At 45.3% G+C, this 556759-nt stretch overlaps 59 protein-coding genes across 75 annotated transcripts in view; 33 read left to right on the top strand and 26 right to left on the bottom strand.

Moving 5' to 3' along the window:
* The window catches only part of CNOT4 (CCR4-NOT transcription complex subunit 4), a 100835-nt gene extending 28259 nt beyond the window's left edge, over nucleotides 1-72576 (top strand). For 3 of the 9 annotated variants that reach the window (XM_080393257.1, XM_080393256.1, XM_080393258.1), the window contains 12 exons: nucleotides 28230-28472; nucleotides 36055-36252; nucleotides 38916-39002; nucleotides 39543-39644; nucleotides 40457-40582; nucleotides 44481-44614; nucleotides 48292-48447; nucleotides 51070-51127; nucleotides 51416-51665; nucleotides 53548-54045; nucleotides 70204-70416; nucleotides 71185-72576. In XM_080393257.1, coding sequence (XP_080249383.1) covers nucleotides 28299-28472; nucleotides 36055-36252; nucleotides 38916-39002; nucleotides 39543-39644; nucleotides 40457-40582; nucleotides 44481-44614; nucleotides 48292-48447; nucleotides 51070-51127; nucleotides 51416-51665; nucleotides 53548-54045; nucleotides 70204-70416; nucleotides 71185-71486 — 2298 coding nt within the window. In that variant the 5' untranslated portion in view covers nucleotides 28230-28298 and the 3' untranslated portion in view covers nucleotides 71487-72576. The remainder of the gene's footprint in view (nucleotides 1-28229; nucleotides 28473-36054; nucleotides 36253-38915; nucleotides 39003-39542; nucleotides 39645-40456; nucleotides 40583-44480; nucleotides 44615-48291; nucleotides 48448-51069; nucleotides 51128-51415; nucleotides 51666-53547; nucleotides 54046-70203; nucleotides 70417-71184) is intronic. The other 6 variants (XM_080393259.1, XM_080393260.1, XM_080393262.1 and 3 more) reach the window with 6 other exon arrangements.
* On the bottom strand, nucleotides 71559-95256 carry LOC308066244 (uncharacterized protein). Of its 3 annotated transcripts, XM_080393292.1 has the most exons (6): nucleotides 95179-95256; nucleotides 87049-94435; nucleotides 85097-85285; nucleotides 82460-82595; nucleotides 81010-81189; nucleotides 71559-80683 (listed from the first exon to the last, which is right to left on the bottom strand). In XM_080393292.1, exons 2-6 carry the CDS (start codon nucleotides 87224-87226, stop codon nucleotides 80443-80445), a joined length of 924 nt encoding a protein of 307 aa, XP_080249418.1. In that variant the 5' UTR covers nucleotides 87227-94435; nucleotides 95179-95256; the 3' UTR covers nucleotides 71559-80442. The 3 variants fall into 3 exon arrangements, with proteins under 3 accessions (XP_080249418.1, XP_080249417.1, XP_080249419.1); XM_080393291.1 differs by lacking the exon at nucleotides 95179-95256 and having other exon boundaries at nucleotides 87049-94664; XM_080393293.1 differs by lacking the exon at nucleotides 95179-95256 and having other exon boundaries at nucleotides 71559-80680; nucleotides 87049-94664.
* Nucleotides 95257-95450: 194 nt separating this feature from the next.
* Nucleotides 95451-116815, top strand: LOC308066239 (solute carrier family 23 member 1-like). Its single transcript, XM_080393268.1, has 12 exons — nucleotides 95451-95552; nucleotides 99072-99221; nucleotides 100519-100676; nucleotides 104265-104424; nucleotides 105881-106062; nucleotides 109469-109589; nucleotides 109923-110079; nucleotides 110281-110534; nucleotides 113599-113763; nucleotides 114120-114228; nucleotides 115270-115365; nucleotides 116538-116815. The coding sequence occupies exons 1-12, from the start codon at nucleotides 95499-95501 to the stop codon at nucleotides 116804-116806; spliced, it is 1875 nt and encodes a 624-aa protein (XP_080249394.1). The 5' UTR covers nucleotides 95451-95498; the 3' UTR covers nucleotides 116807-116815.
* A 5551-nt stretch (nucleotides 116816-122366) lies between these two features.
* STRA8 (stimulated by retinoic acid 8) lies at nucleotides 122367-137222 on the bottom strand. The gene is made up of 8 exons (XM_080393288.1): nucleotides 136327-137222; nucleotides 134544-134619; nucleotides 132994-133081; nucleotides 132440-132592; nucleotides 129023-129305; nucleotides 127686-127762; nucleotides 125896-126007; nucleotides 122367-122473 (listed from the first exon to the last, which is right to left on the bottom strand). The coding sequence occupies exons 1-8, from the start codon at nucleotides 136516-136518 to the stop codon at nucleotides 122399-122401; spliced, it is 1056 nt and encodes a 351-aa protein (XP_080249414.1). The 5' UTR covers nucleotides 136519-137222; the 3' UTR covers nucleotides 122367-122398.
* Nucleotides 137223-137482: 260 nt separating this feature from the next.
* On the top strand, nucleotides 137483-157798 carry WDR91 (WD repeat domain 91). Its single transcript, XM_080393265.1, has 15 exons — nucleotides 137483-137739; nucleotides 139507-139686; nucleotides 141106-141313; nucleotides 142157-142239; nucleotides 144317-144441; nucleotides 146405-146582; nucleotides 146861-147016; nucleotides 150056-150255; nucleotides 150574-150724; nucleotides 152164-152258; nucleotides 152582-152750; nucleotides 153560-153668; nucleotides 155177-155289; nucleotides 156042-156239; nucleotides 157155-157798. The coding sequence occupies exons 1-15, from the start codon at nucleotides 137617-137619 to the stop codon at nucleotides 157317-157319; spliced, it is 2253 nt and encodes a 750-aa protein (XP_080249391.1). The 5' UTR covers nucleotides 137483-137616; the 3' UTR covers nucleotides 157320-157798.
* A 3632-nt stretch (nucleotides 157799-161430) lies between these two features.
* Nucleotides 161431-163421, top strand: CYREN (cell cycle regulator of NHEJ; the record flags this gene model as incomplete). Its single annotated transcript, XM_080391627.1, has 3 exons — nucleotides 161431-161915; nucleotides 162465-162534; nucleotides 162888-163421. Coding segments are annotated over 3 exons (798 nt in total), but the record flags the coding sequence as incomplete, so codon positions are not given.
* A 380-nt stretch (nucleotides 163422-163801) lies between these two features.
* Nucleotides 163802-171462, bottom strand: TMEM140 (transmembrane protein 140). Of its 2 annotated transcripts, none has more exons than XM_080393181.1 (4): nucleotides 170233-171462; nucleotides 167610-167727; nucleotides 166921-167026; nucleotides 163802-166144 (listed from the first exon to the last, which is right to left on the bottom strand). In XM_080393181.1, exon 4 carries the CDS (start codon nucleotides 166119-166121, stop codon nucleotides 165534-165536), a length of 588 nt encoding a protein of 195 aa, XP_080249307.1. In that variant the 5' UTR covers nucleotides 166122-166144; nucleotides 166921-167026; nucleotides 167610-167727; nucleotides 170233-171462; the 3' UTR covers nucleotides 163802-165533. The 2 variants fall into 2 exon arrangements, with proteins under 2 accessions (XP_080249307.1, XP_080249306.1); XM_080393180.1 differs by having other exon boundaries at nucleotides 163802-166147; nucleotides 170233-171459.
* A 21551-nt stretch (nucleotides 171463-193013) lies between these two features.
* AGBL3 (AGBL carboxypeptidase 3) lies at nucleotides 193014-197727 on the bottom strand (the record flags this gene model as incomplete). The annotated part of the gene is given in 7 exon segments (XM_080391626.1): nucleotides 193014-193031; nucleotides 193035-193405; nucleotides 193408-193421; nucleotides 193423-193462; nucleotides 193465-193597; nucleotides 193601-193753; nucleotides 197704-197727. Coding segments are annotated over 7 exon segments (753 nt in total).
* A 19337-nt stretch (nucleotides 197728-217064) lies between these two features.
* Nucleotides 217065-226481, bottom strand: PDE6H (phosphodiesterase 6H). Of its 2 annotated transcripts, none has more exons than XM_080393224.1 (4): nucleotides 226062-226481; nucleotides 221174-221363; nucleotides 220866-220906; nucleotides 217065-219954 (listed from the first exon to the last, which is right to left on the bottom strand). In XM_080393224.1, the coding sequence occupies exons 2-4, from the start codon at nucleotides 221311-221313 to the stop codon at nucleotides 219878-219880; spliced, it is 258 nt and encodes an 85-aa protein (XP_080249350.1). In that variant the 5' UTR covers nucleotides 221314-221363; nucleotides 226062-226481; the 3' UTR covers nucleotides 217065-219877. The 2 variants fall into 2 exon arrangements, with proteins under 2 accessions (XP_080249350.1, XP_080249351.1); XM_080393225.1 differs by lacking the exon at nucleotides 226062-226481 and adding an exon at nucleotides 224432-226031.
* An 11225-nt stretch (nucleotides 226482-237706) lies between these two features.
* Nucleotides 237707-246379, top strand: ARHGDIB (Rho GDP dissociation inhibitor beta). The gene is made up of 6 exons (XM_080393178.1): nucleotides 237707-237865; nucleotides 241373-241561; nucleotides 242081-242164; nucleotides 243033-243109; nucleotides 244599-244662; nucleotides 245579-246379. Exons 2-6 carry the CDS (start codon nucleotides 241384-241386, stop codon nucleotides 245776-245778), a joined length of 603 nt encoding a protein of 200 aa, XP_080249304.1. The 5' UTR covers nucleotides 237707-237865; nucleotides 241373-241383; the 3' UTR covers nucleotides 245779-246379.
* Nucleotides 246380-246480: 101 nt separating this feature from the next.
* On the top strand, nucleotides 246481-280693 carry ERP27 (endoplasmic reticulum protein 27). The gene is made up of 8 exons (XM_080393232.1): nucleotides 246481-247234; nucleotides 247445-247545; nucleotides 250358-250495; nucleotides 254065-254178; nucleotides 257166-257291; nucleotides 262951-263148; nucleotides 263843-268069; nucleotides 277958-280693. The coding sequence occupies exons 1-7, from the start codon at nucleotides 247114-247116 to the stop codon at nucleotides 263885-263887; spliced, it is 843 nt and encodes a 280-aa protein (XP_080249358.1). The 5' UTR covers nucleotides 246481-247113; the 3' UTR covers nucleotides 263888-268069; nucleotides 277958-280693.
* Nucleotides 280694-282709: 2016 nt separating this feature from the next.
* Nucleotides 282710-289006, top strand: MGP (matrix Gla protein). Its single transcript, XM_080393221.1, has 5 exons — nucleotides 282710-282867; nucleotides 285560-285712; nucleotides 286496-286531; nucleotides 287688-287763; nucleotides 288634-289006. Exons 2-5 carry the CDS (start codon nucleotides 285652-285654, stop codon nucleotides 288767-288769), a joined length of 309 nt encoding a protein of 102 aa, XP_080249347.1. The 5' UTR covers nucleotides 282710-282867; nucleotides 285560-285651; the 3' UTR covers nucleotides 288770-289006.
* A 92-nt stretch (nucleotides 289007-289098) lies between these two features.
* On the top strand, nucleotides 289099-309663 carry ART4 (ADP-ribosyltransferase 4 (inactive) (Dombrock blood group)). Its single transcript, XM_080393231.1, is given in 9 exon segments — nucleotides 289099-299305; nucleotides 300621-300665; nucleotides 300672-300709; nucleotides 300711-300723; nucleotides 300727-301016; nucleotides 301018-301024; nucleotides 301027-301249; nucleotides 301252-301329; nucleotides 302169-309663. Coding segments are annotated over 9 exon segments (882 nt in total). The 5' UTR covers nucleotides 289099-299212; the 3' UTR covers nucleotides 302264-309663.
* An 8-nt stretch (nucleotides 309664-309671) lies between these two features.
* Nucleotides 309672-310349, top strand: SMCO3 (single-pass membrane protein with coiled-coil domains 3; the record flags this gene model as incomplete). The annotated part of the gene is made up of 1 exon (XM_080391625.1): nucleotides 309672-310349. One exon carries the CDS (start codon nucleotides 309672-309674, stop codon nucleotides 310347-310349), a length of 678 nt encoding a protein of 225 aa, XP_080247751.1.
* Nucleotides 310350-314659: 4310 nt separating this feature from the next.
* WBP11 (WW domain binding protein 11) lies at nucleotides 314660-328113 on the top strand. Of its 2 annotated transcripts, XM_080393114.1 has the most exons (13): nucleotides 314660-314861; nucleotides 316233-316279; nucleotides 316531-316644; nucleotides 317442-317473; nucleotides 318679-318772; nucleotides 319160-319356; nucleotides 320202-320335; nucleotides 321025-321224; nucleotides 322123-322317; nucleotides 322756-322857; nucleotides 323699-324007; nucleotides 325420-325602; nucleotides 326219-328113. In XM_080393114.1, exons 3-13 carry the CDS (start codon nucleotides 316581-316583, stop codon nucleotides 326650-326652), a joined length of 1944 nt encoding a protein of 647 aa, XP_080249240.1. In that variant the 5' UTR covers nucleotides 314660-314861; nucleotides 316233-316279; nucleotides 316531-316580; the 3' UTR covers nucleotides 326653-328113. The 2 variants fall into 2 exon arrangements, with proteins under 2 accessions (XP_080249240.1, XP_080249239.1); XM_080393113.1 differs by lacking the exon at nucleotides 316233-316279.
* Nucleotides 328114-332366: 4253 nt separating this feature from the next.
* On the top strand, nucleotides 332367-332881 carry LOC308066195 (histone H2A). The gene has a single exon (XM_080393199.1). The coding sequence runs from the start codon at nucleotides 332425-332427 to the stop codon at nucleotides 332812-332814; it is 390 nt and encodes a 129-aa protein (XP_080249325.1). The 5' UTR covers nucleotides 332367-332424; the 3' UTR covers nucleotides 332815-332881.
* A 130-nt stretch (nucleotides 332882-333011) lies between these two features.
* LOC308066171 (histone H1) lies at nucleotides 333012-335534 on the top strand. Its single transcript, XM_080393173.1, has one exon. It carries the CDS (start codon nucleotides 334814-334816, stop codon nucleotides 335468-335470), a length of 657 nt encoding a protein of 218 aa, XP_080249299.1. The 5' UTR covers nucleotides 333012-334813; the 3' UTR covers nucleotides 335471-335534.
* Nucleotides 335535-336487: 953 nt separating this feature from the next.
* LOC308066202 (histone H2B 1/2/3/4/6) lies at nucleotides 336488-342488 on the bottom strand. The gene is made up of 2 exons (XM_080393208.1): nucleotides 339716-342488; nucleotides 336488-337677 (listed from the first exon to the last, which is right to left on the bottom strand). Exon 2 carries the CDS (start codon nucleotides 337292-337294, stop codon nucleotides 336914-336916), a length of 381 nt encoding a protein of 126 aa, XP_080249334.1. The 5' UTR covers nucleotides 337295-337677; nucleotides 339716-342488; the 3' UTR covers nucleotides 336488-336913.
* A 142-nt stretch (nucleotides 342489-342630) lies between these two features.
* On the top strand, nucleotides 342631-343043 carry LOC308066213 (histone H4). The gene has a single exon (XM_080393219.1). It carries the CDS (start codon nucleotides 342672-342674, stop codon nucleotides 342981-342983), a length of 312 nt encoding a protein of 103 aa, XP_080249345.1. The 5' UTR covers nucleotides 342631-342671; the 3' UTR covers nucleotides 342984-343043.
* Nucleotides 343044-343951: 908 nt separating this feature from the next.
* Nucleotides 343952-344433, bottom strand: LOC308066191 (histone H3.2). The gene has a single exon (XM_080393195.1). It carries the CDS (start codon nucleotides 344410-344412, stop codon nucleotides 344002-344004), a length of 411 nt encoding a protein of 136 aa, XP_080249321.1. The 5' UTR covers nucleotides 344413-344433; the 3' UTR covers nucleotides 343952-344001.
* Nucleotides 344434-345249: 816 nt separating this feature from the next.
* On the top strand, nucleotides 345250-345736 carry LOC308066190 (histone H3.2). Its single transcript, XM_080393194.1, has one exon. The coding sequence runs from the start codon at nucleotides 345276-345278 to the stop codon at nucleotides 345684-345686; it is 411 nt and encodes a 136-aa protein (XP_080249320.1). The 5' UTR covers nucleotides 345250-345275; the 3' UTR covers nucleotides 345687-345736.
* A 905-nt stretch (nucleotides 345737-346641) lies between these two features.
* LOC308066209 (histone H4) lies at nucleotides 346642-347059 on the bottom strand. The gene has a single exon (XM_080393215.1). The coding sequence runs from the start codon at nucleotides 347011-347013 to the stop codon at nucleotides 346702-346704; it is 312 nt and encodes a 103-aa protein (XP_080249341.1). The 5' UTR covers nucleotides 347014-347059; the 3' UTR covers nucleotides 346642-346701.
* A 2721-nt stretch (nucleotides 347060-349780) lies between these two features.
* LOC308066194 (histone H2A-IV) lies at nucleotides 349781-358693 on the bottom strand. Its single transcript, XM_080393198.1, has one exon. It carries the CDS (start codon nucleotides 358622-358624, stop codon nucleotides 358235-358237), a length of 390 nt encoding a protein of 129 aa, XP_080249324.1. The 5' UTR covers nucleotides 358625-358693; the 3' UTR covers nucleotides 349781-358234.
* Nucleotides 358694-358725: 32 nt separating this feature from the next.
* On the top strand, nucleotides 358726-359688 carry LOC308066203 (histone H2B 8). Its single transcript, XM_080393209.1, has one exon. It carries the CDS (start codon nucleotides 359017-359019, stop codon nucleotides 359395-359397), a length of 381 nt encoding a protein of 126 aa, XP_080249335.1. The 5' UTR covers nucleotides 358726-359016; the 3' UTR covers nucleotides 359398-359688.
* A 583-nt stretch (nucleotides 359689-360271) lies between these two features.
* LOC308066186 (histone H3.2) lies at nucleotides 360272-361651 on the top strand. The gene has a single exon (XM_080393190.1). It carries the CDS (start codon nucleotides 360671-360673, stop codon nucleotides 361079-361081), a length of 411 nt encoding a protein of 136 aa, XP_080249316.1. The 5' UTR covers nucleotides 360272-360670; the 3' UTR covers nucleotides 361082-361651.
* Nucleotides 361652-372304: 10653 nt separating this feature from the next.
* LOC308066214 (histone H4) lies at nucleotides 372305-373045 on the top strand. Its single transcript, XM_080393220.1, has one exon. The coding sequence runs from the start codon at nucleotides 372396-372398 to the stop codon at nucleotides 372705-372707; it is 312 nt and encodes a 103-aa protein (XP_080249346.1). The 5' UTR covers nucleotides 372305-372395; the 3' UTR covers nucleotides 372708-373045.
* A 42-nt stretch (nucleotides 373046-373087) lies between these two features.
* Nucleotides 373088-373832, bottom strand: LOC308066206 (histone H2B 5-like). Its single transcript, XM_080393212.1, has one exon. It carries the CDS (start codon nucleotides 373487-373489, stop codon nucleotides 373109-373111), a length of 381 nt encoding a protein of 126 aa, XP_080249338.1. The 5' UTR covers nucleotides 373490-373832; the 3' UTR covers nucleotides 373088-373108.
* Nucleotides 373833-373976: 144 nt separating this feature from the next.
* On the bottom strand, nucleotides 373977-374623 carry LOC308066193 (histone H4). Its single transcript, XM_080393197.1, has one exon. The coding sequence runs from the start codon at nucleotides 374342-374344 to the stop codon at nucleotides 374033-374035; it is 312 nt and encodes a 103-aa protein (XP_080249323.1). The 5' UTR covers nucleotides 374345-374623; the 3' UTR covers nucleotides 373977-374032.
* A 4697-nt stretch (nucleotides 374624-379320) lies between these two features.
* Nucleotides 379321-380374, bottom strand: LOC308066198 (histone H2A.J). Its single transcript, XM_080393202.1, has one exon. The coding sequence runs from the start codon at nucleotides 380195-380197 to the stop codon at nucleotides 379808-379810; it is 390 nt and encodes a 129-aa protein (XP_080249328.1). The 5' UTR covers nucleotides 380198-380374; the 3' UTR covers nucleotides 379321-379807.
* A 98-nt stretch (nucleotides 380375-380472) lies between these two features.
* On the top strand, nucleotides 380473-381275 carry LOC308066204 (histone H2B 1/2/3/4/6). Its single transcript, XM_080393210.1, has one exon. It carries the CDS (start codon nucleotides 380526-380528, stop codon nucleotides 380904-380906), a length of 381 nt encoding a protein of 126 aa, XP_080249336.1. The 5' UTR covers nucleotides 380473-380525; the 3' UTR covers nucleotides 380907-381275.
* An 859-nt stretch (nucleotides 381276-382134) lies between these two features.
* Nucleotides 382135-383079, bottom strand: LOC308066169 (histone H1.01-like). The gene has a single exon (XM_080393171.1). The coding sequence runs from the start codon at nucleotides 383031-383033 to the stop codon at nucleotides 382368-382370; it is 666 nt and encodes a 221-aa protein (XP_080249297.1). The 5' UTR covers nucleotides 383034-383079; the 3' UTR covers nucleotides 382135-382367.
* A 14025-nt stretch (nucleotides 383080-397104) lies between these two features.
* On the top strand, nucleotides 397105-398004 carry LOC308066210 (histone H4). The gene has a single exon (XM_080393216.1). The coding sequence runs from the start codon at nucleotides 397145-397147 to the stop codon at nucleotides 397454-397456; it is 312 nt and encodes a 103-aa protein (XP_080249342.1). The 5' UTR covers nucleotides 397105-397144; the 3' UTR covers nucleotides 397457-398004.
* Nucleotides 398005-399160: 1156 nt separating this feature from the next.
* LOC308066187 (histone H3.2) lies at nucleotides 399161-399681 on the top strand. Its single transcript, XM_080393191.1, has one exon. The coding sequence runs from the start codon at nucleotides 399189-399191 to the stop codon at nucleotides 399597-399599; it is 411 nt and encodes a 136-aa protein (XP_080249317.1). The 5' UTR covers nucleotides 399161-399188; the 3' UTR covers nucleotides 399600-399681.
* A 3214-nt stretch (nucleotides 399682-402895) lies between these two features.
* On the bottom strand, nucleotides 402896-404309 carry LOC308066185 (histone H3.2). The gene has a single exon (XM_080393189.1). The coding sequence runs from the start codon at nucleotides 404168-404170 to the stop codon at nucleotides 403760-403762; it is 411 nt and encodes a 136-aa protein (XP_080249315.1). The 5' UTR covers nucleotides 404171-404309; the 3' UTR covers nucleotides 402896-403759.
* Nucleotides 404310-405328: 1019 nt separating this feature from the next.
* On the bottom strand, nucleotides 405329-406346 carry LOC308066176 (histone H4-like). The gene has a single exon (XM_080393179.1). It carries the CDS (start codon nucleotides 406329-406331, stop codon nucleotides 405729-405731), a length of 603 nt encoding a protein of 200 aa, XP_080249305.1. The 5' UTR covers nucleotides 406332-406346; the 3' UTR covers nucleotides 405329-405728.
* A 9764-nt stretch (nucleotides 406347-416110) lies between these two features.
* On the bottom strand, nucleotides 416111-423558 carry LOC308066166 (histone H1.11L-like). Its single transcript, XM_080393169.1, has one exon. The coding sequence runs from the start codon at nucleotides 418167-418169 to the stop codon at nucleotides 417489-417491; it is 681 nt and encodes a 226-aa protein (XP_080249295.1). The 5' UTR covers nucleotides 418170-423558; the 3' UTR covers nucleotides 416111-417488.
* An 80-nt stretch (nucleotides 423559-423638) lies between these two features.
* LOC308066212 (histone H4) lies at nucleotides 423639-424857 on the top strand. The gene has a single exon (XM_080393218.1). It carries the CDS (start codon nucleotides 423663-423665, stop codon nucleotides 423972-423974), a length of 312 nt encoding a protein of 103 aa, XP_080249344.1. The 5' UTR covers nucleotides 423639-423662; the 3' UTR covers nucleotides 423975-424857.
* Nucleotides 424858-424984: 127 nt separating this feature from the next.
* LOC308066201 (histone H2A type 2-C) lies at nucleotides 424985-425690 on the bottom strand. The gene has a single exon (XM_080393207.1). It carries the CDS (start codon nucleotides 425437-425439, stop codon nucleotides 425050-425052), a length of 390 nt encoding a protein of 129 aa, XP_080249333.1. The 5' UTR covers nucleotides 425440-425690; the 3' UTR covers nucleotides 424985-425049.
* Nucleotides 425691-426663: 973 nt separating this feature from the next.
* On the top strand, nucleotides 426664-427252 carry LOC308066173 (histone H3.2). The gene has a single exon (XM_080393176.1). The coding sequence runs from the start codon at nucleotides 426757-426759 to the stop codon at nucleotides 427165-427167; it is 411 nt and encodes a 136-aa protein (XP_080249302.1). The 5' UTR covers nucleotides 426664-426756; the 3' UTR covers nucleotides 427168-427252.
* Nucleotides 427253-427812: 560 nt separating this feature from the next.
* On the top strand, nucleotides 427813-428514 carry LOC308066200 (histone H2A type 2-C). The gene has a single exon (XM_080393206.1). It carries the CDS (start codon nucleotides 428060-428062, stop codon nucleotides 428447-428449), a length of 390 nt encoding a protein of 129 aa, XP_080249332.1. The 5' UTR covers nucleotides 427813-428059; the 3' UTR covers nucleotides 428450-428514.
* Nucleotides 428515-428641: 127 nt separating this feature from the next.
* Nucleotides 428642-429866, bottom strand: LOC308066211 (histone H4). The gene has a single exon (XM_080393217.1). It carries the CDS (start codon nucleotides 429834-429836, stop codon nucleotides 429525-429527), a length of 312 nt encoding a protein of 103 aa, XP_080249343.1. The 5' UTR covers nucleotides 429837-429866; the 3' UTR covers nucleotides 428642-429524.
* Nucleotides 429867-437978: 8112 nt separating this feature from the next.
* Nucleotides 437979-440422, top strand: LOC308066170 (histone H1.01-like). Its single transcript, XM_080393172.1, has one exon. It carries the CDS (start codon nucleotides 438872-438874, stop codon nucleotides 439529-439531), a length of 660 nt encoding a protein of 219 aa, XP_080249298.1. The 5' UTR covers nucleotides 437979-438871; the 3' UTR covers nucleotides 439532-440422.
* Nucleotides 439693-440964, bottom strand: LOC308066197 (histone H2A-IV). Its single transcript, XM_080393201.1, has one exon. It carries the CDS (start codon nucleotides 440947-440949, stop codon nucleotides 440560-440562), a length of 390 nt encoding a protein of 129 aa, XP_080249327.1. The 5' UTR covers nucleotides 440950-440964; the 3' UTR covers nucleotides 439693-440559.
* Nucleotides 440965-441133: 169 nt separating this feature from the next.
* On the top strand, nucleotides 441134-445037 carry LOC308066178 (histone H2B 1/2/3/4/6-like; the record flags this gene model as incomplete). Its single annotated transcript, XM_080393182.1, has 1 exon — nucleotides 441134-445037. The coding sequence occupies one exon, from the start codon at nucleotides 441134-441136 to the stop codon at nucleotides 441677-441679; it is 546 nt and encodes a 181-aa protein (XP_080249308.1). The 3' UTR covers nucleotides 441680-445037.
* LOC308066219 (histone H2A-IV) lies at nucleotides 442347-447729 on the bottom strand (the record flags this gene model as incomplete). Its single annotated transcript, XM_080393228.1, has 1 exon — nucleotides 442347-447729. The coding sequence occupies one exon, from the start codon at nucleotides 447727-447729 to the stop codon at nucleotides 447340-447342; it is 390 nt and encodes a 129-aa protein (XP_080249354.1). The 3' UTR covers nucleotides 442347-447339.
* A 225-nt stretch (nucleotides 447730-447954) lies between these two features.
* Nucleotides 447955-448547, top strand: LOC308066180 (histone H2B 1/2/3/4/6-like; the record flags this gene model as incomplete). Its single annotated transcript, XM_080393184.1, has 1 exon — nucleotides 447955-448547. The coding sequence occupies one exon, from the start codon at nucleotides 447955-447957 to the stop codon at nucleotides 448465-448467; it is 513 nt and encodes a 170-aa protein (XP_080249310.1). The 3' UTR covers nucleotides 448468-448547.
* A 124-nt stretch (nucleotides 448548-448671) lies between these two features.
* Nucleotides 448672-456133, bottom strand: LOC308066181 (histone H2B 1/2/3/4/6-like). The gene is made up of 2 exons (XM_080393185.1): nucleotides 455161-456133; nucleotides 448672-455094 (listed from the first exon to the last, which is right to left on the bottom strand). The coding sequence occupies exon 2, from the start codon at nucleotides 449983-449985 to the stop codon at nucleotides 449497-449499; it is 489 nt and encodes a 162-aa protein (XP_080249311.1). The 5' UTR covers nucleotides 449986-455094; nucleotides 455161-456133; the 3' UTR covers nucleotides 448672-449496.
* A 3261-nt stretch (nucleotides 456134-459394) lies between these two features.
* Nucleotides 459395-460125, top strand: LOC308066168 (histone H1.11L-like). Its single transcript, XM_080393170.1, has one exon. It carries the CDS (start codon nucleotides 459431-459433, stop codon nucleotides 460109-460111), a length of 681 nt encoding a protein of 226 aa, XP_080249296.1. The 5' UTR covers nucleotides 459395-459430; the 3' UTR covers nucleotides 460112-460125.
* A 124-nt stretch (nucleotides 460126-460249) lies between these two features.
* LOC308066220 (histone H2A-IV) lies at nucleotides 460250-461283 on the bottom strand (the record flags this gene model as incomplete). Its single annotated transcript, XM_080393229.1, has 1 exon — nucleotides 460250-461283. The coding sequence occupies one exon, from the start codon at nucleotides 461281-461283 to the stop codon at nucleotides 460894-460896; it is 390 nt and encodes a 129-aa protein (XP_080249355.1). The 3' UTR covers nucleotides 460250-460893.
* Nucleotides 461284-461508: 225 nt separating this feature from the next.
* Nucleotides 461509-462328, top strand: LOC308066179 (histone H2B 1/2/3/4/6-like; the record flags this gene model as incomplete). Its single annotated transcript, XM_080393183.1, has 1 exon — nucleotides 461509-462328. One exon carries the CDS (start codon nucleotides 461509-461511, stop codon nucleotides 462019-462021), a length of 513 nt encoding a protein of 170 aa, XP_080249309.1. The 3' UTR covers nucleotides 462022-462328.
* A 947-nt stretch (nucleotides 462329-463275) lies between these two features.
* LOC308066192 (histone H3.2) lies at nucleotides 463276-463805 on the top strand. The gene has a single exon (XM_080393196.1). The coding sequence runs from the start codon at nucleotides 463315-463317 to the stop codon at nucleotides 463723-463725; it is 411 nt and encodes a 136-aa protein (XP_080249322.1). The 5' UTR covers nucleotides 463276-463314; the 3' UTR covers nucleotides 463726-463805.
* A 164-nt stretch (nucleotides 463806-463969) lies between these two features.
* LOC308066189 (histone H3.2) lies at nucleotides 463970-464444 on the bottom strand. Its single transcript, XM_080393193.1, has one exon. The coding sequence runs from the start codon at nucleotides 464408-464410 to the stop codon at nucleotides 464000-464002; it is 411 nt and encodes a 136-aa protein (XP_080249319.1). The 5' UTR covers nucleotides 464411-464444; the 3' UTR covers nucleotides 463970-463999.
* A 952-nt stretch (nucleotides 464445-465396) lies between these two features.
* LOC308066205 (histone H2B 1/2/3/4/6) lies at nucleotides 465397-466227 on the bottom strand. The gene has a single exon (XM_080393211.1). The coding sequence runs from the start codon at nucleotides 466082-466084 to the stop codon at nucleotides 465704-465706; it is 381 nt and encodes a 126-aa protein (XP_080249337.1). The 5' UTR covers nucleotides 466085-466227; the 3' UTR covers nucleotides 465397-465703.
* Nucleotides 466228-466319: 92 nt separating this feature from the next.
* On the top strand, nucleotides 466320-466930 carry LOC308066196 (histone H2A-IV). The gene has a single exon (XM_080393200.1). It carries the CDS (start codon nucleotides 466419-466421, stop codon nucleotides 466806-466808), a length of 390 nt encoding a protein of 129 aa, XP_080249326.1. The 5' UTR covers nucleotides 466320-466418; the 3' UTR covers nucleotides 466809-466930.
* A 141-nt stretch (nucleotides 466931-467071) lies between these two features.
* On the bottom strand, nucleotides 467072-478043 carry LOC308066172 (histone H1.03-like). 2 transcript variants are annotated; one of them, XM_080393175.1, is made up of 3 exons: nucleotides 477954-478043; nucleotides 473786-473964; nucleotides 467072-472980 (listed from the first exon to the last, which is right to left on the bottom strand). In XM_080393175.1, the coding sequence occupies exon 3, from the start codon at nucleotides 467969-467971 to the stop codon at nucleotides 467354-467356; it is 618 nt and encodes a 205-aa protein (XP_080249301.1). In that variant the 5' UTR covers nucleotides 467972-472980; nucleotides 473786-473964; nucleotides 477954-478043; the 3' UTR covers nucleotides 467072-467353. The 2 variants fall into 2 exon arrangements, with proteins under 2 accessions (XP_080249301.1, XP_080249300.1); XM_080393174.1 differs by having other exon boundaries at nucleotides 467072-473964.
* A 7877-nt stretch (nucleotides 478044-485920) lies between these two features.
* APOLD1 (apolipoprotein L domain containing 1) lies at nucleotides 485921-494593 on the top strand (the record flags this gene model as incomplete). The annotated part of the gene is given in 3 exon segments (XM_080393154.1): nucleotides 485921-486146; nucleotides 488296-488963; nucleotides 488966-494593. Coding segments are annotated over 3 exon segments (936 nt in total). The 3' UTR covers nucleotides 489008-494593.
* Nucleotides 494594-495021: 428 nt separating this feature from the next.
* Nucleotides 495022-503787, top strand: DDX47 (DEAD-box helicase 47). The gene is made up of 12 exons (XM_080393130.1): nucleotides 495022-495166; nucleotides 495912-496005; nucleotides 497434-497622; nucleotides 498290-498361; nucleotides 498896-499014; nucleotides 499539-499610; nucleotides 499732-499848; nucleotides 500013-500159; nucleotides 500462-500599; nucleotides 502033-502103; nucleotides 502921-503050; nucleotides 503142-503787. Exons 1-12 carry the CDS (start codon nucleotides 495089-495091, stop codon nucleotides 503262-503264), a joined length of 1350 nt encoding a protein of 449 aa, XP_080249256.1. The 5' UTR covers nucleotides 495022-495088; the 3' UTR covers nucleotides 503265-503787.
* A 148-nt stretch (nucleotides 503788-503935) lies between these two features.
* On the top strand, nucleotides 503936-532847 carry LOC308066156 (retinoic acid-induced protein 3-like). 3 transcript variants are annotated; one of them, XM_080393142.1, is made up of 4 exons: nucleotides 503936-522956; nucleotides 525477-526447; nucleotides 527414-527466; nucleotides 528153-532847. In XM_080393142.1, exons 2-4 carry the CDS (start codon nucleotides 525523-525525, stop codon nucleotides 528243-528245), a joined length of 1071 nt encoding a protein of 356 aa, XP_080249268.1. In that variant the 5' UTR covers nucleotides 503936-522956; nucleotides 525477-525522; the 3' UTR covers nucleotides 528246-532847. The 3 variants fall into 3 exon arrangements, with proteins under 3 accessions (XP_080249268.1, XP_080249266.1, XP_080249267.1); XM_080393140.1 differs by having other exon boundaries at nucleotides 527414-528245; XM_080393141.1 differs by lacking the exon at nucleotides 503936-522956 and having other exon boundaries at nucleotides 523450-526447; nucleotides 527414-528245.
* A 17153-nt stretch (nucleotides 532848-550000) lies between these two features.
* Nucleotides 550001-554634, bottom strand: HEBP1 (heme binding protein 1). Its single transcript, XM_080393153.1, has 4 exons — nucleotides 554209-554634; nucleotides 553906-554044; nucleotides 552181-552361; nucleotides 550001-550692 (listed from the first exon to the last, which is right to left on the bottom strand). The coding sequence occupies exons 1-4, from the start codon at nucleotides 554284-554286 to the stop codon at nucleotides 550521-550523; spliced, it is 570 nt and encodes a 189-aa protein (XP_080249279.1). The 5' UTR covers nucleotides 554287-554634; the 3' UTR covers nucleotides 550001-550520.
* Between the last annotated feature and the right edge of the window lie 2125 nt (nucleotides 554635-556759).

Below are 556759 nucleotides of genomic sequence, written 5' to 3'. Positions count from 1 at the left end.
AGGGAACTTTAAAGATCATCTAGTTCCAACCAGACTGCCATGGGCAGGGACACCTTCCACTGGACCAGGTTGCTCAAAGCCCCATCCAGTCTGGCCTTGAACACTGCCAGGGATGGGGCATCTGCAGCTTCTCTGGGCAGCCTGTTCCAGTGTCTCGCCCTCACAGTAAAGAATTTCTTCCTAATATCTAAGCTAAATCTATGTTCTTTTAGTTTAAAGCTATTGCTCCTTGTCCTATCACTATGTATCTTTGTAAAAAGTCCCCCTCCAGATTTCTTGGAGGCTGTCTTTAGGTATTAAAAGGCAGCCGTAAGGTCTCCCTGGAGTGGTCTTTTTTCCAGGCTGAACAAGTCTGACTCTTTCAGCCTCTTTCATAGGATGGGTGCTCCAGCCCTCTGATCATGGCCCTCCTCTATTTTGTGGCCCTCCTCTGGACCCGCTCAAGCAGTTTCATGTCTGTCTTATGTTGGGGGCCCCAGTTAGTTGTTCAACGCATAATCTGTTTCCAAATTGTTGAAGTGTTGATTAGCCTGTGGCTTAAACTGACCTGGCTACTCTTCTGTGGTAAAAGGCAAGCATTGTTGCTTTTTGCAAAAGTAAAGTTTGCTGGTTTTTTGGGTTTGTTTTTGTTTTTTTTGCTGTCTTGTGGCTGTAAAGGTATTAAGAGTGTGAATGGCTGAGAGTGAATCTCAGGGCAGTGCCTGTGCTGTTTCCCAAGTTTTAGGACAAAGTGAAGAGACTGACCAAATCCTTTTCAAGCTGTGCGATTCTTGGTAGCTTCTCAAGGATTCTGAAGAATTTCTTTAAGCAGGCACAAGGATTGCATTTATTTGTAGCTTTTTTTAAAAAAAAAGGGGCTGGATGAGGAGTACAGACCTTTCTCTGACACATTTGCTTCCTTTCAGCTAGGAATGAAAGGACGGACTTGAGTTTTCCAGAGAGATACGGAGGTCTTTAGAGAAGATTCCCTGTTTACTGTTATGGAGGTATAACTGCTTCTTGTAGCTGTACGTTCTTCCACCTGCCATTTTGAGGAAAGAAAGGACTGGTACATGTCTCAATAACTGCTAGGAGGTCTAAAGTAAATCTTTGGGTATGCCTCTTCTCCTTTAGTCCTTCCCTTCCTGTCTCTGGGCTTCCTTGACTGATGAGTCATGACATGGCTTTTCCAGCAGTTAATGATTCCTGATGTTACTTGCTTCACCAAAGAGTGAGTGTCTTTGAAGAGTTGATACTGTCCTGAAATATCTTGCCATTAGCCTGATCAGTAACTTTGTAGGACTGGATGGAGGACTGGGAAAAGTGATATAGGAATTCTTGCTTGTAATTGTCAGTAGGGCACTAACCTTAACAGAAATTTACTTCAGATGCTGGAGTACTTGCGGCTTTGTTAATGTCTTTCACTTTTTTTATAACTTAAATGGTTTAGGCAGTAGCCCTAGTAATGTACTGTTACTCTCCTTCCTGACATGTTTCTGATCCATGGACTTTGAGGGTTTTTTTTTATTCTCCCCACTCCCTTCCAGTTCTGGGCTTCTTTACTTTTTCCTGTGCAACCAAGTGTGCGTGTGTGTGTATGTATATATATATATATATATAAAAGCCTGTAAAACTTCTGCTCTACTCGGTAGAACTGTCATTCAACTGTATGGCTATTTTAGAAGTTCTTCCATAGCTCTAATTTGAGTTTAGAAGCAGAGCTACAGGCTGAACATGAGTTCCATTCACTTAACTCTCTTTAGAGTTATGTCCTGGAGAGGGTTTGTAGTGAGCCTAGAAAGGCAGCGTACAACTCCAGCTTGTAGCAGAACAGGCTTCTGTTTTAGGTTTTAGTTTCTGCAGTTGTATCTGGGTAAGTGCAGGGATGAAGATCAAAAGCAACTCTTAATCCAAACTTTATAATGTAATGGAAGACTTTAAGTCTAGCAGATGCATATGAGAAGTAAGAGTTTGCTAAAATTCTATTGATTGTGAGGAAAGTGAATATTCAGCCTGCAGAAGAGAAAGCGGTGGGAAGCAGGGGGAGCTAACAGTAACCTTCTGGTACCTATGGGCTGGCTATTGAAAATACAGAGCCATACTTTTTATAGCAGTGTGTGGAATGCAGGCAAGAGACAGTAGGCATGCATTAAAATAACTGCATTTAGGAAGAATGTGTTTCACCATGGAGTGGGACAGTCATTGGAACAGCAAAAGAGGATCTGCAGCTTCCATCCTTGAATGTTTTGATGCCCAACTGGGTAAAGTGCTGAGTTATCAAGACTGATGTTGCTGTCCTTGCTTTAAGCAGGAGGTTAACTGGAGAACCCTAGAGATCCTTTCCAGCTGGAATTATTCTATGATTCTGTACCAAAAAAGTGTAAAAATTCTCAACTTCATGAATATGAAGTTGTCCATGTTAGAGCTTGAAATTAAGTATCAGTAATGGGCCTATATTAAAGGCCTTCACGTGTAGTGTGGCTTCAGTAGAAATGCAAGGTTTTTAAACTTAAAGGTACTCCTTGATGTAAACATGGAAGCTTATGGGTGTGATACAGAAGATTGCTGAATCTCTTGCACAGTCAAAGGTCGTTTCTTTTCTTAATGTTTGAGCTGGTTGCTTAAAAATGGTGATGGAATTCTCAGAAGTTAAATAACTTTTCCATACACTGTCCATGGTACTGCAGAGGCAGGCATTGCCCTTCCACAGTGGTAGTCAGCTTGAGGGTATGTTGGAATAAAAGTGGCTTAGTATTGAAGCTGGTGTAAGTTGTGTATGTGATGGTGTTTTTGTGGCTGTTGCCCGCCCCTGTAAGGTTTTTCTTCTTGTTCATCCTTTGGGCTAGATACTTTTGCTCAAAGCCTCAGGAATAGTAACAACACTGTGGGTGGCTAAATGCACATTCACGCAGTTGTCTTTGCAAAAAAGCAGGAGAAACAGACTTTGCTTATGTTGGCTAAAAAGCACAATTTTATAGTAGATAATCCAGAATAATTTCTGCAACTTGTAACTGCAAGTAAGCTATAATTTGTCTTACGGCAGAATTTAGTCTCAGTGTTCTGCTTAAACGAAGATCTTTAGGTAGCTTCCTAATGATCAGCAGGATTATGGATAGTCCTAAATGAAAGACAAAACTAGGTGTTGAACGTCGTTATGGTGGTTTACAGCTTTGGCAGTGTCCCCTGGGAAAATGCAGGCAATGAAGAAAATCTGGTCCTAGCACCCAAAACTTCATTTTTTTTCCCGTGTATCTATGAATGAATACTGTCCTTTGTTAGTTGTCCTAGACTTTGCAGGTATTCTTTCTCAAGCTTGTGAATTTTGGGTAATCAGAAAAGTGTTTTTAAATTAACCCTTTGTTACACTGATATTGCTGTTAGATGAAGGCTGAAGGACACAGTACTTGTATTTCCTTTAAAAACAAACCACTGGACAGTAACACTAACTCTTTTGACTTGTGTTGTCATGGTTTAATGGCTCTTGCAAACTAGAACTAATAGGACTGATGAGCTAGTACAGGTATCTGTAAACTATTCAATATCTTTATAAAATGCTGTAAAGGAGCTTTTTTTGCGTCTACTAATGTTCTTCAACTCTTTGTCAGTCAAAAAAGTTTAGCAGGAGTAATATAAATAATTGTAAAAGTGTACCTTGGTTCTGGCCTGGAGGAATATGAAGGAAGCTCATTCTTCAGGTTGCCTTTATTTTTTGGCTTCTCCCCACAACTTGTAGCTTGGTGTGGTATAGGCAAACTGGGGTACTCTGGGTAGCAGAGACCTGGACTTTAGCTGACACGGGTGTATAGTTAGTAGTTTACATGTCATGGTTGCTATTAACCCTGACCTAGATCTAGGTGCCAGCTAAAAGGTCAGCATTCTAAAATATTAAGGGACTACTGGAGAAGTAGTCCTTTGCAAAAAAAACAACCAAACAAAAAAAACATTCAGCTCTAAGAAGAGCAGAGATGATGGACAGGCTCTTCACCTAAATGTATGGGTTCTTAGTCTTGTTTTGTCGGGGAATGTTGAAAATGAAAGTGCCTTTTCTGTTGTTGTGGGTTGTTGCAGTTTGCCTTCTACGTAATTTATCAGTGAATTATATTTGGTACTTTGACTGTTGCTAGTTATATTGAAAATAAATTTTAAATACTGCCTTTCTCCATCTAAAAATGCAAGTGTAACATTTATCTTGAGTAAGATTTTTTTTTTTTGGAAGGTAAAGGGGAAAAGCTTCTTAGACCATATAAGCAATTCTGCATAATGGTCTTTTAATAAATAATTAGTATGAGACAACCATTCTGAAAGACAGAATGCCTTTTTAAAGGTTGAAAAAAGTTGAGAAGCAGACCCTGTATGTTTCGTGGAGAGCAGTAAACTCCTGTGTTTTTTCAGTTTAAGCTTGTGTCAGTTAATGTATTTTCCTGTGTGCAAAGTGTGTTGTGGTAAATTGTAGCAGTACATGACTGCAGTTTCACGTGAAATACTTGGCATTATTTACATACCCGTATGCAATGAATTCTGCCACCTATACTCCAAATTTGTGTTGAACTGTGAGAAGAGACTAAATGCAATATGTGTTTTGAAACATGTTGAACATGTTTAAATAGGAAGCAGATATAGTTGGGATGTTCAGCAACCATAATGCTGCCTGTTACGGACACTGTGTGCTGTTACGGACACTGTGTGATCACTGTATAGTAATACTTTGGGATTTTTTTTGATCCATTTTAAACTGATGCAGTGTTTAACTGCTATGCCATAGTTGATCCTAATCAATTGACTTTCAAAATGTCATGCTTTTCATGCTTTTCCTGTTGCTGCTCACTGAGAATAACAGGGTAAATGACAAATAATTCTTACACAAACCCTATGAACAACTTCTTAAATTAATCTAACTTCTCCTTAATTCTGATGAAAATTCGGGATGTCAGAGTGCTGAATACATTAAAGAGCCTATTTATAACTTATATCAGTCAATTACTGAATTTTGGAAGTGTCAGATTTTGTCATTCTGTCTCCCTGTGCAAGGTAGATGCAGAGGTAGTATCTTGTTGGATGCAGAGATAGTATGTCATGTTAGACCACTATACCTGTTTATTATTGGTGCTGGACATAATCTCAACCTACAAAGTTTGTGGCTGCTTTGGCGTAGGATGAATGCAGGAGTGTATGTGAGGCACAAGACATGACTTCTCCATCTTTGGTAGCCTCAGAACTCCAGAGGCGCACGGTGCTAGAGAAGGAAAGACATTTTCTTTCCCTCCATACTCGCTCTCATCTTCTCTTGTGGCCATCTTTGATCTGTGTTCTGCTGTTTAAGAAAAGCTGCTGTGGGCACATACTTTGTCTTTGGTATTGATTCCTCTGTGCTCAGGTGTAACACAGTGACTTGTGACTTCATGATGAAAACCTTAATTCTGCATAGTGATATCTTATGCTATTTGATACGCTATGATCTTAATCTAGAGAGAATATTCTGTGCACCCTAGCCATGTGTCTCAAGGAACTAAACCCCCCTATGGCTAAAAATGTCTTTTTACAAGTGTTGAGAACAGTTTTCAGGCTCTCATTGGAACTATTTTCACATGAAAGTTGAAAGTCTAAACTGGAATTTTCATTGGAAGTTGATTGCTGGGAAGTAGTACTTTACCTTAGGACTTCTTGCAGGGGAGAAATGATGTGAATTCTGTGGTCAGTTTTGAGCTCTTACCTTGCGGAGAAGGCAGCTAACCTGACAGCTGCTGTAATCTGTAACCCAAAGTAATGGGGCAGCGGGAAGCACATCCCTGCTGCTGGTGTTGCCAGGCTTTCTTCCTTCTGGGAGAGGATGTTACTCTCTTTAACTCTCTGACTTGGGATTTCTTCTCCGCATTACCTACTCCACCCAATGAGCATTTCCTTCCAGAGGGAAGGGAACTGAGTTGTTGACATTCCAGCAGCAACAGAAATACTTCATCCATTTCCAAAGGTTTGATATTTGTATGAGAGCTGGGAATTTATCTGACTGATGTTCTGGCGTAAACTTGGGTACAGTGATGTAGTTGGGATGTGCGTGCATGACCAAGTTTTAATAAACAGAATGGAAAAAAACAAGTGGGCAGGGGGGAATCCACAAAACCAAAGGTGCTGTTTATTCACCCTGACTATTCGGTATTAGCTAACTACTGCCACATTAATGTTTTATGGGCAGTCTGAACTACCTGTGTCTTTCTATGTGCATTATATCATCAGCTAAAACTCTTGATAACATCTGATTTACCTATTTGTATGCACAATTTTGATCACAGGCCTTTTATATTACAGTAGCTAAGGAGAAAACACTTAACTTGCTTTTTAAAGACAAATGTCCCTTTGTGAAAAGCAGGTAAAATCTGTCTGTTATTGAGTCAGAGGGGCAAAGATACTTCATGTGGTATTGTAGTCTGTACAGATTATTTTACATCCTCTTCATTACTGTATGTATCTGGCCCTTATGCCGTTGGGTATTAAAAGATCTTGGAATTGTAGCCTGTTCCCTGTGAGATGGCTACAGCACTTGTAAGGAAGCAAATAACCTGGGTGCCATGTCCCTGAATAATATGATACCCTACTCTCTCTCCAAGTCTCCAGGAAATAATTTTCTATAATTATGGTGTTTACTAGATAAATGTTGGAAAATATCTTTTTAAAACCCAAAGAGTAAGTCTTCAGTGTGGTGACTTAGTATTATTCTGAAAGTGGACATTTCTATTAGAGACAGTGAAACCACTCCACTGTGATACAGGAGCGCTAATAAGGGTTTTCTGCTTGCTCTTTAAAACACTTAATTACTATTCAGCACCTTGCAGATAAAGGCTAAAACATGCTGTAAATTTTCTATTACAGGTTTGTAATCACACGCTAGCCCACACAAAAGGGCAGTGCAATATGACCCATTGTCTTATTTTCTTGTTTTTGCACACACGTTTCAATGGAACTTCTGTGGTTTTAAGACTAATTTTGGAGGACTTTTTTTTCATCAAATTAAGCTTTGTGCTTAACAGTTCTCCTAAAGCAAATATAGCGTGTCAGATACCAGATAGTTCTATCTGTCCTGTAGTTAATACACAGAAGAAGCATAAATGTAAAAAGCACACTTGTATTTCATTTAGATTCATTGTTACTTGGCTTCCTGATACCAAGACCCTAGAAAGTCCGAAAACTAAAACAATAGACTGGAATATTTTTCTTGTTGAATGCAATTGCTTAGCTGATTTATGTTTATTTGTCTATACTTTAATTAGTGGGGGGGTACGTGGCTGTTTGTAATAATAACAGTTTTCCCTTTTAAAATTGGGTTTACAATGATTTTTCTCTAAACTTGAAGTGTCAGTTGTTTTTTTGAGAATCAGTTGTAGGATGTGTGAGTAATACTGTAGTTATGTCCAAGACTCAAATATCATAAAGCTTACTAAGTGGAATGTTGTAATGAAAAGAGAATGACATTGTCAGAAGAGTAGTCATAAATGATTGAGCTCTGAAAACTGAAGGGCAAGAGTCAATAACAATACATCAAATATGTGATTGTAGCAAAGGAAAGGGACGTCGTTTGGATGCTCGCTGGATTCAGTTCTCAGGGCCTCTTATGGGAGTCTGGACCTGCTGAATAGCTCTGTCCTGAGGAGCTGCGGTACTTGGCCTGGGATTATAAAAGAATAAGGAAAAGTAAGGGTGCAGCTGCTTCTTGCCTCTGTCTCACCTGAATTCAGGATTTACTGTTCAGATGTGTGATAGATTATATAGTTGCTTTTAGTTTGATGTTTGTTTAGAACGTATTGCTTGTTCAGATTGCTGTTTGGTGCTGATGAATTTCAGAATAAAGCACCTGATAGGTTGTGGGGTTTTGGTTTTTTTTGTGGTTTGGGTTTGTGGTTGGTTTTTTGGTTTGTTGTTTTTTTTTTTTTTTTTCCCCAGATATCCCTGCAGCTTGTAAATTTTTCTTGCTACTTGCCTGCTTTGATACGTTTTTGTATGGATTCAGATTCTCTGAAAGGAATGCTAGGAGAGCCTTCCTGAGCCTGTAGAGGCACCTGTCCTGTGTCCAGTGTCTTGAATGGAAAGGAGCATTCTTCCTAAATGTTTACAATGGATTGCCATACTGATCAAGAAGCTAAGATGTTCTTCCCACACTTAATCTTCTAGACATACTACTTTGAGACTTCTCTTGAATCTCTGTTCCTGACTTTTTATCTAGAGAGGACCATGGTGGTCCTGGCACTGTTTTGCACTGAGGACTTTGGTGATTATTGCTGTGCTGGTCATGCAGAGTGGCAGTGGAACAGATCTCAATAAACAAAGCTTTTTGGTTGTCTCTGAGAGTGGAGAAACTTGGAGCCAATATAAGGGTACAGTCCAAAAAATTCCTTTCCTAATTGGAGACGATAACATCTCTGGCCCCAAACAAACCCTTGCACCATTACTAGCAGAAGATAGCTGTGTTTCTTCTTGTGCTTCTTCACGTTGGGTGAAAAAGGGCAGTGATAATCAAGGCAAGGATTTTCAGAGAGCGCTACAGGTTTTCAGAGAAGTCATGATGGCATACTAGATTTTTGGTTTGTGGGTGGGTGTGGATTTTTTGTTTTGTTTTTTCTTCAGCCCACCCCCCCCTGCTTTTTTGATGCTTCCACAATCTTAAATCATACTAGCTTGGATGGTGTCAAACCCTAATGCAGTAAAATACCTTTTTCAAGGGCAAGGATCTGCACTCTTCGAAGGAAGGCTGCAAGGCAAACTCATTCAGCTTAATTTGTAGAAAGGTAAGACAAATCTTACAAGTGCATTCAGATTTTACTGAGATCTAAACATTCAGCATCATGAATGTATTTGCATCAGTCTCTAATACAATTAAAGAAGGAGTTACGCTCCATTCCTGGATCTATATGTGCTAATACGTTCTGAAAGTTGAGTCTGGATGTAAGGGCTGTGGCAGCTAACATTAGTATGAGATTTCTCTTGCAGTTTTGAACATTAATTGCTTCAATAACAGCCTAGTCATTAACCTTAGAGAACATGTTCTTCTTGCAAGCAAATCTTTTTTCCTCCTTTGTCTTAAAATCTTGTATAGCCCTATCTTAGGGAAAACCCATGGTTTTCTTGTGAGGTGGAGTCTTATTACAGTCATCTCAGCTTTGTTGTTAGCACCAGCTCTCTGAATTCCCCTTCTGCAAGATGGGGTCTGTAGACATAATGTGTGCTGTCGTCTTTATGTCTGAAGCAGTGGTTGAGCACAGTGGGCCTTTTTCAGAAGTGACTGGTTCTTCTGTAAAACAAATTGTTGAAGCAGCCTACAACTCAGAATCACAAAATGGTCAGGGCTGGAAGGGACCTCTGGAGATCAACTGGTCCAACCCCCTGTTAAAGCAGGTTCACCTACAGCAGGCGGCACAGAACAGCATCCAGGCGGGTTCTGAACGTCTCCAGAGACGAAGACTCCACAACAGCCCTGGGCAGCCTCTTCCAGTGCTCAGTCACCCTCAAAGCGAGCAAGTTTTTCCTCGTATTCAGAAGAAACGCCCAGCGTTGCGGTTTGTGCCCGTTGCCCCTTGTCCTGTCGCTGGGCACCGCTGAACGGAGCCTGGCCCCATCCTCCTGACACTCGCCCTTAAGATACCTGCAGGCATTGGCAAGGTCCCCTCCCAGTCTTCTCCAGGCTAAACAGCCCCAGCTCTCTGGGCCTTTCCTCATCAGGGAGATGCTCCAGTCCAGTTACTCAGGGTAATATGCCTGACTTGCAGGGTTTAATGTTGCTGTTTCACAGTGTAGGTGCATTGTGGAAATGCAAGGAAAAGACCTTACTTTGATGTATGATGCTATTTAGCCACTGGGACTAACTTCAGCCTCTTAAAACAGGATTCTTGTACAGACTTCCTGTGTTGGAGAAATTCTGTGATACTTCTCTACAGGATATTCTTGTAAATAAAAATTTTTGGAATGTATTGATTTAGTTCTTAGTCATGAGTCTAGGCTGTGACTGGTGGCTTTTCTTCCCAAGGAACTGATCTAGGCTTTCCTCAAATTCCTGTGATAGACCACATTTGTAAAGTTGATCAGATGCTTGTGTGCTGGCTGTGTAGTGTCTTTCTAGAGTTTTGTCTCTGATTCATGGTTGTTACTGTTGTATGTTTGATAATCACCAGAAAAAGTGAAGGATTTTTGTACTTTTTCATTGTGATACTGGCCTGTCTGGGGTGCTTGCTCTTGCTGAGGAGATACAGTTCTCTGAACCTGCTCAGACTGTTTATGACTACTGATGCTGGTTGGAGGGTGTACTCTGTTTTTCTGCCATCCTTCCTATTACAGCAGAACTCCTATAATCTCTTTTCCATGGCGCTTTGGTCCATTGTGATGTCTTCACCATGCCTTGGATCGTGAAGGTTTGGATAGTCCATTTTAATCCATGGCAGCCTGCTTCCTCTATTTTATACTTTAGAGCAGAATACAGTGAGGACAAGCTTAATTTGGCAGTTAACCAGAGGGGATCACTGGGATACAGGTTATTGTAACTTAGTTGCGATTTACTTTATTGTAATGATAACATTACTGTAAAGTCCAAACCAAAATTATTGGCAGAAGTGGGCTTGAACTCTTAATCTAAACAAATACATGATTAACTAATTTTCTTCCCAGAAACAAAAGCAAAGTGTGTGGATTCTAACTTTGATTAGATTGTCCAGCTGAGATGATAAAAGCAAAAAATGTGTGAGGATGATCTTTCCCCACCTAATGGGAGTCTTGATGTGGTAAGGTTTGCTGCCAGGTGATAATTGGGGATCCTCCTGGAGGCTGCTCAGACTGGGTTTATGTGGCCTCTCTTGGTTTTCCCTTCACGTTTCCCTTGCAGCAGTACCTGTAATTCTTTGCAGCTTTGAGCTCTGTGTATTTTGATGCTGCTTTTTCCAGAACTTAACTCTTTAGGTTAAAACTGTACTCTCTCTGCTATTGAAAGCCATTTGCTAATGAGGAGGGGCAGCACCAGTGTGAAAAATTAGAAGCAGGCAATATGAGGCCATGAGATATACTGACTGTAGATGCCTTTTTTATTCAGATAAGCTGTGGTGGCGGCCACAACCAAAATCTTATGTATTAAGTTGTAGTACATTAGGAGGTCTGAGGTGCTCAAATGTGGTTATTGGAATTATTGCTGTGTCAAAAAACAAAGGTCTGTTTATAATAACAAGTAAACAAACAAAATAATATGGTTGCAAACAGCTTGTTCCAAGTGATCTTAGCAGTAGGTAAGTTAGTCGCTTCTGTGGATGATGAAGCTTTGGAGCTGGGTTATAGCTTTTTATTTTGTATAGTATTGTTCCAGTAATACTACAGAAACAGCTCTGTACTCCCACTTTATAAGAAGATTAAACCAATCTTGATCTAACTAATGTCTTCAAGTTTTTATTGGTTGTGAGAGTCTAGAAAAGCCTACTTATGGACAATATCTCAGTGCTATGACTAAGTGCTCCCTCATAATACCTGGTATCACTGGACCACAGAAATGCTTTTCACTGTAGACTTGCTCACAATGCTTTTTAAAGGCTCATAACTGTGAAAGCATCACTAAACAGCAGTGAAATCGGGGAACTTCAGGTACAGTACCTGCAGTGTAAAAGTAAGTGGTACAGCTGTGATTCTGTTCATGTGATATATATGTGGTTACCTGGCAGATGCAGAGATTTGTAACCCTAAATTAGCTTCTCAGATTTTGTTGGTCAAAATCAGGGAATGTTTCTCAGCAGTTCAACATAACTTAACAATGTACTTGTGCAAAGAGCTGTGAAATTTCAGGGCAGGGTGTGTGTGTGTGTATATCTGTTACCTGGCTAACTGCTGGTAACCAGCTTCAGGGCTTCAAATGAAGTTATGGAGGGACAATTTTCTTGATCTTTAATTTAAACATAGAAGTCTTTTATACTTTCACTGTCTTTTCTGTATGGTGCATTTCTTTTACTTTTTTGTGTTTAGCAGATGCTAGGTAAGTAACTGCTTATGCTTGTAACTGTTGTGTTAAGTTGTATTTGTAAAAGTGTGTTTATAAAACTGCTTATGTCAGCTACAGGGATAGGAAATAAAATTAAAAAGATGTGGAAGGAATCCAGTGTCTGAAACTACTCAAACTCACTGGCATATATTAATGGTTCTTTCCCCCCTTCCTTTTATGTTTCTAGAAGCGTGGAACTTCTAATACATTAGGCCGATACCATATGCAAGAGCTGCTGTACTGGATCAGAATGAAATTATCTAGCCCAGTATCTTGCTGTGGTTAGTGGCTATAGCAGCACGTGCTCAGAAGATCAGGGTGAGCGTAGTGATACTTCCTCGGATGCTTCCAGATACCCAAAGTCGATGGACTTCTCCATCCCAGGAAGCGTCTAGCTCAGCCACTTCCTTGGCGCTACATTTTCTGCTTAGTAGTGTTTGAGCTACTTAATTCACACTGGATCTTCCTCCCTGGTCAGCTATGCTTTAACTGTTTAAAATCTGTCATCTGCAACCTCTTCGATGGAAGGTGCCACACCAGGCACAGTGTTACATTGTTATATATTTATATATATGTAATGTAGCATATATAAAAGTGAATATATGCGTTTTCTGTTTGTCTCTTCCTGCTTCTGTGCCCACATTACCCTTTTTCCAGTGGGTCAGTCTTGTTCCTTATGATACGTTTGGTAATTACTGTTATTCCTCCTGTACTTGCTAGTTCTTCATGTGGGGAGAAGAAAGCAGAGTTGTTCTGAGTACAGGACATTGACACTGGTGCTTTTTCCCCCAAAATTCCTTGTATTTAGTTTGGCTTTAGACTGTGGCTGATTACTGAGCTGATGTTACAGGAGATACTTAGGGTGGCTCAGAGAGCTTGTTCCTTAACATTATTGGGTAGATTGGTACATGATAGTGCTCATTTAGGAGTTGTTTTTCCTTGGTTGCATCATTTAGCAACAATATGTTTCGTACTATTTTATCACACTTAAATCTCATGAGATCCTTCAGATTTCTGTGATTGTCTTAAATGTTAAGTCCTTTGGTGTAGGAACTTGTCTGCTGCTTCCTCGTTTTGTTTTCAGATTGCTAATAAATAGAATGATTTCTCTGTGACATCAGAATTGTGTGGAGCTCCTAAGTTCCTCCTTTTGTTTACAAGTGTTTTGAACCAACTCTTAATACATGAGGGGGCAGACACTTCTAATGGCAACTTAGTTTCTGTAGAAAGCATAGCAGAACCCTATTGAAAGCCTTTTTGAAATGTAAGGAGAAAACAAAATTGTTCTGGTCTTTTTTTTGATCTGTAGCTTTCCTCAAAAAATTAGTTACGGGGGGTGACTTGTCCCTCCATGCACAGTTGGATATTTTTTCTTATTTTGATTGCCTGCTGACTGTAGCTTTAGCTAGCGTGGTCATTGGATTTGATTGCAGACTAAATCTTAAAAGCTGCAGGCTTTGCAGTATTTATTCACACCTGGAGAATGTGATGTGTTTCTGTTTGAGTGGATGCTTCTTTGGATGGTTAATAGCTGGCTGGAAGCTGAAATAATGTGCAATACTGAAAGTACCAGTGTACCTCTGATTCTGTTAACTGAACGGGAGGATAGGCAAATAAATTCAATCTACTAATTTTCTGAGATATCTTAACACTTTTCTGTGCATACTTGTCTTTTACTGAAAGGACGTTTTGCTAAGTCCCTACTAAAACGTTTTTACTATTATTCCTGTTCTTAATCTGCTACTGCAGCTACCTATTAAAAAGCATCTGTAAACTCATTAGCAAAAGTCTGAAGTACAGGCTTAGCAGGTAAGAATGCTCCTCCCCAGCTGCCTGATCAGCATGTATGACAGACCAGACTCTGAAGTTAACCTGCAAATAACTTCTAACCTAAACTTGTAGAGACAAGTCTAGTCATTCTTAAGCAAAATGGCTTTAAAAATAAACATGGACTAGGATTTATAGCTCTTTTTCATAAAGTGTTTGTGAAGAGATACATCCTTTACCCCACTGAAGTTTGAATCAGAACTGTCTAATCAAGCATTAATTGCTTTTTGTTTTTTAAATTTGCAGTTCTCATTTGTGGCAAGTAGAGCTTGTATTGAAAAAAGTTACTGGGTAATGAATGTGCAGGTACTGAGGGGAGAAAGGCTTTCGTCAATTTTTCAGGCCATGTATATTAATTAACACATTGGGGCTTTTACAATTACATTCTAATAAATGGAGGCAAGAAATCCCAGTTCTAGACTACTGCTTAATATATTCAAGACTTCTGTAATAGTTAATGACTGGGAATGGCAATTAACATGTCAGTGTTCTGTGACTGGTTGCTGGTTGTCACTATCTTTCCCAAACTGTGTGCTTTCCTAAAATTCAAAATGCCACTTCATTAACTTTGGCTTGATGCTCCTAAAGAGAAAATTCTGGCTTTGATCTTCCTGTGCCAAGTCAGGAACACTTTGAACCAGGGGACGTTTGGGGTTTTTTCCTTCCCCTCCCAGCCCCCAAGCCCCATTTTAAGAAATGACTGGACAAAATGTAATGGCTTATTTTCACACCAGACCTGAATTTGGAAGTTCACATCGTCATGTATTGCAGTCATCTGCAATATGTCTGCTCTGTACAAGTGAGCTCTAGACCACACCATGTTAAAGTGACATACATGGAAGAGAAAGTACTGCCAAGTTACTTGATTTAAAAGAAAGCTATTCATCTTGGTTTGACTGTGTATAACCAGAGTCATTAAAAGGCAGAGTACTTGATTCAAACAGGTATAGTGCAAAAAACCCGATAGAATAAACAGTAAACTGTCAGAAGCTGTTACTGCTCCAGCAGTTTTCCTGGCATTCTCTCCTGTAAAAAGAGGAGTGGCAGCAGCTGTGCTATTGCTCCTACCCCATACCTCTGGGTCTAGAAATATAAAGTGATTTAATAGTTTTAAATTTTTGTCTCTGTTCCATTCCTGACACTTTCAAGAATGGCTTGTGTGGTGAATAGCAGATGGGTTTTGATGATCATCACTTTTTTTCTAACTCTCTTGCTGTCGTCTTCAGTTCTAGCCAAGAGGTCTAGTTAGTAGCCACTTGCTGAGGTTCCTTCCTGTAGGACTGACCTTGGTGTGGAAACCTCTGTCTTGAAAAGAGAGAGGTGAAGTGTGGTTCCTGCTAGCATTCCAGGGGAACAGGTTCAGCTCTGGAGGAGAGGTATCGCTGGAATTCTTCGCATCAGTTTGACTTTTAAAGAATATAGATTTTCTTATATACACATTTTCCCTTACTATTTTTTTTTTTTCGCTTGAGGTCTGTAGAAACTTTAAGGAGTGAGGCATGCTTCCTGCTGATACTGAATCTGTACTATTCACATTATTCTAGTTATCATAGTTCTTAAGTCCTGTGAAGGCTTCATTGCTTCAGCGCATCCAGTAGGACACTTTGAATTGTCAGGAATAGAGCTACAGCCTGGAGAATCAGAAGATGGTTTGGGATCTTTGTGAAGTGTCAACATAATTCTAGTTGAAGTGAAAATCAAGAATCGCTGTGGCTTATTTTTTTCATAAGTTAAGGTTAGACTTAAAGTATGAGCTACTGCTAGAACGAAGGGAAGACATTGATGTAGAACCTTCATAGTTTCTGACCAGGGAAGTAACAAAGTAGTAGTTTGTGTGTTACTTCTATAATAATAAGTGGGCACGTTCAATCTAGTGCCATATGTGGCTATTGATTTCTTAATCGGTGTGTCATACAGCATACTTCGTGCCAGTCCTCTAATCTCTGGCATCAGCTGTCAGTGAATTTCAAGATAGTTGTGCACGCTGGGGAGTGCATGGACTTTGACAAAGAGTTTCTATTCTTTTGAGCTCAATGCTTTGCATTATTACTTAATTAGCAGAAGCACTCAAGCTGGAATCGCTGCTTATCCAGAACCTATGGGTGAACTGTGTAAGGCTTTCTCTGTGTAGATTTCTTGGTCTTAGACTGGTTTTGGTACTTCTCTCCCCCCTGACCCAACTAAAAAAGTCTTTATTCTTTCACGGATTATGGAAAAAAAAAATGGGAGACCTATTCCTGTTGTTGCTAAGAAGACAATACATAGGCTGATTTTTATGTTCGTGCTTGCTGTTTAAAATGACTTGAAAAGCGCATAATAGGTCCATTGCTCTGTAAGGCTTAAAGGTCAGGTTATCCTTTTGTTCTCTTTTGAAGATGTTGAACAACTGCAGGAGTTGAAGCCTAGAATAAATAAATACACCTTAATTGAGAAGGTGGGGAGAAGATAAATTAACATTAAGTAGTTTTGTTTAAAACCACCTTTGGAAAATGGATGAAAATTTTAGACATCTACATAAAGAGCTTTGAGAGTTATTTAAAACTTATTCTCTCTCAGAATTTTCTGGTGTCTTTAGCTTACTCTTCAAGGACTCTACTGAAGGGAACTGAGGGGTTGTTGCTAACACTGGCTGGATCTCCCATTCTCTGGATCTGAAATGTGTTCAGCTGTATTATTAAGCTTAAGAGTGAGTAATTCTTAGTTTTATTCATGTCTTTGGTAACACGGAAAAAGGGTTACCTCTACATACACTTAACTCTTGCTGTTCAAGAAAAAAAAAAGCATCTCAAGCAGTCTGTGGAATTAAGAACAATGTTCAAGGGGGCTCTCAGCCAGAGGCAAGGCAGGTGGGGTGCTCTACCCCCACCACTTAGGCATAAACAGAGAATTTATTGTTTGCCATATGTGTTGTGTGAGAGGGGTTTTAATAATAGTAACGTGGTGCTGATAAATTTTTCTGGTTTGTTATCATTTAATATTGCTGTGACAACTCAGCAATTCATAAGGGAGAGTTAAGGAATTTGGAAGGTCCCTGAGGTACTTAACAGGTAGAGACAAGAAGCCATAACCTGTCATCATTGAGTCTTCCACTTTATATGTGGTTTTCTCCAAGTTATTTAAGGAATACTCAGGGGCTAAGGAATATGTGTCTGTGTAATGTATGGTGTTACAAATGAGAATGTGTATCTCTTTAGTGTGATCAGCTTTTATTCCCCTTTTCTGTTCTTTTTTCCTCTCTGGCCCCAGCAGCTCTAACTTAGTATTATTCCCAAGATAATTGCAGAGTTTTGTGTTATCTGCTCGTTATTGTTCCCCTAAGAGCACAAGATAGTGCTGCATTTCTAGCAATTAAAGATCCTTGACTTTTCATAAAAAATCCAACATGAAAAGTTTCGAGTGGTGTGCCTTAGCTCCAATAGCATTTTCCTTAGTTATGCTTTCTGTGGAAGATATGGTTTCTTTTATAAGTACGTCTGAGAGTTTGTATGACTTTTTGTACATTATGCAAGTTTAAAAAGTCTATGTAGATTTTGAAAAAGTTAAATACACCAGTGACTGGATTAAGAAACATGCTCAAATCAAAGGAACGTATTACATACTATACTGAAACAGTAACAGCTTAAGTATGGATAATACAGACTTTCTGCTCTTTGTTTAGTTGTAGATCAACATATAGTAGTTATCAGTAGAAAAAATATGCTTCATAGTTGAAAATTTAAAATCTGTTTAAATTGAGGGGAGGGTTAATGTGCAGTTTGTCTTAAAATTGATGACTTCAAGTCATAGTAAGTAAAAAGCAGCAGAAGGATGAGAAATTCAAAGATAAGTGGGGTGCTTCAGTTGCACAAAGTCATATAGTTCAGGAGATTACAACATGGGGTAAGTTGAAGCTTAAAGCTGTTCCAGCCAGTGTCCCCCAATTTACTCAGGGTAGCACCAATGAAACATCTGTGTCTAGGGTTTTTAATCTGCAGAGGTGAAAGCACTGGAAGAACTGGGTGTTGGAAACTTCTGTGAAACAGATGGAATTGCAGGTCAGTAAGGTCAAGCTATCGCTCACCTGGCCTCTGTGCCTTGCCCTAGGGAGGCTGAGTGGCTGAACAGTGTTAGCCTGTTATTAAAAAAACTCAGTCTGCTGGGGTACTCTGTGGTGCTGAATGTGCTTTATTATGTTAGTGACTACCTTTACAATTAAATGTCATATCACACATTACTGCATGTATATGCATTAACAATACTTTTAATCTTTAAATCACCTGGCTTTTACAAAACACTTTGTTTTTCCGAAGGACTGTTCCAACTGGTAGTGCTTCTGTGCTGGAATGTGAGTGTTCTACAATGAAATCAATATGCTAGTCTTCAAACAGAAAAAATTATATACTAGGGACATAGAAGGAATAGGAGTTTTCCAGTGCCAGTAGTGCTTTACAGATTTACAAGGAGGACAAGTGATGCATACTCAAAGGCACACCTTATGAAGGACTGAATAGAACACAGCATTTTTGAAAAACTGAACTATGGTACACTGATGTGTAGGTATCCTGACTGCAGAATGAGTGTTTTGTGCTAGGGTGCTGTGTGAACAGAATAAAGACTCTCCATTCCCCGAATAGCCTGTTTAATAAGCTACCTGTGGTTGCTGCATGATTGGCAAGCTGATCTGTCTAGATCCTCTCTTTTACAGTGGCTGGTAGTGGATGCTCTGAAGAAAAAACGTACAAGAAATGGAGTAGTACCCATTTCCTCAGTAATGAGAGATTCAGGGAATTCAAGATGGTTCAGATGGAACATGCTACATGTTTAACAGGAGCTGATGGTTCTATTTTTTGAGATTTTTTTGCATGATGTTATGGTCTTTGCAACATACTTTGACAACAATTTGTGTTATATAATTTGCTGTATACAAATTATAAAGGTATGGCTATTTTGTTTCACATGTTGATTGGGCATCTCCTGCTTGAGTCTTGAGGAGTTGGAAGTAATCACACTGGAATATGTATAACAAAAATGATCACTGTGTGTGACACGGGCTTTTAAAATAATTGAACTAATAATTGTGTAGCCCACTTCTAATCCATTATCCAAATGCTTTTGGCATATCATGTCTATAGATAGTGGTGTTATGGGTACAAAAATGAGATGGGGGTATGCAGAAAGAGAAAATAAGGACTACTAGCATTCATGTTAGAACATGAATGAATGTGGGAAATGTGGACAATTACAGAGCAGTATTATGCTTTTAATCTCATTGAATGGACCTAGATGTTAGGGTAGTGGTGTCTTAGATAATTGTGTCCAAGATTTTATGTGCTTCTGGATGAATTTGTCAGAATCTTATTTGGCCTGTTTTCTTTCTAAGTAAAATTTAACAGTTTGATTATGTTCATGATTTGTAAGGAAGTGATTTGAGTAAATACTCTCTTACTTGGCATTCATGTGTCCCTGACAGTATGTAGCTCCTATGCAGTGACCAATTCTTGGTTCAGTTTAAATGAGAGAAAAGAATTACCTTGTGCTGCTACTCTTTCTTCTTCTTCTTTTTTTTTTTTTTTTTTTTTTTTTGCCACCTAACTCTTGAAAAAGCTTGTGTTCACACTGAATTTATAAGGAATGATTAGTTCCCCTTTTATTTAGCAGGCAGCATCTGACTCATCTGTTTTTGTTATTAGGGTGCCTTGAGGACATTAGGTTAAAACTTACCTGGTGAATTGTTTGGTTTTTGCACTGTTGGTGAATATGCTGCTTGAGCAGTTCGTACCTCTAGGTAGCTCATTTCTATGTCTTCACCATAGCAGTGCAAGCTTCTGCATGGCTGTGTGATGAACTGGATGAAGGACTGATTTAAGTAAAATACGACCCAGCAAAAATAGTTATGTTTTTGTCTTGTCAGTTCAAGGGGTAGTACACAACTGCTTATGCTGAAAAGTCTGAAACCGTGAGAGTGAGCTCCCTAAGCACAGGCAGGGAGGCTTAGAGAAGAGGGGAGTCTCTAGAGATTTCAGTTTTGACCTCTTTGAGCTAAATAACTTGGGGATAATCCTAGTCGGTGTAATGCTGGTTTTAGAAATACTGAGATAGCTACCTGATTCCTGGTCATACTTTCTAAATGTTTGGAACTTTGTCTGCCTCTTACTACTTTCTTGTGTGGTTTGTGCTGTGATCAAAATGTAGCTGGAACCCTAGATGGAATAACAAACACTAATCCAGAGAGAAGACATGATGATGGAAAATGGACCATGCAGTTACTGGGTGTGATTTTGCAATTAGTAGTACAGTTTGTTTTTAAATGTTGAGCATGGTCAGGAAAAAGTAGGAAGTGAACTTTCCCTCTCCCTCAAATTAAAATTAACTTGTATGAATTCAAGAGCCTGCTTGCTTGCCACTGAGGTGTCATTGTTCTAGGTCAGTAACAGTACCATAGAACTTAGAAAAGCATAGCTGGTTTTCAGGACTCTTGCTGTCTCCTATATCAGTGTTGCTCACCAGGTGATTATAAAATAACACTGCATTTTGGTGTGGGTGAAAGGGATCACCCTCCTTGTGTAGTGCTCCAAAAAATGGCAGGCAAGAAGCGGGCAGCATGTCAAAGAGTTGGCCTGGGGAGGTTCCCCAGATTTCTTCTGAATTGTGTGGATGACTTAATTTAGACACAAGACCAGATGTTTCAGTGACTAGACCATCCATCCATGATTCAGGACATGCATATGGGAACTTTATCCCATTTGTGTTCTCTGTGGAATCCTAAACAAATAACTTGCTGGATCTTCCTTGGGTTTGCATGCTTAAAGTGAAAATGGGCTTTTCTCTGCAGCCTGCCTATGGGAAGTTTTGATGTAAACAGTCCAGTGGTCACTAACGCAGCAAAGTGATAACCTTTCTTACGTGCAGAGAGTGGAGGAGCTGAAGGGTGCTTTCCTTTCAGCAGAGTCACTAGCGAGCAGTACAGATGTGGGCCTCAAGCTGCAGTGCCCCCGTGCTGGCCTGGAGGAGAGCGCTGTGCTGACGGAACTGCCGCTTCTCCCCTGATTCAAGGAAGGAATAATCCATTACAGTTGCTGCTTGTAGCCTGCTTGCCTTTCTGCCTCCAGCTTGTGTGTGGGATCACCACAGAGGTGAAGGGCGGAAAGGGAACTGATCCTTCGGCAGGGTGGGCACAGGGGTCTCAGGGGCTGCCTTCCCTGCAGTGTTACGCAGGCAGCATCCGCAGTGTGTTTTTGAGACTTCTCAGGGCTGATAAGTTTCAAAATACAAAAGGCCATGAAAAAAAGCATGAGTGTCTGTTTGTGTAAGTTTAATGAGCCCTTACTAAAGGTTTGGTGCATAGACTCCGACCTGTTTCACTTCAAGTGTCAGGTATGTTTGAACTTTAGGTGAAACATTAGCTAACACATGTCTGGATTTTTTTTCTGCAGGAGGCCTTGAGTCTACAAATATTTTCTGGGATGTGAGTCCTTTACTCAGGTTTTTAATAACTAGATTTTGACAATTTTTGGCTGTGACACTCTTAGTATCTTAAAGCAAGTAGCAAGGCTGGATTCAGTCCGTCATGTGAGGGAGAGAATGTATCTATCCCCTGGAGCTGGCTGCCCTCCCGGGGGAGGACTTACACTGTAAGGGACATGTTTACTAAAATGAACTGCTATGAAGTAGAGATGTTCCGGTGTCTACTGTGGGGAGATGAAGAGGAGTGGGTGTTAGGTCTCAAACCGGTGCATTTGAGGAAAAAGAATGGATAATAAGCTAGTTGTTTTTCCACTGCCTCCTTTAGGACCGCTTTTAAATAGGGAAGATAAAACTGCTGGAAGCTAAACTTGCTCACCTCAAGTGAAAAAGGGAAAGGCAACATATACATTCAAAATGGACTGAAATCACTAGTTATATTATAAGTAAAACTCTGTTTAGGTTGAGTACCCTCAACTAGTAGGATAGCTTTCCCAACTGCAAAGTTGGGAGAGTTTCATCAAGAGAAACAATTGTACAGTGAAGCTGATTACACACAGCTGTCAGATCCATTAAGTATACTAGCACATTTTAAAAGTTAATGAAAAACTATCTTTTTTCATTTTGCATATATGTTTGGAAAGAAAGGAACTACTTAGTTGGTATAATGGAAGGGATAAGACAACCTATATTTCTGTATTTTGGTTATTACTCGTTACAAATTCACTGAATCTAAAAGATGCTGCTGGACATTGTCCACCTCCATTCCATCCCTCTGTGTGTGAATGTTTTGGCAGGGTCTCCTGTAAACAGGATGTCTGAGCCCTGTTTGACTGCAGTTGTTGGCATTTTGGAAAGTGTATGGACAAATTCTAGCTGCTTGTATTGTGAGTGTACACATGTGCAACCTTCCTCCTTTTCTCCCGAGATGCTATTAATTGTATCTCTTTGAACTTGATCCCAAAGACCAGATACTCTGGATTAAACATAATGTGTAATACTGCCTTTTGTTTTTTGCCATTGCTGTGTTACTTTTCTTGTGATGCTAATCTGTAATTATTTGGAATAGTTTTTGAGAGCTGACTGTGTTTTTCTTGGTAGTGCTATATGAACAATGCATTGATGATGCCTTACTATGGATGTAATTCTGGTTTTGGTAAAGCAAGCATTGTTCTGATGCAGCCTAGACACAGACCCTGGTATATAAACCCCCCTGAAATGGAGGCACGCTTCAGTGGAGAATCTCTAAATGGGATGCTTGAATGGTCCTTTCCGAAGTAAATAAATATTGCCTCTTACTTGGTTTCAAGAAACATGGCACACAGCTGCTCTTTACTCCTTGTTGTAAAATAAGGGGCCATTTGCTGAGTGAAGCAAGCTATTGGCATTATTACTAGCAGCTGCTGAACTCTTACTCTTAAGCTCATAAATGTTAATCATGTTGCAGTTCAGTTAAAGCTTGTCTGCATATCCCAGAGGCAATAGCTGGTATTTCACATTTTCACATGAACTTGGTGGAGATTCCAAATAGTAGCTTCTTAATTCAGTAGTTACACTGTGGTGGTGGGAAGTTTCTTCAAAACTGCACTTTTAACTACAGCTTCACTAGTACTAGTATAGCTTTATTTGGATGTGTTTCGGTAGGCTCAAAGCTGCTAAGCATGCGGTAGAATGAGTGCCCAGTCAAAGGAAATATGCTGTCTGCTTATTGACCTGTTTGGGTATCTGTGGCAAAGTCAAATCCAAATTTAAAAAGGAAAAAATCTGTTCAGTTTATCTAGTGATTCAGTTCAAAGTCAATTTCAAATTGCAGTGGTTTTGCTGCTATATAAGTGTGAAAAGTTTGCAGGAAATGTGTGTTATCTGCATAATAAGCAATTAAATCATGTGTTATGGCCTCTTAACAGGCCCCCCCTCTTCAGCCAGTGGGAATGTGTTCTTAAAAACAAGACAAAGCTCCCAAACAAACTAGTCCTTTCCTTCCTTGAAGTCAGATTCTGCTAACACTGGTAAGGTCCCAGAACCTGATTTTGAGCCTGTCAGAATAACTGTAAATATAGCACTAATAAAAGCATAGATAATGAAGTAAAAGCTGCTGTATTGTTGTAGAAGTTTAATCTTTTGACTGTATTGTGAAGGTCAAAGGGGAGGGACAGTGTTGTTGCTAGTGCATACCATAGAGAGAAGTTATGCATCCAAAATCTGTTTTCTCATACATACGTTTATGGGAGCATCCAGTGGAACTTTCTCTCTGTAGGGCAGTAGTATATGTTTTACCAGAACTGCAATTTGTGCCTAGAGGCTATACTCCCTACTGAACTAGTCAAAATTGCAGTTACTCTAGGCTTCTGGTATCAGCCTGTGAACACAGTTTAACCTAAGTACAGTGTGACTGTTCCTGTAGAAAGCTGTATACTCTCTGCTGTGTATTTGGATGGTGTTTTAGTTGCGTGTGTGCATGCTGTTCCTCTTCAGGCTTCTCTCCTGGCTGCAGAGGAATTTTTGTGTATGAAGAGACGTGCAGCACAGGGACACAGGTATTGCAGACTGATGCTAAACATATCCTATCCTGTGAGGTGGGAGGTCCCAGCCTGAGCTGGAACCTTTTGGGCTTTACAAGATAGCCTTCATGCAAGGAAGTATGGCTTAGACAGTGGAAGATCATAAGCAGGATTCTGGTTTGATACTTTGAGCAGCCACAAAAAAAAATACGTAAGGCTAACACTACTACAACATACAAAAATCTGCAAGTGTTTGATCTCAAAACATTCAGTCATCTTATTTCCAAGAACAGGAGTAAATGTCACTCTTCAAGTAGGTAGATTTGAGAATTTGTTTCTGGACTTGCTCCTAAAAAGACCAAAGAAAGATCAGATAGTACGTGAACTAGTAGGTTTTGGATAGAAATGAAATAAAAAATTCTGGGGCAAAGTAGAGAGGACTCCACATTGTGAGTGTGATGAAATTATAGTTGCATGACTGATTTTTTGAGGGAAAGGCATAATTGTAAAGAATTTTGGGTTTTCTTAAACTGAAGGACTCTGGGGGAGGGGTCCAAAGTAGTAATGCTCATGCCATCACGTTCAGCTGGGGAATAAGTCAGGCCATCCAGGCCAGTGATACATGTTCCTTAGCTGCCTCCCAAGATGAGTATTAGAAGGCTAGCCACCTTAAGGGTGCGTGTGGCTATGGTGGGTCTTCTTGCATCCCTCCTGGGAAACTTGCATGCTTGATGATCTCTTTGAAATGCCTGTACACCAATGCATGCAGCGTGGGGAATGAACAGGAAGGATTAGCAATGTGTGTGTTTGCAGGGCCATGGATGTCATTGCAGTTACAGAGACATGGTGGCATAGCTCACATGACTGGGATGCTGTGATGGATGGCTATGTACTTTTTAGGAAAGGCAGGCCAGTGAGGAGAGGTGGTGGAGTTGCTCTTTATGTGAGGGAGCAACTGGAATGAACCCTCTGCCTAGGGGTAGTTGCAGAACAAGTCAAGAGCTTATGGGTAAAGGATAAGGGGCAGGCCAGTGTGGGTGACAGTGTTGTGGGTGTTTGGTACATGCCACCTGATCAGGAAGAGGAAGCCGATGAGGCGTTCTACAGACAGCTGGAGGCAGCTCATAACTGCAGGCCCCAGTTCTCATGGGGGACTTCAGCCACCCTGATACTTGCTGGAAAGACAGCACAGCTAGGCACACACGGTCCAGGAGGTTCCCGCAGAGCGTTGGTGATAGCTTCTGGATGGAGGTGGTGGAGGAGCCAGCGAAATGGGGTGTGCTGCTGGACCTTGTACTCACAAGCAAAGAAGGACTGTTTGGGAGTGTGAAGGCTGGGGAAAGCCTTGACTGCAGTGGCCATAAGATGGTGGAGTCCAGGATCCTGCATGGAGGAGGCAGGGCGACAAGTAGGTGTGAAACCCTGGGCTTCAAGAGAGCTGACTTTGGCCTCTGAAGAGGCCTACTTGGAGGAGTGCCATGCTTAGGGCCCTAGAAGGTAGGTGGTCTGAGGTGGCTTCTTTTCCTCCAAGATCAAGATAGGTGCATCCCTATGAGTAAGAAATCAAGCAAAGGGGGCAAGAGACCTGTGTGGATGAGCAAGGAGCTTCTGGCAAAACTTAAACAAGAAGAAGCTTATGGGATTGGAGAAAAGGGACAGGTCACTTGGGCGGACCACAGTACTGCAGAGAGAGCTGGCAGATGTTACTGTTAACCCACTGTCTGTCATCTTTGAAAGATCATGGAGGACAGGAGATGGGCCTGAGAACTGGAGGAAAGTCAATGTCACTGTAGTCTTCAAAGAGGGCAAGAAGGACAACCCAGGAAAAAACTGCAGGCCAATCTGTGTTACCTCCATCCCTGGAAAGGTAATACAACAGCTCATCCTGGAGGTCCTCTTCAAGCGTGTGCAGAAAAAGAAGGTTATCGGCAGTATTCAGCACGGATTCACCAAGGGGAACTCCTACCTGGCCAACTTAAAAGCCTTCTGCGATGTAATGACTGGCTGGGGTAGGCGAGGGGAGAGCAGTGGATGTTGTCTACCTTGACCTCAGCAAGGCTTTTGGCACTGTCTGCCATAACACCCTCCCAGGTAAGCTCAGGCAGCGTGGGTTAGGTGAGTGGACAGTGAAGCGGGCTGAGAACTGGCTGCATGGCAGAGCTCAGAGGGTTGTGAACAGCAGCGCAGAGTCTGGCTGGATTCATCAGTGACCTTCATGAAGGGTTGGAGCGTGCCCTGAGCAAGTTTGCTGATGATACAGAACCGGGAGGAGCGGCTGATCACCCCAGAAGGCTGCGCTGTCATTGAGCGGGGCCCGGACGGGCTGGAGAGTTGGGCAGAGAGGAAGCTCATGAAGTTGCACAAGGGCAAGCGTAGGTCCTGCGGCAGGGGAGGAATAACCCCAGGCACCAGCAGAGGCTGGGTTGACCTGCTAGAAGGCAGCTCTGTGGAGAAGGACATGGGAGTGCTGGTGGCCGGTGAGCTGCCCGTGTGGCCACGAAGGCCACCGGGATCCTGGGGTGCGTCAGGCGGAGCATGGCCAGCAAGTGGGGGGAGGTTGTCCTGTCCCTTCACTGTGCCCCGGTGAGGCTGCATCTGGAGGGCTGTGCCCAGTGCCGGGCTCCCCAGTTCAAGAGAGACGGGGAACTACTGGAGAGGGTGCAGCAGAGGGCTGCCCAGGGGATTAGGGACTGGGGCATCTCCCTGATGAGGAAAGGCCCAGAGAGCTGGGGCTGTTTAGCCTGGAGAAGAGAAGACTGGGAGGGGACCTTGCCAATGCCTGCAGGTATCTTAAGGGCGAGTGTCAGGAGGATGGGGCCAGGCTCCGTTCAGCGGTGCCCAGCGACAGGACAAGGGGCAACGGGCACAAACCGCAACGCTGGGCGTTTCTTCTGAATACGAGGAAAAACTTGCTCGCTTTGAGGGTGACTGAGCACTGGAAGAGGCTGCCCAGAGCTGTTGTGGAGTCGTCTTCTCTGGAGACGTTCAGAACCCACCTGGATGCCATTCTGTGCCGCCTGCTGTAGGTGAACCTGCTTTAACAGGGGGTTGGACCAGTTGATCTCCAGAGGTCCCTTCCAGCCCTGACCATTTTGTGATTCTGTGAACTGAGCAGTAGTTGGGAGCTGAGGCATCCTGGAGTCCCTTCCATTCTGAAGTACGGGATTCTCAACGGTTTTAAAGGATGTTTTATATGAACATGTTTGAACATACACTTGGCTTTAGTTACTTGGGAAAGAATGTTTCTCAGTAGGTTTGTATGGATGCTGTGGCCCAGCAGTTTTTAGTCCTTCGTAGTTCTAAGTGAAGGTAGTTAGGACCTGAATTTTATTTGGGGAAAAAAAAAAGTCTTAAAGTTATCTGATAGATCAGAATGATGAAAAAAAGATGCCAGCCTGTTTTTTTATCTGCAAAGTAGCAGACTGTATCTTGAAAATTTTTAAATTCTATACGTTAGGTCAGTGATAGGGGACTTTGTCTCAGAGCCATGAGAGAGCCTTGCACACCTCTTTGTGATTTATCCCATTAATAATGTGAAGAAATAATGGCTATAAGCCATTTGCTTTGAGATAATAGTTTCCTACTACAGCATAAATTCCATGTGTCCAAACAGAGAAGGTGATTTCCCCTGTAAGAAATGTGGTTATTGATGCCTTTACTGCTTCAGGGCTGGATGATCTCCAGAGGTCCCTTTGAACCCTGACCATTCTGTGACCTGAATTTTATTTCTCTTTGGAATTCTGATCCAGAAATACCATACTGTGGCTGCACTCAGAGTTAAAACTTAAGGTTTTTTCCGACTGTGTGCATATTTTTGGGGTTTGTTGTCAACTGGATGCTGATGAAAAGTATAAATGACTTGATGAAAGTTGTATGAAACATACTGAGAAATGTTGGGTAATGCTTTAGTCTTAAGGCTGATCTCTGAGATTGATCTCAGGAGTAGAAAACGAGATGGACAAAGAAACAAATCCTTCTGAGTAAGAAGCTTTCTTTTTCTTTTTTTTTTTGTTGATAGTTCTGTAACCCTACTGAAAAGTCTGAAGGTATGACTTAAATGTCATTCCAAGTCTCTGAGCAAAGACATAAATTGATCTTAAACATGAAGTCCTGTATTCAAGGATTTGACTTTGGATTTGTAGATGATTACAAGAAAGCAATAGCAAAAATAGCTAGCAGAACTTAAACGTAATATGTGGTGTATGCTGTTAAGCCCTTCTTTGTAACTGTAAAGCTTGAAACCCAAATAGGCTAACAAGCTGCCAAAGTGCCTGCCTATCCAGGTGGTGAAGTACATCACCAGTACAGTCTTTCATATTGTCTGATTTACAAGTAGGAAGAGACGCTCAGGCTTATTAGGGAGTAACTTCTGTGTTAGTAGGTAAGTTTATGCGGGAAGAAGGAAAATGGTGATGAATGGAAATACTAAAATGTGCAAAAGAAAGATTGTCAGAAGTATTAATCACTTTTTTCCTTTTTATTTCTTGTAGACTTTCAAGTGCTGACCTTCTCGGTCTATTAAGTTATTATAAACTTTTGCTGCTCTGCGAACATAAAAGATGTCTCGCAGCCCTGATGCTAAGGAAGACCCTGTGGAATGCCCCCTTTGCATGGAGCCTCTGGAAATTGATGACATCAACTTCTTTCCTTGCACCTGTGGCTACCAAATCTGTCGTTTCTGTTGGCATCGTATCCGCACTGATGAGAATGGACTTTGTCCTGCTTGCAGAAAGGTAAATATCCCGGAACAGCAGCTTGTCTTGCGCATATCACAAGGCTCTTGCATTTTGTTGGTACCAAAGACATCCTTTTCCTTTGGGGAAAGATTCCTCTAGTCATGGCCTAGATCAAGGGTGAGGTGTTGGATCTTTCAGATTTTATCTGCATATGTATCAAAGCTGTTGTGCAACAGCTAGTCTTGGTTTGTTAAATTCAGAACTGGATTAATAGGGGAAGCCGTGGGTCAGAACCAAGGCATACTGATGCTGGGAGAACTGCTAAAAAAAAAAAAATAATCCTTTGAGTGGGGGTGCTCGTGCATTGACAAAACCTTTTCAGGAAGGACAGCGAGAATTCCAGCATCAGGTGTTTGCTGAGGGCCATGGTTCAGCTAAACTAGCAGAGCTGTCTGAGGCAAGCTTATAGAGTACTTGCTTGTTTTGGTTGTGGCACTGGAACTTTTAATCCTTGTTTTTCTGGACACTAAACATTTGGAAAATATATCCAGTGGTGTTAAATTTTTAATCATTTAAAAATCTGGACTAAGTCTATTTGTCTAGTATTCTGATCTTGTTGCCAAGTGCTTAAGATAGTACTCTGAGAGTCACACTTAATTTCCCCTCTCTTAATTGATGTCTACCTGATACTTTGGTTGGCCACAACTATAAACTTCAGCTTCACTAAGTTGCCTGCTTTTTCCTTTGAATTATTTTCCTCCTACTTTCACTGTTTTGCTTAACGTCATTATTTCCTTATCTTCAGTGTTCAATAAAATTCTTTCTCAGAATCTTCTTCTCTTAAATGACTTCCCTTGATTGTAACTTTCTTGCCTGGCCTTCCTCTTTTTGTAATCACAGCTACTTATGTCCCCTCTTTCTCCTGCTATTTAAATTACGATCCTATCTTCAGTTTATGCCTTTGTTGGCTTCCTGTTTTGTATTACAGCTCCCTTTTCAGACCCCAGGTAATCTTGGTCTCACTATCTTTATTCACTGCCACAGTATTCTATAAGCACTTCCAGTCATTTTCTTGCTGCTCTTTCGGGCTTTGGCTACACTGGAGCTATTACTGCTAACCTGTGTTTGGATGCCTCTGCAAGCCTGAAGGCTATCCCACAGCAACATGTGTTTGTTAACAAATTGTGCAAATTTGCTGCAATATTTGAGCTGTACGTTCTACAAGGAAGATCCACCTGTCATCAGCCAAATCTGTCTTCACATGTGATACCTGCTGTAGATGACACGCTGTACAGTAATTTCTAAAGTGCAAGCAAATTTCTACTCATCTGGTACAACATGAGATTTCTGGATTTTCCTTGTCGAAGTTGCTTCATTTACTTGGATTTATTACACTACTTTTTGCCAACAACAATTTGATTTATCTCTGCCTGTTCGTTATTGGAAGTTTGTGGAATATATCTGAGAAATCACAGAAGCAGCATGCTGTTCACTGCCTCTGGGTATCAGAATTCTCTGAAATACGGATACTGCTACAGCTGAACTTCTTGATGTGGAATAATCTGGCATATGATTGGATGTGCAAGTATTTTGCTGAATTGGATACAATTTGCTCAGAAAAACAGTTTCAGGAGGAAAGCTGTAATGGGTGCTGTAATCAGAATGAAGCACACTGACTGTTCCAGGAGAGGAAGGAGACCTCTTCTTTCGTAAAGGACAAGGATTATGTTCTTGATACTTTTTTCATTCATGGACTGCAAGATGTTCTTGAGTAGCTGCAGCTATAACACTAGACTGTAGAAGATTTTCGTGACGTAGGCTGAGGAGTACATGCCTTTCATGGCATAGATGAAGATATTGTGGCACAGAGACCCTGTTACATCTTGGGAATAAATAATTTTGAGCTGCACAGTTGATGGCAATGTCAAATAAGTCTGAATAAGTCACCTTTGGAAGTGTGCTGGACCTTCTGAACCAGGTATATATATGTGTGTGTGTGTGCAGTGTATCTAAATAGTTCCTATCTGTGTGATCTGGGGCAAAGTTCCAAGCAGTTTTTGAAATCCTATCTACTATGGTGCATATTGATTGTGACCAATTAAAATGCTGAGGCACAGAAAATGGTAAAGCAACAAAATTTTTGCAAGAAAATTGATAGTGGGTACTAAGCTTTCAACAGGTATATCATGTTTATGATGTGTATACTAGTACAGGATACTTACTGTGAAATGGACTGTGAATAAACATGTATTAAAGCAAGGCTGAGTATGTTATGCACAATTGCATAATAGAAAACTACTATTTGTGCTGATGATACTGAATGCAATGCGAGTGCTCCAGTAGTTTGATCGCTAGTTTGTGGAGAGGAGCAATGAAGTTCCCTATCCAGGGATTTCAGTTGAAAGGTTTGGGGGAGACTTTAAAGTCTCTGATAAAACAGTTTGGCTATACACCATAGTGGTGCCTGTGCCATTAGTTTGCTAGATCTTAACTGTGCATTGCATATATATCATTATTTTCCTGAGCTTCTGTAATTCACTTCTAACTGAAAAGATGGTAGCTGACAGTTTTTTCTACTAAGGAGAAAATACTGCTACATGCTTGAGCTCCTATGTAGCTTAACATTGGCATGTGCAGAATATATTCATGTGGTTGCAGTCAATTGAATTAGTGTCTTAAGCTTCCTCCTGTTAGTAATAGTAGTAGACAAATGTTTCCTTTGTTTTGATTTGTGAAAGTAAGGTACTAATATGAACTTGACTTGAATGCTGGTTGGAAACTAGTACTTGTTAGTATTAACACATTAAAAGCTTTCTTAACTTTGTCTGAGTCTTCTGAAATAGACTCAGAAATTTTTTCTGTTTAATTTAACTACAAAAAGTACTTAAATAGAACTGACCTGCTCTGAGTTCCTGATGCCCTTCAGAATTGTAGGTGTAGTCGATTGTAAGATGCTAAGCAAGCCTTCCTGTTATCTCCAGTCAACTGATATCTTAACTGTGAGTGAAATAGCTGCTAACTAGTCAAATTAGATTGAAAATATGCTGTCCTCAAAAGAGACTCCTGTAGCCAAAAGCTGGTTTACAGCTCAGGAGACTTGCTGGTTCTCACTGTAAAGCCAGCGATTTTTATTTTTGCAGTGATTCTTCTTTTTTCTATTTTTTTTTAAAATTCAGCAGCCTCAGTGCTGTTTGTCATATGAATAAGTACCGTTTCAGTTATGTCTGTTGCTTTAAAGAGCACAGCACTCTCGGACCTTAGTGTCAGTTGTTGCAGCTTCTACATCCAGCCATAAAAAAAAGCCTAGCTCCTTCACATTTCCTGAGTCCTTTGCCCTTCCACCAAATAACATAACTTGATGCACAGCTGTTCCTGTGGTGTGGCTTTGCTTTGTTCTCTGGTTCCTTGATTTGGTGAGCTTTATTTCTCCTAGTGCCTTGTGTTAGAGGTGGAGAGAAATAGTAAACTGCTACATATATGACCAAGAAACTAACATGTTTTAAGCATGTTCTTGTCCATGTTTTTCCAACTCCTGCTTCTGTGTAAGAGGAATACCTGGTCTTATTTCACAGTCTGTACATGCCAGCTGTTTCCTCGTGCTTTTACTTCCACAACTGATGTAAACTACAGGTTTGATGCAGCAATTGATCTTTAGAAATATATAGGAATTTACTATTTTTTAATCTTCATATAAATAGTATGGTGTATATTATGCATAAACCTTACTAACTTTCTCTGTATTTCTCATTTCAGAACCTATTTGGTAGCAAGGCAACAACTGGAAAATGTTGGTACATCCGTTGTGTGGAAGGAATGTGACCCATCTGGGAATGACAAAAGCAAAGTGGTTGATAAATCCCAGCTCAGCTTTCAACAATTGGGAAAATGTGGGGGAAAAAATCTGAAAGAAAACAAAACTTAAATGGCAAGACAAACTTAGTCAGGAAGACTGAGCGTTCATCAAGGGCCATCTCTGGTTAAAGAAACGAGACTACAGAAGAGACATTTGAACTTTTGATGAAGTTCTAGTAGGACTACCAGCAACTTACAGTTAGTGTAAACGAAATCTGGTCATTTTCCATGTTGGCACATCTTGTCCAGGTGGCTTCCATGGTTTTTGCTGAAGAGGATTTGTATAACTTGAGGGTGTCAGCTAAATTTAGTTAGTCAATCAGTGATGTTGACATCTCTTAATGTCTTGTATCTGAAAAATGCATAAATGCTGATAACAATTGATGTAGCTACTTTGCTTGAATCTCAAATACTCTTCTGAAGGAATCAGTGATAGGAGGTTAAACAAGTATCTTATGCTTCTTGTGGTTAAAAAAACCCACATGTTTTGTATTACAGCTCCCTTTTCAGACCCCAAGTAATCTTGGTCTCACTATCTTTATTCACTGCCACAGTATTCTTCTGACTTCTGACCATGTTTACATGGTCATGTAAGTAGCATTGACACTTCGGTTATTGCAAGACCTGAGAGCCTGTGGTACCTGTGGTTGTCCTCCTTCCCCTGTTTTGTAGGGTTGGGCAGAGTAGACAACAGATAAAATTGTGCTGTGAGACCAGCAGTCAATCCACCTTGCTTGGCTTTGAGCCATGTCTCACAAGCCTTTCCTGCATGTGTCCTGTCTGTAGTTGAACTATCATCTGAGTTCAGGTGCTTCAACACTATGAGAAGCAATCACCCGGGAGACAAAATCACTTACTGCTATTTGTAGGCTGACTTTATGCCCTTATCTAAAAGCAACAGGATTTCTAATGCTGTTTTTTAAAAATTAGTTTCTGAAATGTTGGTGCTGTGCTTACTTGCCTTCTTCCCTCCTTAAATGCACAAATGTCTTTTCTCTGTCATTGTGCAACATGTTATATATAGATAGGAAAATCTTCTATCACTTCTTAGGATTGGGTTTCTGATTTGTTCTTGAGATTCAAGAGGTGCACGCAGATTCACTTACCGATCCTGCAAGTCAGGATATCCAACTATTCCAATTCCTTAGAAGTATTAAACATGTCATGTGTGACAAACATATATATGAAACACTTCATAGATAAATACAACTCTGCAGTATCTAGTGAGAAAACTTTTGATGATTCTGTTACTCAGATGTGCTGTTATCCATGGTGGCAAATCAACTGCTGCTGCTTTGTAATGATTGAAATCTTTATTCAGGCAGTCTCGTACTTTCTGTCAAGATGAAGACATTCCTCCCTCTTCCCTGATTCTGAAGTTGCTGTTTAGTTGTGTGCCTCCAAGCAGTTCTTGTGCTCTCCTGTACAAATACAAACTATTAGTTTTACTATGGGCAAATACATTTTCTGCTCAGGGTTATGCTTGAGCTACCCAGGATGTTTCCTGACTAATGTTCAGGATCTCCAGTAGCAAATAGCTGTATAGAGAAGGAACATACTGTCTGACTCTCTTCCCATTTGAGAATGTGCTCTGAATGTGGCTATACTTGGCAAGAAGCAAACTGATGAACTTTGGCTCTGTTTGCTGTAGTTCCTTCAGGAACCCTGCTGAAAACCATGAATTAATTTCTTGCACAGTACCAGAGAGCAGCATGCTTGCAAGGCTTACCTTGCATAGTATGGGATGTGGAGAAGGAATTAATCTGTGAAAGGGTAGCTTGTGGGTATGATACCACATCACTTGATGTAGGGCGAGCCATTTTATTTTTGGAACTCTATCTATCTGACACTGATGTACTTGTTTCCTTCCCATTGGGAGCTGAACTCTGCTTGATTGTGATAAATGAATTAACTGTCTTTGCAGGGCAGCCTTTCTCTTCCCTAAAACAAAACAATATCTGTTCTTTATTCTACTTGTTTGACTAACACAGACTTCGAGAAGCCCTTTAAAGAAGTGAAATGCCTTGCAGAATTATTGTGTCTCTGAAGTCCTCATGTGTACATGTGTTAACACTCAAGATAATAATTGGCTATGGCTAATCTCAAATGACCTTACTAACAAGTCATTGCTGTTCATCAAGTACACTCTGAAATCTGTACACGATATTCAGCGTTACTTGTGAATAACGTAGCTTTTGTAAGAAATGATACGGTTTTGATTGTTCCTCAAGGGTAACATAAGTCCTTACTGTGTTTTCATGTTAAGGTCTTAATTGTGTACCTTTGGCTACTACTGAAGTATCTTAAAAGTTTAAATTCCTTTGTGATAGTGAAAACGTGTTCCAGAGGACTTGGTGTTTGACCATGAGATGCCATCTGCTGAAGCAGACTGCAGCATATTCTCAGAAGATGTCTCAACATAGCGCAATGATGCTGAACTTTAAACTCTTTAAACTGTAAAAATTGATCTTGTTTTGTTTGGGGATGTACTCGGAAGACTATCAAGTCTGCTTGGTGGCTTTTTCAGTAGCATCCTGCAAGTGTGAGGAATATATGCTTTTAATCTAAACCTTATTTTCATATGCTGCTGTAGATTTTTCGTAGGTCCTTTAGTATGACAACTAGCTTTGAACTTCGCCATTAACAGAGGACAGTCAGGAAAAAGTTAAATTCATTTTTGTTGGGCTTGCACACTGCAACCTTTAGTTATGCTAGTAGAAGCAAAGAACTGAGTTCAACATATTGATGAGCTTAACTTACCTTAATTCTTTACCTTAATGCACGTCTCCTGTACTTTTCTCATTTTTTACTTCATCTCAGTGTTTAGAAACACTTCTTTTTGTTTGAGTTACTTTTTTTTTTATATACTTCTGTGCCTGGCATTGCTTTGTATATGAAGTGTGAAATCTTAACTTCTCAGTCTGAGAAATGGAACAGGTAAGGAATGTGGAACTGTTTTGCGGGCTGATCTGGGGCAGAGGATAGTGCACTATAGTCTACAACACCGGACTAAAGCAGTGCCTTTATAGCAATGCTCTGCATGAATAGAGCAATCTTTCTAGGTAACTGTGAGGACATTTGTACTTTTGCTAGATACTCTTGAGATTAAAACCTACAGTGTTATGTCTGTGTTTGAGGAGTTATCTGTAGATGATAATCTTGAGGTTTACAATGGACCTTTGTCCAGGGAGGGCTAAGCCAAAGTTGCAAACTGGTACACAGGCATGGCAAGAATATTACTAAACCAGTATGTAGTAACTATTAGGATCTGTCTCTTGACTAGGAGAAGTTAACCATGTAAAGACTGAGCCATGTAATGGTATTACTGTCTTGAACTTGGTGAGTCGCTGATACAGATTTGGATACTTAAGGGTATTAACGAAGTACAATAAAAACACAAATGTGGTATCAGACAACTAAATATAAAGTGAATATGCAGGGCATGCTTTCACCCTGCTTACTATGCTATGTTAGTGAAATCTTAACAGGATGTGTTGGTTGTCATGTTGCAGCTGCTTATAGTGTTACCAGACTGACTAGGCAGCTGGATTAGAATGTGGCTATTGCCCAGATTAGTCTTATGCCTATAAATAGGAGAATTCCATGAAAATATGCAAGATGTTTACCTTTCCCAGAGGATGGAATATGCTACCCCTATAATGTGGCTGGCCATGACAATCAGAACAGTATAAAAGAAGAAATTTGTGTGTTAAAGCATCAGGATTAATGATCTTCAAATGTGTTGTTTCTTAGATGGGTTGTTTTTAATGGTGTTTGTTATATTCAGCCATATCCAGAAGATCCAGCAGTCTACAAACCACTCTCCCAGGAAGAGCTGCAAAGGATAAAAAATGAAAAGAAACAGAAACAAAATGAGAGGAAACAGAAGATATCAGAGAATCGCAAACACTTGGCCAGTGTACGGGTTGTACAGAAGAACCTTGTCTTCGTCGTAGGGCTATCTCAGCGCCTAGCAGATCCAGAGGTGAGTGGTTCACACTTGAACATCTTGCTTTTCACTTGCTGTCAAAGAACCTCTGGAATAACCTTGGGCCCACCCTCGTTTGTTTTCTTGATGGGTACAAAATGAAGCAGCAATGAAAAGGTTCACTGCTGCTGAGGCCCACTCTTCTTAAGGGAACTTACTCGGCTTCTCCTTCAAAATAAGTGTTTGTCTTTGCTTTTGGCAGTACCGATGCTCTATTTTTTTAAATTATTTATTTTAAAATTGCTTGTTAAGGTAAAAGTAAGCCTAAGGACTTCTCAGGTACTCGTTTACCTAGGCTGTATCTGCTGGCACTATACAGCTATGTCATGTACCACCAATTCTAAATTATGAGCTTGGCTGGGTTGTAAAAAACAAATACTATGTGCAGCACAAACCCGGAGGGATGGAAGAAAAATACAAACACTTGAAGTGTAACTAGGAAGGAGCATAAGGTTGTTGTTAGTTGAAGGGAAAAAAAAAAAATCAGTAAGAGAAAGACCCAGGAAAGAGTAGGCTTGCTACTCTGCATCTTCAAAAAGCTTTTCATTTGAGAAGACTGTTTTAAGATGTTTTATTTACCTCCATCATCAGGCAGCTGCAGGTGGCTAATAGAATTTGTGCTAATGAGTAAAAATACCTTGAATTAGAATATGGAGGGAATGTACTACATGATAAGAGAGATGTCTTTGAAACTACTGTACCAAGTTAAATTTGCCTGATTGGACTAAATTGTCTGGAGAAATCTCAAACAGAAGTGGCTGAGGGTTCACAGAGGTTGTGCTGCATTTTGGTAGACTGGGAAAGAACAAAATGTAAAAAGCTGTTTTAAGTGGAGGGGAAAAAAGGAGGGATGTGAAAGGAAGAGAAAAATCAAAGTTAAACTGAACTGGTGTGTAACAGTTCAGTTTCTAAAAGAATATCGCAGCAAGTATTTGCAAGCAATTGTCAACACTGGCTTGGTGCTGTTTATTACTGAAAAATACATTCAGTTTCTTTGACCAGATAGAGGATTTGTGAGTAAGATAATAGTATATGTAGTTGATTATTTTTTCTTTAACTTGAGATAACTCAACAGTGAATACTTGAAGTAATTAAAGTGGGTTTATTGGTATAGTAAGGTGGGGGTGGGGGTGGCAGCAGTTGTACTAGGTTTGGTGGTAGCAGTAGTCTCACAGACATACTGGAAGATAATGTGTACTTATTAAATATTGTGTATAGCACCTAGTTTACTTGATTTCCAAGAAATCTAACCTGAAAGAGGGATGGGCTAAAAAAATATATTCTATTCAATTTAAGTAGGCCAAAATTCCTGCACAAATAAAGATTTGGAAGGGGAGACTGGCTGCTGTTTGCTGTTTCTAAAATAGATCTGTGGATCATAATGGTGTACAGGTGGATCAACTTCTGTTGACAAGCTCTTGTGAAAACTTGTGAAGACTGTGCTGCCATATCTTGATAGGAGCATAATCTGCAAGACACTTGAAAGAACTCTTCCTCAGGATTGTCATTCTCCCATGGAATGATGCCTGAGGGTGGATGTAGGATCTTTAAAGAGGGTATAGATCAAGTGAAGAGCAGTCAAAAGAGTGACTGGTTGTCTATACGTGTGCCCTGTAGTTCTAAAAGACACGTTCCAAATGTGATCAGTGCTGTTAGATCTTGATGCTCCCTTGAGAAGGGAGAGGAGGTGGTTACATAAATTCTTTCAGTACAGTTTACCTGTGCTATCCAGTGTTAATACGAAGATGGAGATGGGGAAACAAGTCTTCCTTTTTAACCTCTTAGATTATTATCTGGAACTAGAAATAACCTTGGCTTATCTACCTTCAGTCTGAGTAGTCAGTACTTCTGGACCTCCTTCCATCATGGGGATAGAAAAAGAAAAGCTTTTGGTGCCAAATGTGTGGCATACATCACCAGTTACATTGGCACACAGGTTGCTTAATATACTAGAGATATACCTGCTTTGCACAGGATCCCTTAATGTTGTGTTATTACTAACTGATGCAGGAAAGGGCAAGACTGGACCATTTGAGTTTTTTTCTTCTGGGATGTGATACTCATTCATTTCAGCATGGTGTTGATTCTGAAATGTCTTTATTTACCTCTGGGAAGTGTCATATATTGTCTTCCTGTACTTAGTCAGGTCTTCTGAAAACTTGAGGCATCTTGAGCTAATGCATTTACTTTATTTTTTTTTTATGGGACTAGTGAGTCAGGATTCAGTGTTTTGTTCCTAGCCACTAAACTTGCATTCAGCTATATTAAGGTGGTTATTTATTTTAAAACGGGGGTGAATGTATTTTTTTCCCCCTCAAACAATGAGATACATACAGAAATATTTCACATTGTATGGGATGTGTCTTGCCAGGGTAGGATTTGAGTAATTGGAGTACCAAAAGAAATTTAAAAAATACAACATAAAATGTGGACTATCCCTCATTTAAGTTCTTTACTGCAGTGGCAATGTACTCTGTATGGCACATAACCATGTTTCACATTGGAAAACAAATCGCAATCTATATGCTCTCTTCCTCTTTGTAGAAGAGGCCTGGTTTTTATTAGCTAAAGGTTTTAGTTGCACAGTTAAACAGAAAAATAAATGCAGCTCTGTGTGAGTTACCTTTTCAGTATACCACTTTAACTTTCTTTTCTTGTAGGTTTTGAAACGACCAGAATATTTTGGGAAGTTTGGTAAAATACATAAAGTTGTCATTAATAACAGCACATCATATGCAGGCTCACAGGTAAGTCAGAAGCCCTTGTAATTTTTTTTTTTTTAATTCCTGTAGAGAAGATACATGTGTGCAGAGTGAACGTGGAGCTCCCTATTTTTGATTAAGCAATAGCGTAAAGAAGTAAAAAGAAAAAATCCCCACAATATCACAACAGTCAAATTACTGTTAAATTACTGAGGCATTGTCCAGCCACTCCCATAGCTGGATGAAAGATGCAATGTAGAAAGATGAAAAACTGGGAGACAGGATGAGAACCTTTAAAGCAGCAGCAATGTGGCATTTATTCACTAATCTGCATTTCAGGGATAAAATACCTTTAAGTATTTGTAGAATTTCCAAGCAACATTTTGATGCATTTTGTTTTCCTCATTCTTTATGCATCACATGTAAGTTCTTATGAATCGAACTATTTTTGTCAGTTTTCCTGTTAAAAATGTCTAGCTGTGAATATACCAGTTTATGAAGTAAGATGCTGAAAAAGCAACTTAATGTTCAGATCTGTTTGGGGGGAGATAAAACTAAATAAAATATGGTATGTTTTCTTTCTAGGGTCCAAGTGCCAGTGCATATGTAACTTACATTCGGTCAGAAGATGCTCTCAGAGCCATACAGTGTGTCAATAATGTGGTAGTAGACGGCAGAACACTTAAGGTGGTAATATTTTTATACTCCTAAGTATATATGTGCTAGGACACTAACATCAGTGCATAGTATAAAGTTTTATTTGTATTGGTATGGATGTGGTGATGAACAAAAACGTCCAGTTGATTAGGCATTGGGGTTTGACCTATTTTCCTAACATTAATCGCAACACAGAAGTTCTGTGAGCTTCTAGCAGGCAATTTTTTAGGAGGTTAGCAGGTAATGTCTTAAATTTTAGACACTAAAAGAGATGCACCACCTCCCCTTTCCCACAGTGGCTTTTTTGCTGTATAGCTTAATAGCACAGCGTGAAAACCTGATTATTTGCTTTATTTACAGAGCATTTCTGTAGTCCAAACACCACACCTCTCAAAAGCTTCCTGGGAAATGCAACTTTTTTTTCCCTTTAACTGTGTAAACAGGTATTCAGGCTTATTTGGCCAAATTGATGGCTGTAGAAAATGATCTGGTCAATATTAATTTCCTGACCCTGCTACAAAACATTAACCAGTTTCATGTAATACGAACCTATACCTATGTATCTGGCTGCTTATGGTTATAAATGCAAATATTTACTGAGGCTGTTACTTTGGCTTTTATTTAGATAGAATGAAAATAGAAATACATCCTAATTATCTAATCCTCAAGTATATAGATTTCTTACCAATGGACTTCCTAGTCCATCTGCATCAAAAAATGCATTATGATGGAATTCCAAATCGTGGGAAGGAATCTTTTTGCAAATGTAGCTTTTTTTTTCTTACACTGTAAAAGGCATTCTTAACCTCCAGTACTTAAGTAATGTTTCTTTTTTTCTTTAGGCATCATTAGGTACAACAAAATATTGCAGTTATTTTCTAAAAAATATGCAGTGTCCAAAACCAGACTGCATGTATCTACATGAGCTGGGAGATGAAGCAGCCAGTTTCACAAAAGAGGAAATGCAGGTAAGTGTCATGAATGGGAAACACATGAAATTTGGCATGCATGTATTTTATTGTATGCAAGTTAATCTAATGTGTATATAATTTAGCTTTTTGCTGAATGTTATGGCAGAGATAAATCTTGAAATCAAAAAGATGATTAATCAGTTGGATACTGGAAGTGAACAGTTAATTAAATTTTTTCATTTTATGCTGCTTTTAAAGACTGAAAGCCCACTGGGTGTTAATAAGTCAAGATGAAAGAGAGAGACTCTTATCCAAGAATTCAAATAACCTTGAGTTAACTAACTTGCCTTTTGTTTGCGCCAGTGCAAGGTAGCATGTTATTTTAAATCTCTGTGAAAGAAGTTAGTGCAGATCTAGGTTTTCCTGTAAGTTTTGTGTGTGTGGCCAGTTACCATGGCTTAACTACTATACTGTGATTTGACCGTGCTATCTGAATTCTGATACCCCTTTTAGCCTGTGAAAGGGTATGGAAACTGAAAATAAAACATCAAGGGTAGCTGTAATAGAGCATTAATACTGATGGGGGGATTTTTTTACAATATCAATATCAGAATGCTTATTAGTTAGGGTAGGGAGGCCAGTAAGTGGATAATGTTACTTTTTTAAAGGTGGTGCATTCTGAGGTTTTTTGGGTCTGTGTCGGTCCTTCTGCATGAGGTATGGTAAAGCTCTGAGCTGTAACAGCCAGTTCACAGATCAACAGAGCCTTAGTATTGTTCAGGCTACTATTCCCTCTCTGGTGAAGCTTTTTTGCTACTCTTTTGCCTGTTTGCTAAGTTCTGTGGGGTTCTTTTGGAGTTCCTCATTATCAGCATGGCAGTTTACTACCCAAAGAGCTTGGTATTGTCAGCAAAGAACTTGCTCTTTGCTCCTTTCTCATGCATGCCAGTGGTGTTGCATAAAACTGATGCCAGTTAGCAGTCCTCATCGCTTGCTTCTTCACCCTAAAAGAATGACCAGTAAGTCTTACTTTTGCCTTTCTATGCTTGAACCAGTTTCAGTCCACACTGGAACCTTTCCTCTATCCCAGGGCAGCTTTGTGAATAACTTCCAGTGGCTTTTTCTGAACACTTCTTGGATCCTCTTTATGGTAGTGCCAGTAAGCATAAATAAATGTTAGTAATAAACAAAAAAATAAAGCATCATGTTAGTAAAATAGAATTCTCTCCCCTTTATAGAATATGTTCAGATTCATTCCCAGCAGACTGTGTGTGTCCATGAACTTTTTTTTAATATAGACTTTATAATATTAGGAGGGATGGAGGTTGAATTTATGAGTCTGTAGTTCACAGGATCTTTTCTATGGCTCTTTCTGTAGAAGACAATGTTAATCTGAGTCCTCTAGCCTAACTGCCAGTTAAAATTAATGAGCTACATACCTTGGCCAGGAATTCGATTTCACATGTGATTTCCTCCAGAAGTCTTGAGTGGATTATACGTGATCTTGGTGATTTAAATGAATCTTTCCGTATTTTTCTTTGTTACATTCCTTAAACTTTCTTCTTTATTTGATACTGCAAATCATTGGAAACACGGCTATTGAAAAGTACATGGTGTTTTCAGTGCACCAGCTTTCTGGAGTTTGGATTAGTGCCTGTGAATTTACAGGTCCATTCAATGAGATTGAATGTTCACTGTCATGTCTGTTCACTACATGAACGTTCAATGTCACAGACTTAGATACTCTGCTTTTAAAAAAAAATTGTCCATGGATGAACTTATATTGTAGGTTCAGTAATCAATAGAGTTAAGCATTGTGATAAACTGAAAAGAACTGGTAGAACTCCAGGAAGTCTCTGAAAGTGAAGTTGGGAATTTAAGGTAGGTAGGTTGCGGTTATTAAGTTTGGCCCCTGGATTGCTTATTATAAATTAAGCATGATTACTTCATGCTCCTATATAGGATTTCAGTCTTGTTACTTACAATTAAGTGACAGGTAAGTGAGCTTCGGACTGGCCTGATATTTCCTGGCCATGATATTTGGTCTTTTGCCACTGAAGTCTTAAGCAAGATGAGATAACCAGGGATATTTCTTCTTACTTACTCGCTTAATGTTTGAAGTGCAGATCTGTGCATCTGAGCTATTTGCTTATAGTCTATTCATAGCGGTGAAAGAAGCATTTCCAGGGTGCAGTATATCTGAAAGTCTGCATTTAGGCAAGCCATGCTCTAGAACCACATTTTTTTCTACTGTACACAGTAGCTTGGGTGTAGACACTGACAAAGTTGGGTAAGATGATGCATACGCCAGATGTTTGTGTCCTTGAGGGTTGTGTAGGTTGACTATATAGGCAAAGACATGTTCAGAATCAACCAGTAATGGAGAATTGGAATATTAAGTAGCAAAAAAATTAGTTTGTCTGACTGAGTATTCAGATGGAGTACTCGGTTGTCCTTCTAAAGGAGTCCATAGGGGAATTTCGGTTCTCAGCAGTTTTTTTTAAATTTTGTCAAATATTCCTGCTCTTTTTTTTTTTTTTTTTTTTTTTTTTAAAAAAAAAAAAGGGCAAGTAATAGTTTTCTTCTAGGTTGTAATGTTTTTCTAGGTGGATGTCCACATTGCCTGTGCATCAATTCAATTTCTGTTACAAAAAAACATTTCTAAAGGGAATGAATTAATGTACAAATGCTAATTTTTAGGTGTACAAGTAGTGTGAGAGGTTTTAAATCAGTACTGTAGATGCAATAGATGATAACATATGTGTTCCAGACTTGAGATTCAGAAGGCCTGACCATAAGTCTTGGCATTTAATTTCTTTTGCTAGAGGGCCTCTCTTAGTATCTGGAAACTGTAGATAAAAGCTGTTAATGACTTCAAATTCACTGTTCTAGTTTGCAACTTGATTCACTTAGAATACTTAATTTGCAAATAGTAACTCTTAAGATGGAGTGGTATAGCAACCTGCAATAGACGTGAAAGGTTTATCTTGAATTTTTCAGATGTTACTTTAAATGTTGGGGAGTGTGGATCTTGTTGGTTTTGTTTTAAATATTTAGCCACAGAATGTTAAGCTAGACTTTACAATACTTTCTTCACTCACCAGATTCACCAGTGTTTTGGAGTTGTATTGGACCTCCTCGATTTCTGAAAGCAAGAAATTGTTCTCAATTCAGTTTAAAATAATATTTCAATTTTTCAGTTATCAAAAACAATAATTTATCAGTTATTGCTCAGGATATACTCCTTGTCATGTCACATGATAGTTAACACTTGGACCACCTCAGCTGTTTTTATTAAGCAAATATAAAATTACTTCCCCTTTGGAACTTTTGGTTTAAAACAGATTATTTGCTCCTTCCCATCTTCTGAAACGCTTAGTATGGTTGATATATCAAATGCAGACTGCCTTGGAGATTTAGCTGTTCATGATATAGAAGGTAGATTGTGAAGCTCTTTGAGACCTGAAGAGCGAGTTCTAAAAAGGTTGTAACTATTTTTCTGTTTTAGAAATCTCAGAAAAAATTGAAATTGGTAAACACATCTCAGTGATTTCCAGGCAAGCTTTAACTTGTTGCGATTGCATCTGTGCTGAGATTGAATCATAGAACCATTTGGGTTGAAAAAAACCTTTGAGATCATCAAGTCTAACTTGTAACCCAGGACTGCCAAGTCCATCACTAAACCATGTCACTAAGCACCACATGTACCTGTTTAAGTATCTCTAGAGATGGCGATTCCACCACCTCCCTGGGCAGCCTGTTCCAATGTTTCACCACCCTTTCAGTGAAGAAGCAGTGTTCAGAGAAGCACTGTTTTCAGTTTTAGGCAGGAGTGATCTGTTGTTAAAGCTCAGTTACTAAGCTTTGGGACATACATACTGACATTATACGTAAAAAATAGTTAAATCTATAAAAATACGTTAAACTAGTATTCATTGTGAGTTTCTTTCCTTAGGCGGGTAAGCACCAGGAGTATGAACAGAAACTACTGCAAGAATTATACAAACTAAACCCCAACTTTCTCCAGTTATCTACGGGTACAGTTGACAAGAACAAGAACAAAGTGACAGCACTGCAGAGGTATGATGTGTAAGTGCCTGGCTATGCTTGCTTTCTGGTTATTCCCAAAGAAAAACTTTCTTGTTCCTGTTGCATCCCCGAAGTTGCCTGCTCTTTTTGGTGGATATTATATGGTAAAGTCTCTCTCTTCTCTGCAGAGACATACGCACCACTTTGTTCTAGTTCAAAGTGAGCGTGAGTCTTAGTAAAGATACGTTTTTCTGCTGTGTGGATTGCTAGTTCGGAAAGAAGACATATATTTGCATAAACCCGTAATATTTATTAAAGAACAGATGTCAGCTTTCTTGGTAGGAGTCATGATTAATGCAGTATGTACTCTTACAACTGACATACCTTAGTCTTGATATGTGTTGGGTTTTTACAATTTTTTACATGGTTTATGGTGGAGTCCTTACATCAGGTGTAAGGACCTTGGAAATTGAAAGCCAAATCAGGTTCATTGTTTTCTGTGAATAAGAACTCATAAGATTGAATAAAAGATTTCTTGCTTTCATCTAGTAAAATTAAATTATATATATTTTTCACTATGTTGTAACTGCAAATACCACTTATTACTGCTTCTTAAAATAATATTATGTTGAAGTAGTTCAGGAAGTTACGAAAAAATTGGTATCCATTTGAGTACACAGTTGTGCAAAGATAAATGAAAGCCTATGGTTATCAGTCCTTATGTGAATTATCCACTCAAATGTCATATTTAAGATAAAGAAATAAAAAATGTTAACTTTCTCCACTCCTTTTTGTAGGATTTTCATGAAAGATGGGCAGAGTGGAATGTAGACGTTAAATTGCAATTTTGTATGCACCTTTGCCTTGTAATCGGGGTTTGTGTTGTGTGCCGTTTTATCCACTACTGAATTTTTCAGACATTAATTTGCCACTGGCAGTATCAATGCACAACAGTCTAAGTAAGAAAGTAGGTGCTGTATCTAAAATATTGCCAATGGAGCTTGAATAAGTAGTATGTAATTTTGAGAACTGGTATCCCAGCTGGTGTACTGAAAGTATTTTCTTTAACTTCTGGAGGAAGTATCATGCTTTTTGACTGCAAGTGGTCAGCACATCCAGTTGGATTTTTTCTTGAGGACTGTGCCACTTCTTGGGCACTGGTTCAGTATTTGGAAGGTAGAGTGCAGCGAGTAAAGCGAATATACTACTTCCTGCAGTTGGGTATTGATTATTTTATGTTTGAACTACTCTTAATTTGAAACCTGATTAGATCCCAGCAAAAGAAATTATATGAGTGAGGAGAGCATGCTCTATCTGAAACTGTAGCAAACTTTTAAGCCTTCAGAAAGCAGTTATGAACTGGAGCTTGGCCAGTCTCTGGTTCTAACATTTTGGCACTTGTGGAAAAAATGGCATGTTACTCTGAAGGCAACAAGTGGTCTGGACTTAGATTCTCTTGTCAGCTGAACAGTATCATCACAACAGGCTCTGTTGTTTGCTAATGCCTAGGCACCACCTTTTGGGTATCAAAGTGAATTTCTTCTTGCAGCTGGGATTTTGAAATGTTTCTTCAAGTCCTGTCTCATCAGTATACAATGTAGCTTGTGAGCTGATGAATGTATGTTGTTCTCCTTCACTGCTTTCCATCCAATTGGGTTCTTGGTTTTGTCTGATCATTGATATATTAATATTTCTGGCGGTTTGTCAGAGCCTCTGACAATATTGTTCTTGTTTCTGGGGTGCAGGATTTCTGTTTCACTCTAGAATAAAACAGAAGTTGAGTTCTAAATAGTAGACGTCCAATTATAAATATCCAGTAGTACAAAAAAGTTGATTAAACTGTGTATAAATGTTTTTTCACAAGTGTATTGTCATTTGAAACATCCTACTTGCAGACCTTCCCCCCCACCCCCCCTTATGTTGAAGGCAAATGTTAAAATCTGCCAGTGCCACTTTGTGTATGTGGGTACTCATCTCTTGATATGTTACTTGATAGTCATGGTGACTGCCTTCTTTCACAGTTAGAGGTATATTCCACATTTAAAATGTATCAAACTCATTGGGTTTTTTTCCTGATGACCTTTTCCTAAAGAACAGAAATGAATGCTTTCTTATACTTATTAAGCATTTGTCCTTGTTAAGCAATTGCCTTGTCTTTTAGAGAACAGCCCTTTAGAAGCATGCAGCTTTGAACTTAACCAAAACAAAAAACCCACATGTACAAAAACTCACCCCAAAATGTAAACTAGTTTCTCTTTACCTTTCTCCTCGGATGCAGAACTGACTTAATTCTGGCATTTTGAAGTTAGTTTTAGGATAGAGATGTCTTTACATTGCAGTGGACATAAATTTTCATATTTATAATAAATGTGTTAATGGATTGAAAGTCTTTTTATATAGATTACAGCTTATTTTTCTAACAGCGAGAATATTAAATGACACTGCGCTGCTGCTGCTGGTGTGTCTCCATTACTCAATGTTTAATGTCTGATCAACTTGCTCTCTAACTTACTTCAAGTGTGTACAAAGCGAAGATGAGGTGTGTAAGTCAGGCCAGGGTGCTCACCTGTGTGCATATTGTATAAGTATATAAGAAAAGGTGGAAGCAGAACAAAATCTTACAATGCTAACCAAGATTAGAGGGTAGCTATAGTAATAACAATTTATCTGAATAAGAGTAGGAAACACTTGTGTTGCTATAGGCAGCTATAGGAATTTCCAGATTATCACTGCGAACTCACTGAATTGACCTAGATATTTAGGGTAAATGTCAGACTATGTAATAAGAACATATTAATGAAGGGGGGGCATCAGAAGAAACATGTATTTAGAAAAAAAATTTTGAAGGTTTATTCCGTGTGAAGACAGCACTTGGACACTGAAAACAGCATCCTGATTGAAGCAAATGAAAAGCTAAAGTTAATATAAAACCTGGAGAACATCAGGCGAATTTTTATAGTAAGGTTGTAGGGTTAGCAGGTGACACTGTATTTGAATGCATTCAATTATAGATGATATTCCAGCTCACTTCAATTTGGCTAAAATGTAAATATTTTCAGCAAAACTTGGGCTTTGAGTCCTCTTTTGAACTACTTTCAGATCTATGACATTTGATCTTACTTTAGAAAATGGAAGTAATTATGGCTTTAAACAAGAAATGAAGGGAGCAGTAACTTGAATGAACAGTGTGTTGGTCTGGTCCCATTGTCTGTAGTAAAACTGTGGACTCTTGTTTAGGTGTAAAACACAAACTTCATCTGCTCAGGCCAAACATGATAGTCCTGGAACATAAAACATTATTTAATGAAAAAGTGGTTTAGTTCATGATTTACAGAACTTAAAAATGCTTATGGGATAAAGCAAATAATTCTAAATGAGGCATGTGTGGGTCTGGATACTTGAAGCTGTCGGTAGAGTTTTGGTGGTCTTTAGTTCTGTGGGGTTTATTTTTCCTCTTCCTCAAATGGGCAAGTTTGGACTTCAGTGTTGGCAAAGCAGCTATCTATTCAGTGAAGAAAACAGAATTCCTCCTAGTTTTCTTCCCTCCTTCCCCCACCAATTCTTTTTTTTTTTAAGTCATCACCATTTAAAATCTGAGAAATAATGTCCAGATAAACCTATTCTTACGGATTTTCTGGCACAAGGATTCATTTCCCCAGTGCTTACAATTTTTAAAAACACTTTCTTCATAACTTGAACTCTTTTTATTTTTTTTTTTCACTCTTGCCTTTTTCCAGACCCAACAGTAATAACAAAGATGCCTGGCCATCATTACAGAGTTCAAGTAAATCAGCCAACGGTTTAACAATGGAACACAGGAAAACGCCTCCTATATTAGAAAATGGCACAGACCCAGAACACATGACTCCAGATGGTGCAGACTCAGATTTCGGGTAATTGTGCTGCGTTTTATACTTCAGATAGCTTGCTTTCTCTCTCACTGATTGGTGTGGAGGGAATGATTCTCCAGTTTCTGTGGCTGGAGAGCTGGATTCAAATCCCAATCAGGTCACAAAAAGCTGGGCTTAGCCTAGCCCATGTCAAAAAGACTGATTGGCAGATTGTGCAGGAGAACCCTACTGTGAAGTTAGTAAGTGATGGTACAGGTAAGGGCTGAGGGGAACTGAATAACCGGGGGATCAACAGCTTATATAGCTGCATGGTCCCAGCCAGAGCTGAGCCCTTCATTTCTGTACAGAAGCTTCCACAAAAATAACACGGTAGTTGCTCTACATCGGGAGGCTTGTCACTTGGAAAAACTTCAACACGAGGAAACTAAATGTTAGGGCTGAGTATCTGTCATCTCTTTACAGTTGCATGTTCTAGAAACACAACTGCAGAGGTAAGGGTTCCCTGATTATCACTCAGTAACAGGAACAACACGGCAGCAGATTCAACTGAGGCTTCTTTGTGCAGAGGAAGTAATTCCTTTGCTTGCAATAACTTCATTATTGCTAACCAGCTTTTTTTCCTTTTCTGTTGCCCTCCTTGAGTAAAGCTGGTGCCCTCTTCCATCATAAGCATCACTTGCAGTTCCAGTGTGTAGTCATGCTGTTCTGTCTTTTATGGACCCCCTTAGGTAATATTGGGCTATTTCATTCAGAGGTTGGATGGGAAAATAAACACTAATATTTTAAGTAGTGGAATAGCTGCTTAGGTAGCTGATCGTCGTTTAAAATCAATATTGAACTGATGCATTAACACTGAGTGCTATGGAAAGTGGTACCTTCTTGTTAAGCTTAGCAGCAGTCCTGTTGAGGTATGATCAGAGATCCTATGGTTGCATCTCAGCAGTGACATGCAGCTTCCTTCTTGCCTTTTCGGAAAAAGTGTACTAAATGTAGGTAAAACTTTTGTACCCAATAGATAATAAATCTTGTTCATTCCTGAGGGCTGGAAGCCTGTCTTATGATTAAAGGCTCCTTCGGCAGGTTCAAGTATAATAAACATTTTCAGTGCTAAATTGTCATTAAAAGTTATCTTACATACAGCTTTTTGAACTACAGCATTGTGACTTTCTGTCAGCAGCTTTGGGAAAAGAATTTGGCTGGAATATCAGTTCTACAATCAGAGTGATTGTGTAGTGAAGTACAGCAAACTTCTGTGCTATAGGTATTCAGAAGTTAGTAACCCAAGGCAGATTGTTCCAAATGGAAGAACTTGATTCATGCTGGTTTACCACTGAGTAGAAAATATTTGTAAATCTTCACTAGAGTAATACTTGTTTGCAAGTATATTTCCCTGATTTTTCTTTTATAGTCATAAATACTGCAGCTTCAATTAATCTTTCTGAGATACTAACTCAGTGTTCTTTTGCACAAAAATTTTTATTGATGGCTTACTCTTATACAGTTTCTTTAAAATGGAGAATTAATTCTGCTGGGGTTTGGCTCTAGCTATTCTGGGATGGAGAGAACAGATAAGGGGAGGCGATGTTACTGAATTCTTGGCCTTGGTATGTGGCTTTATGCAATATTTAAACTTTATGGCAGCAAGGAGTGTTTGAAAACAAGATGTAGCTAGAATCTGAAGTCTGCACCCAGTTAAAATAATTACTATACATAAGCGTGTGTGTGTCTTGTGCTAAGAGATCATGCCTGTAATTTGATTTGTATTATGTTTGGCCTCTTAATGGAACTGAAATTCATGTTATTCTGGTCCTTCCTTGTAGGACCAGTATTTTGGGCTGCACAGCCTGATGCTTCTGCATCTTCTCTGATGGGTAGATAAAAGTGAAAGTCCTCTGAAGTTACAAAGTGGAGATTTTAACCTGAACTTGAACTAACACTGTTTCATTAGTGTGGCATTTAGTATAGTAGGGCAACTCATAGATGCCTGTCAGAATCTTCAGTCCTGAGATGTTCCATTTCAATGAAGTCATGTTAATTCCCAGTGAATAGCTTTCTGAGGTGGTTTTCTGCACTCTTATCTTTTATTCTCTTTGTTAAAGTTTTTTATGCCATGTCTCTTCCTGCATTTTTCCCTTTCTGTCATCTCAAAATTCAATCTTCTTACCTTGGAACTACTTTGTGCTATGTAAAACGTGAGGGCTGGTGGGAAGCTTAACTTGCCACCAGGACTAAATATTTAATTTAACCTTTTATCTCTCCCCAGATTTAGGATTTATATGGGAACTGACAACCTAAGTATTTGGAAAACAAATCTGTTCCCAAGTTTCTTTCCAGTAGTAGCATAGATGGAACTGACTAGTAGGGAATGCTGCCATAGGACAGGAGACCTGTTTTTATTTAATATGTTTAAAACTTTCCTTTTGTTCCTTAACAGGGAAGTCAACAAGCAGAGTGGAGAGTGGTGGGAAGAATATGGCAAACGATTGGAATGCTTATGATTAAAAACCCAGTCTCATAAACAGATTTTTTTATTTTTTAATTCCTTCTAATTAATTTTGCTTTGTCTTTATTTCAAGGCTTTTCTACCACTATGAAAGCAAACATTGATTTTCATGCTAAATACTTCAGTGTCTTATTGTCTCTTTTCCCCTCCCATTTTTGCAGCCCTATCGACAAACCTTCAGATGCCCTCAGTATAGGAAATGGTGACAGCTCCCAGCAGGTAAGACACAAAGATAAACGTTGTGAAAGTAAGAACTGAGTCTGAGGACTTGGTGCAACCTGTAGTTGGAGAAGCAAGTACTTTCTGAAGTATATCATAATTCTACACAAAACTTAAAAAAAAAAATGTACTGCTGAGTTGTTTATGTTTGACCTTGCACTGGGTTATATATTAACCGACCTAATTGCAGCGAAAAGTTTTGAGGAAATTTTTCAGCTTTATTGGTGAAGAATATTTTATATATAAACACTCATGTCCCAATTGTTTCTTTTCCTGTCTTGCCTGTAGATAACAAACAGTGACACACCTTCACCACCGCCTGGTTTAACAAAACCCAATCCAGTCATACCCATCAGTTCATCTAATCACAGTGCACGGTCCCCTTTTGAAGGGGCTGTAACAGAATCACAGTCGCTCTTTTCTGACAACTTTCGGCACCCTAATCCCATCCCTAGTGGGCTTCCTCCATTCCCCAGCTCTCCACAGACTTCAAATGACTGGCCCACAGCACCAGAACCACAGAGCCTCTTCACATCAGGTATGTACACAGGTAACACGGCTGGGTATTGCTTGCTTTTGCAACTGATGCCTAAGACTGTGTAGAACTAAAAACTTTAGGACTTGTTCAGTACTTTTTTTACCCCTTCACAGATCATTAAGATTTGTCACTTGACTACAAATAAATTGCAGGGATGTAAGGGTTTATTCTAAAAAAAATAATAGTTTACAGAGTTTTCCAGCTGCATGGCTAAATTATTACAAGTGCTTGTTTTAGTTTTTCTTAGCCATGTGCCTGTCTAAAAAATGGGGTGACATTTATGCTTAATATTTAATGTTACAGGTTTTTGAGTGGGTGAAATAAGTGGTGTCAGTATATGTTGGTGTAATAATCTGTTATAATCTATAATTCCAACATCAGCTGTGCAATAGAAATCAGAATTCTCTTTAGTATCCTGTATAGTTATCTGGAGGTGCCTAATCTTTCTTTTCTGGAGTGAAATTATATACATTCAGAAAAGATAAAAATATCGTCAATTGCATCAACTGAAGGATACCTGTATTTTCCAGGTACTTTCCTATGAAATACCACTTCATATGAATGGAACATCATTTAGGGTGTATATGTGTAGTCTTGGGAACGGTTAACAGTATTTAAGAGCCCACAAATAATAAGTCTGTGGGAGTTAGAAAATTAAATGACACTATCAGTAATAAATGGAATGTAAATGATACGTTAGGATGTAGTTGGTTTACTTGGTGATTAGTCTTCTTTTGATGTTTGTCTGTCTTCTGGATGTTATAACCCTGTTTGAACAGTATTTATTACTAAGGAAATTACTTGCTGCTGAGGTAGTATATGCACCAATTTTGTGAGGATTAAGTAGCAGAGAGATGATTTCCAGGTAGTAGGATCTTGTTTGTTTCATAATACAAAAAATGTATGGTTGCTATTTAAATAAGAATACAAATTACGGGTTTCTGTCTGTCTAGAAACCCTTTATCTATCGGCATGGATTTTAGAGTGAAAACAGAAGTGTAGATTTATTTTCTGAGGATACTGAGCTTAAATTCGAACTACTTAAAGCAGCAGACCAGGCTCCCTACCAGCAGGGGGAGTTAATGTTGTGAGTGATACTGCCTTGTACTTACCAGCTTGGATTACCAGTTTTGAGGAAAAATACCATGAAACTAGATCCAGCCTTCACTAACCTGAATAAGAAATTTAGACTGTATAATGAAACGAAGCAGTAACTGAAAATGCAAGGAAATTCTGGTAACCTCTTTTTGCAACATTGCCTTAAAATATTTTAACAATATCTTATAATTCAGTTCCTTACTTCCTTTTGTTTTATCAAGGTGTCTGCTCAGTGTGGCTTGTTTTGCTTTATAATGGTAGACAGTAGGGTGTTTTTGTTGTTTTAACCACTGCTTGGAGGTTTCCCCTTTGAGAGGGAACATGTACTCCCCACCTTTCTTGCACAGCAGAGCTGAAGCACAGCATTAATACTGAAAGCAAAATACTGAAGTGAATAACACCCTTATTTTAAACTCTGGTCACACTTCCATCCACTAATACGGGTGTAAAGAAGGTTCTAAGCAAGTGTTTATTTGTCTTTTTCTACTTGGTGCTCTTACTAAAAATACTTACTTGACAAAGCTTTTCTGTAATTCAGGAACAGAGCAATTTTGCACTAAAAATTCTATTTGCTAGTTTTACCACTTCACCTTAAGTAGAAGTCTGTGACAGTTTGATCTGAAAGTGGCATTCTAAGCTTATGAATAAGGTGTCTTTGGGCATTGTGTAAAGAAGTACTGTATGCAAGGTAGCGGGCAACGTAGTGTGATATGCCCAGGCTGAAATTTTTATATGGAAAAATAGTAATTCTTGTTCTAAATCCTGTTCCTCTCCTCTCTGACAGAAACCATACCAGTATCCTCTTCCACAGACTGGCAAGCGGCTTTTGGGTTTGGTTCCTCCAAACAGCAAGAGGACGACTTAGGGTTTGACCCCTTTGACATCACCCGCAAAGCCTTAGCAGACCTGATTGAGAAGGAACTGTCAGTCCAAGACCAACCTTCCCTCTCGCCCACATCTCTTCAGAACCCTACCCCACACACTACAGCTGCCAAAGGGCCAGGCTCTGGATTCCTGCATCCTGCTGCACCAACAAATGCCAACTCTCTCAGTAGCACCTTTCCAGTCATGCCACAGAGGTTCCCACAGTTTCAACAGCATCGAGCAGTTTACAACTCCTTCAGTTTTCCAGGCCAAGCAGCTCGCTATCCTTGGATGGCCTTCCCACGCAATAGCATCATGCACTTGAACCACACAGCAAATCCCACCTCAAATAGTAATTTCTTGGACTTGAGTCTCCCACCACAACACAGCACAGGTCTGGGAGGGATTCCTATATCAGGTAGGTGTATCAGGACAGCCATGAATATGACTTAATGCTTTCAGCTTCTCTGAGCCAAGACAGGAAAAGAGAGTAGCCAGTTACAAGTGGTAGAGTAGTATCTTTTGACTGCCATACTAGGTTTATGAACAGAGAGGGGAATGTTGTTTTAAATAGGCCCTTTCCATTTAAAAAAAAAATTATCTGGATGTTTAGCCTTGTAATATTGAGCTTTATAAGGAAGGTGGAGTATTCTGTGCCCGCTTTATTTTGTGCCAAAGCAATTTGGTATTTTGGTACTTCAGTCTTGCCAGGCTGGCTTTACTGAAGAGTAGGCCGTGGAAGCTCATTACAACCTTCATGTCAACATGCAGGTGCTGACCAGAGTTCTTAGAATTGTGCAAAAAATTGTAATACTGGTAATTTATGCCAGAAGTCTTGGTTGGGTTGTTCCTTCTTGTGCATAACCAAATGCCTGCACAATAAAACATTCAGTGCTGTTCATTTCTGTACTTCAGATGGCGTTAATATGCTAACTTTTCACTGAATGGATGCTCGAAATGTGCGTCAGAGGATTCATCCTGATTGTGAGGGTTGCGATGTCAAAGGAAAATAAATGTGCAGTCAGGCCAGTTCAGGCTGCCCTGAATGGATTGGTAGGCTCTTACAGCAAATGTTAAAACTAAGAAGCTTGATTCTCTCTTGAATTGTTTTGATTAAAAGTTCGCTTGTGGAATTTGGAGTCCTCCCATGCTTCTGATTTAGCTTGACCCAAACAGGTTCTCTTTTCCTAACAGGGGAAAAAAGTGTACTAAGTGTATAATGAAATGTAGGCAGAAAGTCTTTAAGCTTTTTGTAGCCTTGAGATGGAGAAAACTGCTTCTTGAGATATTGTCAGCGCTGTTGTCTTTTCATGGGTTTTGAGAAGTACTACCTGTGCTGTAAGAAAGTGATCTAGAAAAAGTAACTGTGTGGCTTTTGCTCTAGTACAAGAGCTAATTCGGCTGTTTACTTCCCTGTACTTTGTCCTCTTTGAAGGCTTGTTGCAGCTACAGTACTGCTGTAGGGTCCTTAGGCTGATTTGTAGTGTAAACACGTGGTCCAGACTAGAAATGCAAGTAGTTCAAAGTTCTTCGTACTGGCAGTGGTGAAGTTTTTAGACTAAAATGACTGATATTGGTTACACTTGAGGGAAAAAAAAAGGAAAATGTTATTTCTGATGTGGAGTAAAAATGTGGCATCCGTAGCACTGCAATTATTGCTCACTTCCCCCTAAACTTCATAGAACTTCTGGGAACATTGCAAGATACCAAGTTTTGACTTTACCACTCAGTTCTAAAAATTGCTGGTTCAAGGGGCCAGTAACAAGACTACCTTCTGAACTGGGGAGGCCAAGAAAATCCTGTAGTGTTGAAAGCCATCTGCTTGTAGTACAGATTGATTCTAGGTTTGCAAGAGTATTCTTTAAATTGCATTACTTTACTTTCAAACTGCCAAAAGGAAATTAGACCTCTGTGTTTATAGAAGACCTAGATCCTTGTTCCAGTCCTGAAGAGCCAGTTGTGTGGTGTTGGTTTATGCACAGCCCATGTCATGTGCTTCCCCCATATATTTTAAGGCGACAAAGTTGATATTGAAGTATATCCTTTCTTGTATACAACTGCTAGAACAAATTAATCTCAAAACATTTTTGGCAGATACAGTGCTAAAACTAGAAAACAAACATCTGCTGTAATCTCAATGGAAGTTCCTTTGAGTTGGTCTTAATCTCTTGCTATACAAAGCTGTTAGTTGCCTGGCTGACAGCTAGGTAGCAGCAGTTGCTGCAGTGCAAACACTTCTCAGCTGATCTACATGTCAGCTTTGATATATCTTGCAAAAAAGAATAATTGGCACGAACACAGGTTATTCCTTTTTCTTTTCCTGTTGTCAAAAATCAGCCAGTCTCAGGTAGTTTAGTTTTCTTTGCTGGGTTATGGATTTGTATTATTTGTATGGTATTTAGTGCATAGAGTTTTCTTGAGTTATCTAACTGCTTCAGAAGTACATGTAATTTGAAGGTCGAAGATGGCCTCATACCTTTTTTTATGTGCAGAGGTAATAGTTGCCAATCTATTGATTGATTGGGGTTTTTTTTTTTCAAATCTGTAGTATACAGGTCTCAATGAATTTCTTTTATATTATTTTGAAAGAATAACTCCTGTTCTTTATGCTTGCTTTTAATCCATCACTAGCAGGTATATAATTATAAAATTTTCACAGTTTCCTTATTTTATTTAGATACAGCTGTCTGGTGGGATTGGGGGAGGAAACTGTTGTACGAGTACAGAGAAATCATGTCAGTGGGACTTTGTAATAGTGCTTTGTAACAGACTCTAGCTGACCTGCTAGGAAGGTGGTGCATATCAATAGCTGTGAAGCAGTATGGAGAGACTAGTTGTAGTATACCTGAAGCTCCTTTTTATTAGCTCTTTTGTTAGTCTGTATTAAGGTGTTTAGAAACACAGCTGTTTCAGATGTAACAGCAAAAGAAACCTAGGGCAGGTGAAACTTCACATTCTGTCTTACAGCAAAGACCCTCAACTTCTGTAACTTCATGTGAATTCAGTAGGCTGTTTTCTAAATTCAAAATCAGTTGATTTCACAAAGTGTATTTGGTTAGGAAACTTGTATGAACAAAATGATACCTTTTAAACTCCTGCTGCTTCTGCTGTAGGCATTAGTATTCACATGAATTTGAAATGCTTATGTTTGACATGTTAAATGTAATGTTCTGAAGCTACCTTTTGTGTAGTTAAGAATCAGAGCTGTGCTGTATTCATAACCATGCAGTTCCAGGTAGCGCTGTTTTTGTAATGTGCACCAAATTTAAATGGAGGGGCACAGGTACTGCTTACCCATATATAATTTTTTTAAGCTCTCCTTTAAAAATACTTTCTGTATGGAATTTGGTAGCCTGTTTCTCAGAGAAGTAGTTTTTACTAAAATCATTCTGCAGTTTCCAGCAAAGTGACATAGTGACACATGATTGACTTCATAATTTTATTAGGCGTATACTTGAAATGTGTCATATTTCACGCATACATTTGTTCCCAAGCCATATTTAAATGAACTTTTTGATTGACTGATTCCCAAACTAGCTTTTTTTTTCTCCATGTATGATTTTGCAAACCATAGCAGATGTTTAGGTGTTCTTGTCATAAGGATCAATTTAGGCTTGTTGCTGTTCTCTGGCATGGGATTCTTTAGATGATTTACTGTGTAACTGTAACTGTGCTCCGGGACAAAAGTTCAGTGACTTATTATTCATGGCCATTGTGACTGTTGCTAAAAACAATCTTATTCTACATAGTGTTCATGCTATCCTAAGAATATAGGACAGTGACTATCCTCTATTCTGCAGATAATGCCAAAGGAAAGATCCGCTGACAGCAGCGTTGGGGGTGTGTGTGTATGCCTATATTTTTATGTTACTTCAAGATGACGGGAAACTCTGTAATTTGATAGCTAATATGCTATCATCTTTACTACCCGACTGCCCAGCAGTGTGTTCTAAAATAATAGGTATAGCATTGGATCATAGACTAGGTCTCACATTAACAGTGTTTTGAGACAGATGCTTATGAAATGAGATACATGCATATTAATAATGGGAAAATATAAATATATAGTTGAGTTTACTGAGTGGTTGGTAGTCATTGATTTTATTACATAGAAAAAGTACAAGAAAAAATTCACACACTTAGAAGTATGAGGAAGAAGTTGTAAATTATTAGTTCACCTTTCCCTTCAGTTCTATGGAAAATAAAGTACTTGACACTTTGAAACACTGGCTTGTCATTTCATTTATTAATTTCATAATTATCCTGAACATAATTACAAATGAGAATTTAATTGTAAGAACTTCTCAATTCAATAATAATGAGAGTGTTTGAAACTTGAACTCTTTCAAGACTAATGCCACACAATATTGTGTGTTCTACGTAAACCATTGAAACCCCTTGAGCTGGAAGGGACTCACGAGTATCATTGAGTCCCACTCCTGACTCCACACAGGGATGTCTGAAAGTTAAACCATACATCTCAGAGCATTGTCCAAATGCTTCTTGGCAAGCAATTTGTTTGTCATGCATATAATAGAAATCTAAGATAGAGGAAATCGTTAAGGGGATATAGAGACAGATAGGATGCACAAAGAATTAAACCCTGTTTAGGGTAGGGGAAGAAAAAAGTTTTACCTATTGTCCTTGAAGATACCTTGATGGGTTTTACAGTGGTTATTTTAGCCATGAAGCCCATGGATGTGGAGATTGCTGTAGACTTCTGTGATCTGTTCCTGAAACTTAAACAGGGGGCTTGAATGTCATATGTCTTTGTAGTTGAAAGTAATTAACAAATGAAAATTTTGTGCTCTCAAGACCTTTTGTTTTCATATGGTTTATCTCTTGAATGTGAACAACCTAATTGATGGAATTACACGTATTTAAAGATGAGATTGAGACAATAAATAGGTTGACGGTTTTATTAAGTTTGGGTGCCGTCCAGCAGTCTTTGTGGTAGTGGTGTTGCATTTCCTTATTGAGACACTGATTAGCATGTGCGTTTTTGAATCTTGCCCACATTTAGGTTTTAGTGAAGCAATAGGTGGTAGTGGGAAGGGCAAATCAGTGATGGTTGATTTAAGAAGGTCCAACTTCTTCCTGCTCTTAAGTCTTGAGCTCTTCCGTATCTTAAAAACTTGTGTTGCTGCATCATCTCCCACTTTAAATTTTCTGGCTTCTGTGCCCCCACCTATTGTATGTCTTGAATATCAAATCTTTTCTTGCCTAATGCTACCTTTTGGACAACATTCTAGTAAAACACAGAAGATGGCTGTGATCATATTGTTTAAAATACTTTAGACCGTGGAGAAAGGTGAGATACCAGAATTAGTGCTGACATGCTCCGCCTTTAATACTAAGAGTCCTCGTCTGATTTTATATTTTCCCAAAATGTAACCTCATTTCTGTTTGGGGCACACATTTGACCTTTGTCCTTTTGACCTTGTGTCCTCTGGGTTGATTCTTAGTAGTTGATTCTGTCTCCTGAACAAAAAAAACCCCACAACTTGTTTTATACAGTTGTGGAACCAAAAAAATCGAATTTGCAGCATAGCAGCTGACGCTTTTCTGTGGTCTCAGGATAGTAATTCGGTATGGAATTCTGCTTCTGCTACTGTGCGTTTTTAAAAGAGGGTCTGGCCTGTGTGGTAGGGCTGAATTCAGCATTTTGTAAAACTTAAAATTCTCCAAACGCTGTGTACAAAATGCATTTAATCCTATACCCTAGCAACAGGCAGTGTGACTTAAGAGATGTGAGGCTGCAGTGTTTTATTTGGGCGCAGCGGTTGAAAGAGCATTTTGCTACACTCTTCCTCTTGACCTGACAATATATGAAAGGTTTAACACTGTTTTTTAAGTATTGATGGCCCTGTTTTTAATGGTAAGAAATGCATTAGTCCATTAATTTTCTGTCCTAATCCTTTAAAGAAGACCGCTTGCTCTCTTGATGGTCTTCCTTGATGTTTGGCCTTCTGACAGCAGCTGGGCAGAAGGCATGGCAGCCAAACATCATCTTTTCTGTGCCCCTGGTTAGATCTATGGCTGCCTTTAGCTGAAGTCTTTCTCTGATTAGGTATAAATATTGAAAATGGGAAATCTGGTGAAAAACTTGGCTGATACAACTGTTGTTGGTGCTGTGTGTTTGGCACCTACAAAGGTTTGTACCTTTCCAGACTGTAAGGCAGCTCTTCTCAGAAGTGAAAGTGTTACTGTGATGCCAAGGTCTCTTCTCATTTGAAAATAAAGGTCTGAACACTGCTTTGAAATTGTAAAATGAAAAGTACCATTTGTAAATGACCCTCAGATATTTTCCCCAACTATGATGACTGCTCCTAGTTCAGCCTTTGCCCCACTGAGTATTTTGTTCTTCTCATCAGTCCTTATGCCCACTGCATCCCTCTTAGTTCCATAGAGGTTCTCAGCCCTCCTTCTTTAGGAGGTGCTTTGTGTGTATGTGTTTCGCACCTCCAAAATTCATTCTCCTTTTATTTCCAGTCATAACTAACTTCCTATTTCACTGGTGAAGAGGCGAAGTGTTCAGCACAATACGGAATAAATTCAATTTGAAAATAAACAGAAGCTTGCTTGCTTTTGTTGCTCTGGAGGTGTTGTGGTTGTGGTTTTTAATGCACCCAGAGTGATGCTGCTAGGTTTAAAACAAAGTAAATGGAAGTGTAATTTCAGATTAACATCAAAAATATTAAATCAGTGCCAAGATTGAAGTCACACTGTTGAAATCTGCTGTGGGTATTCCTTGTCTTGCTTTTGGAGTCTTGTCCCTTCACTCCCATACACTTTCTACATTTACTGCTAAGGTCTGCCTGCCTTAGCATTAATCTTGTCACGATCTCTAAGAGAACTTCATCCACAGCACCTGCCCTCTAAGTCCTGCTACTTCTCCATCTGTTCCAAAATGTCTTGTCACACACACACACGCTTCCCTCCCAGTGCCTTTCCAGTGCTAATATTGCAACTGTTTTTAAAACCCTGTGGAATTTTTTCTTATGATTGTTTCAGAGATACTGTTCCAAATAAAGCTCAATATATATCTGTGCCCTCATCTCTGGAAGCTTGCTTTTAAGCTCTTACGAATTTCTTAAAATCTGTGATTGTACAATTATTAGGGATGGCAGTAAAAGACTGAGTAGTAAGATAACTATTTTTAAATGTGTAATTTTATTTTGGAAGAAGAAAATGTGTCAAAATATAAAGGAAAAAAGTAGGAAAAATACAATCCTCTAACTTCTCTTGGCTGCAATAGATCAGAGGAATGACTAATCACATTAACGCTGCTAGACTTGAAATAAATGCAGTGTTGGCTGGAATAGGTGGCCTGAGTGGCTGACCCAGTTTGCATTCTGGACCATCAGTCCTGACAGCTTTTTGGGTAACTCTTCGCCAGAAATGGGGGGAAATGAGCACATGGGAGCCATTTCACATCAAACTTCCTGACTGATTGTAGCAGTGACACCAAATGAGCTTTGGCTGCGCCAAATACTGGGCCTTTGCCTATTTTTATTGCTTATGGAACAAGAACTTTGCTTTGTTCTTCAGGGCTGATTCAAGAAAGTTTAGAAAGGCCGTTTCCTTTCCACGGGTAACCTGTAAGGCCTTGGGATGGCTCTGCAGTCATGTAAGAGGCAGCTCTGTTGGCTGCTGCAGCGTTTGCCTCCCTCCTCCAGCAGGCAGGTGCTTAGCTGCGAGGTGCAGTGCTCTCTTGGACGCTCTTTTAAAATACAAACTGGCACTTCAAAAAACACAGTAGACCACTAGCATGAGTTAAAAGATGTAATTATCTTAGTGATGTTAAAAACCTGGCATTTTCCCTTTAAAGACTGGAAATAAGTACACTTGGCACTGCCAAGTGTAAATAGTGGTGCCTAACAAGAGGCTGTGCCTTGTGCGGGGAGCGGAAACTTTGCCACCTTCCGAGTCAAGTCCATCTTGCAAAATGCCAATTATGACTGAATTTTAGCAGAAAGCACAGATAGTTTGTAGGCATTCTGTGTAAAAAAAAAAAAAAAATCTTGAAATGCACAGATTTGAGCACCCATTTAAGAAAGAGCAAACACTCTTTTAAAAAAATTGTATTTGGGAAGGGTGTAAATGATACATCCTGAAGGGGTAGCAGCAATGGGAAGAGCAGCTTTACAAAAAGTGTTTCTCCTCCTAGTAATACCAAATCACACTTGGGGCAAGGGGGAGGGAATCTCATCTTTTCCATACCTTGACATCTCTTGGTTTCTTCCACATCACAACCTCATTTGAACTTCAGCTTGTTCCCGAAGGAGTTCTTTAAAAAGTACAGCACATCTTTGAAATGTGGGTCACCTCTATTGCAAGACAGCATTTAGAATCAGAATGAAATTATGTCATAGAAGTTTTGGTTCTCTTCTCAGCTTTCTCGCATTTTACCTCAATCATTCTGTGGGAATATTAGATAACTGCAAATATACATCAGTCTTAATTGTTGGCTACAGATGTAGGAAGAATTAAAAATGAGTTGATAATTTCTCAGAGTAGGTATTTCACTGTGCTAATACTAGTCTCTCACCCTTGGTCAGAGAATTGCCTGGGTACTCCTGGAATCCAGAACCTTCACAAGTTGATAGACTCTTGCTAATTGTTGATACAGCTTTGAAAATCTGATTTTTCTTTGATAATTCTAGCTATTGCATTGGCCATAGGGCAAATTCCATATATTTTGTCTTTTTAATACATGTATCTATGCATGTACCCACAGCTACACTTGTATGCACAGGATCTTCATTTGAGGTCAAAGGGGTTTTTATTGACAAAGTAACCTGGTAAGATTGGTCCTGATGCAGGATCTAAGTAAGCAGCAGGTATACTTGGGTTACAAGAAACTTCATTTTCTCAAACAAATGGAGTTGCATGTCTTTCTCAGCTTTTTATCCGAAGTGTTCTGTATGTAGGATTCAGGTATTTATTTTCTTTGTTTCAGTATCTTAAGTCTTTGTGTGCTCAGTATAGATTTATGTTGATATTTAAAAATCTTCCATGGTGAGAACTGGCTATCTTCTTATGGGATCCTTCTTTGCATGAAAAGCATCTTGTTAGCCCACACGAGAAAAAGGCTATTATACTGACTATTTATTGTGGATTTGTATGCAGGACAGTGGGCCCAAACTTGATTGACGTTCTACAGTTGACCACTATGTGTTTTTAGCAATAAACAATTAAAAAGTCAGCAATAAAAAATGGCAGTATGCCGTGGAAACACTTGATATGAAGTCACACATGTTTTTCCAAGCAAGTTAGAATCTCGAGTTGAAATTTACTTACAGCTTAAAATTGGATGGCTGGCTGCTGAAATTATGTATTAGATTTGGTCTCTTGAGCCATGGTAGGTAGAAGTCAATCACAAGAACTTTCCAGAATATTTAAAGTAAAGTTGCTTTTCTCAAACCGGATAAAACTCTGACACTGTACATACAAGCAAATATGAATCTTCTTGTTGAATATCTAAGGTGAGCTGTCCCATCAGTGATGTTGTAGAAGGGATTTCCCCGGAAAAAAAATTAACTTTCTGACTCTTAACACTAGTTTAATCACAGCAAGCCTAAAAGTTGTACTGTCAGATATTCATCAAAAAGGGAAATTACTTAGAAAAATTTACTTTCCCATTTGAAGTGTATACTTTTCAATATATTCCTCTTCTATTGGTAGTTTGACTTACTGGCATGTTAAGTTGCACTCGATACATCTTAAAATCAAAAAATAGTGCTTTTCTTGATGTAAATTGCTATCTTTTAAATTGGGTGCATGTGCAGTTAATATAACTATGGAAATCAATGTGGAATCAAGATAAAAGCTGCTTTACTTGCTTTATTTTAAAGCTGAGGATAGACTAGTGTTTATTGACTGCCAAAGCCAATTTTGTAGGTATGAGTATGTATGTACGCTTCTTTTGCTTCCCCAGCTTATAGAGCTCATGATCATAAAACTTTTAATTTGAAATCTGCGCTGTGGAATGACTCTTAGAAGGCTGTTTTCGTGGATTTGCCAAGTTGCTTCCTCTGTGTCACTGAGAATGTCAGCAAGGCTTTGAAATGTTCCCTGCAAACAGCTTTATCTTGTCGTGCTCTTGTCATTTGGTATCTCCCTAAAGTGAAGTGGCTACTTTTGTATTCCTGATGGGGAGGACAGATTCAGTTCTTTAATCTCCCCATGATATTCTCAGGCCTCTGTGAATGGGTGAATCTTGATCGTTTGGGTTAAGCATTGTGAGATTCCTAGAAATCTGGATACACAGAATTAATGGTGTTTTAAGAGTGAAATCCCTCAGACTACAGCAGTGTAGCTGGGATTTTTCTCATGGTTTTAAAAAATGCATGAGCAAACAAGCTTATTATTCATATTGAAGTGGCACAGGTAATTTTTATTGTAACTGTTTTGTTGATGGCTAAGTATATAAGATTTGGATGAAAGGCTTTTTTGTTTATTTAATGTCATTGAGCATAATTTCCTTTTAGGCTGTGGCAAATCATCCTCTCCTCTTCCCCACTCAGAGTGGAATAGTGGACAACTTTTTGCACAATATAAATGCCAATAGCAGAAAGTCACTTTGAGATGAAAACTGAGAAGCCCCAGTCCCTTTTTGGAATAGGGTAACAGGATGTGTCACAGAAAGCACAGACTATCTGTAGTATCTGTGAAAACAGTAGCACAAAGTGCAGGCTGAGGCTAACAGGGCTGTCACTGCAAAGGGTATGCTTTTCTGGTGGCCCCATTTGTTTCTGATTGAGTTGAAAGACTCCTGGTGAGCTCTTTCTGGTAGTCTTTCCTGTTCCTTTGTCATTCTGGTTGTCTTGCCAAAGCTTCAGAACTAACTTTACCGTGCAGTGTCCTTGAAGATTTCACAAGGGCCTTTTTAGGAGCAGGACATTGCAATAGCCATTCTGTCACCAAATACACCTCGATAGTCACTTTTGTTGCCACTCTGTGCGGTCAAGTATGTGACGTTGCTAAAAAGTTTCTTCTTTCATAGGATGGTATTCCTCTGAAATTCTTGTGTTTGTTTGAAGCTTTTCTGTACCACTATTGTGTGCCTTGGTCACACACATGGCATACTGATGAGTTCTTAAAAAAGAAGTAAATAATTGCAACCTAGATTTGCAGGACTGCTTGCTTTTCAGCAGGACTAGAATATTTAGGACTCGACATAAAGATATTTAATGGCTTTGTACAAATATTATGAAATCAGACACTTGTAATAGCTTGGAATATAATTTTGGCAAAGAAATATGCTTACTTAATATGATGGTCTTGTGATCTTTGCTGTTGGTCATATTTATGTTAAGTATATACTGTGTGAATTTTGATAGGGATTTGGCCATAGACTTGTATCAGAATTGGGGCAATAATTTGACATGGTCTGGTCTTGGTAGGACATTTTAGTGAGCTTGTCTCCTGCCCAGTAAACTAAGACATGCTACCCCATTACCCTCAGTATAAAAGATAAGTGCCCTCAGCATCACAAATGTGGTGCAGCCAAATCTGAAGCACTTCTGGGTTTATGTTGTGGTGTCATTTGTCAGAAGTTATGAAGTCATGGAACAGCCCATATCAATGCAGCTGATGCTTGTGCAAACTTATTCTAAAGTGTTGATTATGTACAACAGAACAGTGTTCCTGGCTTGGCCATCATCCTCTTTGCCATCTCTCCCCCAAATACACACTGCTTTGCCTCATTTGAAGGAATAATGTTAAGGCATCACGGGCAGAAGATATTGAGGTAATGCTATGAGACTGTCTGGTAAGATGTCATGATGGGGCAATGATTTTATTTAAAATTAATTAAATGACCAGGTTTTACATAGATGAACATGCAAGCTTCTCAGTTATATTCTATTTTAAGCTGACTTTTAAGGTTTTTTTTATTTATTTAAATCAGGTGAACAGGTTAAGTTTGTGGTAAAGCTTTTTTTCTTCCCTTTGCTCACTTTAGGACAGTGGTTGACTGAATTTTACATACAAGTGTTTGTATTTCATGTTGGTATAATACCTCAGACACATGAAAAAGATCAGCACTAGAACTGTGGCATCTGTTCACCTGTGTAAAGGCAAGTTTCCACTCTACCAGATGGGATTATGAAATGCACATCAAGGGAAGACTGGAGTTCAGGGTGTGTATTTGAGCCTATTTTTCATTTGAGTGGTGGTGCTTTCAGTGATGCTTCACCAGGTTATTCTCTCTTTGGAGACAAAGCTGGGGCATAGGGGGAGGAATCTCCAATTTATCTTGGTGTGTAAAATCTTGATTGCAGTCAACTGGGTTTTAACTTGTTTTGTTCTGGTTTCCCACTCTCTGTGGACATACTGCTTTAAATTAGGATGAGGCTATGGAAGGAGGGGTAAGTGTTTACACTCCTTGTCTCATGCCCCTAGGTTATGATGTTCAATTCAGAAGTCTGCTAGCTAGCTAGGTAAAACACTACTCCAACCAATTAAGGTTAGAAGCAGGGAAAGATAATGGGCAAATGCCCTTTTTAATGGATCTGTATTAACTGGGAGCTAGCCTTTTCTCATTTTTAGCTGTGGTACTAACTTCATGGTGAAGCATAACTTAATTAACAGAAAGGACAAACAGACTGACTAGTGAGTAGAATTTCTTCTGAAGATACTTAACTTTCTTCAGGTAGTGGAAGTAACTCCTGCTTCTGAGGTGGACTTGCATTTTTTTTCTTAGGCTGTTGGTTTAAAACTTGTCAAGACTCAAAGACATGCTGATTTTAATTCTTCGGATTGGATATTGCAGCATAGAGCCTGGAGATTGCTCACGTACTTGGGTTGCATCAGGAATTTTTCCAACTAGGTGTTTTACTCGTCATAGCCAGTAACTGAGGCCTCAGAGGGCAGTGCAGGGATCAATAGAGAATATACGATGCTCTACAATACTCCCATCTACTTAACACCTTCATGCACTTTAATCAGTTACCAGATTTCATATTACAGGAATAATTTAATTTTTGCTTAGGGACTGGGAGTCTGACAAAGCTGTGAAGCTTTGGTCCTGTTTGGATGGATGTTTTTTTACCCTGTGCATTTGTTAGCCAAGCTGGAAAAACCCTGTTACAGACACTTGAGTAATGTGTTGCTTGTTTTTTCTTTGGTGTCAGAGGGCAATGATTTCATCATAGCTTGCCTTTCAACCCTACAAACCCAGCTGTCTGGGAAAGACAATAAATCTTTTGGAATTCTCTGTGTTGTCACTTTTGTACCCAGGAGCACAAGATGTTAATAAATGAACTGCCTTATTGCTAGCAAATGCATCCTTTTAGGCCTTTGATCTCTTCTGTGATTCCAAGTGGATTTTGTACTTATAGTTGAGATAAAGGGCAGGTCTTCCTCAGCTGCTTCTTATTTTTGTTTCTGTGTTAGGGTACACAGCAATGGTGCACTATGCATGCCTCACAGATGAATGTCTCCTCACCAAACAGTGCCAGCCTCTTCTGTTCTTTGAAAATCTTGTATCTCAGCTGCTTGCTATCTTTTTGGACTCTTACATATACTGCATTATGTCTCTCAAATGGAGGATAACATGAAAAAAATACACATATTTTCTTAGCCCAGGGTGGCCTAATGCTCTATTACATTTATTTTCCTATCCTGTTCCTTGTAAGTATGACATCTTGCTGGCTTTGTCTTGACTAGACTTCCTCAATGATGTGTTGCAAGTGTGTCGTTTACTATGTGTTTATGTTCTTGCTCATGAGCTTTGAGGGCATATTGGGGATTATTAATGTCCCTAAGATCATCGTGAGCTTGCATATCCTCAGCTCACAGGTATTGCGATGAGTATGCTCGCTCATGCATGGTCCTAGTAAGCATCTTGTGTGTGCTTTTTCCCTTGTAGTAGAAGGGATTAATTAAACTGAGCTTCATTTCTTTGCACAAGCTGTTGGAGTCGGTGGTGAGAAAATAAAGTGGAAACTAATGGTGTACCATGCAGAATCTGCTGGACACTTATTTCTGTGATTGTGAGCTGGCTACTTTTGTTCTGAAAAATTAATTTAGATCTTGTCTCCAGTAGGCTTATGGATGTTCAAGAGGGTTGTGAGCAAATATCAAGGATATATCTGACTAACACTTTTTTCAGTTTTGATTTATTTTTTTTAACCCTAGAATCATAGGTTTGAATGAAAAATGTATTGCACCAAACTATTTAAAACTGTTTGTGTGCATTGGTATTGCAAAGAAAAAAGTGAGAGCTCTGGAGGGAACAGGAAGTAGATTCAATGTATAGTAGGAGAAATTAAAGTAGAAGTGAAAGCCAGTTGTGTGCATTATGGCTTGATGCTAAACAGACATAGAACAAGTTACCGATAAGCTTGCGTTTTTTTCACCCGAAGTGACTTGTACACCAGGCCCTACAGAACACAGTGCTGCACATAGTGTGTGGATAAAGTCACATTTGTCTGGACACTTAGTGCATCTGTTGCTAAAGTGTTACTAAAAAGCTGCTCTTAGGTTACTTGCGTGAGGCAGAGCTGCAGTTCGTTACTGCTATTTTTCTTCTCCTGTAGCATTTAAAAATTTTAATCTTTAGATGTAACATTATACATGTAGTAAGGGGTAGGCTTTTGGGTTTACTTCCACTACCTGACTTTTGACCTGTCTCTTCTTTGTTTATGGAAATGCCTAGGAGTTGTCTGTCTGTCCCATGGAGGTATCTCATGCTGTAACCTCTGAGCAAGAGTGGTTCCCCAGTCTCAGCCAGTGAGTGGGGATAACAGCGGTTGTCTGTAAACCTTCCAGAGTCTGTTGTCAAATGTATTTTGGAAACTTGCCCAGGCACAGAGGATGATTTTCCTAGTACACTCTGCATCTGTGCTGTTATCCCTGTCCAGGCTCCATGCGTAGCATCAGTCTGTCTGGCCACAGATGTTCTAAGTGTCAGCTGCTGTACTGTTATGTGAGGACATTTATGCATGCCGATGGATGCTTGTGCGAAAACTGCTGCATTAGGCATGCATAGGGTTAGAAATGAATGCATTGCTCCAACAGTCATCATAGGCAAAGTAGATATAGCAGATTTGCATAATAAATATTTTAGACCGTATCACCAACTGAACTTCAAAACAAGTTATTTCCTGTGATTTGTGATTAAAGTTGCTTGCTGTAATTCTATACAGAAGCAGAATCTTACATAATGTTTGTTCTAAAAAACCTGTGGTCTGGGGAAGGGAAGGTTCTGCATGAAAGCACAGGATATCAAGAATTTGCATTCCCCCCCTGCCCCCCCTTACAAAAAGGTAATTGCTCAAGACATCAATTCTTTCTAAAATTCTAAAAATTGCCAAGGCAGGTTTTGATAGCAAACGAGATTGCTTTCTTCACTCTCCAGCATACAGTGTTGCAAGTTAGTGATACCCTCTAATTTTCTGTGAAGACTTAAAAGTCTTCTGTTGTTGATGAAGTAGTAGTGTTTTCTAAGTATCTCACTGTAACACTTCCGATTGACATCGGGGTCCTTTCTTCAATTAGGATAGGCAGAGATGGTTTAGGAAAAAAAAAAGTTGTATTAGAGGCCTTTGTCAAAAAGGGCGTGCTACCAATGTACTACCCAACACGCGTGGTCATATATATTTGACCACAAGTTAAGTATGATTTCTGTATTGGCTGATAAATGCTAGGATGCTTGTGTCTGGTTTGTTTTGCTTTGAGACATCTAAAGCAGGAGATGATTGTAGAACCTGATAGTCTGTTCTAGATAGTAAGGTTTAACGTTTTTGTTCAGGGATCACTTGCTGTAGTGCTAATAGGCACATTATCCTGTTGTCCTTTTTCAGTATGTGCCCTGAAACATTCAGGCAAATAGTTGACTTGACTGTTTTGGTGTCCAGCTGGTTTGCTTCTAACCAAAGTTTTGAGGATATTGCTGTGTCGGGAATTATTCTGAACAGTCTCTAAAGAATTTTCACTACTGTTCTTCAACTGCAAGAGGAAATTGCACTCCCTCCAACTTCGAGAACCTAATTACCACTTCCTTTGGAAGAACATCTGTAGGGCTATGAATGAGTGAGCTGTAACAAACAAAAAACTTCTGTGATGTTCCTCCACCTCATTGGTTCCTCGTGTTCAGTTTCTATCACAAAGCCCTACCGAGCCTTTCTTCATTTTAACATACTTCAAAGAAAACAACCCTTTTGAGCCTGCTGCCCATTCATAAAGCAGTCAGATTGGGTTATCTAGCTTGCAACAGAGGTATTTTCATAAAGGATCTGGTAGGTTTTCCCCTATTAGTAATAGAGGGAGAGCCACTATGCCCTTGATTATTTGAGCCTCTGAACTGAAAAAAATGGGGAAATATGAGTTGGAGGAGGAGTTAAATCTTTCTCCCACTCCCTTATACTTGGTTTAAAACCTGCCAGTCCCTCAGAGTAACTCATCAATCACATAAACATTGACCTTAGTTTTTGAACAGGAAAAGTATTAAATGCTTAGCTTAAAAAGTAAAAACAAAATCCCATACCCCACCAAAGAAGGACATCTGTTTCTAACTTCAGCTTTTTATTTTTTTATCTTTCATTTTTTTTGTTGGTAAATCTCCCAGACAACAGCAGTTCTGTAGAGAGTTTAAATATGAAGGAATGGCAGGACGGGCTAAGGGCACTTCTACCGAACATTAACATCAACTTTGGTGGACTGCCCAATGCTTCTTCCCCCTCCAACGCCAACCACAGTGTACCAACGTCCAACACTGCCACCACCGACAGCCTGAATTGGGACAGCCCTGGCAGCTGGATGGACCCCGCAATCATCACAGGTAACCGTTTCTCACTCCTTCAGCTCCGCTGGCAAACCATCAAATGGGTATTTGGCACAAACTGATATACATCTGGAAAAAGAAAAAGTCAGTATGCGGTGGTCTCTTCCAGCTTCCATCCACAAAACCTCAAGGGTCCAGGAATTTTTGTGGAACCACTAGGCATAACAAAGCATCACTTAGGCCTTTGCAATGTATGCCCGGGACCTTTGCAGGCAGTCAGGCGGATCAGCGCTTATCTGTAGGGTCAACGTAGGTGTCCCTTCTGCCGGACAGCATGTCCGGTATGTGCGCCGCTGGTCCTGAGGCACTGAAGGCATTCACTGGACTTTGTTATTTAAAAAGGGACATACTCCACTTGTTTATAAAGCTCTCTTTTATAAGGCTGTCTGGTTGTGTTTCCCCATTAGGGAGGCTGAAGCATGATTCAGGTAGGCAGAGTAGGTGGTGAAGCATGCAGTGTGCTGGTAGTTTGGTGTGGCAAGGTCATGTCAGCAGGGATGCTGTCCTTGTGCAGGATGTTTGATAGAAAAATGTGTGGTCTACAAAGTGCTCTGAGGGGGAGCTTTCTTCTATCTGGTTTTAATGTTAAATGTTTTGCGGGCAGGGTAATTATACATTAATAATGTAAAATGCATTCTCTGTACAAACTAATCATGTTTTCTCACTGTTGCTTTTTGTTAGGTTAAATTGACGTCCTTCATGCTCGACTTAGTGCTTCTGCTCTGACTTGCCTGTATCCCTGTTTTGTTTCTCTTCTCTTCATAGGTATCCCAGCCTCCACAGGAAACAGTTTAGACACCCTTCAAGATGACAATCCTCCACATTGGCTAAAATCTCTTCAGGCCCTCACAGAGGTGGACGGCCCCAGTGCAGCACCATCACAGACGCACCACAGTAACCCCTTCGGCACACAGATCCCTCTGCACAGAGCCAGTTGGAATCCCTACTCTCCTCCTTCAAACCCCACCAGCTTCCATTCCCCACCTCCAGGCTTCCAGACAGCCTTCAGACCCCCCAGTAAAACCCCCACAGATCTACTACAGAGCTCAGCGCTGGATCGTCATTAGGAAAGGAGGAAAAAGAAAAAAAAGAAAAAGAAAACCCAAAACGTTAGAAATGCAGGAAGTGTCCCACCCTGACTCCTCCCCATGCCCACCTACTGTTCCCTGTCATATCTTTCTTTCTGAAGAATCCAGTTCCTGATCAAATCTCCCCCCCCAAATGCAATGCCATCACAGGGTCATGACCGTATCTTTCTGTTAAGTTTCTGCTGAGCCAGTGTTTGAAATACACTGTTTGAAATATTTTCTAACCATTCTAAAGAGGGGAAAAAAAAAGAGAGAGAGAAATCAAAATGCAGTCTCAATGCTTAAGGAGAATATTACTGTCTTACGTCTTTTGCACATGAGTATTTCTGCCTAGTGGAGATGTGTCAATCTGCAGTAGGGGAAAAAAATGCAATGCAGAATCAAATGCAGAAACATGAAAAAGGTATTTAATTTAAATGAAGTTACTGAACCTGTGGGACAAGCAGTGGCCTAGCGTTTATTTTGCATTCAGTGTGGCACTACACAGGGAAATTGCTATGTTGAGGTTTTTTTTGAGAAGGGGATTTTATTGTGTCAGTCAGTTTGACATGAAGTGTGTTGAAAGACAAAACACTTACAGCTATGAGTAACTGGCATGTTGCTAAAGAGTGGTTTAAAGAGGGGGGAATAAGATTTTTCTTTAATTTTGGCTTTAGATTTAAAGTAAACATTAATGTTTTAAAAGTATTCTCAGATTTAATACCTAGTGTATACATAATATAATTATAAGCAGCTGAAACACGAGTGGTATTTACTTCAGTCTTTCTGTCTCCTCTGTCAGTCTCTCTTTCTTTTTTTAAAAAAAACAGATTCACCTATTTAGGGCACTCTGGGATAGCACTGCATTGGGGCCACATGATCACCATCAGGAGCAACCTCTGACCTCTGCCTGCAGCTTTTACTTAACCCTGTAGTTTCTGGACGTTTGTGCAGTATTGAAAAGACAGAAAAAAGAAACAGATAAATAAACATGGTTATAACCTGACGCTAAAACTAAAACCAAGGAAATGTACCTCTTTCTTCAGAATTAAAACTAAAATCTTAAATAAAACAGAAAACTTGATGATGATTTTGTTTGCTTTTTGGTTTTTTTTTAACTTGGATTTTTGATTACTGCATCTGGTAAAACTGTATGTCATTGCATTTTTTTCCTGTTCATCTAAACTGGAGCTACTTTTCCGTGGAAATACTGCTTTGCATGATGACTTCTGTATTGAAAGGTGGAAAAAGCATACACGCTTTAAACTTTTAAAGGGATTGTGGTTTTACTCATGGCAATAGCTAGAGGCTGGCTGTCTCTAGGCTTTATTGGTATCATCTATTTAAATCTGAAGCATGAAAAACTTGTTTATACATTCTGAATTAAATGCCATGGCATTTGGGACAGGTAACTTGCAATAATGTGTCTGAAGGAGTGGCAGACAATTCTAGTCACCTGTCCCTGTTTCTGTCAGCATCCTCACTTAAAAATGTAAAAATAGTGTCACTGGGCAACAGGGGTTGAAGAGCTCTTTACACAGAGAAGGGCTCCAACAAGCTCTTGTACTTCCAGCCAGAGATACTTAAAACCAGGACTTGTAATTGGCATGCTGGATTGATGTAGCTCGTGAGGATGGCAGGAAGCCTGAAATCATAGAGATAACTATAGAGAAGAATTTCTCATCTGGTACGAGCTGTGTTGCTCAGGCTGTCTGCTCTCCTAAAATGTTTGCTGCTGGCAGGGGCAAGGAAGGGAATCCTCACTGCTGAGCTGTGGGCATCTATCAGGAGCAGGAGGGACTGGGAGGGGGAGCAAATCCTGAGTCAACCACTGGATAGGGGAGCCAGGCACTGAATTCTGTATAAAGTGACTCTGAAAGTCCTGCTTCGCAGAACATCACTTTCTGGCGACTGCTGGCTTTTGCTTGTTCTTTTACCTGTGTTGCTGTTCAGTGCTATATTTATCATCTGTGTTGAGGAGCTGCATGTGCTGTTGGGACAGGCAGCGTTGCTGTGGGTCAGTGGCATGTCCTGGTTGCCTGGGTGAATGCACACAGGCTTTGATGCCAGAACTCCACTGCAAAGCAGTGGGTTTTTGTCACCCAGCCAGCCCCTGCGCAATCCCCTGCTGTAGCTGGTGGAGGGGGAAGGAGAAGTGTCACCTGCTGGGACTGCAGGCTGGGAATGTCCTCTCCTGTGCCTGCTGCCACCCCGGCACTGGGGATGCAACCCAGCAGGAACAGCCTGCTGGAGGTGCTGGTGGAGATGTAATGGTGTGTGGGTTTTTTCTCTTCTCCAGTTGTTAGACATTTTTTGACCTTCTAACGTTTCTGTTGTAGAAGGGTGCCCTTCCTGACACTGAAAATAAGCAAGCCTCCCAAAGCAGCTGTACCTGCTTCCTGTGAACCACAGCAATTCCTGAAGCTGCCGCCTTCAGTTCTTGATTTGTCTCTTTGTTGCGCTTAAAGATGTATGGAGGCAAACCTGTGCCTTGGTCTGCTGCCTCTAGAAAATAGGCTTCAGCTGCTCAGGAGAGTGCTCATTTCATGCTGCCATGCAGCAGCTTGTGTGGTTGGCCTACAGACAAACTTTTGGTGTTCAGGAAAAAGTTTGCAACTACAATGATTTTTCTCTTTGTGATGCAGCCCCTGAAGAAAGACTTCTTGGTTGGTAACATTGGTGTTATAATATTAAAATATATCAGTTTTCAGATTGATGGGGGGGAGGGGGGCAGCTTCTGCCTCTTTTAACCTAGTTTTATCTACTGTTGGGCAGATTCCTGCATCCCCCCTAGTCGGGAAGCAAACTGGCATTGCGCTCTGTTCAACCACGTGGAGCTCAGTTAGCTTCTACTGAGGTTTTGTTGTTGATGGACTCTTCCTGCAATAAAAATTCTGAAGAGGAATCTTTACTGAAAGGAGAGCATCCGTGTGTCTGCTTTGTCCATGTGATCATCTCGGTGCATGGCCTGTTATACGTTGCGTGGACACTTGTGGCAATTCCTTGCATTAAGTGAAGACCAGTACTTGACTACAATGCTGGTGACCCAGGACTAGCAACACATTTGGTAGGTAGCGTCTGGTAGAGATTAAATTAGAGAGAGGACGGAGCAGACTCCTCCTCCAAAATGGGATATGAATGTGATGAGGGGAGGGAGGGAGTTGTTAGCCATGAATGCGTTGGTACAAGTACTTGTGCTGCATTTTCAAAAAATTCTCAGTTCAAGCATAGTAATTTGAGGGTCAGCAGTGTTGGACTGATACTAAGGGCTCCTGGGTGCTTTTTCCCCCCCTTTTTTAAATATCCAATAAGGGGATGCTATTTCTCTGGATTACATCGAGTGTAATGTCACCTTCTAGGTAAGGTGAAGAGCCATTGCAAAAAGTCCTTTTTCTTCCATAACTTTCAATTCCTACTTGCAAGTCAAGTGTGAGCAGGTATATGCCCTTATAAATGCAGTGTATTGACAGGGCTGATCTAACCATACTTAAAACACCATTGCCAACTTCTTGACAGTTTTTAATCATTAACTTAATTTTGTATTTGTTGGAGTTCCTGAACTGCAAACTGTTTTCTTTTCCTTCCACCCTAGACTCTGTGGTCTCAAAAGGTGTGTGGTTTTCGTGGGTTTTTTTCCTGAGATGCTCATTTAATTACAGGCATTCAAGATGTTGGATTTTGGGGAAGATGCAGTGTATTTGGGTTTTCTTGGGGGGAGTGGTGGTTTGGGTTTTTTTTGGTGGTGGCTTTGGGTTTTTTGGCAGTGTGGTTTGTTGGGGTTTTGGGGGTTCTGTTTTAGTTTGAGTATAACAGTTCAGTAGAGCTGGCCATGCTGCTGTGGAGAGATCTTTGCTTGAACAGCTTTTTTTTTTCTTCTGGGAGGAAAAGGGGACATACACCAATTTCATTTCTCACCCTTGCAGTTACTTGGGTGCTTCTTGTTTGTCCCCCTCCTCAGAGTGCATGGAAGTTGCCTTAAGTTGCAAAGGAGCTTATGTTTGCTGTTGGTCTCTGGCATACGTAAACCCATTGCGCAGCAGGTGCTGTGTTGGCTGGAACTACCTCTCTCTGGGGAAAGCTGCAAGTGCTGGAATAAAAACTTACTGGTCAGAACCGAGGTGTGTCAAGAAATGCCAAAAGGTAGCCCAGTGCTTGAAGGGTTAGGGGACTGGAGTTGTCACCAGCCTTACTCTAAGGGGGTTGTAGGTACTTATAACTTCTTGAGGGGAATGAACTCCTCTCCAGTCCAGCTGCCAGTGATGCGGATTTTCAGTGTGCACAGGGCAAATCATGTGAAGTGGTGTTTGACGTGAATCCATGCATTAAAGAGCAGTCGTTGCTTTACATCTTCCAGCAGCGTGCAGCTATATGGCTCGCTCTAGAAGTGCTTTCCACTTCACTGATTTATTATCATCTGTTGAAGCTGAATATGGATGTAGAAACTGTACTTGTGCTCCTTCCTCTTCACCCAAATCCCAGTATCTGTGTTTCCCTGTTTGGGGATGTTCCACTGGTGGGAAACGGCTCTCAGGTTCTCTTCTGCTTATGGCTGTGACTGTAAACAAACTTTCTCAAGAGGAAAAAGGTGAAGTCTCGTCATAGCTTTGGGTTACGGTGTAAGAAATGGTATGGTATCTGTATGCTCTGATCTACATGTGAGAGCAGTGTATACAGGCAGGATCTCGATCTTCCCTTCTTTCTGGGGTTTGCCTTTGCCCTGGCTTTACTGTTGTTAGGTTTATGTGGCAAAGTGAAGGCTTCCAAGATGGAAACAGCCAAATTAAGTTCTTGCCGTACAAGCGCAGGGAGCTAGAGCAACTTGCAGGGGTGCAGGAGTCCGAACTGCTGCATCGTGGAGGTTTGGGGTGAGCTGGGTGGTCCTGGCAGCAACGCCTTTGTTACCGGCTTTGCTGATGAAAAGCACTGGCTTAGGGTGGCCTGATGCAGTAACACCAGGTGTGGGAGTCATTTGAATGGAGATGGTGTCACTGTGGAGGAAAACAGTACAGAAGAGTCCTCGTTAGTCTAAAGCTGAGGGGAGAGTGAGCTGCCTGACCTGTGGTGGTGCCGAGCAGCCCATCTCCTGAAACAGAGACAAGGTGGAGTTTTTCCGTGGGATTCCGTCATTGCACAGTTACTGTTGCTTTCTCCTGTGAAGTCTTCCTAGATTGCTGTTTCTTTCCCCTAGTCCTCAGGAACTTGACCAATACTTCTCAATTTCAGAGATGCTCGGAGAGCAGGTGGGACTTGCTCAGCCCTCTCCTCTTTCCTACCAGCACAGTAACACTGCAAATGGTAGTCTAAAAAGCTTTGCTAGCAGAGGGTGGCCGTTCTTTTCAAGATGACAGTGAATCTCTTTGGAGTTTCATGCTTTAGCATTTGATGGTTATGGGTCCCCACATTAGCTTTGCCCAGATCCTCAGAGAGGGTCTGAAACCCCTTCTGTCAGTGCCAGCAATCCTAGGGGGCTGGTACACTGAGCTTCGCTGAAGAATTTAAAGTAGTGACCAAAACTTGGTTAGCTCTTTCTAGATAAACATGTGGGTTAAGGTTTCCAGTGTGGAGCGTGACGCTTAAAATCCTGTTTGGAAAAAAAAATGAGGGTGCTTGCTTTCTTTGTTCAGACATTTAAGTGGAAAATGACTGCTCATGAGGTTTGCTGGAGACAGCATCGGCAATGAGCTGGCCTGGCAGCTACCTCCGTTCCTCTTCAGATGGTTTCCTCCAGTTCCAGGGCCCACCTTTCTGTTGGATATTGCATGTATATAATTTAAATAAAGAAGAAATAGCAATATGATACATAAGATACTGCATTGGCTGTTGCATAAAACATTACAACTAAACCTCTTGAAGCTTCGGCTTTCCTGTAGGGAGGCCGAGATCTTAGACAGCTGGAAGCTCCCTTCCCTAGTGTGGAGAAAGCTGGAGCTTCTCCGATGGTCTGCAGGGGGGAAACAGTGAAGAGGGCAGCATCCCATGTGCTGCTCTGGTGAGGAAAGTCTGGGTAGATGGTGGCTCCAACAGGAGCCGTTGAGTAATGTGGTGACAATGTGTGGGATTATAGGCTTGTGAGGTTTGTTTCTTCCCATTTACAAATTCCTTGAAGCTTCTACATAGTTACCTTCCTCCTTCCTCCTTTGGCCAATAAATGCAAATGGTGCTTCTCATTGCCTTACTGATGGTGCTGATCTGGGGCAAAGCTGAGTGTGGCTCTTCACAACCTTAACTCTGTGACCTGCCATGCTGGTCCAGGGTGAGAAGGAACTGAGGCAAGGACTAAGGGGTCGGTAGGGGAACTCATGGTAGAGCTGGGCTTCCTGCCCTTAACCCATCTTTCTTCTGTTGGTTTCTGTCTCCTGCAAGCTTGAGGTGGCTTCTGAGGAAAACCTGGCTGTGCATCTTCCCACTGGAGGAACCTGGTTAAGTCTGCCAAGGCTTTGGGATCAGATTTGTGTGGTAGAAAACTTAACTTTGCACATAAAAAAAAGTCACAAAAACATTACCCCAAGGAAACTTTTCAGTTTTATCAAGTAAATAATTTTTAAAATAGCAGGTGCCTAAAATGCTTGTTTGAAGTTGACAGTTTTCTCTGTATGAAAAACTACTTTGTCAGGGGTTTTTTTTGAAAATGCTAACTTTTTGTTATGACAGTTCAAAATCAGCACCTTCCTGGACATGTTTGGCAAAAGATTTTTTACATCTAAAATGTGCGTCATTTCAGTTTGCAGTGAAAGCAGGTGTCAATCTCTAATCTTCTGTAGCAAAAAATCCCACTTTTTGTTTTAAAGCGTTGCTCAGATCCAAGGAACAGCAGACTCTGTCCCAAATGTTTGTAGGCTTCTGTGAACAACAACAACAAAAAATCTCCTTAGAGGGGAAATCGTAGTGAGGTTTTAGTTATTCCTTGAACACAACAAGGGAGAGGAACAGAGAAGGAATGGGATAGGACAAGTCTCATTCCCTTCCTCTTCTGGTTCTTTCCTTCTGGTGGTTTTTTTTCCTGATTTTTGTGTGTTAACAAGACAGCTCCTTCCTACATGAACAAGAAAATGGGGCAGTGCTGTTCCGAGGGCAGATCCTGGGCTGAATTCCTGGCCATGAAACCTGTTTTGGTGACACAGAAGTGGAAGTGCAGTCCACAGGTGTGGCACTGGTGGGCTGGTGAGAGCCCACAGCACTTGTCACGCTGTGTCCCAGTGCATGGCTGGCATGTCTGCAGGCAGAGTGCTGTGTCCACAGGTAGTCTGGGCAGTCTGGCAAGCATCTAGGAGGGGACTCAAGAACAGCTTGCCTTGAGGTGGGGTTGTTCCCCTCCCTGTGTTTTAGACTTGGCTGGAAAAAGAGGGAGGAGAAAAAGGTAAGGTTAGGATGTGAGCCTAAGGGAAGTGCAGGGCAGGTCCTGTTTTTCCTGTCACTTCTACAGCTTCGCTTGTCTTAGGCGAATGAAAGGTTTTTTCCTTCTCTGGTAAATGGCCACTGTGGGTGTTGTCATCTTTTGCAAGGGATCTGTAAAAGCTTTACCACCTGCTCGCTGCCCCATCAAACCCAGCTCCCAAACCAGAATTTCTGTAGCTTGATGATGTGAAAAGAAGACATAAGAAGGGAATGGGGAGAGATTCCTTTATTATCATCATTATAAATAGAAAAAACGGTGTCCCTAGCCCGCTTTCCAGGGAGAAGCAGCAGTGGTTCCCAGACATCCACTAGTAGGTCTTGCCTTATCACAAAAATGTGCTACCTTGCATCTTTTAAGGCTTCTTTCCTTGAAATGTGATGCAAATGTTGATAGAAATGAGGTCAGCAGACTAGCACTCCTAGCAGGATTGAGCATTGCAGTTTGCGTCCTTGAGCACTGGATGGCAGGTGATGCTGGGGATTCAGGTCCTGAGTGCTCGTTCTCACCGCCTGCCCCGTGCACAGCAGCTCCTGGGGCTGCCAGCACCTCTCCTGACTAAGGCCATAACGCCTCCCGAGATACAAACAGCATCTCCCTGCACACGTGATGCCATGTTACTCCACAGGCCCCGTGTGCCCAGGCTGTGTTGGCCATGCTACACAGACATAGGTCTGTCCTGTGGTGCAGGCAGGGGCTGAGGTGTCCTGAAGCTGCTGGGCCAGGCTCTGCATGCACTGCCTGGAACGTGGCCCTGTATTTCCACCCAGGAAATCATGAACAGAAATATGGGTGCCATTGCTTTCTGAACGCAAATGGTGGCACTTGAGCTAGCTCTTCTAGTGCTGCTGTAGGTCCCGATACACCTGTCGTGGATTTCTAGTACAGGAGAGAAGGGATGAAAAACCCCAGGGTTTTTGTGGTTTTGTGTGTTTGTTTTCATATGTACTAGGTCCTTTGTATTAAAGATAAATTTAGGTTTTCCTCTTGACTGGCTATCTTTGCATGCTTGTCACTGCATCTTACAAGTCTAAGGTTGTTTAGAAATGGGAGTATATGCTGAGTTCTGAACAGCAACAAAAAACCCCCTTTAAATCTCAGCCTGCATTCAAGTGCAGTGAATTGTAAGTGCTTCCAATTATCCAACGACATAGATTCCTTGTTCCTGGTAACTAGCTGTCTTCACTTCCCACCTTTAAAAGAGCCCTAAACAGAAAATCAGACTCTTGTGTTCAAAACCTGAAAGTCTGCACGTGCTCAGCCTGTAGGTTAAGCTGGAGCTGCTCAGAATTTGCTTTATGCATCTTACCAAAATGATCAATTAAGAAGCTTGTAACCTAGGAACTCTTCTTTGAAATGTGCACTTCTGGACAGGGCGGGGAAATAAGAGGCTTTTCTGATACAATCCTTTTAACATGAAGTGTCAAATTTTCTCCATTTGAAAACCCAGGTGCAGTGATTGGCTCTTGTGAAATTCTTTCCTGAGCTCTGCAGAGTTTTGAGGAATTGATGGTATTAAAAGAAAAAAGGAAAAAAAAAATATCTGAATGGCAGTTTAGATTTTCAGACCAGTCTCCCGAACTTGTTGAAGAGCTTGTGTTCCTCATAGCTTCTGCAGTAGAGGGGGAGCCGGTCCCTGGGGAGGTCAGCACCGCAGGGCATGGCAGGCAGCAGTACGTTGTGTGGTGGCAGGCTGGGCAGGGCGGTGATGGGTGGCGTGCCGGGTGGTAACACCAGCTGGGGCAAGACCGGTGCATCAGGGTGCCAGTTCTGCTGGGACAGCTTTGGCAGGTTTTCAGGGCTACTGGTAAAGGCAAGAAGGAGAGTGGGTAGTAAGAGGGGCTGCAGTGCTGATGGGAGCCTGCAGCCCACCCAGGCAATGCTGAGGCAGGGCACAGGTGAGCCCTGGTCCTCTGGCTCACCTCCCCCTTGGAAAAGAGCAGGTGCAAGGGTTTCATTGCTGTTAGGCACTATGTGCGGAGCAGATAAGAGGGTGAGGCAGGGGATTGACTGCACAGGTGATGTGGGCTTTTACATCTGGCTGCTCCTGTTTCCAGGTGGTCTGGGAGCAGCTGCTGCCCCTTCGTGAGGAGCTGGGGGGGCAGAGCCAGTGCTGGGGCTGAACGGTACCTTTGGAAAGCCAGGTTGTTGCATCCTGCAAATGCCCCTGGGAACACAGAGCTGGAGAGGGCCGAGAGGTGGTAATCCCGCCGGTGGTAGTGCTTCAGTCTCCCAAAAGCATTTCTCCTCCTCTCGGGGGTGGAGGGGTCACATTTCCATCCTCCTCTGACCTTCCTCCTGTGCTGCTGCCTGCAAGGTGGAAAAGAGAAGTGTCCGTGTGGATGCTTTCTTTACACTTTGTGGGCTGCCTGGTTTTATTTCGCTCCCCAGAAAGACTTGGCATGTTTGTATCTTAAACCAGTGTTGTCACCCAGCGGTTTTGACCCCCTTCCCTCCACTCCCAGAGGAAAGCATCGAAGCTGTTTCAGCCCTGCAGAAAAGGGGCACGAGCATGGTACCATCCAGCCTGGGGAAGAGCAGGCCGGCGGGGAGAAGTGGGGCTGGTGCCTACTAAGAGGTTGAAATGTTATCCCCTGCAGGGTTGTTTTTTTTTTACTCCTTGCCGTTGTGCACTTCTGATAATAAGGAATTAGGTTCTTGGTTAAAGCTGCATCCCTAGTGTCCTGGTTTCAGCTTGGACAGAGTTATTTTTTCTTCTTGGCAGTTGGCGCAGTGCTGCGTTTTGGATTTGGTGTGAGAACAATGTTGATGGCACACTGATGGTTTTAGTAGTTGCTGGGTAATGTTCATACTAAGTCAAGGACTTTTTGGTTTCTTGGGTCCTGCCAGGGAAAGGGCTGGAGAGGCACAGGACATTGGGAGGGGACACAGCCGGGACAGCTGATCTGAATGAGCCAAAGAAGTGTGCCATACTATCATGAACATCAGGACATCATGCTCAGTATACAGACTGGGGGGGAGGGGGTTTGGCTGGAGCTGGCCAGTCACTGCTGGGGGACTGGTTGGGCATCGGTCAGCGGGCGGTGAGCAGTTGTATTGTGCATCACTTGGGTTTTTTCCCCTTCCCTTTTGGATTTTATTCCTCTCTTTCTCTCTCCTTGTCATTATTGTTATTTTGTTTAATTTTATTTAAATTATTAGTTTGTTCTATCTCAGCCCTTGAATTTTACCTTTTTCCCAGATTCTCCTCCCCATCCCACTGGTAGGGGGATAGTGACCTAGCGGCTGTGTGGTACTTAGTTGCTGCCTGGGCTTAAACCATGCCACCTGGGTGGGCTCCTGCACGGTCCCTGTCGCTGTGACGATCCCTTGCTCAGGTTCCCTTCACTGGCAAAACCCAAAATGTCTTGCTGGACTGTAGGCCGGGAAAACAGGGATGTGCTGCTGCAAAGATGCAGCTCTGTGAGCATGGTGCTGGCCGGCGGAACCCTGCTCCCAGTCCTTCCCCAAAGGGGATGCTCCCTCCTTTCCCCACGCTGGGCTGACTTAGCCTCAGGAAAGGGATATTCCCTCACCACCACCGCACCCCCCAAACCCCCTCCCCCGCCTCTGTACTCACCCCCCGCGGCTCCTTCTCGCCCTATCCCGCCAGCAGCACACGGCGAAGGAGACAGACAGTGCCAGGATCACTGCTCCGCTCAGCAACGAAGCGGCCACCGCAACGCGAGAGCCGGTACCCGAGGGATGCGGGGCGGCTGCGGGGCACAGCGGGGTAATGCTGAGCGGGGGCCGGGGCGCCCGCGGTTGCGGGCGTTGCGGCCCGCCCCCCCCGGCCCTATACAGGTAATCCAAACTAAGAACCATTTAAAAAATCAGTGGTGAACGTGGGTGTTGCTATGCCAGCTCAATAAACCAGAAAGTCGGGGGCGAGGGGGAGGAAATCAGATTAAAAGTAAATCTTTTCTTCAGCTACTCAAAATAATGACATGGGACAGAAAGCATAGCACATGCCACATTTTCCACGTGTCTTGTATAAAGCACGAAGGCAGAAAAAATTAAGCCCCCAGTAACAAAACAAAACAACAACAACAAAAAAGTGTTGACTTGTTGGGATGTTTCTTGGTTTGGTTTTGGGTTTTTTGTTGTTTTTTTGTTTATGTTTTGTTTTGTTTGTTATATATATCTGGATTTTTTATATATATCGAACATGTGTTTTTGCTTAACTGTTCGGGGGGGGCGAAGAAAAGAAGTCAGTTGAAAAGGAAAACAAGTTAATTTGGTTGGAAAAGGGAAAAGGAGTTCATTTAGGTGGGAAAAGGAGTTAGTAAAAGAAAAAGTTAAAAAGCTGTAAGTGTATGTAAGTATGAGTGTTTGAAAGAAATACGGGCTTGTGAAATTAAAAAAATAATAATTGGAAACTTTAATGGATGTAATTATAGATTGGTTTGGGTTGGAAAGGAACTTTAAAGGTCATCTAATCCAAGCCCCCTGCAATAAGCAGGGACATCTTCAAATAGTCCAGGTTGCTCAGAGCCCTGTCCAGCCTGGCCTTGAATCTCCCCAGGGATGGGGCGTCCACAGCTTCTCTGGGCAACCTGTGCCAGTGTTTCACCAACCTTATCATAAAAAATAGCCATTTTCTTGAGTGGGTGTACGGTTCATCCGAATGTATGTTCCCTACCTGCCTTAAGACTGATGTCTGGAAAGAGCAGATGAATTACATCCTGACCAAACCATAAAGGGAACCTAAATCATGTTTGCAATGTAGATGTCTAAAGTCAGGGAAGTGGCTCCCATCCTAAGGGCAAAATAACATGAAATAATTCGCTAATGTCTGCAAAAATGGTATGTTTAGGTTTTCAAAGTAATGAAATACACAGATTCAACCCCCCAACCTTAGGATCTTTGCGAAGTAACAAAACAGACTTCTGAAAGTACGGAGATTTGCTTTTTGTTTCAAAGGGAACAAGCGCGTGGGGACTTTTTTTCCTCAAAACTGTCTTAAAACCTCTTTATTTTGGGGAACCCAAGGTGTGATTTAAAGTTCGGAGGTTTTGGTTTTGGTTCACCCGAGTTGTTTCTGCAGCAGGCACAAACTGCAGCCTCCGTTTAGGGCTGAGAAGACAAGGTTTGCTAATGAGCTTTACGAATGCTTCACTACAGGAGTACCTGTAACATATTGCAACAAAGTTCATTGCTTTTATTTTGCTGTGTTTACTTTCACAAAAGATACTGACTGTTATCATCAGGTTTTACAGTGCTGAATTGGTGTAAATTGCTTTACGTCTGGTTTCATTTTTAAAGGACAAGCTGCGGGGGTGCTTTTGAGCAGAAGCACCTGCAGGGATGTCTTATGGTTGAAGCACTTTGGTTTCTGATTTGACCTTCTTGAGATGCTACCTTTTGAAAATGGATTTGCTTATCTTAAGCAAGTGAAAGAGAAGCAGCAGAAGCACGTAGCAGACATTTTCCATTTCAAACTCTTTTTAGCCAGCTGCTGCACCACAGGTTTGCCCGTAAACGGTTTCTGAAATGGCCCCAGGTCTTTGATTCTCAGTGTCCAGCACTAGCAATATAATTCATACGTAGGCTATATAGCATTCACAACTTCTGTGGTTTTGCTTGCCGCTGCAAAAATATATAACTTTCTTGAGGGCAATTTTTCTGAAATGATTTTATGTATGCACACAATGTGTGGTGCCCGAGAGAAAGCTTTTAAAGCAATAAACATTGTGCCTTCGATGTTAAACCATTTGTTCTCAATGAGCTCATACCACAAAAAAAGTGAGGGCAGTTTGCAACTGGCACATGCTCTGCATGAGCTTTCATAAACAGCACGTGCTGGGTTATTGCCAAGTTCAGCTTTGCTCCTGCTGAAAGCTTTTGGCTGGCTGTGCCCCGGAGTCCCTGTGCTTGGTACCCGGAGTCGGGCGTCAGGCAGTACCAGGTTCTGACCCAACTTGGTGACTTCTGTACCAATTACTGGGAACAAGAGAAGGCCTGGTTATCTGCTGAGCCCCTGCCAGGTGAATTCACCCTTTGGCAGCCCCCCCTGTCTTATGCAGCTCATGAAACACTGCTGCAGGGACCCTGCTGAAGCATGGCATTTCACCCGTGCTGATGACCACCAACCAGGTCAAGCCGGACCTCTGCTGTCCCCTTTTGGGGTGGCTGCAGCACCCCACCTCCTCCCCAGCACCCCACCGAGACCCTATAAGTGAGCGCAGGGGCTGGGTCACACCTGTGGGCTCCTTACCCTGGCAGTGGGGAGGGGGGTGGCTCCAGGACGAAGCGCTCTCCCGGCGGAGGCAGAAGAGTCTCTCACTGCCCACCAGCTGGTACCCCTCCTGGCACCAGTACACGAGGACTGAGCCCAAGGAGACACCCGAGCCTCTGTCCACGTAGTAGTATCCGTAGCGGGGTGGGGGGAGAGTCGTGCATGGTGCTGGGAGAGAAAGGGGAGACAGTAAGTGCAGGCGGTGACAAAGCCCCTGTTGGTGATGCTTCTGAAAAGGCTGCCTGGCCCCAGTGTCACTCCTGTGTGTCCTGCAAGTCTCTGAATTTTTATTTTTTTTTTTTTTTTTTTGTGAAATCCTAAAGGAGAGACGTAGAGAAGTCTAGTGACTTTACCTGTCTTCTAGTTGCAAACTCTGTGATGTGAGCACCCACTGAACAGCAGAAGTGGGACTGAAAAGGTACAGGATGGGGACAGCATGCAGAGAGCAACCCTTAGGAGGGAAAGAAAGGGGACAGGCATTTTTTAATACCACAATATTGGAACCCAAAGCAATAAACGTACTACTCTATGCTATAAAGAGATACTTCTTCCATCTCAGCCTTTAATTTTTTTTCCTAGTTTGTTACTCAAGACTATTCAAAGCTACTCAGTTGTCCTGCTTAGATAATCCTTTCTGTGTTACACGCTTTGCATCTTTAGTGCTGTCCCTGTTCTAGCTTGCTAGTACCTGGTGAAAGCTGGGAGTGAGGCAGGCTTCAAAAGGGATGCCAGTCTGACTGTGTGCTTGCAAGAAAAGCCTTGATATACTAACACAAGGCCAAGAAAATATGGATCGGTGAATTCTTATGTAACAGATATCACAGGTACCAATATTCTGAATTAAAGGAAAATACTCTGATCAATTCTAATTAAGTCAAGCTTAAAACCTGCAGGCAGAAATGTGCTTTATCTAGCTTAGGGGGAACTTTTGGAGGAAATTCTGAGTGCAGCAGTGAAGCTAATGTGAGAGAGAGGTTTGGTTTGCCTCTGCTTTTGCTGAGATGATGTAGGTTTCTCCTCCAGAGGGGCTGACAAGAAACGAGTCAGGCTGAGTAAGATGAGACTTTCTCCAGGTGCAGCAATACTGTTAACAGGTAGTGGAGATGTCTGTACCAGTAAATTCAGTGGTGCCAGGGAGGCTGCCTGGTTGCCTGGACTGGATCTGTTGTACAGTTAAATTGCCCAGCACTGGCTAGCACCTTCCTCAACAACCCCTTGTCATGATGTGGAGATAAGGTGGTCCAGGGACTGTTCCCAACAGGCGTTTTGGAAACAATGTATAGTTCATAAAAGTTTGGGAAGATGAAGGGTTCAATAGTATGGCATGGGCTGCTCCATGCCACTGCCTGCACATAGAGGCAGGTGGGCTGCCTGCCCCAGGCAGCCAGTCACCCAACATCAGTCCCAGCACTGTGTCGGACTTGCCAGGGAACAGCATGTGCTTTGCTCTAGGAAGTGGATTAAAAAAAAGTAATCACCCTCAGCATTTAGAGATTATTTGTGCTTTTAAAAAATCTCCATCCTCATTTCTTCCCAAGGGTACCAGCTCAGCCCCTAGAGACAGGGGTGTGTTTAGTGTGCCCACACCCTGGGCAGGCAGCTAGTCCATCATGATACACATAGAGGTTAACATGGAGGAGGAGTTTACTCTCAAAGGAAGATAGTCAAGCATTAAATTTCCTCCCAGTGTCTAGCAACTTGGCATCTGATGCAACACATTTCTCCCAGATCACAGAAGCAGCTGCAGCTATGGGGACCACACAAAGCCCTGCAGCCCTTACGTATGCCCTCGGCATGCCTCCACGCACGCTGGAAGAAGCACCGCCATGCTATCATCAACACGTCCCCACACCCTTCCCCCTGTGTGCCTGCATGGTGGGGCCCCGAGCAGCCCCGCAGAGGGAGAGACAGGCAATTGCTCACTCCAGTACCTGAGATGTTGCTGTGCACGTAGGTCCCGTTGGCAACATTTCTGGGCAGCCCCTTTCTGACATGTCCTGCCCCGGGTGAGGCGGTCCAGGGTCCAGCAGCATCACTCCAGGCAAAGCTCAGACAGCTCCAGGGCAGCAGGCAAAGGGCAATGCATTTCCCGAACCTTTGTCCCGTCATGGTTTGGGGAAAGGTTTGGGGAAACACAGCATTATCGGCTGCCCAGACGTCCCAAGTGCCTGTGGTTTCCCTTTGCTTCTCGGCAGGAGTCAGCTGGGCTCTTAGGGCATTAAGCCTTCAGCAGCAAAGCTAGCAGCCGCTCTCCCCCTGGGGCTTGTCTTTCCTCTGTGTCGGTGCAAACCCCGTGTCTTTGCTCCTAGTGCTGCCAGCCCTGCTCTGGCCGCTTGGCTGAGTGACTCCAAAGCCCTGCAGAGAAACCAGGCGTGGGAAAGGGATGAGAAGCAGCAAGCACTTGGGATCCATCTTTTACAGCCGAGACTGGCTGTCACCATCTCTCCAAGTGCTGGAGTTGCACATCGGGCATCCTCCTCCCCTACCTGCTGAAATCCATGCTCAAGCTTGCTGCTGAGAATCTTGAGCTGAAGACCCTCCCATGCTTGTCTCTTCCCTCCCACCAGAGCCTAGATCTGGTTTTCTGTAAACTGCAGCAGAGCAGGATATGAACCATAGGAATCAAAAGGGTTTCATAACAGCAGCTCCACCAGCTTTGCTGCTGCAGAAACTGCAGAGAAATCTGTTTTCCCTTTTCCTTGGGGTTCCCTCTGCGTGGCATCTTTCTACCTGTCACTCCAGACCCTGATGTTTTCTGGTGTTTTATAGCTGGAGGAGCTGTAGTGTAGTGACCAGCTCTTCCCCCCTGGGATGTAGGGTGCTTTTACCTGCCCCTACCTGCCTGGCCCCTTGTGTGCAGCCAGGAGGAGGTGAGATGCCCCACATTGCCTGAGGACTTGAGACCAAGATGTTTTGGAGCAGGCAATGCGGGTGTGCTGAGGCTTTCCCCAGCAGCCAGTACTCAGGCTGTGCAGTTTTTGGAGCATTCCCTGCTGTGGCTATCTTCTCCCCTCCTTTCACACCCTGGAGCTCCCTTTGCCCTGTGGGTATCCTTTGCCCTTCCTGTCCTGCATCCTTGCCTGTCCTGGGACAATCTAGGACTTGTTGCAGGTGTAAGTGTTAAAGCCCAGGTTGTTATTCATTAATAGCCTCGGCACAAATACAGCAGTCTTGGCAGCTGGGTGTGAGGACATTTGCAATTGGCAGGGAGATGCTCTGACTCCGTGGGTTGGTTTTTGTTTGCCTCTCTTTTTAGACCTGTGGCTTGTAGCTGCAGCCAATGTGCTTGGCTGAGCATGGCTGCCCAAGTGGGTCTGTGTGACCAAAACGTTGCCTTGGATGTGTGGGCAGCTCCTGTTCGTAAAACCAAACAGTGGTCTTATGGCCTCGGTGTGATTTACTGCAGCACACAAAGGGGAAATAAAAATGACAGATGGAATCAAGCCCCTGTCTGATCCCATCCCATCCTGGGGATGCAGCCGAGGGGTCTGTGGCAAGGAGGGGAGCTGTAGGGCCAGGCAGTGGCTGGACCTTGTTTGTGGTCCCTCCCTGGCACCGGGACACCCTCTTGCTCACATCCAGAGCAGCTCAGCAGTGCTCCAGCCCTCCTTGCACTTGTAGAGAAGTTTCTTGTTACCTCTATAGGCCTTTTGACCTCGGAACACCTTAATCCTACTCTGTTTGTCCATCCATCTCCCAGACACTCCTATTTGGTTTTGGCTGTGCTAGTACCTCTCTGGGCTTCTCTCCAGGGGATTTACTTGCTTTCTCAGGACAACCTGTTTCAACCTCTCATGACTTATAATGATCTTGCTCAGAAACTACTTTAATTTCTTCTCTTTCTTGGTTAATCCTTCTTAAACAGCAAGCTTTCCTTGGTTCCCCTTGGAGAGTGGGCCGAGGAGGCGGGGTTCTCCCCAGCTCAGCGAATATTGCTAGTTTCTTGTTTTGGTTTGGTTTTTTTCCTTTCCCCTTCTGACCGCAGGGATTTTGCTGTTTGTTTGTACAATGAAGGTGAGCTTCGAAGCAGGCTGGGCTGTATGGGAGTGTAACACTGACAGCAGAGGAGCCGGCCTCGGGGCATGCCCTGGGAGCAAACACAGTCATCTCCCAGCAGCCCGGAGCTGGGGATGCGATCCCATCTGGTCAGATGGGACCGACCCTGAACTGGCATCTCTGCTGAGCCTGAGGTCAGTGCGTGTGTACCTTCTCCTGCCAGGGCTTACAAGGTGGCCCCACTGCCACTGATGACTGGAGGACAGTGGGAAATGCCACAGACCGTGCCCTCCGTGTCCTGTGTGTGTGTCCCCTGCCCTCCAGATGTGTCTTGTTCCTAAACAGCTGGGAATGAGCATGTGCTGCAAGAGTGGCCTTCAGCACAGGGCCGGTGGCAGTAAGTCTCATCACATGTGCTGGGGAATGAAAGGGCTCAGCAAAACCCCAGGGACACAATAACCACGCTTGAGCTTGTGCTCAAAATGCTGAGTAGATGACATGGATTATTCCTTCGCTAATGCTCTTAAGTGCTGTTCCTGGGGCTGAGGGAGATAAAGGGGCTTATTATTGCAAAATCAATATCCTGCTGGGGTGGGATTTCAACACCGTTCCCTATTCCCTGCTTTCTGGTGGCAGCTGTCTGTGCAGAGCTGGGCACCAGGCTGTGCAGGCAGGGGGTGACCCTGGGCTCAGGAGAGGAGGCATGCCCATGCCCTGGCTCAGTAACCCCTTTTTTTTTGTGGGGAAGGCACAAAGGAAGGCAGAACTAGCAGAGGAGCTGGCATGGCCAAGGGGCTGCAGCTCTCCTAGCTCGAAGGCCTTGGCTGGGGGCTTCCACCTTCCCAGCAGATCACCTGTGGGTGACATCCTTCAAGGGCTGCTTCTCCGCCATAGAAGCTTGCAAGGCAAAGCTCAGCTGACAGCTTTCAAAGCTGTTTCACACCTGCACTCAAATCTCCTTGCTGGCTGATGTGGATCCATTTAGCGATAAAGTTTTGCTGAGCCACAGTGGCATTTCCCCCTACCTTCTGCCCCCTTTGAACCTTTTAAATACATTCTCTGCAAAAGTGCCCTTCTCACACGCTCCCACCCACATGAGTATCACCCTGCCCTGGACCATTTTCTCCTCCAGCCCCTGCTCTACTGCTTCAAAGCTGGCATGCCGGCTCTGCTCAGCTGCTGGGGCTCTCCTGTCTCCTGTCCCACAGCCTCACCAAGCCAGGGTTTCCGGGCCCTGGGGATGGTGCATGGCCAGCCTCCACCTTGTCTCACCCTGTGCCCTGCTTCCCCTCGTGCTGGTGCGCCCGGCCAAAGAAAACAGCATCTCCCTTCCCATGGCACAGGCAGCCAAGCAGAAGTGTGTTGGCATCAACATGGCACCATGACACTTAGGAGATTGCTCCTTTAATCTCCTGTAGTTTTTTTTTCATCCTGACATGGCCCACATCCTCATACCATTCTCCTGGGTTTGGCACAGCCCCTGTCAGCTCTGCAGTTTGTTATTGGGCTGCTTTGACAGCAAAAAACACCAGCCCCAGAGAAGTACAAGTGCTTTTCTTCCACCTCATGACATGAAAGGGTCTCCAGAGGAGCGCAGGTGAACTGCAAGGGTAAGCAGAAAGGCTACATGGTGCTCTGCTTTGCGGGCTTTCAATCGCAACACGCGTGATGGTTTGGCCCACGTGAGGGCTGGGCATGGCTGGCAGGAGCAGTCCTGCATGGAGAAGCGCTCGTCTCCTGGGACTGACATGCTCCCCTGGCAGCACTAGGATTCAGGACCTGTACCCAGGGCTGTGGTGCACCTGGATGAACAGCGATAGGAGGAAAGAAGAAGGGACTGAGTCGGGGACACTTGCTGGGAGAGTTGGGCCACTGTAGGGGTCTTGCCAGAAAAGTCAGGGGACCTTTTTCGTTGCACCCAGCTGAGCAGGTGTTGCTGTCTGATTGCAGCCTGTGCAATACCCTGGGACACTTACTTTTGCTTACCTGGGGAACTGGCAACACGCATGTAGGTGTGTACCCCAGTGCCTCAGTCCTTTTTACATGTCAGGTCATTTGGAGGAGAAAAGGTGACCAAGAGATGTGGCAGTGGGAAGGTCAAGCACACAGCTAATCCTGTCTAGGACTCTGCACTCAATTTCTTGCTGTGCCATAGAGATCCTGGCGCAAAAATAGAAAGCAATGATCCCTTATTTAATTTCCCTTATTTAAGGGAATTTACTTTGGTCATGTTTATTTCCTTGTTGTATTTTAATCAAACATTCTTGCAGGTCGACTTCATTGTATACTCTGAGAACGTTGCAGTGTGTTGCATTGATTGCTCTTAAGTGAAGAGATCTATTTTGTGTGTGCGTGCTTTGGCAGGCCAAGACTCAAAGCACTGGGCTTGCCCAGGTCCACTAGTAAGCAGTGCAGAGCTCTTCTTCAGAAGCCAAATTTCCGCTATGGAACCCACAAGTACTAATGTCAAGTCAGTGACCATGGATGATCCTCTTTGTTTGCAGAAGGTTCTGCAGACAGAAGGACATAGAGGTACTTTGTGACTAACTTACTCACCGCGAGTCACTTGCTTAGCTCTCTTGCTAGTCCATCTTTCATGCAAACCAGCCAGGGCTAGCTCTGTGGAAGAACAAACTGTTCTTCCAAAAGATGATTCTAGGGTTTTTTGGTGCAAAGTCTCCCTGTTATGCCTCTTCTATACTGCACTGCTTTTATTTCATAGCCCTGAGTTGCCTCTAAACCCACCGTTCCCCAGCTCCGCTAGCTGGGCCCCAGTGCCGCAGGTCTGTGAGAGCACAGTGGATGAACCTGCCCTCCCAGCAAGGGGTTTGGTGTGACTCACCGAGCCTGCACCTCCCAGGGCTGTGCCTGTACAGCCTCAGGTGGAGAGACCCCTCCCACTCAACTTCAGACATCTTCATACATGCCCGTCACACTTGGTTGTTTCAAAGTTTGGGAAAGAATAAGGACTTGCTTTATCTAGCCTATCTAGGACTCCTATTTTAAGATGCAGTGGAAGTTTTAGAGGTGCCCACTGAATGCAAAGGAAGCTCATGTCTCAGTGCCTGCACTGCAGGTGGGTGAAGCTGGTGGGAGGACTCTCAGTCACCAAACCTGCCTGTAGCTGTTGGCAGTGGATGGATCTGCCAGCACGTTCACATTTGTCACCACCCAGATTTTTTGGGGATAGCACATGGCAGGGACTTGCCACATCTATATTAACCAGTAAGGCCTTGGAAATTGCTATGCTGGTGTCACCCCACCTGCAATTAGGTGAGGACATCTAAGGAGCGCAGGAAGCTTCTTGGTCATGGAGCTGATTAGGGACAGTTCAGGTTTGCATCTGAGGGTGGCATTGTAAGTTGATCCGTTATGGAATATGCCCTGAGAAAAACTTTGATTTTCAGGCAGGAATGTAGCATAACAGACAAAATGACCCTGTCAGAAGAGTCATGATACAGATGGTCCAGGCTCTCCTTGTGGGTACAGGAGACCTGGGGTTGAGCCTGAAGATTTGAACTTGGTCTCCTGTGTCCCCAAGCTTTTCCTTGATTAGTTGCTTGTAACAGTCAGTTGGCTGCTTCTGCCCTCAGGGGCATGAACTGAGACAGCCTTTGCTGACATGAGCAGCTGGCCAGGTAGCTTGACTGATAGCAGCCGACACACCAGACACACAAGTCTAAAGGGAATCAGTATTATACTTTCCTTTGTTTTCTTTCTTAACACATCATTAATAACTTGAACAGGTGGATACCTGCCCATTTATTCCTAAAAGCCATTCATGCAATGATTAGGCTGTCATCAATAACCAGTAATTGACAACATTACCACTTAAGCATGCATCTTTGCTAATGGAATAATTCCTTGTTTTGAAAAACCTCACCATTTATTAATTAATTGCTAATCCTGTTGTATATATGCAACATTTACATGCACACAGAGACTTCCTACTTGCTTTTCTTATTTCCAATGCCAAGACATTCCAGGCCAGGGCATTTCACATGGACTCCATAAATTTCTACTTCGACATGTACATTGTGCTATTTCGTAATCTTCTTCTAGATTCAAGATTACAGCACTAACCTTTTGTTGGCCAGAGGCTGATACTGTTAAACTTTTCATTCCTAATAGGCCTACTCTGATATCTGGGCTTTTGGCTATGTAGGACTTCTGTCCTGTGGTTTTTGTGAAAACCTGCAATCTCTTGGTACTCTTAAAGTGCATTTTTTTGCACTGCAGAATTTCCCAGAATGGCAGAATTATTTTCTGCCCAACTTTTTTGAGAAAAGGAATTGTTGTTAATCTGTTGTTATTATTATTATTATTCTTGTTGTTGTTATTATTACTTTGTTCTTCTCATCCTGTTCACTTAGTACTCTTTCCATGGGCAATTTTACATGCTAGTCTAGATGACACAGGTGATGTTATGCACCTGCACCTTTGGGTGTTACCCAAGTTTATACAACCAAAGAGGAGAAGAAACCCTGGTTATTGAACGCCTGGGTCTCATCTAAAAACAAAGTTATGGCAGGACTGAGGAGTCATTGAACAGATACTGGACTGAAATTATGAGGATGAGTTTTCTGATGAGAGGTCTCATAAAAATCTAGTGGGAAGGCAGACTAGCCCCAGAGGAATATCGCGCCATGGCTTGACAAAAAAATTCTACAAGAGAGATTGTGAGGCACAGAGAGTGGCTGATTCATGCAGTGGAGTAGGGTTAATGGAGGATATCAGAACAGACAGATTTGGATGGCTGCTTGGAGATCTGCACTGTATCCACTGAGAAATGCAAGCAGGAATGTACCTTCAAAAAGGAACAAATAAATCCAATGCTCCTGTTGCAATGCCTTGCGATGGTACACCTTCTCTGGACACTGCCGGTATGTACAATGAAACAGTAAATATCCAGTGAACCACAGCCATGCAGTGCACTGGATAACAAGAGATGAGTAAGTCTGTACAATAGGGGGGTTTTGTGTTGCTCCCTCTGTGCTGGGAATTAGTAGAGCTGAGGGTGAAGGTGCCCAGGGTAGTTTGACCAGGAAGAGAGTTCTTGTTTACAGCGTGCAGAAAAAAAGTGGCCTTCTGCCAAGATTAGTGGGCCTGGAAATGCACCCCCTGAAGCTAAAAATACAGGAAGATTCCTATATGATGGGTCTTCAGAGAGGAGATATAGCAAAGCCATGAACATCTGTTGATTTTGGTGCCTTAACATTTAGCTGTCCAGCTGCTCGTAGCATCACTGATGGCGTTTAGGGAAAGGTTGTCTCATCCTGTAATGCAGTCCTGGTCTGAAGAGAAGGTCTGAGGATACCAAAGCTTTACAATAGAAACAGAGAGCAGAGTTTATTTCAGTTACGCTGCTTTCTGCGTGGAAACCAGGTGAAGTTCCCAATGGGCGGTCAGTGGGCGTAAGTGACAGCATGCCCCTCTCCACAGCGGCTCTCTGCAGCCCTTGGTCTGGGAAGTTCACTGCTTCGGGGAAGCCATGAAACTGAAGAGATGCTCCATCTGAGGAGGGCTGGGGTGAGGTGATTAGGACTGCTTGATGGGGTGATTAGGACTGCTTGATGGGGCGTTAAACACTGTTTGCTACTTATTAAGAGGAGGGTAACTGTATTTCAGGCCATCAGATGATCACCATTCAGCTAGGATTCTGAGCTGAATGGAGATAATCAGATGACCTGGAACAGTCCTTTTTCAAGCTTATGTCTTTTATACCTCCCTGGTGTCATGTTCTGATGACTTGATCATTGGTTGCTGCCTTAAATAGGTTCCTGGTAAAATCCTCATTCTTTTCATGTTATAATAGGATTATCACACAAGATGATGGTGTTTGTACCTAAGCCAAAATACACAGCAGTTTACATGCAGAATAAGTGAAACCATCTAGAGACAATTTTCTAAAAATCACCACAAAGCTCTTCAAACCGACCCAACCCACATGGAAAATGTAAGTTGCCAAGTTCCTGTTGAATCAATAATGAAGCAACAAGTTTCAAGGCTGTCCCAGAAAAAGCCGGAAACGTCTCACATCTCTGATGCCCCCTCAGCATCCTTACCTATGGGAGAAGTTTTTTTTACTGCCATCAGTCACAGATTCACACAGTTCAGGGAAGGGCTGCTTTCCAGTTAGGTTTGAATGCCGGTCCTCTAATCAGCTGGAGAAAGAGAGTCACTTATATAAGCCAAGGGAAAGGAAGTGCTGCTGCGATACAGCTCACATGAATAACTAGGACTGAGTGCTGGTTGACTCCCGGGGTCCAGCTTCTGCATCTTCTCATGCTGCTCCTTTAGGGCTGTGTTGGCTGGGAGAAGTGGCCATTTGGGAGGCTTTCCTCGTCTTACCAGTCTTCCTTTTTTCAAGGCAGTCGGTGAAGGCATGACTCCCTCCTCAGACAAAGAGCTCAACGGGCTAGATAACCCCGGCTTCGTGGTGAGTCTGCTTGTCTCTGAAGAGTAATTCTTGCATAAACAGGTGCGAGCCCTGCGAAAGGAGGAGAAAGGGAAAGCCAGGGGGCTCGGACTGGCTGCAAGGATGCTAGTGTGTGGTAAATGTCTGTCTCTGCTCCTTTATCGACAGGAATCTGAGGAATTGTTTCCTTACTACAGCCTGCTGCTGCAGACTCAGCATACTTTCTACTCTCTGACACCCTTTTCAACTTCTTTTCTCTCTATTATTTCTAAAATTATAGCACAGATAAATGGTAATACAAGTGTATCTGTACTGAAAAGCAAGCTAGCTTGTGGCTCCTTGTGGCTGCATCCCTGGGTACAGCATATTATGTACTAATTAGTAAAATCACGGTAGAAATTTAGCCTAGTGAAGAATGTGTTTCTTTGTCTTCTGGATCTATTTCTAGTGAGGTGAATTGTCAGAGGTGGGTGAAAAAGAGATTTGGGAGTCAGCAGGAGAGGGCACCCTGTAGAGTTATAGCAGGGTAGTAAAAGCTGTAAATGATAGTGATGTGTCAGTTCAGGGATGTGCAGTGCACTGGAAATGCTGCAGGCTATAACAGCCATGAGGCAAGGGCCTGGGGCACGGCAGCTCCCTTCCTCTCTCACAGCAGGACTCGCCTCCATTAGGGACTAAAAGCATTGCTTGTGCTCTGACAGCAGGTGTGAAGAAGTGGGGTCCTGCAACCCTCTTGCTACCTTGGTACAGACCACCCACCTGGGGGGCCTTGAGGGAGGCATTTAACCTCTGCTGTACAAGTCTCCCATTTCTTGGATAAGCCTTGGTGGGCTTGCCGTGAGCAGCAGAGGTGGGGGTGCTATGCCAGCCATGGGCAGAGCCTCAGGGAAGTGCTCAGAGCAAGTCAGAGGTTTTCTTTTGCTGTTGTTAACAGGGTCTCCATTTCTACCTGTTGTGTCATAATACAGAACAGGCTGGTGACTTCCTCCGGTTTGAATCACCCCAAAGGAGGTAGAAGACAGAGATCTTTCACCTGTGGTTCAAGCAGTCTTAGTTTCAGTTCAGTGATTATTTAAGATGCTCTTGAGGGCCCTGATGCTGTGCCTGGAGCCGGAGGCCCATGGAGGGTGTCCTGGTCCCCTGAGCTCATGGGAGAAGCTGGGCTAAGAACCACCAGCAGCAGTTCGCCTTTCCTGTTCCAGACTGTTCCTGCCTTGTCCTCCTCCCAGCATCTCGGCATCGCAGGCTGGCTGAGGTTGGAAGGCACCTCTAGAGGTCAGCTTCTCCACCCCGCTTGCTCAAGCAGGGTCAGCTAGAGCCAGTTGCTCAGGATTGTGCCTAGACACTTCTTCAGTATCTCTGACGGTGGACACTTCACAACCTCCCTGAACAGCCTGTGCAGTACTTACTCACACTCATAGTGAAAAAGCGTTTCCTGATGTTAAGACGGGAACTCCTGTGTTTCAGTCTGAGCCCATTGCCTCTGGTCCTGTCTCATCCTATTATCTCCGCTCACATCCTTTTCCCACTGAGCCCTGCTCACTCACTACCCTCCAGCTCCCGGGGGTTCAGGCCTTCATGTGATGGTCATGTGGGGCTGTTACTGGCACAGGCTCTGCCTGGCTGGAATATGCCTGCTGGTTAACGCAGGGAAAGTTGCAATGCAAGGAAAGGAGCTTAGTGCTGTCTGACTAGCTTCAGATTCATCTACTCTGGTATTCAGGAGTAGCTGTCCCCAGATAACTCAGTGCATGGGCAGTGTTAAGTACCTTGCTGTACATTTATTAATCCATGGCTCAGGCTTTCTTGTTCTAAATGAAAATGTCTCCACAGGGAGTTACTCAGGAATGCCTTTTGCTCTTGAAGTTCATGCCTGAGTTCAGTTTGAATTAACTCTGCCTTCACCTATCTATTTTGAAGTACCTGTAATGCTCCTAGGCTGCCTAGGCTGGATAAATACACTGTGTTTAAAAGGTATTACATAGCATGTTTTAAACAGTGTGATCTAAAATGGGACTTTGGAGACTCAGCTGTGAGAACAGAAACCTGGAGGCTTCAGGCAAATGATGAAGTCTTTCAGGATTAATCTACCACACTTGGAAAATTTACAACTAAATGTAACATTAATTTTACACCCTATTCCCTGACCGCAGCATTAGCTGTTTGCCTCCACTGGTAGGTAGGCCATGAGCATTATTGCAACCCCCTCGCTTTGCTGGACATTTTTGTGTCTTAAGGTTCCAACAGGACTTGAAGGATGAAAAAGGAAAAAAAAAAAGAAAGTTGAGTTCCTCCTAACAGCAGGTTTCCATCCCTGCCTGATGAAGCAGGGCATCCCAGCCCAGAAAAGCCCTTTGCTGCCAGCTTACTGAAGACCCACTAGCTGGAGAAGGGTTGATAAAACAGGTGGTTTGGGATCTTAATTAGCTCTTGCATTTGGCTCAAAATTTTGTGGCTTTCCAGGCAGCCTCCCACTACCACATGTGTGTGTGCACACACAGGCAGGTTGTGTGTGTGCATGTGTGTGTGCCCAGGCAATGTGTGTGTGTGTGTGTGTGTGTGTGTGTGTGTACACAGGGGTCGGGGTGGGTTGGAAGGAGGAGCAGACAACCGGGAGCAATTATTTAGCTTAAAAGCTGTGGCAATGGAAGCAAAGCACTATTTTGCTTTCCTTGGCAAAATGTCTCTTTGCATAAATAAACTCTGTAAGATGTATAGTTCCCTGGGGAGCCCTGTGGCTGCTGGCTGCCTAGGACGGGATCTGAGCCTTCCTGGGGAGCTATTTCAGACCCTGGCACCTCCCTGAGCCCCCAGGTCCCCAGGCTGTTTCCTGAATCCTCCAGGTGCCATTCCCCATGGCAGGCAGCCGAGCTTGGGCAGCACCCCAGTAGCCCTGGTTTGAGTTGGCTCCTTTGACACGGACGCCAGGGCTACCTGTTTCATGTGTTTCACGTGGCTCCTCTGCAGGAGAGAGATTTCCAGTAAGAAAAAGGGCAGGTGCGTTTATCAAGGCCGACCATTGCAAGGGTGAGTGTAAGGAGACTGGAAAGAGAAGACTTAAGAAAATTAAATATAAAACCTACTTCTACTCTGTAATTAGTGGTAGCCAAGTTGTTTTAGTGCATTTTATAAAAAGTACTGTTTGGGTGGGACAACCAGGAGGGACAGAGACCAGGGGACAATGCACCTTTCGTTGATTAATCCACTGCACACTCGTCATTGCTTCTGATTGCCGTTTCTCCATCCTTAGCTAGACATTAATGATACTAATGCACCTCGTGCAGGTGTCTCTCTGAGGTTGAGGAACCCTGTAATGTTTCTTCTGGTCTAGACGCACACATGCATATAAAATTTTTCCACAGGTGTTTGTATCTCTGTTTTAATTTACCCCCCTTGCTCTTCTTTTTTATCCTGGCATTGTTGAAAGCTACATACGAGGTTTTCCTGCAAGATGTGGAGCGTGGCTGCAAGAGAGGTGGCTGCTGGGTGCCTGCAGGGCTGGGCTGCAGCTAACGACGAAGGGTCTCTTCTGTTTTCCAGGTTGAAGATGGGAGCCACTACTGCTTCTCACCAGATCGTGCTGCCTGGAGCCCAGAGGAAGGCAGGGGCAAGGGCCGTGGCAGCAGCAAGCTTGCCTACACTGTCATGGATGTGCCCCCCTGGTACCTGTGCATCCTGCTGGGCATTCAGGTGCGGCAGGGGAGCAGATGGAGGTGGGGATGGGTGGAAGTTTAATGACTGTTCAGCTGGTCAGTGGGGGTGAAACCTGAATTTGGGAGTGCTCTACTGTTACTGGGCATGACTGGAGCTGTGGGGCTGGATCTCCATGAACTCAAGTCCTTCCCACCACCACTTGCTGAGCACCGACCATTATCCTTACACCCACAGCTACACTGCGCCCCTTGAAGTGCAAATGGAAAGGAAGGGTCCCAGGGCTGGGGCTGAACAGTTAATAAGAACAGGCCAGATAGCTCATCTGAGTGTAGCCAAAAGTGTAAGGGCTTCTGAACTTCTGCATTCCCTTGGCAATAAAAACTAAGCAGAAGGGCCCACGCTGCTTTGGTTGGTGTCCACGCCCAGGCACATTAAATGACCCAGGGCCACTCTGGGTACTGAGCCTCAGGGAAGAGAGACCTCTGAGTGATTAAGGTAGTGATGGACGGCGCTTGGAGCTAGGTGGACATTTTGTACTTAGTTTCCTTAAACGGTTGTCTCAAATTTAGAGTGTATTAAACCAAGGTTTTCTGATTACATCTGCCTCATAATTTTCATAAAACATACCTCTAATGAACACAGTGAGTTTCAGAGTGCCACCAGTTCCACCACTGCAGTCCTGTGCTCTGAGCTGAGAAGCAACAACTAAGGTTAATATTGAAAGGAAAAATAAGTTTGAAAAATTTTCACATTTAGTAATTAACTGAAGGTCATTGCAGAAATATGTCTGTGACTTCTGAAAAAGGCAATGCCTCATTTTCCCATTCATGGTGTCCATTTTTTATGGTTATCCGTAATTGCACTATGTGAGAAAAGCTGCTGATAGCAAAGAATTAGTAGCTCCAATTTGCCAACTTTTAATGTTATCCTTTGTGGTGCAAATGAGATGGACTGAAATATTGCATTCAGTTTGCCTGATCACTCTGTGTCCCTACCTTAGGATGTCCCCACCTTCCTGGAAGATTAGCCCTGACAGCTTGTCTGAACGTGCTGGAGATAAGCTGGTTGTTTCTAACAGTGATCTGGGGAGTCCAGAGCACTATAAAAGGTCTTTGGGCATGGAAAGCAGAAGTCTGTCGGCGTGCATTGCAGTTCTTGTAGGTGTTTTGGAACAGGCCCTAAGAGAGCATTAAAGCTGCCAAAAAGTAGGATGGGTAATACCAGTGTGCATGAACACAAATCTGTGAATTATTTTCAGATTTCCCTCAACAGCACGGTAATAATGTACAGCCAGTTCTGTGTCCTTCACCCAGTCTTTCTCTATGGCTCCTAGCATTTCCTGACAGCCATGGGAGGTCTCGTAGCCATCCCGCTGATCCTCTCCAAAGAGCTTTGCCTCCAGCATGACCTTCTCACCCAGAGCCACCTGATCAGCACCATCTTCTTTGTCTCTGGGATTTGCACCCTGCTGCAAGTCCTTTTTGGAGTCAGGTAGGCCAAATGCAAGAAATGTGAAATGCGACAAAACAGTTTGTAGATGCAATTGCTACGTGCTCGCCACCACTCTGCTGTAGAGTTTATCTATCATGTGCTACCCTTGGGCAATGGGAGCACATGTCAAAGCACCCTGACATTTCTGTATGTGATAGCTTTGCAGGGCTACTTCACTGTCCTGACTTTTGCGTCTCCTGATACTTGATGCTGCTTTTGTCGGGCTTTTAAGGAGTCTGTCCTGCAAAACAATGAAGTATTGAAACATGCAGTAAACAGTATCTACTTGCTCCTTACCCCAGGGATCCTCCAGCCGAGGCAGGGCCCTTCTGATCTGGGCTCAGGATCAAGGGACAGAAACTCTGGGGCAGGGGATAACTGGGAGAAACTAAAGCCCATCTGCCACTGCCTAGGGACTCAGGAAGGAGCTCTATAGCACATCCTGTTCAGTGGCATCACTTTCCATGCTCAGGGATTTGTGACACAGGCTGAATGTAAGCAAGGTAAATCCTCTTTGCTGCCGAGCTGTTGAAGAGCCGATGGAGAGGAGATGAGCATGGAGTTGCCGTTCACTACCCAGAAAATGAAGTGCTTAACAAGAGACATGACTGCAAGTACTCCCCCTTGCCACAAAGACCCTGCATCTTTGCTTGCAAAATTTCTTAATTCCCTTGTCATAACTCTGGGCTGCTTCTATCTTTCCACAGGTTGCTTTTTCCTCCAATATGGTGGGAACCTGTGTTTCTAGCTTCAAAGGCAAAAATCACACATTCTTTGGCTTCCAAGTCTGAGCGACTTTGTCAAAATTCTTCTACTAACAAATCACTGGTCAACTGCCAGCTCCACACAATGTTTTTACTCCTCCTGTTTCTTCTCCCAGTGCAACTTTACCATCTTTGTCTATCTTAAGAAGTGGCTGTAAGCAAACTTGTCCCCAGAGGGTGCTCCCCTTCTTCTACATTCCTATGGGATGAGTGGAGGAGAGGGAACATCTTGGCCACAATAAAGAGAGAATCTGGTTCTTCTCAGTTCAGTTAAATTCAGGCTGGAGTGCATGATCGTGGCTGTGGCTGCTGGTGCGATTCAGGTTGGAGTCCTCCCAGGCCCTGCCCACCACCCCCCCAACCCCCACCCCCGCCAACATCTTGGTGAATATCTGAGAGCTGTGATGTCCCCTGCTTGCTGTTAGCCAAGGATGAAGGGGTAACAGGGAGCCTCTCCCATGGCTGAATAGCTACGTGAGGATTAACAGGTTAAATTAAGTGGTAAGGCGTTGTTCCCATAGCATAAGCTTGAATGGATTTTGCTGTGCTGAGGATGCAATTGCCCTGTGGCTGGCCCTGACTGTAAGATGTGAGGATGCTCCTGCCAGAAAGGTGGGACTCAGCCTGTGTTGTGGCCAGAGGCAAACAAAGCCTGAGGAGACACTTGGAAGCAGATTTTTTTTTCTCTTTTTACTGTTTTCTGAAACCCTGTAGTAATTGATAACTGTAAGTCACCAACAAGACAGCTAGAAAAGTGGTAAATAACAAGCTGGAGGGGATGCTTCTTCCTGGAAAACATACGTGCCATTCTCCGAGGCCCTGGGCAGCCCTCAGCTAAGTGCTTGGTGCGTTTCCTGGTGTCCATATTTAAGAAAGACTAATTCAGAGGAGAAGAGGTACGGAGATGATCTGTTAATGTGGCATGGGGAAGGGACATTTGGTCTTGCAGAGGCTGGCCTGGTTAGCAGGGCAAAGTGGCAGCTCTGGGGGGCATGGCTGCAGCCCGCAACTAGCTGGGGAGACAAGCAGGGGGAATCAGGCAGGGAGAAATCATTTTGGCTAAAAGGCAATGTTGGCACAGGAGTGAACGGATGGGAACTGGCCACGAACATGGGGAGTTTCCCACCAAAAGCGAGTGTGGTTCAGAAGCAGCCCTGCAGAAGCAACAGCCAAGGGAAAAGCCTGATGAACTGCAACTTGCAGCTCAGTCATGTTACACAGCATGAAAAAGCAGCAACAGGTCCCAGGCAGTCACTGGAGACACTGTCCAAGAGGCTCCCTGAGGGGAGACACAGTTGCTTGCCATTATGGTGAGCCTCCCTTAGCAGATGCTCGGACATCATGTAGTGGTGATCAGAGCATAGTACTTCCTTCCCTAAACCTGCAAGTTTCCCTTTTGCAAACCTCACTGGAAAGAGCTCAGCGTGCGCCATATGCACCACCTCACCACCCCAGTCTGCTCTGAGCCCACCCATTCCAGCACTGGCTGTGAAATAGCTTGAGGGCCAATGCAGCAGGAGCTATACATCTATTGTTAACTTCAGCACTGGGCCTTCTCTGTTTCTTTTTGGTTTTTGCCTTACCCAGAAAAATCCTTTGAAGGCTGCAACATATTTGGCCAAATGCTGTAAATAAGTGACTCTACAGATGACTGATACTTCAGTATCATTTACCGGCAAAGTTCAACAGTGCTTTGGCTGTGCATGGCATGAGTAATTGCAGTGGTGTAAATATTTGTTTTAGGTGATGGAGACATGGTGCTATAACAGCTATGCCATCTCTTATTTTCCATTGCTTTCCAGAGAATGGTGGAAATGCCTCTGCTTCAGGGAAGTCCATGCCCTGCAGAAGCCCTCACACGGCTTGCTGCCCCGCTGCTTTTCTGAGAAGGCGCCGTGAGAGCTCCTGGCTCAAGAAGCAGTTGATCTGAGGCTTAAAGCCTGAAGAGCCAGTCTGGCCTTTTAGATCTTTGTCTCCATTTCTCCATGTGTAGAAAGAGAAGAGGCTGGCGTAGCTCACAGGAGCAGCTCCACTGTGCAAAGCTCTGTACAAAGCCAGTGCTGAGCACTTCTGGAGGTGTGGGCTCCTTGCTAGCCTGAAGAGTTTCCAGGCTGAGGGTTACTCGAAGCCAGGAGACACATGGCATGGAGGGAGAGCCAAGGTCTCACCCAGTCAGCACGCTCAGATGTGTCCATACAGTTCTCCTTTCCAGTGTCAGGGCAGAGGAATTAGCTTTAAAATCTGGTGAACTAAAAGCCAAATCACATTTTCTACTGCCCTTAGTCTGAAGATGGTTGTGGTGTGAGGAGTAGCCAGGGCATGTCCTTGTGTTCATGAGCAGGTTGTGAAGAAAACTGAGGCAGCTGAAGGGGGCAGAGGAAGCAACTAGATATTTGGCAAGATTTGAGCCTAGGTTGATTCTGAGCTTTGCTTCAGAGTCTTGCCATCTTTCTTCCTTGGTCTTCTCTCCTCCTCCAGCTTTTCCCCCTTTGTTATTTTACTCTGTGCAGCTCCATGGTCTCATCACAACTTAGGAGGACTGCTTTTTCCTTAATGCAGGGTATCAGAGTTTGACTGCAGCACCGATGCGCTCCTGCATTGCCCGTGTTTGAACCTGAGATCTTCCCCCCAGGTCATTGCTCTTGAGTGCTATGGGCAGCAATTCCCACCCATGGTCACCTGCCAGAACATGTGAAAAGATACTGTCAGAGGCCATGGGCAGACTGATTTTTTAAAATTTATTTTGCTTTCATTTCTCTCACCCTAATGGAGCTGGGTTTCTAGCATTCTTGCTCATCATCTTTTCCCTCTGCTCTCCTTCCAGGTTGCCTATTATTCAAGGAGGCACTTTTGCATTCCTGACCCCCACACTGGCCATGCTGTCTCTCCCCAAGTGGAAGTGCCCTGCCTGGACGCAGAACGCCACCCTGGTGAATGCCTCTTCACCAGAGTTCATTGAAGTCTGGCAGATGCGGATGCGAGAGGTATATTACATTTTCAGTGGCACTTGCTCTGTGTCGGGGCTGTTTGCTTTCAGAAAAGCACCTGACCATGGCAGGGTGATAGAGAGCCCTCTATCACCAATGGGCCTTGGCTCTCACCCTGTTGCAGCTTCCTAAGCATCTATTCTCTGGCAAAAAAAGCAGGCGCTTCACTGCTGCTGAACAGGGGACATGCAGATCACGGCTGATTTGTGGCCCCTGCAAAGTCTCCACTGGTCCAGCCAGATCCCTTCTCCATGGAGCATGGATTGTTTTGAGGAAGAGAGGGAAGATGTTTCCAGGGAAATTGGTCAGGGGCTAGGGTCTACTATGTGGAAGGGGTGTGCCTGGTGGGCCATTAGATGTTTTCTTGTAAGTATAGGCTTAGTAGGAGAATGGAGACGTATGCTTGGATTATAGCTACTGCTGCTTCTAGAATGGTTCTAAGTACAGGAAACCTAGTAAAAAGAAATGCAAGGGCAGAACTTACCGTAAATGTTAAAGAACAGTGCACTCTTAGGTAGTCAAGAGAGAGGAGGAAAAGTCAGGGATCTCACTGCCTTGTTCTACATCTATTGCCACAGAGTAAGTGGCTAAATTCGGCTCTGTCAATCCCTTCCATGGTGAGCTTTGCAAAGCACTTGGGAAGCACTGCGAGCTCATGAAGGATTTGCTGTGTGGCACAGGCTGCCCTCCCTATTGATTCATGAAAATCTATCACAAGGGCACTGCTGCCTTCTTTCAAGCTGGCTGCTTCACCCCGTCCCCTGCGTTTCTCTTGCCTTTGGGGCCAGGGGAGGGAAGGTGCTCAGCACCACAGAGGACCCCGCCTGTGTTTATCAATAAATCTGTGAAGGCAGAGAGCAGCCTTACCCAAGTCCCCTGCTTGGAGCTGACTGTGAGCAGCACTTCAGGATGTAATTGCTGGCTGCTTAGCAGTGACTGTCAAACACAGGAAAGTCCAGGGTGATGAATGTGTCCCCAGAGAGAAACTGTTACTCAGAAAAAAAGAGGCTGTAATGACCCACCTGCCCTACCGGTGTGCTGAAGTGCCTCAAGCCCTTCCCAGATGGATGAGTGGAGACCATGGCCCTGCTCCCATTTTGGGGCCAAGGGCTTTTCCCCTCTGTGTTGAGGGGGCAGGAAGAGAGAGTGCAGGGTCACTGATACATGCTCGGGTGGCCCAAGAGGACAAGGAGGAGGGGATCTCTGGAACAAAACTAGCCCTGGTGAGGACTAAACCTACCAGCGAAGGGGGGATTTGGTGTGCTGGTACTTCGGTGGTCCTTCCCTGCATGTAATGCTCAGCTGGGCTTTGCTGTAGCCAGCGGGAGGGCTCGGTGCGAGTCTGTCACTGCAGGCTGAGCCTGGCTGTCACACTGGGTTTGCACTGACTTATGAAGGAAAGGCTCAGCAGCTGGCACTCCTTTCAAACTGCTCTCTTCCTCCCTTTTTCCAGGTGCAAGGAGCTATCATTGTAGCTTCCTGCTTTCAAATCTTTGTTGGATTTTCTGGCCTGATTGGATTTCTGATGAGGTTCATCGGCCCCCTGACAATTGCCCCCACCATCACCTTGGTCGCACTACCTCTCTTTGACTCGGCCGGGAACGAGGCTGGGCAGCACTGGGGCATAGCATTCATGTAAGTCTCACTTCCCTATGGAAAAGCTGAGCATACACAAACCGCCTACCTCTGATACGAAACTAAGTGTCAACAGTCTGTAGCAGAGTTCCCCTGGGTTCAAGGTTTATTTGTTGAGCACTAACGTGTGTTAGGCTTGTGCAAGGCAGCAGTGTGGCATAGTTCTCCCCCATCCCCCGGGAGGTTAGAGCCCTCAAAACCTAAAAATGAGTTAAAAAATCTGATTTCTGTGAAAATCCAAAGTTCATAGGTCAGTAGAAAAACAAGTCTTTCCTGTGTGTGGTTCCTGGGGACTGTCTCTGTCACAGTTGTCTGCATACACTGTCTTATACACCCATTATTTAAGTTAAAAAGACATTCCTAAAATGACAAAGTTGAGCACTCAGAGTTAGGCATTCCTCAAGTTTAAATAGCTGATGCTTTATGTATAGTTTTCACATGAAAAGGAGGAAATATTTTCTCCACAGAGGGCCTGGGGGGCTCTGGAAATGTCTGCATGTGATTGCAGCACTGAGTTTCAGTGTTTTTCAGTTTTCAGGGCTGTTTGTGTGTGTGTGCCCTTCTGCATGAGTGTGCTTGGTGGCAGAATTTCCTTAGTAGTTCAGAAACAAGTTAAAAAAGTAGAAATGCCGCTACATCGTGCCCCTGCAGATTTGGTACCTTCAGATCCCTAATGCAGACTTCAGTTTGCAGCAGGAGTAGGTTGTTAACCTCTCTACGGGTTCCATAAGTTCACTAGTGCTTTCAGAGCTGCCTTCAGAGACTTGGGGGGCCAGGCTTGACTGCAGCCCCATGAAGGCAACACACTGTTGTGGGGATGTGCTCCAGTCCACTTCTCTCATTCTCTTCTCCTCCCTACACCTGCCCTCCCAGACCCCAAACAGCCACTGGTCTTTTCCACCCCCAGTTCCTCATCTAACTGGTCTCTTCCACTAGCACCCCACAGGACTCCAAACCCTGTCTGCAACCCAGCTTTCCTTTCACCACTGTTTCTCCCACCACATCTCTGCTTGTTGTCCTGTTGTCCAGATCTTGTTTGTCCTAGCCCCTTTGCTTAGCCAGCCTGAATTTTCCCTTCAAACTGTATATCCTTGTCTGGACTGTCTCCTTTTTCTGTCTCCCTTCTCCAGCCACTGGCTCCTAACCTCAAACTCTTGCTTGACCTCTTTGCCCAACTGTGCTGCTCCATTAAGGGGGTCCCAGTCCTTAAGCCCGTGTCCCTGCTCTCAACCCAGGTCACCCTTTCTATCTGGTTCATTTCTGTCCCATCTTCTACCCGTGCTAATCCCAGTCCTTTCTTTCCTGACTGAGATACCTTAGCCTCAACCTAATCACTGTGCTCTGAGCCATCTCAGTTGTGTCCTCTTTTGATGCCTTCTCGATGCTCCATGGGTATCATTAGGGAAAAAGGGAGAGTGGTGATGGAGAACGTGGAAGATATGAGCCATGTGGTCTCAGCGCTGCTGTTCAACCCTTCCCAGAACCCCCATGGTGGGTGATACCCACTGTTGCCTCAAGAAACTGGTCTAGTGCATGCTCACTTGCTCCCTGCTGATGGTGCATACGCAGTTCATCACTGGGCAAGGCCTGGATGTATGCAGACAGCTCAGAATCTTTATGGGCTGCAAATGAGATGTTTCTGCTGACTGCCTGGGATCTGGGATGAATGATGGTTACAGACTGAGCATAGCTGAGCAGATTTTTGTGAGAAAGAGCAATATCCTTTACCCCAAAGAACAAGTTCTACTAAATCTTGAATTTCTGCTCCAGGTCATAAGCAGGCCTGCTACTGCTCAAGGCAAAATGACCTTCTCAATGCAGGCTATATACTATGTCTATTTCCTGAACATCACTCTTTGAAATAGGTTTGGGATGCATTTTTCCAGAAATATTTGGCCTGAGGCAGATGTTCTCCATGGAAATTTTCATCCTGAATGGGTAAAGTTAGGCAGAAGTATAAGCAGCTCAAAATAGCGTTTGTTAATGCAATGTGTCAGGCAACCTGAATAATAAGCAGTGACACCTACCCGAGATAGACGAGGTCTCTGCAGTGATTCATAAGGCTGCTGAGCACCTTTGTTAATGCAAATGCACAAAATGTGCACTGACGCAGTCTGTCTGGGCTCTGTAGCTTTAGAAACCACAAATGGAACCCAGTTCCTTCTCAGACTTTCTGCCTCCAGTCATTCAGTGTTTTGGATTGTGATTGATAGATAACCTTTGGCTGTATGTCGTGGCACATCTTTGCAGAGTGGGGAGGTTAGCGTTTCCTTTGCACGGCTGGCGTTCTGCCTGCCTGTGCACCTATAGTTCGCCACTTTTTCATGCATGGGAAACGACCAGTTTTCCCTGCTCTGTCAGTGTACTTCAGCTGGTGCAATTGTTTTCACACCAAATCCTATCGGGATTAATTCACTCAATGTATACAATTTAGACTTGTTATAAAAAAATGAGAGGCCCTTCAGAGGCTTGGTTAACATAAGAGGAAAACGTCCAAGGTCTTCTACCAACTCAGCAATCAAGGTGGAATGCCCAGTCCCTGCCCTCTCGCTGCATATGGTAGCCTCCAGCTTCATCTGGTTGCCCTTTCTGGGGGGAAGACACCTGGGGGCAGTCAGGGCTTGCTGTGAGCGCGCCTAGCTGTGCTGCTGTTCACAGGAGATGTCCTACCTGAGGGATGGGAGAGGAGCTGCACCTCGTGGTCACTTCCACCAGAATGAGCCCCCGGTGCTGCTGAGGGCACACGTGAGCACCCCTGCCTGCCTTGGCAGACCCCTCTGCTGTGCAGCCCTGGCAGACCGGAGGGATGTGCTCTCCCCTTCTTGACCGGCTGGGAGGTCTCTGTGGGCACCACGTGCAGCCCCACAGTCCCACTGCATTTCTTTCTTTCAAAACAGGGACTTGCACAGCCAAATCAATCCCTTTTTACTCTGTGCCACTTAGGAGCTTTTTGCAACTTGCAGAGCAGCATAGGTAAACCTGGAATCAAGAAACCAATAAATCCCGTATTTCCAGTATATCTGAATTACGCAGAGGTTCAGGTACAATTTCCTACACACCCTGCCTGGACCTTGCATGTCTGTCAGGCCTTTCTTTTACTCAAATGTAATTTTTAAGCTTCCTGCAACTGCGCTACACTCACTGATGCACTATCTAGGGGGTCAGTCTTGAAACAAAAAGAAGAAAAAAAGACATTTGCAAATGCAGAAGAGTTACCGATAGTGTGATGGAAAACTTGTTCCACCTCAGGCTTGTTGGAGTGGGGAGCCACTCTGGTGCTGAGAGCCTGTTTTTTGAGGTCCTCTGGAGTCCCGGGTCCTTGGCTAGCAGGTGTTGAGTTAATGTGGCGACAGGCAGGAAGCTGGGCACCCACTTTGTCTCATGGTTTGGTTTTCTCTTGTCCTAGGACTATTGCTTTCATAGTTCTGTTCTCTCAGTACCTGAAAGATGTCCCTGTGCCACTACCATCTTACCAGAGAGGCAAGAAGTGCCACCTCTCCCCGGTCTACCTCTTCCAGATCTTCCCGGTACGTTGAGGATCTCGGAGACACGGCAATCATGGCAGAGGGACTGGCCTTACCCGCCCCAGGCTGCCTGGGCTCTTTCCACTCACATCCCGCAGAGTCAGTGCTTCCCAGCCCAGCCTGTGCAGCAAGGGGGCAGAGGGGGAGAAGGTCCCCATGGCCCTGACCGTGGGGAGGGAGGGAAGGAGGGAGGGCCACCGGGACCCCCTGCCATCCCTCTGCCTCCATTCCATGTGCAGGGGAAAGGGGCAGGTGGGGAGACACCTTGTCACCCACAACCATGCCGGTGCCGCAGCCATACTCTAATCGTACCCCACTGCTGCATGCGATGGGCAGGTGCTGCTGGGGCTCTCCCTGAGCTGGCTGCTCTGCTACGTGCTGACGGTGACAGACGTCCTCCCCGCCGACCCCACCGCCTACGGCCACCTGGCCCGGACAGACATACGTGGGGATGTTTTATCCCAGGCTCCCTGGTTTCGGCTGCCTTACCCAGGTACCACTGCCCCTCCTCTCCCCCTCCCACCTTGCTACTCCCTGCTCCAGCTTGCACCTCTGCTTATAGCTAGCAGGGGGAGATGAAATGCCAAGAATCGGGGAAATACCCACAAGCATCCCTGCTGTTCTCCCCCCTGCGCTGCAATAGATTTCGAGACAAACGTGCACCACTGAGCTGAAACCATCTATTTACTTGCAGGCCAGTGGGGAGTGCCAACCGTCAGCCTGGCTGGGATATTTGGCATCTTAGCTGGGGTGATTTCCTCCATGCTGGAGTCCGTGGGAGATTACTATGCCTGTGCCCGCCTGGCTGGGGCCCCGTCGCCGCCAAAGCATGCCATCAACCGCGGGATCGGCGTGGAAGGCATCGGCTGCCTTCTGGCTGGAGCCTGGGGGACAGGGAACGGCACCACATCATACAGCGAGAATGTGGGAGCCCTGGGCATCACCAAGGTGAGCCTTGCTGCAGTGGGGTGGCTGCAGTGCCCTGGCCCTCCTGGAGGTTGCCCCTGGGGGTGTATGTGCAAAGGAGTGGTGGACGTGGGCATGTCTTGGACCCGGGATGTGATCTTAGCCCACCTTCTGCAAGGCACACTGGAAAAAGGTGCCCTGGCACATGGGTGACCTCCTCAGCAGCACTCCAAATCACCTAACAGAGGTGGCCACTCTTTCTTTCTCTGCTTATGGCCTGCATATGGGATGAGTACACACTGCTGTTACCCCTGGCAGCTGGCTCAGGTGATGTTACACCTCCGCTAACCTGGAAATTTCTTGAGGACTGACTTTATCAAAGGCTGTCTGTCTGTCTGTGTCTCTCTGTCTTCCTATATATATTTATGGAGAGGAGAGGGAGAGGAGAGGAGATTTAATCAGGCTTCGAATTCCAGAATTTTTATAATCCAAGGATGGCAATTACATGAAAGTTAGACTATTTCTTTGGGATTATAAAATTGATGGACAGGCATATGTTTATACCTCTCTATAAAGTTTTGTTTCTCTCTTGAGTACTTTATTGCTCTTTTAAGGGAAAGAAAATTCCAGAGACAAGTTTGACAATCAGATCACAGATTTTCACTAAGCTTTACAGTCAGGGGATGGGTACATCCAGCAGCCAACTGGGGAACGTTTTTAAATCATTGTCAAATAAGCAATGTCATGTCAGCAGAGCTGTGAGTCAGTAAATAAATGCAGAATTTGACTTATAGCTCCCACTCTATAACGTTGCTTATTTCACTGGATTTTATAAAGCTCACTCAAAATAACCATTTTTCAGACTGAAGCATTAGTGTTTGACTGAGGTGGCTGCTTCCAGCAGCTGTCTTGGTGTCTGCATGGAGACCAGTTTAACCTGTCACCACATGTACCTCCTCACTATGGAAACTGTGCATACTGACCATATTCCTGAGCCCCTTCTTTACTGACATGTATGGGATGTAGCATAGTGCAGAAATGCCCAGGCTCGTAATTATCAGTTTACAGGACATATTCTCCCATGAATGCTAAATCCTTCAGGTCGACATAGCGTCCTTGCTGACTCAGGAGAGATGTTTCCCTTAGATCTCTCTGGTCACATTGTTCACACTTAAGAGAGCAGAAAATACAGCCTGATCTCAGTCAGCCTTCCAGCAGTGTAAAGGCTCTGGCTGGGATAGATGGGCATGCTGAGAGCGCAAGGCAGAGTTCATTTTGGTTTTTATGTGGGAAACACATTTTTTATGACAAATGGAAATGCAAGGGACTTGTTTCCTCTGCATAAACAGAGTTGTCCGGCACCAGCTGAGACATCTTTGGAGATCTTAGACATCCACAGGGGCTGTCAGATAAGGCAAGGAGAAGCTGCTGGAAGCTGCCAAGATGTGACATCTTAAAAGGCACCAGGTACCTATATTTAAGCTTCTTGATCAAACCCAGCATGCCAGTACTGAGGTACAATTTCCAAGAAAAGAAGAGGAGGACTTTAAGGAGAGGTAAAGACCTCAGAGTCACCATATAGACAGTAGGGAACTGTGCAGTTTCTTCAACTGTAAGAAAGAGAACTGATTTTCTTGTTTTCCTGACATAATTGAAGCAAACTCTAAACTAGAGGCCATAGCAGCATATGTTCGCAGTTGTGGTATCAGTGGATTAGGTAATTTGCCTTTAAGGCAACTCCATATACTGGGTAAATCAACATTTTGGCAAATAAGGAATATGAAGCTTTGTTCTAATCCTGGAACAAATAGATCTGTTGACTTTTATTAAATTATAGTTTTAATGGTAGTGATGTCCCAAGTTTTTAAGCCAAGGAATATAAAAAGCCCACCTGAAGGCAATGCATGATTTGATTTTGAACCTCCCCACCAAATCTTTTTCATTTATCTTTCACAATCAAGTAAGGCTTAAAATATTTTAAAGGAACATGTTTAAGAAATGCTTAAAACCAGACACTACTAGTTACTGGGCGTGTTTTTGTTGGAAGCATTCACAAAAAGCCCTTCCTGTAAATATGACATTCTTCAGATATTTAAAGGGAGGGATTAAAATATTTAATTGAATTATAGAATGTTTGCAGAGGATTACGGAGTTTCCCTGCCTAAGACATGAATGTTATAAATGCTTTAAGCTGTCCAAGTTTTGGTGAGGCAAGGCATATCTTGAATTGAAAGTCTAATAAATATTGCTGCTTTTCTTTTTAGTTTCCATAGTCTGTAAATGTCTCTTTCATCCCTTTGTTTGGCAGATCCTCTTTTTCTTTCCTATTTGCATGCTCTAACAGATCTGAATGAAAGGCATTGCTTGGTGCTTCATCCCATCTTTGTTGTAGTGCCCAACCCAGAAAAAGCCACCCTGGCTCTTCCTAGGGGAAAAAAAGAGAAAAAAATGGTTTTACTGAAGCTAGATGGGTGATGAGAGATAGGGACAGACCAAGAGACCTCCCCACTTCTTATTAGCCATTTGACTATGGAAAGGATATATCAGATCCCAGAGCTTGGGATTGAAGCAGCCAGACAGCCCTGGTCTCCCAAAACTTGGTCTCCAAGGAATGGAGGGATCAGTGTAGGATACCTTGTTGAAAGCCATTTTTAGATGGCAAGCCAAACCCCGGTAAAGGATTGTCCAGTGAATTGACTGGGTGGCTGCAGTGCCAGCCTGTGGGTGTGCCAAGACATCTCTAGGCCAGAGTGAGAGCAAAGCTCTGTGTGTGTATCAATGTGCTCTTAATTTAATAATATTTTTGTTTGTTTAACAGCAAACCGTTAAAGTCCTGACAGCAGTAGGAAAGAGTGGTGTGGATCCACAATTGCTCTCAGAGTGCCTTTCATGACAAATATTTACTAGTGGACAAATACTGATGCTCCCCATGCAGCGTGAGCACCCCAGTTCACCGTCAGCTGCATCTGAACCTGCGACTGAATGTACCATTGGGTGCTTTGGCTAGAGGTGCAACCCCTGCCCAGCAGGCTGGCACTAGAGCCTGCTATCCCTCGTCTCTCTGTGCCAGTTAGTGCTTAACTGCCTCCTCTTCCTCTTGCCCCAGGTAGGGAGTCGAATGGTGATCATTGCCGGTGCCTGTGCCATGCTCCTGAGTGGCATCTTTGGGAAAGTTGGGGCAATGCTTGCCAGCATACCCACCCCTGTGATCGGAGGCATGTTCCTCGTGATGTTTGGAGTTATCACAGCAGTGGGGATTTCCAATTTGCAGGTAACGAGCTGTGCGAGTGCCATTTCATCCCTAGGGAAGGGTACTTTGGTTTTGAGTCAGGTTTTTACCAGGCTGAATCAGATATAAACATGCTGCAGCAAATGCAGGCATTTACTTTGGCAGTTCCTTGGGTGATGATGAGGGGATGTACCCAGAGGGGCTAAATCACAGAGAGCTCCCTGCCTGGGGCAGGGCTTGCTGGCATCAGGGGATCAGTAATGCCCCAGCAGCACCAGGGCTGCTGCCTGCGTCCACGCCTGCATGCACTGTTTATATCCCAGCATGTCAGATGAACACAACAGTAATCCACAGATTTGGGTAATTCAAGATGTAATGTATACAATTTCTCTGTGCAGTACACAGATATGAACTCCTCCAGAAACATCTTTATCTTTGGATTTGCTCTATTTGCTGGCCTCACGGTTCCCAACTGGGCATGCAAAAATAGTACACTGCTGGAAACAGGTAAGAAGCAAATTCAGAAGCATTTTCTGTAGCATAGAACTGAAGCAAAGGCTGATGTAGAGAAATCTTTTAAAATGCAATTTTTTCCTGATAAAACCCTGTTGCCTGTTTCTTTCTGGGAGGGCTATTCTTGCCCTTTGCTGTGATGCACAGCCCTGGTGCAGAAATCTCTGGTCTTCATCAGTTGACTGCACCTTGCCAGATTCCTGTTGGGCTAATGATCGCAGAGCGCTTCCCTGGGACACGTTCCTGGGATGGGGCAAGAGAATACTCCAGGCCTGAAACTTGATCAAGATCTCAATGAATGAGGCTTTCGTATATGCTATACACAATAAAACTTGATGCTTCCAAAATGCAAGAGCAGACTCTCTACTAAATTCCATCAAGTTCACTTTATTGAAATTTGCAGTCCTCCAACAGTTACCCCTTCACTGTGTCTCATGTGACTAATGTGTTTGCCACAAAGGCCGTAGTGTCCTCTCTTAAGGTATGTAAGAGATGGCACGCTGGGTGGGCTGTTGAACGAGCTGGGCCCACAGGTCACACGCGCAATAGACAGTCTATCAGATGCTTGGCGCCATTGAGCTTTGCTCGTGATCTCACAGAGAAACGTCACATCTGATTAACTTGTGGTGAAATCCCATGCTAAATATACATGTATTTCTTTGGGAACTGAAGCTTGTGCTTTTGTAGGGAACCACTTGCTGTTATGTTGTGGAGGCGCAGAATTTGTTTGGAGCAGAATGCAGCTTTTTCTGGGACAGCGCTGTGGTCTGGACTGTTAATAGGCTTGTAATGTATTTATGAGCCATCTCCTGCCTACTGGCAGCTGGGTCAGTGAATAATTATGCAGAATAAAATTAGGTCTGAAACTGGCAGCAAGATCAATCTCCCTTACATTGCCAAAACTTAAGCTCTGTTTTGGGATTTGCAAGTCTTGTCTAAACAAGCATGCAGCTCGCAGCCTCTTGGCACTACCTGTGTTGCTGGTCAAACCTGCATCTCTCTGCACCACTATCCAAACCTTTGTTTTTCTGCTAGGAATCGTCCAGCTGGACCAGGTGATCCAGGTGCTTCTCACCACCAGCATGTTTGTGGGTGGACTCCTGGGGTTTATCCTTGATAACACCATTCCAGGTAGGATTTGCTGAAATGAGCTAAGCTACTAGTTTGTGCCTGCCCTAGGGTTTATTTCCTAGTATTTTTTGTCTTTGTGACTACTGCTTTATATGGGTAGGAGCTGTGCTAGCAACCGTGAAACACTGTATGACTGAACTCCTCCCAGGGTGGGGTGAGGAACAGGGGACATCACTGAAGTGGTCTCTGGCTGGAAAACAGCGGCTTATCAAAAACTAGTTAATTTTTCACTAATAACCCAGTCTGAGGAAAAGGTTTATCTGAGGAAAATGTCTTTTGGGGGAAATGCCAGCCTAGACCCATGTTGCTGGTTGAAAGGAGAGAGAAAGGCAACTGCAATAAGTGGAAGCCAATGTGTGCCTCCTTATGAGAGCTGCTAAAACTGATGCTGAACTGGTGCCACATCAGTGGAGAGCAGTAGGAAAGGCTGGTGATCAAAGACAGGCTATAGCACCTGCAGCTGGCCCTCACAGCCAGCAAAGAGCCTCTGATTTTCATCGAGCCTGGGCAGGGATGCCATAAGGAGAGGAAAGCCTCTTTTCTGCTACAGGAGAAGAGCAGGAAGGACACCCTGTTAACCAGATTCTTTTACCATCTCAGGCTTCTTGGAAAGCTGATCTCCTTTTGGCTCATTAATTTTCCAGTAGCCCTTGATCTGCAGCTCCTCCAGGCAGAATTTGCGCGGGTGCTCACTGCCTTTCCCAAGAGGCACTCAGGGGCTGCAACAATTACAGGCACTTAGCGATTCCTTGTCTAGGGTAAATGCTATGACTGACTAGTAATTGCTAGCTGAACCTTATTCCCCCACTCCACAGTATCTGGGCAGTCAACATCCAGCCTTGTTTTCCTAGCACTATATGAAACCCCACTTTTACACACTTCTTAGATCCCCCACGGCTTGTGAAAACCTGTCTTGGTATACTTGATTCCCATGGAAAGCAGCAGAGAAGACTGCTTATCCGGGAGCTGTTGCATGAAGGCAGGTATCATCTGGAACCTCATTAGTGAATTTTTGTAAAGAGCTTTGGAGCTAGAAGGGTTTAAGTGCAAGGGATCTGTGTGTTGCCCTGGGTCGGCTGGGATTTGAGAAGTGGGTGTGAGGCACACAAGGTAGTCCTGTGCTCAGAACACCTGCTGTTTTAAATACAATTATCTTGGTTTTGCTGTTGCAGGAACACAGGAGGAGCGGGGGCTCCTGGCATGGAACCATAGCCACAAGGGAGAGGCGGTCAACCCTCAGCTTGTTTCCAAGGTCTATGATCTTCCGTTTGGCATAGGCACCAAATACTGTGCTGTGTCTTGGTTTCGGTATCTCCCCGCTTGCCCCAGAAGACTGCCTGGCAGCAAGAGAATGGATGAACTGAAGGGTGCTGGACAGGAAAGGAATGTTAAAGAAAGCTCAGAAAGAGACTCCGAGATAGGTGCTGATACAAGGATATAAGCACCTGGCCTGCATGTGAACTCATCTCAGAAGCAGAGGTCTGAAAAGTGTATCTGCAGCCCCCACCACTTGACCATAAACTGGCAGCTGTTAAGAGGCTGGAGGAGGAGAACTATCATGTGTGTCTTCTGCCAGCTCTGCCCCCTGCACCACTGGTGACCTTGAGGGAGTAATTCATCTCCTTTCTGCTCCTGCCTGCCCACCTCTAGGAAAATCATAATCCCTCTTTGGGCAACTCCAAAGCCCAAGAAATGCCTGGGAAAGATGTTCAGTTTCCTTCCTCGCACTGAGCCTTGGGGACCCCAAGAAGCAGCTGTTTCACCGAAGCAGAGCTCTTCCTGTCTCCTGGCTGCTAAAGGGGCCACTAGGAGAAGACATCCCTGATGTGGGCCCTGTTCCACTCTCAGGCACCTCTTGGGCTGAGACTAATCCCCAACACCTTAAAGATCTGTAAATGGCAATGCTCACCTCTCAGCTTGTGGTTTACACATCATCCCAGCCAAGGGCAAGGAGCGAGCACCTCTAGGTCACGATTAATCTCGTTCCATATTCACGTAATTTAAAGCCAGTCAAATGAATGTTGCTATAAGAGAGGTGTCTAAGGTTAACGGGATGGATTGTCTTCTGAACATGCTTCTCCCACCTTAGACTGCAGAGGGAATCTAAAGAACTTCCTTAGGTTCTTGACCTAACAGAAAACCCCAGCTTCACTGAAATGAATCCCACCCAGGGTGCTGGGAGCAGTTTCAGGGGACCCAGCTTCCTCAGGGCACCAAACCCTACAAAGATGAAGGAATTGTCATCAGAGATGAAGGAGAAAGCTCTTCTGCTCACAGTTTGATGCATCCCTGCTCCTGCTATGTCCTGTGTCCCCCACACTGTACTTGTTTGGTCTGGCGTGGTGATTGTGCAGTGACAACCACTTCTCTGGAAAACAGTTTGCAGATCCTTGCTCCTGTCCACTATCAGCAGCAACAGCCTTAACCTATATAGCCATATATAATGTGATTGCACATGGTGCTGGTTGCTGGTGGTGTGTAATAACATTGTGCTGTAGCATAAGCTTGCGCTTCCTGCATTGAGATTTATAGTTTATTATTTTTTTAATAAATAAGATGTACAGTGTAATGGTATTTTTCAGGGTGATTGATTGCCATAATGTGGCAGGTAGTATTCAAGGAATCACAGAGTAATTTTGGTTGGAAAGGACCTCTGGAGGTCATCTGGGCCAGCTCCTGCTCAGAGCTGGTCCTGTCAGACCACGTTGCGGAGGACTGTGTCCATTTGAGCCATGGATGGAGGGCCAGAGCCTCTTCGAGCTTGTTCCAGTGCCTGACCACCCCCAAGGTGAAAAGTGTTTTCCCTCATGTCTAATTGGAATTTCTAATGCTTCATCTTGTCTCTGTTGCCTCTTGTCCTGTCACTACTCTCCTCAGAAAAGTTGGACACCATCTTCTCTGTACCTTCCACGGGACAGCTGAAGGCCACAATACGATGCCTCCTTCACCCTCTTGTCTCAAGACTGAACAAAATGGTGGTTTCAATGTAAAGCCTTGATTACTCACACCTTTAAAGTCCTGTTCTTTAGTCCCGTCCTGCAGCTGTAGCAGTATGTGCCTTGTTTTATTGGTAAAGGATTTTTTTTTGTTTGTTTTGGGAGCCAATGAAACATGAATAGATCAATTGTGTGTGTGTTGGGATCCTAAAGGAGGAAATATTATGGTATAAATAGTTTGCTGTTATGGGCAGGTTGGAGTACCTGTGCTGAAGATTGTGGTTTTTATGTCTTTGGAAGAAAAAATGATTTGTGTATTTAAGTATATCTGATCCCCCCCACCATCACAGATTTTACAGAGATGACTGGTCCCAGGCATCTCAGCTCTGGTATCTTCTTCATCCTTCACAACCTGGACCACATCTCTAAGCTTATTTGGAGCTCTCTATGCTCCCAGAGGATCTAGCAGACAAACCCATGGTCTTATTCATCATCACTCTCGAATTTACTTGTGCTGTAGCACATGTGTGAAAGCGAGCTGTTAAGTCTACCTCACCCTGGCTCCTGTGTCCTGTACTGAAGCTGCCAGGCTGCTGCTGGCCAGACTCGCCACACACTGGAGGACTGGCATAGATGGGAACAGGATACACAGCTAATGAGGTACACAAGCCACACCTGCCAAAACCTGCTGTACCACAAAAATTGGTCTTCAATTACCTTTTTGTTCCCCACCCCAAGGATGGAGAACATTGCTCATCTGTTATGCTGTCACCCTGCTGCCCCAGCCTGCTGACATGTCTGTGTCCCCATCTTGTTTTTGGCTTGCAAGTTCCCTAGACTACAGCTGGGCATGACTTTATAGCTCCTGGCATGAGGGGGCCCAATCCCTGGTGGAGGCTCATTTGTTACCCTGGCACATCCTATGGGCCAGGAGGTGCAGACAGCTGTGTGCGGGCTATGCTGGTCTGGGGCAGCTGTGTCTGCTGTTGCTAAGGCTTAGAAGGCAGTTTTTCAGAAACTGTTTACATCCCTGTTTCAAGCTCAGGCTCCTAAATGTTTTTAAAAATTCCCCCTTTCGGTGTGTTTGTTATATATTTATAAAATATCCTTTTGTTTGCCTCGGGGGGACATTTCCAAATTTTAAAACAAAGTAGGCAGGGGTTAGGCTGCAGGGCCACCACTCCTCCCAGCTGCATGTGGCCACTTGAGGTTTGGAAACAGCTTCGACTTTGCACCGCAGCAACATGGCTTCTGTTTATTTTCTACTTAATGAAAATGAAAACCAGAGGATCCTCAAGCATAAAACTGAACACTTGAGGGCTGTTTCAGATTGCTTGGAGAACAGCCAGCTACGTGTCAGCTGTATTACCCTTTGTGCTACTGTTGAGTCCTGAGTGCAGCAACATTTACTGATTTCAACCAGGTGTGGGGTCACCCTGCTTGCAGCTTTGCAGAGAGGCAGACAGCTCATTGGGAAGTCCATGCAGATGCTCCTGCTGTTCTGGCCGAGGAGACCTGGTGATGGGTATTTGCTTGTACCTTAGGTGCGCTGGCTCTAGAGCAGCTAATCAGAGGCTCATTTCCACAGCTTTCTCACAAGATGTGACCTGGGCAGGACTGCCCTACGTTATGCTTAATGTGTTGAAAAGTGAGGGGCTGCCATGCTGTAGCACAGCTGTAATGTGGTGGGTCCCACCCTGCGCTGTTCAGCTTGGTCTGCCCAAACCCTTGCAACAACTGCACTTCCACTGATGTGTTCATGTTTCCCACTCTTCTCTCCCTGCTGCCTTTCTGCCTCCAACTCCTTCTCACCGCTCTGCCCCAGTAGCCTACATTTTCCAGATTTTTTTCATGAAAAGTTTCCACCAGACCAACCCCTGAGTGCTGCACAATGTGGTACCCGTGTAAGCACAGTACCATTATGCTCAGGAATTAAGGCTGCTTCCCTGCCAAGGCAGAGCAGACTTCACGCACGCCAGGGCAGAACAGCTACTGTCTGTGTAGCTTTGGCTCTGCAGGAGAGGAAACTGCCTTCCCACGTTACACACAGGCCTACACTCTTGTAAACTATGATCATGCGACAGGAGGAACCAGAGTAACGTGTTCTTTATCTTCTCCTTAATGTTGTAACACCTCCCACAAAGCCTGCTACCATTTGGAGGACTTAGTCTTTTCACATTACCTGAACACACCTGCTGTTTCACATTAATGTTCAGGCCAGTCTTAACCTAAAATTCTCCTGGTGAAGCATCAGAAACTCTCACGTGTGATGATCAAGGGAACGCATCTACATGGTGTGTGGTGTCCATTTAAAACTGCCTCCTGTGGTAGGTGGGAGGCTGAAAGTCATTTGGAAATGAATTATGCTGTGTTTAACTTCTGTCCTGAACTGGCCCTCAAAAGGGCAGGAATGAAAGGCTAATAAAAGGTTGTTAAGCCTTGAACATTATCTATTCACATGGCTGTCCTATGGCACATACCAGTATTGCCAAGTTTGACCTCAGCTGATGTGGTTATTGAGACGGATGTGGTGAAAGAATCATTAATGTAACAAACCTGACCAAAAGTTGTGTGGCAAATGGAACTGAAGATGAGAGAAATCTTTCTACAGCTAAAAGCTTGTGGGAAAAGTATTCTCAATACTGAGAAAAACTAACCTATTTCCCCCCAAAACTACAAAAAGAAAACACAGGCAGAACACTTAATGTAAATGCTTATTACTGTAGGTATATATATGTCTCTTGTACTAGCTAAAGGAGAGGATGATTTGACCTTGGAACCCCTCAGAAGTCTGTACCTGTATTTCAGCCAGAAGGTGTCCCAAAATCCAGACTGCCCAGGAGATGCACATGCTTGGCATTTTGGAATGAGAGGAAAAGGAGGAGGAAGGAGAGCCAGCATTGCTTATAGCCTGTATGCATGAAGCACATTAGAAAGGCAAGGCTGCACACTGGAGAACTCAGAGGGGCTCTTAAACCCAAAGAGGATCTGCAATTAGGAGCCCCCACTTCCAAACACAGCAGCCTAGCAAACATTCACCTGGGAGTGCTACTACAGCCTCACCTGCAGGGACAGAAGGTGCTCTGGAGGAATTACTCTCCTCTTGTGCTTCAGTGGTAGGCTCCACATGTGTTTGCTTGAATACGGCTGCATGTATCATGCACCAAGGCATTGGCCCAGCCCTCTTGGATTCAGCCTAAAAGCCTGTCTGCTGAAGGCCAATGGATAGTGGAGTATGCCAGCTTTAGTTTAGATTTTAAAATTAAACTTTTTAGCTTTTCTGTTTGTGATGGCTGTTAGCACAACCTCAGCATAACCACTGTCAGAACACAGTTTGTCCAAGTCTGTAGAGAGCCTTTAATGATAGCTCAGAGATGGGAAAGACTTTATTCATCTTCACAGCACTTTTAATTCCAAGACACTATCTGAACAGTACTCATTAAAGAATGAGATGTGGTGGAAGAGCACAAGGCTGATCACTCAGCTTTTTACACTTCGCAAAAGTAAATAGTCCAAAGTGTATTATTGTGCCTGCACTTCTCTGGGCGATTTGGGAGTGGGTGGCCGCTGCTGCTGTCCCCATAGAGAAATGGAACAGCCTCATCTCACTCTCTGTAAGGAAATCCCTCTTCCCTTGTCAGCCCAAGCTGTAAAACAGCACTGGAAAAGTAATCACTGCCAGAGTGCAGGGCAATGATCTTTGCAGGTTGCAGTTTGAGACCTGCATCCTATAGGGGCGTGCAGGCCATCACTGATGTGACCTCTCTGCAGCTCTTCCACAGCTTATGCTAGGCAAGGTCACAACTGTATGTGCCTCAGTTTACTTGTGAAGTGAGGTTAAACATTAAAAAGCAACAGACAAAACTACTTACTAAGATTTTATAAGTATCTAAACCATGGAACTTTAAAGGTATAAATAACTGATACATCAAGAAGCACCGATGGGGGAATGGGAAGTCAACAGAACAGTAACAAACCACTTTAACACAGTGTCTTCACACTCTGTTCAGAGACTGCTTCACTGAAAGAAGTGCAGTCTCTTCACATGCACTGTACCTGGCAATGCTTGGCAAAACACTAGCAAACAGAGATACTGTTTAGAAATCTTCATCATCAAAGGTCTCAGTGCACCTCAGCATCACAGTCTCATAATCGAACTGAAGATCTTCTTCCTGAAAGGCCCCCCAAAGTCAAGCAGGATTAAAAACCACAGGAGTTGATTGTGTTTCAAATATACAGCGCGTTAGTCAAGTGCCGACATGCATCAGTTATTGCACCATGAGCCCTCCTTTCTCTCTGAACCAGCAACCAGCACTTGTCAAGTGCCTGAGATGCCTGATGAATGGCTCAAATTTTCAACCAATTTTTTTTCTAAAATCACAGGGCTCCACCCTATGTCTATTTACATCATTTAGACAGCTGTTACTGACTGTGGTAGCAAGTGGGTCACATAACAGGCTTTGAAGATAGGAGAGCTTCCTTGAGCCCTTAACTTCTGACTTCAGGCTTTGCTGCTCTTTTAGCAACAGAAGACCATTTCCTTCTCTTTTGCCAGCTTACAGAGAATAAGTGGCTCTTGAGAAATCAAACTAGATGAAAGTGTTCATGCCTACAGTCAATCTACTCCACCTTCTGCATTGATGCAAGATGCTTTACGGCAAGGCTGCTCTTAAAAATAGGTGCTGTTTAAAAAATGTATGGCTTAAGGAGCAATAAATCCCACTTGCTTGTCAAGTGACTCATCTAAAATCCATAATTTTAAAAGAAATTACGCCTTTGAAAATGCAAAGGTGCTCAGTGCTGCTTAGAAAAAAACCCACTGACTTTCACTTAGATATTGTAAAACCTCTGGACCTCAATCTAAATTAATTCTTTACTGCCTTTGCTGCTAAGCATCTTTTATGATGTGACCTTAAGACAACAGCTCTTAAAAAATTACAAGATTGCTTAATTAATCTCATGCTCAGAGAAATTTCTCTACCATGTACCATGGAAGCATGCTCCTGTTTTCATTTTTAGGTCACTGACCTTTCCGGAGCCCTCCCTTTCCTCGTCTAATGGATTTCCTCCCTCCTCTTGCGTGCAACTTTCTCAAGCATTTTATACTACCGGGATCCATGCCCTTGGCAGCCTTGATGGCCAGGGCAGCGGCTCAAAAGGAGCTGCACTCAGTGCATCTGTGACTATGAAATGGTGAACATGCACAATCCAACAATAGTACTTCGTACCTGGACAGTTAACCAGAAATGGCATAACACAGCACTAGCCTGTAATGACCAGCAATGAACCCTGTCGCCTTATCAGCTCTGCAGATGAAAGAAAAGAAGACCATAGGCTGCCTTTCATATTTCTGTTGGGAGCACATCGCATGCCTCACCTTGGTACTGTACCTGCTACTCACCTCTGTATCTTCTACAAGGTGTGTGCACGGTGCACCAGGACATCACTTTATCTTTGGGATAACTTATCCCAGCACTGCCCAGACTCCCGGGCCAGTGTAACACTGGCGCAGATACCACATCAAGGGAAGGGGAACAGGCTGCAGCGGTTCAGTCACACCCATAAGGTAAGCAGGAAGGGCTCCTTTCCCCATCAAGTCCAGAAGTCTCTAATGCTCCGAGTAGCCCAATTTCTAGGGTAAGGTATGTAGCCTATACCGAACTCCCTGCTGCTGCCTGAGCTGGTGTGTTTCAAGCTAGCTGGAATGTTTCCTATCCCTGGCTCTGCAACCACTTCCATAACTGCCTCAATCTGTTTGCTTTGAGATGGAGCTGAATTTCTGCGCTCAAACCAAAAAAAATCTAGTCAGTCGTATTTTTTTGTGTGTCTCTTGGCAGGACTCTCTAGATGTGCTGTACTGCAGTTATCTAAACCAAAACAGATTGTGACCTTCACATTATCAGTACTCTCTAAGCTGGGCAATTTCTGCTCAAACTTCCTTTTTATTGTCTTATCACAGACAACTCAAAAGTTCCTGCATAAAAGAAATGCACACAGCCTTTTATTTCCTTTTGGATCCACGGAGCTCACTCAACTGCCAATTTGCGGTACTTCAGCTTCTTTTGCTGCCTGTCTTCCCATCACTCCCATTCTCCTAGTCTTATTTCAAATGTCCCTCTTTAAAGCTTGAAAGAGACACTACCTCTTCTCTTATCACCTCACCTGGGAGCTGTGAGATGGACTTGGGCTCATATATAACAATGCAGCAGCAGGACAGAATGGGACCACCTAATGCTGCCAGGCATGACATCCACAAAAGAAATTTTAAACCAGGAAATACCATATCTTGCCTAAAGCTTTTCTTTCTTTTCTAGTTCACAGTCATTTACATAAGCACAGGAAGAGCTCTGTCCTTACACAGAAGATAGCTATTCACAGACCAAAGGGCTGTGTAGATCAGTGCCTGCTCTCTGACAATAGCCAGGAGTGGATATTTAGACAAAAAGTGCAAGAACTGTGCATGCAGTGTGCTCTGCTCCACAATATATGCTCCCTCATTATGGCAAACTGTGCTGTGAGGACCTTCTAAGCTGGAAATTGTATCTGGACCTTCAGATTTAATAACTGCCAATGGATTGATGCTCCAGGAGTTAAATTTGGTAATTTGCACATGCAACTATTTTTTAATATGTTGTTTGTTCATTTCACTGAGTGCTTTCGAGTCCTTCTGGTATTAGACACAATGAATAACCACTCTGTGTACCAAATCCACATAATTTAGGATCAAAATTCTCTCATGGTATTCCTCAGACTTTTTTTGCAGAAGAGTCCTGCTCTAGTAGCTCCTCTTTAATGCCTTTTGCTGCGTGGGCTGCCACTCCTCTGCACCTTCTCTAGTGCTTCTCTCTCCCTGAGATGGGGGAAACCAAATGGCATGCAGCAGCCACTGTGTGGTAGATTCAGATAGTGGTGCAACACTAGTTTCTGCTTTGTTTGCTGTCCCAATTACCCCTCATCACAAACACAAGCATGCTCTGGCTGAGGGATATCTCCCTTTCAGTCCTCCACTCTCTGAGCCACCTCCTTGGCAGGAGGGCAAGAAGGGGAGGAATAATACTGCAAACACAATGACTTCTGGCTTAGTGAACCTGCAACAGCAAGCTGAGGTTAAGGGGCAGTTCAGCAGCTTATCAGCTCCTTCAAGAACACAAATATCCTACTCCTACGGCTTGCCAGCGGAGGGCTCAGGGTAGGGAACCTGGCACCCAGACAAACAGAAGGTGGTCCTACTGAGCTCAGAATGAAGCAGCTGGGGGTTAATGGAGAACTGCGAAGTGAGCTTCGCCTGTTCAGATGAGATCACTCAAGCTTTTCCACAAGGAACTTTCATGCAGACAACAACAACAACAAAAGTTCCCCATGTCATTTGCCATTTTGAATAATACTCTGAGCAATAATAACTCCTCACAATGACACAATCCTAGTGACCTTTTGGAATGACACATCTGAAGCGATGAAACCAGAGTTCTTATTTGTAATGATTCTGGACAAGATGATCAGAAGCACAGAAAACAGACGATGTTTTCTGTGCTTCTTTCTGACGATGACAGAAAGACATTGATCCTTCTGTAAGGAATTCTTTAGCAAAGCTTACCTGGAAAAACTGTGTATTAGCAAAGAAGAGGCTTTTTAGGAAGTCAGTGATCTGCAGACAGAGTCTGTGGTGATTCTCTGGATTTTCAGAAGCGCAGCTTGGAAATGCTGAACTGAAAATGGAACCAGATACTATATTTAAATTCCTGTTCCCTTGTTTTTCCTCCTACTTACTTCCTCACCTACATATTTTACCTATAAGTTTAAAAAGATTCACATTGTCTTCAAGATGATTCTGATATTAAAGAAAATAACCAAGGAAAACAAGGAGGAGTGGAGGTGGATATATTGATGAGATATTGTCTAACAAATGCAAGGAAGATACGTAAGAACAGAGAACAGCAATAAAAGAAACCAGTATCACAACAAAGAGATCCACTGACACGTGACGACTACAGTAACACTGTTGTGGGGAAAAGTATATATCTATTTTAACAGAGAGAAACAATGGTTATTTGGTAGTGTATTTTGTAGGGTTGTTCAGAGAAACAGCCTCGACTTCTTTTATAAAGTTTTTGAGTGAATGCAGTAACATGTGGCCATGAAATGACATACTAGCTATCACTGGCAGGTTTGTAGTCGGGTAACAGGTAACTGGCAAAAAGCTATGATAATCATTCTAGACCTCACCTCTATGTTCTCCCTGGGATTTTAAAAAGTTCTGTCATCACGCCTTTGCCCAGAATTACAAAGCACAGAGTGATAAGGAAGGAAGGGAACAGGATAAATGTTGACTACTGAAATACTAATCCAATTTGGGATCTAAAATAGATTGCAATACATTGCAGTATTAAGGAATACTTTCTTATTTTAAAAGTAAACAGCAATTTTGACCTAATAAATGCTATTTAATAGATATGTATTTGCTAAGCTTTATGTATTTAAATATATTCTGATCAACAGTCAAAACAACCTTATTTCCATTCATTCTGTTCTGGAAGTACAAGGTGGAATGGTGGTGAAAGACAAAGAGATTCACACTGAAGAACTCTCTAAATATTGAAAAATAAGTAGAAACTGGGATTAAAAAGAACAGGTTAAAAACACTATTTACAAAGAGAAACAATCCTAATGAAGACTAAGTAGCAAGAATGCATAAAAGATGTGACTTTCCTCTTGAGGAAAGCAACCCTTTTCTTTCTTTGGTCTACTGGGACAAATCAAAGGCAGTGCCAGCTTTGTATCTGACATGTTCTCTTTTAGGTAATTCACTTGACCTGCAGAGGAAAGAGATGTTATTATTTAATAGGTCTTGTGTTTCTTGGATGTTACTGTTCAGGTCAATCACATTTTAGTTTGATCACCTCCTTGTGATTAAATTAGGGTACTAAAAACGGTAAGGGAGTCAATGTTCAAAAATTACAATTTTTGTCTCATTAAATGAGAGTACAGTTTATGATTAGCTGACTTATCCGAGGAATGCCTTGTGGTCCTCAGAGACCTGGTAAGTGAGAGAGAGAAAAGGAAAACTTCACAAATATTGTAATTTGAAAAGATGGAAAGCTACGTAGAGTGCTAAAAGAAGAACTCGAGTTATCCTGAAGTGATGGGGTGCTCTTAGTAAGTGATTCTTACTCATTCTGCCATAAATACCTATTAATCATTTCACTTTTGCATTTTAAGAGAGTATTATTGTGAGCAAAATTGCTGGAAGTTGCTGTTCTAACCATTTACTAAAAATTAGGCACAAAAAAGAAAGCTAGGCTATTGCCTTACTCCACAGAAAACTTGTCATGGAGTACTGACTATTAACTTACTCTGTCTAGCAAAAGGGGTAAGTTTATAACTTACCTCTGGCTAGATGTTCCTTGAGTCTCACTTCTGTCAAGGAAATCAGCAGCAACATCAAACGCATCTTCAAACATTACCTATCAGAGAAAACACTTCAGATGTCAACATATCCAGCCACCTAAGAGTTTTACCTAGGGCATCACCTTTAATAATGAAGTCTTACAAAGCATGATACTCTTTCTTTCCATTTAACGGGTATATTTACATATAGAGTAAACCAAAAGGGTTCTATGGAGAAAGGAATAATACAGAATAACTGTATTTCATGACTAGGAACAAGGTTATTCCATTCCCTTAGGCCTATGCTTCAACCTGTAGGAATTACTTAACATTACATCTCCCAGAAAATCACTAAAAACCATTATTTATATCAATGTTTTAGAGACTAGACTGCTGCTGCTTATGGCTGGAGATCTCAGCTGTACCAGCCAGTCTCCCCAAATCTGATTCCAGTGTGTGACCTGGCTTACAAAGGAGTTCAGATGCTCCCTGTGACAGACCAATAAACTTATTTGTTCACCCCACCATAATGCAGTTCACACATCTTCTGTGCCAGAAAAGTGCTGTGCATGCAACATCCCCATGACATTTATTAAGGAGGCCAGCAACATGAGTTGTGTCCTGTGACGCAAAAAGAACTTGTCAATGCATTTTACTTACCTATTAAAGTTGGACATCTGTCCCTCCCTTGCAGCTAGTAAAATTACATACATGTCATTGAGCAGCTAGTTGCTTATGTGCTCCAGGAACAGTTTACAAAGAGCTGGCTGTTATTTTGTCTCTTTTTAACAAATGCCCTGGTCTACTCAGTCACTGACTTTGTGGCTCTGCCAAGGTGCGTGGCACTGGCATTTATTAGCCCTGTACAGAAACTGGTCTACAAATACTTGCTACCAAGTGCTTTGATGAAAATAAAACACCCAACCCAAAACACAGCAGGCCTTGGCAAACTGGGTATTCCTTCTGTATTTAGATCATCTGCGCTCCTTGGAGAGTTTGCAGAGCACCATAACCGTATAATTCTTGTTCTCACTCCCTCCCCTTGGAGCAAGTTAGAGCAAATTTAACTGTTACTTAGCACAGAAACTCTACAGGTCAGTGGAGACTAGCAGGATCACTACCACTGACTCCAACAGTTTGCTGTGTATCTTACCAAGACAGAATTTGGTGCAGATATTTACTCAGAGGCTGCTTATTGTCTCCACTTATGCATTCAAGTGGTCTTAGGAAAGCACAATTACAACTACTGTATGTTTCCAATTAAAAGTTTCAGAGCCAATTAGCATCTGAAGGTTTGGAGTTTCAGAGGCACAGGACCCACTGTACCGAGCACTTACTTCCTCTGGTGTGGAGACTGAGGAACCACTGGCTTCCTCGCTGTTACCTCCGCTGTCCCTCACACTACTTTCAGTGCATGCAGGCTCTTGACAAGCAGCTTTAGGATCCATGAGGAAATCTCTCTGGCTACAATACTGCAGGATGCTGTCTCTCCTTTCTTCAGAAAGCTCTTGCCAGAGGTGGGAAATAGTCATGGAGACCTCAGGAAGAGGCACTTCCTCAGTGCAAACAACTCCATGCTCTATCAGCAGGTCCACTGTGTGCTTATAAAAATACAGGTATCTGTAACGAAAGAAAAGGGAGCATCTCTTAAGCACAGGCTATGAGGCAGCCATCTATTGTAAATCAGTAGGAGACTGGGGAGTAGCTGTGATTCATAACTACTTCACTGACTCCCCCCTCTAAGACTTCACACAATTACTGAAGGTTGCCCAACACCGTCTGAAGATTTTAGCAGCTCTGTTCCACCAAGATTTTAGCTTCAAAAGGCAGGCTCCAGCCACAGCCTCAGCAGGACTGCCTCACAACAGAACCTCGAGGCACTGCAGGCTGTACCTGTTGCACAGGCAAACCTCATTCTGGTATTTAATAAATTTTGAGTTACTTGCCTTTATATCCTGAGATTTTGACACTGCAAGCCACTTTTTATACTTTTACTGGCATTGCTCTACACTTGGTTGAGGTCATATCCTGACGTATCAGGTACTATACATGCAGATAGAAAAAGACTACCCCAGGCCTGGACACTAACTTAAACAAGCATGGGAGCTACATTTCCTCTATCTCACATCAAAGGAAATGCATCCCTAAGACTGACTTCTATGCAGTCTGTAGTGAAACTGGTAATGGGACATAAATGTTGTAATTTCAACCCAGTGACTAAATCTCAGAACAATCCCATTTCTTCTGTCAGTCCTGTGTGCCACAGTGAACCAGGGATAATAACGTCTACTTTGGAAAGCAGCACTGAAGGTTATTTTTTGTTAATTAAATGCTTAAAGTTTCTCAGATGAAAATAACAAGATCAAAAGAGTACAAACCATGCGTTCTATAAACAGCAGTCATTGTTACTAAGTTTGGGCTCAAAATGATTCCTTGGAAGATGTCCCAAATAAGCACATTTCCTGATTAACTGAACAGTATTGCATGAGAAAGTAACTCAAAAGAGTTCAGTCGTTTGGTTTTGTTTTTTTTTTTTAAATACTTGTTCCAGCAAATCAATATTGAAAATCTTAAGATAATTCTGCACACAAGCATAAACATGTTTGAACTCCAGTTTCCACACTCTGTATTATTTTCCACCATTTCTGGAGAAAAAGTACCAGAAGGGGAATAAGAGTTCTCATGTAAGTTATTGTGCTCACTAAGGATTCTGGATATCCAGCTCCAAACAAAAGATCTGGAGCTTCTCAAACAGAAGAATATGAATCACCATTAGATTGCTTTGCTAAAGAAATTAAGCTTGAAAATGACTCAAGTATTTCCTTCCCAACTGGAAGAAGACAACCACATTTTGCATTGGACAGAGTACTGTGTAGTCCTACCAATACAGCTCCTGCTGCTGCACATGGGAGAAAAAAAAAAGTCAGCTGAATCTCAAAGCATTTCTGATGCTGCCAAAATAATGAGTAGACAATCAACAAAGAAAAGGCTGTCACTTTCTCTGCTGAAGAGTCCCTATTGTTTTATGCCTGTTATAAAAGGTAATTTTTTGGAGACGGATTAGCTACGAACCAAATGCCGTCTGCCAGGACTGGAAGACTGTAAGGATAAGCGCCAGAGCCCACACAGTACAGGCTCTGGTCTACCTTGTCAGTGAAGAAGGGGAAAGTCAGGTGTTTACAGCTATGTCCTGCAGTCTATGATGAAGTAGAGCATAGTTTCCCCAGAAAATCTTGATTCAGCAGATTTCAAGGTCTTGTAAACGGTATCTTTATTACAGAGACCTCAGATTCTCAGAGGAGCAAAAGCAGGAACAGTAGCGGGAGGCTGGTGCCATCTGCTGACACAGCTGCAATCCCGTTTTGATGAAAACCTCAATAGTCCAAGGGAATTTTGTAAATAAGTACCAGTTCAAAGCAAAAGAGAACAAGGAACTGTGGAATTTTTTGTTTATGGCAGTGACGCTGTGGAAGAGGTTGCCAGCTGCAGCTTTGGATTCTCCTGCACTGCGTATTCTTTACTCTGGGACGGTTAGGGCAAAATTGACTCTGCTTGAGGGTACAGGATAGATTAGACATCTATCTGTTTCTCAAATCTTCACAATTAAATGATCATTCATCCTTTTGGAAAAGGATTCATGACTTCTAAGTAGCTCCTAGTTCTGTCTGACAGCAAGGGAAAGAATGCGATGAATAATGTACTCAGTGTTAAGATATAAGTAACTTTGAAAAAACCCAGTAATCTTACCATTACAACCCCAAACTAAAATACATGGACCACTGACATGAGAAAAGTGGTCTTTGTTTTTTAAGTCCTGCAACAGGCACTTAGGAGCTGATCCTAAAGGGGGTTTACAGACTTGCACCCACCAGCTGTAACTGTAACACACACCTAAGTGTTTAGGTTCCCCTGCTCGTCCGTGTGTTGCAGACATTTTGAGGAGTGCTTTCTGACATCTTCCAGGCCACCACTACTCTGCAGCCCACAAGCCAAGAACTGCATGATCTCCCCTGGTTGCATCCAGCCTTACCCTTCTCTGATCCCCCCAAAAGCAGTCCAAGCTGCCAGGAGCTTAGGGTCTATTTCTGGAAGGGGCAACAGCATTCAAGCTCCTCATAACAATGCCATTAGAGGCAGGACAAACATCACTGCGGGGGAAAGTACCTGCCTACCTCTGGTTCCTGCACCTCCCCAGAACACAAACAGCTGGAATCAAGAATTTCATCTGGTGCAGCAATTCCTACATTCCTAAAATCTAGCCCCATTGCAGGGATACAACTTGATAGTGGTACTGACAGCAAAACACACAGGGACATGCACTTGCATAAACCATTCTGGATGAATAACGTCCAATTCCATCTGAACTTGTCTGTTAAACCACTACTGTTAGCAGGTATGCTGCATCTTACTCTGCAGGCCACATGAACAATGGTAAAACATGGCCACACAGGGACTGACACACTTGAAATACATTTTTTTCTCTTTCTTGAGGATGGATGGAAAATTCTCAGGGATTTTCCAGGGTCTGGAGAGCTGGGGGCTGTTATGATGCTTGGGAGACCATTCACATGCAAGTTGCAGGTAAAAGACATGGGAGGTGCTCAGGTTCCTCACCAGCAGGGCTAAAGTTGCTGGCACAAGGCTTCTGCAAGGCTGAGGCAGGCTCCAGCAGGGCTGTAGGAATGGCAGCGACTGGATGCACGATGTTAATATAAACAAGTCAAAAAACTGAAGGCAATGTGGTGTGTACCTACCGTTCAAAGTCCACCAGATCTGAGGATGAAGTGTCTGAAGACTGGATCAATTCTGGCTTCCCATCCTCTTCCAGTGTTTTTTTTTCACATTCTTGAATCAAACACCAGGTAGTAGAGTCATTCTCACTCACAGCTTCCGAGGCTGACGCAGTGCTGGAAAGAACACACAGGAAGAAAAGCCACACGAACAACTTCTTAACTGGATTAATAAGGCCCTTGTCATGGCCACTCCAGAGTCCAGGGCCATTCTTCCCAAGCCAGCTTTCTCCTCCTCCTTTTGCTTTGCAGGTGAATGAGAAGCCCTTGGTGCAGATCAGCTACACAGAAGGGAAAGGAAATACAAGCACTGACTGGAAATGAGACCAGCAACATGCTTAGAGTGTTTGTGTACTGTACAGGATCACAGGGGTCCAGGAGAATTCTCTTCATCTTTTCCCCACAATGAAAGGCTTCTGCTTGGAAATTCAGTAACAATGACAAAGAGGTTCAGAGATGCTGGGATGGAAGCAAGTGCAAAGTATTATCATCTTTACTTGACTGGCATAAGCCCTTACCTATGATTGCTGAAGTGCCTCTTGACATATTGCTCCCTGACTTCCTCCAAGCTGGACAGATTCCCATCCTCCAGACTGAAGGACTCTGCTGTCAGCAGAAAGGTTACTGTCACATCAGTGACACTTTTGGCTTCCCTCCCACCCTCAGCCCCAATCAAACAAAATAAATTCAACATCTGGTTCTTCACAAGCCAGAGCTTTTCATTATACAAAAATGATGTAAAAGGAGAAATGTCTGCCTCTCCTACAATGTAGCTAGCATTACTGGGAGTTTATTATCACTGAGGAACTTAAAATTAATGCCTTCTTCCCAACGTTGGTCTGACAGAAATGATGGTGATATTAATAAAATAACCAGCAAATCAAACTCCAGGCAAGCACTAGTCAATACGGTATTTTATGACTGTCATATAACAAGCAAATTGCATTTAACACACACACCCCCGACAACCAACACGTGATTCACAAGCAGTATGAACTGTACATATATGCAAGTAAACACAAGGGGAAATTAACCTCCATATTCTCCTCACCCAGCCTCACTGCTTGTGATCCCTTCAATTTTGCTCTGTCAAACTATTTCTTCTACCTATGACTGACTTTTATGGGTTATTCAAGGATGTGGGTTCAGAGGAGATTGCTCACGTTAAGCAATGGGACTTCTAACTGATGCAAATTATTGGAGGTGCAAGTTGCAAGAATAGCAGGGTTTTTTCTACCTGACAGTAATTTGGACACTTGAAGGGACACAAAAATACGTCCAAAGTCTGTACCCCATCAGCCCCCAGTACTAATTGCTGCCACTGCAGGCAGCGGCCAGCATCAGTAAACAAGATGGCACATTGGCAAGGCATGCCTCAACTGCTGACAGCACATGCTACACTGCAGTGACGCATGGTGCCACAGGTGGTAACAGAAGAGTGTATGAAGACGACCCACCAAGCTGAAAGAAAACAAAGCCACAGCACCTCTCTACCTGTTTCTATCAGAGTAAATTCTTAACTAGAGGCTTCCATTTCCTGTACTAGGAAATCCTCAGCAGCTTCTCTGTTCTCCTTTACCTGACACCAGAGCCTGCAGTTCAAGCTCTGGCTGTGCTTGACTTGCAATCCTGGGTGCTCATGACAGCTGTCTTTCACACTACACCACATTGCTGAGGCCGGGAGGAGCACACATGCTCCTGCAGCCTCTCAGTGGGAGCCCAAGCATGCAGCCTGGCGACCCACACCAGCCTCACACCTGCTGAGGGTGAACTGGTAGCAGGGTGACAATGCCATTCTGCCTGACCATGGGATGGCAGGAATTACCAGTTTCCTTCCTTCACCTTGGCAGGGGAGGGGGTAGGAACAACTCAGAGTCAGAGGGGGATTTCTGAGGTGCAGTGCTTAGTAGGTCAGTAAGACTTTTTGCTACCCCTTGCTTACTGTTACAACTAAAGTCACAGTCAGCTCTAACGCTTTAATTGGCTCAGCTAGGTACCTAAATGTCTCTTTAACAAATAAATAAACAAGTCCAGGCGCTCTGTCCAAAGCAAATACTTGCATAGTTACCTTTCATCTCCAGCAAAGAACCCAAGGTTTGCTCCAACTTCTGGATAGATTTCTTAGCCTTACGCAAAACCTGATACTAAACACAAGAAAAAATCAGAACTGATTGTTCTCTGCTCTGACTAGATCAATGTTTTAACAGGCCTTGGTTGTTTTCTTCACTTTTCCTTCATTTTGATATTCAGTTATCTTGATGTCCCTGCGAAAACAACTGTATTTTCACCAGATACCCTCATTCATATGAAAAGGGGCAAGAACTAATACCAGAGCAAACTTAAATGCAGAATATAAATATTTAGGTATGTATTATGCAACACATACACATAACACCTGGTCACATAGATACTTGCTACTTAACTGTGATCTTCTTTCATCAGCAAACAGTCTTGTTTGGATTGTTCTTTTCTTGGAGCATGTCCAGAAATACCATGCTGTGAAGTCTTGTTGGACGTCTACCAACTTTAGGCCTAAGACTTTACTAATAATTTCCCATGAGAACTTTGCTAGGAGAAGCCTTTGCCATATTCTGCTCTCAGCTACACTGATAGTTACTGGAGTAACTTCAGTGCTGAACATCATTCCTTCATCATTTATAGCAAGCATAACTGAGAACAAATGCCCAATGCATTTAAACATATACACCTCAAAAATATTTCAATATATATGTGATTGGTGAGACCATCCCAATCACCTTTGACAGGATGTCTACCTTTCAGCGTTGTCACACTGGGTATTTTAGCCAGACACTAAGAACTAGGATTACAAGTGAACTTTCCTATTTAGGCTCTTGAAGATACTCAACTTCTTTTGACCTTCAAAAGTCACACACGGGGCACATGATACTATTAAAAAGCAATTTTAAGAGTTGGTATGTGATGATAGTCCCCTTAGTCCAGACAAAACAAGTATCTGTTTAGTCTTGGCTTCTGAGCTCATGGTGACTTCAGCTTAACTTGCATTTTTGTTCAGAACATGGCAAACTGAACTCCTACTTCAATCTGTAGGAGAGATAAGGGGTTCAGCAGGCACAAGCGCCAGATAGCAGTTTTACATGTTCGGAGTCTTAAAGCCCTTTACAAGGACAACTCCTGTCCTAAACAATCACCACGCTCTCCATTTTACAAACTGGAAAACTGTAAGTAACCAATCTAACTAAATGAATCAGTGGCAGAGTTGAGGATAAAAGTACTCCTGATGTTTATTCCTCTGCTTTGAGCATGGTAGTATCAATCTTTTCAGTAGTATTTTGGGTTCATTTCATCTTTATAAACGATAAAATAGTCTCTTAGTTTAGCAGAGATCAATAAACAGCATTGATGTTTTTTTTCCCAGACTTATTTTTTCAGTGTCTTGAGGACAGAGTGCACCTCATAAGGCTGAATGAATTACTCCCTCCCCTTTAACTGTTTCTGTCCCTAAACTCACCACTCTGATTTCATAGCAAAATGGTGTGAAATCAAGATAACTTCATCACAGGATCCTTTGCTTTGTTTCCAAAACACTACAAAGAAGCTGCAAAGCTATAAAGAAGCTGCAAAAAACCCTTAAGAAAAGCACATATAAGGCACATGAACAACCCATGACCCAGAGACTATGAAGTGAACAATTTGCTTATGCTGAACTGGCAGCTTTAAAGTAAGAGATCCAGGAAAGCTTCACGCAGTGAAATCACACTCACACACACTGGCACCCATAAAGATACAGTGGTCATATTAATAAACCTGGCTAAATTTAAACACACCCAGGTATAACAGCGACGCATAGAGAAATAGTCGCTGCTCCGCACCTTTGAGGCAGAGTTGTGTGATTGGGATAGAACAGCTTCCCGCAAGCCGCTGAAAAGTCTTCCCAGCCTAGCGCGGTGGCGTGCCTGTGACAAGCGCCGCTTTGCCACGTAGGATTCTACCTCTTGCAGGTGTGTCAGGGGACTGGGACTTACTCTCGCACGTGTCTTCCTACAGGCTCCAGCTGTCTCCATCAAAAGCTGCAGCACTTTATATGGACTAAATATATAAATAAAGAAAAAAAATCTTACAGCCTGTGTAGTGGACAGACAAAAAAAGAAAGTTCAGGGTGACTGACAAAAGCACTCCAGCTCATTTTTCTGTAGGAAATCCTGGAGTCTGAAATCTTCTCTTTGCCTGAGGGATGCCATCTGTAAGTACTGACTAAAACCTAATCTACCACTAATGATAAACTGCACTGCAAGAAACACAGCCAAACCTCCCACCTCCTGCACCCTTCCCTGCAATGATTTGATGCTCCATTTCCATGGGATACCCAGGGTTCAGCTTGAGAAAGTGCTGAGACTCCTCAGCTTCCACCAATGTTACTAAAAGATTTATTCACAGCATTGGAATTTTTCTTCCAATTAAACTGTGACAGCGGAGCAGGCAACACCACCGGACATACACATACACAAAAGGGCCAGGCCCATGCCCAGCCGAGCCTGCTGCAGCCACCCCACCGGCCTGGCCGAGTCCAAGGCACCCGCCGCAGGACGGACCGACGCCCCCTGCCCCAGTACCGACCGCCAGCGCGGCACAGAGGACGCCTGGCCCTGCTGTCTCTTCTGCTGCCGGGAGCGGAAAGGCCGGCTCGAGGCCGACCGTGGCTGCTCACACCGGACACCTCTGGGGATCGACCGATCGCCCGATCGCCCTCACCCCGCCCGGCCCGGCCCGGCCCGGCCCGAGCCCGAGCACGCACCCGCGCCCCCACCCGCGCCCCCACCCGCGCCCGCCCCTTCCATGGCCGCCGCCGCGCTTTCTGCCCGCCTGCGCTCAGCAACAAGAGCCGCACGTGGCGGAGAGCCAATCGGAACGCCTCCGGTGCCCGGCGGCGGCCAATAAGGAGGCGGGAAAAACGCGGGCAGTGGACGCCAGCGGGGAGGGTAGCAACGAAGAGGCGGGAAAAGGCGGGCGGGTCGTGCGCATGTGCTAGTTGGGGACTACAAGCCCCGGCGCGCCTCGCGCCGGGTGGGCGCGGCAAGGTTCGCTGGGGGCTGCGGCTCTGCTGCCGCCGGGCCGGGCTCCCCCTACCCTCGGCCGTGGGCGGGCGGCGCCGCGGGGCTCCCATGGCGGCGGCGGCGGAGCGGACGGACGAGCTGGTGCGGGAGTATCTGCTGTTCCGCGGCTTCACCGCAGCCCTGAAGCAGCTGGACGCGGAGATCAAGGCGGACCGGGAGAAGGGCTTCCGGGTGAGTGGTGGCCGCGTCCCCGCTCCCGGCTGGCCGCGGGTGGCCCTTGGGGAGGCCGCTGTTCCCGGGCAGGCCGCGGGCGCCCCTCTGCGCACCCGCTCCCGGGGCTGCGCGAGCGGGGCGGCTCTGGGAGCGGCGCTCCGAGCCCCCGTGCCTTCCCGCGGAAGCAGCTCGCTTCAGGGACGGCCGCCCCCCAGCTGCCCGGGCTGGGTCGGTCGCCGGGGCCCGGCCGGCCGCACGGGCAGGACCCTCCGCATCGCGGCGGTGGGGGCCGCCACCTGGCCCTGCCGCAGCCGATGTACGCGCGGCCGCCCGGCGGGGGGCTCTGGCTGTTGGGAGGCTCTGCGCCGCTTGGCTACGAAGTGGCGGCGGTGCAGGGCAGCGGCGGTGGGTGCCAGCCCCTCGCCTGAGCTCCCAGCCGGGGGCCGCAGCTCCCGGGCAGCCGTCCCGCGCCGGCGGCCTGCTCGGCCCTTCCCGGGCCGCCGCCTGTGCACCCTCGGCCCCCGGTAACGCGCGGGGGCTTCTCAGCTTCGTGCCGAGGGGGACGGAGCAGCCGCGCGTTCGAGTGGGCAGCGGCGGGAGGACATCTCTTTGCCTGCATATTTTCTCAGCCGTGAGACTTTTATCTGGCGGCTTTACAGCTCCGCACTGGAGTTTACATGTCTTAAGCACCACCTGCCTTGCTAGATGTGTGAAAGTTGGTGCAGAATTTGACAGCCTCAAAAATACAGTCTCAGCCCTTTGTGTGAGCTTCACGTTCCTGTAGCAGCAGTGCTGGGCACTGAATGTAGTGTTCTGAACAGTTTCCTTTAACAATAGTACAAGCACTGCCTTCATAATTCATAAAGCATATTGCTTTTATTTTAAAAAATTTCAGCACTTTGCTAATGTTTAGAGGTTGGAAAACAGTTGATTTAATTGAAACTGTATTGTCCAAGAAAGGACTGTTGGCGTCACAGACTTAGACTTCAGTTCCTTTTATCTGTAGGAACCACAGAGACAGAAGCTGGGTGATGTCCTAAGATATTAACTGATGAGGGGGAGCAAACCACATATTTGAACAACTTTGCAACCTAGAGAAAATTAAACTACCAACTTTTTTTTCCCCCCTGATGCCTGTCTTGGCCATCAGAAATCAATGAGAAAAAAACCCCAACTATTCCCACACCACAGTTCTGCTGTATTGGTACTGCAGAAGTGATTTTCAGAGTCATAATGGCAAAACCCCCTTCTGTTTCAAACTTTAATGCCAGTCTTGTTAGTAGAGGATGTTATTAAAGATAAAGGTACTTCAAAGATTGCAGTACAATGGTTCTTTCTTCCTCTTTCTGTTGGCTAAATAGTTTTTTCCTTTTAGTCTAAAAATAAGTTTTCCAGGTGCTGCTGTTGAGTTTTGAACACTTAATCACGTTATTCCTGTTTTGCTGTTATCAACTGACTTCTTTTAAAAGTGGAAAGTTTTGCTTACATGCAAAAAAACCCACCAACTGCATTAACGGCATATGATCTTTTTGTCAAAATCTGCTTGGCTATGTTCTTTCATGTCTTTTTTTTTTAAATTTTTTTTGTTTGGAAGGTGCTGCAGAGTGGAAGAATGCTAATACAAAATGCAGAGTGTTTCTAGGATTAGGAAAATAGCTAATGCATAAGTGCTGGATTGTGTTATTATTTGTGCAGTTAAAGCTTCTCAGTGTTAAGTTACAGAAAGTCTCTTGTGCTGGAAGAGCCCTCACATGACTGTAGTGTTCCCCATTTTGCCCTCTTTAGGTGGATAAGATAGTGGACCAGCTGCAGCAGTTTGTTCAGAGCTATGATCTGGCTGCCCTGCGGGATTACTGGAGTTACCTGGACCGACGCCTCTTCAGCCGTTTGGAAGATGTGTACCGGCCAACAGTGAACAAGCTGAAAACCAGCTTATTCCGATACTACCTTGTCCATACTGTTCAGGTAGTGTTTGGTTTTTTTAGGCTTCTGTTTTAAAAAGAACCGGGTCTCTGAAACCATAGCAATGAAATATCCTTGTGAACCCCTGACAGGCCTGGTGGGTAAGGGACAAGCGATTGATGTGTCGTATATCAGGAGCATAGTAAGGAATGTCACGCAGGCTTGCATGACAAGTTTGTAAGCAGGATAGGGGAGCTCAGATGAGAAATACAGTTAGTTGGGGCAAGATACTAGGATATGAAGGCAGGTCCCCCTCAGACTAGATGTTAGTCCTGCTCAGCCTCTGTTAATAACTTGGATACTGGGAAAGATCACGAGGTTTGTAAACACCTCCTTGTGGGGTATTGCCATGAGAACAGAGAAGGACAAGAACAGTGCTCAAAGCAGTCTTCATGAGTATGAAGAAATGAGCAGGAGGAAAGCCCCAAGCACCTGTATGCAGGTAGTAGTCAACTGCTCCAATGTAGAATATGGAATGATGGAGCAGGCAGCAGTAGAGCTGTTACTGCAGCGTTGGGGATCAACAGGCAGGATTGTCTGTGTTCCTTCCACTCTAACCTGCTGTCAGGACTCAGCCACTCCTTTGAGGTACCACAGTTGTTAAAGCATCAAGGGAGCTGGAGGGTCCAGAAGAAAAAAGATGACTTGAAGTTTGTGGAGGTGAGTTTTAGTTTGAGAGGTGAGAAGTGGGCTTCAAATCTGTACAAGGTATTGTGGGAGAGAAAATAAGTGAATGGTTTTTGTTTGCTTTGAATAGGACAGAAAATAATGAGTTTAAAATGGAGCAGAGTGTATCTTGTTGAAACACTAGGAAAGTCAAAGGAAACTGTTACACAGGCAGGGCTCGGACAAACAGTAGACAAATACCTGTCAGGATTTTGTGTTTCATTTCTTGTTATCTTACCTCCTTGATTTTGTTCCCTGACTGAAAATCTTTAATGATGTGTGCTGCTGGAGGAGTGAAAATCTAATGCAAATTTCTGGAAGTGAGTTTTCTCATGTTTTGTTTTGCCCTATACTTGCCCTTGGGCATACTTGTCCTGTGTTCCCGAATAATGTATCGGATGGAAACCTTTTCAGGCTATGTCTTCTGTAGATTTGAAGTCTGCTTTGGTTCTGTATGTAAATGCTGATGTTTTAGTGCATAAACTGCACTGGTTTAGCTGGAAATCAGTGTGATTAGTTTAACTTGCCTCAGCCTTTAAACAAGACTGGTGAGTAGAAAGAAGGTCAAATTAAATGCGTTTTCCTGGTGTATTTGGGGTGCTTTTGTTCCCTGATGAATCTGTTAACTCTAACCATGTGCTCTGTTGGGTGATGAAAGTAGTTGTTAGTGTGCTCATAACAGAGAGCAAATATTACTAGAACCCACGTGGTGGCATTAATGAAAGCGTGAGCCCTTTTCTTCTTGCTGTATTTCAGACCAGCCGCAATGACAAGGCGCAGGAGTTTTTCCTCAAGCAGGCCTCTGAGCTCCAGAACCAGGCGGAGTGGAAGGATTGGTTTGTCCTGCCCTTCCTCCCTGCCCCAGACTCCAACCCCACCTTTGCCACCTATTTCTCGCGCCAGTGGGCAGATACATTTATTGTGTCTCTGCACAACTTCCTGAGCGTCTTGTTTCAGTGCATGCATATCCTTTTTTGCAACTAATAGTTAAATCTCCCTTGCCCTGGTACTAGTAAAATGCTTACTATTAACAGTGGTGTCAAGAATATAATGTTGCAGAGCTTGCTGCTTTCAGGTTTGGAGCCAAGACTTAATAGGAAGCTGGTGTTTACCAGAGGATGTTGGAATAATTATTGTTCAATTATCTGATATATTATATTCCCTGGGTGCAGACAGTTGTGGTTGTTCAGCCATAGTAACTTGTCACTATGCAAGTGACTGGAAGTGCACATTTTGTTCTGAAATGCTTTTCCTCTTTGCTTGGCATAGTACGAAACAGGCATGCAACCTTGGGTCATAGTCCATAACTGAACTAGCATCTCCTGCTAGACTCTTCTGCGGGTACCTATGTTCACAACATTGTCTAGGGACAGCTCACTTTCCTATTAAAGTTCAACACTGGCAGAAGTAACTGCTTTTGTCCCCCACTACAGAGTTCTGACCTTGTTTGCTGATGGACAGGTTTACACTGCAGCTGAAATACAGATCATCTTGAACTGTGTCTTTAGTGTACACTAATGCAGTAACATAACTTGTCTTGTCTTCCACTTTGGTCATGTAAAAAGGAAGGATTTAAAAATCCTTGCAAAGTCTTATGTCAGATAGTTTGTGCAACAGTAAAGTACAAAGTTGGCTTAGGTAACTAAGCTGTTACTAGTCTTCTGACCTTGCACATAACTTCTTGTTAGTTGTATGGGCTGAGCGGCTTTGCTGTCTTACGGGCAAGTGGCTGGTATGGAGTGCTGACTTTTAGAATTAAGTCTGGTGCATACAAGTTCTTGCCTTGGTTTTCTTTAACGTTCCTCACCAGTTCCAGTCATTTTGAACTTTGAAGCTGAATGTCTCAGGAGCAGTCTCATACAAGAAGAAAATGAATCATTGCGGCATAAGGTCAGAACTGAAGTCAGTCTTTAGTTGCTGACTGTATGAGGCTCTAAGTTTTTTGTAAAATTGGTTCCATCTATTCAAGAAAGCTGTAACTGTTCAGTGCAGTTATTCCAAGTCAGATTCTCCTCTAAGGCCTTTGTTATTTTGGTTTATTTTTCAGCTGTCTCCAGCAAACTTGGGGTTGTGATCATATAAAATGTCTATTTAGAGTATTGCTGTCCCTCCACTGGAGGTGATCCTTCTCCCTGTACTGTCTGACAGGTGGCTGGATACTGTGCAAGTCAAGAGAAGCTGAAACTAGTGGCAGGTTAAGGGCATATATAGCTGACTTTGGATGTAAACTTCTGAATAGTATTTAGTCACTTCCAGATTTTAGCTGGTGGAGCAATAAAAACAGACAAAGAGGCAGTAAAACATTACTTCTGAAATGGCCACTTCAGTGTGGTTGGCACGCACCAAAGCAATTTAGATCAACTAATGGAAAAGTTGTGAATATTTTTTTTTCAACTCTAGACCTTACAGGAAACCATAAGAAGGTCTGACTGGTTCAGACAAAATGTTGCCCATCTCCTTGTCTTGTGTTTGACAGTATCGTGGGCAGATGCTTAGATGGTATAAGAATATATAACATGAGTCAGTCCCTTTCCAGTATAATGTCCTATGAGAGAGATTTTGGAAATCTGCAGTTTAAGAACTTTCTAAATTATGGATCACATGTGGATGATCATGTGCAAGTGGGAAGCCTTATTCATGTAAGCACTACTTTAGTTTCACTTCCTCAAACATAACAAGTAAAAGCTCTCCCTGCATGATTACTTCGGTAAAATAAGTTGTTTTACCTCCTGTGTTACAAAATGTTACGTTGTATGTTGTGCTTCGTGTTTCAACTCTTTTGGTGGCTGATCAATGCTGTTCATTTGTAGTAAAACTGTTGAAGTAAAATAGAATAATTGATTTCAGAAAGGAGGCTTTTTTATGAAAGGTGAGGTTTGTCACTGTACTGTATGAAGTCAGTGGATCAGGCAGATTTTGACAGGAGGATTCTGCAAAGATGGTCAGTGGATGGGAACAGCAGGATCAGGTATGTTTTGAAACAAGGCTCCTCTATTTCCTCCAATTTTGTATTCTGTACTTTTAGTAAAATTAAAGCTGTTTTGGTGTGTTGATTGATATCACTTACAGACCAGATAAGATTTCTCTGGCAAATAGGCAGACTAAAATTGGACTTTCCTTTTTGAACAGCTCAAGTCAGAAGAGCAAGCAGCTACCTACAGAGTACAGGTTTAACTCAATGCTAGTTGAAAATAACCATGAAATGAGAATCACTACTTGAAACAATGCAAATATGTAAATAGCAAACTGGATTTCTAAAGCTCCTTTTTCTTCCTGTAACTTTTTTCCTTAAATACTGTGGTAAAAGGAAAAAGAATTATATCTGAAAAACGAATGTATGGAAACAGAAAAGCCTGAGGAACTCATGTGAACAAGAGTCACAGGCATAAACCACATCTGTCACAGAAAGCTGCATCCTGAGGTTCCTCTCTGCTAAATGGAAAAAAGAAAAATATGTTTCTTCACAATGTGGAGATAAATCTCACTTGGTCATGCTTGGGAGGGAGCTGGGCATGGTGTGGAACTGGGTTTTGGGGTGACCTGATGGTGTTGTCATCAGTGCACTCTGCCAGCTCACCAAACCCTTGGCCGTGGGAAGATTACCTTCTAGGCTCAGTGCCCATACATCACTGCTGCCAGTCACATGCATTGCCCTGGCCTTGAACTGCACGCATGGGGTGGCTGATCAGCTCTGCCCTGGCCAGCTCTAGTTACCAGCCCCATTAATGTTCTTACAGCAACAGCCCAAGGAGAGGCGTGAAGGGTTTTCCTTAGGCTCCAGTTTCATGTGTGTAAAGTACTGATTGTCTTGATTACTTGGACTAGTGTGGTGCTTAGCCAGTCAGAGTGACACTATTCCCTCCCCACCCTTCTAGGGCTGTTGAAATAAAAGGAGTAAATATTTCAGCAAGTGGGAAGGAGGTGAATCTCAGTGACCCTTTGTTTACTTTGCTCTTTTCTCCCGTAGTTGTTTGCTTTGCAGGCTGAATCCTCTCGCATGAAGAAAGAGGAATTTCAGGTGGAACAAGCAGTTGTGCATCACAAGTTACCTGCATATGTGGCCAACATGGATCGGCTAGGGGACTCTGAGCTGTAAGTGCCTGCAGGGGAGGAGGTGTGGACAGGCTCTGCTGCTTTTATTGGGTCAGGGAGGCTCCTGGAGGGTTATTTACTTGTCCCCTTTGCCAGGAATCAATGCAGAAAGACATCCAGGCAGAAATTCTGGTGACCTAAGTGGGTTTAATGGGGGTATTCATGATGGGCATCTCTCCTGCCATTTGGTAGACAGATTTTTGCCAGTCAATGAGAGCCCAAGTACACATGGAAGTGATTCTGCTCGCCTCTCGGCATTACACCAAGGTGTTCTGGGCAGTCAGGGTACTAGTAGCAGTGCAATACCCTGCAGTACTGCTCAACTGAAGTGGATTGACTCTTGGTTCCTATTTACTTAGTGTCTGTGGTGCAGTAGGTGAGTGCCCTGTGTTGTTTTGAAAACGTTCTTTCTGTGTGACCCAAAAGGGTCATTCTTATGCAGAGATGCCTTCCTGCTTTTGCATAGTTGGGGGAAAAGGAGGGTGTTTTCTGTGAGGCTCAGTTATGCAGAGAATTCCCTATAAACTTGTTGCAGTTAAAGGGTGTTTTATGGTTACATCCATTGTATTCCTATCTGTGGAAACTGGGCAACATACACAGTGATACGGCTTGTGTAATTATTTAAACTTTTTTTCCCCTCCCCCCGGTACACAGTCATGAAAAGAAAGTCTGTGTTTGAATTCATTATGGTGTTGAGATGTTTTCTTTCTTTAAAAGGATCTGAAAGCAAATGTAGCTTAGCCGCAAGGTATTAGTACTACTGGGGCTTTGACTTTCTCATGTGCTTCTTTCAGTTCTATTCAGACAGAGGGCGGGTGATCAAATTATCCTGCTGACAGTGACAAATAGAAGTTGCGGCAGAGGCCACACACAAAGTCTTTGTTTTAATCTAAAAATTGTCTGATAGACTTAAGTGTCTGAACTGTCTTGATAACTGCACTGTACACTCTGCACAGGACCGGCTACAAGAGTTTAATTTGAGATTTTTTTAACTATTCAGTGTGGAAAGCCCTGATGTTCATCTGCACACATGGGGGACAGTGACATGAAGGATAGGATAATTTATTCCCATATTAATTTTTGTCAATTTGTGTTAGAAAAACTTGCCTAAGAAGTGGCATTTCTTGTGTGCACAACTTTGTCTTTTAGTCTAGGGGCCAGTTCTGATTGCTTTTTCCATGTGTGCTGAACCCAAAGCCCAACTTGGGTAGAATAATTCCTTCCTAGAAGAGAGGATGGACACAGTGAAGATGCTTGTATTCCCCTTCTCCTGGGTGCTGCTCTGCTCTGAGGAAGCTGTAGCGGAGTGAGGTCAGACAGTTACCTTCTGGGAAGCAGCTGCTGTTCTTGTCATTGTGGGTTGAGAAGGGAGGTGTGTGTAATCATAGAAATGGACCTAAACTTTCTTACTTTGGGTCTAGTTTTTGAGATGCTTGAGGGCCTGTGCTTTGAAATTGCTGAACATGACTTGCTGAATATCTGAAGATGTTCAGTAAAACACTGGATACTGAATGCATTTCAAAGTAGGTCTGTTTTATGCTTAGAAGTGGAATCCCAGCTGAATAGGTTCTTTAGAAATCTGCCTTTCCCTTTGGGTCTTTCTAAACTAACCAGATGGAGTGGAAGCAGTTTGAGGTGGCATTACAGGAGATTCAGCAACAGTTGAGCCCGCTGTTTCAATGGCATCTCTGAGAAGTGAGCTTTGGTTGTAGTAATTATGATCTGCTCTAGGCACTAACAGGATGTTTTGAAACTCTTTTTTTAAATGCATAGCAGTCCATTGGCTTGGAAAGGGACATCTGTCCTCTAGTGGTTCATACAGCTGGCACTTTGCTTGTTGGGTGGTCTTTGATCAGGCTGTCTGGCTACAATTTCATATTCTGTTTGGTGTGGTTTGTGTGTTTTGAGTTTTTTGTTTTTTGTTTGGGTTGTTTTTTTGTTCTTAATTTTATTTTTTAATTAGTGATATGACCTGCAGTCAGAGGAGTACTGCGCATTCTCTTCAGTCCCGGGGAGGCTTTCTGTCCTCTTTTCTCTCACAAAGTAAAAAGGGCCCTTCCAGACCAGCCCATCCAGGTGGGGCTTCTCCAATGCAGACTGGCAGTATGCTGCTAGGGAAGAAAGAACCAACAAATCACCAGGTAATTCTCCACTGTTTTTATTGAAAGGTGCTCGGTATCCAAGGAGTTACTTTGCAGCACAGCACTGCTTTAAGCTTTTGCTTCCACCTGAAAAAATGAAGTGTCCTTTCCTTCCTTGCAAGTTTATGCTGGGCCTGAATGCAGCACAAGAACAGCTGCTGTTATATGGGGTCTTGTGGAGGCCTTGCAGGTGCTTGATTTCTTTGCCACCTCTTTTGCTTTTTGTTCTGCAGCCTAGCACAAGTGTAACTTTGCCAAATCATTCCTCTGCCTTCTAGAGTGCCAAAGGAAAAGAAGGAACAGTGAGCTGTAAGGATGGGAAGAGCCACTTCAGTGGATTAGCAGGCGAGTCAAGTTCCCTGCAGCAGCGGCAGAAGCGCTTGCAAGAGCATGGGAAAGAAAGGAAGGAACTGCTTTCCAAAGGGACCTTTCAGGTACCAGGCAATGCCGCAGGGCTGGGAAGTGGAGGGCTACAGGGTTTTTGTAGTTTGTTGTACTATGTGGTACAACAAGTGCAAGTGTTCCTGTTACACTTCTGAGTTGCTACTCAGATCATTCTGTGTTCCTAGAAAGGAATCAGTATTGACATTTCAAATGGAAGAAGAGTTGTCTTTTGTCGTGATCTTTTCAACAGCCTGGTTGTGGAGGGCGTATGTTTTATCTGGCTTAATGGTTTTGTTCACATACTGTGTTATAATCCCCATTCCTTAGTGGCAAAGGGCTTGGCTGACCCATTCTGCTCAAGTGAGTTCTCTTCTGTGTGTTCTTATGCTGGTTTGTGCAGGCTCTCTGTGGGACAGAAGAAGTTGATAGAAAGTTTTTCTGGATAGGAGTGATGTTTGCTTTTTGGAGTTCTTTTGTACTGTATAGTGCAGGTCTGCCTGGGGGTGTACTGTTCTTTCTAATCTACTGAAATAGTAAAACTGTGTCCTCAATTTTAACTGCTGAAGGGCAGTGGACTACTTCTGTTCACCTGTATATTGTTTGGCTTTCAGCAGGCATGTGGTCAAAGGATAACAGCGCAGGAGGAACGATGGCAGCATCTCAGGCACTCCCTTGGGGGAGAAACGGTGCAGAGCGACTGTTGCCTAATAGCCAGTAGATATGGCTGTTCTGTGATGGGGAGCACTGCTTTAGAGAGGAGATAGCCATGAGGAAAAGTTCTCTCATAACCTTGAATGCTCACTGGTGTACTATCTAAAACACTTCTTAATTAAACGTTGGTCAGAAAATTGCAAAGCCCAGCTTCCCCTAAGTATCCTTTGACTTCCCTTGTTTTGTGACCTTCCAGGTTAAGGCAGTGTTTGAAGTTGATAGTATTTAGCTTTGTTCTCAATGTGTGTGAGCAAAAAGGAAACTGAAAGGTGGCAGCACTTTTTTCACATGACTGTCGTTCATTGGTTGTTATCTCTCCACATAAAATAACACAGAGGGGCATTCTTGGATTTATTTCCCAATCTTTTCTAGCTTTGTGATTTCAGATTATTTTATTATCCAGTGTTTGACCCATTGCTCAAGATGTGAAGCTACTATAAATAATGCAAGGATGTGTTAGGGAACAGGGTTTCAAAACAGTTTTGGAGCATTTAATCTTTAGAGGATGGTTTAGCAAAGGAATGCTTGCAGGTCTTTTACTGGCTTATCACAGAATGGTTTGGGTTGGAAGGAACCTTAAAGGTCATATAGTTCCAACCCCTCCGCTGTGGGCAGGAGCAGCTTCCACTAGACCAGGTTGCTCAAAACCCCATCCCACCTGGCCTTGAACACTTTCATGGATGGGACATCTACAGCTTCTCTGAGCAACCTATTCCTGTGTCCCACACCCTTACAGTAAAGAATTTATTCTTTATCTAAAGAATATCTAATCTAAATCTACCCTGTTTCAATTTAAGGCCATTTCATACCCTTGTCCTCTTGCTATGTGCCTCTGTAAAAAGTCCCCCTCCAACTTTCTTGTATGCTCCCTTCAGGTACTAGAATGCTGCTGTAAGGTCTCCCTGGAGTGTTTCCTTCTAGTTAAATAACCACAGTTCTCTCAGCCTGTCTTCACAGGAAGGTGCTCCAGCCCTCTGATTGTTTTCATGGCCCTCCTCTGGACATGTTCCAACAGGTCCATGGCTGCCTTTGGTTGGGAGCCCCAGAGCTGAATGCAGTACTCCAGGTGGGGTCTCCCGAGAACAGGGTAGAGGGAGAGAATTGCCTCCTTCAACCTGCTGGTCATGCTTCTTTTGATGCAGCCCAGGATATCGTTGGCTTTCTGGGCTGCAAGCACACATTGCCAGGTCATGTTGACCTTCTTGTCCACCAACATCTCCAAGCCTTTCTCCTCAGGGCTGCTCTTGATTCATTCTCTGCCCAGCCTGTATTTGTGCTTGGGATTGCCCTGACCCTTGTGCAGGACCTTGCACTTGGCCTTGTTGAACTTCATTGGGTTTGCACAGGCTCACCTCAAGCCTGCTGAGGTCCCTCTGGATGGCATCTCTTCTCTCCAGTGTGTTGCTTGCACCACACAGCTTGGTGTGGTCGGCAGACCTGCTGAGAGTGTACTTGATCCTACCATCCATGTTGCTGATAAAGGTGTTAAATAGTGCTGGTCCCAGTACTGACCCCTGAGGAATGCCACTCACCGCTGGCTGTTGACCACAACTCATTGAGTGTGACCATCCAGACAATTCCTTATCTACCAAGTGGTCCATTCATCAAATTCATGTCTCTCCAGTTTAGAGGGAAGGATGTTGTGGTACAGTGTCAAGTGCTTTGCATTATGTGCTGTATCTGCTTCTTGTTCAGCTTCCTGTGGCAATGGAAGACTAAGCTGCTTTCAAACACTGCTGTTTGCTGCAGTGCAAATCTTTTCTCATTCAGATACCTTCACCTCATAAAACTCGTTCTCTCTGCCCTGTCAAATTGGGTTTTAAGCTTTTGGACTCTTGTGCCAACTCTACTGTTATCAATCAGTTGGTTGCAGTGGTTGCCCCAGTGTGCATGGACTAAATCTTTGGCAGATGAGGATAATCTATGCCTGGGGCTCACCATCCAACAAGAGCTTTTGTGCAGGTTTACTGAACTGCGTATTACATGGACGTAACTTATATTGCTGAATGCAAGAATTCCTTGAAATATGTTTGTTTGTGAAGCTGTACTCTAATGGCATCAAAATGGGCCTCTGATACCAGCTGAGGTATGCCAAACAGATGTTGTGGTTCCTTTAATTCTTCCAGGAAAGTGTGTGGCTGAGCATGTGGAGGGGGGATATAAGGGACTCTACAACCAAGGAGGCCATATTAAATGGTGCAATTGTGCAGCTTGGTATCTTTGTGCTCAGAAAGGTCCCTGGCAGAAGGGGTGTTGAGCAGACAATGCTTTTGTGTCAGTGCAGCTCCTTGGATTTTTTCTCCCAGTGGGCTGGGGTGGCTGAAGAGCTTGATCTGGAGGTTCTGCTTTCTTGTATTTCACACAGGATTTCTTTTTAGGGCCAAAGTGCTGAGAAGAAAATAGATACTAGTGCAGCTGAGACAGAGCTGTGCTCAGAGCTGCATGCTGAGCAAACGGAGACTTCAACCAGGATGCCTGCCAGCAGTGCAGAGGCTGTGGGGGTCAGGCAGGAGCAGCCTTTCATCGTCCTGAGCCAGGAGGAGTATGGGGAGCACCATTCATCAATCATGTACTGCAGGTAATGGACTGAAAATAGCCTGTAGCTTGTGCAGTGAGAACAGACAGATTTTTGTGACTGACTGGAGATGTCAGCCAGGAAGAAGATCCCAGGGAAAGCAGAATGGTATTGCTTAAGGGCATTACGCTTTGTATGTGGAACTTGATGTGCTTCATTGTGCAAGTTACTGTGGACTGAATAGGAAGCGGTGCAAGGAAGTTGATTCCTGCAGAAGGAATTGGTGTGTGGCCAGGAGAGGAAGAATTACTGGGGTATCTACTTGCATCTGAGAACTTTATGGGGGGAAAAATACCCAACTGGTTTTTTTTCTGCACATAGGGTTGATTGTTCTGGACGGAGGGTGGCCAGCTTGGATGTGGATGGGGTTATCAAAGTCTGGTCTTTCAACCCTATAATGCAAACTAAAGCTTCATCCATTTCCAAATCTCCATTGCTGTCTCTGGAATGGGCAACCAAGCGTGATCGGCTGGTGAGTAGTCTGTGTGTGGAGACAGAGCATCACAGCAGATGATTTGGGGTTGTGTTGCAGTGTGGTGTATGTGAACTTCATGATAGCTGCATTGTGGAAAAGATCAGGGCAACAGTTTGTTTCCTCTTTAGTGGGACCTGGGGAAATGAAGCCCATAGGGTCTAAGAAAAAGTGGGGAGTGTGCTCTGTGTATTGAGCAAGAAATTCACCACTGGTTGCCTTGAGTCAGAAGTTCTCAAGGTGCAGTGCTGGTACAGTTGCAGGATAGAAGTAGCTCCTTTAGCAGAAGTGCCTCTCTTCAGGCAGAGCAGGTAGCTGCTTGTAAAGGCAGGCAGGCAGAGGCCTCCTGATACAACAGCCTGTGGGAACTGTCCAGCAGGAAGCTGTGGAGCTTTACTTGTAGCCTGAGCCAGAAGCAGAGAAGGAGGAGCAGGGGTGTGGTGTTGACATTCTACTTGTGCAGGTGTGAAAAGGGCTCCATAGCCAGTTTTGTATTGGTGCCTGACGAGTTGGGGGGTTGCTGTGTGCATAAGGAGCTCAAGGCTTGTTTAAATATCACAACAGTTTAAATTTTTCCTATAGCACTTTTTCTCTAGCTCTGTAACTAGAGAGGAGCCTTGAATTATATGTATTCTAAGTCCTGGAACTATTGCTAGTGTTTCATGCCCTCTCTTGGTGGAGAGACAGGGCTGTGTGAAAAGGCAGGCCTGCAACTGAGGGAATATTGTTCATGTTCTGGCACTGACGATGTGTTGCTGCTAACCCCAAAATGCTATCTGTGAAGAGCTGGTGCTACAGCTTGTCTCTTTCCTTTGCTCTTAGAAAGGAAGTTATCTGTGTAGATGTTCTGATGCTGCTTCTGCTTTGTGGAATCTATTTCCTGCTTGCTGATAGAAAGGTTCTTCTTTCTGAAATACATGGGGATTCAGCAGCAAATTGGGCTCTGAAGTGAAAAGGATCTGGCTTGCTGCTTTTTCTTTGATAATGCATCCCACCATGGTTTTACTTATTTGAATTGTAGCACCACTGATAAAGCATGTGTGAGCCCTTCTGGATGACTTCATTCTCCTCTGGATAAGAGGAGGTGACTTCTACTCAATTTTTTCTTAAACTTAGGCTGTTAATTCTTGCTCCTCTAGATATTGAGACTGCACATATATATGTTGAGCTATACTCTAGGAAGTGGCTTTTATTCCACCTTGGAGCCTATCAGATCCTTTTCTGACTGGAAAGCGATGATTTTACTTTGACTTCTGTGGCTCTGGGGTAGTCATAATCTGTGTGATACACACAGAAAGACAGGATGTACCCTAATGGAGTGATGTTTAATTGGAATGCATAAATAGAAAAAAATTTACTCTGTGGTGTTAGTGGTTGTTGGACAGCATCATTGTACTCATCACTCACCCTCCTTCCGTCTCCTCCTTGCTGGTTTCAAGCTATTGCTTGGCAGTGGGGTCGGGACAGTTCGTCTTTATGACACAGAAGCAAAGAAGAATCTCTGTGAGATCAGCATTGATGAAGACATGCCCAGGTAACTCTAGAATACTGATTTTTATATATAAATATAAATGTTGTTGGGTTTGATTATGAAAAGGTAGGTGAAGTTTACATGTTCCTGTTGCTTTCCTGCAACTGCAGGACTATAGCCTTCATCCAAATGGCAGTCCCTGTCTGAGTAGCATAAAACTGCTCCTTTAAACAGGAGGTGCTCAAAATCTGTCGAAGAACACAAATCCTGCCCTCCTTTACAGTGCACCCTGTCTTGCAGGGTCTTAACGGGAGAACTTGTAGTTGAGTGTTGGGCTTGAGGCATGTGCCGGACAGAGGTAATTCAGACTGCTTACTGTGTTACAGGATCCTCTCGCTTGCCTGCAGCCCAAGTGGTGCCTCCTTTGTCTGTTCTGCGGCAGCCCAGAGCCCCATCTCCCACATGGACTTTTCAGCAGTCAGCTCTGGGGGAAAAAGCGTGAACCAAGTTCCTGGGAAGCTGCTACTGTGGGACACTAAAACGATGAAGCAGCAGGTACTTGCTGGGTTTCTTTTCTTTCTTGGTCTGCTTGCTGAGAATGAATGTCTTCAGTTTCAATGTGTAGGAGCCCTCTTTCCAAATTATGCTGACTTTCTTTTCAATACCCCTTTTTTCTGCCCCCCCTTCCTCCTGTCTCCTTTATCACATACAGGATAAAAATTAATAATGTAAGTAGCTTCTGGGTTTGGGTGTTTTTTTTGTTTTATTGGTGTGTTGTTTTTTTTGAGGTATTCTTCAAAGTAGTCCATAGCCTTGTTTCTATCCTGCCTGCAGAGTTTGTGACTGGAAATGTTCCAGGTGGATTGAATGATGCTTTGCTGAGGCTTTCTCCAGTTGTGCTCCATTGAAGGTTTTTTTTTTGCTGCCATTTCCCCTGCCCTCCCTGTTTCTAAATGAAGTGCTTCTTTCAGAGGTTTCATCTCATGTCATCTTCACCATTGTTTTGATTTAGATGGGTCAGATTCTGGCAGGGAATCTTCATCCCATCTCTCGCCTCTACCCTTAAGAAATACTATCCCCGATGTACAGGAGAAAGCAACATACTCAAGCTAATGCCTGCCAGAAGCTGGTTTTGCAGCCTTGAGGCCATGGCCAAGAAAGCTGTGGCTTGGCTGAGGTGAATCGTTGGTTCAGTGTCACAGTAAAATGCAGCTGCCAACCTTGAAGTCTGTAGTCATGAGACATGTAGGGCTTCAAACTGGAATTCTTGCTACTAGATACAGTCTTTACTCCCTCCCCTGGAGATCAGCTCCTTAACACCCCTAGCTCCATTTCTTTGCATTAATGCAGACTTTCCCTTCCAGCTGCAGTTCTCCCTGGAGCCTGAGCCCATTGCTATTAACTGCACAGCGTTCAACCACAATGGCAACCTGCTGGTCACTGGGGCTGCGGATGGGATTGTTCGTCTCTTTGGTATGATGGAAAAGGATTAGGGGTATTGACCAATAGCTGAATATGAGCTGGCAGTGTGCCCAGGTGGCCAAGAAGACCAATAGCATCCTGACTTGTATCAGAAATAGTGTAGCCAGCAGGACAGGGGCAGTGACTGTCCCCTCATACTCAGCACCGGTGAGGCCACGCCTCAAATACCATGTTCCGTTTTGGGCCCCTCACTACAAGAAAGGTGTTGAGGTGCTGGAGCATGTCCAGGGAAGTGCAGCAAAGCTGGTGAAGGGCCTAGAGAACATCCTGTTAGGAGAGGCTGAGGGAACTGGGGTTGTCTGGTCTGGAAAAAAGAAGGCTGAGGGGAGACCTTATCACTTCCTAAACCTACCTGAAAGGAGGTTGTAGCAAGGTGGGTGTTGGTCTCTTTTTTTTTTTTTTTTTTCCTAAGTAACAAGTGATAGGACAAGAGGAAATGGCCTCAAGTTTCACCAGGGGAGGTTTAGATTGGCTATTAGGAAAAATTTATTCACTGAAAGGGTTTTTAAGCACTGGAAGAGGCTGCCCAGGGAAGTGGTTGAATTGCCATCCCTGGAGGTATTTAGAAGATCTGTAGGTGTGGTGCTTCTGGACATAGTTTAGTGGTGGCCTTGGCAGTGCTAGATTAACAGTTGGACTTGATGACCCTAAAGGTCTTTTCCAACCTGAACAATTCTATGAAACGAGGCAGTGAGGTGGCCCCTCGGTATCCCCAGCTGGCTGCCCCCAGCGCCTTTCTTCTGCAAGTAGGAAGGCAGCTGTGGGACATGCTTGAACATCAAGGTGGAAGCTGTTTTCTCTCCTCAACAACAGCTCTCAGGAGTGAATTGACATAAACTTTCTCTGGGGGACATTGACAGGTGACACTGGTAGTGCTGCTGGATTTGTTGTTTCCCTCCTGTTGAGGAGAGAGTTTACTTGCCCTTGAGCCATGCAGTCTTGGCTCTGCCATATAGTAGTACCAGTATCAGAGGCTGAGTCTTGAGGAAAGGCATTTATGTGTGATGTTCCAGTTGAAGGCAAGATCTTCACGTCGGTCCTTCCCTGAGCAATTTCTCTTTCTCAGGTTTTGCCCTTTTCAGCCTGTCCTTGTGATAAAGACAGTTTGGGCCTCCCTCTTCTGTGGATGAGGGATCTGCTTCTGGCCCAGATCCCAGGTCTGTGGGAAGACAGAGCTGGCAGCAGCTGTGAGGCGGGACAGGATGGCAACGGGAGGGGAAGAAAACAGGTGGCAGTTTGGAAACAATGCCTGCAGTTGACAGTGAGCATGTGAGCAACCCTGTGAAGCTGGAGGAAGAGGTGACTAGTTAAAGGCAATGATTTCTGTGGCCCATGTAAAAGCCACATGCTGGAGAATAAGCACAGGGTACTGGGATTGGATTGGTCTCCCCCAGGCTGGTTTAGAGGGCTGGGACAGAGAACTTACAAATGTGAAGGGCCTCTCTCAACCTCAGCTCTGTGCAAGTACAAGAAGTGTTCAGTACTGTTTCTCCCCTCAGATATGCAGCAGCACGAGTGCGCCATGAGCTGGACGGCACACGATGGGGAAGTATACTCTGTTGAGTTCAGCTGTGATGAGAACACGGTCTACAGCATAGGCGAGGATGGCAAGGTAGGCTCTGGGTGACAGTCTACTGGTCAGCTGTCAGTGTTATCCTTTCTGGGGTCTTCCCCGTATGGTGGGGATAGGAGTAAAAATACCCTCAGAATCTGGAGGATCTGCAGGCTGCTGACTGTAATCTTAGGTGTGCAGCACCACCCTCCTCCATACAGTCTCTGCAAAGAGTGGCTGGAAGGAGTATTAAGAACTAGAGCTGTCTTGGACCTTGTCTGCAAATCCTACTGCTGATGACATCCCCTTCTTAGGGGATCCATGTGAAGGTGATGTTTCTGTGCCCCTGAGATCACCACATTTGAGATCTGTTTCGCCAGGGAGCAGATCCTTGACCACTTAGCATGAATTCCTTGTCAGCAGCTCCCTGTTGTTTATAATAAAAGCTTCAATTTCTGCAGTCTTCAGCCATACATACAGGTGTGGCTTGGGGAGGGAGGGAGCCACCTGCCTGAAGGTGTGGGTCCTTGGCTGGTGAGAGTTAAGTGAATTTCTCACTGGGATCCTGCATGAAATGTAGAAGGATACATAGGCAGCAGTGCTAGTGGAAGGCAGGACATATGTTTGCATGGATAGCAGGCACTCTTTTTACAGCCTTTACAGCCTGTTTTATAAATATAGCCTCTTACACAGGTGTCGAATGCCACCTTCTGTTTGTGAGGAATAGCTGTTTTGCTTAATGTCAAATGGCCTCTCTACTGTCATCCCAGTGAATTATACTATGGGCTTTTGTCATCTTTTTGTCATTCTAGTTTATTCAGTGGAATATTCACAAAAGTGGTTTGAAGGTGTCAGAGTATGATCTTCCCAGCGAAGCTACAGGTCCTTTTGTTCTGTCTGGGTACAGTGGCTACAAGCAAGTCCAATTTCCACGAGGGAGGCTTTTTGCTTTTGACTCAGAGGGTAGCTATATGTTGACATGCTCTTCTACTGGAGGAGTAATTTTTAAGGTAAGTCTGAGAAGTGATGGGGAGTACTCTTAAGCATCCATACAAGCTTTTGTTACAAGGCTGCAACAGCAGCCACTGGAAGGTCTCAAGCAGGACCTGTCTATCCCTGCTCTGTGAAAGTTGCTGCTCAGTTTCATACAACATGCATTTTAGCAGTGTATGGTGTTTAGGAGGTGTTTGAACTCTCTGTAAGCGTTTGGCCCTCTGCATATAGCTGGAGTAGGTATGCTCCTTGTGTTCTTAAAGCTTAGCTGCAGCAGTTTTTCTTAGTGCCCAAGTGCCTAGGACAAAGTTTTGTTTTTTTAAATGTATTGATGCATGCCAGTTCAATGCAAAATGTGTAACTGTTGTCTGATGCTCGTTTTTAATCTGCCTTGTGTGCTTGCTGATGCTATGTTAGTCCCAGCCTGATTCTCTCCTCTTACTGTGTACTAAAATGAAATGAAGGGTAAAGCTGAATGGCTTCAAATACCCAAATTTCTGTGCTGCAGTAACTAGGTGGTTACTGATAGCCCTTTACCTGCCTCCTCTTGAGTCAATAGCCATCAGTATAAGCTATTGCAAGGCAGATCAGAAGGAATTTACTTTGCATCTGGGGCATTCAGAGCACCCATGCTAATGTGAGCCATATCTTAGGCTTACATGTTCCTTGTCAGTGAGTAGTCTTAGCCTGCCATGTGCAATTACAGCAGCTCGGGTGATGTTAGAAGCTGAGCTGCTTGAGAACATGTGCTTCTGTCATGAGACTGGAAATTTCTTGTGTGCTACATACAACTCAACATCTCTCTGATTTTATGCTTAGTTATGTATGCTTATAGGGATATGGAGTCTATAGCAGGCTTTGATTTCTGCAGGTGCACTGCCCCCACTACAGAAATTTTCCTCCTTAAAAATCTTATGCTTTCCTTATTTCAGTTAAATGGTGAGGAAAAGGTTCTGGAGAGCTGTCTTTCCCTGGGAGGACACCGAGCTCCTGTTGTCACAGTGGATTGGAGCACAGCCATGGACTGTGGGACCTGCCTCACTGCCTCTATGGATGGGAAGATTAAATTAACAACCTTGCTGGCTCAGAAGTCCTAACCTGGATAGTACAGAAGTGGAAGAGCAGCAAACTTGACAGAAACAGTGTTAACTCCATGGGAACAAACTGCATGGGAAAGAAGGCAGTCTCTCTTCTCATTGTAGCTTTTGCCTCTTGACAAACATTAATACATTTGCCAAAACACTGTGCAATAGAATGCCGGTATGGATGGGATCAGTGGCAGTACTGAAAAGTAAGTCTCCACTGACCCACTGTGGTAGCTGGACTCCCTCTATTAGGGAGTCTTAACTAGCACATGGCTAGAAGGCTGCTGGGATCATGTCAGGGGTTCTGCAGAAGAAGGTGAGGCTGGAGGAGGTGTGCATGAGACAGCACAGTGCATGGTGATGTCTCAAACTGCAAAGGCCAGTGCAAAACCAGAGTATTCTTTTGGTATAGCATTTCTCGATGTGCTTTTTCTTTGATGGTTTTGTTTTAGTTTCTTTTCCATAAAAAAAAAAAAATCCCTTGCACTTGATTTCTGTGCTCTGTTCAGCTGTTGTTGGAAAACATGGAGGGTGGCTGGGGCAGTGGTGTGCTAAGGAGTCTCCTGGGTGGAGAAAAAAACCCTTGTGCTTTCACCAGGCACTTCCAAGCACAGACACCTGCACACTGGGGGAATCAGTGCAAGACATCAGGAACAAAAATAATTGGCATTCATTCAGATGTATTGTGTTCCCTTGTGATAGATATCTGCTACCAGCTAGAGGAGAGATCCAGAGTCAGACTTGAAATGCTTGTGTTGGAGTTCAGAAACTACATAATGCTTAGCAGCTGCCTGGTGGTGGATAGGAGGAGGGAAGGCCAGAACCAGTCTGGTCCTGCATGGTGCTCCCTGTCACTGAAGCTAGTCTCCCCCTGCATGCCCCCAACATCAGGCAAGCTCGGATCTTGCATACTCTTCAAATGGACTGTCAAGCAGCCAGATCTATCTGCTTACACATCACCACGGAGCTTACTGCTGCTGGTGCCCTTGGCCTTTATTGGGAGTTTACAGTACTGCTCCTTGGCAGAGCTCTCATTTCAATTATGTGAAGAATGGGCCCAGTTTACTGTTTGAAGATGCCTTTGGTATATTCCATCCAGGCTCTAAGAGCAAAATGGCCTTTGTCCATTAACATTCATAATGTGAAGGGCAGTTGCCTGGAGAGCAGGTTATTATTTCAGTCTGTTTTGTGTGCTTTGGTGTATTTGTGAAGAGTGACTTGTCAAAGTTGTAATGCCTAGCTCTGCCTTTCTCCTTGCATTTGGAGAGATGAGGGCAAGGCCAGGAGAACCTCCATAGCTGGCAGCTTCCACTGCTGCCCAGCCAGAACTGGAGTGTGATGGTTCTTCTCTACTTCCAGGTTACAACCTGGGGGCTGGAAATCAAGATTTGCTTGGCTAACTCTACAGCTATTCTTCACTGGTGGCATCACACCTCCCACCATGACTTTGTGTCCAAGGTGGTTGTTGCCACCTTTGCCTGAAGGTGTTGGATATAGCCCAAGGAAGACTACAGTTACAGCTCTGATGAGGTCAGGCTCAGGCAGAAGCTCATTAAAGCAGGCAGAAAGTCTGACTGTATAAAACCAGGCCTGCAGTCTGAAATTTTCAGATCACTGGAGACATTTGTGCCTTGAAAGCACAGCATCATTGAGGCTGAAAGTGTCCTCATGTTGTCTGTCCCTGCCCTGCTCGAAGTAGGGTCAGTCAGGGCAGGTTGCACAGAGCCATATCCAGTTTAGAGCATCTCCAAGCATGGAGAATCCACAGCCTCTCTGTGGCACAAATAAGCCACCAGAACTCACCTCCAGCTCATGGGCCCAGCACATTCCTGTCAACTCCTTAACAAACATGGTGTTAAGCAGGACTTGCTGTAGTCTTGTGAGGCAACTCTCAAAGCCAGAAAGCTGGGCAATGGGCCAGCATGCCTTTCAGGGCAGTCTACAGTCAGTAGAATGGAGGAACTGATCTCTCCTAGGCTCCAGGAAAACCTAATCTTAAAAGTTCCTCACATGAATACAGAGCTAGGCTCTGTAGCTCATGAAAAGGGAATGCTCTGACTAGCTTAGAGAGGCAGAGGTTTACAAGTCTTTCTGAAGGGCCAAGCTTCAACCTGGCTTGTTGCCGGGCTGTGGCTTCCATCCTGGCCTTTCCAGCTTGGAGCCTGAAAAAGAAGTACAGGCCTTATCACAGGAGCCCAAAAGAGCACAGATCCCAAAAGGAGAGTGAAAGAATGTAATCTAAAGCAAAAGTGTCTTTGAAAATCATGTATTATCTTGCAAGACAGTATTCCTGTTTCCACACGATCACAGAAAATGAAGCCTTGCACTGCTGTGTTTTTTCCTTAGTTGCATGCATTCTTCTAGTTCTGGGATAGCTGCAGTTCTGGAAGATGTGTCCAGAAGGCCCTGCGGGTTCCTGGAAGTTGTTAGTTCCCTCTCCTTATTCTTTATGCTGTTCTTCAGGCATAACATTCAGTCTGGATATGCTGTTCTTTCATTTTCCACAGCTGTCAAACAAAAGGAGGTCTCAATACAGTTGCTGAACTAAATACAGTTCAGGCCCATGTTCAGTCACTTCCTCTGAGCACCACTCCAACATGAACTCAGTAGCAAGAACTGTACACTGACAGGCTCTATTCACAAATACATGCATCAGCCTCTAACAGTCACCTGTCTGTCACCTCAATAACTTGCTTGATTTGAAGCATCCTTCTTTAGCTGAATCTCTTCTCTCACCAGCGCAGAAACCTGAGTGAGCAAGAACACAGTGGGGAAAGGAACTCCCAGCAACACCACGCTGCATTACAGCACTGGGGCTGCAGAATTGTGACTTCTGCCACTGGTAATACATTACCTCTGGAAGAAAAAGTACCTCATTCTCAGGAGTCAAAATCTTCCTTTTGCTCTGCTCCTGCTGCTGGCAGTACACCTACAAAGGAGGTAAGAAGCACAAGGCTGCTGTGAGCGCTTATTTTACTTGGCTTTTCCCCATCTGCTTCACTCCAGAGAAGCTTACAAAGGTAACCATTTAGTCCATCAGATTACCATTGCCATGCTCCTTTCCAACAGACTGCATGCCTGCTCTGTGTCTGTCTGCAGCTGGAAGCAGCATGCTGGCTGACATTTTCCTGGGACCTTCAGAATCTATCTGCATAATTCAAAAAGACACACGTGAGAACTGGCACAGGCTCCTCGACCGCCTCCATGCACAGAGCTCCCATTTCAGCCAAGACATGTAACAACGTAACAGGTGACAGAAAGAATGAAAAGGGCCAACAATCAGCATGTTAGGCATCTCTCTCTTGAGCAGGGCTTTCGAAACGGGCCAGAGTACACCTGGCCAGGATAAGAGGACCTAGACAGAAGCTAAGCATCTAGACTGTAGGCCTTACAGGCAAACATTTGACACTGACTGGAGCTGGAGAAGAGAGCTGTGACATGGAAAGCCAGCAACCCTGACAAGCGCCAGCCTTCTGGGATTTCGGAGGATTGCAACAGGCTGGAAGCTTTACTGCTTCAATCCTACACTAGAAATCCAGCTCTGAGGTCAGCTGCTGGGAGACACAGGTTATTAGCTCGACCTCACTTTGTCCCAGCCCTAACTGAACAGTTTGCCTGCAGCAATAGCATGTCAGGGTCCTGCTTCTGAACAGGTAGCAGCAGAGGGAAATGAGCCCAAAAGCAAGCAAGCCCAGTGGGGCCCCCCTGCCTCCTTTAGAGAAGGTACCTCAGAATCAAAAGGAGAGTCATATTCCTCTTGCTCTGCTCTTACTACTGGCAAGACACCTACAAATGGGGTATTGCCTATTTCTATCCCTCGAGTCCTGCATCCAGGTGACAGGTTATCGTTCTCCTACAGGCCAGAGTGGTTTGGCCTCATCACCTCCTACATGGTGAAGGATCCTGCCTACTCTGGTCAGTGCAGGTGCACCCATGGGAAAGCCAGCAGTTGTCCCAAAGCAAGAGCTGTCAGCTGCTGCTGGGCCTTCTGCTCTGCCAGGCAGGGTGGGCGCAGGCTTTGCGACGGGCACTGCCTGCCCCTCACCGCTCCGCGTCCCCCCCCCCCCCCCCGTTGGGGCGGAGTCTACTCCGCCCGCAGCGCCGCTGGGGCTGGGCACCGCCGGCGGCCGCGCTGGGCACCCGCCACGGCCCTTCGCCCGAGGCCCCGGCGGCGCAGGGCGCGGAGCCGCTGCCGGCCCGCGCTCCCCCTGAGGAGTCCGGGCCGCCTCTGCGTGCGGCGGGGACGGGGGCACGGCCCGCCCCGGGCGCAGCAGCCGCGGGAGGCCTCCGGCGGGCTGTGTCGGGCCCCGGGCGGGGAGAGGGCGACAAGAGCGGAGGCCGCCCCGAGCGGCGGCCGCGGCTCGCAGCCCCCGACGCGCCGCCCGTCTCGACGCGGCGGCGACAGCACCGAGTGCCGGCAGGGGGCGGCCTAACAGCGGCAGCGCGGCGGGGGCGTGGGGAGAGCGGGTTCTGCCTCCGCCGTGGGGGCGCCCGGGGCGGGGGCCCAGGAATACGTCTGCGGAAAGGTGCCGTTTGCACAGCTGCTGCTGCGGAGCCCGCTTTGCTCCTTTGTTTGAATGTTGAAGGATGCAGCCCTCTGTGCATCGGGTGAGGTTTTGGAGTAAAGTACGCCAGCCCAGCGCATCTGCCCGCCCTGCCCACCCGCCGGCCTCTCCCCGCAGCCCCGCACCCGCCCGCGCCTCCCGCCCGGCTGCCCGGCCCGAGCGAGCGCCGGCTCCTGTCCTGTCGGGTTTTGGGGGCGTTGTGGTTGTTTTGCCGCTCGCCTGCAGCCCCGCTGTAGCGAGGCCGGGGACTGGCGGCAGACGGCCGCCCGGCAGCGCTCCGCCCCGCCCCGCCGTGCTGCGCGGACGCGGCTCGGCCCGGCGCTTCCCGCTGGCGGCGCGGCGCGGCTCCCGGGCCCGCCCCGTCTCCCCCCCCGCCTCCTCCGGCCGGCGGCACGGAGCATGGCGGCGGGTGGGCGGCGGCGGCTCCTCCCGGCGTGGATGGTGGCAGCGAGGGACGAGCGGGCGGCGGCGGCGGCGCCTCCTAAGGCCGCTCGGCGGCGGGCGGCGGCGGGGCCCAGGTAGCGCCGCTGTGACGTGGGGGCGGGCGAGGCCGGGCCCTGGCGCGCTGAGTGTCTCCCCGTGCGGTGTCCAGGGCGGCGGCCATGGTGCACTGCATGAACGAGGCGGAGCTGGTGGACGTTGCCCTGGCGGTCCTGGCCGAGGTGAGCCCGGCTCCCTAGGGGCGGGGACGCGGCCCTGGTCGCACCCGAGCGCGGCCGGGCGGGCAGGAGGGCTGCGGGACGCGGGCAGGGAACGCGCCGCCGCCGGCTCCCCGGCGGCCCTCTCCGGGAGACGGGTCTGGGGGCGCTACCGGGCGCCGCCCGCCTTTCCCAGTCCTCTTGTCCCCTTCCCTGAGGCTGCCGGGGCCGGTGCCTTTGCCCCTTGGCCGCCCCGGAAACCGCCTCCGCGGCGGACCGGGACCGACGCGGGGTGGCCCGCAGGGGCGGTGGGGTGGCCCCCGCCTCCCCGGGTGCTCCCGGGCGCGCAGCCCGGCCTGGTTGTTCTCTTTGGTTAGAACCTGGACCGCGAGGAGGAAGGTGAAGAGAAGGCCCCGGCCGGGAGCGGAGAGGAGCGGGAGCTTCAGCCACCACGGAGCGCGGCTCCCGCAGGCACAGCCAGCGCGGGGGCAGGCGGTGACCGCGGCCCCGCTCCGCCGGCCCCTCCAGCCCCTGGGGCGCGTGCCGGCGCGGCGTTGGCAGGCTGGGAGGACTCCGAGGACGATGCTCTGAAATATGTCAGGGAGATATTTTTCAGCTAACGTTGCCTTCTCTGAGGCTCCCCGGAAGCAAAGGGGACAGTGGGGAAGAGTGTCCCCTCCCCCCAGCACTGAGGATGGTGGGGGGACGGCCTGGCATGGGCCGTGTATCTGCCGTGTTGGTGGCTTGTGGAGCTGGTGGGAGGCCCATGGAGGCCATGGGGGAAAAGGAAGGGGGTACTCGCTTCTCCCACTGTGTGCTGGGTTCAGTGGGATTTGGCTTCAGAGTAATTTACGTTCATTTCTGTTTGGCATCTCAGAGCATGGAGAGATTAAAGAGGACATGTGGGTTTCTGTGAGTGTCCTTTTGGCAGGTCCCTGCTGGGACTGAAGGGGAGCAGGGAATTGCTGGCCTTGAAGGTCTTTGCTGGCTCTGTAGAGCTGGGTAGCTGTGGTCAGCCTTGGGTCTCCCTTGTTCTTGCGGTCCTTCTGTGATAGCTACAGTGGGCCGTGGCAAGCTGTCCCCTTTGGGGACACTGAATTTGTCTCCAGGCTCAGGGCAGGCTTCCTATAAGCTGAAGAAGGCATGGGTGGGAGCAGACGGGCAGGAGCAGGGTCTGTCCTGAGGGAGCTGAGCCCACGGTAGTCTGCGTGGGGGTTTAGGAAGGCATGAAGATGGCTTAGCACCCTCTTCCTGGTCCTGAGGGGGACTGAACAAACCACATGACTCCAGGGCAGGTGTGAGAGACTTTATTGAAATAAAAAATCAGTCAAACCAGCATCAGCAGCCACATTCCCACCAAGTCTGCAGCAGGAGAGAAAGTGGACCCTCATGTCCCCAAAGGGGATGGAAGGCGAAGCAGGCACTTCTTCGTGCAAGGTTACAGACATGGCGTGGAGCAGTGCTATGCACTGCCACAGCAGAGAGACTCCATCCAGTGCTGGCAACAATGGCCCAGCTGGCGCACTGCACCTGTCCTTTGGCAGCCCTGGCACTGCTCCCTGAGCACAGCCTTGCACCAGGCACGTGTTGGTCTGAGCTAGCTTTACGGTGAACTGCCCTCCACAGAACCCGTTCTCCTGCAGTCTCAAAGGCTGCTGGAATGCTGGGTTCAGCCCTTTAATACCAGCAGGGACAAACCTGGGGCTCTGCACTAAAATATTCAGTTTTCTCATGGAAACTCTCCTTATTAGGGCTGTTCAGCAACTTGTTAGGCTGCCTCTCCAGGTGCTCTGCTGCTGCTGGGGTTGGATGTGGGCCACTTCACCCTAAAGAACTGAAGCAGAGTCCCTCTAGATATTATTCCAGCAGTTGAAGTACAGATACTCCTGCTGAACAGGGTATTTCCAGTGTATCTCTGGGGCTGTCACTGCTGTGATGGCAGTGTGAAGCCACAGCTCCCTCAAAGGCATCCCTAGTCAGTGAACCTCCGCTACAGCAGGTGAAGAAGGAGGAGTGTCTGTTTGGGCATCTCCAAGAGAGGAAGCCTGTTTGCTTCTCTGCCTATACTTAGGCTAGTGTTGTGGTTTAACTCCAGCCAGTAACCAAGCCACACACAGTTGCTCGCTCAGTGCCCCCACAGTGGGATGGGGGAGAGGATCGAAAAAGTGGCAAAACTTGTGAGTTGAGATACAGTTTTATAAGTAAAGCAAAAGTTGCACATGCAAGCAGAGCAAAACAAGGAATTCATTCGCAACTTCCCATCAGCAGGCAGGTGTTCAGCCACCTCCAGGAATGCAGGGCTCCATCACACACAATGGTTACTTAGGAGAACAAACACCATAATGCCGAATGTGTGTCCCCCATTTTCTTCTCCTTTCCTCAGCTTATATACTCAGCATGATGTCATATGGTATGGAATATCCCTTTGGCTAGTTTGGGTCAGCTGTCCTGGCTGTGCCCCCTCCCAGTTCCCCGTGCCCCTCCAGCCCTCTTGCTGGCAGGGCCCAGGAAACTAAAAAGTCCTTGACTTGGTGTAAACATTAACCATCAACAACTAAAAACATCGGTGTGCTATCAACATTGTTCTTACACAGCCAAAACACAGCGCTGCACCAGCTACTAAGAAGAAAATAACTCTATGCCAGCTGAAACCAGGACAGCTAGGTATGGCCAGAGCTGTGTCCACTGTGTGCTCATTCTCATCTGTCCCCTTCACTGTCTTCTGGTTCAGCACCAGAAATGCTGTCACTTTGATGCTTTGTCCCAGGCTGAGGAGTGTTGTTACGTGCTGCAGTTCCTGGGAAGCTTCCATGCTGTGCTGTGGGTGTTGGTGGCTGCTGCCTGCTCACTGCAGGGGAGCGCCACACACAACTACGTGCCAGAGCATGGCTGGACACGGGCCTTTGGACCAAGGATGAAATTCCTGCCAGTGACTAAAACTGCAGTGGGATTACTGTTTTAAATCAGGTTATCAATACCTCTTGCATCTTCTTCACTGTCAAATCTCAATGGGCAGAGCCTCCTTAGTACAAACAGCTTTGATTGGTTGTGTGCTTGGCCCAGCTGAGGTGTATAGTGGCAGTGACAATTTGGAGCAGTAGCAGAGCGTAAGTCCCAAGCAGTGCCAGGAAGCCTCCAGTGAAATCAGAGGGGTGAATCCAGTGCGAGGTTTGGAAAAGAAATATACCCAGGCCTCCAGACAGGATTGTCAGCTTGATGATGAGTACGGTGAGGATCACCTTCCATCCCTTTTGCTCCTCTGTGCACTTCACATGTGCAACAAAAATGGGGTAGAAGATGCTGAAGACCAGGCAGCCATACACACACACCCTGGATAGTGCCATTCCTAGTAGGCTGATGCCCATCACCTGCAGATGCTTGTACTCCAGGCACTGCAGCTCCCCGGCTGTCTCATTCCACAGGCAGAAGTTGTAAAAGCCAATGCGTTTTTGAGGGAGGTTGACCAGGTTCCCGGCTTCCCATAGCAGTGCGTAGAACATTAAGGCCAAGGTGCCGGCAGCCTCCAGGAGGGTCAGTGCACAGAGCAGGTGCCTGGTGCACCTCTGTTGCAGCAGACCCATCCTGGTGCCCACAAGCTTTCTTGGTATCATGGTAAAGTCTGCTGTGGGGACACCTACTGCAAAACACAAAGTGGGGGACCTCTTGGTGGTTGCGTGTTATGGCACCCTTCCCAAGATGGGCAGTGAGCCTGTGTCACTGAGGTCTTGGGACTCCCTTTGCAAGTAAAGCCAGAGTGTCTCAGTCCTGCCTCTGCTGTGCATTGTTACTGGGTTGAGGGAGATGCGTTTTTTGGTCATGCAAAGGTGGCTTAATGATGTCCCCTACATGGACCAGCACTGGGAGGACAGTAGAGTTCCCTTATCCCCACACATGCCCTTTGCACCATGGTCTCACACTGGACAAGAAAGGCATCTGTCAGCGAACTGCAGTGATGGGAGGGCAGCAAAGCACTGCTATCTGGTAAGGAGGGGGTTAAGAGCTATTCTGGGAAAATGTGTTTTTTCCAGTTCTGGTCAGATAAGGACATCCTTTGTGATCTTTGGACTACTGGCTAAAATGCAGGCATGACAGGGTTTGAAGTGCAGGGCTCCCCCTGCCGCCCCACCCCCCCAGCACTGGAACAACCAATGCCATTGATACCACAGTTTCCCGAATCCACATGCCCCTGAGGCTTTTGCTGCCGTACATTTATGGGCACAGCAGGGCTGATTGCCTGCAGCCCTGCTCCCCACTGAGGCTGTCAGACATGGTGCTCCTCTGTCCCGGTTGCCTGAGGACTGATGCTTCCTGTGGGCAGACAATTGTCCACCGCAGAGAGGCACCGCGGACCCACCCACAGCCACTTGTCCTCCTCTGAGGCCCAGGAAAATGGGTGCTACAGAGACAGACCTGCAATTGCAATCTTCCTCGCTCCTCTCTGACCGGCTGGACTCCCTGCTCCTCTCCCAGAAACGTGGGCTGTCCTCAGTGTCCACTTGCAGGCTTCTGCTTTGTGCTAAGAAACAGGGAAGTGGCATCAGGAAGGGGTATCCCTGGCTGCAGAGCCACGAGGCATTGCAGCACTGTCCACCCAGGTTTGTACAGTGGCACAACCACAGGGCAAGGAATTCAAGAGACCTTGGCTTCAAGCTCAGCATCTGGCTTGAGGCTCTGCAGACAACCCCCTTCCTGCCTCTGCCAAGCATTATCTCCTGTGAATCATTTATCACCTTGCCTCAAGAAGTTCACAACTTCAGTCCCGCTTCTTCCCTCCACTGCCCATTGCCCAGTATATCATCCTGATGTCCTGGATGCCCCAGGCCATCACCCCGCAGCTGCTTATGATTTGGTACAGTCTCTGAGTTTTTAGAGTGCCAGGTCAATCTGTACCTGGTGCCTAACTGCAGTGCTGGTGACTATAGAGACCCTTCATCATCCCCCTCCCAATCCTCGTCTCCCCAGATGCTTGGGAGTGGGGCACCGATGTTTAATGTGCACAGAGATAAAGCTTCTGTGTCCCAGACTCCTCCTCCACACAATCACAGTCAGCAGGAGCACACACACACTACGGAAGGGAGTCACAGCATCCAGACACCGACCTGTCTCCTCCCCTGATGAATACTTCGCTACTTCTTGTAGCTTCCCTTGGAGGTCTTCTTCACAACAGCCTTCTGGAGAGACTGGAAGGTCACATGGAGGATGCCCACTGTTCTGAATCTACAATGAAGACACAAATGACCAGGAAAATATCCGTGCTTGGGCCCAGAGCATGTAGGAGAATGAGACCTCACACACATGTAATTTCACCAGGGTTTGTCTTGCCCCTGGTATTGCTTCTTGGTTTGTCTGTCTTTACATGTGCTCTCCTGCAGCCAGTTGTTGCAGCTCTTCTCTCCCTGTCCCACAGGGGCTCACATCCACGTACCATTCTCCCCGCCATCCTGCCTCACAGCCCTCAAAGGGAGAACAAGTTTCACTTGGAGGAGGCTCTTGGTCACCTGACCATCTCCCCAGGATTTCTGTCAGAACTCAGAGCTGGGACTGGGACAGCCCAGCCAGATCCTGGCCCTGTCTACCTGCCAACTCTTGCTGTCATATTTCTTTAGACTGGTTTCCTAAGGAAGGCAGGCTCCTAGGAAGATGGGCTTTGTGTTCCACCATCTCACGTTATCTTTTATTTAGCAGCACCACACACACACTTCCATAAAATACAAAAGCAATTAAAAAACTGTCCTAGATGCACATGTTTAGCAGAGAGTGGACAGAGAAATAAATTCCTAGCAGGTTTGTGGAACTATATGGCAGGAGTGGAGGTGAGCCACCTCAGAGACTCTGTGCTGCTATGTGATCTCCACATGTATGAAGGCCTGAGGAAATCCCATGGTGTATCTGCCCTCTCCTCTGCTTTCAGGCTCACGTCTATAAGGACCTAGTTTCTTTTTCCAGCAATGCCCCCCTATTCACTCTGCCAGATTGCAGGCAGATTTGCCCCTCAGCCTCCTGCAGCCTCCCCAGCCCAGCAGGCATGACTGTGACAGGGACAAAAAGGTGCCTGGTGTGTGTGCCCTATGCCAGCTGGGGCAGACAGCACGCAGCTGGCTTGGAGGTGACCTACAGATTGGCAATGAAAGCAGAGACCTGCCACCTGCACAGCCACAGACATGGCACCTGTGAGCTCGGCCCTGAGGCTAGTTTGGGGGCAGCCTGGCTGAGAAGCAGGAGATAAACAGTAAAGAGCTGTCACCTGGTGTCCAGCTGGGGCTTTTCCCAGACATCCACAGCCCCTCTACCTCTATGGAGTTGCCTGTGCCTTCAGACAGAGCATCTGCAGCTCTACCTCAAAGGTGCAAGAAAGAGGAAAGCAAGCACAATGCCATGAGCCCTTGCCTGGCTTCAGCCCCCCCTTGTTTCTGGGCAGGCATCACTGGAAGCACTGGACTTCACCTTGGGGGAAGCTCTGTGTCTCAGTTTCCCAGGCAGAGAGGGGCTCTGTGCACACAGCTCTGGAGCTCCCTGGGGTGTCTGTGTGTGAGATGGGGCTTGTAGGGACCCTCTGTGCTGCCAGGATGGCAGAGCCCTTCCCTCTGCCAGCTGGTAGGTGGGTGAGCACCTTCCCAGCCTGGAGCTGTATGTGCCGCTCAGCAAGTGCTGGCTGAAGGCAGTGGGACAGGGAGGCCAAGGCACACAGCTCCAGCACAGGATCTGGCCTCTGTACAGGAATGAACGTATCTGTGGAGCCGATGGACCCTGCTGCAGCGAACAGGCTGAATGCAGAGGGGTGAGGGAACAGGCATTTTCTCTTGCACCAAAGAGCTCCACAGAAGACTGCTTGCCTGCATTCCCCCTCCCCAGCTGCTAAGGAGAGTGATGCCATGCAAGAGTGGTGGGAAAGGAAGACAGCTTTGGACTTAGCATCTTTCCTTCAAGCCACCCACTCCTCCCCAGGATCCCTCTTTCCCCATGGACAGGATTAGCTGCAGGGAAACCATAGGTGAAGAAAGGCTGCTGACAAGCTAAGGATTGCTGGCAAAAAGAAAACAGCCAGCGGGATGCAGACCGGGCTGCAGAGGAACTGCCCCAAGAATGTCCTACAATTATGGAAGGACCTGCTGCCTCCCAGACATTAGCACCCTGCAGTACCACTTCTGGCAGCAACTCCCAATGCCAGCAGCATTGAGAAGGTGGAGGACTTGTTGTAGCACTATCAAAACTAGCTGGCTGCAACAAGGCTTTTACCATGACATACCAGGTTAACTTCAATAAGTAGTTCCCACACCTTGCTCCAGCACAGCTACCAACCCCCAACAAGGTTTCAAAAGTTCATCTACTGTCTGTGCTATTTCTTCATCCTCTTCAGGCCAGTCCACCCTGCTTCTTGCTTCTGCTGCATTCAGAGTCTTCTTTCTCCAGCTCCTCTTCCAGCCAGCCTCTTCTCATCTGGACCCCCTTCTTCTCCTTGTCTTTCCTACATCCAGGGTACACTCTCTCTCTCCTCCCTCTGCTTCTTCTAGGTCTCTTCATCCAGAACTCCTCTTCTGTACCCCTTAGAGCTATTGAACTACTTAGCAGGAACCAGCCACAGCTGCACATTATCCACGTCAACCAACCCACGGCCCCTGAAGCCAGCCCACAGCTGTATATTATCAATGTTAATTAAACTGCCTTCATTCCTCTATAAATCCTCTACCACTCCTCTGCAGGGACTCAGTGGAGGGTACTTACGGGCTGCCCATCTGGCTGTGTGTGGAGCTGAAAGGCGCTGGAGAGGGCTGAGCGGGTTCGTGCCTGCTGCTGGGTCCGGTGCTGCCTGGGCGCTGACACCACAGCCCCTCTTGCGTCGTAGGTAGCTGTCACTGCTTTCCCTTTCGGTTTTGAGGGCCACGGTAGCTCCTCCCTGATACTGCGTCATCTAAATAGAGCCAGAAAACAAACAGCCCAGCCACGGCCGGCTGAGCCAGGGGCAGGGTTGCACTTTCCACTTTCTTCTCCCAGATGGGGCTAAACTCGCCCAGGAAAGCTGTGCTGCTAGAGGGGCTTGGGCGTCTGTGGGGACTGAGATGAGTTTGTTTTATTGGGACGCTTCAGTAGAGGTGACTGACCGTCCCAGCGCTGACCCCGGTACCGCAGCACTGTCAGAGTTCAGTGACCACTCTGCACGCTGCTGCCCGCCCTCTCCTCCCTAGAGCCGAGCTCCCGCAGGCAGCGCGCGGGGAGGGCAGCCCGCTGCCTGGCGGGACGGGAAACCTGCTGCCCTGCTCTCAGCTGGGACAGAGTTAGTTTTCTTCTTAGTAGCTGGTGCAGTGCTGCGTTTTGGATTTAGTGTGAGAGCAATGTTGATGGCACACTGATGGTTTTCATTGTTGCTGGGTAATGTTTGTACAAAGTCAAGGACTTTTTAGTTTTTCAGACTGTTAAAGAAAATGTATTTTTAATTAAGAAATTTAAAGTGCTGAAGCTGCTAAATGGCAGAACCAGGCTTCATCCCTTGTATAGCCCTAATCCAAGGCTGGTTTAAAACTTAGTCAAGTTAATCAGTGGGAGGACAGAGAAACAATAGATGATCAATTTGTGTACACAGGTGCTCTCAGAAATGCAGGTGTTTCTAGAAAAAATCAGTATATGTGAATAGGAATTGCTTGTTCAAAGACTGAGTGTGCCTGAAGGACTGTGCGAGTTAAAGCAGCAGAAAGATCATGATCCAAGGAGGACCTTGGAACTGAGGCAGAGACTGCAACAGAATAGATGAATCCACTGGGACAGTCAGGTGATGGATTTGCAGAACTGACAAGACCAAAGTAAACTTCTAAAAACTTCGGACATTGACTAATGGTTTGATGAGTGTATATAAGCTGTGCTGTATCCCTTTGTTCTCTGCCACTCACGGAGGCGGTGGCCCAAGTCCTAGTTGTGATCAAAGTAAACCTAGTGGTACCCATGTCTGTGTGAATTTCTCCTTTAAACACAGGCCTTGCTGATGGGAGGGCTGGAGGGTCACAGGAAATTGGGAGGGGACACAGCCAGGTCAGCTGGCCTGAACTAGCCAAAGAGGTATTCCATACCATGGGGTGTCATGCTTGGTATATAAACTGCAGAGGGTGAGGAGAAGTCGTGGTGGCTGGGGCCTGCCGATATGATCAGAGACTGGCTGGGCATCGTTCAGCAGGTGGTGAGCAGTTGTATTGTGCATCACTTAGTTTCTTTTCTCCCATCCCTTTTGATTTCATTCCTCTCCCCTTCTCCCTCCTTTTCATTATAACTGTTGTTGTTGTTGTTATTACTATTATTGTTCTTTTATTTTTATTTCTATTCTTAAATTGTTCTTATCTCAACCCTCGAGTTCTGCATTTTCCAGTTCTCTTCGCCATCCCCCTGAGGGGGGAGCCAGCGAGTGGCTGCACGGTACTTAGTTACCAGCCGGGGTTAAACCTCCACACCTCTGAAACCTCAAGTGGTGTAAGGAGCAAAACTCTTATTTTAGGCCTCCTGGCCAGATCCAGAACCATTTGTCGTGTCCTATAAGCAGCCTTCGTGGTGGGTCTGTTAGGAGAGGTGTGTGCTGGAGGGTGATATAGGTGGGACAGCTAGCCATGAAGCTGTTCACAGAGTCCTACCTACTGATTCCACATTTAGGCATAGTCTGGAAACCTCCAGGTGGTACACATATTGTGAACCTGTAATATTGACACTCGCATCCAAGAGCACAAGGTAAGTGAATGGAAATATGGGAGGAAACCCTAAAAGAAGCTTAATGGATAGAGCCATAAGGCAGGTGGGAGTGGGGAGGTGCCTTCCTGTCTGGCCTGTGTGCATTGAATAATTTTAGCATGGAGAAGGACAGGGATCTGGATTGAGGTGGTTCAGATCATAGATTACTTGAGCAGGGGTTATGGTGGGAGAAATCAGGTGTGGGGGCAGAAGGCTTGCAGCAAATAAAGCCTGGCAGGCCACAGCTGCTGAGCTGCAAGTGGTGAATGATGGGGACCTGGAAGCCTTGGGGCTGAACATGGCCATCATCTAATGTTGCAGTTGCTGGCTGGGAAATTGGGGAAGGAGCCGAGACCACCAAGGCAAGACCTCTGTTCCCGTGAAGAAACACGCATTGGCACAGGAGGCATGTTTGTGCTGTCAAGAGGGGCGGTCGTGCAGTTTGGCCTCACACCACTCACTTTTCTGTCATTCAGGAAGGAAACAGGTGTATGATTTGGGTCTGGTGACTCGGGTGCTTAGCTGGCCTCAGCACTGCAGGGGAAGCTGCTGTTCCACTGCCACAGGCAGAAGGCACAAGCAGCTCCTTCACAAACATCCTCATGTCACATTGGGGTCCTGTTTGCTGAAGCAATCAGGATGACTGCCACAGTGGGCCTGCTTTGTCATGCCACAGCACTTCTCCCTGCAGCCATCATCCTCCTAGAGGGGTGGCTGATCCCCTTCCCATCTCCTGAACCTCAGGCTTCACGAGCGCGACAGATGGCCACACATCCTGGCTTTAGTTTTTGCACTCACCTCCGATCTCTCTGGCCTTTTCTGTGCTGCCCAGAGCAATAAGGACACCATTTGGGAATGTTAGCATGGTGTCTTCCCGGCCAGAGCTTCTTGCCTGATTGTGTACCTATGGCAGAAGCGCTTCTCTGGAAACACTGTGTCTCCTCCCCTGCAGGGTCTCAATCTTTGCTGCTTGTAATGCCTCCTGGGATGGCGTGGCTGCCGGCAGGGAGAGGTCCAGTCAGCCCCTGGCTCAAAACCTGCCATTGGTCCCAGCTGACCTTCTTATTCTGGAGGCCTCCTTCCACACCTCTGGCTGTGTCTCTGGCAGGTAGTTCCCCTGCCTTCTCCTTCTAGGCATTTATCCAGGGAAGATTGTGCCTGAAGGCTGGGCAGGATGCGGTATGCCCTGCTGTTCTCTTTCCTAGGGACATTTTACAGGTGTGCTCTGGCTGCTCCTTTGGTTTCTGATTCCCAAAGTCTATCTGATGGGGGAGCAGTTGGGGAGGATACGTGTGATGGGTGTAGGGTGGGGTAAGCAGAAGGATGATGATCAACGTGTCTCATGGAGAAAGAACAGGAGGGGAGAGGAGAAAGCAGGGCTTCTACATATGTGTGCCCGGAGGTAGGAGGAATTGAATGGAGTGTTTGGGCTGATGGGACCTGATGTGTATGGGTGGGAAAGGAAAGCGCTTCCTACAGAAGCCAGCTTCCACTAAATTCCTTTGCAATTGTTTCTTCCTGGGATTGTTTCCTGAAATAGAAATACCATTGCTTGTGTACATTAAGATGTTCACATGGCTTTACAGTGGAATGAACTGCGCTGCAGCTCTTGGTTTCTTATGGTGCAGTTAAAGCAAACACAGCAACACTGTCGGCAGTTCTAGTAATATTAATGATCAGAAGTAAAGCGCGAGATGAGCTGGGACCTTGAAAAGTGTTTTGCTTATTTTAGACTGCTGTTTCAAAAGTAAGCTACTACACTTGCTTCCCAGAAGTTGGTCATGACCCTGGTCCTCATTCCTGAGGGAATATCCACAGCAGAACTCCATTCCCTCTAATTACTCAAAAACTCTCTGAGCTATAGCTAGTACTGTCCTATTGTACCAGACTTGAGGGATTCCTGTGGGAGTCCTTAGGCTGGTGAGAACTGGAGTTCATATTCTTCTACATTGTTTAGAAATCACTTTTATTCAGAAACAATCATAAAATTACTATTTTTTTCCTCATCTGTAACCTGCTGACAATTAAAAATAATAAATCTCAGTGAAACAAAGCCAGCTCTGTGCTTTTCTTCCTATATCTGTCATGAGGAGGTTGCAAGCAACCCAAGAGCCAGAGTCCAAGGTAGTGCAAAGCTAAATGGCTTTGTGCTGTCTGCTTGTGTGCTGCCGGATTTCATGAGACTGAACCCTAGTCCTCCAGGGTATCAAATGCAAGGCTCTCAGAACTCCTCCACCATACTCACACCCAGTTCTAGCCCTGACAGAAAGCTGACCCAGTTGCCTTGTAATAATGACTTGTGCCTATGTGTCTAATTTTTTCTTTGTTATTGCATTTGTCTTGCTGTAACACAGTACGATTTTTCCTCGTCTCTTATACACACAACAGAGGGGCTGTATGGGGTATTTCCAGAGCCATTGCAGCAACATGGCTCAATGGCTGCAGTGTGAGGTTCTACCCACCTAAGGCACCTGGCATTTTAAGTATTTGGCCAATTCTTCCTTCTTGCAGATACAAAATAATTTAGGTTTTCTCTATTATTGACAATTCTAGCTCAAGCCCTCTCAAATGCTCAAAATTTGATGCCCCTGATTTTACAGCAATGGATTCCAATGTATGGATTAAAATGGAGTATGCTGTAGAAACAGCAATGAGGTAGAGAGAGGAAGTCCACTGACTTCTTTACTGGGCAATCCTACATGCTAGGAAATTTAAAGGAGACAAAACTCAGTACTTGTCTTAAACAGCATAGTTTTAATCTCTTTTCCCAAATGTCTGTACAATGCTACATTACACATTAGCACAATGTACACACTACACATAGTAAATGTACAATACGCATTAAGAAGATGCAAGCTATGCAGGTATATGACTGTAATGAATAAAATATTACCCAGGTATGTAAGAACACATGAATGGCCATACTGGTTTAGGCAAAGGGGCCATCTATCACAGCACCCTGCCTCAAAGGTGACAGTGCATGGATGCCCAGGGCAGAGCAGGAACAGAACCAACATGCAATACTCTTCCCAAGCACTCTCCCAGATTTTCACTCTTTTCAGCTGAGGAGATTTCTGAAGCCATATGTGTCTTCAAAAACTACCAGTGGTCTATCTATAAGGTACATGTCCATCTAAATCCATGTGATTTTTGCATCCATGACATCCTTCAGCAGAGTTCCACAGACTATTTGTGTGGATTTTATGTCAAATGTTTTTGAGTGTAACAAGTGTTTGGTTTGTTGATGAAAGGGGGAATGTTTTTTGTAGCTTACAAATCTCCAGTTTTGTGGCTTCTGACTCCGGTCTTTCTACTATGATCAAGGAATCATGGCTTCAGCTACTTGGTGAATAATCCTTCTCCTTAAGAATCTTAGGGAAACTTTGAAACTGAGTGAAGAAGGGGGGGAAAAAAAGGCAAAAAAGAAGCAGGGGGGACTTAGCTCTTCATAGAACTCTTTCCATGAGTGGAGCCTGCCTCACAAAACCAGTATATACTATTTAAGACAAATGTTACTTTATATTCAGAAAAAGACTCCCTTACTAAACTGGTTTAGAATTTGAGATACTTCTTCATGTGGTGAGAGAAACTTCATCTGTACATTAGCCAATGTGTGTGAACTAGTTTGAAAAAAAAAAAAAAAAAAGAGCAAGAAGAATTTTGATTTCTGCAGGTATCTACTCCCTTGCTGGTAGAGCCATAATCCATAACCAAAATCTTGGGAACTGTTTAAGCAAATCAGATACATGACACTTTAATGTGCCTTGCAACATGTTGTCTGCTCTTTGCTCAAGGCAGTAACAGCAGAGAGAACTGCAGTGTGTCTTGTGCCTGGCAGGATTTACTTTTCCCAAAATTTATATCTTGTCTTGCTGTCCTGGTTTTCTTGGGCCTTGTGTTTTTTGAGGGAAGTCTCTCCTTCATTTTCTTCTTGAATTGCTCTTTGCACTATGATCATGACCTGAGCCAAAAAGGAGGAAAAAACAAATCTGTATCAACTGCTACAGGGTTACTACTTACCAAAGAAGTACATGGCTCTAACTTCCTTCACAAGAAATGTGGCATTATGGCAGAAACATTTCCTTTACTAAAGGAGAGCCACAGCATGATTCAAAATCTGGTACTAAAATATGGAAACTTCAGTCACAGGCACAGGACCTGGTTTTATTGCTCCAGAGATATAATATTCTATTGACATTTTCCTGGAAAGGTTAATTCCAACATTTCACAGAATCAGACCATACATCCCTTTATTGCATACTAATACATATAAAAAGCAATGAACTGATGGCTAGAGCCTCTCCCACCAGTAACTGCAGAAGGATAGTGCAGGGTCAGGGGCATTATCCTTTGTCATTAGGCTGAGGTTTTCCAAGCTCTTTTCACTGGGCCGTTCATGAAAAGGTTAATGAGCTTCTGGACCTTTAATGTCCCAGCTGGGAAGCTCCATGAAATGAGTTCTGGTATGAACACTTGAAGAATTTTCCAGCGCTGCTGATGTACTGCTACCATCTGTCTTATGTCTTTCCAGACCCTGAGATAGCTAGACAAAGAAACCCACCAAGCAGAAATAAATCCTATTATCTGGTGTATTTTGAATAGAAAAAGAACTGAGAAACCTTTTAAATATTGAAATGTCTTCTCTGCAGGCTTGGAGACACTTGCCATTGTGTTGCTTCATCTTGTAGGAGAACACATTAAAGCTGGATGAATGGAAATTTTTTCTTGTGGATAGGATTGTATCGTAGCACACTTTTTCCTGCCTCCTGTGGCACAGATGGTTCTTCATGATTGCCTTTAGCATCATGAGTGAGACTCTCAGAGCTAAAACACATGGAGGTCAGGCCAGAAAATACTTCACTCCACACAAATCCATGACAAGGTGTACATAAAGATGACCGTGCAGAACACAAAATCCTTACAGGTAAAATTCCTGCTACTTCAGTCTGAAGTATTTCCTAAGATTCATATGAGAGAAAAAAAAAGAAAAAAGAAAATAAGTAATTTTCTGTATTTCAAACTGCAAAGAACAACAATGCCATCATACTGTCTTAAGGATACTAGTGCCAATATCATGTAGCCACTATAACACTATTCCTTCTGAGTCAGTCAGAAGTACCCATCATAGAGGCAGCAGAGGGTTACCTTACCATCACAGAAGTAAAATCAGACACCAAAGACATTTTCTTCCTCTTTTATCAGAGGAAAACCTAAAAATTTCAAGCTTGTGTATCAAAGTCTGAGCTGTAAGGTGCAAAGCATGAGTCCTTGAAATCATTTAGCATGAACAAATTAATATGTATTATTTTCTGAGGTGTTTGTGGCAGGATCTGCTGCAATCTAACTAGCTAGCTAACTCCACTTTGCTCTGTTACCCAACCACAGACAAGTGTATGCTCAGCAAAACACACAACATTTCATGCTTTCAGCAGGTGGGTACTTACAAAAGTCAGTGTTACAGCCACTGGGCCTTGTTGGACAGAGTGTCCAACCTCCATTGTTCATCGCTGAAGCACTAGCACCTGGAAGTGAAGGGAAAGTGCTAGCAATGAGCTATGCACCAGCACCATGACAATATTGGGATTTTAAGATATCCAACCATGCTAAACTAGTCAATGTCTGTTATCGACTGTGCCACCTAGCCTGGCTTGGCCTTTATTTGCTCACCTCTTCCCTGTTTCTTAGTAGCTGCATGGCCCTATCTTTTCCCTGCCTTCCAAGGCAGCAGCAATCATCCCTTCCTCCAGAAAAGCATCAGATCAGTGCCTGTGCGCTCGTGTGTCCAGCAAAGCTGAAGAAAGGAGTTTCAGCTATGTGCTGAAGGAGGGGGTCTGCTGCTCCAGATGAGATGGAGGAAAGAAGATTATCTGCTTCCTTAATTTCACCTTCCACTGCAATCTCAGCCATCGGATGAAGTGGCCAAGGACAGCTGTCTCATTTATGAATGAAAAACAAAAAAGCACAATGTCAGAAGAGCAAAAAAAGGATGAGAGTGGAATTGTAGAGAAATAGGGCTGGGATCATTCTCTCATTCCTGATTTGTGAAAAATGCTAGAAACCTGTAAAATATAATAGTATCCTACCTGAAATCCTTTCTGAATTGCTTGGCAGAAGCTGTAATAGGCAATTCTACTGTAAAAAGTAGAAAAAAAGAAAAATATTGAAAGTGTGTATGAGATCTCTTAAAAAAAATCAACACAATGAAACATCCAAATTTTGTCTTGGCCACTTCAGACTCAATAACTGGCTGAGGCTGATACAGTTACTGTAACTCTACTTACTGTACAGTAAGTAGAGTTACAGTAAGTGGAGTTACAGTACGCAGACATCTCTGGACACCAAGCCATTTACTCAGCTGACTGTGGGGATTAAGACTTTCTGCATATTGAACAGATTCTAACTCAAATGACCACCTCCCCTTCTTCACCTGTCGCCTAATAAAGGCTATTTGGCGATAAAGACATTCTAGGTAGCTCCCATTAAAACTGTTCCACAAAGTATAAAACTGAGTCAGGAGGTGAAGGTGCCAAAGGCAACATGGTTTTGTTTTGGTAAGTGTGTAGGTCTGTTGAACAATGCGTTCTCACTCGTAGCAGCTGCTCCAAGGAAAGCAAATGTTTGACATTCCAATGACGCTGGACCAGTCTCATAACAAACATCTCCAGAGCACGAGTAGTATGTCGAGCCCCACTGGTCAAGCAAGACTGGTGGGAGTGGGAGAGAAGAGCTGGTGCCACCTGGCAGACCCTCACAGGCCGTACTTGATGACATGCCCAGCTGCTGGTGCTCGCGGCTGTGCCAGAGCAGGGTGCCCTGCGGCGTGAGCTGCGCCAGCCCTGGGGACGCAGGGCTCCAGCGGGGTGGCAGCCTCTGGAGCAGGGGCCACTGTGCTGAGGCGGCTGCTGAACAGGGGTCCGGGGCAGGTGAGATGAAAGTGGCTAAGCAACAGCAGCCTTTGGGCTAGAAATTGTTTCCCATCAGATGCACATATAACACCTGCCTTCACTACACTGGTGAGACATCTCTAGAAGAGCAGTAGGAGGAAGAAAAAGGAGATATAAAGTGTTTTACAGGCTGTGGGATAGTACTTGAGTCCAGATATAAAAGCCACAGTAACAAAACATTTGTTTGTGTAGTTGTTTTTTTTCTCCTTCCTCTAAGCAACATCAATTCCAGGAAAGCCTAGAAGAACGTGATCTGTTACATTTTAATCCTTTTGCTATAACTAGGAAGGAACAGCTGCAGCTGGGGAATAAAGTGCTTTAAAGTCACACAAGATTGCAAAAACATATAAAAATGCATTTTTTATTAACCTCTTCTTTGGCAGGCAAGCCCTCATCAGTCATAACACTTAAATGTACTCAACTGTACCATACTTAAACTGTACTTAGCTGGACCGCCTGTCCCACAGAAGCCAATTACAGCTCTAACAACTTGTGTCGAGACAGGCTGGCAGAGGGAAAGTCACTTTTAACTCCATTTCTCCCTCCACACTGCAGGTGACTCATATCTTCATTCTGAAGACACAGATCTCAGCACGTCGGCTGGTGTGACAGGCATGGCCCTGGCACTGATGGCAGGTGGAGACCACATCTCCTCAAGCGGCAAAATCCCTGCTGCAGCCCGGGTCCCTGGCCTCCCTTTCAGCATGACCTGATCCAGGAGGTGCATCTTACCAGCCAGACATGGGCCAGGTTGGCTGCTGCTCGCTGCAGTGCTGCACAGCAAACAGCTCACCTGCAGGGTGCGGTGAGGCAGGAAACCACTGGGTAAGGTCCGTGTCCAACTGGTGAGAGGAACTAGGTCTGCCAGTGTGTGGGGAGCCGTATCCCTTGGACAAAAATAATGTTTATGACATTTTGAAGCTCATTTTATTCTAAGCAAAGAGGTGCTTTATATAGTTGATACTGAATGTAAATAATAATATTTAACCCATCTGGCCAAAATACAGTAGGGAAGGCAAAACACAGGTGAGGAATATGAGGGATCAGACTGGGCTGCTGGCGGCTCAGGCTTCAACGGTGGGATAGAGCTGTGTCTGTAGAGAGAGCAAGCTGCGACCTTGACCGAGTGAACTCAAGAGACAAGAAGGAAGAGAGAAAACAGGATATGAAGCGAGGCTAGAGACCGGTGACAGGGCAGCTGCTGGCTCAGGACATGACATCCACCCATCTTAGCCAATCAACAGCTGTTGCTGAGCTTGCTAGCTGTAAGGGCGACCAATCAGAGAAGCTGGAGAAAGGGTCTACAAACCTGGAGAAACAAACAAGGGCACGCTTTTTCGCTGCTTGCTATTTTGTTTGTTTTGCGTTATTTCCTGACGGTCGTAACTCAATCACAACACACAGGGAAACTCTCCGGTTATATTTCTGTAGGTTAAAAAAACCCACACATTAAGAACACAGGATCCCCTCAATCAGTGAATCCACTCCTCTCCTATCACAGGCACATCCTTCTTGCAAATCCTTTCACAAACCAAGTATCTGTCTTAGTTTTCCAGCTACCATGCCACTATGGTTTTGGATTATTTTTCTGGTTAAGCTCTCCAAGCCAAAACCAAAGTAGTCGTAAGGCAGAGTAGCTCTGGGTGCATGCCTGAGGAAGAAAAAAGACAGGAATTCAGAACCAAGCACAAAGTCGTTACTAAAACATACTGCTACAGCATGACACTCTTAGCTTTTCAAGATCAAAAGAGTGAAAATCACATGAAAAAGGATCATCCTGAGAATTAATTCCAGTATTATTTATGTAGGCAGAGAATAAGTAACATGTTCTCACATTCCTCTCTTTAACTGATCTGTGATAGCTCCCCATGAATCTGTAAAACCCACAGGTTTATATAAAAACACAGATAATAGGTATGACTCTTAGTATTTCTTACCTGGTCCTCATTGAGGAATTCTAGATCTCTGCTCATGAAAATAACAGCTGAAGTACTGTTCTATATAATTTGCTGACATGACATCTGGAAAAGATTTAAATCTTTAAATTCTCTTCTTTCAGTTAGAAGAATCCTTTGTTTTTCTTTTTGTAATTCTTGGAATGTTTCATGAGGCTTGTTTAATTGTGTAGGACAGGTCAGAACTGAAGAGAAATGTATTATCAGCTTTGCAAAATTTTGGCAATGTATGAGCTGTAAGGAGTTTTTAAAAGTGACACAGTACTGAAATTAACACTGCTCACAAGTGATTATCGGAATAAAAATTAATAACAATGACTAAAATCAATGAATACTGACTTATGGTACTGTGAGGTGAGGGCTGACAGCTTTGTATTCAGGACATTTCTGCTCTGCTGTTTTCCTCATAGATTAACTTGTTGGTTTTATATGCTTGATAGCGGGCTGTTTCCTACGGCTTTGTAGGTATCTGCTGTGCCACAAAGTTTGACACTAAGCACAACAAATGCCGTTGTTTTTCAGTACTCTGTCCACATCAATGTTTTCAATTAAAACCCTACCAAAAACTCTACCAAACCCTATCCTTAAACTCCTGAATTCAATAAACTCAACACTCCTGTAAGAAACCCATTTGGTTTTCATGTCAAAAACTAAAACTGTAAGTTTACGAAAATCAAATTTTTAAGGCCTGAAAGAATCACAGATTATCTCATAATTTGTGTACCATGAAAAATAGGCTAGCAATTTCATTCAGTTTGCTGTGAACCCTGTTGTAAACCGTGTGACTGAAGCGAGACAGAAAACCCACTACATCTGGAGTTTGCCCTAATAGGTGTTCTGACTCCCTGTCAAACCATACATCTGTTATTTCTAATGCAAACTTTTATCAGCTGCAGCCACAGCTTCCCATGCTTTTTTTTCCTTTTCATTACCTGATGCTATCTCTGCTATTCTGAGTTGCTCTACTGAAGAATGTCCTTATATTTTAGGAGACAATTGTCATCCCATAAGGTCTAATTTCATCATAAAGTGGCTGAACTCTTTAAAGTGTCATGACAAGAGGTTCTTAAATACTTGCAGGGGTTCCCTTTTATGTTCTTCTTTTTTAAAAAACTCTTTAAAATAATGATGACACCAGAAGTAGTCAAAATAATTCAGTATTAGTCTCAGAGAAATTCTACAAAGAAGTCAAGATAGCTTTTCCCTCCTCCTATTTTTACATAGGCAAGAACTGTATTTGTCCCTGTGGCACAGTATGAAGATAACTCATGTTGAGCTACTTATTCACTGTGATATCAAAATCCTTCCCAGATTTCCTAGTTCTTGCAATGACACAAGTCCTCCAGTTCTGTTTTCTTAGTCTCCGCATTCACTTATTCTCTTTCATCTCTATTGAAACCAATAAGTTCTGGTTGATCCCAATTTTCCATAAGATTTGGTCTGTCTTGTTTGACTTCAATGAATATTTTCTCCTCTAGTTTCTCTGGACCAAATGAATACATTATTAAAAATGCACATAACCCTACTGTACATAGAAGCAAATATTTTTTCACCTGTCTGGAATTTGCCTCAGATTGTTTTTCTCCAGTGAGACTGTTCCAAATCAGTAAAACAGAGTGTAATAATGTGATGAAGACAGCTGAAACAAAAGAAAAATGAACTCTTCCAAATGCTGTGGCTGAGTGAAATCACAAAGAAATCAAAGAAATCTGTAATTATCTTTTTGGAACATACTCTTTACTGAGGTTTGAGGTTAAAGAAAAAAAAGATGGCTTATTAGGATTTTGAGAATTAAATAAACATATAATGTTTACCTTTTTTTCACTGGGTCAAGTACCTGAAATATCTCATGTTGAGTTTCAATGTCCTAAGTCTGTGAAACAGAATGAAAACACAAATTATTTATATTATTAAGTTCCAAAAGACTGACAAAAAAGTATCATCAGGCAGCCACTTCATGGCTTGTTCAAAGTGTGTGCACGAGGTTAGGACAGGAGAAGCTTGGTCAGGGTTTGATAACTAGTGAGTGAAGAGTTAACTTGTAAAGGCGACTTTTTTTCTTTTCTTTCTTTCTTTCTTCCTCACCTCCCTGACCACCCTCCCCCACCGAGACCCCCCACCCGCAAAAAGCAGAAGGCAAGCTAGGCGTTCTGTATTTGGCCTGATTTTCAAAAGCTCAGAAAACCTGGCAGCTTGTGCTCGCTTTGCAAGCTGTTGGGTGCTCAGCATTATAAAAAATATTGACGTTGAATTCCTTTTCATGAAAGTAGTAGCATAACATTAGACTACATTATTTTCATCTACAGTTTTGAAGTGTTTTAGCAGCTACAATGAGGCTTTCATTATGTAAATAGTTATGTAGGATGCTGAACAGCAACAATGGAGAAGTGATGCTTTTAAAAATGATTAGGTTTTATGCCAACTAGACTGATAATGACCCTTTAATAAACTTAATCCCATGGTAGTTGCTAAGCCAGCTAATGCTGAGTACTAAATCACACACTGAATGGTTAGGAAGGGGCATGACGCAGCTTTACAAATATTGCCAGCACAAGTATTTCAGAGCAGGGGCTTGGTAATGATCCCAAAGTTAATTAAAAAAATTATTACCCGTTTCCCTTAAAAGTCCTGTGATCTTTCCCTTTCTCTTATCTTCACAGCATTCTACTGGACTGGAAAACACAACAGAAAATATTTTAATGGGCTTGGCAAAAATCTTGTTCAATAAGGTCAGCAGGTTCTGGTGACAAAATTGTCTAAAGTTGCAGTGGTTGAATTAAGTTGTCATGTATCAGTTTCTGGTCAGAAAAAGAGCACAACATGTTTCTACTGGGATGAAAAATGCTCATATTTTTGCTTTCATGACTTCTGTCTTTAGCAATGCTGTGAAAATGTTCTCCTCATGTTTTGGGTATTTTTCTGCACAGAAAATAGTATGTAACCATTTTGATTCATGAGGGAATATTATAGTTAGAAAGAAAAAAAACACTACCTCAAACAGTTCCAAATAAACATGATAATCACAACGCCAGAAGGAACACATGTAAGCAAGCTGCTCAAGATCATATTCCTTATGCTGTGTTGTTCAGCAAATACTTACAAACCTGGACACAAACATAACATATTGACAAGGGACCTTACTTCCTACTCAATATGGCTTGTTTATTTTTAGTCTGGGAACCTGGATGTCCATGCTTTCTCAGTAGTATGAATTGCCACTGCTCTGTTTTTCCAGTGTTGGGGCTTCTGAAAAGACAGATTGGCATAAAATGCTAAAAGCTTGTGAAGTAGTGGTCTACCTATTGAACCAATGAAAGCATTAATATAGCAGCCAGCATTATAATGTTTATGAACACAAAAAGAACATTACCCATCAAAACATTAACATGACTTCTTTCCAAATGACAGTTTGCTGTCTCTAGGCAACAATAACAGTGCTCCTATTTTACATCTGAGGGTCATATAGTTTTCTAGGCTGAACATCAGCAAAGTGCCGTTGAGGGCTACGTACAGCTCCAGCACGATTTTCTGTCAAAACCTCTACTGCACCTGTGATATTCCTTGTTATTCACCTTTTTCAAATGTCTTTAAGAACTTCCATCAAGAGCAACAACAGAAATTTTGGTAAGCCTTTTGATCTAATAATGTTAATTAGTCACTGAAGTAGGTCTACATGGGAAAATTGTGCATAATCATAAAAAGAACAAGAGAAAGAAACTTCTGGCAGGAATTGTGATGTACTGATCTTTCAAACTCATTTGATAAGCTATTATTATTTTCTTTACATAGTAACAGTATCACTCTGATGTGTTTTTCTCCTCTATACATCCAGCAACAGCACATTAATTAATTGCATGAAAGATGCATGAATGCAATTCATACAATTTCATTGCATGAAAGATATCTTTGCCTGTGTTTCAGCACAAAAATTACAGAATAAGACCTAGTGAAGTTCCACTTAACTAATAGTTTTGCAATGCGCACTGGTGTTTATAGGTATTGGCAGGCATAGCCTTACAGAATCAGGCTCTTAGGTGGCCAAAGCTGTGTTGAGTCCTGAAGATGCTCATTCTCTCCTAAGACAGGCATATGATGGGATGGGCTCTGTACCCAGAGGGATCTCTGCTGGAGAAGACTTCTCTTTATTATTACATTAGTGATTAATTTCTAAAGTGCAGTCACTCAAAATAGAGAGGTTCAAGTAATCACCTAAAGCTGTGGTTTCAGACTGCTGAGATCTCCAAAGGGCTTTCGTCCCTGCTCCTAGCTAGTGTTTTCCCCCAACCCTTAAACTGGCTCTGATGCTCCAAAAAACTTTGTGTGAGCTGATTTAACTCATTAACAGAAGAAAACCGACTCATTCTTTTTGCTGTTTTTTTTTTTCCTATCAGCTTGGTGTGTTGAACCAGGTCACTGGCAGGGACTGAACATCAGAGGGATGTAAGGGGAAGAACACACAGCAAGGAATGTGGCAGGAGGAAACAAGGGAGGACAGAAAGTGGTTGTTAAACACTGTCAGAATGAGGAAAATGCTAATCCATTATTTAGTACAGATCCTAAAGTAATTAAGCTTTAACAAATGCTCTTGTGTTTCTGGAAGGCATCCCTGCCCTTTTTTGTTCTTGGATGTTTCTTTTATGTATATTAAGCAAGTCTACCAGTTTTAAAGACTAAACTAAACGGATAAGAAACAATACCCTAACTTTCTGCAGTAGCCTTCTGTGTTTTTCTGGACTTTATCTAAAGCAGTGTTACACCCCTCCAATTCTTCTTCTGAGTTTGAAAGTCTCCTGAAATCACAATTATCCAACAGGGTTCCATATCTCCCATGTCACCTGGATAAATCTCATTACATATCCTTTAATCCCAATCCCTGGGATGAATACCACACACAGATGTTTTGCAATAAGCATTTATGAATGAGAGTCATGTGGCAGCCTGCTCAATATACAGCTTAGTCACAGATATGAGGCAAAACCTGCCTGCCTTGCTTGTATGTACCATTTATAGACCCCAAGAAAATTATGCTTATGGCTATCAGAAAAAAATGAAGTCAATCCCGCTGACTGGCATGGTGAGTATTTTAATACAAACAAGGATATTTTTAGCAAATGAAGTAGAAAGGCTCAGAGTTTTAGGCAAATTTTTCTCAGGCTGCTAGTCCTCAGAGCTGCCGGCCCCATGTCACACTGGCACCCTGCTGGCCAGACCAGAGGAGGTGGGGCAAGAAAGCATGAGGGGCTGGGAAGTACCAAAAGGCCCTGGATTCTTGGTGTCAACCAGAAGATTTAACTAGCTAACTTTGGAGTTCATTTAACATTTTCATTCTAAAGTTTTCATTAATAATTTGTTTTTTTTAAATCCAGCACTGGGAAATGTGCCCATGTGGATTTATTACTCACATATGAATAAACTCAATCCCAAAGGTAAAGTTATAAGAACAAACATAACAGAGGATACATTAAGGAAAAAATACTTCAAAACTCACCCCTCCCTGCATACTTTCACCAACCCTCTGCTACCAGTCCTTGTACTGTACAAAAGAGACTTTTCATCCAACTCACTACAGAAGCCCTCCTGTAACCAATATAGTCCTGGAAATACAATGGCATCAGTGGTGGAACTTCCTGCTTGGTTCTTCAGCACTGAACAGAACAGGGGAAGAAATTTCAAGCTGTGGATAAACATTAAAAGTCAACACCATCCTCACAGACCTTTCCATCCACCCATGTGGGCTGGGTGAGTGGAAAGTCTCTCTGGACTTCATCTTCCTGAAGTACAGAACCCAGCAGCTTTGCTTTAACTCTAAGTGAGTGGGACTAGGTGGAACTGTTGCAATTTGCACTGGCACCTGTTCTCCATATAACCCCTCCAGGGACAAACGCCTCCAGGGAAGGGCAGAGCACATGAAGGGATCTGTGGCAGCTTCCCTCATCACAAGTGCACTCATGACAGCTTACCTGACTACGTCATGTTTCAAACTCTCATCTCTGAAACTAGATCTAAAACTCAAAATCATGCAATTTGTTGACCAGCCCAGTTATATGAAATGCCTATCTGCATATTTTGCAAAGTGTTACAGGGGTCACTTCAATTTTACACACTCTTAGCACAGAGCCCTGGTACTAGATTCCCCTTTTACTGTTGTTTATTTAATGTATTTATGTCACAAACAGGAAGCAACTATTTATAAGAACTGTTATTGTTGGCTAAAATTCATCCTCAAGCTTTCTAAAAGTAATACACTCACCAAAGTTTGTTTTGTTTATCTACAGGAAATATCTTGAGTAATATTATGGCAATCACAGGCACCAAAGAAATAAACACCAAGCAAATAAGGACAAAAAGCCTGATGTTTCAACCCATTCTTTTCAGCAAAATAAGTAAATACAGATTTCAGGAAAATTAAACGTCTCATTGCCCTTCGGTGAAAGTGGTTTGTTAAATCTGGGGCTACGTTTGCCCGTGGGCTTAGAAGTAGGCAACGGGGCAGTCTGGTGCTGACAGCACAGCACCATTGTGATGGCTTGTCTGCGTGTGTGAGAGAACACAGCTCCTGAACACTGAACTGGGTAACTGCACAGTACGGCTGACACCAGTGTACCTGGGCACGATACTTCTTGTGCTTCAAGCTGGTGCCCTCCTCCTCCTCCTCCCCCTGACCCTGCTTACTCAGCTGTACTACAGAAGCTGACAGCTAGAAAGCCTGGCTTCCTTCTTTTGGAGGAAAACCACCACCTTCTGGACAATCTGGGTTAAGCTATAAGGAAAATTAATACTGTTGTTCTGCACTGTTCATTTGGACTGTACCTCTACAGACTATTGATTTGTTAATTACTATTCTGACTGACTCAATCCTAAAGCTCTTTCAAATAGAGCCTGTTAAACTCTAGCAATTCTTTCCCAGTGGCATTCAGGACAGAGATGAAAATAGCCAAGAAAAAGTCATAGCATACCTTAATACCTAGTATTAGCTGGTGTGCAACAAGACCACAGGAGTCTGTGCCGTCAGAAGTTTGGCTGCTGTGGAAGACGAGCATTGTTTTGTTTAATTTCCAGATTTGGTGATTGCAAACAGTATTTTGCAGCACTCATTCCAACCATTAGCATGTGTCTTCTGTAGTAACCCTAGCTGTAGAGTTGCGTATGTGTTTTCCACATGCCTGTCTTCCAGATCCACATTTTGCTTTTACAGACCTACAGCTAACCTGCAAAAGGTGGGCATCATCATCTTAGAGAAAGCTTGGTTATTGAAAGAGATGGGATCTGTCCAGATGGCACCTCCTGCTTCTACCTAGGTTTCTTTTTGTGCTCCCTCCCCTCCTAAATCCTCTCACAGAACATCATCCCCTTTATTCCCAGGAAGCCTTCTCCTAGTTCTCTGATGATACAATCAGTGTCTGGTGTCTCTTTTTTATTTCCTTGCAGTTCAGCACCAATTGCGTGGCTCAGCTCTTGAATTCTATATTCTGGGCACCTAAAGTTTGATGAGATAGATCCTTATCTATGTTATTATGTATTATGTTATTATGTCTTATATAAACTTATTAATGTTTTCCCAAAAAAGAAAGGTACAAAGTTTTTATTCCCTAATAAACAGCCATAGAGCCACAGCTGTTCATAACACATAAATGTCCCCCTCTCACAAATCACATGCACAATTGACTTGCCGTCACTCACAGTCAGCACTGGTACAGGAAGAGCTGATCACGTTTAATAGGGGTATCGTTTGGTCAGCATACAGATTCTTGGACTGCTATCAGTTACCCTGAACTTAGCCCCTTTGACTAAATGGAATCAGACTAGAGTCTTCCATAGTTAATGAAATTAGGTTTACACAAACCCAAAACTCTGCAAAATGTAAGGCTGAAAAAAAGCCTATTGATTTAAGTGATATAACAGACCAATTTAAGTGATATAACAGTTTCATTTCTCCTCAGGAAGGCCATCCGGGGAAGATACTGAGTTCTGCTTCCGATGAACTGGCTGATGTGAATAAGCTGTAAATAATATGGTCAAGTTTGTATTCATAAACCAATATTCATTTTAATGCATAAATAAGCTTGTAATTGTATAGCGACAAAGGGGTTAAAATGTCTGAAAGATCATATAGACTGTTCTGACAAGAAAGTTGCAAATCTCTGCAAGGGGAGCTGTCCTCCTTATCTGCAAAGCAAGCTGCCCTACCAAGGAGATAACGGGACAGCTGGATGTCCTTGAGTAAAACTACAAGGGGTATTGTAAAAACCCTGGGAAAGATTTCTACAAGTCTGCCAACTCATCACTTTTGAGACCTAAGGTGAAAAGTACACCATGAGGAAGACCTACGGCCTTCCTCCCATAGACCATTGCCCACATTCTAAAGACCCCGGCCCACAATTTTTGGAAGAATCTGCGCAAGCGTGAAAGACTGATAAGCTAATTAACATACGAAGCGAGGATAGGCGGGTTCAGGTAATGAATATGTATAGGTGTTAATGGAATATTCATTGTTTCATTATATAAATATAAGATAATCTGCCCCTCTGGGTGTGTACGATTGGTGGAAGGATCCCCTGTACGCCCGGCGCTGACAATAAAGAATACTTAATCACTAAGAAATTCTGAAGACGTTCTTTGAAACAGGCTGTTAAAGTTTGGGTATATGATTTGTATGCAGTTTTTCAAGGAGTGTTAAAGGAGTGTGACTATTAAAAGTCTAATTTCAGTAACATTTCTAATATTTACTCTGGCACTCTTTATGAAGTGAAAAAAACATATAATAAAGTATGGCATATCTGAATAGTTCTAAGATACCTGGAATCTCAGTCTAACACATCAGAATTCAGGACCCTGGAGTTCACTCTGGCTTGCTGTTTCACTACCTTCTTGTGTTCCATCAGGCACAGATAGTAACAAGAAACACCACAATTTTAGTTTACTGCTTAAAGAACACCATTATCAAATTTATTCTTGCTATAAACCTATAGCGTATTATGTTTTGTTACAGTAGGAGGAACTGAGGCAGGAGAAAAGGCCTAGGGGGTACTTTCCTTACCTCCCTGTTGTGAACACAGTAGTTCAAAAGAGCACCACAGAAATGCTGTCCTATTGACCGCAAGTCTTTCATATTGAAATGGGTGCTTTGCAGCCTGCAGCATCAATATGAGCAAGACAGAAATGAAAATGTCAGTCATCCTGCTGACTGCTAGGTATCTGTGATACTTCAGGATGGTGGCTGACTGCAGACTTACATATCTTTCACTGCCAGATGCTAGACAGGTTTATAACTGCTGGAGTTTTATACAGATGATATTACATATCATTATTCTGCCTATATGAACAAATCTATCCCCTCAGAAGCGGTTAACTATAATGCATAGTTAATGGATAACTCATTACAAAATTTCCTAAAAATACAATTGGCTTCAGTCACTGCTTTTAATTTGCCATCCACTAATGTTGTTTCATGATACATATGCAATAATACTAGCGGTGGCCTGAAAGGTTGCTAGGTGAATGCCTTAGTTTTCTGTTTTTTCCAACTTTTATCTTAAATCATCACTACTTTCTACCCAATAAGACAGAACACCAACAAGGGGATTGTAGCTCAAGCCACCATTTTCCATGAAAAAACAAAAGTAAAGGTCTTGTTCGATGATTCCTACTAAATAGCTATAGGGAATTGTCTCCCCCAACTTAAAGTCACAGACAGAGGCTTCCAAAGTGTAGCTGTTGTTGATGTTAATCTTCCACACTACCACTCGGCCTGGCTGCCTTTGTTCTTTCGTACTCTGAAACGGCAGTCTGGGAATGAAAACTTAAAAGACACAACATTAGCCTTTGAAGTCTGGAATATATAGGAAATAGGAAGATGCAATAATTTCATTTTAACCCTGCAGGTTTTTTTAAATCTTATCTACCAGGTAAGCGATTGTGAGTTTTCACTCTACTTGAATATTGCACAGCATAGCTCACAGCATACTGTTATTACTGGTATAATGGAGATGTAGGTGAAATAATAGCCCTTAGGTTAAAAGCTTATTTTACTTTAAGAATTTCTGAGATATATGCAAATAATTTTTTATGTGGCTGTACTTACTGTTTCTAAACAACCCTATACAGACAGCTGACCAGCTGAGTTACCAGAAATCCTGTTATATACCAACATCCATATTTACTAAAAAGTTGGAATAGGTCTTCTTTCATGAGTTAATAGACCAACAGTTTGATGCAACCAATCTGGAGCTCACAACCACCTCATTACTGATATTACTGATATATACTGATATCCGAGGAAAACAGCATTAGCTGCAAGTATGCAATGACATCTAGTAGGTTAGTTTGTGTGCTGTTTTATTCCTGAGCCTTTGAAACCTTTTTTCAAAGGCTCAAAAGAAGCTTACTGCAGTCAGATTTTGCTGGTAAATGACATATTTTAAAAGCAGTCATTTCCTACTGAACTTTTTTCCCCCTAATTGAAATAGCTTACACAAACATAGTGATTTTGACAGAATTTTCAACAGAAGTTTTCAAAAGGATTCAATCCGGAGGAAACATTTTTCTTCTTTAGCTTCTTGTTTGCTTACTTGTTTGTTTTTAATTCTACAATATGTTTTAAAGCTGCCTTTAATATAAGAGTACACAATATTTAGTGTTCATTTTTGCCATTATTAAAGCAATGCTACTTTGATATTTCATATTTTTTTCATTATTTAAAAAAAAAGTTTTTAAAAAATGCTAACTTTATGTCCCAGTTCAGCATGATACATTTGGAGTGCTGGAATTTCAAAGGAGTTAACATTTCGTATTCCTACCATTTCTAGTTTTAGCCAATTGAAGATTATTTTACCAGCTGAAGTGTGGTCTTTTAATAAATGTGATACCTTAACAAAAAATTAGGTAACTCGGATGGTGCTTGATTTTTTAGGTAAGTTTCTAGCCAAATATTTGCTTACCTTATCTGGGCAGCTCTTGCTCAGCAAGAGTGGGAAGACACATGGATGCACATATAGTGCTTCTGCTTGCTGCTTTCTCTCACAACCACATGTGAAGCTATAGTAGCTGAATATGATGCTGAAGGTCAGTAGCACTTGAGCAGACATAATTAATATTAATTATGGGGCACTCACTCTCTCCATATAGAAAGAAAGAGAGAGGAATTCTCATGGAAAAGAAGGAAAGGCACCGTGCTCATCCCCTGTAAGCTAAGGATCTACATGCCAAAATATTAATTTGAAAGAATACAGATCTTACTTAAAACAGACTGTAACTAGATTAAAAACATTAAATTTATTCATTCTGATACTGTTTTTTTGCAGAAGAGTCTAGTTTGTATTAATTTGTTACAGAAGTTAAACCAGAGGGATTTGTTTTAATAGCTGAAGGTTTAGTTTAATACCCAAAGGTTTAGATTTATATCCAGAGTATCAATGTCTCTGTGACTGGAAGTCTGCATAAGAGATCAAACATATTTGTTTCAAAACATACAGGAAACTTGGCAATCTTTGCTGTCAAATGGACATCTGGGATCTATTTTTAACCTAACTTCATTCTGGGCTGTGGTTGTATGCCAGACAAGATGAAAATGAAAGAAATAAGGAATTTATATGTAGATTTTGGCAAAGGATAGTGGGGAGAATTATGCTGATAATGTTTTGATGAAAACTCTTACTTTGGAGATATAACTTATTACCAGAACAGAGAAAGTATATTAAAGAAAAACTGGCACAATACTGAAGAAAAAAATAACCTACTCTGAAATGCAACTGAATGTAAACAGAACAATCAGAAAGGCTTGGGTACAGGGCAAAGATGTAAATTCCAAAAATTCCAAAACAGTAAGGGACATAGGGAAGTCACGCTAACAAAGAGACAGTAGAAAGAAAAATAATCTATTCCAATGGGAAATAAAATGACATTACCTTTTGATCATGTTTCAGATATACGAGATAGAAGGGTAAAATTTCTTCACATTAGATCTGTATTTGCGGTTCAAGTCCCGACCTGTTAAAGAGCAGCGGTGACCTCCCACAATGACACCATCTGGATTCAACATTGGTACCACTCTGAAGACAAAATTGTCCTGCAGGAGTTGTGCTTTGTCTGAATTGCCAAGAATGTAATCTAGAAAGCCCTTTGACACCCAGGAACTATTAGTTTCTCCGAGATGCACCCTTGCGGTTAGTATCACAGCCTTCCTCCCAGTGCCCTTGCCACTTCTGGGGGGGTTGGTGGTAGTTAAAGCATACACTGTGTTTCCTGCCAGTGAATAGCACAAGATATGAATCTTGCAGAATTTGGGCTTCACTGATCTTTAGAGATGGCAGGTGTAAGGACAGCAGTGGGCAAAGTAGCAGGTGTCTTGGTATGAGTGAACTGGAATGCCCAAGTGAGTGAGAAATACTGATGTCTGCCTTGGCCCCTGTTGGGTTTGTAATACTTGATTTCATTTCCAGCCCTTTGCCAGCCAACCTTGTGTTTCTTAGCATTGGCTTCTGAGTACTACAGTGGCCACAAGCCACGCTTATATAGGCTGTTACACTTGGTAAAATTGACAATAGTGAAGCGATATGGCATCCCTGCCTGCGTACTCGTTAATTGGAAGTAGTACCACTGTATGCGTCTGCTTGTGTGGAGGTCAGTGCATGGGGTCAGCTGCTACTCAAATTCATTGCTGGTAGGCAGAAAGAAGAGAAGCAGTTGTGATGCTGGTTAGCGCTGCGGTATGATGCAGTGCCAAATAATGCAGACTACCATGAAAAAGCACACCACAGTGAAACAGGCGCAAATGCAGTTTACACTGTCATAAAGTCTATACAGCTGCTAGGAAAAGACACCTAACAACAACTAGTCAATAATGCAACTGTTATCTTAATTACGACTTCTAACAATCACTGGGACTTCTGAAAATTTTCTCCACATTATGCTTTAAAAGGAGGTGCTTAAGAAATGGTGTTTAGCTTGTGTGGGTGATTATCACCTATAGAAAACATTCAGTGCTATCAGATCATTTTAAGTGAAGGCTACCTGCAACTACTTTTGAAGCTCATTCAACTAATGTAAAACTAGCCGCAAACCCGGAGAAACACATACTGCTCAGAAACTGATAGCAGGCTGCTGATACAACAACTCTGATAATAACACCATCTTAATAACAGACAAAAAGATTAGAAACTTACACTTTGACCACCTTCTGCAAATTCACACTCTCAAACTGTGCTTCAAAGATCAGTGTGTTGTCGCCTTTCTGATGGAGGATCTGCTTCAGGGGGCAGAGACTTCTCACTTGGGAATACATAAACCAGGAGATTTTGTTAGATAGGGGAAGGAGCAGAACCGGTATCTTTCATTTCAGTCTGAGTCATTTTAGGGAACACCTGCACCCTTCTGAAAACTCCTTCTAGAAAAAGACAACTGGATGGAGTTGAACTTAAAGGATTATCTTGCTTAAGCATAAAAGAAATTATACAAAGATTTTGCTGCTCATGCCCACTTAACCTTATGGATTTCAGCCAGCCTAAGATCCGACTCTGTCTTGGAGGTCCCTGTGTCTCTCTGCATGAGCAAAGGGCAGTTCATACTCTGTACTTACGCAAAGCAGCTGGGTTAGATGGAAAGACTGCAGGACTCAGCTCCCCCTGGGTTCTTGCACCAGTCAAACGGGCAACTTCTTACTCACAAATCATATGTAGTTGACAACTCTTGCCATCAGTTTGTTATTAAATCTCTGTATTTAATTATTCTAGTCTAGAAGCAAAAAATATGACACCCAAACCAAGCAGCAATCACTTTTATACTGCAAGTAATGTTTTCCCATCACATTTAGCATGCAATTTGAGCCCATACCTCCTTTTACCCTCTTCTGCTTTTTCCTCAGATGAGGGGTTCACAGAGGCATAACTGAACTTTCTACTACAATCTCTGTTACTTTAGTTCATTAAGGGCCAGAATGTCTAGATTTGCCATCAGCAATAATTTACTTTTTTGTTTGGGAAGTTGTTTTGGTTACAGAATATTCTTGATGTAATTTTAGTAGTCAAGGATCCTCCCTTTACAGAACCATGACAGGAATTGTTTTTAACATTTATTTGCTTTCTCTGTATTGGTGTCAATAAGGTGGCAAAGGCCCGCAAACCCAGGGTAACCAAAACTTCCTTGTCACCCCCAAACTGCACCCACAAAATAGAGAGAGAGGATGTGGCACTTCTGCCGACAGCGGGAGCCCAGAGATCCCGCTGCAGTCAGTGCAGCCCTGCTGGTGGCTCCGGCAGGAGCTGCGCTCTGACACTTTGGTTAGGGCCAGCTCAGGGAAAAGGAGAAAGGTGAAAACTGCAGGTATTTCTCGGCTGCAATGACGTACTACGTGACTCTGGTTTCACACTGCTGGTACTGAATTGGCTGTCTTATCAAAATTCCCTGCCACCTAACTTTCTATCTAGCAAAATGAAGGATTTGTACCGGTGGCCAGACACCGATCGTCAGACTGTTGGATTCTCAGTTCCTGTATTCTTGCTTCTCTCTATCGCCTTACTGCTGGATCCACCTGAGAAGAAACTGCTGCCTTACCATGCTGCCAAATATGGGGGATGGACCCCACACCATACAGCAGGGTTAGATCCTGTTCGGATCAGTTGTGCCTGCCCTTGCTTGGCTGGGGCTCCGCTAGAGATGTATGCTGCAGCAGCCTGTCTTACTCTCTCCTGTAGTGTTGCTGAAGCTCTGACAGTAACACCCAGGAAGTTCTGTAAAACCAAGATTCCTTGAAGTAATTTTTTCATTCCTTGAATCAGTGTTGCCATATGCAAAAGAACAGAGCGTTCAGTGTACTGTACTGTTCCTCATGATTGCAGTTACTACAGACCCACAGGGGTTTTCTAGTTTTCCAGTTTGCTAGCTGGAATACCTACTTGAATTCAACTACTTTCTGTTTAGCTGAATTCCATTCACAGTTCCTCTGCTCTTCCCTTCCCCTTCATGCTCTTACTTAACATAAGGAAGTGTTCCAGTAGTTAATCCAGTAAAACTGTTTCTGGAAACACCTGTATCAGTGAAACGCTATGGAATGAAACGCAGGCCTAAAATCTGAGAGCTCTGTCATGGGGCATTTGGTTTTTCTGCATGGGAGTCACCATTAGATCCTTTCCCAGACCAGACTTCAGCAGGGCCTGCAGGAACTCTGCAGCAGGGAGTTCCCAGCCAGGCATTCCCTCCCAGCTCCTGCCGACTCCAAAATCAAACCGAGCGGGGACCACAGCGCTGCTGCTGTCCCGGGCGGCGGGACAGCGCGCCCCGACGAGGCGGCGCGACCCCCCCCGCGCGGAACGCCGCACTCCCCGCCACTCTCGCGAGAGTTCGGCGGCTGGGCGGGGGGAGCGCGGCCCCGGCGGGGGGGGGGGGGGGGCGGGGGGGCTGGCCCCGGCGCGGGGCCGTAGGGGGCGGGTGTCGCGGCCCCTCGTCCCGCCCTCGGTGGCCGGCGGGGCAGCGCGGGCCGAGCTGCGGGTTTGTGCCGCAGCGGCCCCGGGTAGCGAGCCCGGAGCGGGGTGCAGCCCTGAGGGCCAGGCTGGTGCGCGGCGTGGCGGGGCTGTGCGACGGCCTCCAAGTGCCTGCTGGTGCCGCTGCTGGCTCGGGCTGCGGGGTGTGCGGGGGGAAAGGCATTTGCTTTCTGTCGGGTGTGAACGTTAGACCTGGAAGTCATGGAATGCCAGCCGCACGACACATCACTGTGAAGTACGGTGTTGACAGACCCCGTGCATTTACAGCGACCAGGCAGCGCCGCCTCCTCTCCCAGTGTGTTACCTGGCCGCAGCTACAGCCTGGCCCGCGACAGCGCAGCGGCCCCCGGGCGACCCCCGCCCCCTGCAGCAGCCCCCGCAGCTGGGGCAGGGCGCTTTCGGCTGCTGGAGGCGTGAGCAGGCAGCTCCCGTGGGCCGTACACGGGCCGTGACCTGTTGGACACACCAGGGGATACAGCTGCTCCGGGCGCCCCGGGGCTGAGGGACAGAAGGATGCGTTTGCCAAACGTAACCTTTCTTACTGTGTCGTGTCACAGGTGCCTTCTGTAGAGTTCTAGTAGCCCTTTCATGGACAGATGATCTTCTACTGAGTAATCTGTTTTCTAGTTTCTTGTTACATTCTGGTGATTACCCTGTCACTTGAGTCTCGTGGCTCTAGTAATTGGATTTCCTATTTTTTCACAGCATTCCTTTTGTCTGATATAGGTAGAAGGGGCTGCAGGAGGTTGTGCTGAGCCTTAGGTGCCATTGTCAGCACCACAACAGGGCTGCAAACATCGAGGGTCACATGTAGTGTGAATCCTTCTTCTTTGACGTTGTCTCTTAGAGGAGGCTGCCCTCTTAATTTCTAGCTCCCTTGCCATAGTTCTTCACTCCTTATAATGCCTTGATGGCTGACTCCCAAATGAGCTACCTTCCAGAGCAATGGCTCTGCACAAGGCCCAGAGAATCACCTGGAGTCCAGAGCCTGGGCAGAGACCGCCCAGGGCACAGGGGAGGAAGGGTTAACTTCTTTGCTGACCAGTGCCAGATTTGTTGTGGAGCCTTGCAGCTCACTCGCTGGTGCCAGCCCCAGCTTCTGATGACCAGCCTTACATCGGTGTCAGGGTGGCTCACCATCCCCGGCTGAGGGGACCAGAGGGAAGGAAGGCAGGGAGTGAAGAGCAGACCTACATGTTGCTGTCCTGTAATGAGGTCAGTGGTTAAAAAGAGGAACGAAGGCCCAACAGAAAGGGGTATTAAGACAGGACTTTAGGAATAACCATGATGTTGGAGGTTGCAGTCACCTAAGCAAACTAGCAGGACTCCCTCAGCTTCCTCTGTTGTCCATGAAGGCAGGCACTCCCAAAGAACAATTCAGAGCTCTACAGTTTGGATCTGCTTGGGTTTGCTCTCTGGAAGACTTTCTCCAGTGGTTGTAGAGGGACTGGTGGAGAGTTCCTTGGCTAAAATAGGAGTGCCAAGTTAGTTGAGAGTGAGCATCCATCCCCAGGATTTCTGTGAATTATGGGCAGGCAAAACTGCCTGGTGCCCTGAACCTTGCCCAGAGCAAGTCACCTCACAGAAGGGACTGTGGGCAGTAGGCGTACTCTTTTACTGAGCAGAAGAGAGAGAATTTGAACCTGCGTCTTACAGTAGTGACATATTACTATGCGCTTTTGATCTGTATAATCACAGAACACCTAATAGCTCCACAAATAGTCTCCTGGACAAAACAGTCATGGGAGTTTTACTGTTTTCTGCCACAGGACAAATGCTGTGACCTTGATATCAGCAATATGTGTTGCGGTCATATCAATTTGTACATGAAATGGGGGACCACTGCTTCTTAACACATGGGAAAGTTACTTCCTCCCTACAAGAATCACATTCCACATATGATGTTACAACGCCTTCTAGAGTCAGATCCTGCATCTTCAGCACTGAAAAACAATGCCCATGTTTCTCTCGGTAGTGAATGGGTCTGAGATGCACGCAGGTGTGGAACCTCTGTCCCATGCTATTAAAATGTTTGAAAGAAATTAAATCTTTGAGCAAAGAGATTGGGACCATAATGTTTCCCTACTTATGATGAGTGAAAACTTGTCTTTAATGTAACCACATTTAGAAATGTGTGTTTAGAAGTGGGCCACAAGAAAAGCTTTGTAGTATGAGCAAATAGTGGGAAAAATCCTGAAACAGGCCTTAAAAAATTACTCTGTTTTATAGGCTGAAAAGTAATATTAACTGATCAATATCCTGATATTTCCAGAATTGCTTTTTCTTGGTTTCCCAAATGCCCATTGAATGATCATATCTGCTTTCCTTGTGCAAACAATAATCTCTGTAATCTACTCACAAAACAACCAATCCCATGCTCTTATTTCAATTATTCACTTATATTTCTATTGTCATGGTTCTTAAAAATCATAGTCTCAATCAGAATTACGTTGCATTAGGTGCTGTGTTTTGCTAAGGGCCCACCTACCCAGGGCCCACCCAGGGCCCACCCACCCTTCCTTTAGAGAGGTGACAAGGAGAGGCAGGGAAGGCAGGGACAGGAGGCCGGAGTGACTTCGCCCAGAGGATGGAGCAGCAGAACTGCCAATGGAAACTGTCATAAATCTGTCCTCTCCACTGGGCAGCATTGTCCTTTACAGGAGCTCAAAAGTGAGCTGCTGAGCTGGAGGGGGAAGTTCACAGCTTGAGTCTGGGGTCTCCAGGAACCTTTGGGTACCTTTGGTGAGAAGTTATGTATTGTTAGGTACTTTCTTGGGGAAAAATCGTTTGTGTTGATAACAGCTTGATTTAAACTGTTTTCTTTAAGCTTTGTATTACAAACTGTGTCTCGGTCTTTGTTCCTGAATGAATCAAGGATGGCAGGATTTCAGGATGAGTGCACTAAAGCTTTGTTTGATATTAGAGAAATCGTTCTTTGCAAATTATCCATTTGTTTTTAAAGCATCTGTGCTGTCTTTCCTTAAAAGAGCGTTTGCAAAATGGAGTGATAGCTACCATTTTGGGATCCTGGTGTAAACATTACAGAAAACATTTTTGACACGTTTTTCTTTAATGTCGCTTTTTTTTTTTTTTTTTTTTTACTGTGACACAGTTCTTCCACAGTTCTTTGCGTTTGGTACTTCTTTCGCTAAAAATCATTTATCTCCAGTGGAACAGCTGAAAGAACGGGAGCACAAGTTCCTATTAAGTGTTTCGGCTGCTGTTGTCAGCCCAGGGAGCAGCGTGGCCACAAGGTGGCAGCAGTCTGTAAGGGGGCCGGAGGTACCGCCCTGCCAGGCCGGCAGGCCTGCGTATGTATGTATGTATGTACGTATGTATGTATGTATGTACGTATGTATGTATGCCTGCGTGCCTTAGGCCATACAGCGGAGCGTCCGCTGTGTTCAGGCACAGTTATTGCAGATCTGTTTTCTCGAGTTCTTTCACTTCGAGCTAATCTTGCGTGAAGTTGAGCAATGGGGTGTAACACCAGTGTCTCTCTTGTTGGCCCCGTAGGCTGGTGGCAAGTGACTTGGCCAAGAATGGCAAGTGCAAATGCATTTTAAAATCGCCGGTGTAAGCCAGCATCTGGGCTCGTGTGCTGCTGTGAGGCCTTGGCTGGCTCCTGAAGCCTGTCTGCTTCTTGGGCTCTCCTGATGGCATCCAGAATGGCAACAGCCCCAGGCTGCAGAGTGCTGATGTCCTACCTACCCCTGCCAGCTCACATCGGTTCAGGGTAATATAATGGGTTAAGTTCATAGTGCCTGGCTTTGTGAGAGATCAGGCATCATCCACCCTCCCCAGCTGGCATAAAATTCGTGTTAATAGAAAAGGGCAGCGAAAACTCCATCATGTGTTCTGTCTGATTTGACAGAAATACAGTCATGTGCCCGCACGTGATCAAGATTAAATTTGTGCTGCTGAGTGATCTGGCAGTGTGCAAACCCATATTAATGCACATGAAACCACAGGTTTTTTGGAAAGAAAAAAAAAAAGCTTTTACTTCTGCTGCTCCTGCTATGAGAGAAAAGAAGATAAAGGGGAGCTTCTGACAGATTACTAGGGCAGACAATTGCAGGGTTCATTTTGGTCTGGGTTACAATTACCAGAAAAGACATAGGAGGTTGTTCTGTAAACTGTTTCATTCTGAATTCTGGGAGAATTTCATCATTTCTTAATGCATGGGAATTGTGGGAAGGTGTGTGAGGACTGGCAGCACTAACCTATTTCTACCCTGTATCTGCTTTATATCATACTTGAGTGAAGTTTTTTTGTGTCAACAGAACTTATTATAAAGGCAACACTCAATTTACAACATATAAAGTTAATTTAACTCTGCAATGAAGATAAACCCTGCATTTCCTGCTGTGTTTCTATGCAGAAATGCTAGTTGCTGTGAATAGCAAGTTTCCTTTGGGTGTGGTGCTCAGATGTGGATGCTCAGACACTTCGCAGCATACAGTTTAAATCTTTTAAAGGAAAAAAAGAGGGTGTCAGTACTGGTATGGACTTGGCATTCATTGTAATTTGCTTACTGAGAACCGTAACCAATGGTCTGAACTGTTGTTTCCCCCATGGAGTCCATCTCCACTCTTGTGCAAGTTTTTCTCCTCAGTGCTAATGATTTAAACACCTATTCATTACTCAGTAAGACTCTGCCCCTGGAGGCAAAGGAGTGAAAAAATGTCAATGTTACACAAAATGAAGTTGTGGTTTGTATTAGGTTCCTTTCACCCAATGCTGCAAACATGCACACATGCTTTAAATTTCTCTCTATTTCTAGAGGACTATTCTTAGTGATATGGTGAAATGTGCTCATGTTAAACATGCTCTAGAGGAGTTCCAAAATAAATCATGTCCTGAATTGACCTGATTCTCTTTATTGTTGCTTTTCTTTAGCTGCAATATAGCTTATGGAGTGATAAAATGCAACGCTGAAGGTAACGGTCTAGTTTGTTTCTTTCTGATATATTTAATTTCTTTCTGATACAATCACTGCTACATTTTTCTAATTCTGAGTTAATTTCCATGTTTTCATTTGATTCCACAATTCTCTAAAGGTGCATCCTCCATTTTACAGAAGGCAAACTGTTTAAGAATATATATTGCAGCATCTTGTAGCTAAATAAAAATAATATACTCTCTGATACTTACACAGCTGGCTTACTTATGGGATTTAGTAAATCTCTGTGAAGTTTTACAGGTATTTGAGAAGCTCTTAGTCAAGGAAGCTCCTTTAAATCCAGTTACTTCTGCTCTGTTCTTTTCTGTTCTTTCCACATACTTTCTTCTCTCGGGCCATCTCATGACGGTTTCACCCCTAGCTGCCAATACTGATTCTTGTGTCCATGCTTGGGTTTCTTTTTTTTTTTTTCCCTTTTTCCAGCTCCAGCTTTAATAAGCCTCCTGGGCTTTCTTTGAAGATTTCATCTGCAACTGCAAATAAACCCTTGTGTACTCTGATGCTTCTATTTGGATTAAAAAGCCAAGCAACCTTGTTTTAAACACTGAACAAAATGCTCTTGAAGATACATGGAGATGGGTACTCAACACACACCTGAACTCAAACCTGGAGCACAGAAAAAATAAACAGATTTTAAAAATGTTTTGTGCCTTCATTAACAAATTGCTCTAAGTCTGTTGTAATGTTTAAGTTCCTTTCTGTGTTTACTGAGTTAAAGAGGAGTTCTGTAAATTTTTTCATTAGGGGGGATATGTTTCTTTCCCATTTTCCCCCAAACACTCTGGTTCTTGTATATATAAAAGAAGTTCTCCCACATACTTGGTTAATATTTCTAATATTTTTCTTTGTTACCTCATTCTGTTTTAAAGCCTTGGCTGAAGCTCTTGAGACATGTTGAAACAACTTGAGATCACCCAAAAAGGAACCTGAAATGTCATGGTACAAACTTGGCCTTGCAATGTCAGAAATTTTGCAATCAACAATATATGCCCTGTTCTGAGGCACCGTGTTTTAACACAAGCACTTTCCAAAATCTTATTACTGCATTCCAGCACAACCCCTTAAGAGAAATGGGCAATGGTGAGACCTTCCTGGAAATGGCTAGGAAAAACAAAGTCAGAGTAAATGGGTGATGACCATGCATGGATCTTGCTGCTCCTGCACACATTCTCCAGGGATAGGGAGTGTCTTTTTATTTTATGGTTGTACAATGCTTAGCACAGCAAAGCTTTGATCCCTGATAAGGGGTTTTGGATGTTTTGGGAATGGCAGTCAAAACTGTGCTATTTAACCAATGGTTATTGTAGTGCTTTGAGAATTTGGTTTGTTCACACAGGTTTTATTTTTATCCCCATTCCCCAGCTATGTATTGGTGTGACTGTTGCTGTCACTGTTGTGCCAGCATTGTCCTCACTGCATTCTGGACTACTTTATTTTCGGATTCTGACTGTGGCACTCACCTCTAATCACATGCAAATGTCTGCATCTGGGCTAGGCACCTTAAGTTTTTTCCCTTGTCTGTGGAGGATTACTCAATGTAGCTGAGACTATGGTACGACTCATCTCATGCTGAAGCAGATGTCTGTGTTTGGTTAGATGAATATGTCCTTTAACTCCAGCGATTTTATTGACTAGATCCTCCTTGACAGCTATGCTATAGAAACCTAAAGTTAGGAGAGATTAATCCCATCCTTAGAGACCTTTACCATGGTGTCTGTATAACTAAGCATAGAACGCTGATGTGTAGATGGTGCCTAACCTAATCCCAGTCAGAGGGCTGGGTGCTGCAGGGGCTGCATCCCTGGCCCAGCAAAGGGGCTCCCATATGTTTTTCATAGTCTGTGAATCTGTTATAACCAGGCCCACAGTCAGCCAGATCTGGGGCAGAGTGTGAACTCCAGATAAGAATCTTTCTCCCTTTTTCCCTCCACCACATATTCCCTCCCTGCCCTGTCCTGCCCTGCCAAGCTCCTCCCTTTGGCTAATCGCTGCTGCTGTTCCCAGGGCTGTGCTTGTGCCCACACTGCCTTCTACTTCTACCCAGTCTGCCAGTTTTTTACTGGTTTCACTGTTTTTTCACTGAAAATTTTTTACTAGTGTCTTTCTAACTACAGGGGCAGCAGAAGTTAGAGAAAATCCTTCCTCAGCTTTCAAAATAGCTCAGGACATAAGACAAGCTGCACTGGGCCAGCCCGAGGGTTCACCCCCCCCCTCATGTTTTTGATAGCTGGACACTGGGGAAGGATGCAGGGCAAGCCCACGGTAGCGCTTCCAGCCTGCAGGGGTCTGGCTCAAAAGCTTTCTAAATCAGAGGCATTATCTTTGAATGTAAATAGATGAACTCTCACAGACAAGGTGGCAACGTGGCAGTGGGTCTGAGGTTGCCATGTCTAATCCCTCCCCTACACTCCTCACTCTCGACTGGGCATTGCTGGCTGCATGGCTGTTTTGTAAACACAGGCTTTACTTACAGGAAACAACTCAATTACTTTTTTCTGATTTTTAAAAATGAAATAATATTTAACTTTTCCTTAGCTATAAATTCCATAGAAATTGGCTGTAGTCAGAGAGTGGAGAAGCAGTTAATGAAAGCATTGCCATCTGGGATAGTAAGGGCCTTGTGGGAGACCAGCCGTATCAGGGCTGATGCATCTCAATCTCAGTACAGAGTCAGTCAGTTTGTGACTTGCACTAAAGATTGCCTCTGATTTAATACTCAGTCATCCAGGACATGGACCTGCTGGGATAACCAGGCTCTGAAGAGCCTTCTGACCTAAAAAGACCTCTGTAAGGTGCAGTCCAGCCAGAAGTCTTCTTTAGCTCAGAGGGTACACCCCCAAACTGGGAAATAAAGGCTAATTGCAAGCAAAAATGTGACACCAGTGCTGAGAACAATGATCAGCTTCCCAAAATGGCACAGAAATAGGGAAGACAGTGAGAAAAGTGAATGGGGAAGATGCTCTGCAGAGGGAAGAGTTGAGAGGCCTGTTTTTTCACTGAACAGGCAAGGTGGGCAGACAATATATGCTTACTTATAGCAAGCTGTGATCCTACAGCACTACATCAATAAACTACAGCATTTAGAGAACAGCTATCCTGATTTGGTACCCTGTTAAGGAGCATGAACTTGAATTTACATTTCCACAGCATCAGGGATAGCCTAAAGGTAACCCCCTCTGAAGCTAACCCAGTGGTTTGCAGTCTGCTTTCCTGCCTAACTCAATCTGGGAAAGACACCAAGTGGTCCCCTGGTGGAATGGCAAATAGATTATTTGGCCATGGCTTCTTGTACCTGCTACATTTCTAACGTACTGCCCTTAACTTTAGCTGTTTTATGCTGCTGTACATGAGCATAGAAAATATGTTGTTATTTGCTCATGTATTTCTTTATCGAAACACGTTATCTGGAGGTGATGTGATCTGTGTAAAATAGCACTCCACCACTGATTTCTGGACTAGCACATAGGTGGCATATCTATGTAGTTCATAGCTCAGATGTCCTGGAGCTAGCTCCAGTTAGAGCTGGAATGTCTGAGCAGTGCTGTGCTGAGATAGCAGTCTGAATCTGGAGTAGAGTATAGCACAGCAGTTTCACTAGTGACTCCGTTTCTCTGCAGGGAAAATTAGCTGGCCAGGCTGCTGTGCTGAGCTGAGGTGTTAGGCTGTTTCCCATTCCAGAGCTATTTTGGTGGGCATTAACTGTTTGACCTTTGCACCAGGCTCTGTTGTACGATGCAGGTACGATCTGTTGCTTGTTTCTGCACCAAACAGATCCATGATATAACAGACAACATGACAAATATTAACCCAGCAGAGGTTATTTTTGTCTGTTGCAAGAGAGCTGTACCCAGAATAGGACAATATGGAGTAGATCTGGTGATGCTTAATGAGTCAAGAAGATCCAGGGCTGGCTGGGTAAATCAGCAAATCAGATCTATAATGCGGAAAACAAACAGTTCAATAATGCTTCTACTTTTAAGATGAAAGCAAAGCCTCGACTCAGTGAAATAACAACAGCTCAGATAAATTAGTACTAGAAAAGTGATGAAACCACAGCAGTAGCTTTAAGTTATCTGGCATGGATGCTGCTGAGGAAATTGGTGCAGCAACAAGAATTCTGCATGGGCTGCAAAATGCTGCTGAGAAGCTGTACAAAATTACCACAGTTTGATGCTTCAGCTAGTTGAAACACTTACAATCCGGACGGGTATGTATGAAGCAGGTTCCTGCTCTTTAGGTGGGTTCATGGACTTTTCTAGGTCATCCCCAACCTTGGATGATGTCTTTTATCTTTTTTCTGATAAGTTTCAAAACATTTTCTAATGGAGTCTGGGTTCCTGCCTATCAAATTAAAGTGTAGTGACAAGCGCCTTGCTTGCCTTGGTTGTTTTTCCGACCCTTTAAAAATAGTTCATGAAGTCCCCAGGGACTGTAGATCACAAGCTGAAAAGCACTTAATAATTCTCTTTCCTGGTGCCTTGCAGATTCCTGGGACACAGCGTATCTTTCAGCAGAAAAATCGGGTGACGCATTCATAGCTGATTTGAGACAGAAGGCTTGTTTTTTGTATCAGGACAGTGAAGCATGCATGGCAAAAAGAACCTCACAGAGAAGAACAGGGATAAGTGAAATTTAGCGTATGGTAATGAATAATTTTCTTAATTTTTTTTTTTATATTTGAAAATTTTCTTTGGGAGGTGAGGTGAGGAGTAAGTGAGTTTGTAGGGTAGAAAACCCTGGTTAGACTTACTCTTCTGTGGCTGGTTTTATTTATTTTTTTGTTGACTTGGGGCTAGGGACAGTCTGTGGCTGTTTCTTTCTTCTTCAATTGTATTTTTAACTTTTGGCAAAGTCTCAGAATGTTGAGGATGCTTATTTTTGTAGATTTCAGAAAACAAAATAAATAAAACCAAGCTATTTGTATCTCTGTGCTTGTGCCATTCAAAGTCATAACTATGACTTTCACTGGTCAAAACAGGACCCAACAGCTGTTTTTCTACAGCTGTGGAAAGCTCGGATAATACTTGATAGTGCTAAAGGTACAATATATTTTCCCAAAAGCCCCTGTCTTTGCTTCCACTAGGAGAAAGTTCTTATTTATGGTACAGCTGCCAAAAGATGAAACTCATGTTATAAGGCTGCTTTTTTCCAAGCAAGTCTGTACCAGCACTGGCATTTCCTAGAGCAGAAATCACTGCTTCCACATAGGGGGGATTTATTCTGAGATACACACACATCGTTGTGGATGAGTTGAGTATCCTGGACCCCTCTGCACTGCTTCTGACCCCAGACACTATGGTATTGCTTCTCTCCTGCATGGTGGGGTGGGTCATGGGAGGCAGCAAGGCTCCCTATGCTCTGCCTTCAGATGTCGGGTATTACTAATCCCATGGTTACTCTTCTGTCAGCTTCTGAAAACTCTCTAAATTTTTCTATGGATGAGGAACTTCCCTGTGTTTCAGTGCCAGTAATGGGAAGCTCTATCTGAGGAGGCAGCCTGCTGCCATGTGCCACCTGTGGCTTTGCAAGCCAACCATTGTGCTCTTGGGTAGCTCTGGCAGTGCATTTTGGAAGGCAAAAGCTACTCAGGCTCTCCTTTCCCCGCTTTCAGCTGGACCACAGGGCAACAAGAAAGTGGACAAAGGCTGGAAGATGGCAAAGGGCAGCAGGATGGGACAGTGATGCTGTGTCAGGGGCGTCTTCCCTTTGCACAGCCTTAGAATGACTTGCATCGAGGCCTGAGAAGCACGGGCTGATAGGGCAGAGGTTTTAGGGCTCTGTTTTTACAACCTCTTACAGAATGCCATTGTCATAAAAGCAGCTTTCTGGTATTTCTGGATCTAAAAAGTCCAATAAAAATTTAAGTGGGAAAACATACTAAAGTCACCCTTATTTTTTGTGTTTATAGCTCCAGTTCTCACAGTACATCTCAGACATTACTGTCTAACCATGCAAAGCTGTGTCCTCAATAAGGACATCTCCATGGCCAAGAGCTGAGCACCCAGCACTGTGTGCAGGGGGGGAGCAGGGCACAGTGACCCTTGAATAAACAGAGGCAGAACCAGTACAAGCATGTGGGGAGCCCCAAGAGAGCAGGACGTGTTTCCTAGCTACTGCCATCATCCTCCAAAAGGAGCTTAAAGGAGGCAGTTGTGTACAGGGCATGGGGAACGAGAACTGGAGAGATTCACACCTGCAGCCTCACTGCCTCCAGCACTGGAACAAAGGCAATGCCAGGTTAGTCTCAGTCTGTGCTTATGGTACTGACAGCAAATCCAAGGGGTGGCCTTGCTTCTATAGTTGGACTTTGCTCTGAGGGAACAGGGGTGTCCTGGCTACCTTCTTGTTAGTTAAACCTTATTTGAGACCAATCAATTATTAGCATCTCTCTGTTTTGATCCCCACAGGAATCAGTTCTCCCTCTGATTCTGGTATGTGAGGTATGGACCCTGCCTGCTGGACACGCTTACCCCATCCAAACGTTAATCGCCCAGTTTCTGTCCTAGGTGTGTCTTGCGAGCCTTTCTGAGACAGTAATGCTCCACCGTAGCCTTGCTTTGAGTAACCCACAAAATGCAATATCCTAGGTTAAGATATTAATGAGCATGAGGCAGTGTCTTCTGGTTTGCCATAACTGGCTAAAATGTTAAACCAACAAATTACCTTGTCTTCTCTAAAATGTTCCTTCTTGTTAGTTACTTCATGAAGGCTAAGAACTTTACGTCTCTTTTCATAGTAAAGTCCTCAGCTCCATTGTTTCAATGAGTTTAGCTGGATTTTACTGCTGTGATCAGCCGCCAGCCCTTGGAGGAGCCCAGGGTTCGTACTGTGAGTGGTGGTGCCTCACAAACCAAATGTAGAAAAAGACTGCTTGCTGGAAGGAAACACAGTTCCTTAAAACAAGGCACATGATCACCTGAGCTTCTTCTAAGGACCCAGAAAGCTGCTCTTGTGACCAGCTGCAGCAAGTGTATGGTGACTTATGGGAGCAAGGTCAATTTTCAGCAGCAGATGTTTTGACTGTGTGTAGGGAAAGGCTGTGAAGTGTATTTTTTATCTTGAAACTACTGGGACAATGCAGTTATCGTAAAGATTCTTTTATCTTTCTCCCTGGAACTTTACTATTTCAACTTCCAATAACTTCTAATCTCCACCATGTCCTACCTGAATTCTTGAAATGCTGCTTTTAACACTGACTTAAAAAAACCCCACCAAAACCAACATCCCCCGTCACTCATTACAGTGTTTTGTAACTATATTTAAAGGCAGAAGGTTTCCTGACCTCTCTAGGTGAGGAAGAACGTAGAGCTTTTAATATTTTTCAAGCAATGATGTTCTAACCTGAAACCCACCATCTGCAGTTGATTACAACTGGCCAAACAATGAATGACCCCAGCATCCTCTGCTTTGGAGCATGAAGTAGGAGAGCTACTGTCTCTTTCAAGACAAGTATTGAAGAAACTTGCAGGTGATAGCCAGCACTATGAGGCATTTTTTTTCTGAATTCTGAGATAAGCAAAAGGTCATATTTCTATGTATTTCTTTAGTAGGTATGAATAGGTTTATTGTGTGAACTCCTTGCCTAAGGGCACCATGGATAGCAAATGTTTCTTTAGGTTCCAAAACTATCTACACTGCATCATGAAGGAAAAATTCACCAGGTGCTCTGAAGCACTAAGACATCAGTTCTGGCTCAGGATGTCCTTCAGTGCAAATTACTGGAAGCTACTAGATTGTGTTAGTGACATAGTGTTATATATTGCCACCTTCTTGTATCTTCTCCTTTGCATCCATTAGTGGCCACAGCTGGAGACAGAGTAATGTGTTTGAGGGACCTTTTGTCTGGTTTGGCAGAGACTTCTGCCTTCTTATGCTTTTTTGAATGTTTCTGATTTAAATTAGACATACAGAAGGCAGCAATGAAGCCCTATTTTGTCTGGCCCATAGCAACAGGCTAGATATTTTGCAGTGCCTGTGTCAGACTCAGTGACATTGATTTAATGTACATGCCAATCTCAATTTTCCAAATACTTATGGATGAATATAAAGGCTGTAATATTTAAACACAGCTCTTGCTCATGGGCTCCCACCTGTGCACCAATGGGTAAGCATGGGTGATAGATTGTCAAAACCAGCTGGGATCATCCTACGGACATCCTGTATAGCTCTGACTTGAAAACATCTCCAGTGGTCCTGAAAAAGAGCTCTGAACTGTCTGAGCCACAGATGTTAGCCACAGCATATCTATCCTCCATACTGTCACACAGTATTGGTTTGAAGACCTACAGGGCACAGATCACGTGGAAAGTTGTTTTGGTACTCAGAAATGAGCAATGTAGTTCTTATCTGAATTTGTCAAACACTAGTTTCCAGCCACCAGATCTGATTTTACTTTCGCTGCTTGGAAGAGACTCATCTCCTATCAGAAATGCGTTCCTACAAAGACATTGCTGGTCTGATCAAATGGCCTTTTGACCATCTCTAGTAAACTAAACAGGAGTTATGGGTCCCTGGTGGAAAGCAATGAAGCCATTTCAGGTTACTGAGTACTGCTCAGCAGCTGAGCTGGAGCAATGTGTTGTGCTTGCGCTCTAAGCTTGCTGCAAGCAGAAAGGATACATGCAAGCATTAGCCACCGTGAATTATATCTTACTTGACAATTGAAGCAGCCAAAGAGGTCACCTTCTCTAACCCAGTCAATGAGCAGTAACTTTTAAAGCTGGGGCAACCCCCTTGCTTTGGATGTGTGTCTGAGCCCTGAGCTAATTTACCCCCTCTGTGCACTTTCAGTGCTGCATCACAAAGCTCAAGGGACTGAAGGGGCTGTGGAGACAGATTTCTCATTTTTAAGTAGTGTCAAAGTGAAGAAACTTGAAGGGCAGTGAAGAGTTTTTGCACTGTTGTGTAGCTCCCAGCCACAGTTGCAGTTTGAAAGCAAGACAGAAGATTTATACTATTGGGACCACTTGGGACCTCTATTTGGGACTCAGAGAGAAATTCCGGTCAGTCCCCACAGTATGACTTTTCTCAGTCCTTCAAAAGAGGCAATTTAAAGTTTGCTCTGTGATTAAATTATTATAACTAGCAGCAATTTTCTCCCGCTTGCAATTTAGTTCATATTAAATTTATCTTATCATTTTTGTCTGCATGAACTTGGGAATCTTGTTTTTTAATTGACTAATTTAGATAGATCAAGAGATAAGGTTCTTCTGGGAGTAGGCACCCAAAGGCTCCAAACTGCTTGTGTTGCCCCACCCAGGGGCAGGGTAGTGAGGGTAAGGAAATATTCCTTCCTGCAGAGTTTATCAAGAACATCTTGGGATCAGGGTAGCTAATTATTCAGGTTAAACATTGCTTGAAGCAAATTTTATACGTGTAGAAAAACCAAGTGTTAAAAGAATATGAAACCATAGCACTTTTTCAGTCAGGTAGTTTACCAGTTTGCAGTGGGTTGGTTTTTTTTGGGAGCCTGACCTGATCCAAAGCCTGTGGAAGTCTGAAGAGATTCCTTGAATTAAGTTGTATGCCTTAGTGCCATAGGATATTATTACACTAAAGAGCTTATTAAGATTAAAAATGGGATTAGGCATTACCATGAATGAATGCTAAGAGTTTACATTGCCGGGATAAAGCTGCACAGCTTTATTCTGCCTTTCAGGGAAATCGTCCCAGATTGGAGCCAAGAAAAAAAATTACATACCGTAGTATTAAACACAGTGAAGTGTTCTTGTATCTTGTGTTTTCCAAAGTGGAGAAATCTGGTACTAAAGGTAGGATGTGGAACTAAGATCTCACTGTTTTTTTGCCAGAAGCTGTTCTTACTGATCAGTGAAACGAATACGTCTAATGTACTTCCATGCTCTTTCTTTTGAGCCTTAGATTTTTGCTGGGTTTTTATATTTATTTTTCCAAATTAACTTTTGGTTGCAGTTGCTCCGTTAGCCCCTAGAGAATCAGCAAAGGACCCCTGGTGGCGCAGGAAAGAAGCCTGAAAAGGAAAGGAGAAGGAGAGAAGAGGGAGAGGAAGGGAGAGGAGACCTGGGCCAGCTGCTGTCTGTGGGAGAAGACGGAGGAGGGAAAAGGCTTTCCTAATGTGTATTGTCTGGCAGAAAAGGAAGGGAAAAGCATGTGGGAGGGAGGCAGAAATAGGAGGAGAGAGGGGCAGGGAGGATGCTGGAGAGAGGAAGCAGACAGTGCAGCACCAGGGACCACGGGTGGGGGCATGCAGATGGTGTGTGGGGATCAGGCCCCCCACGCCTCAGCTCAGCGAAGGGTTGCTGAGGACTGCCACTTACTGCTCGTGTCCACACCGCCCTTCCGTAGCGTGTGGCAAGTGGGAGGCCGCTGCTGCTGACTTTGCTATCTGATGGTGAAACAGTCCTGCTGCAGCAGGAGATTGCTTGGGCTGCCCGGCGCTTGCTGAGGGTGAAGGACAGGTGCAGCCACCTTTCCCAGAGGCTTCTCTAACAGGGCTGAGGTCTGAGCCAATGGTTTTTTTCTTTTTTTTTTTTTCAACAGAGAAATAATAACTCCTGACGTGACAGGGAACAGAGGTGAAAGCTCAGCTCAGACATTTTTCTTCCATCCTATTAATGTGTTTCTATTTCTTCGCTGCTTTGTTTGTGTCTTGTTATCGAAAGCTTACAGATGGCTGCTAAACAGAGCTTCCTGTGTATTTAACTCTGATATTGTAATGACTGAGAATAAATTTCATGTGAAAAACAAACGTGCTTGCTATATATCACTACTACATAGCTTTAGAGAAAGCAGCAACTGCGATGGTCCAGCGTGACTGCCCTGCCTCCTGCAGGAACTATGCCTGATGCATACCTCATTTTATCTGCAGGGGATTCTTGGATGCTTTCTGCAGTCCAGTCACAAATGACCTAAGTAACAGAGCCTTCCCACTTCCCATGGGACAGAAGGCCAGCTTTCTCAAGGAAGGCATTTGTTAGGACTTCTTGATAACAATTACTTGAAATGTTGATGTTTTGTTATGTTCCGATAGCTTTTCCATGTTTCATCTAATATTTGTCCTCTTTTGATATCTACGCTCTACAGCTACCTCCAGATGGGAATCACAACTCCACCTGGCTGTTTCAGGGGGCTGTACAAGCTGGAGAAAATTCCCTGCTGCCTGTGGAGTCCTTACTCCTCCATTCTTCATTTTCCTATCTGTATGTTTTCTTTCCTTCCCCTCCTCCTTCTACATTAGCTTGAAATGCTTAACAGTTTATGAGCCTCTGTCCTCAAAACGCCTAGAACCCAATACAGCTTTCTGGATGGGGTTGCAACAGTGTTAAGTTCCTCTCAGGTTTCTGATAACATAGCTCCTTGTGGTACTATTTCTGTATAGGCAGCTTTAGTCCAAACTGGCTTAATTTGCTGACCGCACTTCATTCCAGTTTAATTGCTGACTTGCTTTCCCTTTGCTCTTGTCTGGGATTGGTGCTTACCAGTATTTCTCCTAGCTTGAGATTTGTGTTTGAAAGGACTGTTCCCTGATGCCTTCATCTGTGTGTTCCTCACCACAACCGTCTATATGTGACCTGTCCATGTACTGACATTTTGAAGATGGTTTGTGCTGCATCTTCACTGTCCCCCACTTGTTAGTGAAGTTCAGTATCCACAGGCTGGAGTAACATACTGGCTTGGAGATCAGAATTATTACTAATTCATTAGTTCTCAGTCATGTACTTACAAAGTGCCTAGCATGGAAAGACTGTGATCCCAGTGAGGGTTTCTGGTAACACTGCAGTTGCTGCAGCCAGATCTAACACTACTTGTTTCCCACATGGTTGGCCTGCTGTTATTTTTCTTCCTCTACTTTCAGACCTGCCGCCAGCTCCCCTGGTGCTGACAGATGCACGCTTACTATGCCTGTGCCAGCAGCTGCTTGGATGATAAGGTGGCTGTCTGGTGTACAGGTTTGAGTTGACTTGTATCCAGTTAGCTTTTGAGAAGAGCAAATAAGCTTGTCTCCTTGTGACTAGAGAAACCAATGTAGGGTTTTGATGTGATGTGAGTTTGTGCTTCAGGTCACCTGTGGGGCAGAAACTTCTGTATGACTGAAGAACTGGCCCTGTTTCCCATCTGTCTATAACCTGCCATCCCCTCCTTTGACTTCTGTAAGCCTGCACAGATCACACTTGCAAGGGTTGTGTTCTAGCCAACCTACACTGGAGGGGGTGTTAACAGACCTGGGATTTCCATCTTTTGCTTCTTTCTGTCCTAACCAGAGGTGGAAAGAAACAAAACACAGGTTATTGAGTTCTCCTAATAACACAAGATAGATTCTCCCACTGATGTTACTCCTGCTTAACTACTCTGTCACCTGTGATTACATGGCCACTGTGGTGGTAGCCTGGAGCACCCCTTGCTCCCATATTTTGATGTGTTTCTCTCCAAGCTCTCTTTCTTCCTGGATGGTTCTGCTGCTTCAGCTGCTGACTCCCAGGTAAAGCAAGGCCTTTTGTAAGGGACCAGATTCAGCTTGCTCAGTGGATGCCCCTTATAGATAGTTTATGCCTTGTATGGATGCTTTTCTTCAGTGCTACAACAGGTTTGGAGCTCCTGCAAGTGCTCCTTGGCCATGTGCCATACCCTGCCTGGTACAGTCCATAGGGCAGAGCCCAGTGTACTGCTTTTGCAGGCAGTTCACAGGCTGTGCTCACCACTGTTCTGACCAAGCTCTCAGGGTACCAGAAGTCTTCTCCACTCCCAATGTCCCCCCACCCCAGCTAAAGTCATACTCTTCATAGGGTGTCCTGGTTTCAGCGGGGATAGAGTTAATTTTCTTTTTAGTAGCTGGTGCAGTGCTGTGTTTTGGATTTGGTGTGAGAGCAATGTTGATAGCACACTGATGGTTTTAGTTGTTGCTGGGTGATGTTTGTACTAAGTCGAGGACTTTTTAGTTTCTCAGGTCCTGCCAGTGAGAGGGCTGGAGGGGCACAGGACATTGGGAGGGGACACAGCCAGGACAGCTGACCCGAACTAGCCAAAGAGATATTCCATACCATCATGAACATCATAGCATCATGCCCAATATACAAACTGGGCGGGATGGGGGTTGGCTGGAGCCATCCCGTCACTGCAGGGGGACTGGTTGGGCATTGGTCAGTGGGTGGTGAGCAGTTGTATTGTGCATCACTTGGTTTCTTTTCTCCCTTCCCTTTTTATTTCATTCCTCTCCCCTTGTCCTTTTTCATTGTAACTGTTATTGTTAGTATTATTATTGTTCTTTTATTTTATTTCAATTATTAATTTCTTCTTATCTCAACCCCTGAGTTTTACATTCCTTTCCAATTCTCTTCCTCATCCCCCCGGGGTTGGTGAGTGAGTGGCTGCATGGTACTTAGTTACCAGCTGGGGTTAAACCATGACATAGGGTAATGTGGTTCATCTATTTGTGTCCTATCCCTGGTCTGCCTAGCCATCGGGACAGCCTGGTGTATGTTGCATATGTGCTGGTGATTGCTATGCTCAGCTGCTTCATATACAGCCTCAGGAATGTGAGAAGCCCTCAGAAAAATGCCAGAGACAAGAAAAGTGTGTGAAAATGCCTGAAGGCAATGAGCTTTCATAGTGAGGGTGTCCATTTCACCCAGCAGGAGCAACAAGGGCCAAAAATCTCACCGCAGTTATGCTAAACTTCAAGAAGGGGAACCATGTAAAAAATGAGCTGTTAAAGGTAAGCTAAAAGTTGCAAGTGATAGAATTAAGTCCTTATGTGCTCCCAGCACAGAGTCTTCAGCCATCCCACTCATGGCAGGTGGATTATAGTTGGTGTGATGAAGCCTGGGAGCTGTAAGTGCTCCCTGCGTTGGGCAATCAGGACAACTCTGGAGGTGCAGGAGCTCAACATCAGGGTACTAAGCTGAGACCAGCTTTGACAATTTGAGGAAATTCCAGAGTTGAGCACATTTATAAGCATGTGATAGTATCTTTAATTTTAATTGCATGATCTTCTGTTCTTTTTTTCAAATCTGTCTAGATTCACATCACAATGGTATGGTGATGCTGAAAGAGACTGTTGACTGGAATAACCTGTCCACCCTGAGTGATGCTCAGCAAGTCATTCCTATGAGGCATTACACAGATGCTCTCAAAATACATCCTTATTGTTCCTTGGATCTCCAGGCTGAGGCCCTGGATCTCACTGAGTGAAATCAGACTCAGAGAGAGAGAGACTCACTAACGAGTGCTCATAGCTGCAACCACAACCAATGACAGCTGTATTTTGAACACCAGAACATAATGTTAAGTATTATCTTAATCTCTGAAAAATAGGTACTGGAAACCTAAAGGTGATGGATACTCTTGACATTACTTTTTCTAACTCTCAAAATACCATTTATAAAATAGAAAAATGCCCTACGAAACACACAGTGATATTGCCAGAGTACATTTGTTAGTCTATACCATATTGATCAATACCACAGGAATATGTGATACTGGCTTGATACTGAATGAGGCACTCATTTGCAAACTGTTGGAGGATGGGAATCTTGCCCTGAGAATCTTCAGATCTTCTGAAGAATCCAATTCACACTGAAGATTATGTTGTGTTTTTTTTTTTAAAAATTGAGATTCCTGAGGTGATTTAGATATATTAGGGGAGGAAAAGCAAGACAAGTGCTTCTCACTTTTCCCCAAGGTTCATTCTTTTCTTGCAGAGATTTAGGTTTGTTTAACTTCCTCACTAGAGCCAGAAACTGAGGTCAGTGAGGATGGACTCATCTTTGAGGGCACTCTGTGTTACAGAAATTTCTGGACATCAGCTAAACCCATCTTTAAAGCTGGTGCTATTAAATAGCAGTAAGCATGTAAAAATATGTTTCTCTGGCTTGCAAAGTGTTTTTGGGAAGGGATTTATAAAAAGCCACTCCCCAGCTGACTCCTGGCTAACTTATATTTGTATCTCACAGGACAGAGAGCATTCAAAGTCAGAAGACACTCAGTGCTGAGTTGCAAGAATAAAGCTCAAAAGTTGGCAGAAAAGAAAACACTTTCTAAGGCTGAGACCTGCCTGGAGCGTACACCAGGAGGCAACTGAATCTGACCAACCTGAAATGCTATAAATGTTTAGAAAGTTCAGCAACAACAAGAAACAAAAGGAGATGAGCATTTGCAGCTCTCTCTTGCAGTCATAGCAATAAGAAGGATTTAAGTGGCATTCACATCCCAGTAATCTTTTGCTATAGGATAAAAACATGCTGACACTCAGTTGCATAAAGAATCCCAGAAGACATAACTGGCCAGAAAATTCCAGCCCTAAGGAAATCATATGCACCATACCTGGGAGAATATACCAGTCGTCACTCAGGGAAAAACTACTTCTCAGATGATACCACACTTAGTCGTTATTGCCTATTTAGTTTTCTCTCATGAGGAGTGGTAAGCGGCTTTCAGAGCTTTCCTCAGGAAAGGATTTCAGAATGGAAAGCTAAGTCATCTGCCTTTCTCCAGATATATTTTGTAAGCAAGTCAGACTACATTCCTAGAATTTTAAAACTTTTTAAAAATTTTTATTACTTTTGACTTGTTTTCATAGTAAAAGAACAAAGAATAACATATTACAATGTATATAGACTGAAGTCCTTCAACAAGCTACTTTAACACATTTGTGCTTTTTTGCACCATAGCTGTCTCTCACTTTGAAAAATGGAAGTTTCAGGGGTTATAGCTCATTGGAAAAGACTCAGAACATCAGACAAAACAACTGTGAGGATGTTTTAGGATTCCTAAGTCTCAAAATTCCATACAAGTAAAGGAATGAATATGATTCTTATTAATGGATAGAAATTATTTTTTAAATCATTAACAATCTGTGTTGACTGAAAGCATCTTCTGATACAGCATATCAGCCAGGCACGAAAGCTGGGGTATGTGTGCATTCCTGTTGGACTCTTCTAGGAAGGAGAATGGAGTACTTCTCTGATGGGGGCTGGGGTTATGGCAATCAGATGTGGAACTACACCAGGACTCTCCCATTTGCTGAAATGCTTCAGTCCCTGGACTACAGAGAAATTTGCTTTTACCCCAGTATTTTCTGACAGAGGATCTCACTATCTTTGAACTGCTTTCCCAAGGCCTGACTTGAAAAGGGAGCAAAAGAACTAATTCAAAGGTTCTCCTCTTATTGTTCTCCTTCTTAAAAGAGTTTAAAAAAAGGAAAACTCAATCATGATACAGGCAACCAGCTTGCAGAATTCAGAACTGGATGCAGTGGGTCTTTCCCCAGGTAGAAGAGGATAGACTGAGAAGGAGGAATAAGGATCACATGCTACAGGATGGTGTAATGTGAGGGAAAGCACAAGAGCATTGGCATAGGAACATTCACATTTAACCACAGGAGGAGAGGGCTAGCATATAAGCTTGAAAAAAAAAAATTAAATCAGTCCCCTACAGTAAAAGGTAAATAAAATGTAATTTACATAAAGAACATTTAGGGAAAGAAGAAAAGCCTTAAAAGGTGAGAAAGGTGGGAGAAATTGGTGCTAAGTGGAAAGGACAGACTGCCTCTGCCCAAGGAAACAGCTGTGGGCTGCAATTAGCTAAATCGTACATGACTCCTGCGCTGTGGTTGTGTTGCGGTTCTGAACCGCTCGTTGGTTTATTGCTGTTTCTAATGGTAGGAATGCTGAATAATAAAAGCTGTACTCTGGACTGCCAACAGCAATTTCCTTTAGCTTTTTGTGCTCAAGCTGTATTTTAAATGAAAACTGCTAGCTTTTATTTCTGGAATAACAGTAGCAGATAACTATAGCACAACCATGGATTTATAGCAATGCTTTATGTGTGGAGATTGATCTTTTAGGCAGGATTTGCTCTCCTCTGCACCACCACTCCTTGCTCCCATGAACACATTCAGCATAGGAAAGATAAACTGGGGAGAGGGAGTTCTTATGCAATGAGGCTCATCAAACTGAAGGCAATGATTAGAAATACCACCTGCTCTGATGTATATAATGTAGCTACAACAAAGCTTGTTTACTTTCTCCAAACAAAACAAACCCCCTTCCTTAATGCCAGGGCATCAGAGAATGTCAGTGCCTTCCCCAAGCATTTAAGTGGTCATGAGTGCCTCACCACTCACCAGCACTCAGACTGCCAGAGACCAGGAGATACAAATCGATACGGTTAAGTGGATTAGCTCTGTGCTTGCCTGCATATATGCATCACAACCTCCCCCTGCCTCTCCACCTGCTCTGCTGTTACCACTCTCTGGGGAGCCACCATTTGCCTGCTTGTCCAGACAAGCTCCAGAGCTTGAAGTTGCCAGAGGATGAAGAGAGAAAAGCCTTCCTGCTGATGGGGGTGTGTGTGTGAAGGGGGGCTTGCCCCATGCTAAATACAGGGAAGAAAGAGCAACTAATGCAATACTGTCTTCTGCTAAAAGAGGCAGGACTACTGGCACTGTCTGGTAACGGATGGTAATGATTGTCTGCTTAACTGGCAGCAAACATGTCCTGGGGAGCAAATGCCTCATGTAAGTATGTATGGGCACAGGGACGGTGTTACACAGGGGTGTCCCATCAAAGCAGAGGGAACCATATTATTTGGAGTGCTGCTTCTTTGGAACTCCATCAACAAAGGAATGAGTAGTAGGATTGATTTGTTTAGCTATTGATCTCAGACATACACATTTCTGTTTAACATTATTAGAATAGGCAGAGTCTTATGGCTCATAGCTTGTAGGCAGTACAGCAGAGACAACGTTTGCAAGCCCTTTTCCTCATTTAGCTGATGAGGTCAATCTTAGCAGCAGATTCCTTCTGGTGAACCCTGGGGAAGGGCCTCTTATGGAAAAATAGCCTGATGTCTGGACTGGTGACTAATGCTGTTCCCTACAGATATACTCAGCAAATAATTGGTGGCCCAGATAATGTGGGGACATACTCATGGAAATCCTATACAGAAAACTGTCAGGGAAGGAAGGAAGAAAAAGAATGGGCTTGATATAATGAGGTCTGGACATACATGCACACAATATCTCAGCTAATCAGAAGGAAAGTTCAAATACAGCCTCCCTGTATCTCCATAAACATGAGGATCTATGACAGTGGGAAGAGACAGAATATGGTGCAGGGAGGCATTAAGACATTTTTCAGTAGTTTCATCACAGGGAGCATGAGGTCTGCTCAGGGACCTGTGTAACTTCTTTGCCAAATTAATCTGCACAGGACTTTGTCATAACTAGCTCTTACAAAACCACCCTGCCCATGAGCAAGTGGATGTAAGGGCCAAAAATAAGTGTCAAAGGTGATGAAGACCATGCTGGGATCTGTGGAGTCACCAGGTGACACCAGTAGAGATGCTGGGGCCTTAGATGATTCCAAACTGGGCCAGCTCATGCAGTTCCAGATGGCTGAAAGCTTCCCATGGGCAAATCACTGTGATATCTGCAGAAGAGAGAAAATGACAAATGGGTTCTGGTCACCGCACTTCTTGGATTTTTTTCTTCTTGGATTTCTTTTGTATTAATGGAAAGGATGATTTACTAAGGAAACATTAAGGAGAATGAGACTCCACTTGAAGGTTAAATGAGCAGATGAGCTCTTCAAATCTTGTACTAACTACGAGACCAAACCAGATCAGTGTATTTTCTCCTGTGCCACCTTTCTCTGTGAGCAAAAGCAAACCTGCATTTCTATAGTCTCTTCAGTGACGGTGTAGACTGGTGTAAAAATTCATTCTGGTTATGTGATTTCTCCTATTCTTATAAGCTACCTGTAGCCAAACTCCTTGAAGAAACATGCAATCTTAAATCAGATGCTAAAAAATTTGGTCTGCAACATTCAGGATCTGTAACTCTTTGATAGCTGCAATTGTTATTGATACCTAAGAAGTTCTGACTGGCTACAGTTCATCCAGTGTGTGTTTCTCAATCTCAGATGGGTGCATAAAATTCTTAAAATTAGGATTCTGGTGATAACACAAATACTTAACCAGCTGGGATTTGGTTCCTGTGATTTTTGGTATTAATAGCTTAGCATTTGGCATTTCTTTGAGAACCTCATTCTGCTGAAATTCTTAGCCAGAGTATTAGCACAAAACAAATAAGCACATTTGCAGCCAAATGAAAGTATTCAGAAATTGAAGCATGCCTAAATAGCCTTTCTCACTTGTAGGATATGTAAGCATAAGCATGACCATGGCAGCTTGCGGAGGGAGTACTAGCCTTCTCTGGTGACCCTGAGAGCTGCAGAGAGGCCAGGGAGACAGAGGATCCACCCCAGAGTCCTCTCCCATGCTGAAGCATGACTGCACTTACGTTAACTCAGAGCATGACAAGAACATCTGCAGGGCTTACCTGTGCCCAGTCCCTCCATGCCTGGGATGTCATCTCCAAACCTAGGGGAGAAAAGAGCAGGTGGGGGGTGAGTCTGGGCCAGCAGCAGCCAGGAAAGGGGAGCTGCCCTGCACCCCCAGCCAGGGAAGAACTGTGGACAGGCAGCTGATGAAGAGAAACAGTTCCAGGTGGGAGAGCTGATGGCACCAAGGGGCAGGGAGAAGCCTTCTGGCTCCTTGCCCCAGGGAAGACAGTACCGCAGAAGCCCAGCTTAGCAATGGGGACCCACCCAAGTATCATGGTTTCTTATTTTTCCAAAATGCCCTTACCCTCTTACTCCTTTTTTAGGGGGCTTGCTCTTGAACTGCCTTGTCTGTCTCTGCTTGAACTTGGGAGGCCCCTTGCGAGGTGTAGTGGGACCAGTTGGAGCATCTCCAGTGTTGAGGGTGGTGGCTGGGTTCTCACTCATCGCTGGGCTGCTGTGTGTGGCAGGCGCACACCTCTCTCAGATCCCTCTGTCTGCAAGATAACAGCAAGGACTGACACAACTCTTTGCTTATCATTTCTAGGTGTCAGTAGTCTGGTGCCAGAATTACAGAAAATATAATTGTGACAAGATTAGAGATAAAGATATTAGACATAAAGAAATACTGTAATGTACACAAAGTAAGCAGGATATGCTGCCTTTCATCTGGCATGCTAGAATTCAGATGAGAAACAAAGGACACTTGAGCTAATGATAAAAAGACACTTAAGTCCATAGTGTAGTGACTTCTAGACTCATGGAAAGTCACATCTTCTTTTGTCTCAGACATAGCCAGACTCTTGGAGACAGGTTGCTACAGCAGCTTGCCCTGTAGTTGGTGTAAAATAGGAAGGTTAATGACAATGCTGTTTGTTTTCTAGTTAGCCTTAGAAGAGCAGTACTGAAATTTTTACTTATTGGTTCAGGACATGACTACTAGGACCCACAAAGACACACTTACGGCTTAGAGAAATAGTCTATCCTTGGGAATCATGATATACTTCACCTGTTCTTATATTTGGGCCTAAGCATTACCTTTTGGACACCGATTTGATGCCGAGATAGATGGGCACTTAGTCTGGGTGGAGCTGCAATTAAGGCCTCATGTCAGTACCCAACATGTGAAATGGCACAGGATCTTTGAAAGATTATAAAGAAGGCTAAGGCAAAGCATTGGAGACTGTCTTTTACGCAGAAGTTAATTTCTCAGGATTTAGGAGAGTAAAGCCTGTAACTTTCCCCAGGATGTGTCCATTTTGGTATTTTTAAGCATTATATTACATGTGCTGACCTCTTCTGCACCACACTGCACATGAGCCAAACTCCATTTCACAGGGGCTAAATATTTATCAGGGAGCAATTCTTGTGAGGGAGACATCTCTCCTGCCCCAGAGGGCAGAACTGCTGCACCCAGAGCCCTTTGTTTCCTTCCCAGAAGGACAGTAGGAACTCTCACTGGTGACCAAGTGGGAGCTTCCAGCCCTCCATCAAATTTTGTGCTAATTAGTATGCTCAAATGGTCTGAGCAAGTGCATTTATGGATAAAAATAAATGCCATTTTTTCTCTCCTTCCTAAAGTCACATTCTTTCCCATGACCATTACGTAACTCCTATCTCCAGGTGTTTGTCCCTGTGCAGCCAAGCTGATGGAATCGTGGATGGAATTAACTTCAGGATTTTGTACTAAAGGCTAATCCCATTAGGTCACCATAGCACTCTGGCCTAATCCCCAACATCACCTGCAGTGACACTCTGGATTTTTAATCTCAGAACTATAAATGCCATCAAAGATGTTGATTTTTTTTTTCTTAGTCTGAAGACAGTTCATGTCTTTGCCCTAGAATAGCCAGACTGCCAGAAAGCAAAGCCTGAGATGCAAGGAGAAAGACCATCCAAGCAATCCTCTTGTGTCACTTCCGTATCAGTGCAGGGCAAAGAGCTGTGTTTCTGTATTTTGTGGCAGTCGGAGTACTTCACCCCTGACATCTTTCCATCTGTGCTGGCAGTAGGACGAATCCTGATGATAGCACCTAGAGGCATGCTAGTTCTCCTGTTGCTTGTGGTTGGGGTCCTGTCTCAGATGTAACATCCCAAGCAGGAGACTGGATGGGTTCCAGCAGCCCCAAATGGAGCAGCAGATGGTTGTGTCTGCAGCTGAAGTACACACAGATGCTATTCCCCCGCCTGTAACACAATGCTTCGTAAGTACATACTGTGCCTACAAACCCAGGGATCAGCTCAAATTGTAGAAGTTACTTATTTGGCTGCCATCTCTGCAGCACCTGAACAACCGCCCGGTATTTACAGCTTTATCCTCACAGCATGACTGCACGACAGGCAAACACTGTCACCTTCACCTTTTACAGAACAGAAATGGAGTGCAGTGATCAGTATGACCTTGATTGCACTGCTGGGAGGAGTGACACAATCTTTTGACTTGCAGTTTTTTAAGCCCAAACTGAGAAGGGAAGGCAGTTTGGCACCAAAGCAAAGAGAGAATTTGGTGCCTCGCTATTACTCAGGGCCAGTGAGGAATTCAGATAGTACTGCCCTACAACCAAATGCTTTGCATCAGAAAACTGCTCCATGGCATGTCTGCTAATGCCCTGAAGTACAGTCAGTTCTCTGCCTCAGGTACAGTTCTTATCGGTGTCCGTCTCAGTGCTGGTTACCCCTTCACAGAGGGGAGATCTCTCCACATGAGAGACACACATCCACTTGTTCATCTGACATGCCAAGATACTTGGGACCCTTCTCAAAGGCTACTCCCAGAAGTACAACAGAAAAAACAAACCACCTAACAGATTTCCAACCCTTTGGACTGGCATCCAAAACTTCTCAGATGCATTTGAGCTCCATCTCCAAGTGAGTTCCAGCCCTGCTTCACCAACCCCTGCTGTCTGCCAGCATGGTACCTTAACCACAAAAACCTCTTTGAGGATCAGCTCCACTTATGGAGTGGACTTGAGTCCATGCCTTGCCCCTGGCCTTCACTCAATAGAGAAATAGATAAAGGGAAGACTCAGTCCTTGGAGTTTCCTTTTCCCCCAGTCTGAAGTAGTTGTATCCACCCACCAGCTACTCAATAACTCTGGATTTGGTAGGAAAAAAGATCTGCCCAAATCACACTTCATCCTCTCTCTCACCTGCATGAATTCAAGCAAGAGTACTCAGTGAAACCAGAAGGGACAATTCTAACTTCTTCCTTGCTAACCTCACTCTACTTATTCTCTCCACTCATCACCAAAAGAAATGGCAGAAGATGGCAAGCAACCTTAATGTCCCATAACAGCCTCCGTCTTGCAGCAGGAATCAAGCTGCCCTCCCACCATTGAGCTGGTGGGACTTACTTGCCATCACAGGCAGGCAAAGATGTCTCCATTCATGCTGGAGAGGGCCCTTCCCCACAGCACGGGACCTACCTCAGTTCCCACACCTCAGGAACCAGCTGCCCCTGCACACAGACAGACACGGGTGGGCAGGCACCCCAGGATCACAGACATGAAAGAAATGCCCACATCAGCTTCCCAGAGGAATTTCCCAGCCTTTCACCTCCCTGTACCTGGGTACTTGGATAGTCCTTGATACCACACCAGACGGCTTGACAAATGTTTGACGAGACTGAGGCTCCTCTAGATCGCTGTAAATGCTATGCTGCCTCCTCCCAGTGCTTCCCGGGCTGCTAGAGCTCTTCTGCTGTGCCAGCACTGGGATGCAGCTCCCGGGTGAGAGCTGATGGCTGTGGGTGCAAAGACTGCTGAGGAACAAGATCTTCTTCCATGCACTTCCTCTGCTCCCTTCTCTGACAAGGCATTACTTAATTGCCCCTGACAGACTTTCTGCTCAGTCCAGGGTTTAATCCCCTGGGTAAGAGCTTTGCTTGTGTCCAAATGCTAATTATACTTAATACACATTAATGTGCTTATCTCAGTTGCGTCAAATATCCCACATCTGGGTTGCTGGCCAGGTTAATAATCCTTCTTTCAGTTTTTTTTTTTAACTTAAAGGGGCTTGAATACTACTGACAAATGCTGACTCTTTAATCTGCCCTCTCCTTAATCTCTGATTCTCTGTGGAAAATTTCCCTGACAGATAATGCAGACGCCTCACTTGACCTTCTTCAGACAGATTCAGTACAGGAACCCATCTTCCCATGTGAAACCTTCAAAAATACAGACTCCTTCATGTGCACTTGTCTTCCTGGTGCCTCAGGAGTGTCAGACGCAGAACCCCTATGAGCCATGGCCTCCATGCAGGGATACACTGGGTGTAGGCAGCAACCAGGAGGAAATACCCTTGTTTTCATGTTCCTTTTGATGGGTTTCTTGCATGCTCAGCTCTCAACTTCATCAGAGCCACTGGCATCATCCTTGCAGCCAGGCTTTCATCAGGGAATATTGTATCCAGTGTAAGATGCCTTTGAGGAGTCTCTCAGCTCCAGACTCAGTTGCTTGAGCTGGCTAATCATAGCAATGGAAAAAGTCCATATAGGTTCAGCCCTTTCTGTTCCTGTGTTTTACACAGGATCTCAGAACCTTCATACTAGCAGCAGTTTTAAGACAAAGGACAGATGAAAGAGAATGCACTCTAAAAGACAGAAAGTCATTTCAAGTAGAACTATATTCCCACAACTACTTCCCAAGTGGGGATCATTGGAAAGATTATCCCAGCTGAAAGAAGGGATTCAGTAACAGTGGAGGTACAGCATCACACGGTAGAAACTCCCCACTGATGTGCCCTGCATGTATGGCTGGGAAACATCGGCTGCCTGTCCTGACTGCTCCTCTGGAGCCCTCCCAGTGCTGCTCACATGTGGGCTCAGCCGGCCAAGGACACAAGGCAAGGGGGACCCAGGGAGTCCTGACCAAGGGGTGCCCAGCATGAAAAACCAAGCAGCCCCGCGGAGGGCAGAGCTGCTCACACAGGGAGCTCTGAGACAAACCACGGCTGCAGCACTTAGCCTGATGTTAGAGCAAACAGAAAACGACCACCCAAGAACCACAACTCCCTCTCTTAGCTACTGGGTCTGTTGACACTTCCAGGCACAAAAATCCCAATGTTTCCCTCATGGGGTTTTATATGGACTTTTACCTCCTCTGGGTTTTGTATCCAGTTCCTTTACCAGCACCCACACCCCACCCTGTCCCCCCGCCATCCTTTGTTATTGCTTTGATATCCTGGGAAACACTTACAGTGCCAAGAGGTCCTCTTGCAAATCATTTAACTCCTGTCCTCCAGCTTGTGTAGAAAGAGTCTCGAGGTGTTCTTTCTCCTCCAGATATACCCTGCCACCAGGTGACATCAGGGCGCCAATCATGGGCGGGCCCCCGCATGGTGGTGGTGGTGGGGGGAGGGGATGCGTGGGAGTGCTGTGACCCCAGCACCCATCTGGCACAGCTCCAGCAAAGTGTGGAGGAGCAGCAGAGCCTTGATGTGCTCCTGAGGGGCAATGTGCCTCTATCTGCAAGAACAGGTTGTGACTTCTCTGGACCTCCTTGGGGGAGTTCTCTGGAGAAGCAAAGTGGAATAAGGAAATCAGCTGCCCTTTGAGTGATGCTGCTGCTTGTGAACACACACGCACATGCCTGCACATGCAGGGAAGGGAGGAGTTGGTCCTAATCACCCCAGATCCCTCCCCTGTGCTGGTGAAAGCATAGGGAGGCTTCCCGCAAACTTCTCAGCAGTGCCGCAGGGATCATGATGCACCTTACAGAGTGGTGCATGTGGCCAGACCGGTGCCAAGAGGCCTGAGTCCTCCCAGGGGAGTCAGGGAATGCTGCTGAGATGCTGCACAGGGCCCTGGCAAATATTTAACTGCATCCAGCAAATGGGATGTCAGGCAAAGGAGGGGGAACCTTGGTGTCGCACACAGATGGCCAGTCAGGAGGGTGGCCTGTCACCTCTGAGACCCAAGGCACAGGGCTGAGGGTAACAGCTGGGTCACATCTGGGTACTGATAACATTGCTGCTGTGAGGGGCTGTCTGAGAAAGGGAAGAGCTGGTGCCTCAGCACAAACTCCAACCCAGCAAAACTCCATGCATAGTAATACACGCTGTTTTATCAGCCGCTTTGTATCTCCAGTGTGTTTTAGTAGCGTGTCGTGACTGCCCAGGATATTAACATCAGAGAGACAGAAAAAGTGGGCAGAGTCACAGGATGAAAAGAGAAGGTCCAGGGCCCTGCTAGAAGGTACTGGAAGATTGTCCTTGTCCTTGTCTGCAGCAGCACTTCAGTCATGGACTGTAGCTGTCTGGCTTGAGGCATCACTACAGGCTTAAAAATTCTCTGGAGTCTGTTGGGTCTGGTGAAGCAACGCTCGCTCGCTTACCCTTTGTTGAGCATCCAGCTCACAGCATGAGATCAGGGCTGGCAGGGCCAAAAGTGGTCCCAAAGAATGCAGCTGTGCTAGGAGCACTGAAGCAGCTCAGGGGCAGAATGAAACCAAGGTGTGGGTTTGTGCAGTGATGGACAGGCTTCATATTTGGGTGAGGCTGAAGGAGGGGGTTTTGGAGCAGCCATGCCAGGGGTGTGACTGCATGTGACTGAGAAAGGGCAGGCTATCTGACATGACAGATCCTGGCAGTGGGGACCAGTCCAGCATTGCTTTGGTGTTGAGCAAGAGCCCCGCAGTGGAGGCCTCTGGCCTTTTGTATGGGTGTGGTTAGGTGAGATAAATCCTTCATTGAGACTCTTAGCTTGCATTTAAAAAATCAATAAGGTCCTAGCCCTTAAGCGAGCACAGAGAAGCTGGGAAGTAAATCCTAGATGCAACCGAGGGGCTTTCAGTCTAGCAGAGAAGAAGCAGACACACTTAGCATTCCTGTGTGTTTGAGGATGATCACATGGCTTTCAGAGGCTTGTGCAATAATTTCTGGGCACAGGAAAGAGAAGGGGGGCAGCATCATGTTGGCATTGTCTCTTTCCTGTGACGACTAGAGCTTGTATACAAATGTGTGGAGATTGATTGCGCTCAGCAGCTCCTGACAGCAGAAGTGATTACTGTGGGCAGGGACCTGCTTGTGTGGATATAAAGAGGTGCAGCCTGCTGGCAGCAGACTCCACTCCCATCCCCGCTGCTCATTCTCATGCCTCCATCTGCTGTGCACAGGTTTCCGTGGGCTCCCCCTCCCCTTCTGCCTTCTTCTATGTAGGTAGAGTTGCTGGGGAAATTGGCTCTACAGCCCCCTACTCCTCTTTTCTGAACCTTAAAAATTTACATATTTTCAGGCTGTTTGTTTTCAGAACACCCCCATTGTTTTTCTGTTTTCCTAATGAAATCTGGCTCATTTCTCTTTAACAACAGTGGACATGCGGGGGAAAAAATTACTGTGGTGTCACATGAAGCTACTTTTTGGCCACTGACAAAATGTGGCAGAAAATCTCTAAAGGGCCCCACTCATGTGGTTTCTTATCTCCCATGATTATCAGACCATTCACCCCTCTCCTCCTCTCTCCCTTTCCAGCAGAAAGTGGGTGGCATTCGCTTTACAGGGATGCAGGTGTGCAGCTCCTTTGCAGAGCAACAGGCACCAGCTTTGTGTCGGTGCCCAGCTGCCACCCCAGATGGTTGATGAGTTCTGCCCAGGGACCGAGTACCTGATCCCTGTCCCTCCCTGCTCCTGCCCATGCTCTTCCTCCCTTCATCCCAGGAAAGCCAGTCCCAGCCTTTCAGGCCACATCAGTTGCCACCTGATCCAGACCAGAACTGCACCAGAAGCCATGCTTCTGTCCAAGTGGTAGCAGGAGTCCCTGTGGCCCCAAAGGAAAACCCATTAGCTTCGTTACCTCTGGCCGGATTATTCCCTATTCCAAGGAATCATTTAAAAACATCTCCAAGGTTTCTGATCCTATTTATGAGCTGGTGTAGCCATGGTAACTGTAGTCATACCAGAAATAGCAGTTCACTTGAATGACAAAGAAAACACAAGTTTACAAGACAGTGACTTTTCCAGGGGCTGGCTGAGCTCATGGGACTGTGGGAGGAAATCCCAGCTGAGGCGCAGGCTTGGGGACGCAGAAGATGAGGGCTGTGGCTGGCATGGGCCACAATAACTCTTTCGAAACATATCTCTACAAGCTTGTGCCAGGTGCTTGGAAGAATTTGTACCTTATTGATAAAGCATTATCACTTGCCACACGTATACCTGACTGGAAACAAGCAGGGAATTTCCCAGGCATCTCCAGTTAAATCTCAATTTCCTTCCTGCAGACAGCCAGCCTACCAAGTGCCTCTGAATCCCTGGCAAGAGAAGGACAGTGGTAGGACCTGGATTTGGAATGAGATTGTCTATTGGTCTTGTAGAAGGTCAGCGAGGTTGTCATGTCAACAGCATTTTGGTGAGAAACTCACTGTACCAAGGTGCCTGCAAAAGAAGATTCTTATACTGTAACCCTCCTTCCCCAATGCCCATCACATTCCCAAGCTGTCTGTCATTTGTGCTAGTGAAAAAAGAGAAGCAGATACAGAGGATTGGGCTTTGCCTGGCACAGATATTTAGCTGTTTGAATACATGCAAATCAGACCATTAAAGATGCAGAGAAGGCATCCTTGTGGAGAGTTCTATTGCTTTTCCTTCAGGAAAACATGCACTGCTATTCTGGTGTCAGGATTAAGCATCTGTAACAGCCTGCAATAAAGCGGGTGTGCTGACTTTGGGAATCTGTGCTTGCTGCTGGATACAACAGTTATGTTGAGTGTCCCTGAGCTCAGCCTGCAAAAGAACCTGGTCTCAGTTCTCTTTTCCACTCATGCCCTGGAAGCTGCTCTGGTAATGGGGCAGAGAGTAAAGAGGCTGAGGTCTGTTTTTCCACTGCCAGGGCTCTAGAGAGAGATTTTCCTGGTCAGTCTGGAGAAAAGGGTCCTTTGAGGAAACATAAATCAAGCTGTAAGGTTTAGTTGAACTATCAGCAATGGCCCCGTCTGTGTTAGAAACTAGGTGGCACTGGGGACATGACTAAGTCCACAAGCCAAATGGCCATTGCCAAAGCTTCTTCAGGAAAAAGAAGTCCTTTTTTATCACTCAGTCAAGGGTACTTGATTTGTGCATGTCACAACATCATTACAGGCCCCAGGCTTTTAGGCACACACACTCTTTAGAACATTCTGGGTCTTTTTATAGCAGATGATATAAAACCCATGTAGCCTGTTATACACTTCGTTAGTTACCACAGAGTTACATTTTCTTCTGAGTAGCGAGTCTGTCCTTTCTTGGAATGGATAACCAAGCCTTACCGCCTTCATACTCAGAAGACTTCTACTTTGGTATGATTTTATTAACTTACATGAACTTTTCCCTTATTGGCATAAATAAAAGGAAAGCCAGAATGAATTCTCTCTTTTATTAGATAGCACTTTTCACCCACAGGTCTCAAAACACAGACCTAAATTTTCATCATCCTATTTGTAAATATGGAAGCTCATGGACAGAAAGTTCATAGACCTGCAGATGAGACCCAGCCATCCAGACATCTGCTGTGGGGACTGATGTGCTTGGCCATGCAGCACAAAAGGCTCAGTACTTTATAATTGCTTTGTGATTCATTGTTTAAGAGCACACCCCTGCTCATTGCAGAGTTCTCCCATGAGAAAGCAGTAATATTAGTGAGCGTCTTTTCCATGCACTAACTTTGCTTAAATCTGCATCCAGGCTGTTGGTACTGCTGCAACGGGATTCAGCTTGTTAGATCATTTAAAAAAGCTTCCTTTCTTTCCTGTTTTCACTCTGCCCACCATTAAAATATCTTTTTTTCTTTTATGAGATTATTTTTCTCCTGAACGACATTTACAGAGCAAGCTCAACATTAATATACTGAACCATAACCTAACATTTTTCCCTTTTTTGATCACACCCAGGTAGTTAATCTTGTAATCTCTGTAACTGCTAGAAAGCAGAGCATGTGGTTGCTCTTAAAAATGTGCCTGAATAACACAGTTTTCACAGTATTGTCTCAAGGGTCTTCCTTAGATTTTTCTTTTTGCATAAGTGATTCCTTCTGTATGAACTACATGCCATATACCTGTGAACAGTAATTAAATAATCCATTAGCACTCACTAAAATGATTACACATTGAACTAAACAGAGAAGTAATACTGCCTTGTTTAAAAAAAAAAAAAAAAAAAAGGTACTCCAGAAGTGTCTTTTTGTTTAAAAGGATATCAGATTGTTCCAGAGCTTTATTCAGTTTAAAATAAAGAAACAAATTATTCAGTGTCACTGGGCTAAGAAGAAGAAACTGTACACAAGTCAGCTCCAGATGTCTTCTCTCCCGACAGCTCCTTTTTTCATCTTTTTTTCTGAAGGGTCAATTCTTTCTCCTTGGCAACCAACAGCTCAATAAAGAAAGGCTCTCCTAAAACATTTCGGTAAAATGTTTCTTTCTTCTTAAGGGGGCACATCTCTTCCTATGGCTTTCACACCATGCTACAGACATACTCTTCTTTCCTCCTCCTACCAGATAAAAGCACTGCTGTGCAGTCTCATTCAGTTCAGCACTTTGCCACCATTACGATTTTTTTCATGTAACAGCTGAGGCTTTGAAACAGAAATGATTGCTTCTGGGGAGCATCTCACACTCTCCTTGGGAACATTCAGCTAATGGGCAGAGGAGGCAGCATTTCCTGATCCATTATCTGGTCTCTTGGGTAGCTGCTTACCTCCCAGACACACATATGCTAAATTCTCTAGCTGCCATGCGATAGCAGATCCCTGGTGGAAATAATTGTCGAAGGGAAGGGGAAAATCCAGGGAATGAAAATGTGAATCAATTGTTTTTTTAAAAAAAACTCTCCTTTTATTGCTCAAGTGTATTACTATGTACTAAGCCTTCTGTCCTCCCAACAGGATCTTGCAAATGCGTGGGGTTTAATGCTTTAAAGATTTTTTTTTATGGCTTTTCACTGGCAAATTCCAACCTTTATTTTAATTTAGGTTCTCTACACTCTAGGTTTCCAGTAAAGGTACATTGTGGAGGTACACAGTGGAGGTGCAAAAATAAAATGAATTTTTGCCTCTTGCTGAGAGGCCCCTAAGGATATTTCTGTGCCAAGAACCTGGAACTGCAGCCTGCTTCTTGATTCAGTCAAGCATCATAAACACATCGCAGACTAAGTGAACTGTTTAGTAGCTGTCATTGCATGCTGGGCATGCACATGTTGCACAAAGCATGTTCTGACAGTTTCATATACACAGAAAACTATTGTTGGGGTCCACAGCTTTGAGGGACGTACTTTGACTGTAATAGTGAAAGTTATTTCTAGAGAAAAATGAAAATAAAGGAAGAGAGAGAGAAAAAAGGGAAACTTTCCCCAGTGGCCTGCTGGGAAGGGCAATGATGGGGTCCCATAAAAGCATCCTTGTCTGAGGGCTCTCTCCAGTGCAGCAGGTGATCACAACAAAAATTATAAGGATGATACTTTCTTGCTGTGCTTTCCCTTAGCATTATATATTTTTCATCAGGACCCACTTAAACTCCCTATTGGTTATTTCTGGTTATGATGCTATTAGCTCTGGGAGGAGAATGCTCATCATGTGCAAATGTTGCACATTCATTGATTGTTAAGCTTCTGTGAATATATATTATTGGACATTTACTGAGAATTTAAATAGCTGTTAGCCACTTTGTTGAGCATCGCATTTGTTTTTCTCTTTTATATACTAAAGTCTACAAAACAAGAGATAATGACGGTGCTGGGTTGGGGGTGGGGGGCAATTCTCACACTGGTGCTTTCTGTGAGAATCCGCCACGATAATGCTGTTGGGGTTTGCAGAGGCAGGGCTGTGAGAGCAATAATGTGGGAACAGCACAAGTGCAATAAAGGAACAACGTTGCCACAGAGATGCTGATGATTACTGCCTCATGGCTTCAGAGAGAGGTTATGTAGCCGCAAGCAACATGTCCTGAGCACTGCTAAGGCTAAAGCAGCAAGGCACATAAGGCACCTGAGAGCTAGTGGGAGACTGGACACAGCCTGATGCAAAGCCTGGAATTCCAGTATAAAATCAAGGTCTGTGTTGAGAGGAGTGTTTAGCACAGGCAAGGCAGGGTGCAGCGGTCAAGGGAGATTTTCTAAGGCCGGCAAAGAAGGAGAGGATGGCACAGCTCTTCTCCCGATTTAGTCCCAGCTTCAGCTGTGCTTGCAGGAAAGTCACAATGCACGGAGGAGAGCTTGGGTAAATATCTCCTAACACCCTGCCTGGTGATCAGCTTAGGACTGAGATTTGATTACACTTGCTGAGATCTGACCTTACATAACCACCTGTTTTCTGAGAGGTCCTAAAATAATCCAGTCCTCTTTCAAAACCAGCTCCAGTGAGTGACTTCTCCAGGACACCACCTTCTGCAAGATGCTGGCTCCTGCCACGACATTAACTGAGGGATCGAGAGCAAAAGCTGCTTTCCTCCATGCCAGGCTCTGGAGTGCAGGGGATGCAGGGAAGACACCCCTGCTCCCCAGTGGCAGGGACCTTCTTCCTCTCAGTTTCCCCCTTCCACCCACTTAGCTCTCCCTCTCCTTTACCGGGCTGCTCTGTCCATCCTCAGCCTTTCCCAGGCTAGCCTCTGGGGGAAACTGGCTCTCTTCTGCCCCTACTCTCTCATCCTCAACCAAATCCTTTTCCTTTCCCTGACTTGCTGTTCTCCTTGCTGCCCCAGGGAAGTAGAGTCACCCGGAAGTGACATGCCACGTCTTTGCCCACCTTCAGGCTGGAGACGGGGCTTATGGCGTTATCACATTAGCCAGCCCGAAAGCTGCTTAAACAAGCATTAAATCGCCAATCTTCTCTCCATCTTTCAAGGAAATCTCTTCTGGAGGAGCTGGAGAGATGAAGCACTCAGCCACGTTTTCTGGGGTCAGCTCTTCGTGCAGCTGAGACACCTCAAGTCCTGTGGCTGGGTGGTTTGAAGGGATTGCTGTGGGATCAGGGAGTGGGAAACCCACCTAAACCCTTACCAGGGGCTTTGTGGCTGCACCCTGAAGTACCTCCTTCTTCCTTGCTCTCCATGCTGAATACTGGCTCCCTTGCCTGGCACCATGCCTAGCCCCCATCTCTTTCCTCCCTTCCCACCCCATAAGCTGCACACTCCTTTGCAGTCTGTGAGGAGGGGTGAGTGGCAATAAGCAGCAAGAAGATGGGCACCATGTGTGCTAGGAACAGCAGGATCAACCTTAGGATGCTGTCTTTTAAAGCAAATCCTGGGACACCTTGTGCCTGTGTTTTATTCACGTGGCATTAATCCATGCTTCATTGGCTGCATTCCCCTGTTTATCCCACTTAACTGGGATGTGGAGAAGGCAGTGCTGGGTTTACCAAGGAGTTGGGTGGCATCTTGTGACCTTGTGATGCAGTGATCATCATGCCCCCTCATACGGCAGGAAAAGGCCTCGTGTCTGAGCTCCCTGACCTGTCACTTTCTCTCATGCTCATCACCTCGTGACTGCCTCAGGCCCAGATTACCTCCTCCCACCTCTGGAGGAGAAAGACTCTCTGCATGGAGTGAGAGAATCTGGGGACACCCACCTGGGGGACACCCACTGCCAAACGTGATGCTTAGCTTGCAGCAGCTGTTGACGTGAATTTGCTGCACCATGAGGCTGTCTTCCTAGCATATCACCTGTAGTCTTCCTGGAGACTGCAGGAAGATTGAGGGGGAGGCAAAGCTCATGACAATGACAGGATTCAGCAACATTATTCATTAGAGAGAAATCCAAGTTAATATGTACTGAGTTTAGTGCAAATGGAAATGGGTAGCTTCAAAACAAAGCACTTCACAAGAGCAGTACCAAAAAATACTACACTATTGGAGACTCCTAGAATTATAAAAATGGATTCCCTGCCCGAACTGAAATGTCTTTTTATTTTTCCCTTCAGAGCTTCCAGCCTGAGAAATTTCAGCTCTAAATTAGACAGTTTTGGAAATTAAGAATAGGTGAAAGTAAAGCCTTCTAACAGGTGAGGGTTTCCTGAATTATTATTCACTTCTAAAGGCCATAAAGTAGTTCCTTTCCTCAAACGCAGCCACCTCTTCTGCAGAAGATGGAGATGACATTTAGCAGCATCCACTAGCAATGTACCACTAATCTAAAAAATTCAAATCCAGAAATGCTGGACAGCTTATGGCAGCAATCCAAACTCAAATAGGAAAAAAAATGCCATGCATAAGATTTTTTTAATCTTACAGTTTTTAAGAAATGTCAAAATTTGTTGGGTCCAGTAAGGTGCTACAGATAGTATATGACTATTGAGAGTAAAGGCTGTGTAGTTGAAGGATATGCATTTAAAAATTTGCATAAACTATTTACTTGAAATTAAGTTTTGACACTAGTGGTTGATCACACGTATTAATGTGGTCAACTAATTGTACAACCAACTGTGATCAGTGGGGTAAAAGTAAATAAGACCTAATCATAATACTTTAAGTAGAAAATATTATTTTCCAACTAAGAATACATTTGAAAGATTACCATTTCTTTGGCAATAAAGCAGGTACACTCTAGATGTTATCCTTGCTTCCTTCTGTCACAGACATAAAAATTGGTTGTGGTTGGACAATGTCTGACAAGAGATGATCTTCATTGCATGGCATCAGTTTGTCAGAGATTAAATATTTGGTGGTAGAGATTTGCTTTCGGTGATGTCCTGCTCCAACGCAGTTCAAAACCTGCCTTTCTTCCAGCAGATCAGTGACGTTGTTCCCCAGCGGGATGTTGGATGTGCTGACCCAAAGGATGATGCCTGGCTTCTAAGCTCCCATATGCTCAGTATGGCACGTATCCAATGTCTGCAGCAACTTCTCACCTCTCTTACCAATGGGAAGATGAAGCACAGAGCAATGATGTGATTTGCCCATGATTACATACTGGCTAATTTCTAATATAGGAGTAAAATCTGTTTCTCCTGTGTGCTAGGCAGAAGTGCCAATATAGGATGAGTGTACATACCTATGGTGGCACACAGCTATACATCTCTATACCTTTATGCATATTTGTGGATATACTGGTCTTGATGTATGCTCACACTTGTTTAGAAATAGTGTGCAAACAGCTACGCAAAGGCACAGGCAGCCTGGTATTTGTCTCCAACTAAAAACCAAATGAGACAAAACTAAACCCAACCACACCCCAGCAAAAAGTATCGTAATAACGCTAGAGTTATGATTGCACTGGTCTCTGTACACAGCCACTAAACCCTAGGAAATTTCACGCCAAGCCATGAGTGAAAGGTAACCTCAACCCACAGACCATTGCAGCTAAAAGGTGTACTGGTCTCCCAGTACAAATTGGGAAGTCTATTGAAATCAGAGAGTTAGTCCAGACAGGACAGGAACCAAGACAAGAAATTGATGTACAAGACGCAGGGGCTGCTCAACAAGACCATTTCCACAAAGCTCCCCATAGTTAATACATCCAGATCTTCATGCCTTTCCCAGGCCAGGGCTGTTCACATGAACAATTTGAGCCACCATAACATGGCACTGTCATTGAAAGAATTTGTTCTGTCATTTTCCCATCCGTATCACACACAGCCCCTTCCTTTGTGCTGGCATAAGGGTTTAGCCGCATTTGGCCATTGTGAGCAAGGACTGGGAAACCTATCTAGGTTTAAAACTCACTGGTATATATTTATGCATTTGCTTACATATTTTTACTAGGTACATTTTAAACTCGGCTCAGTGCTGTCTTCAGCTCAGTTCTCTTGTGCTGGCCCATGGGGAGGGTTAACGTAGGAGTGAAAAAGAGCAGCAGAGAATTAAATGATTTCTCTTAGCGGTGAAGCTACTTCATGGAAGCTTAAAATGCTTCTGAGGCTACTGCCCCTGCTAAGTGGAAACTCGTTTGCCAGACAGACCTATGCCCTGTTTGTCCCTTGAAATGCATGAGATCAGAATCAAAGTGCCACCATCAGCCTAAATGAAAACAATGGTAGGCTGGGAAAATCAGTCCCCCTTTTCTGAGATGTGTCCATCCCTGAAGGAGAGCCCTCTTACTCAGTTGTTTGCAACCTTTAAAAATTTGTGTATGATAAACATTTTCTAATGGACATGTGGATCTGGGGCAGTGAATTTAAGCCCATTGACAGTAGGTTTTCTTTGTTTATTTTGCTTCTGCAAATGCATTAAGAGCAGTCTATCAGTCATTGCAGATCCAGATTTGTCGGCTGCAGATCAATGATTCAATTTGTTGTGCAGTGAGGATTGTTACTAAAGAACTAAGTGGGCACTCCATGAGTGGAAAAGAAAATCTGCTGATATTTCAGAAAGGAAGAGGTGTAAAATCTTTCTGATCATTTAAGCATCCCTGGGAAATGAGAGCTTGTTCTTCTTGAGGTAGCTGGTCTTTGAAACCGCTTGTGTGAAAATGGCTGGGAGTTGGGAACAATTAGCTGATTAAGTGCAGCAGCAGGTAGCGTGCATTAACCAGGAAAAATGAGGTTCATCAGTAATGACCCCCATTTGCACACCCCCATATCCCCCCCCCCCTCCCCCCCCCCCGTATGTAGGTACTCAGCCTGATCCTCCACTTATTTTGATCGGTGTAAATCAGAGCCAGCTTTTGAAATCGACCTTAATTACACCAGGAAAATAAACAGAATAAAAGCCGGACCTGAAAAACAAGGTCCCCCAGCTCCCAGGCACAGCACCGCGCACCGAGAGCCCGGAGCCGTGCGCGGGTAGCACTCCCGCGTCCCCAGCCGCGCTCGGCTCCGCAGACAAAGCTCTGCGCACCTCTGCGCAAAAAGAGCGCAGCGCCGGGCGGGCGGGCGCGCAGACAAAGCGGGGCACGCAGCCGGCGAGCGCTGCAGCATGCGGAGCCGCGCAGGGCTTCCTCTGCGTGGGGGGGTGGGGGGGTGGCGGCGGCTGATTTTTTTTTTTTTTTTTGTGCAAGTGTTATTTTTTTTTTCCTCTCTTCACCAACTTCCTTCCTGCTCCAACTGCCAAAGCTCAGAGCTGAGCGCTGAGAGCGGAGGAGGACCCCGGCCGCAGGCGCCGCGCAGCCGGTGAGTACGAGCCCGGGCGGCGGAGCCGGGCAGGGGGCGAGGCGCGGGCGCACCCCCGGCTCGCGCTCTCCTGGCGCCGCGCAACTTTGCGCCTTTGTGCCCGGCGGCGGGCTGCGCTGCCCAGCCTTCCCCGGAGAGACGGCAGGGCCCAGTCTGCGTCCCGTGGGGAAGTCGGGCTTCGCGCTGGGATGGGGTGGAGGGGCAGGAGAAGGGGAGGCAGCCCCCTGGGTGGCGGGAGGGCCCCCGGGGGGTCGCGGCGGGTGTATCCCTGCGGAGTGGTACCCGGCGATCCCCGGGGATGGCTGGGCAGGGGTTCATTTTCTGCCCTCGCACCCCCGGGGGGTGGGATGGGGAAGCCGGGGCCGGGGGCGCTGGTGGGGCTGGTGTGCTGCTCCCCCATTGTAGAAAATCACTTCCTCCCTGCCAACCCCGCTTCCTGGAGATAAGCCCTCGATCACAAAGTGAGAGCAGATACAATGCTGGCCCTGTGACACCCCTCTTTGTGCCCCACGGTGGCGTGGGGAGGGTCCGAGACGGGGCTCACGCCGCCCCCTCCTGCTGCAGGTGCGAGGGCAGCCACCCACCCCCGGCAGCAGAACCCGGTTAGGGAGATGCTCGCACCCCTCAGCAGGGCACGATTCCTCTTTCTCCTCCTGCAGCCATCTCTCTCTCTGGCAGGGATCCCTAACCCACTGCTTTGTGGGTGCTGCCAGGCCTCAGAGGTGCAGGCGGTGCATGACTGCAGGTTGGGGCTGCAGGAACGGGAAAAATATGGTGGGTCAGGGCACAAATCATGCAGATTTCTCCTTGCATAGACCATTTATAGAGTTAATGTTCTCATTTTTAATGAGGCGCGTGGTCTGAAGGGGGGGTCTCAGCCCAGCCCTTGGCATGAGCAGTGGCACAGGAACTCAGGGACCCTGACAGCTGGGCACTGACCTGCTAGCTCTGGGGAAGCGCGTTGCCTGAGCCCAGTAGCATGTCTCAGCTTGCAGAAGGGACCAGTCCCAGAGCTGGAGTGAGTAGAGGCAAGGGCAGCTAAGATGTGAGCTTTCCTCTTGGTTACCTGCCTGGAAATTTGGTAGGAAGGCAGGGTCAGGCCCACAGCCTGGGGAGAAGTGCCAGAGTAGGGTCTGATTGGTGCCATCCTGAGAGACGTGAGCCAGGGGTCGTTCAGCCCAGACAGCCTGGCTAGCCCTGTTCCCTGCTGGCTCTTGCTGTTGGCACAGCAGGTTGTCTGCCCACCTTTCTGGGAGATTTTCAAAGCCTGAAAGCATCCCCCCTCAAGTGAGCCACCCCCACAGGCTGGTAGGGAAAGACTCTGTGGCATGTGTGATGCAAAAGGAAGGTCTGAGGGATGGGGAGCAACAAGCTGGTCCAACCCTGTCTGCCTTTTCTCTGCGTGTGGCCAGAGATCTCTCTCTCCATTGCCTGGGTCTCTCCTGTCCTGTGATAAACCACAGCCCCCCCACCCCCAGAGGATGGGGGCAGGAAGCTCTGCTTTGTGGTTGTATTGGTGGCACATGCAGCCTGGTATCATGAGAGAGCTTGGGAGAGTAAAAATTACTCAGATCTGCAGCTGGAGCCCAAGTGGAAGGCAAGACCTGGCTGTGGCTGCCGTGGCTCATCATGTCCTCTTCTTGTGCTGAGTGCGGGGTAACACTGAGGAGGATGCGAGGCTTTGTAAGGTAACTGTGTTGGGGCTGCAGAGCAGTGGGGCATGACCAATCGCTGCTTTCACGAGGGAGCTTCAGGTTTCCTTCCTTATGAAGACAAACTCAAGGGCCTTTCCCATGGTACGTCAGTCCTTCACACTCCTAGGGCTGGACATGAGCTCATCCAATGTTATTCAGATGCTGGGACACGGTTTTTTCCCTGTTCATTTGAGTTGGGATTCCCTTTTATTTCCCAGCTGCTCACTCTGCACTGGTTCCTGACTCACCACAAAATTCCAAAGTAGTTTTGCAATGGCCATTGCCCATTCTGTGCCTGACTGAGTCTTCTTATTCCTGTGCTGCTTGGTCCTTCTCTGTCCCTTTGTAACATGCCAATATACCCCTCCTTGATCCCACCCCCAAATTGGACTGAGAGGTCTGCATATTACTCATTGCTGCCTGATTCCACTTGCTGATTCACCCTGAACTGTTGCACATATATATATATAAATATATATATATATATTTATTATTATTTCCTTTCTGTTTTAATGAACGAGAAAACTATCCCACTAGCTCCCAATGTAACTTTTGGAAGCAGGGGCAGATGTTAAGGCCACAGCAGCAGAGAATGATAAAGGACTTGCTGGGGAAATTGCAAATAAGCAGGCAAAAGGGGAATTCTTAGTAGAGACAGCCTTGAAGAAGGAGTTAATGTAAGGGTGAGTGGAAGTGAACTGAATGATCTGTGTAGCTTGACAAATTCTTCTTGCTGACAAACAGCAAGGAATAGCTTGGTCATTTGCAAGAACTGCCACAGCACCAGGGCACTGCTCTGTTATTCAGTATTTCTCTGAAGAGTGGGAAGGTGGCTAGGACCATGTGTCTGGCTCCATGAGGCAGGCAGTTGACTAAGGGGGACCTGACACTGCACTACTTGCCCCTCTTGCCTGTCTCCTGTTCCCCCATCCCATTCCCTGTCTTCTCATCAATTGGTCTCTCCCTGCTCTGGCTCCCGTTTGGGATGCCATCCAAGCAGTTTCACTGCCCTCCTGCATTCAGTGGCAGGGTCCCAGCCATGGTGGCTGCAGGTCCCAGCTGTCCTCTCCTTTCTGAGAAGCCCCACTGATGCTGCACAGGTATGCATGGCTGCTCTGCAGCTGGGCTGGATGCAGTCACCACTGCTTCCTTCCTTGGGGGGAAGAAGACCTGACTGATGCCTAAAGGAAGCTGTTCCTGGGAGCAAGCACTGGGAACGCCAGCAGACAGACTATAGCGAGTGCGTTTCCTTGAGGGTTTCCACTGACTTGTTAATATAAGGGAATTGCTGTCAGGTATTCAATCTTTCTGTGAAATGTGGCTTTTAACCCGTTATGAGAGGGTGGATGAAACGTCTGGCCTTGGCTCTCTGTGACCCAGTGTGTGGCAGTGGCTCTTTCTGTGAGATAGTTGGCGAGTGCTGAAACCTTGTGCAGTGGCTTGTAATTGCAGGGTTGCTGGCCACAACCATGCTGCAGAGTGGCTGTAAATCACTCTGGTTTCAGCCTCCACTCCCACACCTCCTCCCCGGGAGGGAAGAGTGGTGTAGGTCTGCGTGTGCGCGTGGTGCCTGCAGGGAGAGGAGCGGGGGCAGAGGGGGATTGTGTTCAAGCCAGAATATCAGCACGGCAGCATCAGGATTGCAGCTGATCACTGTCGCCATTTGCCTGTAACGATCCCACCGTGTTCAGCGCCGAGCAGATGCCTGCCTGTCTGGGGGTCTGAGCCACGCTGCGCCCAGAGCGTGTGCCCCCAGGGACGCTACCCCACTCCAGAGCAATCTCATTGACTGCCCCCTCCTCTGTTACCCCAGACCAAGTGACCATGACTGAGAAGACCCAAGAACCTCATGTGGAGGAAGATGATGATGAACTGGATGGGAAGCTCAACTACAAACCTCCTCCCCAGAAAACACTGCAGGAGCTGCAAGAGTTGGACAAGGATGATGAAAGCCTTGCTAAGTACAAGAAGTCCTTGCTGGGAGATGGACCTGTGGTAGTAGGTAGGCTGGGGCATGCTGATAGGAAGGGACTGGGAAGATGCATTGCAACAGTGTGCTGTGGGGCTGGGACAAGGTGGCCTCAGAGAAGAGGGAGCTTGTTTGACCAAGCACGTATGCTCCTGCTGGAGGAATGGGGATGGGCAGGTGGAGGGATACATGTAAAGGAAGCAGGGAAGATGCTCTGAGCATTAGGTGTAAGGTTACTGGGGCATGCTGACATTGGAAAGGGACTTGTGGTGGGAGTTGTGTGGGCCTCAGAGGACTCCTGAGGGGATGAAATCTTGAGGGGAGCCTCCTGTAGTGGACAGACCTCCTCTAGGTATTGGGCTGGAGGCTGGAGGGATCCATGTTGAAGGACTGGGATGGATGTGTCCTATTGTGCTAAGAGAAGCCTAGCATTCCTGGGTGTTCAAGAAGTGCAGTTTCTTTGTGGGAAAGCAACCCTGTTTCTTCAGTGTTGTTTCCTCTGCATTTAATTTTGCAAACTGACAGCTTCCCCCTTGACTTTCCTACCTGCAGATCCAACAGCTCCCAATGTAGTCGTCACCCGACTCACCCTGGTATGTGACTCTGCTCCAGGACCGATCACTATGGACCTTACAGGTAGGCACAGACTCTGTCCTTGGGCATGAAAGGGGACAAGCAAAGGCCCTGGCACACTTCAGATTGAAAGAGAATTCGTCCTTGGGATGCTACAGTGGGTTTTAGAAAAACTCTGAGGGCATCTTAGCCTTGTTTCTTATTTTAAGGTATACATATATGAAAAAGGAGATGTAACAGAAAAAAATGTCGAGGGTCTTTTTCTTCATCTAGACTGCTCTAGGAGCTCCTGGGTTTCTCCTGCCTTCTCTTCTTGCTACCTTTCAATAAGAACTCATGAGCACAGAGATGCATGTGTTCAGGTAACAGGCTGTTTTGAAAATTAAGAATGGAGCAATGCTGCAGTTCCGGCTCCTGGGGACTGGGGAGAAAACCAGGCTTCACCTTATATGGGCTTTTCTGCAGAGAGAGGAAGCTGGGCCTGGAGGAGCAGAGAGGCTTCCTGTTCAGCTGAAACCACACAGAGCCCTGCAGGGCCCGGGCAGCCTCACAAGCCCAGCAGGAGCTGCGAAGCGTGGTGCAGTCATCCGTGCCTAGCCCTGGCTTGGGTGAAGCATGCAAACACTCCTGCAGATGCCCAACAATGAGTCTGCATAAGCAAATTTGTGTATATGTGCCCACACCTATGTTTGTTTTTGTTTAGGCATTATCTTCATAGATGTGGACACAGACATATATGTACACCCAGGTGTTTCCATGTATCTGCTTGCACAGTGCAATTGCTTATGGAGACCTCCATGTACTCATTTTGCAGATGTGCCATCCTTCGAAGGGATGCTCACCTTGGATGCCAATCCCAGCCCCATGCCACCGCTCATGATCTCTTCTTGCAGTGACACCTCTAGCTAACAGCTTGATGCTCTCCTTGCAGGTGACCTTGAAGCACTCAAGAAAGAGACCTTTGTATTAAAGGAAGGAGTGGAATACAGAGTTAAGATCCACTTCAGAGTGAGTCATTTTCCTTCCTGTTGATTGTCATCAGTTGCTGAGGCCAGTCAGTGGCAGTCTCTCAGATAACTAGAGCCAGGCAGCATGCCTGCCCAAAATCTGGGCCCCTGTAAAGCTCCCCTAGCTTCAAGTGTCATTCTACCCAACAAGGGACCAGGTATTTCCAGAGAATTGCTTCTTCTTGCTCGTTCCTTGGAAGAAGTTGCTTTCTGTCCGCTTGCAATGGTGAGCCATAGGTGGTTTGGAAGCCACATGGGTAGTTTTGCCTGAGTTTGGCTTGGTGTTTTAGCCACCAGAAAATCTTTACTTCACACAAAGTGGAAATGGACAGGGATAAGAGAAGAGATAAAGACTTTCCATTTAGTACTGGTTCAGTCAGCATTGCTGGGCTTCATGTATGCTTAAAAAAGATTTAATACTTTAGCATTTGGCCGAAGATAATTGAATTATTCTGGGTCACGATATACCCAAATGGGCTCATTTATCCCCCTCTTCCATCAACCAGTGTGTCAGCCATTTCTTCTGTTTCCAGCTGAAAATGAAACTTGGCCACACTGCAGTGTGGCATCCAGTGTTGATGTGATCATCTCCACAAATGTTTTCTGTAGACAAAGCTGGGCTTGCCAGAGAAAGCAAAAAGGGAAGGATAGTTCTTCTAAAACAGATGAGGGGAAGTGTTAATGTTATGGGTTCTGTAGGAAAGATTTCCCTTCTTCTCTGAGGCTTGTTCTCTGAGGTGACTTTGTCCCCAGAGACACCTTCAGCTCTCCTTTGTGCTATGGAATACTTCCATATGTGTCTGAGTCCTGTTGACAGGAGACACGTGGAGCCAGACGAGTTATTCTAATTCCTTTCCTCAGTCCCAAGGCTGGTAAGAGCTGGCACTGTGTGAATTCTCCCCTGGGATATAAAAGGATCTGCCTGTCTTGTTTCCAGATTGAGTAGTGCTGTGGGGAGGCAGTATATGCTGGAGGGGGGACAGCAAGGGACATCCCAGCTATCCATGGGAGATTTGAGGAAAGATTATGAACAAAACTGTATCCCTCTGTCTCTTGAGGAGAAACTTTCTAGTTTGTCACAGAGCTTAGAGGGCAATTGGGAGTTCTCAGCTAATCTTGCGCACCGCTTTGTGCTGGAGGGATGATTTTAGTTTTCTATATGGAAATTTCTATATGGAAATTATTGTCTGGGAACTCCCTGCTTCACTTTTCTTTGTCTTTCTCAGCCTGTCTTGTGAAGCTGACTGATGTGCTCCAGCCAGCTTCGAAGTCAGGGAAAGGATGGGCAAGTGTAGGAGATGCACAAAGGATGCTGTAGGTTTCCAGGCGCCTATGGAGAAGTCATGTTACTCCCCACAAGGTGTCCAGTGCAGAGCCTTTGAGAGCAGTGGTGTAGGGAGCCAAGATGGGTGTCTCTAAGGAGAGAGAAAACCAGCAGACACAGAACCAAAACTCTTCCCTTGACACTTACTTCAGGTCATTTCTTGCAGGTAAACAGGGACATTGTGTCGGGACTGAAATATGTGCAGCACACCTACCGGACAGGGGTGAAAGGTGAGTAAGAGCTCTTTGTACCCTTCACACCAGTGCTCCTGCCCCTGTGTTCCCTCTGCTCAAAGAAGTGTTCCTGCAGCTCTGGGCCAGGACAGAGCCTCCTCTGGTCCCAGGGACCTCCTTGTGCCACCACACAGGAGGCAAGACTTCTCAGCCTGCACCAACTGTTTCCTGTTCCTGTGTGAACTCACTATCAGCCAGCTCTGGTATCTGTATGCTGCACCACTGTCTGTAACAGCAAAGACACCAGAGACACTGCTTACAGTGCTTGCTACAGATTTCCTCTCTGTACAGAGCTCTTTACCTCCCCTGTGCTCCTGTAGAGTGGCTCAGTCTGTGTGGAGCTCCCCACCCCCTGAAAGCTCTTCCAGATGCACTTGGTAAAATTCAGAGCTGCTCTATGAAGCCTCCCACTACGTGCAGAGCTCTGTGTTTGCCCATGGCCTCTCCTCTTGATGCAGTGCTGCCCTGCCTGGGCAAGGCAGAGGAAAGCCCCATTTTGCACACACACATCCCACTTGCATTTTTGCATGCAACCACCTCTAAGGCTCCAGCATCCAGTTCAGCACACGTAAGTTGTGTCTTCTCACCAGAAAAGACAAAAGGGGGGGATCAAGAGAGATCTCAAGCCATATGCTGGGTGTACCCACTCCCTTCCAGCAGCACATACATCTGAGAGGGTACAGACTGAATTGCCTGTCCATCTGTCCATCTATCCATTTATCCTTCCAGCCATCCTTATGCTTCACTAACCCACTTTTTCCATTGATTCTATTCCCCTTGCTGACATGGACTGTCCCTTTCTCTCTCCACTATTTCCTTTCTGTCTGTGATCTGTGGTCATGCTCGTGGCTGCTTCTTTTCTTTACCATTCGCCACCTGAAGGACTCATCCCTTGCGGTTTGTTTTCTCCTAGTGGACAAAGCTACGTTCATGGTTGGCAGCTATGGGCCACGGCCAGAGGAGTATGAGTTCCTGACTCCTATTGAGGAAGCTCCAAAGGGTATGCTGGCTCGAGGCACCTATCACAACAAGTCCTTCTTCACGGATGATGACAAGCATGACCATCTCACTTGGGAATGGAATCTGTCCATCAAGAAGGAATGGACAGAATGAGCTCACCCAGTTTGCCTTCCCCCTTCCTATCCCCTTGCCTCCTGCACCAGTCTCCAGGTGGGCCATGCCCACCACGCTGCTCCTTCCTGTCACCTGCCACCGTGGCCAGCCACAGCCCTGGCAGCCCTTCCTGTGGGCACTGGGGCTCTGTGCCAGCCTTGGTCAATGCACAGGCCTGCAAGCGGCCTTTGCTGCTTCTTCTGGTACACTGAAAATAACCAGCCTGTTCTCACCACTGCCCCAACATGACACATAGTGGGTTAAATTGGGAAGCATCTCTCTCCCTCTTTCCCAGTACTTCTTCCTGCTGCCTCTGTCTCTCCTGTACCAACTCCAGTCCCGGAAGTGCCTTTTCTAGGAAACAAGATCACCTGGCAGGGCAGACTGGTCCCTGGAAAATCCCTATCTAAGTTACATTTGCCATGTGCTCTGACTCCATTGTAAATGGTTACTTACCTCCTGTGATGGTCTCCTGGTCTGTGTCTGGTGCCCTACCCCGTTAAAAATCCATCCTTGTGCAGGCAAAACCAGTCAGGGGGAATGCAGCTAGATGCTGTAATAAGACTTCAGTGTCCCAAGAATAAAACCAGTTTCTTTCTTCTTTTCTGTATGAGTGTCACATTCTTTTTCTACAGTTTGTTTTTCAGTGAAGTGTATGGGGAGAATGCGTTACAGGAAGGCTTAAGAGCATGTTTCAACAGGGAAGTAGCCCTCCTCCTGCGAAACATCAGCCTGACTCTATAGGCAAATAATTTCAGAGCTGCTTCCTTCAGGGGTTTTGTGAATCCTTTGAAACCTAATGTCTGGCTCGTGATGGGGGTAGCCTCCAAGGGTAGACAGCCCCCACTCCTCATCCCAGGTGGCAACTGAATGAGCCTAGGGAGCTATAATGTGGCTTTGTCATGTTTAATGCTTACAACTGCAGCTGTTCCCCATAGCCAGGTAATGCAAGAGCTGCATGTCCCAGTGGCTGCCCTGCTGGCCAAGCACAAACAAACATCAGCCTCTGGGATCCAGCACTTGGGGAAGTGCAGTGGCTCCTTCTGCGTGGAGGGATGTTCTTACCCAACTGGGGTGCCTGGTCACACAGCTGTAGGGTAGCCAAGATGGCCAGTGCTGTGGGTGAGGGCACAGTGGTGGCAGTGCTGGTAAGGCTCTCCCAAGGCCGGTGCCTGCACAGCAGGGAGGGACTCTCTCCCAGCTGGGTGGTTATCTCAGGAGCTGAAGGCTTCACCCTGGCCCAGCTGCTCCCTTCCCACTGCCCCAGGAGCTGCTGTGGGCCCCTTGCAACAGCTGACGTGTCTCTTGCCTAGGAGAGGACTGGAGCGGGGTGGCATGACGAGGAGAGGGCTAGCTGGCACTATGGGCACCTCCATCTTCCCATGCCTCTTCATTATCCTGCTCACCAGGGGCTTCCCAGCAAGGTGTGCTGGAGATGGCAGCTCTGCATCACACAGTAAGTGAGCTTTCCAACTGGCTCAGGGCAAGGCTGAGCCTGCTGTGGGGAGTCCTCGTCCAGGGTGTGCTGCGCAAGCATTGTGTCGAGCTTGCAGGATCGATGTGTGGGTGAGGTTGTAAGGGGTGGGATGCTTATGTGAATGTTGGGGGGAGCCTCTGTAAGCTTCTTTTTGCGTACCCTCTGTCAAGCCCTGACTCTCCTCTCGAGGCACAGCCAGCACCGCAGAGAAACCTATCCTGTTGAACAATGTTGAGGATGCTGAAGCCTTCATCGGTGGTGCAGAGGTGGTGGTCGCTGGATTCTTCCAGGTGTGTTCACAGCACTTCCCCTCCACAGCTGTGAGCCCTATCCCACCCTGACAAGAGCGTGGGGCTGGATGTGGCGTAAACACCTTCCAAAGGCAGCTCCTGTCCTGAAAGTTGCTGGAGCTGTGAGGGACATGTGGAGGTATTAGGTGACGCCACAGAGAGATTGCAGGGAATATAGTATGTGTGTGGAAAGGGAGATGGAGCAAGGGGAGAAGGTGGAGGAGTTTGTAGGAGCCCTGGAGCAGAAGGGAAGTGCTGCAGGGGAAGCAAAACAGGAATGTAAGTGGCAGAAAAACAGTGCTGGTGAGGCATGAGTGGGAACGTCAGTGGTCTGCTTTAGTCAGTAAAGATAGAGCAAGGCACTGCCTGCATGATGGTGCTGAGGAAGCCAGGTCTCAGGGAGCAGTGCTTGTGTGGGTCCTCTGAAGTCCAAGAGGGTTTGGGCTCAGGCTGCAGCCTCCTCCCAGGACAGTGTAGGCATGGTCTCTCTGTCTCACTGCTTTGTTCCCCAGAGTTGATACCCTTGAGATCTCTGCCTCTCTGTGTCTAAATTCAATTGAATTCAAAGGTGAGTGATGGGTTTGTGCCCCTTGTCCCCAAAATGGCATGAATGTTTTCCCTTAGGAAACAAGACAAAAATAGTGAGTTAGAGCACCATAAAACAGAGGCCTCTTTGACAGGATCCTCATTAGTTTTAAGGTCCCCAAGTTGCACCTTTTCCCCCCTTTTCCTTGAGCTGTGCTCTGGGCTTCTGCTGCCCACCCACATACAGCCTCATGGCTTCTGTCAGAGAAAACTTTAGCCTTTCGAAAAAAACTCCTTCTGCAAATGCCTTCCTCCTTCTGCCCTGTGCCTGGGTCTGGAGGACAGCCTAGGGAGGGCATCATGCCCTTGGTATAGGGCAATGGGATCTTACAGCCCACCACAGAATGAGGACTGATGATGCTGCCTGTGCAGTGTCTGACTGCTGGAGGCTTATGCCCCAGGGGCCTTGCTAAGCACTGATCACAGAGCACCATCTGCCTCACCTTCGGTGCCTGCAGGCATTTGGAGCTCCTCCGGGGTTGCTTTTGCAGTGCTACAGCCCTGCAAACCAGTGAGGCAATCTGCACACGCAGAACGAAAGCGCTGAGACGCCTCCTTCCCCCAGGGCAGCTGGCTGTGCTTGTGGCAGAGCTGTACCTGGGGTGCAAAGCCTCCTGCCAAGCTACAGCAGGGACTGTGGCTTCTTGCTGGGCAAAGCAGCGTGGGGGGCATAACCACTGGTGTCTTGTGCCACTGTGGCCTCCATCCCGCTGCAGTGTTTCATTCATCAGAGTCAGACAAGAGGCTGCTGCCATGCAGCCCCAGCTGCCAGGAGCACGAGGCAGCAGCCAGGGACGCGTTGGGCATTCAGTGCCTGAAGCATGACAGAGCTGCATTTAAACAGTAGATAAAGATGTATGTGTGCCATGAGGGCTTGTCTTGGCCCTCTGCCTGAGAGTATATTCGTCCAAATAATGTCCATGCTCTGTGTTTGCCATAAATTATTTCTCTGCTGCAGCCTTTCAATTCACTGCAGTATGTGGCTCGGCAAGCTCCCTGTGTAATGAGCACGGCCTCCCTGACTGGGAACAGCATGCCATGATGGAAAAACAGCACACTGCTCCAGAAACCCCACGTGTCTGTGAGAAAGGGCCATGCTTGGCCTGATTAAACCCCAGCTTTCCCAGGAATGCTGCAAAACTCAGTTAAGGTTATTCCCACCCCAGGCTTTAGCACTCTCACCAGAGCCATGTTGACGTGCTGGCATTTCCAAAACAGGTCAGGAAAGTTGTTTTTCTTTTAAATGAAGAAAGTATTTTGTTTTCCATTCTCTCTGGGCTCACAAACAGCTGAGATGACGGTTCAAACTAAAAAGAAAACCAAAACAATTTCCAAGTGGAGACTGTGTCTTAAGAATTTAAATCCAATGAGTAGAAGTATCAAAAATCAAAAGAAAAGTTGGGAATGAAATAGCAAGGGAAACTTTAATATGGGCTAAGGCTGAAGCTAGAAAGAGAATGGACCTCAAGTTACTGAGAAATTGCATATTACTATCCTTTGACGTATCTGCATTAGCTATGTTTTAAAGGATCTAAGACACCTTTTTAAAAGGAACCAGGATACTGCTAATGCAAAGTGTTAAAAATTATGAACCTCTAACTCTAGAATCAAAGTAATCTTAAAACCTGTATTTTTATATATCTATTTTATACACACACACACACGTATGTCTGTGTATATATATGTGTATATATATTTAAGAGTGCTACATCTAGATTCTGGGTTTCTCCCCTCCCTTTTGAGCTCCAGGACTCAGCATTATCCTGGTGCCACCTGTGCGTGCCGGGGTGAGGTTTCAGAGGAACGGGGGGCGAGGTTCCCGCAGCGCCTCGGCTATGTGCCAGCTGTGGCTTTGCCACCGACAGCGCGCTTGGTGACCTCCCCGGCTTTGGGAGGAGAGGGGGCTGGCGGGGCGAGGGGGGACCTCTGCAGCATCCCGGCCAAGCAGGCAAGGTCACAGCGGGAGAGAAAGACGCGTAGCCCGGCGCCCTCTCCGGTCTCGCGGCGGCCTCCCCCGCCCTCCGGCAGCCCCCCCCTCCTGGCCTCCCTGCGCCCCCCCGGCGGGGCAGCGGGGCGGGGGGGCCGCGGGCCGGGCGGTTCTGCCGGGCGGGCGGTAGGTGTCGCCCTGGCGCCACCTCCGTGCGAGCGGCGGGCGGCGGGCGGCAGGCGGGGGGAGGCTCCGCTCCTCTCCCCACGCTTCACCCTTCCTCCTTCTCTCCCTCCGCAGGAGCCGGACAGCCCCGAAGCGTCCCCGTTTCTCCTGGCGGCCGGCCGGATCCCGGAGGTGCCCTTCGGCCTCAGCAGCAGCCCCGCGGTGCTGTCCCGCTACGGCGTGGCGGCCAACACCGTCACGCTCTTCCGCAGGGTGCGTGGGGCGGGGGTACCCACGGCGCCGCGCTGCCTGGCCGGGGGGCCCGGGAGCTACGTGGGGCGAGCCGCCGCTTGCCCCCGGTAGCTCCCTCCCGGGAAAACACGCTGCCTGGCAGAAGGTTGCATCCACAGGCTTAACTCCCTGGTGTAGAAGATCCCCTGCCCACCGGTGTTGGTCAGAGGGGCTCGGGGCAAGTGCTTAAGAACTGCCCGCGGTCACGGTGCAGCAGTGAAGTTTCCGGGTAGCAGTGATAAAGAAGATTAAAGCAGCTTATCTCTCCTCAGAGCAAGCCAAAAAAGGGCTTGTCGTTGATAGTCATTCTGCCTGCCCTCCTACAAGCACATCTGTAGAGCTTCCTGCCCCAAAGAGTTTTTTTGCTTTTTGCTTGCAGAGTGCCCTTCACTGAGACATGCAACATTTATTACACCTGATGTGATTCTTTATTTTAAGTGTTTGGCCTGTGGATCTGGTCCAGCACCCAGTGCTTTGCAAAGAACGATGTCTGTGTCTCTGAGTGACCTGCCTGGAGCTCAGTGTTCCTTGGATGGGGTTTCTGTGGTTTTGGAAAGGCTCCTGAGGCACATGAAAAACACCTAGAGGCCATCATACAATGGATCAACACAGCAGGCTTGATGTCAAATGTTGCCAAGCATCACTTCAGGCAGGCAAAGCTGTCTCCCTTGGGTGCACAACTTTTCTGTCGTCACTGAAAGTAGATCCAGACTGGGTCTTTGCAGTTACAGATGCTCTGCCACCAAAAGAAATCCCAAGCGCTTTTTTCTGTCTTCTACACTGGTTTGCAGAATCATTCCCGAAATACGCTTTGGGCATGGACCCATTAAAAATGTTACTTTGCAGTTTGTTAGGAACAGATGCTGTGGAAGAGAAAATCTTTGTTGACTCCAGCTGTAAGTGCTGGTGCCTCACTGAATCTGAAGCCATGTTTGCTGGAGTTTAAGGAGGCAATATTGGGAAGGGCCATGTACTTGCTTCAAGAGTACCAGCAAAAGCTAAGAGCAAGTATTCTGCTGGTTATATCAATTTCCTTGTGTGGTACCTTCTCACACAAGTGTGGCACTTGAAAACTGGGGAGAGAGGTGTATCTGGGGAGAAGAGGGGCCCTAGATAGTGCGAGATGTTCTAAAGGCTAATGAGGCATCATGACACCAGAGCTCTAATCACACAAGGGGTGGTAGTGGTGCGAGAATGGGATGGGAGACAAACTACATGTACCAGGGAAAGTAAATGTGGCACCTTGGCTAAGTTCTAGATAGAGGCTGTAAAAAGATTGGACAAAGCCAGTTTGTTCCTCTTACTTTCTCATCGTTTCCTGCACTGTGTTTACCACTGGAATTATCCAAATAATTCAAAGAGAATGATCTAAGAGTGAGCAATAGGTAGGCAGGTCCTTTTATTTAACCTTTTATTTGCTATGTGCAGATGTTGCAATTTGAAGCAACACCCATCTCAGTTTTGGTTCTTATTCATAGTGGTTTTCTTCCAAAAATATTGAAAAGATCCTTTGTTTTTACCCTGTGGCAGATAACGAGGATGACTGCATTGGGAGGATGTTCGATAAAATAAACTATCTGGATTGTTGGAATTTGGATTATATTGAATATTCTTTGTTTACACTGCAGTTTTTGCAGCTGAACTCTTGTTTAATAGAAAAAAACCCCACCAAAATCAGCCAAGATACTAATACATTAGTCAGGTTCAGATTTGGTTGTCTAATTGCCAGTCTTTAAGTTATTCAGACACATTATTTTTCCTTTTATTCTGTGCTAAATACTGTGTAGGAGTAAGGGGTCAGAGATAAAAAGGAAAAGAAAAAAGAACTGAGACAAGAACTTGGAATAAAATACTCATTTGAAGAATGCAAAGTTGCGTTACCAGGATAGCAGTGAATCGGAGGCATAAACGAATTTTTTCTTTCCTTTTGCAGAGTATGAAACACAGTGCTTAGAAGTTTAAACCATAATTACAGTAGTAAAAGGGGCAGCTGTCAAATAGTGAGACTTCTTTGCATATAGTGGAGAGAAATAGGTTTATTCTAGTGAGGGATCTGACCTGATAGACCTAAAAAGAGCACAATTAACACATGCTAACAAGCTATTTATATGGAGTGATACAGATATTTTGACTAGAGCTTTAACCGTTAGATGCAGGCTGTTTTCCAGCCTTATTTTCTTAAAATAATAAATGTTGAGTACAGATTTAAAATGTTGTTATTCCAAAATGAAAATCAGGTGTTTTCAGAAGCCCATGAAAGTCAAGAGAAGACTTTCTGTGGAGTCCAGGGTGCTTTAGATTGGTTCCCAAAGCCTGTCTGATCTTACCCGCCCAGATACTGCACTGGCCTGATCTTATTTACTTGAATAGAGCTTCCCTTTCATTTTACACAGGAGGAAAAGCTGTGAGAGGGATTGGGCTGCACAGTCTGAAAAGCACCAGTTTGGATTGCCAGACAGGGTGCTGTGGCCCACTACCAGATCAAAGACTTTGCCAATGACCACAGAACAGCAAAAAGGGCTTTAGATGTCTGCACACCACTGGAAAAACTAACACAAGCACTTTCAGAGGTCGTACAGATGCAGAGAATAAAATCTAGGGTGTGCATGTGGATCTTTTCTCAGCCCCAGGAACCTCGTTCAATGTGTATATCAAAGGCTTGCAAATCCCAGAATTTGATCCTATTGCATGTCAGAGCCCAGCATCCCTATGGCTCAACTCAGTCATGTCCTGTGGTGGTACTGCACAGCAGCTCTGCTCTTTCAGGTGGTTTAGCTGTCATTCAATGATTGCGTGTTTTTTTTCTGTTCACCAGGTCATGAAAACCTCAATAAAATCACGTCATTTGGGTGGGGGTGTGGAGTGTGGGGAGATAGTGTTAGGTAGTCCCGTGAGGAGCAGGGAGCTGGACTTGATGATCCTTATGGGTCCCTTCCAACTTGAGATATTCTATGATTCTGTGTATGGCAGGATGGGTTTTCCTTTAAAGCTAAAATGTGCTGGGCTTGGGGTTTTTTAAATTTTCTATTTTTTTTTCTGTACTGGAAAAAATTTCTCTTTTTATTGGAGAAATTTCCTGTTTGCACAATGTTTCCAGGAAATCCATACAGGCCCATGCCAATGTTTATTACTTGCAGAAGGAACAGAATAAGCAGATGAAGATTTAAAAAATGGATGTAAAGCCAAAATAGCTGCAAGGAGTTAGGCTGTTTAATGATGTCTCTCCACAATGCCTAGAATATGCCTAGAACTGTTTACAGTGCATCAGGAGCTGATGCTGTAGGAATATCTGGAGTCCTCGGGGATTTCTGTCATGCCATGAGTTTGTCTTGTCCTTGGGAGACTGAAGGAGGATGGAAGATCCTTATCTCAAAGTGCAGGCTGGTCTTTGTAGGCTCTGGACCTTCAGAGTAGGGTTATGTGGTGGAGGGGAGAGGGTGGAGGTGTCCCAGGGGGTGGGTGTCTCTGTGAGTGAGTGCCATCAGTGCCTCTGGAAGGGGTGCTGAGAGGAGAGGACAGCTGTGACTGGAGGTGTCTTTGCATGTCTTCAGGTAGACAATGACCGGAGGGATCTGGATATGAACAACAAAGATGTTGATGTCGAGAAGATGACTCGTTTCATTCGGATGAACGAGCTCCGCCTGGTGACAGAATACAACCCTGTGGTAATTACCAGGTCCCCTCAGTCATCACCCTGGCACCTGGCCTCCTCCTCATGGGCATCCTCTGGCCCAAGAGTTTGCATACTCACATGTGTGTGAGGACTGCAGCAACAGTGTGGATGGGGTTGGAGAAGCCATGCAGCTCTTTGCTGCTGCTCCGTACAGGGACTGGAAGCAGATGCTGTGCTGGGGTGTGCAAGTGGGGTGGGGAGAGGAAGGGAAGCATGGTGACTCCTTTAGCATTTCAGTAAATTTGGGATGTTGGTGGGCAGAAAGTTCCATTTCTTACCACTCCTGCTGGCAATGCTGCTTCCTCCCATGGGCACTTGCCATGTTCTGCCATGCCTACAGACCCTGCACAGCCACGATCCCCTCTCTTTGGCTGAGAAGCCTTGAGAAACATGGAAACTTCAGCAACCTGCTTCCAGAAGGCAGGCTTTTCTTCATCACCCAGCGCATAGGGCTTGATGTAACCCCAGCTATTTAAAGGCATATTCAAGAGCTGATTGGAAACTTCCCAAGCAAAATTTTAACTATCTCCTCCATCACTTTCCAGAATGCATCAGTTCCACAAAAAATTAAAAGAGATCAGACAGAGGATGCTTCCATGTTGGCCATCTTCATTAGCTCACGCGTTTGACTGGCAGTGGCAGGGTCTCAGTGCTCCTCCCTGCTATAGAGGGTGACCAAGGATTTAGGCTTCTCTAAAATCTCAGCAGTTTGGTGGGCTCATTGCTGTGGAGTCAATAGTCTTAGAAGCCCCAGTGGTCACAAGACCTGAGACTTTATCATTGCTGATGGGGTCTTTTGCAGACTTCTGGATAGCTACAATAGTGCTGACCAGGCTCAATTTAATCAAAGGAGAATGCCTCAACCTGTTTCAGAGCTATACTTTTGCAAGCTGACGACAAGGATCAGCTAAGAGGGCTGACACATTCCCCACTTCAGGTGCAGCCTGCCAGTAGAGAGAGCATTTTGTTTTGGAAATGCAACATTTTGCTTCTAGAATGAAATACTGCAGATATTATGTTTTTCTCTTAAAAAGAAAAAAAAAAAAAAGAAAAAAGAAAAAGTGGATTTGTTTTTTAATCTTGATAAGGGATGTGAAAAATGCATTTCAATATCACAGAACATTTCTGAGTCAGAAAGGTATATCCTGTCCCACTGTCCTTGCAGCCCTTTGAGAACACCCAAGTCATGTCAGTGGGAATGTTCTTGTTATCTTTATAATCGCCCAGGCCTTCTGAACCCTTGGAGTCTCCACTGCATCTTTTGGCAATTCATTAGATCATGGCTCTTTCTTCATGCATTTCTATTGATGCTTTGGGTTCTCACTCTGTGGCGTCCTGTTCAGCACCCAAGCTGTCTCCCTGACTAAGAAGTCCTGAGCTGTTCAGCCAGTCCTTTCCACCCTGACTAGCCATACACTTCTTGTTCAGGTTTTTTTCCAGACACTTTGGAGTACTATCAAGGTGCTGCACTTAAGAGTGCCTCCTGCAGTCTCTGCCCCAAAGCCCTCCCAGCTCTGCTAACATAGCTTGTTTTTTTTAAAATACTTATTCCCAGTGCATGTGCTGTTTGCATCTAAGAGTGCTGCCAGTCAGCAAAGGCTGGGGTCACGCAGATCACAGTGCTGCTAGGAGTTCCTCTCCCCATCCTGGCACCCTTACTGTTTCTTCCACATTCTTCAGGCATTTTTATGCAATGCTTACCCTGTGGGCTTTCCAGCAGTCAGATATGACCCGGCTGTGTTGATGAACTCTGCTGATCACTCTTGCGCAAGGTTGTATGGACAGGCAAGCCTTTGAGTGGAGTTGCGAGAGGAACTGCTGCTCCAGCTCTGCTTGCTCTCAGCCCAGCCTTGTCACGGCCCTTGGTGCTGGCCAGATTCACCCTCACCTTCAGCCCCATCCTCTCCCATGAGGTCTTCTAATGTTCTCCAGCCTTGGTTTGCATCCCCTCTACTCTCCCCTGCCCCATTCGCACACCAGAAAAATGAAGGGATACAAAATGTTCGATAAACAGTATGCTAATGGCAGAGTCCTGTCTGCCAAAAACTAGATGCTGTGCAGTGCATGGCCCTTGCTGGCGTGCGCTCCCTGACCCTTTCCTTATTACTCCTGAAGCGTGTGGAAACTTTCGTCTCCCACTGGCAGGGAGCTGCACAGTCTGTGTGTCTGTGGTTTTGGTGGCACAGGGGAGGCAGCAGGTCTGGCCTGGCTGATGTTTAATTTGAGGGAGAGGCTGCAGGGCTGCAGGAAGCGGGCAGAAGGAGAAGCAAGATGACAAGCGAGTGAGTGCCTGGAGATGATGTGGTGGCTTCTTGGGCAGTGCCAGCCCTGTCATCTCACAGAGGGCCAGTGTGTGCCCTTACTGAGGGAACAAGAGAGAGCTGGCTCCTGGTCTCCCACTGTGGGACTGCAGGGGCAATTTTAACCCTCAGCACCCTAGAATGCCCAGGCATTGGGGTTGCTGAAACTCTGGACTCATCCCCATCTTATGCACAACTGACTGCTAAATAAAGGAAATTAAGGGAGACACCAACCCTGACACCACAAATCCTTCCTGCTTTCTTGCTCCCATTTTGGCTGGGTGCTGGACCTCAGTGATTCAGAACACCCTTATTTTCAGTGTCTGCTGGCCTTCCCTCTTCACCTCCTTGCCCCTCTAGCCTTCAGCTGGCTGTATCCAGGCAGTCCTCCTGCCTAGTCACTGACTGTCCTGAGGCCAGTGATGAACCATTGTGGTCTTCAGACACTTGTCTCAGGAATAAGCAAAGCCAAGAGGTTAAGTGCTTCTAGAAAGAACACAGACTGGATCCCTCCTGCTCAAAAGAAGGCTGTTCTGCTTGTGAGGCTGATTTGCAAAGAAATCTCAGCTAAAGCATGAGGACTGATGTGCCTCTGGTACTGCATCCAATGTGGACTGAATGTTCTCAATCTCCTTGTTTGTGTGTGTTTCTCTTTCTGTGGTGGCCATGTTTTCGGCAGACAGCAATAGGTGTGATGCAGAGTTCGCTCCAGCTTCACCTCCTCCTGATCACAGACAAGATGTCCCCAAAGCACCCTGAGCGAATGCGGAGGTATCGGGCAGCAGCAGAGCTCTTCAAGGGGAAGGTAAGTCCAAACAGAAAAAGAAGGGGCATTAGGGACAAAAAAGGAGAAAAGTGATTTCTTCCATGAATGGAAAAATCTCCTCTATGCATCAGGGGAACAGAGGCCAGATGGCAGGAAAAGAGGATTAGCTGGATAATCGAGTGGATGGGTTGGATCTCTTCACCTTTTGCCAGTTTGCCTCCTTGTGGAGAAAATAACCTCTGTATCCTTCTCCTCTGCTCCCTCAGAAGGACGTTCGTTCGGTACTTCCTTGCTTCTGGTTGAGTGTTGTCCCTTTGTACTGCGAGATGACAAACAGCTGCTGCACTTCAGTCTGGTGATGATTGCATTCCACTGGTGTGATTTGGTAGATACAGCCTGCAAGATGCCAAGGACCATTATATAAATGACCAGACAGCAATTAATGTCATGGTGCTTCTTAACCCTTAGCGTTCTGGTTGGATCCTGGGCTATTTTAAAGGAATTGCAAATGGTTTTGTCAGATTTCTGATACTGAAGTGATGGGATAGATGAAGTCTTTCAGAGGAATTTTGCCTGGTCCCCACCCCTCTGTGGACAGAGCTTCTCAAGTAGTAAATCACCCTATGGCTGATTCTCTGCCAGCAGCTGGATTACAGGGGAATTTGTGTCTGGGGAACAGAGGAAGGAACTGGCAAGCAAAGGAGGATTGGGAGCAACGCGAAGGCATTTGGAGCAACAGGGAACAGCAGATGAGAGGGGGCAGAAGATCACAGCGGCAGGGAAGGCCAAGCTGAGATGCAGTTGAAGAGATCTTCCTGGGAGAAGTGTGGAGCTGGAAAGAGTTGGGGTTTGAGAACATCTGCATGCATCTGTTTGTGGTACCAAAGGGGCAGATTAAGAATTGAGTATATCCTCATCTTTAAATGGAGGGGTCACCTCAGAACCATGCACTCTCAAAAGTCTTGAAACTTGTTCATGGCAGGACTACTTTGGACCTTGCCATATGTCCCACGCATTGGCAAGAGACCAGGCAGAAATCATGCATCAAAGTCAAAAAGTCTCTTCAATAGCGTTTTGTTTTGATGAATACACACCCCCACACACCCCCACACACACCATTTATCTGAAAAATTTCAGCCATCTCATGTGAGATGTGTGTTATGGTGACACCATTATCACTGTCCTCCATGAGCAGCAGTCTGATACAGGTCTCCCTCAAGCAGCTAACTCTTCTAATACAGCACGTTACTGTTGAGCATCTCTGTCCTTTACTGATGCAGCTGCATCTAGTTTTCTCTTCATGTGTCATTCCTGGATCTGAGAAAATGTGATTTATTTTCCTAAAAATACTTCACAAAACATTGGATAAAATGTTGCACTGAAGTCCAGATGATTTATAAATTACCAGAAAGCCAAATTATCTTTTTTTAATTCATGCAGGCAAGTTTCCCACTGAATCAGTGTAGAAGTTTGCCAGAGTAAAATATAGAGATTAAAATTGTGGGGATTTGACTAATTATTTCCACTTTACTGCAGTGGTACTGCAGGACACGTAGATGAAGGAACTTAGGATCTAATAAGTCATTTTTTCCCAGAGAAGTGGCACTCTGAGGAGTAAATTGTGATTTGGGCTGTTCTCTTACAAAGCAGTAACAAAAGCTAGGACCCCTCTGTTTGGTTCTTAGATCTGGATAGCAAGGAGTAAGCAGAGCGGTATGCCCATTTAGGTTTGTCTCCATTGCTCTGTCATGTAGAAAGACATGAAATAGTTTGGGTATTCAGAAGCAGCCACTGCACAATACCATGGAAATCTCACTGGCTCATTTTCCTCAGTGGAGTTATCTGTTGTCAAGACTACCAAGTTAACTCAGGTTTACTTGAAAACAAGTAAAATATTGGGTAGAATTTGTCTTTTTGCAGCTCACAGGTTGTCTGTGAATAAATGCAAGATTCTTGACTTGAATTTTATTCAGGTTTACTAATGAATAATTCACAACCTGTAGGCTGGTGGTGAAAGGCTTGTTTGTGCTGCAGGGTTAGCTGTCAGTTGTTTTAGCAAGGAATCATTGCTGTGCAGTGGAGAGGTGTTCAGGCTCCCTGTGAGCATGTACAACTGCATCCACAAGCACTTCACAGCAATTGCAGAGTACCAGAGCAGCGTGGGGAGATTTGATGTGTGCTGCCATTTCTCCACAAGCCAGTGAAGAACACAAATAGAGCCTTGAGGGGCTTCCCAAGCAGGAGAAGGGATACAAATCCTTTCAAACGTTTCTGCTGCACTCTGAGGGAAGAGGAGTCCTTGTCATTGTCATCACCAGGAGGGAGAAACTTGTTCCTTGGATTGATGGAGAGAGAATCATAGATTTGTTTAGGTTGGAAGAGACCCTTAAGATCATGGAGTCCAACCGTTAATGGATCATGAGGAAGTGATTCACCTGCTAGTTCCTGGATTATGGTCCCTTAATCTCTAGTTTATGATCTTTTCATTTTTGCCTGAGAGGAAGCTGAGATTTTCAGCTGGAGGTTCTATGAAGCTGTATGATGGGAGTGTTATTTGAAAACAGCCTGAACTGTGCCTGAGCAGCATCGAGTGTCTGAAGGCAGACTAGATTCCTCTAGATGTTATTGTGGAATCTGAGGGCTATAAAATCCTGGAGAGGAAAGTGCAAATGTTAGATGATGCGAAGCCAGCAAGAGCTGACAAGAATAAGAAGAAATATGGTACTTTTCTAGCAGAGTTTGAGAAACAGTTGTGGGTGGATAACAGTGAACAGGCAGAGCTGACAGTGCTGCAGCTGCAGGAGTGAATCCACAAGCCTTCTTGGAAGGATCCCACTGCAATCAAATATGTGCTTATTCAAGAAAGTACTGCCAAGAGCCCAGGCTTTCTACTGGAAAGGAAGTATCAGGATTTGCATTGCTGAGCCAAACTAGCATAAGTATCTTCAGTTTTCTTTCCACAGTACCAGAGTATAACATGAGAATTACAGCTGGTGTACCTTATGGATGTTTGCGGAAGTTTCAATAAGGTGATGTTGAGAATAATAAAAACAGCTTTTGCTGCAACTGATACAACTGGTTTACAATGTCAAAATGATTTAGGTAGAGGTGTTTGCAAAGTCCCTTTTAATTTATATGTAGGCCCATTTAGAAATGGGTTCTGAGAAACTCGTGAGACTCCTTTAGTTCATCTTCAACGGAAATGAAAGAACAGCGTTCCTTCTTTTGTAGACAGTCATCCATACACCTTTTATTTTTCTTGTCAGACATTGATGGCTCCAGAACTGAGAAAGATAATATTTAGAGATGCTGTCTTTGGTGTTTATCTTTGTTAGAGGAAAAACTAAGTGACATCGAATTGATGTCTACCATTGCAGTACTACTTTCAATTAACTTTAATTTCTTGGGCAATAACATCATTCCATATCTTAGTATTTACCAGGAGCTTGATGTTCTATAAGCACCGGGCTAGGAATCAAGTTGTCAAGACACCAAGACAACACCAGTGCACAGAATTTTCTGAAAGAGAGCTTATTGCAGGTGACAGTGCACAGATAATATGCTTGGTTTCCATCTGCTGAGGAGACCAAGCTTCCAGTGCTTGTGGCCTCAGTACCAACACACATTACAGACTGCCTCATGGGTGTGACTTTGAGGCTGCACAGGCCCTGGCAGGACCCCAGGGGTACATCCAGCATAGGATACACGGCTTGTCCTTTTGCTGAAGGAGGATTCATCCTATGTCACAGCACTTACCAGGAATGTGTCATTCTAAAACGCACGTGATAGGTGTTACTGTTTCTTCTTTCGAGCGACAGTGGACAAATGAAATTGCCATCTCTCTTGTATGTTTGGAAAAGAAGAGGGGAAGAAAACTTTTGCTGTACTTTGGCACCCTGTAACTCTGAGCCAAATGTGAGTCACTAGAGAGATCCAAGCCAGGAACTGCAAATGATGGTATCTCAGGCTTTCTAGCTGAGGGGCCAGTTGTTTGTGTGTCTTTGTTTTCTTGCTGCTCCGGCTGAAAACCTCTTAGATCAGGTTCTTAGACCTGTGACCCTTAGATTTCTGACCCTTCTCTAGCTTGGTGTTTTATCCTTCAAAAAGATAAAACTCGAGGAGAAGTTCCCCACAACCTGGCTGCTCACTAGCTTGTTGCCCTTGGGGCACAGCTGGCTTATGATAGAGAAATGGCAAGTGGTAAATGTCACATATCCCGTGGAAATGTTGTTCCTGTTTCTGTATCACAGTGATTAACTGCAGTTAAACTTTACACCAGCCTAACTGTCCCTCCTTCCCATAGGCTGTTGCCTAGGAAAGTTTCCAGATATATTTGGGTTTTTATGTAACATGAATTTAGTAAAATAAAGAATTTGAGATTTATCCAGTTTATTTTTAGAGAAGAAAAAAGTTTTGAACTAATGTGAGTGTTCCTGATTGAAAAGAAAGAAAAACGAGACACAGCCTGGGAACTGGGCACATCATCTTCACATTGCACTACTTTTCTTTTTTTAAACTTTTCGTTCTTCTTCTGGAAGTTAAGTCATATCCATGCCTATAGGTACATTGACTATGCTAGGCTCAGTAGACTGCACAGGATAAAGAGAAGATGAAATGATACATATTAGCTGGATGTTTGTTTCATTGACTTGGATATCACCTGCCAAGGGATTCTATTTCATCAGGTCACTGCTTAAATTGTTCCACTGCTGTATTTATTTTCTTTTGTGAAATTCATACGTAATGTTTGTATTTAGTATTAACAGATAATTTAACAAAGATTTTGGAAATACCTGTACATTTTATTGGTAAGGTTTCACATTCCAAAATGTTCAATTTGTACCAATTCCTACAGCATCTATAAGATCTCAGTTGAAACTTACTCCTAAAATTAAATCATAGAATTGATCCCCAATTCTGATAGATCCGTACTATTGAACTTCCCGGAAGAATCCTAATCCTTGGCTTGATTTTGCTCTCCAAGACTACTTGGGAGCCCAGAAAACTGTAGCTCATTCTTATATTGACTTATTCATTGTTGGGTTTCTCTCCCCAGGTCTGACCAACTCTCCACTGAGTTGGGCTGTATGGACATTGGTGTCTTGCCAACAACTCCTGTTTGTGAAATGATTACATCTTCATTTCTATTCATTGCAGCTCACTTAAATATATCCTCTGTAGTTGCTGCTCGCACATTCTTATCCTTGCAGGCTCCTGCTGCCATATACTTCACTCCCACATTCTTGAAATTGAGTTTGATTCTCCACACACCAAAACACCTTTTTACTCTGCCACTCTGGGTCTTGCATGAGTGTGAGTATCTTATCCAAATAACATGTAAGTAGAGGAGTCGGCTTCTTCCACATGTGCCACTAAGGTAAAAGACATCTTGTCTCCTTATCTCTTAAAAGAATGGAAGTGGAGACTGCCTTCCTGCCATACTCTAGATATATTCTTAAAGAAAGTGAAAGCAGATGTTTTGTTTGGTAGTGTTAAGTCTGGACTTGATAAAATACAGAAAAATGAACTGCAGGGAGCAGTGAGGTAGTGGCAGAGGGAAAAGTTGTCCTAACAGACTATGATCCATTTTCTCTAACTCTTTATAAAGTTAACACTGTGAATCTTCATATGATCACTGTTTGGGGATCTGTTCTCAGTTTCTCTTTTGCTCATGTTTCCTTTTCTATTTCCATCACAGATTCTCTTTATCCTGGTAGACAGCAACTTGAAGAGCAATGAACGAGTAGTGTCATTTTTCAAACTGAAGAAGTCCCAGCTGCCAGCTCTGGCTATATTCCACACACCAGATGAGGAGCAGAATGTGTTGACTGTGGATGAAGTCTCTGTCAAAGGTGTACAGGACTTCTGTAATAATTTCTTACAAAGAATGCAAAAGGTAAAGGGGGCTCCTGTGGGATCTTGTAGGACAGTGCTTTTGCTCACAAGGGTCTTAAAGATGACTTCAGTTCCCTGAACTCCTTCCCACCCCTGTCACCTCCTCTTCCATTTTCATTTGCACCTGAATATCAGAAAAGCATTAGATCTAGAGCAGAGATGGATGTCTTTGCAGAGCCTCTTCTTCATTGACTTCTGTCTTCTAGTCTACAGCAAGAAGACTTTGCTGACCTCTGCAACTGTACGAAAGTCTCAGTGAAGCATCTATTTTCTGGGAACAGCAGCTGGGGAGGCAGTGAAGGGTGCTTTTGAACACTGAGAATGGGGGTGGTGGATGGCAGCACCTGAGAGAGGATCAGAGAGACAGTGGCATGTATAGTAAGGAAATCTATCAAGAAGACCACAGAACAGAGTACCCGGACAAGGGCTCAGTACTTTACCAAGGTCTCTGCTAGGAGAAAGACAATTTAATCTCCATGTTCATTCAGCGTTAAGAATCCTCCCTCTGTCAAAGCTCGTCTTCCTGATGAGGCTTTGTGTAGCAGTACCCTGTCTTGTGCAATTGAAATGGGATAGGGGCAGGGCAGTGGCATAGACAGCAGAGGGAGGCATTTAAGTTGATATATTTTCTTTTATCACTATGCTGAGAAACTAAGCAATGTCAAAACTGATTTCATGCCTCTAATGTTTTTTAGAAAGTCGACGAACCTGAGAAGGCGGCTCTCAATGAGGAACTCTGATTCTTTCTCAGCCAACAGGATGACTTTGACCAGAGTCATGTTTCTGGTGTATGAAGAGTTCACTGAGCCCCACAGCTCAGGAATTCCTGGGATAGTAGTGTTAAGGAGCCAAGTCAGTCATGGATTTCCATATTCATGCTGTGTATATACATGCTGTCTGCTCTCTCTAAGAATCTCTTCTCCCTTCTTATTTGTTGGTTTCAGCCTTCTCTTCCCAATACTCCAGGAGCTCTAGTATTGCCCTACACTCTGTCCTTCCAGGTCGCCTTTGTTGGAGCAAAGGGTGGGTGATACAGCAAAATGGCAATATCAGAGATAAAGCTTGTAGTTTCCAGAGATCTGTTTCCCCCATTCTCTTTGCTTTTGGTGCCATGCTGGGATCCACTGTCAGCCTCTCCTGACACTAGGAACAGATTCGTTGCTTGATGTCACAGGAACTTTTCCATTTCTTTTACTAAATAAAGCAGAAAGTGAATAGCCTAAATTTTAATGCAAATATCCGATTTCCCACTCCCCATGTCTTTCACTTAAGGACAAAGCCTGTGTATTTCTGAGAGAGTAAGCTCAAACACCTCCTTTCTCTGAATTTAACCAGTTTTGCAATGCCTAACAAGGCAGATTCGTTGCTAAGAATCATTCACCATGGAATGGGACCCACCAACAACAGATATTTCCACCAGGATGAGGGATTTGTGTGAAGGCTGAGAATCAGAACAGTACTGGGTACAGCAGATCTGAGCTGGTGCAGCAAAAATGGATGAGCCTGAGATGCAGGCTGAGGCTAAGAGGAATGGGAGCTGTGGCAGAAGGGCAGTAGAAATTTGCACTGCAAGATATGGGATATCTCCACACTACATTAGAGGGAAAGGCTAATGTCTGTGCACTGACCTCAGACATCCCTCAGAGGTCCCAGTGCTGGTGTACAGGGGATGGGGACTTTGCAGGTGAGGTGTATGAGCTACCCCTGTTCTGCTGTGCTAGATACATGCAGTAGGCTTGCTTCATACTTGGCTCAGCAACCTTTGGCATGAAGTATGGATGCTGTTGTCAAACAGTGACTGCATTTTCTGTCAGGGCTTGAGAGACTTGGCTTGGGACAGGGAGTCTAAGAGGCATAGATCTGGAGCTGAGAAGCCTCAGCAATTTCTTGGAGATTAGCCCAAGGTGAAGAACTGGGAATAGAAGAATTTGTTCTTGCAGATGAGGCAAACACAGCTCACCACCACAGATGGGGAAGTCAGGAGCTGGAAGGGATGCACAAGTAACTGCCAGCCACCATGACGAGAGCCGAGGCTTTCAGTACAAAGAAGATGCAGGTGCCAATCCTGTGTTAGCTCTTGCCTCTTCCACGTGGATCAAGCTGATGTCTTTCATCTCCCTGAGGCTCTGTCTCCCACGCAGATGGACTTATCTCCTTTAGTGCTCTACCCTTGCTTCCCCTCCACTTACCTAAAGCAAGCCCAATGCTGTAACATTTGGTATGGGGAATCAAAACTGCTGAACATTTCCAAGGAAGAGTGGTATGACCAAAACAGTATTCAGGATTATGCCTTGTGTGGGCAAGGATGGGAAACTCTCTCCCTTCAAGCAGGCTTTTTCCTAAGAGGCAGAGTGATGGGCAATATGGGGACTCAGGAGCTCCATGGTCAGTGCAATAGCCAAGTATTGTTTCCTAAATGAGACAGTTCAGAAAAGAGCAAAAAAAGAGGGAGGAAAGGGGAGAAAGACAAATCACCTCTGTCTGTTCAGTTGTCCCCATGGCACAGCTGAGAGTTGCCTAACCTCTCGTTTTCATGTGGCCTATAAGAACCTGTGACATTGTTTCTGGACACAGCTTGACAATAACACTGAAGATGTCAAGGGAGAGGTGCGTTTGGGGCATTATGTGCTGCATGTTTCTTTCTTTAGCCTGGTAAAAGTGGAGGCACCTGCTCTCAGCCCATCAGACTGTTTTATTGGGGCGTCCTCTCTTCTGAGCAGCCATTTCACAGTGACCTTCTGCCTGTAGTCCCAGAAGTGGAGATGTCACCATCACCAGCTAGAATGTACAAGGCCATAAGGTTTGGGCCATGGTGTAGTGTTCGTAACAGCTGGAGTGAGTCATCTCTGCAAACATCTCAAGTGTCTTTTTCTCTGAAGCATAAGACTGTTCAGGGTGGGTCACATACCTGTCACTGGTTTTCATGTGTTGGATTTACAGGCTAGTCGTGGAGCTGCAAGTGAAGACTGCTTCTCAGCGGCACTTCTTGGCATGGAGGGTCTTGCCTGTAGCATCACACAGCTGTGCTGCAGCCTCTCTCCTGCTCAGTGAGCTCACCCAGGAGATGCTGTTGGTGAGCAGAGCAAAGCATGCCCTCACCATCAGTAGGGCCAGGGAAGAGAACTCTCTGCCCTAGATGACCTCTTGAATGAGCATGTGTCTAGTGGCAATTTGTATGCCTGGATCCTGTTGGATGCTCCTGTGGCTTTTGCGCCTTGAAGAAGGGTGCAGAAGTACATGAAAGCCCTTCTTCAGTGTGCAAAAGCCACAGCAAACCAGTCAGGCTGAGGGCAGGAGGCTGAGCCCCAGGAAGAGTCTAAGGTGTCAGAACGTCTCGCTGCTTTTGGCTGGTGGCTCAGCCCCTGGGGTGGGCAGAGGTTGCAGTGCTGAACTGGAAGGGCGAGTATGAAGCCTCGACTTTGGTGCTGGAGTTCCCTGAGTAAAGCATGAGGCTTGCTAGGCCTGTGTGTGCCCTGTGTGAGGGGCATGGTGGAGGAAGGATCAGTTGTATCTGACTCTAGGACTGTGTGAAGGCCTAAGTACAGGGCTCAGCACCTCCAAAGCACTGGGGAGCCACAGGGTCTCATCCAAGACTCTGTCACACACTACAGCTTTGAGGATCAGAGATGGCTTACCTCACACTGGCCCAGAGTCCAGGCAGAGCAAACTCATACCTGCCTTCCAACATCCCCATGTCAGTGGTGTGTGATGGTTTTGAACACCTGATTTTATTACCAGTCCTAGAACACGTAGGACTCTGTCTCCTAGCAAGGGCTCTGCTTGCATTTCCTCTATGGGAAAATTGCTCCTTGTTATGGCTATAGCTTGTTCCTGCCTAGGAAGGGTTGTACTGCTTTCTCTGCAATTAGGTAAAATGAGAAAGTCTTCTGCAGAGACATCTGTGAGGAGCCTTGGTGTTGTAGATGTTTCCAGCATCAGACACCTTTGTGGTCCATACCAAACAGAGTGGGGGGAACTGGCCTGCTGCGTGGGCGTCTGAGGTTCATGTCTTGGCCCTGTGCAGACACAACAGCTGCAGGAATTGGGCACAGCGACGTGACTCTGCCTCAGTGCTGAAGGGAAACAAAACAGGACATGAATGAAGCTCTGGTTCTGCAAACAAGCCTGGGAGCAAAAGCAATGTCCCCAGTGACTGTGTTCACTGTGTACACAGCTAATTATAGGGACAGCTTTTCAGGAGCTTCATTATGTACACTGGGGAGTTTAATACCCTTTGCACCTACCAGAGCTCTGCACCTAACTAACAACATTGGGAGCACAAGGCAGCCACAGGAAAAGCCTCCTCCTCCTCAACTGCTCTGCAGTGCTCTTTGGGACTTGCACAGCACAGACAGCCCCGGAGCGCTGCACTCAGGATGCCCTGGGCACAGGCAGTGGTGGGCGTAGAGCCAGGGGATCTGCCTTAATCCCTGTGCTCAGAAGCTTCTGCAATGGAGCTTTGGTGGGCTCAGCCACTGCGATGGGGCATCCGAGGTAGAAATGGGAGGCAGAATCTTGTGGAGGGGCAATCTCTTTGTTGTTTTAGTTTGGGTTTTGTCCCCATTGTGTTATCTCTGACTCAAATTTGTGACATACTTGGCCCAGATGTCTGGAGCTGGCTGGGGAGGCTGGATTGGTTTTCAAGAGGAGGAAGTGCTAGATACAAACTGACAGAGGGCAGGATGTGTGTGTGTGTGTGTGTGTGGTCCCTTTCCCCTCAGTGTTGTGGAGATACTCTGCTGTGGGAGCCGTGGCTCTGCAGCAGTACCTGGACTCAAGGGACATTCAAACCAGCTAAGATAGCAGCCAAGCCTGCCTGACAGCAAAGCGAAGCTGTGGAGGCATGCAAGAGCTGCCATCCTTACCCCAGGGAACATGGAACTGGGTGCACTGTGGAAGATGCAACTTCACATTCATCTTTGGTAAGAAAGAATTTGAACATCTCTAAGAGCAGAATATTAGAAAGAACTGGAGGTTTGGCAAGGGGACTAACATTTTTGTATTTTATCCCCCTGAACTGTTGTGTGTGGCATGTAATAGGCAAATGTAACTTAGAGGTGAGGGCTGGGTCTCAGGAGTGCTCCCCACATATCCTCCCCAGGCAGAAACCAGCTTCCAGGTCCTAGTGGCATCATTCAACTCTCTTGGGCACTTTCCTTTGGTACTTCCAAGTGCCTGGAGATGCACAGGTTTATGTTACAGGCCTCTTCTCAGCATTTCCTACTGGTTGGCAGGGTGTTACTCCATGCAGTATTCAGCTTTCATCAGAAATCTCCTGGATACACACATTCCTTAGGAGTCTGACTCTGGGTCAGGGATGTCACCAGGCAGCAAGAGGTCTGAGAGAAGAGCTGGTGCTGAGTTTCTGCTCTTTTGTCCTGAGGCCCACAGAGCAAGGTTCAGCTCTCTGTTGCTTTTATCCTCCTCTTTCCAGCAGCTGATACAGTGCCATCTTCATGTAAATCATGCTGAATATTAGTTGAACAAGGCTGTTTGGGAAAGAGAGTGTTCAACAGGATACATGCAGTGCCTCAACTGTTGGGACTGCTATTTCTACTCACTTGTGTCCTTCAGCACAGAATTTTTTTTCTGCCTTTTGTGTAGCATGGCCCCAAACCAAAGTTTTGAGCATTGCTGAATGCAAGGGAATTAGACCTCTGAACAAGCCCTTGTCAGTTACAGGTTGAACCAAGACTTTCAATATGAACATCTCTGTGCCTCAGCTTTGTTGCTGCAGTCCCCCTGCTCATGGAGTGCTGGGTCTGGCCATGAGTGTCTGCTGAGCTGCAGGGAGTCTGGCTGGCAGGAGAAGGAACAGAACAACCTTTGCATCTGCCCTGAAGAAGAGGAGCAGGCTCTGGTTTCTGCATGTGAATCTGCTTGGTCAGCAGTGATCCTGCTCTTGGCAGTGGCTGGGAGATGCTGAGAGGCCTCTGACTGACAGAATGAAGGGAAGAGACACCTTCCAGGGCATGTGACCCCAGTGCCTTATACACACAGAGGACCACTACCAGCACAGCAAGGTTGCCTGGCTTGCTCCCCAGGCAGGACTGAACCTCCTACTTTTCTTCTAGGGACCGTGCTAGGCACCAGGGCCCTGCCAACTTTGAATAAAAATTTTAAAATTCTCTCTGTTATATACTAGAATAGCTGTCACAGGATGAACTTCATGGTGCTCAAGTCAGATCTGATCTCATGCACAGAAGTCCATCACTGAGCTGGGCCTGAGTTCCCAGGAGGGGGAGGACATAGCAAAGATTTAGTGTAAGATATTGTAGGAACCCTTGTCCTCCTTATAATAAAAGGAGGAAGGGCATGGCTGGCTGATGCCTCTGTTCATCTGGAAGGAAGCTGAACCAATAAATCTGGGCAGCAACAGTAGAAGCCAACACTCTTGCAGATGGAAGGACTGCAGGGCTTAGTCATTCTGCACCTCCACACAGGATGGCTTCCTCTCAGTACCACTAATGGCAGCTCATGGGCCAGCAAAGAGGTGGGGGCAGTTGATACAGGAGGGGGAAATATTGTCTGAAGGATGCAGTTGGGGAAGTGGTTTGCAGGACCATGAAAGAGCAGGGCAAAGATGAGCCAGAGGCTGGTCTTAGAAAAAGAAAGTGTTTGCCCAAGGGGTGATGTGGTCAGGGACAGGGGCAAGGGTCAGTGAGGAAAGGTGCTGAGTGGGTACCTCTGGGAACTGATAATGATGGAGAGGAGAACATAGCAGTGTTTTTTCTGAGGCTGTGAATCAAGTACTTCTTTGACTCATTTTGGCTTAGTCACTAAGGAAACTTCAGAGGAATATTCTCAATGGAAAAACCTACAAAGCCACAAGATGCACACTGAAGAAGAAAGTACTTGTTCTCCCCTTTGAATTTCACCCTTCTCTGCTAATGTACCTACAAATCCAGGCAGGCAGGCTAGTCCCATGAGCTGCAAAGCAGTACATTTCTCTGGATTAGAGGAAAGGCCAATAGATAACAGCCTCCCTGCCTGCTCTAAGCCTCCACATGTGGCAGCTGTGCAGAGTTGCCTTCTGTATCATGGCTGTAGCCAGCACTGTGTCCCTCTCTCCTTATGCTCACCAGGGTTCAAGCCTTTGAATCCTCCGTGCATCACAGCAGCCCCTGGAGCCCCACCCTGTCCATGAACATGGTGAAAAGCCAGACCCATCCACTTTCCAGCCTAAACACATGGGCTCTGTGTGCACTCCAAGTTCCTCCTTATCCCTGTGTTACGAGTATTATATACCCTTCATGTCTCCCACCTCTCTCTTTTCCTAGGCCAGAGTTCACATTTCATCCTCTTGTTAGGGGCTTTGTGTGAGTCTATGCCACTCATGTCACGTGGCTGTACAATGCTTTTATCACCATCATTATTTCTTGCCTTTTATCTGGTAGCTGGGGTGTTGGTAGTGTTGTTTTCTGTAACTTTCTCAGACAGGACTGAGAAGCACATCATTGCTTCCATAGGTACCAGAAGACATAGTTAACATTGGTGCACTATAGTTCTTTGGTCTGTGTGGGCAGCTAGAGGGAAATGCCACATCCTTGGATCTGATAATCAGCTATCAGGAAAGAAGGATGGGATCTTGCAGTTTTCCTGTTTTTTGTTTTGTTGCTATTACTCACTGAAATCAATGGAATAATCACCTCCAGAAAAACCGTTCATCTGTTTCCTTATCCACTGAATAATACAGGGCTGTATGACCACAATATTCTGTTTTAAAATACAGACGTGATACTTTCAGTATAAATCTGTTGTGCTCTGAGTATTCTTTGGCATTTTGGAATTCAGTGTGGGTGTTGACCCGAGGCTATTTCATGACTTCCCTTTGTGATCAAGACTTTTATTTTTCTTGGCCGATTATTTCTGTTCTTTGGCTGAGAAACAGAAGAGAAAGACAGTAACTTATCCCAGATTGTTGAGGAGGCCAGTGGGCAGAGCTGGAGAGAGAATCCAGATCTCCTGTATCCAGATTTCCTGAGCCTTAGCCATATGGCCAGTTTCTCTTCACCCTCCATCTCCCTGTGACTCCCGATGGCTACTTTCTTAAGTCAAAATGGCAATCTTTGGCCATGAATCAAGGGCTGCCTTGTTTGGTTGCTCTAGCTTGGCACAGCTGAAGCTGAACGGATCTGGATCACTGCTTTCACTCAATCTCTCACTCCTTGCCAGTGAGAGCTTTCCTCCTGAAGCAGCTATCTTATCCCTGTGTGAGCCAGTGGGGAATGTGCTCCCTTGCCATGTGGCTTTCCCAATGCAGTTGCAGTGCTCTCTTGGATCCCTGGGCATCCTGGATTTCAGACTCCATCTTGTAGCAATGTTTTCAGGCTTTCTCCCCTCTTGAGGTTCTGTCAGTAAAGAAAATATTTTGTATTTGCCTATTCAATATTTTAATATAATTTTAAATAATTGCTGAATATGTAAAATTTATTCTGTTTAAAATACTTTATTCTTAAGATATTAAGAAGATATCTTTGCATATTAAAAAAAAATATCTATGGCAGGTGAGAGGAAAATGTGAATGAGCCCCTGCTTGGTACATTTTAGTCTTGGCAAGACAGTAGCAGAAAGGCAGGGATTGTTAAAGTGAAAGGCTATTTCTGATGCTATAACTGAGATAGTGATGCTTATTATCAAAGGATCAACCATCTTTAAATGGTAATCAGCCTTTTTTACACAGATCCATCCTGTCATCCAGGAGTCTGGATGCTGGCACAATTAATGGGTCTTCCGAAGTCTTCTGTCATGCAGTTCCCTAGCATGGAAACAGCACATCTTTGGTTCTCTGCTGTGACTGGTTAACTCACACAGAGCTGTACAGCACTCCGGAAGGATGCAATCCTTCCACAGACAAGCAGCCAGGAGTAGGGTGATCTAAGAATCATCTCGCTAGGGTTGTCCTCGGTATCCCAAAACAGAGTCTTTTCTTTCTGCCTTGCTGTCTGTTCAGCAGCATTGAGACTTTCAAGGGTACAAACCACTCCACATGACACTTCTCAGACTTCAGGACGGTGCTGGCTCTAACTACACTCTCTTCCTCTCTGCTGGTTCCCTGTTTCTGTGTAAGTGACAGGCCCTCTGACCCTTGCTATGATTTTATTTATTTTTGCCCACCCCATGCTTTGGAGGCAGTTCTATCCCAAACATAACCCTGCTGCTCCCAAGGGAAGATGCCTGCTTTTATAAAGAACAAATACCCCGTGCAAAGGGAGAACAAAGAGAACCCACCAGGCACCCTCCATCAGAGTGGTGATGAAGCAAGCCTTTAGCAACAAGAAGGAATAGATTAACTACCTTGCCCTGGGGGCCCTGTTCACCCCAAGACTTCTGTTTGGGCTCTGAGTCCTGCAAGTGAAATTTCAGTGGAGCCTTGCTTGGCAGGTCTGGCTCTGTGATCTAGGACAATGAACCCTCCTTCTTTTAATAGCAAAGATAACTATATCCAGGACATTTAGAACCTGAGACACTGCTTTACCAGCATTTCACATGGTAGGACTGGATTATTTCTGTGGCAGTTCCTACGGAAATTACATGGTTTGTGTGTCTGCTTGTCCTATCCCACCTTCCAAATGCTCAGACACACCTGACAGCAGGGCAGTGGTCTCTAAGGTATTATGGTGCCACTGGTTTTGCAAGACTAGGTGTTGGGCAGAGGAGGGAAGTCCCAAAAGCTACACCATTAGGTTTGTTATGCCAGGGGTTCTGTGGTCTTGCTCGTAACATGCCCTCACATCCTTGCTGGGACCCTCAAGCCCCCCAAGATGAGCTGCTTGGGAGCTGCTCCTTGCCCATTGCCTTGAATGGCATCAACATTCTCCGACTCACCTCTGTGCCCCCTTCTTGAAAATCCAGGCAGGAGTGTTTGCTTTGATTTGGGCTGGGGTTAGCTGAATGCCTGTCCTTGTGCTGGGAATCCACGCAGCATGCAGACCTAAAGCCCCTGCAGAGTGGTTGGCTTCTATTTCTAGCTGTGATGATCAGCCAAAGGCTTGGTGCTGGTTTGTTTGTGTTTGATATATTAGATCTGTCTCTGTGAATTTCCCTGTGACAGACAAACATGACACGGATGGGTGGTGTGTGTGGGAGGGGGCTCCATTTCCAGACAAGCACCTTCCTTTGCTTTTCCCCCAGCCCCACAACCCACTTAGTGAATTTCCAGGGACCCTGTTCCCCAGGTCACTGACAAAAGCAGCAAAAAACAGCAAGGAGGAGGGGGCTGAGGGAATGACATGGTTATCTGCCCCAAAAGCACTCCCAAATGGAGAGCAGAGGTGCCAAAGTCCTGAGATGGGCCCCAGGGTATCAGGACCTATGTTTGATTGCTGGTTGGTTGTGCAGCTGCTATTGGCAACTGCTTTGCTCTGTCATTTGGGCTTGGTTGTGGATGCTTCCCCTGCCCCCCTCCCCAGCAACTGGGGCCCCTCTCCATTACACTCCCCTGGCCATGGCACCCTCCTGCAGGCTTTTCTCCAGGGCAGAACAGGGCTTGGAGCAGGTGGGAGGTGGCAGTGCCGTATCTGTGATGGAGGGGACAGACAGCCTGGAGAAGGGGCTGGGGCTGCTGCCGTAGTGTATCGCACTGGCCAGCTGGGGCAAGGATGGAGAGGAGAGAAAGCAGAGTGGGACAGGGGGAGCTGAGACTGGCTGTGGACTGTGGTTTATAGCTGCTGTTGTTCAGCCCCATGGCTGGAGCATGGTGAGCAGGTGCAGAGCGAGGAGCCTGACACCTCTCCTGCCCAGGGCTGCTGTTCCTGCATTACACTGCATCTCCCTGCAGTGTTGGGAGCCCAGTCCTGGAGCCAGCACAAGTCACAGGCTCAACATCACCATGATCATCAGCAGCCCTAAAGACAGAAAAGGGCTGGAGGTATGCCCTGGCTGTCCCTCTGCCTTTTGATTCAGTTTCTGGACAGCAAGGCAGGTCAGGTAAGAGAAATGGACGCTCAGGAGGACACATAAACATGCAGCTATTGTAGGAGAAGCTGGGGTGCTTAAGTGAGCAGTAGCGGGGAGCTCAGAGCACCGGCAATGTGGCAGGTGGGGCAGGCCCCCTCACACCCTACAGCTGAAGGCAGGTCATGAGCCCATCTTTTCTGCAGGCTGGGGAGGGCAAGCTGATCCCTGTGGCTGGTATTAGCATCCTCACCTCACCCAGAGCTGCTGATGTGGACATTCACTTTGTTTTGTATTTGCTGTAAACACATGGTGACTGACAGGTTTGTCCTTCTTCCACGCTGGGAATGCAGCTGCCCCTAGCTTGGGGAAAAGCCCTGCTGCTGTATGCAGCCCTCAGTGTCCTGCTTGCGGCTCCTTTCCCGCTGATACCTTGGACACCCTGGTATGGGGATTTAATCTAGTTAACTGGCATTCACATCTTCTGCTACCTGTTCAGGCCCACAAGGGTGTATTGTTACTTCACTCCTATTTAGCAACTTAATTTCCCAACAAAATCAAAGCCTGCTGAAATAAAGTTCAGACACATATATGTGAGTTAGCTTATGCTGGTCATCTCAACCTGTGGCTATCAAGAAAGTCCCTGGGCCCTTTTCTCTTGCTTTCTGAGCCAGTTTTCTCCACTGCAACTGCTGAACATTGGCTGAGGTGTTGAGGTTTCATGTTACCGCAGTAGCCAGCTGCAGGACAGCAGCACAGAAGAAACCCTTCTCGCAGCCCAACATCTTTTCAGGGAGCTCACATGATTCAGAAGGCTGCAGGAATGAAGGACAGCAGCCACCGGGCAGGAAACAGCCTTAGCAGCAACCCAGCAGAAGCCCTTTGCTCAGCAGCAGCTTAAAGTCAGCTTTGTGCCTCAGGGCTAAGTCCCCTCTGCCCGGAGGAGGCAGAAACCTGACCAAAGCGATCTCAAGTGCTTGCTTTCAGGCAGGAGGGAAGGAGCTAAAGCCAAGCTCTCAGCTGTCACTCCAGTCTGGCAGATTTCTCTTCACTGGGCGTAAAGAGCTCCTTGTAACATTCCCGCTGCTATTTTACCGATGGCCTCTCTCTGGAAGCGCAAGCCCACTGTGATAAATTATTTTCTTACCTTCTTATTATCTCATTATCTCCCCAGCTAAGGCATAATGACAGCAGATTTCTGTTTAGCAGCCTGGTGTCTGCAATGGTTGCTGGAGGTCAGCAACAGATTATCATTAGAGCGATAGTGCAGAGTGGGCCAGAGAGATCAGATAATGCAGAAGAGCTCCAGGGGCTGAAAAAAGGTTGAACTTGGGATGCCTGTACATCATCTGTCATCACCAAGCCCCAGGCTTGCGGCCTTCAGTAGGTTCACTAGTGAAATGACCATCTAGAAAGACAGATGCCTACCTCAAATAGCTGAAGTGACAGGCAGATGGTAGGCCAAGTAACATAGGGGAAGGTTTGTTCTACAGATGTGTACAGATGTTTGGTAAATAACATATGCACAGCAGAGATTCTCATACTACGTCTGCTTGGGAAAATGTATTAAAAAATGTCCTCATTAATCTTACACTTAGCCAGCCAGCAGGTTTGTAAATACTTGTATACCCAACATGGGACTTGTGAAGTGGTTTTTGCTGATAAATGTACAACAATATTTTCCAGTGCAGGCATGGCTGTAGGTGGGAGAAGTGAGAAATCTCAAATAATACAGCCCAATTGGTGCCAGGAAGTATTGTAAACAGATCCTGTCACTAAAACAGAGAGGGAAAAAACATCAATTAAAGCCCAGGAAGGACAGAAGTGTCTTTTCTGGCAGGAGTCTTTAAAGAAAGGCCCTGCTATGGAAATTTGCTGGCAGGAGTCTTTAAAGAAAGGCCCGGCTATGGAAAAAAACTCTATGCAACTTCTAGGACTGATATATGCTATAAGTCATATGTGTGATTTTATGTGACTTTTGGCACCTGTATTGAGTCTTAAAATGCCATCCTTTATCATGTGTGGAGATATAAAAGGGCAGATAGTTTCAGCACAGCAGATCCCAACCAACGCTGACCAAGCCAAGTGAGGGAGGATGTTGAGGCTGGGTTGGATGGGGCTTTGAGCAACCTGGTCTAGTGGAAGGTGTTCCTGCCCATGGCGGGGGGGCTGGAACTAGATGACCTTTAAGGCCCCTTCCAACCTAAACCATGCTATGATTCTATGAATCCAAGAATGTCACCTCATGCCTGAAGCACTACTGCCTTGCTCTTTTTCTTGTGCATCTGTGCCATCCATTTTCTCCCAGAGTCTAGCTAAGAGGACCATGAGCCAAAGTGGAAAGAGCTCTGAAAGAAGTTTTTTACCACACAGACCACTGCCCAAGCTGCAGAATGATGTGAGATGGTTTTGGATGAAGACTTTTCCATTCTGAGGACATCACAATGTCTTCATGTTACTTTTTGATACCTCATTTTGTAGTAAATACTGTTGCAATATTGGAGGTCAATGTGAGACACTGCAGAAAAGGAAGGTTATTTTATTGTAAGCCACACTGGTTTCACTCACTCAGACTAACACTTTCATAACCACATATCCATAAGCACCAAGATGCATTTGTTCCTACTATTTGGTTTTCTTGCAATCACATAAAAGTTTCAAGGCATGGGCTCTGGAGTCCTCATCATGTCTCCTGGGTTTCTCTTAGTTTGACCACCATATGCTCATTTTAGATGCATCTTTTGCATCCTTCAGGACCTGGTAGTGACTATGATCTTTTGCCTCTCCATCTTTTCCCATATCTGAGGATCATTAGGCCTCATCGTGTTTTGTCTTTTCATCTAGGTATCTTATCTCTCAATCTTGTTCTTTAATTTATCACCATCATCTCTAGTGGTTTGAATTTTTCCTTTCATTAAGCCTGTCCTAAAAAAAGGACATATCTTGTTTTAAACTGTGCTTTGTTTTTCCCAGTCTGGATGTCCAGAGGATTGGTGTGTCAATATTTGGGATTTTAATGATCTACTAATCTAGGTGCCATCAATATGTGCTGTTTTTGTAGCCCTTCTTATGCCTTTCTTCCCATTGCTTCCACACCCTGACCTCTTCTTTGTTCTCCGTTTTTACTATTCTTATTGTTTTTTTTAATAATTTAAAGGAAATTATGACCACTAATGACAAAGACATCCCTGGTAAAGCGGTGACTTCTGAACTTCAATGCCATTTTAGGAAGAAGGAAATACTAATTGAAAAGCAATAAAAAATGACCTGATTTATCTTTCCTTCTCCTTTAAAAATTCTTCTGTGCTTTATGGGAACATGAAATTTCTTAGCAAAAATAACCAATTGTCAAATTTAATACAAATAAACCATAAACATGTATCCAAAAAGCATATAATTAGCCTGTGAAATTCATTACTAAGGAAGGTCATCAAGTCAAATGACTTGGCTAGCATGTGATGTTAGGAACATTAATATAATTTGTAGTTATGCACAGCAAGATAAGAGTAATCAGATTTCGTGCTTTAAGGAATAAGAATGTCTTTCTTCTTGCTACAAACAGCATTTCACAATTAGCTCGGTATCATGCATTTTCCCCCACCCTCTAGCCTTCCTTTGAACTCTATCAAATATTGAAAACAGAGGCCAAGACCAGGGGCTTGGTGTGCCACAGAAAAAGTTATTTACCTAATAAACACAAAATTTATGATACTGTAGATACTGAATCCAAGACAGAACAAAGAAACATATATAACGCTACAGGGATGCTTGTAAATATTTCAGTGGCCTGCTGCGTTCAAGACAGACAGAACAGAAATCTTTCATTCCAATCTTGGCTTCACAAGGACTGGCAGGTTTTGGAGCTAAGTTTGTTGTTGAAAAAAGAGGCATTATTGTTATTTTTTGTTTACCAGATGGATGAGAAGAGTGAAACCACAGCTGCTTTCTAATCATTCTGCCTGTCTGGACAGGAAGTAAGGCGGGTAAACCTTATCTGACCCGAAAGAATGAATCAGGTCAGGACATTTTTGTGCTCGTGGTGAAGTGAGGGGCATGAGGGTGGAAAAGGAAGAAAGATTTCTGCTCCCCTTTCCCATAAGAGTGCTTCCCAGAAGCATGCTGTTTTCATAGTAAGAGTTCAGACTTTTTGCTTGCTTCATTTTTCATAGGATACTTGAAGTTCAAGCAATTCTAGTTACTTATATGGATTGTTTAATCCCTACACAGTAGCCTCTGCCAATTTTTTCAATATCCAAATAATATTAGCGTTATCCTCTCCCTTCCATCCCAGACAGCAACAGAACTAGGCTGATCAGTGTACGTGGACATGTGTGGGTGGGTGGAGGGGAAGCCAAATGAAGCGACCGTTAGGTCTTAGCCCTGAATGCTTTGGTTGCTTTATTCAGTGAATTAAATAACCTTGGTTTGTCGTCTGTGAAATTTTAGTCTTCTGTGCTCATGAACTTCCCGTTACCAGTAATCTTTTTTTTCACTGTTTCAGCCAAACACAGCTGTTCTAGGAAATCTTGGCTGGAGAGAGTCGGGCTTTAAAGTAATGCAATGATATCCCATGGAGAAGAGTGCTGAGTACTGGAGTTGAAGGACTGAGCCAGGCTCGCTTTTTGCAGCAAGCAGAAATGGAGAGCAATGAGTTCTTATTGAGCCGTACTGCTGACCCCAAATGCTCCTTTATTTATACCCAGACTGTGATTTTTCCAGGCCACTGGACTTCATTTTGAAGTCTGATGGATTATTACAAGGAGTAACATCAGGGATCACAACTCCATAGGCCATGACTGTGAGGTTGTATCTTACCACTGATCTCTGAATTTCAATAGATTAAACATTTGACACCACCAACTGAATATAGTGGCTAAACCCCTCCCCAATCTACCAACCAATCAACCAGCCAAACAAACCCCACAGTTTACCAGTTGGAAACTTCTCCTTGTGGTCGTGGCTAATGTGGAGACAGGGTCAAATTATGTAGGATACTGCAGGTGGAAGAAGAATTATCCTCTCACCATCTGGCTTTTGTCAGGGAGGAAGGATCTGGACCGTTTGATGGTGTTTAATTTCACTCCTGCTCCTTGGCACTGTGATACAGAGCAACCAGTTATCCCAGAGCCCAGAGTGATGCCCATCAGGCTGAATGTACAGGTGTGTTCCACAACCACGGGCAGGGGAAAGTCATTGGAATTCATTGTGTAGGATGAAAAGGGGAGTTTCTGAAATGCACCCTGGTCCAAAACACTGGAAGAAGCATGAAAGAAAATAGCTGCGAGCTGGCATGGGAACCTTCCTCAGCCACAGAAAACGGACACTATCTGTAATCTTCTGAGAATGGTTTCTACAATACTCATAAGACTATACATGGATTCACTTTGTTAGAAGAAGTTTCAATTAGAACCAATGCGTAGTTTTGCACTAGAAACTTATTTTTGCACAAAGCTGTAATGCTGGTGGCAAAATTCTTCTCGGGAAAGGTGGAAACAAATATCAAAGATATGCGCTTAAATATTTTTAGGGAAAAAGAGCCACTTATTTGTTACAAATTTACTCTTCTCACCACCCCACCAATGACATGGAAATTAATAATTTCAGTTATTTTTTTTGGAAAAAATTGTTTGATTGTTGTGAAACTCGATTTCTCCTGTTTCTGTGCTCCCCCTTTCTTTTAATATTTGGAACGTTTTAAATCTAGTTTTGAAATGTTTAAATCTGTGTTTTTCCCAGGTTGAACTGTCTATTGAACTAGTTTTAGGGTTAATTTTGAGTAGCTGCGTGAGTTTGCTGCCAGAGCTAACACATATTCATATATATATATATATATATAAAGTTCTTTAAATGTCTGTAATGTGTTCCATTTATTTTTATTTCACAGTCTTTTGACTAGCTCCTGTGTTTAAAAAACATCTTGCTTTCTAAAGCTTAGTGTCAGTATGCTGCTTTTCAGCACGATTTATTCCATGAGGTTGTTGACTTTAATCATATTATGGATACTCGGACACTGCTACTTAGTGGCTCAATTATACTTGCTTCTTGGATCAGTTCCTAGGTATTACTTAGGACTAAATGAAAAAATAAAAATAGTCTTGTTTTCTCATGTGCTGTAGAACTAGTTGTTCCAAAAAGCACTTGTTTATCATGTTGAGAAATCGCTTCCTAAGCCACAGATCGTGTGGTGGTTGACTAACTTACATCCTGAAACACAAGAGCAAGCTTGGAAAGGGCTGTCCAGATTGGTGAGTCCAGTTACTTGATACTCTGGACAACTTGGGTTTGGAAACCCTCCTCTGTGACAGAGCTGATAGGGTCTATTCCCTTGCTGCAGTGCTCAGTGACTCTGCTCAAACCTTCCTAGCATGAGCTGGGCACTTGGTGAGGGACACATGGATATGGATTAAGACCCTAAAGAGGCTAGAAATGAGAATTTTCCTAAACATGAGAGCTGTGGGCTCTGCAACAGCCCCTGGAGGAGTACTGGAAACAACACCTAATTGCTAGTCCATTGGTCTACTGGAAAAGCCTTGTGGACAGCCCAGGGGAGGAGAGGTTTGGTGACTCCCACAGTCTATGGTAAGAAGATCTGTCATTTCAGGGATGACTGCAACTCACCTCGCCTTATTAGTCCTCACCTATACCACTTCCCACAGGAATTCTTCTTCCATGAACATGGGTGACCTGAGCCACGCAGAGGACTCCTGCTGAGGTCCCACTGGTATCTTTATCCAGCGGCACTAACAGGTGCCCATCTCTGCTGGCACATTCTCAGTAGACATCTCAGAATCAGTATTCTGTGATCACCTCTGGGTCACAGTTGTTACTTTTGTTCCCTGTTTACTTCCAGTTTATAAGCTTTTAATTTACAGAAGGTTTCTTACAGCTAATCCCCATGGAAGACCTTGACTTTATGCTATAGCATATTACTCTGTTTCTGTTACTCCAGCTTTCAAGGTCATCTTTTTACTCCTGTATGAGCTCTCAGACCTCCATTGCACTGATGTTGCTTTCATGCTTTGTGTTATAAACAAACTTCCTCCACAAGTATTCCCATTTTAAGCCAGTCATTAATGGAATTATTCAGTAAAGCTAGTCCCAAGAGAAATTCAATTAGTAATCTCTGAACATTTCCCCTTTCCGCTGCTCAAGCTTCTGCCCCATTTGTCTGGTTCTTTACCATCTCACAATTTTGGCTTTAATGCCCATTTTCGCCAACTTCAGCAAAAACTTGCCAGATGGCACAGGAGCCAAGGCTTTTCCAATATGTAGACAGATGAGTGTGACCAGATCTTCTGAGTCCTGATTTCTTTCAGTGTTCAGCATGTCACAGAGCTGAATATTCAGCTGTCCCTGAAAGGTGGTAGAAGAGGGCAAGAAATATCCTCCTGTTTGTATTGACTTTCAAAGGCGGCTCATGACCATGTGTCCTATACCTTCAGGAAAGCTCAGGATTGCTGTTCTCAGGTTCTGAAGGCCAAAGCTGCTTGTACAAGGGTACGTGCTATGTGGTACCTTGTTGCCACAGGTAAGTCTGAACTTTCCCAAACTTATCAAGCACTGTAGGAGCTAAAGATCCCACCCTTGGACAGGAGCCCCTCACTGTTCTTTGGGAACCAGGCAAAAGTACATAGATCAAAAAATGCATGTCAGCTCTAAGGTGACAATGTGTCCTATACAAGCACAGCAAATCCCACCTCTGTCCCAATAATTTGGTGGTTCTTTAACTCCATGGTTATACTATCATTTTCATTTTGCAACCAAGGATGTAAGCCTAAGACCAGACAAGCCACACTCACCAGTTGTTTGGTTAGTGAATAGATGTGATGGGTTTTCTCACTTAATGTCCTGAGCCACTGATTCTGCAGCTGGTCATCCCTTCCACCTCACTCCTGCTGAGCTCAGTCCATCAGGCTTTGCCTGCCCTTACTGAAGGATGGGACATTATGCCAGCACCCATGCCAAGAATGCACTGGGCACAGTTCTCTGCTAAGTGAGGGAGCACTGATGCAGGTTGCTACTTGCATGGGTTCATCATCCCAGCATGGTGCACTTGTGCTCTTGGCTCAGGTGCAAGCAGGGCCAGAAGCCCAATAACCCAGCCCGGCAAGCACAACTACATATCCTGGGTTGTCTGACACGTTGTCCAGCACTGCTGTGAGTCTGATCTGAGCAGTGAGGGTGCCTTTCAGGGGCTTGGGTTTGTGCACGCCAGCTCTTTGCCACAAAAGGTTTGTCACTTTTGGAGGTTTCAGAGCTGCCTCTAAAAGCAGACACTTTTGTTACGTGAGTTTTCAGCCTGCCATTAAGAGGGAGGAACAGACAGTTGCAAAAGGAGCATGAAAGGAGATGGAAGAAGGCTCCTAGCCTCCTGCTCCCCATGGAAGAAGGTGCCCTGGCCAGCAGTGCAGCTCTAGTTAGAGCACAGCCAGGGAAGGAGGGTTTGGAGGGGGAAGTGTCTTGCTGCAGGGAACGAGACTCAAGCTTGTCCTCAGACCTGTGCCCACTCCCTGCTTCTGGGCACAGGAAGGCAGCCTGGATGTGGTGATGACCCCAGTAGCCCCTGGTGTCTGTTCTGGTTCTCTCCCCTCCCTCTTGGCTCAGTTCAATGTGACTGTTGGTTTCCTGATCGTGGGCAGAAGGTGTTTTTGGCAGAGAAGGTGGTAGCTTGGGGGTGGATCAAGAGTGGGAGACAGAAGAGGGGAGGAGTCACTGATTGAGGCTAATAAATAAAGGGCCCCTCTTCTTCAGTCCAGGGTCCAGGACGCTGGGAGAGCTGCCCCTTCAGGCAAGAGCTACAGGCTGGCGGGGAAGTGACAGCTTAGTGAGTATGCAGGGACTGCCTTGCTTTTCTTGGATGGCTGCTCATTATTAATATCTTGCCGGTGCTTCACAGCTGCAGAATGTTAGGAGTGGTTGCTATGGCGTGTGAATTATTGTGATTCTCCTCTCCAGCAGAAGACAGGTCAGAGGACTGATTTTCTGATCTCCCCTTTATTTGGGGGACTGTGGATATTTCCCTGGCATTTGCAGGCAATTCATCTTAGCTTCTTTTTTTGAATTTCTAACTAGGGGATGCTGCTAGAAAGCAGGGGGAGTGGGCTCACTATGCTTCATGGTGTGTTACCTCAGGGGACAGCCCAATGATACTGGGGAGGGGAGATATATGCTGGAGAAGTATTGAGTGTAGGAAGAGCGAAAAGAAGTGCTTTTGAAAGGGAAAGTGTTCCCCAAAGGAGATTTGTTGGTATAGGGCTGTGTAGTCAGCATGTTCATTCATTCCTTGGAAAATGCATGGCCTCTGTGGTGAAAAATGAAACATTTGGGTTAAAGTGGTGTTTGTGGCTCTTCTGTGGTTGATGGCAGGGGATGCTCAGGCATCCTGGGATCAGAGCCCTCTGAAATGGGAGCAGAGTATTCCAGGGAGCATTGTGCTGTGCCCTGAGTGAAAACAGGTAAATAAAGAGGGTTTGGCTGGAATGTGCATTGGAGTTTCCCACTCAGCAGCCTCACCTTCATTCCAAAGTACTCCCAACATCCTCCTCTCTGTATCCCACTGCTTTCCTGCTGGGGCCTTTCCTCCAGCCTCTCCCTCAAGCCTCCCTTTCTTGGCAGATCCCACAAACTCCCAGAGTGTACAAGACATTCAGGAAGCAGATAAAATCCACATTCAACATGAACTCCAAAACCGTGGGCTCTAAAGAATGCAAACAATCCCAGAGCAGAGAATTCCCTTAAAGAGACGGAGTGGCAGGGCACAGAGGGACAGCAGAAAAGTCTCAGTTCTCCTCTGACCTTGTGTCTATAGTAGACTTCTGGGTTTTGCCCCAGCACAACCTATTTTTCCTACTTATCTCAGTCTGAGCACTGAACTGGCAGGATGTGGATGGTATGGGGGGCATACATGGTGCAGGACTGAGCTGCTTTCCATGTGGGGCAGGATAATGGGGAAGAAAAGCAATTCTTTCTTTTTGGCCTGAAGTTGAAGGCCCTGCTCATTTTCTCTCCCAGTGACCAAAGGCTTCAGGCAAGAGCCATAAGTTTGGCATTGAAAGGGTAAGTTGTAAAGCCCAGAGCAGTTTTGCTCCACTGAACTTTCAGTCCCCATTGGGGAAGTGCTAGGCTCCAGCTAGCTGTTCCTGTAGTTCTTGGCTGTGTCACCTGCAGCATCCTCCCCAGACTGGCCTCTGCAGGTGACAGCAGTGATAACACCACACCGGCTTGGGGGGAATGGCCTGCACCCAGAGTGCACTCAGTCTGCACCTTGTCAGTGAGAAATCCTGATGCCTGCATGTAAGCATGAACAAAACGAGCAGTCACCACAGCTTGGATCAGACATAACAATGTTTATGTCTGTGCCCTTGGCTCATCCTCAGGCAATATACATGGTTCCAGACCCACCACTGCCATGGGGGAGGGCTGGCAGGCACTGGGTATCCACCTTCCCTCCCTGCCTTGCCTCTAGCAAACTACTCCCCTTTGTTTTTCACCCAGCATGCATGGCCATCTCTGTAACTCCTTCATTCTTCTTTCACTCCCTCCTACTGTACCACAGAGCTGAAGAGGGGAACACCCCATGTTTTGTCCATTGCTGCTGTCCGTGATATTAGTCCCAGACAAGCTCTTTAGGTGCTAGAAGGCAAAGTAATGCTTTCAGAGACTGCTGGCCTGGGAGATTAATCCCAGCTGAAAAATCTTGCATTGACACCTGACTTCACTGCCCAGTGGGATGAGGACTGTTAGTGCTATACCAGAGAGCAGCAGTCCTGAGAGATATGGTTACCTCTGCCTTCACCAAGATGTTGTCCCTTAGGCTGGAAGAACAGTATAGGGTCAGGACCACAGTGAGGACATGTAGAGACAGAGTTCTGGGTGCTGCTGTCATCTCAATGCAAAAATTATGATACTTCCAGCAGAAGGGATCCTTCTAGGTTACTGCTTGTCACTCCTGAGGCAGTAAAGTAGGAAAGGGGAAGGGACAGTAGGGCTGGATTCCTCTTCTGACAATTGACAGGCTGGAACCACAGCAGGGGCCAACTGGCAGGAGGGGGACCAAGTGGGGAGGGAGTGTTTGAAGCCTCATTCTCTATGTCTCCATTGGCAAAACAGCCAGAATGGTTTGGCCTGGGTGTATCCAGACAGAGGTTGGCAAGGGCAAAGAAAGCAGATCAGAGGAAAAATTAGAAAGGCAAACATTTACATTTGAAATCAGCACACACCTCTCCCTCCGGGCCCCCAGCAGCCCCTGAAATTCCTTCCACTTGCACAGCCAGCTTTTCTGAGCATGGAGTGCTAGTGACATGTTTGCCTGTGAATTATGGCCCCCAGCCCTGAACTGGGAGAGGAAGGGGGCATGCCCTCTCCTTCCCGAAACCTGATTCAATCTGCTAACAGAGGATGTTTTGTAATGGCTCCATAAAGAGTGTATACCAGCCAGCCATCACCTTCCCCAGGCTCTTCGTGGGCCCCCTCCTGGCTCTGTTTTCATAAGAAGTGTTCCACTGCTAATTTTGCAGGCAACCCAGAATCTCCAGCTGCCCTCAGTGGGAAGAGAGGAAGGAAGACACAGTGAGAGAGACAGTGAGAAATTCCTCCCTGCACTGGCACAATGCGCACTCTCATCATCCTTATGGTCCTGGCTATCTTGGTGATGGCTGCTACTTGCTATGGTAGGTGACCTTTTTTACTGGGTAGAGTGATAACTACAATAAACCTGTAGACATTTTTGGATCTGTTCAGATGGTTTCTACTCAACTTTGTGTCTTCTTTCTCCTTAACTTGATCTCTTACCTGCTTTCTTGCCCTTGTGTCAGATCCTCCTAGCCCTGCTCCAGACATGTCAGTTCCAGGTATTGTGGCTTGTGGTCTAGGATGCTTCAACCTCTTCCTTTCTATTCCAGTTCACCTTGCAGACTGCTCTTCTTTTTGTCCCTCTGTTGTCTGGACTACAATAAGAGTTCTTATTCTTAACTTTTTTCCTTGTTAATGGGGAGATCTCTCCTTCTCCTTTCGTAATATCAGCCCCCTTTTCCTGTGAGGCACACAGTTCCATACTAATGGGATTAAGATACTGTTTCATGCAAGAGTCGAGCACATCTCATTGTACTAACCCATTTCCTAAGAACCCATGCAAGCTTTGAAGGTAAGCAGGTATCATAGCCACTGTGGTGTCAGGAACATGAAGGTGAGGAACTATGTTTGAGAATCACACACTGGAAGACCAAGCACAAGCCTTGAAGTTCTGCCTAAGGCACCAGATAGCTCCATTCTAAACTCCTGAACACTCAAAACTCCTCAAGGTCACACCACTGATACCTTTCTCTTCCTTTTAAACAGGTGCCTAAAAATGTGGCTTCTCTGATTTGTGAGTGTTCTATTGATCTGTGGTGTGTGAAAGACTCTGAATCCCATCAATACTGTGTCTTACCATGTTTCACTCTTTCTTTCCCCAGAGTCCCGTGAGAGCATGGAATCCCATGAGTATTTCAGTAAGAGACTGCTTTACTATCTTCTTTAATTTGAAGTGTGCTCAAGATCATATTCTTGTACCGTAGGGATTAAATAAGCAGAACCATTCAGTCCAGGGAAATTGAATTTACTGGGTGATGGCGTTTCAGGATGAAAAGCAAGAGAGTTAAAAAGAGACTTCACATGTTTGGGCACAAATGCATAACACTGTTTTGCAAAGAATATAACGAGAATTGGAAAACAGAGTTCAGATCCCTGCTAAGTGCACCTAAAAAAGGTTAAGTGATACTAAAAAAAGACATTGCTCAAAAAGCCTGGGGATGAGCATGGGAATAGGTACTGCAGAAGGCAGTGACATGATTTGTTCTCCCCCAGGGACAGGGAGAGCCTTACTCTCAGCACCTTGGAAGAAGCAGGTGGGATGTGTGGGCAGAAGGGATCCTTTGTCTGGAAGAGAGAGTTAGTGTTACAGGAAGAGCATGAGAGGGTGGAGAGTCTCACTCTGGAACAAGTGATATCCTGGAGGGGTTTGAGAACAGAGGGATCAAAACTAAAAAGAAAATACACCATCTGGAAGAAGGACTTCACAAAGAAGCTAGTCAGAAGAACAAAGGCACACAGGCCATCTAACACCAAAGACATCCACAGACTCCTGAACTCTGCAATGGGACTGTGATGTTTTTCAAAAAGGATGGAAGGGGCCTTCAGGCACCTCAGTCCAAAACTGCCACACAGACTGCTCAGTGACTGCCTAATCTTGGAGGCAGATAGATTTACTGAGGCCCTTCTTGTTTTTACCTGTAATTTCACAATTCTCGTAATTCTGCTGAGTGTGCCCAGACATCCCATGGTCTTGCACCGCTTGGCACCTACCTCTTGGCAAAGTTCCACTCACTCAGAAGGGCTGTGGCAGAAAAATCACAGTAGCTTTTCCTCGGGTGGCTTTAATAACAGCAGAGTGAGAGCAGCGTGTGCACTTCCATACAGGCTGCACAAGCCAGAGGGAGAGCCTGTGTATGAACCAGCAAGGTGGGCAGCAGGAAGCATTAAAAGGTCCTGGGTTTCACTGTGCATGGGAGGGTGGGCAAGTAGGTTATAAATGTGGAAGCTAGCTTTTGTTGAAATCTGGCCTTGAAAAAGTGTCTATCTGCTCTGAACAATGCCTTGTCTTCTCAGGACCCTTCATCAACAGGCGAAGTGCCTATGACTTCATACAAGCTCATGCAAGACTACAAGCCATCTCTCAGGAGAGGTACGTTATGGCCTCAGGACACTGAGGATAGGGGTGGGGAGAGGTGTCTCCCTGTCAAGCACAGGCTAGTACCAGGGGTGGAAGCCACGGTGACTTCTGAGAAGCCTCAGCCCCTCTGTCAATTCAATGTGAGGTGCCCGTGAAGTTCCCAACCTTGGGAGAGGTCAGAACTCAGCAGAGAGCGAGTCCTTGTGTTTGAGGACATGTCATGTGCTGGGAAGGCTCTGTTTAATTTGTCTGAAGGAAACACCAACAGGAGAAGGAATCAGTGTGGGAAGCTTTGTTAAAGATCTTGATCTAGTTCTCAGATCTCATGTGGAGTTTGCATGACCTTTTCTAAATCGTAGGGCCATCTGGGGGCCAACTTGCCTCATCTATAAAATGCAGATATAGGTGGTTTCATGCCTTATGCAGGGCTTATGAAGATAAAGGCTGAAGCACAGAAATCATGTCTTAGTGAGGTGTCAAGGCAAACCTTCACAGTACTGGGTGGCCCCTTTGCAGGCTGCTTCAGGCCTTTGTTCCATGCATGGCTTTGGGGAAGAGCAGAAGAGCTGAAGGCAGCAGGCTGGGGGGACTGCAGAGGAAGGACTCTTCCTCAAATTGAGGCACAAGCCACCTCCCTTTCCCCACCACCCTACTTAGCCCTGAAATAAAAGGTTATGTGAGGAGGCAAAACATTCCTGCTGCAGCCACATCGCTCCCAGGGGTGCGGTGAACACAGAAGCTGGTATGCTAAGGTCTTTGTAGCTGGATGATGGAATCTGTTGATGGACCTTTAATCCTGGAGCGGGGTTGTGGGGCAGAAAAGGGCTGTAGACAGATATTTAAGATGACAGTGCTTACTCCTTACCTCTCCTATTTTTGCAGGATCAGGGAGCGTAATAAGGCGCCACAGGAACTTCGGAGGGAGATCTGTGAGGACTACTACCCCTGTGATCCTGCTTCTCTCCATGGCTATCCTTCTGCTTACAGGCACTATCTTGAGAGGAGGAGGACTAAGTAATGGATGACCTGTCCCCAGCCTGAGGCCTGGAGCCCACAGCATCCTCCCAAAATATGCAATGGCTCTGAAACATATTTAGTTGCTCATGTCCCTGTATGTTATCCTGCCCGCTGCTTCTCTCCCATCTAGCCATGGATTCCTACACTGTGTTAATTAGCCCTGAGCTGATGTAGCAGAGATCAGAAAGAGTTCAGGATGTGGGTATTTACTACACAATAAATTGCTGGTTTTATACTATCTTCTCATGAGTCACAGTATTTTGGTGTGTGTGTGCGCTATATTCCATGAAGAAGCTCAGTTTGTTTATCATAGACTCTGGTGCACATTACAGAAAAAAGCCACTACCTTGCAATCACATGAGTTTGAAAGGATCTACAATATTTTTGTTCCAGGGTCTACAAGTGGTCCTTTTAAAGGTCACTGGCAAATTTCATTTCCCAGTCTTAAGACATCTTAAAATGGCATGGTGTCCAAAAGGCAAAGTGAGATGCACTTTTTGAAAATGTAATCTATACTGTCTTTTGTCAGTTGGGGAAACAAAATTCAGAAGGTGTATGTTTAATCTTAAAAACAAAGTTAGGCTAAGAGTTAGTGACAGGTAAAGCCTGTAAATTGCATCTTGTTTATCCAGTTACCCTCAGGTCCTGACGTAGGGTGCTGCTGTGGAAAGGAGTGTGTGGTCCAGACTTTACTCATATTTTCTTTTGGAATCCCCTTTCATGCCTTTACTTCCACTTGGAATTATTCTGGTAGTGCTAGAAAGCTGCAGAAACCAAAGATGAAATGGGGCTACAGGTGGTAAATAAATAAACCTGGCGTTTGAGGCAAAACCCAACTTTCTTTACTTAGAACAATTTCACGTTACTGTTCATAACTTGAAACCAAGACGTGGCCTGACCCTGTGCACAGGTTGCTGAGCACCTCCCAGCCCACTGAGGAGTAGGTGACTGCTGTCAGGTTGTCACCAGCACCAGGGCACCTGGCAAAGCCTGTCCCCAGGCCAAGAGGCACCAGTGTTGAAACGCCTGTGTTGAATTCGGTGCTGCTCTGGGCTGGTCAGCAGCTACAGCAGCTTGGACGCTCCTTGGTGTGGGGGGTATAGGAGACATAACAACTTCTCAGTTCAGCACAGCTGGTTTGCACATTTGTATCTCCAGGCTTCCACAGGCACTTGCAGATTATAGAAGTGGGAAAGAGTCACGGCACACTATCAAAGACTATGAGGTATAAAGTATCAAATAGTTGACTAATTTGTAAAATTAAATCTAGAGCCAAATCTATCTGTCAGAGTAGAAAAACGCATCTTCTAAAATATGCTTCAAGGCTTTGCCAACTTTGAAAATGAACTTTGGGAAAGAAATATGATTTATTTATTGAAAACACTTCTGATAGGAAACTCCACCCTGACAGTTGCTAAAGTTTTGACCAAAGGAAAAAGTCTAAGATAAATGAGTTTAAGGAAAAAAACCCATACAGTTTAGGTATATTTACACCCACATTTATTCTGCACGTTCCCAAGTAGGTGAATCTTATGATCACCAACTGGAGCAAAGCTTTCATAACCCAAAGTCAACAGGTCTGCAGTGTCTGGGTTTGAGTTGACACTATGACACTAACAAAACAGAAGGTAGTGATGTCTGGGTCTGTGTCCAGAAATATCTTGTGATTCCAACCTCCAGTTTACCAATATAAATAATGAATAATACCAGAGATTTCTGTGGGATTTTGTTAGTGTAAGCAATAACCAAACATGTTTAAGAGGCTACATGCTGGTTAGAAGGCTTGGGAAAAGTTGGGAAGAGAAGTAAAGCTGTTTGGATTACTAGACTTGTATATTTATGTTCTTTCAAGTATTCTTTTGGAAACATAATTTTCCTAGAATACCTATTATTTTTAGACATTTATTTATTTATTTTTAAGCTGTTGCTCTTTAACATACTTTTGCTGGAAGTTTTTAGCATATGTATTTTAGTATATATATTCAGTCTTACCTGGACTGTAGAAAACTTACACTTCCCCCCCATGCCCCCCACCCCCCTCCTGAATCCTGAAATTTCTCTAAGCTAAAAGACAGTATTTCTAAGGATTGGCAGAATCCCTAATAGTTCTGACTGCCCTTGGGAGCCTTTTAGCTCTGTATTAATTCTGTAACCCTTGGACATGTCCCCTGCATATGGGGCTGAGGAGGACAGGATATGAGATGAAGATGTGATCCATATGCTGTTTGTGGGACATGGCTTTGGAAACTTGGACGGTGGGTTTGGGGAGTATGGGGTTATTGGTAGGTAGGCTGTGGAAAAGCCCATGCAGTGCTCTTCATTTACCAAGTAACTACAGCCTCCCAAGTCCTGAATAATGAAATACTTGTGGAGTCTAAAGGTTTATTTGATTTTTAGACAAGAGAAGCCAAGTGAAACCCTCCAAACTAGGAAGATTTGCAGGAAGAAAAATTAAAGACCTTCCCTCAAACTACCGAAGTTCCCAACAGTAAAAAAATCTCAGCTCTCCAAAGTAGTTTAATAAAACTGTCCAAAGCAAAAATCTACTGTGTGTTTGCCCTATGCAAACTGTTTCATGGGTTTCTTTACCTTCAGGGGAATGGGTCAGGGTGGAGTGAGGGAAAAGGGTCACCACTGTGTTCAGTCTTATTTGCTTTTCCACATGAGAGAGCACCATCACACAAAAACAGCTGCTCTACTTCAGGGTGTGCTGTTCTCTCCCCTGGCTTTCTGACAAGAAGCTGAATGGCTTTTACGTTTATAGAGGAACTGATTATTTTATCCAGTTGTTTTTCTTCAACATTCCCATTCAAAACTTCAAATAAAATATTCTGGAAATGCCACGAGTCCTGAGATAGATGTGCAAAATAGCTGCCAGGACCTGAAACCCCTGGCACAAGGGACAGGCTTTGTTTTGGAGCTCAGATGCAGGAACACAAGCCAGAGCCCCAGTCTGCCCAGGCAATCACAGGATATCAATTGCTGCCTGAAAGCAAGCTCTGGAGAACTTCACTAACCGCCAGGAAAGCTCTGAGGTCAGGAAGACTGGCACAGCCAAAGAAGATGTGAGGAGTCTGCTGGTACCACTGATCATGACTCTGGCTCTGGCAGTGCTTTGTTGTCGAGGGGATGTCTTCCCTGGAAGGGTCTCGGGAGTGCTGCTCAGTGCTGCGTCTTGCCACCAGCCTCCCTTCGGTCTGGGAGACATGCACAGCTTTGGCGGGCGGAGTTGCACCACCAGTCACTGCACAACTTCAGATCTCTGTCTGAGAGACAGTCAAGGACGAGAGAGGGCTTGGGGACGGACAGACTCATCTCATGCTAGGCACTTTCTTCCGCTGGTCAAACCCCAGCCCTGCAACTGCAGCATTGAATTGCAGCAGATAGTTTGAACAATGTGGTATGTTTAAGTATTAAAACAGTTTAGCATTTAGGTGAACTGGCAAAGGTGTGCTGGGTGTTCACTTTTGAGTAAGAGGGTTGAGCTGCAGGCAGAGTGTGTTGACCACAGGAAGACAGATTTTGTGCCTGCCAGCCCTGGAGTGCTGTAGGATCACAGAGACAGGCACTGAGTCAAGCCTTCACCTGCAGGGAAATGTGGGATGTGGAGAACTTCTGGAGGAAAAAAAGCTTCCTATTTGTTAATAAATTAGAGTTCTCCCATTGAAATAAGAGCACATAACATTTGAAGGTTACTTAACAATGGTGACTTTATGATGAAGAGATAGTAATGTAGTGGCAGCTCTATAGTTGATAAAGAGAGAGGGAATTGGGGAAAGATCAGAAGAAGCAAGTGTTTTCCCTTTACAGCAGGAAAAGTGAAACTGAGCAGGAGAAAGCTCTGTCTTTTCCTGTATTATCTCATTCAGAGTTAAATTTTGTTCAGGTCTTGGCATCATTATGTCATGATTCAATGCTGGCAACTATGTTTTGTTTGATCAGTGTTTTCCTTCTGTCAGACTCTCACTTTTTCACTCTTTATCTTCTTTTTTTTTTGCCTTTTTTTTTCTTTTTGTCATTATTACATTCCAGAATGCTTAATGGCCTTGGAGTAACTTCTAATTTTGTTCTTTCTTTCTTTAAAACCCAAGGAATGTATACATTGCTTAAAAATAGAACTACACACAACCCTTTTACACAAAGTTTTTGTTTAAGCACAGTTGTTATTTTTTTTGGCCTCTAGAGTCCTCTTTCTGCCTGTAAATACACTTATACCAAATATCTGATGTCTTGAGTGGAACTGACACTGTTGAAAAAAAGTGTGGTGAAATAGTGGAAGAAAAAAATTGTGAAATAGGACAGTGTGGGAGAGCCAAGATTAGGAGACCTTCCATTTCTCTTTGAGGATGCCTTCCTTGGGTGTTTGCAGGGAGCATTAAGATTAGGGCTGAACAGAGAAATACAGTGGGTAAATTCCTCTTGGGAGGACTGGTGAGCCAGGTACTTCAACTCTGAGCCAAAAAGCTGTGAGGACAGAATTGTTCCTTAATTTTGGCCCTGTTTCTCTTTCCTATCAATGGCTTGAAATTTATCCCCAGAGTTAAGGAAACCTCTCTTTCCAAAAGTGAGAGGACTTGTTCAGCTATCTTCAGGTTCTGTCCAAATTTGGGGTTTTGCTCAAATAGTTCCCTAGCACTAGCTGTCCCTGCTCTTAGCAAGGGTGGGGAGGGAGAAGGAGGAAGGTCTTCTTCCAGATTCCACAGTGGTTATATGTTTATTGTGCCATTTAATATGGCTCAGAGGAAGTTGAAATTAAACAGATCCAGGCATAATGGGTGAATTTTGCTGTGGTGGGTGTTAATAAAACCCTTTTCGGAAGGAACAGACCTTCTGGGAGAGTGTGGGGAGCTTGATCCAGCCAGTAAGCAGAGGAATTCAGCTACAGAGTGGAGAAGAGGAGGAGGACTCATAAACAAAGTTCTGTCTGTCTGTCTTTCAGATCCCAAAGACCCCTCAGGATCTCCCAGTGCTGCCAGTAAGTGTATCATTGTGATGGACACTCAGCTTTGTTGTCCTGCATCTGCCACCATTCTCCCCTTTGACAGGTTCAAGGAGTGAACAAAAACCATGCTGAGCCCCTCTGGCTGTTCCCTTTTTGCTCCCTCAGCGCCGCAGTCCCTGAGTTGCAAGAACACCTGCAGCAAACAGAGGGGTTGCCTTTCACAGCCATGGGGGCAGGAGACACAGGAGAAGTTAGCAGCCCTGCACTGGTAGGCCAGCATCGCTCTGGGTGTGCTAGTGCCTGCATCTCCACAACCCTTGAGCAGCCTCCAGGCAAGACACAAGTCCTGCAGGTTATTAGCAGCTGGATGCATCTGCCCTCTGTGAAAGAGGGGGATGTGGGTGCAGCAACACGGCCACTCTCCCTGCTTCTGTGAGCTGGCCTTAGAGACCTATCCAAAGTGTCCCCAGGTGGTTAAGAGAGCAGAACCTGCCCCAGTGACAGCAGACGATGGTCTTTTGGATCTGCTGAGCAGTCAGTCTGCTGTGCAGGATCACACAGCAGAAAGGTTTGGTGCCACACGGCAACAGTCTGTGACATCCCTGCCAAATGGCACAGCCTGGAGAGCCTGAAAGCAAGCGCCTTCCTTGGCTGCTCCTGAGGGCTGCAGTCCCTCCTGTTAGGTTGCCTGGGACATGGGGATTTGGACACCTTGGGGTGTTCACAGCTTTTGCAAGAAGCTGATTCTGGCAGACATCTGTATGGAAAATCCCTTTCGTTGTCCCCTCTCTGTGCTTTCTCACACCTTGAAGGATAACACTGCTGCTGAGGAGCATGAAAGCTGCTATTTCTCCAATGAGCCAATACAAACACAGATTGGGAAAGACATAAAAAATGAAAAGAGTGTTCAGGGAAAGGTGGCGATTTCTGACAGCTCTTTAACTCGCAGTTTCTACGTAGTTGTTATTTTGATAGACTAAACCCCAGCTTGCTAAAGGGGGCATCTCTCTCCTGCCAAACAAACACAAACACCCCACGATGATGAGGGAAGGATACAAGACCCACTGTCTCCCCACAGGCAGAGATCTTAGAAACTTCTTTCCCCCAGTGATAGCAGGTTTGCCTGTTTACCTGCTGAAATCTGCGTTGGTGTGTAGCTGCCTGTGTTGCTGGTGTGCCAGCACCTGTGCACAGCTCTGCTGGTGTGGGTCCATCCCATGGAGTGAGGCTGTGCTGTGCTGTGCTGAGCTCTGGCTGGGGCTGGGGAGTGAAGTGGCTCTACCTGCTGTTTGTGGGGTGCTCCACAGCACCCCAGGGTTTGCACAACCACAGATCTAAGGGAGCAAACAAGCAACTGTGCCGACACGGTGTGTTAGTGGAGACCAGGGGACAATGCTGTCATGGCACTTCCTTCCATTCAAATCCCCAGGACACAACAGGTGATTGCTCTCAAGAAAATCAATGTATGCCTTAGAAGCATAACTAGATCTTTTGTCCTTTTCTGCAAAATGCAGGATTATAGAATGAGAATGTCACAATATGTGTAAATGTGGTGGAGGGAAGAAGGCAAAATAGTTGCCTCCTAGTATAATGACTGGGAAAGTTCAGTGTTTTCAGGTAGAATAATCACTCTAAATATGTGCCAGGGCAGGATCGTTATGTAAAGACAGAAGTATGGAAATACTGTTACATAGCCAGAAATCAGGTTCTGGTACAGTCTTCCAGTTATTCTGTCACAAAATTTGCCTGTAGAGCAACAACAGATAAATCTCCAAAGGCGTATTTAAAGAGTCCTTTTAGATGAGCCTTTCCATTTAAGGAATCCTTTTAGATGAGCCTTTCCATGTGTATACTGTAGTCAATGACTGTAAACAGCAACCTGGAGATCTCTTGTTTTTGTTACAAATGGTTTCTGGTGAAAGTGAATTTACCCAAGCAGAACAAAAAAAATTATCTGTTCCTCTCTGATACTTCATCATTTATGCTTGAAACTGAAAGTGTCTAAACAGCTCCAAAAAAGGAAAAAAAAAAAAAAAAAAAGCAGTAAACTTCATGAAATAAAAAGAAAATCAGTTCAAGGATAGATTGAGATTGAAGTGGGGTCAGCATTTGGTTTACTCAAGGCAATTTGTATCTCTCCGAGATATGTAATGTGTGTGTATTTATATAAAAGTCTTCTTCCCTCTGCACTACTTCATTCTGTATGAACATTGTACCTTAGCAACTTTCTTCACAGCCTCCCTTGATGTGCTTTGTCAGCTTTCCTTCCCTGAGAGGCAGATGGCAGATCCCCTCTCCAAGGGCAGGGACTGCTGACCCTCAGAAGACTAACAAAGACCAAAATCTCTCTGGTTGTGTGTAAGCTGCTGCAACGATCCTCAGCTGCCAACTGCAATAAATACTTCTTATGTAAAGCAGGTTGGTGTGCTGCTTCTCTCTCTTCCTCCATACAACCTTTATCTGTGGTTAAAGAGATGCTTAAAAGATAAAGCCTGCTCTTGTGAACCCTGGGGAGCAGGATCTCAGTGTGTGAAGCTTCCTTCTCCCCTCCTGTGCTCCAGCGTGAATCAGATGTGACTACATTGGAGTTCAGGTCATAATCCCAGTACACTGTGACAGTGAGGGAGAGGAGGGCCAGGCTTTTCTTGATTAACCATCTACTAAGTTCAGCACAGGGAGAAGCTCTGGGTCCTGCACTTGGGTCACAACAACCCCACACAACCCTACAGGCTTGGGGAAGACTTCATGGTAGAAAAGCACCTGGGGGTTGATGTCCAGCTGAACATGACCCACCAGTGTGCCCAGGTGGCCAAAAAGGCCAATAGCATCCTGGCTTGTATCAGAAACGGTGTGGCCAGCAGGATAAAGGAAGTGATTGTCCCCCTGTACTTGGCACTGGTGAGGCTGCACTTCAAATAGTGTGTTCAGTTTTGGGCCCCTCACTTCAACAGGGATGTAGAGTAGCTGAGGTGTGTCCAACAAGTCTTATGAGGAGCAGCTGAGGGGACTGGGGTTGTTTAGTCTGGAGAAGAGGAGACTCGGGGGATCTTATTGCTCTCTGCAACTACCTGAAAGGAGGCTGTAGACAGGTGGGGGTTGGTCTTTTCTCCCAGATAACAAGTGCTAGGACAAGAGGAAACAGGCTCAAGTTATGCTAGGGGAGGTTTAGATTGGATATTAGGAAATTTTTTTTTCACTGAAAGGGTGGTCAAGCATTGGAACAGGTTGCTCAGGGAGGTGGTGGAATCACCATCCTTGGAGGTATTTTAAAAATGAGTATATGTGGTGCTTTGTGACGTGGTTTAGTGATGGACTTGGCAGTCTGGGATTAATGGTTGCACCTGATGATCTCAAAGGTCTTTTCCAACCTAAATGATTCTATGATTCCATTATTTCTCGGAAAGTCCTTGCCCTGAAGTAAGTACATGGGGTAAGTCCACTGAGATGGCTGCCAGTGTGAGTGTGAGCATCTCTTGTTTAGCAAGCTACTATAACTTGTGCTGGCTATGCTGATCCTGGCCAAGGAGAAGACAGTTAAGTATTTCTGCTTGTCTTAGTCAAACCACCTGGGACAGGTTCCTCTATTGGCATAAACTGATGGGGTTCATCGCTCAGAGCAAAACTCTCCTCTGAGTGCCATCTAGTAAAAATGAGCGAAGTGCTCGTTAAAAGCAGTGAAAATTTTGCTGGGATATATTGCTAATACTAGAGATATTAGTGAAATTCTAATATCTGCTGTACTATCAAGTTAGGGGTTTTGTTATCGTTGTATGGTTTTGTTCGCACCAAAAAGGAAATCAAGCTTCTTGTCTGTATTTGCATCTTTCTGTTAGTTTTATATTTTTCTCTTCCTTTCAGTAAAGTTGCACACGAAGTCCTTGATCATATCATCTCCTCTGTGTCACCGGATTTCTATACAGGCTGAAGTCATTACGATCTTTGAGGACATGAATGCACAAATCACGTTACAAATTTACTGCTGGAAGGGAGGAACGCCTTTTGCCCTTGGTTAATGCGGGTTTCCGTACAAATCCTCTGCTGCCATCTTATGGCCGTTTTATTTATTGTAGTTAACGACTACGTTGCTTTTGAAGCATTTGAAAACGCAAATCCAGTGGGCTTTCTTCCTGATTCACATCATAGTACAACATACTTTAAGAGGCCAGAAGGAAAAAAATAGGGACATAATCTGCAACTGGATTAGATACAGCTGAATTGACGTTTTAGTGGCTCTGTTAATCCTATCCTGATTGCCAAGTTCCCACTGGAGCCTGTCACAGTTCAGCTCCTTTTCATCTCTACGCAAACAGGAGAGGAAACGCCTCTGAATAAATTCGCAAACCCTTCTGTGGATTCACTTTTAGCAGTCGAAGAGCCACTTTATGAAATACAACCCAAGGTAACAGAGAAATTCCAGGAAGTGGGTAGAGTGCATTTAGCCCTTTGCAGCATCCTTCATGCCGTCATCTCCTATCACCAGTGGCTGCAGGTATTGTCAGCAGTATTGGCTGGTGCAGCGTAATAGATCATGTTGAAAACAACCCAATATGAGACCTTTATGTCATCTCTCACCCTGTTTAAGCAAGATTTGGCAAATACTCTCTGTCCACAGAATCCAAGCAGCTGCACAAACATCTCTTTTCCCAGGGAATCACATCATGTCTGCAGGCGCCTCACTCACCCAACCTTTCACTAGCAGGCAATGGAAAATGCACTTTGCTTCTCTGTAGTCAGAACAAGGCTCTGACACCTCCTTTTTACTCTTTTTCCATGCAGAAAAATTATCAGAGACCATAGGACTTAGCAGGTGAATAACACACTGCCGTTATTTGGAAGGGCGACTGGAAAGCAGCTACTAGAGAAGGGTTAGTCTCAGTACAGAATCTGTATTTACACATATTTTGAGTGCACCCAACATAAACACTTCAACAAGGTGCCACTCTGCGGTTGCGTAAGAGTGGGATTGGCAGCACATTACTAGAAACCAGTGAGAGCTAAGGAGGAGGACAGTTACTTTTTTTCTGCTTCCAGATGGGATCCCAACCTACCTTGCATTTCTGTGTTGGCTTTATCAGAGCTCTGTACTTCTTTAAAAGGGCTTTTTAAGCTCTTGACCAGAGAGTGCTTTCCACCTCATCCTGACACATCACTCCTCAGGGAAGAACTGCCTTGGACTTGTCCAAGCCAGGGTTTTCTTCCTTTTTTTTTGCAAGAACAAGAACACCAGATACCTTGGAATTCAGAAAACCATTAAGGTGAAGGATACTTACAACAGCTGAAGCTGGTGCAACCGGACTCTTCCTTACGGATTGTGGGCACACTTTTAGCTGTAAATTGTCTGTTTGCGGTGATTATGACTTCTGGATTGCTGTAAGAATCTGGTGAATGATCCTTGGTTGAATAATTGTCATCAAAACCTGAGTGCAAATTACAAACTGCAGAATTTTCCAGTTGAAGAAAAAAGGGAAAGAAACAGATGTAAATGACCCCTACTTCAGCAAAATGTTTTTTACAGTGTCTTGGGTGAACTCTAGGATGCCAGTGCTGCTGGCCAGCCTTCTCTTGCTGATCCCCTCACAAATGATGATAAAAGGGGTAAACATTGTTCTTTATTTTAAATAGTGAAATTGCTCATCCCACAGAAATAGACCTTTTTTGTTCTCTTTTCTCTCTCTCTTTTTTTTTTTTTGTTTTATTTGAAATATGTTATTTAAGGAGTTTTGGGTTCAGTTTTAACTCTTCTGCTTTCAGCTCTGTTCCATTTCTTACCTGTCCTAATTCCTTTTAACTACTTGGTTGGAAATTTCTTCTCATTTGGAGCCAGGTGGTTTCCCAGGGTATGTTTGTGTGTAGATCTCATGGGATTGTTCCTCTCCTTTTCGAGCCTGTCCCAGCCAACGCTCTGATAAAATCGATGTGTTGTTGGATGGGACAGTGACTATATTGTTCTCTTTCTTGTGACTGCCTTTTAGTTTTCCCTCCAAAAGATCACAGTATCATGGAATAATAAACTAAACCCCTGTGTTGTTTATGGGCCAGTATAACTTCAGAGTCTATGAAAGGTTATGTGTCTAGGATACACATTTGAGATGAAGTGAATATCTTCTTGTAGAACACAACTGTCAACTGACTGTAGTACTTGACTAGTCTACTAGGAGATCAAAAAAGCAAGAAGAACAATGCCATAACTCACACCATTTCTTAGATCTTATTACACAAGGTTTTTATTAATGACAAATGCTAGAAACAGATAATTAGTGTGTCATTTGATAGGCAGAATATATTAGACATTATTTTCCTGTTATAGCACCCAGTTGTGTAAGTCCTTACTTATGTCTTTAACACTTACATACATGACAAGTTCATCTGGCCTCACTGAGACAAAATGGATGAACAAAAGTTTTGGCACACTGCTACTATATTGTCCTTTACTGAACATCATTCCCTGGAGCCAAAACCTATCCAAGAGGTATGACAAGACAGGAAAAAGAAATTCACCTCTGAGAGTGTTCAGGCTGTATTGCCCCAAGCACATTGTTTTGCTTATTCTTTCCCTCTTCAAAATTGCTTATTAATCATGAGGAGAGAATTGAAATAGATGGACCATGGGTCTGTCCTGCAAGCTCTATATCCTTGCCCAGTGAAGGGCCAACTCTCCTGAAGTTTTTAATGCCACTGATCCACATCAGATAAGAACTCTTGCTTTCTGGCTGGCATTTGCCAGAGGTGGATCTTCGACAATAACTGGAGGTTGCTCAGCAAGATCTTGTCAAAATGCCTACCTGCTGTGCTTGTTCTGCCAATGACAAAGAGGCAAGAAGAGGGTAAGGAGAAGCTTGGCTTGCATCCATAGAGATGCACAAAATTTTCACACTTCTGATGCCAATCTTCATTTGCTTTTATGTGGCAGGCTGTGTCCCACCTCATGATGGATATGGCTCTGCATTCCTTTGATTAGTAGTATCTGGGGTGTAGAGATCAGGTGATGGAAGAACTGGACTGAGAACTATTTCTGAAAGGAGACAGCTGCTAACAAGGACTATTTGAGTCTCTGGAAGAAGGCTCAAGAGGCTTTGTTAAAGAGCCCTGTAGGTCTCCTGAGGGAGATGCATGAGAGCCATGCCATGGCTTACACCATGAATTCTTCCTTGCACTCTCAGCTGAACTGGGCCACATCTATAGCAGGAAGCTCTCCAGAGCACTACAGACACAAGTTCAGTTTCAAATATTTTCACTTGAACCTAACGACTGCTATTCAGATAACGAAGCAATGGCAGAGCAACAAGGAGAGCATGGTGAAACATAAGCGCTAATAAGTGCACAGGGGTGTAAAAGATTTATATATTGAGGCCAGGGTAGGCAGCAGGGTGCAATTTGTCCATTTCACCTCCACCTCCCACCTCTGGAATGAAGCCCAGAAGTCTGGGAAAGAAACTTCGTTCACAGTGACAACTTGCCTGGGAGCAGCTGCACAAGGCTTTTCTTACTACACATCTGAGAAGGAAGTCCTCATTCCCCTGTACGAGATACTCCTTCTCAAATTCAGACACAGCATGGTAACTGGCTGCATCTGCAGTCTGTGGGGAACTACAGTAAGTACCACTGCCAGCTCATGGAAGGTATTGTACACATCCTTTCATGCAAGGGAGTGCAGGACAGTTTGGTCTCAAGTACCCCAAGCAGACCTCACCAGCTGCACCTACATGGAGCCACACTCAAGGCCAAATCTGTAGCTTGCCTGCTGTGTTCACCTACGAGAGCCACATGACCCAGATTTTACCTTTTGTTGTGAAATCTGGGAACACCCCTCCGGTTGCTAAAAATGAATCCACCTGATACAGAGCAGGTCTCAGGGTTTTTTGCATCCTCCATTTATCCCATCTGCTATTGCAAGGATGTCATAGGACACATGCATTTGGGTCCCCAGCATTCCTATTACAAGGGCAGATGAAATATGCAAGCAACTTGAATTCAGATATTTATTCTGGTGGCTTGTAAGGCTGCTACACTTCAGGCCTCAGGACTGTTCTGGGCTTTGGTCCACTACTACTCTGGCAAGCTCAGGTAGGTGTACACAAAACTACTGTTGCTTTAGAGGTGTTCTCTCACCTGTGACAGAAAGGAGGAAAGGTATCCTTTGGCAAAACACACACTGAGTTTCCTGGCTATAGAGGTAACTGTGCTGGAAGACCTCACTGGGCCTATTCCACATCCCTGTTCTTCTGTGAGTTCATCACCAATATAGGACTCTTGCTTTTGTCTCTTTGGACAATAGTGTGTCAATGCTACCTTTGAGCACAAAACAATGATTCAGGAATGAGTTTGTGCCTGGACCTAAGCCACCAAAGTAGTAGGTAGACTTGAGAAAATGGCTCTTCTGGGCAAAGGCTCTGTTAGCAAGTGCAGGAAGCTTTAGGCACCCAAAAGAGGTCTAAATGGCTGATCTCTTGACTTTCAGGTTCAAGAAGCAAGAACAGCTACTCCACTGCCCTCACCTCTGCCACTCTTCCCAGTGTAGTTGGAGTTTTCAAGTGCTTGGCCTGCGATGACTGATTCTCAGGGTGCATTCAGATATATACACTTGAATAGCAGGCAAGAAGAACTCACAGAAAATCAGTCTCTGGAGTTCCTGTTGTTACAGAAGGTTTGACCCTCCCTTTGATTTCAGCTGCATCTCTCCTGCCAAGACTAGAACATTCAGCCTGGTTCATCAAAATGAACATTCCATAGACCCATTCAGGTAGGAGGGCAGTTTTCTATGGCCTTTCTGGGCCAGTGACACCCTTCACCGTAGGTCGCTTTACCGTTAGGAGTTCAGGAGACACACATGAACTTTGGACTCTTTACAGATTGTACCTTTAATTTTAGTGATAAAGAGTCTGTCTGTGGGATGCAAAAGGCACCGTGGTGGTAAAGTTAGGTGTGCAGCTATGCAGCCTTGCATATTTCATTTGAGTATAGGGTCTCAGGGGACAGTAAAGTCTGTGCCTGCTGCATAGCGGTCTTCCGCTGCTGCATGATTCCATGCACTAAAGCCATAGCTCTCACCCCAAGCTGACTGCATCTCATATACGGGCGTTAGAAGCATGTTTGAGACATGAACTCAGCAGCAGAGCATCATGAGACTTGTCAGGCCTGTCTTCAGCTTTCATGTTCTCGTTTAGCATTTCTTCTAAAAAATCAGGCAGATCCTGTGCTCATAATAGTCCTCTAGTGGTTTATGAACACATGCTGGTAATTTCACACTGAAATGAAGGAGCACCTGTGGAGCCCACTGCTGCCTTCATGGGTACTGGATGTGAGTGAAATTCACTTACTTGCCTTTCTACTTTGCTGGTTTGCAACATCTAATGCTGGAAATTGAATCAACATCACATATTGGAACTGGAACTTCTGATTTAGCTATAGATTCCTCTCACTTTTATGTGTTCATTTAGCACTTCTGGAGTCTTAGACACCCAAGGCAGAACAGCTATGAAGATCTCCCATCTCCAAAAAATACTAGTGGGAAAATGGTAAGAAACATTTTCTGCCTGCAATTCCCCTTTCTGACATACCTTGCTTGCTTCTTCACCCTGGTCCCTCACCCCCACTGACAATGGCCCTGGGCTGAAGCTACGGTCAGAGAGATAATCTCACTGGTTCGAGGAGACTAGTCAAAGTGACTAAACTTTGCAGTGGAATCATCAAATAATTGAACTGAAACTTGGTGACACATTTCGCAGATGACCCCAGCTTTCAGCCACTGCTATCTTGGCAGGAAGCTGGAGTTCAGTATTCACCAGCACTGTCCAAAACACAGAGTCACAAATTAGCTATCCAAAAGAGATATGAATATAAGAAGACTGCACAAGCTGCTAATCAGCTGGTTAGTCAAAAGTAAGGACAGTCAAAAGAACCTGTGTGAACTGCTTGACACTTGGAGCGGCTCTACATAAACTTGGTGCTGCCATTCCCTCAGAAAGCCTATGGCAAGGAATGCACAACTTAGGGACAGAGTAAATATTAGTTTTACAAATGTAGGCACTTAAGGAATTTAGATGTCTTCAGCTTTTAGCAGATTAAATGGAAGAGCTTGAGGCTTAGCATCTTGTGTACAAAATTTAGGTGTCTCTAATGGCAGATGCCATCATCTAATCGTTGGAAACCTAGAAATGTATTCCGTGAAACTAATGGCTGCCTCTGAAATCTTGAGACTTGCTTGCCCAGGCAGCTAAACCAGATTTAAAACATAGCTCTTTTACTATTAGCTTGTTTTCTATCTGTATTTCATGCTAATTTTTTGTTGCTCTTGGTTTGCCAGTGATTTCAAATTTTGATCTCTAAATGTTCAAAGATACTGAGCCTAGATTTCAAAAAAAGAGTGAAAAGATTAAAGCACCTGCTGCAGATACCACTTGTATGTGTGTTCAAACATGCTTAAGCTTTTTCCTATGTAAGAATTACAGGAATCAAGATGGATTTCTGACACATCAGCACATTTATGTCTCTTTATGGTTATCTGTTATTGCTGAGATGCAGCGTTCAATCATTTTAACAGAGGTTTGAAATCTCTCACAAGGTGGCTTCAGAACCCTGAAAGCCTCCTCTAAATAGTCAGCTGCTATTTTCAGGTTTTTCTTTATGGTTCTGTGTCCTTGAAGGGTAGCTGGTCGGAAAACAAGGAGTGAAGAGGAGGAGGGTAGACAGCAAAGTCCGAGTTGTTGTGATGTTCCGCTTGAGGGGGAGCTGCCTTCTGCGGTACTTGGTGTCTCATTTTGTTGCAGCATCTTCACAATGTCAGCATATTCCATGAGAAGTTCTGATACTTGGAGGGATAAGGCAGGTGAATCCAGTAACTGATGAATAGCAGACTCTACTGTGGCAAGGAAATTGTCATGTTTCAACATCTCTGCAATGAGTAGACCCATGATACTTCCTACATCCCCCTTGTAATTCTCACAAAGTCCCTTTACTGCAGCGATCTTGTCCTGCAGGGAGGTGACGGGACCAGCAATCTTAGCATACAAACTGTGGCTGATGATTTCCTGTACATCTTTGTCTTTTGTTTCCATGGTGGCTTGCATCTCTTTCAAAGCATTGACCACGAGCAGCAGATTCTCTTTAATGCTGAAATTTTCTTTTGCTGGTATGATGGGGAAGTTGGTGCCAAGATGTGCATTAAGGAGACGGGCTGTTGCGTTGGTTGAAGAGACGTACGTGTACACTAAATCATGCAGATTCTGGCAGGTCTTCACCAGCCTTTCTTTATCACTCATAAAACCAAGATGAGCTAACATTTCTGGAGTGGGGTCTGACTCTGAAAAGCAAACCAAGGAAATCCAGAAGACAAAGGGGAAAAAAACCTGGATACATTGTCAAATAGAATGTTACTTTTCTGAAACCAGTATTGAAAATTAGCAGCCCACATGATGCATCCTCTCCCAAGACATTAGTTAGAAGAAAACACAGAAAAAGCTCTCTATCAGCCTTTACGGGGTCTTACTAAGCAGGCCAGCAAATATGGTGTAACCAGCTGCAACTAACATTACTCTTATGGCTGCAGGAAGCATTACTCTCACCTTCAGCATGCAATCTGAAAAGCAGTGGAAGTGTTGTAAGTGAATTATTCTTGCCTTTTGGTGTTTATTGGTAAATTTACAGGAGCCCTAGCAAGCAATCTACTTTACATCACCTTTGCAACTATAATCCTTCAGTTTGTATATACTGGTGGGTGTAGACAGAATTAAACTCTCATTCTTGAGAGGAGGGAGTAGACACAGCAAAGGCAAAGGCATCAGACATCTACATTCAAGAGACAAAGCAACTGAAGACTGAGAATGCAACATTTTGTCAGGCTACGGTTTCCTCTGAACTGACTCATATCTGTCAGTTCATACATGGGTTAGCTGTTTGCAAGCATCCCTTGACAGATGAAAACACAAAATGTCCTCCTTGCTTGGGCTCCTGTCTTGCTACCATTTTGACTACTAAGGAAGTTATGTCCTTCAGCTTACACCTAAGAGTTCTCCCAAGGTCAACTGCAGGTTCAGTCTTGGGACAGGACGCAGCTGAAAGACTGCTCCTGATGTTGTCTTTGTTTGTGCTACAGCCCTGTAAAGCCAGGCTGGTTTCAGCAGAGACATTTCATTAGCTGTTGATGTGGTTAGATGTGTAGTTAGATGTGTCCAAGCAGTTGCAGCTTCCCATCCCACTTCATACATTTAAAGACTTTTCTCTCAGGGCTCAGCTCAACCCTCTGCCTCTTTCTCCTTTTCCTTCCCACTGCATAAGTGGTCTGAAATTGTGTGAAATGGCAAAATTGATGCTAGCCTCCACTGCTGTTCAACCAGAGCTGGCTCTGGGTCTCCACACTACTTCTTCCACTCTCATGGCATCAGAGGAGATGACCTGGCAAATTGCAGCAAAGAAGGGTGACAGGCACTCTAGATGAAGTCTTTCACTCGAACTTAATAGCTCTGAAACAACAGCTATTAATCTTCCTAAAGACCCAGAGTAAAGCAGGAATAAAACTGCTTGCTTAGAGTTTAAATGATTTTCTGTCATGTTCCAAATGATACTTTAGAATTTTTATCTACTGCAGATCTTGAAGACCTGAAATCAGTTTCCAGCCTACAGAATGTGACACAGAGGCAGTTGTCAGCCTGATCAATTCAGTTCAGTCTAATATTGAAAGAAGTACTTCAGGACTACATGGCATTCTCAGTTAATAACAGGATTCACAACTAATTGATGATTGCAGAAATGTAATAGTTAATTCATTAGTGTTCCCTCTCAGCTCATTTTCTCATGCCTACAGCTCTGAAAACAAGGAGAGTTTGATAATCTGGCTCTGGATTGAATACAATAGCTCAGGTTTCAGGGAAAAACTCTGGCAGTTGCAGAGTATTTTGTGCTTGATCTTCTACTTGCACCTGAGAACTCAGCCACTCTCTGCTGGGGAGGCCGTATTCATGACCAGAGCCTAGTAGGCAGCAGGTCCATCTTTCTAAGGACTAGAGCATGAAAGCTGTCTAGAGCTTGGATGAAGGCAGAAGTACAAGCTTGTCTTCCTGGGATAGATGAAGCCTATTTTTACTGTCTGTGGTATCTATTTTTCTATTTGTGAGGGTCTATCCAACTTTTCTTCCATAATTTGCAGGTCATGCAAAACCAGTCATGGCAAAAAAAATCATTATTTCAAGGAACAGCTGCAAGAGTTAGTGTTTATTGTTGATACCTATAAACAATAGAAATTTATAAATCTCAGTACAAAACCTAATCCTTTATCTGTATGTATGAAAAGTGATGTCCTACATGTTTTGTGTTCTCAGAACAGCAAGTAATCCATCCCTTCCAGCCATAGGTGTAGGTATCTGTGTACCATGGCTGTACCCACCCCCTTTGTCATGGGCAGGGGGATTCATGCTGTACCTCTGCTCTCTAGGAACAGAATGCCTTTGGAGGATCTAACAATTTGGCACTAGTGTTAGATAAACTGAAATCTATTAAAATTGGAAGGGGAAAGGAGGAAGAAAATGAGATGAATCTGAGTAAACATCACACGATAGAATTAATGACAAGCGGACAGGCAACAGGACCCAGCTGAAGTCCAGCCTCTGGATCCCTAGCTCATCACATGCTGCTGGAAACCACTAGAGGAACACAGGGGAAAAAGGATGAAGTCACTCTGCCACACACATTTCAGCTGATTGCAGGAGCACTCAGACAAAATCAGGTAGGCTGTCTAAATGTTTAATTAGAAAAGCTTCAGGGGAAAATCTCCTGGAGCTGGAGAAATAGTCAGAAATATGGACATATATGTGGCCTGCCTAACTCTAGAAAGCAAATGTAAAAACTATCAAAAAAGTTAATGTGAAGAATTAGAAGGCAATTTTAGCATTAAGAGAAAAAATCTAGAGCACTTATAGGAAGCTGAAATAATCTTGCATAAAGAATAGACGCTGAGTCTCCTCCATACCTGTCTAGTACATAAAATGTTTGTTGAAGGGCTATCCCTCTTAGAACACATGTCTTCTCAGTTTCTATGAATAAGGAAGAAACAAATGACCTTTCAACAAAGCATCACCAGGGTAGAAAGGAGCTAATATCATACTGAGTCAGAGAGCAAGACAGCAACATCCCTGAGGCAGAACTGATAGGAAATCATACCTTGCATTGACATGGTTTTATATTTCCTGAAAATCATAAACCTTTACTGTATATGTACTTTTCTCCCTCCAGCTTGAAGAAAAAGATGTGTTAAAGATTTTACTCTCTTGACAGAGCTATAAGGTAAGTGGCTGAAAGAAAGGTACAGTACTGTGTGAAGTACTGCAGAAAAAATTCTCTTCAGACTGTCTTGTATTTCAACACTGAGACTAAAATTTGGCTAGGGGACTGTTGAAATAATTGTTTTTTACAGATATCTTCTGGGGGAGGGTGTGTTTAGTAAAATACAGCTGGGTCAGTGTCAGATGATTTGCAGTTAGCAGATAATGCAAGAACTACAAAGGACCGAAAGGACACAAAGTTATCTTTTTAAGAAGAAAAATCTAGCTAGTCCCCTACACATAACTATTTTTAGATGTAACTGTTATATATAGGCACGAACAGCAAGAAGAGGTTTGTCTTGGGAAAATGTGAAGCACTGCATAAAAGTGGCCCAGATTTGCAATAAAAGGGCTGAGAACGCTAAAGTACCAGCAAAGAAACAAGTCACCCTCTCATTCGTAGTTTGTCCCTGCTGCAGCAAAGTAAGACATAGCATTTAAGTCAAAAACATGCTAAAGCATTTTTACTTTGCAGCTGATGATGGGTTAAAGGGAAGTGTCACAGAGTTGATTACAGAAGCAAAGCAGTGACAGCTCAGAGAGGAATGGTGACCCTAAGGATTAGACACAAATGTTTGAGGGAGAGGAATAAAAGGAGATAAATTTTGTGCTCAGGTCTGTACAGTGGTAAGGGAGTGCCACATTCTGCTCAGTCATGTCCTAGGAGCCTGGTGAACACCTGCTGATATTAGCTTCAAACAGGACACCCTGGATATGGAAGGAGCATGGCTGTGCAAGCGGGGCTGTTCCTGCAAGCCAGTGCGTGCTGCTCCAAGGCAGTCTGCCATCACAGATGTCCTGCCAGAGTAGGTGCACCTCAGGGTGCCTACACAGTGTGCTGAATTCATATGGCTGTCTGCAGCTGTTTGATGTTCACAAGTGAAAAAACAATGGTGAATCCATTACAGCATTAGGGAGGTGAATAAACAATGAGGGAATGGGGCTAAATATCAGGGAAGGAAATACAGTGGGAGATGTGTGTAAGGTGATGTAAGTTAGGATGGGTTTATGATACATAATTGTATTATTCTCTATGAATCCCCAAGTGTAAGTTTATTAGTAGCAGCACAGAGTGCTTATATAGTAACATTTTCTCTTGAATGTGAGGAGAAATAAACTACACTGGCATAAACACCCTTGTGTTGATATGGACTTTGCCCATTCCACCAGCCACCATAGTTGTTTAAAAATCAGATGACACTAACTGAAAAAAATAGGCTGATAAAAAAGTGTGTCTAGAACAGGTCTTTTATTTCCACAGCTTATTTTAGATTTTGCTGATTAGATGAGAATTGTTCCATTTTTTTAGTGAACTAGTTCAGCTTCTACCACGTTCAGTTTCACAGGTGAAGAATGACCCCTGTTCATTTTACCAGTCTGCTAATTACATATTTGTTCGCTATTTTTGTTGCTCTGAGTATGTCCAATGTCTCATAAGGTCCTTTTCCAATCATTTGGCTAAAGTTCCAAAGCAAGAATTTAGATTTTTACATTTACAAGCTACGCCTTGGGATTTGACTTGTTGAGTATAAAAAGAACCAGTGATGCAGAGACAAAAGACATTTCGCTGTTCTTTAAAGGCTAGGGTTATGGGTTTTGAACAGGGTAAGAGATTTCTTTTCTCTCTTGAAGTAGGCTGTTTCTAAAGAATGGCACTGAGTGACCTCCTTTACCCAGATAACCCCAAAAGAAGGCAAGAATTGATCCATCTGCACCAGGAATTGCTCGACTGCATGTCCACAAATTTCCATGCAACAAATGAGCTAGCTGGAGTGCTGAATGAACACCTGGGCTGTACAATTACCCTCATTCAGATGAAAGAGAGCAGCACTGTCAAGGAAAACTGTGACATCATCATTCAAGCGATGAGTGAGATTCAGCATCAAGTGCAGAAGATTGATAGTGACATGAAGGAAAAGCTAGAGCCTGTGCTGTACCAAAAGCTGTATGACATCAAAGAGCCTGAGTTGGAGAAAATTGCAATAGCCCATAAAGTTTTTTCTGTTGTTCTTGGAGAAGCAACTTCAACAGCTGGGATGGTAGCTATCAAACTTCTTGGCTCCAACCTTATAACTCTCACTGTAAGCAAGCTCGTCAGTCTCCTTGCACAGATTGGGGCATCTGTTCTTGGGGGAATCAGCATCACCATTCTTGGGCTCGGCATTGAAATGATCCTTCATGCCATCCTGGGAGCCGTGGAGAGGAATCAGCTTCTCACAGCTGTGAGAAGCTATGAGGAGCACCTGGCTGAATTTAAAACAGCCTCAGAAAAGTACCAGCGTGCCATAAATGAAGTGACTTCTTTGGTGAGACAGCAGGTTCAGTGAATGAAGTTGCAGTACTCCTTCCTGCTGTGACAGTGGCTGCAGCACCTATGCCTGCAGAAACCTTTTCAATTCATTATGGTAAATGAACTACTGATGGCTTTTTCTCTTATTAGTAGCAGCAGAGCAAGAGATGTGACAGATCAGGGAATTGGCACTGAAATATATTAATAGGGAACTGGCTTATAGATGCTTCATGGAGGTAATGCTTCAAATACTTTGCACCTTTCCTTCAGCTGTTTTCTGGAATGCTTTGTAGATAACCTTGAACTGTAATTTGTACCAGTGACAGTAATACTCACTGCTAGAGCAGTAGTGGTGAGAAGACGTGATTTTTTCTTGTTGTGTTTCTATATAACAGATGACAACATGATGGGAAAAAAAAATTTCAACATGCTGGTCCTTGTCATCATCTGGAGGGCTCATCAGGACAGCTATGGTTGCTATACTCTTAGTGTGGATTAGTGCTAAATCTGATAGGCTGAATTCCCTGTACGCTGAACTGCTTACAAGGACTAGCTGAAGCATATTTAACTACTATTTCCTGTCCCATCCCTGCCAAAGAAGCCAAACAGAGATCTTCTTTAAATAAAGTCTAATCCCACTAGATTAGCAGGTAAGAGAAATATGGGCCTACAGGTAAACACACAGAACCTTGTCCCACAACTGAGAGAAAGCAGCTGCAGTGCTCTAGGCATGCTTGACTGTAAATAACCTCTTATGTTCAGCAATGCCCTGCTCCTGGCAACTCATAGGTAAACATTTCTCTGAACAGTTGTTGCTCTGTTGATTGAAATGTCTGTTACAGCCTTATTAATGCACTAAATTTATTTTCAAGTGCTTTACGCAGTCCCACCAACATGGGACTGCCAAAAGTATGCTTAGATTCTGCATTTCAGAATATGCTACCAAATGCCCTTATTTTTCAGGTTTTGAAAACAAAGCTTGAAGCAAAAACATGATTTGCAGTCTCTTGCTCTGCTTTTGCTGTGGTTTGCTTTTTTTGCTTTGATATTTGGGGGGGGGGGAGGTAATTTACAAATTAATAAAAATGTACCTGAGTACTGTAAGACTTCTCTTTCCTGTACTTGGTTTGGTTGTTGGTTGTTTTTTCCTGTCTGAAAACCCAATCTTAAAACAAATATTGAAAAAAAAATAAAATTAATTATAGATGCAACTTATAAATGCTTTTTTATATCCATGATAGACCGCTCTTTTTTAGTAAAAGCTTCCCCCATACTAAAAGCTTATTCAAATTCATGCGTTTGTTAATATTTAATATTAGAGATATTAGATTATTATAATAATAACTAGATCATGCCTATGAAAATAAAGACATGGGTGAGAGCGCAACAGGGAAGATCTACACTGGATTCATAACCCTTCCATTCTGGGTTTTGGTTTTTGTTGTGCAGGTTTTTCCCCCCCCACTGTTCCCATTTTAATCATCTTTGCTGACTTCTCTCTGCTTTTGTGTTCAAAAGCCACCAGATGGCAATGCAGCTGCTGGCTTTCAAGCATCTCTGCCAGCTAGATGGGTGCTAGGTACTTACAAACTGGGACCAGCACAGACTGCACACTGGGCAGTGTGGGTCAAGAAAGCCAATTTAGAGGAGGCAAAAAGCTCTGCCTTGCCTCACATGAGGTATTGTGGTGGGTGATATGGTGACCTGAGGCATCATTTCGCCAAGATGCGACATCTCCCATCTCCTGACATGTGGCGCCTGGTTTAGAGGTACTTGTTTAGAGGCAAGAGACTGTCGATCAGCAGAACAGTGATATTGAGTGTTAGAGAGGCAGGAGTTCCTGGCTCCTACCGACTTTCTACATGCAAATGTGCATTCTCATTTAGGAAGAAACCCCACCAAATCGCTACATATGTTTGCAAGACTGCCAATCACGGCTATATGAGAACAGTGGAGTCAAATAAAAACAAATCTGTTGTACTTTTTAGGCAGTTTGTCCACATTTTCTCGAAAGCAAATTCCAAGCTGTGTCAGGGTAAATGTGATACGCAATAAAGAATGTAAAGATACACAATTTCTATTCACCTCTTGATAGATCCTTGTTCCTGGTGGGTTTAAAGGAAAGCTGGCTTGCCCACAGAAGCTGGTGTGGCAGGTGTAATGCCCATGAGATGTTGGAAGATGTTGAAGATGTTGGAGATGTTGGAGACTGGTGGGCAGCAGCCTGTCCCTCCGCTTATGAGGTAGGGTGCTGTGAGCTCACAGAGGCCAGGCCAGCATCCCCAGCCAGCTAAGAGAGCTGCCCGTGACCTCATAGAGGGGTATAGCAACATACAGCCATAACAAGGTGGGTTTGAAGTCAAAAAACCTGCTGATCAGCTTGGGATCTTCTCAAACTCTTTCCCCCAACTCTAGCAGTAAGAAAATCAATGGGTTTTACTTGCATTACCAACAGTTACATACTTGAACTGAGTGCAACTGGCTAGATGTAAAGGAGAGCATCCAGTGGAGTGTTACTCTAGCTTAGCTCTGTTTCTGCTGGGTAACTGAAAGTCTGTCCCACAAAATAAAAAATAATTCCTGCTCTCTCTAGCTCTCTGACCAGTCTTACACTTGGTCCTCCAAAGATGTTATAACCAGCCTGTTGATGCTTCTCCTCTAGACTCCCCGGAGCTGCCCCTTGGTGTGGCAGAAGTCCCAAGTGAGAAATGAGAGGACTATGGTCCTCCAAGTCAGCAGACACTGCTGGGAGAAAGCAGTTAAGACTGAGGCAGTACCACTGTCCTCACTGAGCCCAGTATTACCATGACAGAAGACCCCAAGCCTTGTGAGAAGAGGCCAATCTTCAAAGCCTCAGCTATCCCCCTCTCCAGTGACATAGCACATGACAGGCATGTGCATGGCTACAGTATTCCTATCACACCCCCTCAAGCATCCCCCCCCTCTGCTCAGACTGTTGTTCTGGTGAAAAGATGAAGAATTATAACTGTATAATATGCATGTTTCAAATAAGAACAGTTCCAAAGAAGAAAAAAACCTGTAAACCAGCACAAACCAGTCTAAGCTGCTTCCAAACCTGTGTAGAAACAAACACTGGATTGTTGCAATGGAAATCTGCCCTGCAGCAAATTCTTTCTGGTAACAAGAACCATGTAACAGAACAGGCCAAGGAGGCACAGGGTGCGGATGGCTGCTGTGTACATGGTTAGCAAGACTCCTAGGTGCTGAGAGCTCTTGAAGCTCTGTCTCTGAGGATGCCTCTGGGCTGGCCACTTGCTGACTTAGATTTTGTGCGGTTTGCAGCTGATGTCGGTGTTAATGTGACGTGCAGCTTGTAGTCTTGCTCTTGCCCACCCTGCAAGGATCCTTTGTAATTTTCAAGTTTGCCAACTAAGCCTCCATTATTTGAAAAACTGTAACAACATCGTGTTGCATGGTACCTTCACCCAGAGCAGGGGGTCTAAAAATCCTGCTTGGGCGTTAGACCACCTCTGCTGTCAGGTGCTTTGGTGAATAGAAAAATGTCCTTCCTGTAACCTCCCCCTGGCATGTTGTTTCTTCAGGCCTGCACCCATCCTTCATTGCTTGCCCCCTCCTTATTCACAGTGATGTAACTGGTCTCCCAGGGGCTGTTTTGTCTACCTTTATCCTGGTTTTTCATGTGTCTGGGGACTTTTGCTGGGAGAGGCACTTTGGGCAATGAGGTGTAACAGTTCCTACCGAAGTGTCCACCAGCCTCTGCAAAGCTGATCACACCGCAAGAGTGGCTGCAGTGAAAGACAAGTAACAGAGCAGTTTCTGCGGTCCCTGCTGGCTCCAGACTGTGTTCGTTGTATGGCCCGGGTTGCCTGATGAATGTCATCCGGTCCCTTTTCTCTGGTAGTCCCCCCAAACAGCAGCTGGCACAGGAGCCTAACCGAGGGGTGCCAAGGGATGCCAGCCCTACTAACAGGGGAGCAGTGCTGCGTTCAGGCCAACCCAGCAAGCAACGCGTATTAACGGCTGAGACTAGGCGGGCCTCCTGCACCCTCAGCGCTTCTTCGCCCCCATTCCCCACGGACAGGGGCTTCTCGCGGCCCCGCCGTGTTTGGGGGCAGGGAGGCGCTGCGCAGCCCCCCCCAGGAGAGCGCGGGGGCAGTGCCCGCAGTGACCACGTTCACAGGGCTCCTCTTCTGCCACAGCGCGTTTCCATCGCCGGTCGCACCGGCACGGCACTCCCGCACCCCACAGGCGCCACCGGCCGCCGCTCCGCTGCCCTGCCTGCCAGCCACGCCCCCTGCCCGCCTCCCGGCCCCACCCCCTGCCCACCCATAGAGGAGCCTCCAGGCGGGGCAGCGAGGGGCGGCGGAATCAGTCGGAGCTGACGCGCCAAAGTCGCCACTTCCGGAGCGCGGTTCCGCGCGGCGCGGCACGGCACGGCAGTCGCGCTTTGCGGCGGCGCGCCATTCGGTCCCGGTTCAAGATGGCGGTGGGGCCGCGGCGGCGGGGAGCGCGGGGGTTATAGAGGCCGCAGTAGGAGAGAGCCGGGCCGCCCCGGCCGGGCGGAGGGGTGAGAGGACCGGGGCCGTGCTGGGGTGGGGGGAAGAGGAAGGGAAGCGAAGCGAAGCGAGGGGAAGGCGGCGGTTTGCACTGCGCCTTCGCTTCCTCCGCCGCGGGAGGAGGGTAGGCAGTCGTGTGCCTCGTGGGAGGCTTTCTGCCTCTGTCCTCAGTGAGCAAAAAAATAATCATAACTTTAGTGGTTGTTGTTTTTTTCACTTTCGGATGTTAGTTTGTAGCATTGAAGCTCTTAGCTTTGTGCCCGAAGAGGATTTGGGGTCAAGGTTTCAGAAGTTTATTCTCTTTCTCTTTAGCCTTTAAATGTTATAAATACGAGGTGCAACTCTTAACTTCTATCTCTGTTTGGTGAGCTTCCCGCCTAAAGAAATGATAGTGTCATGCAAAAAAGTCATGATCTTAGAAAAAGGGAATATGTTTTTGGGGATCACAAATCGTGGGGTGCTCTGGCAAACAGCAGGCCACCTGAGAGCGTAACCTGGTAGCGTAAGCCGTGAGCAGAGCTCTGCAGATTTTAACTAGTCAGTGCATTGAATGGGGTCAGTTCTTGGAGCTTGCTAGGGACCCCTTCTGTTGGGCCATAAAGTATGAAATGAAGCACAGAGCTTAAATGTCTTTCTGGGGGGTAAGGGGAGGCATGTAATTTAGTAGTTTGGAGGTAGTATCTTATGTAAGCATGAGAAAAGGATGCACATAGTGACTGCAGTTAGGCTGCAGAAAACTTCATATCGAACTTGTGAATGCTTTCACTTTGGTGGTGATCTATTTGGATGCAGTATGGTGACTAGAAAGCTACATCCCAGCAGCTCCTAAATTTCAGAGGGTGTTTTAGATTTTGGGGTAGAATCTGTTGTGTGGTGGGATTATTTTGTTGTTTGCCGTATGTCCCGCCCCCGCTTCCCCCCCTCATCCCCCTCTCCCAACACACAATGTTTTGGCAGGGAAGTAGGGGTGGAGGTGGGGGGAGATTAGAGCTGTGAGAGAAACATCACAGGTGGTAGTTTAGACACTTACATAGTTGAAGAAATGTCTAAAGACAGGAAATAACTCTTTCCAGAGTAACCTTTTTTCTCTGGTCATCATAACATAGCTTGAAATAACACTGATGGAGGTAGAGAGCATAAGAGCAGTGGTTTATGGGGAGGAGAAGACACAGATGTGTATGGAACACATGTTGGATACGGTGGGTACTTGGGAGAGAAATCAAGGCAGCCTAAAAGTCTGAGAAAAGGAGGAAATTTGTGGGAAACATTTGAAAGAGGAATGGAAATGTAAAAATTGGAGAGCTTATATAAAAGTAAATGAAAAGCTAGAAGGGCTCTGATATGCTGTTATAAAAATACAATGTATGTTTCTCTTTCCCCAGTTCCTCACCATGGTATAAGCAAGAAGCTTCTCGGTTTGAATTTTGGAGTGAGTAATGGAGTAGATGATTATCTTAAAATAGGTGCTTAGTAAAGTAGTAGTAAGTAGGTACTTAGTTAAATAGTAGTACTTAGTTAATGTAGGGTGATTTTGATGTGAATGCCTGAGCCTGTAGTAGGGTTTGAGGACCTCACAAGTATTTGCTTTTTTTGAGGGAGCAACTTGCTGATACAGAGAAGAGAAATAAGCATATTCAACCTACTGGTGCATAGGACCTGAAACCATGTCATCTTTTCCAGATCTGTCTTTTTTAAAGGATTTTTTTTGAGGCAGAAGGGAAAAGGTCAAAATGGGGCGGAGATCTACATCATCCACCAAGAGTGGGAAGTTTATGAATCCCACGGATCAGGCCCGTAAGTATTTGTAAAAGCTAAGCAGATGGGAATGGGGGAGTCTTAGGGAAGCAGATAAAAAGCTTTCTCTGATGATATGATCTTCACCTGTGAATCAGAATTGAGTTTCCCTATTTTGAAAAATTGTATTTGAGTTTTGTTAAAAAAAAATATCCTGATAAACCTGCTTGCTTTCATGCTGTTGCTTCTTTTAGTTTTTGCTGTAGTTATCAGTGTTCAAAGACCTTTGTACCTAGCTTTTGACTAAACTGCAAGCTGTTTCTTGGGACTTAGTTTCTGTTTGAAGCTAGAATTTGAGAAATGTTAAATTTTGTAGATGCTCTGTTTAGATGAGGGAATTGTCTAACCGTTTTTTCCTTTTGGCAGTATGCCAGATACTCTGCTAAGCAGAGAAAGAAAATCTTGACTTCCACAGTGAATGTACTTTATTTCAGATGCATACTCAAAGCCTACATATTTTTAAAGTGGGTTGTCTGTTGAATCTGTTTCAGCTTCTGGGCAGCAGTCCTTTCATGACTGCACATATCGCTCTGACTTTTGCTGCCTGTTCTTTTTTGTATACAAATGCCGCTGCTTCTGGAGACATGAAGACTGCTGTATCCCTTTTGTGTAACACATGAAAAATGTTTCATGCTGTATTTATCAGTAGCAAGATGAGTTAAACAGTTATAGTATGTGTAAAATGAGTGAACTCTTGAGAAACAGCACTAATCTTGATGAAGGAAAGGTTCTTCATGGATTTGATTGTCTCTTTCAAGTCTTCACTTTTTCTTTCTTTTTTCCCCCCTCCTTTCTAGGGAAGGAAGCTCGGAAAAGGGAACTAAAGAAGGTAAATAAAAAGATCAGGAATGAGTACAGGCAATGCCAAGTAAAAAGTATGATGTTTGTGACTGTATTGGGCTGCGGCTGATGCATAGACTACAGATGTTTTGGTTGATATTCTAAGATTGACTTCAGAAAATACTTTCCAAACGAGTAGCTTAAGAAAACATAAATGGAAATCTTGTTTTGGGTAACTGTCTCATCATCTGTCGCAGCACTCTCCAAACTATCAAGCTGCAACAAGGTCTTTTACCATCTCATACCAGCATACTCTTCATGCTCTCTGCTGCCTTCTCCTCGTTTAACCTCATCCAGGGTGTGTGTTCCCTCTCTTCTCTCTGCTTCTTCCTCTCTTACCTCTTCCTTGGCTGCTCTTGTGCCTTCCCCCAGCACAGCCATCACCGCTGTCTAGCTGGACCCGCTCTGTACCCACCACCGCTGTGGGCTGCTGCCACGTCTGGCCGTGTACTCTGCCACTATTGCCCTTTACCCTCAGTCTCTTAACTCCACGACAGTCAGGCTTCCTTCTCTTTGATCCCAACAGCTCACCTTTACCGGTGTCTGATCCAGATCCCCAGGCTCTTCCCTCCTATCTCAATGTGATCTGGATCACAGGCTATCCCTGCCTGTTTCTGCTACATTGGGCACTGCCGTCACTGTTCAAAACTTCAAACATTCCCCAGCACAGCCATCACTGCTGTCGCTGCTCATTACACTCAGCCTCATAATCTGAAAGGCCTCACATGGGGCACCAATTGTCACAGCACTCTCCAAACTATCAAGCTGCAACAAGGTCTTTTACCATCTCGGTCATCTGCTGTGTTCTAACTTGTAATGATTACAGTTTTTGAAATGTTATTTTAAGTACTTGGGAATTAAAAAAAACCCACCTAAACAACAGATAAACTACCTAAGACTTGCATACTTTTTTAGTGTGTTTTAACTGTATGCATTTTGTCAGTTGGTTATCTTGTTGATTGTATGTATCTTAATCTGAGTGAACGAGTTCCAGAAGCATTTGTAATTAGCAAGATAGCCAGAATTTTTAATTCCCTTTGCTGCAGATTTGTGCTGTGGTTAGTATTTGCACGACATCTTGAGGTGTGTTTTTCCTGCAGACTGGAAATACTGAGAAGGGGGTATTTGATACAGCTGTTATCGCTCTCTCTTCTGTGACACTTTTCTGATCTGCTTGATCTCTGATTTTCTTAGAACAAAAAGCAACGAATGATGGTACGAGCAGCTGTACTGAAGATGAAAGATCCAAAGCAGATTATCAGGGACATGGAGAAATTGGATGAGATGGGTGAGTGAGAGATACCAGGTGTTGGACTTAGGCAGTGGTTTATGGAGATGCATGACAAAGTTTTAAGGGATGACTAGGAGACTAAAATAGAGTAATGTTTTTCCTTTTCTGTTAGAAGGGGAGATTCTATGAACAATTGGGGATTAATTATGATTTGAGGTGGTATGTTGCCATCAAAGATAACTTTTTTTTTTCCAGGAAGGTGGCTGATAATGAGTAGTGTGTGTGATATTAACGTAAAGTTGAAGGAGAGGATTATCATAAGGCTGAAGACTTCCTGAAAATAGGGGTTGAAAATTGTTTGCTTTGAAGTTGTTTCGTTCATCACAGTTGTGCAGTAGAGTAACCTAGGAATTTTTGGGCTTGTTTTTTGTGGTCTTGTATTAGAGTTTAACCCAGTACAGCAACCACAACTTAATGAAAAAGTGCTAAAGGATAAACGCAAAAAACTTCGTGAGACTTTTGAGCGTATCTTGCGGCTCTATGAGAAAGAGAATCCTGACATCTATAAAGAACTGCGCAAGCTGGAAGTAGAGTATGAGCAGAAGAGATCACAACTCAGCCAATATTTTGATGCTGTCAAGGTAATAATTATTCTTTCAGGCTTGTAATTGTGGTAGGGTATAATTTTTGCTAGTTAAGCGTGACATTTGGAAAGGAAGAGAACTTTTGAGAGACAGTGTATATGTCGTGGCCCATATTAAGTACTTACATGAATTTGCGTAGTATCTTTAGTTACAGCATTTCAGTAAGGACAGCATGGGGGTTGTCAAGTCTGTTCTCATCTCTGATATACTGATTTCATTCAATGTGATGTTACAGGGGAAAGGGAAATTTTAAGTTGCAAATTAACAATATGAGAGTTTGTTTTCTGTATTGGAGAGAGAGCTTGTGAATGTGCAGTTGATATTTCTGTGAATTTCTGCTAAAACTGTTGCTGGAAACAATGAGAATCCTTTGGCATTCCTTTAAAGGGTTTTCTTTGACATTCTTCTCTACCCTATTGGAGAACATAATGTTGCCCAACTGCAAGTATCTGTAAGATTATAATTTTTTTCTTTTGGAATATGCAGCAGCTTATAACTTTTGCCTTCTGGATACTTAAATACAGACATACTTGTCTGTAGCCCCTTTGCTTTGGGGCTGAAGGTCTAAAAGGAAATGGAAATATGACTGATTTTGAAATAGTAAAGCCTTTCAGAGGTGCACTGCATGTATTTGTTTTGCATTGAAAGCTTTTACTGCTGACATTTTCCCAAGTATTTTTCATGAACTGCTACAAGGTAACATGCCCTAAGAACAGACAACTTGGCAAGTGATGGCAGGTCCCATGTGTTCTGTACTCTGAAAGGTAATGAGGTTGTGCAGTAGTTTCTGTGGGAGTAACCAATTATCTCTTTTTTTTTTTTTTTCTTTTTTTCCTCCCCAGAATGCTCAGCATGTTGAAGTGGAAAGTATCCCCTTACCAGATATGCCACATGCTCCCTCCAACATCCTCATACAGGACATTCCCCTTCCAGGGGCCCAGCCACCTTCTATCCTCAAGAAGACATCAGCCTATGGGTAAGTGAAAAAAGAAACTTGGGAAGGGAAGAAAAAAGGAGCACTCTTATTACTGGGGAGGAGCTAAGGGTAGAAACAGAGTTAGTATTGACAGCAGAAATGAGGAATTCTGTATGAGTGAATTGTACTTTTCTTGTAACCAAAGCCCTTTTAAATCTTTCTCTACTATTACAGGTTTTTGTTTAAAGTGCTTTGAGTAATACACTGTATCTTCCAGTGTTTGTCTTTCTGCATATCAGTAAAACTTAAAGCTTTGCCACTTTGAACATCAATGCCCCTTAAATTGCCGTATGTGTTTTTTAGTCTTACTAGTATGTTGAGTTTAAACTTCTGGTTTACTTACTAGGTTTGTCATTCTAATACTAGTTCTGTTTCTTTTGGAACAGCCTTCTGTTTTCACCAACTTTGTAATTATTTCATTCTGCTTCTTTGTTGGGATTCAAGTCTTGCTTTATTTGTTGTCTTCAGTTGCCTTCCAAAAAGCTTACTTTTGTCTGACCTTCAGCAGTCGTGTCTTTGTATGGGGTTGTAAACTCCTTGAGACGAATCTATTCTTTATAAATGCTCATGTTTCTTCTTAGAAGGCTGCTGTGTAAGCAATTGAGACAAGGCTAAAGTATTCTGTTAAGTGCATGTTTGCTTTCATTTGTTTGTGTTCCTACCATTTTCATTTCCTTTCTTATTTCCAGACCACCAGTTCGGTCTATTTCTGTACTTCCTCCTCCTGGGCTTGGTGTTCCACGTTTACCTCCAGGCAGGAAACCCCCTGGACCTCCACCAGGGCCACCTCCACCTCAAGTCCTACAGATGTATGGCCGTAAAGTGGGTTTCACCTTGGAGATGGCTCCTCGAAGGCGAGAAGAGGAGATTTCTTACAGTTCTGAAGCAGGTAAGGATTTTCCTATTACTGTCTGGGGTTTTGAGTTCTGTGTTTTGCTGCTAATAATAGTACTAGTACAAACATAGTGTGCCCTAGACAAGGTATTCTCTGAGCATTATGGGTGTTAATACTGCTTGAAGGACTCTTTATAAGCGATTATGCCTCTGAGGTGATTCTGGTATATTTCATAATATCTGCATTATTGTTATCAGCAATGTTTTAAGTGTTGAAACTTTTGATTTTAACTTTCAGAATCTTTGTAATTAGGTTGCACAGTTTAAATATTTTTCTATGTAATCTTAACAGTGCTGAAACATTGTACATAGTGTCCCTTAAGAAAAACACAGCCATCTTCAGAGAAGTCTTCCTTTTTAAAAAAAAAAAAAAAAAACAAAAAAAAAACAAAAAAAAAAACAAAAACCAACACCCCCCCCCCCCCCCCCCCCCCCCCCCCCCCCCCAACCAAAACCAACCCTGAAAACCCACCCCAAACCAAAATCACAACAACAAAACCCCCAGCCAACCCTGGGTATGCATTTGGTAGGAGAGCCTAGATCCTCCTTTTCACCCAGTTACTGTATCGTCCTTAGAAACTTGTGAATGCGTAGATCAGATTTATTGCATACTGGAAAGCATCAAAGTATCTTAATAGTGGACTTTTGGCAAACAAATGGTCTAATGAGTTACAGATAGGAGTTGCCTTCACTTGTTTCTATGCAAATTAACCAGCTGGTTAATAGTAAGTCTTATAAGTAGACTCTCAAGACTGTGTGCTAAACAGTAAAGGGTTGACAATATGTCTATGCTGTTGCTGAGGGGATTTTTCTAACTGTAGATATACACTGATGTGTAAGACAATGTTTTGTATTTTAAGTTTATTCATTTCCTAATACTTTGCTTCCTGCAGGACAGCGAGGGCATGAAGATGATATGTCCAGTACTAGTGAAGATGAAGGTTATCCTGAGGATATGGATCAAGACAAGCATGATGAGAGTAGTGATGATAGTGACAGCGATAGGTCAGATGCAGACAGTGAAGGCGAGGACTTTCTGCATCGTGATAATGACAAGGAGAGGGAAGGTGGTGAAGAAAAGAAATCAGGTATGGTGGAAAGCTGCACATGGGGGTTAGATTTTTTTTTTTTCCGAAGAGAAACACTACTTAACAGAGTCTGTGTCTGTTTTCCTGACGCTGGGGTGGTGGTGGAGTAATTTGTTTAGCCAGCTAATTCAGTTCTAACTCACCTAAATTACAGCTGAGTAATTTTTACCAGTAGATGGATCAGAAGGAAATGATCTTTTTTGCTTTTGGATAGTGTTTGGGTTTGTTTTTTTACTGCTTTGGGGAGACAAATTCATAGAGAATACTAGATTAGCAAAACTTCAAATAATCAGTAACACCAATGTTTTAACCCTTATGTAAGGAGCATCGTTATGTTAGAATGATATGTTATCCATACCAGGTAGGAGACTTAAATCTATCTTATTTTTATTTTCTTCCCACCTCCCACCACCCTTGCCCATGCTTTGCTTTCCCCAGGTCATAGTGTACGGTTTGCAGACATGCCTGGGAAGTCACGAAAAAAGAAAAAGAACATGAAAGAACTGACTCCACTCCAGGCCATGATGCTACGAATGGCAGGTGAGTGAGATGGGTATATTAAGTGGAGATAATGCCATTAGGCTTCCAGTTAAGGTTTATCCAGCAAGCTGACTTTTGTTTGCACAGTTTTTATTTTATAGAGTAAATATTTTACTGTTACAATGTAATATCTGCTAAGAGTATAAACTGTGGTTAGGTATTTGTGGATTTGGGTTTTTTATTATTATTTTTTAATCTACTGGTGTGTGTTTTGCATAGCAGAGTTGAAGTTATAGTAGAAACAGGGGTTTTTTGATGTACTGGGATAGTTTTTTTCAGCTAAATTTTATCTTGCTTACTTTTTAAACAGCTGCTCAAATTAAATACGAACTTTTTAATGAAAAAGAAAGGGTGAGTCTGTAGGCTCAGCCTGTAACCTGTAAGGATTTGTACTCCCTAAAAATAACCTTTTGCAGAAATAAGTTAAACCAACCAATCTTCACTCTATCAGTTGTTTTAGAAAGACACCTTCAGTGTCTTTCAGAGGCGCTGGAGCTTCTTGGACACAGGGATTATGTTTATTTTGAGGTTAAGTCCCCATTTCCTTCCCTTCCCGCAAGCTCCCACAAACTATAGGTAAAATAGCTGCAGTTTGGATGGGTAGTAGAAGTTTCAGCTCCCATGGAAACAGATAGCTCTTGGTGGCAGAGTTCTGTCTAGAGTGGATTTATTTTTTCAATTTCTTTATTTATTTTCATTTTATGTTTAACAATAAAATGTGATCAGTTTCCTTTGAAGTAAGGTTTATCTTTCCTCTTTGTATTCTGTGTGCTCAGGTTTCTCTGATGTTCACAAAGGTATTATCTGTGGACAGATATGATAAGTATGTCTCCATTTCCAGGTCAAGAAATTCCAGAAGAAGGGAGAGAAGTGGAGGAATATTCAGAAGAGGAGGAGGAGGAGGAAGAAGACTCAGAGTCTGAAGAGACATCACAACAGCAGCAGCAGCTTAGTGAGGAAGCTCTTGCAGAGACTGCATCATCTACTGCAACTTCCCAGGCGCAACAGCAGCAACCGCCTCCACAGCCTGTTCCTCCAACTCAGATACAGGCACCTCCTATGCCTGGGCCACCTCCGCTAGGACCACCTCCGGCCCCTCCACTGAGGCCCCCAGGTCCGCCCACCGGCCTTCCTCCTGGCCCTCCACCAGGTGAATACTTTGGTTTAGTCTGGTTTGGAAGGTGCAGGCTTGTCGGTACTACAGGCAGTGTATCAGTTTGGGAGTTTTGAAGCTACAGGATGTGTACAGATGCAGTACAAGAGCCCAACGTGGTAATTGCTGAGACCTGTGTGATTTCTTCTGTGGTCAGTCTGTTGCTGTACTGTGCTTTTGAGGCATCAGGCTCTTGTAGCTGTAGTCTGCCTGATGGGCACTGGCTTGTTTGTTAGCGCTGATGCTGACAGGTGGCAGTGGAGCCAGTGCTGAGAGTATGAAGAACAGGGCCTGGTGCCACATGCCTCTCCAGTTTTGTGCCTTCCCCCTCCCCCCTTGTGGCATTCTCCCCATGCTGAGTTGAGGCATGATTAAAGAGGTTTGTGAGCTGCTACCTAGTTACAGATTTTGGTGTGGTTTGTTTTTGTGGGTGGGTTTTTTTTGGCTTTTGTGTGTTGTTTTTTTTTTTTTTTTTAAACCTACAGTGTAATGAAGGGTTCTGCTATTCTACCACTTGAATGAATGTATTTCAGTCTTGTTAGGGTAGATAACTATCCTCGGATGAAATAAGTAGTAAATTTGAATTTGTATCAATATTAGACTGCTTAGAGACAGTTGGCAATAAAGCCAAACAGTACCGGTTTGGGGGTGTTTTATAGTGTAGGATTATTTTTTTTTTGAGGGCCATCACTTGAGTTTCTTTGATCTGGAGAAAGACCATTTATTTTCTGTAAGTTGATGACATTGCCATATAGTTGAACTGGATAACATAACAGGTTGTTTTGTAATTAAAGTGTATAAACCTGTTGCTTGTTCTTAAATTGCTAAGATAACAGTTGGGCAATAGTGAGGAGCACTATATGCTGTGATTTTAATGTATTTTATCCTATATGAACACAATATTTTTGTGGGTGTGGGCAGGCATAGTTCCCTTTCCAATGTCTTCCTTGCTGTTCCATTTCTGATACTTCGTAGAGGGGGAACTTCAAGCCATTTACTTTCAATAGAGCAAAATTACTTGTTTTTCAGGCCAGAAGGGCAATCAAATGTCAGAATGAAAAGCTGGATTTGTTTTTTTAGCTGTTTAAATTCTGACAACCTCAGCTCAATATCTGTTCTCAGCTATTGCTTCATTACATGGGGAGAAGCCCTTTTTCCAAGTGGGAGATGATACTTATGTTTGACTATTACGAAGAAGCTTTACTGTAAACTCTACAGCTGCTGTCTCTTTTTGAGACTTCTAGAAGATCTGTTTAATCTGACAGCTGGCTAGTGGTAGAATAGTGTTTGAATTACTGTTGAAGATCTTTAGTAATTAGCTGCTGGGATAGTTTTGTGTTTTGTTGGGGTTTTTTGGTTGTGTTTTTTTTTTTTTTTAAACTGAACTGTTTTTGTATACTTGCTTTCAGGAGCCCCTCCGTTTCTGAGACCTCCTGGCTTACCAGGATTGCGTGGGCCTTTACCTCGACTTCTGCCACCAGGCCCTCCACCTGGGCGACCACCTGGCCCTCCCCCAGGACCCCCACCAGGTCTGCCCCCAGGTCCTCCTCCACGTGGTCCTCCTCCTCGTCTGCCCCCTCCTGCCCCACCAGGTAAAGTGTTCTGTTTGGTTCAGTACCAAGTCTTTTTGTTCTGTTTTCCCAGTTCTTGCTGTGTTGATGAAGCCAGTAAGTATAATCAGTTACCAGTTTGTTCCTGGCTGTGTTATACTATTAAATTTTCCTGTGTAATAATAAGTAATTCCATGCCACTGTGTGTAGTTTGGTAGCAAGAAACTTGTCTTCAAGAGGGGAATTTCAGAGTTTAAACTTCTGCTGGACTGTTTCTGAATAACCCCTGGGTACTATACTGGTGCTCTACTTCATGAGTTGGAGATAAGGATATTTGTTATGCCTGGTCAGACATTTTTCTGATGAGTCTGAAATTCCAGTGGGATGGATTATCAAGAAACCTTATTTTCAGTGTATAACTTTAAAATTTGAAAGGGAGCAATACACAGACTTTCAAAATCTGAGGACCAGCAGCATTTGGTCCAGGGCTGGAAACCTTGTATGTTTTGGTTTTAAAGCCAGTGCTGCTGCATTTTTTTCGTTTGTTTGTTTTTGTTTTTCCCTTCTTGGCTTTCTGAGCCTGTGTGCTTTTTTTTTTTGACTAAAGCTTGTAAGACTTCCAGGTGTGGAGTCAGCTGTTGCTGCTTCTTCTTCACAGGTATCCCACCTCCTCGCCCAGGCATGTTACGGCCACCTCTGGTGCCTCCGTTAGGACCTGCCCCACCTGGGCTCTTCCCGCCAGCTCCCATTCCAAATCCTGGGGTACTGAGTGCCCCACCCAGCTTGATTCAGCGCCCCAAGGCGGATGACACCAGTGCAGCCACCATTGAGAAGAAGGCTACAGCCACTATCAGTGCCAAGCCGCAGATCACTAACCCCAAGGCAGAGATCACTCGCTTTGTGCCCACTGCCTTGCGAGTGCGCCGGGAGAATAAAGGGGCTTCGGCCGCCTCCCAGAGAAAACAGGATGATGAGCCTGCTCTCCCATTAACCAAAGCTGCCCCTAAGGCTGGATCATCTGCCCCTATCTCTGTACAGACAAAGGATGATGTGTATGAAGCTTTCATGAAGGAAATGGAAGGTCTTCTGTGACCTGTCATAGTCCTAGTCAGCTTTCCTGCCCCTCTGAACACAGATCAGACCGCCATGGAGGAAGAAGAAGGGAAAGTCCTCCTGCAAGCAATGAAAGGGCTCGCATGACAGGGAATGGTTCCCTACCCACAGGTTAACGTGTCAGTATGCTCTGAATAGAGACTGCTGCAGATGAGGAGTGTCTGGAGACCACCTTTCAGACCTAGCATGTCCACTTGGTGGAAAGATATTACAGTAAAGGCGGTGCTGCTTCCCTCAAGTCCTCGGTCTTCCTTGGAGGGAGATAATGGTACTCTGGGGAGGGGGGTGTGGGAGTGGGGTGTGACTATGCTCTGCCTGAATCCTTGCACATCCTGAATGCTCTGGTGAGGGTAGTGGAACAGGTTTTTAAGGAGCCAGAAAAGTGTTAGCAGCATTTCATACGCATATGGTTGTCCAGGTCTTTTTTTCTGTACTATTCTTTTCTGTAAATATTTTATAATCCTGGGTTTTTTTTAGTTGCAGTGAGATTGATCAATCGTCTTTCTTCCAGGGTAGTCAGGGAGGTAATTCATGGCATATACTGTACACTGGAATTCCACACCCTATCCCCTTTATCGTCATCTTGATGGCTTTTCATCAACTGGGGAAACTTCATTTTGTCTTGTGAAAGACAATAAATGTTCAGTGTATCAAAATACTGCTTTCCTTGTTATTTGTCTAAAACTAGCACGTAGATGGAAAGGGGGGAGGTTTTTTGCTGATCTTGAGGGAGGATGGAGGCATTCTGAACCTCAGAAAAGCAAAGCAATAGCTACATTATAAATAATACATAGTCTTTTTAACTGAAGTTCTGCTCTATTCTTTAAGTTCTTAAACATCCCTTTCAACCTTTGTTGGTAGTTTGTCCTGAAGTATTACTAATAATTACAAAACTATTTTATATACTCTTATTGAAAGGTTTACTTCATATCAAGCCTCAGATACCCACCGTATGCATCTTGACCAGGCTACCATAATTAAAATTGTTTACCAATTTTTACTTAAGAGCTTGACAGATAATTTTACTTGTGGAAAATCTAATTTCAAACTCTGCAAAGTTAGTATTTTTAATGTGCAGATCCTTTAAAAAACTCATGTTTCCATTCTAAGGAATTCTTTTATTTTGGCAGAAGTATTCCTTTAGCTTCATTCACTAGACTGACAGAGCCAAATATTCCAATAACTGCTACCACATGCAAGAAACAAATATTTATTCTAATCTGAAATGGACTGCAAAATCTCTTAGGATCTTGTAGGCAAGTCAGTTTTAAGACCAGTGGGATCAGTTGTGTTGGCAATAAGCCTCTCCCAAATGAGATGCATCTTCACTGATGATAAATATTTCAAACATGCAAAGTTTTGTCTGGAATGCTGAATTTGAGCACAAGACCTAGTACTAGTAGTTAGCTATTTATGTAGGTGCCTTCATGCAGTTTAAAACTTTAAAATTCTTTTTTTTTTTTTTTATGATACAGCATGAGAGATTGATAAAACTTCAGTGTCCCTGTTAAAGGGCTTGTGGTGAGTTTCTCAGTGATTTCAAGAGTGAGTCCTCTAACAACATACCAATTTCTAGATGAATATATCCAGACTTGTGGGTTTTTACATTTTTTTTAAAACGAGAATTTGTGTTAAGCTGCCAACTAGCAGATATCTCAAACAATACCTTACTTTGGCTATAAGCCTCAGACTTAGCTGAATACTCAGCTTGAATATCCAAGCTTTGATTCTGTTTTCACAAATTCTGGACACAAACAAGTTTGTATAACAGTTCTCTTCCTGGTTCAGGAGTTAATTGCAGTTGTCAGTAGTATCTTAAATCTTTTTTTAAGTTATGGTCATGGAATATCCCCTTTATTTCAGCTTTTAAAGAATAAAGACAAAAATGCTTTTTTTCTGTGGTTTTTTTTTTTTTTTAATTGAAATGCGTGGTGATTTTTTTGATGGAAGGGGCATCGTTGTGGTACCTCTAACCCTTGGTTTAATGATGTTCCATTTGCCATATTCTCATACAGCTGAGCCACCTTTCCTTCTGTTGGGATAGAGTGAACAGTTCCCTATTGCTGTACCTATCCTCTTCAGACTGAGGCAAAAGGATCTGAATTTGCTACATGTTTAAATGGGCTCAAAAAAGGAAATCAAATGCACGAGGACTATGCATAATATCAGAAAGCTTGCTTCCTCGCCCTGTCTGGGTTGAAGGGCAGGTGTGAAGAAGGTAGGTAGCTTCCCACAGCTGCTGCACCTCTAAGATGGCTTTTGGGGGGCAGGGTGTGTGGAGAAGGTGAGGGGAGGTGGGGAAGAGAGAGTACTCTTGGAATGGACTTTGAGGCTCACATGGAAGGGCTGGATTTGACAATGCAAATCATCCAGGAGCTGCATGATTATTTTCTTTTTCTGGGAAGATTCCAAGGCCAGGATGCCTACTGTCTTGTGAGCCTCTCGTACATGAGGCTACTGGTACTCTGTTGAGGTTTTGGTTTTGGATAAACACATGAGGTTGGGAGCTGTGTGCCTAGCTGGGACTGTGTGTGTAGAACCTGGCTGCACATGGGGCTGATACTTCATCTGATTGACCAGAACCATGGTTTGTCTCCAGCTAACTTAATATGGGGGATGTTTTTCCTTCCTTGCTCTTGTGGTTTAATTACCAGCTGGGGTTAAGTGCCATATAGCCACACTGGCTCACTCCCTCCCTCACCCAAGGTGGGGTGAGGCGAATCAGAAAGGAATGTAAAACTCCAGGGTTAAGATGAAGATAGTTTAACAGTTGAAATAAAACCAGAAGAATAATAGTTCTAATGAAAAGGAGGGTGAAGAATGAAATTTAAAGGGAAGTGAGAAAAGAAAACAAGTGATGCACAATACAGTTCCTCACCACCTGCTGATTGATGCCTAGCCAGTTTCCAAGCAACAACCTGCAGCCCCAGCCAGTTTATATATCGAGCATGATGTCCCATGGTATAGAATACTCCTTGTTTAGCTAGTTCAGGTCAGCTGTCTCGGCTATGTCCACTCCCCCCCTTCTTGTGTTCTTGCAGCCCTCCTGCTGGCAAGGCCAGAAACCAAGAAGTCCCTGACCACACTGTTCTCATGCCAAATCCAAAGCACAGCACTGCACTAGCCACCAAGAAGAAAATTAACCAGGATACTTGCCTTTAATGCCAGTTTCAAGTGGAGAGAGCATAAAGATGCAAGCTCACTTTTATCAAAGCAGTGGGATCTGTGGATGCCCTGACTTCAATCCATGCAGTCAGGTAAACATCTAGTTCTTCATCAGCCACGCAAATGGTGGGCCACGGCAGAAGCATAAAATCCAGCTTTGAGGACTGCTGACAACCTTCTCTTCCCCCAGCATCAGAAATGATTGTAAAGCAATTTCATTACTAAATGACAATACTTTAATCAACTAGATATATTTTTCTCTTTATACAGGTGTATAATCTTTGACCTTTGATAATGACTCTGAGTGGAATCCTTAAAAAAGAACAGGTCAATGAAATTTGCTTTGGCTGAACATCCATTTAATTATCTAAGGTTTTGTTCTTATACATACTTCTACCAAGAAAAAAATAGGACAATGCTCCCTAGTGTCTACCATGTCTCAGTACCCCAACACCCATAAAAAAGGGATTGAATAAGAAAGTGTATGGAATAGATATACATGTGTATATATATTTAACATACTGTTAATTTAATTGCGGGAGGGAGAGTTGAATCAATGTTTAGTATTTAAATAGAAATTATTTTCTTAGGGGGGAGAAAAGAACACAATAGAAAGCTTGTGGCATATTCAAGAATAGCCTGTTTCAATATAGCCTGTAGAAACAATTATGTATTTAGTTTATGATGGCACGGGTCATGGACACAATCCTGTAATGCTAGCTTCTCTACAGCTCCAGAACAGATGCTTTCAGCTCTGGATAACTGGTAACATAAACCCAGGCCAATTTCTTCTTGGTTTTTGTGTTGTCATATAGAGCTTTGGGATTCTTTGTAATACCACCTTCATCTTGTGGTCACATTTTTCATGTGTGGTCCTGAGTAGTGTTCACAGAAGAAAAAATTATCATGGGGAGGAAAAGGACTGGGAGGGGATGGAGCTGCAGTGAAGTGATGTGACTTGCCCAGCGCATCATTGAAAATTTGTGACTGCATAAAAATGGAAATAGAAGACTCTTGAGGTTAGTGAATTTTGCACAATCCATTGAATGATACCACTAAGGAAAGATGCTTTCTAAATGTTACTGAACCTTCAGAACGGGGAGCTGGTCTTAGTTACCCAGAAACAAGTTGTGGCAGTACTTTGTGTGTGCTATAAAGTTCTTTTTGTTTTGCCTTGTTTATAATTTTCCTGCTGCGACTGGCATACACTGAACAGTTTTGATCGGAATTCCTGTTATTGTACCCTTCTGGAAAGAAGGCTGTGGTTCTCTCTTGATCTCAGAGTTGCAATGTTTAGATGAAATACTGTCTTTTGGCGTAGTTTTTTTGTTTTGTTTTGGTTTGGTTTTGGTTTGTTTTGTTGGGGGTTTTTTTGGTAGGCTATCATGGATGGCCCGGTGGGAGTCATATCTTTGTCTTTCCCTGAACTATGACAATACTAGCATCATATCTGTATTATAGGGTCTGGGGTGCATTACAAAGAAGAACCCACATATTAGAGTGCAAAAACATTAAGGAACAAAACATCACACAACTGGAATTTATGGAAATGAGCAGAATCCCATGCTGTGGGGAAAATGGAGGAAGAGCCTGCCATGCAACACTGAGGTAGCACAAGGATGTGGCTAAGTCCAGGGTGAAGGTTTCTTCATGGCTGTAGACAAGGATAGGGTCTGTCCATACTCAAAATATATGGAAGAACGAGAAAAAGTTGCCAGGGAATAAAGAGAAACCATGGGTAATTAGTGCAATGGAGGAAAAAGGACCAGGGATCTCATACAAACATTCTGAATCTTGAAGAAGTCGCTTCAGCTTATTGGTGCAGTGAGATATTCTCCAGTTTGAGTAAAAGTGTGACAGCCTGACTTCTAATGTTCTGCAGAATAGCCTTGCAAGTAATACTGTATTAGTCTGATTACAGTAATATGAGTCATTTGTTTCCAGAATCAAAGAAAAATCCTGTTATATGTTCCTGCCTAGTTTCTAAACGTTATCAGTAGTGCTGGGTTGCAAGTGGTCCTACCAAAAGGAATGTTTCTCTTTTGTAATGATAGTGCTTTTTTACAAAGTAATCCTGTAGTAGCATTTCTGAGGTTCTAAATACAGAATTATTTCTAAAACAACAACGATGGCATCAGGAGAGGTTCCCCCCGTTCCTGGAAGGCCGCTGCAGGCGAGGACCCGTCTCCCTCTAAGATGGCCTTCTGGAGCGCGTCTTGGGGTCACGGCTGTTGGGCTGCGCAGCCGAACACAGCCAGGAGCCGAGCGGAGGCGGTGGGCGGTGGGGCTGGATCCCCGCCCAGGGGTGGGCGCTGGCCCCACTGCGCCGGGAGCGCCCAGCCCGTCCCCCTCCCCCTGCCGGCTGGCGGGCGGGGGCAGCTCGGCGGGGCGGGCCGGTCGCCCGCTCCCCCATTGGATGGATTTGGATCCGCAGCTCCATTGGTCGGAGCGAGAGAGAGCGTGCTACAACCAATCAGAAAGCAGGCCGGGGCGCGCGGGGACGCTATAAAAGGGGCCGGGCGCGGGGTCTAGTGACGCGTATTGCAACGTCGTTTGGGTGGTGGTTGGAGGAGATCGTCGAGAGCGATGTCCGGCCGCGGGAAGCAGGGCGGGAAGGCGCGGGCCAAGGCCAAGTCGCGCTCGTCGCGGGCCGGGCTGCAGTTCCCCGTGGGCCGCGTGCACCGGCTGCTGCGCAAGGGCAACTACGCGGAGCGGGTGGGCGCCGGCGCCCCGGTGTACCTGGCGGCCGTGCTGGAGTACCTGACGGCCGAGATCCTGGAGCTGGCGGGCAACGCGGCCCGCGACAACAAGAAGACGCGCATCATCCCCCGCCACCTGCAGCTCGCCATCCGCAACGACGAGGAGCTCAACAAGCTGCTGGGCAAGGTGACCATCGCGCAGGGCGGCGTGCTGCCCAACATCCAGGCCGTGCTGCTGCCCAAGAAGACCGACAGCCACAAGGCAAAGAGCAAATAAACTCCGAACTTGAGGAGCAGCAGACCCACTTCAAAAGTAACCCAAAGGCTCTTTTTAGAGCCACCCACTTTGTCATAAAAGGAGCTGTACATTTTAGGAAAAAAGTCTTCAATCCTCATGACCAAAACCTCACAACAGGATGTGTTATATTTGCGTTCTAAAATGAGATTTAAGTTTAGAAACTCCAAAAGTTCTTGTTGCCAGATTTATGCCATGTGAAAGGAATTTGGTGTGGTAGGGTCCAGAGAGGCAGTTCAGTTCTATGGCAAGGAGCCCACAGGCCCAGCGGGCCTCTCCTTTTTCAGCTTAGCTCTGTGTGAAGTTGGGGTAACTCACTGGTGTGTCTTAAAACAGCCCTGCCCCCTTTCCCCCCCAATATTTTGACCTGGAGACTTGTTCCAAAAGACAGACATTTGGAATTATTAATTTTCTATGGGGTTTTCTCATTGCTTTGTCTGAGCTGCCTTGCCCTTTTTCTGCCTGAAATCTGAATGGGTTGAAAATAATTAGTAAATGCTGGACAGGCAATTTAAGGGGAAAAATGACTGTTGCCAGTTTACATTCTACCTTCAACATAGTGCTGAACATTACCATAAAGATTTTGAAATAGAAACATAAAATCAGTGGTCATAGGTTAAGAAACATAATTATTATACATTTGAAAACATAATTTTACTCACATCATAACTGAACAAAATGTTAGTACCACTGACAGTTACAGTAGCAAAAGGTAGCAAGCATTTTGCAGGCCTTTGGTAAAAAAAGGCTTATAAGAAATAATAAAAATATCAGAGAATACTTGTTTTAATTCTGTTTCTGAAAAAAAGCAAGCATTTATTTCTTTAAGCATGGTCTTAGTAAAGTGCAGATGAGGACTTTCCCCTACTTGCCAGCAGCCAGTTGTTTTAGTATAGCAGATACATCAGTTGGATATACTATTTTTAGTATTACTTCCAGTGCCTAAATCCCACCACTGGACATTAAAGAAATCGAATATTTCACAATCTGCTGTGAAAGGGGAGCCGTAACTGGTAACTTGAGCAAGTTTGATTGTGTAGAAGTATGGAAAAAGCAGCAGCAGCAGTGTCTCCTTAGATAATGATGACTCAGATTTTTACCAATCAAGCTGTATCAAAGTAAAAACACTGCTGAATTATGAAATGATGGGGCACTGATTATAATTCTTAACAAAACCTGGCCGTGTTCAGTTCTTATGTCTCCTAATTTATTAAGAAAATAAATATTTCTGCAGCAGAGCACTGGGGAACCATGTCTGCATTGTGCTCACTGAGCAACACAGTACAAGCTGCTATGCTGTAAAAAGTCATCTCCTTCTGGGACAAAACCAGCCCTTCATAAAACTTTAATCTGCTTCTTGCTTAGTTGCGTAATGCACTAATTTAATTTATTTTAATTATTTTGAAAGGGGTAAAGGATTTTGGACAAAGAAGCTAATTTCTAATCCATATTCAGTGCTCAGGATGAGCCTGTGTTACTTCCTCCTCTTTGAAATCAATTTGCGATAAAAATATCGGTTCAAATTCCTGATTTTCAGTTCAGATTAAGAGAAGACCCTTTAAAGAATAATAATTAATTACTCTGGATATTTAGTTGCCCACATCGCGGATTTTATTTAGAAGGAAAAACAAAAGTTTCTGTCTCCGGAGGTCTGTCCAGGTCCAGGACTCGGGGTTTATCGCCTCTTTTTTAACTCACCCTTTGCCTCTTCGAGGGGAAACTTTGCAGAGGGGAACAACAGTCTTTCTTTTCCACGCCGCTGCGAACTGGGGGGGGGTTGGTGGCAGAAATTCTGATAAAAACAGGCTTTTTTGACTCCTAAGAAACACAAAATGAGCGGGGAGAAGGGACCTTTCTGCCGTGCAGCGGGGCGGGCTCTGCAACGCACCAATCACCGCGCGGCTCCTCTCTATAAATATGAGGCCGCTGACTTGCTCCAGGCCCAGTGGTTTCCCCTGATTCGTGGACGACAGCTGCCACTATGTCGGAGACCGCGCCTGTTGCCGCTCCCGCTGTCTCTGCTCCCGGGGCGAAAGCCGCCGCCAAGAAGCCGAAGAAGGCGGCGGGCGGCTCCAAGGCCCGCAAGCCCGCGGGCCCCAGCGTCACCGAGCTGATCACCAAGGCCGTGTCCGCCTCCAAGGAGCGCAAGGGGCTCTCCCTCGCCGCGCTCAAGAAGGCGCTGGCCGCCGGCGGCTACGATGTGGAGAAGAACAACAGCCGCATCAAGCTGGGGCTCAAGAGCCTCGTCAACAAGGGCACCCTGGTGCAGACCAAGGGCACCGGCGCCTCCGGGTCTTTTAAGCTGAATAAGAAACCGGGTGAGACAAAAGAAAAGGCAACCAAGAAAAAGCCGGCAGCTAAGCCTAAGAAGCCGGCTGCCAAGAAGCCCGCCAGCGCTGCTAAGAAGCCCAAGAAGGCGGCAGCAGTGAAGAAAAGCCCCAAGAAAGCTAAGAAGCCGGCAGCTGCCGCGGCCAAGAAAGCGGCCAAGAGCCCCAAGAAAGCGGCCAAGGCAGGCCGTCCCAAGAAAGCAGCGAAGAGCCCGGCCAAAGCGAAGGCGGTGAAGCCCAAAGCAGCCAAGCCTAAAGCAGCTAAGCCCAAAGCAGCCAAGGCGAAGAAGGCGGCGCCCAAGAAGAAGTAAGACGACTCGGAATAGAGAGTCTACTCATTTAAATAAACCCAAAGGCTCTTTTAAGAGCCACCCACTTATTCTTAAAAAGAGCTGGAACACTATGGTAATCCTAGCAGCTAAATCAAATCTTAGGAAGTTTTAGTAGTAATTGATGCCGTAGTAGGGTAGTTACCATCTTCGAAACGTGCGGTACAGCCTTCATGGGACAGCCGGGCTTCCTTAAAGAGGAAGTGTCTTCTACGTGCAATCCGGCAGTTCCGCGGCAGCGGCGGCACTTGCCCCGCCCCCTCTTAATTGACCGGCACAGCCGAGAGCAGCGACGGGCAGCCCCGCGCGCCAGCGAGCACCCCTTGGTTGCGGGGCCCGGGGGAGTTTAAAAGTCCCGCGCTGGGCCCGGATTGGCCCCTTCCACCTCCCAGCCCCGCCCTCCCCTCCCGGCACCGCCTCGTGGGGCGGTGACCGGTGACACCCCGCTCCCCCTCACACTGCGGCTGTTCCCGGGGCCGTCCCCCGCGCGGGTTACGTAGGGCGCCGCATCGGCTCTTCTTCCCCCCTCGGATGGGCTCCGGGGTCGGGCGCGGTGTGGGTCGGGGATGGGGACACGCGTGCGCCGTGCCCTGCTGCTGCCTTGGCCCCGCAGCGAAAGGCTGCCCTGTGCGGCAGCGTAGCCTCTGCGACGGAAATTGGCTTTCGCACGAACTTGCGGCCCCACGCCCCATACGCAGACCCTGGGTACCTTGCACATCACCAACCGCCCCCAGCTTCACGTCCATAACTTTAGTGTTTTGGTTTTTTTTAAAGTACCAACTCCTGCGCAACTTCGGGAATTGGCATTTTAAACCGCAAAATGTTCGCAAAGAAAAATCTTTGCCCGTTGCCTCGAGTACACACAACTACAGTGAAGAAAAAAAAAATAGGGGCGGGTGCACTGGAATGTTCAGAAAACAAAGAAACCGAACTGCAAACACCTGGAAAACTTGCTTCAGAAACTGCTTTCGAAATATTTAGTCACTGAGGAGGCCAAAATAAAAATTATTTTTTATTTAACAGGTACAGCGCACAGAATTCTTAATAGCAGCTAGCATTTTGTACTGGACTTACCAAGAGGAATTAAACCCCTTAGAAAATGAAATGTTACCTACCTTCCCCCCAAGGACTCCTGAACTCTTGAAAGCAGAATTAGCAAAACACTAGGACAGATTCAAGACCAGAAATCCTACGTTTGAAACAAGTACAACTCTAAGGCGAGCACAAACTGTTAAGAGCCCTCCACCCTTAAAATTAAGTAGTCGCGTTTCAGCCACTTGGAAGTACTTAGTTTTCAAATTATGTGCAAACAGGCTGTTTACATACCTCCTACCTCCCAAGAAAAGTAGCATTCAGCCCTTCTATATGAAAAAATTGGTGGCTCTTAAAAGAGCCTTTGGGTTTGAAGTGACGGTCCGAGACACTCTACTTGGAGCTGGTGTACTTGGTGACAGCCTTGGTGCCCTCGGAGACAGCGTGCTTGGCCAGCTCACCGGGCAGCAGCAGCCGCACGGCCGTCTGGATCTCCCGCGAGGTGATGGTGGAGCGCTTGTTGTAGTGCGCCAGGCGCGAGGCCTCGCCGGCGATGCGCTCGAAGATGTCGTTGACGAAGGAGTTCATGATGCCCATGGCCTTGGATGAGATGCCCGTGTCGGGGTGCACCTGCTTCAGCACCTTGTACACGTAGATCGAGTAGCTCTCCTTGCGGCTCTTCTTGCGCTTCTTGTCGCCCTTCTTCTGCGTCTTGGTCACCGCCTTCTTAGAGCCCTTCTTGGGCGCGGGGGCGGACTTGGCCGGCTCGGGCATAGCTGAAGCTGCGCGTTGGCTCTGTAGCACCGAAATGTCCGATAATGCGATTACTCCTATATTTATAGGAACCTTATGCAAATATCTGGCCTCAGCGATCAGCGCTTCTATTGGATAATGGACCCAGTGACGTCTACAATCGTACGAACAGCTTTGTAATTGGTCACTTTTACATCCCACGCTATTATTGGTTAATAATTCGAACGCTGTCAGCCAATCACATTGAGTCCTTTCAATCCCTCAGTTCGGTGGCCAAGCTCGTTCTTGCTGTCGGGCCTCGCCCTGCCCCCGGGGTCACCTCGGAGCATCTGAGCTCCCGGGTCTCCTGAAGCTGCCTGCTCCGGTGGATTTTTACGTACAAAATGTAGTTATCAGCAATTACTCTAGAAAAGAAAAAACAAAACAAAACAAAACCCAAACCTAGAGAAAATTGTAAAGGGTTTTGCTACTCTTTTTTTCCTTCCAAGAAATATACCTGCATACCTTATGTAATAGCCTGCATTTGTAACAGCCACAAGTTAAATGTAAAAGCGAAAAAATATAACCAGAATACATATAGAGGATCTGGAATACGAAGCATTCTTAATATTGTTTGAATAATTTCTCTGTCCCACAGACCGTGGCTTGTTTTTCAGGACTTTAAATGAGATGGAAGTTCTGATTTAATTTGTATCTTCAAAGAACGTAGACTTCTTTTGAGATGAAATAAATGTTGGATGAATGTGTTTAAGGCAAACCCAAGATAATCCTAGTGGATTTTAAATTGCATTTTGAATTTATCATCAATCAGAAGTTGAAGCTGTTTTCATATTAATTTGACTTGTGCAAGAAGAAAATACAATCTGTAATCAACTGAAACAATTTAACACCATTAAGAGTTCTGATGTACTGGCATTTATTTTTTTTTTATTAAAAAGCTGTATGGTGACATTAGAAAATACAATTATAGACTCATTCATCAACAAATTGGAGCACTAAAATACACTTTTAAAGGGTTCAACTTCCTTTGTGGTTGAATGAAGCTAGGATTGGGTAAGTTGGTATCAAATAGCCAGTGCTATAATGATGCTATTTCCTTTTGGAACGTGTTGTGGTTTAACTAGGTACCACATAGCTGCTTGCTCACTGCAGAAGGATAGGGAGAAGAATTGGGAAGGACTGTAAAACTCAAGCATTGCGATAAGAACAATTTAATAATTGAAATAAAACAAACCAAAACAAAACAGCATAATAATTAAAAAAATCTAATGAGAAGGAGGGAGAAGGGGAGAGGAACAAAATCCAAAAGTAAGGAAGAAAAGAAGTGATGTACAACACACTGCTGACCAATGTGCAGCCAGTAGCGATTGACCGACCCCGGCTTATATATTGAGCATGACATTCTATGGTATTGGACTAGCCCTTTGGCTAGTTTGGGTCAGCTGTCCTGGCTGTGTCCCCTCCCAGTTTCTTGTGCCCTGTCCAACCTTCTTCTTGGCAAGGCCTGAGAAACTACAAAGTCCTTAACTTAGTATAAACATTACCTAGCAAGGTCTAAAACCATCTGTTACCCACATTGTTCTCACACCATATCCAAAACAGCACTGCACCAGCTTCTAAGAAGAAAATTAACTCTGTCCCAGCTGAAACCAGGAGAGAACCCTTAAGGGCCATTCAAAGTCTAGACTTTTTTGGTATCAGAGGAGACAGACAGTATGGGGCCTATACAAGAAACCTACCTGGCACAGGTAAATGTAGTTTAAGGTAGGTAACACTGCTAAAACCAAAACAAAACTAATTGTTAGAAAGAGATTCTGGATACCAGCACAAGCAATAAAAAGACCTATCACCTCACCAGGCTGATTATACTTTTGCTTTTTCTTTTTTTTCCCTTTTCTTGTCATGTCACACACACACCCCACACCCCCCTTTACCCTGCTGGGCAGAACTCTGGATTCACAAAGATTTCCAGCCTACATACAAAATAGTGCTGTCTCAACAAAGGGAACCAGGCAAGGAAAGGGTGGGACCTTTCTCTTTCCTAGCCAGTAAGGCTAGCTTGCAAATGCTTCTGTTGTGCTCAACAACTCTACTGGAGAGACAAAGGCAGCCACCTGTGCTGAGCAACTTCATCATGCTGCCTCTGTGATGCTGTGGATCTCTGGTTTAATGTCTGTTGCCCCACCACCACCCTTGCTCCTCCTCATCAGGAACAGCAATGGGATAGATGCTCATCCATCTCTGTTTGCTCTGCTTCCCCCACAGCTGTCTTCAGCAGCTCAATCTAGCAAGACAGAAGGGAGCTCTTTCTGCCTTTTCAAGAGAAGAAAAGTAGTTCTCTCTTTTTTAGTAAAGCGAGAAGAGAAGCCAATGTGGCCCATCTTTACACATTTAACTCTTTACACTGTGAACCTGATTAGCTTTTTTTGTCATAAACATTACCTGGAAAAGCAGTTCACTGAGAACACCTCTGCCTGGTAACAGGACTTCTGATGAACACCTGTGAAAGTCCATGATTTGACATGCCCCTTGGGGACAGTGTGGTGTAGGATCACCAGTTCTCTTTCCACAATAGCAGACAAAGGCTGTTGCTCTTGTTACACTGCTCTGAAAGACAAAATGTAGAATAACAAAGGGCAATATCAGCAATGTAAGGTACATAGGTCCAGAAAGCAGAGGCATTAAAAATGCAGCACCTCTCCTCCCAAAAAAACCAAAACCACTTGTGCAAACACCCTCCTCCCCATGTTAATCCTTTTAAATCTGTTGATCATGTCCAACAAGAATGGCAGTTGATCCAAGTCTCACAGATTCTCAGTTCCAGTAAGTTTTCTAAAGATCAGCTACAGAGTAGAAAGAAATCCAGGTTAGAACTCCCAGTGAGGAAAAGTAGTTGCTTGTGAACTTGACAACTACTGCTTTGTTTTAGCCTTCCAGCTAAAGAAATCTGTTAAACCAAAATATCTCAGTAATAACTAAATGCCAGTCATTCCCGGTATAGTGTGGTGGTGTGTGCTGCCTTCACAAAGAGATACAGCTGGACAGTACGGAAGGCAAAATAACTGGGGATGGGAATAGGAAAAAGGTTAGAAGATATTTATAAAGGGAACTAGAGTTCTTGGAAAGGAATGATTGTGGAAACCTTATCAGCGATGGCAGAAGAGCTGAGTTTAGTGCACTGTTTAGACAGGATATATGTAAAAGAAATCTAGACATACATATTTCTCTCAGAAGTCTAAAAAAACATGTTCACTAAAGGAAACGGATGGGAACTTCTTAACATCCAGTCACCCATCATCCATTCCACTTCAGTAACAATGGATTTTCTAGTGACTGACCAAAGGTTGGGAGCATCCATAAGAAATAATCCTTCAGAGTGAGGAAACCTAAGTCTGATAGGATGGAACAAAAAAGGCTTCAAGAACAGCCCTAGAACAGTTCAAGGATGTCAGTGTTGGAAGGAGTCACCAGCATACTGCATATTACCAAACAGCATGAACAAACAGGAGTAACTGCTCCAGCTTGAAGTTTTTTAGGAGGCAATGAGAACACATAAAGGCAAAGCTGCTGTCAGTGTTTTGCTACTACATCTCCTGGGTGAGCTCTGCACAGATTTTTCTGGAAAATGCTCCTTCTTATTCTGAAATCTTGAGTCAGAAAGACAATTCTTTTACATCTGTACTTGTTGCCTAAATGGGCTTCAAGAAAAAAAATGGATTTTTTGAGTAGTATCTTAACTTTAATTATCCCACGTTCTGAAGCCTCTTCAGCCAGAAACGCTACAGAACCAGTTGTCTGATGAAGTCAGAAACCTGTATATTATCTTGGGCTTACAGAGTACACCATGCCAATGCCAAAAGCTTATAAAAAACCCAACAAAAAACATTTAACAAAGCAAAAAAGCAAAGACAAAGAAGTAGACTTTTAAGCATAGTAGGATAACTGCTGGAGATTCAGACTGGTGTCTGAACGTTACTTTTAGTCTGGTGTATTCCACACAGAGGAATACAGAGAAAAGAACCAAGGAGAAGTCCAAGAAAAAGTTATAGAACAACTAGAGCATCAACAGAAGACACTTTGTACATAGCCTTAGGAATTATTACAAATATATTGATGATGAGGCAGAACTGTCTAATCGTTGTGGTTATTCTGGAAAATTTCTAAAGCACATGATGTGCCTTACAATCACATTTGAGAAGTCAAGTTTTAAGGTTATGGGTAGTTACTGTAGACCTTTTAGTTGCTGAGATTGCAATATTAAACATAATTATGTTTTATGCTGCATATCTTGGTGTCTATACCTGCAAGTTTTCTAGGTTGTTAATCGTTGAATGGTGCTATAATCAGAAGGCCTTATTATTACTTAGAGTAACAGTCAATATGTGGGTCACATTTCTACAGGATAAAATAACTACTGGAAAAGCCACAAGGTAAAAGGAAAGGATAAAGGAAAGACAGGAAGTTGCCATGCATTTCCCAAAACATTTGGACACTTGAGATGACTAAAAATGATTAAAATGATACCTACCATTTGTTAAAATGATGTGCATCTGCTTATGAATGCAGCTGTAGAACTACAGTTAAAAATATCGTATGTTCAAAAAGTAAAACTACATAAAGAAAAACAGCAAAAGGAATACTTTGAGATATTACGTATCAATGAAGATTAAGTCAAAGAAAATTAACAAACACATGACATATATTTGAAGGCAGAAGAAACAATTTACTTTTTGTCATGGGCACATTAAAGACACGAAAATCAGTTCCTGTCTCGGCACCTCAGTCCCATAAACACAAAAAAGTCATGTGATCGTTGTTTTAGACATGAGAAAAAAACCCAGAGTATGTCGTACCCACAAAAGAAAAAAAAAAAGCTGATTAATTAATTAATTAATTTGGCGGTCGGTATAGAAGGGTGGATTTACGCAAACACCACGACAACCACAACGGCCGGGCCCTTTGTTGGAGCGCAGCGAAATGGCGGCGGCTCCGCGCGGGCGGGAAGCGGCGCTCCCGGCCCCGCCGCCCCCATTGGCTGGATTTTGCTGCAGACCCGCGGCCGGCGGGGCCCGGCGCCGACGCCGAGCGCCGCAGCAACGCGACCGGGCAGCCGAGCGCAGGAGAGCGTTCCCCCGCCCGAAGATTCGCTCCCGCAGCGTCCAGGCCGAGCCGGCGGCGGGGTCGGCTGTTTCCCGGGGCCGGCACCTTGCCGCCCGCCCCGCCCCCTGCCGGGGGCGATGGCGCGAACGTCCCCGCCCGCAGGGGGAAGAACGCGGAGGAGAGCCCGCCCTTGCCCTGCCTCGTCGCAGTTCTCAACCAGGTCGGACTACGGGCTATATAAGAGCGGCGCTGGCGGGTGTTTCCACCGCGCGTTGCTCACGTCGGGTAGACAGTGATCATGTCTGGCAGAGGCAAGGGCGGGAAGGGGCTCGGCAAAGGGGGCGCCAAGCGCCACCGCAAGGTGCTGCGCGACAACATCCAGGGCATCACCAAGCCGGCCATCCGGCGCCTGGCGCGGCGCGGCGGCGTGAAGCGCATCTCGGGGCTCATCTACGAGGAGACGCGCGGCGTGCTGAAGGTCTTCCTGGAGAACGTGATCCGCGACGCCGTCACCTACACCGAGCACGCCAAGCGCAAGACGGTCACGGCCATGGACGTGGTGTACGCTCTCAAGCGCCAGGGGCGCACCCTCTACGGCTTCGGCGGCTAAACCTGAGGCTTGGCATAGGTTACGCTTTTAGAACACAAAGGCTCTTTTCAGAGCCACCCATGTCATCAGGAGAAGAGCCTTAATCGCTGTTGAAGATCTGTCGTGGGTTTACGGTCACGATAAAGTTCGGGGGGGAGGGTTGCCGGGTGTATGCTGAGCTTCTGCTGTTGCTGCCCGTACCGGGCCGTACGGCCCGATGTCTAGGGGTCCGGCTTACAGCCCCAAATGCTTAACAGGCAAATTTGGAATCGGTGACTGGCTATATCCCGATTGCCCTGTCCGATAACAATAGGGGGGAGCAGGCGGAGCTAGTGCGTGACTTGGGGCTCTCTGGGCTCCACAGAAAAGCACGTTCGGCTCGTAAAGATGACTGCGTCCTTGGCGCTCCGCTCGCGCTCCTTCGGACAGGGTACATAGAAGGGACAGGCAGGCGATAAAAATCGGACGCCGGCGGCAAGCGCTACTGCGGCAGCCGCTCCCCGCTACCAGCTTCACCGCGACAGCCTGAAACGGGAAGCTCGTGAAATGGCGGCGGCGCGCGCTCTGCCATTCGGGGGCGGGACAGAGCGGGAAGGCGGGGGGGAGGGGAAGAGACCGTTAAGAGCGGCCGTAGCGCCCCGGGGGCTGCAGGGGAAAGAAGTCGCGAGCCCTGTGCGGAAACGCCTTCCCTTAGTGCTCTCCTATTGCGGAAAGGCTGTTGGTCGGTCCCCTGGATACCAGTACCGACACGCACCCCCCCACGACCCTCCTTCCCCCAGCTTTAAACGGGGCACCTCAGAACCGCCAAATCACTGGTCTGGGCGGGGGGGGGGGGGGGGGGGGGGGGAAGGGTCCCGCGCTACCGGCCGTCCGAGCCTTCCCATCATCCCAGAAGCGGCGCTGCCTCAAGCACGGGAAAGCGCACTCGGCAGCGGCTGCATATGCCTGCTCCCACAACCCCAGCGATACAGCTCTCTCCAGTGGCCGTGTGGCGGCTCTTAAAAGAGCCTTTCGGTTTGGTGATGGCAAGGCAGGAGCCTCAGGCCCGCTCTCCGCGGATGCGGCGTGCCAGCTGGATGTCCTTGGGCATGATGGTGACGCGCTTGGCGTGGATGGCGCACAGGTTGGTGTCCTCGAAGAGCCCCACCAGGTAGGCCTCGCTCGCCTCCTGCAGCGCCATCACGGCCGAGCTCTGGAAGCGCAGGTCGGTCTTGAAGTCCTGCGCGATCTCGCGCACCAGCCGCTGGAAGGGCAGCTTGCGGATCAGCAGCTCCGTCGACTTCTGGTAGCGCCGGATCTCGCGCAGCGCCACCGTGCCGGGCCGGTAGCGGTGCGGCTTCTTCACGCCGCCCGTGGCCGGCGCGCTCTTGCGGGCCGCCTTGGTGGCCAGCTGCTTGCGGGGCGCCTTCCCGCCCGTCGACTTACGCGCCGTCTGCTTTGTGCGCGCCATTGCAAATCATGCACCCACTGTCTCGCGGTTAACTCCGATCGCATTTGCGACTCCTATTTATAGCGGTCGGGCCCCGCCTTCCCACTTGTGATTGGTCAAAACCGGGAAGAATTTAATTGCGTCACCTCGGAGGCAGTTGAAGGCGCTCAAATTCCGAGCCCTCACCTAAGGGGTGCAATCGCTCTTTTATTTATTTTTTTTCATATAAAATTTGAAGTTTTAGCTATTATTTACTAACCCTGTTTTTTTCTCTCAATTGTTTAAAACTCTCAATCGTGCTTGCAAACTCCATGATACAAGTATACGATGTAATACTGTACACTATTTTAGCTGCTAAAACCCCACGCTAATATGGGAGTTCTACTTTTGGATTGCAATTAAAGCTCTCCATTCCTCCTGAAATACCTCCCTAAATGATTTAGTACGGCAAAATAAAAGCGAGCGGCTTTTTGCATAATTAGGTTTTATATAAGGAAACCTGTAAGAAAAAGATGAACTTTCAGATAAACCTAGAAAATGTGTTTAGGTTTCATATTTAACCATCGTCAGTAGTAGGCTACTTTTACGATTACATTAGCATAATTGATTTGATGAAGGGAGCAATACATAAAGGGAAATCGTTAAAAAGGGGGAAAGTAGTTTCCGAAGAAAAGGAACATGAAAAGATTATGCTTGTGCTTGAAACAGCAGGGTTTAGCATACAAAGGGTTAACGCGGGATTTTCAAATTAGCCCAATGAAATGGCGCTTCCTCTCAGCCAATGAACCAGCAGAGATCGCATATATAAACGAGTCAGCGCAGATCGCCCGGAAGAGTTTTACATTGCTACTTCTAGTAGTACTGTAAGGAGGAAGACTTTAGAGATGGCGCGCACAAAGCAGACGGCGCGTAAGTCGACGGGCGGGAAGGCGCCCCGCAAGCAGCTGGCCACCAAGGCGGCCCGCAAGAGCGCGCCGGCCACGGGCGGCGTGAAGAAGCCGCACCGCTACCGGCCCGGCACGGTGGCGCTGCGCGAGATCCGGCGCTACCAGAAGTCGACGGAGCTGCTGATCCGCAAGCTGCCCTTCCAGCGGCTGGTGCGCGAGATCGCGCAGGACTTCAAGACCGACCTGCGCTTCCAGAGCTCGGCCGTGATGGCGCTGCAGGAGGCGAGCGAGGCCTACCTGGTGGGGCTCTTCGAGGACACCAACCTGTGCGCCATCCACGCCAAGCGCGTCACCATCATGCCCAAGGACATCCAGCTGGCACGCCGCATCCGCGGAGAGCGGGCCTGAGGCTCCTGCCTTGCCATCACCAAACCGAAAGGCTCTTTTAAGAGCCGCCACACGGCCACTGGAGAGAGCTGTATCGCTGGGGTTGTGGGAGCAGGCATATGCAGCCGCTGCCGAGTGCGCTTTCCCGTGCTTGAGGCAGCGCCGCTTCTGGGATGATGGGAAGGCTCGGACGGCCGGTAGCGCGGGACCCTTCCCCCCCCCCCCCCCCCCCCCGCCCAGACCAGTGATTTGGCGGTTCTGAGGTGCCCCGTTTAAAGCTGGGGGAAGGAGGGTCGTGGGGGGGTGCGTGTCGGTACTGGTATCCAGGGGACCGACCAACAGCCTTTCCGCAATAGGAGAGCACTAAGGGAAGGCGTTTCCGCACAGGGCTCGCGACTTCTTTCCCCTGCAGCCCCCGGGGCGCTACGGCCGCTCTTAACGGTCTCTTCCCCTCCCCCCCGCCTTCCCGCTCTGTCCCGCCCCCGAATGGCAGAGCGCGCGCCGCCGCCATTTCACGAGCTTCCCGTTTCAGGCTGTCGCGGTGAAGCTGGTAGCGGGGAGCGGCTGCCGCAGTAGCGCTTGCCGCCGGCGTCCGATTTTTATCGCCTGCCTGTCCCTTCTATGTACCCTGTCCGAAGGAGCGCGAGCGGAGCGCCAAGGACGCAGTCATCTTTACGAGCCGAACGTGCTTTTCTGTGGAGCCCAGAGAGCCCCAAGTCACGCACTAGCTCCGCCTGCTCCCCCCTATTGTTATCGGACAGGGCAATCGGGATATAGCCAGTCACCGATTCCAAATTTGCCTGTTAAGCATTTGGGGCTGTAAGCCGGACCCCTAGACATCGGGCCGTACGGCCCGGTACGGGCAGCAACAGCAGAAGCTCAGCATACACCCGGCAACCCTCCCCCCCGAACTTTATCGTGACCGTAAACCCACGACAGATCTTCAACAGCGATTAAGGCTCTTCTCCTGATGACATGGGTGGCTCTGAAAAGAGCCTTTGTGTTCTAAAAGCGTAACCTATGCCAAGCCTCAGGTTTAGCCGCCGAAGCCGTAGAGGGTGCGCCCCTGGCGCTTGAGAGCGTACACCACGTCCATGGCCGTGACCGTCTTGCGCTTGGCGTGCTCGGTGTAGGTGACGGCGTCGCGGATCACGTTCTCCAGGAAGACCTTCAGCACGCCGCGCGTCTCCTCGTAGATGAGCCCCGAGATGCGCTTCACGCCGCCGCGCCGCGCCAGGCGCCGGATGGCCGGCTTGGTGATGCCCTGGATGTTGTCGCGCAGCACCTTGCGGTGGCGCTTGGCGCCCCCTTTGCCGAGCCCCTTCCCGCCCTTGCCTCTGCCAGACATGATCACTGTCTACCCGACGTGAGCAACGCGCGGTGGAAACACCCGCCAGCGCCGCTCTTATATAGCCCGTAGTCCGACCTGGTTGAGAACTGCGACGAGGCAGGGCAAGGGCGGGCTCTCCTCCGCGTTCTTCCCCCTGCGGGCGGGGACGTTCGCGCCATCGCCCCCGGCAGGGGGCGGGGCGGGCGGCAAGGTGCCGGCCCCGGGAAACAGCCGACCCCGCCGCCGGCTCGGCCTGGACGCTGCGGGAGCGAATCTTCGGGCGGGGGAACGCTCTCCTGCGCTCGGCTGCCCGGTCGCGTTGCTGCGGCGCTCGGCGTCGGCGCCGGGCCCCGCCGGCCGCGGGTCTGCAGCAAAATCCAGCCAATGGGGGCGGCGGGGCCGGGAGCGCCGCTTCCCGCCCGCGCGGAGCCGCCGCCATTTCGCTGCGCTCCAACAAAGGGCCCGGCCGGGTAGGTGGGGACCTGGACGTCGCGGTTGTAGCGGTGTGGTGAATCGATGTTGTCGGTTTGGGGATGATCGCTGTGCGCAAATTTGCCCGCGGAATACTTTTAGCAATACCTTTGGGGCCTGTAACGGTTCCAGTGTTCCGGGATAGCAGCATTTTTTCAGGAGTAGATATAGGGGCGCCGTTCGCGCCACGAGCGCACTGCGCGGGAGCTGCTGCAGTGACTCCTGGAGGCACGACCGGTATAGAAAGCCCTTAAACTTTGGGTGCCCGTACACGCAGTTTTACTTTTCCTGACTTAGTATTTAATTTTTTCCGCGAATATGTATTTAACGTATTTTTATTTTGTTTTTGAAGCATCATCTTATAAATGCTTTTCCAGATATTTATTATTTACCATCTTTTTGGTTTTTTGTTGTCGTTTTGTCCCTGGGTAACTTTCATGTAATACACAGGTTTTAGAATTTGTGTGATTGCAAAGGTATTTGTCATTTTGTTTGATCTTCCCCATCTTTTCCTTGTTTCCTGGTAGGTCCCCATTACTAGATGCTTCCTGATCGTAAAATTTTTTTGCTTGGTAATTTCACAGCCCTCTCCATTTGAGCTGTAACTTTGCTGCCCGCCCCCCCCCCCCCCCCCCCCTATTTGTTCTTTTATTCCAAGAAAGAGGGATGAATTTTTCTCCGTGTTTGGGGCTTCTAGGGTTTGGTTTATTTGATAGTTTTTTTTCTATCTCTCTGTAGTCTTCTAGTATGTATGTTATTCAATTCAGGTTTTTTGGCCACCATTTTAATAAGCCTGTTTCCATGTGTAGATAGCCAGCTTTGTTGTGTTTATCAGCCTTTATGAGTATGACCCGGCAGTTCAACAGAAATAGCAAAGATGTATTTATCTTTGCAAATCAACCCTAACAGCGGTGTTGGCAGAGATGAACCTCCTCAGTTTATATTAGGATCATTGTGTCTTTGCACACTAGTTATGAGTTCACAGACTGACTGAGAAAAAAATAATTGATATGCAGCCTTTTTTTCTCCCCCATTTATTGGTTACAGCATAAATAGAATACAAGAGAGCTCAGTAACGCTTCTGCATAACTATAAAGTACGTTCTTCCTTCCCTGTTACTTCTCTCAGTACTTAATATAATACACCTTTTCCCTAAGAGGGAATAGTGTGTTTTCCCCTCTATTTGTCTAGATTCAAAGAACCTCTTTTGTTCTCTTTGGGACTGCTGAAATAATTATTTTTTCTTTCTCATCTGGCATATTTATTTTTAATCATGCATTATTTGCACTTTTTTATAGCCTTGCCTTCAATTCACTTAATGACTTAAATGCGTAAGTGTTAAAGTTCTTCTAGATTATCCACTTAATTCTCTTTTTGTGGTTTAGTGGGAACAGGTATTCTTGCCTTGCAAGTTCCCCTATTCACCTCCTGTGCCTAGTGTTGATTGGCACTTTGTCAAAAAGTTTCAGTCTCCTTTAGCATCCATTTCTTGCTTCTTTTTAGTTCACTGGATCTCTGTTTGTGGCATTTATTTTGCACTTAAAATTTCGACACAAAATTTAACTTTTGCTTATTTTTCATCATACTTCCTTGATTCTCTCTTTATTAGACTTAATTAAATAAACAACTTTTCATCCTTACCCAGGGTCCATTACTCCTGAAGAGTGACAACCCAGCTGCAGAACTGAAGCAGCTGCCAATGTAGCTTGTTCCTGAGATAAGCAATAACTTTGCTTCAAAAGGGATAAAACCCACAGATTTTCTAACGCATGATTATGACCAATTTCACACCGGATTTCTGTAGGTACCATAGCAATGTACAAACATATGTTGCTACATTACGGTGTGCTTGAGTTATTTGAGGAAATATTATTCTATATATCACAATTGTGAAATATAGGTTATGTTTACCCAGTTTTATCTTTTCCACACCAAACAACAGACAGTTTCATTTTAGCATAATATATGTGTGGTGTCTTTCTAAACTTTTCACTGGCAGCTGTAGATATAAAGTAACAGTGTGTATATTCTTGAAATGTTGGGGCGCTCCTGAAAATAGACAAAACTAAACCAAAAGGAGGGGCATACATCCTGTTTACAGGGCTCAAACCTTTCAACGTTCTGGAAAAGAAGGAAGGAGCTCTGCGCAATCTGCATTGACTAAATCTTGGAGTAACACTTCCATTTCCTAATATGACATTTTGGTCTCATTTTATGGCTAGTGTTCATTCGTCACTCCTGGTGGTTCATTTACATGAATTCTTGACCGAGAACCAGCCAAGTGAGTATATGAATTACCCATTAATTTTATTGATTTTTACAGTTCAGCTTTTCTCATTAATTAAGACAGTATGGGGAGGGGGAAAGTTCTGTTTCCCTCTTTCTGATGAGGCATTAGTTGAAAGAGCCTTGAGCTGTTTCCCATGGTGTGGGAAGGCAGCCAGGGCACAATGGACTGAAGGAGCAGGTTGGGTGAGGGCAGAAAGGAGTGAGAAAACTGTACTCCTCTTTCTACTCTAGGTACGTTGTAGCAGATCATAACGCTCCTGTCTTTCTCCATCACCTCTTAATCTCTCACCCTGTTATTCCTGCTAATACTCCTGGCCTTCCTAAGAGACAACCATCCCCTGAGGAAGCTGCTGAAATAATTAAATTCTAAAAATCTGTTTTCTCTTCCGTGATCTACTTTTCCTTGAAGTTTTCAGGAAACCTGTTTTGTTGTTATCTGAAGGAGTCGCTGGTCTCTCAATAGATCTGCCAGCACATGTATTTTTGGGTCCTTAGGAGAATGAATATCAATTTACAAAGTCTCTGCAGTATGGTTATTTTTTTTTAAATTAGCTAAAAGTATTGTGATAGAAGTGTTGCAATTTGGAGATATAGATCTGCCCCACATCCTAAAGCAGAAGCTTGTGCTAAACATGCTGGTTTACTTAAGTGAGACATTTGTGAGGGAAAGGAATTAAACCACGTCATCTTCCTAGGGAAGTGTAAGTGTTCTCAGAGCATAATCACATGAAAAGTAAAGTCCAGCTAAACATGGAGATGTATTTTTGCCTAGAATGACAACCAACATGATGAAAATATTACAGACACTGTCTAATTCCGTGGAAAAAAAAATTGCTGTACATTGCATCACAAGCTTATTACAGCACAAGCAAAATTAATGCTCTGTATATCCTACTCATATGGAGATTCCAACCTGTCAATCTCTGCCCAGGCCATCTGCCAGAAATAATACAGGCCCATCAACATGACTGGTTGTTATTCTCTCAATATAAAGGGGAATCCCACATTTTTCATGTGACAGCTTGATATGCCCCTAAATTATTGCTGGAATGTCTGAGTTTTGGTCAGCTTAGCCCTAGTTTTCATTCTCATTCACCTGGAATAACCTGATGGACCTGGCACCTGGGACAATGGCTCCCCATGGGTCTTTCTGCCCAGTGAACATCAGGATTCCTTCTCAGGTTGCATTTGCCTCTGAACTCTACTTGCAACTTTGTACTGAAGGCAACAGCTGGTGCATCCAAAGACACTTTCCTCCAGTAGAAGCTATAAATCGGCATGGATCATGGCAGCTCATGCCCCAGAAACAGTGGGGTCCACCTCTGACAGAGCATTATAAACCTCACTGAAATCATACATGTACTTATTAATTACTGATGCTTAAAAGTGTTACCTTTTCATGCATTGATGTGTTTAAGCAGTTACCTCCAGTAATGCTTGCTGGTTGTCCCCAAAATCACAGACAAGGACAAGGGATAGCCCAGGATGAAAGCAAAAAAAACCCCAACCAAACAAACACGTAGGAGAAAGTTACAAAGTCCTTTACAAGGACTATTTCCCTATTTCCCAACCCTTACCCCCCATTTTTCAGTGTATGGTAATGAAATAGTAATCTTATTAGTATTACCTTGATAATTGTTATCCTATGCTGCTGCTTTTCTGTATGATACTGTCGTTTTACACATCCAGCATGTTAAATGTGCTTGCATGCACACAAACACATTCAAGCATCTAGTATGATATTTTCTGTTGAAATGCCCACCCTAAAAGAGCCTTAGAGCTGCTCTGATGTGACTGCAAGGTCCTTCAGCATTTAGCAGTGCGTGCACACACATTGAGTACCTAGGGCTAGCAACTAATGGAAACTTCACCACCTATAGAGACATGTGGACTTAGACTTCTGGGTCACAATGTAAGGTGGCAAACCCAACCATTCTTTTGTTGATGAACAAAACCTCCGTTTGCCTGATGTGCAACACTGATCTTCCTGTGACCTTTATAGCATGCACATCTTGGGCTTTCTAAACTTCAGTAGTTTTGGATGTCGTTAAATGAAAATAAACTTCAGCCTTCTCACTTATTCACTTTTTTAAACCATAGATTTTAGGTTCACTGCGTGTCCTCCTGCCCCTGATCCATGAGTCAATCTTCAAACTGTCCCACCACCATCTTCTACGTTCACTTCAACCTCCAGGTTGATCCTAATAAAAAAATCCTCCCACATCTGAAAACAAATAAATAACTAAACAAACCATTTGTTCAATGCTCAGAAGCACTTCAGTGAAAACTGAATATCAACAATCACTAGATGAGGAACAGAGAGCAAAACAGAGGATATTGTATCTTTGTACCATTGTAGCATTTTGTGCAATAGTTGCACCTTGAGTGCTGTGCCCATTTCTGGCCTCCAAATAATAACAACTAAAAAAGATTTAGTGCAACTGGAAAAGAAGGTTTGAGAAAAGTGATAAAGATGATTTGAGGTCTGAAATGGATTTTCTAATAAGTATACTAGGACACTTTCAGAACAGAGAAAACTACTGGGTGAAGATGTTCTTGCTTATCTTTACTATTCACAAGGTTATTTGTTAAATGTATCAGACTTAGTTAGTTTGATAATTATAAAGTTAGTTACCAACCAAAAGGTTACTGATGCCAGAAAGACTGCCTAAATACCATAGGCAGTTTCCTAAAGTAAACGGACTCCTTATCTCTATAGGCTTTTTCCAAATGAAAGAGAAGAGCTGAAGATGCAGAGTGACAGGGTGAGGAAGGAGCACCTCTCTCCTCAACAGAAACCAATTCTGGAGTGCACAGCTACTTGCATCACCGCAAGCACTTCCTAACACTGGTGGTGAATAGTTTCCATCTCTTAAAGACTTCTAAACTGATTCCTAATGGCATGAACTGCCATTTAATTACCTACACTTCCTCAGAGTCAGTTTTGTTTTTGTCATAAGGTCAAAAAACCCCAAACAGCAAACCCCAGCAAAACACTACTAAAATAAGGACTTCTAAAAGAAAGCTCCCATTTTTCAGTTTTGTTTGTTTGTTGTTCCCCACCCCACCCCGGGCTTCCAAGTTACTAGCATCCTGTTTTGTGCAGGTATTTCCATGGTTCTCTCACAAACTACTTGGAGGGAAGGACTTGTTTTCTATTTAAAATCCCTCCCCACATGTCAGGGGCAACATCATTCATACACAGAGTGCAGAGGCAAGAATTAATTGAATTTTTTAAGACCTGATATATAGAGATGCATGCTACCTGGAGAGGTTTGTCAGCATCAGCCTAGCTAGTATGGTAGTGTTTCTGTACCGTGCAGTCACGTGTCAAGTTTTCTAGGACAGAATGGACAACGGGACCAAAGCTCTAATGATCACAGATTCCTTCCTTACTGAAGCAGTTTATCATGCAGGGTCCGTTCCTCTCTCAGCAGCGAAGCCTGCAGAATCAAAATGGAAATCAAAGCTGGAAGTCATACCTCTCCTCATTTTTTTGTTTGTGGCTTGGTTTCGTTTTTGGTTTGTTGTTTTGCTTTTTTAACCCTGAGCAGCAGCCACAGTATCAATAAAGCACAGTTAAAATAAGACCGACCGTGGATGCAAGAAGCACTGGAGGTATTGACAGAACGCAGGCTGGTTTTACCAGCAGCCAGGGCGAGGTGCTCCCCATCTCACCGCGGTGTCATCCGGCAGATCCACCTGCCTTGCCTGCCACTTAACGACATGGAGAGGACTCGGGGGGGAGAGGGGTGGGGGTGGCAGAGAATGTAACCTGGGGGAGACAGAGGGGAAGGGAGGGAGAGGAGGAGGAGAAGGCAGAGGGGGAAGCCGCTTCCTGGGCAGGATTGGTCAGGAATTGCTGCAGCTCGGGCGCAGCGGCCCCGTGCCTCCCCGCCTCGCTCCCCAGCCCCGGCTGGTGTACGGGGGGCGGGGTGGGGGTGGGGTGGTGGAGCACCCCAGCCCGACCAACCCCAACCCCCCCCCCCCCCCCCCCCCCCCCCGTTACTCGGCTGTGCCACGGTAACGTTAGAGAGATTCTCAGAAGATTTAAAGAGAAAGATGGAAAAGCACTGGGCTACGGTTTACAGCAGTCAGCTTTGCTGTTAATACCAGGTATACTGGGAGCGTTTATTGTTACCTGCAAATGCAGATTTCTGTTGGATTTCTACAGCTATAGTGCAACTGGCTTTCAGATTTTCATTCAAGTTTCCTGAATGTCAGCATCAGTGCCTCTGAAATTATTGGACACAAGTGAGTTTGTTTCATATTTACCAAAGTCTAAATTGATCCTGTTTGGTGTCAGAGAAAAACACAATAGTATCGATACTTTTTTTTTAAAAAAACACTTCATTAATATCTAAGCAGGTTTGTTCTGAAGTCAATATGAAAAGTAAATTACTGATGATGTTACTCAAAAGGTTTCTATACATTACAACAGATTTATAAGATATTACTATTTTATTTTGGTTTGCTGTGTATGGTCACAGAAAGGTACTAAATGACTAAAAATCCAAGTGAAAAGATTTGAAAGTAATTTATGAAAAGACCTACAAATGTTTATAACCTTTCCATAGACTGCATTACATAAATGACCAAACAAGTTTTACAAAGAACAGCCCACAGCCTCATGGAGATACACTTCTGTTGACCTAGGCACATACACCAACTTGCCTACATTTTTGGTAAATATGGTAGCCTAAAGCAACTTCTCCTGAAAGGCAAGAGGAAAAATAATTAAAAAACAACATCACAGCTTCCTTTCAGACTGTAGAAGACTGCTTAGTATCAAGGGAGTTTGAACAATCTATTTATCCTGTCCACAATCAGGTCATTACTGAGCAGCCCAGCATAGTCTTTTTCAAGAAAAACGGGAATAAGAATTTTTGAAGGAAAATAATAATTTGAAGGCTTTTGCCATACACTGCTGTCACTATAACAAAGTCAACAGGAAAGTGAACATCCTTATATTACTTTACTTTTTTATTTGTCTGCACACTTGGGAATGCTTCTGTGGGAACTTCTGCTACCGAACATTGTCTTTTATTTAAATTGTATTTTATTTAAATTGTATTTTCTTGCACATTATCTTCTAGTGCTTTATAGAAAAGCAGAGAACTATTAAGTAACTGCAGGTTGAATAACATTCTTTGAGTGCAAGCTGTCTGAGAGATTGCACTACCTATGCTATAAGCCAGTACTTTAAAGCATAACGGTATATTTTGTGAGGACTTAAAGACCAAAAGTAATTTAGATCATCTGTGACACTACACGTCTTTTCATGACTGCCAGCATCTGTGATGCACTCTTCTTAAATGTAAAGCCTTTCTCCTTTATGAGAATTTAGGCTGCCTGAACAGTTGGAAATAAATTTAGGAAGGAAACCAGATTAATTAGAAATCAATATGCAATGAAATAAAACATTTGTCCTTTTGAAGAGAAATTCTTTAACTCTTACCTGTCATGTAAGTAAATAAGTTATACGATCAGTTTCTTCTATTTTAAAATATACAAAACTTTTGTTTCACGATGGTATGCAGACAGATGTGTTCATTTATAACAAGCACAGTTACATGAGGTAGAATAACATATTGCCCTACTACATAAAATGTGAATGTGCTGATCAGGAGAAATAAAGATACGCAGTAATTGTAGGCAAATATTCCAGTCATAGTTTAGCTGAAGAAAAAGAGGATTTGGTATCCAGAACTCATCAGTTTTCCTGTACTAATAAAAACATACTAAAAAACATCTTGAAAATGCTGTTGGTGGCATAGGTAACAGAACATTAGTCATCAAATACTATAGAAGGAAACCGAGCTCATTACATGCACTGTCTCAAGGGATAAACATGGCCAGAAAGGCAGAGAACAAAATGGTAAGATTAATGAATTACAACTACTGAGTGTAACTAGTTTCTAGTGAAGATAATAGAGAAGAAAACAACCGAAGAAAAGAACTTTAGACTGTATTTTAATCTGCCTGTATCTCATTTGTAAATAAAGTTAAAATACTTGTGTTTTCAAGTGATTTTTCAATCAGTGGGGAAAACTCCTCCTTCCCTAATTTCCAAGAGAAACTGAACAGAGATACTTCCTTCTCAAGCAGTTCAGGGTCTGCATTGCTTTTGAAAAAAAGAGAAATGCTCCCTCCCCACACCGTGTTTTTGACGACAAAAATAAAACCCAGAGGCTTCCGTTTCAAAACACGGGATTTTCAGATGGCCTAATCAGACCTTCTGCAAATCAGTCCTTTGCTGCAGACCCACGCAATCTCTTCCCCTATATCAACCAATAGAATATTATACTGCGTACGAGAAACTGAGATTATTAAGAAAAAAAAATCCTCAAGTGCTTTACACCTAGTTCTAGCTTCAAATTTCAGCGTAGTTACCAATAAGTTCCTGTAGCTGATACTGTTTCAAAATCCAGCTCTTAACGGTAGGTGATTAATACCTAATGCAATTTCATTCAGCAAGACACGGCCGATAACACAAAAAAAATCCACTCCTCTCTGAGTATTTAGGGTCAAAGCAAAACAAAAACAACAACAAAAAAAAAATCAACAAGCCAACTTGAAAATTGCGTAAGAAGCAAGTACCGTTTCAAACCAGTCCCGCGATTCTCGTCTTGTTTCCAAGCAACATTTCGGCCGGGCACTCCCCTGTTATCTCCCTCTGCTTGAGAAACATTTTCCATTACACATTGGATTGGCAAAATGGCTCGCTCCTCTGCCTCCAGAGGCAGGACAGTGCAAAAAGCACCACAGTTTTCCCCGCCTTAGCTCTCAGGAGGCACTTTTAAAGAACAAAGAAAACACACCCCGCCTTCAGACAGCCTGAATCGGAGACTCCAAGTCTTGCGTTCCCACCTCCCCTTCGGGCAGTTTTTTCTTCCACATAAACCACTACTGAATGAAAAAACAAATAAAAGCCCCTTTCATTGATATCGGTCTGACGAAAGAGGGAACACCGTGTCTGTTACAGGGGAAGAAAAGCTAATCTGTTCCGAGGAAACGAGGGGAGAAGCGCCTTCCCTGCCTTCCAAGCAAGGTAAACTCCCAGAGGCACGAATGGCAGAGAGGCTCCTCCCTACAAATGGCAGCCTCTCGCTTATTACCTTGATTTACACCACAACGACACACCACCCACCCCCCCTTTTTCAAACCCATCTCTGCCCATGTCCGAGCCTTTGCTCGCTGCTCCGGCCCCCGCCTCCAGGAAGCTGAAGGCGGCTCTAAAGCTCCCGGCCCCACCACCACCGACCGAGCTGGTTGCCAAGGCCGTCCCCGCCTCCACGGAGCGCAAGGGGCTCCCGCGCTCTAGCAGGCCAAGGCGACCGCTAAGAACCCCGAAAAGTCGGCGGCCGCCGTGGCCAAGAGGCCCTAAAAGTCGACGAAGCCCGCCCTGCACCTAAAGGTAGCACCAAAGGGCACGGCCAAGGCAAAAAAAGGCAGCACTCGAGAGGCAATACAGTAAAAGCAAAGGAAAGCTTTACAGAAAAGCCCAACAACGCTTTTAAGTGCAGCTCAAGCTGTCAGAATGAAAAAGAACTGGAAACACCAGTACAAGTCTATACTGTTACACGGTGATCCCCTACTGCAAATATATGTGACTTTTTGTAGTGCTTCTGCACAATCTCACACGCTAAGAAGAAGTACGGTTGAGCCTATTTTGTTTTAACTTGAGACCCTCCATTACAGTTTCCACCACCGATAAATTGCTCAGAACAGTAAATGCTGCTCTTTAGAAACCATCCACGATTAGTTACGGGACAGCTCCCCAGGCAAACACTAAATTCTCTCACCGCTGCCTGCAAGCAATAAATCGCAAAGAAAGAACTTCAGCGTGCAGAAGGACAAAGCCGCCCCTACACACAAGGCACTCGGACTCCGTTACGGCCCGTGAAACAGGAACAGCAGCGCCTGCGCTGGGAGCGAAGTGCGCTCCATCCCGTCTGGGTTTGAAACCCGCGCGCTCTCCTTGGATTGGCCAGCGGCGGCCCCGCCCCCCACAGTGGGCAGGCACAACCCCCGGCCCCTCACCCCGCCACAGCCCACCTCTGCCGCGGGTCGAGGTGCTTACCCCCCACTGGAACCAAGGAGAGGGCAGCAGCGAGCGCACGCTTGCTGTGTTCTCATCTCTCCGCACACCATGCTGCGGTGACCGATTTGATCAATCGCAACTACTACTTTTATTGATTTTTAAAAAAGTGAATCGGAGAAACATTTACATAAGAAACTTATATACATAAAACTTCCTGACGAAAAATACAGGCGATCTACACTGATCAGAATGAAGCTGGAAGATCTAGTAGTCTTGGCTTCAAAAAAGCCTTCCCCCTCACATCTAAAAATTTCCCAGATAAAAGCAAAAAAAGTCTGCAGATGCACATATATTTAGGACTCAGGTGTTCCTGCTCTTTCTAGGAAGACGTGGGTGGCTCTGAAAAGAGCCTTTGAGTTTTTTGTTTAAAGAGCTTTACTTGGCTTTAGCCTTGTGGCTGTCGGTCTTCTTGGGCAGCAGCACGGCCTGGATGTTGGGCAGCACACCGCCCTGCGCGATGGTCACCTTGCCCAGCAGCTTGTTGAGCTCCTCGTCGTTGCGGATGGCGAGCTGCAGGTGGCGGGGGATGATGCGCGTCTTCTTGTTGTCGCGGGCCGCGTTGCCCGCCAGCTCCAGGATCTCGGCCGTCAGGTACTCCAGCACGGCCGCCAGGTACACCGGGGCGCCGGCGCCCACCCGCTCCGCGTAGTTGCCCTTGCGCAGCAGCCGGTGCACGCGGCCCACGGGGAACTGCAGCCCGGCCCGCGACGAGCGCGACTTGGCCTTGGCCCGCGCCTTCCCGCCCTGCTTGCCGCGGCCGGACATCACTTCGGTTAGAACTCTAACAGTGAAAAGAAAAGGGAAAAAAAAAAAAACAACCAACCAAAAAAAAAAGACTTACCTAACTAACGAAAAAGCTGTAAAACCAGAACAAATGTAGTGAGGGAGGCCACCCTGCCTTTTTATCCCTTCCTTCTCGGGTTCGGTGGGACTTGTGATTGGTGGAGGCGCCGATTATGAAATTAACCAATGGGAAGACAGATGCAATAGCGACCAATTGGAGCTGCTAGCTGCTTTGACATCACGAACCCGATTTGTCCAATAGACTAGAACTGCCTTGAGTCAGCTCATTTGCATACCGTCCCTATAAATACAGGGGTCGCCGCTATTGTATTTACGTCGTTACTGCGGTAGACAGGTAGTGACAGACTTGTAAAATGCCGGAACCAGCCAAATCAGCTCCTGCTCCGAAGAAGGGCTCTAAGAAAGCCGTCACCAAGACGCAGAAGAAAGGTGACAAGAAACGTAGAAAGACTAGGAAGGAGAGCTACTCGATCTACGTATACAAGGTGCTGAAGCAGGTGCACCCCGACACGGGCATCTCATCCAAGGCCATGGGCATCATGAACTCCTTCGTCAACGACATCTTCGAGCGCATCGCCGGCGAGGCCTCGCGCCTGGCGCACTACAACAAGCGCTCCACCATCACCTCGCGGGAGATCCAGACGGCCGTGCGGCTGCTGCTGCCCGGTGAGCTGGCCAAGCACGCTGTCTCCGAGGGCACCAAGGCTGTCACCAAGTACACCAGCTCCAAGTAAATTTTTGTTTGAAAGATCAACTAACCCAAAGGCTCTTTTAAGAGCCACCCACATATTCAGTAAAAGAGTCGTTCACACTGATTCGATTCGGTGAGTGGCAATTGTGTTTAGCACTGTTTTTGTTGCCAGGCAAGAACATACTGTTTAATAGAGAAATTTTTTTCAGGATAAAAGTACCAGGGGGGTTTTGGGTCTTGCGTGTTCTCTATCCTGACTGCTCATCGGGCAGATCTATAAAGACTTAAAAGTCTGAGTTCTAAAGCTATTAAAGTTTTACTTTGTCATTTTAGAGTAATTATCTGGGTTCCAATTTTTGTATATATACAGGGAAACATGTAGCAGTGTGTAGCGTGTTTTGGTGTTTTTTCCTGCTGTTCCGATATGAAATAAAGTATGTAGGGTTTTCCTTACATTATCAGCCTTAATCCAAATGAGTTTATGCCTTGTCCAAGAAAATGTCATTGTCGCCTTTGAACACCAGCTGTCATTCTCAAATGACTAGGCAAGCCAGAGCAGCTTGTTTACTTAAAGACATGGGGATGAATTTGTATAAGTGACATTTGGAAGACTAATCTTTAATGAAAGTTATCATACTACGCACAGAGGTGAAATGTTATAAAGAACAGTATAATTTTAGTCCCACATTTTGTATGGAAGTGGTGTAGTTTTTTGTGTTGCTTCTGTTTAATGGAGAAAAAGCTGAGTAGGAGAGCTTCCTCTTAGATCCTAAGTGACAACGTAGTCGGAAAATACAGATAAAAAAAATAACGGATGTTGAAGAAGTGAATGAGAGCGATTTATCATACTTAATTTGGTGCAGGATATGCAGGGAAGGCAGCTTTTTCGAAAAAAAACCAAACCCAAACACGTTTGCAAAGAGGCTGAAATGTTGGCTGCCGGGGACAGGGGCGGCGGTAAAAAGCCTGCTACGCAGCCCGTGTAAAAACTCTGCATCCGCTGGGAGGTTGCCGCTATGGCAGAGCGCCCAGCCACCGCCGGCCCCGCTCGGGCGGGCAGAGCCTAGGGGAAAAGAGAAGACAGAATGCCGTCACGGCCAGCGGAGGAGGGGACTGCGGCGTGTGCTAGCAGCCGTTACCCGCCCTGCCCCCCTCCGTGCCTGTCGCCGGGCTTTTCAAATCGTTCCCAATGTCCAATGGGATTTCTGCTTTTCCTCTAGCCAATCACAGCGCGGTGGTACCCATAAATTGCGGGCCCGACGTTCGCTTTCTGCACAGACACTCACTGCCGAGTGCTTGAAGCTTATTCCGGGAGGATGGCGCGCACAAAGCAGACGGCGCGTAAGTCGACGGGCGGGAAGGCGCCCCGCAAGCAGCTGGCCACCAAGGCGGCCCGCAAGAGCGCGCCGGCCACGGGCGGCGTGAAGAAGCCGCACCGCTACCGGCCCGGCACGGTGGCGCTGCGCGAGATCCGGCGCTACCAGAAGTCGACGGAGCTGCTGATCCGCAAGCTGCCCTTCCAGCGGCTGGTGCGCGAGATCGCGCAGGACTTCAAGACCGACCTGCGCTTCCAGAGCTCGGCCGTGATGGCGCTGCAGGAGGCGAGCGAGGCCTACCTGGTGGGGCTCTTCGAGGACACCAACCTGTGCGCCATCCACGCCAAGCGCGTCACCATCATGCCCAAGGACATCCAGCTGGCACGCCGCATACGCGGAGAGCGTGCTTAATCTTCTAGCAAAACGGACCTTTCAGATTATCGAAAACCCAAAGGCTCTTTTAAGAGCCACCACATGGCACTAAACGGAGCTGTAAACTCTTAAGTACTGTATAGGCAGTGATGCGTTTTGGTGTGGTTTTTGGGTGGCTTTATAGTGACCGGATCCTGTATCTCGTCAAGTAAGTACTAAACGAAAAATGTGGCAGGCAGTTCAAAAACATAGAAAAGGATTTTTTCCGTAGCAAAGGAGTACGGTGATTGTGCTAGGACAAATCAGTTTAGCCTGAAAATTATGTATGCATTTTTTCAGATGGTGTAAGTTACAAATTTTTGGCTGCTAAAGAAAAAGTAGGGCACGGGCTTTCCTTTTCTAAAGAAAATACTTGGCTCTAAAAGATTCATATGTATTTATCTGTTTACTGCAAAGAATGCTTTTAAGACAGCCAAAGTTGAATTTATAAAGTTAACTTTATAGAACTGCATTTTCCCTTAACTAAAATTATATTCAGTTATGAGTAATGTAAATTCCTCCTGCTACACTGCTTTTATTTTTATGTTCTTATGGTAACAATTTTACTGGTTTTCCCTGTGAAAAGTATTGTTTTATTTTACAAACCCCTTTTTTTGAAGGGGGGAGTGGGGTAGCGTGATTTTTCCCTGAAGCCCCAGGAAGCCCTTTCCCGCCCTTCCAGGAAAGGCACCCATCGGCAGTTTTCTTAGTGTTTTTATCACCCGTTGTCTGATAGTCTCTGTCCTGAGAGACTTTCCCCTGGGCATCTTCAGCCCTTCTCAAGCACTTCTAGTATTTCTGACATAAATGTATTTCCAGAGCCCTAGAGATAGGGTAGTTGCAAGGGTAATCTCTGCGGGTGCTGTTTTTAAGAGGTGTGCTTTTTTTTTTTTTTTGCTTTGGTCTTCTGGGACACACGTGGCACGTTTCATGGTGCTGGGTATCCTGTATGAATTATTAGAGATACCTATTTAGATCAACTTTCTTGGTCTGTGATTAGGCTCCCGAAAATATTTGCTGCACTGAGGAAGTGTTTTCCACGGAATATTAGTGATCAACAACTTGACATAGTGTCCAAAATTGTTATCAAATGGAGACTCTTCCCTATCTGTCCTGTTCGGTCACTTAATTTTTTTTCTAGTGGACCTACCAGGAAAACAGGGTTTCTCCCTGACTTAAGTTCACCTGCACAGGCCCTCACCCTCACAATAAATAGATCTGTAGTTGGTGCCTGAAAATTGTACATTTCCAAAAGTGTCTGATTTTCCGTCGTCCTGTAGTTCTGTTTTTATACTACAGGCTTTTTTATGTAATTTGGGAAGCTTGCTGTTCCATTGAAGTGTTGGAAATAATGTCTGATTTTTTTCAATGCTCCAAACGAGCAGCTGTGCCTTTAAGAAGCGGTTGGATCGAGTTGAATAGAGCCTTTGTTTAAACTCGGGGAAAAAACCCACGGAGAACTGTGGAAATAATTCTCTTCGAAAGCCTAAACCTGCAAGGCTCCTGGTTTTGTTATCTGTTGATAGGGTTCATATTAGGAAATTTTCTTTTCTGTGTCGGGAACTTGGACTCTGCAGCAAAAACTGACCAATCCAGTGCCCGGACACACCATTTTCTTTCCCTTGTTTTTCTCACTTTCAGCCATTTTCTAATACTTTACCTCGACGGGTAAAATGGAGGGGCTAATGTGTTGGAAATAAATTGTCTTAATTCCCACAGTACTATGCGATTTATTCATACATACAGCCCCCTTTTGTTCCTTGACATAGGATTTGTTTTTCAGAACAGATGAATTTTTTTTTACAGTAGATGATCAGCAGAGTGATTGCAGAAATGAGTCTTAGTGAAAGCAAACTAATTTCTTCTTACTGTCCGTGATGGCAAGAGATCTATTTATCTAAACCCGTTTACATGTTACTATTATTAATTAAATAATTTAAAATATTTTTTATTTTTGTATACTAGGTGATTAATTCATAAGCAAACAGTCAGAATACTTAAATCCCAGCAGAAATTTGGGTCAAAAACTATGCTTTCTTGCATGCACAAGAAATAAATGATTTTTGGAGGAGTGACACAGGGAAACAGGTTATATTTCCCTTAATCTGTCATTTTTCCTCTAGTCTTTTGAAGATCTTGGCCTGTCCTATCAAATATAGTACTATTTGGACAATTGCATGCTTGAGTTGTGGAAACCACTAACACCCCCATCAACTGAGAAGGAAACAGTTGTGCAAGGCTTCTGCAAGAAGGGTGAGCTCATATGAACTCACAATTATAATGCCTGAGTCTGAGGTAGTTTTGGGGTGTTATATGTCTTGAAAAGACATAAACAACCTAGCATAGCTTGTCCTAGTGGACCAGGCTAGAAACTGGGAAGAATTATGTGGATTTTAAAAGTCTGTAATAGCTGCAGATGACTGTAGTAGTGATATGGGGAACAGTGGTAGACTGATTGTATCTTAATATAGTAGTAGGCTTTGGTCTTACTTACCTTACAGAAGTGATAAATCCTATCAGTTTGCATATGGTGATGAGTTAACTGTAAAGAGAAACAGCCAAAATCCCAAATTGGATGTAAGTTTGGGAGGAATCCTTTAATAAGGTATGGGTATCAAGAGCATTTAAAATTGAGCATTTTAAGCAAAGATAAAGTACTTAAGGATTTGAAGTACTTGCCACAAAATTCAGAATAAAATTGATTATCAATTAAATCTGATGTAGAGTATATCCTGGAAGGTGTTTGCTAAAGGAAAACCCAAACATACCATTATTTAGAAATGAAGCTGTATTTGCCATAGACAGTTTTTGATATAAAACTTTTTTTAATCTAAGACACACAGGTGACTTGGTGTAAGATATACTAATTCCAAGTGACAGTAAAAGTGGAGTTTCCTCTAATACCAGTAAGATCTAGCAGTATTTTGGTGTGTTTTGCAGGGGAAAGTGAGTAAATCAATGTGGCTAGGTAGAAGCAAAGTAATGAGATGAGCAGACCAGAGTGCTGCCTAGCTGAGGACCAGCTTGCAAACTGGTAGTCGTATAGGGTGCTTTTGTTGGTGACTTGTAGATGCTGAGTAAGATCTTTGCTAAGACTTGCTGGCTGTTCTGCTGTCCTCTGAGCAGACCAGGCACTCTGTTGGTGTGGTCTGGCTCAGATCACTGCTTGGAAGGATGTACTTCCTGTCAGATGGAAGGGTAAGATGGACCATAACCACTGAGGCCCTGGTGAAATACTTCCTTTCATCAAAAATGCATAAAAGAAAGTCTGAAAGCATCTTTCTAGTGCAAAAATATTAGCCCTGCTTGACTCTTACTAGTTTCTGAAAAAGTCTGAACAGATGTATCCATATGAAAAGAGTTGAGGTTTTAAAATTTTGAATTAACTTGTAGTGTAAAAAACTTTAAGGGTGATATGGTCGTTTCCATGCTAGGCAGTACTTAAAGATAAACCCTAAACATCCTATCCCATTCTCTTCATTTGCACATCCCTTTTCAGGGCTGCTTCACAAGTGAATCACCTGTTTGTTACAGTCTTCAGTAATCAGGATCAGTGAAGTCTGAGCTCAGCCAGCCTCAGCTCTCCTACTAGCCTGGGCAGTACTGCCTTGCTGCATCTTATCCTCTTCTCTTCCACCTTTGAATCATACTGTGTTTTCAACTGGATATAAGCACCTTTCAGACTGTAGATGTACAGACATTGTCACAATGGTATGAACACTTGCTAAGACTTCATATTACATATTGTTGAGCTTCAGGAAGTACTGCTTGTCAGCTACTGCTGTTAGGGATTTAGGTACATTGGCCACCATAACAAGGTCCAGTCCTTGGATCCTGCTGATTCATGTGTGGTCTGGGTGAAGGTTTCCAATTCTTCTGTTACTAGTTCTCAGGTTACAACTTGAGCTAGTTGCCTCCCGAGAGGTACCCCTGCAACAGATCATGCCCCTCAGCTACACCTGCAGCACCCAGCACTTGATCCTCAAGTCCAATCACTTAATTTTGCTTCATGGTCTCTTGATTTCTTATTGGTTTTCACTGTTGCTGGGCTGGCTGCCTTCTGAAGTTACCTCATTCTCTTGGAAGTGTTTCCTTGGTCCTTATCTTCATTCTGCTAGTATCTGCCAGATTAAGCTAGTCTGTGTTAGCAGCATTAGTTTTCTCAAAGTTTACTTCTGGTCAGCTCTTGCAGCTTAAGGCTTTAACTACTTTAGCTACTAGTGTTAGACTACTAATGCAAAATGAGACAATTCAGCGGAGAAAACAGGTAACCAAATTTCTTCTGTAACACTATGAACTGGTAGTAACAGCTTCACTGAGATTAGAGATTCCCCTTTGACTGAAGTAACATAAGTAGTAATAAAAAGGCAACCTACTCAAGGAACATATATAAACAAATCAAACCAAATGTTATGAAAAGCAGCTGGTAGATGAAAACTAAGCACAATTGGTCATGTTGGCTCTGAGAAACAAACTCTTTGAACTAAAAATTATTGGTGTTCTAGTGTCCTGTAAAACTGTGTATAGTTCTACAGTATACTGTAAAAGATGCATTGCCCTAGTTCTAAAATTGGGTCTAACAAACATTTCCATGCCTTCTTAAAAGTTAGGGAAATGTAACACAATATAGACCGCAAAGAACTGTAGCCATAGAGTTCTCTGTAATGTGAAAGTCCAGGAGCAAAGACATTTCCAGCCTCTCTAATCTCCTTTATCCAGGGACAGGTCCTGCTTGTAGGACAGCACTGTGGCAAAGTCCCTAAGCATCTAGGTTGCAGTCTGTATGAAAAATCACCTCCTACTCTAGGCGTGTGTCTTACTGTCCTAGTTGACAGTACAGAGCTGCAGTATGCAGCAGTGTTGCAAAGTCCTTACTTTTGGTGAACACTTCACTATTCTATAACTGCCAAACTCCAAAGCCTTAAACACTCATGAAAGAGTGGTGGCCTTTACAGCTCCAATTAGTACTCATACAGCTTTAGTAATTGAAATACTGAGACGGGGAAAAAAATATACTTGTCCAAAAATGTGAAACCCGATGTATTCGTGAAACTCTGGAATTAGTATATGCAAGTGTCTGAAAGAAGAGAAGAAGTACAGCTGTAAGTATGGAGGGTGTCAGTTGCACCTAGATAGTAATAAAGAGCCCCAAATTTCTACCTGCAGTTTGTCTGGGACACCCAGGCTGTGAAAACAAAGCAGAGCATAAAGCAAGAGGCAGTATAAACAAAAGCAATAGACAGGAGAGGAAGATAATGATCAGTCCTGGACCAATAAGGCATTCTGCTATAGAGACAACCAGTGGTGAGTGAATTCCAATGCTTACAGAAGTCTTAGATGTTGAAGAGACAGAAGAATAGAATTGCTGTTAGCTTCTAGACTGCACAAGAGGCCATTCAAAGATGACCACATTGTAGCCAGCACCTCCCCCTCCCTGGAGAGCTGCTGAGGGCTCATAGCAAGCATTCCTTGTCCTGCCTGTCCCTGCAAGCAATACCGCCCTGCCCTTTTGCAAACTTGGTCTTTTGGGTATGTATCTGTTTTAGGATTGATTTAAAGAACGAAGTCAAAATTTTTTAGTGACTAAGTATCCTTTATTGGCAGCGCCGGATGCATGGGGGACCCTTCCGCCTAACGTGCATGTTTAAAGTAACTAATTGGCTTATATTTATACAATAAGACAAACACTTAACACCTATACATATTCATTACCTAATCCCGCCTACCCTCGCTTTGTGTGTTAATTAGCTTATCAGTCCTTCGAGCTTGCGCAAATTCCTCCAAGAATTGTGGGCAGTGGTCTCTGGGAGGAAGGCCGTAGGTCTTCCTCATGGTGTATTTTTCGACTTTTGCCTGGTATGTGATGGTCTTGCAAGTTTGCAGTGTTCTTATCGGTCTGAGCTAATTTATGTCCTTGTCGACATCGGTTTCTTCTGCTTGTTTCTTTTACTCACTCCCTCTAGATAACTTTTAAACAGGCCCCTTGTTAGAGAAAGTTAAAGAAAGAGAAACAGACTCCTCCTTTGATCAGTTATTCATTATTTCTTTCAGACTATGGTTACATGGCCTAATTACTATACCTACATTCTTTGAGTAAATATAAGTCCTCAGCCTTGGTACAGGGCTGTACAGAGGGTTTCATAGCCGCTTTGGTTGTGCAACTACTAGTTTCATTAGAATATATTTCTTATATTCATTAACTACAAGGCTTATTCTATCCTAAAGTGAATTCATACAATATCAGGATGCACAAGTGAAATCACTTTTGCTTTAAAATAATGCTTTCCATGCCTTTTCAGTTCTTGCACTGAGCTTTGCTGCAGGACATCAATGTCTAGATGATGTGGGGTTTTTCTTAATATCAGTTAACAATTAATCATGGAGAAATAACGATTTGTTATTCAGCTTCCAGGCAATTGTAGTGTATGCTTCAGTTCCAGAACAACTTCCCTGTCTTCTAGGCTGTTTTACCCCTAAACACTGACAAGTTGCTAGCATAGGACTGGGAAGAAAATGTGTTACTAGGATTGATGGCTCCACCTTTATACATCAGCAGAGACTGTACTGTGCTCTGTTATCTGTTCTGATGCACATGTGGTTCTGAAATGTAGTTTAGAAATTCAAAAAACTGCTCAAATCTCCTGTGTATGCTTTTTGCTTTGATCTTTACCCTTTATACTGACCCATCATTATACATTTCTAAAGACCTTCCAGTATTTCCTTGCCTCCCCTGTATAATGATATTTGAGATGGTTATGACCACCCCCCTTCTCTCTGCACTTGTGGGATGGTTTATTTGGTTGGGTTTTTTTTGTGTGTGGTGTTGGTTTTCTGTTTGTTTTTTGTTTTGGTTTTTTTTTGTGTGTATGGTTTTTTTTTTTTTTTGTAGCCCAACACACCACTGAGATAGACCAGTGAAGTTATACAAAATGCTGATCTGTAAAGCTTCAGTCTGTGAGGCCATTAGTAAGGAAGAAATTGTTCCAGAGGGCACATGAGATAATTTTCATTAAGTGTTCAGTGTGCTCACACATGAATCTTAGCATAATATGCCAATGTTTTAATGTGCATGTCGATGCAGAGCTTAATGCATGGTGTAAGAAGCATGATGGAAAAGGGAAGAAGAATGGTTTCTGGTGTTGCCTAAAGTCCTGAATTAACTATATGTTAAAGAAGTATGTGCACTAAGTTTAAGTTAAGATGACCCGCTCTCTCAAGCCATCAAAACTGATGTATGAAGGACTACTTGATTGTGGGAGTCAACCTTTGGAAACAACACATAGTAAGATCACAGTTACCTAAATGATGCAGAAAGAAGCCTTCAAGTAAGAAAGTTCTGGCTACAAGAGAAGACAAGCTGAATAACGTGTTGCAGCCCACAGGAAATTAGTTGGAAGTAGGACAAAATTAATTGTGGTAGTGGGAGATCGCAACCTTCAACTCAAATACAGCCCCCTCCCCCCAAGAAGGCAAACCCCCGCTTTGGGAGCATGTGTAGGTCACTTGCATTGGAAGCAAGAAACTTGTAACCAATCCTGTGCATGAAATGAAATATGTAATGTGCTATGAATATGCAAGTACTCTACTTCCTATAACGTGTACCCTCTAACAGCTTGGTGTGCATGTTAGCAGGAAAAATCCCCCACGCACCCAGCACTGCAATAAATCAATGGCAAATTATAAACTGTCATTTGCTTTGGAGAGTTTTCCTGGTTACGATTTTTGGTAACACTGGGACACAGCCTTTCAGGAACCACCAAAAATTGAATGCAAAGCTTGGTGTGGTTTAGATGCCAATTTAATGAGCTGAGCTCTGAACATTTTCAGTATTAGACTACTCATGGTCCATGAAAAGCAGGCAAGATCCCCACTGCACCAATGCAATAAGTAGCATTTGAGAATTTCTGTTTACTTTTGTGCAGTCAGCCAGCTCATTGTCAAAATTGCTCACGCTGACTTTAAAGGACTTCAAAGCAAAGAACCAGATTTGTTGTTGTTTTGGGGAAAAGCAACATATCTGGAAAAAAATTAAACTTTTTTACATGGATATGGACTAGTCCACTTCCAGGAGAGATTATTTTACAAGTCTAAGAGGTAATTACACAGATGCCAAAGAAAATGCAGGGGTTGGTTGCCAAACTACTCTGGTACTATCAGCCTAGGTCAATATAACACAAAAGTTTCAGCAAACCAAACGTGTCACTCCACCTCTGCGTTCAATGCCTGAAAACTGTCACAGTGTAAGCAGCATTGCCAGGCCAGTTCTTGCTGTTTCACTGGTTTAGGCAGGTGTGTGCAGAGTTTGAGTTTGCCTTGCAGCAGCATAAGTGCAGTCTACACAAATAAAATGAACAGTCTAATGTGAAATAGTAAATACTGATTACATGCTATGAGGACTGCATAGCAGCTGGTATGTGTGTGCATGAGTATGTGCAGTTGTTATACATTTTCAGGTATCTGTCACTTCTGATATCTTTAGACTTAGCCCAAATACAAAGTTCTTAATTTATCCCTGTAAAATGTACCTGTGTGATGGTCCTGGAATGAACAGGGAAAGACCAAATTAAAGGTACTTCAAAATACATTGTATTTTAAGAACACTATAAAATATTGATACTTTGTATCCTCAAGAGTATTTGGGGGTTTGGTTTGATATCTATAATTTTTTAAAAAATACCTTAGAAATAACATTTAAGAGTTAATATTTATCAACTGTTTAACTAAAAGTACAGTTTAAAGTTCTCACTAATCTACCACACTGCCCCAGTACAGATGCAGAACTCCACTACTGTACTATCTAGCAGAGAGAGCTGCCCTCACCCATGTCCCACAGAAATGCAAAGCAGCACTCCCAGGCCTTTCCCGAGACCCTCCATGAGACCCTGCCTGGTGTTCACTGTTGCAAAAGGAATGATTCTCCCTTTCTTCTCCTTGAGATATTTTTCCACAAGTGTTTCATTTATCCATCAATCCTATGGCTGTCTTTACTGAACATTCCGATTTGGGTTTTGGAGTTGCTGATGGATTTTGCTCTGTAAACGTAAGAGGCTTATCTGACTGGAGGCTGACAAGCACAATACTAATGGATCTATCACTTAATTGTAGGAGACTCTAGTTTAAATGTAGGAATCAAATAGAAGGCTGACTGGTGGTGTTTATAAAAAGATGACTAACCAGAAAAGCCAAGAGGGCCTCATATCAAGGGAAAAACAAACAAATAGGCTATGACACTTCACTGAATACTTATGTCACAGTTCCAAAACTGGTGGTTGCCTGAATTATAAAATAGTTTCTGTCAATAGATTTGCACAATTTTAAAAAGAAGGCTGAAGAGTTTTGAACAAGCTTGTCTGGTGAGGAAGGAAATGGAAGAAAAGCTAAAAGTTAACAGATATTGAAAGGAAAAAACACCCTACTTTTCTGCCTTATGTTTCTCTGTTTGGAAAAAGTAATATATAAAAAGATACATTAAAAATGTCTATCTTCTAAAAGGATAGTAACTTGCTTTTTGCACATATATCTATTATACACTCTAGGGCATGAGGGGGGGTGGTAAAGGGAAAGAATGAGGTAAAGTTCTTAACCTATTGTATAATCTGTTATGATTAATACATAAGGAAGGTGTGTGTGTGTATCTGTCTGTCTGTGTGAGCGCAGTACTGAAACTTTTTTTTTTGTTTTCCTAAGAAGTTACAGAAATTTATGCCAGTGAAGATTTTTTCATAATGCTATAAATTCTCAGAATATGAAGACTAAATGCAAATTAAAACAGAAACCACAGCTATAAATTCTCAGAATATGAAGACTAAATGCAAATTAAAACAGAAACCACACCATAACAAAATCCTTGATAATATCTTCAAGAAATTTTTAATTTTCCCATTTCTTGAAGACTTATTTATGTTTATTTCAATATTCCTCTATTAAATGGGAAAATGATTTATTATTGCCAAAGTCACTATAAATTAGTGAAAACCTGTGCAGTTAAAAAGAAGAAAGAAAACCCCCAAGTAGTCCAAAACCATTTTAGGTTTTTAATTTTGAAATTGTATTTAATCTCAGTATATATTATTTTAATATTAATCTGTTTCAGGAAGTAAAGTTTATTAGTTTAAGCAAGTTTGCCCTAAACCAGGGAAGTTAGTAACATGAGAACATTAATCTGTGGGGTTTTGTTAACCTTTAAAAATACAGCTAGCATTCCTATATTAAATGGCATGTGCTTAGCATGGAAATAACTGAAGCATTAATGTGAGAGTAGTGTAACAGTCTTTTTTTTCCATTAAGGTACTGAGCAAAACCGGGTCTCTTGCTTCCCCAATAGGGAGTATTCCCAGAATATGGTGTTGTGACTTGTGCTGCTTCATTATGGTCTGTTCTCTTGAAATAATTCTTGAGGCTCTCAGCTTTTCTCAGAACGGTCCAAAATATCTTTGATAAGTAAAGGTATGACAAATATATGTATGTGTGTGTGTATGCATGTGCTGTGACGAAAAAAACCCAAATCCAAATTAATCATGTTTTAAGTTACAGGAAGGAAATACTACGTTGCATTTTAAAAAAGAAAAGATCCCTTGTCTTATCACGTAGCTTGAGCGTTTCCTTCCCGTCCACTTTTAAGCAACACGTAGCAGGACTTAGCAACAGAAAGAAGCTGTAGGTAGATGACAAGGCTGGAAAAGATTCTATTAATATACCCGAAGAAGGTCTCGATGCAGGCAAATATTACATAGCTAAACATTTTTGAAAGCAACACGTGAAGCGTCCAAAGCAAAACCGGGGGCGGGCGGGGACCGGCGGCGGGGCGGGGCGGCAGCGTGAGCGCGGCCCCGGATTGGCCGGATTTTGCCGCAGACCCGCGGGCAGCGGGGAGGGCCGGGGCCGGGGGCGCCGCCGCAGCCGGTCTCGCCACCGTCGGAAACCCGGCGCTGCCTCGCAACGGCCGCCCGCGCAGGGGGGCAGGGACGGGGCGGGTGGGTCAGGAAAGAAGCCGAAAGACGGGCCGGGGCAGCGCGCAGGGCGGCCGGGCGGCGGGAGGCGCGGGGCGGAAGCGCAGCCCCGCCCGCGACAGGCGGAGCCACCGGGCGCGTCGCGGGGGCCGGTGCCGGGGAGAGCGCCTCGGCCGCCGTCTCGCGGGAAGCCCGCGCCGAGCCGCGCGGGGACCGCCCGGGGGCGGCGGGCGGGGGCAAGGGCGGAGACTGGGGCCGAGCCCCCCGCCTCCGCGCCGCAGTCCTCAACCAGGTCGGCTCCCGGGGAATATACTGCGGCTCCACGGTGGCGGCGGCGTGCAGTGTGCGGCTGCAGTAACGCTGGCATGTCTGGCAGAGGCAAGGGCGGGAAGGGGCTCGGCAAAGGGGGCGCCAAGCGCCACCGCAAGGTGCTGCGCGACAACATCCAGGGCATCACCAAGCCGGCCATCCGGCGCCTGGCGCGGCGCGGCGGCGTGAAGCGCATCTCGGGGCTCATCTACGAGGAGACGCGCGGCGTGCTGAAGGTCTTCCTGGAGAACGTGATCCGCGACGCCGTCACCTACACCGAGCACGCCAAGCGCAAGACGGTCACGGCCATGGACGTGGTGTACGCTCTCAAGCGCCAGGGGCGCACCCTCTACGGCTTCGGCGGATAAACTTGAATTGCAAACGTTAACGCTGTCAAAATCAAGGCTCTTTTCAGAGCCACCCACATATTTCACAACGAGAGCTGTTCATTACTGAAATACTATGCAAAGTGCAATTTTATAGCTCAAAGCTGCAGGATTTTATACTTGGAAAAAATGTATGTTACTCGATTTGCAGCTCTTAAAGTGTGGGGCTCTTAGTCTGACTGTTGAGAGCTCTCTGCCCTTTAAAATTAAGTACCTATGTTTTGGTTACCTAAAAGTACTTAACTTTTCAGTAATGTGCAAATGAACTAGCTGTTTACATACCTTCTACCTCCCAAGAAAAACAGCAACTCAGCCCTTCTATCTGAAAAAAATTGGTGGCTCTTAAAAGAGCCTTTGGGTTAAAAGTAACGGTCCGAGACACTCTACTTGGAGCTGGTGTACTTGGTGACAGCCTTGGTGCCCTCAGAGACGGCGTGCTTGGCCAGCTCACCGGGCAGCAGCAGCCGCACGGCCGTCTGGATCTCCCGCGAGGTGATGGTGGAGCGCTTGTTGTAGTGCGCCAGGCGCGAGGCCTCGCCGGCGATGCGCTCGAAGATGTCGTTGACGAAGGAGTTCATGATGCCCATGGCCTTGGATGAGATGCCCGTGTCGGGGTGCACCTGCTTCAGCACCTTGTACACGTAGATCGAGTAGCTCTCCTTGCGGCTCTTCTTGTGCTTCTTGTCACCTTTCTTCTGCGTCTTGGTCACCACCTTCTTGGAGCCCTTCTTGGGTGCGGCGGCAGATTTAGCCGGCTCAGGCATCCTTAAAAGTTTCTTTCAAAGATCTTCACTATACCTTCAAGAACATCGAAAATAGCCCTTGCATCCCTCGGCATTTATAAAGGCGTTATACAAATTAGTGGATTGTAATCATCCCATTTTTATTGGAGTAGAAAAGCTTAATGTAGAGGCACTTCCATCCTGTAATAGTCACGGCTTAAGCACTGCATTCTACATGACTCTGCTTTGCAGTTATTGTGATGAGGGTACTATCTTCACCAGCTAAAAAACTTACATAAATACGTAAACAAAAAACACACTTGAATACAGTTACTAATGCTATTATTTAACATGTGTGCTCTTAGTACACTGGGCATTTTGCAGTAGTTATTCAGTATGCTTATAAAGACTGAATTTTGCTCCAGCTTTTTAATTCTCAATTTGTTACAATTCGTGTTTTAACGTTAGAGCTCTGTTAAGTTTGGAAACTATGTATTTCAGTAATGAACAGCTCTCGTTGTGAAATATGTGGGTGGCTCTGAAAAGAGCCTTGATTTTGACAGCGTTAACGTTTGCAATTCAAGTTTATCCGCCGAAGCCGTAGAGGGTGCGCCCCTGGCGCTTGAGAGCGTACACCACGTCCATGGCCGTGACCGTCTTGCGCTTGGCGTGCTCGGTGTAGGTGACGGCGTCGCGGATCACGTTCTCCAGGAAGACCTTCAGCACGCCGCGCGTCTCCTCGTAGATGAGCCCCGAGATGCGCTTCACGCCGCCGCGCCGCGCCAGGCGCCGGATGGCCGGCTTGGTGATGCCCTGGATGTTGTCGCGCAGCACCTTGCGGTGGCGCTTGGCGCCCCCTTTGCCGAGCCCCTTCCCGCCCTTGCCTCTGCCAGACATGCCAGCGTTACTGCAGCCGCACACTGCACGCCGCCGCCACCGTGGAGCCGCAGTATATTCCCCGGGAGCCGACCTGGTTGAGGACTGCGGCGCGGAGGCGGGGGGCTCGGCCCCAGTCTCCGCCCTTGCCCCCGCCCGCCGCCCCCGGGCGGTCCCCGCGCGGCTCGGCGCGGGCTTCCCGCGAGACGGCGGCCGAGGCGCTCTCCCCGGCACCGGCCCCCGCGACGCGCCCGGTGGCTCCGCCTGTCGCGGGCGGGGCTGCGCTTCCGCCCCGCGCCTCCCGCCGCCCGGCCGCCCTGCGCGCTGCCCCGGCCCGTCTTTCGGCTTCTTTCCTGACCCACCCGCCCCGTCCCTGCCCCCCTGCGCGGGCGGCCGTTGCGAGGCAGCGCCGGGTCTCCGACGGTGGCGAGACCGGCTGCGGCGGCGCCCCCGGCCCCGGCCCTCCCCGCTGCCCGCGGGTCTGCGGCAAAATCCGGCCAATCCGGGGCCGCGCTCACGCTGCCGCCCCGCCCCGCCGCCGGCTCCCGCTTCCGCTCGTTCGGAGCTCGCAGAGCGGGGGTTTCTCGGCCGCGGTGTCTTTGTTCGTTTCAGCCGTGACGTTTCCGTGTTTTCTTTGTCTGTTCGGACAGTGAGCTTCCGACAGATGCCCCTTCCTCCGTGCGGCCCTCTGGGCCGGGCACCGAGCGTTCAGCGCTTTCATGTCCACACCGAGCTACCCGCAGGTCGGTGCGAGAGGGAGCAGGGTGAGCGGCCCTACGCAGCAGGGGATATCGCCGATGAGGGGCCCCGGTAGGAAGCGCTTAGACCTTAGGCTTCCGTGAAGGCGACTTGGAGCAGCTGCTTGAGAGCGTGGAAGGGCTCGCCCGCCCTTCTCGCCCGCCCTTCTCGCCCGCCCTTCTCGCCCTTCTCCTCCTCCTCATTCAGCGCCATCCCCGCAGCGCGGTCCCACGGGCAGCGCGGGGCGCCGGGCTCGTTCCCGGCGGCTGGCAGCCTCTGGAATGGGGAAGTGCTCGATGGCGTGCAGCTGGGTCCGGCAAACCAAAGAGATCGTTAGTCATTACCAACCAGATGTTTGTATACTATTTGAAAAAATGAAGGATAGTCAAGTTTTCCTTCTTCAGATGAGGAATCTAGACATTTTGCCGTGTATATCGCGCTTTTGCTAACAGACCTCACATACATGCTGATTGCAGTATGTTGAGCTGTATTTGTAAAGTGAATGAATAAATACTGAAAGCGTTAGGAGGCTATTTTTAAAATGAGTGTGTTGGGCTTTTAACTGTTAGGTACACAGAATAAAAGCAATATGGCTATGGTACATGCAAATTATTCTATTATTAGTATTATGCAGTTCAAACATGTTTACCTTTTAGAAATGATTGATTGTGTTTTAGATTTGTACAGTTTATGTAATTTCATTCCCAAATATAATTTACAGAATTCAGGCAACACCTCCAGAATACTTCTTGGCAGAATAAATTGAGAGCAAAATGTGATTGAGATATTTATGCTACAGGTGTACATTACAGGTGTCCAAATATGTACCAAGTCTTTTTTACCATTATCATTATCACTGTGAATTCCATTTTCATTCAAACTGTTACTCTGAGTTAAATTAAAGACTTGCCACTCAATTATATATACAACACAAGCTGGCAAAACTAGCTTTAATTGAGTTCATGTTCACTTTTGGGATGAAAATAATGAATTACAGCTCTCTCTGCACTAACTGGAAGGTTTGTCAGTAGTGGACCTGCCAGGCTGGTGGCTAATATCACCATTTGCCTCTACAAAGTCTGCTTTGTTCTTTATACCTGGAGATCTGGTTATGTTTCCTGAGGCAGTTATAAACAATCTTCTGAATACTAAAGAAAGTAAAAAAAAGAAAATAAATTACACAAAATCATTTAGTGTGTCAAAATCATCACTTCATAACTCTTCCTAACTGCAGGGTGAGTATCCTTGTGCAATTCCCTCTGTCAGTACAACCACTGGAAGACTTGGAAAATTGTCTTCCACAGTGTCCTGGCAGAAATGGGTGATGCAGAGGCTGAGACCAGCAGCTTTCAGATTAATTAGCTGCAAATCCTTTTTCCAAAAGTGTGGACCACAGTTAATATAATTTAATATCATGCTTTCTAGAAGGCTGCATTGCCTGTAGGTTGCTGCATGTGGCCACAGACATGTTTCCTGAGTGTTTTTGTTAGTGACATAATCAGCTCTCTTATGGACCAGAGGGTTTTCTTAGAGAAAAATAATGAAAGCAGAAAGAAAATTTTGCTACTGAGTGTAATGCCTGATGAAGTTGCTTTTACTGTTGATTTGAGACAATATTTGGATCAAAACCTAGGGTTCAATCCCCAGTTTGTAAGTACTAAATTTTCCTCATGAGTTTGGATGCATAGTACTAGAAGTTAAATGAGAAAGGAAACACTTGCAAAACTCTGCTCCATTGAAAAAAAAAATAAATTATGTAGCTTTTCAAGTGTGCACTAATAGGACAGTTGCCCTAGTTTCTCATTAAACTATAATGAGGAAATTGCATTTATTTATTGTAGTAAGAAAATATCTCATCATGACTGCACAAGGAAGTACAAAATTAGCAAAAAAATCATCACATTAGTGCATTATACCCAACTAAAACGTTGTTCTTAATTTTCTTGAGGGCTTGTATGGCAATTTAAATCCGCCTATGTATCAGCTACAACTGTAATAATAACAATAATATGCAAACTAAACTCATGGAAGATCTTTTTAGTAGAGGACATTCCTAACATTGCTACCAAAGTGAAGGAGAAAAAGAGATAGAAAAGCCTCTTATCTTTTTACCTATGTGATTTATGACTTTGATATATAGACTTATATTATTAAGCTATCCCTAAACATAACTACAATCTATAGCACTTGAGGGAGATTGGTTGGAGGGGTTTTTTTTTGCATCACAGGTTCTTTGAGAATGCAGAGGGGTACTGGAACCCAGTAATACAGCTAAGGCACCATATGGTATGGATTTCCTCTTTACTACTATTTGTTGTATATGAAAATGAGAAATCTGATTTACTTAAACTTGCTTTGCTACATTCTTTCATCCAGTGGCATATGCTAGGTAGATTTGCCAGCACTCTTATCATATAATCCATCTGATTTATAAGACACTTACATTTGAAGCCTCATCAGTGTGATGGCACCACAGGTTCACAACTGGTGAAACCACTAGTGGCTAAGAACAAAAGTAGGGAATACTAGGAAGTGGACTGAAGTATCACAAAGGTTAAAATTCCAGTTATTGAGTTGAGCAGAGTAGTGAGTGAAATACGAGGAAAGAAATTCTGCAGAAAATAATCTAATTCTGATCAGATGACAGGAATAATTTGGATAGATGTACTGGCCTTACTTCTACACTCAGAGGGGCATGACGCTCTCTCTGGTACCGACTCTGATTTCCACAGATAGGAGTTTGTTCACAGAGAAATCCTACTCCTGGATATAGATACCCCCACACCCATGGGCTTTCTCTGGAATTGCAGTGCTTTAATCTAGAGATGCATGCTTGTGGCCCAGAAAGCCCATGCTGTCCCAGGCTGCATAAAAAGCACCCTGGCCTACAGGTCAAGGGAAGTGATTCTCTTCTGTCGTGAGACACCACCTGGAGTACTCTATCCAGCTCTGGGGTCCCCAGCACAAGGCAGACACAGACGTGTTAGGCTGGGTCCAGAGGAAGGCTGTGAAAACGATCAGAGGGCTGGAACACCTATCTTTTGAAGAAAGGCTAACACAGTTGGGGTGTTCAGCCTGGGCAAAAGCAGGCTTTGGGGAGACCTTATTGCAGACTTTCAATACAGAAAGACTGAGAGAGAGTTTTTACCAAGGAAGGTAGAAAGACAGGTGCAAGGATAATAGACAACAGTTTTAAACTAAAAGGGAGATTTACATTGGAAATAAGGATGATTTTTTTTTTGCAATGCAGGCAGTGGGATATGGTACCAGGCTGCTCAGAGAAGCTGTAGATGGAAGTGTTCAAGGCTGTTCAAGGATGGATGGTGCTTTGAGGTGCCCCTGCCCATAGCAGGAGGGTTGGACTGGATGCTCCCTTCCAACCCAGACCACTCTATGACTGCAGTCTTCTGACACACACATATATAGGTATCTGTTCTGGAAACCAAAAGTAGAAGACTTCTGCATGTTAAAACACAGTTTTTATATCATTACAGTTCTTCAAGAAATGTACCAGAAGAGATGTAGTTTCAGCTAATGAGTATCAATAAAACAGCATAATGAAAACATTACAGCTCTACAAGTATCCACTTGCAAACAAAACCCTGAGGCACAGAAACTGCCACCTTATCAGAACAGTCTGGTGCTCCAGACAGCTCTCTTGCTTTGATTCTCTCCAGAAATTATCCCTGATATCCCTCTTTGGCCATGATACAGTCCTACTTAAATAGCCTCTCTGCTACAGCTTGGGGGCGGGGAGGAGAGGCACAGAGGGTAGTATCTTGCTGAAAGTGGTATTTTCCTTCCTCCAAGGCCAGAGCATTCCTCTTTCTCCCCAAGGGATGGGGAGGGCAGAGGTGCTGGCACAAGTGGGAGCTATGGCCTGAATACAATGTGCTGCAGACCACCAGGTGCAGGTTCTGGGAATATTTGAGCAATAGGAATCACCTAGACAATCTTTCTCATAATTTACAACTGAACCTCAACAGTTTTAACAGTGTGCTCTGGGTAATGATTGGGCCAAGGATATAGAAAATTAATTCAAACCATACTGCCCACTGTTAACTGACATAAGAATAGCTATGCACAGTGAGGGAATTTAAATGGCAAGTCTGAAAATCCCACTTAAATGGAAAATAAACCAGCACTTTTTTGTGTTTCAGAAGAAAAAGGAGTTTCTTCTGAAAGAAAAGATGTATGTTATTACTTCATTGTCCAGGTATGACTACTCAAGGATCAAAGTAAAAATGAGCCAGTTCCCCTACAGAATTTCTCATTTTATTTCTAAATAGTTACGTCACAGCAAACCATTACATCTTTTGAAGAAAAAGCATACAAAAGAAGCCTTTTCTCATTCTTAGATGTATTTATGTGGGTTTAGGATGCTCTCCTATTTATTTATCTATATATCTGTATAGCCTTTTCCACTCCCCCCAATCTTTTAGCCAACCCCCCTGTATTTCACACCTTAAGCAGCCTGAAAAGTCATGAAAATCGAGATCCAACAGTAAGAATAAGTGTTTTGCCAATCCTGTTACAAGATGCATAATCAATAAATCATTAGTGTTTTCACTAAAGATACAGACTACTAGAGCATCTAACACATGCTCTGTAGAAAAACCACCTAGCACAGAAGTACTTTTCTAAAAAAAGCAACACAACTCTTCTTCTGATTGTGTGGTTGGCTCTGAAAAGAGCCTTTAAGTTATGTTATTTTGTTGAAAGTCCAAGCAGCTTTATTCTCTGAGCTTATTTGCTCTTGGCTTTGTGGCTCTCTGTCTTCTTGGGCAGCAGCACGGCCTGGATGTTGGGCAGCACGCCGCCCTGCGCGATGGTCACCTTGCCCAGCAGCTTGTTGAGCTCCTCGTCGTTGCGGATGGCGAGCTGCAGGTGGCGGGGGATGATGCGCGTCTTCTTGTTGTCGCGGGCCGCGTTGCCCGCCAGCTCCAGGATCTCGGCCGTCAGGTACTCCAGCACGGCCGCCATGTAGACGGGCGCTCCAGCGCCCACCCGCTCCGCGTAGTTGCCCTTGCGCAGCAGCCGGTGCACGCGGCCCACGGGGAACTGCAGCCCAGCTCGCGACGAGCGCGACTTGGCCTTGGCCCGGACTTTGCCTCCCTGCTTCCCGCGGCCGGACATGCTTCAGACAGCACAAAAAGTACGCACTCCCCTCTCGCGACAAGACGGAGGCAATCATACTGACGCAACGGCTCTTCCCCTTTTATCCCTTCCCTGGGCGGGATTAGCGCTTGCTGATTGGCTGGACTCAGTCATTGCTTACAGAACCAATGACAAGCCGGATCGTATTGTAACCAATCAGAGACAAAGACACACACTCGTGAGAGAAGATCCAATCGCATTGAACAAATTAGAGGGCTGGTATTTGCATAACAGCCCTATAAATAGAGGGCTCTGCGGCCATTTTGGACGCGACTCCACTTCGGAAAAACGGCAGATTTGTGTTAAAATGCCCGAGCCGGCTAAATCCGCCCCCGCGCCCAAGAAGGGCTCTAAGAAGGCGGTGACCAAGACGCAGAAGAAGGGCGACAAGAAGCGCAAGAAGAGCCGCAAGGAGAGCTACTCGATCTACGTGTACAAGGTGCTGAAGCAGGTGCACCCCGACACGGGCATCTCATCCAAGGCCATGGGCATCATGAACTCCTTCGTCAACGACATCTTCGAGCGCATCGCCGGCGAGGCCTCGCGCCTGGCGCACTACAACAAGCGCTCCACCATCACCTCGCGGGAGATCCAGACGGCCGTGCGGCTGCTGCTGCCCGGTGAGCTGGCCAAGCACGCCGTCTCCGAGGGCACCAAGGCTGTCACCAAGTACACCAGCTCCAAGTAGAGTGTCTCGGACCGTCACTTCAAACCCAAAGGCTCTTTTAAGAGCCATCCACATACTCGCTATAAGAGCTTTAACACAGTACTGGTTCGTTAGCTTTGGATGCTAAAATTTATTTGAGAAATGGTAAATAGAATTTCCAAGTAACTTAAATTCGTAGCAGAACATGCAATGACTGGTAGTTGTCTCTGGAATCCATGTTAAAGAATATAGCTTTAAGTCAATAATGTATTAACTATTACGTCATATATGTTAACATTAAAATACTTTTCCAATAAATTAAGCAGTATCGTTCAGCTTGTGCAGTACAGATTTGAGGTGCAGTACATTATATTATACGTTCTACTATAAAGACAAATCTTTCTGATTTCACATACTTTGCAATCGCTGTATTAATATAACCGCCCCTAAAAAATGAGGATGAGCGGGAAAATGAATGACCCTGATCAAATTTTTTTGCATAGGTCTCCCGGGATAGTCTAAGCTTACAAACTGCCTTCTGTATAAGAAGACAGGGAGCAGCCTTGTAGATCCAAAGACCAGGACAAGAAGATTTGGGGGAGCGAGGACACCTGAGATAGAGGTAGACACTTTGTGAGGAGAAACTGGGTGGGGGTGGGGGTGTGTGTGTGGACGCGAGAGCACCGGCAGGCGCGGAGCCCGCGTAGGCAGCGCTCCGTGTCCCGTTCGCCGCGCGCGCTTTTCGAAATTCCCCGATCGCCGCATAAGCGGCTGCGGCTTCTCCCGTCAGCCAATCGCCGCAGGCTGAGCCCCGCAGCCACCGCTGCTGCGGGGAGCGCCGCGCCGCTCTGCCCCTGCGCTCCGATCGGCCGCGGAGCGCCCTGCCCGCAGCAGCTCCCGACCACTGCCCGGCGGAACTCTGGCCGCACCGCTACCAGGCCGGCAGGGTGCGGAAGAGGATCGCAGGCATCCTGTCCCGGCAATCTCTTTCTCAAAAAGCAGGTCGGTGAAGTCACGGCGAAATTGAGACCTGCCCCACAACAGCGTTGCCGATCGGAAAAGATATTGTCAAGGAAGCGGAGGAGCCGCGCCGACAGCTCCCGACCACAGTCCCTAAAGGTAGTGGTAATCGCAGCCAGGCTGTTAGGAACCCAGATGGTTAGAGCACCGAAAGAAACCTCCACGCCCAAGAGCGACACCCACCCTAAGCAGTCCCTTTAACATGTACAGCCTCTTGCGGTGCTCAGACAAAGTCAGCCTTTAGAAAGCGTTTTAGCAGGGAATGTAAACTTTATTTTTCCAAGTCTTAGCGTAAACACCGCCGAAGTTTAGCGTCCCATTCACTCCACAGACGAACGTCCCGAACGTCCCACACAGACATGGCGTGGGGTTAGCCCTGCGGCAAGCACGGAGCTCCGCGGCGGAGTGTATCAGCCCTTTCTGGGACAATAGTGGGTGGCTCTTAAAAGAGCCGTTGGGTTTAAGTATTTCCACTTGAAAACTTCACTTCTTGGACGCCGCCTTCTTTGGCTTGGCCGCTTTCGGCTTGGCCGCCTTGGGCTTGGCTGCTTTGGGCTTCACCGCCTTCGCTTTGGCCGGGCTCTTCGCTGCTGCCGCCGCCTTTTTCGGCTTAGCAGCCTTAGTCGCCTTCTTAGGGCTCTTGGCCGCTTTCTTGGCCGCGGCAGCTGCCGGCTTCTTGGCTTTCCTGGGGCTCTTCTTCGCCGCCGCTGCCTTCTTGGGCTTCTTAGCGGCGCTGGCGGGCTTCTTGGCAGCCGGCTTCTTAGGCTTGGCCGCGGCTGCCCGCTTCTTGGGGGCTTTTTCCTTCACTTCGCCAGGCTTCTTGCTGAGGCGGAAGGAGCCCGAGGCGCCGGTGCCCTTGGTCTGCACCAGGGTGCCCTTGTTGACGAGGCTCTTGAGCCCCAGCTTGATGCGGCTGTTGTTCTTCTCCACATCGTAGCCGCCGGCGGCCAGCGCCTTCTTGAGCGCGGCGAGGGAGAGCCCCTTGCGCTCCTTGGAGGCGGACACGGCCTTGGTGATCAGCTCGGTGACGCTGGGGCCCGCGGGCTTGCGGGCCTTGGAGCCGCCCGCCGCCTTCTTCGGCTTCTTGGCGGCTGCCTTGGCGGCGGGGGCCGCGACAGCGGGCGCGGCGGCGGGAGCGGTCTCCGACATCGCTGCAGAGACTTCTTCCTAATCAAAAGAAAGTAATTGGGCTACAGTAACCCCGATGCCTGAATTTATAGCGCAGCGGTGATCTGTGATTGGTGCTTTGCAGAGCCCGCCTAACTGTGAGCCAGGAAGAGCTTTTCGTCCTCCGAGTCTGTGTTTCTTCGGAGTTATAAATTCACAATTTTTGTAAAATGTGTGCCAGGAAATCACCCCGGTTTCTTCGGGGAATGAAGAGAAGACGGTGGACTTTCATTCGGGGGAGTTTCTTGCTGTTGGGACCCCAGATGAGAAAGAAAAGATGTGTTTAACCCCGTGTTGTGAAGTCAGCAAGACCCCGGGAACGGCAAACTTTTGTTTTTCCATCGAAATTAAAATAAAACCTGTAGCTAAAACGCCTTCCCCGTACTGCAGGCTTATTCTTTAGGGGGTTTTCTCCACACTAGGGTAGAAACCGAGGGGGTAGCTTCATTATTTTTGTCGTAAATTGATTTCAAAGAGAACGAAGTAACACAATTTCATGGCTGAGCTTTGAATATGGATAAAGATTCGGCTCCCTTAACCATATCTTTAACTATTAAGAATACAGTATTTCTACAGAATTTCCTGTTTTGGGGAAATGAGAGTCCTTCAGAGGAATATATGTACTGTTGAAAAGTGTCTGAAACTTGCCAGGGCTCTGCATTTTTTGTGGTGGTTTGTAAGTGAATAGCAAGAATTTGGAATTTTTACCAATAGTCTCCGTTTATAAATTGAAACTGTCAATACCTAGTTAATGCATGTAAACTCTGGATAAAGTTCTAGTTTAAAGCTTTTACGGTTGCAGTAGTGTATACAGTTATTATTTAAGTCTTAACAAATTCAGAAGCAGATTTTCAGGGGGAAAATGTCAAACAGGTATAGATACACTAATATATATTTTAAGCTACTCAAACATTAAAGAAGCCAGCTGGAACCTCGGATCTTCTCACATAAATTAAATAATGTGGAAATCTGGCCTGCATGAACACAATGCTTCAGCCTCATTATTACCTATAAATATTTGAACACACTTTGTTGAGTGTGTGTCACACCCCCCCCACCCCCCCACCCCCGTTTTTTAATGTTTCCTAAAATCTGCCATTTAAAGGAAAAGGAAAACAGTTCCAAATTTAGGTTTTCATCCAAATCCTCAGAATTTTGAAATACTTTCCAGAATATCCTCATAAATCAGAATCAGCATTAATTATTATGATCCCACTTAATTATTGTCTCACAAAGTGATAGCAGAAATTTATTATTAATTTTTTAAGGGCTGTTATGAATTGTTTAGGATAATTTTTGAGTATATCAGAAGACAAAAGCTGTGAATGGCTGTAATGAAAAAGCAGCTAGGATTTTTTACCTTGGCTGAAAAGAATAAATTAAGCTGAAATGTCATATTGTGCCCCATTGTGCTTTGTAAAAATTTGCCATGCAAAATGTCAGTAGGCTATTTCAGCAAATGAGCTTCTCATGTATGATGGACAAATTTGAGATTCTAGAAGACAAGTGGTATGTTGCAAAGGGCCCTGGTATTTGTTTTCATATATTAAATGTTTAATACAGTTAAGTTATACTTCATAGTAAATCGTTAGTTGAAATAAGATAGATTAAAATGGCAAGGATAAATAAGATACATTAGAATAACAAAAGCGAAACCAGTGAACCTTTACCTTTTCATATTCTCTTTTAGTTCTTTTTTCTTTTGTTGTGTCTGCAGGCAGGCCAGCTAATAAATACTTTGAAGGAATGAAGAAGAGGAAGGCAAAAGCAGAGAAAGAGAAAAATTAGGCTTTTAGGTGTCCCATAGTAAAAACTGGACAGGCATATTGAAGTGGGCTGTGAGATCTGCCATGCTCCTTGTGAATGTGACACCATTCCCACATAAACAACTAGACCAAATTCACGGTAGCCATAGAGTTTGAAAGCTCAGGCTGGTAACTCAAATGAACAGTAGGAATATGTGCCCGAGAGGTAAAAAGATAGTTGGTTGTGGTAAGATGAGGGCATTATGCTTATTTTCCAGGTTAGGTGAATAGAGATGACCATAAAGCAAAGTCTGACAAAAGACAGAGCTGGCAAGGGATGTCATCTGTCCAGGTTTGTTTAATGTAATGCACATTCTTTAGGGAATAAGGACTAAAAGAAACTTAATGTGCTTTAATCTCTGTAGGTTTTACAATTTAGTATTAGAGCTTTATGACTCTTACATCTGAAACTGGTCTGGGAGCTGGGAGCAACTGGGAGTGGACAGTAACCACTGGTGGAAGAGTGCTGCTGTAGCCCCAAGGGTTGGTTACCAGCTCCATCCCTCACATTCACACATTTGGGCATGTTTCCCTTTAAACTCGCTCTTTGTAAACCTGTTCTCAGTCCACCAGGAGAGGAGAGATTTTCTTCCCTTCCCACAGCATGTAGGGATTGCTGTCCATAGTCTTTGGCAAGTTTTAAATGCACAAGGTGGTCTATGTTTTTGTAAGGAAAGCAGACGAAGGAGGTTATTATCTGAGAATTTCAAGGAGCAGAATTTAGGACTTCTCCCACTTTTGGTTCTGGGTGTGTCCCTGCAAATCTGCATGTCTTTTGAACAGTTTCCTGCTCCCTGTTCTGAGTAGCACTGCTGAAGCTCTTTGTTTTTCCCTAGTGGTCTGAGACACTGGGAGACCTGGCAGCTGCTCTCCAGCATTATGTGTCAGCATCCTTCATTGCATCTATTCGTCAACCATCACACTGGCTCTGTTCTGAACAGGGAATTATTCCTGGCCTACTTCTGAGCAGTGAACATTTTCTTGGTCTTAGCAACCATTTCTGCAAAAGCCCATCTTTCTCTAAAGAGAAGGGCTTTAGAGCTATGAAGTGGTGTGAAAAAGGGAGTCTTTTCTAGTGTTATTTCCCCCCCTGGCCTCAGCAATGACATTTTATCCTTAACTGGATAAAATAAACATGTTAGAATCTTCCAACAATTTCCAAGTTTTCACTGCTGGAAATAGCTGTTAAATGCAACACTGGACCAAACAAATCTCAGTTTTCAGAAAGGCCAATCTCTCTTTACCTTACATATATCATTGATATTACCCTGGGTGTTTTACAGATAAGAGAAGAAGACAAAGCAAAGCAAGAATCCCACCACATATTTTAGCAAATCTGTGGTAGATTATGGAATGTTTTTTCAATCTTTCAGAGAAATTTTCTTCCTGCCAAGCAACGTTACTTGAAAACACAAGTTTTGAGTGTGAGCTGGTAATAAAAAATGTTGGCAGTTTCCATGTGAAGCAACAAATATTTAAGCGTGACTCCTTTCACACTAAATTTCAAATAAATAGCAAAGATTGAAAGTTCTCTGGTTTTCCTTTCCAAGTACCCTGTCCAAATGCAGAGTCTGTTTATCTCCTACTCAGGACCTCAAACTAATTTCTTATGCCTCTTTAAAATGCATACCCTTACTTCCCTAAAATGAAACTTCATTTCCATGCATCATCACACAACATGCCCTGACTTCCTTCCATGCCTGGCAGTATAGTTGCTAGTGCAGATCACAGAAGACCCTACAAAATGTCTGCATATTTTCCAGTGCAAGGACCTTCAAAACAAAAGTAGCTCACATATGTCCTGGTTTTGGTCAGTATAGAGTTAAGTTTTCTGCTCAGTAGCCAGCACAATGTTATGTCTTGGGTTTAGGATGAGAATGAGGTTAATAGTGCACTGATGCTTTTAGTTGTTGCTAAGTAATGTTTACACTAAGTCAAGAATTTTTCTGTTGTTAAGGCGTGCCTCGAGGGACACAAGAAATTGGGAGGGGACACAGGCACAACAGCTGACCTGAACTAGCCAAAAGGATATTCCATACCATAGAACGTCATGCTGAGTATATAAACTGGGGGAGTTAGTTGAGGCAGGCTGATGGCTGCTTGGGGACTGGCTGGGCATCAGTCAGCAGGTGGTGAGCAATTGTATTGTGCATCATTTGTTTTGTTTTTTTCCTCTTTGATTTTATTCTTCTCCCTCTCTCTCCTTTTCATCTATTATTATTATTATTGTTGTTGTTATTGTTGTTATTATTATTAAGTTTATTTCAATTATTAAATTGATCTTATCTCAACCTACGAATTTTACCCTTTTCCTGATTCTCCTTCCCATCCCACTGGGGGCAGAAGAGGAGTAAGTGAGTGGCTGCATCATACTTGGTTGGTGTTTGGAGTTAAACCGCGACAACATATAACATAAACAGTCATTCCTAAAAGTGTATAGTAGAGAAAACAGTAGATTTTTTTCTTATCAAGAGACATTCCATATGGAGGAGAAACAGATTAGACTTTAGACAAATAGAGGCCAATTAGACATTTAGCTGTAGGAGGAAAACAATCCAGGTAAGCTGATTAGCAACATTTGAAAGCCTACACTCATTTAATTATAATTACTATTGTTAGCATGGTGAAGACTCAGAGAAATTACAAACTTTTAGTTGAGGCATGCTATCTTCTTGACAAAGAATGATTTTGCAGACATTTAGGGAATCCCTGGACATTAGTCAAGTCTCTGGTATGCTGCAACTATATTGACAATACTGATTCAGCAATCATGAAGTTTATGTAATAGGGAAGGGTTAAGATTTTAAATGGCTGTCAGTAGTAAAGAACTCCATATCCTTTTAGATATGTACTTCAACAAAGCTAACAAGATATACTGACATATTTAATTGTTAGGGCAATCACATCTCCTAAAAAAAGGTCTTCTAATATAACACCTAGCATAATAGGTCTGATCCCCATGCTCAAAGAAGGATCAGCTAGAGCAGGGAGATGCCACAACCTTTCTGGGCAGCCTGTTCCAAAAAATTATTTCTTATATTTAAGTAGAATTTGCTGTGTTTGAGTTTATGTGTATTGTCTCCTGTCCTGGACAGTACTGAGAAAATTCTGGTTCTGCCTCCTTTAGTTCCCCCATCAGGTATCTGAACACATAGATAAGACCCTGAGCTGCTTCTTCCAGCTGAACCATCTCAGCTATTTCAGCCTGTCCTCATAGGACAGATACTCCAGTGCCTTCATCAGCTTTGTGGCTCTTCACTGGTGTCAGTTATGCCCATGCCCCTGTTGCACAGGAGAGCCCAGAGCTGGACACAGCATTCCAGTTGATTCTTACCAGTGCCGACTGGAGGGAAACAATATTTTGCAAATAATATTTATCCAGGTTAATTTGGGAAACATACATACAGGTTAACTCTGAATGGTACTCCTGCCCCTTTTAAAATTTTGGTAGCACATCAAGGTAACTGCAAAAAACATTGTAGCCTCTTACATAGCCCTTCATTTCAAGGCTTGTCAAAACCAGTTTGAGCTACCCTGATTCGGCTCAGCGATCATGTTGTCCATAGACCTTGTTAAGGCCAGTTGGAGTCTCTGCAAAACTGCCACTTCAAACAAAATCCCTACATTCTGGGGTGATCAAAAGGTGGGGAGACGTGACTCTCCTGCCTGCCATAATATATATTTGCTACCCAGCAAAAAAGAAAGGGCTGTGCATTTTAATGAATCAGCCTCAGAATCTCCTTGTGTGTCCAGAAAATGCTGCCTAAAGCATCAAAATATTTTTTCCAGCTTGTGAAAGTCTTTGGATCAGAGATCGTCTTGTAAGCAAATTTCACTTCACCCATCCCTGGGACTGAGAATTATCATTACCGGTAGAATCACAGAATAACAGAAACATTTAGGTTGGAAAAGACCTTTAAGGTTATAAAATCCTATCATTAACTCAGGATTGCCAAATCTACTAATAAACCATGTCCCTAAGCACCACATCTATGCTTTTTTTAAACACATAGTAATTTCACCACTTCCCTGGGCAGCCTGTTCCAATGTTTGATCACCTCTTCGGTGAAGACATTTTTCCTAATATCCAGTCTAAACCTCCCCTGGCACAACTTGAGGCTGTTTCCTCTTGCCTTGTTGTTTGTTATCTGGGAGAAAAGACCTGCCCCCACCTCCCTACAACCTCCTTTCAGAGAGTTGTAGAGAGCAATAATGTCCCCCCAAGTCTCCTTTTCTCGACTAAACAACCCAGTTCCCTCAGCCTCTGCTGATAAGACTTGTTCTCTAGACCCTTCACCAGCTTTGTTGCCCTTCTCTGGCCATGTTTCAGCACCTCTACAAATCTTTTGAAATGAGGGGCCCCAAAGTGAACACAGTATTTAAGGTGTGGATGATATGTAGTAGTATTACTACACACAGGAATCCCAGTTATAAGCAGGATTCTGTTCTACTTGATTATGTAGACTAATTAACTTTTCATTGTTTTCAGCTGTATTTTTTTTAGTTGAAGAAAGAGAGGAAGAAGGTAAACGCAGAAAAAAAACCAGGGTTCTACACGCAAAACGTTAGAAATGTAACTGTACCTGTTACTCTCACTGAGTGTCTGGAAAAAAATAAAATGTGGTATCTGAACCTTTGTTACATGCTGTCTATTATCCCAGGTGCACAGTACAATCAAATGACAATTTTTTTTTATTTTTTTTTTTGTGAGTCAGATTGCAAATACTGATTCAGTCAGAGATGAAAATTGAAACTAGGCCATCAATATATAAAAATCTGCATCCTATAACTTTAGTGGCATTCAAGATGTACATGTTATTATAAGCCATTTGCTTAGCTATCAAAGATAGTCCTAGCCCTTCATGGCAAGTGAAGGGAAATAGGATGCTGAAAACTTACCTGCAGTGATATGCAGCAGACACAGCTATGCACCCAACCCATGCAGCCAGTCTTGTTACTCAATATACTTAAGGTATCTGAAGAATATGGGCAAGAACTAAGCACATAATAAGACATTGTGGGGTATGGATTTATGCATTGCACAGGTTTACAGACTCAGCAAACCTTGGGGAAGGAATACCTCATTCATATCAAGTTGTACTAATTAGCAGCTCAGCCAAATTCAAGGAAAGTGTGAATAAAAATAAGGATTTACCATACTCAAAATAGACATTGGTTTGTAAGAAATAAGGAATGAAATTAAAACCATGTTTAACTGGCTTGGTCCAAAATTCACATTAGAAAGAGTCCCAGTAGAGGATGCAATGTTCCCCTAGCACTGGCTGATACACTGCAGATTTTTCTCTCTGTTTCTTTTTATGTCATTTTATAAAAATATTAGAAGTGAACTAATAATCAGTAAAACTTGGTCTAGCACCCCCCCCCCCCCCCCCTGCTTACAGAATAGAAACTTATACTTAAATGTTTATGATTGTCAGCTATGAAATCAAAATGCAGAGTTCTGTCAGTATCAGTATTAGGCCTGGCACAATTTTATTTATGATATGAATTACATGTAGTATAAATGGCATGTATAGAAGTGCTATGGGTACCAACAAGCAAAGAAATGCTACAATGATGGTGGACTGTTTATCTATTGAAAAATGTCTGATAAATTGGAGACACTGCCCTCAAAAATATTTAAGATACTTCACCTGGAAAGAAATATATCAGTTTTACAAATACTGGACAGTAGCAGTTGACTAGCACTTGAGTAAATTTGTATTTTCAGGTTACAGCTGATGAAGAATCAACAACAGTATATTATTATATATTAAGAAAGGAACACAATGACGACATCCATGAGACAGATGAAGAAGAGTTTCTTCTGTAATCAGGAATGGTATAGTCTCACTTGGAGCTTTAGGTCTAGCTTTTAGAACTGAACCTCAGGTATTGAGAAGTGAACAATAAGACACTCCACAGAAAAGAGCAAGAGTAATTATTAGAGAGATCTAGGAACTATTCCCTGATGGAAAGGCACATACTGCTAGAGTTCCCTGACTCAAAAAGAAGGCTGAAAAACTACAGTTTCTTCTCAAACACTTAAAACATGAAGAGGAAGTCATCCCTCCTCAGTATATGTTGTAGGAAATACAGGAACTAATGTTCTTTGCCACAGCAGGTTAGCAGTAAGGATATGATTTCTAATAAGGAGTAGAGCAACTATCAGAAATAAAAGGGGTTCAGTTGGCTCTTGATGATGGGTGAAAAGCAACAAAAATTGCTGGTGTGTAGGTACTGGTAATTGTCATAGAACTATAGATTAGAGAGTACTGATGTGGACAAGGGATAAGTGCTGGATGTAATACACTTGTCATTTAGTATATTTTGGAACAATTTCCTATAGCATTCTTATTTGTGATCTGAGGGAGTATAGGCAGGATCAGCAGGCTGGTAGACATTTGAAAAAAAGGTCAAAGGGCTGTAGTTAACAACTAGTGTCTGCGGGCAACCAGTAAAGAAAAGAGTGCCCCAGGGCTGAATACTTGATGCTGTTTAATGTTTTCTAGAACGACCTGGATGGTAAGAGAGAATGTACCCTTAATATGTTTGGATGATACTCAGTTAGGATGGGTAGATAGAGTAAAAAGTTAGACATTTAATTAAAATTGACTTTAATAAACTTGAAGTGTGGGCGAAAAGAAATCTTGTGCAGTTTATCCAAGAGAAGTGCAAAGTTTTTCGCAGGAAGCAGAACAGGTAGCATCAGCATAGACTGAGAAATAACTAGTCTGACCTGGGGGTTTTTGTGGCTTTCTTGACTACTGGATCCTTAAAGGCAAACTTGATGCTTTATCCAGAGCCTAAGCATAAATAAACCCTATAAGCAGCTGGCGTTTCCAACTGAAGTGTTTGGTTTTCCAGCTAAGCTTTATTGTAAGAAAGACAAAGCACAGCAGTAGTGTCTGGAGACACCAACCCAATGCACATCACAATTTTCCAGACTTGGATTCCTCCAGAAACACACAGTCTGAGACAAAATTCATTATCGTCCTACAGGAACGCCCACAGTAGATTCATTATGTGGAAAACCATGCTGCATAGAGACTGTTCAGACAGGGCAGTACTTCAGCTGCTGTTAAGTATTTACAACTCTGTAAGAGCTGGCAGAGTTCAACAGCAAAACTTACTGCCCAGTGCAGCTCTGTGGGAGCTCAGGCAATAAAAGGAACTGGCCATTCTCAGCTGTGCAAGAAACATGTTTACAATGCTTTCATGCAATGTGTTTCTAGCTCAATCAATGTTCAATGTATCAGGAGACCTGTGCTGCTTCAAAGGCCCAGTTAGAAAGCAGAGTAAGGATTTAAAGAGAAGCCGTGAAGTGTCAGCTATGGTTGCTGAGTAGCTGGTTTGCTGTTTGCTTGTCCCTTACCCAGGTGCAGGAGCAGCTTTGCATGGTACGCTACAGATCTCAGCTCCATGAGCCACCCTGATCCTGGGAAACCAGCTGGAGCACTTGTTTGAGAGGTCCTTTGGTATCTTGCTGGGAGAAAGAAGGTCAGAGCCCAGGGAGGAAAACAACATGAGCAAAAGGGTGTCCCTGTCCCCAGTTACAGGTTATTGACACTGTCCCTTCTCTCCCATGTCCTAAACCAGCTTCACATGAGGAACTGGGTATATTACTATCTTCCCAACACCACAAACCTGATCTAGGAGTTCCTTCAGCCTTTCTTCTTAGACCTATTTAGCTATATCAGCTATTCAGGGAGCCTGCAAGACTGTAGGTTATATATGGTGTGGTGGGGGTGAGGCCTTTGCCACCCTTCTCATTTCAAGGTAAAGTGAGACATACCACACTCACTACTTCAGAGTCGTGCTAGGCTGGCCATGAATAGCTGTCCTCACAGCTGGTACATGGTTGTGCGAGAGAAAAACTCCATAAAGTGTATTTTGCAATTCTATCACAAACAGTATTTCTTTGAAAGGAACCCTGAAACATCTAGCCTGGTGAGGAGGGAGTGTGAGCGGTGGCAGGGCCACATGAGTGCTTGGGTGTTGGTGCCTGCCAAGCACAGCATTCCTTCAGAAGTGCATGTACAGTGTCACTTCCTGCAATCCGCTGATGGAGACTAATTCTCTGATGCTGTTTTCCATGAAGAAAATGCATCCAGCTCCTGCTGGTTTACAGTGTAACACAGCAGTGATTGAAACAACATGCACTTGCCCTTGCCAGTAGCTGGCATGGCACAAGGGAAGCGAGACAACTTCTGGAAGATTTTGCTTCTCTGTGGATCATCTGATCTGTAAGAAGCCATGCTGTGCATAGCAAACTGCATCCTCAAAGGTCAGTCCAGGCTCCTGGGCTACAACAGAGGTCTCATCTTGATTTATCAGTCCCTGTGTAGTTTCTGAACTTGGTAGCAAGAAAAAGGTTGGAAATTGTCCATGTCAGGGCTGCAGGCCAGCCCTTTCTATCTTCGACCAAGAGGACCCTTAAACAAAAAGGTGAGAATAGGACTCTCCGCTCTGACTGTCTCAGTGGGCAGGGAAGGGGGAGAGGAGAGGTGAAATTAGTTATCAAAGTGCCAATCTTTAATCTCAATTCACAACCACAGTCCCACCAGATCTTTTATAACATCTATCAAACAGATAGACATGATCAACACACTGGGAAGCTGATACCTGTAACATTTAAACATCAGGTAATATTGTTTGCTGTTTTTACTTAAGCAGCATAAACCACTTCTGCAGCTACAGCAAATCCACGGATTCAAATAGTGACTTGGACCTTGGTCTCAAGATAAAAGCTTTCTGTGCTTAAAAACTTTTTAACCAAAATCATGGGGGCTGCTTGATCTCAGTAAGCACAGCTCTGTAGCACGGCTTACATGCTGAACTGAAGGTCGAGTATGTCGGTACAGGGATACAGAGAATGAGGACCACTGGGATAGATTTAGAAGCTTGAAGTGTGCCAAAGAAGTCAGATCTTGCGCAGTTTACAGTCTTATGCACATGGAGAGACAAGTGCCAGCTGACCACATCTCTGTGCTATCAGATTTGAACAATCTCCAGCAAGGTTCTTTTAAATATTACTTGAGAGTTCAATGTTTAATACCAAATTTCCGTATTGAGCATACTTCACATTACAAGGTTTTTTTATTTCGTGAAGTGATACAGCAAGGTAGTGAAATCACATCACAAGCATAATATATCATTTGCAATACACAGTTGAATTACAGTGCAAACATGATTCTCATTAATGGTGTCCATATGCTCATTGTCACAATGCTGGGGCCTTCCCAGTCTCTGGGAAGGAGTATGCTGGTTGAAACCATCTCAAGCCCATTGCTCTCTTCAAACTTTATTTGTTGTTTAATACTTTATGTCAGGCTGAGACACATACACCCTGCCACCTCTCCCCACCCCTCATGCTGGTCTGGCTTGCTCAGGAATACATTAGTTGTGAGCTGTCTGAGGGAACCCGATGATTCACCGATGCAGCTTTCTTATGTAGAACCATGGTAACTATCCAGTCTCCCTGGTGTGAAGTGCAGCTTTCTTCACAGTTCATTATTCCTCAAGCTCATTGTCTTTTTGCCTTTCTCTGAGTGATCCTTTACTGTGGGGGTGTGCTGGTGTGTCAAACGTACCCAAGTTTTTGGTACAGGGCAACGATTTGTTTCTTTCCTCTCGATAGTCCAGATGAGATCTATTATGTTTTCAGCATGGCAGATCCCAAGAGCACGATAACAGTGCAAAGCAGGGAGGGGTCCGTACAACCTGTCACAATCACAAAGGACAGATAACAATTCCATTTTGCCTTTGAAAGTGAGAGACAATATTTTCAACAGGGAATGAAGCACCAGCTGCCCGTGAGTGAAAAGCACGAGGAATATGAAAACCTGTCCAATACCCATCAAAATTCAGAATACCTTTCCAGAAGTTTATTCATATATATTCTTACAGTATAATGTCTGACAGTAAAAATTTTGGCTAATATTCATCTAAAACTTGTAGCCTGAAATTCTATTAACATTTCATGAATGATGTCTTTAAAGTCAGGATTAGACTAATAACTGCATATTCTAAATACTCACCCTGAGGTTATTGACACAGACACAGTAACCTACGGGAGTCCTATCTTATTGTGCTAGAATTGAAACCTATGAAAAAACATCACACAACTACCTCGAGGATGCAAAACCAGAATATAAGCAAGGCAGCTGAAAACTTTTAAACAAATCAAAAGTGGAGTGTAAAAATCATGGAGATAGACAGCAAGTGTTCTTGGTACACCAGAGGCTTAGTCATTTGCCTCTGTCTTGCAGAATTAAATCTGTCTCGATTCCATCTTGTTGTGGATGTGTTCTTAGTCTATATATGTGTGAAATGGAAAAAAACTTAAGTGCTCTTGCTTGAGCACTGCCCCTAGTAAGTATGTGTAGGGTTGAGGAGCAGAAAGGGAGGGGTATTCAAATTTGGTGTTCTGCCACTAGTGAGCAAAGAAAAGAGAATAATAGTTAAAAAACACCCCAAACTATTCTGGAATCCTTCTTTAGGCTACTTACAGGACAGAAGGGTTGGATTTGTTTACTGTTTTGTGACCTGACAGTTCTGTATAAGCAAGAACTATAGCAAACATAATACATTTTTTAAGTCCTAGTATCATACTCAGTTCACTTGTTCACTCTTCCCAGGTAAAGAAAGGAGGTATGCTTATGACTACACCAAATCTAAGGAGACTCTGAATTGTATATGCATTCCTCTGTACCTCTGCAATGGGAAGCACAGTTGCTACAGCCTAGGTAAAAGCTGTGAATGCCTCTGCTAGGTAAATTATAGTGATTGATTAGAAGAGTTCGGTGAGGGTTGCATCATAATAGAAGAGGAGAAAAGAATACAACATTCCCATGTTTCTTCACATACTCTTTTTCTGAAATGATGCAGATTAACTAGGGAGAAGAAAAATTTAATCTAAATCATATTTGTTGTCTTTTCAAAAAAGCCCTCGACACTCAAAGAGACATAAATTTGATATTGACCATGAAAACATCTAGGGACGGTATTAGAAACAATATTTGAGGTGTCAGGATAATGAACTCCTCTTTTAAGTTTCTAATATGACCATAGACAGCAAAACATTCCTTTGGTTTTATAATGGAGAGTAATACCATCATTATTAAATAGACCAAGAGAAGCTACTCCTTCCCAGTTTAGTAGCATAATAAATATAAACTACTTATTATACGTTCTAATATGGCACAATTTTTAAAAAGAACATAGAAATTATGCCTGCATTTCCTACATAAAAGGACAGAAGAAAATAAAATTATAACCCTTTCTATTTTTTCCATTAAAAAATGGAAACAGTCATTAGATGTTGGTCTAGTAGTTATTACAGCTCAAGATTTTCTTATACTGACATTTATGATATCCTTAGACAAGGATTGCTCCTTATGTTCATAAAAATTATTTCAAAATCTCGTCTGTTTCCAGTATAGATTTAGACCTATGAAACAGCAGCTAAGGATTAAAAAGCTTAATCTGCAGTACAAAAGAAAGGTGGTTTTGTTTACTAATGAAGATAGTAGAAATTCAAATCTATATATATACTAAAGAACATTTTGTAAAAACTAAGCAAAAATTTCCCAGAACAGTAACTCCAAATGAGAAAAATTTTTAAAAGTCTAAATCTAATATAAAGGCAATAATATAAAATATATTCTATTCTGCCTTCTGGTTAATGTGTGCTTACAGACTCAAAATTATTTATGTAAAAGTTGGAAGAGAGTATCACACTTCGTATTTAAGAAATGGGAAGTGAAAAGCGCAATACAAACCCTATATATTAGAAAATCTCACAGCAAATTCATCCCAAAATCCAGTAAGATTTCAAAACATTAAGAATTACTGAAGAAAATGTTCTAAAATTCTGAATACAAATAAAACGGTTAATGAGCAACAGCAAGAACATAATGAGAATTTAAAGTAATTCAAACAAATCCAGTTATTGCAAGAAAATAAAATACACACAAATGTGGATCAGAAATGGATTTATACAAGTCCAAGGCGCCGGGGTGGGTGCGGGCTTTCCAATTCTTCCGAACATGTACGTCGTTGGGATTTTTTGGGGGGGCAGTGTAATTTTTTTATTGACTGTGTAGACTTCATAGCACTGTAAAACAGGTAACATCAATCCACCGTGATATGTGACAGAGGCAGAAAAAACGGTTGGGAACCCCGCCCCTCCGTGCTGCAGTCCTCAACCAGGTCGGCTCCCTGCGCATAAAAGCCGCCGCTCCGCCCCGGTCTCGCTACACTCTCTCCCCGCGACTCGGCAGCAGCATGTCTGGCAGAGGCAAGGGCGGGAAGGGGCTCGGCAAAGGGGGCGCCAAGCGCCACCGCAAGGTGCTGCGCGACAACATCCAGGGCATCACCAAGCCGGCCATCCGGCGCCTGGCGCGGCGCGGCGGCGTGAAGCGCATCTCGGGGCTCATCTACGAGGAGACGCGCGGCGTGCTGAAGGTCTTCCTGGAGAACGTGATCCGCGACGCCGTCACCTACACCGAGCACGCCAAGCGCAAGACGGTCACGGCCATGGACGTGGTGTACGCTCTCAAGCGCCAGGGGCGCACCCTCTACGGCTTCGGCGGCTAAAAGGCCTTTCATTTCCCGGACCGTCTCGAGAACCCAAAGGCTCTTTTCAGAGCCACCCATTTATTCCTTGGAAGAGCTGTGACATTGTTTCCTTTGAAAGGACACCAGAAGCATCTACTATCCGACTTCCAAAATGCATTAAGACTGATGGCTGTGGTGTACTCCTGAAAAGCTTTATACTTCGACAAGTGCGGTCTTAACGTTTTAATTTTAATGGTAAAGCTGTCCTTGCTTTGTAAAAAGATGGGGGTTTTTTGTGTAATCTTTAGTTTCCCCTGCGAATGTTGTACCCCGCAAAAAAATTAATTCCAATGCTCTTTGTAAATGGACCAGTGTTATCTTTGCCTTTTATTTAGTTTTCAGCGATATAAGCGTAACTATCTTGACCATTTAATGTCTTGTAATCCAGAATTGTCATTTAACTAAGAGTAGATAATCCACTGCATGTAAGAAGGGGAAACCAATTTATGACTAAGGAAAAATACTGAAGTTGCTGTGAGATTAATGTATTTCTGCTACTTCTAAATAAATTTTGTTTACTATACTCAGTCTTCAGTTCCTTGCAAGTGATTTCTTGGGTTTTTTTTCTAAAAGCTGTTTCAGGAATAAATCACATGTAGTTTTCTAGAGTGTATATTTTGGGGAAGGGGCAGAACCATGAGCAAAGATTATGACCCTGGAAACACATTTCAAGAAAATGTGTCAAAAGACGCCTTGTGCAAAAGTTTTTGTTATTCTTGCACCCAGAGGCTGATCTGGCTGTGGCTTCTGAAGCATTGGTGTTCCATTTCCTTCATCACTGGAGGCTATAAAAACTACAAAAACAGTTTTTCAGGTTTATATAAAGCTGTCGCTAGTAATTGACCACTTGCAGACAAGTGATCAATAAATTTTCGTGGTTGCTTCTGTTTTTTTTGCAGACTAAATGAGTAGGAGTAAATTAGGTAAGACAGTAATTTTGTACTCCTTTTTAATCTTTTAATGTCACAAGTTCATTGTCCAAGTATTCTCAAAGTTGCAAACTGCCTTGACTTCATGGAGAATTTCCTAGAAAAAAGAAAACAAACTGAGAAAAATAGTTCAAATTATGCATCTCGTTTGCTACATACTTGTTTAGAACTACAACCCTGCATTACAGGAATTCTTAAGCGCCTGTCTCTGGTTTTTGAAGTATCAGACTACCTTTCCCTTGCGGTTTTCAGGATAATGTGCCTGTTATGGTACAACGGAGTTCTATACGGCAATGAAGACACATTTTAATTCTTTGTAGTCAGGCCACCAAAAAAACCCCGCACAAAATAACCACCAAACGGGAAAAGAAAAAAAAAAAAAAAAAAAAGGAAAATAATTTGCGCTTTTAGGAACAACCCCTGAACTGGAGCCTCCACACGGCTCTTAAACTGTCAGGAGCCTGGAGAACAGGGAAAGCCAGATAAGCGGAAGAGATGCGAGCGCTGCGTCTGCAATACCCGCTGCCCCAGGACTCGGACTCGCACGGCGGGAGCTGTGACTGGGCGCGGGGGCGCAGTGGGGGTGGGGGGAAGTGGGGGGGAAGGAGGCAGCGCCGAGCTCAGTTTCCTCCGGCCTAGGCTGGGATTTCCGCGGCAGCCAATGAGATCGCGCTTCTTGACGTCCAATCAGCGACGAGGCGGCTCTATATATATCCTGGTGCTGCGAGACGGGCTACAGCCGCTTCTCGCTCCTCCGGGAAGGCTTTGGTAGCTGCTGCGCAATGGCGCGCACGAAGCAGACGGCGCGTAAGTCGACGGGCGGGAAGGCGCCCCGCAAGCAGCTGGCCACCAAGGCGGCCCGCAAGAGCGCGCCGGCCACGGGCGGCGTGAAGAAGCCGCACCGCTACCGGCCCGGCACGGTGGCGCTGCGCGAGATCCGGCGCTACCAGAAGTCGACGGAGCTGCTGATCCGCAAGCTGCCCTTCCAGCGGCTGGTGCGCGAGATCGCGCAGGACTTCAAGACCGACCTGCGCTTCCAGAGCTCGGCCGTGATGGCGCTGCAGGAGGCGAGCGAGGCCTACCTGGTGGGGCTCTTCGAGGACACCAACCTGTGCGCCATCCACGCCAAGCGCGTCACCATCATGCCCAAGGACATCCAGCTGGCACGCCGCATACGCGGAGAGCGGGCCTGAAGGGGCTTCTGCCATAACCCCTCCACAGTTCTAGCAGACGAGACAGCCCACACAAACCCAAAGGCTCTTTTAAGAGCCACTCCGTGCACACAAAAGAGCTGTAGCACTGGTTTTAATTTAGAAATAATATTTTTTTGAGTGTAGCACTGATTTTATGTCCCCAGTTCCTCTTTGTGTCGTGGTGGTTTTGGTGTATTATCCCATGTTTTACTATGTTTTCTCCATGTAAATATTCATCTTTAAGAAACCCCATAAGGCTCTAAATTTCCTGCTCTGCAATTCCCTGGATTGCAAATACCAAAGGATAGTAACAGGCACTTTTTGAGCAGTATGTGTAGGAGAGAGACAAAACTGGACACAGGGAGGGCTCTGAAGTCAATGTATTAGTTTAAGCTTGGTCAGCAGGGAATATCAGGCAGAAAGGATTTTTTTTTTTTGCATTATGAGCGCACTGGACTCAAACTGGCCTTGATGTAGAAAGGAGATGGCACACACTTCTCTGTCTGACATGGGCCTGGGCTCAGGAACTGCCTCTAACCTCGCCTAGCTCACTGGATCTGGGCAAAAGTGGAAACTTCCCATAGCTCATTGAAATTCTGTTTGTGTTGAACCTAAGGCATTAGGTTTTACTTGGGGCTACCACCTTGCTCCAACAACTGTTAACCCTGGGAGCAAGAATATCTGTCTCAAAGAGTCAGTTTTGAGACCAGTCTCAATCATGTATGACCATACCAAAGAAGCAGGTCACATGAGTCTTATTTCTTACAGTGCAGAAACATGCCTAAAAAGACCACAAAACTGACTGAAAAGTATTGTACACAGGAATAACTATCAAGTTTTTCTGGATTTTTTTTTTTTCTATTGATAATATAAAAGGAGGTGGAGTGGGGGTAAAAACTGTCATCTACTTCCTGAGGGGTTTTTTTAGAAGATTGGTGTTGGTGTTTGGTTTTTTGGGGTTGTTGGTTTTTTTTTTGGTTTTTTGTTTTGTTTGTTTTTCTTTTGGAGCAGGTGGGGAGGTGGTTGGACCAGGTTATTTTTAATAAGAGTTTCATTAAAAATTTAAGGTGGAAAATTGTGGTTTTTTTCCAATGATTGTACATGTATTTGTTTTGAATTTGCACTCCCCCAGGTAGTAATCACATGATTTTATACAGTCAGAAAATATGCTGAGTTGTCAGATTTCTAGGATTCTTCAGAAGTTACTGGCATGATTGTGTATGTATATGTGTGCGTATGCAGCTTTCAGCGTTCCTCATAAGGCTCCTTCCAACCACCTTTGCTTGAATTGTTGCTGCAACATGCATATAGGAATGACCAGTCTAAAAATAACCTGAACATTAAAATAGGAAGTTAAAAATTAGGCCTCAGATTCATAACAGGGAGTAGTTTCTCCCACTGTTTTGGGAAACATCTTCCTATCTTTCCCCCATCTGTAAAATGCACCATTGGTACCTGCGGTGTAACAGTCTTGAGTGCTGGGTAGCACTGAAGGATCCTATTAGAAGATGGCAGTGTCAGTAGAGGCTTCTGAGCACCATTTGTTTTCTCTTAGAGATGCTTGCTCCATTATAGACACAATCTATCAGACAGCACCTGGATGCCTGAGGAAAGAAAGTGGAAAGACTTCGTCAATCTTGACTGAAGAAGTCTACACTAAGTTTTTTTGGGGCGTGTCTTTCCCCACACCTTTTTTTTTCCCTCCATATAAAGCCCCTTTATGAGTTTGTTGATCTTCATGGCCTTATTTTGAAACTAGTTTTCAATGGAAGTAGAGATCTGCACTGTTAACAAGTGACGAATGGAACAACTGTGCAGTTTGTAATGAACACAGGAGTGAGTTAGTCTGTGTTTTTATCTTTCAAACACAATGAATGTGTGTTTTTCAAGACAGACTTTACCTCTATTTGTATGTAAATTAAAATCTTTTCTGGGTTTGAAGTGAATCAAAATAAAAGAATCCCAAATTATACAGAAAGAAAATATTAGCATGTTTTGTAACTGAAGTTTTATGCTATAGCATAACTAAGATTTCTCCAGTTCTTGTGAGGAACCTTGATGTGAGAGAGATTTTTCACTTACAGCCTGGGGAGTAAAGGAAACCTTCCAATAGCCCATAAGAGTTCTGTGTTCTTCTAAAAGAAGCCAGACGACAAAAGCATAATCTCAGTCCTTGCTTCAACTTCTTCAGTTGTCCTAGAACATATCTAATGTTAGCAGGGGGAGCGGTGGAAAGACCTCCATCATATTTCTAACAAGTACCACCTTGTTAATGCTGTAAGATCCTACCCAGTTATTTTTAGCAATTTTACTAGATAACACTGATACAAGACCTGGGAACTCAGACAAGATATTAACTACTTACGTGTCATGATGAATAATTTCTTCATCCACTTTTGAGAGTGAATTCCACTGTTTTAGTAACAGTGAGGGCTTCTTCCAGAGCCTGGGTGTGCACTAAAAGTAGGCATCAGTTTCTGTTTCAGTAAGCTAGTGACCTCACTCTATTTATTTACAATTGTAACAAGTCTGAGGTTTTAACCATTTTAACACTTGCTGGCCTGGAAGTGGAGCCTAGATACAAAATCCCTTCAATTAATTATACAAGGCCAATGTGGACCAACAACTAGAATCAGGACAGAGCCCACAGAAATCTGGAAGTGTAGCCAGACATGTCATTCATTTTAACAATCTAATCATATAAATAACTTCAATATGCCTTTATAGGCATAGTCCCTGTGCTATTCCATCAGGAGTACTTCCACTTTCAACTTTATAAAATTGCTACCCCTTGCTTTGCAACTGGTGATGTACAAAGAGATTAATAGAACCAACTTTCAGCTGTAAGGGAGGAACAACAATTATCTAGTCTAACTGTGAAGTAGTTCCTTTCACTTGATCTCTTATATTGTATTGTTGGAACTGCAAAAAATGGAGCGATCAGCTGAGATGGAATATGAGTCTGCTGGATGGATATGGCTGGGTGGTGCATGGGTAGAAGGGACTTGGAAAGACAGAGGTGGGTGGATACTGAGAAGAATTAAAATTTGTGAGTGACAGAAAAGCATATATACGTACATGTATATATATGAAATATACACACATATATGCGCATATGTAAATTCATACCTACATCATTATACTATGAGTATTTCTTTTATCTGTAATGTTTTATCTCCTGTGTGATGTTTCTGAAACACACCCTATGAAACTTCTGGCAGGGCTCACCAGGTTCATCTCCTTTGTCCTCTACCACAGCCTTTCCTCAAAGTCATAAATCAAGCAAAGAAAGTTAATAATATAAATGACAGACCAGTTTATTGAATTCCCCATTTTTATCCCTTGCATCAGGCTTATCATCTTAAGGACTTTTGTTTTCTCCACATAATACGTTGAGAGGTACAGCTGAGATCTCTAGTACAGTGTTACAATTTTTGAAGTACATCATGGTAAAACCAATGAGAGTACACCTACAACAAATTTTAATAAAAAGCTGTTTAAAACTTGAAGCTTACCTTGCAATACCAACCTATGTTATGCCTTCCACATTCCCAAGAAGTGAAAACTGCACTGCTCCAATAAAACTATAGAAAATAAATTATTTTACTGGCATTATCAAGTCTGGGGAGGGGAGCAGGGAAAAATTACAGCTACACTCTGTCTTACTCCGCTTTACAGTTTAAAGCTCTCGCAGTTACCAAGAGTATTTTTTATTTACCTTATATATACACTAACATTTCTGATTTATTAATCTCAGTTACTTATTCTGTATAGCTAACTAGATATTTCAAAGCCCCTCACCAAAACAGATCATAACACTGCTCAAAAAAAAATCAAGGAGTGCAAGGTGCCTGGTTAGGAAGGATAAGTAGCACATTTTCTCTGGAGTTGTGACATCTTAGTGCAAAGTTCTCCTAACAAGTGCAAAGAGAAATTAGCTGAGCAGAGAGCAACAGAGGGGAAAAGTTGTAAAGTAGCAATACTTACAAAAGAAAAACTTACATTACCTGAAAAGAGCTTTAAAATCATTCAGTCCTTTACATAAATAGAAAACACCGTGTCACAGCTCTCCTGTGCAACGTGGTGGCTCTTAAAAGAGCCTTTAAGGGTGCAGAGATAAAAGTTCCGGTTCACAGAGAAGGGACCCTGGGGCAGGAGCCTCAGGCCCGCTCTCCGCGTATGCGGCGTGCCAGCTGGATGTCCTTGGGCATGATGGTGACGCGCTTGGCGTGGATGGCGCACAGGTTGGTGTCCTCGAAGAGCCCCACCAGGTAGGCCTCGCTCGCCTCCTGCAGCGCCATCACGGCCGAGCTCTGGAAGCGCAGGTCGGTCTTGAAGTCCTGCGCGATCTCGCGCACCAGCCGCTGGAAGGGCAGCTTGCGGATCAGCAGCTCCGTCGACTTCTGGTAGCGCCGGATCTCGCGCAGCGCCACCGTGCCGGGCCGGTAGCGGTGCGGCTTCTTCACGCCGCCCGTGGCCGGCGCGCTCTTGCGGGCCGCCTTGGTGGCCAGCTGCTTGCGGGGCGCCTTCCCGCCCGTCGACTTACGCGCCGTCTGCTTCGTCCGCGCCATCTGTACGAGAGGAACGAGCCGGCTCCAAAAACCACTGCTGTGGATTGATTACACGCCGATACCATAGCCCTTTTTATATCATGTTCTCGTCCCCGATTGGCTGAGAGCGATGCGCCTTACTCATTGGATACTTTTAAATTTGAAAATCCCGCCTCGAAAGCGCGCCTAATTACCAGCCGCCCACCCTCCCCCCGCCTTGCCCTCACCGCTGTTACCCTTGGTGTTGCATATTTCTTATAGCAGTTATTAAAATTTATAGCAAAAATGAAAACCTCTAGCGACATTGTTTACAGGTACATGTAACGTATGTTGATCTGAACCCGAAGATTGTTTTATTTTTCCCTTCTAATCAGCTGAGATTGATCTTTGAAAGTAGTAAGTATCATAGAGCTTTTCTCATTAGAAGTACTCAACAGGGCTTTCTTGTTTTTGTTTGTTGGGGTGTATGTGTGTGCGCACACGCCGGGTGTTGTTCGTTGGAGGGGTGTGTGTGTGTTTGTCTTTGTTTTACAAAGAGTAACTTTAATCTGTAAAGAGTAGAAAGAAATACCGTAGCCTGTATGGGAGTGCTTTTAGGTTAAGACGAATTCCGCATGGAAAGTGCCGTAATTCAAGTGATAGCTTTTTCAACGACTTTGTTGTTCAGCAAGCAACAGTCTGGAAATAGTTCATACGGAAAGAAATTCAGACTTCATCGTTCACAAGCTTCTCATCCTCCCCACTGCGTATTTCCGCTGTTTTCTTAGCCGGGAGAGTTGTTCTTAAGAGCCCGAGTACAGAAGGGTTTTTCGGCGAAGGGAAAAATCGTGCTTACACTGGAGATAAAGAACGGCTTTGACTCCCGGAGCCCTAAATTGAAAGCAGCAGGTTCCTGGGTTTTACCACACCGGACGCACAAAGAATAACGGACGACTCCTTAAAAAACCCACCAACTTTTGGAGGACAGATGAGATCGTTCCGATATTTAAAAGCATATGAGAAAGGGCTCAGGGGCCGGCTAGCTGTGACACTTCCCACCCCGCGGCCGTACGTTTCCACGTGCTGAACATCCTTACGGGTATTAACACAATTTAAAATAAAAATACCGCCTACTTCTGCTGCTTACATAATGACTGAAAAACACAGGCTATGAGAAACGTTCACAGGGCGATGCGTAGCTGCCTGAGCCAGGTGAGTCTACCAAGTATCAGAACCACCAGTTTAAGAGTGTGTTGTTATTAAATGCTTGTCTTTACTGGACAGCAAGTTAAAATATATAGGCTTGCTAGATTCCAATGCTGTTACCGATACTGAAAAATCAAGCTTTGTATGTTCCCCAATATATCAAACATGATAACAATTATGTAATCTTAACAGCATCATGCATTTAGTTAGCCTGTGCTTAACTACAATTTTTAAAGAAATTTAAATACATAAGATAGCATATAGGGAAAAAAGTATTAAAACCGTTCACGTTCTTTTACCAGCTTTGACGCAACACAGCTCTTTTTCAGTTTAAGTGGGTGGCTCTGAAAAGAGCCTTTGGGTTCTCGAGACGGTCCGGGAAATGAAAGGTCTTTTAGCCGCCGAAGCCGTAGAGGGTGCGCCCCTGGCGCTTGAGAGCGTACACCACGTCCATGGCCGTGACCGTCTTGCGCTTGGCGTGCTCGGTGTAGGTGACGGCGTCGCGGATCACGTTCTCCAGGAAGACCTTCAGCACGCCGCGCGTCTCCTCGTAGATGAGCCCCGAGATGCGCTTCACGCCGCCGCGCCGCGCCAGGCGCCGGATGGCCGGCTTGGTGATGCCCTGGATGTTGTCGCGCAGCACCTTGCGGTGGCGCTTGGCGCCCCCTTTGCCGAGCCCCTTCCCGCCCTTGCCTCTGCCAGACATGCTGCTGCCGAGTCGCGGGGAGAGAGTGTAGCGAGACCGGGGCGGAGCGGCGGCTTTTATGCGCAGGGAGCCGACCTGGTTGAGGACTGCAGCACGGAGGGGCGGGGCTTCGGGCTGGCTCCCCCGAATCTCCCCGCTTTCCCTATCGCGCGCCCCGCTAGCACAGAAAGGCGGGTTCCTGTGAGTTTCCGTTCCCGCGGCACAAGTGGTTCGGTGTTGATGTCTTTTTTGGGTACGTTCGGGGGTTTTTCGGATAGTAAAGACATTGGGTCTGTGTGTGTAATAGTTCATAAACTTTTAAGAAAACTTTCATACATCGTGATCTTTTAGTACTAAGACCTCTATCATAAAAAGGTATCACAGTTACTGAATCACTTAAATTACTTTTTGATTTTTTTATGTAACTCTTGTTTTAAAATATGGGTACGTGTTAATGAACTGCAATTTGAGCTGGTTGCATAGATTGTCACGTGTAGCTTCAGTGTTTTAAACTGCTGCTCCTCATGTTTGCGGTGGGTTTCTTTTTGGGTTTGGTTTGGTTTTTTTGTTTGATGGTTGGTTTTTTGTTTGTTTGTTTGTTTGTTTTTTTAAATGGAGCATCTTGTAGCAAAATCTGTCCATTCATGTTTCTGAGAAATTCTACCCCTCCTGAATTTCTTTCTCATGTCCATTTCTTGCCCTTTCTGAACTATATCTGAAGGAGAGTTTAGCAGTAAAGGTATGCTAATCGAGAGTTTACCCCTTTAGGTGCTCATACTCCACTCTTGGTTTTTTGTTTGTTTGTTTGTTTTTTTTTAAAGTAAAGCAGTTCCTTTGGTGGATTATTTTTACAGTACTTTCTGTTCTTGTGGTGGCATAGATAATAACGTGGCTTTTTATGGTGATTAAAAAAATATGTAAAAAGAAGAATGGTTTTGTCATTCAGAGGAAGGTGTTCAACTCTGTTTGTGCTTTATTTTAGGGACAAAAATCTTTTGAGGTTTTACGGTTAAAAAGGAGAAACAGTGTTTAACAAAAATCATTCCTAGCTGGCTTTTGACCTGAAAAAAACTCAGGGAAAGAGAACGAATTTTTCAGTATTGAGCGTTTGCTGCCCTCTCATGGACGTTGTTTGGTTATTTTTTTCCCTTCCAAGCGAAGCGGCTTTATATAATGTATCCTTTCATAAAGATACAATATAACATTAGTCAGTAATCAATCTCTATCTTAGCATACGCCAAAGATACAGATGTTGCACCTGTTAGCAGAGAAATCACTGTTCCAGCGGCCTGTCACTGGGAGATGGAAATAATGTAGCCTGCCATGTTATTTATGCACAGTCTTTCCAGTTAAACCTCGAAGGAAACCTAAATGGGGGAAGACAAATAAAAACCAACCAAACAAAAAAAAACCCAATGCCAAACCATCACCAACAAACAACAAACCAAAACCCCAACCAACTCCCAAAAAATACAACCCAAGACTCTGAAGAAGACATCCTAAAGGCTCAGACCAGACAGTATCCTAGGTTGGGGCATGGAGATAATTTATTTGTACAGTGGGGATGCCACGGCTAACTTCATGGTGCTCTCTCTCCTAAGGCCAGTTTGCCCCTTCCAGGAAGGGAAGTTCAGGGACCATGACTGGACTGCAGTGGGATACCAGGCCACTGTGAAACTGAGCACTCTGTAGTCGGGTCCTCTGTTATTCCCGGGAGATTTTGAGAGTAAGGTAGCTGTATCCTGCACCGGTAAGGAGAAGTACCTCGTGTAACATTTGCTGCAGGTTTCGTTACTCTCTGAGTACACAGGCAAGCCCCCAAGATGTTACTATCAGGGTACTTTAGCATTACCTGTTGCAGAGCTCCCTGAACCCACTCTGCTATGAAAATCTAGTTATCTGGTCTGTTCAGTCCTTGGGGATCTGTTTCATGGGTCCCCTCTGGGAGTTATTACCACTTGCAGACACCTTACATGAGGTTGCCAAACAATCCTGGGCTTCACCAGATCACCTTCCCAGGCAGTCCCTGATGAGTTGTCCAGTTCTGGAAAGCTGAAGTTTTGTTTCTGGTTTGGGGGTGGGGTGGGGTGGGGGGGGTTGTTGTTTTGTTGGTTGGGGGGTTTTCTGTTTGGTTGTTGGTTTTTTGTGTGTGTGTGTGGGGGGGGGGGGGGTTGTTTGTGTTTGTTTTTTGGGTTTTTTTTTGTTTTCGTTTTTAATGGGATAAAATTAATTTAGAGCTTCATACTATAACCCTGCTCCATAATGAGCTGTTTCTTCCCAGGAAGACTACATATAATATTTCCCTGTCTTCTGCTGTCTGTGCCCTTTTCTCCATCCTCACCTTAATAAAATGTCAGAATCAATTTTGATTGTTTTAAAATGTGTAGATACCTACTTGTTCACAGCACTGATTTTTGACTCATGACCGAAATTAACTAATAAAGTGAAGGTAGGTTAGAGCCATCTCTTCTTCTGTTCCAGATGATTCGAAATTATACATCAAATTTCATCTGGTCTGCTAGCTCTGTCTGTTAAAAATAAACTAACTCTGGATACAGCCTTTGAGCCAATTCACTATGCATTTAACAATCCATGCATCAGATTTATACTTCTCCAATTTAGAGGTAAAAACATTGTGGGGGACCATTCCAAAGGCTTTACAGAAGTCTAGGTAGATGACACCAGTTTCTTTTCCCCTATCCACTGATGCAGTCACTCCACTGCAGGAGGCTGTAGTCAGGCATGATTTGCCATTGGTGAGCCTTATTTGCTGTCTCTAATGTCTTCCCTGCCTTCTATATGCTTCAACATAGCTTCCAGGAGGATCCATTCCATGACCTTACCAAGCACTGAGGTGAGGCTGACTGGTCTGTAGGCCCCAGAGTCCTCTTTATTATCCTTTTTAAAAATGCCTGTGATATTCACTTTTCTCCAGTCTCTGAGAACTTCACCTAACTGCAATGACTTTTAAAATATGTTGAAGAGTGGCTTAGCAGCTACATCTGCCAATTCCCTCAGGACTCTGTGATGCATCTCCTCGGGCTCCATAGACTTGTGTATGTTCATGTTTTTCAAATGGTCTCAAACCTGATCAGAGAGGTTTGAGATGAGGATGCAGGGGTCCCCCCTCAAATGATGGTAGGGACTTCATTCCCCCAGTCCCTGCCTTGAAGTTCAATGATTTGAGAGATTTGGAAAGAGTGATTGCTAGTGAAATCTGAGGCAAAATAAAGTGTTGAGTATCTCAGCCTTTTCCATGTCAGCTGTTACTAGTTCTCCATCATATTTGTCAGGGGGAGGGAGGGGGGCATGTTTTCTTCAATCTTCCTTTTCTGAGAAAAAAAAACAACAAAGAAAACAACAAAAAAAAAAATTACTGCCTTTGTGTAGCTTACTTTTCCTGTCCAGGCAACTAGGATTTTTTGGATAGTTGTCACATGGACTACTTTGTCAGCTTTTCTTTGACACTAGAGAAGAGGAAATGTGTCTAAAACACACCTGCTTTTCATGAAAGAAGCCTCTTGACTCAGAAGTGCACAAACTCACCAGATCTGGTCCTGACAGGAAAGAGATGCTGGTAATAGTAAAGTGTTCTCTTTGATTGAAGGGGAAAAATATTTAAGGATTAAGAAGCAAGTGGCCAAAGGCAGGCAGCCAGGGAATGGGCATAAAATTCTGTCATGAGAACAGCTACAGTGGAGAAAACAGAGAATCAGCAAAGAAATGCAAAACACCACAGTGCTGATGGCAATGGCAATGTACATTTTTACTAGTTCAAAGTCCCAGATTTGGCTGGGAGAGTTGATTTCTTCTTAGTAACTAGTGCAGTGCTGTGTTTTGGCTTTAGTGTAAGGAGAGTGTTGATAACACACTGATGTTTTTAGCTGTTGCTAGGTAATGTGTTTACATTACATACAACTGAGTATGCATATGAAGTATACAGACCCAGTATATATAGCCTTGGTTGACTAGTGCCAGCGTACACTAGTTGCTGAAAGAATAACAGGAACTCCTTCTTTTTTATGGTTGGTGCAGGTCCTGACATATGCTTTGTTTACTTCTATTGTTTTCAATGTTTGATGAGAATAATAATCCTATTATTATTTTCCTACATTTCACTTTTTCTACAGCTCCTGGCAGTGCAACCCCGAAATCATTGAAAAGCAGACCTTGCACTCTTTGGGAAAAAGCACCAGGGTTTCACTGATGTCCCAGGAGGAGGCCTACCGGAGTGATGAACAAAAGTCACATGGGAATGGAAGTGCAAAGAGATAAAAAAAAAAAAAAATATCTGCAAAGTAAAAATCAGAATAAAACACAATTCCAAATCCAGAAAATGTTGTCCAAAACTGAGTATGGAGAGTGAATGGGGATCCTAGGAGGAGTCACACTAGTGACATGTTTTGACAATGTGTTCTGGAGAAGAGCTGGTATCCCCCAGTGCTCAGCATTGGAATGGGTGCATTGTGATCAAGGGAGTAAAAAAGAAACTTGTGGCATGAAAATTCTATTGTGTAACCTTATGAAGTCTAGTGTGTCTAAGTTAAAAGTGGTTCTGTTCCTGAACTCAAGCTGGCCCAAATCTGTACTGCCATACGAGGGGCAGAGAACAGGTCTGGTATTAATGATACTCATATCACACTCTTACTTTTGGGCATTACACATGGGCTGTTCCCACCTTTCTGTCCACACACTGTAGCTGACTCCCCACGTAGCTCCTTCCTTTTGAGATTCTCTAAACTTAGTCTTGTAATGTACATATTTATATCTATCCATTTATTCAATCCAGGATACCATGAAGAACTTTTTCTCTGCTTTATTTGTTTAGGGTGCTCACTACTAGTGAGGATGTGCAACAACACTACATCCCTGTTTCAAATATCTTTGGACTTAATCAAACATTCAGCCTTTTATGGAAGACTAGCTCCCAATTCTTTTTAACATTTGCAGAAGCTTTTTCATAATAGTACTGGAATAGTTTCACTTGAAATAAAACTCCAGCTTTGATGTTCTTAAGAAGTAAGCCTCTGAGAGAGATCTTTTTATTGTTTTTAGAACCATAGAATAATTTCGGTTGGAAAAGACCTTAAAGATCAAGTCCAGCCATTAACCCAGGACTGCCAAGTCCATCATGAAACATGTCCCTAAGCACCCATCTACATGTTTTTAAATATCTCCAGGGATGGTGATTCTACCACCTCCCTGGGCAGCTTGTTCCAATGCCTGACCACCCTTTCTGTGAAATTTTTTTTCCTCATATTCAATCTAAGCCTCCCCTGGCATAACTTGAGGCTGTTTTCTCTTGTCCTAGCACTTGTTATCTGGGAGAAGAGACCAACCCCCATCTGCCTACAGCCTCCTTTCAGGTAGTTGCAGAGAGCAGTAAGATTCCCCCTGAGCCTCCTCTTCTCCAGACTAAACAACCCCAGTTCCCTCAGCCTCTGCTGATAAGACTTGTTCTCTAGACCCTTCACCAGCTTTGTTGCCCTTCTCTGGACATGCTCCAGCACCTCTATGTCCCTGTTGAAGTGAGGGGCCCAAAACTGAACACACTATTCGAGGTTGCGGCCTCACCGGTGCTGAGTATAGGGGGACTGGCCACACTATTTCTGATACAAGCAAGGATGCTATTGGCCTTCTTGGCCACCTGGGCACACTGTTGGCTCATGTTCAGCTAGCCATGAACCCCCAGGTGCTTTTCCACCAGGCAGATTTCAAAACGCTCTTCCCCAACCCTGTAGGGTTGTGTGAGGTTGTTGTGATCCAGTTGCAGGATCCAGCACTTCTCCTTGTTGAATGTCATACAATCGGCCATAGCCCATCTGTTCAACCTGTCCAGATGCCTCCGCAGAGCCTTCCTTCCCTCGAGCACTGCCCCCCGAACTCGGTGTTGTCTGCAAACTTACTGAGGGTGCGCTCAATCCCCTCATCCAGATCACTGCTAAAGATACTAAACAGAGCTGGCCCCAATACTGAGCCCTGGAGAACACGACTTGTGACTGGCCACCAGCTGGATGTAACTCCATTTACTACCACTCTTTGGGCTTAGCCATCCACCCACCTTTTTACCCAGTATAGCCTATATACCTATCTAAGCCATGAGCAGCCAGTTACTCCAGGAGAATGCTGTGGGAGACTGTGTCAAAAGCTTTACTAAAGTCCAGCTAAACAACATCCACATTCTTTCCCTCATCTGCAAGGTGGGTCATCTTGTTGTAGACTGAGATCAGGTTCATCAAGCAGGACCTTTCTTTCATAACCCAGGCTGGCTGGGCCTAATCCCCCAGTTGTCCTGCACATGCTGCATGACGGTGCTCAGGATGATCTGCTCCATAATCTTCCCCAGTACTGAGGCCAGGCTGACAGGCCTGTAGTTTTCCAGATCCTCCTGGCTGCCCTTCTTGCAGATGAGCGTCATGTTGGCCAACCTCCAGTCTTCTGGGACCTCCCCAGTTAGACAGGACTGTAAATGATTGAGGGTGGCTTGGCAAACTCCTCTGCCAGCTCCCCCAATACGCTTAAGCAGATCCCATCTGATCCCATAGACTTGCACATGTCTAAGTGGAGCAGCAGGTCACTTACTTTTTCCTCAGATACCACTGGGAATTATTCTGCTGCTCCTTGTCCCTGACTTCTAGCTCAGGGGGCTGAGTACCCAGAGGGGAGCTGGTCTGACTGTTAAAGACCGAGGCAAAGAAAGCATTAAGTATTTTTCCTCATCCTTTGTGGCAATATTCCCCCCAGCATCCAACAAAGGATGGAGATTATCCTTGGCCCACCTTTTGTTTCTAATGTACTTACAAAAACACTTTTTGTTATCTTTTACAGCAGCTGCCAGCCTCAGTTCTAGCTGGACTTTCACCTCTCTAATCCTAGCCCTGCATAACCTCGTGACACCCTTATAGTCCTCGAGAGTTGCCTGCCCCTTCTTTCAATGGTGGTAACGTCTCTTGCTTTCCTCTGAGTTCCAGCCAAAGCTCTTTGTTCAGCCAGGCTGATGGTCTTACCCACTGGCTAGTATTTTGACACATGGGGACAGCCTGCTCCTGCACTTTAAGACTTCCTTCTTGAATATAGTCCAGACTTTCTGGACCCCTTGTTTTCAAAGACAGGCTGAGGCCATGCAGAATAAACTCTTACTTTCACATGAGAACTACAGTTAAAGACACAGAGATACACAAAAAGCACAGGAGTAACAGAACCCATTAACAGAGAACAAAGAGATAAATACATGTACAGAAAATAGCTAGTTTTGTGGTAATCTGACGGGCAATCTGACGCTGCAACCCTATAACACAAAAGTCTTCATCAGTGATTTATTATTGTGTAAGGAAGTACTTTTACTTCAACAGAATTATTGCCAAGTTGTTGAGAGTCTGTTTTTGTACATGTAGACCCTTACCTAACTCATGGATTCATTTGCTGTTATTTTCTTTCTCCATTTCTACTTCCAGTGCTGGAACATCACAGATTTTTATTATCACAATTTACTAAGTAAGAAAATCTGCAAAATGAAAGTTGATCTTATGGAAGAGAAAACAAATAAAAACAGGCCTTCCTTGCAATAATTTGAAATTCTGAAACTTTTTTGTTGTTGTTGTTGACCTTCCTCCTAATTTTTGAGCAGCTTAGCATTAAAAATCATAAAGGGCATATGTGTATTTTCTGCCAAAGTATGGCTGCTCACTAAACATTGTCCTTTTTTTGCCTCCTGTTCAGGCATGTCTTTGACCACCAGCAGCTCAGTTCTCCATGTCAAATCGTTGCACAGAATCACTGATCAGTCTGATTCCAAACCAGTTCCCAGGTCAGAACTATTCACAAAAGACAATGTGTTTTGTGTCTGATATCCTAAAGTTCTGCTTTCTGTATTACCTGTGTTCCAGGCAGTGGTACTCACATTCCTTAGAGTCTGTAGTGTGGGGAAATGTCCATGCAGTGAAGTCATTATAAAAGTTTAAGAAATCTGCTACTCATCTCAGAATATGCATTAGTCTGAGCACTTTGCAAATGTGGAACAGGCTAGGGACATGACATAGCCTATATAAAAAGTTCAATAAATAGAAGCTGCATGGCCATGGAGATGGCCTGTCATATAATACAAATGCTTTGTTAGAATTGTATTTTGGGATATTAATGCAACCCCTGAATGTGGTAGGAAATATCTGGGAAAGTTCCTGCTCATTCGTTCTCAGAAAAGGACACCTAGCTAAGCAAGAGATGGAGATAAGGGCATGATGGGCAAGGAAGATGTTCCTTGTAACAAATGTACCCAAGGTCCAGAAACTGACCTGTTCACCAACACTATCAGAAGACAAAAAACCATTAGTCCCTCTCAGTTGTTTTGAAGTTTGATTTTTCATTATGAGCACATGTCCAAAGTCCTTTTCAAGCTGCCCATCTTAGCACATGACACATCCTGGAAGATTCTGAGCAGAGCTTATCTTTTTTTCCTTCTTTCTCGAGTTTCACAAAGCATCTTAACAGGTTTGAGAAAGAATTTAAAGCCCAGATGGCCAAAGAGGATGTCATACAACAAAGCGAGGTGTATTCCCTTTTAATTGCAATCATAAATCACACAGTCAAACCTAAGCTCAGCAGATTAGCTAGAAATTTGAACCATGACAGCAGAATAGTATACCCTGATTTTTTCTTAAGGTATCAAATTCTCTGATGACCAGGATATAAAACTGCTTAAGTAATGGAGAATAGCCCGTTGAAGATGGTGTGGGACCCTGAGGGACACATAGTGATTCGAACCTGTGGCAGTGACTCTGTAAATTGAAGATAAGTTATTTCTGAAGGAGAATCAGTCTGGAGTGGTGCACATCTGCTCCTGTAGCTGAGAAGAGCTGGCATCCACAGGGCTAGCAGTGCAGAAGCTGAGGGGGAAGAAGGATGAAAAATTATGAATTAGGGGTACTAACCAATGTGCCAGTGGTGCAATTGGCATAAACATGACATTACATGTGTCCCTGAAAGCTCATTTTTCTCAGACCATTCTTGCTTTTTTTACACGGCACTCTTTCCAGTTGGGAAAAAAAAATCCAGTAGCTACCCATGTTATGCTGTCCAGCTCAGCTTTACAAGTTTAACAGGATTTTTTGATTTGATGTTGATTTTGTCCCTGTACTGAATAGCATACCCACTGAAGCCTATATAGCTAGTCCATTCAGTGTTCCTTACACATAGACTTCACTTTTGTAGTATGGAAGATTCTCTTACATTATTTGCCAGCTATCTCCTGCTAAGGACTATTAAGTCTATTTAGCTGAAGCCACAGCTATGCAGTCTTTGCCTGTAAAAGTATTATTAGATTGGTATTAACGTACATAAGGCCAGTGATCTCCATCATCGCTTACATTCAGTAACATACTAGTTTTCTAAATCTCAGCTACTGCAATATCAAAAGTAACTGAATTTCCTTTAAAAAGTTATAACTAATTTCAGTTTTCCCCTGTTACCTCTTAGAAAGGGGAAAGAAACGCCCTGATGACTCCCCCAAGTGAGCAGGGAAGGTAAGTTGCAATAGGCCAAGAGTGAATGGCTGTCATTACCTAGACTTATCCCAGGGCTATCCCACCGAGGTCAATTCAATTAGACGGGATATGTGTGATACAGTTCTGCCCATGCTACTAGGTTTTGCCTTTTCTGGCTCAGATGTAAAAATATTAATCATGAATATCAGGTTTGCTACAGCAGCATACCTGCTGCTTGACCACACCCAGTCAAGGTCTACTCCCCTCCAACTACTTGGAGCAGGCTGGAAAATTGCAGTTGACCCACTCACCTTGGGTCAGTGCACCTTGTTGGGTGGAACTCTGAGAATTAGTGGGAGTGACTACCAACACTCTCCACTTATGGCAGCCTTGGTAGGAGCATCTCTATCCTAAATAGTGGCACAGCCCATGGGCTCAGGAATTCAGGCTGTCGGGATGAAGGGGTACAGCTCAATACTTTCAGGAAAAAAAAGTGGGATATGTATGCAGGTTTGTATGTTATAGAGGAAGAGGTCAAACCCAAGCAAGGACTGAAAACTCAGACGCACCAGAAGAGGCAAGGCAGACAGAGTAAAAGCAGTGTTTCAGGAAGGTGGTTTAAATATAAATTTAATAATATTTATATAAATAAACCCAATTAAAGTTCAATTTAATTAAACAAAAATAAAACTACTCTGTTTTGTATTTATTTCCCATTTAGTACAGAGATTTAGGACACCGACAGTCTTTGTGACAACGTTAATACCGGCAAAATCCAGTCCCACCATTTGTCCTCCAGACTGCTGGGACCCCGTTCCTGGGTAATCCATTCAGATATACGAAGTTAACAGCTACGGACTTGAGATCAGCTGTCTTTGCTGACAGCTGAGCAGATGGTCCCACGAAATTTCCCTTTCTCCTGTCCGCTGGGGAAGCGGTGGTACCAGCACTGCGACTAAAGAGTGAGGAAAGGGCCTCCCTCCCCCCGTCACTTCTCCCTGACTGCTTCTTACTGCAGGCAGAGTGAAGGGCATCGCTTCAGCGCAGTAAAGACGACAGAAGGAGAGTACGGTCGAGTCACTGGGGCAAGGAGGTGGCTGCAGGGTCGAGGGAGACACGCGGGAGGCTCTGGGTCGGGTTCCTACCCCGCCGAGCGTTGCCCCCCAGCCTCTCCGTTGCAAAAATGAGCCCTCGGCACCCGGCTAAGAGCCGAGCACGGCAGCCCCCAGGCGCAAGAGGCTGAGAGCCGAAGTCGGGGACCGGCGGGCAGCACCAAGGACGCTCAAAAGGCAACCCCCGATACCCGCGCCTCCCGGACCCCGCTCGCCTTGCGATTTCCAAGAAAGGAAACGAGCTTGCAGGAGGCAGACCTGCTCTGAGAGTGAAAAAACCCATAGGCAGGCGAGCACGACCCCAGGAAGTTCATCAGCTTCTTCCGCCGAGTGAAGAAAAGAACCGGAGCGTCAGTTTAACCCGGGAACCGCCACAGCCCAGAGTGGCGGCCAATCCGCGCGCGGCGCGGGCTTTTCGGAGCCAGCCGGCCAGTCGGGGCCGGGGGGGGGCCTCCGAGCGTCTCCTCGCCCCCCGGCTGATCGGAGACACCACGGGACCGCAGCACCTCGCCCCCCGAAAGCCGGGGTGCCGTGACCGCTGCCGAACTTCCGCAGGACTTCGGGCTCACCTATTTCTTGCGGCTAACCGGGAAGCTATTTGCATCCACACCCGCGGGTATACGCTAAGGAGTTGTGCCGCCGGGAACCACCGCAGTGCGGCTGTCCGCTCCTCTGGAAAAAAGCGCGGAAGTTTGCGCTGTTTCCACATCGACCATAATTAAGCAAAAAGCAGTGCCGAGTAAAGGAAGTTACGCGCGCGCGCACTCACACGAAAAGCGTAAGAAATGGCATTTCAGCTCTTTTTGGGAAAGTTTGGGTGGCTCTTAGAAGAGCCGTTGGGTTTATCTGCAAGACAGACGGGATTTTTTCAGCGCCATTTATTTTTTCTTTGGGGTCGCCTTCTTCGCCTTAGCCGCTTTGGGCTTGGCCGCCTTGGGCTTGGCTGCTTTGGGCTTCACCGCCTTCGCTTTGGCCGGGCTCTTCGCTGCTGCCGCCGCCTTTTTCGGCTTAGCAGCCTTAGTCGCCTTCTTAGGGCTCTTGGCCGCTTTCTTGGCCGCGGCAGCTGCCGGCTTCTTGGCTTTCCTGGGGCTCTTTTTTGCTGTCACCGCCTTCTTGGGCTTCTTAGCGGCGCTGGCGGGCTTCTTGGCAGCCGGCTTCTTAGGCTTGGCCGCGGCTGCCCGCTTCTTGGGGGCTTTTTCCTTCACTTCGCCAGGCTTCTTGTTGAGGCGGAAAGAGCCGGAGGCGCCGGTGCCCTTGGTCTGCACCAGGGTGCCCTTGTTGACGAGGCTCTTGAGCCCCAGCTTGATGCGGCTGTTGCTCTTCTCCACATCGTAGCCGCCGGCGGCCAGCGCCTTCTTGAGCGCGGCGAGGGAGAGCCCCTTGCGCTCCTTGGAGGCGGACACGGCCTTGGTGATCAGCTCGGTGACGCTGGGGCCCGCGGGCTTGCGGGCCTTGGAGCCGCCCGCCGCCTTCTTCGGCTTCTTGGCAGCGGCAGGCTTGGCCGGGGCCGGAGCGGCGGCAGCCACATCGGGCGCGGGAACGGGAGCCGTCTCAGACATGGCACCTCTACGGGATCAGCACGAACAATAGCGGCAGCTGCCGCGCGCCCCCTTTTATAGCAGCGCCGCGCGCACTGATTGGTGCGGACCGCCCCGCCCCGCCGCCCGCCGCCGCGCCGGTTGTGTTTCTTCCCGGTACAAAAAGGACTTTTTCCTCCCGAAATTTACAACCGGTGCACCCCGTTTCTTCCCGGGCGGGGAGCAGGGATTGTGTGCTACCCGTTAACGGAGTTTCCCGTCGGAAGGAGGACAAATGAGGCAAAAGTGACCCCAGAAACTCCTTAGCGTGGGGCCGCTGAGCCCTCGGGAGAGAGAAACTTTCCTTTTACCTTTTAGATTAAAAGTATACCTTGGCATAAATGAGCACAGCCGGCCTGAAATCCTGTACTTTAGAAGGTCCTCTGCAGAGCAGGGAAAAACCCGGTGTGGTTTGAACGGTTTTTCTCAGGATAATTTGATATTAAACCCGAGGAAGTAACACAGCTTCGGCCCGTGGTAGCGAACGCGGGGGCAGAGATGGCCCCCTCGGCCAAGCCGCGTCCCTTCGAAATCGCTGAATGTGCTCAGTGTCCCTTCCGCGTCCACGGTGTCTGAGCTAATGCCTTTTGGGGAGACGTTTCTGGTTTAGCAGCTCCGTGTGAAAGCCAGTGTAACTTTACGTTTTCTTAAGTATTTCAGTGGAACAAAGCACCTACGTGCCCCTCTGAAGGCTGATGCTCCTTGTCATTGGATCTTAACGAAGTCGCTTTCGTTTGTTAAATTCAAAAGTCAGGATAGTTTCAGTAGTAGTAGACCAGATTTGAGCCTTAAAACGTATAAAAACTTTGCATCGTGATTTGTTAAAATTGATTGGGGAGTAGAATCTGGGGTGTAAAGAAATTTTAACAGGACGGGGATTTAAAGGTGGAAATCCGGTTAGTTGAGGGTGTGTTCTGTAATTAGGACACTTTGTTATGCAAAACTGATTTCTCTGTTCGAATGAATGAATGTTGATGTTGTGTTTTGCTTTGATAACAGCATCTGGTGATTCACGACTTTGTTCCTTTCAAAAGTAAGATAAGCATTTAAAACTTTTCAAGAGGGTTCCTTCCCCGGGTCAGTGCCAGCTCCATATTCCAAACAATGGATGAATTTTCACTTTCTTCCTTTGTTTTCAATGATATGTTGCTTTCTTTTTAATACGAAACAAATAACACTTTGCCTGCAATAATACTGTGTTTCCTAAAATAGATACCAGGCTATCATCACCTCATAAAAACGGGTGAACAGACCTATTCAAGGATAAAAATAGGTGTAACAGTGTGAAAGAAATAACAATACAACATAGAGTTCCCGCTGCCTGGGACTGTGAAAATACGCTTATTTGAATCTCCATGCGACATTCGAGAAATGTTATATTCTTTTCCGATTACAGGTGTTTAATTGAAAAAGCTGAAGGGCTTCAATCAACGCAAGGACTAGTGTTATTCAAGGAATTTAACACACCCGCTTATTTTCTGTTCTTGAAGGTGAAATGTGTGAAGTAATAGAGCTTTAGTGAGGTCTCCCAGAGAATGCATTTCAGCCTGTAAAGCAAAGGTGAATACATGTTTTGGGTGATCTGGCTGAGATAACGAGCTTGACAAAACTGCAACGTGTGAGATTGCAGAACTGTGCATTGTGTATTGATTAAACACTGAAATGGAAAACCGATATTAATATCCATTAATGTTTTTTTGATGGTTATTTCTTAAAATGGGGGAGGATTAAGGTCCTCAGTGACATAATTGAGCACTGTATCAAAACTGCTGACACCCTGAGGAAAAGATTTTCTCTAATCGAGTAGTACTGAGCCCATGGTCATAAAGAATGGAGATTTCAAGTCCTCTTAGAGGTAGTGGAGCTAACATTTTATAACTCTTTAGTCCACTGATACCTGTTTATAAGTGGTTTGTTTGTTTTAAGCTATTCACATTTAGTGGCACTTTTCTGACAATTCTCTGGCCTTGTACAACAAGGAATATTTTCATCCTTGTCAGTCTGCAAGGTTCCTATTAATCTTTTTATTTCTCCCAAATTGTTTAAGGCAGAAACGGACTCTGATATACCTGGAAATAGAAAAGGAACATTCATTTTTTTGCTTTCATTGTCATGATTGTTTCTCTATTTACTTGGAAACTGGAAAGTGTTTTAAGATTTGATTCTGATCTCTCAAGCTCCTCATTGCACCATATTAGATAAATTTCTAACATTGTAGATTATCTCAGGACACTATGAGAGAGATTTGTGAACAAGACAAAACAGGCGGGTAGCATCAGGCTGTGGGTTCTCATAGGAAAAAAACATTATAGTCTTCCTACAACATAGGTCAAATGAAAGATTAGCACAAAGCAGATAATAAGAACAGTGTTGTTGAACTAACTCAGCTCATTTGCTTACCTCTGGCTCTTTTATTCAGTCACATTTTGCTTTTGGATATTCAAGTATAATATCCTAGATTTATCCAAATATTTTGATTATAATCAAGTAAATGGATTTTACTTTATTAGCCACTGTAGAGTAAAATTTCTTTTTTTCAACTATAATAGAGTGTAATCCAGTACAGAGAGCATGTGCTCAACACAGGAACTTGTTGCAGTTACATAGGTACAGCAGGAAGGCCCCCCAAGTTTTGATATCCAATTACCACCTGGGGCAGAATTTGTATTTGGGTATCACCATTCCATCCACCTTTCCTTCATTTTTAGAATCAGCAAATGTAATTAAAAATACTGAAATATTTTAGTAAAACATTGTTACTTTCCTTCCAGGAAATAAACATTTTTATGAATTAGCACAGTTCCATGGAGAGATCCTATCCAGAATTTCTTTAGGAAGTTACTATAATAAAAGAACAATTGACAGGAGAATGTGGTGGGTTCAAGTTTTGACTCAGAACCTCACACTTGCTTTGGATCAATTTAACTTTATGTAGACCACTTACTGAAATTGGACACCTACCCTTGCCCCTTTTCCAAGAAAGATTGGGGTAGGTAGTATGATATGATTGTTGCCCTGTGTTTTAATGTCCTTTTTCAAAGCTGTCGCCAGATGCAGGTGTCCTAATGCTCAGTAAATCGTAAATCCCTGCTTCCTCCTGTTTAAAATTCATAGGCCCCCAATGTTTTCCTCTGCACCTACTGACATTTCTTTTCCTGAATTACTAGGAAATTAAAAATGTCCTAAATAAGTGTTAATGCACTAGTTCCATTATCACCATGTTGAAATGAACAGCAACTGATTTCTTCAGTGTGAAATGTGGCTTCCACAATGGTGATACTCTTGGCTTTGTGCAGGGCAATTGTATTTTGTTCTTCTGACAAATTTTTAGATATAGATTGTAGCTCATGGTGAGATATACACTACGAAATGTTCAGAAGAGTATGTATTCCGCATTTGAAAGACATGTCAAAATCATATTTTTTTTCCATACAACAGGACATGCCTCATTATCAGGAAATGGAACCATTTTTTAAATCACAGAAACACCATTCAAATACAGATGAAAACTATTACTATATCTTCCAGCCTTTGTCCAGTAGCACTCTTGAGAGGATGGAAACCCTGTTGCTTTGCATACAGAAGCTCTAATGGACTGAAACTTTTCATTTTTCTTTTTCCCTCGTGTGGAGCAAGAGCAGTTTCTGACACAGCATTAGACCTAATGGCTGCTGCTGGAGCTCACTCAGTGGCACAAGGATGAGAAAGAATAAGAAGGAACATTTTAAGCTTAGTGGACAGTATAGATCTAATAATAAGTATGGGGTAGAAAGAGTAGTTTTGCATGTCACAGATTACCAAAGCTATTTCAGGAATGAAGTGACCTACAGTGTTTTTCTAAAAATCATATTAGAACTTCTTCCAGAATTGCAGGGTTAGGATATGAATGAGGCCTTCTTGCCCATAAAGCAACTGGCAGTTAATTGCATTTTGGAAACTCCAGATATAGCACAAGCAGATAAAGCTTTTATATAGAAGTGAGGGAAGACAAGGATGCTTGTGAAACTCCTAATGCGTTTGATTTTTTTTTCCTTTGCTCCCTGTGGCAAAAGCAGCACATGGAGTTCCCCAACTCCATTGATACCAGTTAATCTAATTCTTACTACTGTGCAACTGTCTGAGCACTGAAAGCTAATTTAAACCCATTTGTTAATCAATGCTACAGTTCTAGGATTAAAGAAAAGATTTTAATAAAATAAATATATAAGAATATGACAGGACTTTTTTCTTTTCACTTTCTATTACGCAAACATAAAATGTTAATTGCTAACAAGAGAGCCACGAACATTACTCCTTGAATTCTTGAGGCAACTCTTATCCTTTAATACCACTGTGATGAATCCTTTAACTGAATATTTACATAAGAAAATAGAATGATTTACCTATAACCTAATGGCTGCAAACAGGCAGTGCAAGGAGGCAAAGCAGTCAAAATAGCTTCCACCCAGTTTTTGGCTCTTGGAATTTGTGAGTAAACTCCCAAAATTCAGGGGACCATGTTTCCCAGCAGCATAAACACTGCCACTTTGTTGTTTGGGGTTTTTTTTTGTGCTATGATTTTAACCCTTGCAGATATAAGATTATCAGGTGAATTCTTCAGAACATACTGAACTAGAGAGAGTGGGGGAAGATAATCACAGGAGTCGTAACTAAATGGAAATGTAATTCAGAAAAGTGTCAAATATGACCTGCTTGAAACATTGCTTTCTAAGGCTCCCCATACTTTAAAGTCTTTAAGGGCATATACAGGAAAAAAGGCTATGGCAGCCTGTTCAAAGTGATTTCTACAGCCTGCTGAAGTTGGAAAGCATTTTGAAACTCAGTTTACAGCTGACAAGCCAACATTTCATATGTTCAACATTGGTTCTCAGCAGAGAAATATAAATAGGTCTGCTTTGTGATTGTAACATATACATCGATATTTTAATCGCATGTGAAAACATTTTCTATTGATTTTCTGAAAAACAAATCAAATAACAGAAGCCCACAAACTGTTTTGCCGGATGGTTGGCAGTATGTGAAGCAAAGAGGAGCATAAGGACACGAGGGCAACCTGTCAGTTGTTACATTTAGCAGTCGTTTCTGAACGCTGCCATTGTGCCCTTGCGATGTGACCTCAGCACTGATGAGCCCTGGTCATCAGAAGCTTAACAACGGTCCGCAGAGGCCTGAAGGCCGCCGGCTACCCGCGCAGTGACGTGCTCGGCCGCTCGTAAAAGAAAGGTCTGTGCGCCGCCGCGACGCACAGAGGGGGAAGATGCCGGGAAACGGCGCTCCAGGGGCACAGGGCTGGGGGACGGCGGGCGAGGCGGAGGCGGGCGAGGCGCCCCGCCGCGCGCGCGCGGAGAGGGGGCGCAGGCTCCGCCCCCGCTAGCCGTGCTCGCCCCTGCTCCCAATCAGGTCGGCTCCCCGCGCATAAAGCGCTGCGCCGCGGCCTGCTCTGTGTTGCAGTTGGGCAGGAAGAACGACGGCAGCATGTCAGGCAGAGGCAAGGGCGGGAAGGGGCTCGGCAAAGGGGGCGCCAAGCGCCACCGCAAGGTGCTGCGCGACAACATCCAGGGCATCACCAAGCCGGCCATCCGGCGCCTGGCGCGGCGCGGCGGCGTGAAGCGCATCTCGGGGCTCATCTACGAGGAGACGCGCGGCGTGCTGAAGGTCTTCCTGGAGAACGTGATCCGCGACGCCGTCACCTACACCGAGCACGCCAAGCGCAAGACGGTCACGGCCATGGACGTGGTGTACGCTCTCAAGCGCCAGGGGCGCACCCTCTACGGCTTCGGCGGCTAAAAGGCCTTTCATTTCCCGGACCGTCTCGAGAACCCAAAGGCTCTTTTCAGAGCCACCCATTTACTCCTTAGAAGAGCTGTGTCGTGTTACACTCGTCTTTGTTGTCGTATACCGCCTCCTTTCCCGGCTCCTGCCCTTCCCATGCTTGCCCCCCGTGTTTGGTTGTTTTTTTATTTTCCCCAGAGCTGCACCCGCACTAGCTAGCCTTGCAGTCCCGCTCTGCGTTCTGTAGCCCGCTGCTGCAGCATTGCCCCTACCAGCTTCCTGCTTACCCTTTGCAGCAGCCGCTTTCGGAAAAGCTCGCTGGGCGCGCTGCCCTGTAAGGCAAGCAGAGTGCCAGTTTGACTCTTCTCGAGGCGTTTAGGGACGCCGCGGAGTCCTGGAAAGTGCTGGGCCGTGACGGGCAAACCTAGCGTGCCTCATCAGCGGCTTTGCTCGGAAAAAGCACGGGAGTAAAGGAACAGTGCCTCTGCTCGAACTACATAAAAAGGAGAAAGCAAAGCCCGGCTCCGTGTCTCGCTAAGCTCTCCTCCGCTGGAGGGCCGGCGGCTCCTTCCTTTCCTCCTGCTCGCTCACATATGAAGGGGGAAGCTGCCGTGACCGCGCCGGGTTCGCTGGCGCCGGCAGCGGCCTCCTCGCTCTTGCGCGCGGCTGGGGCGGGGCCGCTGCAGCGGGGCGCCGTCTCCGGCGACGACCGGGTTACGCGCCCTCGCTCTTTCGAAAAGCCCGCGCGGGCAACGGCTGGCTGCAGGCGATTCCGCGCTCCGCTCCGGCAACCGGGCACCGCCCGACTAGGAAGCTGCGGGGACCACGAGATAAATCGCAGGCTTCCCGACCGCGCCTCAGCTCTCCAGCGTAACCCGAGCCAGGACGGCTCCGGAGACGAGACGTACCACATACACATCACACGTCCCCAACGACACGGCTCTCCCGTGAGAAACGCACGCAACACCGGTCCCCTGCTGCCCACTCAGCAGCAGTCAGCGTCTCGAGCTCCTTTCTCGACACTGTGGGTGGCTCTGAAAAGAGCCTTTGGGTTTCGCTTCTCTGCTCGGGACGTTTCTGCGGCCGCAGTTTACTTGCTCTTGGCTTTGTGGCTCTCTGTCTTCTTGGGCAGCAGCACGGCCTGGATGTTGGGCAGCACACCGCCCTGCGCGATGGTCACCTTGCCCAGCAGCTTGTTGAGCTCCTCGTCGTTGCGGATGGCGAGCTGCAGGTGGCGGGGGATGATGCGCGTCTTCTTGTTGTCGCGGGCCGCGTTGCCCGCCAGCTCCAGGATCTCGGCCGTCAGGTACTCCAGCACGGCCGCCAGGTACACCGGGGCGCCGGCGCCCACCCGCTCCGCGTAGTTGCCCTTGCGCAGCAGCCGGTGCACGCGGCCCACGGGGAACTGCAGCCCGGCCCGCGACGAGCGCGACTTGGCCTTGGCCCGCGCCTTCCCGCCCTGCTTCCCGCGGCCGGACATCTTCGGTCGATTGCCCCCTCGGCACTAAGGCCCAGCCACTACAAGACAAACAACAGGTGAGTTGCCCGCGCCCTGAGGCCCGGCTTTATATCCCTTCCCTTTGCGCCGCCGGCGGCTCCCGATAGGCCGAGGCGCCGATCGGGGAACGCGCACCCAATCACCAAGCGAATCTCGCCCCGACCAATGGCGAGGGGCGTAACGCTGAAACGCCTCCGCCCGCGCTCTCGAAGCGGCCAGTGACGAGGCGGGAGGGGCGGGCTTCAGAAGGCGGCTCCGGACCGCCCGCTCCCGCCGCCGGAGCCGAGCCGCCCCGCGTTTGCTTGCATTTTCTCTCTTTTTAAAATTTTTTAAAGCAGACGGGCCGGAAAAGTGCCGGTTGGGGGCGCGGACCTGAGGAGGTAGAGACAGACGTCTAGGGTGGCTGTGTCAGTGAGCGGGAGTAAAGGAGGGGGGCTACTGGGGGAGGGGAAACGCGGTACGCATCCCCCCGTTGTTTGACGAGGAGTCTTTTCCCCGCGGGAAAATTTCGCCCCTTTCCAACACCGCGTCACGCTGAAGCTTTCCAAAACGGCACACGCTTCCCTGCACTGGGAAACTGCCACGGCTCGCTGTGCCCCGCAACTCAAATGCACAGAGGGACAACGCAGCCACACACAGCCCCTGCTCACTGCCTCACGTTATACCTGAAATTGCTGGTACAAGTGATTCCTATATTTCTCTTATCCTCGTTTTCAAGGTGCAGTTCATATATTCAAGTAGCACTTATAGAGATTAAAAGGGATAGATGAACTTACGTTTTATGATATGCTTTTTTAACCGTGTTTTTCAATCTATGTTTTCCAATGGCCGTCTGGTTTCCCCTGTGTTTACTTTATAGTCCGTATGGTACAGCAGTATTTCAACGTGTTTAAATACAAATACTCGTATTTTCCACATAAATGTTACCCTTGTTATCTCTACATAGCAAAATACATTAAACAGGAAAAAAATCCAAGTTGATAAGAAATTATAACTGTATAAAAAGAAGCATTTGTTTTGAAGTCAAAATAATTTTAAAAAAAGTCATTAAGATGCTAAGGATTACCGGAAAACGAAAAGATATACAGTGACAAAATGTTGTGTTTGGGCGGACAGAGTACACAACAAAAGGTTAGGCGGTACGTACCTGTGGCGGGACTTTTAAATTTTGAATCCACCAATGAGAGGAAGAATTTACCAGTGCGCCTATCAGAGCAAGAGCTAGTCCTATATATACCTCTCCGAGAGGGACACGGAGACAGTTCTTGCAGTTGTGTTTCAGCTGTTCACTTCATAGTAATGGCGCGCACAAAGCAGACGGCGCGTAAGTCGACTGGCGGGAAGGCGCCCCGCAAGCAGCTGGCCACCAAGGCGGCCCGCAAGAGCGCGCCGGCCACGGGCGGCGTGAAGAAGCCGCACCGCTACCGGCCCGGCACGGTGGCGCTGCGCGAGATCCGGCGCTACCAGAAGTCGACGGAGCTGCTGATCCGCAAGCTGCCCTTCCAGCGGCTGGTGCGCGAGATCGCGCAGGACTTCAAGACCGACCTGCGCTTCCAGAGCTCGGCCGTGATGGCGCTGCAGGAGGCGAGCGAGGCCTACCTGGTGGGGCTCTTCGAGGACACCAACCTGTGCGCCATCCACGCCAAGCGCGTCACCATCATGCCCAAGGACATCCAGCTGGCACGCCGCATACGCGGAGAGCGTGCATAAGCCCATCTGGACCCCTATCATATATTTGAGAGAAAAATTTAAACAAAAAAGGCTCTTTTAAGAGCCACTCCATTTACAATAAGAAGGGCTGTTGCACTTAAAAGATATCCACCTACTTTTTAATTTTTTTGCTTTGCTTAAGCTCCCAAAACCGAATAATGAGAAAAAGTTAGACTTGATAAAGGAATCACTTGTACCAGCAATTTCAGGTATAACGTGAGGCAGTGAGCAGGGGCTGTGTGTGGCTGCGTTGTCCCTCTGTGCATTTGAGTTGCGGGGCACAGCGAGCCGTGGCAGTTTCCCAGTGCAGGGAAGCGTGTGCCGTTTTGGAAAGCTTCAGCGTGACGCGGTGTTGGAAAGGGGCGAAATTTTCCCGCGGGGAAAAGACTCCTCGTCAAACAACGGGGGGATGCGTACCGCGTTTCCCCTCCCCCAGTAGCCCCCCTCCTTTACTCCCGCTCACTGACACAGCCACCCTAGACGTCTGTCTCTACCTCCTCAGGTCCGCGCCCCCAACCGGCACTTTTCCGGCCCGTCTGCTTTAAAAAATTTTAAAAAGAGAGAAAATGCAAGCAAACGCGGGGCGGCTCGGCTCCGGCGGCGGGAGCGGGCGGTCCGGAGCCGCCTTCTGAAGCCCGCCCCTCCCGCCTCGTCACTGGCCGCTTCGAGAGCGCGGGCGGAGGCGTTTCAGCGTTACGCCCCTCGCCATTGGTCGGGGCGAGATTCGCTTGGTGATTGGGTGCGCGTTCCCCGATCGGCGCCTCGGCCTATCGGGAGCCGCCGGCGGCGCAAAGGGAAGGGATATAAAGCCGGGCCTCAGGGCGCGGGCAACTCACCTGTTGTTTGTCTTGTAGTGGCTGGGCCTTAGTGCCGAGGGGGCAATCGACCGAAGATGTCCGGCCGCGGGAAGCAGGGCGGGAAGGCGCGGGCCAAGGCCAAGTCGCGCTCGTCGCGGGCCGGGCTGCAGTTCCCCGTGGGCCGCGTGCACCGGCTGCTGCGCAAGGGCAACTACGCGGAGCGGGTGGGCGCCGGCGCCCCGGTGTACCTGGCGGCCGTGCTGGAGTACCTGACGGCCGAGATCCTGGAGCTGGCGGGCAACGCGGCCCGCGACAACAAGAAGACGCGCATCATCCCCCGCCACCTGCAGCTCGCCATCCGCAACGACGAGGAGCTCAACAAGCTGCTGGGCAAGGTGACCATCGCGCAGGGCGGTGTGCTGCCCAACATCCAGGCCGTGCTGCTGCCCAAGAAGACAGAGAGCCACAAAGCCAAGAGCAAGTAAACTGCGGCCGCAGAAACGTCCCGAGCAGAGAAGCGAAACCCAAAGGCTCTTTTCAGAGCCACCCACAGTGTCGAGAAAGGAGCTCGAGACGCTGACTGCTGCTGAGTGGGCAGCAGGGGACCGGTGTTGCGTGCGTTTCTCACGGGAGAGCCGTGTCGTTGGGGACGTGTGATGTGTATGTGGTACGTCTCGTCTCCGGAGCCGTCCTGGCTCGGGTTACGCTGGAGAGCTGAGGCGCGGTCGGGAAGCCTGCGATTTATCTCGTGGTCCCCGCAGCTTCCTAGTCGGGCGGTGCCCGGTTGCCGGAGCGGAGCGCGGAATCGCCTGCAGCCAGCCGTTGCCCGCGCGGGCTTTTCGAAAGAGCGAGGGCGCGTAACCCGGTCGTCGCCGGAGACGGCGCCCCGCTGCAGCGGCCCCGCCCCAGCCGCGCGCAAGAGCGAGGAGGCCGCTGCCGGCGCCAGCGAACCCGGCGCGGTCACGGCAGCTTCCCCCTTCATATGTGAGCGAGCAGGAGGAAAGGAAGGAGCCGCCGGCCCTCCAGCGGAGGAGAGCTTAGCGAGACACGGAGCCGGGCTTTGCTTTCTCCTTTTTATGTAGTTCGAGCAGAGGCACTGTTCCTTTACTCCCGTGCTTTTTCCGAGCAAAGCCGCTGATGAGGCACGCTAGGTTTGCCCGTCACGGCCCAGCACTTTCCAGGACTCCGCGGCGTCCCTAAACGCCTCGAGAAGAGTCAAACTGGCACTCTGCTTGCCTTACAGGGCAGCGCGCCCAGCGAGCTTTTCCGAAAGCGGCTGCTGCAAAGGGTAAGCAGGAAGCTGGTAGGGGCAATGCTGCAGCAGCGGGCTACAGAACGCAGAGCGGGACTGCAAGGCTAGCTAGTGCGGGTGCAGCTCTGGGGAAAATAAAAAAACAACCAAACACGGGGGGCAAGCATGGGAAGGGCAGGAGCCGGGAAAGGAGGCGGTATACGACAACAAAGACGAGTGTAACACGACACAGCTCTTCTAAGGAGTAAATGGGTGGCTCTGAAAAGAGCCTTTGGGTTCTCGAGACGGTCCGGGAAATGAAAGGCCTTTTAGCCGCCGAAGCCGTAGAGGGTGCGCCCCTGGCGCTTGAGAGCGTACACCACGTCCATGGCCGTGACCGTCTTGCGCTTGGCGTGCTCGGTGTAGGTGACGGCGTCGCGGATCACGTTCTCCAGGAAGACCTTCAGCACGCCGCGCGTCTCCTCGTAGATGAGCCCCGAGATGCGCTTCACGCCGCCGCGCCGCGCCAGGCGCCGGATGGCCGGCTTGGTGATGCCCTGGATGTTGTCGCGCAGCACCTTGCGGTGGCGCTTGGCGCCCCCTTTGCCGAGCCCCTTCCCGCCCTTGCCTCTGCCTGACATGCTGCCGTCGTTCTTCCTGCCCAACTGCAACACAGAGCAGGCCGCGGCGCAGCGCTTTATGCGCGGGGAGCCGACCTGATTGGGAGCAGGGGCGAGCACGGCTAGCGGGGGCGGAGCCTGCGCCCCCTCTCCGCGCGCGCGCGGCGGGGCGCCTCGCCCGCCTCCGCCTCGCCCGCCGTCCCCCAGCCCTGTGCCCCTGGAGCGCCGTTTCCCGGCATCTTCCCCCTCTGTGCGTCGCGGCGGCGCACAGACCTTTCTTTTACGAGCGGCCGAGCACGTCACTGCGCGGGTAGCCGGCGGCCTTCAGGCCTCTGCGGACCGTTGTTAAGCTTCTGATGACCAGGGCTCATCAGTGCTGAGGTCACATCGCAAGGGCACAATGGCAGCGTTCAGAAACGACTGCTAAATGTAACAACTGACAGGTCGCCCTCGTGTCCTTATGCTCCTCTTTGCTTCACATACTGCCAATCATCTGGCAAATCACATCTATGTTGTCATCTCATAAAGAAACTCACTTTTCTCTATAATCTTTTTATGCCTTACTCTAAGAGTATAATATTTCTGGTGAGTCTACAAAAGGCTGGGTTTTTTTTCAGCACAGTATTCTAGAATACCCTGTATTTTCTATTCTCTATCTTGAGTGTTGCTTCCTATTAAGTCGCAGACATCCTTATCTCATTCAAAAATATTTCCTTTTAGATCACTGCTAACTGGATTAAAATTAGTCATGTATGTGAAATGCACAGCAATGGCTATGTTAGGTATGTGCATGCATACCTCCATGTTTTACAAAGCCTCACATCATTCCTTCATATAATATATTTTCCTTTCACCAGTGTTCATTGCCAGTAACAACATTTCTTGTTGTTAGTTTGGTACGACTTCATGACTCTGAAAATCAATCATCATGATTGTTAAATCTATACCTCTTTTCTTCTGGCTATCCATGCAGTCCTCCATTTCTTAGCTTAGGGCCCATTGGGGTTATGGGATTAGCATAATTGCAATATGGAGAATTTGCCTGTGCTCATCATGGCTGAATACATGTCATCCACACACAGACAGAGGAGACCCCTTCAAGAAGAAGGGCTCAGGGATATCTTTGTGAACTCTGACAACCCTTTGTGATGCTGACATTGGCATTTGGTTCTGTCTCAGTCACAGTGACTCTAGAAGGTAAGGTCTGTGTGAGTGATAGGATCTAAAAATAGTGAGGTAATTCTTTCCTAGCACCTTTCAGTTGAGATATTTTATATAGGATGGCGTCTTCTGGCCCTGAAGACTCCTGATTCCCTTTTCTCTGTTTTTTCTTATCATTCCCTCTGCTTCCCATATTTTCTCTTCACATCTCTTCAGCTACAGGAAAGGGGAATTAGTTCATGTAGAAGAATGGCTGCAGAAGCGTGGCCTTAGAATCTCCAAAGATCTGCATAATCCAGGCCTGGTATTAGAATAGGCCTGTAATCAGAATTGTACTGAAGTTGCTGTGCTGAAGTTAACAAGAAAGGTAGCCTTGAGCTATTCTTGAATCCTGAGACAAAGTAATTATGTTGTGCCAACAGGCCGTGGCTGTAACAAGCTACAGCTGCTGGGAAAGCAGGTGCAGGGCCAAGAAAGATAGGGAGCTGTATGGGAATATAGGGAGTAACAAACTACAAGGCTGAAGCATAGCAACACAATTAGCTACATGGATAGAATGCTTATTTTAGGCATGATAATTAGGGGTGTGAGAACTGTGCACGCTTAGAGGCTAATAACCAATTATATTTTTGCTTTACGAATATGCATGTATATCAATTCTATATAAATAGTGTTAGAAACTAATAAAGTTGAGCAAGATGCATAACTCATATTGAACGATTTCTTGACTCTGGTGAACCCTTCTCCCCAACAAATTCACTCTCTTTGCTGGTTGCCACTTTGTCACACTTCATCTACAGCATGGAAAGCTTGTTTTCCAGCACCATTTTGTAACACACACACACACTGAGGACACTTAACTGTATAAATGAGATTCTCCTCTGTGAAAGGCATGCACTCCATGTAGTATGCATCTACCACTCCTACTCTACCTATTTCTCAACCTTTTGTAATTTGTCATGCTGAAGCCACATCCTAAAACATGAAAAATAAGAGATATTGTGTCCAGATAAAGCAATCAATAAACACACAGGAGAAAAATCCATTCAAGGCTCCCCAGTTCAAAGTAATCTCTATGACTTGCTGTTTTCCTGATGTAGAGACATATCACTACAACCTAAGGGAGCATTTTGGTGTTGGTTACTGCTCTTACAGTTTCTTTTACTGGTCTCTGTCACAGAAGGAATACTGGCCCAGGTGGAAGTTTCCTGTGAATTACTCAGTTCTTCTAGTGTTATGATCATAAGTCTCTCTCTGGAATGCAATTCAAAGGTCAGCACAATCTCAAGTCTGTCCCATGTATAGTGCCCATTCATTTCTCCCCACTCTGGATGTCTGCTGATATTCCTAATTGCAGAAACAAGTTCTAGTACTACACTCAGCATTCTTCCTCTGCCCTCTCCTGGATTTATGGTTTGTGTGTCCCTGATACTAACCCAATAGAGCTAGTGTCTCCTTCAACACTGAAAAGACCAAAATTAGTTGAGCCTGCTATCCTGGGGAGAGAAAGATGACCAAAAATACCACAGCAGTGTTAAGGCTATTCACCATGTTAGTAGAGTAAGCATACCTTGTAAAATGAAAAAAAAGAAAAACCTAAACCCAAACAGTTTCTAAGTGTAAGAATATTTTCTTTTAATTAGTGTCAAACGCAAACAAATACACCTGTCCTCATCCAGTGATATGGCTGACAGTGGTCACCCTTGAAAAACTTTCAATGTACTCAAGCGTTTCAGGGCCTGTTTTCTTCTAAGGAACTAAATGAAACAAGCACAGATGACACCTTTGCCACCATTTAGGTTGTAGTTCTTTTTTCTTTTTCCTTTTTTTCTTTTTTCTATCTTCTACCCCCCTCCAAGATTTTTATATAAATGAATATGCATTAGATCTGGAAAGTTCATCAGAATTACTAAAGTGTTTAACTTTCAGTCCCTTTTCTCAACAGCTTTGAGTAATTTGGGCTATTACATTTCCTGTCTTGTAGGTGTCTCCTATTGCAGCTTGGTCAAACCCCAAAACACCAGCGTATTTCTCTTTACTTACCATTTCTATACAGTTTGATATATACATCTAACATAGGCTGCTCCCTGCTCTTAGGTTCTCAGTGCTGGCCTTGTGTACTAGGCTTGTTAAGCATGCAACCAAATGTAAGAAGTTACAAACGACTAACCTCAAACAGTACACAAAAGTTAAACTTGTTATTCTACTTCTTATTTCACACATGAATCAACCAAAACTTGACTGCATTTTCATTGTCCAAACCAGAAAAAAACAGTCAGGAAGACAGAGATTTAGACTTAATATGCTTACTATGGAAGCCAATCCTTCTTTTTGGAACCTGATCATATAAGGCAGATGCAGGCAAAAGAGGTGAAATGTATTCTTCTTGAATGTACCCCACACTGTATACATATACTGTCATGAGCCAGCAAAGCCAGATTCCTGACTTCCTAACTCTCCGATAGCAGGAGTGCTGAGTGACTGGCCTCATTTGTATATGGTGGGGAAACCTGGGCACCAGCTGGCCCTTCCAGTTTCCCTGGCAGTCTAAATGACATCCTCACCAGGGACAGTGCTGCTCTGGCACCAGCCCGTGGACTGCACAGCTGCAAAGCATGTACTGTAAAAAACATAAGCTACAACACAGCACTCTTATACACTGAACAACTCTTCAAAACCTTTTTGCTCCCTCTCTGGTAAGACAAACAGCCTATGTTGCTGGAAACCAAGTGCTACCTTGTGATACTCCTGCTCTGGAAAGATGGCACAAACAGCCATATCTGAATAAAGTACCTGCTTCACCCCTACACCTCTGAAGAAAACTGGCAAAACAGTATCACTTCATGAAAGGACCTTCACATGGTGTGTGATGGCAGTGCTTTGGTTCTCAGTGATGGCAGAAGTGCAGCCTATGCTGTGTCTGGGTTCCACCATCACTGTCTGTGTGGCAAAAAGCCTGAGTTGCCTGCCAACCCAAATGTACCTGGAATCCTGTCACATCAGCCCCTGACGTGCCACCAGCCAGTCAGATGGTAGATTACAGACCAGCTGTGCATGTACTTGCCCAAGGACACTTTGTTCCTTCAAAGGTACCAAACATGGTTCTGGCTGGAGTGGGAGGGGAGACGTAGACAGATCACATTTGCTTCCTCCCTCTTACCAGCAGCCACAGGGAGCACTGGCACACAAACAGGAAAAGGTAGAGGGCAGAAAGCATGCAGAAGTGCCAGGATGCTGTGGGGAAGAAGAGTGAGTTGCTCAGCATCACTCTGTGTGAGCTGCTTACTGGTCTGAGCAGCCAGCCTTCAGTGCTGATGGAGAGGCTACTCTGAAAGGACAGTGTGGTGGCACCCTTCCTTGCTGGGATTCAGTATTAAATGCAGATGAAAGAGAGGCACTGGGGGAGGAGGTTTCTTTGGGGTGCCATGGCTGATGGAGCTTCTGTTAATGTTGCTTACTTTTCATGAACTGTTTGTCTCAGGGCCTGAGGGCTTCAATTGCTGGTTGAGGACTACATTCGAAGCATGCCAGGGTGGGCCAGAGGACAGTTTGTCAAGTGGTTTGAGTAAGCTTTAGAAGACTAAAGTACTTTAAGACATAAATAACTCTGTTCTTTGATACCTGACTGACAGTGAGGATCTTTTCTTTGCCTGTGTGTGAGAAAAGTAAAAAACTGTCAGCCTAGTAAACTCCTGTACAGTAGAGAATAAAGTGCATATGTTTTCATCATTAGCTGTTCTTGGAAGGGGTTTGGCCCCCTAAGTTTTGCTGGCCTTTTTTCACTTTCCCATGAAGGGCATCCCTCCCAGTGCCTCCTAACTACAGACATATCCAGGTTTTAGCCTATAGGTTTTCAATTGCCAAATGACATGCCAGGGCAATGATGAAAGGAGGCCACAGCAGTTGCCCCAGCCCTTAGCCAAGAGTACAGGGAGGAGCGTGCCACATTCCAGGAAGCTGAGTCTATGGGGACAGTCACCCATTGCCCTACCCTATTTGTCCTGCCCACTATAGATGCTCAGCCACACACTGGATTTAAAAGGCCTTGTGTGGCCTCAGTACACTTAGAAATCTTAACTGCAGCAGCAGCAACAACATCAGTATTATATAGGCAAAGACTTGTTCGCTGAGCTGCAATGAACTTGCAGTTTGGTAGGTCCCGTTTTAAAATCGCTTGGCTAAGGGTTAAAAGCTGTTAAACTGTGCTGGCTGGTTTGATTACACGAGTTATTACATTTGTAACTCAGATGAAGGATGAAGTCACTGAGGGCAAGAAAGGCATGGGTGTAACACTGTAGCAGGAGTGTAATCATGGTTGCAGGAGTATTTACACCTCTTTCCTGTGAAACATGTGTGTGGGAGTGCAGCACGTAACATAAAGGCCCTCCTCACCTTAAATCTCACTGGAAATTTTCACTTGAAGGAAGGAGAGGGGCTGTGATGCACAGGCATATCAGCTGTACTTCCTTCAGCTGTCTTAAGAATCACTGACCACAGCATTCATCTACAGCAGCCCATTAGCCATATTTGTGCGGCTAGCTCTCATGCTAATGCCTCCTAACAAAATTGCTGGAGAAGAACAACTACTATGCTACCTCTCATTATTGCAAACATGCTAAATATAACCCAGAGCTCATTTTCTTAGGAACAAGTACTGGCAGATCCTAAACTGGAGATGGGAATGTTTGATAGCTCTCAGGTGCAGTGCCAGCCATTGGCTGTGGTACATGTATCTCCTTGCTTATGCCAAGAGGTCTTAACAGATAACTGCAAAAATTGGACAGACGTGGGTACCTGAAGGGAAGTGACTTGCAGGGTTCTGACTGCAATCTTGTGCAGGTTTGTAATGTAGTCTGACCTGCTAAAGTGCTCATGAGGTGAAAAGAATTGAAGTCATTCAGATGTAGTAGTCATTACAGTGATGCTCTCTCCAGGAGTACCTCCGGAGATGCTGATATCACTCCTCTCCTCTTTTGATAAATGATGAAGTCTACCTTCCTTCCATCTCATTGGTAAAGCCAAACTGTGTCAGAGTCTATGTGGTGCCTTCTTTGTGAAGTCTTTCTACAGTATTCTATGCCTAAACCAGAATTATTTCCTTTTCTCATTTGCTCAGCTTGAAGTGAAACTGCCATTCCTGCCTTTCATATAATCTTGCACCACATTTTTTTCTTTGACTGTGAGTGTGTGTCCATTCCTTCTAAACTATCTGCTCTGATTGCAGAACAATTTTTTTAAATTCTGAAATGTACCTTAACTTTCCCAAATGTCATTCCTGCATGTGTTTCTTTCATGTAGAAAAGAATACGTTCCAAACAGCAGCTCTGCATTGCTACAGTTATTGCATGTCTCTGCTGCAAAGCCATTAAAAAGAAAGATCAGAGTTTTCCTCTGTATCATGAAATTTCTGAAGTTACTTCAGTTTATTTTAGTGTAGTAGACTGTAACTTTTGGAGATCAGAAGCTGCTACACATATGACCCGGTTGGGAATGGGGAGAGGGTAGCAGTTACTGCAAGAAAAGCCAAACCAGGCGGACAACTGGGATGGTGACCATTTTTGCCACCTCAATTTCAGCCACCAATAAAAGCGAATCAACACTCTGTGAAGCCACAACTGAGGGCTGGAATACTTAACATTCCTCCAGTGAAGGTTAGTGAAACAAATGTGTATGAGTTCAAAATTACAAGAATAGGCAACATGAATTTTCATTTTGCTGACATGTCAATCATGGTCTGTGCTTTTCTGCTGTCTATGTGCTATGAAGTGTCTTGGTAGCCACTAAATGTCATCTCCTCCCAACAACCATTACTACTATATTTCACTATGTAGTCAAGTCAATTGAAAGTCTCCTTCATTGATGCACAAACATATATAGGATATAGACTTAAAAATACGTATTGATTTTACTTCAGTTTTAATAATTTGTGAAGGTATACCTTCAATACCACCATTCACTCCAATTTATTGCAGTCCTGTCTCCTTACTTTATGTTACATAACTTTTACAAAGATGACTTTGAAAGTCCCAATTTGATTAACCCTTCTCTCAATTATCTTCCTGTTGAAGCATTACCAAGCTCAGGTGCACTTTTCCTATAACCTTTATTCTGATATTTTTTTCTTCTAGGGTGCAGTTCGCATTTTTTCACTTCATTGAGTTTATTCATAGTTTCATATGCATCAAAACCCAATTTTACAGAAAAGAAATTTTTTCATGTTATGTACACATTTAGCATTTACAAGACAGCCATTTTAAAGGAAACCATGAGGTGGAAATGGGATTACATTTACCCAATACTACCTATTCATATAATCTGTTACTTTGGTTGCTAATAAGTAGGCAAATACTGGATTTACATTATATGTTATATCTGGTAATATCAAAAGAAATCAGAGGGCAGGGCTGAGGTGCAGTCTTTGTGATCCTTGAATAACTGTGAAAGGCAATGGTTAACATACTTGTTTGTAATCAGGCACAGATTAATGAAATATTATTCTGGAGCTCTGTTCTGTTCAGCATATTACATCATATTCCACCATATATCAATATTGATTGAATTCTTCCTGGACCTTCAGGAACGACCTATGGCCTACCTCTCCCCCTGTTAAAACTCAGGTTATCACAAAGTGCTCTAGTTTTTGTCCTGAAAATATTTCCTCATTTCAACGATGGCTGTAAAATGTGTAAAGAAGAATTAGGTGGGTTTTATTCAGAGTGGGAAGGGGATTCAGAATTGACTGTAGATAAAACTTTGTGTAGACATATCATGTAAGATGTGTAAAAACTCACACACACAAAAGAACCCCACCTAAACCCAAAAACCAAACCAGTAATAGGGTTTTAAATTCTACTACTATTAGAGAAAATACATAACAAGATAATATTCTCTGGGCAGGAAGAGTATAACTACTAATCTGCCACGCTATCCGTTGCACATGTTACATTACTAGAGAGACAAAGATAATTCCAGTAAATATCACCAGAAGTTTAGGAGGTTGCTTTCTTTTACAAAGCTGCAGTTTTGTAACATCAGGTATCAAATTATATTCTACTTGAAATTGAAATATAATATGAAAACAAATAGCTTGCCTTACTTATTAATTGATGTAGAAAATCATATGAAAACAAACAAAAGAAAGAAAGCACCCAACACAAGGTAGCAGGGTAAGTTTGGCTGCTTTCTGCTGAAATCCCAGAAAGACAAAATAAAACAACTGTATGTTCATAAACCTCCAGATATTAACAAATTGCTTGTGACTCTATAAAAAGTGCAATAAGAGGTTGTATGAGACACTATTTCACTAGACTTTAGCGTTTTAAGAGGTAAAACACATGGTCAAAGGAACCGGTTCTTAATCCATATTCAGAGCTGAAAGAGGAGTTTGTGTTACTTCCTCCTCTTCAAAATCAATTTAAACTGTCAAAATAGCTTTAAATCGGCAGATTTCAACTTTCACCCCAAGAAAACCCTCTAAGGAATCAGCCTGAGTCGTTGCTGTAAAATTTAAGTCAAAAGGAAATTTTTAATTTGCAAGGAAAAACAAAAGTTTCTCTCTTCAGAGGTCTCTCCAGCAGCAGCACACAGGATTTATCGCCTCTCCTTTAACTCAGCACGCGTGTTTGCGGCTGGAAATTCTCCCGAACGCAAGTACCTGCTCTTCTCCTCCCTCACCGGGGAAATGGGGCGATTTGGTGGCAGAAATTCCGAGGAAAATACACTTTTGTTAGTCCAAAGAAACACAAATCGAGCACACCGAAGGGCTCCCCGGCCGTGCAGCGGGGCGGGCTCTGCAACGCACCAATCACCGCGCGGCATCTCTCTAAAAATACGAGCATCTGACCCACGCCAGCCCAATTGTGTTCGCCTGCTCCGCAGAGGACGCCGCCGCCGCGATGTCCGAGACCGCTCCCGCCGCCGCCCCCGATGCATCCGCGCCCGGCGCCAAGGCAGCCGCCAAGAAGCCGAAGAAGGCGGCGGGCGGCTCCAAGGCCCGCAAGCCCGCGGGCCCCAGCGTCACCGAGCTGATCACCAAGGCCGTGTCCGCCTCCAAGGAGCGCAAGGGGCTCTCCCTCGCCGCGCTCAAGAAGGCGCTGGCCGCCGGCGGCTACGATGTGGAGAAGAACAACAGCCGCATCAAGCTGGGGCTCAAGAGCCTCGTCAACAAGGGCACCCTGGTGCAGACCAAGGGCACCGGCGCCTCCGGCTCCTTCCGCCTCAACAAGAAGCCTGGCGAAGTGAAGGAAAAAGCCCCCAAGAAGCGGGCAGCCGCGGCCAAGCCTAAGAAGCCGGCTGCCAAGAAGCCCGCCAGCGCCGCTAAGAAGCCCAAGAAGGCGGCAGCAGTAAAGAAGAGTCCCAAGAAAGCTAAGAAGCCGGCGGCCGCCGCGGCCAAGAAAGCGACCAAGAGCCCCAAGAAAGCGGCCAAGGCAGGCCGTCCCAAGAAAGCGGCGAAGAGCCCGGCCAAAGCGAAGGCGGTGAAGCCCAAAGCAGCCAAGCCCAAGGCGGCCAAGCCGAAAGCAGCCAAGGCGAAGAAAGCGGCACCCAAGAAGAAGTAAACTATAACAGGAGAGTGCTGCTCTACATATTTTGTTATCAAACGGCTCTTTTAAGAGCCACCCACACTTTCCCTAAAAGGAGCTGAGGCACCAAGTCGTCAGTAACCTGCAGCAAGGATCCAGTAATTCGTAAGTCGTCGGCGGTCAATTGTGGTTTGTTGTTTTGTTTTTTGTTTTTTTTTTCCTCTTCCCCCTCCTGCTCCCCAGCCATTACCGAAAGAAATGCTAATGAGCACAGTATAACGCGGCGGCTTTAGGGAAGTGTACACTTTTACATCCGTTATGCTGAATAATTTGTTTGACTACCAGGAAGTAATTTTTATAATGATTTGATAAAAATCGGCTGCGTGATTTTTTTAAAGCATATATTTTGTAACAAAAGTAATGCAATTGCCAGGCACGCTACTACTGAGCCATGTCTAACCTATTGTATTATTTCTTTTAAGGTGTTTACTTAAATGGTTGTCTCTGGGGGAGGAAGGGAGGGTTTCCTTACTTACCCGTAAACAGGCCTGAGCTCTCGCAGTTCTTTTGTTCCCGATGAGAAAGAAAAAGATCTTTAACTCTTGAAAAAGCCCGCCCTGACCAAGGATTGGCCAGCGGAGAGGCCAGCCCGCAGCTCCTTCACCCCCACCCCCCCCCCAGAAGATGAATACGCCTCATGTCTCTGGTGCCGGTTCAGCCACTCCCAGGGAAGAAAAACGCGGAAAAGGGGGGAGGGGCGGGAGCGCTCGCCGAAGCATTGGGAACTTTGTTCTTCGGCATAACCACCAAAGGGAAAATACCCCATACTAGGAGCAACTTACATTGGGAGGACGTTCTAGCACGACTTTGTGTTGCTACTATCACCAAGCCAAAAACCATTAATAAACATGGAGAAAATAAGAAAAACCGGGTTGAGTATTCCATGAAAACGGCGTAACTAAACAGTGGATAAATGAGCTCTTTTATGATTTTGTGGGTGGCTCTGAAAAGAGCCTTTGGATTATTTTCTTCGGAGCAGATAACGTGCCGCTTTTCCCTTGCGTTCACTTGGCTTTAGCCTTGTGGCTGTCGGTCTTCTTGGGCAGCAGCACGGCCTGGATGTTGGGCAGCACGCCGCCCTGCGCGATGGTCACCTTGCCCAGCAGCTTGTTGAGCTCCTCGTCGTTGCGGATGGCGAGCTGCAGGTGGCGGGGGATGATGCGCGTCTTCTTGTTGTCGCGGGCCGCGTTGCCCGCCAGCTCCAGGATCTCGGCCGTCAGGTACTCCAGCACGGCCGCCAGGTACACCGGGGCGCCGGCGCCCACCCGCTCCGCGTAGTTGCCCTTACGCAGCAGCCGGTGCACGCGGCCCACGGGGAACTGCAGCCCGGCCCGCGACGAGCGCGACTTGGCCTTGGCCCGCGCCTTCCCGCCCTGCTTCCCGCGGCCGGACATCTTCGGTCGATCGCTTCTAAAAGCAACTAGCAGCAGAACGCAGCACACAGCCACAGCCCTTCAGCTATAGCTTCTCTTTCCCAACTCGCCCATTCGCTGATAGGCTGAGAAGTTGGTCTCTTCTCGGCAGCCAATCACAGGGTGGATCGAATTCCAACCAATAAAAAAGGTCTAAAGGGGAGTAATGAGGCGTTATTGTCTTTTGACCAATGAAAGTGAACACAAGGAATCCCTAACATTTGCATACGAGAGCTATAAATACGTGAAACGCGGCCGTTTCCACTTAATCCGTCTCGCTTTTTGTGGGTACCCGGTGTTCGGTGTCTGCGAGAGACGTGCCCGTGCTGCGATGCCCGAGCCGGCCAAGTCCGCCCCCGCGCCCAAGAAGGGCTCCAAGAAGGCGGTGACCAAGACGCAGAAGAAGGGCGACAAGAAGCGCAAGAAGAGCCGCAAGGAGAGCTACTCGATCTACGTGTACAAGGTGCTGAAGCAGGTGCACCCCGACACGGGCATCTCATCCAAGGCCATGGGCATCATGAACTCCTTCGTCAACGACATCTTCGAGCGCATCGCCGGCGAGGCCTCGCGCCTGGCGCACTACAACAAGCGCTCCACCATCACCTCGCGGGAGATCCAGACGGCCGTGCGGCTGCTGCTGCCCGGTGAGCTGGCCAAGCACGCCGTCTCCGAGGGCACCAAGGCTGTCACCAAGTACACCAGCTCCAAGTAAACTGCCTCTATGCCCTGTGCCAGCACTCCTCGACCCAAAGGCTCTTTTAAGAGCCACCCAATTTTTCAATATAAGGGCTGTATAGTCAAATACAGAAAATGTTTTAGGTTTTTAATGTGAATGCTTAAAACTTAAATTTTGAAGCCCTACTTCTAGATTTATTTTGATAAAACCTTATCTGTGCCAGGGAACATAGTTTATTGTAGCAACAAAGTACTTGCAGTAACTAAACCTATTTTAACAATTTTTATTTTTATTGTACTTTCTAGGTGATGCTGTTTCCTTATTTTAAAGTTGTATTACAGTTTTCTTTAAAGATTCTGGTATATATTTTTTTACAATACATCAGTATTCCAAGTACATTCATCTTATATGTTGTAAATTGAAGGAAAGGTTTCTGTAGTTTTCTAGTCAGGAGATTTTTTCTATTTTTTCTGTTAGAAACTTATCCATGTACAGCATTATAGCTGCTATAACAACGTCTACCACTTGATGGTGCTCAGTCTTTTTTAGTAGAAGCAATGAGCTGTCTACAGTACACTGTTCTATAAAAGAATTTATGTAGTAATAAGGGACACTTATCTTAATAAAGCTCTTGCCGACAGCCCATTGATTAATACAATAGAAGTAATTTCTAAAACTTATTTATCATCAGCAATTTTGTTAATAAATTTTCTGTGCTTGTGATATGTAGTGTAACATGCATAGCTTCTCCCTACAACTTCTTAGGTACAGAATATTCCCCTTGTAGCTAAAACCAGAAAGTGAAGATTAATATTTCATATCTACCCAACCTTTCCTGTATTTATGTCATTAATTGTATTAAAACTACTGAAACCAAAGAAACTAGCCACTGTAGACTGACTTTGTAAACTATCAGAGTTTATCATATAGCTACTAATTGGCCCTAAAGTCTTTTGGCCTCAGGTCACAGGCCTGAATCAGTCCATCATGCTTTTGCATAATGGGATGCTGCTGTAGATGCAGATCAAAGCCTTTGTTGCCTTCTCTCAAACCAGTTCTGAATAATCCTAACTTCCAAGCATATTCTGTGGACCTTTGAACACAGTTAGTTCATACAAGGACCACAGAATCACAAAGTCAACCTTTCTAGTACTGACTGCATGTTGTTTGTTAGTACAGGTACAGCAACAGGCACGAGGTCTCTCTTAAACCTGGCACCAATTTAGCAAAGTTAATTTCACCTTCAGTGCTGCTGGGGACCTCTCTGATTGGATTTCAAATATCCAGTGGGAAGAGGCATCCTCCACAATGTCCTTCAGCAGCTTTAAATGGAGTTCAAAGATCTGTCTGCCAAGTGCCTTAGTGCAAGCTCTGAAACACAGTTTGCATATTCTGAGCCTCTCTAAAAGTCCAATATCTAAAAAGATTAATAAACCGTAGTGTACTTCAGTCTTTAGGTTTTTTTGTGTAGAGGGGACACGTGAGTTACTAGAAAAGGATTCTACAAAATATATCCTAAAAGTTCTCATATTTTGACAGTGGTAATGATCAGAAGAAGAACTTGTCAGTGTCTATTATGCCCTGTAATTAATCACGTAAAAGTCAAATTCTGTTAGGTTCTCTTTAAAAAAAAAAAAAAAAAAAAAAAACACACCAAAAAAACCCCGAAAGGCAAAGACCCTACTTTGAACTACAGCTAGCACAGGGCAGTCCTCCTGCCTGAGTTGAAAGTAAAGATTGGTGGTGCATTTTGCCCTCCCAGCTCAGGAATACATAACTTTCCTTTTGCCTTTTCTGTCTTTCTATGCTTATGCTGCAAACTCCATAAACATAGCTTAGCTTTCAAGCTTTAACAGGTTTCAGGGGACACTTTTTTCACAAAGAAAGGTTCTTTTGGTATGTGAAATTGATTCTAAATTCATGAAACTCTTCCAATAAACCCAGAAGAAACTGCTACTTATGATTGTTTCTTCCAATCTCAATATAAATGATGAGATAATATTAGGGGGCAAAAATGTGATTATAGCACTTACACCTGCACACATACATCATCAGATCTGACTAACACATCCACTATTTTCTATCAGTGCTGAGACCAAAGTGTCTGAAATGATAAAAACCAACTATTTCAGTAATTTCCCTATACTTGTTCATCTCACAGGTAAAGGAGTAGTATTTAGGATCATAAGGAACAGCAAATATAACTACATCCCAGAGGAGGATGAACATTCCAAATTAATAAAGCAAGTAGTGTGAAGATAAAGCCATATGACAGCATGTTGTTCCATCATTCACGTTCTTTAGTGGTCTTTCCTATCCGGTTCACGGCAGTGTCTTTTGTATTCTTAAATCCACGCTACCCAGATGATGTCACCCAGCAACATTAAGGTGGCCCAGTGTCCAAATACATCACCCTGGTGTAGCAGGAATTATGCAGCCACCACCTAGACCATGGTAGGAATTACGTGGCTGCCAGCTCAACAGGGCTCAGCCCTAGGTTCCTCCTCAAAGAAGATGAGTCTCCTGTCTGCTGAGTAAATCAGTGGTTTACGTAGCCGGCATGCAAAGCAGCTCGAGCTGGGTGCCCCCAGGAGGAACCCCTACTGCAGATGGCACCCACCCAATCATACCCGTACCACCCATCACCCGATTGCCAAGTCACATCATTTAATTCTGGCTGGTGGTCACTTTATTTCTTATCGGGTTTCTTGGTGGCCAGGCTGGCCTTCTTCTGAGGTTACCTCCTTCTCTTGGAATGGTTTCCTTGGTCCCCATCTTCTTTGTTCTGCTCACATCTGCTGGTTTCAGCTAGTTCTGTATTTGCAGCAGTAATTTGACCAAAAATTTTACCCTCTGTCAGCTCTTGCGGCTGTCCTGGTTTTGGTTTGGGTAGAGTTAATTTTCTTCTTTGTAGCTGGTACAGTGCTGTGTTCTGGGTCAAGTATGAGAAGGATGTTGATAACACACTGATGTCTTAGTTGTTGCTAAGCAGTGCTTACTCTAAGTCAAAGACTTTTCAGTTTCCCACGCTCTGCCAGTGAGCAGGTGCACAAGCAGCCAGGAGGGAGCACAGGCAGGACAGCCGGCCCAAAGCAGCCAAAGGGCTAGTCCATCACACAGAACATCATGCTGATTATACAAACTGGGGGGGGGGGGGGGAGGGGAGTTGGCCAGGAGGGGCCAACCACTGCTCAGGGACTGGCCGGACAGGTTTCAGCAGGTGCTGAGCAGTTATACTGAGCATCACTTGTTTTTCTTGGGACTTACTCCACACATACACTCCTCACCTCTCTCTGTCCTCTTTTCATTGCTATTATGATTATTCCTATGTTTACTATAGTTGTGTTAAAATATTTTACTTTATTTCTATTATTAAACTGTTCTTAACCCACGAGTTTAAGCTTTTTTTGATTCTGAGGGGGGGCAGGGGGAGGGGGAGTGAGCGGCTGTGGTAGGTAGCTGCCAGCTGGGCTTAGCCACAACAGCAGCCTTAGGCTTCAACTACTTTAGCTTCCAGCACCAGGCAAGGCTATTAATCCTAACCATTCTCGGCACCGGGAAGTGCTAGAATACATAATCTTTAAACGGGGCTGCCGAGCTGTACTTTTATCTACCCTCCATGTCTACCTTCCAAATGTAGACCATATTTATTCTGGTTATAGAAACACCTTTGTCAAAATACTTCTTTTCTGTAACAGCAAGTTTTTCTCTGTCAGAGTTAACTATCAGAGTTATGTTACGGTGAATAGTGAGCCATAAAGAGCACTGAAGAACAATGCACACAGTTGCCAGTAATTCCCCTCCCTTGTTTTTAACAGCTTAATAAAGTAGCAGCATTCTTGGAAAGACTTACACCTTCTCTAGATCAGCATACCTACAGTAAAATTTGTGTTTATTAATCGCCATGTAAAACAAAACCAAACACCTACGTGCTTGTATTTCTGCAAAAGTGAAATATGCCAGGCTGCATAAAGAAATAACTGTATTTTCTAGTTAACTGACCAGACATCAAATCAGAAATGAGATACTGGTGCCTTACACCTCATCCAGAACCTGAATAAATCACACTCTGACTATAGCAATTTTTCTATACTACTCGCTGGTCTTCCTTTTTCATGGGGTAAATCAATATCAAAGTGTCTGCCTGTACTACATTGCGAAGGGCCACAAGGCCTTAAGGCTATGTAGACCTTCATGTAGCCCTTTTGGGTGTTTAAGGAGGTGTTTGCTAGATATGTGATTTGAAACTGGAGCTACATAATGCCTAAACACCTTCTGCAGCAGGAAAATAAGAGGAACAGCAAGAATAATAATGAATAGTCTTGTCTTTTGTTCTATTGCATTTGTACTGTTGATACCAGAGCATTCATTTATAAGGTAAAGAAATCCAAAAGACTGTCCTTCTGAAAGTTTCTACAGTCTGAAAATCCAAATTTATATCTTCTCCCACAGCTTTGAGACAACACATGCATGACCAGTGTGGTTCATAGGACCCTTCCCCATTTATCTACAATCCTCAGCAGTTCCAATATGCAGACACCAGTTTCATTCCGTGGAACAACATTAGGCACAGAGGGGAGTGGAGACTTCCCTCCCCTGCAGATGAGTGAACTTATTACCAACTCAATTTTAGGAAATCTGAGCTCAGCAAAGAGCAGACCCTCAGATGTGTTAGGGAAAAAAGACATGGGCTAGACTGGAGGACACAGATGGGCAAAACTGACCATGGTGAAAATTGCTCCTGTTGCTCCAGTGCCACTAAGGTGATCACCAAGGCCATGCTTGCCTGCACAGAGCACAAAAGAGAGCCCCAGGAAAGTCAAGAAGCTGGCAGCCATAATCCTTCCTAATGCTCTGTAGAACTAATTGTGCTAAAGAAAGCCAGCAGGATTCTCTCACAAGCAAAAGTTAAAAAAACAGCAAAAAATGGAAATCAACAAGGGCCTGAAGGCAGGGAACATCCCCTCTATTGCAAAAGAACCAGCTCAGTGTCAGTGGTGGGACTGCGTGATGTCTTCAGGCTTTTACCTTTGTGTGTGTCCACGCACACTTTGCTTCCCCATCTCCCACCCCTTCTCCACAAATCTGAAAACTCCATATTGTCTGGCGTTGCAACAGCAGTCAGCTACTCTTTCATACTGACCCACCAAACCGAAACAATCCAGGCAGATACAAAAGGAATTGAGTTTACATCATCGTCTAATAAATACTGCCTAGAGAACTTAGAGCAAAGCCAGAGTTTGTGGACTTGCTGAGAGGCACAATACTTACTTCAGTATCATTAAAAAGCATAATTGCTACTGCTGAACACTAAAAATCTCCAAGCTTTCGCAAAACAAAACATTTTATTGAAAACAAATCAGGAAAGAATTCTATAAAGGCAACAAACAGCTAAATTGAACCCCTCCCTTGGCAGATAAGCCCAAGTTTTTAAAAATATTACATTTGGTATTAATAAAACAATCACCTCCCAACAACAACAAGAAAAAAAACCCAAAAAACTGCAAAAGGCAGGCAGGAACAAAGAACACACACTTAAGGCAAACACCAAGAAAAGCACAGCTTACATGTTTCCACCTGCATTCCCTAGAAGAAGTAAAAGCAGCAAAGTTGACTCAACCCTTCACGAGCATTGTGGGGGCTCTGAAAAGAGCCTGTTCTGACCTCCTTTGCTTCTTGATTGATCTTAGATGTGTTCACTTGGCTTTAGCCTTGTGGCTGTCGGTCTTCTTGGGCAGCAGCACGGCCTGGATGTTGGGCAGCACGCCGCCCTGCGCGATGGTCACCTTGCCCAGCAGCTTGTTGAGCTCCTCGTCGTTGCGGATGGCGAGCTGCAGGTGGCGGGGGATGATGCGCGTCTTCTTGTTGTCGCGGGCCGCGTTGCCCGCCAGCTCCAGGATCTCGGCCGTCAGGTACTCCAGCACGGCCGCCAGGTACACCGGGGCGCCGGCGCCCACCCGCTCCGCGTAGTTGCCCTTACGCAGCAGCCGGTGCACGCGGCCCACGGGGAACTGCAGCCCGGCCCGCGACGAGCGCGACTTGGCCTTGGCCCGCGCCTTCCCGCCCTGCTTCCCGCGGCCGGACATCGCAGCGACTCGGCGAAGCGACAGCGCCCGCAGCTCCGCAGAGACACCGGCCCACGCCCGCCGTGAGGCCCGCTTATATCCGGCACGGGCGGCGCGGCGGCGGCGGCGCCGATAGGCTGCGGCGGAGGCGTTGTGCCGGCAGCTCCCCACTGGGAACGCGGATCCAGCGGTGCCCAATAGCAACGCGCAGCGCGGCGTGACGCCCCCGAGCAGAACTTCCAACCAATGGCGGCTCCACACAGTCGAGCCGGTGCGTCACGCAGCGCCGCTATAAAAGGGGCTCGGGGGGAGGGTGTCGTTACTCGGCGTCGTATCGACTGCTGCTTGCTGGAGAGTGAGAGACGTGCCCGTGCTGCGATGCCCGAGCCGGCCAAGTCCGCCCCCGCGCCCAAGAAGGGCTCCAAGAAGGCGGTGACCAAGACGCAGAAGAAGGGCGACAAGAAGCGCAAGAAGAGCCGCAAGGAGAGCTACTCGATCTACGTGTACAAGGTGCTGAAGCAGGTGCACCCCGACACGGGCATCTCATCCAAGGCCATGGGCATCATGAACTCCTTCGTCAACGACATCTTCGAGCGCATCGCCGGCGAGGCCTCGCGCCTGGCGCACTACAACAAGCGCTCCACCATCACCTCGCGGGAGATCCAGACGGCCGTGCGGCTGCTGCTGCCCGGTGAGCTGGCCAAGCACGCCGTCTCCGAGGGCACCAAGGCTGTCACCAAGTACACCAGCTCCAAGTAAATGCCTGAAAGATTAATTCAATGGCTCTTTTAAGAGCCACACATCTTTTCATTAAAAGAGCTTTAATTTCTGTGTGTTAATGATGGTGTCCTTTTTCATTATTTGCATGACAAATGCAGGACCCAAGATAAAAAAAGGCTTAGCATAGCTTGGTATGAACACAATCCCTGCCTGGTCCCTACTTCTCATGGTCTGTGTACTTACCCTTTTTTGGTTTCCTCGGCCCTGCTGACTCCAGGTTTACTGATTAGTCTTGTTCACACTGCCTCTTGTGGGTGACTTCCATTGCCAGCTGCTTGCAGGGCACCTTCCCCACACAGTCTGCCTCCTGCGTGCCGTTGTTAAGCAGAAGTCCTTGGTATCTGAAAAAGAGTGAGAGGGAAAGTGGTTACAGTGCCTGTTTTCTTCAGCTCAGGTTGGTGTCAGCCCTGGTCCATCCCTTCTCTGTTTTACTGCCTGAACTCCCATGCTATTGGTCATACGCATATGCCAATATAGTTTAATAGTGTCTTTGAGGATCTCAGTAATTAGTAGGGAAATGCTTTTTGATTTTCTTAGTGTTTTGTTTCATTGCTCTTCCCTATCAGAAAAAAAAATCTTCTGTTTAAAATGTATGTCTTAAAGGATTAGTTAAACTTTTTCCTAGCCTGGTTGTTTTTGTTTAAATTCTAAGGTTCAGAATACTGAGTAGCTGATGGTTTCAGAAGGGGCTAATATTCAGATAGGTAAGGTCTAATCACAAGTCAACCACTACAATGTCTTAGCTCCTGCTGCCCCCCCAATAGGCATTTCTGAAGTTTCTTGCATTTTGCATTTTACAGCATCAGATTAAGACCTGGAACTCAAGAGAAACAGGAAAAAACTGCAATAGACAATAGAAAACTGGTCCCGAAGGGCACCATGCAAGCAAGACTCAGAACACTAATTAATTAACTGTTGGAAAGTGACACAGCTCTTCATCTGAAAGAACTGGTGATTCCTAAAAGAGCCTTTGGGTCGAGGAGCTCTGGCACAGGGCATAGAGGCAGCTTACTTGGAGCTGGTGTACTTGGTGACAGCCTTGGTGCCCTCGGAGACAGCGTGCTTGGCCAGCTCACCGGGCAGCAGCAGCCGCACGGCCGTCTGGATCTCCCACGAGGTGATGGTGGAGCGCTTGTTGTAGTGCGCCAGGCGCGAGGCCTCGCCGGCGATGCGCTCGAAGATGTCGTTGACGAAGGAGTTCATGATGCCCATGGCCTTGGATGAGATGCCCGTGTCGGGGTGCACCTGCTTCAGCACCTTGTACACGTAGATCGAGTAGCTCTCCTTGCGGCTCTTCTTGCGCTTCTTGTCGCCCTTCTTCTGCGTCTTGGTCACCGCCTTCTTGGAGCCCTTCTTGGGCGCGGGGGCGGACTTGGCCGGCTCGGGCATCGCAGCACGGGCACGTCTCTCACTCTCCAGCAAGCAGCAGTCGATACGACGCCAAGTAACGACACCCTCCCCCCGGGAGCCCTTTTTCAAGCAGGTTCCTAATGACATGCCCCGACGCCCCACCCCCAGCAGCCTGTGACTCAGAAACGGGGAGGAGGGGGAGGTGCTCAGTTTCCGCCCCGGGCGATGGGCTTCGCGGTCGCGCGCAGGACGATGCGTGTGGTGGGGCTGCGGTGCGATGTGCGTTGTCGTGGGGACATGAGAGTTGTCGTTGTCATCGCCGCAGCGCTATCCGTATGCGCGGCCCTCCGGGTGAACTGGGGAGGAAAGGGTTGGGTGTTCCGTGGGGCGCGGAGAGGTGGCAGCATCGCGGGTTGCGCAGTGGTGCGGCGGCGCAGAGCGATGGAAACGTGTGGGGAGAGCGCAGCGGTGTGTATGTGCAGGGGAGGCGCGGAGCGATGCGTGCGTCGTTGAGACACAGAGAGAAGAGTGCTTCGGGCAGTCAAAGCGCTGAGTATGTTAGTGGGCGCAGGACGGAGTGTGAGTTGGGGGGAGCCGAGCGGTGTGTGTCGGTGCACAAGAGTAGTGTGGTTTGGGGGTCGCAGAGCGATGTGTTTCGGGGGGCGCAGGGCGATGGCTGTGTTGTAGACAGGGGAGCGTGTGCGTGGCGGGGAGCTGAGTGATGCCTGTGTGTTTGTGGCGCAGAGCGATGGGACTATCGTTCACAGGGGCTCTCTACGTCGTGCGACGCGGAGCGATGTGGAGTCAGCCGGGGCAGAGCGATGGGAGTGTCTTCGGGGAATGCAGCGATGTGTGTGTAGGGCAGGGCAGGAGTGGTGCGATGTGTTCCGGCAACGGGGGGGGGGGGGGGGGAGGGGGGGGCGACGGCTACCCGAGAGCGGTGCGTGTTTCGGGAGGTGCAGAGCAATGGGACTGTCGTACGCAGGACGATGTGTTTGTCATCCGGGGCAGAGCGATGTGTGCGTAGGGGAGGAGCGGAGCGATGTGTCTTCGGGAGACTCCGAGAGGTGTGTCGGCTGGGTCGCCGAACGACGTTCGTGTTTAAGGCGCAGAGCGATGGAACTATCGTACGGAGAGGGAAGTGTTTTTCAGCCGGGGCAGAGCAAAGGGAGAGTCTTCGGGCATTGAGGCGCGCGTGTGTAGGACACGAGCGGAGCGAGGTTTGAGGTGGGGAGGAGCACAGCGACGTCTGTTTCATGAAATTCCGAGCGCTGTGTGTGTTGGGGCATAATGTGTTTCGGGGGACGCAGACCGATGTGTGCGTGGCGAGGTGCTGAGAACCGTGTGTCTCCGTCGGGGAGCAGAGCGATGCATGTTGTTCAGGCGCAGAGCGAAGGGACTGTCGTACGCAGAGCGATGCGTGTGTCGGGCGGTGCACGGTCATGTCTCCGTCAGGGAGTGAAAATCTCGTGTGTTTCGGGGTGCACTGTCTTTTGCGGGAGTAGAGGCGATGCGTGTTTCAGTGAGACTCAGTGCGATACGCATGTCGGAGACACGCTCTAGGTGTGTGTAAAAGTGTTTATGGTAAACCTATGTATGGGCCGTTGATGAAGTGAAGGATGTGTGCACCGAAGAAAACAGTGTATTGGAATACAGCAGGAGGCTGCTGAGAGGAAGCGGTCTCTACGGTCACTGTCACAAGTGCTCCGTGTTGGGACGCCCGAGCACTTGGAAGGGGACATGAGGTTTTCCTTCTCCTGCTGCTTGACGATATAGGGGCAAGTGTGTTGTGCATTTCATGTAGATCACCTTTCACCAGTTTCATTTCGGCTTTCTTCGGTCGAGCTTCCGCGAGCTGCGAAAGCGCAGCGCCGGCACTACCTCCGCACTCGTGGATTTCCGCGTTCCTGTTTGCCGAGCGCGGCTCTGCCCCGCTACCCTCCCTGCCCGAGGCTCACTCGGCGGTGGCACCCACCCCCGCTCAGCCTAGAGAAGACGCGATGGTCGCGAAGGTGCCCGCTGCGATCAGGGGCTCGGCGGCTGCGCCCAGGGTGAAGCTGCGGCTCGTTCCTGTCTGTCCGCCTTCCCGCCGCGCTCCCGGCTCCTCGCCGGCCCGGCCTCGCAACTGAGATGGCATTTGCACACACATTCCTGTAGCGAATTTGTATTTGCTTCGTCTGGCTATTCCTTCCTGGAAAGGTTCGTGTTAGGAGTTCCATTACCTTCTATTTCTTGCACCGCTGCCGGAAGCCCTTGAACGGAGCTGTCATACTCACGGGCGCCAAATTAACCCTCATCGGGCTTCAGCGCTAAGTGCGGAAACGGAGGGGTTGCGCGCACTCCCAGCCGTGTCCCAGAGCAGCTCCTCAACCCAGCCGCTGCACCCCACCTCGCCTGCCCTGTCCAGGAGGGGCCGGCAGCAATCCTGCCCTGCTTCCCTTCCGTCCTGAGGGTCTGTCTCGGCTGGCTGTTGAGGGGAAAGCGATTCTACATGGAAGTTTTCTAAGCGTGGGGACCGCTGGAGTAAAATCCGTGGTTTATCCCGGATGGTAAGTATTGGGCTCCTCCCCAGGCCCCTCGTCCCCCCATTCGCTCGTGCCCAGCCCCGCGGCGGAGCTCGCTCGCACGGTAAATAGTCACGAACGGAGAAAAGGGAGCGGAGAGCCCGCGGCGGTTAGGCTCGGGGCCGAGGCATAGCAGGGCACTGACTGGCAGGCGGCTTACACAACACTGGTCCCCCCTGGCCCCCCTCCTCTCCGTTTCCCCACCCTGGGTCCTCCAAGATTTCCTCGAGCCTTAGGCCGGCACACGCCACTGCCTTTCCACGGCGGCTGCCACCGCGACTCCGACCCCGCCGCGCACACACGGGGCCGCGGGCGGCATCTCCGGACGGGGCGGGCGGGAGGCTCCGGCGGAGCCCGCAGCGCGGCGGCGGAGCGGGATACTCAGCGTCCCTGCGCGCCTTGTGGCACAGGAAGGTCTGCATCGGCAGCGCTCGCGTCAGCCCGGGACGGCACCCTTCAGCAGTCAAGCTCTCCTCCCAGCCCCACACAAGGGCAGATCACCCGGGAGGAGCACCCCCCAGCCCCGACCCCTTCTCACCTCCCCGCTCATCCGTTAGTAGCACGTATTCCTGGATGTGTTTGCACAGGTTTGGCAAGGAAGCCCACTTGGATGTTCGTTATCAGGAACTGATTTTCTGTGTTATCCTGAGCTGTCTAAGAACGGTTTCATATGGTACCTTCGTAGGGGAATAGTTAACAGCGACGGCGAGACTTATCTCGGCGTGAGGTGGGGGTAAAATTCTTCTCAGTGGTGGGTTGAAGGGCCTTCTCTCCTCAAAACTATGGTAACCATCGCCGACATAAACCAATATTTTACCAAACAACTTAACACTTTTGTTTGTATACGACCTGTGCCCTTAGAAAGTCTCATGGTTCCAGGTGTGGTTTGTTTTTTTTTTTCTTGAGGTGAGGAGAATCTAAATTTAAACCCTCTTCTCGCTGGAGTTTTGCAGTCATGTGTCCCCTTCCTGCCATGTATCGCCTCCCAAAGTGTTCTCCCTAATAGACACCGATGTGCTTTGCATATTGTCTGGGAGAAACAGCTAGGTGCCATGGAAAGAGATAGTGAGAAACAGCTGGAATCAGCATCAGAAAGCGGGGGGGGGGGGGGGGGGGGAGGGGAGAGAAATCCCAGGCAGTATAGATGAGTTTTCCTTTGGGAGACTCCCTTTTGGGAGACTTTTCTTACTCTGTGAATACTGGGCTGCATGCGGAGCAACCTTGTCAGGGAAGTGTCCAGAATATTGTGCAAGACCCACAACACTTTTTTTTTTTTTGAGGAGGGGGGAAGGAGAAAACAGCAGTTAGGGACTGTAGCGAACAACCAAAGTAGCCCCTGGGAACAAGAAGCCCACTGACTTCCTGGGTATCACATGGAAGGAGAGGAGCGCAAGCTCCTTCTGAAATGCGCAGGTCTTCCCAACCTCAAAACGTCTGCAAAGGAACCACGGCTATCAGCTTTCCAGTGTCTCAGCTTTCTTCTCAGTGTTCACCTGAAAATGCTCTACTGCTCATTTATCACAGCCTACAAGGGGGAAGGGTAGCTTAGACGTCTTCCATGTCCTGAACCACTGCAGCTGATTGCACTCTTCCCATCTTTGTGGTACTGCTTTCCACCATCCATCACAGGTCCTCTGAGCCAAGGCATCAGGCAGCTAGGAAGTGGCTTAGCCACTCAATCTCTGCTGGCACTGCCTGTGGCTTGTAGGAGACTGTACAGGACAGCTCAATTCTGCAACAAGCTGTACCGTTGCATGTTTGCCACTCCTTATTTCACCCTCACAAAACCCAGGCCCATACCACTGCAAAAAACAGGCAGAAGACAAACCTAAAATTTTGTTCTTATGATCTTGAAATACAAATGAAAACTTGGCCATGTGGTGCAGCACCTTAGCTGAGGCTGACAGCCTAGGAAGAAGAGTGCTTCCTCCTTCCCGAAGGTAATCCGCAGTGGGAAGAAGCTGCCGTTCCTCAGTGCACAGGGCAGGCAACAGCCATCCAGACATGCTGCGTTCGGAGATCCCAGATGACATACAGAAAGTGTGCAGCAACAAGTGGCAAAAGAAATGTTGTATTCATATGCTGTTAAAATATGTTATTTCACATGCTCCTGTTCCCCCAAAGGGTCTCCAACATTTGCCTGAGCAATTAGAAATACTCAGATCAGTGCTACCCAGTGTTTCTGGTCTCAACATGCCTCTGGTCTCCAGCCTGTGCACACATTTTCAAGACACATTGTATTTTGTGTTCCCTGTGACCCTCCCAGCTTATTAAAGGAAGGAATTAAGCAGAAAGGAAGAGTGGACTGGCTACTTTCTCTCTACCTAAATTAACATTCCCTATTGGCAAAAGTAGGCTTTTAATCAAACCATTAATATACACATATAACTTCATCCAGTACAGTAACACTTTCATACGTATTATGTTTGTACCACATTGAAACATTAAATATTAAACAAGAAGCTCTGTAATTTGACTGATTGCTGGCTGCCTTGCTTGTTTCTTATAAATTGATTCTTGGAATTATCCCTTAACTGAGATTGGAAGTTCTTGAAAGCTCTGTAGTCTGGAACAATCAAGGAGCTATTTCTCTCTTGCTTTGAACCCAAATAAAACTTTAATATAAAAATGTGAATGTATTTGCAAGGAGATAATTTTAAGAGAAACGAAGAAAGCTGTATCTGTGGATCCCCTTCTAATAACTAAATTTTCTGCCTAATGCCTCTGGTCATAGCTTTATTTTATTTTAAGAGATTACAGATTACAGATCTGTTTGGGGACTTCAAATCTATATGGATTTCATCCCAGAGGAGGATGAACATTCCAAATTAATAAAGCAAGTAGTGTGAAGATAAAGCCATATGACAGCATGTTGTTCCATCATTCACGTTCTTTAGTGGTCTTTCCTATCCGGTTCACGGCAGTGTCTTTTGTATTCTTAAATCCACGCTACCCAGATGATGTCACCCAGCAACATTAAGGTGGCCCAGTGTCCAAATACATCACCCTGGTGTAGCAGGAATTATGCAGCCACCACCTAGACCATGGTAGGAATTACGTGGCTGCCAGCTCAACAGGGCTCAGCCCTAGGTTCCTCCTCAAAGAAGATGAGTCTCCTGTCTGCTGAGTAAATCAGTGGTTTACGTAGCCGGCATGCAAAGCAGCTCGAGCTGGGTGCCCCCAGGAGGAACCCCTACTGCAGATGGCACCCACCCAATCATACCCGTACCACCCATCACCCGATTGCCAAGTCACATCATTTAATTCTGGCTGGTGGTCACTTTATTTCTTATCGGGTTTCTTGGTGGCCAGGCTGGCCTTCTTCTGAGGTTACCTCCTTCTCTTGGAATGGTTTCCTTGGTCCCCATCTTCTTTGTTCTGCTCACATCTGCTGGTTTCAGCTAGTTCTGTATTTGCAGCAGTAATTTGACCAAAAATTTTACCCTCTGTCAGCTCTTGCGGCTGTCCTGGTTTTGGTTTGGGTAGAGTTAATTTTCTTCTTTGTAGCTGGTACAGTGCTGTGTTCTGGGTCAAGTATGAGAAGGATGTTGATAACACACTGATGTCTTAGTTGTTGCTAAGCAGTGCTTACTCTAAGTCAAAGACTTTTCAGTTTCCCACGCTCTGCCAGTGAGCAGGTGCACAAGCAGCCAGGAGGGAGCACAGGCAGGACAGCCGGCCCAAAGCAGCCGAAGGGCTAGTCCATCACACAGAACATCATGCTGATTATACAAACTGGGGGGGGGGGGGAGGGGAGTTGGCCAGGAGGGGCCAACCACTGCTCAGGGACTGGCCGGACAGGTTTCAGCAGGTGCTGAGCAGTTATACTGAGCATCACTTGTTTTTCTTGGGACTTACTCCACACATACACTCCTCACCTCTCTCTGTCCTCTTTTCATTGCTATTATGATTATTCCTATGTTTACTATAGTTGTGTTAAAATATTTTACTTTATTTCTATTATTAAACTGTTCTTAACCCACGAGTTTAAGCTTTTTTTGATTCTGAGGGGGGGCAGGGGGAGGGGGAGTGAGCGGCTGTGGTAGGTAGCTGCCAGCTGGGCTTAGCCACAACAGCAGCCTTAGGCTTCAACTACTTTAGCTTCCAGCACCAGGCAAGGCTATTAATCCTAACCATTCTCGGCACCGGGAAGTGCTAGAATACATAATCTTTAAACGGGGCTGCCGAGCTGTACTTTTATCTACCCTCCATGTCTACCTTCCAAATGTAGACCATATTTATTCTGGTTATAGAAACACCTTTGTCAAAATACTTCTTTTCTGTAACAGCAAGTTTTTCTCTGTCAGAGTTAACTATCAGAGTTATGTTACGGTGAATAGTGAGCCATAAAGAGCACTGAAGAACAATGCACACAGTTGCCAGTAATTCCCCTCCCTTGTTTTTAACAGCTTAATAAAGTAGCAGCATTCTTGGAAAGACTTACACCTTCTCTAGATCAGCATACCTACAGTAAAATTTGTGTTTATTAATCGCCATGTAAAACAAAACCAAACACCTATGTGCTTGTATTTCTGCAAAAGTGAAATATGCCAGGCTGCATAAAGAAATAACTGTATTTTCTAGTTAACTGACCAGACATCAAATCAGAAATGAGATACTGGTGCCTTACACCTCATCCAGAACCTGAACAAATCACACTCTGACTATAGCAATTTTTCTATACTACTCGCTGGTCTTCCTTTTTCATGGGGTAAATCAATATCAAAGTGTCTGCCTGTACTACATTGCGAAGGGCCACAAGGCCTTAAGGCTATGTAGACCTTCATGTAGCCCTTTTGGGTGTTTAAGGAGGTGTTTGCTAGATATGTGATTTGAAACTGGAGCTATGTAATGCCTAAGCACATTTCAGGAAAAAATAAGAAGCAGAATTCATTCTGCCTATTACTAAGTACATCTTTGTAGGAAATGATATCACGAAAAAAAAATTAACATCTTTTTTTTCTGGAAGGTAATATTTAAAATAAGTAATGAACTACTTTTATAGTTTAATTAGGTTGCCCATTAAATAAAGCAATGAAAGGGCACTTCCAAAATTATTTTTTCCTTCCGCTCCTCCACCTGATAAAATTCGCAAGATCTTTTTGCATTTCATCCTTTGCTGAGCCTAAAACTAACTCTCTATGATTGTATAAAACAGAATTTAAAGTCCAGATATGTTATCAAAACTATGGAATATCAGAAAAATGAGCTTTCATGAAAGTATATAGACTACTCCAGGACTGTGCTGCTACATCAGTTTTTGAGAAGAAGGGTAGAGGCCTAGCTTAAACCCAGGAATATGCATTTTTGAAGGATGAATTTAATTTGGAGGTAAAGCTACTATCAAATTGGTTCTGATACACGTGAATAGAGCAGAATAAGATAGAGAATTTGAAGGAAGCATGTATGCTACAGAACTAACCCCCAGAAATTTCTCCTTAATGGCATGTGTGCTTCCCAATAGTTTCACTTCTGTGACAATGTAGTTCACAACCCACAGTCCACACTGGGGTCAGTAGGCGAAACCACTGTGAAATACAGCATCAGTACAGACATTGGCTCCAAACGCACATGATCTGGTTTTATACTCTGGCATATGATGTTATTCTGCTGTTTGTCTTCTCTAGACAAAAACCCCTCTAAATGCTACCACATCTCTTAGTAGTTTCTCACACTGTAGGTGTACCTTAGTCATGGTAAACCAGCACCACTGACAAGCTTTTAAAACAGACTTCATGGCCAAAACTCCACAAGACAGTGTATGATATTACATTACCAAAATAAAAAGCTAAAGAAGGCAAATGACTGCATTTTCAATCATAGGAACTTACCACCAGTGTCTTCTATTCTTTCCCACATTGTCCTGTGTATGTTTGAACATGACAATCATCTATCTAACTCATCCTAAGAAAAAATCATTTTATGTATGTTCAGTTTATCTCACATCACAAAACTCTTAGGTTGGAAAAAGCCATGCCCTAGTACATCTCAGAAGTTTTGAAAGCATAATTGTTTAATTAAGCCACTTGATTTATATTATATACTAAAGAAACGTTTGCAGCCTCACCTATTTTTAAATAAAGAAAACATGCACACCATTTTTTGCTTTACTTTTGCAAAACTGCTGATGCTGGCCAACAAAATGTCCAATATTAAGAAAAAAATAAACTCTTATCTTAAGATAACATCACAAAAATGAAAGTGTTCACATATAGTGTTTAATGAAAAGAAGTATTTTGGAGAAAAAATGGGTATATAGTTTCTCAAAACATTAATACAACAACGCAGAAAGCAGCGAAAGAGTGAAAGACCTTCTGTATGCTCTTATGTGATGTTGAAGGTACCTGCTAATTTAAGAGAGCTGTTTTTCACATTAGCCATTTTGCTGAAAACTGTCTTTTGTTTACTTTATATTAGCTCTGACTAGAGCTAAATAGGGCACTATATACACAGGTTTCATTATTTTTAAGAGATGAAGCCGTGTTACGGCAAACAACTCATAACACAAAACCAGGGCTGACCGGCTACTTTGTGTTACTTGCTTCTTTTCAAAGCTCATTTATGCTACGAAAATGTCTCGAGATTAGGTCCATTTTGCACTACCGTGGTGAAAAACTGTCTGAGGAACATGAAGCCGCTGCTATTGTAGCAGTGTTGTCAGAAGCAAAGTTTTAATTCAAAAGGAAAAACAAAAATCTCACCATCCGGCTCTGCGTGCAGTCCCCAAACTCGGGGATAATTGGTTTGCCTGAAACTCATTTAAACACTCAACCAAAAGAAACGCCGAAAACCAAAAATATCTTACGTCTTCAGCAAGAATATTAAGAAATGGGTTGCCGTGGTCACGGCTTTTTTACGAAAAAAACACTTTTTTGACATGGAAAAAACACAAGCCGAGCGGCAGAGCGCAAAGCGGTGGGGCGGGGCGGGCTCGGCAACGCACCAATCAGCGCCCGCCGCGCTGCTATAAATAGGGGCGCAGCAGCCCTTGGTGCAGCTCGCTCCGCTACCGTTTGCGCAGAGTCGAGATGTCCGAAACCGCTCCTGCTCCGGCTGCTGAGGCAGCGCCCGCTGTCGCGGCCCCTGCCGCCAAGGCAGCCGCCAAGAAGCCGAAGAAGGCGGCGGGCGGCTCCAAGGCCCGCAAGCCCGCGGGCCCCAGCGTCACCGAGCTGATCACCAAGGCCGTGTCCGCCTCCAAGGAGCGCAAGGGGCTCTCCCTCGCCGCGCTCAAGAAGGCGCTGGCCGCCGGCGGCTACGATGTGGAGAAGAACAACAGCCGCATCAAGCTGGGGCTCAAGAGCCTCGTCAACAAGGGCACCCTGGTGCAGACCAAGGGCACCGGCGCCTCGGGCTCCTTCCGCCTCAACAAGAAGCCTGGCGAAGTGAAGGAAAAAGCCCCCAAGAAGCGGGCAGCCGCGGCCAAGCCCAGGAAGCCGGCTGCCAAGAAGCCCGCCAGCGCCGCTAAGAAGCCCAAGAAGGCAGCGGCGGCGAAGAAGAGCCCCAGGAAAGCCAAGAAGCCGGCGGCCGCCGCGGCCAAGAAAGCGGCCAAGAGCCCTAAGAAGGCGACTAAGGCTGCTAAGCCGAAAAAGGCGGCGGCAGCAGCAAAGAGCCCGGCCAAAGCGAAGGCGGTGAAGCCCAAAGCAGCCAAGCCCAAGGCGGCCAAGCCGAAAGCGGCCAAGCCAAAGAAGGTGGCGCCCAAGAAGAAGTAAGCTCCGAGGAAAAACCCTTGGCGTCGCACTGAACCCCAACGGCTCTTTTAAGAGCCACCCAAATTTTCTCAAAAAGAGCTGAAATACGCACGTAACCATTTTCTTTCTTTACATATTGTGAGTAAACAATGGAAATAGTTTTGTAGTCTTGTAGTTTACCTCATACGGAAACACGTAGAGTGTGTGCCCTCACAGACAGAAACTTCAGTGCTTTAAGCTCTTCCTGCTTCTCTAATCATTATCACTACAATACTGGGTGGAGATCGTTGCCTCCTTTGAAGATGAATGACATTACTTAAAGGCGGCTTAAGTACTTAAAGACTTGAAATGTATTCCTCTGCTTCTAAACAGTCTTCTAGCCAGTACTTAACACTTTTCTTTTCCGCTTGTGTGACTATGTGAGGGGAAGCAGCTGAATAGGCAGGGACGGTTTTCACATGGGGCCAGATGGTTCACCACATCTGCAAGATCCGATGGGGAAGAGCAGTATTTTACACTCATAAGTAGAACTGTACGATACAAATAATTAAATACTTCAGGTTCCAAAACTGCAGCATAAAAAATTTAATCTTATGTGCACAATTAAGACATACTTAAATTTTGAAAAATAATTAATGCAAAACGTCGTTCTTCCCTAATAAGACAGACGGTATTAGTGGTGTTTTCAAAGTGCTTCTAGGGACACTTAGCGCGATATAGCTCTTTAATGATCAAGTGGGCGGCTCTGAAAAGAGCCTTTGGATTTTTCTGGGAAAGATTTCCCGGGCGTTGTTTGTCGGCACTCACTTGGCTTTAGCCTTGTGGCTGTCGGTCTTCTTGGGCAGCAGCACGGCCTGGATGTTGGGCAGCACGCCGCCCTGCGCGATGGTCACCTTGCCCAGCAGCTTGTTGAGCTCCTCGTCGTTGCGGATGGCGAGCTGCAGGTGGCGGGGGATGATGCGCGTCTTCTTGTTGTCGCGGGCCGCGTTGCCCGCCAGCTCCAGGATCTCGGCCGTCAGGTACTCCAGCACGGCCGCCAGGTACACCGGGGCGCCGGCGCCCACCCGCTCCGCGTAGTTGCCCTTACGCAGCAGCCGGTGCACGCGGCCCACGGGGAACTGCAGCCCGGCCCGCGACGAGCGCGACTTGGCCTTGGCCCGCGCCTTCCCGCCCTGCTTCCCGCGGCCGGACATCGCAGCGACTCGGCGAAGCGACAGCGCCCGCAGCTCCGCAGAGACACCGGCCCACGCCCGCCGTGAGGCCCGCTTATATCCGGCACGGGCGGCGCGGCGGCGGCGGCGCCGATAGGCTGCGGCGGAGGCGTTGTGCCGGCAGCTCCCCACTGGGAACGCGGATCCAGCGGTGCCCAATAGCAACGCGCAGCGCGGCGTGACGCCCCCGAGCAGAACTTCCAACCAATGGCGGCTCCACACAGTCGAGCCGGTGCGTCACGCAGCGCCGCTATAAAAGGGGCTCGGGGGGAGGGTGTCGTTACTCGGCGTCGTATCGACTGCTGCTTGCTGGAGAGTGAGAGACGTGCCCGTGCTGCGATGCCCGAGCCGGCCAAGTCCGCCCCCGCGCCCAAGAAGGGCTCCAAGAAGGCGGTGACCAAGACGCAGAAGAAGGGCGACAAGAAGCGCAAGAAGAGCCGCAAGGAGAGCTACTCGATCTACGTGTACAAGGTGCTGAAGCAGGTGCACCCCGACACGGGCATCTCATCCAAGGCCATGGGCATCATGAACTCCTTCGTCAACGACATCTTCGAGCGCATCGCCGGCGAGGCCTCGCGCCTGGCGCACTACAACAAGCGCTCCACCATCACCTCGCGGGAGATCCAGACGGCCGTGCGGCTGCTGCTGCCCGGTGAGCTGGCCAAGCACGCCGTCTCCGAGGGCACCAAGGCTGTCACCAAGTACACCAGCTCCAAGTAAACTGCGTCTGAGCCCTTCTCGACCCAAAGGCTCTTTTAAGAGCCACCCATCCTTTCAGTAAAGGAGCTGACACAGTGGGGGCTTGTTCGTAGTAGTCCCAGCTACTTCTTTGGGAAGGAAACTATGATACTGTGGACGTGTTGTCAGTAGTAAGACACACGAGATACACCCGCTTGCGGTAAACAAAGTGTTTACACATCTGCCTCTGGACGTGGGGAACTCGTGATTCCATAAAAACGCTGCTGTGGCCCGCTTCACTTGTGTGTCCGGTTTGGAGGAGGCTTAGCAATAAAGCAGCTATATGTAAGTGTTTTCTTTAAATGCCCAAAACATGTGTGTTATGAATAGGTGGTGCTTGCTGCTTTTTTTTCTTCCCCCTTGGGGCGGCGCTCCGGCGGAATTGGGGACAGATGCATCGAAAGCACAGGCGGTGTAAGGTTACCGTGTGCTTTTACGGCAAAAAGCTCAAGGTCGCCCCCTCTTCACCCCCCCCCCCCCCCTCCCCCGCGGCCTCGTTAGCGTTCTCGCCGCCGACCGGAGCGCTGCACGGCGTTGTCGCCCCCGAACGGCGCAGCCCGCCTGCGGTCGCGAGCACGGTGTGCCCCCAGCGCTCTTCCCCGGCTCTCGCTCGCGGCGGGCGGGAGGACCCGGAGCGCGGCTGCCGGGCTCGTGCCCGACCTGAGTGAGGACTGCACGGAGCTCCCCAGCAAGAGGGCCCGGCCCAGCGCAGCTCCCGAGAGGACGCTGATTGGTCGCGGTGGTGCTCGCAGACTGGGAGCCCGTTCTCGCTTCCCCGAGCCTCGCTCCTCCGAACAGAGCGGGACGAAACAGCGAGCGCTCGGGGGCAGGAGCAGGCTGCCATACGAGGGAGCCTTTGCCAGCAATACCGACGCGGGGGTGGAGGGGGGGGAAGCGGTGTTGGGAGAGGCCGAGGCGTGGGCGGCGGGACCCGGCTACAACAGCCACCTACGGGGGTCCCTGCCACCCCCCCGCCCGCTGTTCGCGGAAACGGCCCACGCATTCCTTTAGACAGCCAGGGAGCCGGTGCTAAAGCGCTCTGGAGGGCTGGGAAAGCAAGCGGTCGGGCTGGGGCTGGCCGCGGCGGGAGGGGGAAGGGCGGGTTCACCGCCGGGGAGGCGCGGGCTTTTCGAATGCTCGCGTCGCCCAATGGCAGGCGGGCTCGCGTGGGCGGCCAATCGGCAGGGCGCTTCGGCTATAAATACCGCCGCCGCGGGCCTGCCGCCGCAGCTCGGTCTGTGCTGAGCAGGAAGGAGTGTTAGCGAGCGAGGGGCCATGGCGCGCACAAAGCAGACGGCGCGTAAGTCGACGGGCGGGAAGGCGCCCCGCAAGCAGCTGGCCACCAAGGCGGCCCGCAAGAGCGCGCCGGCCACGGGCGGCGTGAAGAAGCCGCACCGCTACCGGCCCGGCACGGTGGCGCTGCGCGAGATCCGGCGCTACCAGAAGTCGACGGAGCTGCTGATCCGCAAGCTGCCCTTCCAGCGGCTGGTGCGCGAGATCGCGCAGGACTTCAAGACCGACCTGCGCTTCCAGAGCTCGGCCGTGATGGCGCTGCAGGAGGCGAGCGAGGCCTACCTGGTGGGGCTCTTCGAGGACACCAACCTGTGCGCCATCCACGCCAAGCGCGTCACCATCATGCCCAAGGACATCCAGCTGGCACGCCGCATACGTGGAGAGCGGGCCTAAAGGGGCTTCTGCCATAGCCCCTCCACAGGTCTAGCAACTGAGACACCCATACAAGCCCAAAGGCTCTTTTAAGAGCCATTTCATGTGCAATAAAAGGAGCTGTTATTCCTTTGTTTTGTTTTCCTGTGATGTTCAGGGAACTAGGGTTGCCGAGTGGCTCGGTGCACGCTATATCTTCACAATACAGAAGTGTTGTGGCTCTTTCATTGTACATGGAATGGCTCTTAAAAGAGCCTTTGGGTTTTCGATAATCTGAAAGGTCTGCTTTGCTAGATTAAGCCCGCTCTCCGCGTATGCGGCGTGCCAGCTGGATGTCCTTGGGCATGATGGTGACGCGCTTGGCGTGGATGGCGCACAGGTTGGTGTCCTCGAAGAGCCCCACCAGGTAGGCCTCGCTCGCCTCCTGCAGCGCCATCACGGCCGAGCTCTGGAAGCGCAGGTCGGTCTTGAAGTCCTGCGCGATCTCGCGCACCAGCCGCTGGAAGGGCAGCTTGCGGATCAGCAGCTCCGTCGACTTCTGGTAGCGCCGGATCTCGCGCAGCGCCACCGTGCCGGGCCGGTAGCGGTGCGGCTTCTTCACGCCGCCCGTGGCCGGCGCGCTCTTGCGGGCCGCCTTGGTGGCCAGCTGCTTGCGGGGCGCCTTCCCGCCCGTCGACTTACGCGCCGTCTGCTTTGTGCGCGCCATGGCCCCTCGCTCGCTAACACTCCTTCCTGCTCAGCACAGACCGAGCTGCGGCGGCAGGCCCGCGGCGGCGGTATTTATAGCCGAAGCGCCCTGCCGATTGGCCGCCCACGCGAGCCCGCCTGCCATTGGGCGACGCGAGCATTCGAAAAGCCCGCGCCTCCCCGGCGGTGAACCCGCCCTTCCCCCTCCCGCCGCGGCCAGCCCCAGCCCGACCGCTTGCTTTCCCAGCCCTCCAGAGCGCTTTAGCACCGGCTCCCTGGCTGTCTAAAGGAATGCGTGGGCCGTTTCCGCGAACAGCGGGCGGGGGGGTGGCAGGGACCCCCGTAGGTGGCTGTTGTAGCCGGGTCCCGCCGCCCACGCCTCGGCCTCTCCCAACACCGCTTCCCCCCCCTCCACCCCCGCGTCGGTATTGCTGGCAAAGGCTCCCTCGTATGGCAGCCTGCTCCTGCCCCCGAGCGCTCGCTGTTTCGTCCCGCTCTGTTCGGAGGAGCGAGGCTCGGGGAAGCGAGAACGGGCTCCCAGTCTGCGAGCACCACCGCGACCAATCAGCGTCCTCTCGGGAGCTGCGCTGGGCCGGGCCCTCTTGCTGGGGAGCTCCGTGCAGTCCTCACTCAGGTCGGGCACGAGCCCGGCAGCCGCGCTCCGGGTCCTCCCGCCCGCCGCGAGCGAGAGCCGGGGAAGAGCGCTGGGGGCACACCGTGCTCGCGACCGCAGGCGGGCTGCGCCGTTCGGGGGCGACAACGCCGTGCAGCGCTCCGGTCGGCGGCGAGAACGCTAACGAGGCCGCGGGGGAGGGGGGGGGGGGGGGTGAAGAGGGGGCGACCTTGAGCTTTTTGCCGTAAAAGCACACGGTAACCTTACACCGCCTGTGCTTTCGATGCATCTGTCCCCAATTCCGCCGGAGCGCCGCCCCAAGGGGGAAGAAAAAAAAGCAGCAAGCACCACCTATTCATAACACACATGTTTTGGGCATTTAAAGAAAACACTTACATATAGCTGCTTTATTGCTAAGCCTCCTCCAAACCGGACACACAAGTGAAGCGGGCCACAGCAGCGTTTTTATGGAATCACGAGTTCCCCACGTCCAGAGGCAGATGTGTAAACACTTTGTTTACCGCAAGCGGGTGTATCTCGTGTGTCTTACTACTGACAACACGTCCACAGTATCATAGTTTCCTTCCCAAAGAAGTAGCTGGGACTACTACGAACAAGCCCCCACTGTGTCAGCTCCTTTACTGAAAGGATGGGTGGCTCTTAAAAGAGCCTTTGGGTCGAGAAGGGCTCAGACGCAGTTTACTTGGAGCTGGTGTACTTGGTGACAGCCTTGGTGCCCTCGGAGACGGCGTGCTTGGCCAGCTCACCGGGCAGCAGCAGCCGCACGGCCGTCTGGATCTCCCGCGAGGTGATGGTGGAGCGCTTGTTGTAGTGCGCCAGGCGCGAGGCCTCGCCGGCGATGCGCTCGAAGATGTCGTTGACGAAGGAGTTCATGATGCCCATGGCCTTGGATGAGATGCCCGTGTCGGGGTGCACCTGCTTCAGCACCTTGTACACGTAGATCGAGTAGCTCTCCTTGCGGCTCTTCTTGCGCTTCTTGTCGCCCTTCTTCTGCGTCTTGGTCACCGCCTTCTTGGAGCCCTTCTTGGGCGCGGGGGCGGACTTGGCCGGCTCGGGCATTATTATGTAAGCTTCCGCAAACGACCCGTAAAAAGCTGACAGATCGTGCGCTGAAGACCAGTCTGAGCGCTCTCCTTTTATAGGGTCGGTATGCAAATTACAGCTTTCTTTAGCCTTCGTTTGTATTGGCTGAGGAAGGCTATCAGTGTCGTTGGTGTCTGTACTTCATCTCCATTGGTTAGAATTTGATCCGCGTTGTCATTGGCTGTTCTCGCAATGTTCCTTTCTCAGCCTATCGTAATTCGTTCCTTTCGCTGGGAGGGTATATAAAGACGAGCGATGAAGCGTTCTTCATTTCCGTACGATTACAGCTTCTGGTAACTTAGTCGCTGCGATGTCCGGCCGCGGGAAGCAGGGCGGGAAGGCGCGGGCCAAGGCCAAGTCGCGCTCGTCGCGGGCCGGGCTGCAGTTCCCCGTGGGCCGCGTGCACCGGCTGCTGCGCAAGGGCAACTACGCGGAGCGGGTGGGCGCCGGCGCCCCGGTGTACCTGGCGGCCGTGCTGGAGTACCTGACGGCCGAGATCCTGGAGCTGGCGGGCAACGCGGCCCGCGACAACAAGAAGACGCGCATCATCCCCCGCCACCTGCAGCTCGCCATCCGCAACGACGAGGAGCTCAACAAGCTGCTGGGCAAGGTGACCATCGCGCAGGGCGGCGTGCTGCCCAACATCCAGGCCGTGCTGCTGCCCAAGAAGACCGACAGCCACAAGGCTAAAGCCAAGTGAGTGCCGACAAACAACGCCCGGGAAATCTTTCCCAGAAAAATCCAAAGGCTCTTTTCAGAGCCACCTACAAAATCAGAAAGGGAGCTTGAATTCTAGAAAATAAAGTCTGCAAAGAAGGGTGGTGCTTTTTGAAACGGTCGGCTAAGTTTGCGCAGCATCAGCTGCAGACGCGGCCCCGTACACACACTGGCCCCGATCCTCGGGCGTTGCTTCCCTGCGCTGCTCCGGGGCGGGGCTGACGGCCCTCCCGGGAGCCAGCTCGGCCCTTCCGAAGGCGCAGCCAATCACTGCGCCGTGCGGGCTTTCCAAAGCCACCAGCGCGCTGCTCAGCTCTCCGACTTAGCAGGGGTTTAAAAGCAGCCCCTGCAGTTTACTGCCGCCTGTCTGTCCCGAAACAGAAACGGCTGCCATTCCGCTGAAAATCTGTTGTCTCCTTCCCTGAAAGGGGTGATGGCCATAGCATTTCAGCTCTACTAGGTAAACATCGGGGGCTCTTAAAAGAGTCGTTGGTTTTCTACAACGCCAAAATTATTTTCTATGGGGGCTTACTTCTCGGGCACCACCTTCTTTGGCTTGACCGCTTTCAGCTTGGCTGCCTTGGGCTTCACCGCCTTCGCTTTGGCTGGGCTCTTTGCTCTTACCACCAGCTTTTTCAGCTTAGCGGCCTTAGTCAGCTTCTTGGCCACAGTGGCCGCCGGCTTCTTAGCTTTCTTGGGGCTCTTTTTTGCTGTCACCACCTTTTTGGGCTTCTTAGCAGCGCTGGCGGGCTTCTTGGCAGCCGGCTTCCTGGGCTTGGCTGCGGCTGCCCGCTTCTTGGGGGCTTTTTCCTTCACTTCGCCAGGCTTCTTGTTGAGGCGGAAGGAGCCGGAGGCGCCGGTGCCCTTGGTCTGCACCAGGGTACCCCTGTTGACGAGGCTCTTGAGCCCCAGCTTGATGCGGCTGTTGTTCTTCTCCACATCATAGCCGCCGCCGGCCAGCGCCTTCTTGAGCGCGGCGAGGGAGAGCCCCTTGCGCTCCTTGGAGGCGGACACGGCCTTGGTGATCAGCTCGGTGACGCTGGGGCCCGCGGGCTTGCGGGCCTTGGAGCCGCCCGCCGCCTTCTTCGGCTTCTCGGCGGCGGGAGCCTTGGCGGTGGTTGCTGCAGCGGGGCCAGCCTCAGACATGACAGGGACACAGAGAGCCCTAGATGGCAGCGGCGGCCGCTACGCCCCTATTTATAGCAGCGCGGCGGGCGCTGATTGGTGGTCGCTCGCCCGCCCCGCCGCCACTGCCCCGCGTTCCGGCTTGTGTTTCTTCGGGGATAATAAAGTGTATTTTCTCTACTTTACGTGTCACAAAATTGCCCCTTTTGTACATCTGGGAGATCGTGGAAGTGCGTATTCTCGCCCATCGGTGTCCTGTCGCGAAAAGAGTGGAGTTTGGGAGGGAGAGGACAATAAATCCCGAGTCCTGGAACCGAACGGACCTTGAGGGCAGGAAAGTTTTGTTTTTCTTTGTAAATTAGAAATTCTCCTTTAAAGTTAGCGTGAGACAGCAGATTCAGTGTTAATCTTCAGAGGGTCTTTTTTACATTAGAGAAGAAAGCGAACAGCTAGAATCTCACTCTTTAAAATAAAATGTTTTCAAAGAGAGTGAGGTAGCACAAACTTGCACGAACTCCTGCAAGCTTTGCCCCGGCTGCTCTTACCGAGGTTCATACCTCTGGCTACCACGTAACACTGAGTTAGGGATTCTTTTACCCGTACTTCCAAGGCTACATTTTCCAGTGGCCATGCGTGAAATAATAGACAGTATATACTTTGTGTACCTCGGAATGGGCTGCTTTTTACTGCAACAAATTGCTGCTGTTAATGTAGCAAAGGGCTCTCAAATCCTAACAGAATAAACTGGGACACAAAGACCAAAGATGAAAAGGTTTGTGTTGAATCACTGAGCTTCAAGTAAGTCTCTGACATACAGAAATAGACTCTAAATAAAGCACACAGTGCTACTTCTGTGAAATTTGTTGGTATGATTCAATAACATGGAAAAAATTGGCAGAGATCGAGTCTGAAAGAGATGTGAAATCACCATTTCATTCATAGTTTGATGCCAAACTAGGAAGAAAATTTGCAATTTTTAATCACTGCTGTTTTGCCAGGTTACAGATCAAGTTACAGCAGCTTCTGTACATAAAACCTTTGGCTGCAAGCACAAACTGATGCAAAGTTGTTTATCCACATGTTGACTACTCTATTGGTATGCACAACCCCTCATCAGCTAAAACTTTGCATATAATTCTGTGTCTCTGACAGAAGTTTCTAATTCATTTACCCTGAAGTTTAATGGCCATTGGCCAATTTAACACCATCATATTGCTGCATTTGTACCTGATGTGTACAAACTGCATTTGCACAGTTTACGTATGATGCTGACCAGATGATCAACTCACTATTTCAACAAAATGCAATCTATGTGAGTGAAAAATATTACCTCCCTCCTCCCTATCATTTCACTAGAGGAAAGGCAAATGAACCTCATGAAGATTTTGGGTGACTCTTCACCTTCAATTAATTCATAAAGTCCCATTTTTTAAAACTGTATAAACAGATCGACTTTTTCTCATATAACTATGGTAAAAAGGACTTTAGGAAAATAAACATATTTTTATCTCCCAGTTACATTTCTTTCTAACTTGCTCATCATTCTGGTCTCCTAGATGAGGAGTTATCCCTGAGACAGGGAGTGTGAGTAAGATGGCGAATTCAGCAATTCTGGCTCTGGTCTTTCAAAGCCATGTTGGAAGCAGAATGGCATATAAAGCAAGGTTCACTTGGAATTTTACAAAGGCAAGAACGTTTACCTCATGTAGTAATAGGATGCATAAAGAATTGAATAGTGGAATTATTAATGTCTCCTGAAGTTTCCTGAAATCAAGCGGATGACTGAATGTCTGGTCTGTCCCATCTAGGTCTGGTAAAAGCTCTGAATGTCCTTTAAAAACTTAACTTGACACAATGTGGGTTTTTTTTTATATTCACCAACCCTTTTCACATTACCAATGCCAGTACTGGGGTTTGGACAAGAGCCTTTCTACTTCACAACAGCACATTTTTCTCCAATCTGTAATTTGATAGTCTCAAGACTGTTTTCCTTACACACACAGATGGAATACAGCTGTATGTCTAAATCATGCATAGTGGTGATAACTTCAACACCAACCATCTTCAGAGGAAAAGCCCCTCAGTATGTGCCAGAGCAACACTGCAGTGCATACTTGTAGTCCTTGTCTTACTCCACTTTTGAGGCTATTGATCTCCATCAAATGTTAAATGGCCATCTTGCAACTTGAAAACATAAGTTTTAGTAATTATTTTAAGTGCTTCTATTTATTTGATTTTCCACTCGTGTTTACTCCATTATTCCCTTCCCTTATTGTTAAGAAGACAATATATTTTCACAACCATCTCACAAACAAGCAGTCGAGCTATGCGTACTAGGGGGAGGCTGCAGAAAAATCAAGGCATAGGAGGAGAGTTGAGTACAGTGTCACCTCATTCAGTAGTGAATACACAAGGACCATAGTTTGCCCTCCTCCCCCAAATACTGCTATTCCTTGTGTGATCAGTAGCACAAAAAGCCTGAAGTTATTCGCCAGAGGCATTACTCTAGTAATGATCAAGCTTAGTTAGGCTACATGGAAGTAGTATATATTTCACTGCAATGCAGCCACAAAAAAAGGACCAGATAGGGAGGACAGTTGCTGGAAAAGATTCTCCCTATTATGCATTTTCCATCACAATTACAGCAAGCTTTGCTGCCTCATCTTAGAAGAGGTGACCATCAAGAACAACAGGACCTCAATGGTACTCCTCTCTGTTGGTCTCTACATGCTCTGTCGGTATGGACAGAGATCTCTGGTAGAGTAACAAAGATCTGCCAGCAAATCCTACAGTATGTTTTTTGCTGGCACTACCAATGTGAGCCAGCTCAGACTGCAGGGCTAGATCTGAAAACCTCTTTAGAGCACTTCCCAGTCAGCTTGAAAAGCATAGATTATTATAAGCAGCAACATATGCCTACTAACTTCAAAAAACATACAGTAATCCAAACCAAACCTAATGCCTGCAAAACAACAAAAACATTTTGCAGGATTAGGGCTAATTTTTTATTTATTGCATTATTCTTTTTGTGATACTTAACCTGGCACTAGGTGACAAAGCATAGTGGCCACCATAGATGATATCCCAAGTCCTAGGAAGAGCACCTACAGAGGCTCAGTGTTGTTTTTCATATACATACTGAGGATAATTTTTCCTGAACTGTTTGCTCCTTTTCCTCCCCTTTCTTATGATTTTTCCACGAGTATCTGACTGCATTACATTTATGCATTTCACATTGCCACACTTTTCCCAAACATGTAAAACCCATCCCCATTTTGGAGGTGGGAGAACTGAGAGTCACTTTTCCACAATTCTTAAAAATGCAATTACTTGAACCCTCCAATTTTTGTCTTGTTCAGGTTTTGCACCCTCATCCTGCTCCTGTTAACTCTCACCAATTCCTGTCAGCAGAACACCAGTTCAGAGATGATTCATCTAATTTCACAGAGGAAAACTCAAAACCTGTTCAAAATGCAGCGAATTTGTCTGCCCGTTTTAATTTTTGTAACAAATATCACCTCTCGCCTGTATACACACAGGCCAGACCAGGACATCAGTCTGCAGGTGGGATCAGGATCAGGCCCAGTGAGGGGCTCCAGGGTCAGACACAGCTCTAGCCTCAGGCATCGGGCACCTCCCTGGTGCAGTGGGCCCATGGCTGGGCAGGGCTGTGGGGAACAGGAGACTGGCCCTGTTGCGGTGTCACTGAGGCAGGGGCTGATGGCCCTGGGGGGCCTGAAATGGGGTTCTGGGACCTGGTCAGGGTGAGGTGAGCCACAGGAGATGCTGGGCAGGGACATGCAGGGCTGTTGGTGCCCTGACAGGACATCTCCTTTGGTGTAGCAGGAAATACAAAAGGCTCTCAAACTAATGCTTCAGCATCCTTCTGGATCTAGACAATAAAGACCAAGTTCGGCCAAGTTCCATGCAAATGTTTGATTACAGTCCTAGTAGACAGAGAAGTGGATCTCAGTTATAACAAAACTCTACTGCCACTTGCAGTTATCATTGACATTGGATGTAGTCACCAACTTTAGGTTCAAGATGGCTGAGTTCAGTTTAGTGATTCCAACTCCTCGGTCATCAAACATATAAAATTGTGGGAAGGGTTTGGCTGACCTTGTACAGGGCCCACAGTGGGCAGCTGAATCTGAAGTACCCTTCCACCTTCATTTTATTGACCCTCACAGGGAAAATTCTCAAGAGGTTTTGGACTAGCAACATCCAGCTTCAGTTAGCAAACTATCTTTCTATAACAGCATTTCCACCCCCTCCAGCACAGTCACAAAACATGAAAGGAGGTCAGTAGAAAGAGCTATTTGTTCCACCTTTTAGCTGCTGTCTGGAGAAAATGCTGATCCACAGTTTTGGTCTGGGTGACAATGTACAAGTCCCCCTACTAACTGCCAGTGGGAACTCCCACCCTTTCCTGTCCCACTGTGAACCATGACACACGTCACAGGGGTGCCTCAGACAGTTTTGTTTCTTCTAAGGCATCTGGTCTCAAAATTCTGGCTGGTGTGCATCCCTTGGGGCTCATCGACTCCCCATTGCTGCCCACCCTGACCAAGGAGCGAATAACTGCCTTTACTTGGTATCAGCAATTAAGCGTATTAGCTGTTCTTTGATGAAACTAGACACTTAAGAGCTGCCTTTTGGACCTGTTTCACCTCTCAGGTGCTGTGACCCACAGTTTGGGAAAAGACCTGCTTGCATAAAAGCACTAACTGCAGTGTCCATGGAAAGATCCTGCATTACTAACTTTGTTCCTCCTTTACTAACCAGCAGCTTTGACTCTTCTCATTTTCCTACTTCCACCATCAGTGACCCACAGTGCCCAAACACAACCTGCAACCCTTCTGCTTTCTGCAGAGAAGCCGGGGAGATGAGCTTCCATGAAATGAGCTCATCACAGGTGGAAAAACATCCTTGAGGGAGAAGAGATTGGCCTCTCTCCCTGCTTTGCTGGAGGGCAGGGACTGAAGATGACGATCCCTGCACTTTTCATAGAGGACACTGGGATGCAGAGTCTGCAAAGGAAAGGAGCAGTTTAGCACAGATGTCCAGCAGCTGAAGCGCTGCTCTGAGCTACATGCAAAAATAGCTGCTGGCATCACTGCACCTGTGAAAACAGGGAAGTTGTGTGTTGCTGGACAAGCAGGCGTCTTCAGAGAAGAGCTGGAGGAGAAGGGATACTACTGGTTGGTTGTTTTGCCACCTTCTGTTTGAGCACATGTAAGGTGTGTTATGTAAAGTGCTTAGTTCTGGGACCTTGAATACATCCATGTCTCTTGTTCCTTTTCCATTAGACTCCTCTGGTAGTTTTGAACTGAACAGCTTCTAAGAGGTTTTTAAAAATTAACTGCATTAAGCAATATTCTTGCCTTACTGCTGGCATGTATTCAAATGAGAATTCCTATGACAGTTGCCCTATCATTTCCATATTAAGAAAAAAATGAAATTTTGTCCCAGGGGACTTACACAGGAAAGACTCCTGTTGACTTACTGATGCCTTTTCCAAGGCATCTTTATATTTCCAAGAAATATAAAGAAACAAATGCTGTGGCCTTGAAGGCTGAATGAGTATTCCTCACATCAGGGTCTCCAGAATCAAAAGTATGATACACACTTGAAAATGGGAAACTCTCACCCTCCAGTCTTGAAGAGGCCCAAAACAAAGGAATCTAAAATCATGGCCTGATCAGTAGCACAAAAGCTGTGCTAGGTTACAGGGTAGCCTCAGGGAATAAACACTCATTTGAAACTGAGGCCACCTACATTCACCATTTGATTCTGCCCAGGAGTCAATAGGAAAACCAACAGCTTCCTCCTTACCTCTGTTTCTCTGAACATCAGGTGATAACAGGCATCTCACACATTCGTTAAGATTGCTGCAGAAAAGCAAGAAAGTGTGAGTTGTCTTGTAGCTTCATGTTGGTAATCAGAGGTCCTGGATCCAAACTGATGTGATTTTTGAGTATACATCAAGAAATGCATCAGCCACTGTATGCTTCCTGAAATACAAAAGGTGGTAAGAAGTAGGCAGCCTGGTTACTAAGGTCTACTTACAGTTTACTGTGCTTAAGAGGAAGACTCCTACTGAGAAGGAGATTTGAGGGAAAGAGACTGCATTTTGCTTGGCTCTTTCATGACCACCCACCATGGGAAGACCTGTGTATAGAATGACTAAAGAAGAAGAAGTGTTTCAGGTGCAATGCTTGTTCTACACTAAAGAAGAAGGATGCTCATTTTCAGACACTGCTGTAAAGACACACAAAATAGAGCAACATACTTAGTTTCTGAGACCTGATCCAGCTCCCTGACTGCACTGTGTTCAAGCAAGGGCTAATAACAAGAGGCCATACCACCCTCTCTGCCCAGTTCCAGTTCTTCAAGCTGGCAGAGCTGCTTCAAGTATGAAAACATTTTTTCTAGAGCTATACCAGTTCAGTACACAATGTTATCTGGTCTGTATAGTCACTCAATCTCTGATATGCTGCAAATACAAAATAATACCCAGTCTAGAGGGGAGCATCCAAGAAATGTTAGTCACATGGATTTGGATTAAAATCTGATCTAGGTATCAAGAATGCCATTTGTCTTTAAAGGGAGAGTCCACAACCAGTCTCCAAAGCAGGTTTTTCAAATTCAGAGCCTTGATTCAAGATGGGCATAAAGGCCATCCCAACAGCCAAATATCCCTTGCCAAACACTGATTTCAGTATGGATGTGAGCAGCAGTACCTATATGAGCAATGTTTGGGAGGTACAGAAGGAAGCTTTCCACTAAGATCATGGCCATCTGATGGCACCACCACAGTGCACAACACCAGTCCAGGGAGGTCTGGGGCGTCTGGAGGTGGGGATGCTCCAGGAGAAAACATCCTTCCTTTCAGCAGCAAATGGCAGACCAGCGACTGTCCTCCACACTGCATCTCGTATTAACCTATTGGAAACCTTTTCTACTTGAATGAAGCCTAGGTAAAGGGTTCCAGTTCGAGTTATGTGATTCCAATGACCTTTTTTATCTTTTATCCTCTCACCTCCACCCTGAGCTGTAAAAGCAAACATGGATTAAGATGATACTTAGTGGACACCAATCTCACATTGCATTTGTGTTGATATTCACTGAAATAAAAGCTTGTCTAAACAAACAACCACACCAGTGTTTTGGGCAGTCATATTGTCAGCAAACCCCATTATCTCACTGTTCACCCTTTTTCCATATAATTTAGGAACTTGTTAAAGAGCACAGATCCTAGTGCAGAACCCTACAGAACTCCCTAGTGACCTTCCTTTATTCAGTCCTATGCTTTTTTCAACCTTCTATCAAATAACTATCCATGCTAAATTTTCCCTTTTATCCTGCTGCTGTTGAGTTTTCTTTAAAGTTTTTTTCAGAGAGGCTTTGTCAAAAGCCTTTGGGAATCCAGGCAGATCATATCAAGCAGATCACTTTTCCCCACATGCTAATTGACCTTGACAAAACAGCTCCAAGATCTTTGTAAAACAGGACTTCCCTTTGCATGCTGAAACTATGCTGACATTATTGAAAAGACCGTGTTTATCCAGGAGGCTGTTCTGACTCTTGTTATATCTCAATCAGTGTATCTGGTACAGCCAGTAGGCATACAGACCATGAGTCCTATAGTCTGGCAGGTTCTCAGGCAAGATTTTTGGCTGCTGTTGTGACACATGGAGGGTTTAGTGCTAGTTTTGATTGTTTAACTAGCTAATCTTCTAAACCCTTTATGGACAGCTGAGTTATATTTTTATGCTTAATCTGGTAGAGTTTATGTTCTTTTCTGTGTTCTTTACTGAGACACACCTGTAGCTTTTTGAATGATGCCTTCTTACTCTCAACCCTCCTTCCTGCTAATCAGCACCAGCATCTTCCCCTTTCTCAGGCCTTTCTGGATGGGTGGTAGCCCTACCACTATGTCTCCAGCATGGTCACTTTATCCATCTTCACCCACCTGTGAAGATTTAATCTTCCCAGCTGCTCCTTTGAGCTTCTTTGTTAAAAAAAATGTTTCCAAAGTGCCTGCCTTATCCGCAAAGCATGCCAGTGCTCCTGTCTTGTTTCCCAGGATGTAAGCACTGATGTTGTTTTATGCTATCGCCTGATGTATTTTTTCCTATAGGCTACAGAATTTGCTGTGTCTTTTCCTTGGGAGTATTGTCCCAAAAATTGTCACCATTGGTTGGCTTTCCCCTACTCCTCAGCTACAAAGCTCACTGACAACCTCCTGCATGTTCATAGCCAGAAGCCCATTTCTTTTTTGATCCAGATGAGGTCCATACCTCTTGTGCAAGTGCTCTGCTGTACAGAAGCGTTCCCAGCTCCTGCAGAAACCTTATTCTTAGCCAGGTTGTGAAACCACCATCCATGTCCCTCCCTCATCCCAAGCAGTGTACTAGGAGCTTTTCAGCAGCAGGGTAGCACAGGTATTCTGGCTTTTATCTTCTTCCCCAGGAGCTTACACATTGCATCCAAAGCTTTTCTCCTTCCTTTCACTATGACACAGGTACTGAAAGTGACCATGACAAGGCATCCCACTCTCGCTTTTCCTAGGAGCCACCCATGTGCCCTGTGAAGTTTGTCATCTTCGTGTCCTTTCCCAGAGTAGTGGGAGACTCCTTTGGCCCTCCAGCCCCAGTTCTTCCCCATTGTGTCTCAAAACAGGGAGTTAGTCTGGAAAGTTGGATGCTGGATCTAGCATGTGTGCACAAAGTGGGGATGGGATGAGTGCTAAAAGGGCCCTGTTGGGATACTGCAAGGAACATGCATTGTAGAAAAGGGTTCTGTATATATGGTGTGGAGCAAGCATGAGTCGTAAGACCCTGCATGCACTTGGGAATGACATATGTCAGTCTGGCAGCTTACTCCAGGATTGTCCTCTGGAGAAGTCCTCCCGAGCCACGCGGATGTGTCCTCTAATCAGAAAAGGGTTAGGGAGCATGAATGGGAGAGCTCACATGGTGAGGAAACGGGCTACAAAATAATCTGGGAAAAGCTATCTTGACAGCTAAATTAAACATGTAGCCACATGTAGCCTATGAGGAAATAAAGAGGAGATTGCCTTCATACAAGCTTCTCTTCCGCATAGTACTTGTATGGACTATTAAGCATGAGTCAGAAGAGTGGTCCTTGGTAATCTAATAATTCCCTGGTGCAGCTTAGAGTTTCCCTTTTCCCAGAGCTCCAAATGTCGTGGAGCTCAAAGGAAATGCTGCTATTAAGATGTTTTTTAAAGAATTTTCCTTGAAAATACCTTTTTGAGCGTTTCAGAGAAGAATCTCCCCATCTTACCCCAGCAATTTCCAGCTGCCAGCAGAGCATCTTTTGGCAGCGAGAAGCAAGTGTAAGGCAGAACCTGTTCTGAGTTGCCCTCAGTGACAACGGGGTTTATCTTGGTTCCATGCAGCCTGGGGAGACGCAAACAGCTTTACTGTCATCTGTAATTCTTGTCCTAGGCCCCACTCAGCTAGGCCCAAAAGCCAAGTATCTCTACTGTTTGTGTCTGGGTTGGGTTAGAAAAAATCAAAGAACAGCTAAGGAAATATCTTTTGTGTTCATTTGTTTGTTTACTGTTGTTATTTAACCCTAGCTGGCAACCAAGCATCATGCAGCCACTCACTCTTTCTCCCTGTCCCTAGAGGGATGGGGAGGAGAACTGGGAAAAAGATAAAACACGAGGGATGAGATAAGAACAATTTAATAATTGAAATAAAATAAAACAACAACAATAATAAAATAAAATAAAATAAAATAAAATAAAATAAAATGAATAAAATAAAATACAATAATAACAATCATCTTCATCAATAATAACAATCATAATGAAAAGGAAGGAGAAGGGGAGAGGAATAAAATCCAAAGGGAAGAAGGGGAAAAAAACTAGTGCTACACAATACCATAGCTCACCACCCACTGGCCGATGCCCAGCCAGTCTCCAAGCAGCGATCAGCTGGCCCCAGCCAACTCCCCCCAGTTTGTTTACCGAGCATGATGTTCGATGGTATGGAATATCCCTTTGGCTAGTTCGGGTCAGCTGTCCTGGCTGTGTCTGCTCCCAATTCCTTGTGCCCCTCCAGCCCTCTAGATGGCAAGGCCTATGAAGCTGAAAAGTCCTTGACTTAGTATAAACGTCACGCAGCAACAACTAAAAACATCAGTGTGCCATCAACATTGTTCTCACACCAAATCCAAAACACAGCACTGCACCAGCCACCAAGAAGAAAATTAATTCTATTCCAAATGAAAGCAGGACACTTACTTTGTTTGGTTTTGGGGTGGGCTGGGTTTTTTGTATTACTAAACTGGTAAAAAAGAGGCACTGCCTGATCTTTTCAAAGGCTATATTTTATCAGACACTACCAGAGAGGTTTACTACCACTGCAAGTCTTTGTACTTCCCAGAATAACACCATTTTTAGAAAGTATTTTTTTAAACTGCATGTGTTTGCAAATGACACGGTCACTCAGCCCTGCCCTTATGCCTTCTGCTAATCATGCAGGGCGTATCTGCAGATGCAGGGAAGCACTTTCTCTCACAGGTTTCCTTTCCTCCCCCCCACGTCCTGATCATTTGTTCAGGAGGGTGTAGGAAGTGGGCCAAATCCACCCCGGGCCAAGAGCATCTGCTGATCATCCCTGTAGTGTCATAAAATTGCTTCAGGGACATTGAGCAGCAGAGCACTCAGGCACATCACACATCTGAACTAGGAGCCTGGGATAAACACCAAGCTCCCGTCCCCATCACATCCTGACTCTGCAGCTGGCCAGCTTCTCCTCTTCTGGAAGCGCAGGCTCCCAGGCCTCACAGGAGTGGTGACTTGCTCTTGCCAGATCTCCCGTTAACAGATTTGGTGCTGTGCTTGAAAGATGCCCTCAGCTCCTTCATGAGATTACCACCCCCTTTTCACAAATTTCCCTTCAAAGAGGTTTATATTACTGACGGCTGCTCTTTCTGATCAGGTCTGGACAATGTGTAGTAAGTAATTTCTGAGGCCCTCATACCAGGTTATGCGTTAAAGTTAATGCTTACAAAGGTAGAAAAAGATCTGTCTGGCCTTTAGTGAGGAAGCATTTCCCTTTCTCCCTCTCTCTAAGCACACTGGCAATAGGACAAAATGTTTCTGATCATTTTTCTCAGCCCTGGTGGGTTACCAAGAGGAAACACCTTGTAGTTTCATATTTTGAGAATGGAAGACCTGACCTGAAAATAAAAGTCCTGACTTGACAAAAATAATAATGATTTGAAATCGTGCTTTTTCCAGTTCAGACTCAGCCATTTAAAACTGAATCTTAGTCTCCCTGGACCTAGAAGAAACCGTTAGGACTGTGATGCATCGATGTTATCCATCACACATTTTCTTTGCATTCCCAAGTGCAGCTCTGCAAAACCCTGTGTTCTTCTGTACATGTCTGGTTTATACATGTCCTCTGCTAATCTTGAGAATGTGACTGACAGCTTGTCACCCACAAGCATGAAGAGGGGCCACACGCCATGCACCATGCAGTGCAGGATCATCAAAGCCATGGTCTTTTCTTTCCCTGATCCCACACAGGTAGCATAAGGCTTACTCTGTGAAAGGAAGGAGTACATTAGCTGAAAACAGGCAAAAGAAAATAGTTTTTTATGCCATGAGTAACTGGGAACTTCTGGGCTTTATGCTTGCAGCAGGCAGTGGAGACAACTGGTGTCAGCAGGGTCAAAAGGTACCAGATAAATTCGTGGGCAAGAGGGGCCTGTTATTGTAGGGGACAGGCAGGGATGTATCACTGCCACCCACACTCTTCCACAATAGCATCTTCTACTAGCACTGCAGGACACCAAGTGCTGGGTTTTACAGGGACCATCTTTGGCCTAGAACAGTTTCTGTGGGACAGGACGTTTGAAATTGGAGCATAAGCCTGACAAACTTGGGGGACATCGAACAGGGCAGGAGAGGGATAAAGAATTGCCATCTATAATAAGTCAGACATTCTAGAGCAGGTGTCTAAAAGAGATGGACTGAACCAGCCTTTGGGTATGCCTGATTCTTCTCCTGGCTCTAGAGGGAGCTTCAGTAAGTGAATAAACTGGCTCCACATGAACCTCTGAAGAGGGCTGAAATTAGGCGAGGTGCACCCCTCTCTGAATTTCAAAGTTTTCAACTTCAGTTGGACTTCTTTAGGCTCTTGCGTTTCTGTCATGTTTCTACAGTGCCAGATGGGGAGAGTTAATCAAGATAATGAACTTCATGGTTTTGTTTTCATCACAGTGCATTTCTCAAATGGAATGTTTCTGCTGAACCTTAATCCTGTTAGTAAAAGTTTAACCATATGAAATTAATAATAGTTCAAACAAAACCAAAGCCCCCACAACGGGTCTTGCAAGTGTTCCAGAGGTGTCCAGGATCTGGTCTTTCATCACAGTTCAAAACTTTCAAGTTTTGGTTCATCTTCATGAAATGTAGCACTAGTTTCTGTAAGGACTGTGGATAAATGGTCTTATTTGATGATGAAGGAATGTAACAGCGACACGTGACTGTGACCATTCCAGGACAAGTTAAATCCAACTTTATAAAGTTTGAGGTTTTTGAGCTGAATATTCCCAACGCAAAGTCATCATCATTGGTAAAACTGGTATGGAACTGATATGCAGACCTGCAATGCAGCCTCAATCTGTCCAAATCTGTCTGTGTCTAATACTTAAATTTGATTACCATTTCTCTTATCTAACTTATTTTTCAATTAAATTCTCATGTATTGTTAGGAATATGAAATATATCTCTTGACTAGCTGCAAATTATGTACAATAGAATAGTTGGTTAAATTGATGAAGTAAGAGAAGAATTAAGATCAAGTAAAAGCACAAATTCTAAAAAAAAATCTAAAACTTTTTCTTTCATATATTTAAAAAGAAATACTAGCATTCATAAAAATTGTAAAAAAAGTTGTTTTCTTTACAAAACTTAGATCAGACAATGCCAATGCACTGAGACTCTGTGTCATCTCATGATTTTTTGTTTTGATTTTTTACATTCTTGGTTCAATATCAGAGAACATTTTTTAGCACATTTGAAATTGCATTGCCCAGCCACAACCTGGGTAGCTAGTGGAGAAGCGCACCGGATGTGGGGTGAACCCAGTCACTGCAGCTTTCTGGCCTTGGCCAGTGACAAGTACAAAGACAGGATCAGGAATGTTTCATTGTGCAAATACAGGATGATACCAAATCCAGTTTTCCTGCCAAAAGTACATTTTCCTAGCCTTTCCCTCCACCATGACTGATTACTGAATTGTTGTTTTGTGCCCTCAAGCCTCTGAGTTTAGAGTTTTTCTAGGTAGCCTCCAAACTGAGTCTTGTTACCTCACCAATGGCCTTATCAGAGTGATTAAGAGCAAGAATTGAGGAGCAAGTGATAGTGAGAATGTCTCTGTTAGAGATCACTAACCCATACAACAAACTGCTACTAGCAGGGAGCAAATAAGGGAGCCGGGTAAAAGCTCTATCCTGTGCTGCCTGATGGAAACAGACACTAATTTCCTAGCTAAATAATGCTATATCTACTTGGTAATCTCATATACCAATGCTCCAAGACTAGATTTGGGGATTTACACCTGAGTCTTTTGAGCCCATTAGTTTCTTGGTTAAGACATGCTGCTGGTGCCATGCTTCCCAACTGAGCTGCTTTTCCTTCTTGTTCAAACTGTGGTCCTGGGAGCACTGCCCAGACCCACCAGCATTCGGTACAGAAATGCCACCAAAGGCTTCCGCACCAGCAGCTCCTCCTCATGCGCTGGAGGACATGGACATCACCTTGGCAGAGGGAAGATCAGAGAGTAGTACAATGAAAGATTGGCTAAACATTGCCAAATTCACACTGTCAAAGGGGAATAAGAAACCATGGAAATCTGTGCCTTGTGTTTTGGTGGCAGAACACAGAGATTGTTCTAGCCTGGCTCCCTACAGAAATAAGGGTTACAAAGTAGGGCTGTTGGCAGTTTTGTTAATCAGTAGCTTCTGAGCTTCCTGGGCAGTCTCAGACAGAATTTGATGAAGCAGTTAAGGTTTCAAAGATAGCGACTTCTTGCAAGTTTCACGAAAATAAGTATTTTTGTAGGTGAGAAGAATCCAGACTCTTGTTTCCTTTGAGAGAATTGTTGCAACATGAGCTCAGTCATCAAGAAGTCCACAGGAAAAGAGCCACAAGGAACCAGGCTACCTAATTTCTACTTTTCAGGAAGCCATTAGGTTTCTTTGCAGTTCTGGAAATATGGTAACAATTCCCTATTCTCTACAGTGCTTGAGGGTCTGGATAGCCAGACTTGCTCATTGTGCTTTGCTGCTGCAATTGCTGAGACACTGAGCAGAGAAAAGTCCTCCAGCAGCACTGGTCTGAGCAGAACATGCATAGGGCCTCACTCACTCACACCAGCTGTGCCACAGCCAAGACTGCAGGCATATGGGCCAAGCGGGGAGCTGGCATTTTGTGTGTCAGAAAGAGAGACTTATGCCATACAGCCTGCACTGAAACATATAATTAAAAGTGGCAAATGGCAGTATGAGCTGGTCTGTTTAAGTCCATTGCAGAAATCCATGCTCCATGACTAAATAAATACTTGACCTCTGCAGACACTGGTTGGCAGTGTTTTGACAAGGCACTTTAGGATGGTATCTTTGTTACACGAATACTTGCTCACAAAGCAGGTACAGGCACAGTCAATGCACTTGGTTAATATCCTACTTAACTGGAACTAATAAGAGATGTTTGCATCCCACAGGCTGTCCTGTTCCCCACACCCTGCCCTGCTCTTTGTAGCTTTGTCCAAACCTAACTGAAGTCACACACGCACAGGTGACCAGAGCCCAAACTAGCCTGTGTCATTTTGGAATGCTTTCAAAGAATTAATTTGGATCTACTGGTAAGGTTACTAAAAGCTGATGCAGCCTGTTTTGATCTAATTTGCTTTATTTGTTTCAGTTTTGGGCTATCCAAGTTCCTACTGAATCTGAACGAGTGTCTTGCTGTGAAGAGTTAAAATTTGTCACCAATTCAACTGACCACAGGAAAAAGAAAGGAAAAAAAAAAAAACTTTTAGCCTCAGGAACCAGTGAAAGTACCAAGCACAGAAATTCCCTGTTAAAAAGATTAAATTTGAATGTAATTTTACTCAAACGTACTCAATTATTTGATCAAAACAATGTTAATAAAGGAAGTGTATCTTTGAAACTCCAGCTTCAAATGTTACACATTTATGTTCAAATGTTATATTGCAGTAGCTCCAAACAGCTTCAGAATAAACACTTCTGCCATATATGCTTTCTGCTGGAGAGGACAAGAGCAGAAAGATCAGTCCTTTCTGCCAAAATCCACTGGAAGGAAGAGAGCTGAAGTAATAAAACATCCTTCCTTCCCCTTGTTGGTCATCTGCTCCCACAAAATGCCTTCAGGGCAGACTTTGCATGAGTCTGGCTTCTGCACATTGCAAAAGGATGTGGCTAGATGGGAAAGGGTGGAGCAGAGGGACCATTTTTGGCCAGGATAGCTGTGAAACACCTGCTGTGCCTCTTCCACCTTCAAGCCCGAGTGTTTCACAGATCAAGAATGATGAAACTGTAACAGAGTACAGCAGGCAGGATCGTGAGGCCTCTGCTAGCTTACAGGACTCCCCAGTGAAGGTCAAACCTGGCCCACAAGTCCTGACGTACCTGGTAGCTAAGATTCACTCCAGGTAGGCCCCTGGGACCTCCATGGTAACTCATCAGATGTGCTTACATCTGGACCGTGGCACTAATGGCGCCAAATGTCTTTCAGTCCCTGGGAGGCGGTCAGAGAAGATGCTCCTCTCACATCCTGCTTCCATTTCCACCTGCTCATCTTTGCTGGAGGGGGTCTCTGTAATTATCAGTGGGAGAGAAGTCCAGCACTCTCACCAAAGGGGTGATTGTGAAAGTGTCGGTAGGGACAAAACGAGATCACAGCATACTGCTGCAGGACAACTCCCTAGGAAACAGTGTTTCTTATTCTAATACACATTTGTTTTCCAGAATCAAATGTGGTGGGAAGTCCTTACTTTCTAGGTATGCACCTCATTATTGGGGTGGATTATGGGGAAACATTCTCTTTAGATGGTGAAGGAGCCCAGGGATGATCCCTGTGAGAAACTATCCTAGGCTGAGACGAACGTCTCATCCTGCGTAAAGTGCAGGTCTTTGAGGATGCAGGAAACTCTATGAGGGAATACTACAAAAAGAGTTAATCGTCTCTTCTGCAATTTAGTCATGTCCTTGCCCACGCACTGAGCATCACAGGGGTTTCTGACAACATTTTGCAGCTGGGTATATTGAAAGAAGAGCACTGAGAAAGGAAGAAGAACAACTAAAGCTCTTGAAGTGTCATCTTGGGCTCATTCTAGACCTTTTTTTTTTCCTTTTCTGTGTTATTTCATTTTTAACAAAACTCACTGTCCTAACAAGGACACCTCTATGGCACAAGTCCTAATGCATATGCAGTTACATAAAAACCCATACTCTATTTGGGAATGTGCGAAAGAGCTCTTGTGTCTATTAACTGCAAACCTTCACCAAGGCAGATGGGCTCCAATTCAAGCATATGTTTGCTAAAACAAAGGGAAGGGCTAAAGCACAGTTTCTTTCAGCGTCAAAATGCACCTTCCTGTCAACATGCAATATGTACAGAGTGCATCTGACCAAGATTGCTTATTTAAGCACCTTCAAAATAATGTTTTGTCTTTTCAGTTCTGTGACAGGTTAAAGTAGCTCTTCAATACTATTTGTTTATTCATTCATGTGCCATCTCGCGCAGGCCCACCTCTGACAAAACACTTCATATACTGTTTCACAGTCATTTTAAGATGATCTAAACCCAAGCTGACATTGCAATGAATAATCCTAGCCTTCTCCTCTCCCTGCCTGCTGCCTCTCAGTCCTGGTTCCTTCCTAAGGTCAGCTCCAGCAATTGTGTGGCTACGCACCTCACACATTCAACAGTAAAGCCTCACCACTCACTGACAGCTAGGTAGCCTTCAGATTAGCCAGACCAGGGGGACACTAGGGCACAATCAGAGGTTCCCTGTCAACAAACAGCCCTGAAGAGAAACAGATGGCCCATCTTCAAGCAGAACTGCTCAAAACTGATATCTGGCAACCACAGGCCCTGTGTCAATAAGGACACATACTACTTTGGTCTAAGGTGTGCTGCACCACTTAGTGCCACCAAAAAATCCTTTTTTTCCTGAACCCATCCAAAGATTCTGTCTTTGATTAAAGCCGGCCCTGGCTCAGTGTGAAAAGCAGCGCCAGGAGTGTCACTTAGGCTGTTCCTCCCACCACCTTCATCACTTCCTCCCTCTGGCCACATCTGTATGTGGGCACAACTGCCAAGAAACAGCAGGGAGCAAAAGAGGGCACCCCAATGACCCTTTCTTTCTGATCATTGGTGGCTGGGCAGGCATCTTAGGAAAACAACACGGTTGTTTCTCAACTACCATGGTGTCCATGGTAAGAAACAGCAAAAACACAGGGAGAACACTCCTTTTGCAGGATGCTGCATGGTTTTACCTACTCCGAAGGAGAAGGGATGGGAATTCAGAGCAATCATCTTGCTGTAGAGCTGCTTCCCTTTTAACGAGCAGAGCACCACTGCAGCACTCGCACAGCACTGCTGTGCTCCAGCCAGTCACACGATTGTCCCAAAGAACTGGGATTTCAAAAGTAAACTGACCTTGAATGAAGTAGCTGCCTGACTGAGGTTCCACTAGCTCAAGACATGTGGCAGGGGGACTCTTCAGTCATCAAGCAATTGGCAGCTCCAGCACAGAGTAAAGTCAGTTGCTATTTCAGGGAAAGGAAAGGCAACTGTTCCCTGGGGGGAATGACTGCACTAGCTCAGCACCAGAAATAGGCTGAGATTTTAAAATTTTTTTCCCCCTACACTTCAGGAAAAGCGAACACACAATGTTCATTTGCAGGGATCGTTTCCTGAACGTGATGTGTGCTCGCTGTCCCGCAGGTCACTTTCCAGTATGTCACATCCTTCTGCACAAGGGAGAGCAGGAAATGGCAAACTCCCAGTATGAGGCAAAGCATTCCCATCACAGCAATTGGTCCACAGGAGCTATAAATTGGTCTCCTCCAGAAACAGATCAAATTTGTCTTTGGGGAGGTCAGCTGGAAACTAAAGGTAAGTTTGAACCAGTGTTTTTTTCAAGTGTTTCTGAGTACTGTATTAGGAAAGCATTTGCAGGTTTGGAGCAATGTATGCCTTTATTGTTGGGGAGGTTTTTCTTTAAGAGCAGGAGTTGGTTTTGTTTTCCTTTATGCTGGCATAAATCAGTATATTCAAAAGATATGCATCACTGTACAGCTTATGCTATATATTGAATGACTGTTCTTTTAACCAAGTGAGATGATCATTGTTATTACCTAAGACTGTTCTCAGCAAGAAAATCTGCAGAACAAATTGTTAAGAGGCTACAGGAATCGATGTATTTAATGATCATCATATTGATCTCTTGCTAAGTTATTGATGTTATACTCATTACTAATTTCAATGCCAGTATCCGTTTAGCTTAGTGTTAGCCCTTGTGCTTTCAGCTTAATCTCTGACTATAGCATAAAAAATGAGAGGACACTGCCTCCAGCTAAGAAAAGCACAATGTACTAAGTGGTTCAAATGGCCTGATGATACCAAAAGAGACTGGGGTCATTGTTCTGAATGGCATAGGGGTAGGTCCTAAAGGATTCTGTGTGAGATGGATTAGGACAAGCAGAAGGGAAGAAAATTGCCGTAAGAATTATTTACTTACACACTTTGGGATGGAAAGACTCTTTATGGTAGGAGGCTTCCTCCTTCTCAAACACAGGGATTCTGCAGAATGAAATCCCCAAGGATCCTAACTATGCAATGTGTCCATGTGAGGGATCAGGCACCACCACCACCGAAGACTTAGAACTGCAAAGGTGGCTGCAGCAATGAATAGTTTTGTTTAATTTGCTCTGGGACAGGGTTTTTTCTGCTGCAGAGACTTCTTTTGGCTAGGAGGGCATTATGGACTGCAAAAAGCTTCTTAGCTCTATGGCTAGACTTTGCTAGGTGCAGAGGCAGCACAGCTCTGTGCACAGTGCAGTGTGGTGGAGCACAAAAGCTCTGCTTCCACCAGACAGCAGGCAATGCTACATCACTTCTGTTGCCCCCCTCGTCCAGTTGCTGTATATGTAAGCAGTGTTAAGGATGCTGGCTTCCTTTGTAAAGCACTTTGCAGCCTTAGAGCAACCTGCAAATACTTATTCGAATATTTTTTCTACCCTTGTGACATGACATAGAACAGAGGGAGCAAACAGAAATTGCCTAGCACCAAAACCCGGAAGATTCACCTTCTAGAAGGGAAGACACTCTCCTGCTATCTTGCCAGTGAAGGTTGCCATAGCCAGCAGTTTCTATTCACAGGTGCCTGTATTTCCCCTATTGCCCCATCCCCAAGGGAGTGTGCGCTGAAAGTGGGCTCATTTTTCTGGTGTGCCCTTCACGAACCTCTTAAACAAGGTCCATAGGCCTCCCTGCCACTGTCACTGGAGATCCACCACCTCAGGCTGGACTAAGCACCACAGAACAAGGGTTCACACCATTGTGCAGACCAGGTTAAAATAGGAAAAAAATGCTGCAGGACCTTGAGTTGCTTAGGCTTAAAGAAAGGAAGGATGTTCACAATACCCATCTGAGGCATCAATAAGCCTCTCACCTCCTAGATGGAAAAAACAGACGTTGACTCCCCTCAGCAGTTTTCCTCTGTCCTTCTTTAATGGGAAATGACCCCTAAATAGCAGCCTGGGATGGGTGGCTTTCACCCTCTCAGTGCATGGCCTTTCTTGTGAAAGATGCCCTTGAATACTGCAGATCCTCTGAATCTTATCATGGGGACCACACAGTAGTTCTGGCAGCATTACTACTCTGGGAACTGAGTCACTCAATCTCTAGGTAATTTCTGTCCTCAGGGTTGGAAGAGACACTTTGTGTCTTCACAGAGGTAGTAACAACAGCACCTCTGACCCAGCCCTTAAGATATTTTAGTCCTCTTGGGGAACAAGAAAAACATTCAAGAGTTCCTCTGTCTGAAAGTTACAGTGGAATATGGTAATTTAATGTACAAGTGCGTACGTGCACGTGTGTGTACGTGAGTGTGTATGTGTGTGCAGACAGCAAACCCTTTGTGTAGCTGAGTGAAGAAAAAAAATTGGCTGGATGCCATCCTTGAAATGGTGGTCTGGGCTGAGCATGTCTCATGGGGGGGTTTAACATAAATCCCAACCCAGCTTTTTCTGTTCCTGGACAGAGACCATGGAGAGAAATGGTGCTGCCTTCCCCCAGACGCTAGACCCCACACACCACTTCCACACAGCACTGCTGGATCAGAGACGGAGGCTACGTGGCCAGATTGCTCACCTTCACAAGGCGGCTCATAAACTCAGCAAGCTCCGCAAAAGGTCCCTGATTGCCAACATCAGCGGGAGCACCCTGACAGCCGCGGGAGCAGTCACAGCCATTGTGGGGCTGTCCCTGAGCCCGGCAACGCTGGGAGCCTCTCTCCTGGCATCCGCTGTGGGTCTGGGCCTGGCCACTGCTGGGGGGGCTGTCAGCATCACCTCCGATCTCTCCTTAGTGCTCTGCAATTCCCGGGAGGTGAAGAAGGTGCAGGAAATCGCAATGACTTGTCGGAAACAGATGAGGGAAATCCTTGGCTGCCTGGAGTTCCTCCGCCGGGGGCAGGGCCCAGGGGACCCCACACTGTGCCAGTCAGAGAAGAGGGCCTCCATCTTGCTGTATAACTCCGTCTGCTTCATGGTCTTCTGCGGCTCTCACAGCTTCCTCGTGCCAGAATATACAAAGGAGGTCACAAAAGTGAGCCAGGCTGTGCTGAAAGCCAAAATCCAGAAGCTGGCTGCCAACCTTGAGACCTGCACCAGGGCAATGGATGAAGTCTGTGAACTTCTTGAGTCCAGGACAAAGCTTTCCCCATGCACGAGGAGACTCAACTTGAGTGCTAAAACGACTGCTGAGATCCCAAGGCCATCCAGCTGAAACAGTGTTTGTCCCATAGTTACGAACTGGTCTTGGAGACATTACATTATTAATTGTCACCATTAGCACTGCTACCTGTTGCTGTCATAATATTGGTGGTGCTAATCCAAACAGATGATCACATCTCGCATGTGCCTTACCTATATCTGAACACAAACTCCTTCCTGATCGGAAGCTAAAGCTTACACACACGCACACTCCACCGACAGCAGCCACCTGATTAAAGTTGGAGAATATGATGGACACACGGACTATTGTGTAGACAGAAGCAGATCCCAAAGCCTAATGGCAGGAGTAGGCGGCCATTCCTCAGACCCATGTTTCTCCAGCCATCTCCTTGGCTCTGCTTCCCCAAGGCAGCAAAAAAATAAGTGGGTCAGGAGGCTGATGAAATCCCTGCAGTCCTAGTGCTGATTGAACTTGATTCGTAAATAATATATGAATTTGTAAGTGGTAAAAGGGCTGGGCTACCCTCAAAAAGCCAGCAGCTGCCAGCTTCCAGTGAAGTACAGTCCCATTACCAAGGTACATCTGGAAAGGCTGTTGAAGGAAGCAGGTCCATATATGACAGGCTGTGTGGATGGCTCATCATCCCAGGGTGAAACAGCAGGGCCAGAAATCGTAATCCCTTTTGAAGAAACCTCTCTAGGCTGAGAACTGTGATGTTTGTGTTCTATTTATTTACATATTTACAGGATTATTTTTAAGGTTTTGATATTGTATTTAAATATGTTTGGGGTTTTTTTTTCTTTTAAAAAGGAGGCCTCTGCTCCAAAGGAAAGAAGCTGTTCTTAGAGGCAAAGCAAGTCTGTGGCATGTGAGAGCAAGTCACCTGTTCTTTGGCTGTGAGGGAGGGCAAGTCCATGTACAAAAAGGAAAGCATGGCCTGAATGCCAGTAGTTATAAAATAGGTGAAACACGGTCAATGAGTGACAACAGATCTGCAGAACAAAAACAGGGAGAAGGACAGGTCAGTGACCCTGGGATGAGAGCCTGCCTCAGGGCACTGGTGGAAGAAAGCAGTTATCTATTGCAGCAAGGACAGAAGCATAGGTTGGTGTTACTGGTCTGAGCTGGAGCCCAGCTGTTATGGGAGCACATCTGAGAGGTGGGAGTACCACTCTCCACGCAGTTGAGCAGCCTGTGAGACCCACAGCGGTTCGTCTGTGAGGGAGGAGGCAGCACTCATGGAGAGCTACACATACTCCTACTAATGCTTCCCAGGGAAGGCTTTGTGTTAGCAAAATATGTACTGGTACTAACACTCAAGAGGGGTGCAGAGGAATAGGATGATTCAGAGGCAGAGCGCTTATGAAACAGGAGGAAGGACTGGGACCCTGTTTCGAGTGACTGATCTGCTAAATACGTCCTTTATGATTTTTGACCTTTCAGTGCCTCGGTTCTCTGTCTAAAAATGGGGATAGTAGCACTTCCCTGCCTCACAAGGATGTTTCTGGGACAAATATTGAAAAGTGCTCCAGTACTGTGATGACAGGGATCACGTCAGTACCTGGAAGAGGTATAAGGCAGAAACCCCAGAAACTAGCTTGAGACAACTGAAGGAGTTAATGCAGGGATAATTTCACCTCCACAAGTATGCCTCAATGGGTAAGAGAAACTTCCCTGCAGATACATGAATTAAAATTATCAGGAAATCCACTCTGTAATTCTAAAACATCGATCAAACTCTTAGGAAGAGCAACACTTCATCTCACAAAGCTTGAACCCTTGTCCTTTTTGTCTCTTCCTCTTGTCACATCAACATTTGTTTTTACACATAAGAACAAAAGTTTTGATCCTTCAGAGTGTGAGTCAGATGCTTGTAATGCCCATGCCTGTTTGCCAGAAATGAACAAATACACTACTGGTTCGATTAAATTAATATGAAGCACTTTTGTGTCAATGTGTTTCTGCACACCTGCATGTGATCACATTTCTGCCCCCTGGCTCACCCTGCTCGATTTCATGCTCCAGGCACTGGAGCTAGGGGATCAATATGAGCAGCTGGACATGTTCAGAAGGCAAGTATGAAAAGTGAGGTCATCAGCTCCATGCAACAGAGCTGGCATTTGTGTATGAGTTTATGTGTTTGTCTCTGTGAGTATATATCCTGGTGTGCACACTAGCCCATGTATGCTGTGGATATTGGTCTCTGACACAGATGCAGAGGCACATATGTATGGGCATGTAAGTATGGTTTTAGAGTGTGAACTGCACGCTATGCAAAGGCAGACATGATGCAAAATTTTCCCTAGTGCTCCAGCGTATCACCAGCTAACTCCATCAGATCAGTTACCACTTAACCATACTTCTGAGATGCCCCGTTTTGTCATCACAGAGAAAATTATATAACATACTTCTCCTACCTCCTCCCCAGTTTTCTGGCAATGCAGCTTCATCCACATGTCCACACAGAGGGGACAACACAGGAACAACAACAGCTCTGAATGAACTAATCTGACTAGCAGAAAGATCTAAATTTGATAGCTCACAAGGGTTGGTTTGCTCTGCTCAGCACAGTCCAGCACTGCAATCACAGCCACTGTTTTAGCAGCTGGTGATGAATCAGATACTTTTGCTTCCAGTCTCAGCCACACAGGCAAAAAATCCTGCTTCTGTTCTGTTTTCCTGTAGGCTAACCCTTCAAAGTCAGGATTTGGGTTGTTGCAGAGTGCTGCTGTGCACATGTAATTGAGCCCAAGCTACCACACTTCCCTCTCCAGGTTTTGCTAGGAATGCAAAGGGAGGCTCCGGCAGACAGTGGGGCCCACAGGCTGGAAGATCTGTAGTCCTAGACAAGTCACAGGAGCAATGTGACTTAGTTTGCTCCAAAACCCATTCAGTGCTCTTGGACACCTTCTAAGCTAGGTTGTCCTGTGAGTCTAAGTCTGTGCCCTCACACCTCAGATACACTTGATCTAGCAGCTAGCAGACAGGGCAGGAGGTGGTCAAATCCTCCTCACTCAGCTCCAGACATACTGTCCTGTCTCTTCCCATGAAGTCAGCACTGGATCTCATGCAATATCCTGGAGAGCCAGCTCTGGGAGCTGTGCTGGCAGAAATCTACCGTATTTGGGGGTAAGATTAATTTCTTACTCCTTTTGCTCACTGAAACAGCTCACTGCTGGGTCAGATGACCACCAGAGCTGGTACCAAGAAAGCACTAGAAGCAAGTGACCTAGGCTGGGACAGGGGTGCACCTAGTCCAGCATCAGTATTGGCTTAGTTCCAATATCATGACTCCCTTAGAGTCACAAGCAACATTTGGGGGAAGTGTCTTTGATAAGCAGCTTTTTTTTGCTAGTAGTTATGCTGTTTACCCTTCAAAGTAGTAGATGTGCTGGTGGAACAACCCTTCCTTCGGTAGCTAGGCAGCAGGGGGAGAAGAGTACATGTGATTTGATGTTTAGCCTGGGCTGGCAGTTATAAAGCCTGGCCTCCTGATGCCATTTTTACTTCCCTTTTATTGAAAATAAATTCCCCTGCTGCAGGGAGAAATGATTCAATAGTGAAGCAGAAACGCAAATATCATTTTAACATAAAGTCCCATAGCATGTTTTGAAAGCATAATAAAAGATGTCTGTGACAAAGAATCCCGAATATAGTCAGGGAATCAGGATATCCCAACAGCCTCTCTCTAGGCATCTCAGTGGGTAGACAGGACCATTTACCATACACGCTGTACATCCTGTCTTATTATGCATCCCTTATGAAATAGTTTGCCTTATACCTGCACTAAAATTCATCTGCTGTGGATGCTCCCACCCTGCCCCCCTTAAGGAAGACAGCTTGTAACATGCAGTAGGGCTAGGAACATATTTGGTCAAAAGCTGAGTCTAAAAGCCCTAGAGTGAAAATTTCTAAATCCAATATAATCTGCAGTGTACTGTGCTGAAAAGCACAAAAAGGGAATCACCATTTAGAAGCAGTACTTCTTTTATCACGAGTGCTCCCAAGAGCAGTTTAGGACAGGTGGGAACTTTTATTCAAATACATCTGCTGACAAAAGGGAATTACCCAAACCGGAATTTTACCAGAACAGAATTGCTCCACCCTGCTCCCCACCAAAACAGCACCTACAGTATTATATGGGCAATGAATTCAACAAAGAACTGCAAGCAGTGACTTCCTGTCACATCCCTGACTCCATTTCCTGAGTCATCCCAGTGACCCTTACAAGGGTTCATGTCTAAGTTCTGGCCAAGCTTAACCTTTAGCACTAACGATAGCAAGTTCACAGCTCAGACTGACGTAATTTTTGAAACATATGGTCATAACTAGCATCTACACTGGGTGTTTCTCGGAGGTTTTTTCTTGTTGGTTGTGGTACTTTAACATTTAATTTATTATTTTAAAGTCATTGCTCCTGAGCACAGTGGGATGCAGCAGTTTCATTTCCACTGCTGCCCAGTGAATTGTTTCAGGTTTCCTCTCCTTTCCCTGTCACACAGCGAGTTTGTTTGGATTTCCTCTCACTTTCCTCATTGTTCTGGAAGCAGAGGAAATGGCACACTTGGAATCCAGTGACAGATGCTCTGGTACGTCAGCATTTCCACTGTGAGCACACCCAGCTGGGCTTTCCAACCAGCAAGACAGAGGGAGGTCTGGTCATGATTGCAGCCATGAGTTCCATTTTGCAGTTGGCCATGCTGTCCTTCCAAAGCCCAAGCTCTTTGATGTGGTAGCATTCTTTTTCCTAAAACAAAGGAGGTTCACTTTGCTGCAAGGCTGACCTGCTGCAACCAGCATTGGGACTACAAATCAGAGAGGCTGCATCCAGACCAGATGGAAACCAACGAGCTCAGGAATTATCATGGCGATATGATATTTTGCTGCTGCTCTCCCTGGAAGGGCAGTAAATCCATCACCATTTTCACCTCTCACTGGGTACTTCCAGGCTCCCTGCCTGCTGCTGTCATCACAACAGCAATCAAGAGAGCTGAGGGAGTGCTTTCATCTATTCCCATCCCCTCTACTCTCATTTAACGCTGTGAGTTGCTACAGTTCAGTTTATTTTATGCATTTCTGACACTTCAAAGTTGCACCTTGGAAATCACCATGAACAGGAAAACAAGGTGGAACAATGACAGATTTTGATTTTTTTTTTACCTTCACTAGTACTTCAAAATGTTTCATATCAGCACTTCTGAAGAAGTCAATTTGCTCTTTATACGTATTATATATGTAAGTTTATATGTGTTCTTGTATTTTTGTGCCGGGCCAGTTCATTTTGTCTCGTTCTTTCACAACTGTAGAGTTTCTGAATGAAGACCACCACCACACACACTGCCTGATGCAAATGCTGAGCTGCAGGCCAGCGCCTCAGCCAGCTGTGGTTAATGCCAAGCAGGTGGGTTTTCACACAGCCAATTCAGCGTGCTCTTACCCCAATACAGCTCCGTAACCCCCCCTTCCCCGGAGAGCTCTCTGGAGTTCCGTGGAAATTCACCCCCAGTCTCCAATTTAGCAAAGCACAGCACTCGTCACACAAATCCCCTTGCAGAAGCACAAGCCAAATAAAGTTTAAAGGAAACAAGCCTTGTACACGTTTAGAAGACAGGCCTCCCCGTGTCTGCTAAACAGCCTTGCGCAGAGCCGGGATGTTTCCACCGGCACGGCAACGCGGCCCACGGCGGCTCCTTCACATCAGGAGGAGAAAACGACAGCGCTTGGTACCCCGAGCGTGAGAGCCGCTTCCCAGAGGGCTGCGCCCTGCTGACCTCCGAGCGCGGAGGGCACCTTCTGGGCTCAAGAACACGAGGCCGCCCGCACCCCACGGCCCCAGCGCTAACACGGCCCTAGCGCTTTCCCAGCGCGGCGCGGCCGGCCCCGCCCCGCCCCGCGCGCCAGCCCGGCTCCCGCCGCCGACAGCCGCGACCACAGCGCCCGCCCCAACGGGTAGCTGCCGCCGCGCGCGGCCCCTCGAGCCCCGCCCCCCCGCTCCGATTGGCTCTTTCCTCGGAACTACAAATCCCATAACGCCGCCCAAGGGGGGGGGGCACGGCTCCCGGCGCCCTCCGCGCTGCCTCCGAAGGGGGCGGATCAAAATGGCGGCAGGAGGTGAGGAAGGGCAGGTGGAGGCGCCGGAGGTGGCGGTGGAAGAGCCACGGAGCTTCAAGGACCTGGTGAGACCGGGCTGGGGCCGCTTCTGCCCCGCTGCTCCTTCCCCTGTCCGAGGAGCTCTCCTGTCCCCGCCCCGCCTGTCAGTCCGGGGGGGGCGGGACGGGACGGGACGGGACGGGACGGGACGAGCTCCTCGCAGAGCCTGGTGTGCGAGCTGTGCCCTACGCCGCTCCGCCGTGCTTGCCTCGTCCGTGGCACGGCTCCGGGCTGCGGCGCTCCGTGGGTTACGGGCGGCCCCGGGCCCGGCGGAGCTGCCGCTGTGCGCCGGGCAGACACGTGTGGCGGCGGTGCTGGTGCTGTGCCCGCGCCGCAGGTCTGGGGAGGCCGGATCTCTGCCCCAGGGAGGCTGGCCTTGAAAGGCTTAACACTCCGGGCTTCTCAGCCGCTGCCTGTGTGTTGAGCAGTGCTAACCTGCACAGGCGTTTTCCTTTTTCCATGCTCATGGGATATCCGCAGAGGGGATAAGAGACAGCTGGGGTGGGGTGGGGAAGTTCCTTGTGTAAGCTCGGGAAAAAATTACTAGTTCCTTACTGATGCCAGTCACCTCTAACGGTTTTGAACAAACCTGTTAAGTTCCTGGTGGAGGTGGGATCACTGCTTGCCCTTTCATGTAGTTGCATCGAGGGCCTGATGGGGTTTGTCTCAGCTAGAGACAAGTTTGGCTGTGTTGCAGCATGTATTTAACTTAACTTTGATCTAATTTAGGTTTCCTTGGTGATATGTTTCCCTTTTTTTATTAATGTTCAGGGAGTGACCGATGTCCTGTGTGAAGCGTGTGACCAGTTGGGATGGAAGATACCCACAAAGATCCAGGTTGAGGCTATTCCAGTGGCTCTTCAAGGTGAGCAGTGGGCTTCTCTAATCCCGAATCTGGGAATGCCCCAGGAGCTCTACATGAATTAATTTTACTGAGTGGAAAGTAAGTGGCAGGGATGAGAGTGTTCTAACTTCTTGATCATTGAAGATCTCTGTGTAGAAGTATTCTCTGTTCATTCTTATGTTCTTCCCAGCTGGAGCTTGGAATACCAATTTCTCCTATAGCTGCCTGCAATTGCAGAGTTTCAAATGGGTACAAACACGGGTTCTGGAGCATTCACAACTGCTGCGTAGTTCTGACACTCAGTGTTAGATAACATTATTGTCAGCTGTTAGAGCTGCTAGGCCTTATTGACAGTTTTCTTTCTGAAATACTCAAGGGTACACAAGAAACTTCTGACAGATTTGGGGCTCTGCCTTTTCTGGTAGAGACCTACAGTGTGTGTCTGAAATTGGACATGCTTGACTGATTACTTAACTTGTATAATCTGCTTTGCTGTGAGCAGGCAATTCTTTGAAATTAGGATTCTTGGAGTCAGTAATAGCCAAACCACATTCACTTTCTATAATTACAGGAAAATAAATTACTGAATTCAGCAAGCATTTCTGCCTGTAGAGTATTTGTTTGTTTTGATATTTTTTTTTTAAAACACTGTGAAGCAGGAACAGAGCAATGTAGTGACAAAATAGGAATAAATTTCCAATGTCCTGCTCTGTCCTGGTACTTCACTGTTGTCAGACACTTTTATTCCACATACAAGATTCTTTTTTTTTTTTTTTTTTTTTTGGGGGGGGGAGCGGAGGGGGGAGGCGGTTGGTGGTGGAGTGGGGGAAAGTAAGATTGCATTCCTGAGAAAGTTTCTCCAGTTTAAGGCCTGTTGGCACTGTGTTCTTTTCAGCCGTAGGAGTTTGGGCAAAGGACGTGCTGTCTCAATCCTTTCTGCTGCAGACCAGTTTAGATTTCTCTCTTAATTAATAGCACTAATTGGTTGTGGCTTGCAAAATGGGAGTTTGCTGTTGTCTTGTAGTTGGTATGACCTAAGTCTCAAACGTGGGAATCTATTTCCTTGTAAGCCAGTAAACAGACAACAATTGGTCTGGAATACTTACCCAGATAGAAGCAATAGGCTGTAAATTGACAGACAAATTTGAGAAATAATAAAACAAAGCTTTTTCTGAACTTAAGGTTTCTATGAAAACTTATATTGCCAGAAGTTTAACTAGAGAATGGAAAGGTTCAAGGCTGTGGTTATTGTACAGATGAAGTCACATTCTAAAAATTCTACAAAGGTGTTCTGAAATTCTTTGTGTTGGCTCATTGTTCTTTACCCTTTGTGTGTCTCTGTTTTTCTGTCTTTAGGGAATTCTTGTGCTTTATTGCACAGTGCTTTAAAGGCTTCTTCCTCTGGTCTAGTTATGTAACAGTTTTTGCCACCTTTGCTGCTCCTTATAGGCAGAGATATCATTGGACTGGCAGAAACTGGCTCTGGAAAAACAGGAGCCTTTGCTTTGCCAATTCTTCAAGCACTGCTGGAAACACCTCAGCGATTATTTGCTCTTGTCCTCACACCAACAAGGGAGCTGGCCTTCCAAATCTCAGAGCAGTTTGAAGCTCTTGGATCCTCCATTGGTGTCCAAAGTAGTAAGTAGCTTTGTGCTATTAGAGCAGTTTTCCTGAAGACTGAAGTTTTTCAGCTCTAGATTGCAAAGGAAAAAGTAGAAAGTATTTGTGTGGAGGGTTGAACAAAAGGTGACAAAAGCTTGTGATGCTGGAAGACAGAGATCTGGTATCAGATTTGGGAAAAAAGACTGTATGGTCTTTCCTTGTGAGTAGTCTGCATCTCTTCTGCATTTTAAGTCCAAACAGTTAAAGATGAAAATAGAAGAGAATCTTCTCAATAATATGTTTGTATCCAGTGCAGTCGCGTAGAGCTCCACTTTGTAGTGTGATGTAATTTAATCTTTCCTTCAGACAGTCTGTATTGGTTCTTTAGATACTCTCTACAAATATGAAAGCTTTGTGGGTATTTTTAAAATTCCTAGATTTTTTGCAGTTGAGTTGCACTGCAAGGAATAGATTCTGCCTGTAGCTCTTCAACTGTCAAAATACCCAAGGCCAGTAAGGACTTCATTGTACAGCTTAAGAGGCCTGGGAAGGTCAGGTGTGCTAAAATAAAGCGAATTCTCATTAAGCTAAGTAACCTTTCATTTATACAGAGTTATGGGTGGTTTGGAGTAGGAGGAAACACTATGGTGCCAGGAGCTGGCTGGGGCTATACGAGACTCACTGTATTCTGTTTGTTCTGCAGCGGTTATTGTGGGTGGAATTGACACGATGTCTCAATCTCTGGCCTTAGCCAAGAAACCCCATGTTATAATTGGTAAGTTAACATGCTGGGGGTGTGGGGTATGAATATTATCAAACTGAAGTTCTCCAGAGAAAGAGTGCTAAAAGGCTAAAAGGCATTGGAAGAAGCAAGGGTACATCCTTCATTTGTTTTTGTCCTGAGATTTGAGTACTGGATTGTTAAATGTTTCTAAAGTATATACCAGTAGTCTTGCTGCTACAGACTCATTCCAGAGCATTCCTGCTAGGCTGCCTTTGGATTGGTTTTTCATTCTCCTTAAGTATTCAAGATACTAGTCTCATCCTTAGTACAGCTCATCTACAGTCTGTTTTGTATTTGTTTTTTCTTTAGGGGAGGGGCGGGGGGAAAGCATTCTTCAGAGTCTGACTCCATTTGTCTTTATTTCAAAACACTCTGAGGATGTCTTAGAGAGAGTCCTTCCCACAAAGCTGTCTACCTTTACTTCTCTTGGGCAAAGGATCCCATTTCTGTAAGAGATGACTCTTGCCTCTTTGGATCTTTTACTTTGCTTTCATTCTAAACTTGCTCTCCTGATTTTGTTGGTAGCAACGCCTGGCCGTCTAGTTGATCATCTGGAGAACACAAAGGGCTTCAACTTAAGAGCTCTGAAGTTCCTAGTGATGGATGAAGCTGACCGGATCCTTAACATGGATTTTGAGACAGAGGTAGGAATCTGCTTGAAGAAGAATTTGGAACACCAGATGAGTCCCTTTAAAATTACTTCATACAGTCACATAGTAAACACAGAGCTGTTCTGTAGAAATTAATGGCAAATTTTAACTAAGATCTAATAATTGCACAAGTCTATGTTGGGAGTAGAACTTAGGAGAGTTCCTGCAGAGCACCAGCAAGACAGTAGGAGGCATTTTGTTTCTGAAATCTACTGGTCCTTCTGGAGTATGTGACATAGACACAGTTACCGTATAACACGATCACACGCATGTTCCAGCAGTAATACTGCCTGATATTTGCACTGTTGCTGGACTTCTGGAGCTCACACTGTCTAATTGTCAACAAGCTAGCAGCCTACACCTTCCCTTTAGAATAGGGGAAATATGTTCCTACAGAAATCTGAGCCTAAGTTGCACACACGCATTATTCTTCATTTGGACGATCATTATGTTTGGAGGAGGCTTATGTCTTGATTGTTGTTGTATTCAGCATTTCCATTTCATTTCTATTTTTACAGGTGGACAAGATATTAAAAGTAATTCCTCGAGACAGGAAGACATTCCTGTTTTCTGCTACTATGACTAAGAAGGTGAGAGCAGAGTACTCTGCTTTACTGCTTTCATCAGGCTATACTGTTGACTAAACTATATGATACAGGTTTCTGACAAGATCTCTGTCTATCTAGTACTAACTTACATTGATCTTCCTAGGTTCAAAAACTCCAGCGTGCTGCTCTGAAGAATCCTGTTAAATGTGCTGTTTCTTCCAAATACCAGACTGTTGAAAAACTGCAGCAGTACTACATTTTCATCCCCTCCAAATTCAAGGTAATGCCACTTCTGTTTCTTCCCTCTTGTGGCTATGTCTTGTCTTGCTGTTCCCGCAGCTGCCCAGTATCTTGTCACCTTGTCTGGCTTATATTTACTCTTTAATATGGCATATGTGTTTATCTCTTCACACCCCCCACCCCTTTCTCTCTGTTTCTTTTCAGGACAGCTACCTGGTTTATATCTTGAATGAACTAGCTGGAAACTCTTTCATGATATTCTGTAGTACGTGTAACAATACTCAGAGGACTGCTCTACTGCTCCGCAACCTGGGGTTCACTGCCATTCCTCTCCATGGGCAAATGAGTCAGGTATGGGCATACCTCACAGAATGGAGTAGACGGGAGACTTGTTGCTTGGGAAATGGGCTGCACCATACTGAGTCACAACTACCTTGCAGAAGGAGTGTTTCACAGTTAGTGTACTGGACTCGGCCCTAGAAATTGAACTAATGTGAAAATTGCCACTGGTTCTGTAATAGTTAAAAAAAACTGGAGAAATGAGACTTTTGAGTAGTTTTTCTCAGTTCTTCTTTACCAGTATTTCAACAACAGCATATTAACCAGAATAAGCATTATTATCTCGTTCCCTTTTTTGTCCTACTCTCTTCCAGAATAAACGCTTGGGCTCTCTGAACAAGTTCAAGGCAAAGGCGCGTTCTATTCTGCTGGCTACTGATGTTGCAAGCAGAGGTCTGGACATTCCACATGTTGATGTGGTGATAAACTTTGATATTCCTACACACTCTAAGGTAGGCTAATTTGTGTGCCAGCTGAGAGCTTCTGGTGACGAGGGGGCATAGTGAAGCTAGACAAGGGAACAAAGCCACCTTTTTTCTGCTAACAGGAAATCTAGTTCACGCTTCTGTAGATTAAAAGATGTACTGAGTTGGTATCTCAGTTTGGTTGAGTGGCTTCATCTGGATTGTAGAACTGCTTTTTAGAACTACATTTTTAGAGTTGTAGAACAATTACTTCCTGTAAGTGAAGAGGGGAAGTGAGGGATATTCTGTGTCTTTGTGTTTCTGCTCTGAGTGTGTGTTTTGCCATATTGCAGTAAAGGGCTTCTAGACTTTGAAAACAGTTTTAACATATTACTAGTTTCAGGTAGTAATCTCTGTTACTGTGATTCAGGTTTGCCTTCACATTTTAAACTGTTTAAAAAAAAAACAAAACCAAAAAGTAAAAATTCTCCCGTTATGTTCAGTGTGAGTTTGATCAAGAAAGATGTCTTTAATATATTTCACCTTCATATCACAATAGTACAGCAAACTGAAAAAAAGTGAGTTATTAACCATATACCATATGGAAAGTATAGTATTGTCTTAGGGGGGTGACTTTGCTTTCCAAAAGTAGTCTGGGAAACATACCATTGACATACATTTCAGGAACTGGTATTGCTCCTTAGAATGATCAAAGACACTACACGTTGCAAACAAAGCTTGGTGGTTCTTTGGAAGACACTCCTTTTGACATTATAAAAGGACAGAAGTTTAAAAAAAAAAAGTAATGGTGGGGGCAGTAGCTTGAATGACATTGTTACGGGTTTTGTGCCCTTCCCTCTTGCCTAACTATGTCACAGAACACATCCTTTCTCATGATGCTTCCTTTCTCCACACAGATCCTGCATGGAGAAGGGAGTATTTTAATTTCCATAATGTAGTATAAAACCTGGAAAACAGCGTAGAACCATGTAAACAGAAGATGCTTAATAGATCAGATGCTTCCAAATTATTCTCATTGCTCCTGCCTTTCACTATGCTTGCCAAATTTAAATCTACTTGCCAGAGAGTGTGTCTAGAACACCGACTATGTAGAACATTAGATCCCAAGACTGAAAACGCAGGAATTGGCTCACTTTAAATATTAGCTTTCCAAGGAAGTGATAGTTCATTGGGAAAGTCATGCCTCATAACTTCTGTCCTGCAATCTTGAGTAACTGGAGCTGGTAGTCATCTTTCTAAAGAGAAGAATTCAAATGTTAAAATGAAAGGTATGCCTCCACAAGCCAGCATCTTCTCAAATCCTAATGCTGCACACGGCCCTGAGTATTTAATCCTGGCTGTATTTTGCTCCTAATCTTCTCGTACTTTCCTAAAGAAAAATTATATGGGCTGATTTATCATAACTTCTGGTTTGTGTTTGGTGCACATATATTATTGCTTATCAAGAAAATTGTTTTCAGGATTATATTCATCGTGTTGGGAGAACAGCTCGAGCTGGGAGATCTGGCAAATCCATCACCTTTGTCACACAGTAAGTGTTAAAATGTGATAGACTTATTCTTCCCAGATGTGGTTCAGAGCAGAAAATGTCTAACCTCATCCTGGGTGAGAAGAAAATACTGCTTTTCATTTTGGTGTGCCAGTTGGATTTCTTTAGTTAAAGGGAAAGAATTCAAAGACCAGGCTGAGAAGGGAGAAAGGTCTAGATAAATTCTAGAAGCAGGCATGTAATGAGCAGAACTTTACTGTTTATAACTTGATTGTATAATTGTCATGGTTTAACCCCAGCCAGAAGCAAAGTACTGTGCAGCCACTTGCTCGCTTTCCCCCCGTTCCCCGTCCCCAGTAAGACGAGGAAGAGAACTGGAAAAAGGTTAAACTGGTGGTTTGAGATAAGAACAGTTTAATAACTGGAATAAAGCAAAACCAGTAAGAATAACAATTGTAATGAAGAGGAAAGGGAGAGAGAGAGAAATAAAATCCAAGGAGGGGAGAAAAACAAGTGGTGCACAATACAATTGCTCACCATTTGCTGATACCTACCCAGCCAGTCCCTGAGCAGTGATCAGCCCCTTCTGGCCAACTCCCGCTGGTTCACGTGCCAAGTGTGATGTTCTGTGGTGTGGGATATCCCTTTGGCTAGTTCGGGCCAGCTGTCCCTGCCAGGCTCCCTCCTGGCTTCTTGTGCACCTGCTCACTGGCAGAGCATGGGAAACTGAAAAGTCAAGGCCTTGTGAGGCCATCAGTGCAAGCATCCGTGGGCTGGAGATAAGGGGTGATGTCTGTGAGTGGTGACAGCTGAAGCACTCTCAGGAGGGCTGATTCAAGCTGGTGTCTTGTTTTTCCAGGTATGATGTAGAGCTGTTTCAGCGCATTGAACACCTGATTGGCAAAAAGCTGCCAGCATTCCCCATGCAAGAGGAAGAAGTTATGATGCTGACAGAGCGTGTGGCTGAGGCCCAGAGATTTGCTCGAATGGTGAGTGCTGGCTTCTTGTCCCTCTACTCATTGTTGTAGTATGAATTTCCTCAGGTGCCAGAACACGGTCAATCTCTTGATTGCATTGCAGGAGCTGCGGGAGCAGGGAGAGAAGAAACGATCTCGGAATGATAATGATGATGACACAGAAGAAGCTATTGGTGTCAGGAATAAGGTGGCAGGTGGGAAAAAGAAGAAGAGGAAAACCTTCTAGTTCAGTATTTGGACAGACCTTTCATTTTTTCTCTTTATGGTTACATGAGCTTGGCAAAAATGGTCTACTAAGTCATCTCCGGTAGATTCTTTTTTTCTTTCTGAACTGCTTGTGAGATTGGGCAGTCTACCTGGAAAACAACTTCTTCTCTTCTGCTTTACCAGTTACAGACCAAGCTTGGCCCATTGTGCTTGCTGATACCTACCATGGGGGTAGATGGTATCATGGGACCAGTCTTCCTTTCAGTGACACCAGCCTATCACCACTGGACCTGAAAGTAGCTGTGGTCTGGCCCTGCGCATTCACAAAGAGGTGCAGTGTGATTGCAGCTTTCCCACTGCTGCAGCCTGTCTCACCACTCAAACACACAGAATGGATCTGAGGTCAGATAGGTGTGTCGGAAGAAAGAGGAAAAAATTAAAAAAGCAGCTGAGTTTCTGCAGCACAGTGTGATGCCCTTGCCTTAGTGAAGGGACATGTCATGTGGAGAACTCCAAATATATTTTGCTTAATTTTAAAGCTACCTGGTTTTCTTTGTCTTGTCACGACCTGTTCTGCTCATTTGGAATATTGACTCTGCCAGACGGTTTTCTTTTTGGATCAATCTTAGCAATTCAAATGTAATATCAGTACTTTAGATGTGTCACCTGAAGAGTGGCCCAGCACAGAGAAAACCTGTTTTGACAGGGTTAGGCTATTCACTGCCTGGAATTAGATCCAATATCTGTAATGATTGGCAAGATCAAGGAAAGATCTGGGGTTTGGGTGGTTTTTTTGGTGGTTTTTTTTTTTTTTTTTTTTGTTTGGGGTTTTTTTTGTGGCTGATTCTTGTAGTACTTGCAAACCAACGCAAGAGGGTGGTATTGACATAGGAAAGCAGCTCATGAGCTGGGTGGTGAAGAAACCCGGGTATTGTAGAGGCTCTTTGACACAGTTTTCCTATTTATTTCTCTGTCTTGGGCAGAGTTCAGTGCCGTATAGGTAGACTCTTGCAAGAGTGGGATAAACGTACTACTTCATATCAAACCAGAAGATTAGTGCTAGTTCCCATTGACAAAAAATTTCACGCTAGACATTTCTGCTGGTGGGCAGTGTGAGATGCTCTTTTGTGACCACTCAACATGAAAATTTAGTGCCTGTTAGAACTGCTCATAAACTGGATTTTTCTACTATGTGAAAAACAAATGTTAAAAAGATTCTTTTTTAGATCTAAATGGAAAGCTGAAACTACTGCAGTAGTCAAGATGAGCACAATGGCTACTTCATAGTATCAACATCTAATATACACGTATATGCTAGTAAGAATGCTTTTGTACTTTTGTCTGGGGCAGCATATTTTGCAAAATTACAAAAAAGCCACAGCATTGTTAAAACTTAATAGGAACCGCTTTGTTGTCTTCATGAGGAACAAACATACTCCCTTGTGTGAGAAGAGTGCCAGTGTTCTTTGGCCTTTTTTTTTTTTGGTAACAGTTTACTCGCATCTCCAGAATGGTCACCTTCAAGTTTGATAGCTCTGAAGCAGTCTTAAGATCACTGGCAGATAAGTAAGGATACAGATCTTGGGTATGTTTTCTGCTAAGAGCATTCTTGGAAAGCAGGTAAAGAGTGCATTTTCTACGAGTCCTAGTGCAGAGAGGCAGGGGTGGAAGCCCTGTTAATTCTACAGGGCCCTTTGGTAGGGATCCTCACAGGTAGAGATAAAACAGCCTTATAATGCACCAGAGAGAGGAATAAAGAGTTGAGTATGTGGGTGGAGATGCAAATGCTCCTTCCCCATGGAGCAAGGGAACTCTCCTGACTGGTTCTCTGTCCTGCTGGATGCTTGAACAAAATTTCTTACCTTTCACAAGCAGTACAGGGTTGGTCCCACTATCAGCAATTTAAAATTAAATCCTTTTGAGGAGCCTGGGTCTCTGGAAAACCTCTTAGTGTTATTCTCGGCTATGTAATGGATGGCATGCAGTGTCGGTCCTGAACCAGTCTTGTAAAGTGATGTGGAGGGCAATTTTACTGCTGGAGGAGGTAGGCCAGGGTCATTCCTTTCAGAAGTAGTAGGAGGCTTGCTTTAATAGATTGGCAGGGTCTCTAGCATCTCTCTGTCCTTTCCTGTGTGGAAGGCTGCAATAGTCAAGGGGGAATCCATCTTCCTGATGGGATCAAATTCTCTATCCCTTCTCTGCAGTTACAAGCGTAACAAGGAGAGAAGTAGAGCTGCTCCTTGTAAAAGGATGCAGAGCCTTTTTGAGAGGAGTGACTCCTAGGCAGTTGGCCGCCTCCCTTAGTTTGGAATGACAAGCTGTAGAAACACTTGGCACTAGAAAAGCAAAGGTCTCATCACACCCACATTCTCACCGGTGCCTCACCTGCCACAGGTATGTGCATTCAACTTCAGCTAAAAATATCTCAACAGGTTGGAGGGGCAGGAAATAGTTTATTACTGCAACTACACCATGAGGGCTAGGTCAGGGTGTTTGTATAACTGTAGTGAAATAGGGAGAGTCTAAAGATGTATTTGATCAAAACAGAATCTGGAGCCAGGCTAAAGCAAAACGTGTAGCTGATCTAATGAAACATGAGGAGAAAAGAATGGAGTGAGACCTGTCTGTCTCTGTATAAAAGACAGTTCAGAAGATACCAGCACTGGTATGTGTGTGGCTGCATACTTTTTGTACAATAACTGATGCCAGTGTGTTTGTTCAGTGAGGACTCTTGAGGGGCAGTTCTGAAGTACGCCTCTCTGCACACCTCTTTAGTCTTCGCACAGCAGGGAGCTGAAGTGAAGGATTAACCTTAGCCTAGTCCTATCATACGTCACACTAACACAACATGTCATTTTTTTGTGGTTGAAACTCAAGTTTCAGCAAAAGCTGTGTTCTCAAAAGATGTTCAGTAGGGATGTTTGTAGTTTGAAACAGTTATATACTTCCCAAGTCCATAATGCGAAGGTAATTGTTTATATACTTGTAATACGTATTTTAAACAGTGTTTTGTAGTTTAGATTTTTAATACTGCGTATGTGACTACCTTGGACAGTAAAGAATGGGGTTATAGTGTCTTTCATTTACATGTTTGAGAGCTGGCAGAAGCAGGACAATCTTTTGGAGGGGAGGAATTAATTTAGACATTGACGTCGGCGTGACTGCAAGATAAAAGCTCTAGGATAGCTGCAAAAAGTAGCAATCCCTGCAATCACACAGTGGTTCAGAGCAGAAGCTGCACTGGATTGACCTTGTCTGAAATGGTTTTGGCCATCTCAGTTCCCCAGTGCTATGCTCCTGCTGCCCAGGGACCTGCAAGGGAAGCTGTGGGCAGGAAAGTGTAGCTGGGAACCAAGGTGGGGAATCCAGGGTGCTTTTTCTGTGGTGGCAGCCTGAGTCTAAATCTACTTAAAATAATAATGAGGAGGAACACAGCCTGTTCAAGGACCTGGCAGCCCACCTTCCCCCCTACTCCAAGAAAAACAGAGTTGGCCAAGAGGAAGAGCTAAGTGTGATGACTTTCTAGCAACACCATTAACTTGTGCTGAGGAGACTCACAGTTTAGGAGGGAACTCGAGTGAGAAGCTTCTGGGACTCTGGAGGGCTTTAGTTTACAAAGCAGGACTGAAGTTGGTAAACCTTCCCAGTTTAGCTGAGCACTGAAGAAGGAAAACAGCCAACATACTGAAAAGCCCTTGGAAGTGCTTAAGAAGGAATGGAATTGATTGCATGACCTGTGAAAGGCACAGGCACGTACCAAGCATTTTGATGTTGCATAAATGTGAAGTTGTGGTTTGCCTGCAATGGTATGTGAGGAGCTTCTGTAAACGTTCAAGTAAGCAATTAATTCTTGTAAATGTTGCAGAGCAAATGCTGTAAAAATCCAGCTTTGACAGAGGTAGTTCATGTAGTCATTCCGAATTCTTACTGTTCTTGCTTATGCACTTAAACAGTAGATTTTGGGGGGACAAAAACTATGACTATGTAAACATGGAGAATCAGAACATGAGTTTCTGACAGAATCCTAAGATTTGGGGTTAACTCCTGAGCTTAAAAAAAAAAAAAAAACCCACACCCAAAAAAACCCCAAAAGAAGCAAATGGTAAAAGATACTTTAGTTTTCAGATGGACTTTTTTCCTCTGGTTGGACTATGAAAGCTCCTTCTGCATAACAATATCTAAAAGGGAGAGCTCAGGCTGTTTTACTCCTGTGCCACCTAAGAAATGGGAATGGTCGCTTGTTCTCTGGCCTAGGGATGAATACAGCCATGCCTCCAATGCTGTATCTCTTCCTGAGGACCCTTCAGTTATGGAAACTCCTGATGATGACAATAAGGCTTTCTTTGCTTCCAAAGCCCCCCGGGTCACAGGTACATGCCTTCCTGAACATGATAATCAAGTATATGTTGTGTTTCATGGTAGGATGTGTGTTGGGCTGTGCCAAGGTCGTGCTTAATTGTCCAATAGGAGACAGTGGCACTGCAGTCTTCAACTGTTGACACTGAAAGCCCTCAGGGAGGGGTGGAGCTTATTCAGCACTTTTTCAGGGAAGCATCTAGAAGCCTGAAGCTGTCTGTTAGAGGTTAACATGGGAATTTTGACTGCCTAAGGGAAGAGGACTCAATCTTTGCCTTCTCTGGTGGAGGATCCTCATTGTTGCAGAGATGTACATGCTGCTCTGTTGCCTCTCCCTAAAATGACGTCTAGGTATAGGACTCTGTAAAAAGTTTCTGTCTTCGCTTGGACTTGGTGGTTGCTAGAGGTTCCTGAGGAAAGGGAAATGCAGTGTGAGCTTTCTATGCAAAAAGGGGAAATTTTTTTTTCTTCCATTCCAGTACTAGCAAAGGCAGAAAAAGAACCCTGCTGGACAGGCCTCTCTGAGACTATTGCTTCTGTCCATCACTTCCTTCCTCCCTATTTGATACTGTCAAAGAAGACAGGATTTTTTGGCATATTTCCCATTTGGACTGATTTAAGTCCCCTTTAATCCTTCTCAAGGTTTTCACTCACAAACAGGTCTCTGTGTAAAGAGAGGCAAATAGCAAAACTTGCTCTGCAAGTCATCTGTGTGTGAGGTAGAGGGAGGGTTGCATGATAAGGTGGAATTTCTTTGGTTATGCTGGCTTTCCAAAAGAAAATTACTCCTTTGTGTGGTTTTTAGTGTATGTCTGCTCCATCCCATGAACAGGGTTAAACCACAAAATTTCTTGGCTTTGAGGTAGGAAAAAGGGTTTTTTTGCACAATCAGAGTTGGAGCCACAAAAGTACCTTCTTTCCTGCAGTAGCAATGTGAGGGGGTACAGGATCTGTGGAGAAAGCTGGGCAGAGAATGTGTGGAGGCTCATTCAATTTTATTTAAAGCAACAGAGATTAAGGTATCCCAGTCAAGCATGTAATTGGATATACTTGGTCTTTCACTGTCTTTATTGTAGCTCAGTTGAAGGAAATTTATAACAGGAGATACTCAGCCTGATTTCTCATTGCTGGATTCTGTGCTTGATGTATCATCAGCAGGGAAGCAATACTTCTCCCTCAATGTGTATTCAGAATAATAAATTTGCCACTAGTGAGGGATTTCCTATTACTGCTGCTCATGTGCATGCTTACAGGTGCGTTAAACCTTTATCTTGGTGCATGCCAGAGGCTCTCTGGTTGTTAAGGACTGGTCTTCTCCAAACACAATCAACAATATGAAGCAGACAGCCTAATAAGCTCCTTTGACAGAGCGTAGGCAGAATAAGCTTTCCATTCCTGCAGTTGCAGGTCTTGAGATGCCTCTTAGAGATTTTGCAGAACTATGGACTATTTTTCATTGAATACGCTTGAGTCATGTGTGAGTATCTTAGTTTAGGCTCTCTCCACCCATTGGTGATAATTACTTTAGTACAGACTAGGAATCTTGGAGTCGCCGTTCCAGTTTTCAAGAAAAGTTTAGATAAAAATGCAAACTTTTAAAAATGCAAAAAGTGTTGGCTGTGCTTTTTAAAATAAGTAACATAGTGAGGAATGGTTATAAAAGATCTATAGAAGAAATGTTGGAAATAAGATTCGATAGTCTGTTCTAAGATCCGATTTTGAGATAGCCTTCTGCCTGTGTTCAGGTGGCTGGCTGCATCCAGGCTTGCGTATCTCAGCCAAGATTGTTAAAAAGCCCTTTGCAAAGCATTCTAGTGTTTTGTGACCCTTTTGGTTGTTCCAAGGTTCCCATTCAGATACGATTTCTTTACTCCAACGATACTGCCTCTGTCTAGCTCAGAGGACTTTTTGAAGATCCATCCTCTGAATGCCAGGCAACCTCCCCTCTTTGAAAATGCCAGTGCTGCTTTCACAGGTCAGATGCTGCCACCTGGTCTTGCTGATTAACAGCTCTTTGTGATTAGTGAGGAATCGCCGTCTCCATTGGAGTTGTGTTAAGCTGATGGAAGGAGAATTGCTGGAATTGCAGTCACTGGTTGTCTTGTATTTGCATGTACTGATTGAGCATGTGTTCTTTTGAAAATCATGTAGCAAACAGTTGTGGATGTCTTGAATTCAGTAGAAGCAGCGGATGTAAAGGAAGATGTGGCTAGTGCAGGGCCCTGTTAGCCTTCTGTTGTGGATAAACCTGTTGTGCAATGGGAAGGCAGCTTGCTGGAGGGCATATTATCAAACAAATCTTTGGTGAGTGCCTTTATCTCTGTATCTTACACAGCAAATAAGACTTTCTTTTCTCTTTTTCCCTTTTAAATGCAACAAGCCCTTTGGAAAGCTAATCGCTCTGTTCTTTCTTGGAAGGGAAGGCAGAACCCCTGAATCAGCAGTGTTTCTGTCCTGTGTCAAGCAGGACACATGGATAAACAGGACACATTTTGAGAGCTCTCTTCCTTTGCTGTGTTCTTTAGCCTCTCTTGCTTGGGCCAGGGTAGGCTTCTGGTGGAAGTGTTCAGTTTTGTTAGCCCTGTCAACCCTTTGCTTCTCTGATCACCTGAGATCTACAGGACCGCCTATTAACAATTTACATGGGTAGCACGGAAAATGCACGAGGGGAGATGATTTTCTGCCTCAAAGAGCTTCTGGGTTATCCAAAAATATGCTGGAGTCTGTGGAAAGGACTCTGCAGTAGTTATTGGAATGTGAAGATACAGGGATAATGAGGAGGACTGATGGGGAGAGAAGTCCTTCTCATAGCTGGATGGTGAGTTGCATGGTGCTATCTCTCTTCGTAGGGAAAGACCTTTGACAAGTAGAGATCTGAAGCCAACCCTGGCTGGATGACCTTGCCTTGAAGTGGCTTCTGTGGTCTGGACACTCATCTCCTTGGCTTTTGCAGTGTCAGGACAAATACGTAAATTTCTGCCTGCTTTGCTAAAGTAAGGTAGCTCTGCACCAGAAGCCATGCTGAGCCTTAAAATGAATTCTGGATTGAAGGAAACTTCTTGTGACCTTGTGCACTGCCCCAGATCCTGCTTCAGCTGGAAGACTTTTTTCCTCTATGGCTGAAGTGGGCAGTGGACTGAGCCCTGTGGCAGAAACCTGGACTACCTGACAAACGAGGCTGTACTGGTATACCAGAGCAGGTTGGCCTGCCTGCTCAGCATGTCAGCAGAATCTCACTGCCCAGACAGGCAGAGTTTGCACTTTTTTGCTCTCCTGCATTGTCTGCAGGATTGCATCATTACCCAGTCCACTCCCATCATTTGATCAGATAAAGGTGGCCAAGGGACTCCACTAACTTTTGGAAGCATTCAGTGATGGAGATCCTGGGGCAGTGGCACCTGCAGCTGGGGAGCTGCCTTTCCTGTGTCTGAGGGAGAGGGAATATCTCTGTGTAGCCTGGGGTAGGGGAGCCCCTCTGCCCAGGAGTGCCTGCATGCAGCCTCCTGCTGCATGGACTGATTTACTCCTTTGGAAGCATCAGCCAAGGCCTCCTTTCACATAATTAGCTGGCAACCCTATGCATCACTCCTGAAGCTGGCACAGGCCTGCCAAGTTCTGCCGAGATACTCGCTGAGCAAGGTTTTCTCATGCTCAGCGTGCCTCAATGTGTTGCATTATTAAGCTTTCATTATTTGGAAGTTTTTTTGGGGACACATCCCCCATCTCCTTTCCCCACCTTTAGCCATTCCTATATGTCTGACTTCCTTCACCAAGGTCTCATGCATGTCTCCCCCTTTCTAAGCACCTTCTGCACTCTGCCCTCCTCACTTTTCCCCAGCCTTTCCGCACCAAGCAGCCTGCAGTCAGGTCCCTAAACAGCCCCAGGGCTTGTTCTTAGCTTTGCTGTTCATGCTGCACTGCAATATAGTCCTGCAGGGTCTTTAGCAGCCAATGGACAGGTGCCTGCCCAAGCCATTTGCTTCCAGCTCTGCCTTTCTTGTGTTTTCCAGGATGTGGGGGAGATGTGAGCTGCCTCAGCAGTTCCTGCATGGCTCTTCCCATCTTTATGGTGTTTTCGGAGACACCTCTATGTTTTGAAGCTTCTTGCCAGAGGAAGTACTACAGTCTCTGTGCAGATGGAGATTCCTCCATTGCACACCTGCAGGAATATACCACCCCAGCCATACAGGAATTGATGGGGATCTGTGTTCACAAATGCTCTAGAAGATACAAATCAATGAGATAAATGATAGAAAACAATGGAGATCCTGCTGGGCTCTCTGGGCAAATCTCTCGTTGGTTAATACTGTAGTGCTGCATGTTAGAAAGAGATGGTGTGTTTATACTCAACAACTTCTTTCAACTCATTACTTACCTTAAATCCTTTTGATGAGTAAAGAGAAGGATGGTTAGGTTTAGGGCAAATCTATCATAATTTTGTGCTGTCCTGAAGACTGATATACAGGCTAGCCAGCAACAGACTCAACAGTGTCATTTCTCTGCTTGATGATTATAAATGAGTAGTTAGGAAAGTCAGATTTCAATTGGCTAACAGAGGTTTTAACCATGTGTACGTCTAGATTAACCACTCTGGAGATTGGGGATTATCAACTGTTATGTAATAGCAGATTTTTTTTTTTAATTGGGACAGGACTGCAACAGATGCTGTGTTTACTAAAGACTGTCACATAATACATCCAGAATGTGTGTTTTGTTTGACAGAATCATAAACAGGGATTGCTGATTTTCTTTACCTCTAGTAAAACCGCACTGCTGATCAGACAGGTGAATCATTGTAGGTTAGATTTAGTTCTTATTTGGGTTGTCGGGTAAGAAGTGAAGTTGATTTAGTTCAGCTCCAGTTCAACACAGCTTCAGATCTACTGTGTGGGTTCAGTTCTGGCTGAGCAAACTCTAACCCCAGGTAACACAGGATTTCATGGTAATTTCACCCCTATGTACATCACAATCCTGTAACTTGATAAAGCCCTTGGAGTCAGCAATAATATTGCTCAAATCCATAGGATATGTGAGATCCCTTCACTGACATGCTGCATAGGCTTTTATTTCCACACCCCCCCCCCCCAAGAGTATACCTGAGTTTATCCCACACATGATGGGATGTGTTGTATGCCAAGCAGAAGGTCAGGGCCCACATTAGTAGTGATTCCTTTTGCCTTTTAAAATCTAAACACAGAGACAATGATTTTTTTCTGCATGATTAAATTGATGTCCCTGCAAATCTGGGGAATGGAGTACCATGTGCTTGCTGAAATGTAGCAGCACTTTCTGGTGCCCAACAACTACTAGGTTTTACCCCGGGGTGAGGTTCCTGTCTGCAGCCAGGGATTCCTGGAAAAAGCACTTTACAGCTTTTTCAGGAGAGCTGCTCATGTGCCAGTTGGTATTTCATTACTGCAAACGCATGTCAGTTATAGCAGTTTGTTAATAATGAACAAGGAAGGGATTATTGGGCAATGCAACAGCACTGGAAGAGAACCTGCTGAAGCTTCCCTTTGCTGTATCATGCACGTACCAAGAGCTGTCCCTCATCTCTGACACCGTCCTAGATTGCTCATACCGTTAGCTGAAACTGTGTTTGCATTTCTGAAGAAGTTAATTGGGAGCTAAACCTTTCCCTGGCATATGGCAGTCACTTAGGGGGTTTCACTTTTGTTTCTGAAGCAAAACAGCCAAGGCTGCTGGGTCTAGAGAGCAGCAGGGACCCTAGGGGCTCCCATGGGAGAGCTTGCTGGTCCTTCCCATCTAGGGGACAGCTAAGTGGTAGGAGAGGAGCACAGAAGGACCAGAAAGGGGCTCCTTAGGTTGAGGCTACTGGTCCAAATTGAAGCACATACTGCAAGCCAGAAGTTTTGTAAATGTCTTCTCTATTTGGATACTAATAATGGCTGTGCACTGACATTCTTCCCTCTAGCTTAGAGGAGATCCTAGGCTGTCAAGAAGGTTGGAAGAAAAATAATCAAGGCCAGAGACATGGCAGACAGCTGTATTTTCTGTATAGTTCAGACCTTGCCTTCTCCCAGGCACAGCATCCAGGCTGGAAGTTCCTGGAGTACAGAAGTTCCTATTTCATATTCAACAGTATAACACTCTTTTCCAGCCCAGAATTGCTGCTTCTTTAGATCCATGTAAACATGGCAAGTTTACATTATGTTTAGTGACCATCAAGTAAGATAGCAGATGTCCCCGCAGGCTTACCTGAAACCAGGAGAGGAGGTAAATGAAAGCATGAGGTGAGACAGAGAAACTATCCCAGCAGGAGATACTTTGAGTCCTGCCAACTGGTCCGAATCGTCAGTGGAAATTTCCATTTGAACTTTTGATGGAATGATGGAGTTTTGTTTAAAGGAATGAGGAAGAGTGTGTGTGTTCATCTGTATATGTGTGCCTGCCTAAGACCGCATATTTGAAAAGTCATTTTTTCTTTGCATTTATCAGAAGACTTAAAACAGTAAGAGTAGGAGTTTTATGCTCAGACTCTCTCCCTTTGAAATTTCCACTCTTTATTGTGATAGAATTAAAAGGAGAATAATGAAATGGATTACATTAAGGCCTTAGCTTCAGTTATCAAGTACTTATTAATCTCTCTGGCTAGGATTCAAATCTATGGCATCAAGTGCTCCATCTTTACAAGGTACATCCACTGAAACAGCATGTAAAGAGTGCAGATCTTTCAGATCTGGATTCACAAAACAAGCAGAGAGGTTCTGTCACAGTGCAGGATGGGCTAAACATCCTGTGGTGAATTTTCTGTGGAAAACCATTTTAAGTGGTTCTCCTGGCTTGTGATTGCTTGCCCCCCACCCCCCTGCCTGTCTGGCTACCACTTCTACCAACAGCATCCTTGTACCTTGCAAGTCCTGCATTTTTATCTACTTTTAATAGATACTGCAACAACAGAGGCAAAAGCGTGGCCGGCAGTGTGAGGCTGGATGCAGCCAGGCTGTTATGTGTGCATGCTTGCACACAAGTATGCGTGTTTGTGTGTGGTTATGTGCCCACTGAGGTTAGGCAGAAACTGCAAAAGGAGGCATCATTTTACAGAAGCAAGCAGCTCGAGCAGGAATGTGATCAGGCCTCTTAAACACACCCAATTAAATTTCTCCTTAGTTAAGCAGATAGAATAGAGCACTGTTTTCCCCTCATTTTCCCTAAGTACAGCTATTTGATTGTGTATCACTGTCATAGATTTTTATGATGCTTAACTACCAGATATAGCAGGCATGCACCAAATTAATGTTGCTATGTCCTTTAGGGAACTTAATGTCACTGGTCATACTAGGAAGTTGGAGATCTCATAAAGTATCAGTTGTGATTAGCAGGTAGGACAGGAGGGAACTCGAAAGACCTCCATGTTGTTGCAACAATTCATCACTCCTGGCAAACATTGCACTGGGAGAATAATTCAAGAAAGAATTTTGGTAGAAGGAGCAGAGAACTAAACTGCAGTCCTGGGCCTCTAGTGAGGCAGTATCTGGGGATGCTTATGTGCCTGTGTTGTTCTGGAACTCAGGAGAGCAACCTGCCCACCTCAATGTACATGATGGAAGAAGCAGTTGAAGGAGGCCTGCGTGCATCATCTTGTGCCAAGTGAAAGGAAGGTGCCCAGCAATGTGCTGGCCTTTTAAATGGAGGTTACAAAGCTGTGTTGCCTGGCCAGCTCCATAACCTCCATCCAGCATGAGGGTCCTAGGCTACCACCTGCACTCCCCCTGTAATAGTAGGACCCATGCTGTCTGTGCATGCCTGAGGAGTGTCAGACCTGCAGGCTCTCAGGGCATGCCATCTGCTTGTGCCAGAAGTGCTTCCAAGCAGAGCAATTCTCCTGGCTCCTGGGTTGCCAAAGGGAGGGGAGCCTTCAGGATCAGAGTGAAAAGGCATTTTGTGCATGCTGAAAGCATTGCCTTAGCCCAGTCTTGATGAAACGTACATATGCTTTTTCTCCTATCCCATCTCTCTGAGTGTTTGCAGGGCTGCATTGGCCTTTTTGGTACATACATGCTGAATTGAGGAAGGACTGAAGCATGAGCTGAGCTAGGGCTCTCCTTGTGGTTGCTGACATTCAAGTGCTTGAGCTGCCCTGAAAGGCATCTGAGAAGTTTTATGGTCATATAATCGCGGTCAAGTAACAAACTTTACTTAGGGTGAGCTAGCAAGCAGAACTGAGGCACTGGCTGTATAAACTGTTTACATGTATAATCTGGCAACCATTACGCCAGCAACCTTTCTGCCAGGTCAGCACTGGCGTGGCACTTCCAGCAGTCTCCAGCTCAAGCCCAGAGGAACACAGACCATCTCTCCTCAAATCACAGGGACCCACAGACTGTAAAGCCCATGACTGCAGGGAAATGGCTGTGTCTGTGGAGCAGAGCAGTGCTAGAAGCACTCACCTCCATCTGTCTGAGCTTTGCCACCAAGCACCTGATACCTCCGAAGATGAAACAGCGCAGAAGAGAAGCTACTTCTCCCAGGGCTGCAGTAAGACATTCTTCATAAGGGCTAGCACCAAGGCTGCCTGTGGTATCTAGCTCCTTGATTACATTTCGCCAAAGCCTGACTGGGATTTCCAGGGACCTATGTAGCTCCTCAGCAGCTCTCCAGCTCCAAGAGGTGACACTGGGATTTATGGCACCTGGAGATCAGAACTGCCTGCTCTGGGGACCTGTTCTAAACTGTAAGAAAATACTAAGGGGCAATAGGCTGTGAATTCAATTACTTGACCTTACCTCACAATTGTTCCTTACAGTTCTCTCCCCCACCCACTGCCCATTTCCTTCAAGAAAAATCACAGCATTGATTAATGATTAATCTTGGTTGAATAACACCCAACAACCAAAACTGCTGGCTAATCCCAGGCCATGGTTCTGCAATCAGTAGCAGATTTGTACACAGCCATATCACTTAATAGAATGTGCCTGATTAAGATTAAACATGTAAATACAATTGTATTTTTCATAATTTAGCTAGGACAGACAATACTGAGTTTATGCCATCTTTATGCCAGCTGTGTCGGGGCACAGATCTGTACCAGCATGAAGCTCGTTGATTAAAAATCTATCAACACTTTTTTGTCTGATGAAGTCTGAAAAGGAGGAGTGATTTATGTTGGATCTCAGCTCTGCTTTGTATCATTGCAGTGATGTTTGATCCAGGAGCAGTAAAGCAGAATTTTCGGTATCATTGAGAAGGGAGGTTTTGTGCGCAGCCTGATTCCCAGGAATGCTTCTTGCATGGAAGCAGTCCTCAGCAGAGCATCTTACCCAAGGCACTGCTGGAAGGAGAAATCAGTCTCAGACTCCAGGGCAGGATGGCTGTCTATTGCCAACAGCCACACATGTGTGTGGAGTGGAAAAGTAGGGAAAAGGGAAAACTACTCTAGGCACAGTGGGCAAGGAATACTGAAGGGAACACCATTAGAGGCCAGGCAAGGGTACCAAAATGAGGACTGGCACACAAGGAAAGCAAAGGCTGACTCCTCCTGGAGTGCTTTGCTGAGTGTCTGTCTGTCAGGCTTCGCCAGCTAAAGATGCACCAGACATCCCTCTCCCCAAAATCATTTCCCCAGCCTTGAGATCATCTTTGTCTGGGAAAGAGAAAATGCGGGTTCTCCTGGATCACCCTTGGCATATCCTCCTTTTTGGGGATATCAGGTAACATCCCCGTTTGTTGTTTTCAGATCCCTTGTTTCCTGAGAGTTAGATGCTTCTTCCCAAATGTGTCTCTGTATACAATACCCACTCACCCATATCAGTGCAACTTACTGCTTTGGGAGCACATCAGCACAAAAGCAGATGAGGTTAATGCCATAAAGGAGGACTGGACCCTTCTGAGCTCCTCTGGTAAGCAGATGGGCACAGGATACCTCCAGGAAACTACATCTAGAGGAATGGCTCAGTTGTCATGAGTAAAACTTTTATCAGCATACTGTTGAAAGTCGTAAAGGAGGTGATAAATCTAATTTTTTTTAACTTGTTCACAGCTTTCAAGAGCACCAGTTTTATTGTATGAAAAGGCTCTTCCTAGCCAAAGTGATCACAGCCACAGGTGGTCTTAGCTGCTTACCGCTTATTTCTGCCTGTTCTTGCTCTAGCTTCCACACTTGCGACATATGAAAAACAGCGTAACACCTGCCCTTGTGAGATAGGAACAAATCTAAGGCATGAACTCAGCACAGTTTCAGTGGGTGCTCCAGGAGCCACCCCGTACCCCTGGGTGTCCAGGTACGAGGCTGGCCATTCCTGGGATTGCATACAGAAGTGATCCCATGTGCAGCACCACAGAGCATTAGGTTCCTAGTGCAGGATCAGGTAGTCAGTTTCCATTGCATTTCCAAAAGCAGTCTTCTCACCAGTTAGGGATGCTCTGGCAGATAATTCACAAGTTTGAAAGTTTTTGTTTATAGGACATACTCAAGAGCACTGATTTCAATATTTTAACAAGTCTCTTTGCCGTTTTCTTGCCCAAATCCTCCCCCCCCCCCAGTAAATGAACCCCATGTAACGGGAATCTGGGCATTTAGAAGCCAGGAAGAGAGAGGGGTTGGCCAAAACCTATTCTTTTAAAGAAAGTCCTTTGAGCTTCTTTGAGTGAAGACAGCAATTACAACATCAAACCACATCACTGTTGCGTACTCAAAATGTTTATTTTGTTCCTGAGACTGAAAATGGCAGGAAGCAGAGCATGCTGTTTGGAAGAGCTGATGGCTGCAGAGACAAGTAACAGCTCTGAAGGACACCAATATGAGTTACTTTTGCAATTTTTTAAGATAACATTTAGGTTTTGGTGCCACACTTTTAATTTCCAAAGGAAAAGGATTCAACTCTTAGGCAGGGGTTTTGGTATTCCTTGGTTGTATACATGCTTTCAGAGACAGAGCACAAGGGATTCAGAGACAGGACCCCAAGGAGAAAGCCCAGTGTTATATGGAGGTGCCACATGTAACCTTTCCAGAAATGACAACCCTTGTCCTTGTCTTTGCTCCTGTCTAAGGCAGAGCTGCTCAGAGCTGGCTGCCTGGACTGAACACCTGTCACTTTTGTGCCAGGCTGTTTCCGAGGTTGTCATAATGTTTGTACCTGAACTGATTTAAAGACAAAGGAAATGGATGGGGCAGGACAGGGTGGAGGCTGCTATAATGTTAGTTCAGTATGACTGTGATAAGTGCTGGCAGGGGGAATTTTTTCAGAGAACAAGGCTGTTCTTGTGTTGTCAATGTACTGCACAGGTAGCTAAGCAGAAGGAATGACACAAGTATACTCACAACACAGCAATATCAGTGACCAAAAATAAACATGTTATTTAGACACATTCCAGAGCACCAAGCACTATGTCTCCCCAGGCATCTACTTGCTTTATTACTCAGCTTAATAAAAGATACTAACTCAGCCACTGAACCTCCCAGACATGCTGTCTCCCCCAGACCTGGCTGAGCTGAGAGGGGCTGCAGCACCCCACCCTTTGCTGGTGGCTCAGCCCTGTGACACTGAAGCCAGTGGAGCAGGGCTGGCCCAGGGCATCATGCACAGTACCGGTCATTGGCACCCTGCAGGAGGGAGCTTGGCCGGGCAATGCCAGCAGCGAGAAGGGAAAAGGAGTGGAGCCAACACAGAGGGAGAGCCCAGCCCTTCTTTTCCACCTTGTCCTGCTGCTGGAGGACTGGAAGGGGAGGTGTAGGTGGCTGCTGCCCAAAGGGGTCAGTCCCTGCTCCCATCCCTGCCTCTTCTTGTCAGCTGTAGCAACTGCTCCTTCCCATTCACCAGCAGCCAGCTTGCTTGTCTAGGGCTGCAGTATGGCCAGAGCAAGCTGTTTTGCTACCAACAGCCTGCCACCCAAAGGAACTTCCAACGTCACCAGCATTTTGCTACCGGAATGTGTTGAAATTATTTTGGAGACATGCTATGCAATTCAGCTGACAAGTGTAAAGATCTGTATTTGAATTCATTATTTTGTCTCTCTTCACCTCTGTTGGACAGAAACAAATACTTAGGTGTGATTTGATTTGTTGTGAAGCAGGTCAACTGAAAATCCCCTGGAAGTGCCTCTTTCTTTTTACCAACTATAGTGGGAATCTGGATGACTGTGTCTGATGAAGTCTGCTCTGTAGACACGTAGGGGTCAATTTAATTGCCCTCAGATTGGTGCCTAGGACCATTTGAGATCCCCTGGTTATTCAGTGTGAGCTGATGATCCAAAAGTGTAGTTTCACACAGCTCTTGTATCCTGTATACCATCCCTGTGGCAGTGACTGAGTTACAGGTGACCAAGCTACAGTACCTTCAATGAACTATTTGTCTATGCTGATGCACCAGAATGAAGTCCATATGGTGGCTGTCCTGCTTTCAGCTGGGATAGCATTAATTTCTTTCTTAGTAGCCGGTGTAGTGCTGCGTTTTGGATTTGGTGTGAGAACAATGTTGATAACATACTCATGTTTTTAGTTGTTGCTAAAGTAATGTTTATGCTAAGTCAAGGACTTTTCAGCTTCTTAGGCCCTGCCAGTGAGAGGGCTGGAGGGGCACAAGAAATTGGGAGGGGGCACAGCCAGAACAGCTATTCAATAGAACGTCATGCTTGGTATATAAACCGGGGTGAGTTGGCCAGAGCCGGCCAATTGCTGCTCGGTGACTGGCTGGGCATCGGTCAGCAGGTGGTGAGCAGCTGCATTGTGCATTGCTCCTTTTGTTTTTCTCCCTTCCCTTTGTATTTTGTTCCTCTTCCCTTCTCCCTCCTTTTTCATTACAATTATTGTTGTTGTTGTTATATTTCAATTATTAAATTGTTCTTATCTCAGCCCTTGAGTTTTACCTTTTTCCTGATTCTCCTCCCCCTGCCTCTGATGAGTGAGGAGAGTGAGCAGGTGGCTGCATGGTAGTTGCCAGCTGGGGTTAAACCACAACAGGTGGACATCTACATCTGGGTACCTATATATAAGCTCTGCATCTCAGCTCTGAAATAGCCAGTGGAGATTCAGTACTCAATACATTTGCTCTTACAAAGGTGATTTGAGACGCTTAAAGGTATCCAAAACATCTGCACGGGACTGCCAGATCTGATACAGGAGATACAGGAGACCTGTGTGCTCCTGGAGCAGTTCCTGGAAGCTGAGCGGGATACCCTATGACACTTCAAATGACACTATATGCTTATGTGCAAGCAACTAAGGTGAGGCTGCAGACAATCCAGCCAACCACACCTGGGAGCATTTCAGAATACATAGAAATAGGCACCTGCATCCAATCAGCTGGGCCAGTCCATCTGACTTTTGGGCTGTTTAGGAGCTGAGACATCCAGCTCACATTTAGGTAATAATTGCCAGACATCTAAATTTAGATGCCTCTATCTGCAAGTTGCATCCCATCCCTAAAGCAAGGTGACAATCATCTCACCTTTGTGGTGTGAACGTTGTGCCGTTTGTACTCACCCATGTAGATCAGTGATGCTTCTCCACCCTCTTCGGCATAGCCTGAGGGCTACGGGCACCTTTCTCAGGCTACCTACCAGGACTCAGCAGCACTTGGGCTCCTAAGTCACTTGGGATTTTTTTCTTTAAACATAGACCCATTTATCAGCTTTTTGAAAGTACAGGGTGTGTTTGGTGACTAACTGTCAAGGATTTTTCAGGCATTCTGGAAAATGGTGTTATTCTTTCCTTTCTTTTTACCCCTGATAAAATTTGACACGCTGTTTTCCATTAGGTTTTTTGTGTCTGTGTAAATGCAGTGAAGTTGTTGACAGTCCCTAATGTGCTTTGACAAGATGCAAATAGGCTGGCAGTGACCAATGGCCTTTGAAAGCTTCTTGGGATATCTTCCTAGACAGGTGGGGTCCCACTGTGCTGGTGCTGAATTCCTCTCCATCACTCCTTCTTTCCTCCTCCCATTTTTCACATCTGCTTCCTTCTTGGCTGGCTCACTAAGCTTGAGACCTACTTTAAAGTTAAGATTAATTTCATGTAAAGAAACCTGGCATGTGCTTTCCTAAGAAACCTCAGGTTTTTACACTGAAATGAAATTAGGGAGGATGTGAGGAACTGTCCTAGGGCTCAGCATGGCCCACCCTACAGTGCCTGCCCTGAGCAGTGCCTTTCACTCGATAAGCCACTCATCCCTTCAGTCCCCCATGTGCTTCTAGGGGGTGCACAAGAGAAGACTCTCTTGTATGTGTTTTGTAGCAATCTCCACATGTGACATTCAGAAGGGATCAGCACCCAGAAATAAGCCATGGGCCCTAAAACAAACAAACCAATGAAATTAACGTGCAGATGAGACAACCATGGGCAGTCAGATCTCAGCACAGGCATGTACAGCTGCGTCTCTGGTTTTGGGAAGGAGCACAACCTCCGAGGGGTGGGAGGGACTTCCAGGTTTAGGGGCTGTGTGTAGGGACCAAGTGCTTGGTGTGGATAGGCCCTGATGTCAATTCCTTAATCAGAATAATAAAATACACCCAGTGATTAATATTTAAATAACTGATGAAGTCACGAGCACGCTGGCGATACGCGCGGCTTTGGATGGAATTGTGCCAATAGGTGTGTCAGGCCAGAGGCACAATGTAGAGCAAGGGGGTATTTGTCATTGCCTTAATTCATTAACTGGGCCAGCAATTTGGACAAAGTGACTCAGTGCTTGTGAGCAGACAGAACTGCGCCTTCGGAGAGCAGGGCTGGACCGAGCAAGACACCAGGAAAGGCAAACTGCCCTTTTCAGGAAAGGAGCCGGTGGGAGCCCAGGTGGCAGGGGTGAGCGGAGCAGCCGTGTCCCCGCACAGCTCGCAGCAAGAGCCCCGAGGAAACCGCCTCTAGAGCTGAGCTCGCAGCCGCTCTCCCTCCAAGCGCCGTGGGTCTGTTGGCATCCCACAACCTCGTCTTCCACCTTGCAAGCAGTTATCTGGCAAGAAAGCATGCAAAGAGACAAAAGGCTTGGAGCAGGGAGGGGACGCCCTGCTATTCACAGCCACAGTCCCCACCCACGGGTGCCAGCAGAGAGGGGAGCATTTATCAGGCGCTTGGCTGAGCAGCGTTCAACCCCGTCTGCGCCCGCCGCAGGCGTGAGCGCCCCGCTGACGTCAGGACGCCTTACTTCATCTCCTGGCGCTGGGGCCGGATTTTCATAGCCGTGTCCCGGAGGAGAGGAGAGGCGAGGCGGTGGAACTGGAATAGGCGTGCTCAGCCACACCTCCCCAGCCCTCCAGCTGTTAAAGCTCCCGAGGAGGCCACGGGGGCTGCTGCTCGGCCGGCCGGGTTGCAGGAGCGGAGGTGACCGTCACTGCTGCGCTCAGAACTTGCCTCTTCTAGCTGGAGCCTCCCTGCTGCCTTCACCGGGCAGGACCCAGACAGGTAATTCAAGTCAAAGTCCTACAGGACCCAGGGCGGACCTGCCTTCTGTGGCTGGGGTGGGATGGTGGGCAGCACCATGGCTTGGGGGGTGGGGTGGAGCAGGGCATGGGGTGCCATTGGCAAACAGAGAATGCCTCCCACCCTTGAGTCTAACATGGGATTGCCAGCTGGAGCTGGGGAAGCTATGGCAGGCTTTCCTTGAAAACAGTTTGAAATTTGTGACTGGCTGCGTGTATTTTACGCACAAGTATCAAAGAAAAAGCAGGCTCCAGCTGGAGGGAGAAGACTCGGCACTAAAGCAGTAACTGTTACAGGGTGAGCTGTGAAGTTAACCATAGTACAGTGTCCCTTGTGCAGACTGCAGAGCCCCTTGGAAATTCCAAATACTTCTGTAGGTGCTGGATGAGCAAACTCAGCTTCTGGGGGGTAAGACTCACCCCAGGACACAGGGCAGAGACTCTTCATGCCTTGTAGGACATCTACCCTGGAAAAAAAGAGAAGGGAGTAAAAATGGGCACAAGTGGTCCAGCTCTCCAAGGCAGTGAGGTGCTTCCATCCTATTTGTTCCAAGGGCCATGGCGGATGACTGTGGAAAGTATCACTTGAAGTAAGCACCAGTCAGAACCCAAAGCTATGGGTGTGCTCTGTGCTGCCCTGGGGTCTCACATTGGCATTCTGGGCTCTCTTCCCACCCTGACAGCGAACATCATTCTGTATCTGCCAGACTTGTGAATAGATAAGCTAATCTGATCAACAGTAAATGTCTGTGGATAAAATTGTAGCATTTGCTCTCCAGAGTTTCAGGAAGCATTATTTATTACTTACAGATAACTCTCAGCTACTTGTGCAAGAGATCATAAGTCTCCCGAATCTTGTGAACAATGATTTGTGAAAATTCCTGCATGTGTTATTCACTAATTCCGTTCTCTCCATGGAGAGTCCAGAGTCCCTGCATATTTGAATAATCTGCATTTTATTGTAGCCAGCTTTTTGAAGAGCTGCACATCTACTTTTACACAGTGAGGTTAAAAGCTGGAAAAATATTCCACTATTTGTAAGCAGGTCACATTGAGGCATATGTGGGGCTGAGAGTGAGTCAGTAATATTTTCCCCCTTCATCCCCTGATTAGGTCAACTGCCATTTAAGAAGACTCAACCTATACTCCCTAAAATCTCTTGGAAGGGTTTTAGAACCCACCTCATAACTGCAGTATGTTGTTCTGGAGGGGGAAAATAAAGGCAAATGGCATGGTGAGCACTAAAGACTAAATTTGGCAAGGTTAACTTTTTTCTTTATATATCTGAAAAGAAATCCCTTGGTGGGTCACCATTAAGGCCAGATTCTCCTATGTTTCATGCTGATACTGTATTTAAACTCCCATTTTGGTAGGTTTCAGAGATACGAGCCTCACTGAGCAATTTGATACCTAGAAAGCAGTACCTGGCCCCTGGGATCTAAACTCACTGAGTAACTGCATAAACGGTCCATGAAGTGCCCAGCATCCTTGTACAGTGGTTTCTACACATGCTTCAGGCTCCCAAGAAAGTTGGCAACTTAATTCCCCTCAGTGATGGGCAGAGCTCACCTAAACAGCCTGCCTTATCCCCTGGTGAGACAGGCTTAAACCAGGCTTACTCAGACAGCACTGAACTCCATGTGATAATACAGCAGGAATGCATTGGGTGCATTAGAGACCTTATCCATCCTTGACTCATGGACTCCTCAAGCGGTAACTTGGTGGTTACTTCTCGTGCAATGAACAGCATTAGCTCTGACATGTCAAGCTTCCAGCCAGTGCCAGGTGGCATCTTGGGGAGGGGACTGAGGTCTTTGAGACAGTTCATCATATTGCTGCACTGCCGTGAATAAGGAGTAATATGAGTTTAGGGCTCATGGTTGGTGGCCTGCATTTGCTATTTAATTTGGAGTGAGAACAGCTATGCTGGAGGCATCCAGGTTATTTATCTGCAGGGTAAAAGGCAGTTAAAATTCCCCTTCATTCATACCTGTAAACCAAAGCCAAGAGTGTTTCACAGAAAGTAAAAAGGGAAAAGAAACAGAGTAACGAGTTTCCTGTTCTGCATTGCTCATCTCTAAACCTCACTGGGGTTGTTTGAACTTGTCAAAAGAGTGTAAACTGTATTATGACTAACAGCTGCTCTTGTATCACAAAAGTGACAAGGCGGCTTAGTCTCTATGCTGCAGGGCACCAAGCTAACACCTGCAAAAGTGCCTCACCTTCTCCCTGCTCCCCATGCTCCTAGAGCATTGCACAACCCCAGGCACCGTGCAGAGGACATACAAGGTGAATTGCCTCCTGTTAAGGGGCTTGGCTTAGCCTTGATTGAGAGCTGATGCCAAACAAGGGGGTGGTTCTGCTCCCACAGCCCCGTGTCCTTAGCACTGTGGCGAGCTTGGCCAGTGAGGTGGAGATGGAGGTCTCTCCTGCCTCTCCTTCCCCACTGCTGGCAGCACCTAGGTGGTTGATATAACAGCCTGTGTCTTTTCTTCTTCTACAGCTTTGGGGAAACGTTTCACAGGGAGGTTGTTCAAGAAGGCAAGAGGATGGCAACACCACCTCCCCGAGGCTGCAGCAGCATCAGTCATGACTATTACCTGCTCTGTGACATGGAGAAGGCCTGGGGGATTGTCCTGGAGTCACTGGCTACAGCTGGCGTCCTCATCACCATTTTTCTCATCTGCTCACTCTTCTTTCTCACCTGTAAAGTCCAAGACAACAGCAAGCGGCACATGATCGCCATCTATTTCTTCTTTCTCTCAGGCACGCTTGGCATTTTTGGTCTCACTTTTGCTTTCATCATTAAACTCAATGACAGGACTCGCCCCACTCGCTTCTTCCTATTTGGAGTCATCTTTGCTCTCTGCTTCTCATGCCTCCTCACCCATGCCTGCAACCTCAACAAACTAGTGAGAGGAAGAAAGCCCTTCTCCTGGCATGTGTTGCTGCTCCTCATTGTTTCCTTTGCCATGGTACAAGTTGTGATCAGCATTGAGTACTTAGTCACCATGCTAGTAAACCAGAAAGACAAATTTCTGAATATGTCTCTGCAGGAGACCAACAAAGATTTTGTCATGCTTTTGATCTATGTGCTCTTCTTGATGGCTCTGACCTTCTTGGTTTCCATGTTCACGTTCTGTGGGCCATACAAAAGCTGGAAGAGGCACGGGGCACACATCTTTGTCACTGTCCTGTTCTCCATTGCCATTTGGGTAGTGTGGATCACTATGCTTACAAAAGGCAACATGGTTTTAAACAGACATGACTGGGATGATCCTGTTGTGGCCATTGCTCTGGTGTCCAATGGATGGATCTTCCTGATAATGTATATTGTCCCTGAAATTTGTTTCCTTACTGCGCCTCTGAAGCTGGCGGACTACCCTCCAGAAAATGATTTCTGCCAACCCAAGTTCATAAAGCAGACAACTGGAGTGGACAACCGTGCCTATACACAAGATGAAATTGTGCAAGGTATGATAAAATGAACAACTCCACTGTCCCCCGGCCCCAAGCACACATGCACCACTCATGAGCTAAAAAGGATAGGAGGGCAGCAAGAAAAGATTTGAACATGGTGGATGATTTAGAGGTAGGAAAAAGTTTCAGACTGATGCCATTTCAGAAATGCTAGTTAAGATTATTCCCCAGACAAGAGGGAATAAAGCAAGAACCAATGCAAAAGCCAAAGATATGTAGGAGGAGTGAGTGACTTACTGCATGTCAGGGCTGAGACGTAACTCCTTATGATTCTGTTATGTCTGGGAAGTCTCTGTAAAAATTCAGGAGGTTTTTTATTTGTCTCTTAGCAATGTTCCAGCTTTTCAGAGCTCTCTAGCTTATACCTTGGAGATTATTTATTCCAGTTCTGACTTGGTTCCCATTATCCATTTAAAAATGAACCCGTCATCCAAAAATGAGGCAAGGAATTCTTACTTTTCTGTATGTGTCGCATGCCTACTTGGGCAAAAAAAGGTTTTATCGATTGAAACTTCCCAAATCTATGGGTAGGAGATGTGGAACTGCTACCGTGATCACATTTGTTCCCTGGAATCAGACCTCCAAGTTTGTAAAAGAGTAGATGAGAAAGGCTGTGCTCTCTCAGGGAACACTGCAGAGTGTGTCTTGTGCATGCAAGTGGGAGGGATTTGGCTGGTGGTGATGACAGTAATTGTGAGGCAACAAGAGGTGTCTAAACTCCAAGGCCACCTATGCCCTGTTATTTACAATACCATTAATTCCTGCTTTCATAAGGAAATATTTAACAAATCACCCACCTGTGGATTCTAACCCGTTCCTGCCTGCATATTGCATAGTTTGTTCAGTCTAAAAGGAGCTGCTAATGTAGCCACAGACCCTTTGAGTCTTCCTTGATGTATTTCCAAAATACCGTATAACACTAACTCACTAACTTTCCCCACCTCTTGTCTTGTGACTCAGGAGACACAGAAGACCTCAGCTACTCCCCATACTCTTCTCACTTTCAGATGAAGGTAAGTTCACACTCCCCTTCACCTTTTTCACCACATGTAGTCAAATGTTCAGGTGCTGAGGGGAAGGGAAGGAGAAGGGGCAAAGACAGATGGACCAGAGCAGGCAGGTGCTTTGCATGGAGCTGGGCAATACCATGACGTGTTCCTGGAGGTGCCTGTGGCTGGGGGGAGGGAACTGTGACATGTCCAGGGACATGGGATGGCAAAAGGGGCCCAAGGCAAAAGCTGAGGTTGTGGTTTTCAATACTTCTGGATTTTACATCACATAAGAAGTCCTTTCTTTGGACACAGTTACTGCAGCAGCCTCTTCCCTTTCCTCAGGGGATTGTGCTCCTTTCCCTGTCCCATGCTCTGAATGTATTCCCACCAGCAGTCACTGGAAGTTGCAGTGCAGATCCAAAGTGAGCAGTCTCCATGCTTCCATGTCCGTTCACCAGTCCTCCTTCAGACCACAGCCTAGCTAGGTCTAGTAGGTCACATCATGACACTGCATGTCCTCTGGTGACATGTCTCAATTACTAGTTTGCTGTGCCAGGATTCTCTTCCACAGCTCCATTGATCACACTGTCAGGAAACCTTCAGCTTTGTGATTCTCCCTCTCTCTCTCTCTCTTTTTTTTTTTAAAGCCCTATCCTATTAATTCTCTCTAGTTTTGAAAGGTAAAGACTTTTGTGCTTTCTTTTCAGACCGTTGAACCCCAAAAGGATTTCTCCATCCCTCGGCCCAAGGCCCGGACAAGCCCGTACCAGGACTACACCGGTGGGAAAGGCCCCATGTAGCAGCTCCGCAGCGAGCAAAGAGACCAAGTGCCCGTCAGCAGCGGCACAGGCCACACGGTGACAAGTCCTGCAGAAGAGACAGAGCCAACGCCCACTGACAAAAGAGGAGAGAGGTCCTCTTTTCCCCACACAGGCACCCTTGTAGGCCACACTCACTCCTCAAACACAGCTTTCAGAAACCACTCTGGCCATCCTGTCTCTGCTCACTGTTTCTCCATGGAATGGAGCTCATCTTTTCTGACAGAGGAACATGTTGGGAAGAGCCTGGCCTGGCCTATTTTTAGCAGGAATGCTGTAGGGCTGGAGCAGCAGGAAGATCATCAGCCACGTCTCTGACCAGCTCTGCCCCAGCCAGGACTTGCTTTGATCAGCTCAGGGGGATGCCTGCACCCTGTGTCTGACAGGAGGAGAGTCAGGAGTGGAAGCATTAGCCCTACACATCCCTACTACTGCCCACCTGTGAGCACATCTCAGGTACTACCAAGGACACTTTTATCTATCCACCATTATTTTTGTGCCCACTCCCAGCCCCACCTGGCTCTCCTCCAAGAGATCAGTGGAGAAGAGACAAAGAGAGAGAGAGACTATTGGTTTTTATTTCTTCATGTTGACTTCCGACCCCCTTCCTCATCACCTAGACACCACGGTGGAGAGGGAGAAGAAAATTTAAAGACATAAAAACATCTACAGCTATTTACTTGACACATTTTCTGATTGCACTCTATCTCCTAGCTCTGACTCCTCACCACGCGCCCCAGCTGAGCTCCCCAGGGTGCCTGGCCAGCACCGAAAACCCTCCCCTCCCCACCCTTGACACCCCAGGCTGTGGATCCCTGCAGACAAAACTTCTTCCATGCAGCTGTTTGCAATACCCTGGTGGGATTTAATCCTGTGCACCTTGGAGCTCTGCCTCCTCCCCACCGTGTCTGTGGCATTAACACAAACATTTCCCAAGCAGCCAGGTTATGGAGGGTGGACACCCTTCTTCCCAGGAGTAAGCGATCATGAGCACATGTGTGTGTGTGTGTGCGTGCGTGTGTGCTGTGTGGACTGCACCCTGGCCATGAGCAGTGAGTCTGCAGAGTTGAATCATTCTGTAGCCTGCTTTGTATTTGGTAAATAGCTTTCCATGGTATTTCATCTGTAAATGAATAGGGCTCTCCAAGTGGGCATGTATGGTACACTGGTATCTAACACAGCTATATATTTATTTAGTACTTTGTATGTGGAATATTTAATTAATCAAAATACAAACAGCCTGACTACAAGAGAATGGTGTTCTTCCTCGGGAATATGACTCCTCTAATGGCTGGTGGGGTGATGGCAATAGCTCTCCATGGCTTGTAGTGGGCCATTTGGGAGATTGCAGCTGGGGGGGGGGCGGGAAATGGCAAAGAGGTGCTGGCTTCTTCAAAGCCGTCACTATGGACCAGAGATCAGCTGCTTGAAAGTGCAGAAGAGGGTTAGTAGCTTCTCTGTGCTACTTTTCTTGAATAAAGAAAGCTGATTCAATATTAGAAGTGCTTAAGAAGTGAAGAAATATAAAACCAAGCCACAGCAAGCAAATGCAGGAGGAAAGATGTGATCTCTTCATCACTGCATGTGTCTGTGCCTGCTGTGTTTATATTCCTGTATTTATTCAGTTATGTCTTGCTGGGCGCTTGCATAATCAAGAAAAGAAAAGGACCTTGTAGGTATTTAATTCAGCTTGTAAAAATATGCCTTTCTGATGTTGTGAACACATGTAATATTTTTATTTGAAAGTAGAAACAATATCAAAGCAAAATAATTATGATTATGGTAACGATGATGATGATGACAATGATGACAATATTTAAAATCTCCTGATGGTATGAGGCTTTACTTTCCCCTTTTAGAGGCTTCCTTTCCCATGAGTTTTTACATGGTACATCATGCCACATATCTATATGCTCCTGGCAAGTAAACCCCCTTCCTCAGGCACAGTGCTGTCTACAATATGCGAGGCTGCGCCTTTTCCACTCCACCTACCAGCACTGAAAGGCAATGCAGGGACATTTGGGTCTTCTGTATCCCTTGGCATGAGAAAGAGCCCTCCTAGGCATTGGTTTGAAATGCATCGCAGGACACAGGACTAGAAAAACGCCGCCTTCTAGTAAATTTGAGGTGGAAATGATGCTTACCTTCCCCTCCTCCTCTCCTGTCCTCCTACACAGCTCCAAACCTGTAACATAGAGGATGAGAGAGAAAACTCATGGATACTAATGTAAAATTGGGGAGCAGATTGGGAAGGGGTTGTGTGAAGCCATGATGCAAGCTGCTGACTTGCAGACTGAAGGTAGGAGAGATGTGTTCCAAACAATACCAGACTTTAAAGAAATTAGGTTTTCAAGCTGATGTGGTGCCATTAATGGCTTAAATGTAGCTAGAGTACATCCCAGGAGGAGCCAGAAATGTGTTACAACAGTCAGTTCCCCTGCTTCAGTGGATTCTGGTAGAGCAAAGGGACAGGTTAACAGGAGAAATAAGAGCAAAGGGTGCTCTTACTGTATGTGTTTTCCACACCCCAGACACTTATCAGCTCCTTCACTGACTGCCACAGACCAGAAAGTGCCTCCCAAATGCACCTTGGCCCCAGAGAGAGCAGAACTAGGAGGGATGAGGGACACCATATGCACTCCCCATTCATTCAGAGCATGGTGTTTTTCTTGATTACTTGGTTGTTATTGTGCACGCTGCTTGGCGGAGAGTGAAAATCTCCTTCTATGGATTTACAGTGCCTTTTAGAGTAATTTTTTTAAACCTCTGTAATGGCACAAGTACTAATCTGCCCAGAGTTATTTTGCACTTGTTCAATATTAAGGCAGCTTTGGGTGAGGGCTGATTTAAATGTCAAATTAAATACAAATTTCTGTGGAACTTGGTGCTGGTGGGGAAGGGGTGGTGCCACTCCGCAAATACCTCACACCTCAGAAGAAGCTTTTGGGAAAGCAGCAGTTTCCTCTTTCCTTAAAACTGAGTTTAAACCAAACCAGTTGGCTACTTAGTCACACACACACATGTCCCAGGGAAATCTTAAACTGGTGGGGCCAGATAGGCTAGACTTGAAAGGAACAAGTGAATAGAGGAGGCAGGAAGGTTGCCTGATCCTTGTGCTGGTTTTTCTTAAAAGCTGCCCACTGGAAGACCAGTAAACCCAGTAAGGCTCATCCCTACCATCTCTCGTGCAGAGCTCCCTTAGTGGTGGGGGCTGCAGGTACACTGCCTTCAGGGCCCTTTGGTTTCTGGTCCCTCCTCTGCCTGTTCAAGGAGACCACAGTGCCAGAAATGTACACACTGGAGAAGGGTTGGCACGGAGCACACCTGGATTACGAAAACAGCCAGTTTTATTAGGAGGCAGGATAAAATCAGCTGAACTTCAGGTCAGGGATGTCATGGCAAAGAAGGGCAGAGGCACCACTTGGACCCAGGACCTTCAGGGTTACCATCCTGTGGGCTTGCCAGGGCTGCAGGGCTCCATGCGGTCGGCCAGGGGTGGCCACAGAGGATGTGGTAAACCCTTGGGGCAAAGACTCAGGCCAGTGGTGTCAGGGCCTGAGAAGGGGAAGGACCTTGCTGCATTCACATCCCAAATACCCCCAGCTTGCCAAAAAAGCTCCCCTTTTGGAGTCAGTGCCACCCTCCCCAAACAAGGTGTTTCTTTGGAAGGGATTCACCCTCTCCCCACAAGCCCTGTAACCCTTGCTGTGGCATAGGGGTGGTAAATGGGTCCCCCTCACTCAGCTGGCACAAGGGATGCTGAGGACTGGTTGTAGGCAGAGAGAAGCATGCTGCCAGCCAGTGGGGCCGCGGATGGTTGTGTCCTCCTTCCTTCAGGCTCTGGAGGCAGATGTGTTGGGGAGCATGCCCAGCTCCCATGTCTGCCAGGCTGACCATGGATCAAGAAAGCAAGTGTTGGTCTCCTGGGGAGGCAGCAGGCAGCTGCATGGGGTGGGGAGCCCACGATGCCTGGTAAGCATGGGGCACCCCTTGCACCCCCCAGCCTTCTCTGAAGCAAATGCTGAAAAGCTGCATCCCCTTTGGCCTGCTCCATATAAGTGATGTAGCCACCCTGCCTTCCTCCCTCCCTCAGATGTTCCCTGCTGTCATCTATCTCCTCCCTGTTTCAGTATTCAACACAGAGCAGTGTCAAATGGTGACTCAGGCTGTGTCCAAGTAACTGGGGCTGGTGAGGAGCCTTGTGCACCCACTCTCTGCAGGCTCACGGGGCTAGGTGAATTGCTTTAATCAAATCTGCTCCCTAAGGAACAGAATCACATGGCCACATCTTGGGTGTGGCAACTGTTGGCCCAGGTGTGCATGGTGCTCCTTTACCAAAGGTGACCATCCCCGCAATATGGCTGACAGTACAGATGGTGCGTCCAGTCCCCAGTGACAGCAGTGACGATCTCCCATACAAAACCTACACTACAGGTTTCAGTGTATCTTATCACACTGGACCAGAAACAGAGGTAGCTGAAGAGCAGATACCCCTCCTATTTTCCTGGTCCTGATACAGGCAAGATGACCAGCTGGGAGCAATCTCCTTCAGCCACCTCAAGTAGCTGCAATACAGCCTGCAACACCCAGAAGACCAAGTGGCAGCATCAGAGCATCAGCCTGGCCTACATTACTACCCAGCCAGGTGGCTTGCTTAGCTTACACTGTTCTCATCAAACCATAGGGAGGAACTGGCTTTGCAGTGTCTTAAAGACAAGCATGAGATCTAAAAGCTGCCAGTGTGTAGCTCCCTTCAAAGCATAAAATCCCATGTGTGTAGGGAGCTGGTGGTTCTGAGAAGCCACCAGGTTCCTCCTCGTTTCCAGCTCTTTCCTGCATTTTAGTAGGTTTAGTGGAATTACAGAGCCATACAAAGATTTTGGTCAGATGGGACCTCTGAAGAGGTTTAGTCCAGCTTCTATGCTGAACAAAGCTCACCTCACAGCTAGACCAGGTTGTCAGGACTTTGTCCAGGTAAGCTTTGAATATCTCCAGTATCAGAGATCTGACAGCTTCTTGGGGCCCCTTTACTGGTATCTGATCACTCTAATTGGGATTTTTATTAAACTTTCATCTGATCAGAATTTCCCTTGTTGCAACTTCTCTGTCACCCCTTGTTCTTTTACTGTGCACTTCTAAGAAAAGTGTGGTTCCATCTTCTTTATAGCACCCATTTACTTAGCAAAGAGCAACTGGATCCCTTAAGCTTTCTTCTCATGGCTGAGCGGGTCCCTCGTCTCTTTTCCTAGTGATGTGCTCCAAGAAGACCCCAACTGACTGTCTCAGTGGCCCCCTGCTGGATTTGTTCCACTTTATCAAGCCCTGCTGCAGTGGGAGACCCAAACTGGACACAATACTCCAGATACAGCCTTACAAGTGTTAAATAAAAGGAAATAACCACTTCCCTCAACTTGCTGACTTCACCCTTACTCATGCAGCCTGGTATGTGGTTGATGTGTATTTCCACAAGCGTGCACCACTGGGCAATACCTTCTTCACAGTCATTTTCCCCAGCACCAGTTACTCCCTTTGCCCTGGAGGATCTTGTGTGGTTATAAATAGAAGGGACTGAACAGTCCTAAGGATCTGTCTCTAAGGCAGGTGGTTTCTAGCACTCAAGGCCACTCATGAGCTGAGGGCTGCAGCAGCAGCTGCCTTTTCCAGCAGGAAGCCCTGGAGAAAGAAGTGCAAGGTCCCCTGCCAGCATTTGCCTGCTTTATGGGGCTCTAATGCAAAGTAGAAGTTTGCTTCTGCAGCAGCAAGCCCAGACTTTGGGTACCAGCTGATCTGCATCACTCCACCCAGGCTGGGGTTGTTGAGCTGCTGGTGACCAGCTGTGCTCAATGAATCTGTGCCCCTACTGGGCCACCCAACCACAGGGACTTGGCTCCCTCTACCCCTGGGCAGTCTTTGCTTCTGCACTGGGCAATGCAGTACAGCGGTCATGGGAGTATCTCCTGGGGGTCCCTCTCCCACTCCAGCCACCCTGGTCCTGTGGGCCTGGGATTTGTCCTGTCCCTCTCCCTTCCTGCAGCACACATCCTTCTGCACCCATGCCTGTCTTACGTGGGATCCTCTCCCTTTCTTAAAGTCAACGTGCCCTGCCACCTGCAGTTTCTAGGGAAACTGGTATTTGCTTTGCCTTTGCTATGGTGACAGCTGAAGCACCACACTAGATATGAGTGCCACTTTCTGCAAAAGGCTTTCTGAAGTGCCAGGCACGGAGCAGGAGCTGCCCTTCTAGCTGGCCAGGCTGATCTTATCTGCACCTATCCCTGGAGTCAGCCAAGGCTCCACCTGGCTGAAGGACTTTCTCCCATCAAACCAGTAACAGGTGCATTTGAGGAGAAAGCAAAGGCTGTGGCTTACAAAATGGGCATCTTGTTCTCTAAGGAATTAATCAAGAGCTGAAATAAAATGCTGTGTCTCCAACATATGGTGCTGTCTGCTGGTTTACTCCCCCAGCCCCCCAAACGGTCTGCAGTGAGGCTCAAATGCTGGAGCTGGAGTGTGAAAAAGTGCTGAAAATTTTGGGTGAGATTTATAGTCATAGAAAGGGACTTGGGTAGCATCCTTGACTCTGGTGCTGCTCTTTGCTCAGTGCTGTAAGAAAGCACATTTTCCTGCAAATCAGCTCCTTACTGGTTTTGCCAGACTGAACAAACACATGTTTGAATCTCAGAAATTAGGCACATCAGTGTTGCTCAGTGTCACTTAGTCATCCTAGGATCCTTTTATAATCAAAGTGACAGGCTGTTCCTGCAGGCACTCTGGTTTTAGCAGTACCGAACCACCCTTTCTCACCGTCTGTTTGCCCGGAAGGAGCTGGCCGTGACCCTCAGCCCCTAACTCAGCCACCTCAGACTGGTGTCAAGGGAGCAATGCTGCTCGCAGGGTCCGGGATGCTTTCAGCATCCGCCTGGTACCCATGGTGGTCTCCAGAGCAGTGGGCCTCCTCCCACTGCGCTAATTCTGGCAGGAAGGAAAGCAACTCCCTCAAAAACAGGGAAAAGTCTCGGTTTAGGTTTTTGCCTCCGCAAAGGAAGCGGAGGCAACGCCAAGAAAGTCGGCGCGAGGAAAAGAGCTCCCGGGAGGATTTAAAGCCGCCCGGGGCGGCTCCTCCTGCCATTCAGTCGACGACCGCCAGGGGGAGCCCTTGCGCCGCGGAGCCCAGCGCCGCGCGGGCCGCGCTGCGGGGGCCGGGGGGCGGCTCTTGCGGCAGTCTGAGGGGTCTCTCCCTCCCTGGGGTCAGAACAAAACACCCCGGTCTCCCAATTGTCATAAAAAAACCCAACCAAAACCAAAACGAAAGAGAAGCCCCTGCATCTTATTAAAGCTTTAATATTAAAACCATTTTTAAAACCCCAGTTATTTCATGGCCTTTCATTGAACTTTGGTAAAATTTGCAATTCTGCTCCCATGAAATGATTTCCTTGACTCAGCATGTTCCAATTAAAAAAAAAAAAAAAAGAAAGAAAAGCAAAAACAAAACCAAAGCTAAAACTCCCCAGCCTACAAATGAAGTTTTTTCCACTGTGATGCTGAGCTCATTTTACATAGCAATACAGAACGCTTGTCTCTGAACTTATTTTATTTTAGGCACAGTTATGTTTAATTTCAACTAACCTCTTCCTCACTGGCTGCACTTCAGCTGTTGGAGAAAAACAGCTGCCTGGAGAGCCTCCTGCCCAGCTCTGCTGAGGTGTCTATGGGCAAGGAGGATCAGTCAGTCCCGACAGCTTGGGCCACGAGGCAACGGTAAGATGGACAGTCACCGGGGCAGGGCAGCAAACAGGCAAGTGGGCATGTTTCTGGCAGCCTGGCTGTCCAGGCAGATTATGGCTCAGTAGCTCCACTCCCTGTCCTGTCTAGCCTCCCAGATGGAGGCCACCAAGTTCCTGGGCCTGCCTAGATGGGACTGTGCCTGTCAGCAGGATGTGAGATCCCCAGTGGCAAAGCCAGTGATACCTGGCAGCAATGTGGGCAGGACAATTTCATTACACAGAGATGCAGCAGGTAGCTGCATTGCAAGGAGCTGCAGGTAGATAAAATAACCTATTGGTGATCCTTCTCCTTACTCACAACCACCATCACCACTATGTGTCAAGGCTGTGTTGTGGTTCCCCTTGTCACATCTAGACTTTCGGGTTTAAAATGGCAAATTTGTGTGAGATGAGACCTTGGCAGGGCCAGGATTAAGTGCCCAGCTCTTAAGCACAAATCGCCTCACAAGCAGATGTAGTCACTGATGCAAGGATGTGTATGCTGATTTGAGGGCGAAAGGATAGAAAATGTATGGGTTTATCTACCTGGCTGTACCAGCAATCTACAGAAAAGATGAAAACATGTTTTTTTACAGCACGACAGATCTATCTGTGAGTTTCTGGCAGTGTCACAAGCTGCTGGGCTGTGAGACAGAAGTCTGGTGGGCCAGGGTATGCTCATTTCTCCACAGCATGGGCTGCTGCTAGGCTGCTCGAAAAGCTGTGGGGCAGTTATAATGCTGCTTCAAATGTCCTGGGAGCTGCCTCTGCAGCTCTTGTAGCATCACAGTGCTAGTGTCACCTTCCCTGCTGCCCTGCCCTTGTCCTAGGAGACTGGCTCTGCCAGCTGCTGTGCTTTAGTGTGTTCTCTGAAAGATGACCTAAAGCCTGTCCTGTGTAAGGACCCGAAAACTGGAACCGTCTGTTTTACCATGACATCGGGGTCTTCAGTAATGAGGCAGGGGCACTGTGGGCTCTGCATCCACTGTGAACAAGTGGCCTGGTTTCTGCTGAGTTACCCAGAACACACAAAGATAGGTCATGAACCATTTTTAACCTATTCAAAGCATTTGAATGAGTTCACACCAGACCAGTGCTTCATATCTTGGTGGCTAACACATTTTCCGTCCAACAGGAGGAGTACTAAAGCCAGATAAACCGAGATGCCCAACCCTGGCTTTAGCTACAAGTGATTCTTTCCAAATCCCGGAGACAAGTGAGGTGGGAGGAGGGGAAGGTGCAAGTTTCATTATGTATCTTGTCTTTTTTTGAGTATCATTTGTCTTTATTGTCTGGTGGTAATCTCTAAAAGTGGAATAAACTTTGTCTATATTGAATGAATGAGGAAATGCTGAAAGAAGCTGTATGCTCTTTTGCAGGATCCCAAAGAGATGAAACCCTTGACAGTATCTCGCCTGATTTCTCTTTCACAGTGCGCTCTTCAAATGTAATCAGCTTTTGGGGCATGCTCTGCCTCCAACTGTGCATACAATGCTCACATTGAAATTAATAGAAGCATGATGATACAGTTGAAGTGAAAATCTGGGACAAAAAAGTTAAATTCTTGCTGGTAAAATCAATGACAAAAGTTTCTTTGCCTTTAGTTCTCACTTCAGAGTCATCTGTATGTCTAAGGCTGGAAATAATAATTTTTATGCATATATGTGTCTTAGCAACATCCTAAGAAATAAAGAACCATGAACTTTGGAAACATTTTATGCAAGGAGTTTAGAAACATGTGTTTGTGGCCTCCCTTTAGCAGAGATTTGCTTCTGTGTTTAACCTAACTGCCTCAACCCCAGTTCTGCCCTGGTGGATGGGAATTATTTGGGCCTGATCGGATCATCGTAATACATGTGGACAAGGTACTGGACTTGAATCTGTATTGGTGACCTCAGATCTGGTATTTAATAATTCTCCTATTTTGTTTTTGATGTGTCTATTGAATTGCTAAGAGTCCTGCAGGAGACCTTTCAAGTGCTTATCCTTCTGTCATGCCAGCATGATGGGGAAATGCTGTTCCCTACATTCAGGGCACAAGGTTAAGAGGAGATTTCCACCATGCCTAGGTGACTGCTCACCTGCACGGCCAGGTGCATCGCTCTGTGTCACTCAGATGAGATGCAAACCTGGCCCGCTTCCAGGCAAAGACTCAAACTGCTGTGCCCTCCTTCTTCTCCCTGTGATGGTGGTGATGTCTGGATAATTCCATAAGCTTGCAATCCCTTCGCTTGACTGAGACGTGACTGCAGGGGAGCCAGAGGCTGAGCCGCACCAGCTCCTGCAAACACACATCATCTCATGCACAAACAGGCTGCACCCACAGCTGAGCTGGTGGCTCATCATTACATGGGCAGTGATAGACACCAGTCCCGACCAGCAAGTGCATTGTCTAACCTGGGAGTGAGGACTAATCACAGCATGGAGTTTCTGGCTCCTTTTCCATTTTCCTTAGGATTAATTCTTGTCACTGGGTGTTGATGAGGTGAAGCTAAACAGCAAAAGATCTCAGACCCGAAACTGCCCTGATCTCTTTGTAAGGGTGGAAGGAAGAGGGACCCAGCAGACTGGTGGGGAGCTGGGCAGGGAGATTGTATTGCTTCATGGCTCACCTCTCCAGGGTAGTGGGCAACACAAATCCCAAGTGACTTTAACCACTGGCCGTGGTCCCTGTGGGTGAAATGCCTTCTTCCCCACTGTTCCACACAGCTGACGTGACTGTGCTAACAGCAGAGGAGCATTGATCCTTGACATGCTCTCATCCTTGCAAATCTCTCTGCATGCAGAGAACTGAATAACTTCCTGCATAATTAGCCTCTCCATCTGTTAGAACAGCCTGAGTCCCAGCAAAGCTCTCACCAACACTGATTTACAGGATGGGGGGACTAAAAAGAGTAGGACAGCTCTTCTGAGCAGCAGCCTTACTCAGAAGGGGCACTACTATCAAGTGTAAGTCAGTGGGGTTTAAGGTACCTTCCTGAAGATGGGTGCCTTTTCAGCTGGCATTGGTGATTTTCTTAAATGGGAATCACTGTAGGAAGAAATTATTAGAGCCAGAATACCTGGTTGTTCTCAGGGCATGAAGAAAGGGGATGCTTGGGATAGGACTTCACATCCAGACTGTCCTGTCCTCCCTAGCACTGACTGAACTGCAGCTCTAGCCCAGAAGCTGGATGCAGCCTATGCTGGCAGCTGTACTCCAGGTTCTTTGTGGACTCTCCACTCCAGTCCTGTCCCATTAGCTAGATGAAGCAATCACAGACTTCCCAGAACAAGCTGCATGCCTGCTACTTCCTCTATGTAAAATCAGCCAGCAGCAGCTTGCTGCAGAGATTTCATAAGAGGGAGGAAGTCACGCGTTAGAGGCACTTGGTTGAGGATTTCTCTGGCTGAAGCTCTGCCTGGGAGAAGCTCGTGATCCTTGTCTTATGAGCTGAACCAGATCTGCAATCATGAACAGACAGCAACGGGGATGGGAGTGTCTCCCAGTCAGGCAGTGACCTCCTGTCTCTGTAGGCAGGACAGCTGAGATACAGCTCCCTGCACCCGAACCATCCAACCTCCCATCACACCCGTGGCCTCCTACTTAGCCTCCAGCTAGTACCCCAAGGGGAGAAGAAAGACACGAGTGGGATGTAATCCTGTCACCTTAGGCTGACAATGAGCGTTCATCCTTTGCAGCTACCTCTGAGCATCTGTAATACTGATTTTCCTGTCTCAGCTCTGTCCAGCTCTGCAGTTGCATTCCCCAAAGCACTATGAACTAACTGCACTTCCTAAAGGTCTGAAGAATTAGGACACTATTTACTTTGGTTGTCGATGGGTATCAAATGGTGTGAAAGAAATGTGTGCCTCGGATCCATCAGTATCTGGGACCGAAATAACAGATAGAAGAAAATCAGTGGGAGTTATCATTATATGGAGTTGCCATGGAAATAGCATGAGAGAACTTGGAGGAGAGTTAGCACACCATGTCTCCAGGAGGGCATAAATCTCCTGCTAGCCTCCCTCCTTTTTATCTCATTAACAGGCAATATTTCTTGCTTTAGCAAGAGGTGGGAAAACATCAAAGCACAGTTCTGACATTTCTGTCTATCCCTTGATTTCTCTGACTAAGACCTCCCTGACCCCTTAAGAAGTAGAAATGTGAACCCTAGTGCTATTGGAAAGTTGTCCTGGAAACCATTTGATAATTTAAGTAAAATGGTAAGAGGGATGTAATTTCCCCCAGAAAATATTTATTGACTTTTGTGAAATCATATGAAAAAATGGAAAAACTTTTTTTTAAAATGTACTATTCTAAGACTTTTTTTTTTGATTGAAATATGTCATATTTCATTAAAAGGATTTTTTCAATGCTGATTTCTAAGGATTACAATTTGAATGATCTCAGAATTTTGGTGAAGCTGCTGTTGCACCATTCTGGGAAGCCCAGTTTGTTCTCCTCTCTCAGTTGTTAAATCCCACTTTTAAACTGCCTCATCCCCTCTGATCAGGACAGGACAACCATGCCTGCACAGGCACTGTATCTTGAGGTGCCACAAACGTAAACACAGCTCCAAGGCATGATGTTGTGTCAGGGTGGCATCCTCCAGCACACGCATCCAGTTCCACACCCTGCACTTTCCAGTGGGCCACAGGTCACTCCTCTGGAGGGTAGTCCCTAAACAGAACTGTCAGTGATGGCTATGGCAATCTGACCCAGAGTAAACTATCACTTGGATGTTGGCAACCAGGTGCTTATGAGTACAGATAGGCAAGTGTGAGTGAATAAAACCAGTTCTGTTCTCAAACAAAATTATCACCCTCTCCTATAAGGCCTCACATTGAGTTCTAATGCATTTTGCTCCAATGTTGCAGTATTTTTTTCCCCAGATACCACCTTCCCCACCCCTAGCTCCCACCCTTCCCTAGGACTTTGGCCACTACAGGATGTGACTGAGCACCTTTAGAGATAAGGACCCTCAGCCTGCAGCCAGGCTCCACAAGGGAGAGGGCATGCAGGAAACCATGGAGCAGGGCAGCAGTAAAGCCTTCATATTTGTATCTGCTCCCTTTTGGCAGAGACAGTAAGTGGGAAAGGGAAGATGCCCAGGAGCCTCCAGTGAGACCTCATCTTCCTCACCCACCAGCACAAATGCTTTGTCCTCACGTCAGTGCTGCAAAGGCAAGTGAGATGAAAAGAAGCAGAATAACAAGAGAGGAACCCAAAGAGCACTACCCCCAAATGCTCCTTTAAGAGCCGATTGAAGTTATATCCCTGCTACTGAGCCCAGTTCTGGCTTGGAGCACCTGAATTTCCATCACATTTGTGACTCCACTTGCAAGAGCTGGGACCCCAAGTGATATAAAGCCCTGCATTTGGAAACCTCTCTCCTACAGAACAGCTAAAGCTGTGGAATCAATTTGTGTGGGGTGACGGCTTTGGCTTGGGCTGCTGCATTGGCTTAGAGCCATCACATTTGCCATGATGCCAGTAATTTCAACTTTTTTCCCTAAAGCTGTCTTAATGAAAGAAAGGAAGAGGAGAGGGGAGGAAAGCCTCTTTTGACATCCGCATCTCTAAGACAAAAGTCTTACAGTTATCTAAGGTGTTACCAGCAACTAAGATTTCTCAGAACAAAACTTGTGTGCTAAGTTCTTGTTGATTGCTTTGTCTGTTTGCTCAGCATCAATTTAAGATAAAATTATACACATAATCTTATAAATACTATTTATAAAGCTGTGAATACATATTATGTATGTTTTGTGACAAAGTGGATCCATTTTTACCCCTACGAAATGACAAGTCCCAAACACTGAATAATTCGAAAGGGGCTATTTTTATGGCACTTGATGGTACATTTGTTGCTGAGTAGCAGCTCTTTGTCTATAGCCATGGGAATAGACACCATTTTTAGCTTGTCATAATTCTGGAGCTGGATTCATTCCAGAAGAGTTTGGTGTAACAGTGGGCTGTTGAATGGCAATTTATGATAAATGGATTCAGGGATTATGGGATCAAACATTTTGGAAAAAAAATACATTTATCTTCACATCAGGACTGTCCAGGGAGCTCCCATTCATCTCCTTGCTGTGTGTCCCAGGACAGGGAGCTGCAGTCACCGGGAAACTCTCTGGCTGGATGGCAGTTCCCACGCCAGTTTCCTCATCTCCCTGGTGTGCCTGGTTGTATCTTGTTGCTTTCAGTAGAGTTATCTGGAAGCCGTTGCCTCCAGTGTTTCTTCAGGATTGTTATTTTCACATATTTCTTTCTAGGGAAAGGGAAAACATCCAGAGCCTTTTCAAATGCTACTGCCTTGGCATCAAGAACAGGAGTAACTTGAAAGGTAAAAAAAAAATCTCTGTCCATATCGATGCAATTTATGCTACATTCTGTGCATTCTGGGCTTCCATTCAAAATAAGCAAATTTTTAGAAGCTGAAAACTAAATCATATGCTAATAAAAGAAAAAACTTCTCTTTTTCTCTCTTATTCAGAAATAGCACCATCACAATGTCAAATAAATGAACTCCTTCTTACCTGTTAACAAACCAGCTCTGGGGAGAGCTGTCTCCAGCCAAATGATACCCCTGGTTCAAGATCTGGCTTTCATTCCTGGATCCTGAGAGGTCTCCTGGGCAATCATTAAAAAGCTGATACCGGCCATGCCTGGAGCATGCATCTGAAGAGCAAAGTTGGAAATAGGGTACTGCCTGCCCCAAAGGTGAGCAGTGCCACTGCCATGCTCAGGGAGATGGTAGAGGTGGGGCGTGAATCTACGTAAGGGTCAACACACAGCCAGACCAACCGATACACCTGGGAGGAACAAAAACACCCCTGGGTACCCCATATGCCTGAAACCATACCCATTTTTTCCAGCTTTGTTTGCTTTCAGACCCTGTTTCCCCATTCAGATCAAACAAGCACTCCAAAACTTGCAGGGCTGCTTTCATTGTTTTGAAATCGGCTGGGCAGATTCCCAACTGGAGGGTGGTTTTGGCCAGGTTCCCAAAATGCAGTATCTCATGAAATCTGCCTTTCTGTTTTTCCCTTCCCTGGGGCAGGGAGGGGTGCTTAGAGACGTCTCAGCTGCTCTTGCAGCTCAGGATTTCACCTCTCCTGGGAAGCAGAGCTGAGGATGTCCTCAGAAGAAGAGCACTGCTGTCCACGAAAGCCTTGTGCAAAGCAGATGGCAACACAGTGGGAGGACAGTTGTGCTGGGGATGTCCAGCGAGATCTTTATTCCCTGGGCCCTGCTGTAGGGAGGAGACATGGTCTGGCTCAGGGCTGGGCTGGAGAAGCCAGGAGGCATCTCTGGTTCCTCTTCTACGTTTACTGTGCTGCAGCCATCACAGCATAAGCTCTGTTGGAAGGGGTCTGGCAGCCTCCCCTTCCAGCATTCGCCAAGGCAAAGGGCAAGTGTGTGAGCTGGTGGGGGGCACACAAGATGCTATGTCCAACGAAACGCACCCTCACACCACCCTCCCACGAGACAGCACAACCAGGGCATCAGCCTCCTCCCTCCCACACCTCCACAGGATTTTTCCTCCCCCTCCAGCCCGAGTTTCCCATGTATGAGTATTGGTGTGCAGGTGTATTGTGGTTTAACCCCAGCCAGCAACTACGCACTACACAGCTGCCCACTCACACCCCCTCCACCCCGGTGGGACAGGGCAGAGAATCAGATAGGTAAAAGTGAGAAAACTTGGGGGTTGAGATAAAGACAGTTTAATAAGCAAAGCAAAAGCTGTGCATGCAAGCAAAGCAAAGCAAGGCATTCATTCACTGCTTCCCATGGGCAGGCAGGTGTTTAGCCATCTTCAGGAAAGCCGGGCTCCATTATGCATTAACAGTACTTGGGAAGACAAACGCCATCACTTCAAACGTCCCCATCCTCCTCCTTCTTCACCCAGCTCTACAGGCTGAGCATGACATTATATGGCATGGAATATCCCTTTGGTCAGCTGGGGCCAGCTGTCCCACCTGTATCCCCTCCCAACTCCTTGTACCCCCCCCAGCCTGTTTGTTGGTGGGGTGGGGTGAGGGGCAGAAAAGGCCTTGGCTCTGTGTAAGTGCTGCTCAGCAATAATTAAAACATCCCTGTATTGTCAACACTGTTGCCAGCACAAACCCAAAACATAGTCCATCCTAGCTAATACACAGAAAATTAACTCTATCCCACCCAAAACCAGCACAAGGTGGAAGTAAGGCACTGGAAAATGAGAGGCATGGTTTACATGAACTTAATTACCCCAAGTAAATGCTACTGCAGTAACCATCCCCTTCAAAGTTCCCTGGCTAAATAATACTACAGATCAAGTTGATTTGGAAAGATGTTCCTTTGCAAAGCTGAGTCATAAAGAGGATTGAGAAAGTCTGCAATCAGTGATTAAACAGCTAGAAAGATCCACTAGCAGGGAAATGTGCCCAAAATTGTTGTGCTATACACTACCTTTTATGTCAATGCTTTGCTTTGGGTAAAAGGTTTCATTTGTTTCATTTGTCCAAGTACAATGCATTTCTAATTTCAGATTCTGTCCTCTCTTACAGCAACATTCAATTCTGTTGATCTTGTACTTCATCAGTCATAAGAGAAGGCAACTGAACTCTTTGTCTAGTGGCAATTCAGTTGCTTCTTTGGACTCCAGTTAGGAAAGGCCTTAAATTAAACACTAGGGATATAACAAAAAATTGAACAAGATCGGAAAACTCTGGAAAAATACTCAAGGGAGAACAGTTGCCATGGCAATGCTTCTCTGTTTACTCCTGGGATAACAAGAAGTATGTACTGAAGAAGACAGTTCCCCAACACACGCCTCACTTAGACCCAAACCCACTTTGTTTCCAAGTCCAGGTACAGGCAGGGTGGGTGGTACAACTACCCACATAGCACAGGCATGGGCTTTGGTGTCCCACCACAAGGAGCCACAGTGTCAGGTCACACTGCACATCCAACACCACACTGCCACCCGAGTCATGATGCAGGTCAGGGTGCTGCAGCGTATGCCTGAGGAACTACTTTTTCCATACCAGCTGCCTTTAAATGGCCTCATAGCTCCAGAGCACCTCTGCTGCTCCTTGGTCCCACAAAACAAGCAGGGTTGTTAAGGAGGATCACAGCTTATGATGTCCAGCTGCATCAGCTCATGGGATCCTGGAGGGGGAGAAGGGCCATGGCACTTGTAAGTCCACACTGCAGGCCAGGCTGCAAGGGATATAAAACAAGAGGTACTGGCCTGATCCTGTGCTTGGTACACGGCAGTGAGTTGATCTATATGCATGAGAATCCAGATCCTCAAAGACATTTAAATACCTAAATCCCACTGCAATCTTTCAGCATGTGGTTTCTGCGATCTTTCATTTCCATTTGTACTTTTGAAAAATATGCACATAAAATTCAGGCTCCTTAACCCTGTCTTCTCACTGGGACTGCACAGAAGATACATCTGAGGCTGTCCCATGACCCTGGGCTGCTGATCGCCCAGACATCACGCTTAGCCTGAGAACGGTGTGGTTGCTTTACATCCCATTCACTCGTTTCTCCTCATGGAAACTGGAGGGTGGGCAGCAGTGAGGGTCAGAGGAGTGGCATGCACCCAACTCTCACCTAAGCATATGATCTGGATGTGGAATTAGACAGACAGCACCTTAGGAATCAAGCAACATTTGCACTGACCCATCTTCTGCAGCAGCTCCCACAGAGGACTAGAGAAAATACATCCACCATGGCTGAAACCGGTCTTGTGCAACAGATTCTGCTGAGAGCAAAGCAGATATTATGAATGAGCTGACAAAACCAGCCTGCTGTTGGCATAGGCACCAAGCAGAGACAGAGAAGCTACACTAGAAGTATTTCATCCATTACTGTCAGAGAAGTCACTTTTACCACTGATCCTGCTCCAATAAATCATGTTGCCAAGCAGTTTTACAGAGGCATTATACATCCAAAGCTACTTATGGTCCCGTTAAAAGAGATGCATTTCTTTTTTAGCTCAGCGTGGCTGAAATGCTGTCACAGAAGAAAGAGAGTCACTGCTCAGAGTGCTATTGTAAAAGAGGTATTATTGTAATTATAGCAGGAGGGATGATGTGAGCTAGGACCCACCATCTTCTTCCCCTGTCCCATTACCTTTAGGCAGCATTGCAAAGCTGAAAATTTGCTACCACAAGCACAATAGTTGCTCACACACTTTTTGCCACGGTGATTGATGAAAGTGAGGAAATAATGATGTTACTTCCCTGTTCACCATACATCACCCATCCCTTCAAAGTGACTAGAGTATTATAAGTCTGGCCAGATTTATATAGACAGCTTAACCAATTAGCACTTTTATAAAGGCTGTTGTCTTCTTAATGCAGTGTTAGTTATATTTAGGCATGTGTCTACAAAAGAAAGTATTTCCAAAGCTAACAAAGCTCTCATTCTAGCAGACTTAAAATCTCAGTCTGCAAATGTTCACCCTATGGCTGCATTCACATTAGCAAGTTATTCAGTAACAGCAGAAGGAACCAATAGATCAAAGCAGGGGGTCTGGAGGCAATTATATATACACTACATATATACATATACTTACACATATACATATATACATATTTATACAAATACACACATACATGCATATAAATATATATGCATTATATATATAGCTACCATTAAGCCCAGTGGGAAAACTCTCACAGATTATGTTACTAACAAGTGGAGTAGTTTAGGAAGTCAGCATATCCACCACGGCTAAATCTACATGGCATGCATATAATTCCCATCAAGATTATATTTTTGAACTTGGCTCTGTTTAAATGTGGCCCTTCCTGAGGCTGGCCCTATTGCCATCACACCACTGCTTTGCATAGCACTAGGAGGGGCCTGCCCAGCTGCTAATTAGCAGCAAAGCCACTCCTGTCTCTGGAAGGCAGAGATAATTCCCAAGGCCATTACCCCACTGAGCCTCTCTAGCCCAGCAGGCAGCGCAGGCAGCCACGGGGGTGCTGCACTTCACCACTGAGCGAGGCGATGGGAGAGCGGCCACGGGCAGCCACGCAGCCTTCACTGCACACACACACCCCATCCCAACCACCCAGCAAGGCACGGGCTGACAGCACCAAGGTGCCTAAACATGAAGAACCGTCTGCCCTCCCGTTTCCTCCACTCTGTCTTCTTACATACACACACAACAGTCAACATCATGACGCCCTGTCAAATGTCAGAAAAGCATCAAAACGTCCCCATTTCAACATTTGCTTGAGATACAAAAGGGTATTGTAAAGGCACAGAAGAGAAGCAAGGAGGTCTCTAGGCATCTAGGCAGTCTGCTGCACTACTATCCCTTGGAGAACAAATACTGGAGGGGTCAGAGAAAAAAAGATTGCTTTTTTTTAAACATTAGTTCAGGAGTCAATTGCATGTAACAGAGCAGCGTGACCATGTTGGCACTGAGTCAAGATCCAGCTGGCCCCAGCACAAAGAGGTTGCTGAAAACCCTCTAATGTCAACAGTGAGTCTGACTGTCCAAACAAACATGCACTTGCAGTGACAGAGGCTTATCAAAAAGCTGCCTAAGGAGCAGAAAGACAACCTGCTGGAAATCCTCAGCCAAAGAGTATTTCTGCCCTTCCACATGCAAGGAACTCCTTGGATATCCAAGGATGCTGTGGATAGTAAGTTCACCTTAAGTCTAAAAAGGAACTAGACAAGTGCATGGGATAAAGTCTATCTGGGTCCACTAAGGACAATATCGAAAATCCCTAAGCCACATTGTACTAGAGACAGGGACATTACATTCAGAGGATGTATCAGCCCACAGTTGCACTGATCCTGTACTCTGCCTCAGGTGTCCACTCCTGTCCATCACTGGCAGCAGGGCACTGAGCTAGATGGACCTCACTGTGACAATATGTCTAACATTTGCAGATAGCAGGTCACACTGAAAATCAGTCATGAGTTTTTGCCTGAGCTCTGTCCATGAATCCCCGCTACAGGAACACATAAGTGAAGACAGTTTTCCTCAGGTGAGCAAGCCCCCTAGTTTCTATATTAACACATTAGTCAAAGCCTTCAGTGGCTGGAACCAATGAAGAGGATTACTCCACCATATCCCATTTCACACAGCCAGAAAATGTAGGGCCACAGCAGGATACCTAAAATAGTAATTGGAAAAAGCATTAAAACTATTTATAGAAGTTGCAACATGATTAGTACACCAAACAGAAAGATAAAGTGGCAACATAAACTCTTCCAAATTAACAACTCCCACTGAACTCACAAAGTCAATGATCAGCACAGAAATTGCAAATCACAATATTTTTTTTTATTTATTTAAAACCCCTGGAAAATGCAGACAGAACACAGACATTTTTGCATGTGCAGAAAAGGCAATTTGGTTTGCATAAGCTTTTGATACCAGTTAACACTGTTCGTGAAACTGTAACCTGCCTACTGCATGCAAAAGGCTAGTAGCAGGGCCACACTGGCAGAGCCACAGACACAATTTCTCTCATTGTTGGGTCAGAAGCTCTTGCTCTCTGTTCAGAATTATGCATGTTATGAAAAAAAAAACCCACCATGTTGCTGAGATCTGCAGCTCTGATCATACCAGGTTTATTATTGGTCTTCCTAACATCTGAGATTTCACAAGAGAAATTTTGAAGAATTTCAGGATTTTGATCATTGCAAGACACTCACCACCAGTAGCCAGAGAGGACTGTATCCACAGTCTACATACAAATTCCAAAATGAACCTGGGAATGCATAAACCAGCTAGCTTTGTGCCCCTCCATTCCTCACCCACACAGGTAAAAATAATCTGGGACATGAACAGGACCCTTTGGATTCAGGGACAGCTTTAGAAGGGCTTTTGCTCCTTCAAAAACTCCTTCAAAAGCCTAACTCTTTGTCTACCTTGATTTCCTTTTTGATTCCTCCTCACCTGCACCGTAATCACTAACTGCAGCCAACAGCTTTTCCCTTGTTTTTTTGAAAAATTAGATATCTGCTCTTTTTACCCATCCTGACTAGCTGCTCTTGCACACAGGTGACAAACTCTCCTGTGAGGTCCACAGCAAAAGCTCTCATACAGCTCCACAGGACAGAAAAAGAAAGCACATCAGAACCTCAGGTTTTCTCCTTTTACTGCTGAGATCTGTTCTCAGAAAGAAGGCACATGTCAAACAGCTGAACCGGCCAGAACATGGGATGCCATCGACAAACCTCTCTTTCAGCTCCAGGGGTAAACCAGCTTTTGGAAAGCACCTGAACTTTGGGGCACTTAAGCATCAGAAGAGCACTCCTCTTTTAGCAGAGAACCAATTACACAGGCACCCACAGCCGCTTGATGTGTGACCACGTTCCTACTCCAAGCATCCTGCTGCCTCCCTGGCAGAGCCAACAGCTAAAATGCTCATTTGATGCCCAACGGTTAAACATTGCCGGTCTTCCTAAAACAAGACCCACCCTTACTATTGCATTTGAGGTTTCCGAAGGCTACTCATTATTTGATGCAAATCCCTGTTTTCAAGAACAGCCAGGTTTTCCTCCTCCTTTAAAGACAACAGTTGCTCTGAGTAGCCCTTCAGAAACCAACACCATTTAAGAAGAGAGTTCTTTTTAAAGACCTGAACCCACAGGAGTTCCACTAGATGCTCACCATTCCTCAGACACGCCCTCAGAGCACAAGTAATAGGTACCTGCTTTTTTCACAGCCTGTATTTTTCTAATTCAATTAGGCTACCACAACAGTGCAGCTTTGGCCCTTACGTAGGCTAGTTTTAAAGAAACGTTACACACAAGTGACAGGACGGTGAGGAAATGATCTTGGAATCTCTGAGTCACATTGTCTAGCTGCTAGATGAGATCAGGACATGACACACTCCAAAATGTCTCAACTCAAACAGAAGGATAGCTGCAAACAGAAACCTGGATCTTCCTCTAAATGACACTTCTTAGTCAGACAACAGAAGTATTGCTCTCCTGCACACTATGCGTAAATGAAAAGGATGCTTATTTTCACTGCACTGTGTTGTGAGCAAGGCCCATGTCCCTTTAGACTGCTTTTGAAATGGCACAGATAAAAGCAGCGTTTTACAGCTGCAGCAAGCTCAAGAACATAACAAAGTCCCCGTATGCACTTTCATCATGTTTCCCTGCCTGCCTCAGGTGAGGCTAATAGCCAGCACTTGGACGTGACTCCTGTCAGGCACCAGTCTTGATAATTAAGTACTTTTGGCTGTCTCAGCATAGAGCTCTGGGAGCACAAGGTAGATAAAAGCAAACCGAGCCACGGAGAGATCACAAGAGCCTGTGTACCCAAGGACCTGGTCCAGAACAAAGGAACAGGACCGTCAGGGGAGGTCTGCAGTGTTCTAAACTGTTTGGTCCATAAAAGACCAAGGCATAGGTATGGAGGAAGGGAACGATAGGTTTTCTGCTTCTGCCAAATTATCAATTTATTTTGAAGAGGACAGGAACATAGTGTGGGGAGGCTATCAGTGCAAGCCAGCACCACAGGGAGCCAGATGCTCATTCTTTCACAAACCAGACCTCATTGCATCGCCCATAAGGCTTCATAGGGGGGTCATAACCATTGCAGAAATAGAAATCCTTGCGGTATGCAACTTCACTCCCCAGAGCAGACTTCAGCTTGGCAGCATAGTTCACATAATCCATCTCTTTGGCATAGCCACCAAACTGCCTGCAAAGAAACCAAACACAGAGAGGTGCTGAGCAATCTTGGCAAAGCCAGCAAAGGAAGAGAGGGAGAACAATATATAGCCACAATATATTTAGCCACACATTCTGGTCCAGGTCCCACCAACATGTACTCATGCAGGCGGTTCTTTGTGAACCAGCACACTTTGTGATAAGGTTTCGAGGGTTACACAGCCAGGATGCAGTCATTCATTGGCAGACCCACATATATCAGTCGGTAGAATGGCCCTGCCCTTTGAATCCACACCATATCAGAAGAACAGTTTCTTAGAAAACAAGGTTATCTCCAAGTCTGCTCAGCCTGCAGTCCTTACACTGAATGCTGTCAACAACCATGATCACTGATGCGTGAACAACCATCTGCTGGAAGCCAGATCAAGAAGGGAAGCCAAACTTTAGCTAGCCCAAGGAAAAGGGGAGGTAGGAACAAAGATGTTCACAATTACAGCCCACAATGCTATTTAAAAGCGGTGGGCTGGAATTGGTTTATGTTGACCTCCCACCAACATGAATTGTTTCCACATCAGCCTGCACCTCACTGCCCTGCTTCAGGAACAAGGTTTGAGACAAACCAGCCTGTTCTTGCAGACATGGCCCATGCCCACAGCAAAGGCCAGGCAGCAGTCACAGGCAAGGGGGAGCCAGACAGTTTAGACCAGGGGTCCTCAAACTTTTTAACCAGGGGGCCGGCGCGGATGCAGTGGCAGGCAGTCATCTGCGGCCGCTTGGTTTCCCCCCCCAACCCCTGGTGGGGGGGGTGGGGTGGCAGGGGGGGGGTCTGTAAATACCGGGGGCCAGATTGAGGACCCTGGGGGGCCGTATCCATCCCGCGGGCTGTAGTTTGAGGACCCCTGGTTTGGAGTCAGCCAAAATAGTACAAGCAAGGAGGAAGGGGCACATCCAAGGGGTTAAATACATGGTGAAGAGCTTATTGCTATTGTGATGCTATTTTGAATCCATGTTGTCAGTCAACAGCCATTCAAAGGTGATTTGAAGCAATGCAATGGCTGCCAGTTTCCATGATGGACTCTGGCTGAGTCCATCTAAATGAGGCTTCAGCTGACACCTGTAGTTTGGTGGAAACCACACAAAAGGACATTCTTGATGATTAAGAACAATCTTGATCCCAGGAAGTGGGCAAAATAATAGTTTTCAGTGATTAGAAATGACTCTATACCTTCATATTCACCCTCTCCCGTTCTTCACCTCCCCAGGTGAAACAAAAAGCCTTTCAGGGCTAACCTTCACACTTGTTTTCCCGGTGAAAAAAAATCCACATTCCAAATCGGTGCAGCATGACCAATGATAAGAAACAACATCAAACACTTGTCTTTAGTCTAGAAAGACCCCTCCATCTCCCTTTACCACATGCACCCCTTGTCCAGCAAGGCCCCTGGGAAAACCAACACTGCTCTTCAGAGCGTAAGGACCTCAGCACTTGGGACTGGAAATCCTAAGATACATTCCTTACATGGAATAAATGGTCATGTCCTGTCTCTCTTCAATCTTGATGCTTTCATCACTGGGATGAGGCGGGTTGGCTTGAAACTGGCTTGGAATCCGCAGAGAGACCTTCACTTTCTGCTGTAAGGAGCCGTCTTCAGCAGGAAAAGCAGTGATGGAGACGGGAGCAGTCATGCCCATGCCAATCCCTGAAAGAGATACACAGACATTGCTAAAGAAGTCAAGGCTCTTAGGAACTCACAGAATTAACAGGGGATTCACAAAATCTGATTTTATTTTAGGAAAACTCCTCACAGTGAACTACTTGTACAGTCAGTCAAGAGCGGGGTCCTCTGGAGCATGCAGAGCAGCATTAGGCTTCTGCTCAGGCCAAACTTCTATTTCCACTGACTACACAAGGACCGTGGGAGGCAAGGGCCCCAGGTGACCTCCGGATGGAATTTTACTAACGGTCCTGTTTTTGTAGATGTCAACCATATAGTTCATGCCACCAAGCCACTCTGTTCTTCTGACAAATCACGTCTAACACAAGAGGGTCTACAGTTCTGGGGCAGGTCAGTGGCACATGTAAATCTACATCAGTATTTAAACTGTTATCATCTGCACTTAGTGGTGAGCCCATAGACAAGTCTGGGTGGCAGGAGCTTTCTCCTAAACCCTTCCAAATGCTTCCAGTCATCCTACGAGTTCCAGTGCCTCGAAACTCAGAGTTGTTACGGCTTTCAGCAGGACTGTCCATGCTGTCTACCACTCCAGGAGCAACATGTTGCTTTTCTGCTCGTTACTGCTGAAAGGTTCCACATGGCACTGAAGAACTTTTTTCTTCCCTTTTCTTCCTTCAGTAGTAAGGAACCTCTAAACCTCAGGATCAGGCAGCCACAGAACCAGCTGAGATCAAGACATCTTCCTCATTTATTTTGCTTTGACACCATACCTGCCTCTGTGGCACACATTATAGAAGGCGCCCTTTTCTCCTACAGCAAGAGTGATCATCACCTTTCTAAATCACGCTGCTGTAAATGCCATTTCTCTCTGCATCCTGTTCCTACTCCCATACAGACTATACGAGTCCCTCTACCAGATGCCTGAGAAAGGTGTGTGAGAAAATGTATATGCCTTGGAACTGCTCTATGGTCTTCTCCTCCTGCTGCAGATAATTACCAATGCACAAACTGAGAATAAGAATCACCTGGAAGCACCGTTATACAACATTACACAGTACCATTAAAAAGCAAGCTCATTGTTCATTACCTTTTCATAAATAAAAATAGCCAGAGTATATGATAAAATATCAAAGACATAAAAGTTGTTTCACTGCCTACAAGGGTACATCACAGAAATGAAGTGCCCCAGATACCCTGGATTTCATCAGCTACTGCTCACACTGGGAGCTGTGATAGATACACGTGTGCCTGTCCTCACGTTATCCCAGCTGCAAGGTAACTCAGTCCTGCTGAAACAAATCACTTCTGAGATTTTAGCCTTCTCTGAAAGCGAGATCGGTTAGGAGTGGAATCATAGCATGAATTGGCTCAGCACACTTTAACCTGTGACAAGTCTATTTTTCCCTGTGAGGGTCTGTCCCTATCACAGACCCCCAGTGTTGGGAGCTGCAAGCCAGGCAGGCCTGTGGTGCCCTCAGCTCCATCCACCCTGTTTTCACCAAGCCTCTGCAAGTAGTGGTCAACCACAAACGTCCACCAAGCCCCATGGGGTAGAGAGCGTCTCTCACCCTTTTCGTTGGTTCCTCCGACATACTTGAGGATCTTGAGCACCCCTTCCTTCGAGGCTTCGTCGAACGGCTTCCCTGCCACCTCCACGGCCGCAAACCGCCCGCCCTCGCACACCCTCTCCTCGTAGCTGAGCTGCTCCTGGGGAAGGAGATGGGGATGCAGAAGCTGTCAGCTGCCCGGACGGGCTGGGCGGCAAGTGCTGCCCGCAGGACACCTGCTCCCCCTCGCAGTGCGTTATCCAGCCCGGCTGGCTCAGAAATCCCCCGGGGAACCAGAGCCCGGCCGCCCACCTCGCCACCTACCTTTTCCCCTTTGCTCAGCACCCGGTAGGGCCACGTCTCTACCGTGCTCAGCAAGGAGTTCTTGATCATGCCCAGCATGGCCGCGCTCGGCTCGGCCCCGCTCACCTCAGCCGCGCTCGGCTCGGCCCCGCTCCGTCTCGGCCCGCTCGGCTCGGTGGGAGGGCCCGGGGAGGGCACCGCCGCCTGCAGCGCACCGCACCGCCGCCAGGGGGCACCCAAGTGCCACCTGCGCCGCGGCGGCGAGGCGCGGGGCGCGGGGCGGGGGCAGCCGGGGCCGGCGGCGCTCGGCCGGGGCTCGGTGCGGCCGCGGCGGGCGGCGGGAGCGGGAGGGCGGCAGCTGCGGGGGTGAAGCAGCGGAGGACGCTGAGAAGTGTGAAGAGTAATAAGCTGCGGAAGCAGGTGGTATTCATCTGGGGGAGAGAGGAAATCTGAAGGAAATAAAATAGGAGGGGGAAGTAATGCAAGAGCATGTGGTGTATAGCGTGGAGGGGCACAGCTCTCCTGAAAATGCAAAGTCATAACATGTTGATTCTGGTGTTTTTTTAATAAATGGAATTAAGGATCACAACTGTCTTTTAAGACAGTGGATTTCAGGCAGTGGTCCATGTCTCTCTGGATGTCATAAGCTTTAGGTAAGGGGTAGGTCTTGGAAGCCACCGATGTGATTTGCTTTTCCCCTGGCTTACCCCTGCGTGTGTTCACAGCCCAGCCGGTCAACTGTATTTGAAACTCTAGCCAGGTCCCTTCCCAGAAAGACATGTAAATGAACACAACAGGGGGCCTAAATGGCTTATATAGCTGGATATATTTGTGTACATAGAGGACTTAGATCCTTCATGATCACAAATGGGGTTTAGTTCTATATGCCATGTCAAAGGACAAGTGCCAGCTAGAGAAAGTGCCTTGCCCAGGATCGTTTAAGGAGAGGGCAGCAGAGGTAGGAATCAAACACCAGTCCCTGGGGCAGCCATGGATCAGAGCAGCCTCCCCAGGCACATGAGGCAGAGGCACCTCAAGGTGCTTGCTCAGCTGGACTCCTGCCTCCTCAGATGGAAGGTGAGTGGCACAGAAGCAAGCTGATGCATAACTTTCCTATGCTTTTAAAGAGAGAAAAAAAAAAGAAAACAATAAAAGAAATGTAATATTAAAGCATTTCCATCTAGAGAGAGAGGGTCATGCAGAGGCGAAGAAGTTAAAGCAGCTGGCCACGATCATCTGATCAAACAGGCCATGCTCAGATCAGGGAGCAGGGCTGCAGCCTGACTTGGACTTTCACAGAGTGAATGATGGGCAGCTATCAGGGGGGACAAGGGCACAGACCTAGTCATTTATTAACTATTTATATTATTTTGTTTATTCACCATTATGCAAGAAATTGCAAAATTGTAATATACATTGCATGCTGCAGCTTATTTGTTCTGTTTTAAAACAAATCGTGAGTTTCTCCATTGAGCTGAGGAGTTTTGCCAAAAATACCAACTGGCACATATCAGTGTAGGAATACATGGACTGGGGTCAGACCAGAGGTCCATCTTGCCTGGTTCTCTGTCTCTGGTCAAAGCTGGTGGTGGACTTCTAAGTAAAAAGTGAAAGTATGCAGTGATCTAGTCTGGCCTGCCACCTCCAGCCATCTGGGACTGAAGGACTGAGGGAAGTCTCATCTTTCTGTTTCAAGTAGTCCTCAGTTGATTGTATACAGCTTCATGTTGCCTGATAAAATGCTCATGTCTAAAATATGAACGTGAAAGCTGACATTTATGTTGTATTCTTCCTCCAGATACACCAAACAGATCAGTAGTCCTGACAGCCCCAAGCAAAGTGTGTAAAGCATCCCCCGGAGGGGCCAGCACTCTGTGCAAGCACGCAGCTGATGCTATAGCACAGCCTAGTAGCTCTGAATGCAGAATAACAAGGAGGAGGGGGCCTTTCTCTCCTGTTATTCCTTGTCATTTAGGTAAATATATTCTGGGATCAAAATAGTCTACATTTCCTGTGAAATTATGATGACAACTTTACCAAAGGCACAACTGTATCTTTTTATCAGCCTTTTCACAGGCTTGATTTTTCCCTTGTCTACATAAGCAGGATTTCAAATTCCCAAGCAAAACCAATGAGACACTTTCCAAGTTAGAATTTTGTTATTTTCTGAAAACCTGAACTCAGAGAATTTACATCTGGGAAATATTTATCAAATTGTCTCATACACTACTCATACCTCTCCTACTCAACTCCCAGGTCACAGCCAAAATTCTGGCTGTGTTACTTCTTCTGGTTCATTCTGAAAGATTTCATATCAAACTGGTTCTTCCCCTTTCTCTCTGGAGGTTCTTGTAGTGTCACTGAACTTCTTTCCATAAACTCAGGCCTTGAGAATCCTTAAATAGCTAGTCTGCATCCTCCCTGTTTGTAACTGGAGGGTGTTTTCAAAACAACGGTCATGCCAGCTTCCCCCATAACCATTTAGACATAATCTATTCTTTACTTTTGTTCTTATAAATTGCTTCATCCAGACCTTTAAAAAAATAGTTTATTTTCCTCTCTGACTCTCCTG

This window comes from Falco punctatus, assembly GCF_963210335.1.
Source record: "Falco punctatus genome assembly, chromosome: 6".
In the NCBI taxonomy this organism is placed as follows: Eukaryota; Metazoa; Chordata; class Aves; order Falconiformes; family Falconidae; genus Falco; species Falco punctatus.
Note: the sequence above shows the minus strand (reverse complement) of the source record. Positions and strands in the feature narration are given on the sequence as shown.

Excerpts from the sequence above, each read along its gene's own strand:
- LOC308066173 (XM_080393176.1), top strand. The coding sequence starts at position 426,757 with ATGGCGCGCACAAAGCAGACGGCGCGTAAGTCGACTGGCGGGAAGGCG.
- LOC308066244 (XM_080393292.1), bottom strand. The coding sequence starts at position 87,226 with ATGACGGGACAAAGGTTCGGGAAATGCATTGCCCTTTGCCTGCTGCCC. Across the intron at positions 82,596-85,096 it reads CCCCCCTCCCCACTGCCAGG|CCGCCCCGCATCCCTCGGGT; the intron begins GTAAGGAGCCCA and ends TGTGCCCCGCAG. Across the intron at positions 81,190-82,459 it reads GCGAGAAGGAGCCGCGGGGG|GCAGCAGCACAGGAGGAAGG; the intron begins GTGAGTACAGAG and ends TCCACCTTGCAG.
- LOC308066181 (XM_080393185.1), bottom strand. The coding sequence starts at position 449,985 with ATGTCATTAGGAACCTGCTTGAAAAAGGGCTCCCGGGGGGAGGGTGTC.
- LOC308066191 (XM_080393195.1), bottom strand. The coding sequence starts at position 344,412 with ATGGCGCGCACAAAGCAGACGGCGCGTAAGTCGACGGGCGGGAAGGCG.
- LOC308066186 (XM_080393190.1), top strand. The coding sequence starts at position 360,671 with ATGGCGCGCACAAAGCAGACGGCGCGTAAGTCGACGGGCGGGAAGGCG.
- LOC308066210 (XM_080393216.1), top strand. The coding sequence starts at position 397,145 with ATGTCTGGCAGAGGCAAGGGCGGGAAGGGGCTCGGCAAAGGGGGCGCC.
- LOC308066195 (XM_080393199.1), top strand. The coding sequence starts at position 332,425 with ATGTCCGGCCGCGGGAAGCAGGGCGGGAAGGCGCGGGCCAAGGCCAAG.
- LOC308066176 (XM_080393179.1), bottom strand. The coding sequence starts at position 406,331 with ATGAACTATTACACACACAGACCCAATGTCTTTACTATCCGAAAAACC.
- LOC308066192 (XM_080393196.1), top strand. The coding sequence starts at position 463,315 with ATGGCGCGCACAAAGCAGACGGCGCGTAAGTCGACGGGCGGGAAGGCG.
- ARHGDIB (XM_080393178.1), top strand. The coding sequence starts at position 241,384 with ATGACTGAGAAGACCCAAGAACCTCATGTGGAGGAAGATGATGATGAA. Across the intron at positions 241,562-242,080 it reads AGATGGACCTGTGGTAGTAG|ATCCAACAGCTCCCAATGTA; the intron begins GTAGGCTGGGGC and ends TCCTACCTGCAG. Across the intron at positions 244,663-245,578 it reads CTACCGGACAGGGGTGAAAG|TGGACAAAGCTACGTTCATG; the intron begins GTGAGTAAGAGC and ends GTTTTCTCCTAG.
- LOC308066206 (XM_080393212.1), bottom strand. The coding sequence starts at position 373,489 with ATGCCTGAGCCGGCTAAATCTGCCGCCGCACCCAAGAAGGGCTCCAAG.
- LOC308066212 (XM_080393218.1), top strand. The coding sequence starts at position 423,663 with ATGTCAGGCAGAGGCAAGGGCGGGAAGGGGCTCGGCAAAGGGGGCGCC.
- WDR91 (XM_080393265.1), top strand. The coding sequence starts at position 137,617 with ATGGCGGCGGCGGCGGAGCGGACGGACGAGCTGGTGCGGGAGTATCTG. Across the intron at positions 142,240-144,316 it reads ATGAATCATTGCGGCATAAG|TTGTTTGCTTTGCAGGCTGA; the intron begins GTCAGAACTGAA and ends TTTCTCCCGTAG. Across the intron at positions 144,442-146,404 it reads CGGCTAGGGGACTCTGAGCT|TGATATGACCTGCAGTCAGA; the intron begins GTAAGTGCCTGC and ends TTTTTTAATTAG.
- LOC308066197 (XM_080393201.1), bottom strand. The coding sequence starts at position 440,949 with ATGTCCGGCCGCGGGAAGCAGGGCGGGAAGGCGCGGGCCAAGGCCAAG.
- LOC308066198 (XM_080393202.1), bottom strand. The coding sequence starts at position 380,197 with ATGTCCGGCCGCGGGAAGCAGGGAGGCAAAGTCCGGGCCAAGGCCAAG.
- LOC308066189 (XM_080393193.1), bottom strand. The coding sequence starts at position 464,410 with ATGGCGCGCACAAAGCAGACGGCGCGTAAGTCGACGGGCGGGAAGGCG.
- LOC308066204 (XM_080393210.1), top strand. The coding sequence starts at position 380,526 with ATGCCCGAGCCGGCTAAATCCGCCCCCGCGCCCAAGAAGGGCTCTAAG.
- LOC308066201 (XM_080393207.1), bottom strand. The coding sequence starts at position 425,439 with ATGTCCGGCCGCGGGAAGCAGGGCGGGAAGGCGCGGGCCAAGGCCAAG.
- LOC308066190 (XM_080393194.1), top strand. The coding sequence starts at position 345,276 with ATGGCGCGCACAAAGCAGACGGCGCGTAAGTCGACGGGCGGGAAGGCG.
- WBP11 (XM_080393113.1), top strand. The coding sequence starts at position 316,581 with ATGGGGCGGAGATCTACATCATCCACCAAGAGTGGGAAGTTTATGAAT. Across the intron at positions 317,474-318,678 it reads GGAAAAGGGAACTAAAGAAG|AACAAAAAGCAACGAATGAT; the intron begins GTAAATAAAAAG and ends TGATTTTCTTAG. Across the intron at positions 318,773-319,159 it reads GGAGAAATTGGATGAGATGG|AGTTTAACCCAGTACAGCAA; the intron begins GTGAGTGAGAGA and ends GTCTTGTATTAG.
- LOC308066213 (XM_080393219.1), top strand. The coding sequence starts at position 342,672 with ATGTCTGGCAGAGGCAAGGGCGGGAAGGGGCTCGGCAAAGGGGGCGCC.
- LOC308066166 (XM_080393169.1), bottom strand. The coding sequence starts at position 418,169 with ATGTCTGAGACGGCTCCCGTTCCCGCGCCCGATGTGGCTGCCGCCGCT.
- LOC308066193 (XM_080393197.1), bottom strand. The coding sequence starts at position 374,344 with ATGTCTGGCAGAGGCAAGGGCGGGAAGGGGCTCGGCAAAGGGGGCGCC.
- LOC308066200 (XM_080393206.1), top strand. The coding sequence starts at position 428,060 with ATGTCCGGCCGCGGGAAGCAGGGCGGGAAGGCGCGGGCCAAGGCCAAG.
- DDX47 (XM_080393130.1), top strand. The coding sequence starts at position 495,089 with ATGGCGGCAGGAGGTGAGGAAGGGCAGGTGGAGGCGCCGGAGGTGGCG. Across the intron at positions 495,167-495,911 it reads CACGGAGCTTCAAGGACCTG|GGAGTGACCGATGTCCTGTG; the intron begins GTGAGACCGGGC and ends ATTAATGTTCAG. Across the intron at positions 497,623-498,289 it reads CTCCATTGGTGTCCAAAGTA|CGGTTATTGTGGGTGGAATT; the intron begins GTAAGTAGCTTT and ends TTTGTTCTGCAG.
- PDE6H (XM_080393224.1), bottom strand. The coding sequence starts at position 221,313 with ATGAGTGAGAACCCAGCCACCACCCTCAACACTGGAGATGCTCCAACT. Across the intron at positions 220,907-221,173 it reads CCTAAAAAAGGAGTAAGAGG|GTTTGGAGATGACATCCCAG; the intron begins GTAAGGGCATTT and ends TTTCTCCCCTAG. Across the intron at positions 219,955-220,865 it reads CATGGAGGGACTGGGCACAG|ATATCACAGTGATTTGCCCA; the intron begins GTAAGCCCTGCA and ends TCTCTTCTGCAG.
- HEBP1 (XM_080393153.1), bottom strand. The coding sequence starts at position 554,286 with ATGCTGGGCATGATCAAGAACTCCTTGCTGAGCACGGTAGAGACGTGG. Across the intron at positions 554,045-554,208 it reads TGCTGAGCAAAGGGGAAAAG|GAGCAGCTCAGCTACGAGGA; the intron begins GTAGGTGGCGAG and ends CTCCTTCCCCAG. Across the intron at positions 552,362-553,905 it reads CGGAGGAACCAACGAAAAGG|GGATTGGCATGGGCATGACT; the intron begins GTGAGAGACGCT and ends TATCTCTTTCAG.
- LOC308066203 (XM_080393209.1), top strand. The coding sequence starts at position 359,017 with ATGCCGGAACCAGCCAAATCAGCTCCTGCTCCGAAGAAGGGCTCTAAG.
- LOC308066209 (XM_080393215.1), bottom strand. The coding sequence starts at position 347,013 with ATGTCTGGCAGAGGCAAGGGCGGGAAGGGGCTCGGCAAAGGGGGCGCC.
- LOC308066187 (XM_080393191.1), top strand. The coding sequence starts at position 399,189 with ATGGCGCGCACGAAGCAGACGGCGCGTAAGTCGACGGGCGGGAAGGCG.
- LOC308066171 (XM_080393173.1), top strand. The coding sequence starts at position 334,814 with ATGTCGGAGACCGCGCCTGTTGCCGCTCCCGCTGTCTCTGCTCCCGGG.
- MGP (XM_080393221.1), top strand. The coding sequence starts at position 285,652 with ATGCGCACTCTCATCATCCTTATGGTCCTGGCTATCTTGGTGATGGCT. Across the intron at positions 285,713-286,495 it reads GATGGCTGCTACTTGCTATG|AGTCCCGTGAGAGCATGGAA; the intron begins GTAGGTGACCTT and ends TTCTTTCCCCAG. Across the intron at positions 287,764-288,633 it reads CAAGCCATCTCTCAGGAGAG|GATCAGGGAGCGTAATAAGG; the intron begins GTACGTTATGGC and ends CTATTTTTGCAG.
- ERP27 (XM_080393232.1), top strand. The coding sequence starts at position 247,114 with ATGACGAGGAGAGGGCTAGCTGGCACTATGGGCACCTCCATCTTCCCA. Across the intron at positions 254,179-257,165 it reads TGACAGAATACAACCCTGTG|ACAGCAATAGGTGTGATGCA; the intron begins GTAATTACCAGG and ends TGTTTTCGGCAG. Across the intron at positions 263,149-263,842 it reads TCTTACAAAGAATGCAAAAG|AAAGTCGACGAACCTGAGAA; the intron begins GTAAAGGGGGCT and ends AATGTTTTTTAG.
- LOC308066214 (XM_080393220.1), top strand. The coding sequence starts at position 372,396 with ATGTCTGGCAGAGGCAAGGGCGGGAAGGGGCTCGGCAAAGGGGGCGCC.
- LOC308066239 (XM_080393268.1), top strand. The coding sequence starts at position 95,499 with ATGACTCCCTCCTCAGACAAAGAGCTCAACGGGCTAGATAACCCCGGC. Across the intron at positions 104,425-105,880 it reads GGCAGATGCGGATGCGAGAG|GTGCAAGGAGCTATCATTGT; the intron begins GTATATTACATT and ends CCCTTTTTCCAG. Across the intron at positions 114,229-115,269 it reads TAGTACACTGCTGGAAACAG|GAATCGTCCAGCTGGACCAG; the intron begins GTAAGAAGCAAA and ends TTTTTCTGCTAG.
- LOC308066205 (XM_080393211.1), bottom strand. The coding sequence starts at position 466,084 with ATGCCCGAGCCGGCCAAGTCCGCCCCCGCGCCCAAGAAGGGCTCCAAG.
- STRA8 (XM_080393288.1), bottom strand. The coding sequence starts at position 136,518 with ATGGAGACAGCTGGAGCCTGTAGGAAGACACGTGCGAGAGTAAGTCCC. Across the intron at positions 129,306-132,439 it reads GATCTGGTGGACTTTGAACG|ATACCTGTATTTTTATAAGC; the intron begins GTAGGTACACAC and ends CTTTCGTTACAG. Across the intron at positions 122,474-125,895 it reads CTAATACACAGTTTTTCCAG|GAAGAAGATCTTCAGTTCGA; the intron begins GTAAGCTTTGCT and ends GGGGCCTTTCAG.
- LOC308066194 (XM_080393198.1), bottom strand. The coding sequence starts at position 358,624 with ATGTCCGGCCGCGGCAAGCAGGGCGGGAAGGCGCGGGCCAAGGCCAAG.
- LOC308066211 (XM_080393217.1), bottom strand. The coding sequence starts at position 429,836 with ATGTCAGGCAGAGGCAAGGGCGGGAAGGGGCTCGGCAAAGGGGGCGCC.
- LOC308066170 (XM_080393172.1), top strand. The coding sequence starts at position 438,872 with ATGTCCGAGACCGCTCCCGCCGCCGCCCCCGATGCATCCGCGCCCGGC.
- LOC308066185 (XM_080393189.1), bottom strand. The coding sequence starts at position 404,170 with ATGGCGCGGACGAAGCAGACGGCGCGTAAGTCGACGGGCGGGAAGGCG.
- LOC308066156 (XM_080393140.1), top strand. The coding sequence starts at position 525,523 with ATGGCAACACCACCTCCCCGAGGCTGCAGCAGCATCAGTCATGACTAT. Across the intron at positions 526,448-527,413 it reads ACAAGATGAAATTGTGCAAG|GAGACACAGAAGACCTCAGC; the intron begins GTATGATAAAAT and ends CTTGTGACTCAG.
- LOC308066168 (XM_080393170.1), top strand. The coding sequence starts at position 459,431 with ATGTCCGAAACCGCTCCTGCTCCGGCTGCTGAGGCAGCGCCCGCTGTC.
- LOC308066196 (XM_080393200.1), top strand. The coding sequence starts at position 466,419 with ATGTCCGGCCGCGGGAAGCAGGGCGGGAAGGCGCGGGCCAAGGCCAAG.
- TMEM140 (XM_080393181.1), bottom strand. The coding sequence starts at position 166,121 with ATGATACCAAGAAAGCTTGTGGGCACCAGGATGGGTCTGCTGCAACAG.
- LOC308066202 (XM_080393208.1), bottom strand. The coding sequence starts at position 337,294 with ATGCCCGAGCCGGCCAAGTCCGCCCCCGCGCCCAAGAAGGGCTCTAAG.
- LOC308066172 (XM_080393174.1), bottom strand. The coding sequence starts at position 467,971 with ATGTCTGAGGCTGGCCCCGCTGCAGCAACCACCGCCAAGGCTCCCGCC.
- LOC308066169 (XM_080393171.1), bottom strand. The coding sequence starts at position 383,033 with ATGTCGGAGACCGCTCCCGCCGCCGCGCCCGCTGTCGCGGCCCCCGCC.